Here is a 562,358-nt window from a genome sequence, read left to right on the forward strand (position 1 = left end):
AATATCAAATTTAAATTAATTGTAAAATAATATCATTTTTTGGACACAAATAAAACTATTTATTATGAGTACCAATTAAAATACATTAAAACATATTTGTGCTAATAAGCATTACTATACGTAGTGCAAATGCTAAAAATCTACAAATATTGTTACAAAAATATATTTCAATAAGAAATATACAAAAAAATATAATTCGAAAAATATATTTATTATACATAAATTAATTAAATAAAAATATATTAAATTAATTGAAAAAGTCACATTTAAATAAGATATCTAATATTAGAAAGGAATAAGTTTTAAAATTACTAAAACAAATTTAAATCCGAGGCACAAAGATTTAAAAATACAATAGATGTATTGTGTTTATACGCGAGAAATCTTCATACATTATAGCATTAAGCCAGATTCTGGAATATTTGGTTATAAAAAATATATTTTAATTTAAATAAAGAAAGAGATTACTTACTAGTATACACCATCGCGTACCAGTTATCGATTTCAGCATATTTTGTCATAATCTTGCGTTTTTCTTTTTTCTCAAGCATATACCAGTTATAAAGCAATCCACATATAATAATCCTTCATACTTAATTTTTTTACTTATTATTAGGCATTAATCTTTTTTTCTTTATGTTTAGATGAATAATTCAAGCAAAAATATCCACATTTTATAATTATATTAAAATATGTTTTTTATTTTTATGTGATTTAGAAATTATTTTTGTTAAATTTTTAAAAGGCTTTACAATTATAAATGTATGTTTTGTTGTAGACTGAGAATTTTTGTAGAAAATAAAACTTCATTTTTGTTGTACTTTTTTATTTTTATTGTAAGACGTATTACGATTCAAAAACTTATGAGTAAAAACGGTATTTGTAAATTATACCAAATAATATTTTTTAATTTTTAGTTTATAGCGTATATTGTTGTCAAAAAACCATAATTTCTAATGAATAAAAAATTGTGTTATTTCTTTGATAATTTTATGGCAATTTTAATATTTACCTTAAATGGTAGGTACGATTTAATAACTAGATAGTTTCCCCTATTTTACTGTTATAACGAAATATGACGCACAAACGGAAAATCGTTCTATTTTTATTTTCTCAGAATATATTCGAACTTTATTCGGTTCTGATTTAGATATATCATTTATGTCATTATTAAATGTTAAGGATAAAGATGATTATCCCTCGCTTCAATATTTTTTTGATTGTTACTCGGAATGGTAAAATAAAAAATGCAAAGATTGTTGCAATTTCTTCAAGTAAATATTTTCACGAAACTTTTAAAGTATAACTTACAATAATATCTTCACACTCGATACGATTTCACCAGTTTGATATATTATACATATAGGTACTAGATGGTGAAATTATTATATATAGAGATTACTGGATGTAGAGATATCGTAAATTATTAAAAGGACGAGAGCACCGTAAAGTACGACATTGAAACTTGTAGAACCTTTAAAACAAAAACACATACACACACATTTTATTAAGCAGCTCCACAATGACATGTGTAATAATTAATGAATATTTTACGAGGCAAAACTCTCCAGAGAAAATATGTAAATCTTGCCGGCGCTTAAAAAGCTCGGTCGAAGGCATTTTGTCATCACCATCATGATCAGCTTTTGCGATCTGACGGATGTTTTATGCCAGGGACTATTGAATCTGCAATATTCCAAAAATGCGCGAGTTAAATGCGAAATATAACATAGAAATCTGATAATTTTTTTATAAATTTCAAAGACAACCGTCTCTTACATCTTGTCGCGTGTTTGAAGACTATGATCTGTCAATTTTTGTCTCTCTAAACTTAAGACGAATAAGTGAATCAGTTGATATATAACGCGTATCTTATTTTCTCCAGTATAGGACCGTCTTCCTGTGAAATCTTCAATATAAAAAAATTCAGTGTTTGAAACTTTTGCAGAGATTTTACAAGTACAATTTTACATAAAATTATTAAATACTTGTAACAAGGTAAGGCTTAACGCTATTGTTATCACCAACATTTCAAACGCAAATGGTATGATAAAGGTTTTTTCTAAAAGTTCTGCGAATCTATGTAAAAAATTAGATAAGCATGAAATATATTTTGTCACTTCTGGATATTTTAATTGTAAACATCTCAACATGTCATATACACTTACTTTAAAGATTTTCGGTGCGTATGCACGATGAACGAAATTCTTTTGTAATACATATCGTTTCGATCAACGACCTCTGTCAACTGATTACGATCATTGTAGAATAAACGCTCGAAACGATGTCTGCAAGTAATTTGTACGATTCACTTTAATCATTTTGACGATTGAATTCCCAGACAGCACAAGACATCCTCAGGATTATCATCAAAATGTCCAGGATGATCCAAGACATTTGTAGGATGTTTTAAGATATTATCATTAATATATTTTTAAAAAATTTAATCTCCATGTATGATTATTTTTGTTATCCAACACAAATTAATTAAATGCTACGCAATCTTTAAATTGTTTTATTTTCAAATTTGTTAATGTTTATAACTATCTCGCGAGCATATGTATTTTTTGAAAAAACAACTACAAGAATACGAAAAACTACTGGTATAATAATAGTTTTTCAATAATACATTGTTGAAGAATTATTGTTATATTAGTAATTTTTTCAAATTCTTATACTTTTTTGTACAGGTAGATTTTTTCCGATATAAAAATTATCCTATAAATAAACATCCTTTTCATATCCTATAAAAGTTCTGTAATATCCCACACAATATTCTAAGAATGATTCAGAGATAAAAAATAAGCGATCATTTGCAATTGCTCAGGACATCCGGAGGAGGTCTTAGGATTAAAATAGGATATCCTGAGAATATCTGTTATATCTTTTTGGATGCCTTTTGGATTTCTACGTACTGGATTACTACGATTCCACGTACTGTATGGGTTAGGTATATAAAATAACACAAATTTTAGATACGGCTTTTATCCTGGCACATGTTTTAAATCAATTCCCCAGCGAGAAATGACCCATCAAATCGATGTCTAATTGACGTCGAAATCATCGACATTATGTCGTATCGAAATAATGCACGAAATTTGATGATTATTTTGAAGTCTGCATAACATTTTTAAAGGAAAAGATTTGTGACGCGAATTCATCGCCAGAATTTTAAATGTTGCAAAAGACATCCGATATTGTATCATTTAGATATTGATGCTATTTTGATTCATTTTCTTATCATTTTTTTGAAACTATTATTATAAAATGCAAATATAAATAAAAAAATTATATTCTATATCACCAGACTTAGATAATGTAAATATAATTTTATAATTTAATAATTATTATGCGTTGCAAAATAAACTTTTTATAGTTCTTCATTTCGACTGACTCAGAAACAAATGTCTATTCTTGATATTTATCACTTTCAAGGGAAGTTCGGCAAGTGTAAAATTCAAAAAAATCTGAAACTTTGTATAAGTTTAGAGTAGATGAACCTAATCACGAAACAATTTTTTTTTAGCTGCTGATATTCGGTTTTAGGGGTGCAGCATCCCCTTAAATAAAATCGGTGTTTACGTTTTCAAGCGAATATCGCCGAAATAATGAGAAATATAAAAAAATGTTTCCAGCAAAAGTTTTATGGTTTCGAAAGCTCTTTATAATGGCATGATCATATTTTGCAAAAATGTTTAATTTTTCAAAATACCCCCACCACGTATCTTTTTTTTTTTCATATTTAAATTTTTCTTGCAACTAAAATTAAAGTTTATTTCACGCCAAATTCAACCATATATAATAAAGTTGCGATCCGTAAACGTGTTTTTGAGAAATAAACTGAAAACATCCTTACAGGGTATGCTGTCAATTTTTTATCGGCCCGCTAATTTTGGCTACGACTTCTCTTTCTCCCCTTCTCTCTGTATTTTTTCGCAATACAAGATAACGATGAAATAGATGTTCGTAATAAATTTAATCACGTAACTGATTTTTGTATATTACACATTTTATAAATAATATAGTAGTCAAAATATATCGTAAGAGAAAAATCAAAGTTATCGATAAAGTAATTTCTGATTTAGACCTTTGGTAAAAAAAATTAAAGATTATCGTCTAGAATGAAATAAACACGGATGCACTAACGTATATGTAATATTTCCTGTTATGTACGTCATTATATTTATGAGAACGTTATCAACTTTGAATAGTTGAAAGGTTGAAGGATTATCGAGATTGATGTGATGCAATAAAAGGGAAGGTTATGGGAAGGCTATCTTTAATGTTCGTTTTCCTTATACAATTAGTATAAAAGCCATCCGCTTCTGCATTTCATTCATGTTATTTAATATATTGTACGTGTGATACTTTCTGTGGGAAAGTTTCATATAACATTTATTCAAGCATTTATGTCAAAATGTTGGCCATAAATACGGCAAACGTTATAAATTTGTTAATTACAACGTTTCACATTGCAAAACTCGCTGTCACTCCTGTTAATCATCGTGAAGTAGAACTCCACGATGCAATTTCAAATTTAATAAGGGATTCTCTAAAAGACGATATTACGATTGAATATGATTGGGGACTTGATTTTGATGATCCATCGGAACCTCAAGCTGTACAGTTTGTAGATTCGTATGATCCTCATGCTGAAGAAGATAACTATAAAGATGAAGTTTGTATTGTAGATGACAAAGGTGGAAGTGTAGATTTAAATTATAAAAGAAAAGCGGTTGAATATTGGAACAGTGGAAAAAAAAGACGTTTATCCGTTTCTGTTGTACAGAATCGTTTTAGAAAGGTAAATTCTCATTAAAAAATAAGTACAATACTAACTAAATATAGATAAACGTGTATGAATATCATAGTGGATAATAAACAGAAGTCAGGAACAACGTTTCATGTCGCATGTTCATCTGCATTCGATTAATTTTCTTGTGTTTGATATAATCTTTTAAATATTGGATCTTTTTTCTCTTTTAGGTAAAACATGTTTCGCAATTGTACAGATGGCAGGAGTATATAATGCGTGGAGGGACAAACAGAGACAAATTGATATTCATTGCCGAATATGTATTAATAAAATTTCAAGAAACTATTGATAGAGGATCTATTATTCATGACATCGATTTGCGAAGGTGGGCGCTAGAAGTAAAGGAGCAAGTGAATTTTGCTACATTTAAAGCAGGACATTGGTGGATATGGAATTTTAAAAAAGCTCATCGCATTACATCACGTAAAATAACGAAATTTAAAACGCAATCTAATTTACAAGCTGATGCACTGATACATCAAAATGCAGAAGAATTTGTGACAAATGTAAAACCACATATTGCTATAACTGGTGAAGGATCAACTTATAATGCAGATGAAAACGGTTTTAATCTAGAAATACATTCTGGAAGAACATTAACTAATATGGGAGTAAAGACAGTCGAAGCTACTGTTCAATCTTTATCTTCTATAAGTCATAGTTATACTATTATGCCAATTATATCTGCGGACGGGTATCTTCTTTCGCCTCTATATATAGTCTTAAAAGAAACTACTGGGTCGTTTGAACCACGAGTAGAAGAAACTCTTTTTCGACCTGCTAATGTTTACATTGCGGCTTCAAAATCCGGAAAGCTCACAACCCAACACTTTAAAAATTGGTTTTTAGAGGTATATCTTCCGAATACTAAAGAGAAAAGTTTGCTGTTGCTAGATTCATGGACAGGCCATTGCCCGGAACAGTTAATAGAACTTGTACCAAAAGACAAACAAGTAAATATTTTAACAATACCAAAAAAAACAACTGCTTTTATACAACCTTTAGATGTTTTTGGCTTTAGAATCTGGAAAAATTTTATTCGGAGCTTCTCTGATAATGTTATTTTAAATAATTACGATATAAATTTACATTTACGCAATAACATTATAAAATTACAGTCTTTGGCACACAATCAACTTTCTTCTCCAAGATTTCGAAATTTATTTAAATATAGTTGGTATAAAAGTGGCTATTTATCAACACGGCCTGAAAAGTTTGAAAATCCAATCAATTACTGTTATTTTAAAGAAGAAAAACATATACCGAAATGCAGCATTTGTGATAAAATGGCTTTTATACGTTGTGCATGGTGCAAAAATTACTTCTGTTTTGAACGCTTCTTTGAACAATACCATTATTGTAACAATTATATAGAATAAGAGAAGTCGTAGCCAAAATTAGCGGGCCGATAAAATTGACAGCATACCCTGTAAGGATGTTTTCAGTTTATTTCTTAAAAACACGTTTACGGATCGCAACTTTATTATATATGGTTGAATTTGGCGTGAAATAAACTTTAATTTTAGTTGCAAGAAAAATTTAAATATGAAAAAAAAAGATACGTGGTGGGGGTATTTTGAAAAATTAAACATTTTTGCAAAATATGATCATGTCATTATAAAGAGCTTTCGAAACCATAAAACTTTTGCTGGAAACATTTTTTTATATTTCTCATTATTTCGGCGATATTCGCTTGAAAACGTAAACACCGATTTTATTTAAGGGGATGCTGCACCCCTAAAACCGAATATCAGCAGCTAAAAAAAATTGTTTCGTGATTAGGTTCATCTACTCTAAACTTATACAAAGTTTCAGATTTTTTTGAATTTTACACTTGCCGAACTTCCCGTTTGTTAAAGAATTATAATTAATGATTATATTTGACAAATTAAAATAAACAACGAAATAAATATTAATATTAATTAATATTAGTATTTATATTTATTAATATAAATAAAAATTTGACTATCAAAAAATAAATATTAAGAATAAAAAGTGAATTTTATATATGATTATAATTTATATATCTTCTGTCATTCGTATGCGAGCCGTAATTGTCATCTTTATAGTGAAATGTAAATAAATAAATTTATATATTGTATTATATATATATATATATATATATATATAATACAACAAAAAGATTTATCAGAAAGAAATATTTTCATCGGCTCTTATTAATAGTAAATATTTTTACAATTCAATAAAAAAAATTCATGAAACTAACATAAGAAAATATTAAGAGAATTTAACTTTCCCTTTATCTATTCGAACTATGATTTTTAAAGTTGACTCTGCTGTAGTAATTAATCGCGACACGAAATATTATAAAACCTATTGTGCTAATGTTCAATTGGAAATGGTACACCTTTAACAAAATCGCAACTGTCAGCAGATATGACGTACTCGCCTCAAAAGTACAGTATATGTCTTTACTGCATGTAGATTGAAACGCTATCTGAAAATATTATTCTTAAGATTTGCAAAAAATTCTTTGATTCCGTCAATTACACACTAGATGTATATCGATTTACCTGAGGGATGAAAATAGTTATCAAAGTTATTGTCACTATGGTAAGGCGAAATATTCTTGCTCCTGGTTTCATATAGATCCACAAACCGGAGACTGACGATAATTTATACACAAAACTGTATATTTTCTCCTTTGGGTTTTATCGGAGCTATTGCCTAGTTCTCTCTTGTGGACTGCGTCGATAGGCAAGGATAGATAGCAGGAACTAGTCTCTTTATTCTAAGTAAGAATACGTAATTTTTATTCTTCGGATCACAAATGTTCTTCTCGGGTTTACCGGACGGCTCGTCGTACCAGACTCGCCTTCCGTGCCGCATCGCTCCTTTTTAAAGACGCGGAAACTCTCTCCTAATTCGGCGCTTCGCCCTTGTGGACGCAATAACAAACTGTCGATGTACACAATTACAGAGAGCTCTCAGGAGCGTATATCGAAGGCGCGCGGGGATCACGGAAATTTAATTTTTTCCCAAACAAAAACTGTAATAATGATTCCAAGTAATGTCCATAATTTTTCAAGAGATACTACGTCTTTGGCAATGCGAGATCAACTAATTTCTATCCTTCGTATAATCTGCAGCTTATCCTCTGGAACACAACAAAATTGAGGAACGTATATATCATAATATAATTAAACTGTCATACGTACATTTTTGCGAAACGCTTCCGTGCTAGCGAATGAACAGCTGTCACTTATATCTGATAGACAGATATAGTATTTGTTCCTTTGGCACTAATTATAGTCACTAAATATCGTCATATTATTCCTCTGAAGGTTGAAGGAAAATATCAATTCAAGCGCAACAGTATTGAAAAAATGATATAAGTCCTTAATATTGAATATAGCTCCTGCTTGTATTGAGAATTTTCTTGAAGACTTTCGGAAAAAAGTGCAACGCAAATGCGATCCGCATTAATGAATTATTAATGTACATACAGCGGTAGAAAGAGAACGTAACAAGTAATATTGATAACCTAATAACATTTTTATTACCTACCTTTTGCACGTGTGTGTTCTATATTGAATATTATATAAAATATATATATTGAATAGTATATAAAATATAAAATATTTTATAAATATATATGTGCAATATATATTTAAATATAAGTTAAGTTGTTACTATATCTATTTAAATATAAGTTGTAATAAATTACGACAAAGACAAATTTTGTCAAAAACGAATTAAAAGATATTTCTTATATTCTCTTTTATAATATTACTTTTCAAATGCTGTTAAAGTCAGATATTTCTCTCATGACAAATATGCATATCCGTCTATTATATAACAACAAGATAAAATACAATAGCTAGAATCTTTTCCAAACAAAATTAATTTTTCCATTTTTAAACATTTTAAACTATAGATATTCTATAACAAGAATAGTATTCCTTATAATATTAAATTTAATAAATATTTTTCCATACAATATCAAATTTAAGTTAATTGTAAAATAATATAATTTTTTGCATAAGAATAAAACTACTTATATTGCGAATACCAATTAAAATATATTAAAAACATATTTGTGCTAATAACAATATTATACATAGTGCAAATGCTAAAAATCTACAAATATTGTTAGGTATAAATTATAATATAAATTAATTTTATAATATAAATTATAATTTATATTACTTGTATCAAAATTAGTTCAAAATGTACGTACACAGATATACATAATGATGACAGAAAAATTCCAGTAACAAACATACCCATTTAAAATATAAATAATGATACAACGCGAAAAAAGATTAATACATAATAAAAAAAATAAGTACATTGAATTTCCGTGTGTCATCCCTTGAATCTTGGTTTTATTAGTTGCACTTCTCGGTAAATATATTTCAGGAAACTGTAAAATTCTTAGGCACATCGCGTTCCTCCTAACGCGCAAAACTATGACGAAAAACATCACCGAGTAAATAGTTCTTTGTCAGTTGCGATATGATTTAAATGTTTTGAGAACCCGTAGTCTTTTTCGAACACTATCTAAGTTTATCATCGAATATATAAATTATGAGAAATGTAACTTATTTCCTTAGCTCATAAAATTGAATGCACGTCTTAATAAATGAACATAATAATAATAATAATGTCAACTTTATATACGAAAATACGAATGTTTCTGCAATACTTAAAGTTCCTCTTCTTCAAATTCTTCCACCAGAATTAAGTATTTTGTTTAATATTTTATTTGAAGTCTTCTATATAAAATCTTCTTCAGCCATTATTAACTATCTATTCTAAATTGCCAAAAGATATTTCTGAGCGTCTTCCTTTTTTGTTTTCATTTCTGTTTTTAGTGTCTTCAATAGTTTCTCCTTGTTAGTGATATTCTTCTCTATTGCCGTCTGCACAAAGAATAAGTAATCGGTTTTTCGTCAGAAACGATGATTTTTCCTGTAGACTTAATTAACTTTTGTGAAGTAACAGAAGCTGTTGAATTATCTTCTCGACATTGCCGATCTTGTTTTAAAAATCTCCATAATTTTTCCATTTTTTTCGAAGCAATGACTGCCCATAATTTACGAAGTATATAGTTACACAAATGTATATTATAATACTTGTCGACACCTTCATATCCAGAAGAAATATTCTGTACCTGTTCTATCAAGTAATTACAACAATTTTGGTTCATCTTCTCAATCATTTCTGAACACAGTTGTAATGAGTTTATTGGAAAGAACACTATTTCAAAATCGTCATTTTGAGTAATCTTATCCGAGAAGATGTATTCTTCACAATCATCAACAAGTAAAAGTACTTTGCCAGCTATATTATTTTTTTTCTGATATTTCTTCACATAAATCTTAAATATATCATTATAACAATGTGCAAAATTTTCCGATATTTGATCGGGATTTTCTGCTGACAATGAGACATTTTCTTGTAGTTTATGAGCGACAAGCAATCTGCTCTCGTAATATTCTGATACACTTTGCTTTTCATATTCATTAATTACAGACAGAAAAGGAAATAGTTGGAAACAGTTACTATCAGTAACGTTTGCACACAATATATAAGTTAAAATTACATTTTTCAAATCTTTAACGTCACTTTGTATTGCGATTTTTTTCTTGTCTGTGTATGCTAGCAAGGTTTGAAGAAGAGTATAAAATATAACGTCTGCTTGGACCATAATATAAATGTTATATTTACTAATATTTTCCTGCTCTAATCGCTGTCTGAATTTTCGAACAAATTGCTCAGCATTAGATTGATTGGCCTCATCATCTCTTTGAAAAGAATTTTGCAAAATTTTCTCACTTTTGTTTCTAGGTAGTACAATTCCGTGACGTTTTTAAAATATCACCAGAAACTGATTCATGTTTGACGGTTCACCAACAACTTTTGCAATGTCACATGCTGCCATACAAAGTTGCTTCCAGTCAATTGTGTTTCCTGATGCTTTCTGCTCTTTATACCATTCATACAATTTTTCGTTCAAGATTGGAACAGAATTTTGAAACTTTACTTTAATGTCGTAACGTTTTCTAAAATCTCGCATGAAACCTGTCATTTGGCTTGGTAATTCCCCAACCCTTCTTGCGATTTTATATGCTTTCTGAAAAAGCTTTTTGCATTGCTCCATGTCAATTACGTTACTTTGTACGTTCTCCTTATACCATTTATGTAATTGTTTTGCACAAGCTAAATAAATTTTTATGAACATAAAAATTAGTGTTAATTTAGTGAAATAATATTTTTAATGTGGAAAAAAATAAAAATTTGTCGATTACTACGAGATAAATTTAATTCCGAATGATCTTTTTTGTTACTTATATATAAATCTACTGGTTTTTTATTCATTATATAATACCTATAAAAATACATTTTAATGAAAAATATATACACAAAAAATATAATTCGAAATGTAGATCCATTAAACATAAAAATCAATTAAATAGGCCAATAAAGAGCATTACATATTTTGGATATGAGTTAAAAATTTTTTTTATTATATGATCTGTACAAATAAAAAGATCAATTTAAACCGTAAACGTTTCGGCTATTACAGCAGCCTTAACCACAGGGTCAAATATCTTATTAACAAAAAATTAAATAGTAATAACCAAATAGCCCTCGGACAATCGGTTCATGAAGACATTGATACTAATGATAGAAAAAAAATTGCGGTCATCCCTTACATTAACTCAATCTCATATCATGATCAGCGTTTGCAAACTGACAGATGCTGTACACCATGAACTATTGTACCTGCAATGTTCCAAAAATGCACGAGCTGAATACAAAACATGGAAATCTAATATTTTTTTAAGAAAATTTGAGGACGAACGTCTTACATCTTGTCGCGTGTTTGATAACTGTGATTTATCAATTTTTGTCCCTCTAAACTGAGGAAAATAACACAAATTTTTGATGTGCCTTTTAAACTTGTCTTAAGGCTTCTGCATACTCACTGCGGTAATCTTGGATTGATGACGTCAGAAGCGAGAAAATATATCATGAAAATTTTTGCGATTTACGTTAAAATAAAAATGTTTTTCAATAAAATAGTGGTTGAAATCGATAGAACAGACATGTAAAATATACCGAAACTCTCCTTTTGTTTGGATATTTAATAAATAACAGCATATATGTCGAATTGAATCGAGCCTATTATAACTATACGGACGAAAACCAGCTGTTTGACAGGTATCGAAATAGAATAAATATTTGCTTTCACATATTAAATTATGCCAAAATGGGAGTCTTCGGTATATTTTAATACTACGATAATTATTTTAAACATAATAAAAATACTACGATGAAACAAAAACTAACGTTGTAAGTCGCAAGAATAATTTAAGATTAATTATCTTAAAAGATATAAATATAAATACAGATATTGCCATCATGATACATATATACTGCAATGTACAAAGTAAGATTTACGAAAGACAGAAACGCAGAGAAAGAGAATAAAATAATTATATCATCTCTACATTAGATCAACACTGGTTTATTAAATTATCTGGAATAATATTCAGATAATTTGGTTTAGAGTCATAAAAATACTTAAATAGCCAGAACTTGAGAAGTAAGCGATAAAAACTTGTAAATAAAAATAAAAATATATTTTTTTATATCTTTTTCATAATTTACATTTTTTTATAACTGTGTTTATATAAGTATTTTTAAAAATAATATTATTTGAAAGTTATTTAGATAAATTGCTGAATAATTTTATTTTTTATTTAGATATATTTAAAACAAAATTAATTTTATCTTATCTAAGATAAATTTACACATTCTTATCTTATTTTTATCTAGTCAATTTTAAAATCATCTAAGCACAACACTGCATATCGATTTATTACTTGAGAGATAAAAACAGCCAACATAATTATTGTCACTATGCTAACGCGAAATATTTTCACCCTTGATTTCAAATGTGGCCAATTAACGCTGACACTTTGTACACAACATTGTAATAATAATTCCAAACAAGGTTTACCATTTTTCAAGAGACAGTGCGTCTTCGGTAACGCGAGATCGACTGATCTCGATCTTTTGTATAATATCCTATAGTTCATGTCCTCTCGAACGAGACATAGAATAATTAAGAATAGGAAGATATATCCCCTCATAATAAAATTATTCAAAATTATTTATTTATCATAAATATCAGAAAATATTTACGATAAATATTATGGTAAAAATAATAAATATATTTATTAAATTATTATGATACAGATTTTTTTAAATTTATATTTTCTTTAATAAATATATAATAATTATTTAATAAATATATAAATATATAATATATATATTTATATATATATTTATAAAAAGTTAAAAATGTGTAAAAAATGTTTATGATAGATGTACTTGTTCAGAAACTCTCCTTGCGTTATATTTAATGTAAAAGGAACAACTACGACATCTATCTATCAGATATAAGTGTCAGTCGTTCATTTACAAGCACGTAACCGTTTTGCAAAAATTGGATGTACGTATGAATAATTTTATTATGAAGGGATATACCTTTTCATCCTTAATTCTATGTCTCGTTCCAGACAAGTGGACTTGTTGTATTTTTTCCTGAACGGTGCAAGAGGATATCGATTGCGAAAATAATACAGTTGTTAGGAAAGAGCTTCTACATACATCGCGAATTCTCTTCTTTTTGTGACTTTCGTGAAAAAGTGCAAGACGCGAATGTTTGTGATTTGCATTATTAATATTACTGTACAATCAGAGGTCGGAAAAGCGTGTAATATCATTAATAAAATAACATTTATATTACGTGCACGTTTCTTTTCTGTATTAAATATTATATAAAATATAAAATAAATAATATACAGTATGAAAAATAATATACACAGTGCATATCATCAAATTGTTTTCAAATTGGTCAGAGATTTTGACGGTGTGCTTCATATACGGGGTGTCCGGTAACTTACGCCCCACCCGTCAAGTGCAGGTAGAGCAGGTCAAACTGAGTATGGTAAAAATGTTTTTTACCGTTTTGCAATTTTTTCAATAATAAATAAGAAATTAATTAATAAAGTATTAATTTTCAAAATGCTTTAGATTTACATATTTTGTCATAATAAATGTATCTTTATTATAATATATCGTCTCTTTTATTATATAACAGTTTATTATATAACTCTTTATTATATAACAATTAGATAAAATACAATAGCTAAAGATTTTTTCATACAACAAAATAAATTTTTGATCTATAAACATTTTGATTTACAGAGACAAATTCTGCAGCAAAAATAAATATTATTTCTTACGCAATATCAAATTTAAACTAATTGTGAGATAATATGACTTTTTTATACTTAGGTACCAATTAAAATACATTAAAAATCTTTTTGTGCTATAGTAATGCTGAAAATTAAAAACATATAAATATTGTCACAAAAATATATTTCAGGGGTAAAGGTCCAAATGTTCACTTCCGATTTTTTTGAAACTCAGTATTCTTACATATTTTGATGCAATGATTACGAATATCATAGTGAAAATTGGCGACTACTTGACTTTCATGATAAGAACCATGAAAAACCTATAAAAATTATAGTTTTTAACATTTATTTTAGTAAATACGGAAAATTATAATAAAAATTTTAGATAAAAATTTTAGATTTTGCAGAGATAAATACTATAAGTTTTATACTTTTTCATTGTACGAATAGTAGTTTTTGAGGAAATCAAAATTAAACATATATCTCAAACCAATTGCTGTATAGGTAAAACTACAAAGTACTGACGGTACTGCGTAGGAGTCCCAATATATGACCTCGCTTTGCGTGAAAAGTTGCAAACCTATGTGGAACCTCGCTTTGCGTAGAAAGTTGCAAACCCATGCGGAACCTCGCTTCGCGTGGAAAAGTATATGCGTGGAAACAGTGGATTTCGCCCTCTTGGGGGAGGCTTTATTACCAAAAAACTAGACAAATAGATTTGCGTAGAACTTCGCTTTGCGTATAAAATTGTAAACCCATGTGGAACCTCGTTTTGTGTAGAAAAGTGTATGTGTGAAAACAGTCTACGGGGAACTCCACTATCAAAAAACAAGATAAATAGGTTTGCGTGAAACCCCGCTTTGCGTAGAAAGTTGCAAACCCATGTGGAATCTCGCTTTGTGTGGAAAAGTGTATGCGTGGAAACAGTGGGTTCCGTCTGCGAAGAACTCCACTATCAAAAAATTAGACGAATAAGTTTGCGTGGAACCTCGCTTTGCGTAGAAAGTTGCAAACCCATGTGGAATCTCGCTTTGTGTGGAAAAGTGTATGCCTGGAAACAGTGGGTTCCGCCTTCCTGCAGGGGGCTCCACTAGCAAAAAACTAGATAAATAGGTTTGCGTGGAACCTCGCTTTGCGTAGAAAGTTGCAAACCCATGTGGAATCTCGCTTTGTGTGGAAAAGTGTATGCGTGGAAACAGTGGGTTCCGTCTGCGAAGAACTTCACTATCAAAAAACTAGATGAATAAGTTTGCGTGGAACCTCGCTTTGCGTAGAAAGTTGCAAATCCATGTGGAATCTCGCTTTGTGTGAAAAAGTGTATGCCTGGAAACAGTGAGTTCCGCCTTCCTGCAGGAGGCTCCACTAGCAAAAACTAGACAAATAGGTTTGCGTGGAACCTCGCTTTGTGTGGAAAGTTGCAAACCCATGTGGAATCTCGCTTTGTGTGGAAAAGTGTATGCGTGGAAACAGTGGGTTCCGTCTGCGAAGAACTCCACTATCAAAAAACTAGATGAATAAGTTTGCGTGGAACCTCGCTTTGCGTAGAAAGTTGCAAACTCATGTGGAATCTCGCTTTGTGTGGAAAAGTGTATGCCTGGAAACAGTGGGTTCTGCACCCCAGCAGAGGACTCCACTACCAAAAAACTAGACAAATAAGTTTGCGTGGAACCTCGCTTTGCGTAGAAAGTTGCAAACCCATGTGGAACCTCTCTTCGCGTAGAAAAGTGTATGCACGGAAACAGTGGGTTCTGCCCCCCAGCAGAGGACTCCACTACCAAAAAACTAGACAAATAGGTTTGCGTGGAACCTCGCTTTGCGTGGGAAGTTACAAACCCATGTAGAATCATACATGTACTGCAAAGTACATGCTTAAATGAAAGGACAGAACAGATACAAAATTTAGATTCCATCGTTTTTATTGAAAACTATCACTCGTACGATAAAAACGAATAGAACATAAAATGTTTATCTCTATAAGGTCTAAAACTTTTGTAAAATATTTATCATGATTTTCTGTATTTACTGAGATAAATGTTAAAAATTATAATTTTTATGGGGTTTTTATGATTTTCACCATCAAATAGTCGCCAATTCTCACTATCATATTCGTAATCAGAGTATCAAAATACGTAAGAATACTGAGTTTTAAAAAAATCAGGGATAAGCACTTTTTTCAGTCAAATCTATGCAAACAAAAAATATAATTCCAAGCATATACATTTAACCTAAATTAATTAGATTACAAATACATTTATATAATTTAAGAAATCATATTTGAATAAATTATCTCTAATATTAGAGAAAAATAACTTCAAAACAGTAATGCGGTTTTAAATCTGAAAATTTAAAAATACACAAATTAAAAAATACAACAAATGCATCGGCTATTAATGTAGTAATATCATTTAATATATAACTAAAAGTTATAATTGTCTATAATTATATGCCTATTATAGTTTCTTAGAATTATACTAAAAGTTATGAATCCTTATAATGATGCCTGTTATAATATCTATAATTATAATTGTTTTTAATTCTAACAAAATAGTATCTATAATTACAACCTTTAATTATGTATAGTGTGGCGATTACATCGTCACATGCATCCCGAAAATTAGCGATCAAAAACACTTATACGAATACGGCCACACACATGCAAAAAGTACCAAGACACAAATAAACATAAATAAAAACATAACAAACGAGACAGAGAGAGACAAAAGACGAGAAGCACAGAGACAAATATCGAGACGTTAAGAGACAAAGGAAATAAACGAACATAAAATTCTCGAAGCCTCTCGAAGCCTCTCGAAGGTCGATTTTTGAGGCGAAAGATATGAAGAGCGATTTTTGCGTTCGAGAGATTCGGTTATCAACTGTCACCGCGTACGACCGTACATTATAAATACGAACGATTTATATTTCGCATCTATCTCCGAAATCATGTACAGACTCTTGTAAAGCCTTTTCGTTACCGCATATTTATACATAATTAACGCTTCTCTTTATTTCAATTCCTGATTCGCATCGTCTGATTAATAATTCCTCCGTGGCAGTTAAAGTGGTGACCCCGACGTGATCGCGAGCGAGCGGGAATTCGCGATTTCGTGTTCGCGCGTGAGAGCATTTTTTTTTTTTGACTTGTGAAACGATATATCCGATCGGACCCGGGAGTGAGAGTGACCAGCTGTGTAGTGAAAAACGATTCGGCATGGTTGTCACGCGGGACGACGGAACGGTCGGTTCGCGCGTGGAGCCAGAGGCGCGGGCGCTCGAGCAGCCGCGAGTGCAAGTGCAGCAGGCGGCCAGGTTGAAGCAGCCGCCGGGGTATTTTTTGACCGCCCTCGAGATAAGCCGTGTTGGCATGCGAATGCCGGAATTTACGCTGTCGGATCCGGAACTCTGGTTCAACATCGTCGACAGGAGTTTTCAGGCCGCCGGAATCACAGTCGATTCCACCAAGTTTGGATACGCGTTGACAGCTATCGGGCCGAATTATACTGCCGAGGTGCGTGATATTATTATGAATCCGCCTGCGGAGCACGCGTATGAGACGCTGAAGACTGAATTAGTCAAGCGTCTGAGCCTGTCGCAGGAGCATAAGACCCGGAGGCTCCTTGAACACGAGGAAATCGGAGATCGCAAGCTGTCGCAATTTTTACGACACCTCCGCGGCCTCGCCGGAAACGTGGTTGACGATCCCGTCTTGCGGACGATCTGGCTAAACCGATTGCCGGCTTACATTCAGCCGCATTTGGTGACGCGCACGGCGGATACGCTCGAGTAGCTGGAGGATATCGCGGATGCGATTGTCGAGGCGACCCGGGCACCAGCATTCCAAGTAACCGAAGCGTCGAAATTCGTAAGACCTCAGACGCAATGCGCGAGCGATCCCGGGGCCTTGGAAGCCAGGTTGGAGATGCGACTGGCACAGATGCGGCTGGCAATGCAGCAAGAGATGGCGGAGCAGCTGACGGCCATCCGAAAGTCGATCGAAGCGATCGGTGACGGTCGATATCAGAAGAAGATCGTGACGATCGACGTCATTCGCGCCCGCGATCCAGCAGCCGTGGTCCGCCGGCCAGCGGAGTGTGCTGGTACCACTGGCAATTCGGAGCGGAAGCCCGACAGTGCAGAGAACCCTGCTTTATCAACAGCAGGGAAACGCGGTCGTTAGAGGCGGCGAGCGACTCGGGACACAGTGCGCGCCGCTTATTTGTGACCGACGCGAACACAAAGGTGACGCGTCGGAGCAGAGCGTCGGCGCGACTTTACTACAGCGAGGCAGCGACGGCTGGGAGCCTTCTTCTCGAAGAAGCTAAGCCCAGCCGAAGTAAAATACAGCGCGTTCGACAGGGAACTGTTGGCTATCTACCTGGCGGTCAAGCACTTCCGACATATGCTGGAGGCGCGCGCGTTCGCGATATACACGGATCACAAGCCGCTGATTTACGCCTTCCGACAGAGACCTGAGAGGAGCACGCCGCACCAGTTCCGCCACTTGGATTTTATCGGGCAATTTTCCACCGACATTCGGCACATGACAGGCGAGGAGAACATCGTGGCGGATGCACTATCAAATAGAAATAAAGTCATCTGCACAAGTTTTACAATCCCTGAGCAAACTGTATATTTTAATATGTATGTAAATTAATTTCAAGATCTGCGGGAACCAGATCATGAAAATTAGATATCTTTCATGTTAATCATGTTGCTATATAATCATCGATCTGTCGATTTATTCGCTGAAGGACGATAGAACCGTAAAGTACGACATCGAGGTTTGCAAGACCTAAATAAGGATATGTTAAAAATTTTTACATACTCCCTTGCCTCTGATATCGTAGCGTCTGTGTCACGAGAATCGTTTTACCGTCGTGAAACTTTCTAAAGAGAACACGTATATCTTGCCGGCAGTCAAAGTAGTAACTTCGATGCTTTTTCTCATCACCATCAGGAGTAATCTTTGCGCACTCGGGGGTATTTTATACCATGAGCCATTATATCTACAAATTTAACAATTACACACGAAATAAACAAAAAATAAATATAACTGTATATAATTAAATAATCACAAGAAATGATTGAATTCGCGTCAATATTACGAGAAAAAATATACAATAATAATTTAATTTTGTAATTATTATTAAACAAACAAAAGAAATTTTTATATCAATCAAAGTATGCAACCTAGGTATAGTAAGAGTATATGCTCATGCCGACTGTAACCATCAGAATTTGTATACCGAACGATAACGTAAAAGTATTTTCAAGCAATAGTGCAAATCTATATATAATAAGAAAAAGCGACAAAATAATGACGATTAAATATTGTAAATATCAAAAATCGTTCATTATATATTGACGTCAGTTTGCTACGTGAGTAATCACTAAATTACTTGAGATTTAATATCATCTTACATCTTGTCACAAGTTTCGGAACTATGATTTATCAATTTTTGTCCTTCAAAGCTGTAACAGAATAAGTGAAACAATTGACCGCCAATGAACAGCAAATATCTCATTGCTCCTGCTAAATTGTTGGGTAACTGTATTGAGAACTTGAATATAAACACATCATATTATAAATCATGTGATATTTTTCAAAATTTTTATATATGTATATTTTATTTATGAAATATACATTAAATTATTATTATTATTATTATTATTATTAAATTATTATTTTTTAAACTGTAAATTACTTACTTGTACTAAACTAATGCTCATGCCGACTGTAACCATCAGAATTTGTATACCGAACGATAACGTAAAAGTATTTTCAAGCAATAGTGCAAATCTATATATAATTAAAAAAAGCGACAAAATAATGACGATTAAATATTGTAAATATCAAAAATCGTTCATTATTTATCTTGAAAACTAACATTAAATAAAAAATATATATCGTAATAGAATTACATACATACATACTTACTCTAAGGCTTCTCGATGCGCGTGAATTGCAAACACAACGTTTTTACAATACACTTCATCTGCATGATTAATTATTATCGTTTTTTCAATATTACGTTTATACAACATATGTTCAAATCTAAATCTGCAAAATATTCACACGTAACTTATATATTTCTAAATTGTTTAAAATTAAATAGTCTGTCTTTCACGCGAACATATACACTATTAAAAAAAAAGAAAAAAGGGAACACTTATTTTGTTGAAGCTTGAAGTTTCAAATTTAACACGGAATCGGTGGTTTTTTATCTTTTCATTCTTTCCCTTTCTAAAAGATTAGTACACCCCACACGTCCGTCACGCTACGCGTCTCGCGCGAGACTGATTCTCGTTCGAGACATTGCAATTGCGAGACTGATGGTCACGTGACCAGTCTCACGCGAGCCGTGCAGGGTACGAGTAGTGGACGCGTACAGGCGCGCAAATTTAATGGAACCACAGATATTGTTCGAAATATTCTTGTAAAAAATTCTATTTTTTTGTTTTCTGTTAAAAATTTATATATTGAATTTTTATGAATCATATAATTAATAAATATATTTTTTATGTATGCATGCATTGCAATAATAATTTTATACATGAGTTGCAATTTTTAAGGTTTTATTATTAAAGAATAATATAACTTTGCTTCGTGCACGTAATTATATTCGATTAACCTAAATGAAATAAGAAAAAAATATATAAAGATAGAATTTTCTAAGCATTCATAATTCTATAACCAAGATATATATAAGACTATACAGTTTGATAAATCTTTTTCCCCTCTGTACAAATTAAAGTATTAATATTAACAAAGGAGGAAGCGTTCTAATTTCAAGTAAAAAACAATCCATATAGTCAATAAATTAGATTTATAGTTTATCTAACTTCATATTTTGTCGATAAAAAAAGAAAAAAATAACAGACTTCTCAAAGCATCCATCGGAGTTCGGCCAACCGTTTAGGATCTCCTTAAAGGCATGTTGTAGTTTATAAAACTTGAATAGAATTTTTCAAGAAAAATTTTTCTATCGGACTGAAAATAATTTTAAGGATGGGAAAAGTGTTGCTTTTTTTTTTTTTTTTTTTAGTTATTACGTTATTTACTCTAAAATCACTAGATTTATAAAGTACCGCAATAAACCATTATCTTATTGGATCCAGATAGCATCGGATGATTTAAATAATGCACACTTTGTGTAAGCTATTTATGCAATTTATGTGATTTACGAATTTATTTTTCTTCATTTATAAACATTATATTATATAAAAGATATTCAAACAAGTATAATAAGTTTAAAATTGACCAAGGTTGGATAAGTTAATGATTTTTTTAAACTAAGTTAAGTTAAAAATTTTATTTATATTAAATCAGAATTTTATCTGCTAATTCTTTTAAAATTTATAATAACAAATAACAAAGAAATTTTGATTTTTATATAAAAATATATTTTTTTGTAATTACAATTAATGACAAATAAACATAAAAATTAATAATATTTTAATTTTAAAATAATACGTTCATATAATTTATAAAAAAATAATAATGGTTCAGAGATAAAAAAAAATTTAACTTAGAAAAAAAGTTAATAAATTTAAGGTCAAAAATAATTAGTTGAAGTTAAAAATTAATACATTTGTAATTAACTAAGCTAAGTTAAAAGTTATTAACTTTTAACTTTTTTTATCTTTTAACTAATTAATTATAGTTATTACCCAACTCTGAAATTGACGAATAGCGTGGAGCCAAAATGACGGAATTTCGTTATAATTGCGGTACCAACTTTATAAATCTAGTGACTTTAATTTACTCTTTCCCGTCGCGTTAAGTGGAGAATTTTGTTAATGTTTTCAATTCAAAATTAGATTAATTCCAATATAATTAATCACAGAGAAACATTACCCATTCACGGCGAAAAGGCTACAAGCGTGTTCGATGTAAACAAAGAGCAAGCAGTCGTGCGCAGCTATTCCACTCAGACCTATTTCCGCACTAAACAACATATGGCAAAAAATATAATAGAAATATTTCTCCTCGTTAACAAAGTAATACGCCGGATATGGTAGCATCAGTGGACGAGAAGTATTCAAAGGAATTATGAAGTCCAACACGCGTGGCATGAAACCGGTAAATGAAAATAGGACGATACCTATATAAACATAAGCTACAACAACAACAAAAATACGAAATTCATCAAAAACGAAACTAAAAAACATTTTTTTTATATCCTTTTTATATAATATTACTTGTTAAAAAATACCGCTACATTAAAGTATTTTGTCACATTACAAATGTCTAAATCTCTTTATTATTATATTGTACAATAGTCAAACACAAAATAGCTGGCAAATAAAATTATTTCGTAACAAAATAAAGTTTTAATTTGCAAAGACATAATCTTCAGCAAAAATTAAAATATTTCTTTTTATATAATATTATAAATTTAAGCTAGATAATATAATTAATTTATATTGACCACCAATTAAAATACACTAAAAGCATATTTATGCTATTAGCTGAAAATTGTATAATGCTGAAAATCTATAAATATTGTCATAGAAGTAATATATTTCAAATCTATATGCAAAAAAATATAATTTGAAACAGATTTACTAAAAATTAGATTAAAAATAATTTAAATAATTTAAAAAACAAACTTGAACAAGTTTTTCTAACATTAAAAAAATAAGTTTTCAAAACTACTAATACAAATTTAGGTCGCAAGGGGCGAATAATTGAAAATACGACAAATACATCAGCAATTAATGAATTATAATCATTATTTAATATTTAAATTTCGAAAAATAATCAGACAAGCAAACTGTGTTCATATACCGAGAGATCCTCGTACATAATAGTTTTAATCCAGATGCGGCAATATTCAATTATATAAAAAATATATTTTATCTCAAATAAAGAAAGAGATTACTTACAAGCATACATTTTCGAGTACCATTTGCCAGTTTTAGCATATTTTTCCATAATTTTGCGTTCTTCTTCATTATCGATTATATTCCAGTTTATAAACAAACGATCCGTAAGGTCCTTAACCTGTAAATATTATCGATATACACACACACACACTCACACACACACACACACACACACACACACACACACACACACACACACACACATATATATATATATATATGCAAAAGTATGATAGAATCGTAAAGTAAATATTAAAATTGCAATAAATCTATCAAAGAAACGATAAAATTTTTTTATTTATTTGAAACTATGGTTCTTTATTGTCAATAATATATTATTTGTAAATTAAAAAGTTAAAAAAAGTGGTATTTGCTTACAATACCGATTTGCTGCAACAAAATATATTTATAAGAATAGCATATATAAAATCAAAAATACTTTTCGCCACACAAAAATATAAATAAGTATTATCTGAAATGTAATTGTAAAATTTGATAATATTTTCTTCAGTCGTCCATCAAATATAAAGAAAAGAAACTAATACCTAAATAAAAAATACATTTAGTAAATCCAGTACAATATAGGAAAAAATAAAAGTAATACGTTTTATCAAACTTCCATTGCTTTGTCAAATTTGTGAATAAAAAAATAATTTTGTGCAACAGGTGCGCGGAAAGTTACCCTTTCCGCACATGATGGGATTTTAGGAAAGGCTCTTTTTCCACGCACCGGTCACACAAAATATCGTGTGTACGGATCGCAAATCGGCCGATTTACGATTTCCCACACTTGTTAGTTAATATACTATTATATTACACGTGCATGGAAAGTCGCCCATTACGCGCGTATTTTCTGTGCAAAAAATAACTATTTCCACACACGAGAAATTTTCCACTCAAAACAGTGCGGTATATCTCATTCCCGCACAGTATCATTCATTCCCACACAGCTCATTTCCGACACTCTCCTTATTCCTCAATCATATCACCCCGCAAGTCTTTCTTTAGACGCACCATTTGTAATATAAAATATTGTGTGTAACAAGTGCGGGAAGTTGACAATTAGACACGAGTGCGGAGTGGGCACACGAGTCGAAGGTGAGTGTACAATTGTCAACCCGCACTTGTTACACAAATAACTATTAAAACATTTTACCGATTTTTTAATGTGTCCATATGCAGGATTAAATAAGATGAAGAAAATGTTTTAATAATTTTAGATACGCATATGTGTTTTTGCAATTCGTACTCTACCTGGTTTTTATTCAAATGCAAAGTGAAATATTTTATCAATAACATTATTGCCAACATGTGTGGAGGTATAGTTTCATAGACACACTCCATATTTTCGCATACGAAAAATTGTGCCACCTGAAAAGTAAATAAAGTTATTCGCGCGAAAAAGAATAAAAGTTAGGAAAATCCATTACTCTAAAAATTTTATAAATCTTATATTTTTTTATAGTTGCATGATATATCAAACATACAATCCAGGTAACAAGCTGACGTCATAAATGACAAAATTACTTTTTGATGTCAATGACGTTATTTTAACGTTAGCTTGTTACCTGGGAAAAGATGTTGGAAAAAAAAGTAAAATATTTTAATGGGATTTAGTACTTATGCTTCAAAATAAGTAAAAAAAGTCTTAATAAACACGAGTTCTAAAAAAAACAATCTATATAAGTAAAATATAAAAAGTGTCAAAAAGATTTTTAATAATAATTACTTGTGGCACCATTGCGTTTATTACAAGTATCATCGTGAAGATAAAGATAAATCGTCTCTCCCTCGGTTTCTGATACGGCCACTGACCGACAAACCTCAACAAGTTTTTATTAATCTCATAATAATCTATAGTAGAAGATACCATATTTTCCGAAATGGTTTCTCTTCGACGGACAAATCTCGTTTGAAGGTCCGAGGAAACCTAACCCTCGAAAATTTCTTCGCAGCAAAAGGATACATTAATATTTGAAACATGCTGCCTATACTTTTCTCTATCTTTTTCCCGGAACGTCTGCCATAGCAATTGGACGCGGGTTTCCGTGACTGACAGATATAGTTACCTGTCTCGAGTAGGGACACTAGTCTCGACGGATAAGTATAACGTAGATCTGAACTGACAACGTCATATTGAGTGTGACAAACTGACCCCTTGAGAAACGTGTCTCAATTTGAATACGAGTATATCGAACAAGAGATGCGTCATAAAAGATGCAACGAATAGCAGTAATTGAATCGAATGATCAAGTGATACTTTTTCTTTTCTACGAAAGTGCAGTTAAGTTCTGCGAATAACTTCGACATGCATGCAGCTATATCACTTTCAATCGCGCGATATTCTGACTTTTTCTAATATTTGGTGCACAATACGTTGACTTCTACAATAAAAGTAATTCGTAAAGGGTGTTGTCACATGGCAGTCGGAATTTCGGAAAACGGAATCTCGGAAAAGTACTAGAATAGGATCAGAATTATTTGGAGAAATTTGTGAAAATTAATCGGGGTTGAATTTTTGTCTCTATAGGAAGAATTTTATTGTTAATAAAATAATTGTTCGGTGAGTATTTATTAATATACATATATAAATATTCAATCGAAATATCTTATCACATAAAATAGTTATCAAGAATAAAATTGTCAAGACATATTGTCAAGAATAAAAGTTGTGTGTTTGTCGGTCCGATTTTTTGTGGCTGAACTCCCCATTGACTAATATTTCGGAGCATGTCGGAAATTAATAAAAATAGAAAAATTTATTTTGGTAGTTTTCCGACAAAAAAATAATACAATAGAACAATACATATATAAAAAAATTAAATTTGTATGTATTGTTTATTATAACAGAAGATAATAAAGAAATTTTCTAAATTGAAAAACAATTTGAGGCTAGAATAGCATTCCGTTTTCCGTAAAAATCACTCCATGGGGAGCGAGGCTTATTCTAGTAATACTTTTCCGAAATTATACGTTTTCCAAAACTCCGACTGCCATGGGACAGCATCCTAATTCGTCAATTTAATTAATTTCTAGCAACTTAGGCGTATTAAAATAAAAAAAAATATATAAAATATAACTGATATTTATTTAATTAGTATATTAGATGATTTATATAATTCTTAATAAAGTTTGAGACAAAATATTTGTATATTGCATAATAGCGAAAAAACATACTTGAAAAATTGAAATATCTATACACATACAAAATAAATATCAAGATATACATGTACAGTAAGACATATGTGGCATATAAAATTATAAATATATATCTCTGTTAATAATCGTCTAAAATGGATCATATTTCATTATTTGCATAACAAGTATAATTATTATATATAATTATGTATAATTGTCTAAAAAATTATCTAAAAAATTATGCCTAATTATAGTGTCTATAATTATTTTAGATGTAGAATAAAATCATCTGCACAAATCTTACAATTCGTGTCGTCAAACAACTGTGTATGTTGCAACGTGTATGTAAATTAATTTCAAGCTCTGGGAAACCAGAGATGAAAAGATTTATATTATTCATGTTACTATATAAATCGCCGACTGTCGATTTATTCGTTGACGGACGACAGAACCGTGAAGTATGACATTGAAGTTTGCAAGATCTAAATAAAAATAAATTAAAAATTGTTACATATTTTTTCCTATGATATCGTAACATTCAATGTGTTATTGTTATCTAAATAAAATTATAAATGATCATCTAGATAAAATTTTGGCATCATCTTATATTTTATATAAGTAATAAAAATTTATATTATCTATTTCTGCAAAAAGTGTTATCTTTACTCAATTATTTAGAATAATGTTTAGATAATTTGATAAGGTCACATAAAACTAAGCAGTAAAACGATAAAAAGTTATAAATAAAATATATTTTTAAATACAATATAAATATAAATATATTTTTTAAATATAAAATATTCAAAAAATAAAATATAAAATATTTTTTAAATATGAAAGATAAATAAATTTTTACGTATATCACTTTTATAATTTACTGTGTTTATATAAGCGGTTTTAAAAATAATATTATCTGGAAGTTATCTAGATGAATCGTTATATAATTTTATCTTTTATCTAGATATATTTGAAACAAAATCATCTTTATTTTATCTAAGAGATGAATTTACATATTTTTAGCTCATCTTTATCTAGCTAATTTTGAAATCAATTAAGCACAACAGTGATGATGATTGCTTTACCGTCGTAAAACTTTCTAAGGAGAATACGTATATCTTGCCAGCAGTCAAAGTACTAACTATGATGCTTCTTCTCATCACAATCAAGAGCAACCTTTGCGCATTCACCGGTATTTTGTACCATGAGCTATTATATCTATAAAACTGATATTGTTGCTTACACAATGAAATAAACATAACAATTTATAGTAATAAAATTAATCATTTCAGTATACTATAGAGAAGTGTTATTAAATTTATATAAATTTATATAAATATAAATATAAAAATTTGAATAAATATTAATAAAAATGTTAATAAATATAAAAATATTTTAATATAAAATATAATTATATAATTTTAATATAAATATAAAATATAAATATAAATATTTTAATATGAAAAAATAAATGTATATTTCTCCAATCATAAAAGTACCTAAATATAGAGCTTATTTACTTTAATTTATTTCTATTTTGATATTATCTTACATTTTGTCGCAAGTTTCGAGACTATGATTTATCAATTTTTGCCCTTGGAAGCTAAAGCAAAATAAGTGGAACATTTGAGCAATAATGAAAACCAAGTATCTCATTGCTTCCGTTAAATCGTGCAAATGCATCGAGAACTATATATGGATAGAGTAAACAATCATCATTTAAATCTGTATCATATATTCCAATCTCATATTTATAATATGAAAAAACTATAAATAACTCACTTGTACTAAACTAATACTCATGCCGACTGTAACTATGAAGACTTGTACAGCGAACGATATTGTAAAGGTACTTTCAAGCAGTACTGCGAACCTGTAATAAAAAATATTAAATAATGACAGCTAAATGTTACACTAGTTTACAGCAAAAAATTATTTTAAATCAGACAAAGTGTTTCTATAGATTTTTGAAAACGATGCTGCAGACCAAATTTCATTAAGACGTCAAATTTCCAAAATTTTAATAAGTAAAAAATGGCTTTTTTGTGATATTTGATATTTTGTGAATTTTACAAAAAATACATTTTATAGGGAATATCTATGATATTTGATCAGATTTTCCAAATAACGTTAATCTTTTTTACAAAAAATCTTAAAAGCATCCAAAAATCTATAAGAAATACACTTTGGTTTAAAATAAGAAAAACAAATTTTTTTGTAAACTAATATTATTATTTAAATTTTTGAAAATAATGTAAAAATTAATCTATCGCAAATATTAAACATTGTTAATTATTTGTTCTTAAGACTAATAAAGAAAGTCATAATTTTATTATACACTTACTGCAAGACTCTTCGATGAGCGGAAATCGAAAACATAATATGTTGGCTATACACATCAACCGAATGTTTAATTATCATATTTTTTGGATTATCCTGCTTATATAATATATGTTCAAATCGAAATCTGCAAATATTCGTGTGACTTATATATTTCTAATTTTTTTTAAATTAATTTCGTCTGTCTTTCGAGCTAATAATATAGCTTCAAAATTGTTGTTACGTCTTTTTTTATTCTTTTTCTCGGTAAAGTATTTTCTTAATTATTACAAAATTAATTTTATTGCAATATAAATGTTTGGTAAAAAACATTACCCAATCACGGCGAAAAGGCCGCAAACGTGTTCTATGTAAACAAAGAGCATGCAATCATGAGCGATTAATCCAGTCATACCTAATGCGGCAGAAAATATCATATGGCAAAAAATATAGTAGAAATATTGCTCTTCGTTAACGAAGTAATGCGCCGGATATGGTAACATTGCCGAACGGGAAGTGTTCAAAGGAAACAGAACGTCCAAGATACGTGGCACGAAAGCGGTTGTTGCGAAAAACATTGTACTTATATATACATAGGCTATAACAAGAACAAAATGCATCAAAAGCGGATATATCACGAATTTCTTACACATTTCTATTTATAATATTTTTTTCTTTAATTTTCTTACTAAATTACTTCATACTTTATTATCACACACGCATGTGTTTATTTTTTCAGGATTAACAGTTAAATAAAATAAAATTGATAATTTCAATTTTTTTTATAATAAAATTAATTTATCTTTAAAGATTTCGACTTGCGGTAAAATAGAAAATAAATATTTTGTTTATGCAACATCAAATTTAAGCTAAATGTAAGATAATATATGATTTGTTTGTACTTGGCTATTAATTAAAATGTATTAATAAAATATATTAAATATAATAAATTATAATTATATTAAATATATTAAAATAATTATATTAAATATATATATATATGTATATATATTGAAATAAGTTAAAATGTATTAAATATTTTATTAATAGAATATTTGTACTATTAGCAATATCGAAAATGCTGAAAAATAAAAGTTATCAAAGGAATATACTTCAACAAGAATTATACAAAACAGGAAATAGCAGAAAAATATAATTCGAAAAATAGATAACATTAAACTGAAATAGTTTAAGAATTTAATTTGACTAAGTTTTCTAATATATATTTATAATATATAAAAAAATAAAAAAATATAAATTTTTAAATGAAATTATGCAAATTTTAATTTAAGACGTGAATTTAAAAATATAATAGGTGCATACATTGCATTTTTAAGGGGGTAATATTTAATATATTATTTGATATATGCAGATTTAAGAAGACATAAACAAATTTTTTTCTATAAAAATCCTCAACTTTGATTCTGTAATATTTTTGACTATAAAATTTATGTTTTAACTATTTAAAATAAAAAAAATTTTTTTTAAATATATCAATATTATATCAAATATATTTAAAAAAATATGACTTACAAGCGTATATTAATGTCAACCACCTGCCAGTCTCAGCATATCTCTTCATAATCTCACGTTCATCTTCATTCACGAACATATCCCAGTCTATGAATAAATGATCTGTAAGGACTTTAATCTGCAAGTATTACCGATATATTTAAAAAATCTCGGATACAGTATCGTCAATCGCCATAACAATATTTTAAGCTGAAATTTTGCAGGAAAATTTTGTTCATATACAATAACTTTTGTTAAATTTAAAGACAATAAATATATGTATATCTATATATATATTATAAAATTCATATTCTACCTGTTGTCTGTTAAAATAAAATGTAAATATTTTCACCAATACCATTATTGCTAACATGTATGGAGGTAAAGTTTGATAAATACACTGCGAGTCTTCGCATTTGAAAAACTGTGCTATCTGAAAAATGAAATATTCGTGCGAAAAAAAGTGAAAAAATGGAGAGAATACATTATCTTAAAAATTTGTTAAATCTATTCAGTTACGATCAAAATATTTTAATTATTTATAATTAATTAAAAATTAATTATAAATTAATTATAATTAATCATAATTAATTTATAATTAATTTTTAATTAATTATGATTAATTATAATTTACCTGTGGAACCATCACGTTAGCTAATACCGTGAGTATTAAAATAAAGAAGAACCTTTTCTCCTTCGGCTTCTGATACGGCCACTGACCGAGAAACGACAACAATTTCCTATTGGTATCGTAATAGTAATCCATATTAAGTTCCATACTTTGAGACAGACAGAGAAAAATAGTTTTCTCTTCGACGCACGAATATTGTTTGAATATCCGAGCGAGACTTACCCTCTCGCGATTTTTTTCGCGGTAGAAAATAAGTTAATATTTAAATAATGTCATTTCTACCTCTTTTTTTCCCCTTCCCTTTCCAGGAATATTCGACGTAGCAATTGTGTGGGTTTTTGCCCTATAGATAATCAATACGTGTCTCGTGTAAGTATAATGTAAACCCGAATTGACAACGTTTCATTGATGGTGACAGGCTGACCCCTTGTAAAACATTTCTCGATTTAAATATAAACGTATTGAAAATATTCCGAACGATGTGTTAGAAGATGTAACAAATAGTTGTAAAATCGAATCCATAGACGGACTATGTGCAATATATAAATGTAAATTAATTCCAAGAAACCGAATCAAAGTGAGATCTAAATAGTGGCATCTAAATAAAATTATATAGATAATCATCTAGATAAAGTTTTTTGACATCATCTTATCTTTATATAGATAATAAAAATATGTATTATCTATATCTGTTTCTTAGATTTAAAAAAAAGTGTTATCTTTATTAAATTATGTAGAATAATGTTCAGATAATTTAGTTTTAGGCTATTAAAAATACTTAAGCATTAAGTAATAAAAACTTATGAATAAAAATATAAATATATATTTTTATATCCCTTTTATAATTTACATTTTTTATAACTGTGTTTACATAAGTCTAAAACTAATATTATCTGGAAATTATCTAGATAAATTGTCATATAATTTTATCTTTTATCTAGAAAAATTTAAAACAAAATTATCTTTATCTTATCTAATTGTAAGATAAATTTACATATTTTTATCTAGAATTTTATGTAAAATAATGTTCAGATAATTTAGTTTTAAGCCATTAAAAATACTTAAGCATTAAGTAATAAAAACTTATGAATAAAAATATAAATATATATTTTTATATCCCTTTTATAATTTACATTTTTTATAACTGTGTTTACATAAGCGGTCTAAAACTAATATTATCTGGAAATTATCTAGATAAATCGTCGTATAATTTTCTATAATCTTTTATCTAGAAAAATTTAAAACAAAATTATTTTCATTTTATTTAATTGTAAGATAAATTTACATATTTTTATCTCATCTTTATCTAGCTAATTTTGAAATCATCTGAGCACATCATTGGATGTAAATACTGCCTCAAAAATATATGTTTATTTGATCAATTATTGATTACGCTAAAATATTGATTAAAATATTAACTATAAATATTAGTGATTTAAAAAAAAAAACTATATATGATATCAATTATATATCTACTTTTTTATTTATCTTATATATTACGATCGATACGTGATTTCATATCAAAAATAATTATTATTAAACTCTACTGCAATTTTTTTCACTATTACTTTCTTTTTCATCTACAATAAAATTTTCGATAAAAACAATATATACTTATCTTATCGTATAAATATTACCATATTTTTTATTAATTATTCCTTCGCCCATTTTTATCTCTAAGAACAACGAAAAGCAATTAAACATATTATACATTGCTATGAAGTATCTCTTTTTCTTGAAATACATTCACGTTAGTGTCGAAACACTTATAAGCTCATCTAATCATCTAATAATGGTAATAAATACATAATAATAAATAATATCATAGGGGCAATCTAAAAATGAAAACTATAGTAGTATGTATCGAGAGAATATTAAAAATATCAATAATAAAATATAATTTTATTGCTCTTATTAAATGATATAAAATATAAATATATATATATGTATATATATATGTATGAATATTTTTGATATAATTTGTAATAATACTATATCATCCTGTAGAGTTTTCAACATTATTTTACTATAAATGCTAGAATCACCGGCCAGTTATGCACTGAAGGATGCTAGCATCATAAAATACGACATCGCGCTTTGCAAGACCTGGATTATAAGACAGGAAAAAATTTTTTTGCAATTATATAATATATCATATACGTACAGTACTTATGCGTCTGTCTTTATTACACAATAGTTTTTTACCGTTGTGAAATTTTGCAAAGAAAATATATATATCTTGCAGGCAGTCACACTACTAGCTTCGATGCTTTTTCTCATCACGATCAAGAGCAGTTTTTGCTCTTTCACTGGCAATTCGTACCACGCACCATTATAACTATAATTATATTAATAAATATAATTACTAATTATAATTAATAATTAATAAATAAATATATAAATAAATGTAATATGTAAATATAGTTATAATAAATTAATATAAATAAATATAATTATTAAAGTATAATTATATAATAAATAAATATAAATATATATAAATATATAAATATAATATATAAATATAATTAAATTAATATACAAACACACACGAAATGAGTATATAATAAATATATAAATATATAATAAATAAAGCAGTGATAAAAAAAATGATTAAATTCACACAAAAATATTTTTGTGTCAAAAACAAATTTTCTACATAGATCAAAATTTATCTATTTCAACGTTGATATTAGCTTACATCTTGTCTCGAGTTTCTAGACTATGGTTTATCAATTTTTGTCCTTGGAAACTGAAGCAGAACAAGTGGAATAATTGAGCAAAAATATAGAGCATGCATCTCGTCGCTTCCGTTAAATTATGCAACTGCATCGAGAGCTTAAGTAAAATTATTCATTTTAAAAGTGCTTTATATTTTCTCGGAGCTCTCATATATCGTTTTAATTATTAAAAACTTACTTACTTGAACTAAAGTAATACTTATAGTAATTGTATCTACTATAAGTTGTATAGCAAATGATATCGAAAAGACATTTTCAATGAGTTTTGCAAACCTGTAGTAAGAATAAGACAGATAAATCATGTTTATAAATTTATTATAATCCAATCATTATAATTGAGAATTGTTTATTAAGTGACTTTATTAAAATTATTTTTAAATTAATAAAAAATTGATAAAAAATTAATAAAAAATTTATTGTAAAATTAATAAAAAAATTCATTGCGATATCGTCATACAAACTCACTGCAGAGCTTGCCGATGAGCATGAATTGAAAATACAATTTGTTTGTGATATACGTTATTTGGACAATCAATCAAGCTCTTCTTCGTGATATCACGTTTATATATGATACGTTCGAATCTAAATCTGCAAATATTCAGGCAAAATATGTCATAAAATTTGTAGAATTTACTATTTTTAATTTTTAAGTAAAAATAGAAGATCGGAAAATTAAATATAATAATTAAATAAATTTAATTATTTTCTAAATATAAAATATCATTACCCGATGACTGCGAAAAGGCCGCAAACGTGTTCGATGTAAGTAAAAAACATAGAATCGTGCGCGATTAATCCAGCCAGACATATTAGCATGATCATCATCATATTGCAAAAAATGTAGTAAAAATATTTTTCTTCGTCAACGAAATAGTACGCTGGATATACTAACGTTACAGGACGTGAAGCATTTAGGGGAAACAGTACGTCCAATACACGTGGCCCGAGAGCAGTTAATATAAATATAATACTACTTAGATACAGGTATACTACAACAAAAGTCAATTTCGTAAAAAAACTGACGTCTATTATATTTATATAAATTTTTTTATATTCTAACACTAAAAATATTTTATAATCGTAACACTGATCAACAAAAAAATCATTTTATTTATATAAATTTAAAGTGTAAGACAGACAATAAGAGCCAAATCGCGGATGACAGTGCGTTATCCCAACGAAACTAAAATTTTTTCGTTAGAATTAAATACCTGTGCACAAGGCACCAAATTTTATTTGGTCACGGCCTAGATTTAAAATTGGAATAATCTAATTAAATCTTGACCAAGTAAAATTTGGCGCCTTGTGCACAGGTATTTAATTCTAACGAAAAAATTTTAGTTTCGTTAGGATAACGCACTGTCATCCGCGATTTGGTTCTTATTGCCTGTTTTACACTTTAAATTTATATTTATATTACAGAGCCTTGTTAAACTCTTAATTTATTTTATTTAGTTGCCAAGGATATTTGAACGAATTTAAGATATTTTAGAAAGACTGAATCTAAAAACAACAACAGTTTTGTTGAATTGGTTCTAGTTTTTGAGATAAAGGATTACTCAAAAAAAAAAAATTACGAATTTACCCCAAATACGACTTATAGCTGCTGACATATAAACAGGATTTGGATTTAATTCTGATGACCCACATAAAAGAAAATTGTACAAACAGCATTTTTTGTGCATTAATTATTGTAATTATCTGAATTAGTTTCCTTTTTTATGTTTTCTTTTATTTAATATAACACCATTAGATATATATATTTTTGTTTAATTTGAGACAATTTCTATATGATTTGGGAATAGGTTACATTTAATCATTACATATTTTATATTTTTATATTTTTCACTCAATATCTCAAAAATTAGAGTCAATTTTAAAAAATCAATCCCATATATCTTAAAATCGATCTAATTTAATACTAGTTTACAATCAAAAATTATTTTAATCCAGACAAACTTGTTTCTTATAGATTTTTGGGTGCTGAAAATTAAATTTTACTAGTACATCAGATTTTCAAAATTGAGGTTTAATGTGTAAAAAATGGATTTTTTGCAATACTAGACAACACAAGCGCGCGCTTCGATTACTCCTTTGATATTATTTCTATTGTTTATTTTACAATTGTCAAATTCTTAATTTTCGCAATGACAGTTGCTTGATACTATAACCATAATTTTAATTCGCTGAATTTCTATTGTATTGTTTGAGAACTATTTTGTATAGATATATCTCTTTATACTTTTTTTTCTCATTTAGTTTAATTTAATCAAATATAATTACATACGCAAAGTAAAGTTATATTATTCTTTGATAATAAAAAGTTAAAAATTATTGCAACGCATGTGTAAAATTATTATTGCAGTGCATGCATAGAAATATATTATTAATTACGTGATTTATAAAAATAATTCAATATATAAATTTTTAACAAAAAAAAATAAATAATTTTCTACAAGAATTTTTTGATCAAAATATCTGTGCTTCCATTAGATTCGCGCGTCTGTACGCGTCCGCTACGCTGCACAACTCGCGCAAAACTGATCACGTTCAGATTAGTACATCCCACACATCTGTTACAGTGCGCGGCTCGCACGAGACTGATTCTCGTGCGGGATATCGCGAGCGCGCGGGACCGATAGTCACATGACCAGTCGATCCACTGATCACGTGATCTCGGTCTTGCGGTCGCGATACCTCGAACGAGAATCAGTCTTGCGCGAGCCGCGCAGTGTAATGGACGTATGGGGTATAGTCTCGCGCAAGTTTAAGAAAAGCGTAGATATTTGATCAGGAAAGATTCTTGTAAAAATTTTATATCTTTGTTTGTATTTTCTATTAAAGATTTAAATATTGAATTTTTATGCGTTGTATAATTAATTAATATATTTTTTATGCATTGATAATTTTTATTTTGCAATAATAATTTTTACATAATACGTTGCAATTTTTGAGATCTTATTATCAAAGAATAATATAAGTTCGCTTTGCGTGCGTAATTATATTCAGTTAGATTAAACGAAATAATGCTAGACATATACTACATATATTTAGTATTTATAAGCAGATTTGTTAATATAGTAGGAAGTTACAAGTAAAAACAATATTGACTCATAAATCAACCTCAGTTTTGTTATCAAGTTTAATAATGATAGCAAATTATTGTTAATATGATAAATTGATAATAGAATACTATAATAAGAGAAATACAATTCAATAATTTTGATTAAAAAATAAGGTATAAATGATGCTACAGTATATTATATTAAAGTTATATTTTAATTTTATATTTTATTATATATTTTATATTTTTATTTTAATTGTCAAATGTCTATTATGTACATAATAATTTTAATTTGCCAAATTTTAATTATGTATATAATTTTAATTTCTGAGTTTTTGTTATATACCAGACAACACAAGCACGCACTTTGCTCACTATTAATATTATTGTTATTTTTTATTTTACAACTGTCAAATTATTAACCTTCACAATGGCAGTTGTTTGATGCTATATTAATGTAACACACAATGTTAATCGAAACAACCAATCAGCATCGCGGAAAAGCAGCAATAATATTTGCTATAATCGACTTTGCATATCTTTTTCAGAAAGTGATTTGATATTTTTTGTAAAAAAAGTTAACGTTTTTTCTTCGAAGTCTGATCAAATATTATGAGTGTATTGTTTATCTCCTATAAAATTATTTAGCTCCTATTTTTTAAATTGAAATATCTTATTTTTTAATTATGTTATAAAATATTAAAGTTGGGAATTACTTTTTATATAAAGATGCTCCTGAGAAAAAAGTTTTTTTGAAAAAAAATTTTTTCAAAATTGAATTTACCATTATTTGTCCCCTTTTAAATCATACAATTTTTATATGAAACATTTTCTCAAAAATGCAGTTATTTCGAAAAATTCAAGATAAACAATTAAAATAAGACACCCTATAAATATCCATTTAGTGGACTCTATCATAATTAGTTACACTGTGTATGTATATCATTATAGTCCTAAACTACAAATTGTAAGTATATGACTTTATCATTATAGGCAGAATATTTGCTATTTCAGCAAAATTCTATATTTAAATCCTTCCTATACCATGACTATAAAAAATAAGATATCGAAATAAAAAAATACATTTTATAGAGGATAAATAATATATTCTTGACATCTGATCAGAATTTTCAGATAACCTTTTTCACAAAAAATTTCAAATATCGCAAAAAAATATTTTATGCATATTAAACTTGAATTATCTCGGAAACCTAACATGCTGATGAAAATTGGCATCGTTTTCAGCATCCAAAAATCTACAAGAACGATCTTGTTTTGTTTGAAATAATGAAAAAGAATATTTTTTTTATAAACTAGTGCAATTGGCAAATAAAATCAACTGGTATATAATTAAAGCTGGATAAAAATGATTTCCTGCATTATCCCTTTAAAATATTTCTTAATTAAAAATAGGAGAGGTACTTGCAGGAATATATCAACGCATATCGTCTGCCTCTCTCGGCATATTTTTTCAGAATTTCACGTTCTTCCCGAGTTTCGAGAGAATCCCAGTCTGCGAATAAGTGATCAGTGAGAAGTTTAATCTAGAAATGTTATATCGATACATTTAAATATAAAATTTTCAATAATTATGAAAACATATAAGCAAAATAAAAAAATTGTAATTTGATGCGACAAAATAAAATTTGAAATTAGATACAGCCAATGTTTGCTGTCATCTAAATAAAATTATATAGATGATCATCTAGATGAAATTTTGACATTATCTTATCTTTATATAGATAATAAAAATATGTATTATTTATAGCTACATTTTAGATGAATAAAAAAGTGTTATGTTTACTAAATTATTTAGAATAATGTTCAGATAATTTGGTTTAGAATCATATAGCACATAAAAATACCTGAATAGTAGAGGCGACAAAAATTTATAAATAAAAGTATGAATATATTTTTTTATTTATAATTTACATTTTTTTTTTATATCTGTGTTTATATCTGTTTATATATAATTTTATCTTTTATCTAAATATATTTAAAACTTTTATCTAGATATATTTAAAACAAAACCATCTTTATCTAAGATAAATTTACATATTTTCATCTCATCTTTATCTAATTGTACAATTATCTAAGCATAACACTGGATAATATATAAATATTGTGATAAACGTACTTTTTTACTCTTGAATCGATATGTGAGCACTTTCACTCCAATATTGAACATCAAAAAATGGAAAGGCAAAACTTCAAAAATGCAATCTATGTCTTTGCATACAAATATTTCTGCTATCTGAAAAATATATTTATCAAGAAAGAACATTTACCCCCACCCCCACCCCTTCTTGAAATCAGTAAAAAATAAGAATTTATACTCTCCTTTTAAACGAACAGTGAAATTTATTTACATATTTAATATAAAAAAATGAAAGATAACAAAATAAAAAAATTATCTAAATTTAAAAAATGAAAAAAAAAACAAAATATCAAAAACAAAAAATTTTTAATCATGCTCCCCTTTCTAGAAAAAATCCATAGTTCGAATACGACGCAAAATCTCGCAACAATGTTAAATGGCCAAAAAATTGTTTTGTAAAAAATTTACCTGCGTAACAAGAGCATTAATCAAAAATATGAATACAAAAGTTAAGAAGAATAATCTCGTCTTCGGCTTCTGGTAAGGCCACTGACCGACCACCGACAAAAATCTCCTACTAATGTCATAATAGTAAGTCTTGTTACGTTCCATACTTTTCTCATGGAGAAATGAATTTCTCTCCGCCACCACGTTTGATTATAGATAGAGACCTTCCCTTGGAAAGCCCTTTTTTTACACACTCGCGTGTCGCGGAGAACAAATTAATATTTCATATAACACTACCTTTCTCTTCCTACCCCACCACATTCGTGGTAGCGATCAATTTTCCACGTATCTGCGACATACACTTACAATAAGTACACGTCTCGTGTAAATATAATACAAGTGCGAATAAACAGCTTTTGACGAGCTGACACACTTAGAAGGGTTCGTCGGTTTGAACGCAGATACATTAAATATGCGACTGAAAATTGTGACAGTCTTTGATCGAACAGTCTGGTGATACTAGTTACATATTGTGCGTGTACTGTTCAATTCATCAGCAATATCAAAGTACGATGTCCTTATAATGTTCGACTTAGTGAAGTTTGCATATTCAAATTCCTTTCATTGATTTTCAATGGTCATTCGTGTATTTTATTTGATTTTTACTATTAGTGAAATTAAAAATATCATTCTGATAAAATATATGTGGCATTTAATAATTTTATTATTTATGTTGCTGAATGTGCTACATTCGTAATAGATATTTGTTATTATGTAGATAATAATATGTGTGTGAATCTAAGCACAAAGAAAATTTTACAGTACAAATTATATGAAAAATATATTTACTGTAAAATTGGAATATACATATATTTAATAAATAATAACATTAAAATATTATACATTTATTTTATGTATCAAATTTTAAATATAATCACAATCCTTTGTAATATAATGTAAAATATAATATGTAATATAAAATTAAAATTATTAAATAAAAATATCTTTTTAGTTGTTTTTTTAATCTCTTGTTAACTTTTTAAGTTTGTCGACTCTAAATTAAGTGTATGGAACATTAGACATACAATTAGAAAATGTGACAATCGCACCAAATAGTCAGATAATGACTATTTTTTAGGTATTGATAATTTTTCAATAAAAAAATATAGTGTGCATATTTTTACGTTGTTTTTAATATTCAATAAATTTTACGTGTATATAAAATATTGTATGTATAAAAATTAATTAATGAAAGACTCGTATAAATTAACAAAATTAAAAGAAATAAATATTGTAATTAATGTGTTGTTATTAATTATTAATAAATCTTTAGATCTTATGTAATTTTGCTCGTTTAGTTGGCCTACAATATTTATTTCTTTTAATTTTGTTAATTTATACAAGCCTTTCATTAATTAAATTTAAATTATAAAATTTTAACCATAATATTCTATTTTTACTTACCTCTATAAAGCTACAAGACTTGAATATTTTCATCAAAGTTTGACAGTAATTTGTTGCTTTAATTAATTATTTTTACTTTATTTATTTTTATATCCAAAACACAAAAATATTATCATGATAAAGATGATATTTTTTTTAATTTATTCATGTTAACATCAATGTCGCATAAATATAATGTACAGCTAATAAATTAATAATTAAAAATATTAATAAATTATTAATAGTAATAATAATAAATAATAATAATAAATAGTTAACAATTAAAACAGTAATAAATAAAGATTAATAATTGTACTATGCAAAAAGAGAAAACATACTATAATAATTCGTATATTGTATTAAGTAGATACACTGTAAAAAAAATATGTAAAATTACATAAATAATGAATGTAAAATTACATGATAAATAATGAAAAGGTAAATATTTCTATTATTTATCGTGGAATTTTACACTTATTATTTATGTAATTTTACATATTTTTGTGTAATACATTACAAATTTTTTTACAGTGTACGCAGGAATATTTAAAACAAAATAAAATTTTATTGGCCTTAATTATATTTTAAACGATAAAATATAAATAAAAAAACACTATAATAATAATAATAAATATTATATTGAGTAGATATGCAGAAATGTCGATAACAAAATAAAATTTTATTGGCTTTAAATTGTCATACTGCAAACGATATAAAATATAAATAGTTTTTATATAATTTGTAATACTATATGCTTGTAAAAATGTTCAGAGTGTCATTTCACTACGTATGCTAGAAACACAGTCGAGTCATTCACTGAAGGAGGCTAGCACTGTAAAATATGACATCGCTGTTTGCAGGACCTATATTAAAAGAATGAAAATTTTTATATGTGTACGATATGTTACGAACGCACAATATTTAAGTATCTATTACGATCAGTGTTTGCTGTTATCTAAATAAAATTATATAGATGATTATTTAGATAAAACTTTGGCGTCATCTTACTTTTATATAAATCATAAAAATATGTATTATCTATATTTGCATATTAGATTTAAAAAAAGTATTATCTTTACTATATTATCTAGAATAATTTTCAGATAATTTTGGTTTAGAGTCATAGCACAAAATAAAAATACGAATACATATATTTTTATATCTTTTTTGTAAATATTTGTTTATAACTGTGTTTACATAAGCAGTCTTAAAAATTATTATCTATAAAATTACCTAGATGAATCGCCATATAATTTTATCTTGTATCTAGATATATTTATAACAAAATCATCTCATTTAAAATGAATTTTCATATTTTTATCTCATCTTTTTCTAGCCAATTTTAAAATTATCTAAGCACAACACTGATTACGCAATATCTTCCACGATGTTTGCTTTACCATTGTGAAATTTTGCAAGGAAAATACGTATATCTTGCAGGCTGTCAAAGTACTAGCCTCGATGCTTTTTCTCATCGTAATCAAGAGCAATTTTTGCCCCTTCACGGGTATCTTGTACCATGCACCATTATAACTATGAAACAAATTATTATACACAAAGTATTCATGCAATGAAAATTCCAAGTAATTAAAATTTTTTTTAATATATTTTATATGGAAAGTAGATTTTTTTTATCCAAAGCAAAGCTAAAAAAATTTTTTTATAAATAAAATTTAAATAATTATTTAAAAATAGATTTAAAGGTAAATTCATATAAATTTATAAATTGAATTTTATTTAAATTATGTACAAATTGATTCTAAGTTAATTGATGAAAAATTGATTCTGATATTATCTTACATTTTGTTGCAAATTTCAAGACTATGATCTATCAATTTTTGTCCTTGAAAGCTGAAGCAGAATAAGTGGAATAATTGAGCAAGTATGTAGACAAAGTATCTCGTCGCCTCCATTAAATCATTCAACTGCATCGAGAACTTGAATGGAATCATATGATTTTAGACCTAAATTATATTTCTTAGAGCACTCGTATATTGATTTAATTGTATAAATAACTTACTTGAAGTAAACTAACGCTAATAGACAATGTTGATATCATAAGTTGAATGGCGAATGGTACAGAAAAGACATTTTCGAGAAGTTTTGCAAACCTAAATAAGGAGAAGTCATCAGTTAAATAAGAAATTTAAATCATAAAATATAAATTATATATTTATTAAATAAATTATAAATTATAAATTTATTAAATAAATTATAAATTATAAATTATAAATTTATATATTAAAAATTTATAAATTGTTTCAAACTCTGTTTAAAAAATCACAATATTGTTACGAACATACTGCAGAGCTTCTCGATGAGCATGAACCGAAAATGCAACATCTTTATGGTACAGATCATTCGGACAATTGATTAAATTTGCATCCGCGATATCGCGTCTATTTAATACATGTTGGAACCTAAATCTGCAAATATTTAGATCAATAAATGTATCCCTATAAATTTTGAAAAATATCTATATTAAATATTTTCCATTTATATTAAATATTGTTATTATTTATATTAAATATTAAATATGTTCATTTACATATTTTCGTTATGTATCATTATTGTTTATAAAATATATGAATAATCATTACCCGACCACTGCGAAAAGGCCGCAAACGTGTTCGATGTAAATAAAGAACATGCAGTCGTGCGCAATTAACCCAGTCATACATACCAAGGCGGTAATTAGCATATGGAAAAAAATGTAATAGAAATACTGCTCTTCGTTAACGAAATAGTGCGCCGGATATGCTAGCATTATTGGACGTGAAGTGTTTAAAGGAAACACGATGTCCATGATTTGTGGTATAAGAGAAGTTGTTATAAATGAAATGGTAGACATGTAACAATACGCTGCAACAAGGACGAATTTCGTCAACAATGTATGTCTAATATTTCATAGACGTTTAAATTTATATAAATATTTAATATGTTTCTATGCATCCTTATTATAACACTAATTTATAAAACAAATTTTTTTTTATTATTTTAAACTGGACAAGGTGTTTCTTATAGATTTTTTGGATGCTGAAAACGATAGAGTGACAGATGTCCTATATATATATATATATATATATAATTCTCAGTTTTTATTTTTAATAATATAGATAAAATAATAAGATATCAAAATAAAAAATGCATAATATATTTATGACATCTGATCAGAATTTTCAGATAACGTTAATCTTTTTTACAAAAAAAGTCAAATATCAAACAAACCATTTTTGCACAGAGAGAATTTTCTCTTAGAATTTACCCTGAAAATCATGATAATCGTGAGACAATATGATATTGGAAGAATTTTATAAGAATTTCTCTGGTTAATATTTACTATAAAAAATATTACACAATATTTATCACAATAAAATATAAAATATGTTTGATTAATTTTACTAAAATATAGAGTCAAATTTTCTTCAATAATTTTAGAATATATTAAAGAATTAAATTTTAAAATATGTTAAAAAGTATTAAAGAATTAAAATTTAAAATACGTTAAAATACTTATATTAAAAAACATAAATAAGAAACGCCTTGTCTGGTTCAAAATAATGTTTAGCTGTAGACTAGTGCGTAATTCATGTCGAACGGTTCTATATTTGTCTCTATAGATAAAAAAATTCTCAAATAACAATAACGGAGTTACTTGCAGGCATATATCAACGAGTACCACCTGCCATTCTCGGCATATTTTTTCAAAATCTCACGTTCCTCCTGAGTCTCAAGAGTATCCCAGTCTACGAATAAGTGATCAGTCAGATCTTTAATCTACAAACATCACCGATATATTTGATACCTTGAATATAATATTCGCAAACAGCAACACTGAAAAAAAATTATTAAATTAATAAATATTTATTTCAATACTGCCTAATAAATCATTTATTTGAAACAAATAAATATTTTTCTGTTTTAAAAAGAATTTTCTTATTGCAAATAAATACTTTTCACATTAAATCAATATCATTAGTTTCAAATAAATGATTTATTAGACAGTAATGAAATAAATATTTACTCGAATTCAATAAATTTTTTTTCAGTGTACAAAAATATAAATAATAATCAAAACTAAGATTTTGTATACATCTATAGCTTCGAATTTAGATAACCAATTTTATTATAATTAATAAAACATACTTTCTGGCTGTTAAATCGATATGCTAGCACTTTTACCAGACAATTCCATACTAACATGTGTGGAGGTAAAGTTTGAAAGATACATTGTGTGTCTTCGCAAACAAAAATTTGCGCTATCTGAAAAAAAATGTATACGTCCACTTGTTTGCCTTTAAAAAATTATTTATGTTTTAAATTTATCAGATAATAATCATTAAGCCAGTAATATATATATATATAATTAACAAAAATCTTTCCTCAATGGTAAAAGTCGACCAAACTGGCAATCATTTATTATAAATAATTAGTTAAAATATAACGTTTCGGCTGTCATTGCAGCCCTTTTCAAGTAAATCTATAAAAAGTTACATAAAAATAATTATAATTTTAATACATTTCATCGCAACAAACCTATTTTACCTATTTATTTATTTATTTGACTTTGTTATGAGGTTTTAGATTGCGAAAGAAACATTAGTTTTGTCTCGATTTTCTTAACGCGTAGTGACTAAGATTCTTGCTAACTGTTAACATCTATTTATTTCTTGCTTACTTCTGTCAATTCTACATTGTTAAAACAATGGTGAATATTGTCGGTGGTATGCAGTATGAATTTGATTTACTGTATTAATTTATTATGCATTTACGTTTGATATGTAACATATTTTTGTATATAAATTTATAATTATTTGTTGCGATGAAATGTATTAAAATTGTAATTATTTTTATGTAACTTTTTATAGATTTACTTGAAAAGGGCTGCAATGACAGCCGAAACGTTGTATTTTAACTAATTACTTATAATAAATAATTGCCAGTTTGATCGACTTTTACCATTGAGGAAAGGTTTTTTTTTTAAATTTATATTTTATGATTTATATTTTAAATTTATATTTTATTATTTATATTTTAAAATAATATTTTATTATTTATATTTTAAATTTATATTTTATTATTTATATTTTAAATTTAAATTTTAAAAATACACAGGATATATCCCGGAAAAATTTAAACAAAATCTATTTAATATACGAAGTAAAAATCTCAACGATGTTAAGTGCCGAAAAAATTCACTTGTCGATAATTATATATATTACCTGTGTAAAAAGACAATTTGCGAAAATTATGACTATCAAAGTCAAAAAGGATATTCTTATTTTCGGCTTCTGATAAGGCCACTGACCGATCATCAACAAGAATCTCCTGCTAATATCGTAATAATAATTCCTGTGTTCCATACTTTTTGAAGAAATAGTTTCTGTTAGCCGCAACATCGCTCGAATATCTGGCATAAAAAAAAAACTTTCCCTCGCGGTGCCTCCTTCCATCGCGGAGAGAATAAATTAATATTTCATTCACATAACTTCCGCTCTTTTTTGTTTCCCCACCGCGACATAGTAATCAAACAAGTCTGATGTATACTTACAATAAGTATACGTCTCGTGTAAATATAATGCAAGTGAAGATATAGCGTTTGACAGGCCGGCTCTTTTTTCAAAGTGTTCGTCGACTCGAACACGTGTGTGTATAGAATATAAAATATGTGCGAGAACGTCTTGATCGCGTATCGATTAGTTTGTTCAATGCTATTTATTATGCGCGTGCGGTGTAATTTATAGCAATAGAAAAGCACCTCTTGGAAAGGATTTCTTTTTAAAGTTCGAATTTTTCATATACAACTCCTTTTCGATATCATAAAATTCCAGCTGCGCAATATTGCTTTATTTATCTGTCATCTGGAGGAAACTTTGACTTCTTCGTTAATTTTTGAAATGTTTGACATGAAACTAAGTCGGATCTTTTTACAATATTTTTTTCGACGAATTGTCATTGAATTGAAAAATAAAATTAATGTATCTATGTCACACATGTGACATTTATTTATAATTATTTTATTGTTTACGCTTTATTGAATATGTGCAATATTCCGTGCTACGCGGAGTGTTTAGTTAGTGCGCGGACGCGAGTGTCAAGTTTAGGACGGCACAGAAAAAAAGAAAAAAATAAAGAAAGTTCACGGCACACAATATATTTTACAAATAATTACACAGTGCAAAAGAAACGCTCTAATGCAAGTGAACTGCAATTAGAAGCGTGCAATGATTGCCGGAAGTGCAATCCAACGACAAAAATCGATCTCCCGCGAGAAGTGCGACGAAAATCGAGAAGAGCGAAAAGGAATGCTGTCTGTACGCGCGAACGACCGTACGCCGATAGATCCGTTCGACAAGAGAGGACGTGAACCAACGTGATTGTTTTCTACCGACCTTCGAGAGAGTTCCGAGGTAAGGAACACCGTGTTTGTGTTCCTTCCACATGACGATAGAATCCTCTCGAATGTCGGAGGACAAAATCACTTGTTGTCGTCGGTTATATTTATGACGAGACGGTTATCTGTCACCGTTCAAAACGACAGGTATTGCGAGCGTTAAAGACGCGCGCGGTCTTGCGATATGGCGGAGCGCGTTCGCTCGCGATTGGCGCACGGGGATTTAGCGCGAATCGTCGCCAAATTCGAGCGGCTATTTCAGCGCAGTTAGCTGCGCTTGTCGCAAGGCGAAGAATGCACTCCGAGATGCATTCCCACACACCCACACACACACACTTTCTCTCTCTCTCTCTTTCTCTCTCTCTCTCTCTCTCTCTCTCTCTCTCTCTCTCTCTCTCTCTCTCTCTCTCTCTCTCTCCAATCCGCAACAGAATATTATATATTTTTAAAAATATCTATAATTACGTAAATTGTAAATAATAACGTGTATGTGTTTCAATCGTCCATATAAAGCGTGATTAATTATGCGAGTTTTATAATTTGTGTGTAACAGTTAAAATATATACTACAATAAATATACATATTTGAATTAATCACAAAAACCCAAAAAATTGAATGAGATTAAAAATGCGTTTGTCATTTGACAAATAATAGAATGAACACAACTACATTTATTTTTTTTATAATTGGTCTGCGAAAAATTATAATTTTTATTTTATTTACCTAACTATATACGTTCCTTTAATATCGATACTGCCCTCTCTTGTTTTTATCACCTGAAAAATTACTAAAGACAAATATTATCACTATATGTATTATTTATATATCTAAACTAATTTTCATCTAAAGCAGAAAAAGAAAATTAAAAGTACAGTTCTCACGAAAATTTTCTTTTTCTATAAATTCATTTATCTTCATATCAATATTAAAAAGTATAATGTGTAATTAGTAAAAAAATTGTGTATCAAATAATTAATATTATATAACTCAAAAAAAAACATTATATCGAGTAGATATGAAGAAATATCGATAACAAAATAAAATTTTGGATGGCACATTTTAAAGAATATAAAATATGAATTAAGAAGAAAATTAGTAAAGCTCTTATGTGAAAAACATAATCGAATCTCTTTTAAGAAGACCGAAATTTGCTATTTTAGGGGGAATAGTCTCTCTCCGGAAGGTTGAATAAAAATAAAAATCTTGAATTAAATATTTTATTGAAGTCCTTGATAAGCCATCAATGAAAATATGTATCCAGTGAATTTTTAAGGATTCCGTTTAAAAGAAAAATCAATTTTCTTTTAAACTCATGCATTATAACTTGGCTTTTACTAGTTTAGAAATTTTAAATATAAATATGACTATAAAATATAAGTTTCTCTATATAATTTCTCTATATTTCTGCAGAATTTTTTTAGTGTTATCTCTGAATGCTAGAATCACCATCATCGAGTCATTTATTAAAGGACGCCAGCACCGTAAAATACGACATAGCGGTTTGCAGAACCTAAATTAAAAACAGTCAAAAATTTTACGTTCGTCCGACTGTACATTGAAAAAAAATCTTGAATTCAAACATTTATTTCAATATTCTTTTATGTATCATTTATTTGAAACAAATAAATATTTCATGTGTTTTGAAATTTCTTATATCAAATAAATATTTTTTTACGTCAAATCAATATTATTAGTTTCAAATAAATAAAGAAATATTAAAATAATTTATTTGAATTCGATACTTTTTTTCAGTATATGTATATCTTGCATATGCACATAGTTTATGTGCTTATCCAGAATCACCGATAATTGAATTAATTTACCCCTGTGAAACTTTGCAAAGAATATACGTATATCTTGCCGGCAGTCACAGTACTAGCTTCGATGCTTTTTCTCATCGTAATCAAAAGCAGTTTTTGTGCCCTCACAGGTATCTCGTACCACGAGCTATCATATCTACAAAATTAGCATTTAACATATATATATATGTATGAAATAAATATATTGTAGATTATATATACTTTATATTACAATGTGTACAATGATAATTATAACAAGTGCCAAAATTCCGGTAAATATTTTATACAGAAAATAGATTTTCTATATTTTGGCCGAAGTCAATTTATTCTTTGACTAATTACTTTGATTATTTTTTATCTTACATCTTATTACAAATTTCGAGACTATGATCTATCAGCTTTTGTCCTTGAAAACTGAAGCAGAACAAATGGAATAATTGCGCAAGTATGTAGAGAACGTATCTCGTCGCCTCCATTAAATCAGTTGACTGCATCGAGATCTTGAATAAAATAATACCTATGTTCTAGATCTGCATTATATTTTTCAAAACTCTCACATCTTGATATAATTGTTAATAACTTACCTGTAATAAGGTAACACTAAGACCAATTGTAGCAATTAAGAGTTGCATAGCAAATGATATCGTAAAAGTATTTTCAAGAAGTTTCGCAAACCTAGATTATGAAAATACAAGAATAATTACAGTTAAAAAAGATAAATTCAATAAACTTATCGTGATTATTGCCAAATATTAAGGCTCCTGGCTCCTCGTCGGCCATGTTATAATTGTGACATATTAGAGGCGAGAAAGCGCACGCTAAAAATTCTTAGATACCATTTCGAAGTAAAAAGAGATGAAACAGCATTTTAGATGGCTTTAGCACACTCTTAAAATACCTCGAAAATTTCCTTTTCTCTTTATAATCAATGAGTAACTGTAAAATGACTGTAATATAAAACCCAGTTTGTCTGCTCTTTCCACATCCGCAGTTATTCCGTCTGATATTACGATCATTTTACAGTTATTGATCGACTGTCAAAAGAGATGTATTACTAGTACACTTTTAAAATACCTCGAAAACTATACTTTTCCTTTGACAGAAGATCAATAACCGTAAAATGATCTGAAATAGTGTTTAATCGAAATACTTTTTCATTTAAAAATGGCATCTAAGAATTTTCAGCGTGCGTGCTTTCTCGTCGCCTCTGACGTCACAATCCAACATGGCCGCGGCGAAGATCAAAGAGTCTTAATTAAGAGGATGTTGGATGTCTGTTTTATCGATCGGACAATTATAGATCTTTCTGCACCGAAAACTTTTTATTAGTTTAATAAAATAATAAATGCTTTTCCACAATTAAAGTGCGCACAGAAACAAAGTGGGAACTTACCGATTTTATGTTAAAAACAAAAAAAAATTTTTAACTAAAATTTCTTTATCGACTTCTGTCGTCAAGTCGAAACAATAATTGTTTAATATAAAAGTTCTGCTGTTTGTACGTACAAAATAAGATAGGTTCCGACTAGAAATTGAATGAAAAAATATTAGTAAACTTTTAAATATAAGTTTAGAAACTTAATAAATAAGAAAACGCGGTGCAGAAAATTTTCATGCATATTGTGTATACGTGCATATGTTTAGATATGTGTAGTGCTAACCTATCATGTGTATATGTGTATACGTGCATATGTTATTTAGATATGTGTGGTTCTAACTTATCTAACATCCCCTTAAAATAATTTTATGAAAGAAATTCATCACGATGTCATAATCTTACTGCAAGGTTTCTCGATGTGCACAAACCGAAAATGCAACATATTTACGATAAATGTCATCAGAGCAATCAACCAAATTTCTTCTCGCGTTATTGCGTTTATGTAATATATGTTCAAATCGAAATCTGCAAATTGTCCAGGACAATTTTAAAATTAAAATTTGAAGAATTTGTCATTTTTGTAAGCAATAACGAAAAGTTCCATTTATTTTCTAAACATAAAATATACCAGCAATGTTTACTGTTAAACAAATAAAATTATATAGATGATCATCTAGATAAAGTTTTGGTGTCATCTTATCTTTATAATAGATAATAAAATAAATAATAAAAATTTCTCTGTCTCTCTCTCTCTCTCTCTCTCTCTCTCTCTCTTTCATACCACAAAAAATATTTATTTTAACAAGTAGTAGAACTTATTAATTAGCAATAAGCGACAAAAACTAAATAAAAGTATAAATGTATATTTTATTTTTTATACTTTTATAATTTATATTTTTTTAGAATTATTTATATTAGCGGTTTTAAAAATAATATTATCTAAAAGTTATCTAGGTGAATCGTCATATATAATTTTATCTTTTATCTAGATATATTTAAAACGAAATCATCTTTATCCCCTATCTACGATAAGTTTACATATCTTCATCTCATCTTTATACGAGTATAGTTAATTTTGAAGTTAATTTCGTATAGTTAATTTTGAAATCATTAAGCACAACATTGTAAAGTATATAAGTAATCATTACCCGACCACTGCGAAAAGGCCGCAAACGTGTTCGATGTAAATAAAGAACATGCAGTCGTGCGCAATTAATCCAGTTAGACTTATCCCGGCGGTAATTAGCATATGGAAAAAAATATAATAGAAATATTGCTCTTCGTCAACAAAATAGTATGCCGGATATGCTAACATTATTGGTCGTGAAGTATTTAAAGGAAACACGACGTCCAAGATTTTTGGTACGAGAGCAGTTACCATAAATAAACTGCCAGTCACGTAGCAATACGCTGCAATAAGGACAAATTTCGTCAAGACTGTCTAATATTTCATGAATGTTCAAATTTCTATAAATTCTATAAATTTCTATAAATTAAATATAATTTAATATATTAAATTTAGTTTAATATGTTTAATATATGTAATATATTAAATTTAGTTTAATATGTGTTTCCATGCATATTCTATTTTATTATAACGCGAGTTTACAAAGTATCATTTTATTTCATTATATTAAACTAGACAAGGTTTTTCTTATATATAAATTTTTAGATGCTGAAAAAAATAAGAGGACAGATATCCTATGTGAGAAGTAATTTTCAGTTTTAATCTTTCATAATATGATTCTAAAAAATAAAGTATCGAAATTTTAAAAATGCCTGTTATAGAAAATGAACAATATATATATATTCGTGACATTTGATCAGACGAATTTTCAGATAATGTTAACATTTTTACAGAAAAACTCAAAAAAATAAAAAAGCTATTTTTATATTTCGAAAACGTGACATTTTAAAAATTAGTTTCGTTTTCAGTACTAAAAATCTATAGAAGAAACACTGTCATTTCAAAATAGAACGAATTTCATCAAGAATATATGTCTAATATTTCATTAATATATTTCTATACATCCTTATTATAGCTTTGTTTTCAACAGAGTTGGGTAAGTTAATGATTTTTTTAAACCAAGTTAAAATTATTTGCTCATAAAATTAATTTAGTTAAGTTAAAAGTTGTATGAACAAAAAATGAACTCACAGATCAGTTAAAGTTAAGATTAAATTAACTGAAGTTAAATTAAAAGTTAATTTTTAAAAACATTACATTTATATTAAATTAGAATTTCTAGTTACTAATCAACCCTGGTTTTTAACATTCAAAAATATGTCAGAAATACCTTCTTTGGTTGAAAATAATTTCTGACTGTAAACTAGTGTGCAATTAATGGCCGCTCGTATTTATATTTATTTAATAGAAAAAAATTCTAAGTACAAGAATATAAGGGATGAGTTTACTTGCTGGCATATATCAACGCGTACCGCCTGCCATTCTCGGCATATTTTTTCAAAATCTCACGTTCCTGCTGAGTCTGCAGAGTATCCCAGTCTACGAATAAGTGATCAGTCAAATCTTTAATCTACAAACATCCATCGATATATTTGATATCTTGAATATAATATATTCACAAACAGTTACGAAAAATAGAAGCAAGAGATTCTAAAGCTAAAATTTTTCAATTCACAATGCTAGCTTCGAATTAAAAATATGTAGTCGAATTATACCGATTAACTTACTTGCTGGTTGTTAAATCGATACGTCAACAGTTTGACTAGACAATTCCATACTAACAAGTGCGAAGGTAAAGTTTGAAAGATACACTGTGTGTTTTCACATATAATGAATTGGGCTATCTGAAAAATATACTTGCATTTATCCTGCGCCCATGGAAAGACAAAAAAACTTTTAAATAAAAACTGAAGATACTCTAAAATAAATAAATTCTAACAATATATACATATATAGATATTATATATATTGGGTGTGGGAAAAAGTTCGTGGCGTTTTTCCCGATAGATATCGTTAATTGCAAATAACTCAGAAAAGACAGATCGACACCACTAAACGCTCGTTGGAAAGGTGACACTTCGAGCTTTACTTTGAGTGTTTGAACATCGAAATTGGTGCAGTGGTTGGAAAGTTATTTGCGTTTGAAAATTGAGAAAAATAATTAAAAATTGCGCTATATTTTGCAATATTATTATGACAAAGGGAAGAACGCTGCGCAGGCTTGTGAAAAAATGTGTGCTGTATACGGTGAAGGTACTTTATCAAAATCTGCTGCGCGGAAATGATTCGCTCGTTCTGGTAATTTTAATATGAAAGATGAGTCACGCTCTGGTCGTCCAATCACCGAAAAAGCTGATGAAATTCTTGAAAAAGTCCAGCAAGATAAGCATATCAGCAGTGTCGATATTGGTATCCTCATGAATTGAGCGCGAAAAACATGATAGACCGAATTAACATCTGCGATGCGCTGCTGAAACGCAATGAAATCGAGCCATTTCTGAAACGTGTCATAACCGGTGATGAAAAATGGATCACGCACGACAATTGGAAACGTCAAAGATCGTGGACAAGGGATGGTGAGCCGTCACAAGCGTTCGCGAAGCCAGGATTGACGCCGAAAAAGGTGATGCTGTGTGTGTGGTTAGACTGGAAAGGAATTGTCCACCATGAGCTACTTCCAGTTGGTCAGACGATTGATTCTCAACTCTACTGTGAACAACTAGAGAGATTACGCCAGGCAATTGAAAGAAAACGGCCCAAATTGATTAATAGAAAGATGTTGTCTTCCATCATGACAACGCCCGACCACACACTTATTTGATGACCCGTCAAAAATTGCGAGAACTTGGTTGGGAAGTTTTGATGCATCCACCGTATAGTCCAGACATAGCACCCTCTGACTATCACTTATTCCGATCTCTGCAGAACTTTCTCAATGGAATTAAGTTGCTTTCAAAAGAAGCCTGTGAAAATCACTTGATTCAGTTTTTCAACCAGAAACCACAGTTCTTCACCGATGGCATCATGGCTCTATCCGAAAAATAGCGAAACATTGTCCATAATAATGGAGCATATTTGATTTAAATAAATTCATTTTCACACTACAAGAAAATCAGTTGAATTTTACTAAAAAAACGCCACAAACTTTTTCCCAAACCCAATATTTATTATATTACATAGATTATCTATAATTCAATAAAAAATTTCCCATTAAATTATTAAATATATATATATATATGTATATTAAATATATAATTAATTAAAATTATATATATATATATATATATATATATATCTTCGATATATAAGAAAAAATTTCAACGAAGCTTTTGCAGAAAAAAATATTCTCTCGTCGATAATATTACCTGTGTAATAAAACAATTAACTAATATCATGAATATAAAAACAAAAATGATTAGTCTCATTTTCGGCTTCTGATAAGGCCACTGACCGACCAACAACAAGAACCATTTACTAATATCGTAATAGTTCCTGTTGAACTTCATACTTTTCGAGAAAAAAAAATAACTTCTACTCGCCACAACTATATCACTCGAATAAAAACCTTCCCTCATAATGTTCTCTTTCCAGAGTAAAGAACACATTAATATTTCATATAACGCTTTCGCTCTTTCTTGCTTCCCCCTACGTTTATCATAGCAATCAAACTAGTTTCCATAACTGACATATGATAAGTATATATCTCGTGTAAAAAGAATATAGGCAAAAATAAAGCGTTTTTGACAAGCTGATTTTTTTGTTCGCCGGTTCGAACGCAAGTGTCTTGAATATGTGATTAAAAAATGTGATATTTCGTATCAAAATCTGGTGACATTATTTATTGGAGATATTCAATTTTTCAGTAATAGAAAATTTCTCATACTATGTGTTCTGGTGAAATTTGCATGTACAGAGAGAGCAACAGCGCTTTTCTCTCGATTTTAAACAGTGTTATGTTTAGGGGATTTTAGAATTAGCTAGATAAAGATGAGAAAATGTTTTATTTTAATAAGATAAGATGACTTTGAATTTAAACATATTATGGCGATTCATCTAGATAACTTCCACACAGATAATATTATTTTTAAGAGCACTGATGTATAAACACAGTTATAAAAAAATATAAATTATAAAGGGGATAATAAAAATATTCATATGTTTATTTGTAAATATTTATCGCTTTTACTACTTCGTTCTACTACTTAAGTATTTTTATGTTATAATCAGTGTTTGTTGTTATCTAAATAAAATTATATAGATGATCATCTAGACGAAATTTTGACGTCATGTTATCTTTATATAGATATAAAAAATGTGTATTATCTATATCTGCATTTTAGATGAAAGTGTTATCTGTATTATCTGTAGTATCAAATTATTTAGAATAATGTTCAGATAATTTAGTTTAGTTTATTACTAAAACTTGAGCATTAAGCGATAAAAACTTATAAATAAAAGTCTGAATATTTTTACATCTCTTTTATCGTTTACATTTTTTTATAATTGTTTTTACATAAAAGTAATATTATCTAGAATTTATCTATATATTTAAACTAGAATAATCATCTTTATCTTATCTAAGATAAATTTAAGTATTTTTATTTCATCTTAATTTTGAAATTCTGAGCATAATACTGGTTACGATTGTAAAACAAATTATCTGAATATTATTCTAGATAACGTAGAAACATAGTAAAGATAAAATTTTTTTCATCTAAGACGCAGATATATAGATAATACATATTTTTATCATCTATATAAAGATGACGCCAAAATTTTATCTAGATAATCATCTATATAATTTTATTTAGATAACAAACACTGATTATAAAATTCTGCAACGTACAATGTAGGTAGATTCACTTACCTTTAGTAATCTGGAGCGACACTTTTTTCATAAAAATTTCTTCATTAAAATCTGCGCGCTAGAACTTTGGTTACTTCAATTAATAATCATTGTCGAGATTAAACGTACGTCAAATATCATACTTGATAGGATACATATGTGACATTTATTTAATTACTTTATTATTTATGCTATTGAATGCTATACTCGTAATAGGTATCTATAATTATGTCGATAATCATGCGTGAATCCGTAGAATGTGTGAGGTCAGCCGCGCGAATTTTACAGCCTATGTGTGTGTGTGTGTGTGTATACGTGTATGTGTACATGTTTATGTGTGTAAATCGGTGTTACAATGAATATGTCGTATGTAAATTAATTACAAGAGAGAAGGGGGTCGGTCGAGGGTGAGAAAGGGGCTGGGAGAGATGCTGCTCCGAAAATGTGAGTGCGCCTTCTTGACAAATAAATCGACTGACCCACATTCGGCTCTTGTCCGCGATTTCGCCGGCTGATCCGCGAAAAACAAATTATGCGCGCGACTCGATTTTCTTTATATATATCTACTGTTTCTTTCATTTCTTTATGCCCTTCGATCGCGATCGATATCGGATCAGTCCCTCTCGATCGCGTTTATACGTAAAACTAAGAACGGGACTTGATCATTATCATATATATTATCTTACATTCTCTCAACAATAAATTATTTCTATCCTGATCCGAATCGAAATAAATAACAACATGCCGCTGAGGATCCTGAGTCTTCGCCGCGGCCATGTTGAATTGTGATGTCAGAAGCGAGATAATGCAGCACGCTGAAAATTTTTGCGTGTTATTTTTAGATAAAAAGATATTTTGACGAAACACAACTTTAAATAGTTTTTTAAAATATTTTTTATATTATTTATAAATATTATAAAATATAAAACTAACCTTCCCTTTACAATCAATCAACAGCTGTAAAATGATTGTGATATAAAGTTTGATCCGTATATAGATTTGCATATGCGCAGTCATTTCGCATGAAAAAGTCTGACATTTCAATTATTTTACGATTGTTGACTGTCAAAAAGTTTTCGGAGGATTTAAACAATGTTAAAATATTTTCTCGCTGTGACGTCACGATCCAACATGGCCACGGTGAGTACCGAGAAGCCTTAAATATATAACATAACTTAAATAGACTTTCCATTTCATTTTTTTGTTATCATATACATAATCGCTTTTTTTCCATACAATAATAATATAAATGCGAAATATATATTTTTAAATAAAGAGATAATGACCAAGTCCGAACATACATACATTTAAAAACTTAGCAATATACAAGGACGTATTTAACATAAAGGGCGCAATCCCTCGTTGAAGAATAGCGATTCAATCCTTCGTGTGTCCTACTAATTCGCCGAATTAAGATAAATGAATAATAAAATTATATATTAGAGCATCCTCCTCCGTCGCGATTTACACCTCTACGTCATCGAATCATCGGGTCTGTTCTTGTACTCCTCTCACGCTTTCTATACTTAAAAACGAAACAACTACATACCTTTACGCTTTGGAAAGAGAAAAAAGGAAGAGGGCGAAAGCGTAGGGAGTGCATCCAAGAAGAACAGACCTCGATGATCCTCCAGAAAGACATCCTTACTCACACTATGCTATTTTTTTCTTTTTTTATACAAAATACATCGTGTAAAATGTCCCGAATTCAACGATAAAGAGAGAGCGATCGAGATTACTGTAAATTCCGTGTCTCTCATCTTCTCATTTAGCAAGTGTCATCAAAATTTAATTGCTAAATTAATTCGCGATCAATCGAGGGATTATTATTCTGTATGTGCAGTACTTTTGATCCGATAAAAGGGGGCGACGCTCTTAAGACGAGTCTTGAAAAATTCGTTTTATAATTAATGATGATACATAGCGGTGAAATTCGATCGAGCTATTCGAGATATAGTAATTTCAGATATCTGAAATATATTATTCAGTAATTTCAGACATCAACAGGAAATTGTTGAAGCAAAATGAATGTGTGTGTCCTATTTAAGAAAAAAACGCATCGTGTACAAAATCTGACAGCAATAATTTCTTCTTCAAGCTGGAATCGTTTATGCGAGTTCTCGTTCGATCCAGTCATTGACTATCGAAATTATTACAACAATGTCCCAAATGATTATTCACGACCGGTTACAAAGCGTTGAAGCTAATAAATGTGCAATCGTCTTCCTAGCATGATGCATTAACGCATAATTTTATTATTATTATTATACACAGTAAGATGCTGAATTGCAATCGATAACTTACCAATCAGCGGATATACAAGATATCTGACATGATATATGTATATTGAGTAAGAATAAATATCTTGGAAAATAATAGCAATCAGTTGCACAGAAAGTGCTATATTTTTTATTTTTAAAAAATGCTAATATCATGAAAAAATTATTTCCCCTTAAAAAGTGAACAGAAATCAGTAACTTCTTTGTAAATAATTATTAATTGAAAGTGATATTTCCATTAATTTTATATATTTCTCATTAATAATATATCAATATTTAACAATTAGAATTATATGATTCCCTAATCATATCACCACGTTTGTCGATTAAATCGCGGTGCAATGTGCAATATTGGAAAAAAATTATTCCAATATTTTTTTTATGTTTTTTATTTGACAATTAAAAAACAATTGTACCCAATGCAATAATATAATTCTACATTTAACGACTTATGAAAAGATTAAACCTAAACATATACTATATAGATTATAATTAAATTATATATCATTAAATCACGATTATACCCACGTGTTAATCTTTCTTTAATTGAAAAAAAAACATCAAATTTCCCTAAAAAATTGCTTTTTATAAAGAGTTGAAAAAAATAAAATATTATCTATAGTGATTAGTGATAAGAACAATATCGTGAGAGGTCACCGGTTGATCCTGAAATGCGTTGTATGTACAACAAAAAACGCGCGTAAATTCTAACAGAATGCTTTGTAACCGGTTGAATAAAGATGAATAAAGCACCCCTTTCTTTCTTCTTTTTAAGCTTGAAGCCCCAGAAAGGGTGCGCGATGAGATAATCGCATTCCTATCGTACGGTAGAAATAAATTTGGTCCTCGATCGTGACGGAATACCAAAAAATCTTCCTCATTCGAACGATGTAGCTTCCACCTTCGCGATCGTAAACGTCTTATCACCTCTAGCGATTTATACGCTCTATCCGTGGAAAGTTTTTTTTCTTTTCCATTTCACTCGATTAATCTCCCTTTTTGGTCCTTCACGTCTGTCATCGTCCTTGGTTCTCTTGAAATCTTAACGACGATGGCAGACGATTTGAACCACTTTGTATGAACAACCTCCATCATCGTGGTACAACAATCACTGTTGCAATCAATAAACTCTTTGTAGAAGAGTAGCGATTACAAAGTGTCGAATTAAATTTCAGCGAATAAAGTTTACAGATCGATTATGATTAGTGTCAAATCAAATTCAAACAAATTAAGTTCATAAATATATCAGATAAATATATAAAAAAAAACAAATAAATTTTTATAGAAACAAAACAAATTTTTATAGAATATTAGATAATGTAATATTCATCAAAAAATTATCTGGATATTCGCATATTAGCAAAATTTGTAGCCCTAGTCTCAATTCATCACAATTATTTTGTAAGACATTGAAACAACCGGTCTGTTTTCAATTTAAGAAATTTGCTCATACAACACTGATATTTGTATATGATACAATATTATGATGGAGGTTGTTACAGATTGAGACGACTGCGATCGAGAACATCGTTTAAAAAATTTCACGGATTAATCCTGTATTACTTGTCATAAAAATTTCAAAAATTTAACTATAATTATAATTTTACTATTAATATACTATCACACACATTCTCTCTTTCTCTCTCCCTCTATCTTTCTTTCTCTCTCTTTCTCTCTCTCTCTCTCTCTCTCTCTTTCTCTCCTCATCATATATATATGTATATATTAAGATACTAGAACAATGTTCGCGGTCGCAGCCCAAAGGTGGGTAAACACTGAAGGAACAAACAGCGAAAAAGCGAACTTTCGCCGTTGAAAAATTTCGGGGAATTATGTTTACACCGCCACGCAGTAGCATAAATGGAATATAATCGTTATAAATAGAATAATCGAACATTTCGATACACGCATTTGGCTCGATTCGTCCAGTAAAGCGAGACATCACAGAGAAATTTTGAATATCCCCTATACAGCCCTCGTGGTTCGCTGTTGATTCGCTCGCAGTGTGCACCCATCTTAAGGATTATAACAGCACTTTCAATATCCGGTACTGATACTGTACAATATATATTCGCTGTGCGAGAAAAAAAAACGTCGGTCGACATGAGAGTTGCGCGAGATCGAGTCGCTCTCTTTCTCTTTCTCTCTCTTTCTGCCTCCGTCTCAAAAAGATCTCTCTCGTCTTGACATCCTCTGATGGTCCTCTCCGCGAAAAAACGCGCGACAAAAAGGACGGGTCGATTTACGCCACTTCTCGGCTCGGAAAAAAAGAGGAGAGGAAGATCTTGGTGCAGATTTGGTGAGAGATGATGCAGCGGAGAAAGGGATGGAGAGAGGGAGAAAAAGAGAGTGAGAGAAAGAGAGAAGTAAAGAGAAAACGTAGAGGGAAGAGAGGGTGGTTTTTTCTCACGGCGGAGGGAGAAGAGTAGAGTTAAGTTATCTCAGACTAAAGGAAGAAAGGAAATTGATTGTGTTCTTTTTTCTTTTTATCTCTTAGACTGTTAATTTGGTCTCGGGGTCCAACGACTCGTGAAGAGTTATTGTATGAAATAATCGGGAGGGTCTGAATCCTTCTCAAACCTCTTCGCCTCTTCCTGCATGCTCTCCTTGATCTTCAGGATGGCCGCCGACTCGGTCTGATCCTGCGAATCAACCAACACCAGGCCGGTTACACGGTAAAACGATCAGGCAGGCCCACTATTAACCTTGCCCAAAGTTCCGCGCGGCGTCTTTCACCAGCGAGATGATTCGTGGGACTCTTCGATAACTCTCCGACGCAGTGAGAAAGATCACGATTTAATTTTGTATATACCCGACCCTAACAGCACACTGTATCCGAAAGACATTCAGAGGATATCCAGAGAATATTCAGAGAATATCCGGAGGATATCCAGATGACATCCTCAGGATGTTCTCTGAACGTCTTTGGGATATGTGTGCTGTTAAGGGAATTATCCGCCAGAGGGAAACCGAGGAGTCCCGCGAAAAAATTTCCGTCTTCACCCAGTTCGTGCGAAAACGCTGGCCGGTGAATACGCGTTAAAAGCGCAGCGTGATGATGGCGGTGCGTCGTGAAGGGGCCGGGCTCGTGAGAAAACGAAAAACTCCTAAACTATATAGGAGAAGACACTGGGAGGTGTCGGTCTCGTGTTGTCGGGAAATCGAAAGAAAAGTGGGGCTTAAGGTACTGTTTTTTTTTTTTTGCTCAAGGGTGCTCTGACCCACAACACATGGACGTTACGTAAGATAGTGAAGCCCGTGTCGAGCCGAAAATAATAATACACAGCAACATAATGATGATAATAATAATAAAAACAATAATAATAATAATAATGGCACAACGAAAAAAATTTATTATCTGCTGCCTGCCCCCCACGCACGCACAACACCTCATCGACTATAAACGATAGGTATAGTATAGTGAAAAAAAAGGTACTCTATAGAGAAACTCGACGTGTCGTCCTTCACACACTTATGTTTATCTCCTCTCTAGCGAAGAAAAACTCTTCCGCCTTCTTCGGATTTTTTTTTGTCGCGTTACTTTTTTTCCGATCTCTCGCAATCCATCGATTCGCTTTGCGCTGACGCATCCATGTGCTACAGGTCAGTACAGGCTAGTACTATATACAGCTATCGTTCTGTTCTAGTCCGATTTTCCACTTATGTGTATGTATAATATATTATATTACGGAACAATGTAATAATTCGTTCTCTCTCAACAAAAGTGCAACATCGACATTAATGACAAATGTGTGTTCCACAGCCGCAGCAATAGTGCAACGTTTCGATTTAGCGTCAAATCAGTGTCGAAAGATCCAGCAAATAAGTATATATATAGAATAATTAGTGAGTTTACTAAGTTAAAAAAAGAGTAACACTGATCGGCTAATGGAACGATCAAAGCAAACAAATGAAACACAAGTGATGTATGTGTGTGTGTGTGTGTATGTGTGTGTGATTAGCACAAGTGCAAATATACACGGAGACAGATAGTTATATATAAATACTGATGATAGCCAGCACCCCTCGGATTGAATCGTAATAAATAAAAAAGAAAAACGCAATAGTCTCAGTGTAACAGGATTACATTTATTGTCTCGATCTCCCCTGGCTTAGGCATATACTAATTATGTTACCATTCAGCAATAAGAGTTCGACTTACAACGAGAAGTAATATCAAGTAAGTTGGCATTAAGGGTACCAAACTGTGCGTTCCCCTTTTTCGCGTATCTCTGTTATTTCCAAAGTTCAAAGTCTTCACGTCGCGAAAATCAAATCTCTAGTTGTTCTCTCGCGCTCGAGAGAACAACTATTACAATTAGTGAATTCGGAGCATATCGTACAATTGATTTTCGAGAGACCCATCCCAAGACCGAGTCCTGTTCGAGCTTCGTACCCTCAATGCGCCGCTTCACCGAGCTTTTTCTTCACTCATTGACTCGTGTATGTTATAATACCTCGTGATCGAAAAAGAAAGGATTATTCCGTACAAGCGCGTGTACTTATTGGCTTTGTTCTCTGTTGTTGCACTGCTGAACTGGTGCACACTTGGTGCAACAAGTTAAAGGGAGACAAGGGGTTCCTTCTTTATTGTTGCACTAGTGAATTAGTGCAGATTGATGCAGTAAGTTAGAATGAAACAAAATATATTTGTCTCGCTTTAACTCATTGCACTAGTTCACTAGTGCAGCAATAAAGAACAAACCCGATAAGTCTGTTCGTTTTACCTGAACTGGCTGTATCAATTCAGAATTTATCTTGAGTTTCTTCTTTATTGCTGCACTGATAAACTAGTGCAATAAATTAGAGTGAAACAAATATATTTTGTTTCTTTCTAACTTATTGCAACAGTCTGCACTAGTTCACTAGTGCAACAATAAAGAACAAACCCAAACTCTGAATTAGTGCAGCCAGTTCAGCTAAAAGGAACAGATCCAAGTATACTTTGGGTTTACTAGTGAACTAGTGCAGACTGTTGCAGTAAATTAGAGTAAAACAAAATATATTTGTCTCACTCTAACTTCTTGCACTAGTTTATCAGTGCAGCAATAAAGAACAAACCCAAACTCTGAATTAGTGCAACCAATTCAGCTAAAACGAACAGACCAAAGTATACTTTGGGTTTGTTCTTTATTGCTACACTGATGAATTAGTGCACACTAGTACAGTAAGTTAGAATGAAACAAAATATATTTATCTCACTTTAACTTATTACACGTGTGCACTGGTTCACCAGTGCAGCAGTAAAGAACAAACCCTTTGGTTCACTCTAACTACACCAGTATGCACTAGTTCATCAGTGCAGCAATATAGAACAAACCCTCTGTTTTCTATTTGTGTGGACTGAACGGCAAGACGTGGACTCCAAAATATCGGCAACAGGCAGCCTTCAAACAAGGCTGTATCCCGCGATATATATTTCGCAAAACAAATTCGTAGATTTGCAAGTTTCGATTGCAAGCTTCAATTATAAGATCTACCGAGTGATCGATGAGACCGAAAGAGAAAAAAACAAACTTGAATGATTTTTCGCTTCGTTGGTCTATATAACATCAAATCTGTGTACTTACAACAACGTACCTTGTTACAAATGTGGCGTAAAATGTGATGTAAAGCAAAAAAACACACACCTTTTTTTATCATAGCGATCAATCAGTTAATCCACGATCCCAGATAAAAAAATGTATAAAAAAACGAAAGCGTTAAAAAGAACGTTCAGCTTTTCTAACAATGAGCTATTTTACGAGACAATAAAAAAAACTTGCAAGCGCGTCTTGCCGTCGAGATCCCAGAGCATGCACACTTTTAACTCTCTCTCTCTCTCTCCCTCACACACCCACATTTTCTCCGTGTATTATTTTTTTTCTACATAAAATTCCATCAATGATCTTTTTCAGCACTATAAGTTAAACATAACTAATAGCAGCACAGTATAGTCCAGTACTGACCTATAATCAATCAATGCGGACGGATGGATTCCGGGAATCTCTCGCCTCTCACCCACATCGCATTATATCTTCCGTTTCTCTATCTATACTCGCTCATTAAAAGGTTCAGTACTCGCACGTAATCTTATGTTCATACAAAAATATTAACATCTGCATATATATATTATATATATTTATATGCATATGTCTACGTATGTGTATATATATATATATATATATATATATATATACATATACGTATATACATATATAAATATATATAAAATTTCTCTTATACTTTCTCTCTCAAGTACCTTGTTTAAACTATATAGTAGCGGTAAACCATTCGCCTCGCAAAATCCGCCTCTCATCATCAAAAGTGTACAATCTTATTAATTAGCTACCAGTATATAGGAGATGAAAACTACCGACCGATTAACTTACACGAATCGTTGTTCGAATCGCGAGGGTCAACGATTAAAAATAGAGCTTAAAAATTCTGCCTTTTTTTAAAGATTCTTCTCTCTTTTCGTCCTCTATATGAACAATAAAAATTGAGCAATGCGACGAGAACTTTACATATATATTTTATACAAGAACGACGGCGAAACTAACGTTGACCGAGTCTACAGAGATTTTCAAGTGAGAGATCAGATTTTAGGAACGATTTCTAATTATCGCACTTCTATTACAGACATTATTATATGGAAAAAAGTGATTAGAAGCACAACGCGACTCGTCGTTGTCCCGAAAAAATATAAATAGAGATTAGAGAGAATTCGATCAAATTTAATTTGAGAAAATATCGGAGCTTCTACGCGAGCTTCCCTCGTTCTATCAGATTCTAATCGTTTCTACGTACATTCGCGATTTTTATTCCGTGAGCAAAAATATGTATACAGTAGGAAAATTTGTGTTTTCTTGTTAAAAACGGTCCCCATTAACATTTTTGTGTTAAATATTTAACACATTCATGTGTTAATTTAACATATTGCTGTTGTGTTAAATAAACTTAAATATTAATATTACTACAACTGAAAAAAGATGTAAAAATAACACATCGTGCATCTATTTTTAATTTTATACAATAAATATGTTTTGTTTTATTAGTTACAAGATTTATTTATTCAAATTTACAAAAAAAAGTTGATTTTTTATTTTATAAGTAGAGATGATAAAATCTAAATTAATGTTTACATTAAAACAATGTTAATTTTACACAAAATTTATTTTTAAATTACTTGAAGTTTTGAATTTATTTTGTGTTAAAATATTAACACAATATTTGTATCACATATCCATATTATGTTAAATTAACACAAAAATTTCTGTGGACATCCGTTTGGGACATGTGAGATATCTCTTAAATTTAACACAAATTTTTCAACTGTGCACGCATAAGAGTATTTTGCAATGCTAATGACGCTGCAAAAGACGCCTGCTCCTAATGTAGGGAGCAAATTGTGAGCAAACAAATGGAGGGATTCGGTCCGAGCTTGCCTATAGATACGACCTATTCACCTCATTACAGAGTCTCGTGATTCATCATTATGCAAGAAGATATGCAGAAGCTAAGAAATTAGATTCACGTGGACGCGCGGGATCCCTGTCGTAAAATTCAAGGCTAACTAACTCTATAATGCGATGAAAAACAGGTCAAATTAGTGCTGTCAATATTCGTGTATCCGGTGATTTCAGGTGATTCGATTGTATTATTTTATTTTTCCAAATAAACCCAGGTAACCGAATATCGAGGATTATTTATAGAATATTTCTCAAATCAAATTTTTCGGCTAACTTTCAACACACGAATATATATATGATATTATATATTTTAATTTAATATGTGTGCATCATTTCGGGTGTAGAAAATATAGACAATATCTATAAAATTAATGTAAACACTATCCCTAATTAATTGAAAATACATATTAATAAACATACGTAGTTGAAAAATTTGTGGTTTCTTGTTTAAAAAAGGTCCCTATTAAAATTTTTGTGCTAAATATTACATTCGTGTGCTAATTTAATATATTGCTATCGTGTTATTTGAACTTAAATGTTAAATTATTAAAACAATTGAAAAAAATGTGTCAAAATAACACCATTTGCATGTATTTTCAATTTTACATAATAAATGTGTTCTGTATTATTAGTGACAAGATTTATCTGTTAAAATTTACAGGAAAAAACGTTGATGTTATTCTATAATATAAAAAATAATAAAATGTAAAATTAACATTTTTTAAAATTATATTTTACAATTTTATGTTAAATTTACACAAAATTTATTTCAACACAGTATGTCACCATTTAACATATCTGTATTATGTTAACACAAAAATTTTGATGGACCGTTTGGGACATGACAATATATGTTAAATTTAACACAAATTTTTCAATTGTGTATTTGTGGTGACCTGAAATATCCGGATACTCGACGATTTTTGGTACTCGGGTAATATTTGTAAATTTGTAAGTATCCGAGTAGCAAGGACTGACAACATTAATACAAATAAGTAATGAGTTTAAACGAGATAAAAAAAAACAAGAACGTAAAAATCGATTAATAATTATGCGATTAGTAATCACAGTAGCGGACAGTTATGTACGTATATCCTATTGGTGTAAACGAATCACCCTGTGTATGTTTGGCTGTGTGTGTGTGTGTGCTTTGTGTTTGTGTGATGTATCTTTGTAACAATCTTTACGTAATGTTTCAGGCACCTTTGCTTACGATCTAATTGTCAAATAAATATAAATAATAGAAAATAATCTGCTAAAAAAATCTTAAGTAAAATATTTGCTAGTTTCCGTAGCAAATTATAGATATAATAATAATAATAATAGTACATAATAGTAAAAAAAGACATAAAAAAACGAATATATCTAGTCTTGCAACCTTCTGAGTATTTAGAGAAAGCATATACATATTGTATTCCTACGCGGCAAATCGCACGTGTAATACGAATAATCTCGTTGTTAAAGTATCTGCGCCGTTTAGTAGTATAGTGAATAGTAGTAGTAATAGTAGTAGTAGTTATAGTAGTAGCAGTAATAGTGCAATGAATGAGCGCTTAAGTGCTAACCCTAATCGAGTAGGAGCAATTAATAACGCCGCGTCTGACACGAATAATCTCCGTTTCTTTTCTTTCGCCCTATACAGCTCACTACACAGTAGGAAAATTTGTGTTTTCTCGTTAAAAACGGCCCCCGTTAAATTTTTGTGTTAAATATTTAACACATTCGTGTGTTAATTTAACATATTACTGCTGTGTTAATTGACCTTAAATATTAAATTATTAAAACAACTGAAAACGTGTAAAAGTGCATCTATTTGTAATTTTACATAATAAATATGTTGTTTTATTAGTGACATCTGTTAAAATTTACAGACAAAATTTGAGTTTTTCTATAATTTAAAAGATATGAAAAGTAAAATTAACATTTTTTTAAAGTTAATTTTCACATTACAAAACTGTTAAATTTACACAAAATTTATTTTAAATTACTTGAAAGTTTGCACTTATTTCGTGTTAAAATATTAACACAGTATTCGTATCTGCATTGAACATATATCCGTATTATGTTAAATTAACACAAAAATTTCTGTGGATTGTTTGGGACATATGATATCTGTTAAATTTAACAGAAATTTTTCAACTGCGTTTTTATATGAGCCCACTGACGAAACTACATGTGGCCGGACTGTGTAATGAAACTAGCCGGAACGCACCATGGAACACGTGAATACGATGCAGCGAGCGTACGATGCTTTTTTTCTGCACACACGTTACGTGTATATGTTTATACCGGCATCACGTGTAGAGTCTACGGCATCTACGAACTCGGGGCTGGCGACTCCAAGGCGACTTTTTAAAAAAACTGTCGAGAATACAGAGAAGGTGCACGTACGTGATTACTGATAACTCTCTCGTCGGATAACTCGCAAGGAACATCCGCGACGCCGCCGCTTGGGAATCGACGAATTTGTAATCAAAATAATATCGAAGCTCAATATTTCTTCTTTCTTACTGATAAATATTTCACATTGGATAAAAACAATGTCCTCGAAAAAGCTTTTTAATTAAGGCTCCTGGTTCCTCACCGATCATCATGTTACGATTGTGACGTTAGAAGCCACTTTAAAATAAAAAAGATATTTCGATGAAATAGCACTACAGATGGCTTTAACACTTTTAAAATATCTTAAAAATTATTATTTTCTCTTTATAACCAATCAACAACTAAAATGATAAATATGATCCAAAAGTAGCAAACTGACGTCATTAAACGTCAAAATGACGTCACTTTGACGTCTAATAACATCATTCCTCATGGCAAAGTCTGATATCATGATTATATTAGTTTTAGTACACTCTTAAAATACCTTAAAACTATCCCAAGTAGCAGACTAGCGTCAAAATGATGTACGCTTGCTCTCTATTTGGGATCCTTTTTTCTTTATAATCAATCAATAACTGTAAAATGATTGTAATATAAGTCTAATCTTTGCACATGCGCAGTCATTCCACATGGCAAAATCTCTATCGCGACCATTTTATGGTTGTTGATTTACTGTTAAAGGAAAAAAATAGTTGTCGAGATATTTTAAAGTATGCTAAAACCATATAAGAATTTCTTCAACGTGTGCTTTCTCGCCTCTGACGTCACAATCCAACATGGCAAGGACCCAGGAGCCTTAAAATATGAAAATTAATAATTAAAAATATTTATTATACTAATTATATAAAAATATTTATTATACTAATTAATATAAAAATACTTTAAATTAATTTAAAAATACTAAAAATTACGTTTAACAAATTTTAAAATTATGGGAAGTTATTACTACATAAATATAAATATAAATATCGTTTCAAACGTATATCAATTTTTCGAGCTGAAATCTCATAAGTGCAAATTTTTGTCTTTGGCAAAAGTATTTTGTTTAATTTCAATTATCATACAAATGGACAAAGTTTCAACAAAAATTGAGGATAAAAGCGTCGTGACTGTTCCTTGTCATATCCTACCGATAATAATTTTATACAACAGCATATAAGATCAACAGCATGTAAAATTGTTTACGCGATTCAATCAAAGGTTCGGTTATTTTGTCGCACGAAAATAATTTGATACCTTACTTCATAAAGTACGCAGAAAAAATTCAAGAATAATTACTAACTTAAAAAATAAAAGATTATAAATGTGCTATCTTCTAAAGAATTAACTTTAATTCATGTAACTCGATTAAATATATCATATTAAAAATAATGAGATTTTATAAAATCTCAAATATATCATATTAAAAATAATGAGATTTTATAAAATCTAAGTGAATAGTTATATTCACGATTTTATAATCTTATATCAAATAAGGTACATTAAGCTTATATTATATGAACGTTACGTTAAGTCTCGTCATCTTTCTGCCCACTTTACAACTGCATCGTTAGACAAACTGTTAGTGCGATAGTAGTTAGACGCAATTTCAGCGAATACGGTTATATGACATTATTAGATGCGATCAAATGTGACTGGCTGATTAACTTGCCAAAATACCATATAACGCGTGATTAAACAGAACACCTTTCGTAAAATTTATGGGACAAGTACTCTGTAAGAAAGCATTAACAAACAAGCCTGTTGGAGCGAGGCTAAAGATCAAAACTCCCTTTGAACGTGACTGAACCCATATTATTTTAGCAAAATACGTGAAATATCCGCCGTATTGATAGAAGCGCTTGTGGCTGTTAATTGAGATGATTAGAAAAGGGCAACAAGTTGTAACACGAATTTGTATGCCATATAACACGTATAAAGAAAATCGTGTCGAAAAAACGTAAAATAATTTAAAATTGTTTCTTTCTGTTTCAGACTACTCTTCCTCTTCAATAAAATGGATGGACAAAAGGAAATCGTCATCGGCATACAAATCCACAACAACGCATCGAGTCACCATTAGGAGTAGTTGCAAAAGAACCTGTGCATACTCACATTCTCTCCAGGAGCTCCGAATCCTCCCAGATTATAATCACCCATTCCGCTACCGCTATCTTCTCGCGGTGTCCCGGGGCCACCATTCGCTGGACTATTTTTCATTCCGTCAAGACCATCGCCATTTAGGACCGGACCCATTGTATTAGGACCCATTGGTCCCATTGGGCCTCCTTCTGGTCCACCACTCATTGGGAAATCCTAAAATATCGCCCACGTTTTTATATAAATACTTCCAACATCGATTGCTTTTATAAATTAAAAAAAAGTCTAGTTCAATACATACAATAGTGAATATAATGAGAATTTAACCCCTTCGTAGTTGTGGTAAGAATGAGATTTTCGTGCCACCAGTGTATAAAAAAAAAATTCTTATATTTCCGTAATAATTTTCGTATCAAGGTATTTGAGGTCGCTGAATCCGAATATAACATCAGAATTTCAAATTTAAAATGGCGGATCTAAAATATTAATATATTTTTGATAAAGCTTAAATAAATTATTTTTATGTGATTTTTTTAGCAAAGTTTGGCCTGCCATTTAGAATAACCAAATTCAGATATATTTTGATTTAACGACCAATAATTTTTTATATACTCATTTTTGTAACAATTTACCATTTTGTCAAATACAAGGTGTCTCATAGGAAATTGCTGAAATTAGTCAGCTGTCATTTTTTAATGCATGCAGTTATTAAGAAAACAAAAATTGTGTTGAAAAGAGAAAAATCTACAGTTTTTAATGAATATAAATAAAATGTTTGTATACCAGTGTAATTTTATGTGATTATTAACACACTTTTACATTACTTTTTATCTATTATTTACTTTTTATTATGTACACTAGTTTATATAAAATAAACTAGTGTACAAACATTTTATTTTCCTTTCCTCTTTCCTACACAATTGTTGTTTTCTCAATAACTGCATGTATTAAAAAATGACAGCTGATTAGTTTCAGCAATTACACTTACACCCGGCATATTTCCTCCAGGTACAGGTTTCATCATGGTGTACATATTTTCTCCTCCGCTATTGCTGCTATCTTGGGGGCTAGGCATAATAGGTGTCCCGGGTCCTGGCGGACCTGTTGATCCAGGTGGTCCTCCGTAGTTACCCGGTGATGACGACGAATAATTCATCGGCTGCATACAAAAGATACGTGTTAGAAACTTTGTGCTCTTTAAAGTCACAGTTAAAAGTGCAGAAAAAATGTGTATGTTTATACCGTAGATGTGTTTGGTTGCCATTGTTGTCTGCCACCTGGAGCAGCCATACTCATCGGTGGCATTCCTGGACCTCCTGGTCCGCCTGGGCCCAGGGTACTGTTGGGTGGCGGACCCCTCATATTTGGATAACTACCAGGACCCATCGGACCCATGCCTGGTCCACGTGGAGGATTCATCCTCGGATTCATAGGGCTCATTCCCGGCGGACCTAAGATAGGAGGTAAAGTTTGGTATATTTGATTGCTAAGTATGATACTGTTAACGTTTGTTCTAGCTTGATGTTAATACTAATTGCTAATTACGATCTTGTGGACTAAATTCTTTCGTGAACTTGTAAAGTCTACGATATATAATAAATTTGTGTATGAGATTGTGTGCTCTATCGTGTGTGCAAGATAATATTAAGTGCGGACTCAAAGTGCCAAAATGAAGAGTCATGCTTCAGCAAAGTCTAGCTCAAGATGAAAAGCCTTTGGATGACATGCTGATCAAACAACTGTCACCACACAAATTAACAGTGAAAAGCTCATGCTGAAAATAGAAAACAGAGTGATATTTTGGGGAAGCAAAGGACATTGCAATTATTTAAATTGTATATATTCAACAATTTAAAAAAATAAAATAAAATTTAGCTGTACCGTTAAATTCTGAACAGTTATTTCATATGTAAAAGCGATTTTTTGCTTTGTATAGTTATTGAATAGTGTATCATTTATGTTGCTTTGCAAGGAGAGGCAGACGTACACAATGTGGCATTAATAATAATACTTTAAATATATTGTTAAACACAAATATGATTTAAGTTTTTGCATCTGCATTTAGCATGATAAAAAAATTCTCAGCGACATATTCATGTACCTTTTAATTTAAAAATATCCATATAAAGTAGTTACATATATTGCAGTTTCTTTTTAAATTAAAGACGCGCAAACGTATCACGCAATTATATAAAACTTCTTTCTACACACAACTAACAATAAAATATTTAATCGATTGTCATGCTGGATGCTAATTCGGATGAGCGAACAATTTTGCAAGTAGAGCAAAGCCGGTGCACAATTCTTATATCTTTATTATATAAAATGGAAATTTAAAAAAAATTAAAGGCAAGGAGGAGAAAAAAAATGAAAGTTAGGTTCGACTAATTAATGTGAGTGTGATTTGGTTGCTGGGTTGCTTCCTACCTTGCCACCCTACAAATTCTCCAGCTTCGCCTGAGGAACACAAGAGCACACATTAGTACGGCAGGTAGGTAAGGTCAGGTTCATGGTGGTAAAGCCTAGTTATTTTGCAGTGGTATAGTAAATAAAAGTTATATTGAATTTTTAATAATTATACAACTTACTCATGAATTATTTAAAAACAGTTCTTGGTAAAAAAAATTAAGGTAAACTATTGTTGACTGTAATTAATTAATAAAATTTACATTAAGTGCACAAATTATTTATCAATTCTATAAAAATTCATAATACTTTAAAAAAGTATACTTTTTAATCATAAATTGCATTTTTTCGCATCTGGATTTTGTGAGATGACCGAATGTTCCTGGAAGACACAATATATCATACGTAACAGTACAAATTACTTGTTGAGGAAAATAGAAAAAAAATTCATATAAAAGCATATCAAATAAAATATTTGGTAGAGAGAACCATTGAGAGAGATACATATTTGCATACTAATTACACAAAACTGTATATATAGCAGTAACAATCGAACGCAAACTACACCACTGCTTGTAACTAGACAATTCAAAAACCAATCCACTCCACATCACAGCAATCCAATCCAATTTGAAATATTACTTATTCGTTTATTGCTGTGTGGTTTTTGGTACGCATGCGTTTATGCCATTCTCCTCTCGCAATTCTCGTCAATGCCAGAAAAAAGTAATGTAACACCGGCATGTAAGTGATCTCTTACCTTGCCTAGTAGGATCCATACTATTTGACATCATTGGTTGTCCTGGTGGCTGCAAAAATTTCAATATCACATAAATTTCCAATATTCTATGCATGATACTACATCTTCATATTTCTTATATCAATTTAGAATTTTAAGAATAAATTATTAAATATATTAAAGCTAAAATTTTTGGTCCTCGCCACAATCATGTCAGATTATGACGTCAGAGAAAGCACACGTTGAAAAGTCTTAAATGCCATTTTTAAAATAAAAAGATATTTCGAAATAACATCTAAGCATTTTTAGCGTGTTTCTCGTCTCTGACGTCACAATCCAACATGGTCGGTAAGGAGCTAGAAACCTTAAAGCTGAAATATATTTTCTTATTTGTTTATATACTTTAACAATATATTTTTAAATAATAATAGAAGTATACTCACCCCATTAAAATCATTGCCCATTTGTGGCATACGTACTCCGGGACGTGGTCCTGCTGGATATCTGGGACCCATAAACTGTAACAGAAAACGAGTTCTCATCATGTTGATCATAATTTTAGTTTGTGAGTGAAAAATATTCGTATAAGGTGTCAGTCATGATTATACTCTCTATACACAGAACTGGCTAGATATAATATAAATACCAGGCAGCCACAATAAGCAATCCGTGAGATGATAGGCCATAAAATATACAAGTTCAGTCAAGTTCATCGCAGCACATAAGTTGGTTAAATCATTACATGTATTTTTCAAGTATTTTCTGAACGTGAATGACACATTTGTTATAAAACTGTAATAATATTATGTAGAAAACATTATCGTAGATAAACCTTGAGCGATAGATATTTCCTCTTATAGCATAGTCGAACATCGAGAAGGAAACAGTTATAGCAATTATGACGACAATAATAAGTTTCGGTTATACAGGGTGTATACTCAAATCTTAGAAATAAATTCCCTGAGGATTCCATGATTTTCTAGGTACTTTTGTTCAAAATTCCAAGTAAAATTAAAGTATTTTAAATAATATTTAGAATACAATTTTAAAATAAGTTTATTTGTTATACATAATTTTTTTAACATAAATGAAGTAATTTTTAATATAATATATTTTTATAATAAAATATATTTTAATATATACTTGATATAAAACTAATAAGTTTTATATTTTAAAATCAAAGGAGCAATTTTTTAAAAATTCCAGGATTTTTCAAGGTAGAACAAAATTCCCTGAAAATTCCAGGTTTTTCAGGGAGTATACACCCTGATTATATGCCATGATATGGTGCGATGACACAGCGGAACAAGTGATTCTTTATGAGAGTGAGAGTGTATGTGTTGAATGAGGCTTACCTGATTGGGCATCATCTGCGAGTGTGGGGGCGGGGGTGGCTGGGGGTGCTGGGGGGATGGCTGTGATGAGGGGTGTGTGGGCGGAGATGGTCGCATTGTCGAGTTGTTCTGCAACAAGCAACGCAAACGACAGACATGTAGCAACACTGCGATCCAGGCAACAGCTAGACTAGAAGGCTTTTGGGGGGATGATTGTGTTAATACTATCGGTCTCAGCATCTTAAGAGTTACCCGAGAGAGAGAGAGAGAGAAGAGAGAGAAGTTGTAATTAGGAAAATATCAATTTCTTATACTTTATTTCATATTTCTCAATCTGTCCTTGTACGCATCTTCTTTTCATAATTACAACTCGCATGTGAAAGATCGTTTCTAACACTAAAACTGTGAAACGAGACACACAAGAGTACAAAAGGATGCCAATCAATTGTAAAATGTACAGCGTTGTAGAAAATGAATTTTGTAGGGAAGATATGATGATTCCTAAGCATTACGAAATCTCTATTATGTTGGAGAGATCTAAAGAGAAACTGCATCATTTATATACCATAAAATATTTTATCTTTGTCTAATCTAGTACAAGGGTGGCTACTTTGACAAGCAATAAATTAATGATTTTTCTCCATTTTGCCCTTTTTACATAAATTTTACATATTTTTATAAAATTTCTATTTTCTTTATATTGTATATTGTATAATTTATACTTTAATTTAATCAATACAAATATTATGGTTGTTATTAATTTATCAATTATATAAATTATAAAATTGTATTTATACATCATAAAAAATTTTTATAAATTAATAAAATCAAAAATCAAAAGTTTCTATTTGTCCTACTTTTTGCTTTTTGTGTGCGATTGTCTTTTATAAATCTATTATTATTTCACAAAGTTATATAACATAGTTTATATCTCACATATACTTTAAGATTGTAAACTTTTTCAATTTTTATAAATCGATATGTATAACTAGTCTGGTAATAATTCAATTTTATATAAAATTAACACGCTTGTGAAAAATAGTGCGAAAAAATCGCGGTCCACTTGTAAAAGAGAGACTAAGACTACACTCTAAGCAGGCTTCCATGTTAGTTGTCCCATTCTAAAGAGTATAACTTTGGCTGGCCATGTACAATATTGAATTACATTCTGCAGATGTAACAAATTAAAAACAATATCTTTCTATAATATTTTCGCATATTATTATGATATACACGACCAGCACAAAGCAATACACTCATCGTAATATGCTTTCAGTATCACAGTAATATTGTGCTTAATGTATTCTAACATCTATATATATATATATATATATATATATATATATATATATATATATATGTATATAATCCTGTTCGCGTCATATAAAATTTCTAAATTTGCCTTATGCGTCAAGAAGATGAAACAGTGAAGATGGTACAAGAACGCACATACAAGTATTAGATAGCAGAGAGAAAGTAAGTAACATATATACAGTATAGACAAGCATGACATAAGAACGTTTCTTTTGAATGTACACTTGTTTCAAAACGAGTTGATGACGAACTACAGCTAATGCGTGTACATTTAATCGATAATATAGGGACACATCAATATGCTTAGTTAAATAAATATGCACTATGTAAAAATGTATTATCCGTTTGTTTGTTTTAAACTTAAAAAGATATTATATAGGAAAAATTAGTTCTACCGTCTATCTAGATGTAAAATATTTGAAGTTTTTACAAAATTAATTGATAATTTTAAAACAATATTTCAATAAAATATTAACAATTTCTTTATATTTCTCCGTTCTCTTGATTTACTGTGCAAATTAAAACTGTCCTTTTGACCTACTACTGAGTTATATTTTATACCATTTATAATTTTTAATTAACCTAATTTATTAATTATTTGATTATTAATTTTGCTTTATGCTTTGAATCAAGTGTAAATTATTTATCAAAACTATATGTATGCATAACAATGATAACAGACAAATGTGATTATGAATATGTACATACATATAAATATTATATTAAATATATCTATAAGACAAGTTATTAATATGAGATTAAGTTTTACTTAACACTTGTTAATAATGTATTTTAATATTTTCTTTTTCTCTCCAAAATATCTAATAATTCTCGTGCAAAACCTATTCGAAAGAATATCTTGGAAAAGATATGTATTAAAAGATTATTATAAAATAAATATAAATTGAGATTGAATGAATCTTTCACCAAAGATTATACTGCATTTTAACGCAAGATTAATAAATGCAATTACATGATGGCTGAATTAAGCCAAGTATCGATGGTGTTTTTTTTTCACTTCATATTCTGCAAGTAAAGATTGAGGAAAACGAATGATATTAAGACAATTTAATGTTGTAATATAAATGAAGACTCACTGGAAAGAAAGCGGGAGGCATTCCGGGACCACCAGGCATTCCATCATTTGGTGGCATCTGACTAATAGGAGATGGGGCTGGACCAGCATTCTGTAAACATTTTGTAGTATTAATGTAAAATGTATTTAATATAAGCTTTATTTAGCTTGGAAAAAAATATCTAGTTCATAAAAAGAATATGTGCTTCTTTCCTCGACTACTGTATTTATTCTCAATTACTTGATTTAATAAAATGATATCAATTTATAATTATAAATATATAAATATGTATTAAAATAGAAAATTTAAGAAATATACTTAAAAAGTATTGATATATAAATTTGTCAACTTACATGCGCAATACCATTGACGTTGTAAGCACTGTTCACAAATCCCTACGACAAAATACACATAGTAAGCAATATGCAATACGTTATAAAATTTATTATATTAAAATATTATATATTTTAATAATTTAATTAAATATTATATTTATATTTAAATATTAACTTTTCTATTGATATTAAAATTTTTTTTTAAATAGTTAATGATAATTTTGTCAATAGTCAAAAAAATCATTTTACTATTAATATATTAGTATATTTACATAGTCATGAAATGCTTTGGCTTCACTGCTGTGTTCACAGGAATCTCTTCTTTCGGGCGCCGCACAGTACAGATCCCAAAAGACACTGAAATAATTTTACAACAGTTACATTAAGTCAGTTATGTTAAAGATATCTTTACAATAGACATTTTTTTAATAATATTATATAACAAAAAATGAAGTAAAAATTGGCTCTTTTTAACAGTTAAGTTTTTTTAGTTGCTTAAAAGTTAATATGTCAGTCAATTAAGCTAAGCATAGTAAATTAAGCACTTACCACCACCAAGAGTGCAGAAACCCAGGTGGTTCCCCAAGTGTGATATTTTTCTCCCATCGAATCTAGAATAACGGAACAATTAATATTATTGGAATCTGACATCCTTAATCATGACATCTGGTGGCGAAAAATAAAAGCAGCAAAGCCCACTGTTTATTAGCATAGTAATTAAATGTTTTTTAATTAATTATACTGTTCGACACACAAAAAGATTCGGAAATTTCCGAAGCGTACTCTTATAGATTTTTTCATGCTGATTACGAATCCGGTCGCAAAAATTGCGTATTACATCAGGTTTTTTAGATATATTGATCGAGAGATGCGAAAAAAGCCATTTTAGACTCTTTTCTGTAAAATATATAGCTTTTAATTGGGACGTGATAAAAAGTGCTATGATGGCTCAAAATAAAGCTTAAGACTTGTAGTTTATGTAAAAAATATATAAAAAGTCGAACCTATAAAGAGTTTATTAAAAAAACTAAATTAAAAAATTGAAAATATCATTTTTCGCATTTTTCCTTATATTATACTAATACAAAATCTTTACAGGTTCGATAGAATGGTTCATTTTTTTCACAAATATTAATATGTAAAAATTTCTTCAATCACTGATAAATAATGAATGTAAAATCAGATTTTTTTTAATTAAAAATGGCAGATCAAAATTTCAAAAATTTAACGTTCGTGAAAATAAGTGAGGGTTTATTAATAACTTATAATAAATCTATAAAAAAAAAAAGATTTTTATTACGTCTCATACGCAATTTTCGCGGCCGGATTCGTAATCAACATGAAAAAATCTGCAAGAACAGGCTTTGGAAATCTCCGAACCTGCAAAAGTCATTTTTTGTCGACTAGTGTCATTATTATGGATTGCGGGATTTTTTTTCCACATCCTATAAAAGTTATATATATATATATATATATTATATTATATATATTATGTATATTATAATATATATTATATGTCCTGCTTGAAATATCTTTTCATCTTCAATGAGTTTTCTTTGGCCTGGATTTGTACTAGCCCAATCACAAATGTTTTGCATATTAATAAACATATAATAAATAAAATATCACATTATGTCATAATAACACTATATTAAATATGGGCTTCTCGGCGCCATGTATGTATAGAGTCTCCGCCCATATGTGAGATCTTAATAGCATAAAAATAATATTTCAAAATATACGAGTTGTGTAAAAAAAATTTATAAAAAGTTCACCCTTATCACATACCTGATTTGGTATATTTACCTCTGATAGGAATGTTTGTGCTGCTTTTTGTGCACCTACATGTAGCAAGTACTCATACACATAGAGTGCCAATCTGAAAAGAAACGACAAGTACATATAGTTAGACACTTTTAAACGAGAAAACTCTTCAATTTCAAATAAGTGTTCAGACAGAAAATATACAGAAATTTAAAATAATGCTAAAATTTGGAGATAATAGGAATATGAAACGCGCGGTAGAAAAAGCATAGACGGGAGACTTGGATTATGCAAATGACGATCCTTCCGTAACTTCTTGCATTCTTTTTTCTTTATTATCGTTTTAGAAAGCCCGTACTTTACACGACGAAGCCGCCTTCTTCGCATTTCCTTATGGGGCCGTCCGTTAAACGTAAAGTTTTTAACGCCGACTTTCCCCGCGCGTAGGCAGTATACAGGTATACAGGGTGTCCCAGAATTAGCGGATCAATGGCAGATCCCTATTTTGACGATTTTTCCTCGGTGAAAATGTCGAGGGAGACTATCATTTTTTGCACGTTCCCAATTTGTAAGCCTTAAATTAAAATTTTCTTAAAGTTTTATATCAATATTTTAATTCTACAAAGTTGCGAGAAATCCTTTTTCAATTATTGATGCCTCGACATTTTCGTTGAAAAAAAAAATCGTTTCCAAATGATTTCAACTGTCATTAACAGCCAAGTAGCAAACTGACGTCACTAAACGTCGATTTCATTTTTGTCTTTTTTATTTCTTGTTTTTTAAAATTTTTAAAATTTATATTTTTCATAAAAGTAACAAAATATATTTAAGATGACGTTAACACTTTGATGTTCAATGACGTCGGTTTGCTACTTGAACTGTCAATGGCAGAAAGTGACGTCATTCTGACGTTCAATGACGTCAGTTTGCTACTGGGACTGTTAATGGTAGAAAACGACGTCATTCTGACGTTCAATGACGTCAGTTTGCTACTGAGACTGTTAATGGCAGAAAACGACGTCATTCTGACGTTCAATGACGTCAATTTGCTACTCGAGCTCTCAATGGCAGATAACGACGTCACTTTGACGTTCAATGACGTCATTGTACTTCAAAATGACGTACGCTCGCTGCTTAGGAGGTTATACGGTGAGTACGGGACACCCTGTATAGGTGTAGATGCACACAAGACGTGCGTCCAAGCGAAATGCATTTCGCGAAGAAGAGAGAGAAAGAGAGACCGGCTTCGCGAACATGGCGCGGGAATTACGCCGGATTCGCGAATCGGAGCGCGATTCACTCCCTTCGGACTGACAGCGCGAGCAGATCAATCGCCTTTTACGAGAAAGCGGGTTATACGCGAGAGAGGAATCCCGGCTCAACAATTTTCCAACAACCGGTCGACTACATTTCTAACACCGTGCTCTCTTATCCCTCTCTCCTTCTTCCCAAACTTCTCTTTCTCCTATCCGCATTTTTTTCATATTTTTTTTTTTTTTATTTTATTTTGGTCTCTTTTATTTTTTGTGTTTTACATTTCTTTAATTTATATTTTTTCAGAAAAATATTAATAATAAAATATATTTAATTTATAATTTTTTAAAAAATGTTAAAATTTAAATATTAAAAAAATATTAAATGTTACAATTTTGGCAGCAGTCGAGTCTTTTCTTTTTGAATTATTAGGATTGCAACTGCAACTGCAAATGCGTAAATACGAATTAATTTTTAATTTTTCTCGCAATTTAGATTCCGAGGGAGCCGAACGAAATCGTAATGCGATTTAGATCTAGAATTAGCCGACAGTTTTGACGGACCGATTCTATTTTTAATGAGTTCCCCCGACCTTATTCTACAAAGTGTGTATTCGTTTCGGTTTCGCTTTCTCGATATATAAAATTAATGCGCGTTCACAATCTGGAGGGAAATTGGAGAGGAAACTTATTGCGTTAAAAAAAAAAACGATTTTAAATCGTCAAAAATGGCTACAATCTGAATCCGTTTATCGGTCAATTGATCCAACTTTTTCAGCAAAAAAAAAAAACAAAAAAGAAACTAATTCCCTGTTGAAATTCAATTAAAACTTTAAAAGTACCGTTCGCGTTTCGCGAACTCCGAATCGAAACTTGGAAATCGAGATTACTCGGTTTGACAGCGAGACTTTTTATCTCGCGAGATGTCTGTATAATCGCGATAAAACGATCCAAAACCTTTCCTTACGTCAAAGAGACTCGAGAATCGATCTCGAGAGGGCGGGAAGCGCATGTGACGAGTGACGTTTCGGAGAGAAACACGGACAAAGAGAGCGAGAGAAACAAATCAGCTCATCAACCGGATTAACCTGACGAACCGGGTTCCTCGAGCAACAAAAAGAAGTGCAGTGTTTGCTGTTTATCGATATAAAATTATAGATTTAAATTATAAAATTCTAGATTTATTACAGATGATCATCTAGATAAAATTTTGCCGTCATCTCATCTTTGTAATAATAAAAATATATATATTATCTAACATTTGCATCTTATTGTTAGAATGAAAAAATATTATCTTCATGAAATTATCTGGAATAATGTTCAGATAATTTCATTTAGAGTTATACTAGATGTCTCAAAATTAAATTAATAGCTGCCTTTTAATGGCAGATTCTTGGGATCATTTGGAGACGATTTTTCTTCATCATTTTTTGCATGTTTCTAATTTTTACCATCATGTATCTTCGTAATTAAGCCAATTAAAGTTCTATTAAAGTAAACTCTACATGAAATTAATAAAAGAATGTGATTTTGTTAATATTTTCTTTCCACAATGCTTAGTTTGCGAAAAAACCCTTATTTTCAATCGCTTATAACTCGAAAATTGATGTATCGACATTTTCGTTAAGGAAAAATCGTTTCCAAATAATCCCAGGAATCTGTCATTAAAAGGTTTGCTATTAATTTTGGGACACCCTGTATAGCACATAAAAAATAATTAATAGAAACTTGAACAGTGAATGGTAAGAATTTATAAATAAAAGTGTGAAAAGTATGAGTTGTGTCTCGATGAATCGTCACATAATTGTATCTTTCATCTCGACATATTGAAAACAAAAAAAATCATCTTATCTAAAATGAATTTACATATTTTCATCTCATCTTTATCCAGCTAATTTAAAAATCATTGCAAGCACAACACTGAGAACCGGTGAAAGAGACGGAGAAAGAGGAAGGGATGAGAAGCCAAAGGGAGGAAGGGGAAACGCGGAAAAGGAGAAAGAGAGAGGGAGAGAGAGACAGAAAAATGGAGCTGCCGTGTCGCGATCAATGGCCGCGAGTTTTCCCGAATTTCGGAAAATAACGATGGCGGGGGCGAAAAAGAAATACATACTTCTCTCTCGCCTGAGAGTCCGAAGGCACGGACGACCCTTTTCCCTTGGCGTACATGGTGGCGGCCGGTCAATCCTTCCACCGTAAACACAAGTGCGCCGCCGCCGCTGGTAGTCGCGCCGCTCGGCTCGGAGCGCGGCCGAGTGAAGTGAGGCACGGAAGATCGGGGAGTAGCGCGCGCGCGCGCGCGTCCGTGTGCGCTCGGCCGTTGTGCGCGCGTACGCGTGCGCGTCGTCTGTCTCGCTCGCTCGCACGGGCGACGGTGATCCCTTCGGCGTGCCTCCGCCGACGTCCTCGTCGTCCTGCTCCGCTGTCAAACTATTTTTCTCGCGAGCGAGAAGGTGAGTTCCCTCTCTCTCTCTTGAGGATTTATCCCAGAGTGCGTAATAAATGAAGCTTTCTATCTACCTCTTGGAACACACAAATAAGCCGAAGGTCTTCCTTCGACGTCACGTTCCTCTCTGAGAGATGGGTGTATATATATATATATATATATATTATATATATATATTTGTATAAAATGTATATGTGTGTGTGTGTATGATGTATGTATTATATATATTTTATTGGAGGGATGTGGTGCGACGCATCACGGCGTCGTCATCGTCGGTGGCGGCGCCAGGTCGCCGCGACGTCCTCATCGCTCCACCTACTCTCGAGTAAGTTCTTCCTTCTTTGTGTGTGTGTGTGTGTGTGTGTGTGTACGTGTTACGCGTGTATCCTATTGTCTCGGATCACACCACTTCACTATATGTCGCTCACTTCACTCCGAACAAGCCGAGTCGGACTATCGTCGTCGCATCGCGTCACCAGGATATAAACTCTCCCGATCCGTCACCTGGACGAGTCTTGCTTTGTCGCGCACGCCAGCCGAGAGAGCGTCCCGCAACACGGGAACGGTGTATCCCTGTGTAACCGCGACCGTAATGTGCATACACTTCTACATTCTACGCGCGCGTGCGCACGTACGCACGCCTCACATACACACACGCACGCACACTTATACGCGGACGGAGAGATGGAACGATAAATGGGGGAAGGAGGGAAGAGAGAAGACGTAAGCGGGTCCGAGAACTTATATACCGTCGTGTAAACACGGGCAAGTTCGGAAGTGTAGCTAGTAGATTTCGCACGCGTCGTGCACGACTACACGCAGATAAGTAGACTGGTAGATATAGCCGCGGCCTCACCGCTGTGCTCCGTCTCGCTCGCGCGCCTACTACCCTCTCGCTCGATCCCGCGGCCATATCGACGCGCGGCGCTGCGAGCGATGCGCGCGCATTGTCGCTTGTTATGCCAGGGCCGAGCGAAGCTGCCCGGGTAGGAGGCGCCGGCGGTGCCCCCTCGACCGCGAGATTTTTTTCTCCTTGCGAATCGGGTCATACCGCGCGCGTACAAACATCGCATATTCGAGATAATTTTATTCCTGTAATTATTCGAGGTAATTTTTTTGTGTGTGTAAGAAAATTTTTTTAGTTTCTCCGGGAGATTGTGAAATTTACGGCCTTCACTGATATAGCGTTATAATCAGGCTTGCTTAAAAGTATAATTTAAGTATTATTTAAAAACTGAAATTCCTCTGTCTTGTGTCTTAGAAATATATTTTTTTTATGTATACAGGGTGTTAAATAAGTGTGCGAAAAATTTGAAGAGAGATATATATATATAATTGTTTTTGTCGAAAATTTACATGTAAAATGTATATACATATATTAATATATAATATGAATATATTTTTATTTTTTATTAATGCTTTAACTTTGAAATATCAAAGTGGGAATACAGTTATATATGGATTTGCTGCGTAAATTGCGTTATTTTCTTAGAACTTGAAACTCCGCGATCACTGATATGTGCGGTCGACTTATTTTCATCTACAATGCAAACATAAAAGAAACTTAAATCCGTTTTATGTCTGAAATATATTTATTATGTATACAGGGTGTTTCTAAATAAGTGCGAAAAATTTTAAGAGATGTTTCTTTATTAAAAGTTAATTGTATATATATATATATTTTTTTTTGTGTATAAATATATACATATATAATATAAAGTATAAAAATTATTTAATATATGATATTTTTAATATTTATTTATAAAAATAAATTAAAATAAAGATTTTTATGTACAAATATATACTAAAGGAAGGTGAAAATTAAGTTTTTAATTTTTTTTCAAATATTACGAGTGTTTGAAAAGAATGAAATTTGGTGAATACCTGTCACTAATAAAAAGGATACTTATTAATATTTTTTAATATTTCTACATCGTTAGGGGATAAAATTAACAATACAACCTCTATACAATTTTTATTAGGACTTTTTAACGGATCGGAATGTGATCTAAAAATATATGATATACTTATAATAAAAGAAACCTCCTTTGAAGAAGTGTAATTCCTTAGAAAGAGACATAGTAGATTTATACGAAAAATCTCTTATTGTTAATTTTCGACAAAGAATCTTCTCAAATCATCTAAAATTTTTCGCAGTAATGTATATATATATATATATATGTATGTATGTATGTATTTTTTAACACATTATTTTATCATGTGTGTCGCACACTGTCTGAGTTTCTATTATACTTTTTTTATAACAAAAAATTATTTTTAAAAAATAATATTTCTTTTGTTTATTGTACGCTTTCGTTTCGCACAGAAAAAACAGTCTGCTATGTTCAAACAATGTATTTTCTGCGAGAAACCGGACGTTAATGTTCGGTTTACATTGCTTTACCTGTATAACCTACCTGCCTAATTGAATTTCTTTCAGTACTTTATATATGAATACACAAAGAAAAATGAAGGTCGCGCCGATATCTGAACTGTAGAATTGAAAAGGACCATATATATTCATCCGATGGGAAAAGAATCAAATATAAAAGAGAAAATAACGTTAAAATCATAGAATCTCTTTTTACTGGAAAGAAAAATGTTACGATAGAATTGCAATTGTTAATTATAAAATATTAATCAACGTCAAAGAATAACTAATTATTTGCAAAAATGTATAAACTTTCTCGAATCTCTTGTTTCATGCATTTTTAATAATATACATTGTAACAATAAGAAATATGATCTACACTCCATTCCTCTCAGCCAATAGAGCCACACGCGATGTTATTGCGACAATTAAGATAGAAAGAAAATTTGGAAACTAGGGAATTTGTATCCTGCTGTGATTGGGATCTCATTGTCAGAAATTCCTCTTGTTCCTCTCTTAACTTCCCCTGTAAAGAAATAGGCGAGAAAAATATTGGTCCGAAAGTCCGTTGAATCGGAATAAGAAATATGTAATATTACATTTAAAAATAATGTAAAATTACATAAATAATAAGTGTAAAATTTTTTATATTTGTAATATACACCGCAAAAAATATGTAATATTACATAAAAATATGTAAAATTACATATGTAAAATTATACAAATTTTATTATATACACAAATATGTAAGTCTAACGTCGTTGCAACTATACCTTTTTTTTTATTGTAAGATAATTTGACATATGTATTTATGGATAACGTATATTGTAAAAAAATTTTAATATATTACATAAAAATATGTAAAATTTGTATAATTTTACATATTTTTATGTAATATTAACAAATAATGTAAAATTACATAAATAATAAGTGTAAAATTTTTTATATTTGTAATATACACCGCAAAAAATATGTAATATTACATAAAAATATGTAAAATTATACAAATTTTACATATTTTTATGTAATATATTAAAATTTTTTTACATTATACGTTATCCATAAATACATATGTCAAATTATCTTACAATAAAAAAAAAGGTATAGTTGCAACGACGTTAGACTTACATATATTTGTGCGTGACTTTTTACGAAATCATTAAAAAATAATGTTTGTAAACAAAGAAGGGCTATAAGAGCTATATTAAACAAAATGCAGTTGTCAGATAATTTTTAATAAAACATTAAAAAATTACGAACATTAAAAAATACTTACATATTCCGTCAGTTCTCAGCTTATTAACAATCTTAGACTTAGAACCGACAAAGAATCGCAGCAGATTGTCTCCGCTAAGCGTGACCTGAAAGTGCATTTTCGGCTTTAGAGGAAAATATGCCTGGCGACATGACGGGCTGGATATCATCATAGGGGGGAGGGAAAGGGGGAGGGGGGGGTCGCGCGATATCGTCGTTTCGCAAAAAACGCACCGATATTGGGATAGGTCGATATTTCGATATCGCAATAAAGGCGCAGGCGTAAAACAAGCGAGAAATTATACGCGAAACACACGTTGACGCGGCACATTGTTGAATAAAGGACGAAGTTGTCCCAAAAAAGGATCCCTGTCCCCCCCCCCCCTCTCGACTAGATGGACGAGGAGAGGGCGACGCTCTCATCCCGATACGTCACTGGCTGCAACTCGACGCCCGATTGGAGGACGAGTATCCGATGCATACATACGGAGCGTGACGATGTTGCACACGCGCCCACACACACACACACACACATCGAGTATCGGCGTGCGTACATGAGATTGAGGGGGGGGGGGGCCGATGACGAGTAGGTCGAACGGGGGGGGGGAGGGGTGAAGCGGGAAAACGAAGAGCCGGGACGCCCGATCGCGCCCGAGGCTCGACGGATGCGACCGACGCGAAATAGTCGACAATTGACGCGATAGAGAGTTTGCGGTGGAGGGAGAACGGCGAACGGCAGAGCGAGCGGGAGGAGGCACGCTGTTCTCTCGGGCGAACCGCTTCCCCCTTTTCAATTTTATCATACGATCGACGCAGGTTGTATGTCGGATCGTTATATATATATACGAAATTAGACGAAACTCTTTCGTAATTCTCTCTTACTCTTTCTCCCTCTCTCGATGATCCCTCTTTCGAATTGAGATCCGAAGAGGAAGCGTGATAAATCACGCGGCGAATGGAGAATTAATCGAGAGAGACTATATATACTAACTTGGAGAACTTTGAAACACGCTATATATTTTTTTTTTTTTTTTAATCAGGAGACGTAGTAGCATCTCGCTAAGTATATATCTTTTCTTCAAATTCAATCGAATTATATATATATATATATTGCATTGTATTTTTTAAATGTCATCAGAATTAAGGTAGGACTTAATTTATATGTGACCCCTAATAGCACACATCCTGAGGATGTTCTCTGAATATGTCCTCTGCATATCCTCTGAATATCTTTCGGATATGTTGTGCTATTTAGGAATCCTTCGCGACTATAGAAATAAATTTCCCGATGTTTAGCCTCTTTCTCTCTCTTTCTTACGTACACATGGACGGTCCGGGCACAATTACATGGGAGGAATTTCTCCAGGATGCGGAAAGGTTTCTCGTTGTCTCCGACAGGATATCGGACGGATGGGAGTTTCGCGGAGATAAGGTAGAAATAAATAACTCTGCATTACGAATTATGTAAAATTATGCAAATCAATTGGTAATATATTATTGTTACTGTGACTGTATCCGTGTGTTTGCAAATACAACGAAAGCTTATATATTTGTAATAATACTCAAATAGATATTCAAATAAGTGATCTTACTCATGCGCACTTGGGGCGGATGTCGTCTTGAACGCAGGCCAAGATTCGGGAAATAGATTTATTGTTTCTCGGTGATGTGTTCATCGTAATTTACGAAATTTCGCTTTTTATTTGTCCTGATGATGTGCACGCTTAGGATATTCCTGGACAAGCGTATCTATTTAGAAGAATCAAGTGTTTCGTGCCGATGAGCGACTCCGTTATTATGAGAAACGATGAGGAGGAGAAGGAGGAGGAGGAATTCCACGTGAAATTTCAGGAGGATCCACACGAGGCTCCTCGTTCCAACTCACTCGAAAGTCCTTTCATCACCGAGCATCACATTTTGTGGTCCATGAGTTACGGCGTTCCAGTTCTCTTCTTCAATGGATGGAGATCAGGTATAATACCCAGCAAATACCGATATATAATTGTTACATTGCTATAATAAAACGGAATGTAACAGGTAATATAACGTGTACGTTACATGTAACATCCATGTTAGTTGTAATTTCCCACTCATAGATGTAACATTCTAATATAACATATATTACATTGTAGTTGTATTGTAATTATATACCAAATAGCACATTGATGTATTGATAAGTCAGTGCTATCTTGGGATATAATGACAATATAACTACAATGTAATATATGTAATATTGAAAATGTTACATCTATGAGTGGGAAATTACAACTAACATATACGTTACATGTAACATGCTTGAGTATATAACATTTATATACTGTGTTTGCTGGGTAAAGTGTTGTGCTTTGACGATTTCAAAATTAACTAGATAAAGATGACATGAAATTATATAAATTCACTTTAGATAAAATAAAAATGATTTTTATAAATATATCTAGATAAAAGATAAAATTATATTACAATGTAGATAATTTTACATCTAAATAATTCATCCAGATAATTTTTAGATAATATTAATTTTAAAACTGCATGTGTAAACACAGTTAAAAATGTGAATTATAAAAATATATACATATTTTTATTTATAAGTCTTTATTGTTTTACTGCTTAAATATTTTATGATCCTAAATCAAATTATCTGAACATTATTCTAGCTAATTTAGTAAAGATAACATTTTTTTTCATCTAAAATGCAGATATAGATATAATGTTTTTATTATTTATATAAAAATGAGATGAGACACCAAACTTTATCTAGATAATCATCTCTATAAACATTGCACAGTAAACATAACTTGTCGAAAAAAAGAAAGAAATTGGTCATTTACCGGTGAGAAACCAAAAAATAAACAAAAGAAAAAACCTTTATCGAAAATATATACATCTGAATAAAAAAAAAAGAAAAGCTACGAGGGGATGCAAAATTTTGTAGAAATGAGCATCCCGTTTGCGCGGTTGTTGACACATTCTCGTGCCTCATCCCCTGTCTTGTATATGCATCGTTTATTGATTATAAACGCGTGTTCACCTATTTTGATATATTCGCGCAGATATTCCGACACGGTATAATTAATTTCGATAACGCGGATTTTAGCGGAGCGGAAATGCGTCGTACGCCGTTTAGATTAATTATTAACGCCGATGGTCATCCTTTACATACATATATTATACATATAGCATGTATTTCGTCAACGAGAAGAAATTGTCGTGAGAGAGAAAGAGATCTGACGTTCCTTCTTCTTTTTCCTTTTTAGATTTCCCTGGTATTAACGCGATGAGCGTAAATGAAGCTCAAACTATTCACGATTCCAAATTAAATTACATGGAATTATCGCAAGCGATTCATCCTATCCTCGGCACTCCATTCTTGCAGCTACATCCGTGTCTGTCGCAGGAATTGCTACAAAGCATGTCGAAGAGGTGAGAAGAAGCAATATTGAGGGAAAAAAATAGTAGAAAAATAAAATAAAAAATCGGAAAAAATCTTTTACATTACAATATAATTTAATTATCAAGGATTTTATTAATGTTGCAGCAAGAATAAACTCGTCAGTTGGCTGAGCTGCGTAGCACCCGCGAGCCTAAATCTCAAAATACATCCGGAATATTGCAAGCTGACATACGAAGTGTAGCCGTTTCGAATTGTCAAAGAAACAGTAAACAGTTTGAATCGCAGATGTGTCTCTTCGTCAACTATGTGTCTCTTTTCTATTTAACGGAGAGAAGAGAAAAAGGTATTACTTTTATGACGTCAGAAATAGGTACTGGTTTAAGTGGCCATTTACCGATGACCGGTCATTCATCTGTACCTACATACCTACACCGTAGCGTAGTCTACGTCTACGTCTACGTTTCGCGAGACCATCTACGAGGAGAAGCTTAATCTCGTCTCTCTCTGGCTCGCGCATAAATAATTTCAGTCACGGGTACTCAATGGCGACAAATGATGGATTCAAATAGAATCCAACTGCGCGGCTAGATCTAGGCGGCTAGCATTGACCCACGAAGGCCACCCGGGTGAATTGCTCGCAATTGGGCAAAAGAGACCGGGGCGTGGAAAAGAGAGCGCGGCAATTAATGCGGTCGCAATTAATTCAAGCAAGGACAATTTGCGTGCGGCCCCGGAATATTCATGCCCGACATGGGTTTTCGTGCTTACACGCGCGTTTGTACGGTCCGTGTTGATGATTTTGAAATTAGCTGGATAAAGATAAAATAAAAATATACCTAAAAGAATACTTGAGCAGCAAACAATAAAAACTTATACATAAAATTATGAGTTTTTATATTTCTTTTATATAATTTACATTTTTTAATAAAAATATATATTATCTGGAAGTTTATTGTATAGATGAAGCGCCACATAATTTTATTTTTTATCTAGATATATTTAAAACCAAATCATCTTTATCTAAGATAAATTTACATATTTTTATCTCATCTTTATCCAGTTATTTTTTAAATCATCTAAGCACAACATTGGATGCTATGCTTATTATATATGTATTTCTTCAGTTACACTCAGTATTGTGCTTAGATGATTTCAAAATTAGCTAAAGATTAGATAAAGATGAGATAAAATATGTAAATTTATCTCAGATAAAATCAAGATGATTTTGTTTTGAATATATCTAGATAAAAGATAAAATTATATATGGCAATTTATTTAAAATAACTTCCACAGATGATATTATTTTTAAGACCGCTTATATGTAAACATAGTTATAATTTTAAAGAATGTAAATTATTTAAAAAATATAAAAATATATTCATATTTTTATCTGTAAGTTTTTATAATATCGTTTACTGCTTAAATGTTTTTATGTGGTATGATCCTAACTCAAATCATCTGAACATTATTCTAGATAATTTAGTATAAAGATAATACTTTTTCGTCTAATATGTAGATACAGATAATACATATATATTAGTTATCTATAAAAATAAGATGACGCCAAAATTGCATCTAGATCATCTCTATAATTTCATTTAGATAACAGCAAACACTATGTACAGTCGACTACCTATATCTGAATGGGTTTGTTCTTTATTGCTGGTGAACAAGTATAATAATATTGTCTCATTTTAACTTATTGCACCAGTCTGCACCAGTTCACTAGTGCAGCAACAGAGAACAAACCCAATGACATCTCTACCGTCGCGGATATATTTTTTTTGCGGGAATAGAGTAATAGGATCACATGTGTACGATTGATTACGCGGATGAGAATGAATTTTCTTCGGAAACTTTGCTCGCGCGCGTGGCGTTGAATTGTATAAGCATACGTTGAACAATGTTAAAACGTAGCCGACTACACACGCGTCAGTGATTCTCAACTCACTTAGACATGATAATCCCGTTAGTCTCTTCCATCTCTCTCGCGATGGTCCGCTTATTCTATATTGTAATGCACGATATGTCATTTCATATATATGCGATTTTCATTTAGATCGTGATTTCATATGATCCTAAAAAAATGTCGATATTTTTTTTTATTCTTCGCTTATTGTTAGCTTTTTGGCTGAAGGAACATCTCGATAGTAATTTTTCAAAATTATTTTGACATGTAGAGATTAAGAGTCGTAGAGAGAGAAAACACTTCCAACTTCCCAATTTATCAAGCTCGGATAACATTTATTAATACAAATAATATTAATAAAACGCTCTTATCGTAATAACAAGGATAGAAGAATATATTGCTGTGAAGAGCTTAATACTTAGCAATTCGCTAAGACAAGGTACAATCTCTAATTTGAGATTTGAATTCCTCTTCCCTTCACCCCCTAAATTGATGTAGACGAGAAAAATAATATTTATTAATGTTGACGGTGTGTTTCCGCTGGCGCGGGCTAAAAGATTGAATTAATGTAGTTAGAAAAAAACGGCACGTCCTTCTCTCTTCCTCTTCTTTGACTATTAAATAGTCGCGTAATCGACGACTGCTCTATATATGTCTGCGTTAATGTTTATATATAACTTTTGCGTATTGAGTTTTTTATATTATGTTTTTGGATCATTTCCTCTTTTTGTTAATTTTCTTCAATTGTGGGGTATTTTAAATTGCTCTTTTGCTAATTGCAGGCAAGCAAATGGATAAAATACAGAATACTACATCAATTGACATGCCGTCAAGATTAATTATTTATACCTAAATCGGCATCATCAGTTACATAATGTAAACAGGAACAGGAGCTTTAATCATTCATTATGAAATTTCCGATATAGTTAAATGCGTGTATACATTACGATATTCATTACGCTATAGGATTAAAAAATGTGACAAGAATAAAGATATAAAATATATATATATATATATATATATATATTTTAGATACATATATAGAGGGTGTAATTGAACAAAAATTTGAAGACAATTTTTCTTTAGTGATGAAAATTTTGAGACATTCATATAACTTTCAAATTATCAATGATTAAAAAAGAAATAGACTTTGTTTTTAAAATATTAAAAAAACTACATTCTTCTTTAATTAATTTCAAGTAGAGTTTACTTTGAATTTTAATTTAAGGCTTATTATTGTTAGTTACAAAGATACAAGATGGCAAAAATTGGAAACTTGCAAAAAATGATAACCTCGATATTTTTGTTGAGGAAAAATCAACTTCAACTTGGACAGACAATCTAATGGTGTCCAGTGTTTGCTGTTATTTAAATAAAATTATATAGATGACCATCTAGATAAAGATTTTGGTGTCATCTTATTTTTATAGATAACCAATATATGTATTATCTGTATCTGCATATTAGATGAAAAAAAAGTTTTATCTTTATACTAAATTATCTAGCGTAAAGATCAGATAATTTGGTTTAGCGGGCCGTAGCCCATATAAAAATACTGAAACAGTAAACAATAAAAACTTATAAATATAAAAGTATGAATATATTTTTATATTATTTTTTTTATAATTTACATATTTTTATAACTTTGTTTACATAAGCAATCTTAAAAATAATATATGTATATTATCTGGAAGTTATATATGCTTATGATTTTTAAAATAACTAGATAAGATGAGATAAAAATATGTAAATTTATCTTATTGTTAGATGAAGATAATTTCGTTTTAAATATATCTAGATAAAATTATATGGCGATTCATCTAGATAACTTTCAGCTAATATTATTATATTTTTAAAACCGCTTGTGTAAACACGGTTACAAAAAAAATTTTAATTATAAAAATATATCAATATTATTATATTTATTAGTTTTTCTTGTTTTACTGCTTATATAAGTTTTACTACGTATTTTATGATTCTAAATCAAACTATATCTGAACATTAATCTAGATAATTTAATAAAAATAACATTATTTTTCACTTGCAAGATGCAAATATAGATACGCATTTTTATTATCTATATAAAAATATGATGACTCCACAACTTTTATATCTGATTAACACTGGTTACACCCTGTATATATTTCTCAAGATAAACGATTTCTACAAAAGCAGCTGACGTATGTGCAAAATGCCAAATTCTCATTTCTTGTTTTAGTTCATTATACTGTAATGCTCCTTGTGATACAAATATAGCGAAGCAAGCGATCACAGTCGAGAGGCAGCAGCAGCAGCAGCCAACTGGCTCCACCTATAAAGGCGACGGACGGAGCCACGCGGTCGGAGGTCCCGGTTCCCCGCGCGCGCTTTTCGAACTCGAGCCTGGCTCAAATTACCCCGCGCTCGAGTATCGTACGGCTCGCAATCTCGCGTGTGCTCTCGCGACTGTCTCCACGCAACAGGCGCGGCGAGCGAGTCTCGTCTTCTAGCGCACGCGTGTAGTCGCGGTAAAGCAGTCCCGCGTCTCGTCAGCCTAACTAACGGCGTTCTCTCTCTCTCATCGGTGTGCTATGGTGTGAATCCCTGGATTTCCGAAGGAACGAAGTCTAGGTGTCGCGTTTTCCGCGTAAAGGACGTCGACGGATCTGGGGAAGAGAATCCGGAAGGTCTTCCCGCAGCAGCGCTGCGTCCTGAAAATCGATAAAAAAAGGAGAGGGAGAATAAAGGGTTCGCAAGCAACAGGGGATATTGATGCAAAACGAGCGAGTTCTTCTCTGAGAGACGGATCGCGCGCCAAAACCGCTTGGATGCTGCATACTCCGAAATTTCACTCGTCTACGGCGCCAACTTCTTTCTTCTCCCTCCTCTTTTATCGAGTATGTCATCGCGTCAAGGGAAATCATATATCGAATTTTTTTCGTCTCACGAGCAACAGTGTATGGTAAAGTTTTTGAATTGGTAGTCCAAGAGGGAAAGAGAGACGCGCTCTCTTCGGCGTCTCGCTCATTATCCGAAATTCAGGAGGAGGCGTTGTATCGATCCTCGCGATGTGCCGCGTGGGCAGTACCTCCTGACATCTGATTCGTTGCGTTCGTCAGACGGAAATAGAAGCGCGCAGATAGAATCCGGGTGACAATGAATTTGCCATGGCGACCGCGCGAAGTTGGTGGAGGAGGACGCGGGAAGGTGAGGTGAAGGAGGGTAGAGCGCGAGCGCGGGATATTTACTCTCTGCGTCCCACAGGGGACGCTGCTCTCTATCAGGAGGAATCGTCCAAAAGTCGCAAAAGTCATTCACTCACACTAATGACAACACTGATTATATTAGATCGATTTTGGGTTAACTTGTTGTGTCGCTGATTTCGAATGTGGCCATTAGTTTTCTTAGATTGGCTCTATTTTTTAAAATAAAAAGTGCAAGAAATGTAATGGTTAGACGTAGCTGATCTCCAATCCATATGGAAACTGTTTTAAATCATAAAAATGTTGTATTCAGTAAAATAATAATATAGCAAAATAAGTTGATCCAGTTAATAATCATTAATGCATTAGAGAAATGCTGTTTGTACTATTTTCTTTTATGTGGGTCATCAGGATAACGTTAGAACAAAAAAAACGGACCAATCCCCTTTGCATTATGTCAGTATAGCTACAGGTTGTATTAGGGTAAAATCATAATTTGAATCTCAAAAACTAGAATCAATTCGACACAACTATTGTCATTTTTGGATTTGGTATCCTTAAAATATCCTAAATTCGTCCAAACATCCTTGGCAACTAAACAAAAGTTGTTTTTTGTTGATCAATGTGATCTATCCAAAACTGCTGAAAGTTTGAAAGAGGAAGAGGCATGAAAATAATGTTAAAAAGACAAACCAAACCCTACTGCATATGTCAGCAGCTACAGGTCGTATTGGGGTAAAATCATAATTTGATTAACCATCATCTCAAAAACTAGAGCCAATTCAGCAAAACCATTATCACTTTTGGATTTACCCAATATTGTTTTAGATTTACGAATTATCTTTGGATATGCCCAAAACATCCTAAATTCGTCTCAACATTCTTGGCAACTAAACAAAAGTTGTTTTTTGTTGATTAGCGTGATCTATTCAAAACTGCTGAAAATTTCGAAAGAGGGTCTCCGCGCGATCTTATTAAGGAAACGCGCATTTAACGTAATTTTTTGCTTCATCCACCTAATCGTGAGTTTCATTTTCCTCTCTCCCTCTCGCTCTTTCTTATTCGCGCTCCATCCTTCTCTCGCGCGCTTTTCGAACGCGTGGCATAAACGTCACGAAGCGCGCGGCTCTCCTAACCGTCCGTCTCCGCACACACCATGCTATAAAGAAGCAACTTCACGCCGCACCGCCACAGTCCCGCGAACGTCGTCGCGTCGCGCGCAGCCGAGAGTTCGCGTTATCTGAAGAGCGCGCGTAATCCAGCGCGAAATATCGCGATGCGATAATAATTCCTGGCGTGTCTGTCTCGTCTCAACGGTACGCAAGTCTTTTCATGAATGATTTAAGAGTATTTGTATATGACTGCGTGATAAAAGTATCAAGCACCGAAAAGTAGACTAAAAACTTCTGAAATTTGAGAAAAAAAAACTTGGATTTGAAACTGAAGAGTGCGACGTGTTTATTCATATTTTGAGGCAAACAATAAGTGCACTATTCTTCGTTCACAGATTTATTAATATATGGGAGGGACTAAATACTTGTTTTAATTAGATGTAATTACCATTCGTATGCCTTTGGTTGGACTATGTGAACTTGTGCAAAAGTTTTTTATTTTTGCGTAAGGTTTTTTTTATGTTTAACACTAAGTACAGTATTTCTTATCTAACTTGTTATTAATATTCTCTCTTAAAATAAATCCCAATACGAATATACAGAGTGTCCCGAAATTCGCGAATCACCTGTTAATGATGGATTCCTGAGGTCATTTGAAAAATATCATTTTTTGCATGTTCCCAATTTTTGCCGTTATGTAACGAAACCTAAAATTAAAATTCTATTAAAATCTATACATGGAAATTCATTAAAAAATATGGTTTTATTAATATTTTATTTCGACAAACTTAGTTTGGAAGCGGAAAATCCTTTATTTTCAATCACTTGACTCGAAAATTATATAGTGCCTTGACAGTTTTGCTGAGGAAAAATCGGCTCCAAATGCTCCCAGGAATCTCCTCTAGGCATATGATTTGCGAATTTTGAAACACCCTGTATATTTATTTCGCACATTCTTAAATAAATTTATCTTACGTTTATGTAAAGAAAGATATTGACGTAACAACACGTTAAACTTTCTTCAACTCTTGATTTATTATAAATTTTCTACAGTTAAAAATATTTTTCCATATTTATCCTGTTTTTTTTTTTCAATAAAGAAAAAATGTAAATAAAAAGGTTTAAAATAAAAAAAAGGGTATATAATAAACGTCCACGAAGGCCAAAGGTACGTGAATCTCGCGTATACGGTTCGATATCTCGATTAACGAATGGGATTATGGATTTTCGAAGGTTGCTACGAAATTAATCTTGCAAATCTGGGGAACAAAATCGAGGGTGTTGAAATTTGAAGCGAGTACACACGTCGCAAAAAGGGGGGACATTTCGGGACCTTTCATTACCAGTCGTTGCCGCGCTTGATTGCACGTTGTAAGAAGAAGGTGTAACGCCGAAATAATCGAGGCGTGAAACGTATCGTCGATTATTCCGCATGATTAGCTCACCACCGAGTCGATCTTTTCTTGTATATCATAATTAAAGCTGTCAAACCGCTTACGCGCCTCGTAAAATGCATCCACGAGCCTCTCTTCCGTCTCTTCCGTCTTCTCTCGCGACGCTAATGGATTCAGATGCGTGCGATACGCAAATTTGCTTAATAACAACGATCACGAATAAATTACGGCGCGTCGGAATCGACTGCTGTATAATTTCGCGGTACAATTATCACGCGACAACTCCGTTAATATTACCTTATGTTAATATTATCTTTTATCAATTAATCGTCATTGTAACGTTGAGATATAATTTTGAGATACACATATATATCGGTAGGAAAGGTAATTTTTATTTTATCGATTTATATCTTCTATTAGATTAACCCACAGCTGTTTACCTTTTTATTTTTCGTCTATAACGTCATGTATTATATAATAGATTACACGTTGCATACGTTGCATTAATTGTGTGCTTACAATTCATCAAACGTCTCGCTCAAGGATTCTTATCACAATGATGGTAAAATATTGGATATATAAATGCAAAGAAAAGAAGAAGAGTGAGAAAAAATTAGAAAAAAGGAAGCATCGAATCTGACAAATTGACAAGTGTCGTAGTGGAAAAAGGCCGATGTAAAAACAACAATAATGAAATCAGATTATGCATGTATTCATGCGGATTTGTTTGAACTTGTTTTTGATACGCGTTACGTAAAAAAAAAAAAACAGCGATTACTGCTCATTAACGTCGCGGACGTTTGATCACAAGCCGTATTAGCAGCGTTTGAAAATAAATGCTAAAAAAAATCGTCGATATGTATAGAGAGTCGAGTTAAAAGTAGCTCGTAATATCGAGATTCAACGCATGCCATTAATATGTTATAACGCCTTATTAATGTTCTGGATTGTCAATGTTTACTGTTATCTAAAGAAAATGATATAGATGATTATCTAGATGAAACTTTGGCGTCATCTTATCTTTATATAGATGATAAAAATATGTATCTGCATCTTAGATGAGAAAAAGTGTTATCTTTATTTAATTATCTAGAATAATATTCAGATAATTTGATTTAGAATTATAGTATCAAAATACTACTAAGTAATAGAATTTAAGCAGTAAGCGATAAAAACTTATAAATAAAAGTATGAATATATTTTTATATTTCTTTTAATAATTTACATTTTATTATAATCATATATTTACATAAGCAGTCTTAAAAATAATCATATTATCTGGAAGTTAAGATAAATCACCATATAATTTTTATCTTTTATCTAGATATATTTAAAACAAAATTATCTTTATCTTATTTAAAAGATTAATTTACATATTTACACCTCATCTTTATCTAGCTAATTTAAAATCATTTAAGCACAACACCGTGTGTTGCAGATAACGATTGCGATAGAAGGACTGATCATTGATCGACGAGTTTAACTTCATTTCCAAGGTTCTCGTCTCTGTCGAAACCCTTATTACCAAAGTAACTCCAACACACTATACCAAAGCTACCAAAGTTGACAATAAACGAGTTTCGCCCCGAAAAAGAAGAGAAGAGAGAATTCGGCTTTAGACGAAGAAAGGAAAGCTAGATTGGAAGCGAGAAGAGTCACGTGAACGGCGGATCGTCGAGTAATCGAGTGGACAAGCCGCCGACAAACAATAGGGAGACCTGGTAGCTTCCGATGGGGTCGTAACCGCCGGTATATTATATATATATACATATATATATATCGCATATTCGTATATATCGCGATGATAGGCTAGCCGGTAGCGGCAGGAAGAGATCGCCGTTAGGGGGAGATAGCCATAGCTAATCGTACCACCCAAGGTGGCACAGATTGAGAGCCCCATCAGCATACATCCTCTCCTGGCTAACGAGATACAGGCAGTTTGTCCATCCAGTTTGTTCGTCGCGTCGACGACGGTGTACGACGACGGTGCGTGATCAACTTTCAAGCGGAAGCTCGCTCCTCGATCCGCGCGATTTAATCCCCGACTCCCAAGTGTTCGGGAATCGCTGAATCGCGTTTCCGCTTGCAATTGCGAGAGAAAAAGAGAAAGAGAGGAAATCGATCAGGATTAACGTTTTAATCGACGCCGGAGAGCCTCCGACGTCCACGCGCGTCCTCGACCTCTTTTTCTTAGCGTCCTTCATCGCTTCTCATCCCTCTCGACTTAATCCCTCCGTCGTACATCACCGCACCGCGTGCGTCTACTTCCGAAGAAACGGCGACGTGAGAGGGATAAAAAAAAAAGAGGGAGATACGGAGATTCGCTCTTAGTGACCCTCGACGATCCGGTGATCCTCCGGTCTTCCCCACCGGGACTCTCGTCGCTTCCGGCTAACTGGAAGTGACGCTCTATGTAAACGCTTTTGCCGAGCGGCTCTCATTGGAACACGCACAGGACACAGGAAGCGAATCATGGAAGTGGCGAGCGAGCTGTAAGTACAATCTCTGCACGCAAACTTTTTATTATCTCTCTGGACGAGTCTCTTTTGTCTTACAAATCATGCGACTTGAATAGAAAATGTAGTCAACGCTAATCTTGGATGAAATGGATTTGGTTAAATCAGCTGGTTTTTTATATGTTGTGGCTTATTGTAATCCGCTGAACGAAAGATTCAATAGCCTCAAAGCTAAATAATGGATAATTATTGAGTTACAGTCAGTCAAATAAAGATCAAGTCCTTCATATTTGACTGATTGTGAACTATTATTTAGCTTTGATCCTATTACTTTTTTTGTTCACTAGATTATAAGCTGCAGCATGTGAGAAAAACGATTGATTTAATCAAAATTCACAATTTCATCTACATAAATTCAAAAATTACGCACTGATATAAAATTGAACTTTAGTAAAATCTTATAGTTTTTTTATATGTTGTACCTTATATATGTGACAAAAGATTCAATAGCCTCAAATCTAAATAATGGACAATTATTATTGATAATTGTCGGCAAGCGAAAGGTCTCGGGTTCGTTTCCCGATTCAACGACTTTCGGATCTATATTTTTCTCTTGCATTCATTTATTTCCGTAGGGGGGTTAAAGGGGTATTGAAATTAAATCTCAAATATGAGATTATTTCATATCTTAAAATCTTGGCCGTGTCCAAGTAAAATTTGGTGCCTTGTGCACCGGTATTTAATTCTAACGAAAAAATAGTTTAGTTTCGTTAGGATAACGCATTGTCATCCGCGATTTGGCTCTTATTGCCTGTCTTATACGTTAAATTTATATTTATATTACAGAGCCTTGTTAAACTCTTAATTATTATTGAGTTACAGTCAGTCAAACAAAGCAAAAGTTCTTTATATTTGACCGATTGTGAACTATTATTTAGCTTTGAGCCTATTACTTTTTGTTTAGTAGATCATAAGTTGCAACATGTGAGAAAATCAATTGATTTTATCAAAATTCACAATTTTATCTACATAAATTCAAAAATTACACACTGATTTTATATTAAATCTTATTAAAATCTGCTGGTTTTCTCATGTGTTGTACTTTATGATCTGTTGAACAAAAAATTCAATAGCCTCAAAGCTAAATAATGAACAATTATTGAGATCGCAAAGCCTGAGTTTTTCACATTTGACTGATTGTAAATTAGTAATTGTCTATTATTTAGTATTGAGCCTATTACATTTTTATTCAGTAAGTCATAAGCTGCAACATATAAAAAACCAACTAATTTGATTGAGGTCCAATTTTATTTAAGACTTTACATATATGCAAAATTACGCATCGATCCTATATAAAATTGGAACATTAATCAAATCTGCTGGTTTTTTATATGATATAGTTTATGACCCACTGAACAAAAAATGTAATAGGCTAAATGACACACATAGTTACTAATTTACAACCAGTCAAATACAAAAGAATTCTGCTCAGTAGCTGTCCATTATTTAGGCTTTGAGACTATTACATCTTTTGTGCAGCAGATCATAAAGCTACAACATATAAAAAATCCAACTGATTTAATCCATTTTACATAAGATTAGTGCGGGGTACTTTCGTTCAAAGCAAAAATCTATCCTCTTATTACGTGCTTATTACATGCAATTATTATAATTCGTTCGTTATATCTTTTTCAAGGAGTAAAATGTATCTCTATTTCTAATGATGCAATTATTTGGCCATTTGTTTAGCTTGTATTGCATTATCCTAGTAAACACTGATATATAATTGTTACATTGCTGTAATAAAACGGAATATAACAGGTAATATAACGTGTACGTTACATGTAACATCCATGTTAGTTGTAATTTCCCACTCATAGATGTAACATTTTAATATAACATATATTACATTGTAGTTGTATTGTAATTATATACCAAATAGCACACTGATGTATTGATAAGTTAGTGCTATCTTGGGATATAATGACAATATAACTACAATGTAATATATGTAATATTAAAAATGTTACATCTATGAGTGGGAAATTACAATTAACATATACGTTACATGTAACATGCTTGAGTATATAACATTTATATATTGTGTTTGCTGGGATTATGATGAGCTATCGTCGACAGACTGATAACCATACATGACACGTGTATCGAATAAACTTTGCTCTCTGCTCTATTTAGATCTTATGTGACCTAGTTTGCCCTCCTCTTCCTCTCTTCTCTCCTGCAATTTGTTGCCTGGACCCATAAAGATACTCGAACGTCGCGATTTTTGATAACGATTCTCTAAGTAAAATCATAATTCAAATATAACTTTATTTAACGTATACTTCTTCATTCGAAATGTATATAATGCATTTTATTCTCCCTAAATTATTTTGCAGCTGTAATTAACTTTTCCAGGCTTTTACACATTTTTAAGTTTAAACAGGTGATATCACACTATTTATCAATAATTGCGCATGTAAAATCTAAAACGTTTACATTGACGCGTTGAATTTCACGTATTCGTCTCTCATTCTTGAATAAAATGGATTTTTAATCTCCCGTTAACAGAGCCTATAGAAAAGAGACTCGACCTCGATTCTTCTTTCCCGAGGACCCATTGTTATTATCAAATCGTAAATAAAGAGCTGAGTGATTTATTCACGTTGGAGAAGTTAATGACACATCAATTTATCGTAATTATCTCTTAAATTGCGCGAACGTCGTACTTTAAAGAGAACATCTTGGCGATGAATTTTTTATAGCAGTATATTATATGACGCACTTGAACTTGTCGCAATAATCAGCGGAAAAAATATCGCGCGAGGAGATTAGAACATTATTTATTAAAAAAACATTTATCTTAGCAATTATATCGTGCCTTGGCTGAAAATAAATACAACAGGCTAAACACGTCGACAAAGTTTGCTCTAAATACGAAATCTGCGAGAATTAAAACGCGATTAAAGGGATTCTAAAAGCTAACCTAAGTTTCAGTCTTGTTTTATCGACAAAATGTGAATTAGATTCATCTTATAAATCTATTTATTAGCTATACGGATTTCTTTATCTAAAATTAGAGCACTTTGCAATTTGTTAATATCAATTCTTTAACTTGTACAGGAAAAAGATTTATCAAACTGTGTATAGTCTCATATTATTTAGGTATAGAATTATGAATTCTTCATCAATTTATAATTCTATACCTAAATATATAAGACTATACAGATTGATAAATCTTCTTCCTGTACAAATTAAAGTATTAGTATTAACAAATTGCAAAGTGCTCTAATTTCAGGTAAAAAACAATCCGTATAGCCAATAAATAGATTTATATAGTTTATTTAATCTCACATTTTGTCGATAAAACAGGACTAAAACCGCAGACTTCTCAAGAACGTTTAGGATTCCATTAATGCGACTACAATATGCTTACAAGGTGATCTCTCTCTCAGAATTTATTGCGCTTCTTTTTAGTCATTAGAAATGCAAATGCACATCACATTTTAACCAACGCGACGCTTTTTGGATCGCAGCCACCCTGTATATGTGCATATGCATATACATATATGCAGTTGTGATCCATTATGTGTCGCGTTGTATATCGCATTCAGCGGCAGCAGCGAGATTCATTGGCACAGAATTCCATAATGGCAACAGCGGTGCTTGCCGGCTACTCATTAAATCATTGTCAGACTCGTTCCTTGTGATAAGGAACGGAAGGGAGAAGACGAGACAGTTGGACACATAAGAAAAATCCTCGTTAATTGCCTGATTAGTTACTACATGCAGATGCGCAGCCTCATCCGCTCATCTGCGGATCAATGAGTCTATGTACTACAATTTTCGGGTATTTTTCAAAACAAAGGTGTGCGAATTGGAAACTTGCACATTACTTCTATTTCGATCATTAAGCTTCCTTTATGAGCATATATAAGCTGGTTTTCCAATTTTGGTTTCTTCATTTTCATAGCATAATTGAATTTTAGGTATCCCTATATATTACACCTGAAATTTAATTACCATTAAATATATATGTAGGATTTTGATTTTTGGTGAAAATTGGCTGTTTTTTTTTTATATATTGTAGCTTATGACTTGCTGAACAAAAAGTGTAATAGTCTTAAAATTAAATATTGCGCACAATCTACAATTTTCGAGTATTTTTCCAATCAAAAAATGTGCGAATAGGAACTTGCACATTGCTTTTATTTCGCTCATTAAGCTTCCTCTATGAGCATTAACTGGTTTTTTAATTTTGGTTTCCTCATCTTCATAATTGAATTTTAGGTATCCCTATATTATACCTGAAAAATTACTATTAAATATATAGGATGTTAACTTTTGATGGAAATTGGCTTTTTTCAAATATTGTAGCTTATGACTTGAGTTAGTTTTTCAATTTTGTCTTCCTCATCGTCATATCATAGTTAAATTTTAGGTATCTTTATGTTATATTCAATTATTATGCCTAAAAGATCCCGTTTTAAATATATAGGATTTTGGCTTTCGGTGAAATTGGCTATTTTTTATGTGTTATAGCTTATAACTCGCTGAACAAAAAATGTAGTAATGTCAGAGCTAAATGTTGGATAGTTACAACTCGCAGAGCTCGAATTTTTCACGTTTGACTGGCTGTAAAGCAGCAATTGTCTATTATTTAGCTTCCAGTCTATTTTCCCGAGTAGCATCAAAGTCGAAATATGTCCAAAATCTGGTCATGAAACGTTTTTAAGACATCTTTTAGATATATATTATTTCTTAAAGGTGTCTTAAAGACGTCTTAAAGACGTCTTAAAGATGTCTCAAAAATATCTTATGTTTCGATTTTGGATATATTAATTTGGAGATTTTTTGTTCAGAAAATCATAAACTACAACATATGAGAAAATCAGCTGATTCTACCAAAATTCAATTTTATACAGAATTAATGTGGAGTTTTTGATATATGAAATCCTAGATAAAAATCTCGATAAAATCATAAAATCCTGATAAATAATTGGCAATTACAGCCAGTCAAACATGAAAAACTTTGGCTGTAACTCAAAATATCTATCCAATATTTAGCTTTGACAAAGACTATTACATCTTTTGTTCAGCAAATCATAAGCTGCAATATATGAAAAAAGCATCCAATTCCCCGAAAGTCAAAATCCTAAATGTTCTTGGTGCGGGGTCCTTTCAGTTGTATAATTAATATTTTTAAGTATATAATTTAATAAAATATAATTATCTATAATTCAATTAAAAATTTCCTATTAAATTATTAATTAATTAAAATTAATTAAATTAAATTAATTAAAATTAATTAAAAATATTTAAAAATTAATTAAAAATATTAATTAAAAATTTTAGTTATTATAGAGAAACTTAATATAAAATTTAAATAGGAAATTTAATATGGGAAAATTTAATATAGGAACACCTACAAGTAGCTAATATTTTTTCTTGGTCTCAATCAGATTTGTACAAAAAGACTGTCGCGGCAATAAAATATTGAAAGAGCAAGATCTTAATTATAAATGGAAGGATATAAGCTCGAGACGTTTATTCACTGAAAATGTGCCAATGAAATGTATTGTTACTGTTGCGGAAACATGTGTATATTTGTCGCAGCAATTGTGCATGTTTATTCTTATTGCTGATAAGGAAATATACGATTCGCCTCTATCTATCTGAAGCGTTGCAACTGCAAATTTATCTCGTATCTAGTACGATCGCTGCGATCGATGCAATTTGATTAAGCGAAATAGGCGTGTCTCGTCGCATAGCATAAGCGATTTTACCAGCAGATTTTATTAGAAGAGAATTAACTGCTCTTAATGAGCTATGCGACATATCGATCCAAAATGAAGGATATTGTCTCCTATAAATTCATTTTTTTGATTGTCGACAAAACTTTGTATTTTTCGTTCATTTTAAAACATTGAAGATTATAACGTGATACATATATAAAATCGATTACCATAATTTTTATGCTAATCAGAGAAAATAAATATAGAAAAATATTAAACATATCCTTTAGAGTTTTTGTCTCTTATAAGAAATTCAGCTACTCAAAGACAGATGTAATTTTTTTTATAGCTACAAAGTGAAATTGCAATTGCATCAGTAAATTTTTTAAGGTAAAATATTAAGTATTCATACGAGAAGAATCTTTTTCAAACTTTAAATGAAAAGATTTCGAAATATGCGCGGGAGAGACACTTGTATTAGTCATAAATTGTGCATTAGTGTCAAGTGCAACTTCTTACGTAAACGTGCATTCAACAAGTCGTTTGCCCAAGATAATTTTGGAACTTTCATCGAAGCCAACATCGTATGTATATATATATTTATATATATATACATATATATGTATATAATACGGCATTGAACATTTAATTTGTATATAAGCTACACGTGTCACTATTCTATTCTATTATATTTCACGATCAATGTTTGCTGTTATACTAAAAAAATTTATTGAATTTGAATAAATATTTATTTCAATATTGCCTAATAAATCATTCATTTGAAACTAATAATATTGATTTGATGTGAAAAATACTTACATTTTGATATAAGAAAATCCTTTTTAAAACAGATAAATATTTATTTGTTTCAAATGTATGATCGATTTAGGCAGTATTGAAATAAATATTTATTAACTTAATAATTTTTTTCAGTGTATCTAAAAAATAATATTATCTGGAAGTTATTTAGATAAATCGCTATATAATATTATCTTTTATCCACATAGTTGAAAAATTTCTGTTAAATTTAAGAGATATCACATGTCCCAAACAGTCCACAGAAATGTTTGTGTTAATTTAATATATTATGGATATGTTAAATAGAGACACGAATATTATTGTGTTAATATTTTAACTCAAAATAAATGCAAAACTTCAAATAATTTAAAATAAATTTTGTGTAAAATTAACATACTTTTAATGTAAAAATTAATTAAAAATATGTTAATTTTAGATTTTATCATCCCCACTTATATTATAAAACAGAAAATCAACATTTTTTCTGTAAATTTTAACAGATAAATCTTGTCACTAATAAAGCAGAACATATTTATTGTGTAAAATTAAAAATAGATTTACACATTGTATTATTTTTACATTGATTTGTTACATGATTGATGATTACATTACATGAATTTGTTAAATATTTAACACAAAAATTTTAACGGGGACCGTTTTTAACAAGAAAACAAATGTTTCTACTGTGCAGATATATTATTAAATTTAAAATTACCTTCACACACACACATCTTATCTAAAATTAATTTACATATTTTTCTTACAAGTTACTTACATTGTATTTCAATTAATTTTTATATTTTAATTAATCTTTGTAGCTTGAAGAGAACCCAATTCAGGGTCGAAACGTCGCTTTTTTAATAAAAGAAGTACTATCCTTAGCCAGTGTTGGTCAATAGAATTTTTTCTCTACCTTTTGTTTTAAATCTTGACTGGCAATTACATCTTGAACTTTGGTATTTACATATTTTTATTTCATCTTTATTTAGATAATTTTAAAATTATCTAAGCACAACACTTTTCACGACTCGACGTCAATTACTACTATGGTATCTATTTAATTTATTCATCGCTAATTTGGGGATCTGAGCAAGATTCGAGCGCGTAAGAGGAAAAATGAACGACGTGTATTTCGCAAACTTAATTCTTTCATTGTTTGCATAAAGAAGTTCCCATAAATACAATTTGTTTGCCCTGCGAGTCGATCTTTTTTTTTTCACTTCCACGAAATTGTTGCGCACGGTTCCACTTGATATATCCGACAAAAGCCGTAAAATTTTTATTTCCCGACACACATCATCTCGACGTCAGTGAAACAAGGAAAAAAAAAGCAATTCCAATTGACTGTTATGCGAGACTATATTGAACACGCGGCAAGATGATATCATTTAACTCGACATTTAGCGCAATTCGCGAACGCGGTCTATTAAACGTAACGTAAAACCGCGAGAGAGAAAGAGAAAAAAGAGGGAGACTCGGGCCGGAAATGCCGTTGAAGTTTGGTTAGGTTAATTCTCAGGGACGATTCTTTCTCATCCGTCTGCAACGCGGGGGTTGCCTTTTGACACACGTGTCCATCCATCGTTCTCCATCTGTCAGTAACTTTACGCGCCAAGGTTTTTCGTCAGGCTATCGCCGGGTTAACCGGTTAAAAGTCATCTCGCGCTTGTTGATCTCGATGTTTTTTTTTTTTTTTTTTTTTTTTCATTCATCTATCGTCATCCGCTAGATCCGAAATTCCCGGCCGCTGCGTGGAAATTTAACTCGTGAGAAATAATCGCGATTATATTGCGAAAACACTAACTTATGTAAGATGGATTTCGGATATAATTAAATTAGTTCGTTTTTTTATATGTTATAGTTAAAGGAGAACAGAAAAGTCAAAATGATAACGATTTGATATCAGATTGATTACAATTTATGTCCAAATTTAATCAAATTGATAACATTTTAAGTTCTCCTTGGTAATTTATGGATTCTTGAACAAAAGATGTAATAGCTACAAAACTAAATAATGAACAGTTTTATTGAATTATAATCAGCCAAACAACTCACAGAGCCTAAATTTTTCGTGTTTGACTAGCTGTAAATTTTTTGTTCAGCAGGTCATAAGCTATAAACGTATGAGAAAACTAACAAATTTTATTCAGATTCAATTTTATACAGGATTAATGCATAATTTTTGAATTTATGTGAAGTCGTAGGTGAAATTGAATTCCGATAAAATCAATTGGTTTTCTAAACAACTCACAGAATCTGAGTTTTTATATTTGACTGGTTGTAAACCATCTGTTATTTAGTATTGAGGCTATTACATTTTTATTTCTCATTCAATTTTAATATACAGGATTAGTGAGTAATTTTTGAATTTGTGTGAAGTCCTAGATGAAATTAAAATTCCTTTATAATCAGTTGGTTTTCTCATATATTGCAGCTTATGATCTACTGAACAAAAAATGTAATAGGTTCAAAGCTAAATAATAGACAGTTATTGATTTACATAGGAAATTGTTGAAACTAATCAGCTGTCATTTTTTAATGCATGTAGTTATTGAGAAAACAAAAATTGTGACGAACAAAGGAAAAAAATGAAAAAAACCAACTGAGTCATAGTCCAGTAAAATTGGACTTGAAAAGGGCAAAACTTCAAAAAAAATTATAATCAAGCTGAATCAACCAAAGCGTTCTTTTTTATGGGGGGTAAAAGAAGGTAAATTTTAGTTTTTTGCCATTATCTCGAAAACTATCAATTTTTCGAGAAAAATAGTTATTATCAAAATTCTAGCTCATAGAATTCTCTACAAAAAAGGTTATTATACTTTTTTTCGTATAACTATCGTTTTTGAGTAAAACGTACGGTAAAGTTGCAAAAGTCAGTCACAAATAATACTATATAGTAATGCGCACATTTCCTTTCAGACTTAATTCGCTTTATCTTCGAAACAATGAATTCCACGAAAAAAAAGAATAATGATCTTTTTTGTAAAGAATTTTATGCTACAATTTTGATAATAATTATTTTTCTGGAAAAATTGATAGTTTTCGAGATAATGGTAAAAAACTAAAATTTACCCCTTTTTACTTCCCATAAAAAAGAACGCCCTGGCTGAATGGCTTTTCAAGATTTCATTAGAACATCGAAATAACGGTCTCCACATAAATTCAGCTTGATTATAATTTTTTTAAAGTCAAAGTCTAGTTTTACTGGACTATTAATCGAAATCCATAAGATGAGTACGAAATACTTTATCATTTGTAGGAGTCTCTTCCGACTTGTACCTCTACTGTAGTATTTACAGTATTTATTTATTAGCATCAGTGATAAGATACAGAAATAGACGATAATTGATGTCAGCAAGGCACTGAAAGAAGGGCGCGGTCTCTCCCGTCTTTAATAAGGTATCAGGATCCGAAATTTCGATGCGAGACGGAATAAATGTCGCAATTTAACATCATCTGCGAAACGATCATTCACGATGACGAGCGTCCTGCTTTTTATCGTCACCTTCGTCAAGTCCGGGAATTTATCATCGAGATTGTCCTCTCTTTTCTCTTCCACTTCGTTATTAACGCGAGTCACGAGACTCATTTTGATACAGGCGCGTGCGATATTGGCCGCTTCAGCATATATTCCACGCTTGCGATTACGTATATACCCGGAAGAACCTCGAAGTTGCGCAGGAGACTACTAAAAAAAATAGAAAAAAAACTTGACAAGCGAATTCAAAATTCAAATTCGATAATTCATTCACGTTGCCTTCAACAACTTCTTTCTTTTTTTTTTTTTTTTTTTATTATGCGTGATATCTATATTTTTTATTCCGCAACATTGATAGGGATCTAGATGGATATGATGTCGCCAAATATGTTAATGTTGATGACATCACGATAATGATTAGCATTAGCGCCGAGACAAGCAATAATGGCGCGCTCTCGTATGAATAGCGTTGGATACAGATAAAGTGCTACGTCCTAGGTCGATGATGTAACCTGTAGCTGAAAAATTTACGCAAGCGAATATCCCTGACCGGTTTTCCGAGCGAAACACGTGCAACGATCTCGAGACCAATTTTCGTTCGATGTCTCGCGAGGATGGTTTTTCGCATAAATTTTAGGCGCGTTCGTATCTTGTTCTCCGAACAAATCTCCTTTTACATCCACGCGACGATATTCGACACTTTGCTTTTTATTCTGCTTATTGCCTTTTATGTTCCTCGCGTGACGTCATTAATCGCGTTGCTGTAATCGCGTGGAATGGGCGGTTGAATTTTGCGTTTGAATCGCTCCCGATCTCGTAACTCGCGATAAGATCGCATTTATTTATGCCGCAGTCAGTGTTTATTGGTATCTAAATAAAATTATATAGATGATCATCTAGATAAAATTTTGACGCCATCTTATCTTGATATAGATAATAAAAATGTGTATTATCTATATCTGCATCTTTAGATGAAAAAAAAACGCTATCTTTATTAAATCATCTAGAATAATGTTCAGATAATTTAGTTTCTGGTCATTAAAAATACTTAAGCATTAAGTAATAAAAACTTATAAATATAAAAATATAAATATATTTTTATATCCCTTTTATAATTTACATTTTTAACTGTGTTTACATAAGCGGTCTAAAATTAATATTATCTGGAAATTATCTAAATGAATCGCCATATAATTTTTATAATATTTTATCTAGATATATTTAAAACAAAATCATCTTTCAGAAATAAATATTTTTATCGGCTCTCAATATAAAGAATATAAGTATGCTGCCTTCTAAGCCGGGCAAAATCATCTTTATCTTATCTAAGATAAATTTATATATTTTTATCTCATCTTTATCTAGTTAATTTTGAAATCATTTAAGCACAATAACTGAAGAAATATATATATATATATATATATATATATATATATTTCTTCAGTTATTGTGCTTAAATGATTTCAAAATTAACTAGATAAAGATGAGATAAAAATATATAAATTTATCTTAGATAAGATAAAGATGATTTTGCCCGGCTTAGAAGGCAGCATACTTATATTCTTTATATTGAGAGCCGATAAAAATATTTATTTCTGACTTTGCAAATATATATATATATATATATATATATATATATTTATAACATATTGCACCATCCAATGTTGTGCTTAGATAATTTTAAAAATACCTGGGAAAAGAGGAGATAAAAATATGTAAATTTACCTTACAATTAGATGAAGATGATTCGTTTTAAATATATCTAGATAAAAGATAAAATTATGTGGCATTTCATCTACTACATCCACTCCCAAATAATATATATATTTTTTTTAAATCGCTTATGTAAAAACAAAGTTAAAAAAATGTAAATTATAAAAGAAATATAAAAAATTTTTAAAAAATAGGAGAGCTGACTGACAAATATTCTTATTAAAATATAAAAAAATTCATACTTTTATTACAAGTTTTTATTGTTTATTGTGCTTAAGCACTTTTATGTTGCGGCCCCAAATCAAATTATCTGAACATTATGCTAGATAATTTAATAAAGATAATATTTTTTCTAAGTCATCTAGATATATTATCTATATCTTATCTAGATATCTATCTTACTTAACTTATTTAGATATATTTAGCACAAGATAATTAAAACAAAATCATCTTTATCTTATTTAAAATAAAAATTAACACGTTTTTATCTTATATCTTTATCTAGCCAATTGTAAAATCATTTGAGCACAACACTGCATTTAGTAGAGCTGAATACATTGCAGTAGAGCTAACGGCACGTAATCATCTATTAATATAATCAGAGATTCTTCTGTGTGCTCTTTCTCTGTCTTTCTTTCTGGGAAAGCTGAGCGTGCAAAGTCTAAAGATGCAAATTAAAGCGTCGACTCGTAATAAAGAACAAACGAGGGTGAAGGAGCATCTCTTAATCCTTCAAGACGATAACAAGGTAATTCGCCTCTCTCGAGCTTTTCGTAGAGATTTTTTAGAAGCACGTGTATTAATCGCATTAAACGCGATAAGTGCAAAAGTGTACTGTTTAATGTACCTCCGCAATAAAGTTATATCAGCAAACGTATAGAATAATAAGAAAAATCCACTCTCTTGTGTAATTGGCTCAAATATAATAGCAACCTATTCGCCAATGAGAGATATCGACAGATCGTTATCGCGCAACTGTTATTTAATAACAGTTCATCCACACAATAATTCGCAGCGGTGTAATTCTGTCTTTTGCCAGCCACGCAAGAATAAGGTCGACGCATCTTCGTGCGTCGTCGCGAAAAGTGCATCGCAAAAAACGATCTTTTTTTTCCATTATTTTATTCGAGGTGTAAAATCTGAATAGATTGTCATTATACATAACACTGCGTCTAATTTTTGTCTCTTCGTTAATTTATGTTGCGCGTTAATTATGTTTTTTTATGCAGTTTTCGTGCATATTATTATAACTACGTTCTTCTGTTTATGCCATCGAGATTTATATGCGCTTCAGAAAATGAAGTCTCGGCTCGGTTTAAAATAATAGATGGTTTAAAACAGTCCGCGGCTGACCGCGAAAGAGAGAGAGAAAAACCGGTGATCTCTCTGAAAAGTGTTAGACTCGACAAGAACTCTAGTTCGACAAGCAACTTTGCAGCGAGCTGCTCGAAAAAGTCAGTGTAAATCGAACATTAATATTGGAAAAGACAAGTGTGAAAAGTTGTTGTGTGGAAATAGAAAAAGAGTCACGCGCAAAAGAAAATATTCCGTAATTTATTCAAACGATGTATTAATTTCGTAAAATAAATTGTCAAGTTTGTCGTCGTTTTAATTTCGTAATTTCACGGAGTATTTTATTATGAACGGAGCTGACGGAACATGATAAGCAAAATTTACTTACGATCTCGAGACGTCATGAGAATAAATATTGTTTTATCCGTAATAAAATTGACGATAAGTGTGAAATAATAATAATTATTAATTTTTCTATATAAAAATCTTTGAATTTGCAAGTTTTAAAATCTGTGAAGCACAGATATTTGTAGTTTTTGCGCAGCGTCGCATAAGAGATAATTTAGACTAGGTTTTTATTTTTTTCTTGAAAACTATTGATTTTACGAAAAAAAATAAAAGAAATAAAAAAGTTTCTAAAAGAATTCAGCTTTGTTAAAAAGTTTTAATAAAAAATTGAATAGAGGTTGTTAGTTTCATCCTCTTATGGGTGTATGGGAAGATTAAAAAATATTAATAAATATCTTTTTTATTAGTGAAAAATATTCACTAAGCTTCATTATTTTGACTAGTTAAAAATTTTAAGAAAAAATTAAAAACCTAATTTTTACCTCTCCTTTGGAAGAATATAACTTCTCGGGGAAAAATATATATGTTTATTTGAAAAATTCTTCTTAATTTTCGGCAAAGAATCATTTTCTAAAATTTTTCGTACGTAGAAACATCCTGCATATAATAATATTAACCTTTTGTGGTTAGTAATTCTCTACAACGCACTACAAGCAGATCTCATTTTATAAAAAATAATATTATGCTACAAAATAAAATAATTTAATAAGAAAATAATATAACAATATTTAGGAATGTATTTAATTTTTGGTGTTACTAAAATATAATAAAATAATATTAAAATAATTGTTAACAATAAAATAATAATAAAGCAATGTGCCTCGTAAATAGACTTGGACTATATTTTTATAAGCTACCATAAATTCTCAGAAGATTATTAAACTATATGCACAAATTTTTCTCTCTCTTTTTTGTTTATCGGAATAATTTCGAAGAAATGTTTTTTGTATAACGGATGAATTAATATCAGAAAAATGTCCGGTATTACTGCGGCATTACACATATATACAATATATCTTTTATTAATTGTCCGACAACTTATACACGGACAATGTCGACACATATTACACACTGAAAGTTTTATATCGTTGTCTTCAGTTCTCAAGGTTTATAGAAAATGCGGAAAAGTCACGTTCGTCGCCAAGAAGATTAATCTCCGAACACTTGCTGTGTTACGTGTTAGTAGTCGTTTCAGGACCGACATGTCGATTACGTATAGTGCTCCTTCGGAAATTAAATTAAATATGTGCGTGCGTTTTTTACGATTAATCCTATTTTTCTCTATTCATCTTAACAAAAGCGAATTTCGGAAAATTAATATATGTAATCAAAATATTTTATACGTCTAAGATTTAAGAATCATTAAAATCATCAACGAATTAATTTGTGAAGAGAAATCTTTAAAGCAGTGCTTATTATCATGAAACACAGTTTAAGCAGTTAAAAATATTGTTTTTTATTATTTTAAATTAGAAGATATATTTCTTATAGATTTTTGGATGCTGAAAACGATACCGCAAGCTAATTTTCATCAGCACGTCAAGTTCGAAATAATTGAGGTTTAATATCAACGAATTAATTTGTGAAGAGAAATCTTTAAAGCAGTGCTTATTATCATGAAACACAGTTTAAGCAGTTAAAAATATTGTTTTTTATTATTTTAAATTAGAAGATATATTTCTTATAGATTTTTGGATGCTGAAAACGATACCGCAAGCTAATTTTCATCAGCACGTCAAGTTCGAAATAATTGAGGTTTAATATACAAAAATATTTTCTTTGTGATATTTGAGATTTTTTAATGAAAAAGATCAACGTTATCTGGAAATTCTGATCAGATGTCATAAATTTTTTTATTTCGATATCTTATTTTTTAGTCATGTTAGACAGAATTTAAATACAGAGTTTTGCTGAGATAGGAAATATTCCGCCTAATAATGATAAAGTCATATAATTATAATTGCATAATTTGTAGTTTATTGCTATCATTGCACATGTATAGTGTAACTTATTATCACTTGCATGAAGTTAGCACCCCACTTTTGGAACTTTAAAATTCTAATTGTTGTTCCAAGTTGTTTTAGACTTGTTCTAAATTCTTCCAGAAGATAAAATTTATATAATACAAATGTTTGCGGAAAATTGAAAAAATCACTTTTTTGACGTGGTACCCCATTTTTCAAAAATCGAACTTTTCGAGGTTGTTCTAGGTTGTTCTGGACATTGTTCCAAAGTATTAGTTTGATTGGTCAAACAATTTAAGAGATATTTGAAAAAAAACAAAAATTAAAAGTAATTAAATACTAACAGTAAAAAAACGTTTTTAACTATTTTTTCATAAACAAAATAATTTACAGTATTGTTGATTAGATCATGTTTATAATCGTGTAGAACAACTCAGAATAAAATTTTTAAGACCAGCACACCAATATTAGGCCCATTTTACTCTTAATCGGAAAATTTTATTTCTCAATTTCATTGGGTAAAAGACTTGTTCCAGGCTTCTCGCTTTAGAACTGAAGTGTTCTCGACTAGAACAACTTAGAACAAAAATTTGAAGCCGAGAACAATAATATAAGGCTCATTTTACTCTTGATCAAAACGTTTAATTTTCCGATTTTATTGGGTAAAAGATTTGTTCCAAACTTCTCGCTTGAGAACTGAAGTGTTTTCAACTAGAACAACTCAGAACAAAATTATTATCTTCTTTCCTCAAGAACATCTTTTTATGAGAAATAGTCCAACTTTGATATTTCATAATACGAATAAAAAATAAAATATTAAAATAAAAAATGCATTTTATTTACATACATTCGTGATATTTGATTAAACTTTTCAGATAATGTTAATATTTTTTACAAAAAAATCTCAAATATCGTAATTCAGGTTTCATGTGTAACAATTTTTTTACACATGAAACCTGAATTATTTTGGAAATTTGATGTGCTAGTGAAATTTGTGGTATCATTTTCAACACTCACATATCTATACAACACACTTTATTTGGTTTAAAACAATGTTTGGCTGTAACTAGTATCCAGGTAGCAAAATTATATGTTATTTTGACATTTAATATCCCTGGTAGCATCACATTTTGACGTCAATTTGCTACTTGAGGCTTTGGTATAATTAGTGTTTGCTGTTATCTAAATAAAATTATATACTCTAACAGTACATATATCCCAGAAACGTTCAGAGAATATCCTGAGGATGTTTGAATGTCCTCCGGATATCCTCTATGTATACCCTCTGAATAGCTTCCGGATATGTTGTACTATTAGGATAGATGATTATCTAGATGAAGTTTTGACGTTATCTTATTTTATATATATATATATATAGATGCAGATTATTATATATATATATATATATATATATATATATATATATATAATAAAATAATCTGCATCTTAGATGAAAAAAATGTTATCTTTACTAAATTATCTAAAGTAATGTTCAGATAATTTGGTTTAGGGCTATTAAAAAATACTTGAGCAGAAAATGATAAAGAAATTTTTATTTATAAGTATAAATAAAAGTATGAACATGTTTTTATATCTTTTTTGTAATTTTTATTTTTTTATAACTGTGTTTACATAAGCGATCTTAAAAATAATATTATCAGAAATTAATCTAGATAAATCGCTACATAATTTTATCTTTTATATCTAGATATATTTAAACAAAATCATCTTTATCATCTCTAAAATGAATATTTACATATATTTTCATCTCATCTTTATCTAGCTAATTTTTAAATCTCAACACAATACTAAATCTAATCGATTTTGATCGCTACCTACATAGATATATTTAAAACAAAATCATCTTCATCTTATCTTGTAAAATGTATTTACATATTTTTATCTTATCTTTAGCCAGCTAATTTTGAAATCATTTAAGAACAATACTGAGTATAAATTTAACGTATAAGACGGGCAACAAGAGCCAAATCGCGGATGACAATGCGTTATCCTAACGAAACTAAATAATTTTTCGTTAGAATTAAATACCGGTGCACAAGGCACCAAATTTTTCCCGATTCAGCGATTTTCGGATCTATATTTTTCTCTTGCATTCATTTATTTATTTTCCGTAGGGGGGTTAAAGGGGTATTGAAATTAAATCTCAAAATATGAGATTATTTCATATTTAAAATCTTGACCGTGTCCAAGTAAAAATTTGGTGCCTTGTGCACCGGTATTTAATTCTAACGAAAAATTATTTAGTTTCGTTAGGATAACGCATTGTCATCCGCGATTTGGCTCTTGTTGCCCGTCTTATACGTTAAATTTATATTTATAGTACAGAGCCTTATTAAAAACTCTTATATTAAATACTGAGTATAATCAAACCTTCCACCAAGAAATGTTTCGTTGAAAAGTGAATGTAAATAAATGTACAAGAAAGATATCGTCAACACGGATTGTTTTTTTTTTCAGGTCGCCGTTGTCGGGGACAGAGGTTCAGGGTAAGATCAAGGAGAGGAGCTCGTACTATCCCCAAGAACCCAACAAGAGGCCGCAAACGGCCGGAGAGAAGATGCGATCGTGTCTGAGCCACAACGCGCTGACGATTTTGACCGTGAGTGGGGTGATAGGTGGCGTGATTCTCGGCATAATCCTGCGAAACTCTCGGGAAAGATGGACTCCGCGCGAGATCATGTACATCAACTATCTCGGCGACCTGTTTCTGCGGATGCTCAAGAGCTTGATCCTGCCACTTATCATCTCGAGTCTGATTTCGGCCATCGGGTCCCTCGATTTATCGCTCAGCGGCAAAATCGGCGCACGTGCGATCGGCTATTACATGGTCACGACCATCTGCGCGGTCGTACTAGGTCAGTTTAAATCTCTTTTCTTATTTCGACAAACGCGGAATTTCGTATTGTATTTCGAAAGCAAGTGATGACATGATAACAAGAACTCAACTTTATTAGGATAATTTATAATAATTTTATGTGGTTCTTTTTTACTGCTGATTTTGATCTTCTGCATCTTTTACAATTTTAAAAGACCCCGGACAATCCTTATGGAAATAGGATTTCGGTGGAATTGGCTGTTTTTTTCATATATTGTAGCTTGTGACCTGCTGAATAAAAAATATAATAACTTTGAAGCTAAATAATGGACAGTTACAGCCAGTCAAATAATTCGTAGCGTCCAAGTTTTTCGTGTTTGACTAACTATATTTAACTAACTATATTTTGAAAGCGAGTGACGAAAGGTTAACAAGAAATTAACTCTTTTTAGAATAATTTATAATCATTTTATGTGGTTCCATTTTACTGCTGACTTTGATCTTTACAATTTTAAAGGACCCCGCACAATCCTTATATATCCTATAAACAGGATTTAATGGAATTGGCTGACTTTTTCATATATTGTAGCTTGTGACCTGCTGAACAAAAGATGTAATAGCTTTGAAGCTAAATAATGAACAGTTACAGCCAATTAAACAATTCATAGAGCTCAAATTTTTCGTGTTTGATTAATTGTAAATTAGTAATTATCTATTATTTAGCTTTTAAACCTGTTACATTTTTTGTTTGACACATCATAAACCACAATATACGAGAAAAGTATCTATAATCTTACTAACATTCAATTCTATATGATATATAAGATTGCAAGTGCAAGACTTTTTAACTTTGAAGCTATTGCGTCTTTTATATTCAGCAGATCATAAGCTACAGTACATGAACAAAATCAACCAATTTCACCGAAATCCAATTTCCATAAGAATTGTGTGGGGTCTTTTATGAAAATTGCAAAGAAGAGCTATTTTAATATACTTTATCGTGTTATAACAACTATCGTATATAATATGTTGCAGAAATTTGGTCGTAAAAATTAAATATAAATTGTAGTATATAGATTATATACACTGATTTTATTGCCAATTTTAAAGTAACTTTGTGTCGCTTATTATAAATATGGTATTAGTTTTTTTAGATTGTCTCTAATTTTTTAGATAATACATAGAAAAATATTATTTATACCATTTTTTTATGTGGGTCATCAGAATCACGTTTAAAGATAAATTAATGTTAAAGAATAAAAAAGACAGATCAAATCGTGCTACAGGTCGTAATTGGAATAAAACTATAATTCAAATATATATATTATCTCAAAAACTGGAGCCAATTCGGCAAAATTGTTGTCATTTATGGATTTAGCATCCTCAAAAGATTCTAAATATCTCTGGCAACTAAACAAAAGTTCTTTTTGCTGACTAGAGTTATAAATTAAATATTAAGTTAAATTGTGTAATGAGTACACAGAAAAATTAGCGTGACTTTAGAAGTGATTAATGCGGAATGTCGAAAGAGAAAAATATCTGCCTATTGTATATAATATTGTGTATATTCTCGCACACTTGCAATGCTGTTCAACGTTTTAAATAAGCGTATTATCGAGGTTAAAATGTCAACGACGACGCGCGGATCGCGATCAAAGGATCTCGCCGAGTATCTCCATCGCGGACAATGATACATTTCTCAGAAATAAACGGCAGATGTCTCGCGCATTTACATATCTCCGACGGTCGCGAAGTCATGAATTCTCTATGACTCATCTCAACTAATTAATTAACCAGCGCGACCGACAAAGAGCGAACGTGTCGGACATGGCCGAAAAATTAACTAATTAGAGATAATTATCTCACGCAATTTTATATTTTTTTGTACTATCGCTTATCTGATAAATACGATCTTTTATTACGTCTAATCTAGAGATTAAATCCGAATTTTAATCCAAAACAAATTTGCTTACGCGCGTATCAACTTTGACGCGAGAAGAAAATCATTTTCCTCTTGCGACACGTCGTTGTATCCCAGCTGGATAATTCTATTTTTTATGTCACGTCGTGTCATCGCACTTATCTCACCGATTCTTCAAAGCGACAGACGCTGATGCATTTTTGCTCTCTCGCGATGAAAATTTGACGTTTGTAGATACGACTATTGCTCAAACAAATAATCTGATTTTAGGTATAATTCTTGTCGTTTCGATTCAACCTGGAGTTGGCAGCTCAGCCACGGAGACCAAGAAACCAGCGCAAAATGTTTCCACTGTCGACACCTTGATGGACCTGGTTAGAAACATGTTTCCGCCGAATCTTGTGCAGGCTTGCATCGCTCAACATCGAACCGAGCCGAAACTACCGGAGAATGCTAGCAGTAATAATTTCTTTAGCGATAAAAAAATACCTTAACTTAGAAGAATTAAAGTATCCAATTCTATATTACTTCCCAAATAGCAAGTGTACATCATTTTGACGTCAAATGACGTCATTAGACGCCGAATGACATCATTAAACGTCGAATAATATCATTAAATGTCAAAATGACGTCATTAAACGTCGAATGACGTCTTTAGATGTCAAAATTACTTTGACGTTCTGCGTTCTTTCATGATGTAACTTTGTCTGTTAGTCCCTATGGACGAATGGGAACTGATGGAGAAAGAGGTATCTGGCACCAATATTCTCGGACTCGTCGTATTCGCGACAGTGATGGGCATCACCCTCGGTAAGATGGGACCTCAGGCCAAGCCGCTGTTGAACTTCTTTGAATCGCTTTCCGGCGCCATGATGTTGATCACCAATTGGGTCATATGGTAAAACCTCATACTTTTCAAAGCGCATCAAGTTACTAAAGTTACTAAATAAAATATATTAAATGCACAACATTGTTGCGTAACACAATGTCGTTGTCAATTTGATGTCTCTGTCTCCATGTCAAAAGATTAAGAACTCAAATAGAGCAGAAAGTCCAAATAATGTCATATTCATCAAATTTGGAATCCAAATTTGGTCAATATATGACATCAAATTGACATCATTTTGCCTCTTCTACTTGGGAACTTTAAGATGATCCTTATTGTATGTTTTTACGTGTACAGGTTGTCGCCGATCGGTGTGCTCTTCCTAGTCGCCTCCAAGATCACGGAGATGAAATCGCTGGATGAAGTGGTCGGCCAGCTTGGGATGTACTTCTTGACCGTGTTGATCGCCCTCCTCATACACGGCTTCCTAATACTGCCAGGGTTGTATTTTCTTCTTACGAAAAAGAACCCTTACATCTATATATCGAACATGGCACAGGCGCTTGTCACTGCCTTCGGCACCTCTTCGAGTTCGGCGACGTTGCCAATCGCCATCAGCTGTCTCGAAGGGAGAAACGGCATCGATTCACGTGTCACCAGATTCGTCATGCCAATAGGCGCTACCGTCAACATGGATGGTACCGCTTTGTACGAAGCTGTGGCTGCCATTTTTATCTCACAAGTCCGTAAAATCTCCCTTTCCTTTGGACAGCTGGTAGCGGTGAGGTGAGTGTTTTCTAATTAAAATGTTCTCTTTCTTTTTCTTATAAAGAAAAGTATATTAATATATATATATATATATATATATATATATCCCCTAACAGCACAATATCTCGAAGAACTTTAGAGAACATCCTGAGAATGTCTTATGGATATCCTCTGGATATCCTTTAAATGTCTTTCAAATATAGTGTACTATTAGTATACTTAGGATTCCAGATAGCAAATGATGTCATTAGATATCAAAATAACGTCATTTGATGTTTAATGACGTCAGTTTGCTATTTGTAATATTTCTATCCTAAACTGTTATTGCATCTAACGTATTGTTTTAGTATCACGGCAACCGCTGCTAGTATCGGCGCAGCTGGAATTCCACAGGCCGGACTAGTAACAATGGTAATGGTGTTGGACACGGTCCGACTTCCGGCTAACGACGTCTTCTTAATCATCGCGGTCGATTGGTTACTGTAAGTATCCTAGCTGCTTATACATATATCCTTATTTTATGATTGAAAATACCTCGCACTAATTTTATGTGAAATGGATTTCGGTTAAATCAGTTGGTTTTTTCATACGTTGTAGCTTCCGAAGTAATAAACTAACGTCATTAAATACCAAAATGACGTCATTTGACACACGCTACTTGGGTAACGAGCCCTTCTGAACAAAAGATTCAATATAGTCTCTCTCTAAATAATGGACTAACATTGAGTTACAGCTAGTTTAATTGTAAATTACTGTCTATTATTTAGCTTTGAGCATATTATATTTTTTGTTTAGTAAGTCATCAGCTACAACATATATAGTATTAGTGCGGAATTTTTGAATTTATATATATATATATATATATATATATATATATATATATATGAAATTCTATATAAAATTAAATATCTTACAAGGGAACGGTCGGAAGTATCGCTCACCGATTTTAATGAGCCTTGAATATGTAGATTATTGTAGAACATTGAAAAATATTAGACCCGTATTTCTTTTAGCGACGTATCTCGACGTTTAGGGGGTAAACACTCTCTTGAAAAAAAAAACGATTTTTTAATTTTTGAGCTAATACCGTCGAAACGATAAAAGACATTAAAAAATGTTTCAAGTAAAAGTTTTATGGTTTTTAAAGTTCTTTAAAACAGTGCAAGAAATTTTTCAAAAATTTCAAATTTCCCCCTTTCCATAATTTTTGAAAATTTTTAAATTTTTTTATAAAAGTTCTAAAAGCTTATTTAATTCCAAATCCAACCATATATAAGAAAGTTTTATTCCGACAATGCATTTTTGAGAAATAAATTAGAAATATCACTATATACGCTCCATTCGTATCTGCCAGACGCTCGCGCTACCCATGATGACCGTCTTTTCTTCGTAATCTCATAGAATGAAATATCGATACAAAATTTGTATATGGTATTGTATTTAATAATTTAATTTATAACAATTTATATATTTATAAATATAAAAATTTATAAAAAGTAATTTAAATTTTATACATTGAAATCTTTTATATATTAAAATATTAAAGAATAATTGTGTGGCAATAAATAATTTACATATATGTAAATTGAGAAAATATATTTACAGTAAAATAAATAAGAGCCAATCGAGGAAAAATGTGAACTTTATATTTATGGTTCATATTGATTACAAAAATGATGATCGTGAAAGAAATGTTTTATACAAAGAGATTTTTTGCACCATGCGCAGGCAATTATAGCAATTTGGCCGCAAATATCGCGTTAATTTTAATTTATTTTTGAAACAATATTCAACTGGTATTTCAAACTCTGTCGGTCTATTTTGTACATATCTACTTTTAAACCATGCAAATTTAAATAAATTTTGAAACCTAGGCGATAAGAATTGATAATGTGTTAATGATTGCAATTTCAAAATATTATTTCTAATATGAAGATTTATGGCGAGATCTAACAACATAACAGTATCAGAAAAATGTTTAATAAAATTTTTCCATAATCAAAAGCCATATACATCTAATGGTTGTATTCTTCCCGTTGTACCAGCCGGAATAGTCAAAAAACAATATCTGTTACAGAATCTGGTTTAATTTCTGAAATTATATTAGGACAATATCCACTCCAGGAATCTAATAATAGTATTGATTTTGGTCCAACATTCGGAAAAAATACATGTTTTAATCAAATTTTTATATGATTTGACGTTAATTTGCCTGATGTTGAAGCCGTAACAAAAATATTAGGCGCTTTAAATAATGTTTTTTTGCGTTCTTGAATCAAACGTTCCTGTAACTTCTTTTAATACAATAAAAAGAGACGATAATAATCTACCATCAGCGGAAATAGTCGGCTGTATGGTGTAACTATGCGTGGTTGCTGATGTAGATTGTACTACAGATTCTACTTTTTTTACACCTTTATGTGCCAGAGTACGACCAGAATGTAATTCTAACTGAAATCCGCTCTGATCCGAATTGTAAATATTTTCTACTCCGTATCGATTAATGTAATATTTAACGCTTGCAATAAATGCATCACATTTATTTTCGAAATCTTTTATTTGATAACAAAGCTTTTTTTGTTATAAATTCTGTTATTTTTCGAGATACAATATCATGTGTAATTTTGAATCTTTTTACGTTTCTGAAGCTTTAAATCCTGCCGCATCCTCTTCTTCTTGGGCTCGAGAAGCCCATCGTGCGATGTCAATGTCATGAATAATACTTCCTTTTTCCAGTGCTTCATTGAAACGATTTAATGCGTACGAAGAAATTTGTTTTTCAATTTTTCCAATCTACTACCACCTTTACTGATTTGCTCCTTCCATCATCGTAGTTGTATCGATGTAACTTTTTTGAATTTTTGTTTAACTCCTTCAAGTGATCTTGGTTTTGTTTTACCACTTTTCCAATATTCTACAGCTTGTCTTTTATAATCACTTGATATTGCTGCATTAGAACTGCAAATAACATTTTCCGGTAGATATACTTTACCATTATTTCTCTCAAATATATCAATTTTTTCCGCTTCTGGAATGTCATACGAATTGTAAAAATCTAGCGTTTCTTCCTCTTCTATTTGAAATTCTTGTTCGTTTTGTATTTCCTGTGGCATACGTTCAATTTTCTCTTTCACTTTTATTTCTTTCGAAGTTATTGTGGAAGACTTTGTGGAAGATTAAAAGCAGTAAAAGTTACATGGAGTAACATTATTACATTGTATGGATTAAAATGTATCATTCTGAAAATTATTAAAATTAAATAAATTTATGTATTTATCTTTTTATGTAAATGTATATAAATTTCATCTCTTTTTTGAACTCTTTCTCTTCTCTCTTTCTGCTATGCAACACAATTCTTGATATATTACTTCACAAGATGAAATGGCAGCTTTCCATATGATGGACGCTTATATATTGTACTAGCTACGTTTGGTACTTCTTTATCACGATGTTATAAAAATCGCATTGAGGAAATAATATTAATACACACATAAATATATATATATATATATATATATATATATAAATAAGCTATGCATAAATAAACTAATGTTAATGCGCCAATATCATAAAAATCATAGATAAATCATAGATAGTGCAGCTGCGTAAACTGTTTATTTATTCTCTGACTTTAAACCTCTCAACTTTAAACATCGAATTAAAGAAGTGTTTCCTGTTGATTTTCCTCGATTGGCTCTACTTTTATTTTATTTGAAATATATTTTCTTATTTTCAATTTACATATATGTAAATTATTTATTGTCCGCACAATTCTATAATATGTTAATATATAAAAGATTTTAATATACAAGTTTAAATTACTTTTTATAAAGTTTTATATTTATAAATATATAAATTGTTATAAATTTAATTATTAAATACAATGCCATATACAAATTTTGTATCGATATTTTACTCTTTCTATGAGATTACGAAGAAAAGACGGTCATCACGAGTAGCGAGTGTCTGGCAGATACGAGTGGAGCGTGTATAGTGGTATTTCTAGTTTATTTCTCAAAAATGCGTTGTCGGAATAAAACTTTCTTATATATGGCTGGATTTGGAATTAAATAAGCTTTCAGAATTTTTATAAAAAAAATTTTTAAATTTTCAAAAATTATGGAGGGAGGGGAAAATTTCGGAAAATTTGAAATTTTTGAAAAATTCTGTCGCACTGTTTTAAAGAACATTAAAAATCATAAAACTTTTACTTGAAACATTTTTTAATATCTTTTACCGTTTCGACGATTTTAGCTCAAAAATTAAAAAACTGTTTTTCTTTCAAGAGCGTGTTTACCTCCTAAACGTCGAGATACGCAGCTAAAAAAAACACGGGTCTAATATTTTTCAATGCTCTACAGCATATTCAAAGGTCATTAAAATCGGCGAGGGACACTTCCGACCGTTCCCTTGTTAGTAAAATCTACTTTTTCTCATATATTGTAGTTTATGACATGTTGAACAAAAAATGTAATAAACGCAAAGCTAAATAATAGACAGTAATTGATTTACATCTAGTCAAATATGAAAAACTCAGATTCTACGAGTTGTTTAACTAGCTGTCGTAGCTCAGTATAACTGTCCATTATTTAGCTTTAAGGCTATTACATCTTTTGTTCAGCAGGTCATAAGCTACAACATATGAAAGAATCAGCTGATTTAACCGAAAATCCATTTTATATAAGATTAGTACGGGATACTTGTAAAGAGTGTATTTTGATGTGTCTCCTTTTATTTTCAGAGATCGATGTAGAACGACGGTGAACGTAATCGGCGATTCGCTCGGCGCGGGAATCGTGCAGCATCTCAGTAGAAACGAACTCGCATCGTTACCGCACAATGCGCAGCAGACGCAAAACGGAGCCGATAGTCACGCAACTACGTCGATATGAGCTCTCGTTCGTTGATCGCGGCCTGCGTCTCCTTGACTGACGATTACGAAACCGTTTCGCGATCGCCCATCCGTGGCAAACATATCGACACAAAACACTTATCGCGCGGTTCGTCGTCTATATAGGAATATATATGTTGCCATAACCGTTGGAACTTTGAAAAGAGTCCGGTTTTGAGAATATAATGAGTATATAAATTAATTAAAATTTTAAGATTGAAAGAAAACACAAATTTATTAATAATATATATATATATATATTAATTGTTGCAGTCATATCATGTATGATGTGTTTAATTTCCAAATTTTTATAAGTTATTCTATGAAGAATATTTCGAGGAATATATAAATTATATATATATATATATATATATATAGCACAATATATATATTAGGAGAGATGTCTCTCTTTTTCAATTATCTTTATATACATCAAGTACTCTAAACAGGATTATTTTTTAGTCACTTAATTGACACTCATTCCGCGACATATAAAACATATATGTACGTAATGATCAGATATGAGTTATCAACGCGCGTAGCTCGCGGTGCGAGCGACCGGCGTTCTTCGAGATAATTTTGAAATATACATATAAGATGTGCTTGAAAACGCTAAATATAATACTTTTTAACTTTAGCAATCGTAGGCCCCGCTAAGCGATCCCGCTTGTCAAATGTATAAGTATGTAGTACGTATATATACATATATTTGTCTTCCATTTCTGCGTTTAACGATAATATTACGCTTGATATTTAAACGAATGTTGCAAATTTTATTCGAGCTACAAAATCCGCATCTTTTTTCTTTGCGAATTATACATGTCTCTTCTTGAATTGCATTTATAAGATTGCAACGCTCATATATAAATTTTGCAAAAAAAGGTGAAACATTTGTAGTAGTTTGAAATATCGACTTTTTATTTAATGCGCGACCAAAAGAATCAAAATCTATTATTATTTTTTTATATGAAACAAAGACGGAAATGTAAATTTTACTCGTATATTATTTCGCGGCGATTAGGCTTTTGTGCCATAATATGTATCGAAGGTAGCTTTTACATTTATTCGATATCTAAAGAAAACAGACTTAAATAAGTTCAATATGCCATATTATTATCAGCTGTGGGACTTAACCCTTAAGTACGAAGCAACGTTGATCGATTTCGTCTCTTTCTGTGTTCTCGAACGAGGAGAAAACGTGCAAGTTCTCGCACTTTATAGGTTTCTCTATGAGAAAGAAAAATTCGATAATAAGTATGTAGAACAAGAGAGTATGCTTAAAAAAAGTGCATTCAGATGCTCAACACATTAATGACGAAAAGTAAAATCCGTACTTAAGGGTTGAAATACCTTTCTTTCATTGGCATAACAAAAACAACATGTTAAATTATTTTCACATGGTATGTAAAAGAATTATGTGGAAAACGTAGCAAAATAATATATATATATATATATATATATATATATATATATATATTGCCTGATTTTACCATGTAAATTCTTTATTGTGTATATGAAGGAAATTCTTTTATCACATTTTAGAATTTCTATCTAGATTTATATTCAAAAAATATGTTTTGGTAAATATATATACACATATATCATTACTGTTTTTTTATCATCAAAAGTAAAATTAATATATTTGTTGAAATTCTCTTGTATCTGCGATCAGTAGAAAAATAAATTATGCAGGTAAAATTAAAAAAAAAGGTGCATATATTTATCGCGTCATTAATTATGGAATGAATATATGACGATTATTTTGTTTACATATATGTTTACATGTAATTCATTAAACGTTATTCGCAAAAGTAAATAATTGATATGCAGACATATGCAATATGTCAATCAAAATAAAAGCACAAACTGAATATTTGTTTGTGAGCAATGATTGAATCGTAAAAGCAAGATATTTTCAAGTGCAAATGTTTATTACATGCAAATATAACGGAAGAGTATACTTATATTGCCGTGGAAAATATTATATAATTATTTCTAGCTTAATTATTTTCTGACCGATTTATTTAAAATTGTATTGCATATCAAGGATGGTTTATTTTTCCAAAAATCGAGATATTGATGAGTCATCGTAAATAAAAACGTGTTGTTACATCAATATAATAAATAAAATTCACTTACTATCAATCTGGTCTTTTCAACTTTCTACATAATTCAGAATATTTTTTTGTATCTCATTCTTTATATATTCGTGTAAAAAATATGAATAAATCTCAAAATCTTGAAATTGATCCGTAAATTTCAAAGCATAAAATACAAATCACGCGAAACAGGCGCGGTTTTGATTTAAACTGTGCATGCATGCGCGATGTTCTATAAAATATTTGCGCCTTTATTTTGCATTATTTTTTTCATCGACAGCGTTGAATATATATTTCGCGTTTATTTATCATATATTTATTCATGAAAAAAAATTTATTGAATTAGAATAAGTATTTATTTCAATCCTGCCAAATAAATTATTATTTATTTGAAACTAAAATAATATTTATTTAATATAAATAATATTTATTTGATATAAATAATATTTACGTAGATATTTGAGAATCGCTAGACAGAATTTAAAAAAGTAAAACTCTTCTCTCGACCGTACTGGCAAATATTATTTATTAAATCACAACGTTTCGACCCTTCTTTGAGTCCTTATCAAATGATCTAGATATACATAAAGAAGAAATACAGTACAGAGATTAATATAATAAAAAAATTACTTCACTTAACAATATTACAAAATAATAAAAAGAAGCGAAACATACTTGTAAAAATAAAAATAAAATTATAATTTTAAGATGTCAAGAACGAACATAGAGACGTCTCTTATAACTCGTCTAAGAGTCTTGACGTGTTGTCAAACCGACACTATGTTCGTTCTTGACATCTTAAAATTATAATTTTATTTTTATTTTCACAAGTATGTTTCGCTTCTTTTTATTATTTTGTAATATTGTTAAGTGAAGTAATTTTTTTATTGTATTAATTTCTGTACTGTATTTCTTCTCTATATGTATATCTAGATCACTTGATAAGGACTCAAAGAAGGGTCGAAACGTTTGTGATTTAATAAATAATATTTGCCAGTACGGTCGAGAGAAGAGTCTTACTTTTTTTTATAAATAATATTTATTTGATATAAGAAAATCGATCTTTTTAAAACAAATTAATATTTATTTATTTCAAATAAATGATGCATTTGGCTGTATTGAAATATATATGTATATTTATTATTTTTAGTAATTTTTTTCAGTGTATATAAATATATTATTATTATTATTATTATTATTATTATTATTATTATTATTATTATTATTATTATTATTATTATTTTATTATTTATTTATTGTTAGACCTGTCGATCAAAAAAGGAATAAGAAATGCGTACAGTATACATATATATTCCTTCATCGATCAACGCCGCGTGACGTCATGGCCGCCATATTAGATCGGCGCCACGCAGTCACACGCCGGATGCCGATCACGATAGATCGCTCCCTGTATCGCTCCGGGTTTTTCGCGTCTCTCGATCACGGTGTCTTATAAGTACCGTGCTCTCGACCGTGAAAAAGTGAATACCATGTATAAACGAGCATCTCAGGATAATCGCGCAAGTGTTATATAACCTTGTAAGGTCAATCGAAGTGCGCGATAGCGTTTCTCAGCGATAATAAAATATATATGCAGTCGGTCTCGACATGTCATATCATATCAGAAACAAATATCATCGCTTTCTTCGGGTTTTCGGCGTCGGGAAGTGCCGAATTAAGTATCGTGTGTTTGTCTGTCAAAATTGGAATATATGGATATCCCCAGCAGAGAATCCGAGGAATCTGTGAATATAGCAGCAGGCGAACGGTGAGTGAATAATATATTACTTATTAATTAATATTCATATTTGCGTGACAGTTCGCTTGTTTGAACCTGCGATTTCGTGACGTTCCCAATTTACGACTTTCGAATTCATTGACAGATTCGCGCTCGACGAGACGCAAATTCGAGAAAAGTTTCGGTCCATCATATTATTTATGAAAGTCAGTTAGGATTTTCGAAACGATTTGAAGTTGCTCGCGCCACATCAGTCTTGCGCTTACGCGCGCAGGGATGCCAACTGTCAAATAAAAAATGACAGCATTTGCGCGACCTAACTTCACCCGAGTTTACAATGTGATTTCTTGATTGTAAACATAAGTATATGTTTACCGGTTTTTTGAGAATAATATTTTATTATCGTGTAATACACGTTTTATTACACGATATATATTAATCGTGTTAAATATACGATGTGACAGTAGTATATTTTTTATACAGGAGCATAAGCAAACGTAGTGCGATTGATTAGGTTAGATTGAAATAATTAAATTGTGCTGTGATGATGCATTTAATTAATATTATTAATTTTATTAATTTTAATATGTGCAGCTGTTGAAGTTTAATGATTCTTTTGAGCATTTATACATACATATATTTTTAAAGCAATCATGAGTTTCTTATCTCGTGTAAATTCCATGAGACTGAACTATAAAATATTTATGTATTCCACGTTAACGTTATTTATTACGAGTACCATATTACTTTTTGTGTATCTGAATCGTATTCAACCACATTATTACATCGATGAGGCTTTTCATATACCGCAGACATTACAATACTGCGCATGGAACTTTACGCAGGTAATATGTGACATAAAAACTATTTGTTTTTAAATATTGCATACAAATTCTCCAAAGTAAAAATTTAAATTATTTTCAGTGGGATCCAAAAATCACTACATTGCCAGGCTTGTACCTTATTACCACTGCGATATTATCACCTTTTAATATGTGCAATATAACATATATAAGATTTATAAATTTACTTGGGACATGCTTGAATCTTTATCTTATTTACAATATTATAAAAGAGAATTGCAAGTCTGATGGAACCGAACGATGGAATAATTGGTTGATACTTACGTTGGCTTACAATGTTACTCTTTTTCCACCGTTGTACTTTTGGTGCTTCTTTTATTACACAGATGTTGTGTCTGTGAATATAGTACTTGCAATGTTACTTTTGCACCAACGTAATTATAGGAAAATGACAGCGTTTACAGGTAATTGTAAGATTTATCTTTATTTTATCTTATATTTATTTTTATTTATTTCAGGTAATTGTACTATATTTACTATATAAATTATAAGAAAGAATATAAAAATAAAATTGAATCAATTAAGCGAAGCAAAATAATATTGCACAGGTTTAATCGCTGTACTTGTTCGTCAAACAAACATCATTTGGCTCGGCTTCTTTACTATAGAACACGCGTTAGATATATTTGATAGCAGGATGGAACGACCAATCTCGCCACGAGTGCTCAATACTCCATTACACTTTCGTGTAAGTAAAATTGAAAAGTTACAATACGCACATCGCAAGCATTGGCAGAATTATAATCTAGCAACTTCACTTTCCCCAATCACTTCTAGTTAATTTGGAAGCAGATAATGTACGAGTTACGCAAAGGCCTGTTATCATTTATCAAGTTTACCGTACAAGTATGCAACAGTCTGTTCTTCCATCTAACGATATGCCTGATGTTCGTCGCCTTCGTTGTCTGGAACAAAGGGATAGTGATCGGTGATCGAACCGCCCATGTAGCAACTATCCACATCTGTCAGATTTTCTACTTCTCGGCCTTCGTCTCTCTGTTTTCCTGGCCCTACGTGTTGCCTCATTGGCGAACGTGTTTGCGTTTTTTTCGTCGACACTGGATTCTCGTCAGCTGCCTAATTTTGCTGATGGTCGCGGCGATTCGTTTCAACACCCTCGTTCATCCGTACGTTCTGGCCGACAATCGGCATTATTTATTCTATATATGGAATCGATTTATGGGCCGATACGTGATGTTTAGGTATCTGCTCATACCGATTTACTGTGCGAGTCTGTTCGCCATCTCGCGAAATATCAGTCACCTGAGATTTCTCACACAAGTCAATTATATTATTTGCACGTGTATGATTCTGATACCACAATTATTGGTGGAACCGCGTTACTTCATTCTTCCTTATATATTCTATCGCCTAAATCTGAAAAGACCGGAAAAGTGGCAGATTTGGCTGGAATCGCTCACGACTTGTGCAATCAATTGTTTGCAATTTTTTATTTTCGCTAACAAAGTGTTCTACTGGGAGGATCAGCCTTATGCCCAAAGAATTTCTTGGTGATATTTAAGATGATAATAAAAAAGAAACTTATTTTAATATTCAGTATTTTGTCTTTCTACCTTATCTTTTTTCTGTATAAGTATTCGATTTGAAAGGATGGACATTAAATTAATAATAATTAATCGACAATTATATTTTGACGAACAATAATTTATTGTTCATAGATGAAACTTATGGCAATACTGCTAAATGCTTTTTGTACAGTAACAGTTTGTCAGCAGTTTCGCGACACATCGTCAGCGTACACAATATATTAAACGACGCATCCCACTGACGACTCAAAACTTACTTTTTGTATTCCCTATTTTTATTATGCTCCTTCGTATATCACTATTTTTGTCATATAATATCGTTTCCTCAGCGAATATAAATGTTGCGCGCGACGATATAGTAAAAGGTACCGAACGTTTTCGTTTTTTTGATAGGAAATATTTTTTTTATTCACAGCAAAGTATATTACGTACTCTTCAAAAGAAAAAAAACAGATTTGATATAAATATCTTTAAAAATAAATACCGAATATATTAACGAAACGATTTCGAGTTCTTTAAATTTACTTATATTAAGGCTCCTACACACAGAAAAAAAAGAAGTGTCAAATCAACACTTGTATACGCAACAATATCTATAATCTTCTTATAAGAATTTGTTAAATCTTGAATTTCGACAATATTTTTCTTGATTAAAAAAGAAAATTTGTTTGAATATAAAAAAGAATGTATTTAGTTTAAGAAAAATATTAATTTTATTATTTAAAAATAATTTTTTTGAATGGAAAGAAAAAATGTTGGCTAGAAAATAACATATATACTTTCATATAAAATAATATATTTTTTCCTTTAAATGACAATTATAATAAAATAAAAAATAAAACTATAATATATTATTATTGAAATTTAAGATTTAGCAAATTCTTATACCTATATATACACGAATTTATAAGTATTGATTAATACTTTTTTCTGTATGGGTCCTCACCGCCGCCATATTAAATTGTAACGTTACAGTTCCAACATCAGGAGCCTGGAGTCTTAAATCGAAAAAAAAAATAAATACAATTCTTATTGTATATAATAGCAGAGAATAGCATGAAGAGGATACATGTGCGTGCACCGTAATTTTTGTTTCTCGAAAAGGTGGCCGCCAATTTTTTTCTCGGATCTGCGTAGGATACGGGGGTATATATACATAACTAAAGATAATTATTTTTTTAGAAATAAAGAGTTGTATATATATGTACAATTCTTTTTTTTCAACTCACGCATATACATTGTACCATGCAGCGTCTGAATAATTGCCAGAACTTTGAGCATTAAATCGCGACGAGGCAGTCTCGTCCTTCCAATCGATGCTTTAAAACGATACAATCGTATATATCACAAACAGTCTCGAATCAACGCGCTAAGTACTCTCTAGGATTTTTCAAAATTAAAAACTAAGACGCTTTACTCCCTATATATTTTTCGAGCCTTCCTTCAGTAAAACGAAGATAATCATCCATCTCTCTCTCTCTTTATCACTTTCTCTCCCTCTCTTTTTCTACAATCTAATCGCGCGAAAAATCGCACGTATTGCTTGTCGTGAGTTTATTGCGCGCACCCTAATCCGTATATAAATCAATCTGGAACGTAAATATCTTCTGTACATACACAAACCTCCGCACATTCCAGCAGGATATGTGATTGGGAGCAATTTCTTTTCGGATTCAGCGTTTTTTCGACAATATTAATTCAATTTTTAAATAGTGCAATTTTAACGCACATATATAGATATATGTATATATAGTTTCTCGAGTTTTGGTGTCATAACGACACGATATAGTTCACGCTCTAGCGATAATTTTATTATTATCATCCACGCGCTGAAGTATCTATCGCTATAAAGCGTCACACGTTAGATAGAATAGATTTTTAAAGTAGATCGCGCCACACATATCGAAAAATCAAAGTATCGTGAGAAAATTAGACTCCCTTTCGAAAGATGTAATTTACTAAATTAATTCTACGCCATCTCTTCCCAAGTAGCAAACTGACGTCACTAAACGTCAAACTGACGTCATTTTGACGTTTAATGACGTCAAAATGACGAAAGCTTGCTCCCTGGGTCCATTCTCTGATTTAAATAATATCTAAATAATGTGAAACTTTGCGATTTTAAAGATTTATGATCGAGGATAACTACTAGATTAATAATACAAATGACATTACAAAAGAGGATATGAAACGTAACAAAAAAAAATGAATCTGTTCTTTTTTTCCGTAACTTTTCGCGCGTTTGTACAGCAGAACACTCATAATAATCCAAGAACTAATTAAGGTGATTGACAATTGATATTCTAATAAATGACTTTGTACATAAAATTAAGTTTTGGACACGAATTGTCTCGTTTAAAATAACTATGTCGCTCTACTTTTAACTAAACTGTCGTAATATATTTGTATATATGACGCAAAAGTTATAGGAAATTAGTTAAAATTGTATATATAATCAAATATTGGTCGAACTTTTTTTTATAGCGATATGTCGTAGTAACAGAAGAATTTATATTAAGGTTCCACTGTACGTCGTGATTCGATACTTTGATCCTCTCACGATCGCCATTCGGACGATTAATATGTGATTCTTTGGATTTTGCACTCGGTGCACAGCTTTCACTTATTTGCTAGCATTTTTTTAATCCTACCTAAAAGAGATCGAATCTTTAAAAGCGCGGTTTCGCGCGAACTATATTGTGCAAGAAGAGTCAAATGTAGCTTTTTAAATATTATACCTTTCTAGGAAGTACATGTTTTCTATACACACACATACACAAACAATGCTCACGCACCCACATATTGATAACGCAACATTCATCTGTTATTTGATTAATCCATTATTTTGCTTATAACCTCGTAATACGTTAAAAAAAATTATTTAATGAAAAATAAATTACATCGATTAATGGAAATGAGAGGATAAACTCGAAAGGAGAGTACCAGTCGATAATTAAAAATATTCCTATTCAGTCAAAAATACAGGCGAGAATAATTATAGTAAATAATATTTGTTGCGTAAAATACAAATATATCCTTCATGTCAAATTAATTTTTCAAAATTTTCTAATTTTATTCAGATCAAAAATTGATGAGTTACGCGTTTTATGGATCTTGCATTTTTCTTTACTTAGATTTATCGTGATTCCTAAAGAATATAAGAAAATATTTTTAACGAAAGCTATATACATAAATCAAAGATATTTAACAAAATATCTATCCATCTCATACATTTCGCATTTTTTTCGCTTGGAAATATCTATCGAAAAAGATTTTCTTAATCAGAAGTCCTCGTATAAATATTAATTTCTAATTCCTTAATCCGTAATTCCTAATCACACTCGACAAAGTTGAAGCACCAACTTCGATTTTTCATATGTATATTTTCAGCCTTTGAATTTTTTATTCCTAATCTCTCGAAGATACGAGGAATTCTTATTAAGGGACGTGTTCTAACTCTCTACTTCGTTAATCTATACTTGCTAATCACGTAAAGAGGCGGGGCAGGATTAGACGACGATCTAACGATCGTTTAACATCGTGGTAACTACATTAACGAACGGGTTATCAGGTTCACTGAAGCTGAAAGATCGATCAGCTCGTGAATTTGAGGGGTGAAAAAAATTACTCGAAAGTAGAATGATCGCTTCAGACATTTTCACTCTTTTTGTTTTCTCTGGTCAAATCATCTTCGACCTCACATCTCATAGCAAGAGCAAGTTTAGGAATGGAACTTTGCTAATGGAATAGAATAGAATTAGAATAGAGAATCTATATATATTCGTATAGAACTCGCGGGACGAATCCCTCAGGTAGAATAAAGATAATAAGAGCTTAGTTAGCGTTACACAGCGAGTGACCCGTTTGTTTTCTTTGGTCGTTCATCTACATATTTATTATACGCGTTAGAGACTATTCGAAACCACACGACCTTCAACAGTCGGTGACTGTCTCGTATTCGTCAATTATTCGTCGTATCCAACGATGAAATTCTCTTTTCGTTTATACGTAGACGAAACCGGAGACAAAATATTAGAAAATAAAATGAAAGAAGAAACGATCTCAAACTCTCTTAAAGCGTTACTTCGCGCGGATCCTATTTTTCCTTTCTCAAACTAAGGGCGGACCGTCTTCGGGGTGGGCCTACTTGTTGCGGATGTGTAAAAGCTGATAAAAAAACGATCGTTTTACCGGCTACGCTTAAAGGTAATTAATAACGATCCCAACTCTCCCCCGACACAGAGAGAGAGAGAGGGGGCAGATACATTAGGCACTGAATCGCACAGTTTTCCGCACCTAGGACTTCCCTTGGGGTGTGATATCCGATGAACTAGTGCGAAGGAGGGGCGGCGGGATCACACAAGATTCAGATTCGAGTCCTCGCGTTTCACTTTCCTCCGACCGACATCATACTATCTGCTGCTTCAGCTTAACCAGATTCGTCGAGCCGTACAGCTTCGTGTCCAACGACGCGCTGGGCTCGTTCTTCTTTGTCTGCGTGTGCCAGGCAAGCACCTTGGTGCAGTTGTCCGCCAGGAGCTGGGCGTCCCGCGGCTCGAACGGCGCTAGGCTCTTCAGGAAGCCGTCCTCCTCGTAACCCGCGCGAAACGGCATACTGGCGTTGGGTCGCAGATGCAGGAACCTGACATTCACGGCGAAGCCGGCCATGTCCACCGGGAACTTCCGCCCGGCCACCCAGCCGTCATAGAACCCGGCGAACTTGCCGTTCTTCAGAATGGGCGAGCTCAGCCCGAACTTGGTGCACAGCCCCACCGGGAACATCGACACCGTCTTCGTCTTGCGGATCTAAATTAGCGTGCGCGTATTAGGTCTGCTCTTTTCGGTTGAACTCGCTACATTAGTTCAGAGTTTAGCTCTTCTTAGGGGTTTATCCTTTATTACTGCATTGATGAACTAGTGCAATAAGTTAAAGTGAGACAAATATATTTTGTTTTTCTCTAATTTACTGCACTAGTTCACTAGTGCAACGATAAAAAACAAACCCTAGGTCTGGTCTTTTCAGCTGAACTAGTTGTATTAGTTCAGACTTTGAGTTTGTTCTTTATTGCTATAATGGTGAACTAGTGTACACTGGTGCAGTAAGTTAGAGTGAAACAAAATATATTTGTCTCATTTTATTTCATTGCACTAGTTCACTAGTGCAGCAATAAAGAACAAACTCTTCTTTATTTTTAGGTTTGTTCTTCATTGCTGAATTAGTAAAGTAGAACACACTGGTGCAATAAGTTAGAATAAAACGAAGGATTTGTTTTTATTGCCGTACTGGTGAACTAGTGCATTGGTGCAGTAAGTTAGAGTTAAACAAAATATATTTGTCTCACTTTAACTCATTGCACTGGAAGGATTTGTTTTTATTGCCGTACTGGTGAACTAGTGCACTGGTGAAATAAGTTAGAGTTAAACAAAATATATTTGTCTCACTTTGACTCATTGCACTGGTGAATTAGTGCACACTGGTGCAATAAGTTAGAGTGAAACAAAGTATACTTGTCTCATTTTAACTGATTGTACGAGTGTGCACTAGTTTACCAGTGCAGCAATAAAAAACAAACCCAAAATATATTATATATCTCACTTTAGGTTTGTTCTTTTTGGCTGAATTGGCTGCACTAGTTCAGAGTTTATCTCTTTCCTTCCAATGTGGAGTAAAAAAGATAAATTCTGAACTGCAGCCAGTTCAGCTGAGTTCAACCAAAAAGGAACAGACTATTTAACCTATTACAGTGTACACTAATATGTATCAATAATAAAAAACAAACCCTTTTTTACTCCACATTGAAAGGAAAGAGATAAACTCTGAACTTATTACAGTGTACACTAATGTACACATGTAATGTATCAGTAATAAAGATTAAACCTTTTCTTACTCCACATTGGAAGGAAAGAGATAAACTCTGAACTAGCTGCACTAGTTCAGCTGAAAAAAGATATGTTCTTTCCAACTAAACTGGTTGCACTTGCACTAATTCAGAGTTTATTTCTTTTATTTGAAGGAAAGAGCCAAACTCTGAACTAGTGTAGCCAGTTCAGCTGCAGAACAGATCTTTTATCTTTTTTCTTCCAATGTGAAATAAAAAAATGAACTCTGAACTGATGTAGCCAGTTCAGCTGAAAAGAGCAAACCCATTATTATGTAAAACAAATCCCTTGCAAATATCTCTCCAGAGGGATCTTTGTGAAAGAAATGTCGAATAGTGTAGCGAAAGTACACTCTCGCGATTTCGGCTTACCTCGTCGAAAAGCTCAATATCGTAAGTATTGTCGTCGTCGGCGAAGTAGAAGACGCCTCTCGTGGCGTTCGCCCTGATCCACTGCAAACCACGATTTCTGTTGGACACTCCTCGTGGTTTCGCACCTTTCTTGAGTTTATATTTCTCCGGCATCGGTGCTGCGATAACATAAAATCGTTTATGGCCACTGCAGATATATTGCTCGTGACAGATTTTTTTATACAGGGTGTCCTAGAATTATTGTAAAACCTGTTAATGGCAGATTCCTGATATCATATTTGTAAACGAGTTTTTCTTAACGAAAATGTCGAGGCACTAATAATTTTTAAATTATAAGCGGTTTAAAATAAAGGTTTTTTTGTAAACTAAACCTTGTGGAAATAAAATCATATTCTTTAGTTAATTTCAATTAGAGTTTAATAGAATTTTAATTTAAGGCTTAGTTACAAAGCTACATGATGGAAAAAATTGAAAACACGCAAAAAATGATAACTTCCCTCAACATTTTCGATAAAGAAAAATTGTCTCCAAATAACACAGGAATCTGCCATTAAGAGATTTTACGGTAGTTTTGGAACATCCTGTATATATGTAGTATCTCTTGTATAAGTTAAAAATAAATAAAATAATTAAGTTTCTATTTTTGTAATTACTTTAGATGGCAGATTTTTTTCTTTTTCATCATTTCACAAAAAAATGATTTTTTTATTAATTAAAATGATTCTAAGAAATATTAATAAGAATACTATTAATTTTAATTGTTAATATCTAAAATAAGTAACAGTTAAAAATATGGACAGAATGCACACAAACAAATAATTAATCACGTAAAATTAATATTAACGCATATTAATGATTCCAATGACCGCGAAAGCTTCAAAACTAGAATTAATATTAACGCTTTTGTCAGAACAGTACCTATATTAAATTATATTTATCTTTTTATTTCTATTATTAATATTTTTATTAATTAATGAAGGACTATGTACATATGTATATAGAATAAAATAAAATAAAATATATATTATTATAATATATACATAATATATACAAATATATATAAAATGACCCATTTTAATTTATAAGTTAATATATCTTCCAAGATTTGGAAGCTACATTGACTTATAAATTAAAATGGGTCACCCTGTATATATACATACATAAACTATTATCTTACCGATTAAATGATCGAACTTTAAGCCCGTTCGTTCCAATAATTTGGTAACTTGCTTGGTAGCAACGGTAGCATCCTCGATAACAAGCCAGTGCACATTCTTGACCAACATCAAAGTATGCGCCATTCTCGTGAGTTCGGGAATCTGTTCGGGTCTTCGATATGTCGGCGTGATAATAAAGAGGGTCTCCTCGGAGAATTCTTCGGAAGGACTCGACAGTGTTACCGTCTTATGCTCCACCGTCGCGGTCGGTTGTTGCAATTGCGAAGGCGAAAGCTTGGAATTATTTCTGGAGGCCATCGTGACGTTTTTGCTTAACTGATTGATAAGCTCTTGCACGAGCATCGAGCTGATCTCCGGACTCAGGCCGTTCATAATTTGTACTCGGTACACGGCATACCGAATCTACGAAGGGTCAAATAAAACCGATAATTGTAGCATTATAATGACATAATTAATTTATCGATTGATATATAACACAGGTCAACAAAAAATTAACTTTTGTTTAGTTGCTATGGATGTTTGAACGAATTTAGGATATTTTGAGGAATTTTGAGGAAATACTGAATCCAAAAATGACAATAATTATGCCGATATTGGTTCTGGTTTTTGAGATAATGAATACTCAAATTACGATTTTACTCCAAATACGACCTGTAGCTGCTAACATATGCAACAGGATTTGATGTGTCTTTTTATTCTTTAAGAGCAGTTTAACGCAATCTTATTTTACCGATAAAACGATTATCTTTCTGCATCCTTTTCTTTTTATTGGTTGAATAGAATAGTAAAAGCTTTTCCACGATGAAAGTGAACCTATCGATTTTATGACTAAAACAAAAAAAATTAAAAATTTATATTGTGAAAAAGCATTTATATTATTCTATTCAACCAATAAAAAGAAAAAAAGTGCAGAAAAATGATCGTTTTAGTAAAACGGGATGGTATTAGGATCACCTTAACATTGTTTTTATCTTTAACATGATCCTGATCAAAAAACCATACAACAGAATTATCCTATGCATTAATTGTGATTATTTGAATCAGTTTACTTTGTTTTTCTTTCTTTTTTGTCACTTTACTGAATATAACACCATTAGATATTTCATATATACATATATATATACTTTTGTATAATTTGAAACAGTTTCCATATAATTTGGGGATAAGCTACGCCCGACCACATTACATTTTTGCATTTTTTATGTTTTTGATGGAGTACTCATTATAAAGTATCTCATAAATTAGAGCTAATCTAGAAAACCAATGCTATATTCGGCATCAGTGACGTCAAAAGTTACCTTAAAATCGATTGAATATAATATTGGCAATAAAATCAATGTTGACCAGTGAAATGACAATAATAAAATTAATCTGTCGGGCGAGGAAAGCGAGATTAACGGAAATTGACGAGCAATTAATATCTCGTAATTACATGGTAATTACTAATAATCGTAATTCTTTTCTCTTTACCGTGTCCTCGGAGATTCTCGGGGTTTTGCTGTAGTTATCGCCCTCTTCGCCGATCGGTAGATCGGCGTCTTCCGCGGAAGTGTCTGCATTGAAGGCCGTTACTTGGTCGAAAGTAACGCCGGTGGACAGGTGATACTGATAAAAAACTACGCAGATCCCTATCAAAGCGATCACTCCCATCTTCATGGACGGCTTCATTATACCGATACCTGGAATGTAAGAAAATTAAACGTCAAATATGATAAGCATAGCTAGCGAAGAGACATTATACAGGGTGTAACTAAACAGAGCTATACGAAGCACACCATCTGATGCAGAACAACAAACTAAATCGAAAAGTCCTGAACCTCTTTTTAACCCGAGCTTTATTTTTCACGCTATAAATTGTTGAAGTTCTCCAATTAGCGCGTGGCTACAACGGAAAACAGCGTAGGCGCCACCTTAGTAGGCTTTTAAAGCGGGGCCTAGGCTGTTTTCTGTTGCAGCACGCGCTAATTATTGGCGGCAAACTTTAACAATATTACTAAAACCAACCCGCGATTAGGTCTTTATTATTTCCAAGTCTAGCTAACCATAACAGACCAAAAGCAAAGTGAAATAAGTAATTTGATCAAATCTTGACGAGGATTCTATATATATACCTTGTCGGAAAATAGTAGTTATAAACGAAGTATTTCATAGGGTTACATAAAGAGATCCTGATCAGGACATGTAGATATGCCCTCTCAGAGCAAGACTACATGTCCTGATCAGGATCTGTTTACAAAACCCTATGAAATACTGCGTTTATAATTACTATTTTCCGGCAAGGCATGTATACAGAATCCTCATCAAGATTTGATCAAATTACTTATTTCACTTTGTTTTTGGCCGTCTTATGGTTAACCATATTAGGTAATGATAAAAACCTTATCAGGTTGGCCTTAGTAAGGCATGTCTTAAGAATACCCGACTAGGTCCTTATGACACATCGGGCCAATTTCTAATCGGGAATTTATAGCGTCAAAAATAAAGTTCGGATTAAAAAATGGCTCAGGACTTTTCGATTCAGTTTGTCGTCCTGCATCTGATGGTGCGCTTCGTATACCTTTGTTTAGTTACGCCCCGTATATCCGGGAAAATATAATTTACCATCTTATGAAACTTTGATAGACTTTGAAGAACGAAACACATTTTTAATGAAGCGACGCGAGAAAAGACTGAATTAAAATTTTGTTAACCCGTCAAACCCGTTATATAATTTAATGCTTTTCTTATATTCTTAATACTATAATGGTTTAATAATGGAGAATGGGAGACTGGAAGATGGATCGGACTTTATAATTTAACAATTTACCGCTCCAACTTACTCCACTAACTTTTCTTTGCTTGGCAGAGGAAGCAGTTACTTTTGCGTTGTCTGTTCCCATATATATATATATATATATATATACCTTCTCCGGGATTCCAATTTTAATCTAATTCACGTTTCAATCCCATTCCACGAGAGGGCGGGCGGAGACGAACAACTCGCGTTCGCAAACATTATAGAATATATGTATATCTCATGCAAATTATAAAATGTAAATTTAATAACGGATGAAAGTACGCGAAGATTAACGACACGGAGGAAGAGATTAAAACTCGACGTTGCATTGAAACGTATTTCTCTCGTGTTCCGTGTATTAGAATTAGCGTAGATTATATCTTCCATTTCCCGTTTTATACGGCTCCGTACGAAAAAAAATAATGCACGGGAACTTTTATATGCATATAATAGCTCGTCCCGAGTTCGGAAGATTAAAATAAAGACGTTCACTCACCCGAATGCTACATGTGTCGGCTGTTCCGTCGTTTCCTCTGCCTCTCCTGAATCGCGAGCTGCTTCTTGCTCTGTCATTAGAAGTAATTAGCTGTCGTAATATCTCGTTACAAAGTTTACATTTCTAAAGAGAAGAGAGAGAGAGAGAGAGAGAGAGAAAGAGAGCGAGCGAAAGAAGGAGAGACCTAATAATAGCGACAGTAATTTATTAGACTTCTTTGTAAATTCTCAATTTTCTTGCACACAACAGCTATTTTTCTAACTATTATCTATGTGTCGTGATTCTCACTGATAAGGTTTCGAATTTTCCGCACAGAAAAAAAAGAAATGTCAACTTATTATATACTTGTTATTTGCTTGGATAAAAACATTTTATATAGTTCAACCAAGAAAAGTGTTAATCTTATAATTTAAGAATACATAATAATTTTTCTTGAGTGGAAAAAGAAAAATATTGAATAGAAAATAAATTATCTCTTTATACAAAATAACATATTTTATTATATTCTTCAAATGACAATATATAATATTGAAATAAATTTGTAATATTCTTGAAATTTAAGATTTAGTAAATTCTTATAAGAAGGTTATAGAATCTTATAATAAAGATTATATAGAAGATTATAGTATTGCGTATATATGAGTATATAAGTATATTTTGATATTTCTTTTTTTTTTCTATGCAGGATTTTCCCTTCATTAGAAGCATCGCGAAAAACTTTATATAAGCGGAACCTTATAAGACGCTATTTGTTCCAATTTTTATCATACATTAAACAATATATTGTAAAATAATAATAGATACTAAAAAATTTGAAAAGTTTTTAGTAAACTAGAAAATTTTTGTTGATTGTTTGCTATATTTAATTTAAGAATTTTTTTATTATTATTAGCTTTCTTATTTTTTTCAATATATGTATACATATGTAGTAGCCCAGATTTGTTATTATGAATACTTTAATTCTAGTAAAAGATTTTTCATTCCGTATAGCCAATAAAGAGTTAAATGAAAATAATATTTGTCGATAAAACAGATCTAATCATCATCCCCTGAATTAACACTTCGAGGCATCGCGCGAACGAAAACGGTTTCCAATTCTCTTTCGCGCAATCAAAGAGAGACCGACGGTCCTCTCTTTCTCGAGTCTAATTATTTTCACAGGTCTCCCCGGATATTCGTTTGGCGGATCGCAGGCGTGTCGGTCCGCGATAAGCCACGCGCGCCGGAAGAACATCCGTCAGGATCGCGGACTCCGCGGGTGATAAAGCGAGCGATGTTTAATGCGAGAGATCCCGTCGTCGTCGTCGCTAACGAGCGCGATAACGCTCGGGATTTATCTAACGAACGAGATACGACGGGAGAGAGTTCATGACTCCCGAGGGATGCGTCGACTTCTGCTCTCTCCCTCTATTCCCGGGCTGGACGTGGATTCGTGAATCGTGTAATTTCGATCGCGTTTTACCACGTAATTTGATCGAACTACCGTCTCTCGTAATTATAATTTCCTCTTCAGGGCGTCCACTCAAATTTTTTGTATAAAAATTTCCTGAAAAAAATAAAATTATATGGTAAAGCAAAAAATAATTTATTTTAAATGTCTCGAGGAAAATACTAATTTATTTAAATTAAATATTTGTTCAATTATTATTTATTTGATTTTAATCAATATTTAATTTAAATACATTTTATAATAAATTATTTTTTGTTTTATATTTTTATTTTTATCAGGGAATTTTTATACAAAAAATTTGAGTAGATACCTTGAAGAATAGGAAATTATAATATTGTTTATTTAATTATTTATTAGTGCTAATATATTTAAATATTATCTATTAAAAAATGAACAATTTTTTATGAAGATTTATAATTTATATAAGATCTTGATACTCTTGAAAAATAGATTGTCAATCAAAAAAATCACATAAAATTTTAATAAAAACTTAAATATTGCCAAAATGTGTTAGACATATGTTTTTAAGTGCTAAAAAAGAATAAAATTAATATAAAAGGATTTTTTTAATTCCTCGAATCCCAATTAAATTCCGGGAAAATTACATTTTCAAGCTTGAACAAAATTCCCTGAGAATAGCAGGTTTTCAAAGTTTTTCCCGGGAGTATACACCCTGTCCTCCGATATCAGATGATCCACGACGGGTCGTCTAGCATTAATTAAACTGTCGTTCTCCTCGCGGTTTTATCGTCTCTCGAAGGAACAATAGGTCTTCAATGAGATTTACGATGTTTGCGAAGCGCACATGATAACGCGTCGTTTTACTAAAGAAAGTAGTTGTCGGTGCCACGTAGTTTGCGTGCAATCTATTACTTTTTTTCTTAATGTCCTTTTCGTCACCCACATACGTACAAATATGCGTTGCAATGTCAAATAAGTCTTATCTTTACCTCCTCTCTCTCTCTTTCTGTGTGTCTTTTTATCTCTGCCTTTTCCATATTTATCAGTTTTAAGCAAAGGATATGTGAGCAAATATATTATTTTTCCAAAACGAGTATATTTGTCGTATTTTAATAATGAGACATTTAAGGAGATGCTAACAATTAAAAAAATTCATAATACATCTAGGCTACTATATATGTATATAAAAAAAAACAAGAAATCTAAATAATTATATAGTTTTCTTATTGGTCTTTTGCATTAGGTCAACTTATAACCTAACCTAACCGATAAGAAAACTAATATTATTTAACTTTCTTGGTTTTTCTTTATATACATATATGTATATAGTAGCAGATTTATTATTATGAATACTTTAATTCTAGTAAAAAATTTTTCATTCTGATAGTCAATAAATATAGTTGAATGAAATAATATTTTGTTGATAAAATACAGTCAGCATTCCCTTAAGATTCCTTGGTATTCTCTTGTAGCCATGTTAGATTGTGACGTCAGAAGCGAGAAAAATAGAAATTCATCAAAATATCTTTTTATTTAAAAATGGCACGCAAAAAATTTCAACGTGCGCTTTCTCGCTTGCGATGACATCCAGTGTTGTGCTTAGATGATTTTAAAATTAGCTAGATAAAGATGAGATAAAAATATGCAAATTAATCTTAGATAAGACAATGGTGATTTTGTTTTAATTATATCTAGATAAAAGATAAAATTATAATATAGCGACTCATCTAGATAATTTCTATAGATAATATTATTTTTAAGACCGCTTATGTAAACACAGTATATACATATATAGATAATTTAATAAAGATAATACTTTTTTGATCTATATAAAATGCAGATATAGATAATATATGTATTTATTATCTATATAAATATAAGATGACGTCAAAATTTCATCTAAATGATCATCTAGATAATTTTAGATAACAGCAAACATTTATTATCTAGATGAAATTTTGGCATCATCTTATCTTTATATAGACAATAAAAATATGTATTATCTACATCTGCAAATATTAAATGAAGAAAAAGTATTATTTTTACCATTTATCTAAATTATCTAGAATAACGTTCAGATAATTTGATTTAAAGTCATCTAGATATATTTTATTTTATCTAGATATATTTAAAATTATCTTCATATATTTATCTAAATATATAAATATAAGATGACGCCAAAATTTCATCTAGATGATCATCTATAGAATTTTATTAAAATAACAGCAAACACTGATGACGTCACAGTCTAATATAGCCGTGAGTACCAAAGAGCCTTAAAAACGTTTCGCATCTAGCGCGCCCGAGAGAGCGAACAACGCTCTTCTCCTTCTAATTTACTTTCAACGCGTCGCGGCTATATCGTAACGATCTTATACAAGCCACGTCGTGTGCAGAGAACGGTTGCTCTAAATTACACGATGCCGAGAATTTAATGTCGTCTCTCTCGCTCTATAATATACGTCGTATATCGCGAACTAGCGCACTGTTTTACGCCTCGCGCAACAATACGTCAGCACCCAGAAAAATATAAAGTCCCATGGGCGATAAGATCTACGTGCCTTATCCTTGTTCTAGGTGCAACCACGAAGTGAATATTTTATAACAAAAAAATTCGCGGCAATTATATCGATTTGAAGGTCGGACTCGCACTCGATCAATTCCATTCCGCGTTTATTCTAGAAATGTCAGAGTTTGTCAAAGCGCGCACAGAAAAAAAGAAATGTCAAATCAACATTTATTAGTACTCGTATATACAAGGTATTCTATTTTAAATGCCGCAGGCAAATATTTCAAAAAATATGGAAGCTATACAATAAAAAACGTTTCATATACAAAAAGGTTTTATGACGGGACACAAAATGGTATCATTGATTTAATTTTGAATAATTATTTGAAGGGCACGTAAAGGTCACCTTTAGTTTCTTAAATGGAGCTCCCTATTTTTCATTACGTATTCTTTTAGCTTATCTCGATATATCAAAAAATTGTAAACTTTAACCCTTATCAAGTCGAGAAGTATTTAAGAAAAAAGAAAAATATTTTTTCTAGTGTTTTTGAAGGCTCTCGAGATAAGCGACAAGATAGGCAAAAAATAGGGATTCTCATTTAAGAAAGTGACTTTCAAATGATAATACAAGGTGAATGATACCATCTTATGTCCCCCTTTGAACCAAACAACTTTTGTCTAAAACATTTTTCCGTATGTTCCATATTTTTCGAGACATTTGCCCGCGGCATTTAAAATAGAACACCTTATATAATCTTCTTATAAAAATTTGCTAAAGCTGAAATTTCAACAATATTATAGTCTTATTTCAATATTATAATTATCAATTGAAGAAAAGAAAAAATACATTATTTTATGTGAAAATATATTATTTTCTATCCAACATTTGTTCGGAATTTAAAAATTTCATTAAAAAATTAATTAAAAATTAAATTAATTTAAAAAATTCCTTAAATAATAAATAAGATTCCTTAAATAATAAATATAAAGATAATTCCTTAAATAATAAATAAGATTAATATTTTTCTTAATTAAACTATATAAAATGTTTTATTCAAGTAAATTTCCTTTTTTAACCAAGAAAAATATTGTCAAAATTTAAGATTTAGCAAATTCTTATAAGAAAATTATATAGATATTGTTCATTGTTGCATATATCGTATATGTGAGTATATAAAGTAGTATTGATTTGACACTTCTTTTTATTCTGCGCGAGAGGATGAAAGGTCTCTGAGAAATATATCGGGATATTGTTATATAATTAAAAAGATTATGTAAGATCTTTTTCTTTCATTAGCAAAGCGATAACCTGAAAATTTAATTAAATTTATTTTTGATGTTTCAATATCACCTCTTCAAACTTATCGATTTTTAATATTACATTCCCGGTTTCCTTCCCGAATAATAAATGATTAAAGTACTCTTTCATAATCACCGATAATAATCTTGCCAAAAGAAAACGCAACATTGATAATAAATTCTATTTATATCTTTCGCTAATTAATTTTGTTTTTCAGAAAGTACACACGAGAAACTTAATCTACCAAAAATCGATAGATAAGTATGAAAGTGCTATCTAAACGCCAATAAAGATTATAATCAAACCTTCAATGTTATCTTTACCAATGTAATAAAAGAAAGGGGGAAAGAAAAAATTGAAGCTTTCGGCAAATTTCGGTTTGACTAAATGGTGGAAATGATGGACTAAATGGCAGCGATTTTCCCTCGATCGATCCTCCTCGTAATTAAGTGACGCAAATGCGCCTAATTTAAGTCACGACACGGCTTCCTCGAGTTAAATCGAGAGACCCTAATACGGTTTCTTTTTTGGGAGCACCGTTTCTTAGCGATCAATGCGACTAAACGATCTCGCAAAATATTAATAAAACATACTATATATATCACATTAAATAAATAAAATAAATAAAATATATCACAATATAATATATCAATATTAATAAAATATATCACAATGTTGATAAATATATCGCATAAAATATATGCACTGAAAAAAATAATTTATTGAATTCGAATAAGTATTTATTTCAATGCTGCCAAATAAATCATTTATTTGAAACTAATAATATTGATTTGATGTGAAAAAATTTATTCGACGTAAACAAATCCTTCTCAAAACAAATAAATATTTATTTGTTTCAAATAAATAATTTATTAGGCAGAAATAAATATTTATTAAATCAATAATTTTTTTCGATGTTAAATTAAAATATCACTTTTACTTGATGCGACAGGACACTAAAATTATATGTATGATTCATTTGTGAGATAAAAAACACTTGTCCGAGATTGTGTCTCGCTCAACTGTGATTCGCTCGAAAGTCTGTCTGCTGAAAAACCGTTTGCGAAAGATTTTCTATTGTATCGCACAAACACGAAGTTCTTAAAGTGACAAACGCGGTAAGGAGTTCTATCAATTGCGCTACCTTTGCGCAGTTGTAAATAGAAGAAGTATTGTCGTCGCACTGCATCATCCAGCTGTTTGTTTTCCCAATAAAATCTACATTACACAGTAAATCCGCATATTTTTTCCGAGTTCGAGAATATGTACAGGTATGTTTTAGAAATCATTGATTTTAATAAAAATTCCTTTCTAATTTTCTCTGAGAAAAATAAAGAGAAGTTTTTTTGCTGAAATTTATAATATCATAAATGTTTATTTAATAAAGATTTAATTTGTTTTACGTAAACTATCAAATGCAATAAAAAATTTGAAAAAATTGTTTTACAAAAATATCAATGCCACCTTGATTTTTTATAAATGAAATCATCGTATTTTTTATATATAAATTGTTTTTATAAATAAAGCCACTATATATTAAAAAAATTTATTTATAAAAATATTAATGTTGAAATATTTTTTAATTGTTTTTATTGCCTGTGATAACTTACGTACACAAAACACATTAATTTTCACTATATAAATTTTGTTTTAAACTGTCGAAAAGGTCTCAAAAATTATGCGGACCCTTACACTGAGCACCCTTGTACATTCAAGCATTATAATAATCGAGCGAAATAAATAAATAAAATTAACAGAGTAGCATAAAATATAAACGATACATTTATTCAATTTGAACGATCTATTTTCAAGCTGTTTACAAGCACAGGTGATCATGATGTGCAATTACGCGATCGATCGGTCTCCTTCCGAGATTGCACATCGGTGAACCTTGTCGGTTAATAATTACAACAGCTGTCTTGGCTGCCAGATATTTTGCGAGCTCTCGCAATCACGGTTCGTGATAGTAACGAAGGAGAAATCGCATAAATTACTAATTAGAATGCGGGAAAAAAAACGAGCGTGGCTCGTCCGGTGATTCTTCTTGCTACGCTTTCGTGCTCGTATGAGAATTTCGTGGACGATCGACCCTCTCGAATTAACTTACTTATACGATTCCGTCGGATAATTTCTAGATTAAGATCTCGCTTCGGTGTCTAATCTAAATCAGTTTGCGAAATCGGGACAGCATCGATTACCGAGGCATGCAATTTATCGCCCGATTTATATCGCGAACGTGTTTATTATTAGACTCTCACGAAAAGTCTAAAGATGAAAATTCGCATTTCGGCATTTGAAGTATCAAAAGAGAACCGTGACGCACATATTTTTTTATTTTATATATATATATATATATATATATATATTTTTTTTTATATTTTATATATTTTTTTATTTTATACATATTTAAAATACAGAGAGATCAATTTTAATCTATTATATAAGTCACTATACTTATCTTCCACAAATGATTTTGAATTTAAAATATTCAACAGATTTTGGACGAGATTCAAGGGCCATTAAAATATCGCAAAAAATTTGATAGATGGAAGAGTCTTGGAAATTTCAAGATTATCTTTGTTTTTTTATGGAATCACCATATTTTTTTATATAAGTCGATTCTTTGCAATATTTTATACATAAAAAGTTATAAGGGTAGAATAGTCAAAAAGAATAGTTTCACGAGATATTTTATATCTCAATTTGATATAATTGTACATAAAAATTATGAAATATTCAGTTTTCGATGATGTTTATGCACAAAATAATGAGAAGAATCGATTGGTGTAAAGAAGATATGTATTGTTAAAAAAAATATAGTTGTAAATTATTATACATACTTTTTCTTTAAAGAAAAGCTATGCATTTTCTTCACACAAATTGATTTGTCTAATTATTCTTATACCGAAAAGTATTTAGGTAACATTGAAAAATTAATATTTTACAAGATATTTTATATTTGTGTTCACTTTTTTTAATTCAAAGTTATTTGGAAAATATATTAATATATATAGATTAAAAGTAGTCGCCTTGTGTGTATGTACATATTTATTTTTAAATTAATTTCGTAACGTTACATAATAGCCATTTCGTTATTTAAGATGACGCATTATTAATGCGAATCGAACGTGATAATCGGCAAATCCCATTCACTTTAAATCCAAATCACGAGCGCCACGCGATTATTATGCGCCATTCAAGGAGAATGCAGCAATACGATATCGGATATACAAACTGCGTGCGATATTCGATTGTTCGATTGTTCGCGTATGCCACTATAGAAACGCCGCGATATCGCCAGACTATAGCTAAGGAACTTTTATACCGATTCATGCCACACATACACATACAAAACTCCGATTAATTAAAGGAATTCGCATCAAATACGTATAATAGGATTTTGATGAAATTGGCTGTTTTTTATTTTTTTATTTTATGTTGTAACTTATAAGCAGTGTTGTGCTTAGATAATCTTAAAATTAACTAGATAAAGTGTTGAGTAAAAATATGTAAATTTATCTTAGATAAGATGATTTTGTTTTAAATATATCTAGATCTAAAATCTAAAAGAAATATATCTAGAAATATATCTAGATTAAATATATCTATATAAAAGATAAAATTGTATATGGCGATTCATCTAGATAATTTTCAGATAATATTATTTTTAAAATTGCTTATTTAAACATTATAAAAAAAATGTAAATTATAAAAGGGATATAAATAAAATATATGCGTATTCATATTTTGATTTATAAATTTTTATCACTTACTGCTTAAGTTCTACTATTATACTTAAGGTCTACTACTATACTTAAGAATTTTATGTGCTATGATTCTAAACCAAAATTGTCTAAAAATTATTCTAGATAATTTAGTAAAGATAATACTTTTTTTATCGAAGATGCGAATATACTATAGATAATACATATTTTTATATTATCTATAGTCTCAGACCACCCGTACACCCCTTTTCTTTCAAAAACTAAGCATTTTAGAGAAAAACGTTTTACAAAAATCGTATGATTTCGAGGGGTACATAAGAAGTCATTTAAAGGTCATGTGAAGGTTTTGCACGGAATAATGAGACCAATCAATTGATGTAAAAAAACACATAGTTACTTATAAAAATATTACATATTCTTTTTAAAACAATTATCTGTTTTCTTTATACCAATTGATTGATCTTCTTATACTGTGCAGAAAAGTATTAAGGCATGATTATCGAAAATTGAATATTTTACAAAATATTTTACATTATATGTCAAAAAATTGTTAGCTTCAAACCTTTATAACTCAAAGAGTACACCATGAAAAAATACTTTATTATAGGGGTTTGGAAAGCTGTTGAGATATCCTACAAGAATATGTAATGAAAAATAGGTAGTTCCATTTAAAAAATTGAAGTTGACCTTCACGTGACCTTTAAATGATTTTTCAAGGTCAAATCAATGGCACCATCGTATGTTCCCCTCAAAATCATACAATTTTTGTCTAAAACGTTTTTTTCTAAAATGCTTAGTTTTTGAAAGAAAAAAGATGTACGGGTGGTCTAGGATACCCTGTATAAAGATAAAATGACGTCAAAGTTTCATCTAGATGATCATCTATATAATTTTATTTAAATAACAGCAAACGCTGCTTATAAGTCCACGTTTTTTATATTTGACTGTAAATCAGTAACCGTGTATTATTTGTGCCTATTATATTTTTACTCCCGACTGCTGGCAACAGTAAGTTGTTCGTTCAGCTAATCATAAGCCAGAACATATAAGGAAACCAGCTAATCTTACTAAGATTAAATTTTATATGACTAGTACGAGGTCGGTAAACCTATATAAAATCCCAGATGAAATTAAATCTCAGTAAAATCAGCTTTTCTCACATGTTGTATAACTTATGACTTGCTGAACAAAAAATGTAACAGACTTAAACCTTAGTAAATGATAGATAATTATTGATTTATAGATAGTCAAATAAAAAACTTGTTTGACTGGTTGTAACTCAGTAACTATTGAATATTTCTTCGAGACTATTATATTGTTTGTTTAGCAGGATATACAAGTTATGAAAAAAAAAACGGGCAATTCCATCAATAACCAAATCTTAAAGTCCGTGAAGTTGGCACCCCAAAATGCCTAAATTTTTTTCTACTTACCCAAATCAAAAGCCGAACTCACTATTCGAGAACGAAAGCACTCTTCCTTATCGAGAGTCAAAGATCTGTTTCACAACTTTCTTTCATTGAAACCTGTTTCTATCTGTCTCCATTTCCAAGTCCGCTATACGTGCTTAAATAAAAACGTCACGTTTTAAATCACACACGTATCTGCGTAGTTTCGCGATATCTTCCTATCTTCTCGGGTTTACTGGTGCATCTTTTGCTATTCACGTGTCGCGTATATTCTCCTGTGAGAAATGACGAAATATGTTTCGCGGAGAAATCGGTTTCTCATGAGCTGGATCCTTCACGAACGTGTTTTGTCTCGCGCAACCTCAGGAGCTAATAATATTATGGTTAGTCCATATGTGTGCCTTCTTAAGACCCTGAATCAGCACGTATTGTGGTTCGAGGAAAGACATCTGTACACACGATGATGAATCTTGTCGTGGGAATTAATAACGGATTATAGTTCTCTTGGAGGATTCTCTTTCGCACTTTCGGAAGAAGAGAGACAAGAAATAAAAAACGCGGTCATAATTTATTCCAGAAAGCGGACTCTAGGCGGAAACCGAGAACGATAAACGCGTGGGTTAATCAGTTTCCTTCGTCAGGAACACCTTATCGCGTCTCTCGTCCCGTCGAGTGTTTACTAAAATTGTGTTATCTAAAATTATATAAATGATCATCTACAGTGTTATTGTTAGATGATTTTAATATTAGTTATAGATAAAGATGAGACAAAAATATGTAAATTCATATTTTAATGATATCTAGATAAAAGATAATATTATATAGCGATTCATCTAGATAACTTCAGATAATATTATTTTTTAGACCTTTTATGTAAACATATTTATTTAAAAAAATGTTAATTATAGAAGGGACATAAAAATATATATTTATATTTTTATTTGTGAGTTTTTAGTACTTACTGCTTAAGTTCTGCTACTTAACAAAAATATTTAAGTATTTTTATGTGCTATATGGTCCTAAACCCAGTTATCTGAACATTATTCTAGAATATTTATATCCCAAGTAGAACAGAAAATCAAAATAATATCATTTTGACGTCATATTGATCAAATTTGGAGTTCAAATTTGGTCAAGATGACGTCAAATTGACATTATTTTGACTTTTCTGTTCTACTTGGGATATAAGTATATATAATTATTCTAGATAATTTAATAAAGATAATACTTTTTTCTCTCTCAATTAATTATAAGATACAGAAATAAATAATACATATTTATATTATCTATATATAAAGATAAAATGACACCAAAACTTCATCTAAATATCATCTATATAATTTTATGCACTGATTATCTAAATGAAATTTTGGCATCATTTTAATTATCTTTATATATAGATAATAAAAATATATATTATTTACATCTGCATCTTATATAGATGAAGAAAAAGTATTATCTTTACTAAATTATCTAAAATAATGTTCATATAATTTGATTTAGAGTGTTATCTAGATATATTTCATTTTATCCAGATATATAGTTATTTACAGGTATTTTTTATCTAGATATATTTAAAACAAAATTATAATCTTTATCTTATCAAAAATGAATTCACATACTTTCATCATTCTCCAGCTAATTTTAAAATCATCTAAGCACAACACTGGCAGTCGTTAAAATTTTCGTTCTAATCGCGACACGTTTTCGAGGTCGCCCCCTTATTTGAATCAGGTCACTTGGTACCCCGTTAACACTCGATCCTACGGGAGATGTCTCCTAATCGGAGACGACACGATCTCGGGACAAGCATCAGCCCGGTCCAAACTTGTCCCGCTTACGTCGTCCCATCGGAATCGACGATAACAACAAAGCGACGATTATGACTGACGAAACGGAACGCAATCGCGGTTAGCTCGACACTGAAACGTTTCCTCCGGTTTCCTCCTACTCGCGCGTGGCCACTTCTGCATAACGTCGTTCGTAATACACCCCACTACCAGGAGGACCGCACGAGACGGAAGAGAGAAATAGAGAGAGAGGGACAGAGTGTCCCACGTGTGCGTGCTGCGCACGGTCCACGGATCACGTGGCAGAATCTATTAGCAGATTGCGGTAATTCGGTACTTGAACGAGGAGCGGCGAAGAGCGTTTTCAGGTCGGCGAACGTTTAATCCATCGATCGGGCTTTGCTTTGCAAGAGGAAGAATAGTGTGCAATGTTCAGGCACCTCGTTCGAAACGTGTGCGCGAGATAATTAGGAGCGATAAATAGCGACTATCGCGGAATATATGTACAGTACACAATTAGAGTAATCAACTTCGGTACTATATCGACCTTAAAACATCGGGATTTTTTTTTAGTGGAATAATTTTAATTTTGAAACATAATTAGGCTCCTGGATCCTCGCCGCGGCCATGTTAGATTGTAATAACGTCAGAGGCGAGAAAAAGCACACACTTATAAAATTCTTAAATGTCATTTTTAAATGAAAATATTCCTAATAGCAATTTTGACGCTATTAAACATCAAAATGATGTCATTTTGACTTCTAATCCATTATAGAAATTTATCACTAGTAACGCTAATTTATCACTTATTTCGAGTACTTAAATTATACTGTATATCTGTATTTTAAGTACTCGAAATAAGTGATTAATTAGCGTTACTAGCGATAAATTTCTACAAGAGAATAACTTTATTCGATGAAACACTATTTCAGATGGCTTTAGCACACTTTTAATAAAATATATACCTTGAAAATTATAGGTTATTATATAGGTTATAGTTTCGTTTCACCACAAAAACACGATGAATTGATAACTCAAAAATTATTCTTTTCCCTTGATAATCAAGAGAGGGGGGAGTACTATGAGAATATATGTACAGTGCACAATTAGAGTTATCAACTTCAGCACTATATCGATCTTAAAACATCAGTTGAATTGAAACAAGGCTACTGGATCCTCGCCGCAGCCATGTTGAATTGTGACGTCAGAGGCGCTAAAAATTTTTGTTATTTTTAAATATAAAGATCCCTAGCAGCAAATAATGACGTTATTAGACGTCATTTTGACGTCATTTGATGAAACACTATTTTAGATGGCTTTAACACACTTTTAAAATACCTCGAAAACTGTTCTCTTGACAATCAATTGTCCTCATATATATATACAGTCATTTTACAAATGTTGCTTACACATATATAAAGGGAAAAGGATGGTTTTTGAGGTATTTTAAAAGTGTGCTAAAATCATCTGAAATCCTGTTTCATCGAAATATATTTTTATTTCGAAATGGTATCTAACAATAAGAATTTTTAGCATGTTGTCTCACCTCTGACGTCACAAATCCAACATGGTCGATGAGGAGCCAGGAGCCATAATGCAATTATAATATTGCAATTTTATTGCACAGTAATTGTTAAAATATAAATAACACTATAGTTTACAGCCAAAAAATTATTTTAAAGCAAACAAAGTTTCTTATAGATTTTTTTTAGTACTGAAAACGATGTCGCAAACCAAATTTTACATCAGATTTCCACAATAATTGAAGTTTAATATGTAAAAAAATGACATTTTTGCGATATTTGAGATTTTTTTGTAAAAAAGTATATCCAGAAAGTCTGATTAAATATTATGAATGTATTGTTTATTCCCTATAATAAAATGCATTTTTTTATTTCGCGATATCTTTTTAGCCATATTATGAACACTTAAGAATGTATATTCTAAGATGTTTTTATGCGAAAAGATATCTTCGAGATATCTTCTGAATATCTTTCAGATGTGTATGTTGTGAGGGGAAAGATTAAAACTGGGAACTATTTCTCATATGGAAGAAAGGTTTCTGGAGATAAAAATAATTTTTTTCAAAATTGATTTCACTATTATTTATCCCTCTTTAAGTTATACAACTTTTATTTAGAATATTTTTTCGAAAATGCATTTGTTTCGAAAAATTTCAAAGGTAGGCAATTAATTAAAATGAGACCCTTTATTATAAATACATATTTAGTGGAATTTATTTAAAAAAAATTTCAAAGGTAGGCAATTAATTAAAATGAGACCCTTTATTATAAATACATATTTAGTGGAATTTATTTACGATAAGTTACACTATGTATGTGTGTGTATCGATAGACCTAAACTACAAATAATGAGTACAATTATATGATTTCATCATTATAAGCGGAGTATTTTATTTTATCTCAGCAAAACTCTGTATTTAAATCCTAATACGACTAAAAAATAAGATATCGAAATAAAAAATGCATTTTATAGGAGATCAACATTCATAACATCTGATCAGATAATTTCCAAATAACGTTAATCTTTTTTACAAAAAAAATTCAAATATCGCAAAGAAAGCAATTTTTACATATAAAAATAACTAATTCGAAAATTTATTAATGATTTCGAAAACTTGACGTGCTGGTGAAAATTGGTTTGCGACATCATCTTCAGCATCTATATAAGAAACACATTGTCTGATTTAAAATAACAAATTTTTTTTTATAAACTCGTCCAATAATTAATTCAAAACAAAACTGTGATAAAATTCTTAAAATAAAATTAAGAAATAATCATCACCGAAAATAAAAGCACTAAAAAATCAATATAAAGTTTTTTATCGTACAAAATACAAATAATAGAATAAAATTCTAATGTTAACTGTCATATCTGTGTATCAATCTATTATCTCTCTATTATTGGTTTAATATATCATTTATCGTAAAGTGAAAAGTCTAAGTTTCTTTTGAAACGGTTAGCCACCCTATGCAAAACAGAGTACGATAATAAAATATTGCACAGCGAGGATATTTATATTCAGTTGCCGTGCGGAGATTGGTAAAAATATATATCAAGTGACATTTCGTTATTCCTTGTTTGTTTCGCGAAAAACCGAGATATTTCCGAACGTGGCGCATCACGAAATAGAATCCGTAGATCGAACGACAACTTCGGAAAACTTGACGAATAATTCATACCCGCTCACAGTACTTCCAATCTTCTTTCGATGTATTGTACGATTATATAGCTTCTCAAAAATATAGCCGCGTCTACAAAGTAATCTTATTCTGTGTCTTTATATATGCACAAATAGTTTATTTGAGATAATTTTTCATAAAAAAAAGTTTATCTTTTTTTTATAAAATATTTTTATGTAAAATATTTTTAAATTTAAAAAATTATACGTTTCAAATCTATTTGCAAAATAACAAATTAATTAGCTCCGAATAATGAGTTATTTAGCTCCTGGCTCCTCACCGACCATATTGGATTGTGATGTCAGCAGTGTTGTGCTTAGATGATTTTAAAATTAGCTAGATAAAGATGAGATAAAAATATGTAAATTTATCTTAGATAAGATAAAGATGATTTTGTTTTAAATATATCGAGATAAAAGAGATAAATTATATGGCGATTCATCTAGATAATTTTCTAAATAATAACTTTTCAGATTGCTTATGTAGACACAGTTATAAAAAATGTAAATTATAAAAGGTATATAAAAATATATTCATACTTTTATTTATAAATTTTTATCGCTTATGTTCTACTATTTAAATATTTTATGTGCTATATGATTCTAGACCAAAATTATCTGAAAATTATTCTAGATAATACTTTTTTTTATCTAAGATACAGTTATAGATAAAACATATTTTTATTGTCTGTATAAAGATGACGTCAAAATTTCATCTAGATAATCATCTATATAATTTTATTTAAATAACAGCAAGCACTGACGGCGCATAATATTGGAAGTATGTCATACATAATGGCGGCGGAATGAATTATTTATTCAGGGAATTATTTTTGTCCGCGCGTTTCTCTGTAATATATAGTACCTAAAACTCGATTCGCGAGAATCACAGACTACTCTAATATTAATTTCCCTCTTGAATTCACATCGGCGAAAATAGAGTTTGAAGATATTTCAGGACATGGACAGGTTACCCCGTCGAGCTTTTTATCTGGAAAAGCTCCGTATATAAAGTATCAAACGTATATACAGGGTGTAACAAAAAAAACATATAAGGAAGTCATTTTTTGCATGTTGCCAATTTTTGTCATCAGATATTTTTATATAAGCCTTAAATTAAAAGTTCTATTAAAGAATATCAAATAATACTTATATTCGCTCGTATATTGTTAACAACAAGAAACTTATTTAAAGACCAACATAACGAGCACTTATTAAGGTGATATAAAATAAACGATTTATTCAATCTATATTACAAACAAACGTTTCGACTGCACGCAGCCTTCTTCAGTAAAAAAATTCAATTTAAATCAATATAACATACCTTAAAGTTAATAGTCTTTCATTAATATGAGTCTGCGTGCAGTCGAAACGTTTGTTTGTAATATAGATTGAACAAATCGATTTATTTTATATCACCTTAATAAGTGCTCGTTGATCTTTAAATAAGTTTCTTGTTCTATTAAAGTACTATTAAGTTCTATTAAAGTACTATTCAAGTTCTACTAAAGTACTATTAAAATAAACTCTACTTGAAATTAATTGAAAAATGTAGTTTTTTTATTAATATATTAAATAAAGTTTAGTTTGTGAAAAGCTCTTCTTTTGCAATTATTGATTATTGCAAATTTTTTATTTCCACTTTCATTTAATTTTTTACGAAAAATTTTTATTAAAACTTCAAAATTATTATTGTTTCGATATTTTCGCCGAGGAAAAATGGTCTCCAAATTGGCCAGAGAATTTGATGACGGGCTTCGTATATATTTTTCAGTTACACCCTGTATATATCGCTTCGGCGCCGTCGAAAAAAGCAAATAAGAAACGCTCCTGTGTCTTCATTTTATAAAGCGCGAGCTTTACTATTCCGATATATGTATATGACATAAGACTTGCGCAACTTTCCCTTTATACATGAAAGAAATATCGCGAGCGGAAAATGTTGCAACGCCGTATAAATTCTCAATATCGCGAAATCGTGCGTGCCGCATTTTTCACATCGCCGACGTGTAAAAAACCCACTTGTCAGCGATCTCGCTAAACGAGAGAGGAATGCGAGTCGGAACACGAGTAAGTCGGCCGGAAGCGATTAAATTAAAAAAGGAGGAAAAAAAGAAGAGGGAAAGGAAAAAGCGGAAAAACTCTGACTAGTTGGGAATTATAAGTCGTACATGAGGGGATGAAGAGAACTTATCAATTTCTTCGAATTATTAATTTTCCAATTAGCTTTATCTGTAACTATACACTCTGTCCGACGATTCTCGCGTGCGTCGTTTTATCAGATAACATATAGGTATATTATAACTTGCATTCATCGTGATTCGAAAGCTTACGCCAGCAGCGAAAATGATAGCGCACGATATACATGGTAGCACGTGCTCACGATTGCCAACACGCGAAAGAGAAAGAGAGAAAGCGATAGGGCTGTGTAATGATCAATAACACGAAACGAAATAAGGGAGAGAGAGAGAGAGATGATTTAAAAATTAGCTGGATAAAGATCAGATAAAAATATGTAAATTTATCTTAAATAAGATATAAAGATGATTTTATTTTAAATATATCTAGATAAAAGATATAAAATTATATGAGAGAGAGAGAGATGATTTAAAAATTAGCTGGATAAAGATCAGATAAAAATATGTAAATTTATCTTAAATAAGATATAAAGATGATTTTATTTTAAATATATCTAGATAAAAGATATAAAATTATATGAGAGAGAGAGATGATTTAAAAATTAGCTGGAGAAAGATCAGATAAAAATATTTAGATAATTTATCTTAAATAAGATATAAAGATGATTTTATTTTAAATATATCTAGATAAAAGATATAAAATTATATGACGATTCATCTAGATAACTTCCAAATAATATTATTTTTAAGATCGTTTATGTAAACGCAGTTATAAAAAAATGTAAATTAGAAAAAAGATATAAAAATATATCTTTATTTTTATTTATAAATTTTTATCGCATTGTTATCGTAAATTTTTATATGCTATGACTCCAAATTATCGATAATTATTCTAGATAATTTAATTATGATAACACTTGTTTGAAATTTAATATGCAGATGTAGATAACACATATTTTTAATATCGCTATATAAAGATGACGCCAAAGTTTTATCTAGATAATCATCTATATAATTTTATTTAGATAACAGCAAACACTGCTATGTCTATATCTGCATCTTAAATGAAAAAAATGTTATCTTTACTAAATTATCTAGAATAATGTTTAGATAATTTAATTTTAAAGGTATATGAATATATTTTACATCTCTTTTATAATTTACATTTTTTTATAACTGTGGTTACATAATCTTAAAAATAACATAAATTATCTAGATGAATCGTCACATAATTTTGTCTTTTATTCAGATATATTTAAAATAAAATCATCATGTTATATATAACAATAAGATGAATTAATATATATTTCCATCTCATCTTTATCTAGCTAATTTTAAAATCATCTAAGCACAACACTGACAAGAACGAGAGAGAATAAACAACCTCAAATAGGTGAAGCGTTCATCGGGCAATCGAGGTCTCAAAATATAACCCTTATATAAGTAATTAGCCCGCTGCGGAAATCAATTTCGCTACGTTTCTCTCCGATTGATCGCGAATCGATTGATTAAATATTGACATCAGGTGAACTTGTGTGTATCGAGGGCGCGGTTTAATTTCATTAAAATTTCCCTTCCTCTCTCTTCGCGAATGCTCAGAGTGAATGACAAATACTTGAAATCGCAACAAATTGCGGTAGCTTTACATAACGATCGATACACAAAGATATGAGCATTCGTCGTGTTTGATCATCATTAAGTATCCTCTATTCAAATATTATTCATTAGATAATTGCGCAGGAATAAAGTATAGTCATCTTTTTCGGAGCAAAGAACAATAGATAAAATAATCTGATTTTTATTTTGGTGGATATGGAGCCTTTCTTATGTATCTTTTCTTCTATAGATGTTTTGATGTGCTGAATTATTGTCAAACGTTTATTTCAATATAATATAATGGAAAAACTAGCGGAAATTGCATTCAAAGCAGATTTGTAGAAATCTGAACTCAATAATATCCTATTTCTTCTGCTCTTATTTAACTAACATCCAGTTTAACGTAAAAAGCCGGAATAGTTTGGGCCAGCTTCGACAAGTTTGGTTGTGTTGGATTAGGTTGAATAATGTTAGGTCGGACTAGTTTTGTATGTTAATATGGATGATGTTAGATTAAATAAGAACAGAGGGAGATGATAAGAAGTAATAGGAAGAGAAAAAAAGAAAAAAAATATACTCTCATATTCTTGACTTTAGATTTCTACAAAATTCTGCTAGTTTAAATGCGATTTTGCTATTTTTATATTATATTAAAACAAACATTTTATAATGACACAGCACATCAAAAAATAGAAGAAAAAAAACATGCAAAGAAAGGATCAAAAGGTTATTTTACCCATTGTCCTTTAATTGTGTCATAAAAGAAGATTATACAAAGTGTCCCAGACTTATCGTATCATCCGTTAATGGGAGATTCCTGAGGTTATTTGGAGAGGATTTTTTCTCAGCGAAAATGTCGAGGGAAGTCATTTTTGCATGTTCCCAATTTTTTGTAAGCTTTAAATTCAAATTCTGTTCAAGTAAATTCTACCTAAAATTAACTAAAGACTGTAAACGAAAAAGCCTTTATTTTTAATCGTTTATAACTCGAATATTATTGCCTTGACATTTTCGCAAGAGGGAAAATCGTCTCCAAATAACCCTAGGAATTGCTCATTAACGATAATTCTGGAACATTCAGTATATGATGAGAAAATAGCAAAAATTGCATTCAAAGCAGATTTGTAGAAATTTGAACTCGAGAATATCCCATCCCTCTACTCTTATTTAACTAACATCATCCATTTAGTAAAAAGTTGGAATAATGAGGATCAGTTTCGGACAGGTTTGTTGGATCAGATTAAACTAGTTTTTTATGTTAAAATACATAATATTAGATCAAATAAGAATAGAAGGGGACGCTAAGAGATAGTAGGAGGAGAAAAAAGTAATAAAAAAATCGTACAAATATAAGCAGATTTATAGAAACTTAAACTCAAGAATATCCCATCCCTCTACTCTTATTTAACTAATATCATCCATTTAGTAAAAAGTTGGAATAATGTGGATCAGTTTCGGACAGGTTTGTTGGATCAGATTAAACTAGTTTTTTATGTTAAAATACATAATATTAGATCAAATAAGAATAGAAGGGGACGCTAAGAGATAGTAGGAAGAGAAAAAAGTAATCAAAAAATCGTACAAATATAAGCAGATTTATAGAAACTTAAACTCAAGAATATCCCATCCCTCTACTCTTATTTAACTAATTTCATCCATTTAGTAAAAAGCTAGAATAATTGGAGTCAGCTTCGGACAGGTTTGTTGAATCAGGTTGAGCTAGCTTTTTATGTTAAAATGCATGATATTAGATCAAATAAGAATAAAACTGACGGTAAGAGATAGTATAGGAAGAAAAAAAGTAGTAAAAAAATCGTACAAATATAATATCCCACTGGGGTCGAGAAGCATATTTACCGATGTCCTCCAATAATTCCCTACTGTGTAAACAACGGTCGCACCGCAGGATAACGAGGACCTTGTGGCGTGGAAGCAGGATGTAACGCGGAAGTTTGATCGATTCGCATTCAAGCCGGGGGTGGAATCTCCAGACTGACGGGGCGGATATTTGTGTAAGCTCTCTCTCTCTCTCTCTCTCTCTCTCTCTCTCTCTCTTTATCTCTCTCCATCCCTTTCCTTATATGTATACGCGTTTACTTTCCGAGCACGTTGCCCGTCCAGACTCTTCTTGGGATTCTCGGGGGCGCAATTTCGGGAGGTCGCGTAATTTGTAACGTAACTTTTGCTATCGAGAGAGGGCTCCATCCCTCTCCCGCCATTTTCCATCCCGCGCAACTAATAAGAAGTTCGTTGCGCCCTAGCTATCGCACCCTTTCGCCGGTTTCGGAGGGCACCGGATGGCGACCGAGGTGCTACGGGTCGATAACCAACCCTCGTGCAGACACCATGTGATTCTCTTTCTCTTCCCCTCTTTCGCGTTTTCGATACCCCTTTTACCTTCCCTCGAGAGACTCTTCACCTATAGCCGGCCCCATGGGCGCCGGTAAACATTTTTCGTCCCCGAGCTGATAATAATAGGTAACTTTTTATCGCGCGCAAGTAGAATAAGTAGAAGAAATTTGGTGCTCGTGTCGTCCAAAAAAAAAAAGTGGAACATATCCCATAAAACGAAGCCTTGTAGTACAAATATATCGTTAAGGGAGTAAGTTTACTATACGAAAATTACTGGAGTGTTACAATTTATTTTATTTTATTATTTTTTTTTTTTAATTATTTTATTTATTTTATTTTATTTAAAAGTAGTAATAGAATTTCCTGAACAAACTTTATAAAATTGTTTTTACATATATTTAAATAAATACGTGAAAATGGTTGAAACACTATCTTGTAAAATAAAGTTATGATTTTCGGTCTGATGTATCTTTTTTGAAAATTATTTTTCGGATTGTTATTTTTAAATATATTTAAATAAATGCATAAAAAAAATGGTTGAAACACTATCTTGTAAAATAAAGTCATGATTTTCGGTCAGGTGTATCTTTTTTGAATATTATTTTTCCGATTGTTATTTTTTTTAGAAATAACATTTGTTAGAAATAAAGAGATGATTTATTCGGTTGCAGTTTTTAAAGAGTATGTAATTTTATCAAAAATTACGAACGATCAATATTTCCAAAAGGTCAATTTTGTTCAAATTATAATTAAAATTTAGGCAGAATTCAGCAAAAGTATTGATCAAAACCAAATATACGAAAAATTATCCGGATATAGTGCTGCAACTGCACTCTGTCTTCTTAAATCATTTGTAAAAATAATGATAAAATTAGTAGCGTAAAAATTAAAATAAGAAATATAATATATACATTGCAGCAGGAATTTTGAAAGGGGACAAAGAAGAAGAAAAACGTTAACAAACTAGCAAAACTTGGTTTATATATGTATATGTTTAAGTATCGATTAATAGAGAGAGAGAGAGAGAGAGAGAGAAGGAACATTCGGAGTGGAATTTATTTAACGAAACAGCAGCCAAGAATCTTCTAATGAAACTTTTTTCCACCCCTCTCGCGCGAAAAGCTAGAGAGATGCAGATGCATCCCCTCACGAAGTTCATTTGTCTCCCTCTCTCTCTTTCTCTCCCATTTTCCATCCATTTCCATCCCCCTTCCCCATTCGCCATATCATATTGATCGTGACTTATAATACCAACGCATGATGTATAATGTTGCATAAATCGAAAAGGGGAAATCTCGCCTGCTTCGCCCCGACAGAGACCTTCCGTGACCGATCTCACGTAGATGTAGAGATTACAACATGGGATTATCAATAAGGAACAGTTGGCGTGCTGCCCGGAAGTGTGCTCAGATAAGCCCGGCTCGCGATCGATCAAGGTCGCGGTCGATTATGTCGTTCTACTATCGGGCAACTCGATCGAGAGTCAACAGTACAGTTATTCTTTATCTTGTTGCTTTGTGTCGTAACTTTTTCAGGGCAAGAGTTTTTTTCGAGCAAAAGCCTATTCAGTAAACATACACGTATATCTAGTTAATGCAAAACTGATTGAGTTTTATTGACTTTTTTTCGTTTCAGTAAAAGCTTCTGCGAATCGATAACAATACGAGATAGCGATGTGCGATTTTACTGTTTAATAGGTAGTTTGCAAATCCCTTAATCCGATCCAATTACTTTTGAGATATCCCCTTCGAAATGCCAGACCAACAAATACGTTTCCTTGTTGTGTCATGCTTGTAATTTCCCCGGGGAATTTACCTTTATCTCCTTCCCGGTTAAACTGCTATTTGTCTCGGGGTAAAAAAAAATAGTTATCTCTCTACTAATCGTTAATTTTGCTAAGTGCGACTGTAAGAGAGAGAATCATGTAGTTCTTCTATTACGCTCTTCCGCCATGAATCTTTAATCGACATGAAACAAATCGCTATAGCAGGGAATTCGAGTCTTCAGGATCGGGTGACAATAGGTCTGTTATTTTCATTGGATTTTGCAACATTGGGTTTGTTCTTCTCAGCTGAACTGGCTGTACTAGTTCAGAATTTCTCTTTTTTACCCCACATAGGAAGGAAAGGGATAAACTCTGAACTAGCGCGGTCAATTCAGCTAAAAAGAACAAATCCAATATTCTTACCGGCGCACTAGTTTCCAGGACAACGTCCCGATAGCCTTAGCCGGCTAAATTTCCACTTCCTTTATTGACCTTCCGGTATCAACCACCCCCAACCATTGCTGCAAATCTCTTGTGCCATGAATCTTTAATCGACATAAAACAAATCGCTATAGTAGGGAATTCGAGCCTTCGGGATCGGGTGACAATAGGTCTGTTGTTTCCGTTGGATTTTGCAACATTGGGTTTGTTCTTCTCAGCTGAACTGGTTCAGAATTTGTCTTTTTTACCCCACATAGGAAGGAAAGAGATAAACTCTGAACTAACACAGCCAGTTCAGCTGAAAAGAACAAACCCAATATTCTTACCGGCGCACCAGTCTCCAGGACAACTTCCCGATAGCCTAAGCCGGCTAAATACATTTCCACTTCCCTTATTGACCTTCCGGTATCAACCACCCCCAACCAACCATCCCTCTCGGTAATCGGCACGCCGTAAAGGTAGCGCCACAGTAGCGGTCGAAGACTATCCGCGCAAACAGGGTGCAGGTGTGTACGTGTATATATATGTACCTGTGTGGATTTGGATAAATATTAAAGGTAGTCCACGAAACGCGGTATCCCGAACGCGGTCACCAAACACACCGGGTTATCGCCCGACGAATCCTCCCCCTTCTCTTCTCTTCTCTTCTCTTCTCTCCTCTCCTCCCCCTCACGCATTCTCGTGTTTGAGCGATGCAAATATTTAAACTGACTGAGAACGGTTTCGCTTCTAGAGGAGCCTAGGTGTAGTTGAGGTTAAGCCGTCGGATCATTAATTCCGGATTAATCCCGGTAATCTGTTAGAGTAATCAACCGTCGAGAGACACTACGAAGGCGTCGTCTTGTCGTGACTCCTCAAAATCTCTCGCCTCGTCTCACCCTTTAAAATGACATTTGTTTTCGCGAGAGTCGCATGCGAGATTCTTATCTTTGATTCTTTTGGGAAAATACCAATTACCATTCAGATTGGGAAAATTCCTAATCTTTTGTTAAATATAATTCACATTAATTTTTAGGTGCTAAATATATAACATTTAAAAATATATATATGTTAAATATATATAACTGAGATTTAAATCCCATTTATACGTGGCCCTAAAATAACTATATGATCCATATGATTCATAAAATGACACCAATCCGCGATGTGCCACATGCTCACTTTGAACATGTGAATATACCACTCTGCAAAATGCCCTGACAATAATATGCGTCACGCTAGATTACAATCGCAAGCAGATGTTTCTCGAGATCGAAAGCATACATTCAGGGTTGAGAGCCAAATGCGATGCACTCTATTAGCTCTTGTAACCCCGCGAGTTCACGAAAATTCTCGAAATCTTCAAAACAATATATTCAATTGCTCGCGTTTAGATCGCGGATATATGCGGTCCCGGCTAGAGGGGTGAAAAAAAATGGAGCTTTAGCTTAAGCTAGCTCACAGAGGGATATTCCTCATCTGACGCGTATATATCTGACGCGATTGACATCAGAGAGTGTGCAATGGGACTTTTCTCGCCAAAAGAATCGCGTAAAAAAATTTTTTTACAAGCTCGTCATCCCCTCGACCACGACCACGACCACGTCGACGTCATTGCGGTACTCACCATAGTAACGAGAGTGTCCCGTCGTCCGCCTTTATGCGTCGAGGGAGTCAGTCGGCCGCAACCTGTCAGCCAACGATCAGCCAACAATCGCAGCAGGCACCACACTGCGGAGGAAAGCGCCACGGGAATGCTGCTACACCACTGCCTCCTCTCTCTTTCTCTCTCTTTCTCCCGTGGGGGCCAGATCCGGCGCTCGCCGCCGACTTGCCATGCTGCGGCACGCGAGATTCCGCGCATGCACCCTGGCGTCCCGACGCCGTCGCCGCCGCGCAAATATACATATGCAACCAACCCCCCGGTTAGAGTGCACCACCATCACGCATACACGCGCACGTATATAGCCCCGACATTTCGGCCGGCTGGCTGGCTGATCGAAAGAGCTGCTCGCGACCCTTCGGACGCTCCGCTTCAGCCCTTCGCGATCCTATATCGAGGCCGGGGGATACCCTCCCCCGAGACGCGAAGAGCGTTCGCGATAATCCTAAACGGAGTTCTCTTCTCTTCAAATGATCGAAGTGGCGCGCGAGGAAACTGCTTGGAAAATCACTATACGGCTCTCCTTTTTTTTTTTTTTTTTATCGAAGTAGAAGGCTCTGATATTTTGTTGAATAGGTATCCATAGCGGACTAATGAAGGAGCCAAGCTTGTTGAATGTTTGTTTATGTTGGGAGAAGGTAAAGATAAAGGGGATAAAGGGTTTGATAAAGGGAGATAAGACCTCTGATATCAGAAATGTTTTAGTTTTGTAAAACTGTTGAAATCAGGTGATTTTAAGCTAAATGGACGTATTATATAGGGTAAAAAGTTTGAAGACTTTTAAATAACGCAAAAAATATGCAGGATAGAAAAAAATGTTTTAAACAAAAATTGTAGGATTTTAAATCATGCATTATGTAAGAATGTCTGTATGACCTTGAACAACGTCGTCAAGGTCACGTAAAGATCTTGAAATTTTTTAATGGAAACCTCATTTTTTATTGTATATTCTTGTAGTTCTAGCTCGAGAGCTTTTCCAAACACTATAATAAAGTAATAAGAAGTTATGGTTGAGTTCGAGACACTAGTAAATAATTTAAAAGAAAAGATAAATGATAAGACGAAACATGATAAACCATACGCACAATCTAAATTCAATAACCGTGATTAGACATTTGAAAATAATAAAGTATTTTTTAATTCAGTACTTTTTAAATTACGAGACTTGAAAGTTTACAGTATTTCGATAGAATTTTTTGGATATTCTATATATTTGAAACCTGCAACACCAATTAATACAATTTTTATCATCAACACTCTTCTGCCATCTACACATTTCTTTATATTTTTGTGTGTAAAATATGACAATTAAATATTTCATATTCTTTAGTAGCAACATTCTTTCAAAATAAATTTCAAAATAAAAAGCCTATACCTCAAATACGCTACACATTCATTCCCACAATCACAACTAAACTTATACAAATGCTTTCAACTTTCTTCTCCACCTGAAGCGCATAAGCAAGTGTAAAATGGTGGTCGAAATAAAACATTTATTTATAATTTAAAAAAAATCAGAGGAGGCCGAAAATCGGCCTTAAGCACCTTCCTTCTTTTTTTAAATCTTTATACGCGCGTGAAAAACTTGTTTCATCAGAGAAAATTAGAATAAAATATTCGATATATTCGAAATTTATTTGTCGAAAGCTCGGAAAAATGTAAAGAGAGTTAATGTCGCGCTGATTAACTTTACAAAAGCCTAATTGAAAATTGCATGTTTCTGATACAGCTCGGATAAACTCTTTCAACGCATGCATTCATCATTATGTATTTTAATCGACTTTTCATTGGCGAGATGGATTATTCGCTAAATAAAGCTACTTGCACTTTGCACGTAAATCGATATACGGACTCGCTATTACAGGGTGTATACTCAAATCTTAGAAATAAATCCTTCGAGGATTCCATGATTTTCCAGGTACTTTTGCTCAAAATTCCAAGTAAAATTAAAGTATTTTAAATAATATTTATAGAATACAATTTTGAAATAAGTTTATATGTTATATATAATTTTTTAACATAAATGTGGTATTTTTGAATATAATAATGTAATGTAGTATTATATTATAACAAAATATATTTTAATATATACCTACTTTATATAAAACTAATACATTTTATATTTATTAAAACTATATTTCAAAATCAAAGGGGTAATTTTTTTAAAAATTCCCTGAGTTCGCAAATTCCATAATTCCAAGATTTTTCAAGGTAGAACAAAGTTCCCTGAGGATTCCAGGTTTTTCCAGGAAATATACACCCCGTATTATATATATATATATATCATTTGTATCACATCGGCAATCTTTCTGTCTTTCTCTGTTATATGTTCAACGCGTTACGAAAATATATCAGCGTGCTAAGTAAAGCCATTAACGATTCCCTGGTGTGCAATATACTAATTCTAAACGCTGTGTAATCGAGATAGGGAAGTTGATAAGGAATTACTAGATTCAAACGCCCCCGTTCTAATAAGCTAATTAAACGAGAGATGCAACACGGAGATATACTTGACCGTCGTCTTTAGAAAGTTATTTCAAACGAGTGTATATATAAGCTTATTTACTGATGATTTTCAAAGTTTATCACTCATAGCCAGCAGCACCCTTTTTTCTTCTCTTCTCTCCCGATGCAATGATTATATTTGTTTGATCTATTCTTCATCGGCCGCTACTATTTCTGTAATAATTAATATGCATATACATATATATATATATATATATATATATATATATATGTATATAAAGATATTTGCAGGACAAGAGAGGTTGTAGCTTATTCGATATTGACAATAATCGATATTTTGTTGGTGATAACACAATTTATTAGATGAAATCTCTGCCTCGTATTTTCATTTATTTATATATATTATATATAGCATATGTTCATTTACATGTAAAGATTTTGCTCCCATTTGTTTCCGTGACTAATTTAATCGATGAGAACTACATTTTTTATTATATGCTGGAAATTGTTTTTATTCTATTTTTATTTTTTATTTTTTCTTAGAGAATAAAGTCAAGTAAAACAAAACTTGTAGAAATGATCAAAAGCGTCAGCAGAATTTTTTCTAGAATTATAAATTATAATATATAATATATTATATACATATATATAGTATATGTTCATTTACATATAAAAATTTCGTTCCCATTTGTTTCCGTGATTAATTTAATCGATGAGAACTACATTTTTTATTATATGCTGGAAATTGTATTTTTATTTATTTATTTATTTTTTTTAAAGAATAAATAAGTCAAGTAAAACAAAACTTGTAGAAATGACCAAGAGCGTCCGCAGGATTTTTTCCTAAAATTATAATACTTATAGAAAAAATTAGAAATCAGAGAAAATATATTTTTCTATGAATTAGGCAGAGAAATCGACAAGATTATACAAATTGGAAATAATAATGTACATAAACAATTAGCATACATACATATACATAACATTAGCATACATATTATACATACATAAACAATTTAATAATATTTAGCTTTAACATCTATTGAATATTGTAATTAAGATTAACAAATAATCCAGAATTTGGATTAAGAGGAAAGACGCGGTAAAAAAAAAAGATTGCTGACGGAAGATTAATTATATTTGCGGAGATTCATCTCGAGTTCGAATTTAAATACAACTCACGGATGAGATAAATAATTCCGGAATGGAATAATGCATGCAAATTTTATAATTAATTATTCGGAGAAGATCGCAAATGTATTTTTTCTTCTTTTTTATTAACAGCTCTATTTTAAATACAGAGAAGCAAGAATTTTTTGACGTCCCTCGCAATAACCTTATATGAAATAAATTTCGGTTAAATCAGCTGGTTTTTTCATATGTTTTTATAGCTTATAACCTGCTGAACAAAATAAGATTCAATAGCCTCAAAGCTAAATAATGAACAATTGAAAGTCCGAGTTTCCGCACTAATCCTATAAAATTGAATCTTAGTAAAATCTGCTGTTTTTTTCATATGTTTGCTAAACAAAAAATCTAATAAACTCGTCAAAGCTAAATAATAGACAGTTACTGATATTACAGCCAGTCAAACATGAAAAACTCAAAACGAATAGTTTGACTGGCTGTAGTTTTATAGTAACTGTTCATTATATTTAACTTTAAAGGTATTACATTTTTTGTTCAGCAGGTCATAAAACTATCCAGATAGCAAAAGTAGCCATTTTTGGCTACGTTAAATTACGTTATTTTGACGTATGCTGTGTATGTATATTAAAGTGACGTCATAATTATTATATTGCTATCTGGGTACAAATATGGAAAAAATCAGTTGACTTAACCGAAATCCATTTTACATAATTAAGTTTACTTATTAAATAGAACATAAAACTCATATAATGACATCATGATCATTCACACACAAGTAATTTTGGAAAAATAATTTTATATATTACAATTATTTATTTATTATTCTGTTGTTCATATTTTAACAATATTCAAGTGACAATTTTTTGTTGCTTAAATTTTTTGAAAATTTATATAAAGCGATTATCTTATATTACGGCCCAAGTAGAACATAAAATTCATCATGATTTTATTCATCACTTAAAAGTTACCTCGATAAAAATTATTTAAAGTTAAAAAAAAAGAAATCATAAAGTTTAAAGCTCCCTAATATAGGATAATCGCTTTGTATAATTTTCAAAAGATTTATATTGCTTGAATATTATGTGTGTGAACAATAGAATTTTTTTTTCAAAATGAATTTTAAGTAACATTATCACGATGTCATTGTGAATTTTATATTCTACCTGAAGAGGGCTTTAATCCTTTTGTCATTTTTAAATAATTTTGATTCATTTTTGTCCAGATAACTTAATTTTAAGTGATGACTAAAATCATGATAACATCATTATAAGTTTCATGTTCTACCTATAGGGTTACTTTTTTTTATTTGCAGCCTTTTTCGCGTCGATGACAAGCTGACAAATAACTCATATCGGCGCCGAGCCGTCTCAAGCAGCAAACTGACGTCATAAACGTCAAAATTATGTCATTAAACGTTAAAACGATGTCATTCATATAAACCTCGCTCGCTCCTGTGGCTCCATATTACAAAATACAGAAAATTCGCACGTTATATTCACGTACACATTCTCCAAACCTCAAGGACGGAGGAGGGCGTCGGAGGCGAAGGCGGCGGCGCCGTGAGCGAGTTCTCGCGGCACCTCGCGGCGTCCGGTGGCGAACAGCAAGAATCGCGCGATTTCGCAGCGCGACGACGTTGGTTCGGTTGGGGAGCTGCTCCGTCTCTCCCATCACACATACACACTTACCTTCCCTACGTTCGGCGACGGCGGCGGCACGCTTTTGTTCCTCACGACACGCGAGTGCTGCGGGAGAGACGCGGGAGAGACGTGGGAGAGACGCGGGAGAGACGCGTGACGTAGAACACTACGAGCGAGCTAGAAGAAGAAGAAGGAGGGGGCGAAGAAGAAGAAGGTGGAGAGGGAGGCGAGGAAGGAGAAGGCGGCGGAGCCGGGAGAAGGAGTGAGAGGGAACCGCGTCGGGAAGCGGCTGGCACACGCGGTGTGTCGCGAAAAATGGCGAAGACGTTTCGCGCGGTCGCGGTCTCGGCTCTGTCAAACAATGGGCAGACCACGCCGAAGTACAACAAGCCGGTCGCGCTCAATATCAATTACGACCCGCAGGGCCTCAGCGTCGAGTTCGTCTCAGGTACGAGAATCCGGCCCCGGGAGCTTCGCTTTGTCCAGGGTGGAAGGCGTCGTCGTCGTCGGGAACGACGACGACGACGCGACTGATCGATCGCGAGACCGAGCCAACCCGGGCGACATAACCACACTTCCCCGAGGTGTAGCGTCGACTGATCTCCTATTTTTTTTCCCTTCCCCCTTCCCCCTCCTCCTCCTCCAGGGGGAGATCGCGCCCGGGCAGTGTCGCGACCCCGGTCGATCGCCGGTGATCTTCCTGGTTCTTTGTCCTTTTTTTCGGTCTTATTTGTCTCGTTGTTTGCTTTGTGATAAAGAAACATGGCTCGGGCGAATTTTATGTTTTTGTCCCTTTTTAAATAGGCAGGTGACGCTTGAAATGGGTATAAATTGTTCATCTGTCATTTCAAGTGTCAGATGTATATATATGTTATCTTTTGATGATATTTATTCTTTACAATTATATGCTTATTTTGTCAATATTTCTTTATATTTTTCCTTATATATATATATATATATATATATATATATATGTGTGTGTGTGTGTGTGTGTGTATATATATATATATATATATGAATCAGGGTTGCGTTCCAAAACATCCTCTTCAAGGAAAATTTTACTCAAAATCTATAGATATATGTAACATATATTATAGGTTTTTCTGTAAAATTTTCCTCAAAGAGGACATTTTGGATGCAACCCAGGATGAAAAGATATCACTCATGTCAATGCATTTAATTAACGTCTTTGGTATTCTTTCCAGATGTTAACAACAAGGAGAAGACAAGTCTATTGGAATTTCCAGTCACTCCCAGTACTGAATGTTCTCGCGTATCATCTCGAAGTTATGTTTTTACACTTGATACAGATAGTTTACTCATTACATTTGCTAATGAAACAGGTGAGCCAAAAATTCTCGCACCTCAAGATCATGTTAAGCATTCCGCTCTTATGTAAAATAAATTTCAGTTGAATTTAGCTGATTTTTTAATATATTCTAACTTATGATCTGTTTGAACAAAATATGTAATAGCCTCAATGCTAAATAATGGACGATTATTGAGCTACAGTCAGTCAAATAACTCCTAGAATCTGAGTTTTTGTGTTTAATTAGCTGTAAATCAGTCTATTTATTATACAACTGTCCTTTGTTTAGCTTTGAACTTTACTTTTTTGTTCAGCAAATCATAAGCTATAATACATGAGAAAACCAGATTTTATTAAAATTTAACTTTATATAAGATTAATATGGAATTTTTAAATTTATATGAAATTGGATCTCGATGAAATCAGCTGGTTTTTTTATATGTTGTAGCTTATGATCTATGGAACAAAAAATGTAATAGGCTCAAAGTAAAATATATAAAACTCGAGCTTTGCAAGCTATTTGACTGGATGTAACTCAATAATGTCCATTATTTAGCTTATTTAGCTATTACATTTTTTGTTCAACAGATCATAAACTATAATATATGAAAAAATCAGTCATATCAACTGAAATTCAGTTTCCGTAAGGATTAAGGTCCTTTGTAGACATTACAAAAGTATATATCTGTGAGAAAGAGAATTTCAGCAGATACATTTTTTGATTCACAGATTTTCGCAACTTTCATTCGCACATAGTAAAACTCAAGATAGGAAAAGGTATATCAGCATTCAATGAAAGAACAGAAGAATCCTCAGCAATGCAGTATTTTCAATTTTATGGCTATCTCTCGCAACAACAAAACATGATGCAGGATTACATTAGGACTAGTACATACCAGCGAGCAATTCTTGGCAACTTGTCAGATTTTAAGGATAAGGTTGTACTAGATGTAGGCGCTGGTTCGGGTATATTGTCGTTTTTTGCCATACAAGCCGGTGCGAAAAAGGTGTACGCAGTAGAAGCGAGCAACATGGCGAACCATGCCGAGCTGTTAGTCGCAGCTAATAATTTATCGGATAAAATAATAGTCATAGCCGGAAAGATAGAAGAGATCGACTTACCCGAACGTGTGGACTGTATAGTGAGTGAACCTATGGGATACATGTTGTATAACGAAAGAATGCTTGAAACTTATTTGCATGCAAAGAAATGGTTGGCTCCAGGTAAGCATTTAGTTTCTTTCTTCTGCTAATTTTATTTTATTTTTTTCCTCTTTTTTAATTAAATTATTTTTACCCATAGGTGGAAGAATGTTCCCTTCTAGAGGTGATCTGCACATCGCACCTTTCTCTGATGAAAATCTCTATATGGAACAGTTCAATAAGGCCAATTTTTGGTATCAGACATGTTTCCATGGAGTAGATCTCTCTGCTATGAGAAATAACGCTATTAAAGAGTACTTTAGGCAGCCGATTGTCGATACTTTTGATATTAGAATATGTATGGCGAAATCTGTGAGGCATATAGTAGACTTCCAAACAGCTGATGAGACTGATTTACATAAAATAGGTATAAAATGAGAAATTAAATTACATACAAAGAAAATGTGCGACACACTGCTGACGTTTTGCAAAATTTTCTTCCCTTTAGAAATAGATGTCGATTTTCATATACTGGAGAGTGGTACTTGCCACGGTCTAGCTTTCTGGTTCGATGTAGCATTTATCGGATCCACGCAACAAGTCTGGCTGAGTACAGCTCCTACAGAGCCTCTTACTCACTGGTATCAAGTACGCTGCCTCCTAGAAAATCCATTATTTTGTAAAAGTGGACAACTACTCTCTGGAAAAGTCATCCTTATAGCAAATAAAAGGTAAATATCATATGCTCTGATCTTTACGTGTTTCCAATTCCATCCCAAGTAGCAAACTGACGTCATTAAACATCAAAATGATGTATTGCTTGCTATTAAATCTTCAGCTCTAAATACAGGGTGTCCCATAGGAAATTGCTGAAACTAATCAGCTGTCATTTTTTAGTCCATGTAGTTATTCAGAAAACAAAAATTGTGTTGAAAAGAGGAAAGTTTGCAGTTTTAATGGATATAAATAAAATGTTTGTATACCAGTTTATTTTATTGAAAAAAATAATGAAAAAAAATGCTAATAATCATATGTAAACTAATGATTAATGATAAATATTTTCAAAGTGTGCACCATTTGAAATTGTATTACATTCTGTTCTTTTACGAAAACTCGTAAAAACTTTTTCTAATTGTCATTTTTTAAGTTATCGACGATCCTTTCAATAGCTGCTATTAAATCTGGCACTGTCGAAAATATTTATCATTAGTTTATGTGATTTTAGCACTTTTTTCAATACTTTTTATCAATAAAATAAACTGGTATACAAACATTTTATATCCATTAAAAACTGCAGACTTTCCTCTTTCCAACACAATTTTTATTTTCTCAATAACTGCATGCATTAAAAAATCAGGGTGTATACTTCCTGGAAAACCAAGAATTCTCAAGAAATTTTGTTCTACCTTGAAAATCCTGGAATTATCATGGAATTTGATTTGAACTCAGAGAATTAAAAAAAAATGCCCCTCTGATTTTAAAATATAAAAATTTATTGGTTTTATATAAAGTATATATTAAAATATATTTTATTATAATATAATACTATATTACATTATTATATTAAAAAAATACTTCATTTATGTTAAAAAATTATGTATAACATATAAACTTATTTCAAAATTGTATTCTATAAATATTATTAAAAATACTTAACTTTACCTGGAATTTTGAACAAAAGTATCTGGAAAATCATGGAATCCTCAGGGAACTTATTTCTAAGATTTGAGTATACACTCTGAAAAATGACAGCTTAGTTTCAGCAATTTCCTATGGGACACCCTGCATATAGCTTGTTTTTATTTCCATACTTATTTTGTTATATACAGATATATATATATATATATATATATATATATATATATATATATATATGAATAAATTACATTTCAGACAATCCTACGATGTAACAATAGATTTGAAGCTTGAAGGAACGAATATGGAAAGCAGTAGCAACACCTTAGACCTGAAAAATCCTTACTTCCGATACACAGGCGCCGCGGCGCAGCCACCCCCAGGTTTAAATAACACCTCGCCTAGTGAATCTTATTGGACGACCTTGGACGCGCAAGGTGCTCGACAAGCGGTGAATATGGTGAATGGAATGTCCGTAAACGGGCTCGGCGAGGTCTCGATGGACACAAGTGCGACCGTAAATCCAAATAATTTGCTGGCAATAGGTAAGGTTTGGTTTGACTCTTCCGTGTACCATTACATGTATTGAACGGTGTGTCGTGTGCGAAATATAATATTGTAATCGACGTCCTTGCTCTACGTGCATCAAGCAATTTTGGATTCCCCCCGATGTCCGATATTGTCGTAGAAAAATATATTTATAAAGTCTTGTGTCACACAAAATATACATATATGAAGGATGCCTACGTGATCGCACACATTGACGCTTCTCTCGCGGGCCCCGTATATTCTATACGTATTTACTACATATTTAAAAAAATATAAAATATCAAAGTACAGTTTAGTAGTAATAAATAATCGTCTTTGCAATTGGAGACATTCTGAAGAGAAGTTTGAAGTATTGCTCAAGATACGTGATATTTTGTGTCTATTATTTATGTATTGTATTGTATTATGGATTTCATGTAACATCTTGTTATACAAGAAATTGTTAGAATTTCTTCTAAATTTGTTTAAAAACTATTTTACATTATTTGATTTAAATTTTCTATTTCAATGGCTCTCTTTACATAATGTACCATTAAATAAAATTAGCATGGAATATAGTAGTCAGTAAATATTTTATTACAAGCTTTTATGTAGTGACACATTTTTAAAAATTCTTTTTATCGGGTATTGTAAATCTTTCTTTATAGTATAAACATTGAAAATTGTAAAGCAAAAAGCCCTTTGGATGATAGTTGCAATTATAGTTTGAAATGGAGTGGAATATTTAGAAAAAAATTAAACATGTCATTTTTAATTTTTATATGCTAATATTGTTCTAATTTTACATATATTAGTATAATTGTTAATTACATAAATATTAAATTATTTGTCGGATCTTTTTATTGTAATGTGGTACTTAAAAAGTGGATTCACGCATATTTTATTACTGTACATCATGGGAGACATTTGTACAAAGAAGAAAAAAGTTCCTTGCGATTGTTCTAATTTATACATATTTTGTAGAATTTGACTCATGTAAATAAACTTGTTTTTAGTAGTATGGATTTATACAAATATTTAACTATCTACTCTAATCCCATTTATTAAAAATTGAGTTTATATACTTTTTCGTTCTAATGTTTAATTAAAATAAAAAAAGCTACAATTTGTTCTCTCTTGATTTAATACAAATTAATAAACCTATACAAGTAAATTCACATTTTATTGTTTTGTGCTAATAAAAAATAGATTATTTTAATGTATTGATTTATATAAATGTGTCTTCATAAGTAATAAATACATTCTATTTATTTTTAGATTAGCTAGCAACAGTTCAAGTTTTTCAAGATTATAAGTCTGTAGTGTTTTATAATGGTTTATAAGTGTGTAGTGTTTTAGACACATATTTTTTGGATTGTTTTCTTTCAAATAACATTCTGCTTTAAAGAATAAAAATCAATGAGTAGTGGTTTTTATTATTTTAAATAAATTGTATGTATTTGTTCAAAGGCTTTTTAGTAAATGATTTAGATGTTTATATATATAAACACTTTTTTTATTCTTTTATTGTTAATTAAACCATATATGTACAAATATATAATATTTTTTATGCAACAGGAGGACAACCAAATATTCATCCCGGTTCCATCTCGAGTACGGGACGAGGTCGTGTAGGAGGTACAGCCACGAGTACACAAGCGGCACAATTAATAGGCGGTGGAATAACTCCAAACATGTTTACATCACCCGCTACTGTGAGTACATTTCGAATATTAACATTTTGTATACAGTGAGTTACTATATATATATATATATATATATATATATATATATATATATGTATATGTATATGTATATGTATATATGAGCGATAACGAAGAGTATGTTCTACTTATTATTCTATTTAAAATACAGGGTGTTTTAGATCAACTTTATAATGTTAATGGCAGATTCCTGGAATTATTTTGAAACGATTTCTTCTCAGCAAAAATCATCTTGTGCATCTTCCTAATTTGACTATGTTGGAATTGTAACATCAGAGGTGAGAAAACGCACGCTAAAAATTCTCTTAGCACTTTAGATGGTTTTAGCACACTCTTAAAATACCTTGAAAGCTATTTTTTTTCCTTTATAATCAGTCAATAACTATAAAATGACTGTAATATGAGGCTCAGTATGACAAAATTTGATATGATGATTTTAATTTTTTGTTGATTGACTGTCAAAGGAAAAAATAGTAAAATATACTAATAAAGCCATCTGAAGTAGTGTTTTATCGAAATATCTTTTCATTTAAAAATGGTATCTAAGAGTTTTCAGCGTGTGCTTTTTCGCTTCTGACGTCAATCTAACATGGCCGCGGCGAGGATCTAGAAGGACCTTAAATTAAAATTCTATCAAAGTAAATTCTACCTGAAATTAACTGAAAAATGTAATTTTGTGAATATTTTAGTTTCACAAGGCTTTATTTTGTGGAAAATCCTTTATTTTCAATCGCTAATAAATTATTGATGTCTCGACATTTTTACTGAAAAAAAATCGTCTTCAAATTATCCCAGGAATCTGCCATTAACAGTCCAAGCAGCAAACTGACGTAATTAAAGTAGCAAGTGACGTCATTTTGACATATGTGATGTTATTTTGACATCTATGACGTCATTAGATGTCAAAATGACGTATATCTATCTGGAAGGGGTTCTAGCGTAGGTCTGAGACACCCTGTATAATGCTTCGGACAAAATAACGGCGCACACAAACATGAAACGACTGCTGTCGCGCTGAAAATTCCTGACACATTACAATTATAGTTTGCTACATAAATTAATAAAAGTTGTTGACGTGAGAGACGGAAACTAAAGCAAAGCGTTTGCTTGCGTGACCTTTCGCGCTACAGCTTGGTGTTACTTTCCAGCAATCGCTGGTCCTCGGCAACTCTTCTCATTATCCAGTGAATCCCAGCCTGATGATCGGTGACTATGTGACTCCTGGGAACGGTTTGTCGCCGCAGGCGTACCGGCAATGATCTATGGCGAAATCGTTTCTCGCCGAGTATTCCCGCAAAACCGTAAAACAGTCGCAAAACGAAAGTCGTAACGAAAGCTGTAGCAGTATCGGAGACGGCGACGACGGCAACAACAATAGTAAGCGAAGCCGCAAATTGGTATTTAGCTCCCCGGCCAGTAAGCTCCGACTCTCGTCTGCCGTACGGATTTTCGACCTGGCCAGTTTGAATCCAGGTCACAATAATAACGTCGCTTATTCGAACAAAAGTAGACACGAGTTTGCGTTTGATTGGAATTATTCCACGAGAATTATTCCACGTTGGAAAAGACTGCGAGCCGTCCTCTCGTAGTTGTCATTAATTATATAAAACCATATAGTTGATTTTTTTGGGCTGTAACATTTAGTAGTCGTTCATTCAGGAGAAGAAGAGAAAAAAGAGAGGATCTTCCAGATCGACGTGCATGCTTGCCAAATATACCCACGTGAAAAAAATATAATATTTTTTAATGACAATACAGTGTCGTTGCTCTTGTAGTTATAGGCATCGCTATATAATATTTTACGAGATCTTGACACAAAACACTGTGAAACACGAATATAATTTATATAACGAGAAAGGGGGACACTTTGTTTTAATTTTTGGAATTGATGATGATGATGATGATGATGATAATTTATAGACTCGACTAAGTATTCGAAAGACACATAGGGGCATATTTTACTAAGCTGCGACGTTGGTTGGGTTTCGATATCGAGCGAACTTTTACACGAGTTTTTTAGAGTAGGCGAGAAGCGGCGTTTCGAGAGAACCTTTTTGAGAGAGAAGTGCAAAGAGCAATAATAATAATACAATTAGGCGTACGTTGTAGAGCACTCTGTGGCATTACCTGTTATTATTCAGCTGTTTCTTCTCGCTCCTGTTTTTTAATCGACGTGTCTTTATTAATTACGTTTAGCATGACAATACACTTGAGAAAGTACAACTTTTTATGAGTATTAGTTATAATATTACATTTCAGTCACCCCGTGTAATATCCATATCGAGATGTTTTAATTGTTTGATAGAGGAATGTGTGTGCGACAACTACTCCAATCGATCGATTACGTTTTTATAGGTAAATTGTATATATCTGAATATGTAATGACGCAAAAGCAGATAGGGATACTTCATCCAGAAAGAGAGAAAAAAAACGACGGCAACAACTAATCGATCATTTGAAATCGTCCTAAATTATGATGAATGTAACGAGTTACGTTGCCATAATGTGTAAATGTGTAATTGCAGATTTGTTACAATTGTGTTGCACATATTGGAACAAAGATCGCTCGAATGGAATCTTATAGTTTTATATAAGATGATCTGTGTGTAATTTGTAAGGTATAGCTCTGCGTTACACTTAATTAATTTTATATATATATTTATATATATATATATATATATATATATATATATATATATATATATATAGTAGTCGCGAGAAATGTCTGTTTTTAAAAGATTCTCATCTCAAGCTTTTCTGCACAAATTTGCACATTATGCAGAGATTGAAATAGATGTGCTATGATTTCTGTATCAAATTGTGTAATAAAAAAAAACAAAGTTGGTGGTGCCTTTTTTGCATCAAATTTTGCATCACTTTTGTGTGTTATGATATATCGACATCAAAATCTTTGAAAATAGACACTTTTTGCTTGGATGATCTGTACACGTAATGGAATGATGCTTGGAAACTTATATATGTTCCCTGTACTCGTAATATTATAAAGAGTAAAACAGAAATATACATACGGCCATAATGACTTTTTATCATCTTTAACCCTTTTCACTCATTGATACAGCGACGTAAAATTCAGTTATTGATAAATGTAGATGGCACTTTTTGCTTAATATGCGACAAAAGATAATTTTATTTATTATTTTCGCTAAAATTATATTAAAAATTATGTTAAAATTATAAAATTTTTATTGACTATTTTTATTAGTTTCTTCTTCCTAAGCTAATTTGAGTGTAAAGGGTTAAATTTTAAAGATACTGAACTATTTAACTCTCGCATACAAAGCATAAAGAATTGCATTAAGAATTTTTTTCCCAGTAAACGTATGAAAGAGATAATCGCCAAAACGTGTATAGAAACTGCTGTACATATATATATATATATATATATATATATATATATATATACATTCTCGAATAAGTTTTACGTATGTATTGTTTAATTATATACAAGATGATTCATCACAGAACAGAATATCTGAATTAACAAATTCTCCTAAATTTGAAGATTCTAGACATAAATACGAAACGAGCATTATTTGTACCGGTAAAAATGTTCCGTCTTATTTCATTTAAATGAAATATCTTGTAATAATTAGGAATGTTCAAAATGTTCCTATTGTATTCAAATATACATGTTTTTTTTTTCAAATATGGAAGAATTATTCTTATAAAGATGTATTCTGTTTTTTTTGTATCAATCACCTTGTAATAATACTACCGTAGATCTCAAGGAAACTCTTTCAAGTCTCATTAGGTTTTAAGCGAATTAGCATTTTATTTGTTATCCGCACACATATATACTTGCCATCTGGTTTCCGATAACACCTCCTAGAGTTACCTCATCGCCGTGGTGCACATATATGTATTACGATTATTATTTTTACAGCAGCTTCTCTGCGTGTTACCTTCACCTCCAGCTTTTCCCCCGAATCTTCTCGATACGAATCAAAGCTAGGTAATTTGTACTTATTTTTTTCTTTACAGAACCCTTTCGTACTTTGTAAATAAACGCGCGAGGTATTTCTCGATGAAGTATTTCTGAAAGAGACGTATCGGATACGCTTGTTGAGGCTCCTGATCCTCGTCGCTGTTAGATTGTGACGTCACATGCGGAAAGGCACAAGCTGAAATTCTTAGATATAATTTTCAATGAAAAGATATTTCGATGAAACTATTCTTTTCCTTTGACAATCAATCAACAATCGCAAAATAATCAGACTTGTCATGCGGAACGACAGAGCATACGTCATTTTGATGTTTAATGACATCATTAGACGTCAAAGTGACGTCATTAGATGTCAAAATGACATTATAGATATAATGTCAAAAATTTGACATTATAGATATCAAAATGACATCATTAAATGTCAAAATGATGTTACAGATGTCAAAATGACGTCAGTTTGCTACTTGGATCATATTACAGTCATATTAGTCATTTTACAGCTGTTATTGATTATAAAGGAAAAAGGATACTTTTTGAGGTATTTTAAGAGTGTGGAAAACCATCCGATGTGCTTTTTCATCGAAATTCTTTTTATTTCGAAATGGCATCAATTTTTAGCGTGTACTTTCTCACTTCTGACGTCACAATTCCAACATGGTCGGTGAAGAACCAAGAATCTTAAATAAATGCGCGCCTCGGCACAAACCAATCTCTCGTGACAGGCATTCCACAAGTGCTACTAATATATTGCATGGTTTGTTGTAATTAATGTAAGGGCCTGCTTCTTCCATTATTTCTTTGAGACAACAGCATCGAAAGCAACATTTAGGACGCGTGACTCGATTTTGTTCTTCTTTCTCTTCTCTCTCATCCTCTCTTTGCTCCCTCTTTTATTGTCAAAAATCGAGAATTTCATCGTGATATTTAAAAATGACATCCACCTATGTCTCTAGATGTTACTTTCGATGTAAATCTTGATGTGAATGTGTGCGTTTTTCTTTTTGTACCGATAGAATATCAAATATATAAGACTGCTACACCGCTCGGAAAAACATTACATATCTCATTCTAATTACATATGTCGCGATTTTTGTCATCTCGTCGTGTTGTATTTAATATCCTTTTTTCTATACTGTTTCAAGTTTTCAAGATGCTACGCAATATTTCGTTAATAAGTGTCTCCGCTTTTTAAATTTCAAAGTTGTTTGCTGTATCAAAGTACCCCGCACTAATCTTATGTAAGATGGATTTTTTTATCAAATCAACTGTGTTTTTCATGTATTGTAGCTTATTATTACTGAACAAAAGATGTAATAAAATTAAAATGATATAATGTACAATTAATGACGTCAGTCAAACTACAGTCAGAGAACTCGCAAAACCTGACTTTTCACAAAGTGATAAAAATAAGGCCAACTTTTCGAGCTGAATATTCGAGATGTTCAGTCAACTACCATTTATTACATGTATAAATTATGAAACTACAGTCATTATATTAAAACTAACGCAAATTACAATCATTTTATAAACGTTTCGACCGTACGCGGTCTTCTTCAGTATAATTATTGAAATATAAATTCATACAAATTTACATAATATCGAAATTTAATTATAGTTATTCAGAATCGAGAGTTTTTGAGCAATTAACGTATGTTCTAATCCGTCCTGTCCAACAATGTTCGCCTCGATATGATCTCTGATTTTGTTCAGATCTCGGATAGTTTCATCGTTAATATGCGAGAAATTAACCCGTTCCGTAGGCGCTATCATCGTCCTTCTTGACAATTTTGCCACTTATTAACAGTTATTAAGGATGACACATAACAAACCAACAATACAGAAAGACAGCTCATTTTAAACTCTACTTGATCGGAGAGCGTGCGTGTTTATATATGATTGTTGGACAGGACGGATTAGAACACACGTTAATTGCTCAAAAACTCTCGATTCTGAATAACTATAATTAAATTTCGATATTATGTGAATTTGTATGAATTTATATTTCAATAATTATACTGAAGAAGACCGCGTGCGGTCGAAACGTTTATAGAATGATTGTAATTTGCGTTAGTTTTAATATAATGACTGTAGTTTCATAATTTATACATGTAATAAATGGTAGTTGACTGAACATCTCGAATATTCAGCTCGATAAGTTGGCCTTATTTTTATCACTTTGTTTTCAATATACGAGCGACAATTTGTATTAACTGACTTTTCACGTTTGACTGCAAATCAGTATTATTTGAGTCTATTATATTTTTTGTTCAGCACAACATATGAGAAAAATAGCGGATTTCATTAAGATTTAATTTTATATAGAATTAGTGCATAATTTTGGAACTTTATGTGAAGTAGATGAAATTGAATCAATTAATAGGCTCAAAGCTAAATAATAGACAGTTACTGATTTACATAATCAGTCAAATATGAAAAACTCAGGCTTTGCAAACTGTAACTCAATAATTGTCCATTATTTAGCTTTGAGGCTATTGAATCTTTTGTTAAGTAGGTGATAAGCTATAACATATGAAAAAAATCAGCTGATTTAATTGAAATCCTTTTCACGTAAGATGTTATTGCAGGGTACTTTTTTCAATTTCTACACTTGGCGTATACTTTGTTATCTCTCCCTCCATCATTCGCGTGTTTTCGGGCGGTAATGTTCGAGTATTAAGTAGTCCAGCAGTGTTATATAGAAATTTATGCGTTTCAATGACTGAAAACTATATAAGATATCTCAGGTAGTTATTAACGAAGCTCTCGAAGGATGCCTTTGCTGCGCGCTAAGTCTGGATAATTTTATTTCGACAAAGTTATTTCGCTATTCGGCATCGTCGACGAAGATACTGATTTCACGTTAATTCATATCCCGGTAAAGCGTAATAAGAGCATGATTTTACGAAGCCACATTGTGTAATCGCATAAAATCAGAATTATACAAATATAATCTATAGTGTAACTGTGTAGTAAAATTGATCGGTCATGTGTTTAAGATAAGTTTGTTTTTTTTTTCAAATTTTGATTACTTCCTTTGCCACCTGTAAGACTTTTTTATTCACATGACAGTTTTTAAACTATAATTTTAATTTTAATTTCAACGCAATCAATTGAGAATATTTTTAAGATTTTAATACAGAAAAAAATGTGAAAAGCAGCTATCTAATTTTATTTTATATTTACAAATATTTATTCAAGCTTTTATAAATGTTTATAAAGAGATATGTCGTTTTTGTCAAATATTTGTGAAAACAAAGTTCTGATGCAAACTGGAAAAAGAAACAATCGTCAGAAATTGTAGTACTTTCAGTTAAATAACAGAAATTGCAGAGAAAGAGAAAAGCATCACATTTAAACATCACATCATTAATATATTATATTTATTGTAAATACGACAATATTTTTACAGCAACTCTGTGACTTCTATTGCTTCTTTGTAAAATTTTTTTTCTATGCTATGTACACAAACTCTAAGATAGCATCTGATTTAATGCAAACGAGTTTAGCGAACTCGTAACGCTTATATTTATAATAATAATGATAATTTTAATAAATTTCTTTTTCAGTAATTTGTATATTGTCAATTATTAGAATACTGATTTTGTGAAAGATATTTCAATTTTAGTGATTTAATTCAAATATATGATTGTTATATTCCAAGGCACACAATTACGAACAATATAAGTTTAAGTTTACGATTTAAATGATTTGATTTTGAAGAAATTGGCAACGCTACGTGATACGTTTTGGATATTTTTCTCTTCTCCCAGAGAAACTCATTTTTAATAAATAAAAATATTTCAACGAATTGTCTAGCAAATAAATATGTATTTTATGTGATCATTAAATTCTTTTACAATTAAGAGAATCGACTATTACAATTTCTTTTATGTTTACACATTGTTAGCAATTGATATTACTATAAAGTATTTGTGTTTCGTATTAAGATAAATAAGTAAAAACAATATTACATATTATATATTATGTCTGAAATTTTATATATCACAGAATTTGAAATTAATTTTATCACACACACACACACACACACATATACTATAATATGTATATGTGTGTGATAGAATTGAAATCAAAATTACAATTAGAATTTTCAGTTCTTTACATTTTTCTTATACAAATATTATATGTTTAGAAACATAAAAATATATATATTTACTAAATATATATTTACATATTTAAATTATAAGTATGGAATAAAAAACTTAATGTTTTACATTTTTTTTCAAAATATGTCGCGATTAAGTGAATAATTCTGTTCGTCGAAACTTGTAGCATAATAATTCTTAAGAATTATTTAATAACACTTCCCAATTGTATTAATATTTTCCTCTTAAGAGATTACACGCGATAAGCATTTTTCCGAATATACAAGTACATTGTTTCTTGTATATTAAACAAATCTCTCACAGATAACTCTTCATTATATTTAGTTTCCATTCCAGTCGAAGACTACATGAGCAATCATCAGATACACCATTATTGTTACAGTACTTGTTATCATGATAGGAAATCCTACCCTGCAACATATCAAGATATATAACAATGTGTCTTAATATATAGTCTTTAATTATGATTTTAAGGCTCCTGGTTCTTCACCGACCATGTTGGAATTGTGATGTCAGAGGCGAGAAAACACATACTAAAAATTCTTAAATGCCATTTCGAAATAAAAAGATATTTTGGTGTTTCAGATAGCTTTAGCAGGCTGTTGAAAAATCTAGAAAACTATCCTTTTCCTTTTGTAATCAATCAACAATTGTAAAATGACTGTAATATGATTCAAGTAGCAAACTGACGTTATATATTAAATGTCATTTTGACGTCTGATGACGTCAGTTTGCTACTTGGGTCATATTACAGTCATTTCACAATTGTTGATTGATCAAAAGGAAAAGGATAGTTTTCGAGGTATTTTAAAAGAGCCATCTGAACTAGTGTTCCATCGAAATATCTTAAAAATGACACCTAAGAATCCTAACAGCATAACATATCCAAAGGATGACGATCAGAAGATATCCAGAGGACATCCTCTGGATGTCTTTCGGATATGTATGTTGTTAAGGAATTTTATCTCGCCTCTAACGTCACAATCTAACATAGTCATGGCGAGGTCAGACTTAATGACTAAACATGGCTTCTTTCTCTTACTTGAAAAATTGCATGAAACTGAATCTGTAGCCGTGCTGTTCCGCGACACCCATACAAACAACATTGGCAGTAGCTCCAATCAAAGTTCCATTTCCTTTAAACATAACTGTTGAGCTAAACAACATTTCTATTCGCATTAATTTATATAAGGAAAGCTAGAGAAGCTGTCACTTGCGTTAAAGGAGCTCGTCGATCTACACGACGTGACCCTAACGCGACAATTGGACGAATCGAATTAACGAAAAGTTCCAGATTCAAGCTTAACTCTTCTTACCTCCCATACAAGCGCCGAATGTTAACGCCCACACCAGGGGTTGCATAGGCAGGCCGAGCTCGCGATTTTGCGCGAGATTCGACGCGATTCTCACCATCATGGTAGCGAGTGGCACGTTGTCGACGAAGGAACTTGCTATAGCCGACACCCAGAGCAGCAACAGTATCGCGACCGCTAATCGGGACTCTTCGTTCACCGACAGAATGAAGTTTTCGGTTTGCTTGCCGATCCAAGTAATGAGACCCATACGCGAGAGAGCCTATTCAATATTCAAAACGTCTTATTTAATTATTCAATACGTCTGAACAACTATTATGTATCCATTCGGAAACGTTTCCAATTTGGAATGACTTTGTTCTTCGTTTCATTTTCCTATTATGAACATTCATCTTGGGAATTTATTTTTGAATAGATACATAATAGGTCTGTTCTTTTCAGCTAAACTGGCTGCACCGGTTCAGAATTTATTTTTCCTTCCAATGTGGAGTAAAAAAAATAAACTCTGAATCAGTTTAGCTGAAAAGAACAGACCTACTATGTATATATTCGAAGATAAATTCTTAATATGAATGTTCTTAATAGAAAAATTACGAAAAATAAAGTTATTCCGTTTGGAAACGTTTCCAATTTGGAATAACTTTGTTCTTCGTCATTTTCCTATTATGAACATTCATCTTGGGAATTTATTTTTGAGTAGATACATAATAGGTCTGTTCTTTTCAGCTGAACTGGCTGCATCACTTCAGAGTTTGTCTTTCCTTCCAATGTGGAGTAAAAAAGATAAACCCTGAACTAGTGCAGTCAGTCCAGCTGAAAACAGACCTAATAGCTGTCCTGGTATTTTTCACCCTGATTTTTTACCTCGAGTATGCGAGAAATTAAGGAATCTAAGTTTGAAATTAACATGGGAATTTTTTTTAGAGAGTTCTGATACCTCCATAAGAATAAAGAGTGACGCGAAGAATAACAATGTGCTCCATTCGACGCGTGCCATGAGACCATCAAAATCCTCGCTGTCGGCTAATATCAGAAGCAGCATGACGCCGATCAGGGCGATCCAGCCCAGAGATAGATGCATTTGTGGCACGCTGTGCAGGAAGAAAAGCGTGATCACGAAAGTCAGGACAAATCCAGATTTTACCAGCAACCACTTGTCTCTGATAGGATACTAAAAGCGCAAGAAAGGCCCGATTGTAGAGATAAACAAAGATGCAGGATGACAGCTTCAAAAATATACAGGGTGTCCCAAAATTAATAGCAAACCTTTTAATAGCAGATTCCTGGGATCATTTGGAGGACTATTTTTCCTCGAAAATGTCGAGACATCAATCATTTTCGAGTTATAAGCGATTGAAAATAAGGGGTTTTTCGCAAACCAAGTCTTGTGGAAATAAAATATTAACAAAATCACATTCTTTTATTGATTTTATGTAGAGTTTACTTTAATAGAATTTTAATTTAAGGCTTAATTACGAAGATACACGATGGTAAAAATTGGGAACATGCAAAAAATGATGGTCTCTCTGGACATTTTCGCTGAGGAAAAATAGTCTCCAAATAATCCCAGGAATCTGCCATTAAAAGATTTGCTATTAATTTTGGGACACCCTGTATGTATATATGAAAACCTTTTCCTGCAACTCCTCCAGCGTGGTCTTATACTTTTCTAACGTTGCGCTTCCTGTTATCAATTTTTTCTTCAGCTGCGATAGTAAACGTTGCACCTTCTTCAGCAGCGTCTCCCTCACTAGATTCTCGTCTTTGCTGTAGCTGGACAGACTCGCTGCCGCTCGTTGCCAGATGGCAATCATGTGTCTCAAATCCTGCGAGTATGTGTAAAATCTTAATTCACTCACATTGATTTATTTATTAAGTTATAATAAATTAAATTGTATAGTAAAGATCCCCGCATAATCCTTATAGGAATTGGATTTCAGTGAAATTGGTTGTTTTTTCTCATTATGTTTGTAGCTTATGATCTGCTGAACAAAAAATGTAATAGGTTTAAAATTAAATAATAGATAATTACTGATTTACAGCTAGTCAACACACGAAAAATGGACTCTGCGAATTGTTACTGGCTGTAATTCAGTAACCATCCATTATTTAGCTTTGAAGCTATTATATTTTTCGTTCAGCAGATTATAAGATACAACATATGAAAAAACCAGCTAATTTTACATCAAGATTCAATTTAATATTAGTTCTGGATTTTTGAACTTAAATAATCCTAGATGAAACTGAATCTCGATAAAATCAGCTGATTTTTTCTCATATGTTGTAGCTTATGATCTAAATAAAAAATAGGTTTAAAACTAAGTAATAGATAGTTACTGATTCACAGCTAGTCAAACAGGAAAAATTTGAATTTTGCGACCCAAGTAGCAAACTGACGTCATTAAACGTCAAAATAACGTCATTTTTACGTCTAATAAAGACGTAGACTTGCTACCTGGGAAGTTGTTTGACCTGCTGTAAGTCAGTAACTGTCCATTATTTAGTTCTGAAGCTGTTACATCTTTTGTTCAGCAGATCACAAGCTACAATATATGAAAGACAAATCAATTCCATCGAAATCCAGTTTCTATAAGGATTGTGCTGGGTCTTTTACAACTTTGAAGCTATTACATCTTTTGTAGGTCACAAGCTACAATATATGAAAAGACCAGCCAATTCCAGTTTCCATAGATTGTGCTGAGTCCTTTACGACTTATACATAATTAATTCTGATTAGAATCTCTTCTTCAATGACGTACCTGTACATCTTGTGGCTCGTTGAATCTAAGAACCGCGACGTCCCGGAAAATGTAGCGAATTTGCGCGGAGACGACGATCAACACCAGTATCACTCCGATGCTCATGTGCAACGAGAACGTGCCAAAGTCGATTTCCTGCCTCGGTATAATTATATCCATTAATTGTCTATTCGATCGAGGTGAAAAGGTTTATTCACCAGCATTGCAGCGAATACTCACGGCGTTCTTAACGTCTTTGTTGGAAGCAATGATGACGTTCGGCGGATCGCCAACCGGCGTCATCGCGCCCCCAAGATTGGAGTAGACCACCATGGCGGTCAAGATTGGGACCGGGTTCAGCTCCATCACTTCGCACAGCCGAATGGTCACCGGGGTCATTAGCAACACGGTTGTCACATTGTCCAGTATCGATGACAGGAGAGCAGTGAAGAAGCACAGGGCCATAATCAACGGCCATAATTTACCACCGGTTATCTAAACAAAAAAAATGGCGAATTATTTCCCTAATAGCACAATATATCCGAAAGATATTCAGAGGATATCCAGAGGACATCTTCAGGATATTCTCTGAACGTCTTCGGGATATGTGCGTTGTTAGAGTTTGAAGAATCGCTTCAGCTACGAACGTCTTATAGTTTAGACTATTAAATTATGTGTTATTTTTTTTCTCGCCTTGTAAGCGTAGACTGCTAACCAGTCGAATATGCCGGTTTCGGCGATAATTGCTACCAGTAGCATCATGGAAAACAGGAGCAGCAGCGTATCCATGTCTATCCAAGACATCAATTCATCCATACTTGGTCGCTGAAGCAAGATACTGTTTTTTGAATTTCTTTGAAATTTTATCACGCACACATGTAAAAAGAAATTCATCTTATATATTGTACCTTGTCTAAAATTGCCAATATCGCGATGGACATCGAAGACACCAGCATGGCAGCCAAAGTTCTGTGCACAACCTGAATGTAATATTGATATAATATTTGTAAATATTATTTTAATATTCTATAGAAACTAGAAACCGTATATGCGTAAATATTTCGTGATATTAATTACCTCGAAAATAATCATGATGTAGAGGCCAATTAAGAGAAAAGCGGCGTATATTATGCCAGCAGCGGTATTCACTGACAGATCGTAAACTAAGGAAAACGACAAACTCGACTCTGAATTTGTACGAAACTTGATGAACATTGTGCCATCTAATAGTGCCCTACAAAATTAAATTTTCAAGTTGATTAAAAAAATGTATGTATGTACAGGGTGTAACTGAGAAAACATAGAGTACACCCATCAACAGATTTTGTGATCACTTTGAAAACGATTTTTTCTCATTTTTTGCATACTCCAATTTTTTCCATCCTGTATCTTTTGTAACTAAGCCTTAAATTCTATTAAACTCTGAAGAATGTATAGTTTTGTTAATATTTTAACTGTACACGAAGTTTAGTTTGCAAGCTCTTTTCTTTCAATTATTAAAATAACTTGAAAAATTATTGGCGCCTCGACATTTTCACTGAAGAAAAATAGTCTCCAAATTGATCACAGGATTTTATGGTGTGCTTCATATATATTTGATCAGTTACCATCCTGCATACAATACTAATATAAAAAATATATATAAAAGAAATATAAAATTAAAATATACAATTAAATTTAAAAATAACATTTAAAAGTTATAACAAGAAATAATATAAAATATAAAGCATATAACTAATATAAAATATAAAGCATATAACTAATATAAAATATATATATACGAGAAATATAAAATTAAAATATATAAAATATATAATTAAATTAAAAAATAACATTTAAAAATTATAACAACAAATAATATAAAATATAAAGCAACGTACTCGCTATCGGCGTTTATCTTAAAAGTCTTTTCATGCCTCTGTTCAGGAAAGATGTCCATCAAGTTTTCGGGCAATAATGGCAAAACCCACACGTCGCTTACATTCTGAAACTGAAATAAAAATCACGATGCATTAACTAAATGACAAAATTTACTCAGATGTATAATAATAATAACTGATCTCTTCTTTTCTTCCTCTTTCTGTTCCAGATTTAGCCGGATTATTGGCGTATTCTGTCGTAAAACGTGAGTACGTATATAAAATAATTTTTGTATAAATACTAATTTTTATATTTAATGATGTATGCAAACACCTTTAAGTTTTCCAAGTTGACGTGGGACGTATTCTCATCTTTCGCAAGGAGTTCCAGCCATATCATTAAGTGGTTCGTAGACAAATTTGCGTACTGCTCGATTTTATCTGACGGCAGCAATGATGATCCTTCCACCTTTATGCTGATCAATACGTTTGTAATATGCTCCTCGATTTGGTAATCTGAGAGAATATCTTATTAAGGATCATTTTCTAAAGAGAAAATTACTTTTCATTCGATTTATTTATGTAAAGTATTAATTTTATGTGAAATTGTGATTTCCATTAAATTAGCTGGTTTTTTTATATGTTGCAGCTTTTATGATCTGCTAAACGAAGTAATAATAGCCTTAAAGCTAAATAATGGACAATTATTGAGTTACTGTCAGTTAAACAGCTCAAGCTTTTCATGTTTGACTGATTGTAAATTATTCAGGCTACATTATTTTACTACATAATTATTTACTATTTACTAATACATTATTTTGACGTTTAATGACGTCAGTTTGCTACTTGGGTAGTAATTGTTTAATATTTAGCTTTGAGTCTATTTTTTGTTTAACAAATTATAAGCTACAATATATGAGAAAACCAGCTGATTTTATCGGGATTCATCTAGAATTTTACATAAATTCAAAAATTCTGCACTAATCCAGGTAGAACATAAAACTTATGACATCATGATAACGTCACTTAAGTCATTTTGGAAAAAATTTTATATATTACAATTATTTATTTATTCTATTGTTCACACATATTTTAACAATATTCAAGCAACATAAATTTTTTGAAAATTATATAAAGCGATTGTTTTATATTAGAGGGCTTTAAATCTATGATTCTTTTTGTTATCTTTAAATCACTTTATCCAGATAACTTTTAAATGGTGAATAAAATCATTATATGAGTTTCATGTTCTATCTGGGTATATAAAATTAAATCTTAGTAAAATCTGCTAGTTTTCTCATATGTTGTAGCTTGAATCAAAATCCATTTTACATAAGATTAATTTCGAATACTTTTAATTTTGTTATATTCATTTTTCGCTCTTAAATTAGACAAATTTTCTAATTGAAAGGATACTCTTGATCTGTCCATTTGGAATGGAAAATCGATGCATTGTCTCGACTCTCTCGCTCTTAAACATAAGTGTTACCTGCAACATAAAGAATCAAAATGATAACATAAATAGATGATCAATCGCGTGATGATTTTTCTTTTCTCACTGTAAACAGCAGCCAACAGAGAGAGAGCACGATCAATTTGGAGTAGCGGCAAAACGGCTTCTGCTTCTCCTGAACATCTTGCCCATCCTCATCGGTGTTGCTCTGATTTGTTTGAATTTGATTCTGAATGCTGTGAAAAGTAATCACATAAATTAATATCTTTTTTTCCTTGAAATCAGCCACTTGGGTATCAAACATATAAAATATACCCAGATAGCACTATATCCAAAATTAGGACATAAGAAGTTTCTAAGACATCTTTAAGAAGTTTTTAAATATCTTAAAGAAGTCTTATGATAATATCTATAATTAATAGACTTTAGAATAGTCTATTATATTAATGGATCTAGAAATAGTTTTATGATATTTATAATAGACATCCCAGGTAGCAAGCATACGTCATTAAAGACGTCAAAATTACGTCATTTTGACATTTAATGACGTCAGTTTGCTACCTGAGACATCTTATGTCCCGATTTTGTGACATGTTTCGTTTTTGGTGTCGTCTGGGCAGCAATTCACCTAGTTTGCGTCACAAGATGCGAGCACATATTCACAATCAGGCAGTCCTTATTCTTCATGCAATCCACAGATCTGACGGGAATAAGATGTATTATCGTTAAAACACTAAAATCGTTTTACACTTGCATATTTTTTATTCTCACCTTGCCTCCGCTATTCGGTCGCATTCCCTCTGAAAAACCGCCAACCTGGGGTCCAGGCGGATCGCCTCCGGCAATTGACTCCAAGCACGGAGCACATCGTCGGTGATCTGTCCGAATATCATGGAACTCGAGACGGACGAGCTAGGACTGATCGGACTGCGCATAACTTTGAAAGGACACACTTAATTGTCGCGAAATTATATCTTGATACTTTAATTGATTAATTTTTTTCTAACACCTTGCATCTTACCTGAGTTACAGCTGCAATGAGAGACCTGTCCTGATCCCGTTTTGGGAAACACCTGTGGCGTTTGCAGACCCGTTTCATCGTCGCTCGTATCGTTTGACATTACAATTGATATGTTTATTAGAATTTTTCGTTAATTTATTTCAACCCGATTAAGACATTAGTTTCAGTAAATCCGGACATTTTATTTACGTTGAAGCAATACACGTTATGCCTGTAGCGCCGAGAACACTCAACACTTTGCTCGCGAAGTTCTAAAGGTCGTTCTACTGTTTACATTCTTTTTTTATATGGGAATACAGTCATAATAAATTCGTCTAACAAAAGCTTGATGTGCTACAGAATGATATATTAAATTATTTACCAGATATAATTTTTCGCGCAATAATAAAAAATGTGTAAAAACGTTTGCAGACCATGAAAAATTGCATATTTTATATAAATTAAAACTAGTTTTTAACATACTAATTGAAATGAGAATTTAGATTTTATCATTGCCTAAAATGTTGAATATTCAAGAAAATATTAAATATGTATAGTACAATATTATTTTATTCTACAATTTGTACATGTAGTATCTTATTTTTGTATTAAAAATAATTAAAATATTTTTAAATTAATAAAGATTAACTATCAATTACATCTTGTCTTAATAAAATTGTGTAACAATCACGCATTGATTAAGTTACATGACAATTGAACTGTACACTATTGAAATCTAGGAGCTTGTATCAATTAGTATAAAATTATTTATGTCTAGTGTATCATATATTTCTGCGTATATATATATACACATTTGAATCGCACAGACCAACAATTCCACAAATACAAATTACATACATAAATATTATGTATATAATTTGTTGAAACAAAAGTTGTCAATAAGAAGCTTCAGACAGCTCTTTTTAGATACACATTTCATAAATAATACAATAAACTATATATTACACATTGCATTGTCTTCTGCGTAATGAAACATTCCACGATATATCTGTTCTGGTCGCTAATAATTCTCAAAGTTCTCGGAACAAGATATACAGAATGTCTCAAGCATCGACTAGCTTTTTTGGTTGCTGCTGGAAGGTTTCATCGTCTTCCTCTTTAATACCCATTGATCTTTGCCGCATAATGTATTGTATATCATTAAAGGCGTACTTTTGCATCACATGATCGTATCTGCAGTAGCACCAGTAAACTACAGAGACACCCATGTAGGATCCCAGGGCCATGTTGGTCGAAAACCTGACGCGACTCGTCAGCATGAAGGTGACCAGGCCAGTTGCTAAGCCACTATAGATGCCGTTCAACATACTACGCTTGAAGCAGGGAACCTTCCTGATATCTCGACCAAACAGCATCACTGGCTTGGACTGGTTAGACTCATCTATGTCTTCGGGCTCCATTGCGTTGGATGATTTCTGTTGGAATACAACAATATAAATAAATCTGTTCTTTTCAGCTGCGCCAGTTCATCTTATCCTTTTCCTTCCAATATTAAAGAAGGAAAAGTTTGTCTTCTATTGCTGTATTTGTGAACTATTGTATACTAGCGCAGTAAGTTAAAGCGAAACAAAAGATTTGTCCTTTTCAGCTGAACTGGATGTCCTAGTTCAAAGTTTATTTTATCCTTTTCCTTTCAATGTTGAGGAAGAAAGGGTTTGTCTTTTATTGTTGCATTGGTGAACTACTAATGCAGTAATTAAATTAAAATAAAACAAAATATTGGCTCTTTTCAGCTGAACTGGCTGCGCTAGTTCAGAGTTTATTTGTTATTTATTTTGTTTTACTGTGTTGGAAGAAAAAAGATAAAATCTAGTGCTAGTTTATAGTTCATCTTATTTTTTCCTTCCCTAGCCAAATGGCTCCGCCAAGGCCTACCTTTTTAATTTTCCAATAAAAAAAAATCTTTTTTCTTCCAATGTTGAGGAAGAAAAAGTTTGTCTTTCATTGCTGCATTGGTGAACTACTACATACTATCGCAGCTAACAAAAGGTCTGTTCTTTTCAGCTGAACTGGCTGCGCTAGTTCAGAGTTTATTTTTTTTTACACTACGCTGAAAGAAAAAAGATAAAATCTGAATTAGTGCAGCTAATTCAGCTAAAACAAACAGACCTAATAATACCTTTATGTAACTTGGAACAGCAAAACACACAAAAGTGAGGTTAAGTTCGCTTTTGGTCTCTACTTCTTCCTAATTAACTAATTACTAAACTAATTAACACATCTACCTCGCATAATCAAATATGTACAAAAAGGATAAAAAACAAAGAATAAAGTAAACAGACCCGATATCCTCGAGGAATCAGCTGTGCTATTTCAAATCAGCTGTTCTTAAGTCAATCGACCAATCACAGTCGAGCATTAAGGTTAGGGCTGCCTCGATGCTCGATCGTGATTGGTCGGTGACGTTTTTCTACGACACAACACATTTCTCTCGTCCAAAGTCCTGTGCGAGGTCCTTCGCCCTTTCGAAGATATTTTATATTAAGATTTACGTGGAATTGAAGCGGTAAATTATCCTTTTTTTATATAATTAATATGTTAATAATATTTACAAATATATATTATAAATATATATTTAATATATATATATTATTATATATATATATATATTTAAAATCTTTTAATAATATATATATATATATATACACACATATATATTATATATATTATATATATATATATATATATACACACATATATATTATATATATTATATATATATATTTATAAATTTATAATCTTTTAATATTTTAATATTCATTTAGTTAATACGGATTTTGTCGTTTTTTGCACCGAAATTCTCTGTTGACAATTTTTCATGGATGAAGTGAAACCTTGCTAAGATTCTTTGACATGGATGTGAAATACAATCCTTTTGGATTTAGCAACCAAACCGAGGCGTTATTATGCGGCGTAGGAGCTGATAATTTGATAGAGGAATTTAAAAAAAGAGATATTTCCAGTAAGGTCTTGCATAGATTAACTAAGGAGGATTTCATGCAACTTGGTAATAATATATGTTTACACTTAAATGATGAAATAATTTGTATCAGTTTTGTGCCAGAATATTTTATTTGTGGAGATTTAAATTTTGATATGTAATTTTTTTTACATATTTATAATATATTTACATAATTTTTCTATAAAAATCCAATAAGAAAAATACTTTGTTAAAATTTACTTATTACATATTATAAAATTATAATGTGAAAGAAATAAGTTAATTTTATTAAATATATAGAGAGATTATATACTAGTTTTCTTATATTTCTAATATGTACAGTAATTGCACACTTAAAATTTTAGAAACATTATTTAAATACTAATAATTATTAATTGTTTGATTTTCTAGGTGCTGATGAACAGCTTGCAAAAAATATGTTCGATACTCTATATATTAAGAATTCAAGTGCGAAGATAAAACCTCATGAAAAGTACTAAGTTATTAATTATTTATTCTCTTCTACATATAATATAATATTGAATTTAATTCTTGTTTTTTTTTTTACAGTCTACCTAATAAAATAGAAATATTGAAAATAGGAAAGACACAGTTTGATGTAGTTGAAGCTTTTATAGCATATTGCAGATTAAAGTTACAGAAAAAGAGTATCAATTCTTTTATCGAACCTGATAAAGCTTTAAGAACTTCCAAAGTTTTATGCCTTGTTGCCGACTCTATTCTTAAAGAAGTTAATGAGACTGAATTACAATTGGAAGAACTAAAAGCTGTGATAATTATGGTATGTATCTATCACAATTTAAATGTCTGTTATATTTTTATGCATTTGTTAAATTAATGTGAATATTTAAAAAAATGTTAAGTAATGTTTAGTAATTAAATATTTTGCAATAATAAATTCAAGGTTTAGTGCAATTCTGATAATTATAAATTGAATTTGTGATTTTATTCTCACAAACATGTAACTAAACTAAATTTAATTTTTTTACAGCCTAAGAGTGACCAAAAATATTCTTATGTATTTTATGCCATTTCAATTGGTGGATTATGCATTGCAACATATATATTATTTAAGCGATTTTCAAGATAAAAGTTTTATAAAATGTACAAAGATGTATGATTGTGGATAACTATTATATAGATTATAAGTTGCTACTTTTTTTATTTTTTGAGATTTTCTAAAAATATATAAATATTTTTATTAACAGGCTTTACAGGCTAATATTATTAAATCAAAATAATTTTATAATACTAATTATTTTGCTATATATTCAAACTTTTCAAAAGTTACTCAGAGAAGACTATTTTAAATATTATTTAAAATTAACTGCAATAATTAGAATAATAATTCTTTTTTGTATTTTTTCTTAAAGTTTACTGTAATATTTATTTAAAAATCATTTAATTTTGAATGTTTAAAAAGTATTTTCCAACTTTTTTGCATAAATATGTTATATAAAAAAATCAAATATATATTTTAGAATCATTATAAACATTGCTCTGGAGTTAAAGATTTTCTTAAACTATTTTTAACCAGAAAGGAAAAATTTTTTTTTTCAAAGATTATACATTTTAGTTATCATATCTAATATATAGTAGAAAAAAGAGGTCTGCGTTATTTTTAAAACTCACAAAAATCCAAAAATCGTCTAGATGTCTATCTCTTTGTAAATTGATAGTATGAATACATCTATCGTCTATTTCTCAAAAAAACTTATGTCTTTTCCTCTTTAATATATATGTAAAATTCGTAGATTTGAAAAATTAAACATGATAAAAATTTTATTCATCTGAAATTAAAGATTTTTCTTGACTGTATAATTGATTAACACAATGTCTAAAATCTATATTTATTTAAATTTATAAGCTAAAATATAAATATAATATTTTTGTCTGTATTATATGCGGCTGCATAAGATACACAAAATTCTTATATATTTAATATTTTATATTTTATTCTTTTTTATCGCGCGCTTATATATATATATATAATCTTTATTTTTAGTTTTATTTTTATTTCTCTATATTTTATTTCCAAATATTCATATTTCTAATATTTCATATTTATTCCTCTATTCCCAATATTTTTAAATATTAGAAATAAATATATTAAATACATATATTAGGAATAAGAATTATTTCAAAATAATAAAATTAAATAACAAATATTATTTTAATTTAAAATAGTCGAAAGGACTCTTATAATAATTTAAAAATACAAATTTGGCTCTTCTCGATTTTATTATTTTACAATTTCCTATTAAAATGTTATTTAAAATATTTTCCTATTAAAATATAATTTAAAAATAATTCCTATTTTTAAATATTTAATATTTATTCCCAATTTTCTATTTTATTTTTATCTCTATTTTATATTTTCATATATTCATATTTCATATTTTTTATTCTTCATATATTTATTTCTATTCCTAATATATTTTTAAATATTAGGAATAAATATTAAAATATATTAGGAATAAGAATTATTTCAAAATAATCTAAATTTATATTTCGATATTATTTTAAAATATTAAAATATTAGTTTAAATTATTTTCCCATTACAATATAATTATAAAAAATAATTCCTCCGAAATTTTTGTCTCTCGCTTGCAGCGCCCCCATAATCGCCCCTATATAACCACCCCACCTCTTCGTCGGCGGCGAGGCGGCTGCGCGTGCGCGCTCGCATGCTGCGTGAGCTTTGAAAATCTCCGCCTCAGTCGCGTTAAGATGGACGGCGGAGCGTACGGCGGCGGAAAGGCCGGGGCCCCTTTCGATCCGATCGCGTTCGTTCAGAGACCGCAGGTCATTCTCAGAGCGGTTAGCCTGGTAAGTCGTCCTAAAGAGAGCAACCAGGAGGCGACGTCGCCCTCAACGTCAAAACCATGCGATACCGTGGATACGAGCCCGACGACGACGACGACGACGCGGATATGATGGTCATTGATTTTAAAAGAGAGAGTCCTCGGTCCTCCTCCTCCTCCTCGGCTCCTCCCCCTCTCCTCCCCCTTCTCGCCCCTGCGATGGGGTTCTATTGATTTTTCGCAAATTCCTACGTACGCCTCCCGTACGTTTCATGGGGTCTCTTATGGCGTTCGACCTTTAAATGGATAAGATGGATTTTATACCAGTCGAGCCTCGAGGGCTGGATCGAATTTTTCGCGCGGTTTTTTTTGACAGGTCGTCTATTTGACAGATCGCCCCGTTTTGCCCTCTCAGCGTTATTTAATCTTCCCCGACCTTGTCCCTCTGTTTTTTTTTCTCAGATACATCAAGCTTAATGAGATATTTCAGGAATTATGAATTTTCTGAATTATAGGAATTTTTATTTTATTTTATATTTTACTTTATATTTTATTTTATTTTATTTTATTTTATTTTATTATTTTATATTTTATTTTATATTTTATTTGACTTTATTTTATATTTTTTTGAACAAATCTTTAGACATTTTGGTCAGGATGTCATGTATTTAAATCTTAAATTATTTTCTCTTATTACAATTTCACTCATGCTGTCATTTGTTTAATCATTCACGTCCTTAATTTGCATACAAATAGCTTTTATATATCTTATATATAGTGATGTATCTTTATTTTTAAAATTTTTATTTAGATTGTCCTACATACATACATTTTTTGTTCTTTCAGCTTTTCGCAATAATTGTCTTTGGATGTATAAGCAGCAAGGGATATCTTCCAAAAGATGGAAAGGAAGTCTGTCTTTACAATGACGACAATAATGCATGCAATTATGGAGTTGGCATTGGAGTACTGGCATTTTTAGCCAGTATCGGATTCCTCGCGGGCGAATACCTGTTTGAACAAATGTCGTCTGTCAAAACTAGGAAACATTTTGTTCTTATAGATTTGGGGTAAGCTACGCATTATCTTTGAATGTTAGAAAATTATTATAATTGTGTATTTGACAAAGAAAGTGATTACAGCAAAGCTTCTGTTCTAAAACACTTGGATTTAAGTGTAATTTTCGTGCTATATTAATATTATTTATATTCTAGTTTCTCCGGCTTCTGGTCTTTCCTGTACTTCGTGGGATTCTGTTACCTGACGAATGCATGGAACAAATCTGAAAGACCGAAGGATGGATACGGTGTGAATAATTTGCAAGCGGCTATCGCATTCTCATTTTTCTCCATCTTTACTTGGGTAGGTTGAATCAAGTTTAGTCAATGAATACGCGACAGTTTTAATCTCTATTGAATTATTGATATATATCTATGTATATACAGAGTTGTCATGTGTGATAGCTAAACTTCTACAAACTTGCCTTAGAATTTTATATATATATATATATCTTATAACAATGTTACAGGCTGGTTGTGCTTGGTTTGCGTTTCAAAGATTTAAACAAGGCACCGATGCGGCATTCGCTCCGAGTTACGAAGCAGATCCTGTCGGCGGTACAGGATATACAAGTTATCCCGATGCTACTGACACTGCTTACCAAGAACCGCCGTTCGGTCAGCAGCAGCAGCAACGGGGTATGGGTGACTTTCAAGCCCCAGCTTACTAAAAGTCATCCATAGTCAATACCAAAATGTATTTCCATTGGATGCACAGCGAGCTACTTACGAAAGAAGATGATTTAGGATAATTTTTCAGAACAAGATATATTATTTTCACCATCAGTTTTACTTAAAGGTAATTTTGCCAATCTGACAGCAAAGTCATCTTTCCATTTTTTATTGCACTCTTTCATAAATTTTTGTGTGTTTTCGTTTATTACGTTAATACTAACTAATTAAAAAATATAAGACCTCAGCAGCAAGCATACGTCATTTTGACGTCGATGACGTCATTGAATGTCAAAATGACGTCAGATGCTAAAATGACATCATAGATATCAAAATTATGTCATTAGATGTCAAAATAACGTTATTAGGTGTCAAAATGACGTCAATGCCGTCATTAGATGTCAAAATAACGTTATGATGTCAAAATGACGTCAGTTTGCTACTAGGGGCGAGATGCATTTTATATAAATATATTTCTGATTCTGATGAATAATGTACCGAGGTACGTAAAATATACAATCTTAGATTTATTTAAATATTTGTTTCTTCAATTTATACAAAAATTTGATTTTGTTCAACAACTTGTGTAACATTTGAACTGTGATCATCCTTTGCAGACTAAAGAAGAACTTCATTCGCGGATAGGTCGCTGGGCAGCGCGTTGGTCATAGAGTAAGTTTTCATGGCAAGATGTAGAAGGAAGTTATTTGTTAAACTGTGCTTCTTATTGTTGACCACTTGTAAGTTACACTTATTATATCTGTACGCCCAATGTCACGAAACGCGTTAGGCATGTTTGAAATATGCTTGAACATGCATTACGATGGTGGCAGCTCTCTCTTTGACCATCTTATGGAAGTAAAAAAAAATATGATATCTTATAAATGAATAACTATAGCAACTCCGTAATAAGTAAGAAACTAGTATGTGCACAGGCTATGTATATTTTAACGTTGTAACGTGTTCATAGTAAACGCGACTTAAATATAACAGTAATACAATGCATTGCATTAACTAACAATGCAATTAGTAATAAACGAAATAAACGCGAGATCTAGGTTTCAAATGAATAAGTCGACACATATGTTTTTATATTAGTGAGACAATACCTAAGTTACTTAAGTTACTTAATTGTATCAGTTGTGTGACGAAACAGAGAGTATTCCTTACATAATAGTATTAGCAAATATATTTGCACTAAAATATGATGAAATAGTAAACCAAAGTTTCTATTAACATAAGTTCACATGAACAAATTATATATATACATATAAAACATAAATTATCTGCAATCTTGATTATTACTATTTATTAGATTTTTGTATTTGTAAATCTTTCGCAACAAGAATCTTTCGCCCATTAAATGCTTTAATATATATATATACATATATATCAACTCATTTACATGAAAAGAAAAAACTATACCTTTTTTAATAAGCAAATACATCCCCAAAGAAAGTTAATCTTTGTTGAGTTTTTATATAATAATGACTCTTGTTTCAATAAATATTTGTTTGACATGCAATCTCAGGAATATATTTAATTAAATTATTTATGTAATTTATATATCATTATTTATATATACGCATTTGTGCAAAGTGAATAATGCAAAGAGTATTCAGTATTTAAAATCGTATTGAAAACATCATTCAAATTGATAATCACAGAAGTGTGAATTAACATTAAAAATTTATATTTACAATGATTTAATAATTTGGAAAGATATATCACATAGGATAACGAAATTAGAACGATTCTGAATTGGCTATGAAAATTCATTTTTTGTTCTGAGTAAAACAAATATGTAATATCTACTTGTATAATTTTATATATATATCCGTGAAATTGAATGTATCATTTACTTAAAAGTTTTTTTGTAGGCAATTATAAACCGTTAGAAATTTATCCAATAATTTAGTAGCTTAATTAATTCGAGAGAATTATACATTTTCTAGATATAAATGAGATTCTTTGATGTGTTCATTTAAAGATCATCAACCATTTTTATGGATACTTATTTCTCTTTAACAAAATCCTTAATTTAATATATCTAGCTTGCATAATTCTCTTGAAGAAAATTATATGATAAAGTATTCTTATACATAATTTAAAGAATAGTTTATGTAAAATATTATGTAAAGTGCAATAATAATTATATGTATTCCTGATAGTTCCGAAGATATCCCTCTTTGATTATGCAGGATTAATTAAAACGAAGGAGAATACTTTCTTTTGAGGTTTAATCATATTATTCTCTATATATTTTAGCTCCTTAATGATTTACTCATCCACCTGCATACTCAAAGGGCCAGGATTTTTAGATGTTCACTCTTTTCAAAATTGATCTCTCACTTTCTTGAGATCTTAACCCTTCTAAAAGATAATTATAGCTGATAATATTGTTGACTAGTATGATGTGAGATGATTCATGTATCATCATCACGGAAGGGTTAAGGCAATAAATCTTTTGAATCTTTGCCATATGATAGGAAAAAAACAACGCTATCACAACGCTTTTAAATTAATTCACCTGTGAGATCAGAAAGAGCGAAACACAGAGAATGTAACGCTATCAAAAAGTGTCTATTACAAAATGTGTAAAGGAATAAAAACGTGTATCAAGATGTGGGTATATCGATAACTTAAATAGCTGTTGTATTACTCTTATATACATATACATTATATATATATCCCAAGTAATAAACTGACGTCATTAAACGTCAAAATAATGTCATTTTGACGTCTAATGATGTTTGCTACCTGGAATTGCATTTAATGCAGTAGCAGAAAAATGCGTATGCGTCTGTAAAGATCTGAGTGTTTAGAGACGATCTAAAATGTAATTTAAGAGAGATAGCCAAAATACATATAAGTGATTATTTTTATGCAAGTCAACATGATTGTATATGATAGCCGAGCGAGATGTAAATTATCTTGTTTATTCTGCCGCGACTGCATTTTTTACTGATCGAATTTAGATCATTCGTTTCTGATATGTGTATCTTGTTAGTTTTCTTCTTATTTTTGCTTAATTTTTCACATATACATATATATAAATATATGTATATATTCCCCTCAAAGATACGCGTTTTTAATCATTCCATAAGCAGGCGTAAGTCAACACAAAGAGTTTTTTTTTTCTAAGAACAAAGTAAAAAAAGTATATATCTTTATTTTATATACAGGGTCACATAGGAAAATGCTGGATCTAATCAGCTGTCATTTTTAATGCATGCAGTTATTGAGAAAACAAAAATGAAAGTCTGCAGTTTTTAATGGATATAAATAAAATGTGAGTATGCTAGTTTATTTTATTGATAAAAAGTAATAAAAACGTGCTAATAATCACATATGTAAACTAATGATAAATATTTTCAAAAAGTGCACACTATTTGAATTTGTACAAAATTCTGTTCTTTTACGAAAACTCGTAAAACTTTTTCTTACACGTCATTTTTAAATGTTATTGACGATCCTTTTAATAGTTGCTATTGAATCTAGCACTGTCGAAAATATTTATCATTAGTTTATGTAATTATTAGTACTTTTTTCATTACTTTTTATCAATAAAATAAATTAGTATATAAACATTTTATTTATATCTATTAAAAACTGTAGACTTTCCTCTTTTCAACACAATTTTTGTTTTCTCAATAACTGCATGCATTAAAAAAATGACGACTGATTAGTTTATGAGACAATCTGTATATAAATTATTTCTAACCCAGTGTGATGTGATCTTTTCTCCGATATACTAAATATGTAGTAACGTTTATCACGTACACAGCCTTTTTATATTTCATATTACGTTATTTATATTACATAAAATATGAATTTATGTAATATAAATTTAAAATGTAAAATATTATATAAGTTTACATTTATAAATTTATATTATATACATTTATATTATATAGAGTGATTCGTTGCGCATGTATATATATATACATATATATATATATACACACACACACACATTAAATTTCTTGTCGTATCGTTTAAATTGATTTGTTTCAGCGGCTTTACAAATTTTCGTTTCGTACAGCACATCTTATAGGATTTATAAGTATATTCACGAAATGCAGAATTTTATTCCCTAATAAAATTTTGAGTGCCTAATATAACAAACTTTTTCTTTTTATGCTTTTCAGAAACATATTCAAGAAACTAATAAGTGTTCATACAATTAAGTTTGTATTTACGATGTAGATAGTTTCCAAAATCTATCTCTCTTTATATGCACAAATATCTATTTTATTTGAGATAATTTTTATCAAAAAAGAGTTCTGCAAAAACTCTTTTATTTTTTTTATAAAATATTTTGTTATTTTTAATTTAAGAAAATACACGATAAACATTCTTAGATGCCACTTTGAAATAAAACAATATTCTGATAAAACACTTCAGCTTCAGATGACTTTAGGCTTCCTCGTCTGTAACGTCACAATCTGACAGCCTTAATCTACAAAATTTCTATTTCTAGATCGATAACAGTATTTGTTGCGGACACATAAACAAAGCTCCTTCAAATCTGTTTAGAAAATATTTATTTGACTTTCTTTTTGAAATACTTCGGATTTTTCATCCATTTTTCTTCCAATCCGTCGAGTATGCGCGGTATTTGCTCGAGAAGCTGCTCTTCGGTGAGCTTAAAATCCTCGTCGACCCACATATTCTTCAAGTGAATAAAAACCTCGCCGATGAGCTTCTGGTTGGCCACTCGTTCCCTCATCGCGTTCCCATTGATGGGAAACCTCGGGATCTTCCATCGCTCGAGCTCGTCCAGGAGGTCCGTCGCGCCGCGGTACCTCAGCACCTCCTTCACGAATTCTCGATAGAGCTCGTGCTTGCTGGCCGGCTGGACGAAGATCAGTCTCTGATAAGGCTTCAACGGGGTCTCGCAGGGCATGTATTCCCGGTGCTGCACCAGGAATAACGCCAGGTCTCTGTCGGAGTTGGACAGCTTTAGTCTCCCGTGCAGCGTCATCACCTCGTTCTCGTTCTTCAGCATCGACACGATCAAGGATACGGGTTTCAAGGTCACGTCATTGGACCGAGCGCGCTGATAAACGATTCGAAAATTTTCCACGACGAGTTCCTGGGGAAGACCGATGTATTTGCCGCTGCCGCACTCCAGCAGCTTCAAAGTCAGCTCCAGGCCGAAATTTCCCGTCAGGATTTTGCTCCATTCGCTCCAGATTCTCTCGCCGGATATTAGTGACAGACCGTCAACGTTCTCCTTTATTGCTTTTATTGTGGCCTCGTCGTGCTGGTCAGGATTGTCCATTATTCTTCCGTAGAAACGAAAGTACCTGTTAAATGATGCAATCTGATATAATAAATCTCAAATATATTCTATCCAAAACTATAAAAAAATATATGTAGCAAGCATACGTCATTTTGACGTCGAATGACGTCATTAGACGTCAAATTGACATTTTGACGTTTAATGACGTCAGTTTGCTATTTGATTTTACTTGATTATTTTTAAAAATAAAAAAAATATTTTTTTTCTAAAATTATTTTTTTAATTTTTTGTGTGTATAAAGTTAGAGTTATAAATCACATGAAAAAAAAAATCGTATACAGGGTGTAAGAAAAATCTGAGTTGCTACTTCAGGAGCTTATTCTATTCATTGAAACGAGCAAAAAAGTTCATACAAACATGTGTCCAAAAATGCTTCGTTTTTACTTTACAGTCTTGGATTGAAACTTAAAATAATCACGAAATGTATTATTTTCTTTCCAACGAACAATACAAAGCAGTAGAAAATAATTCTCATCGTATCATAAAATAATTCATCCTTTAACAAAATGAACAAATAATTTTCAGAACAAAGGAACTAATTAAAAAATTATTTTTGGACCCATAATATGAACTTTTTATTTCAATGAGCAAAATATTCTCCTCAAGTAGAGGAGTCCACATTTTTATTGCATCCTGTAAATTAAATAAACCTTGAAACTGGAAATTGACAGTGTTGTCTGAGGAATATAATATGATAATATAATATAATATAATAATATTGTAATATGTAACATATCTCTTTAAATTAAATTCGGTTCAGTTTAGTTTTAATCTCAGGATTCAATTTTCAACTTTAATTGTTAATATCCGGATAATAAATTTAATTGACTACACTGGCTTCAAAAATTCGATGAAATTTTATTTTACGTTTCGACCATCGGGTTGTGGTCCTTTTCAAAAATTCACACCTATAACATCTATTAACTATTTAATTATTAACTTTAATATCTCAAATTAAAATTAAAACTTAAAAGTTAACAATTAAAGTTGACAGTTAAATCCTGAGATTGAAACTAAACTAAATTGCACCAATTTAAGGAGATATGTTACATTACACTTATTATTATATTATTCTATTATATTATTCTATTATATTATTCTATTACATCATTATATTATATTATTATATATAATCATGGAGATAAAATTTCTGATAAATCTTATATCGATAGACACGAATTCAGGATGTACCTAAGAATCCTAAGATAATCCTCACGTATCCTGAGGCCAGCGTCACCCACAAAGACCACTCGTTTCCTTTGCAGGTCCTCATAGCCATAGAAATAATCATACAATTTGCCATCGAGATCGAGATACATGGAGTTGATGGTCAGATCTCGCCTGTTCGCGTCCAGCTTCCAATCCTTGGTGAACTCCACCTGGGCATGACGTCCATTTGTCAGAACGTCAATTCGCAAGGTGGTGATCTCGAAGTTCTCCTTGTCGTTTATCCTCGCGGTTATCGTCCCGTGCTTCTCCCCCTTCTCGTTAATCGTCCTGACCTCCTCCTTCGCGAACATCTCCTTCATTTGCAGCGGAGTGGCATCAGTTGCGAAGTCAAGATCCTTGGGCTGCTTGCCCATGAGGATGTCGCGCACGGCACCGCCGGCGATTCTCAGCTCATAGTTATATCTGTGGAATAAACTCGCCAAGCTCTCTAATTCCGGGGTGAAGACCGAGCGAAATTCCGGAGAGTCCAGCCTCATGATGACAGGATTGCTCCTCGCTGTTAACTGATCTGTCATTTTCACCTCCGTCCAAGCCCCTCTTACAATGCTCCTGAATTTGTATCCCCCTGTCTGAAACGATGATGAGGAAAATAATATATGTAATAAATAAAAATTAATATAATAAATATAATAAAAATAAATATAATAAATATAATAAATAAAAATAAAAATAATAAATACAATAAATAAATAAAAATAAATATAATAAACATAATAAATAAACAATAATATAATAAAAATCGTTTACTTGTCACAATTTCTTTAAAATTAGAAATTAAAGGTTAGAAATTAAATTTGATTGAGAAAATCCCGAGATTAAAAATTAAATTAAACCGGATTGAATTAAATTTAATAAAGAGAACATGTTATATTACGATTGAGAATTATTCGCAGAAAATCTGTATAAAAATTTATTGTTATGCATAATTCAACATAACCTTATTTTTAGAACTACAGTTTCTACCCTAAATTTCGCTGAAAGAATTATTTGTTTCTTACTCACGATTTCGCGACGAAGGAGATTTGTTGTTTGCCGAATTATACTTAACATAACGCGTGTATTTTAGTTTATTACTTTTTCATTCCATATGTACGTCATTGCACGTGTGTGATGTCTTTGCATTCGTGTTCTGTTGTATCTTGCACTTGCATCTTTGTGTGAATTCAAAATTTAGTTTTCTCTAACTAAGCTTTTGCGAGAAGTATCTGTTTTAGTCTGCTAATTTTTTTAATATATTAGAAAAAATTAATTAAGTATATATTCTATTTTTCATTTTATTAAAAAATTTTTTTTTGTATATGGTCAATTAATATAGGACACCCTGTATATATATAAATGCCGCGCGTGTAATAAAAAAATAAAATAATTATTTATTATTTTTATTTATTTTATATATTTTATTTTATTTTTTCAAAAATTTTTTTTGTGAATGATCAATTAAAATAGGACACCCTGTATATATAAATGTCACGCGTGTAATAAAAAAATTTTTTAAGAATATTAGAAAAAAATTAAATAAATATCATAAAAAAATTAAATAATTTTTTTCTAATATATTAAACAAATTAATTTTTTTATTACACACATGACATTTATATATACAGGGTGTCCTATTTTAATTAATCATCCACAAAAAAATTTTTTGAAAAAATAAAATAAAATAAAATATATAAAATAAATAAAAATATATATTTTATAATTTTTTGTGCAGAATATTGTGAGGAATCGATTTATACATATATATGCATAATGATACAGTTTCATTTAAAACATTCAAAATAATGACCTTAGTAATGCCATTTATATGAGCTCAAACTAATTAAATAAGCAAATTCGATAATATTAAACTCTTTATTCTCCTTTCGTTTATATACATTACTATTTAGTACAAAAGAGAGTTCATACACACAAGAATTAACGAGCTTTTCTCGAACGTACTGAAGGACATGGATTTAACATCATTTTACTGAATATTCTATAATAAAGATCGTCATATATTTCTCTCAAATTCATCAGCCAGTGTCTCTCATATGCATATACACATACACACACATCAAAGAGGATGCAATTTCCACTATTACGCATAAAAAGTATAAAACTTATCCATGTAACATTTCATACATGAGCATATAATCCGATGGTGAAATGTACAACAGAATTTCACAAGTATATATTTATATAACACAATTTAAATATTTAAATTTCCACAGATAATGCCCGTTTTCAATATAAATTATACATTTTTTCTTTAAAATTGAAAAAAAAACATGTAATGGCTAACCATATTTTTTTATAGTTAAAAAATTAATATTACGTTCTTATCCAATAAAGAAATATCAATCGTAATCTTTGAAACGGACATACACTGTTTGTATTCTATTAAGATCTTTGTATGCAATAGAAGATTTTATTTTACTACCGACGTAAAAACTCACGATTGACGATTACATTTCTATATTTCAACGCATTACACATTCTGCACATTTTTTTTAAACATCGAGTGTCTTTCAAAAAGTGAGGGTTTTACGACGATGATTTCTTCGCATTCCATCTTCTTAAGAAATAACATTCATAATTTCTTTCAACACAATTCAATTATCATTCTCAATTACAATTCTGTATCTCATTAGTATCAATGTATGTATATATGTGTGTGTGTGTGTGTGTGTGTGTGTGTGTGTGTGTGTGTGTGTGTGTGTGTGCGTGTGTGTGTGCGCGCGTGCGTGTGTAATGTGATAATGCATAATTATATATTGAGCTGCGAGAATATGATATCCACAAGACAGAATGCATTTTTTCCTCCAATGAATGTACAGGGTGTTCCATAGAAAAATGCTAAAACTAATCAGCTGTCATTTTTTAATTTATTTTTAATTTTTTTTTAAATTTATTTTAATTATTTTCTCAATAACGGCACACATTAAAACACAACAGCTGATTAGTTTTTCTATGGAACACTCTGTATATACATATATAAATGAGTCTCTCTCTTTGATTTTGTAAACATAACATAAAGATTTCTCTTTGGAAAAAAACAGACACGCAAACATCAGTGAAAGAGAAACGCAAATCATAGACGATGATGATGTATGACAATAATAATGTTTGCTAATAATAATCGATAAAAACAATTGATTATTTTTTGACGTGATTGATATATTTACATTGAATTTTCGCTGATCAATGAAAAACGTGTGTATGTGTGTAATAAAATCATTCGTTTACAACATATAAATAGTAGTAAATCAAGTTTCCATCATATATGTTATCTCGCTCTTATGAAAAAGATTTCTTCCGCAGGCCATATTCTCTTATAATATTAAGTGTAAGAATCTAATTTTACAGCACAGATGTGTTGCTCCAGAAAAATAAACACAGTTAAGAGGAAGAGAAGGTAAGAAATAGATCAAATTGCTTTTGATCACTCTTCCTTTTTCTTCTCTCCAGGGATTGCAATCCTTAAATATGATCTTATCGTACACTATTATATTATTTTCCTAATTTGAGGATCGTTGATCGAGAACTCCAAATCCGAATTTGGAAACAAAATTTTTTTTCGTGGATATTATCAATAATATCGTATCGCATTCACACATTATTCATTCTCTCTTTCTCTTTCTTTCTCACATATGTAAACAGATAAATAAAAATATTACGCTTATACAATTATAATTAATGAATTATGTATGTACACACAATACATGTTGCGCTCGTCAATAATATATTTGTATATGTATAATATATACGTTGCTTGATTTTTTTACTTACCATTCAGAAGATAGAATGTGTGCTGTAAGATTTAAGAAGAGGCGCCTAACGATGAAGAAATTTCTAATGCGCTAGGATTGCCAATACGTGATCAACTCCATAGAGTTTTCCTACAAGTTTCACATACAATCGTTAAAAAAAGGATAATTTAATTTATACGTGAAATATAAAATATATTAAAATTAAACATGAAAGGATAAATAAAAAATATAAGTAAAAATATATGAAAAAGGACCTTGAACAATTTGCATGGAAATTGAATTTTGATGGAAGTGGCTAATTTTTCATATACAAGGTGTCCTCCTATAGGAAATTGCTGAAACTAATTATCTGTCATTTTTTAATGTATTTTTTATGTTATTGATGATTCTTTTAATAGCTGCTATTAAATGTGGCACTGTTAAAAATGTTTATCATAGTTTATGTAATTATTAGCACTTTTTCAGTACTTTTTTTCAATAAAATAAACTGAAAAATTGTAGACTTTCCTCTTTTCGACACAATTTTTGTTTTCTCAATAACTGCATGCATTAAAAAATGACAGCGATTAGTTGCAACAATTTCCTATGGAACACCCTGTATTGTAGTTTATGATCTGCTGAATAAAAGATGGAGTAGCTTCAAAACTAAATAATGAATAAATATTGAGTTACAGCCAATCAAATAAAACTCCTCAGGTAATAAGCATACATCATTTTGACATCGAATGACGTCATTAGACAATACGTACAAATGACGTGATTTTGACGTTTAATATCGTCAATTTGCTACTTAGGATTTTAAAAAATTAAAAAATTAATATAAAAAATATATATATATATATATGTATAGTTTTTAGACTATTACATTCTTTGTTCAGCAGATTACAACATATAAAAAAAACTAGTCAATCCAATTTCCATAAGGATTGTGTGAGATCCTTTATATTTATTACAGTTATATGATCGTCTTCATGCTCTACTTACGTAGGTTTCGTTATCTTGGCGGTAGAGGAAGAAGAAGTCTTCTTCTTGTTTCGACACTTTCTTACATATGCCTCTATTAAGTGCGCTATCTTTTTAGGATTGATTTCGCCCGTTTTATTATGGCATATCTGCAACATAATTGAGATTTCTCTCTCTTGTCATCTGTGTTGTACAATTAAATTTAGGAATTTATTAATTTAAAAAATAATTTAATTAATTATATATATTAATTTTGTAATATTGTTTTTACAACTTTTATTGTCAATTGAATTGAATTGAATGTAATTACCTTAGGTACAGCTTTGCGCATGATATCTTTGTATTCTTCTTTCGTTACATGTTTTTTGGTGTAATGGGGTTTGAGAACTAATTTCACTTCTTCCACAACTCTCTCTTGCCGGTTTAGTTTCTTAAGAAACTGTAAATAAAAGATAAGAACACATAAGTTACATATCAGTTACATATACTTTCGCGCAATTGACAAGATTCAAGCAAAGTTTGCGCACCAATATCAATATTAACGTACCTTGTCTTTAACTTGCATTTCTACAGCAGAACTAGGAAGATCATCAAGGATTTGGAGCTGATTCTCGTCCATGCGTACACCAACTTTGGGATTAGTAGCTGTAAAAAAAATATAAAAATCACATATTGATAAAACTTGTACAGAAAATCAAATCGTAGCGGAACAGCGAAATATCTCGAAAAACGTAAATTTTGTAAAAAAAAAAAAAAAATGTTTCAAACAAGTTGTAAAATTTTAAAAGGTCTTTTACTATAAAAAATATCTCGTCAACTATTCACTTTTTGGTCCTATTCTTTTATGCCGCATATTACAAGAAATCAATTTATGTAAGAAAATTCAAGGTAACCTTGTCCTGACCTTGAGCAACGCTTAAAGTCAAACTGGATAAATAGATCTTTTTTTTTAACTCTATAACCTTGGTCTGAAAAACATTTTTTTTTAAATAAAATTTACATATTGCTGTCCACTATCGAATCCTATATACAGGATGTTCTAGAATTAGCAGATTCCTCGGATCATTTGGAGACGATTTTTCCTCAGCGAAAATATCGAGGCACCAATAATTTTCGAGTTGTAAGAGATTGAAAATAAAGAGTTTACCGCAATAAATAAATCTTGGGAAAATAAAGTATTAACAAAACAACATTCTTCCGTTAATTTAAGATAGAAATTTTAATTTGAGGCTTGCAAAAATACCTGATGATAAAAATTGGGAACAAATACAAAAAATGAGGCCTCCGTCGACATTTTTACCGAGGAAAAATCACCATCAACACGCTGATCCGTGAATTCCGGGACACCCTGTATAACAATGACTACAAATCTCAAATTTTAGAATTCCCTGAAGATTCCATAATTTTCCAGGTAAAATTAAAGTACTTTAAATAATATTTAGAATACAATTTTGAAATAATTATTTGTTATACATAATTTTTTAACATAAATAAAATATTTTTTTACTATAATAATGTAATATAATATTATATCATAATAAAATAAATTTTAATATATACTTTATATAAAACTAATAAATTTTTATATGTTAAAATTAAAGGGGCAATTTTTTTTAACAATTCCCAGAGTTAAAATTAAATTCCAGGATTTTTCAAGGTAGAACAAAATTCGCTGAGAATTCTAGGTTTTTCCAGGGAAAAACATCCTGTACTAGTAAAACTCGTTTTAACAGAGATGCATACACTTTTTCGTCTTCTCCTTGGCGACCTTCTTGCTTCTGTTTTTGGTGGCGGCGGTTTTGGCTGGCGGCAACGTCCCGGTAAACAGCGCGTCGAAGGCGTCTTTCTTCTCCGCACTCTTGTTCACCTTCGGCGCGGTGGTCTTCGCGGCGGCCGGCGGCAAGGGTGGCGCGTTCGCCACGGGCGAGTTGTTGAAATTCGCGGGACTGGGCGGGTCGAAGAGGCCGTCGCTCAAGGTCGAGCCCGGCGAATAGGGCGACGACATGTCCACGACGTTGTCGTTCGTTATGTCGATGGGCGCGTCATTGCCGTTCTGACGTTCGATCGTCGAGCTGTTTTTACCCTGGGCGGACTTCGCGGTTCCTCTCGCTATTGTGGACGATTTTGCGGAATTTGCGAACACATTTGGAAGCTGCGGCCGGTCGTTCGCGCGCTGCTTTATCTGGTTGTTCGGCGAGATGCGATTGGACTGGAAAAAAAATTTGGTCAAAATTCATCATCAATTGATTTTTGGTTTATTCATTTTTTCAGGTTTAAAATTTCGGGCGAAATATGAGAAAGGGAAATTGAATATTGGTGGAGTTTCAGCTGTTTTTTCATATGTTATAGTTTATGACTTGCTGAACAAAAGATGTAATAGCCTCAAAGCTAAATATTCGATAGCAAATCCTAATTTCTTGTATTTGACTGACTCTAAATCAGTAATTATCTATTATTTAGTTTTCAGCCTATTACATTTTTTGTTCAGCAGATTATAAGATACAACATGTGAAAAAACCAGCTGATTCTTGGAATCGGGAATCAATTTCATCTAGGATTTCATATAGGTTCAGAAATCCCGCACTGATCCTATATAAAATTGAATCTTGGTAAAATTAACTGGTTTTTCTTCTATTGTAAACTTATGATCTAAACAAAAAATAGGTTTAAAACTAAATAATAGATACATACAAATTTATTGAAATTTTGACCTAACTGGCCAGTACAATTTAATTAGAAACACTACGTTTCGACCCTTAAGTACGGGTCCTTTTCAAGTGTAACTGCACAATAAAAATATACAATGATTAAGATATGAAACAATAATTTACAAAGTTGTTAATGAAGAAATTTAAAATAATATAAAAATAATGTAATGTACCTTTCAAGATGTTGATTCGACAGCAGTAAAATTACTAATGTTAAACCGGAGAGACAAGTAAATCAATTTAAGTCAAACGTTAAAAACACAATAATATCAAAGTTCGACAATACAACGAAATAAATAAATAGACCATCATATACTGTGGATCAACTCATCATAAATCGGATTTAGATTTTCTGTGTCCTTTTGCAAATTAATGTTATTCTTATATTTTTAAATAAAAACATCTCCGCTAATTCTCTCTTCCTTCTATGTTTTTCGCAATGCAAAATCCTAGGTTCCATCCACTTAAAATCATGGTCATATTTTTTTCGATGCTTGCTAATTACGTTAAAATTGCTATAATATTGTTTAATATTTCTACAATGTTCGTTTATGCGTGTAGCTAATTGTCTTTTTGTTTGCCCTGTATATGTTGCATTGCAATCGATTTATGATAAGTTGATCCACAGTATATGATTGTCTATTTATTTATTTCGTTGTATTGTCGAACTTTGATATTATTGTGTTTTTAACGTTTGACTTAAATTGATTTACTTGTCTCTCCGGTTTAACATTAATAATTTTACTGCTGTCGAATCAACATCTTGAAAGGTACATTACATTATTTTTATATTATTTTAAATTTCTTCGTTAACAACTTTGTAAATTATTCTTTCATATCTTAATCATTGTATTATATATTTTTATTGTGCAGTTACACTTGAAAAGGACCCGTACCTAAGGGTTGAAACGTAGTGTTTCTAATTAAATTGTACTGGCCAGTTAGGTCGAAATTTCAATAAATTTGTATGGTTTTACTCATCACTGGCGACTCCATTAATTTTATCGTTATTTAAAAAATAGATAGTTACTGATTCATAGCTTGTCAAACACGAAAAATTTGGCTTTTGCAACCCAAGTAGCAAACTGACGTCATTTTTACATCTAATGACGTCAATCTTGCTACCTGGGGAGTTGTTTGAAGCTATAACATCTTTTGTTGCATGTCACAAGCTACAATATATAAAAAAACCTAGCCAATTCCATCGAAATCCAATTCCCATAAGAATTGTGTTGGATCCTTTGTAGAACCTAGAAGTTTCGGGAATTCTTTACAAGATTCTAGTGGACACCCTAAGTAATCTTTTTCAGATTCAACAATCTCTGTACCTGCAACAACGTTCTCTGCGTAGTGTTGGGCGTGTTCGCGTTGAAGCTTCTTTGAACCGCAGCGGCGACGGTCGCCAAGACGGGATTGGCGAACGGATTGGCGGTCGATTGCACGTTCGATTGCGGATTCTGCTGAGTCTTCGGAGCCGGAGGAGACGGGCTGTTGCACGACTGAGCCATGTCGGGCTGATTCTCCGGCGCGGGAGAGGACGCAGCAACGTCCCTCTGCGGCGACGGTCTCTTGATGGTCACCATCGATATTATCTTCGGCTTCTCCGTCGGCTTCTCCTGACTCGGCTGGTCCAGCTGCTGCTGACCGGGCTCGTCCAAGGGCAACGGAGGCTCCGCCGACGTTCCGTCGTGCTTCCTGGGGGAGTTGCGGAGCTGCGTTCGGTCATCATTCGGAGTAGCTTCTTGACTCGCGTCCGGGGTCGGTGATCGAGACTTCGTCGGGTCGAAGGGATCGTAAGCGTCCGGCGAGGTCGGCGGGGACGTGGGAGGTTCCGGGGGCGTGTTGGGTCCGATCTTCAGACGCAGCTCCAGCTCCTCCTGCGCTCGCATCTCGAGTTCCTCCTCGACCCGCTCGTCCATCATCTCCTCCTCCTCTTCTTCCTCCTCCTCCTCCTCTTCTTCCTCTTCCTCCTCCAGAAGCGGGTTTATCAAGGACGGTCTGAGATTGCTGGGTTGCTTGTTGATGGAGAACTTGATCTGCGGCTCGGGCGGGGTCTTCGGACCCTGAGAGACGAACTGCTCCCGCGGCGGGGACGTCTGGGAGGGCGGACAGGGCTCCGGCGACGCGGCGAGCGCTTCCTGCGCCTGCTTGTCGTCGTCGTCGCTCAGGACGATGACGTCGCGCGGTGACGGGGTCTGCTCGCGGAAGGGCGACTGATCCAGGTCGATCACAGCCACGGGCTTCTTCGTCGCCGCAATCTCCGCCGCCTTGGACTTCTTCTTCTTGTCCTTCTTCGCCTTCGGCGACTTGGACCGTTTATCCTTGGTCTTCTCCTTCTTAGGGCGCTTCGCCGAGGGTACCGAGGACTCGGTCTGGACCGACTCCCTTCGTCGACGTTTAATAGGTGGTATCAGAGGAATCGTCTCCGGGAGTTCCGGCGTGGCCGCCAAAGGATTCGTCTCGTTGTCCTTGTTGAAGCAGACGCTGACGAGGATGTTGTCGCCGCTCGCGAAAACCTCCTTGGACGGAGGCGGGGTCCGGTTCCGCTTGCCCTTCCGACGCTTCTCCGTCTCCTTGGACTTCCGGCTCTCTTTCCGGCGTTCCTTCTTCTTCTTCTTGATCGCCTCCTTGTTCGTCAGGATCACCGTCAGGTTCTTCGGCGAGACGTTGTTCAGCACCGGTGGGGGCGACCAGTTCCGGGAACCGATCGCCTCCTGGTGGATCTGCGGCGGCGTCTTGGATCTAGAACGCGACCAGGACGGGGTCCACTGCGCGCTCCAGGAACGCTCGTGTTCCTCGCGCTCCCGGGGAAATTGCTGCTCGTGGTCGACGCTCTTCTCGTTCAGCTGGTCCCAGTTCCTGGCGCGATCCCGATCGCGCGAGATCGACGATCTGCCCTTGGAGCGGGACCGGCTGTGCGCCTTCCTCTTGCCGTGCTTCTTCTCCCGCGACTTGGACGACGAGATTCTCTTCGGCGACCTGGTGCGCGACCTCTTCCGGTTCCTCGAGCGACTACGCGATTTGTACGTCTTCTTCGTCTTGTCCTTCCGCTTGTCCCGCGACCTGGACAACGTCCGCCTGGACCGTCTGGACCTGGGGGACAGGGAGCGTTGTCGCTTGTTCCGCGACAGCGAGCGTCTCCTGGAGATGGAGTGCCGTCGCGACAGAGATCGTCTGCGGGAGACGGATCGTCTTCGGGAGGTCTTGCGCTTCGCGCGGGACGACGACCTCTTGCGATCCCGCGAGATCGATCGGCAGGATCTGGAGTACGAGCGACCGCGGTCCCGGGACCAGGACAATCGTAGACGCGACCTGCTCCTGGAACGTCCTCGGTCCTTCGAGTAGGACCGACTACGTCGATCCCGGGAACCGGAACGTAGCTTCAGCTCTGACGAGCGACTTCGGGATCTACTTCGTGAAGTCTTCTCCCGGATGTCCCTTCCGTACTCGTCCTTGCGCGGTCGCGACGGCTTCTCGGCGACGATCTTCCTCACGTCGTAGCGCGGCAGCTCCTTCCGCTTCTCCTTCTTCTTCGTCATCTCCTTGGTCTTCTTCTTGGAAGACTTGTCCTTCTCCCGCTCCTTCTCCCTCGACCTAGAGCGTCCCTTGTCCTTGTCGCGGTATGGTCTCTCCTTCGTGCTCTTCGAGAGCTTCTTCCAGGCTACCAGGTTGTCCGAGGATATGTTCTCCTTGTTCTTCTCCGTACTCTCCTTGCTCTTCTCCTTCTTATCCTTCTTCTTCCGCCTCTTGCTCTCTTCGTCGTCCTCCTTCTCCTCCTTGGACTTCTCCTTCGCGTCCTTCAGCTTGCTCTCATCCGGAATCTCACCGTCCTCCATCTCCTTCTCCTTCCGCAACGCCAGGGCATTCAGCTCCTCCTCGAAGTTGATCGCCTCGTCGGTCTCGGAGATAGCCTCGGTGCCCAGCTCGGCGTAGCCGGCCGGCGGGGTTCTGCAGTCGTCAAGGTCATCGTTGGTCCTGTCCTTGGTCGGGGTGATCGGCTCCAAGCCGACCTCGAACGACGACGCACGCGCGCCCTCCTCTTTCACGGGTAACTCGTCCTTGCAGGGTGTATAGGCGCCATCGGAGTCCCAGTTGGTATCAGCGGTCGCAGCAGGCTCGTTCTTCAGCTTCTCCTCCTTCTCGATCGGGAACTGCTCGACTTCGTCGTCGACCACCATCATCGTCTCCGTCTTCTCCTGCCGATTCGAATCCGCCTCAGGGTCACCCGACGCTTTCTCGTCCTTGTCTGTAACCTTGTCGAGCTCGGCCTTGACAGGCTGGCTACCTTGAAGACTGTTTGGCGAATCATCGTCCTCGCTGTTGAGCTCCCACTCCTGCGAGTCCGCGACTCTGCTGGTCGCCGTCGAGTTCTGCGACGAAGTGCGCTCTACCTTCGCCTCGTCGTCGTCCGACTTCCTCGGAGAGAGCCGAAGGGTCGAGGAGGACAAGACCGAGGTAGCTTCAGCTACCGCAACGTTCTCCTCCGCCGTAGCTGGTGCCGGTGACGCTTCTGGCTCGCTGTCTTCGTCTTCTTGGCCGGGTGACGCGACCTCGGCGGGTCTGGACCTGGGGTTCGCGTCTTCCTCATCCGACGAGCTCTCCGAACCCGGTTCTTCGCTCTCGAGTGGATCCTTCTTCTTCAGCGAGCTCGGGGTAGCCGTATCCGACGTAGCCTTCTCGTCCTCCTCTTCGGGTAGTTGCGGTCCTATCTTCGGGGCTGCCGAGGATCTCTCCAAGGTCGACTTGGGTGGACTGACTCCTCGTTCCGGCTGCTGTTGCTCGTCGACCAGCTGCGGCGTCGCCGGTGCTTTCTTCTGGAAGCTAGCGTTCTGCGAGTTCACGCTGTGCTCCTCAGGGTGCAGGCCACTCAGCCGGTTGTTCAGCCGCAGCTTGTAGCCGATCTTGAAGGTGATCTTGCCGCGATGCGAATCGTGCGAGATCTTCTTCGGCGGTATCTTGCTCAAGGTCTGTCGCTCCTTCTGCAACGCCTCCAGGTAAGGATCCGCGGGCTCCGGGGGCGCGTCCGGAAGGTCGCAGGCCTGGACGTCCCCGACGATGATGTCGTCGTCGTCCGGGATACTGGGTGGCAGCGGAGGCGGCTGGAGCGGGCCTAGCTGCTGCGACAGCTCCTGCTCCGTGTGCCTGGCTACATCCATGGTCTGCGAGGAATAGATGGAGAAGTTCGGGCAGTCCGACTGGGAGTCGTTGTCCTCGTCGTCGTCGTACGCGGTCAGCCGGACGGGTTCTCCGCTTTCAGCGACCGGCATCGGGATGTCGCGACTGTCCAGGCTGTTTCGCGGTCCCTGAACCTTCGTCTTCTCCTCTATCGAAGAAGTAGCAGCAGCAGATGCAGCAGCAATAGCGGCAGCAGCTGCCGCTGCATCGTCGTTGCTATCGCTGTCGGCGGCGAATGGGTCATATTTATCAGCGCTCGTCGGCAGGTCCCTCGGCGACCTCTCCTCCTTGTGGCTGTCGTCGATCACCAACTCCTGCTCGCTGTCGTTATCCTTGTCGCTCCTGGAGTTCTCCTCAAAATCCAGGAGCCCGGACGGTGGCTCCGGCGGTGGCAACAGGATCATGGAGCCATTGCTGCGCAGTTCCTCCTGGATGTCACAGTCGGGCTTAACAGATGGCGGTTCGATGTCGCAGTAGATGTCGCAGTCGTCGTTGTCCTGGCGCGTGGACCCCGCGGCCGGCGCCGCTACAGGCTCCGGCAAGGCTACAACGCGATCGTTCCGCTCGGGGGACGACCTAAAATTCCGCATCATCGCGTCTTCCGGCAGACCCACCGAAGACAGACTGTTGTGCAGGCGCGTCGCTGGCGGCTGCGCCACGTTCAAGGGAGGCTCCGGCGCCGGTGGACCACCACTGGCGGGAGGTAAGCTCGCCAAGGGAGGTGGCGGCGGCGGTGGCGGCCGAGGTCTGGGAAATCGGCCGTGATCCGGAAACGGCGGTCGCGGCTCGAAGCCGTCCTGGTAATTGAAAGCTCGCTCGATCCCGGCCGGCGGCATCGGCGGCGGAAAACGCAGCCGATCGTTGCGGAAGTGCTGCGGATTACGGCTGCGGAACGGCGGCGGCGGCGCGTGGGCGCCAAACATCGGCGGTCCGCCGCAGTGCTCGTAGTTGGGGTTGAAGAAGGGCGGACCGAAGTTCTCGCGGTTCCCGAAGTTGTCCCGCGGACCTCCGCCGCCGGCTCCGCCACCGTAGCTGTGTCTACCGCCGCCTCCACTGTTGCCACCTCCACCTCCACCGCCGCCGCCGCTACCAGGTGGCAAAGAGTCGCGACCGCCACCGTAGCTCTGCCCTCCGTGGCCGCCACTTCCACCGTGGCGGCCGCTGTTGTCGCGACCGTAGCCGCCCCGAAAGTTGCCCCGATTTCCGCCTCCTCCGCCGCCACCACCGCAGGGATTGTTGTACATCGGTGCCTGGGTGATGATGTCGCTGGGATTGACGTTGGAGAGGTCCAGCGGGGTGTCCACGAGCTTGAGACGATGAGTCGCGACCTTGAATCGCGTGATCTCTTCCTGGTCCTGTTTCTCCTTCTTCGGACTCTCGTTGTTGTTCAGGCTGTGCTTGTTCTCCTTGTCGGGGTTGTTCACTATCAGGGTACCGTCCGCCTTCAGGATCACGTCGTCCTTCTTCTTGTTCGAGTGCCACAGTTCCTGGTTGTTCATTATGCTGCTCAGTAGGTCCGTCGCCACGTTCTCTGTTTCGTCGATCGGGTTAGCGATGCTTTTCAGGATGGCTCGACGCCGGATCGAAGGAACCGCCGAGCGCCGTTGCCGGATGCTTATCAGCGGACAGTTTCCCATGGAATATTCATTGTCGTCGTCCTCGTTGTCCGACCTGTATTCAATACAAATTGGTTCAAGTTTACTGGAATATACTTGATATTACTTATTAAAATTACACATATAAATATACAGGGTGATTAAAAAATAGTGAATACAAAAGTTGTAGAACTCAAAATAAGGCACTTGATGGTGACCTTGACCTAGAGGTCAAATTTAAAGGTCATTTCAAGGTCAACTTAATTTTTACTGGAATGTACTTGATATTATTTATTTTATGTACAGGGTGGTTAAAAAATGGTAAATAAAAAAGTTGTAGAACTCAAAATAAGGAACGTGATGGTGATCTTGACCTAGGGGTCAAATTTAGAGGTCATTTCAAGGTCAACTTAATTTTTTTTTTTTTTTTTTTAATGGAACCCTCCATTTTTCATTGCAAATTCTTGTAGTTTATCTCGAGAGCTTTCGAAAACACTATAATAAAACTTTGAGTCATAATGATATGAAGTTAACAATTTTTGATCACTATTTTTGGAGCTAATTGGCCGTTGCCGGACTTTTGAACCACCCTATACACAAGATATCTCTTTTAAACGAGGCACTTTAGAGAAAAATGTTGCAAACAAAAGTTGTAGGGTTCAAAGAAAGCTCGATAGAAATTTAACTTAGGAAACAATTAATAAGTTTAAGGTAAAAAATAACTAAAAGTTAAAAATTATTACATTTTAAATTAACTAAGCTAAGTTAAAAGTTAACTTTTTAACTTTGTTTTTAACTTTACTAATTACTTAACTCTTGTAATTAAGTAACTTCCTAAATTGTATTTATATATCAGAGATATGAGAATTTTTTCGATTTTATTTTAAAATATTATTTTAAAATATTTTCCTATTAAAGTATTATTTAAAAATCATTCTTATTTCTAAATATTTAATATTTATTCGAAATTTTCTATTTTATTTTTATTTGTATCTCTATTTGATTTTCAAATATTCATATTTCTAATATTTCATATTTTTCATATATTTATTTCTATTTCCAATATTTTTAAATATTAGGAATAAATATATTAAAATATATTAGGAACAAGAATCATTTCAAAATAATAAAATAAAATAATATTCAGAGATAAAAAAAAATGTAACTTGTGAAAAAAGCTAATAAGGTCAAAAACATCTAGTTGAAGTTAAAAATTAATACATTTTAAATCAACTAAAAGTCATTAACTTTTTAACTTTAATTAACTATAAAAATAAAATCTCGACGGCAATCGGAGCCTATGCGGATGACATGCACAAAATTAATAAATTAAAATGAGATCTCAAGTCAAACTCATTTATTAAATTCTAAACGTTTCGACCCACTTCGGGTCTTCTTCAGTAGCTGCAAAATACAAAGAAACAAAAATAGAAGATAATCGGTACAATCAGAAAATTTTAAAACTCGTATACATACAATCCGCAAATAAATTAAATATCATTCTCCTCCCTATTCAAACCGTCCGGCCGTCGGAGTGTCTCCCTAACGGTGACCATCGTCAGGAAGGAAGCGGAGCAGTGACTCCCTTACCAACACTAATCAACATGGTATAAATTAAACGTAGAACAATTCACAAAAATTAAAAATTAAGAACCGGGAAGAACACTCACCCCGACAGCAAAAACAGAGAGAAGACGATGCTACACGTGACACATCACTCTAACGACTGTGCGGTATTCTACCTCGACACAGTCGATACATATATACGCAAAAAACAAATATAAAAATAAAATATGAAAATAAAAATAAAAATAAAAACAACTAAACTAATCGGCACTCATGTCAAAAGTCTAACAAAAAAACCCGGCTATGTAAAATCACAAAGCTAGATTTTGGTAAATTTTTCTATTAACAGATCAAGATTCTCGTTTAATTTATCAGTGTCGCTATGTAAATTTAAACTATTCCTCTGACGTTTTATGTGGATCATTACGGATATCAAACGTTTACCTAAAAAAGGCTCCTCGTCTAAGACTTTTACATCCTCCCAATTAAATTCATGGTTCAATAATCTATGTTCCGATATGACTGATAATTGTGACGCGTTTCTTTTTATGTTTTTTTTATATTGAATTTACGCTGGCTGTAATAATGCGTCCGTTGAGGAATTTCTTCCAATTTGTTGGACACAGTTTTAATTGGAGCGCGGTCAAACATTTGAAGGATTGGATTAAATTAAATAAGAGACTGATTAGATTAAACTTGCGAATCAAATTTTTAAAAGATTGTTTAAATCAGGATGTTACACCGTCTCATCTGATGTTTCTTTCTCGTTATGCTAATAATTTATATCATTATAAGTCTGTATTGAAACACAAATTTATTATAAGACGTACTATTAAAGACATTTTAAGAAATGAAATTTATGATGCTCATAGACAGAAGCACAAAGTCAGATTAGATATTTATGAACTCGTTCGTTACATCATGATAGATCTCCCAGTGTTTTATTGTGATGGGTTTTTCGGTGAGCAAAGCAAATCATTACATTATTTTTATAATAAGGAGCGGGTTCGACTGGATGATAAATTTAGATGGCTCTTAGATAAACAAAATAAATTCAATAATAGGAATATCCGTCCTATCCAATATTATTACACGTGTACGAAAGAATTTTCTTCAAGGCCATGTGAGTCAGGGCCGTCTCAGTCTCTCAGCGTTTCCTTGAGCCCGACTTCCTTTGTTTCTTTAAATCCTGATGTTGCTGACAAAAGAGATAAATGGTTTTTAAATTTATCATCCGTATCGATACCGTGTGAAATTCGAGATTTGTTGCGGTTAGGAGAGAATTTCTGTCTGCCAGTATTTGACAAAGATAAAACCACCATAGAGTTGTTGAAAAATATGGAACAAAATATTTTTAAACTCCCTGTGGAAAAACGATCTGCAGTCAGAAGTAGAGCCTTTCCCATAATAAATAAATTCCATATTTCCATGTCAGAAAAAGCTCACACAAAAAATAGTTGTTGTAAGGCTTACAAATTGACGGGTAAATTCATTCAAGACAATCCCGATATTTTATTTATGAAGGCGGATAAGGGTAATATCACGGTTGCGATGAACAGAGATATGTACATGGACAAAATGTGTGATTTGCTGGCTGACCGGGATACTTATACTGTTGTTAAAAAAGATCCGACTAGGAACCTAATTAATCAATTACACGGAATTTTAATGAGATGGAAAACGAAGAATTACATTTCTTCAACAACATATAAATCCCTGAACTGCACGGACGGGGTTTTACCGAGAGCGTATGGTCTGCCGAAGGTGCATAAACCGAATTGCCCTTTACGTGTCATCGTGTCATCTAGGAATACACCTCTTTATTACTTGGCAAAATTTTTACATAAGATAATATATAAGGCAATTCCGAAACCTGATTCGGCTATTTCTGATAGTTTCCAATTAGTGAACAAATTAAATGGTTTATGTGTGGATAGTGATGTGAAGCTAGTTTCACTAGATGTTACATCATTGTTCACCAACGTACCATTGGATATGGCTATTGATAGTTTAATTAACAGATGGGGGTATATTGAAAAAAAGTGTATTATTCCACGAGATGAATTTTTATTGGCAATTCGTTTTATTATGAACTCGACTTATTTTATGTTTAATAATGTATGTTATCAACAGACTTTTGGCACGCCTATGGGTTCCCCCCTCTCACCGATTATTGCGGATATCACGTTGCAAGATTTGGAGAGTAGAGCGATTGCTGCGATTCCATTGTCATTTCCATTTTATTTTAGATATGTTGACGATATCGCGTTGGCGGCCCCACCCTCCATGCTTAAAATAGTTTTAAACACTTTCAATTCTTTCCATCCTAGATTGCAGTTCACCATGGAGGAGGGGGTTGACAACCGATTGAATTTTTTAGATGTCACCATTATTATAAATAATGGGAGCATTGAGTTTGATTTGTTTCATAAGCCGACGTATTCAGGTAGATATTTAAATTTTGAATCGCAGCATCCTCTCTGTCATAAAAAAGGCACCATTATCAGCCTCATAGATAGAGTTTTTTGGCTATCTCATCCGAAATTCCATAAAGTTAACTTTGAGTCTATGATTGGAGTTCTTTTGTCTAATAATTATCCTCTCAATTTGATATTTCATACATTACAAGCGCGGTTAAAAAAGTTGTTCTTCCGCTATAATAATAAGTTGCATAACAATAGAGCAAATGTATGCAATGACAAGATTCTAACGCAGAAAAAAGTTTCGTACTTTAATATTCCGTATATTAATAATGTATCGAAGAGAATCGAGGACATTACACGTGATTTGGATGTCATTCCATCATATACAGCAATTAACAGTCTCCGTAAATTCATTAAAGTACACAAGGATAAGTTACCAAGAGAACTCCATAATAATGTAGTTTATAAAATTGATTGTATGGATTGTGATGCGTCGTACGTAGGGCAGACGGGTAGATTGTTGAAAACTAGGATGAAAGAACATCGCAACAACATAAAAAGAAACGCGTCACAATTATCAGTCATATCGGAACATAGATTATTGAACCATGAATTTAATTGGGAGGATGTAAAAGTCTTAGACGAGGAGCCTTTTTTAGGTAAACGTTTGATATCCGAAATGATCCACATAAAACGTCAGAGGAATAGTTTAAATTTACATAGCGACACTGATAAATTAAACGAGAATCTTGATCTGTTAATAGAAAAATTTACCAAAATCTAGCTTTGTGATTTTACATAGCCGGGTTTTTTTGTTAGACTTTTGACATGAGTGCCGATTAGTTTAGTTGTTTTTATTTTTATTTTTATTTTCATATTTTATTTTTATATTTGTTTTTTGCGTATATATGTATCGACTGTGTCGAGGTAGAATACCGCACAGTCGTTAGAGTGATGTGTCACGTGTAGCATCGTCTTCTCTCTGTTTTTGCTGTCGGGGTGAGTGTTCTTCCCGGTTCTTAATTTTTAATTCTTGTGAATTGTTCTACGTTTAATTTATACCATGTTGATTAGTGTTGGTAAGGGAGTCACTGCTCCGCTTCCTTCCTGACGATGGTCACCGTTAGGGAGACACTCCGACGGCCGGACGGTTTGAATAGGGAGGAGAATGATATTTAATTTATTTGCGGATTGTATGTATACGAGTTTTAAAATTTTCTGATTGTACCGATTATCTTCTATTTTTGTTTCTTTGTATTTTGCAGCTACTGAAGAAGACCCGAAGTGGGTCGAAACGTTTAGAATTTAATAAATGAGTTTGACTTGAGATCTCATTTTAATTTATTAATTTTGTGCATGTCATCCGCATAGGCTCCGATTGCCGTCGAGATTTTATTTTTATTGTAACACAATAATTCGAGCCGAGATTAATAGTTTTTTTTATATTTAATTAACTAGTTATCACTCAACTCTGTCAATTAGCGATATTAATATACAGATATAAAATCATGGAATGAATCGCTCACCCAGGTGGACTGTAATCTATTCCCAGATTATTCCCGAAGAGACTGACTTGAGGTATACCGGCGCTGTATCTGGCACTGTTGAGAGCGCTTTTCTCAGGAATAGAAGCGTTGCTTTTCATGGTAGGGACGAGCACGGGCACCTTGGGCTTCTTCATACCAAGTGCGGAGGCCAATCTTCTCTTCACTGTACGTGTACTAGTCAGCCCGGATGCTCGTCGTTTGTGTTTTCTCCTCTGGTGAAATAGTATAATAATATTGTGTTCTTATACAAAGATCGTGTAAAATATAATGAGGCAAAATGTTTCCATTTAACATAAAATTAAAGTGTCATATCAAAAAGAAAAGAAGCATCCCTTTCAATAATTTTTTATTTAGTGGGAAGTTATTATAGGATAAAGAAAATAAGTTAGTAAGTTAGTAAAATAAGCAAAAATTAGATTTTATCATACTATACCACATTTGTTATAATTTTTTTAGGGAGGGTATATAAACTTGTACATATAAGTTAATTTATTTTGAAAGCAGTAGATATAAAAAGTTCTTGTAGTCTTACTAAAACAGATGTTTTGAATAAGTTTGTAAATTCATTGTTCTTCAAAATTTTTTATTTATATTACCCTCGATATAAGTAATTGCAATTTTTCTTCAAGATAGTATCTTTTATATACATAATTCAATTAATTAATGTATATAATTCTATACTTTAAGATTTCATAACAGTGTTACTTTTCATATTTATTTTTAATTAATTAATATTTTATTTTTTTCTAGGATTATTAAAAATATCACGCAAGAAAATGAAAAATTGATATTAATGAGAAATTAATAACTCACATATAATTTTAATCTTAAAGTAAAATTTATACACTACTGTTTTTCTTTAAGATTGGCATATCAGTGTGATAAAGTTATTTAAGCAAAATTAAGAAAAAAAACCAAGTGCATCTAGTGGAAAAATCGTTTTATTTATATAAATTAAGAACAATGAGTTACAATCGAAAAATCTAATTCAATTGGATCGTGTTACGAAGGTGGCGTAAAGTATAGTAAGGAAATACAGTAATTGAATAATAGTGTAGATCGGAAGTTCGAGATGATAAACATTTAATAATGAGATATAGTGGCGTTGCCAGATGACATATGTGTTCCATCAATCTGAAGAAAAATCTACAAATGTCGTATATATCATTGTAATTAAAAAATATAAGTCGTATGAATATTTACTAATTAGTCTATGATTAGAATATATCATTAAGATCTAATACGTTTTCTTTCCACACACAAAAAAAGAAGCTATAGCTTGTCAAATTTAAGAGGCTCCTTGCCGCGGCCAGGTCAGATTATGACGTCAGAAGCACACGTTGAAAATTTTTAGATGCCACTTTCAAGAATTTTTAGCGTGTCTTCTGACGTCACAATTCCATGATCGGCGAAGAGCCTTCAAATTGTATATGTATATCTGGCAATCCCCCACGAGAGCGTGAAATGTTATGGTGTTAAGCTATAATTCTACATTTTGAGGAGAAATTAGCGATATACCTTGCGCGTTTTCTTTGTTCGTTTCTTACACTTCCTTCTGGACGTGGACGATGCGACTTTGACATACGTCACTATCTCCTCCTCCTCACCGTCGTCGTTGAATTCTGTGATTCGCACCTCCCGAACCGTAGTCCTGCTGCCGTCTCTCTTTGAGCTCTTCGTCAGCTTGCTTTTCTTCTTCTTCTTCTTCTTCGTTGTCTTCTTCTTGGCTTTTGCTTTGCTCGAACGTGAGGAAACGTTACCCTCTAAACTAGTGTTCGGAGAACGACTCCGACTGTTGTCGCCGATCGAGTCGAGGCCGGACGAAGTAGACGGCAGATTCGGGTCGACAAACTGTTCGGGAATGTCCGCCGGAGCCGCCTCGGGATCGCGCACTTCCTCGCGGGGCCGATTGCGAAGGCTGGCAGGTACATACATGCGGTCATCGTCGATATTGCGAAGGTGAGGAAATATTCTACGAAATATGCCTAAGCCACTCTCGTTATCCAGCTGAAGGACACGCCGACTGGGACGTCGTGTCATCATCAGAGTTGGCAGAAAGTCTGTTACGAACTGTAAACATAAACGAGAGATGTCAACATGTGTTTTTCATCTGTGTATTTACATCACAATTTTATTGTCTTTGTACATAATGTATACGATTATCCTTAAATATCCTTTGAATATGGATAGAAGTTTTCTCTCTTACCACTCTATTATTTGTGCGATTCGTACAATCTGGGCAAAACCATTCCTCTATAGGAACTATGGTCATCGGAGGTGTTAAACATTCCAAGTGGTAACCACGATCTCAATTGTCGCAGAGCAACATTCGATCTTCTCTGTCACTTTGATGACACACTTCACAAAATGTTGGATCATCTTGCGCTTGAGGTTCAATACGCGGCACAATTTCTATCGGTACATGTTTTATGATCTGGAATAGATAGAAAAAACTTGTATATCGTATTTATTCCATCTTTTTGTAGATGGCAATAAAATATTTGTCTCATGATTTAATTTATTAAAATAAAATGGAAAAAATATATATTTGTGAAAAATAATATTACCTTGCCGCCAAGATTATCTCTAACATGAATGACGGTGAAGGATTGACGATCCACAGGGCAGGTATTAATGTTTTTACTCCATTCCAATAAACAATCTAAACAAAAGCAGTGGTCACAAGCAGATGGTGTACCAACTTGCTGTTTTCTAAATGGCAGTAGGCATATAGGACATTTCTCCAAACGTTCATCACTGCTATCCGAGTGGACATCAGCGTTGGATGATGAGGAAGGACCGGGTTCACCGATCGGATCATTCCTCTTAGTTTTAGATAAAACTTTACGCTTGGCATTGTATTTCTTACTGTCTTCGTTCAATTCATCAGAACTCGACCAATCGCTTTGCCAGTCGGATGTGCTACTACTATCTGTAATATATATTTATACATATATATTTTACAGTAAATAGTGAATTAATATATTTATAATATATATTTAATTTATTTAATAATATACATAATATATATTTATTATATATATATATATGTATATATTTATAAAATATATATATATATTTTTTAATATATATGTAACACATTATATTTAATATATTATATTTAATATACTATATTTAATATATATTTTACAAGACATCAATGTAAGATACTGACCGCTTTGAGAGGATTGGCTGGCCTCTGATGCGCTACTATCAAAATTAGATTCATCCTCACTAATAACTCTCTGCAATAAAACAATTTCGATATGAAACTACAATTGTTATAAATTTGATTAAATATTTCTGTAAAAATCTGTAACAGAATTGAACTTACATGGTTTTGTCGTCTGATCACAGGCTTGGGTACATCACTATCATCGCTGCTACTTTCTCCTTCGCTAATGACCCTCTGGAATAATAAGGCAATTATTAATTCAGATCATTGTTTTATATATAAATTTTGCATGTTAATATATCATCATATCTTTTTATTATGATTTATATGTATTATTTATTCATGAAATTATAAAACAGGTAAATGAAAGTTCTCGCCTACTATGTTAAGCAAAAATTTAATCTTTGGAGATTGTTAAAATGTAATGACTTTGCAATATCAATGAAATGAAGACTTCCACACGTACATGTATCTTCTTTTTCCTCCGGGTTTGTACAATAATAGAGTCATCGCTGCTATCACTGTCACTGATGACAATTTTCTTGCGTTTGTGAGTATGAGGACGTACCAGACAAGTATAATCACTGTCACTTGACATCTTAATTTTTCCTAAAATTCATACCCGCTGCACGTCCTCCTACAAACCTGCAAAAAACAGAAGATTCGCCATATATATATGTATATATATATATACATATATATATACATATATATATATATATATATAAAATCTCAATTTACACGCCTATTTACTCCTCTAGATAAAGCTGCATCATTATTGTACAACTATAATTGGTGCCTATTTTTCTCAGATTGGAATTGAAACGGAAAAAAGAATCATTTCTCGATTATCGCAACGGAAGTGACATTTTTCGAGGAATCTACCTGAATACCTCTCCTTTCAGTCTTCCGCGGTCGCCCGAATCTCTCCCTGACGAACTCTTCGGTGAAAATAAGAAGAATAAAATGAACCGGAATTATTCGGCCAGTTTGACAGATAGCGTCGAGGTGAAAACCCAGCGAGAATCGGACGCCAGAATAATCCTGACGCTCGTCGATTCTCCCGTCTCAGCCTCTCTCTCTCTCCCTCACTCCTTCCCCCTCTCTCTATCTCTCTCACCTTTTTCTCGATATCGCCTCCGAGACGAGTCGTCGACTCGTGGACTCCGCGAGACGCCGAGCTGTCACGTGGCCGCGCGACGTCGAGCCTCAGGATCCTCTGGTAATCGGGCAGACGGGCCCAGCTGTTCGCTCGTCTAGGAAGCCGGGATCCCTGCGACGTCGCTTCTTGACAGCACCTCCGGAAAGGTACGCGTTCTATCGCGAGACCGCGGACATCTTGGATCGCGGACGCCGATGTGTGTATATGTATGCGGTAGTACGTTGGTTGCGTCACTTCCGGTTACTCTCGGCGACGATCGGAATAAAAAAAATCATTGATTCGTGAGGATATGAGGCACGTTCGCCAAATTTTTTTCGAGCTTCGGATCCTCCGACTCCTCTAAGCGTGCTGACGCGGAAGCGAGAATGAATGGCGCGATTTGACAGCTGAGTGACAGATGACAGAGGGTGGGGAGCGGGCGATTCGGCAAATGTCGCACGTAGTATTATTCGGCCGGAAGTGGCCCGGACCGTTGATTCGAAATGGAATTCGAGGAATTTCTTTAGGGAAAAACTCTTCTCTTTTCCCGAATTTTTCCTTCTTTCAATTTTTTTAGGAGGAGAGGAAAAATATATTTCGAAATTGCGAAAGAAACGAGAATAGAATTTTATTTTCCCCGCGCGAATCTTACATTTGGGTTGCGTTCGAAAATTTACTGCGTCGATAGAATGTTTGAGTGGCCAATCGGGATAGAGGAATTTTGGTTTCCTTCGATATGATTGGGCAATAGAATATGATTAATCAGGTAGCGACATACGTCATTTTTTCAGTTTCCTGCTTGGAATATTGACTTTTTTATTAAAATTTTAATAATACTTTTAGATTTATTAATATCTTTTCATTGTAAATAAAATATTTTAAAATAAACTAAATTTTTTTAAAAAATTATCTAAATATTCTTATAATAATATCCATATTTTAGAATTTCCTTCATTTTACTTTTATTATAAATAAATTATAAAGTTAATAACAATGTAAATGTCAAAACCAATGAAAATTACCATTAGAATTTACAGGTTTTTACGATACAAAAAATTGCTTTATTTTTGTTCAAATTTGTTTTATCTTCAAAAATTATCTACAGCAGTTATTAAGAAAAAAATTAATTAATATTTATTTTACGGGATATCGAAAAAATTATACATAATCAAATTTGTGTACTATTTTTACAATTATTATTTTAAAATATAAGTATAAATATATTATTATTTTAAATTATTATTTTCATTATTTTACATTTTTTTTTTTAACAACCAATAAACGTGTCGAACTGAATATCATTTCGTATATACGACTATGCCAACTATATAAATGCGTTATATATGGCTGAACTTTTAGTTTAGAGGGCGCTGCTGTCTCTTGCCGTCCCTTTTCTCTTTCTTTCCTTGTGGATACATCGTTGCTGTTTGCGAAAATCCCTCAAAATGGGTCGTATGCACTCGCACGGGTAAGCATACGTTTATTTTATCGCAGATATTTATTTGCGATATATATTTTTTTAATTTTCTTGCAATGCTCTCAATTTTTTAACCGCATCCCCGAAACAAGGCACCACGAGGTTTCGGCGACCATGTGTCTCTGCAACTTCATTTTCCATTTTTTTGCCTAAATATTTATTCCTCGATTTATCAACTTTTTTTTACTTGTAATCGTCTAGCATTTAAGTAAATTTGAATTTTTGAGGCACATTTAGCTCGAAATTTCCGGTTTGTAGAATACATAAGCTTTCATGTGTTAGTGTGAGTGTGTATGATAGTGTGTTATGGCGTTAATTTTTTACTACTTGATAGACATAATGCTTAAAAAATTGTGCTTATTAATATAAACACATATATTGAGTTTGAATTATATAGGACATGTTCCGATATTACTGAAAATATATATTACATGTAACGTAAGCTTTTCAGTACTCGCAGTGTATATCGGAACTATAAATTGTGTTTTACATATTGTAAATTCCTTAAGAAATATGATAAATATTCTCAATCTCTATTATTTTTTATTTTTATTTTTTTAAATCTTATTTTTAATGTATTTTTTATGTATTTTATCAATATTAATTTTAATTTTTATTAATATCAATATTAATAAAGAAAGTACTAGTTTAAAAAAATATTAGTTTATTATAACATGGTTACGTTAAAAATATCCGCTGTGTAAATTGAATTAAAGATTATGTATTTATTACTTTTTTTTCTAGAAAGGGTATATCCCAGTCTGCGCTTCCTTATCGACGAAGTGTACCAACCTGGTTGAAATTGACGCCAGAAGATTGCAAAGATCTTATCTACAAATTAGCGAAGAAAGGACATACACCGTCTCAAATTGGTACTATTAATAATATGTTCACATTATTTAGAAAAAAATATATATATATATCTTATTATTTGACAAGATTAATACATGTGAAAGCAAACTACTCAAGAGATGTTTGATTGCACCATTTGATCTCTTTAATAAAAGACATGTTTGTAAGATAATAATTCAGTAAGTGTTTGATATGAGTATGATATAATTTGTCAGTTTATAATAGGTATCCACTGACACTTACAGATTATATAATATAAATAAGATATATATATATATATATCTTATTTTATATATATTATTATTTGACAAGATTAATACATGCAAAAGCGAACTACTCAAGAGATCTTGAATTGTACAATTTGATCTCTTTAATAAAAGACAAATTTGCGAGTTAAAATTTAGTGATGTTCAAGCACCTATATGAGTATAATATAATTTATTAATTCATAATAGGTAATCACTGACACTTACAGATTATACTGAAATAAAATTAAACCATTAAGATGAAGAAAAAAAATAACATTTATGAAGAAAATTTGTATTTGCAGGTGTCATACTCCGTGATTCGCATGGCGTGGCACAAGTGCGATTCCGTACAGGAAATAAGATCCTGCGCATTGTGAAAAGCATCGGCTTAGCTCCAGATCTACCGGAAGATTTGTATTACTTGATTAAGAAGGCAGTCGCTGTGCGCAAACACTTGGAGCGAAATCGTAAAGATAAGGACAGTAAATTTCGTTTGATTCTCGTCGAGTCGAGAATCCATAGGCTGGCACGTTATTACAAAGCGAAGGGATCTCTGCCGCCGAATTGGAAATATGAAAGTTCAACGGCCAGTGCTCTCGTAGCCTGATTTTTATTGTATTTACAATTTATGCTTAAATAAAACTTTGGAAACACTAATCTACTTTCTCATAATCCGTAAGTGTTAATATGTTGATAATTAATATTATATTTATATAAGAAATATATATATATATATAACAGTATAGTATAGAAAATTGATGGAATTTTAATTAAATTATAGAGGAACATTTTTTTTATTTTAAAAATGTGATTAATTATATATAAAGCATTTAATTTGAAAAAAATTGCTAATTTTTTATATACAATATCTGCTTTAAGCAGGAGCTGTATTTAAAAATATATTTAGAGATATTTATCCAAATTTGCTTTAAAAATTGAAAAGGGCGCATTTAACAATGTTTTTACAATTAATATATTTTAATAATGTAATGTGCCAACAAATAAGAAAAAAGTTTTTAGGTTCCTTGATTCTTGCCGCAGCCATGTTAGATTGTGATGTCAGAGGTGAGAAAATACATTATTTTTTAGATAAAAAGATATTTTGATAAAACAATTAAAATTGTGTTTTATCAAAATATCTGTTTATCTAAAAATGGCACGTAAAAATTTTCAACGCGTTTCTCGCCTCTAACATCACAAGATCTAACATATGGCCGCGGCGAATGTCCAGAAGACTTAATTGTCAAAATTTTAACAATTATTAGGATATAATATAGTGAAGAAAAAATATCTTGAACATTTTTTCTTTATACTTAAGAAAATATATAAACAATATAGGATATTTTTCGCACTATATTAGCACTATATAGGATATTTTCGCACTATATTTAATTCAAATGCGACACAATGAAATATGTGTTTCATTATTAATACAATCAAGCAAAATAATCGGCTTGCTAAAAATAAGTAACTAAAAATATTAAGAATCTTTTATCATACATATAATGAGTTGTTATAAGAAATCAAAATCAGAGCTTGACTTATATAACATTTATGAGTTACATATTTTAATAATTTTGCAGAGGAGAAAAAATTAAATTAATTCTCCTCAGTTTAATTATTTATATGTAGAAGCAAAAAAATTTCGAATTCTTTTTTTTCTAAATTAATATTTATATGGCAGCTATCACTGAATGTATTTTTAGCTAAGTGGTAAAAGTAGATGTATTTTTAATCAACGAAATGGACACAAACATATATGTATATACTCCCGCATTCCTGAGATGCCGGACAAAGATCCTCCAACAAAGAGAGCGAGAGTGATATTCCTCGGATTCGTCTTGATGACCTTACGTTTTTCGCAAGTCCAGTTTCGAGCAAGAATTTAATTTATTTGCTGCCACTGCATGCACCTTCATATATGGTACAACAAATTTGCAGCACTAAAGATAGAAAAAGAGAGAGAGAGAGAGAGAGAGTGGCTGTCCAGCATATATGTAAAATTTGTTAATATAATTAGTTTATCGTTGGAATATATAATTTTTGTAAAAATTTTAAAAAAAAATTTAATCAAGATAAAAATTTATTATATAATTATACAATTTTTAAAATTTTAATTACTTATATTTATTAAGATTAAGACTTCCCTGATGATTTTTAGAATATTCATGAATTATTAATTTTAAAAGAGATTTTTCAAGACAATTCAAGATAAAAATTTATTATAATTATACAATTTTTTGATAATTATTTCTGTATTTTGATCATTTATATTTATTTAGATTTTTTTGACGATTTATTTATTTAGTAAGACTCCTGATGATTTTAAGATATCTATTACTTATATTTGTTACTATTTATTATATTTAATGTTATTTATTATTTTTTATTATTTATATATTAATTATTAATGCAATTTATACATATAATTTAATTTATTATAATTATACAAATTTTTGATAATTATGTTTTATTTTGATCATTTATTTTGATTCTCTGATGATTTATTTATTTAATAAGACTCCCGATAGAGAGAGAGAGAGAGAGAGAGAGAGAGAGAGAGAGGTTTTAGATATTTCTTAATTATATTTAATGTCATTTATTATTTTTTATTATTTATATATTAATTAATGCAATTGACACAAATTTAATTTATTATTTATTTTGATTATTTATATTGATTTTCTGATGATTTATTTATTTAATAAGACTCGATGATTTTAAGATATCTATTAATTTTATTATTCAGTGCCATTTATTATTTTTTATTATGTATATTATTGCAAAAGAAATTTATACATATAATTTATATAAAATATTCATTATACATATTTATTTCCCAGCAGCTTTGTATCCGTTTCCTTTCCTCGTTAAACGGCTCGGGAGTTTGCTAAATAAAGGACGGAGAGAGAGTCGGCGAGAGGAGAGGAAGACGAAGACGGAGATAAGGAGAGGCGAGGTCCGCACCAGAAGACACCGAGGGGGACAGTTCAGTGGCCCCTCGTCCTCTTCCCTCCTGCGCGCCGCGCCTTCCAGCAAAGGCCACCAGCTCCTTGTCCTATTTTTGACGTCATCAGCGCGGTGAAGGTAGACAGCAGGGGGTGGCGCGCGCATGCGCTCGCGCTCGCGCGCGCGCTCTGCTCAAGATGGTGAACGTCCTGCTCGAACTCTCACTCGCCGCGGTACCAGGCAAGGTCCGGCCGCGACGGTCCAGCAGTGAACGGCAAACGTTCCCGCGAAGAGGATCTCATTCTTTATCGCAGGTTCAGCTGTCAACGGATGCGCGCAGTCGTCTTCGAAGATCATCATCGTCGAAAGTGTCGCCGATGATAGTGTCCGAGTGTCGAATTTTATTATTTCGGACCGAGAGTTGACAGATACACCGTACAGTTGACCACCGCGACTTTCGCCGATTATGGATAGGAGAGAGTCGCGGTGACGAGCAGCGCGAGTGCGTGTCTTACCTCGAGTTTTTATTTGTGAACCATATATATATATATATATATATTGGAAGAAGAAGACGAAGACAACCCCCACGTGCCAGGTTCACCAGGTGCTTGTGACATCCAAGAGGTATGTATAGAGGTAAATTTATGGGAAACGTGAGCAAACATATGGCGACTGACAGCAGAGAGAGAGAAAGGGAGTTCTCTGACGGGGACGCGGCGACCTCGCTATGCAACGCGGGGGTGGTAGCTCCTTCCCTCCCTCCTCCCTTTCAAGTGGAATGCGATCGCGATTTCCGCGAAGATCGAAAATAAGTATTAAATTATTGGGAATGTGAGATATGTGTACAGGGTGTCTTCCATTTTAACTTTTGCATTGAGATTTTTCGAAAACTACGACTTTCATGTCTTTATATATTCATGTGGAGACTTTGAGATATTTTTTATATTTTGACGTCATTATTTTTTTTTTAAATGGAATTACATATAATTTTCTTACATAAATCGATTTCTCATAATGTTTAGAATGATCGAGAAATAAATGGTTTACGAGATGCTTCATCCTGACAGATTAAAATTATTGAGATAAGATTATATGGAATAAAATATAAAATCTCACAAATTTATTTTTATTTCATTATTTCACTTTAACAATTTTTTATGCTAAATGTTACGAGGAATCGATTTATGGAAGAAAATTATGGTGGTTTTGTTTAAAAAAATAATTATTTTTTCGAAATCTTAAAAAAGACGATGCTATGACAAGTCTCCTTCAAAGTCCTCTAACTTTTGTACGGAATATTTTTCGACGGAAGCCTTGGTTTTCGAGAAATCTCAAAAGTTAAAATGGGACACCCTGTATATATATATAAATACAAATGTGGACAAATTATATATCACGTAAAAATAGGATGAATGATAAAAGTACCATTTCTCGGTGACAGTGAACATCATCGAACTCGCCGCGAGCGAATGTGCGACATTTACTTACATTCCTAGTAAAAAGACGCGAAGAAGGAGAACCGAGGGAGCGAGCGAGCAGACGTGAAAGTGAGTTTTGTTCGCGCGCTGCCTGAACGGGCTTGATACAGTTCGCGAAGTCATCATCTATTGAACCAGAAGTCGCCCGAAGACAAAGTCTCTGTTCAAAGACCTTTAACAACTTTGTATTACGTTTTTTCTTCTTTCTTTTTACATGGGATAAAAAGTTCTTCATGGCTGCACTGGTGAACTAGTGCACACTGTATGCAGTAAGTTAGAATGAAACAAAATATATTTGTCTTACTTTAACTTGTTGAACCAGCGCAGTTCACTAGTGCACACTAGTACAATAAGTCACCAGTGCAGCAATAAAGGGTTCGTTCTTCATTGCTGCACTGATGAACTAGTGCAATAAGTTAGAGTGAAACAGAATATATTTATCTTGCTTTAACTTATTGCACCAGTGTGCACTTGTTCACCAGTGCAGTAATAAAGAACAAATCTAAATAATCGTTCACTAGTTCATCAATGTAGCAATGGAGAACAAACCCTTTGATGGACTAGTGAACGATTGTTTGGGTTTGTATTTTCGGTTTGTTTTTTATTGCTACACAGGTGAACTAATGCAGTAAGTTAGAGTCAGAATATATTTGTCTTACCTTAACTTATTGTACCAGAGTACACTAGTTCACCAGTGCAGCAATAAAGAATAAATCCAATAAACAAACCTAAACAATTGTTCACCAATCTATCAATGCAATAATGGAGAACAAACCCTTTGGATTCGACACACGCTGCGTTTGAAGGTTGGTTTCTCTCTCTCTCTCTTTCCTCGCAATTTGTTACGAGTGCCGAGCTTGTCGGTCGGGAAAGCGGCCTCGCTAACTTTTCGCGAGCGCGAGCCGCGAAATTTCTGCCGGTAGTATCGTTTTCGTGCGAGAGCGTATAGCGTTTCGCGATGCGATGTCGTAACATCCCCCCCTTTTCCCGCCGCGTTTCTTGTTGTTCGCCTTTTCTCTTTCGGTAATCGTGCCGCTCGAGGGGGAGAGAGAGCTCTGGGCGACGATCATTGATCCTAAATTAAATTCTAATACGTCGCACACTTCGAGACATTAAGTTTAATTTTATTGATATTCCAGACCTAATAGCTCTTGTAAGATGTAGACTTTAGCTGGTAAATATCAGCTAGAATTTAATTACCAATGTAATTTTAATGATATCCTGATATCTCTTAATTTCGTCGATAGAAGAAAAAAAACGGAACAGAGAAAAACAATCAAATTTATAAAATGGTATATGTTGTATGTTTTAATATTTTCGAGTGGCATAAAAATAGATCCGATCATGGAGGAATCCCGAGGCGAAAATGGATATAGGCGGAGAGCGAAACCGGTATAATTTCGCTGAGGTCACGCGTTTTAGATGGAACCAATAATGATCATATCTTATATATATCCACGAGTGAGCAAAACGCGATAAAATGTGCTTCGAATTTTTTTTCCCGTATAGTTATATCACGCATGGATATTTAATAAGTCTGATGCCAGGTTCTAGGCTGGCTCAAACATCCAGCTAACTACAAGAGTAAGAAGATACAATGGATCACCATGATTTAGGTGTCTTGAAGGGGATTGCAATAGTATCACTCACTATAATCATACTATTACCATTACTACAACACAGAGGAATTAAAAGCGGATTGAAAGTACCTGAATAAGACCTATCGCGCAATATAAAAGTATAGACAATAGGAGCAGCAAATAGGAAATATCCATCAATTGGGGCAAAGAATAATAATATCTACTCCACCAATAGATATTTATTTTTTGCTCCTATTGATAGAATAGTATATCTACTCAATAGGAACAAGAAATAGAAAATATCTACTAATAAGGGAATAGCAGCAGAGAATAACATTTTCTATTGCTTGTACTTTTTATTATGGGACAAATTCGTATCAAACAGTTCTGAATTGTCACCTTCTAAATCTTTAACCTTCAATCTTCAATGTTTAGTCTAATAGGACTTAATACTTGAAATTTATCTCGCCGATATTAGTATACCGATTTCGAGTTTTGCGTCGCGCCACGTCGATGATTGCGAGATTGACTTTCGCGCAAGTTGAGTTCGCCCGCTCGCTTCCGCGGATTCCTTGCTTTCTATCGAAGCCGCGCCGAAGAAACACGCTAGCTATAAACGCGGCTGTGAACCCGCCTTCACGCTCGACGTATCCCTCGGTCGCTGGATGTTTACCCCGTTCGACGGCAGCACCACGGACCATGCTTGCAATTTCTTTTCTCGTTCGGCCCCGGCTGACTATATAGGCCAAGGAAACGACTCGGCGAACGTGCGTCCGCTCGTTTTTTATCGGATCGTCCAATTCAAATTTCTGGACGATCAAGAGACGATAAAGAGTTTAATGCAGGATTTTAAACCGCTTCGAGACCTGATTAATGACGTTAGGATCATCAAAAGTTCCCTCTCGCATATTAAAATATATTTTCAGTTTATAGATGTTAGAATTTTATATTCAACAGGAAATGGGCTATTAATTATAATTTCAATTTAATCGAATCTATATTAAAGCAGAGAATTTCTTTTTTCTTTACAATGTTATTAGAAATGTTTACATAGACAAATATTTCCAAAAAATATCATTTGTAGATAGACATCAGATAGAAAATTGGGAAGGATTTTATCATCATTTAAAAACTTCGTGATCGATCATGATCATGAATATATTAGAAACTATTCGTCGTTCATCAACATACAATTAAAAACAGCAAAAGAATCTCATTATATACGAATGAATGATTTCATGGGTTTTCCCCCAAGTCAGAAAGTCTCGCAAGAAAGTATTATAGTCACGGATGATCGGGTGTGTTGCTTTTCACTGTAGGACGGTGAAAGGAAACAAATAATCTCCTTTATTGATAAGTCTAATTCCGATCAGTTTATCACTATATATACACAAATTAAATAGTAATATTGAGAATCCTATTGGCTCGCAGATTTATGGGCGATAAATCGTGAATATATAGATCATCCTCACGTTTTTGATCCTGATAATTGCCAAATCGCGCGCTTTTGCTCAAATTGCAATTTTTTTAATGCGTAAAAGAGTATCTCGCGATGGGCTCCGTCGCATCGCGGGGTTATCCCTGCAAAAGGGTGTGTGTGCGTAAATGCTTGACCGCGCCGGGGCCGAGTATAACCAGTTCCCTTCCACCGCTTGAAATCTCGCTGTTGCACTCATCGAAGTCACTTGGCGAGTTGACTGAGACTTTGCGAAAGAGCGAGGAGGGAGAGAGAGAAAGAGAAAGGAGCGCGAAAGCGATACGGGCATGAGCAAGAGAGAGAAAAAGAGAATGAGCAAATGTGCGAACGAGGAGTAGGCAGTGCGTGGTGGAATGGCGAATGGAAGAGAGGAGAGAGAGAGACGAATCTGGAAATTATCAAAGAAAGAGGAAAATAACAGGGTGGGTGTGTGAGCGAATTAAAGTGACAAAGGACTCCATTTGTTTTCGCGATTGGAGAAGGGATCTGAAAAAGATAAGACACGTTAGGCAAAAGAGACGATTAAGGAAACTAGGCTTTAACCAGATGTTAAATAGCGGGGGCAGAGAAAGCGTGTCGCCCATAGGTGATAGAAAATTAATAGATACATAAAGACCGAAGCTATAAACGAGGAAGTGTGATAGACGAATGAAGGAGATATAATTTATATTAGTGAAGAATATAGTGTGCAATAAAGACGAAGAGATATATGAAGACAGTGTAGTGAAAAGCGAAAGGAATCGTGATTAAAAAGCAAGGAAATTATCATAAAAAGAGTGCAAAAATTCGCAACAGGGAGATGAAGAGATGACGTGAAGACAACAGCTTGCAAAAAGAATGAAGAAAACTGAAGAAATGAAGAAACAAGAGAATCCCTTAAGGATTGGTAGAAGAAAAGCCTCTCTAGAAAGAGAATAGACCTCATGCTGTCTGCAACAAAGACAGAGGGACGCGTAGAAGATAGAAACCGAAGAGTGAAGAGAAACGAGAGAATGAGAGAGACACGTATAAAATATTCGAGAAAAAAGACAAAAAGGGGAGAAAGAGCGTGCGAATGTTAGGTATGTGTGTATCTCGTACGAGTATATACATAAACCTATACTACGTCGAGAGAGTGAGCCACACCGCCGATCTCTCGTATCAAAGGTGGGGGTCTCTCTCGGTGTTACACTCCGCAGCCAGGCCATGCTAGACGCCGCCGCCGCCGCTCGTACACAACAGCCTTCGCATTCTTCGGAGAAGTGAAAGCAGTTTCAGGGAAATTCTGGTGGCGGCTGGGCGTTCGTTCGCCACAAGGCAAGAATCGGTCGTGTGACGTTTCTTTCGCCTTAGTTGCATACAGTGATACCACACTATATAGTAGAGGAAATCTTAATCTCGGGGGAAGAGACCCCTTTCTCTTCCTTTTATCGGGTTCACCCGAAGCATACTAATCGGGCTTGTTATGAAATCCTTGCCCTAAGGAGACGTGTATATATCTACGTGTGTGTGCATAAGCGCGAGAAGCAGATGGCGAGCTCGGGCGCAATTCTGTGCCCCGCGGTGAGATAATGGACAGGCGTCATGAGGCACCTACTACGTGGAGAACGTTGCGAAATCATCGTCGAAGGAGAATAGAAAAGCGCTGCTCGTGAGTCAGAGAGATTTCATTTGGGTTCTATTCTTTCTCTCTCTCTCTCTCTTTCTCTGTCCGGAAATATAGGTATACCTTCAATTCTTTTTCCCCGAGTATGTAAGGGAGAACACATCTCTTATACTCTCTTTCGTAAATTCGAAGAGGGGGAGTTTCTTTCGCCGTCGCCGTCGTGAAGAACGTTCGGTTGTTACGTAAATGTTGCATCATTACGCCAATTATTTCTTCTTATCTTCGATATTGCTGCAAGAAATGCTGTACTACCTTTTACAATTCTGGTACTCTCTCTCTCTCTCTCTCTCTCTCTCTCTCTCTCTCTCTCTCTCTCTCTCTCTCTCTCTCTTCTCTCTCTCTCTCTCTTTCTAGCGATTATCCGAGTTTTGTCCGATAATTAAGATCTCAATTCGCCTAGAATAGACGGATCATCATTTCTACTCTCTCTCTCTAAATTTCAAGATACATATATAATTTTAAATGAATATTTTATGTATGTATTCGTTAGAAGACTCGCTAAAAGCGAAAAGATTTGCTAAAATGTTAATATCCAAGGAGAAGATTTATCTTCCTTTTATTTCCTAAATTATCGTTCAAACTCTCTTGCGTCGACTAGCTTGTTAGCCGAAGTCGAATTAATTAGCCTGATTTTTAAAATCAAAATCATCAGAAAGCAGGAAAGGGGAAAGTTCTTATACCGTTAATAATATAATCCAAGTGCAACTTCTTACAAATCTGACGATTAACACTTCTCCTCTGCCACTTTATTTCGCGCGTTGACGTTTCTTTTTTGTTCCTTCTTCTGCCGATTTTTTGTCACGCGTCCTTTCCCGATGAGACCATCGAGCGATCGTCAACCTTGACGCGTGAAATTCCACAGGTTCGTGTTGTGAGCCAGGTGATCGGAATTTCGATCTCGCGACACAGAGGCGCTTTCGGGGATTCGATCACGGAGACATCGACGCGTGCAGCAACTACTTAAACGATATTACGGTACCTCGGTCGCACCTCGAACCATACGAGGCTCTGTTTCGCGTTGAACGCTTCCAAGTAACGATTAAATAGCGGTACACGGTTTGACTTACATCAGGAGGAGTCAACGTGTCGGGACCCGGGGTGAGACAGTCTCGATCGTTTCATTGTCGCGAATATGTCGGGAATAATCCGTGGTATATCTGGAACTGATATGTGCAACGCGAAGTATAGTTGAGTTACTCTTCATCATTATTATTCTTTATTGTAAAGAAGACGAAGAGTCATTTACGTAAAATGTATCAAAATCGAAGAGCTCATTTTTTCAATATTTTAAGTTCTTATTTTTTTATATATTAGACTAATTTGTCTAATAATATCCACATGATATATAAAAAAATAAGAATCTAAAATATTTAAAAAATGAACTTCGGACGTCATTAAACGAAAATGATGTCATTTTGACGTTTAATGACGTTAGTTTACTACCTGGGGGAAGTTACGCACCAAACTCTCTAAAAGAAATTACTTTATATAAAAATTAGCAGACCACCTGTTAATGGTAGATTCCTGGGAGATGATTTTTTCTGAGCGAAAATATTGAGAGAAGCCATCATTTTTTTGCATATTCCTAATATTTGCCATCATGTACCTTTATAATTAATTATAAGCCTTAAATTAAAATTCTATTAAAATAAACTCTACTTAAAATTAATTGAAAAATATGATTTTGTTAATATTTTAAGTTTGTGCAAAAACCTTTTATTTTTTTAATTGCTTATAACTCGAAAATTATATTGATGCCTCGACATTTTTGCTAAGGAAAAATCGTCTGCAAATAACCTGAGAAATCTTCCATTGACAAGTGATTCGTTAATTCTGGGTCATCCTGTATATATGTATAATAAAACAAATATTTTTTACAAAATTGTATAGGTATATAGATTTTAATTTAAAAAATTTTTTTATGCATACAATATATATATATATATATATATATATATATATATAGTTTTTGTAAAAAATATTTTTTTGTTGATTAAAATCTAAATTAAATCAAAAAGCTTATTTGCAATTGCATATTGAAAAAAAAATATATTTTTGTTGTAATTGAAAAAAAATTCTTATAATATATATTAAATATATTATTTATATAATGTAATTATATATATTTGTACAAAAACTATTATTTAACTATATCGTATGTGTATATATTTAGCTTTCTAGAGTTTAGAAATTGAAAAAGAAAATAAAAATACAGTTTAAAACATGTACATATATATATATATACTAAAAAATGAAAAATGTTATACTGACGAATATCTCTCTCGAAAACAACTTGCCGTCCATTTTTTTTCCTCATCGATATACCTACAGCTATAAAATATAGAACATTCCGCGCGAAAGAGTAGCCGCGCGTGAAAGCCAATTCGGATGCCAAGTCGTAGTAGAGCCAGGCGATACCGATGCGTTTAATAACAACACTTTCACGAAGTTCGCGGTAAATCAAGCGTTGCCGCGCTCCACCTGCGGTGCTATCGCTCCGCTGAATCTAATTTGTCCGCTTTCGCGTAATTTTGTTTTTTGCATTCGAGGGAGTGGCAAGCGCGCTCGCGTTTCCTCGAGTTTTTCCGAGCGGGAGAGTTTACGGCGATACAATTTCCGATATTAATTAGAACGAAGAAAACGCGCGCGCATATAGCGCGGTTTCGTAAGTCGTGCACCGTTCTCTTGATTATTGCTTGAAAATCGCGAATGTCAAAATCGTCGAGATTTTGCAATGTCTTGCCAAATAAAAAATGTCGATATACAAGCGCGAATTCTTTTCGCGGGAACAATTAACCGTCAATCAAGATTCGAAACAATTCTTGACACCGTCTATATAGACGTTGATTATAGCGATACCGATTTTTATCGCAAATATAGAAAAATATAAATTTTATATATTATATATATTATATAATTAATATATTATATATTATAAATTCTTATAATATATATTAAATATATTATTTATATAATGTAATTATATATATATTTGTATATATAATAATATATTATTATATTATATGGAATATCCTACAGCCATACGACATTTAATGACGTCAGTTTGCTATACTTGGGGTACATATTATATATAATATATACTTAATAATATATTAGATATAAAATAATAATCTAAAAATATTTCATAAATATTATGAAATATATTAAATATATATTATAAAAATATATTTAAATAAAATAAATGAATATTATATAAAAAATAAATATATGAAAATATATATAAGATATATATTTTATATTATATATTTAAATGCAAGGCTAAATGATATAGACGATGTAATTTTTACAATAATGTGCAAGAATGACGCACCATGTGTGTTTGCATGTAATATATGTGACTTGAGAAAATTATTTTTTCCTTTTCGAAATATATATTGTATAAATACCGCGATAAAATATAGGATGTCCGTTGCGGAAGAATGTACACGGCGGAGAAAATAGTGAAATGGCGCGTGTATTTTCTGCGATTCTGCGAGGAGACTCAGCTGAAATGACATCACGTCACGTCGCGAAGCCGGATTTAAGTTCCCGCCCACTGTCATGTGCGTGCCGCGGATTACGTTATGAGCGAAACCGCGCAAATATGTCCCGTAAATCGCGTCGGCCATTTTTTTTCACCCTCGCGGGAACTCGAAGGATATCGTCCTTTGCGCTATTCATGCGGCGAGAATGAGTCGGAATATAGCAGAAACTTCGCGTGTTGAATTTTCAAGCTTGCTCAGGACATCCGATGAGTGTCCTTTTTAGTTTTAAAACGTTTCTACGCATTCCTCTGCGGAATATTCGCGAGAAAAATGAGAAAATTATGAGAGACGCGATGTCGCGAATAACGAGAAAGAACGAAGTGTACTTGTCGAATAGTAATGTCCTTCTTTCCTTCCTTCATGATTCAAAATTCTCTCTTTATATATATGTGCATATATAAAACTTTTGTATAAAACATTTTTTGATGGGAACCTTGGTTCCCGAGAAATTTCAATCCGAAATTTTGAATGGGACACCCTGTATATACAGACGAATATTTCGAAAATATACAATTTTATGAAAACACTTTTTAAATATATAAAAAATAAATATGTAAATATATAAAAATAAAAAATAAATATATATTTCAAAAACTTTATATAATCTTAGAGGGGGGCGTACAATGGTGACCTTGGTTTGATCTTTATTAGAAACTTTTTTTTTTGTAAAATTGCATTTATTTTTTAAATATTTTTCTGTTAAGAAAAACCTCATTTTATATTATGAAGCATTCCATATCAAATCAATGATCCTTTTCCTTGATCATTTTTTATTTGTTTCATTTTTTTTATGTTTTTGTATCTATTGAAAGTTGCTTTTATGAATTAATTTTAGATTTTTATCTCTCTTGATTTTCAAGTTATAAAAAGAAAATTGATTTCGAAAATCTATAACTTGAAAAAAATAAAAATATCATTAAAATAGTTGTCATTTTTCGTCTTTAAACGTATTTTTCAGAAAAAAATATTGAAAACAAAATTTTTGAGCCACTAACGAAGAGGGAATTCAAATATTTTCGATTTTTTAAGACTATTTTTAAAACATTTTTTCAATAATCCTCTCTTTGGAATTTTACACTATTCCGATTAAAAAAATAAATATTTAAAAGCCAGGAGAGAAGAAAATTCCAATATTTAAAAAAATTAAAAGTATTGGAATTTTCTTTCTCCCTGACTTTTTAAAACTTTGAAATGAGTGTCTATTAATTTGTGATTAATACTTATTTTTTAAATCAGAATAGCCCCATATATGTATGTATATTGTGCAAGTGAGAGGAAGAGATTTATTTGTGTGCTTTCACAAAAATAATGGCAACTTTGATATGTATAATAGATATAATTATCTACATATGATTCTTATTATTCAGCCATACGTCGAGATTCTTTTCTTTTGAAAATTTCTACTAAATTAGAGTAGAAATTTTCTTCGACGATAAACGTTTGAAAAAAATCATGATAAAGATTGTTTTCTCTTCATGTCTGCTTTCAGATTGAATACCAGGTCACAAAATGGTATCGAGGCGGAAGATACTTTCGCGCTCGCGGGATAATCTCGTGGAATCGCAATACGAGGAACAAGACGAAGAGGATGTATGGTATAATTTGGATAAATTGTACAAGGTGAATTTTCAATCTATACATATATAATTATCAGAGTTAATTAGCTAAAAGTTAAAGAAAAAGTTAAAAAATTAATAACTTTTAACTTACAATTAGCTTAGTTAATTTACAATGTATTAATTTTTAACTATTTTTGACCTTAAACTTATTCATTTTTTCCTAAGTTAAATTTTTTATCTCCGAATACTATTATTGGTTTTTTTTTATAATAAGTTATAAACGTATCATTTTTAAATTAAAGTATTATATATATTAACTTTTATGTTCATTTGTCATCAATTGTAATTACCAAAAAATTATTTCTATATAAAAATAAAAATTTCTTTCTTATTTGATATTATAAATTTTAAAGGAATTAACAAACAAAATTCTAATTTAATATAAATAATATTTTTAAAAATTAACTTTTGATTTAATTTTAGTTAATTTAATCTTAACTCAACTAAATTAATTTTATAAGCAACTAACTTTAATTTAACTTGGTTTAAAAAAATCATTAACTTATTTAATCCTAATCTGTATAAGTTTTTATTTAAAGCAAATAGATTAAAATAATCATATGGGAATAAAATCATGCTTAGCGACGAGAGGTTCGCTAAATAATAATGAATTGGTTGATTAACTACGACCTTTTATATTCGTAGGATCATATACAGGAGGTCTTAGATAAATGGAATCAAATAGATGACGAAATTTGGGCGAAAGTCATCGTCTTCGAGAGAAATAGACGTGTTGCGAAAGCGTATGCCAGAGCACCTGTTCTCACGATAAATGGCTCGAATGACGGATTCGATGGATTTAGGTAATGCAATATAATTAAAAAAAAAAAAGAAAACAAAGTCATTTTTTAAAATTTTATATCATTTCGTAAAATAAGTATATGCACTTCGAAAGTGTTTCTCGAAAGTCAGACATTTTTACCAGTCTATTTTAAATTGCGGAATTTCGCAAAGTTCATGAATAGTTGATGTAAATACTTTCTACTATTAATTTTTTTTTTTGCATAAAGATAAAGCAACACATCGAACGCGATACATATGTTAAAAAATGTATATTTAAAATCGTACAGATTATTCTTCCGGTATATATTAATTTAAATTACATATTAAATATATTAAATATAAAATAATTTGATATAGATATAATATTTAATTTTAATTTATTAATAATATAATTATTAATATATATTAAATTATATATTATTGAATACATATTATTGTATATATTACTTATATATAATATATATTATCAATATTAATATACTATAATATATTAAAAATATATATTATTATAATATATTAATATATAATAAAATAATTATATATTATTAATTTAATTTTAATTTAATATAGATATAACATTAGATTATTTTGATATTTATAGGATAGGACTTTGCGGATTTGACAATCCTATGCGGGATCCGAAAACGGAGGAGGCGAAACGTCACATAAATCAGGGAGTCAAAATAAAGATGGACGAGCAGGGCAACATACTCATCAAGAGATTATGTAAGAACAACGTGTACGTCAAGTCGACGAATCAAGAGGACAACGCAATCGGTCCGGAGATCATACGTAATTCGCAGGGCGCGCTCGAACACGAAAAACCCGGAAAGGTGCGGGAGAGACTTAATGAATTTCACGGTTTTTGAACCATCTGTTCATGTGTGTGTGTGTGTTGGATTTCCTTCGTGAAATATTTATCGGCGAAAGCAATCGAAATGGGTCAATCTTGCGCGCAAGGTGGGGTTTTAACTCTGCCTGCCTACTTCTCTCAATTAAAAAAAAAGAAAAAGAAATAATAAATAAGAAGCATTTTCCTTGTACAACACTCGGCCTTGGTGTTGGTTTTATCATAAATATTTGTGCGAGTGCACGTTGATAGAGAAACTATCGCCTTTCTAATTAAAATTGCAAACCTCGAGCAACCGAAGCGTATAATAAGAGGCGTTTAAATCTCTTTAGCGTCAGGAAATTATATACCACACATACTTGGTACGAAAGGAGAGCGAAAAGTTCCACTGCTTAGCACTATCCAAAGCAAACAATCATTCTTCCTTATATGTATGGAATATCCTATTTTACTTTCGCATTGAGATTTCTCCAAAATCAAAGCTTCGAAAAATTCTTCATACGTAAACTTATAAGATTTAGAGAATTTAAAATTTTGAAATTATTATTACTTTTTTAAACGAAACCACCATAATTTTCTTATATAAATCGATTTCTCGTAAAAGAAATAATTATTTTTAAAAAGAAGTATATAGTTGCAATTTTTTTAATTATAAGAATATGTTTTTCACCAATTGATTAATTTATCTCATTGTGCTATATAGAAAATTATTAAGGGAAGATTATTGAAAAATTAATATATTACGAGATATTTCATAGTTTTTGTCAGAATAAAACATAAAATATCTTGTGAACCATGAATTTTTCGACTATCCCACTTTAGCAATTTTTTACTTGAAATCTTAAAAATATCCACTTAGAATCTCCCTCAAAACAACTTTTGTATACGAAACATTTTTCGACGGAAGCTTTGGTTTTTGAAAAATCTATAATTATAATAAGAATCTTTATTCTTTCGTTCATTTTTTAATAGATAATAATAAATACCTTTCTGTTTGTTTTAATCTCTCTTCCTACTTCTACTAAAATATTAATGCCATAAAAGGGACGCAACTGCGCTTACCCCTTAATATTGTGAAACACTAGGTGACGTCATTATTTCTCGTTTCAGCTGTTCGACATGAATAAATTCCAAACGAATCTATCGCGGGAAACGCGAAGGGCTTATCCGGACAGACGGCGATTGGAGATGCAGTGCCTGAGCGCCATTATATTTGTAAGAACGGAGATGGATTTACTTCAATGTCCCGTATGGGTACTCATCGTCAACGTGGTCGGACTGGATATGCTCAAGTCGAAGCTGCCGCCAGGTGAGAAAGCATGCACGACATACATTAAATGTAAAATATATATGAGGAAGTCTATTTCCTGGAAAAACAGAGGATTGTCAGAAATTTTTTTATCATTTATATTTTATTGTCAGAAATTTAGATTATTATAATTATTTGTTATATTTTATTATTTGTTGTATTAATTATTATTATTATTATTTTATTATATATATTATATTTATTGAATTATTTGTTACATTTTAGTTTTAGCACTACAAAGGCCGGTAGATATAAAGAATAGACCTAGAATACCAATCCCCGACGAAGATCCTTATAGCGTGGCCGGCGTGTCGTCGTCCGTAGGACCTAGCGAATTAATGCCGCATGACAGAGAGTCGCGAGAGCAAATCTATATGCAATCGACGAGCTATCAACATCGACGCGCCGAGAGACCGCCGAAGTTGCCCCCTCGAGAAAATCTCTACGGCCACGGTATCCCGAAGGTAAATTATTAACCATTTTTTTAATTTTTATGTTATTAAACATTTTTTTTAAATGTAAACAAATTTTTTTAAATTATTAAAAATGAATGTAAGAATGTAAAAATTAAATAAAAGAAATGTTAAAGTTATTACTATGTCGTTATATATTGAAAAATAGCATACAAATTGAAAAAAAGTATATCTTTCTGTGATTATTGTAGCCTGATTACGACGATATAGAAGATGACTATACCAGAGCGATGAAGCACCCTATGAACGAGGAGAAGCGAAGTAAACACGACGACAGGAAAAAATACGGTGAGAAATAATGCTTGGTACATGTTTATAATATGTATTTAAATATACGAAAGATACATTTAAATATATATTAAATGTTTAATATATATTTAATTGAATATATATTATTAATATATATTTTAAATTTATATTTAAATATGTATATATTTTTTCAAGTTAATATTATCTCTAACAGTAGTAAAGAAAATAGCTTGTAACATTTTATGTGGAACCTGTATATATATATATATATATATCCTATAAAATATATTTTATAAAATATATTTTATAGGATATATATTTTTTTTATGTTATATCTTATATTTATATTTTATATTTATATTTTATATTATAAAATTTCATCTATAGAAATTATACGTAAAATCTATAAGTTTTTCCTGGAAAAAACATTTGTCTTTAAAAAATAATATTGATTATATTACCATGAATCTGATCTCTAATATGCATTTAATTTCTTAAATTTCATCACGTAATATAAATTGCGGCCAATATAATTTTCAGATGACCCATATTATTGTGGTTTACGAGCTCGTGTGCCCAATTTCGTTAAAATGGCGAGGAACGGTCACAGTAAGATAGGTCCTCTGCCTCCTCGAGGACACTCCAGGACACAGCCGGCTCCGTCTTACGCGGGAACTGCATACGCTAGTAGTCAATCTTCTCAGATATACGGGCATTTGCCCGCCCATCGACCACCCATTATGTATCATGCAAGAAGTTTCGAAAGCGGACTTGGTAAGGCGAATAATTGACCCATAATCATATTCGCTGCATTATGTTTACATTCTAGAAATTATAAATTAAAGTAGCAAACTTCCGTTTTATTGTGTACAACTGTGTGTACTTGTAAGAGATTTTATTTTATTATCATGTGGATTTTATATATCTTTTTTAAGATGTGTTTGTAAAAATATTAATATTGTATATTAAAATTGTATTATATATTATTTTATTATACTATATATTATAATAATGTATAAATATATTTTATATAAATTAAATTTATATAATATAAATAATAATTATAATTATTATAAATTAATAATTATTACAATATATATAATATATATATATAATTAGAATTTATAATAATTATAATTATAATATTATATATTAATTATATTATGATAATGTTATATTTATATATAATATAATATATGTATATTCTATATATGTGTATATTAAATATCGCTTTAGATTAGGTTGCTTTGTGATGACATTTCTTGGCAATAATTGCTACTACACTTTCAGATTCGGACAATAGGAACGAGTCACCGTATAATCACATATACGGAAGGTTACCGATCCCGACGAGAGGCGTAATACCTCCAACACCGCGTGCTATGTATATTGGAGAGTGGGATTAGATATAAATGAAATATCTCGGCGTTTGTACTTATAAACTCTCTGTATATTGTTAATACATCACATAAATACTCATATTTTTATGCTAGCATCTATGCGTGTGTTTATTATTTTTTACTCCTATATAAAAAATTGTCAAACTCGGCATATATGAGCAGGGAAACAAATGGAGAACCCTAAGGGTAAATTTATTATTATTTATATAAAATATATTTTTATACACGTTAATATATAGTTCAGAATTTTGATAATTATTAATTGATATTTAATTCGGTGATTTATCTTTCACGCTTTTATTTGTTTTAAAACAGATTTTGATTGTACTAAAAACTGTGATAGGAAGATAATAAAATAAATAATGTAAAAAATACTATAAAATAAAAATAAAATTAAGAAATTCTTTATGAATAAATATTTTATGGGAGTCTATTATTGCAATTTTTTCATATATGCCATCGTTTCCACACCACCTTGCGGTAGATAGCATGGCGCATTTTTTTTTTTATAGTGGTATCCCCAGTAGGTCTAATCCACTCTCATATATTTTTATACAAAAGCTGTTCAAAATATCTTCCTCTTTCTTTCAAGCACAGTTCGGCCCGTCGAATGATATTGCGGATCGCTCGATGTACCATTTCCGGCGCGATGGTATCAAAAGCTGCGAGAATCGCTTCTTGCATCTCAGCTTTGGTACCATCGCGCCCGTGCTCGACTAAATCTTCGAGATGATCCCATAAGAAATAGTCGAGCACGTTAAGGTCCGGCGATCGCGCCGGCCAGATGATCGGGCCATCTCGACCAATCCATCGGTCCGGATAGCGCTCGTTCAAAAATTCTCGTACCTGACGAGAAGAATGCGCGGGAAGCCTGTCGTGCTGCAAAATGAGGTCCATTCTTACTTGGAGTGGAACATCTTCGAGGAGAGCAGGTAATTCATCGCGTAGAAAATTGATGTAGACCTTTTTATTTTGAGGGGGTGGTAAGAAATGAGGCCCGATCTGAAAATCGCCAAGAAAGAATTATTTATTATTAAAGCTGCGAATAAAAACTTTATAACTTAGATATACATCGCTTTGTTTGGAATCCTCTCGAGACAATAAGCTACAAGAATTTGCAATGAAAAATGGGGGGGTTTCATTTAAAATAATTAAGTTGACCTTGAAATGACCTTTAAATTTGACCCGAGGTCAAAGTCAAGGTCACCATCAAATATGCCTTATTTTGAGCTCTATAAGTTTCATTTTTTTAATGCTTAATTTTCGAAATATTTAGGGGTCCCGGTACTTTTGGCGGACCCTTATATTAAGTAAATCTTTTACTCACAATTCGATTCCCTATTATTCCTGCCCATACATGTATCGTCCAGCGATGTCGACTATTATTCGATGTGAACTTCGCTACATCAGTCCACAAGATCTTATCGGGGAAGAAATTATTTCGCCGACATTGTGCGAGAAATCCTGTGTTTTAATATTAAAAATTATTAGTATTAAATTATTAATATTATCAACATTAAAATATTTTTATTTATTAATAATTATTATTATCAATATTAAAAATATTTTATTGCGATATTAAAATAAATAATGAACTGTAAAAAGTCGCCAGTAATAATAACTAATAATTCAAAATTCAATGATAAAAGTCGACCAAACTGGCAATAATTAAATTAATATTGAAATAATTAATTAAAAAATTAATAATTAAAATAAAATAATTAAAATAATTATTAAATGATAACTACAAATAAGAAAGGCCTAAGTCGAGTCATACGCGAATGTTCTTTGCGATTAATATTAAAATAATTATATTAATATTAATATTAAAAAAACAGGGTGAGAACATTAAAGATAATAAAAGTACCTTCGCAAAAATAGATTCTCTGCTCTTGGTCTCTCGGCAAAAGCTGTCGTTGCACTCTTTGATAGCGATGCAACCCGCCGTTCCGTAGAAATCCTTCCTCTTGAGCGTTTCGCCGATCAGGAATAAAAACATTTCCAAATTTTTTGACGTGTTGTACGCACCCTAAAATTGTTTGATGATCGGGATGCCGATCCCGTTTGGGAAATTGTTCCGCGTAAAGTCGAGCCGCGACTCGAGCATCTTTCCGGGCTGATCCGAACATAATCATATCGGTGTATTCCGATGTGGTGTATGCCATTTTTTCCATTAGATTTTTGGAAAACACAAAACACACGTCAGACGCACGACACGTGCGATTGTGAAGCAAGAAGTAACAAGACGGAATAAATGGCGCTGTTAAAAACAAATAAACGTGTATAAAAGTTCAGTGACGTATGTCCCGAAAATTTTACCCCAAAAGTGAAGCTATATATATATCTCAATCACAAAATAGAGTTTTGCAGATTTGTTAGATTTAATATATGTTATATATTTAATTTAAGTATTGTTATATCTTTAATTAACAACATAATATTTAGTTGAACGGTTTAATCAAAAAGTTAGCAAATTTTTTGCGATATTTTAATATCTTCTTTTAACACTAAAATATATATGTCAAATTCAATTTTACTCAAAGTGATTTTTAAGATATTTTGATGATTTACTCGTATATATTGAAATAGTTAGTATTGAATAAATATATATGAATGGGGATCTATATTTCTAAAAAAGGCATGTTATTTATTTATCGAAGTCTCGAAAATCTCGAAGTGTATTATTTATGAGTTCAGAGTATTATTATACTTATATATATATATATATATATATATATATATATATATATATATAGAACATCTCCGCGATCTTTCTCTTTTTGGTATATTTTTCAAAAAACTCTTTTTGGTTTTTGGTTGTGCAAAACAATTAATCGGATTGTCCCACTTAAAATCATGTTCAAATTCAATCCTGTGTTTATTTACTACTGAAAAATTAGATTCATGCAATTTAATGTTCTTTTTATATGTTCATTTAAGCGAATGCTTAAATGTTCGTTTGCTCTATATATGAGGATGCACAATTCTTACAATCGATTTTATATACAACCTCCGTTCTGTTGAGTTTCGAGATCAAATCTTTTCCACGTTTAATTATCTTATTTAATTTTTTGCAAAATCCCATCAACATTATTGAAACGACATGTAGTACAATATAGCGAATGCGATCCACAGATTTCCGTGTAGCAATAATACACACATTAATTATTTAGGCAGATTATTTTATTGATAGATACTCGCAATGTGTCAGAGAATATTGAAAGTGAATAATGATCATATATATATACTGCTTTCCCGACAGAATCAAAATAATTCAGATTAAAATGATCCTGCGCAGTGATCGGTCAAATCTAAAATTTTATTGATTCAATGTCATTTATTGTTCATATAAATAAAAATTATTTTTCCATTTATTCCCATTCATTTTTTATTTAACTAGATGACACAAGCGCGCGCTTCGCGCGCGCCAAACAAATTTTTGCTCCGCGAGTGTACAATATAGTATAATTCAATTGTTTGTAAGTCAAATCATCAATCAATCCGTTATCACGCCGAGATTTAACTAAATTATTAATCTTTGAGGATATACGTTGGATAGGATATTTTTTAATTTTTTTATACATAAAGTGGTCTTCTAACGCCATGTACATTTTATCGAGATAATCAATTCATTCATAACCACATAGTATTGTCCGCTTTATTTGTTACCAGTAAATCGGCATTATTGATGTCAAAATGCATCATTTGCCATTATTTTGACGTCAAAATGTATCATTTTGATGGCAAATGATGCATTTTGACATCAAAATGATGTCATAATAATTACTGTGGCTACCTGGGTACACACACACGCGCGCGCGCGCGCATGCGCACACGCACACACACACTCACACATATTTCTATATTTATGGCTACATATATAGGCGGAGCTTTATAAGAGGGGGCAAGCGCGTCGACAATTATCAGCTGTTTTCTGTCAAACGCGGCATTTTACGTAGAGTTGCGCGGAAGGCATGTCGCGCGAGGAAACATAAAATATATATGTATATATATATATATATACACACACAACCACGTGAATGTATATCAACGATTTAAGATAATTGCGATGTGAATCACGCTATCATCATCGTTTATACACGAAGGAAAAACTTTTCCTCATGTATATATATATATATGTGTGTGGAATCATGACTATTCAATAATCAACATGATTATATCACACTTATGAAAGGATACAAATCTAAATATATCAGTGTTTACGTGTACTGCACGTGTGCTGAACAAAGAAAACAAGCGATTTTAAGCTAGAAACATGTAGCGTGTATTTGCTTATCGCGAGTTCCTAATTAAAGCGACTGCTTGGCTCGATGAGTTCACTAGTCATCGATTGATTTATTTTTCTGTTGTACAAAGAGCAATATTATATTTTTTCTTGCGAATATTACGAGAAATAGTGATGGATAATTTCTTTTGTACAGGATGGAAACGTTACGCATTGGTGCAACCACCTGTCATGGTACTGATCGTTGCTATGTCAATGTCAGGTAATAAATCTTTTAAGCATATGTATGGAAGACATCTAAAAATGGTACAATATTTATATTAAATTATAATTAAATTGTTCCCACTTTGATACTAATTAAGTTACTGTTAAACTATTTGGATTTAATTCACTAGCTTATTTAAAAGTTACTGCAATTTAAATTTCTGCCAATTTTATATATAATAATAGTTTTATATATAAATATATAATCTTATTATTATTTCATATAATAATAATAATACAATAGTAAGCATACATGTCATTTTGACATAAAATAACGTTATTAGACATTTAATGACAGTTTACTATTTGGGATATTGTGAAAATTCATTACTACATTTGACTATATTATGTTAAAGATATATAAAAAATGGTATCATGTATTTCAAATTTTTTACATGTATAATTTGAACTTTATAGCAAAGAACAATATTGCAAAATTATATTAATATTTACTGAACCATTTAGAAGAAAATAATAATTTGCTGCAACTTTGGCTTTTCATCCGATTATTGAACATTTGGTTATGTCTGGAAACAGTTGAAAGTTAGGAAATTAAATTATAGTGATTTTTTCTATAATTGAGATGAATAGCATTGGTACTTTTGTCTCCGAATTGTATTTCCATACATTCTTAACATAAATAGCTGATATACATGATACTTTTCACAGGTACCATCTTGACAGATCTGATAGTGTATCGTACGTGCCTTACTACCTTGGAAATTAACAAGACAGAATGCCTGATACTTCACAATAATAGCAGCAGCAAGGAGGCACTCAATTTGAATATAAAAGTTCAACCACATGCAAGTTTAGTTTTGATGGGTAAATCCCTTATTGAGAGTATTTTTCCCTCGATTCTGTCTCTGTTTCTGGGACCATGGAGTGATAAGTATGGAAGGAAACCTGTTATACTTTCAGGATATATAGGTAATTACATTTTGAATATTGTTGTAAAATTCTAGAGAAAGTTATATTGATTTTAAAAGCGTTACATATCAATCCCAGCAAACACAATATATAAATGTTATATACTCAAGCATGTTACATGTAACGTATATGTTAGTTGTAATTTCCCACTCATAGATGTAACATTTTTAATATTACATATATTACATTGTAGTTATATTGTCATTATATCCCAAGATAGCACTGACTTATCAATACATCAATGTGCTATTTGGTATATTACCTGTTATATTCCGTTTTATTATAGCAATGTAACAATTATATATCGGTGTTTGCTGGGAATTTAATATGGATGGATGATGATTGTTTATGAAAACAAAGATAGGTCACAAAAAGAATGATACAAATTATATATTATATAATATTGTAAAATTTCTAAATTAAAAGATTCTAATGAAGAATTTCTAGACATAGCTCTTTACATTTTTCATGACTAGACTTAGATTAGACTTTTTAAATTATGAAAATAATTTATATTAATTATGAAAATATTATAATTTGTTCATAATTATTAATGTTCTCATAGAATATGCAAAAAGTAACAAGTATTTGCATATAATCTAGTCTATTCATGATTCGATACATATGTATATACACATAAAGAAAATAACTTATATTTATTTAACATTTTTTTTCTTTCAGGTATATCTTTAACTTATCTCCTGCTTTCTATCATGGCTAATTGGGAGATCGTGCCTTGGTATTTTTTGATAGCTTATATTCCTATGGCTTGCCTGGGTGGTATAAGTGTATTGATGTTAGCTTCAATTTGCTACATCACTGACATAACTGATAATAATGAACGGGCATGGCATTTGGCCTGGCTAGATGCATTAATTTCTCTTGGTTTGCTAATTGGATTATTTTCTGGTCCAATAATATATGAAGAATATGGATACACCACTGTGTTTAGTGTTGCGACTGTGCTGTGCACTATAGCAACATTGTATATATTGCTTTTTATTCCAGAGACCATAGAGAATCGTACTTCTGTAAGTTTCAAAATTCAAGTTAAAACTCCTGGATTCTTGTCATGCCATGTTAGATTATGACATCAGAGACTAGAAAGCACAAGCTGAAAATTCTTTGATGATTCATTTTTAAATAGCAAGATATTTTGATGAAACATTTCATATGGCTTTAGCACACTCTTAAAAATATCTCGAAAACTATCTTTTTCCAATTATAATCAATCAACAGCTGCAAAACAAGGTCGGCGAGAAACCAGGAGTCTTAAATTACAGATACATATATTTAATTCACTTAAAAAAAATTGATACGTATGAATATTGTTCTCTCAATATATAATGTGAATTATTTTTTGACAGGGTGTTTGCGACATATTTGATTTCGAGCTTGTGAAGGATCTTTATAACACTTGTGTCAAGAAGAGAGATGGATTTGATAGATTATTGGTCTGGAGCTGCGTAGCTTGTCTTACATTGCTCTTAATTCCCTTTCAAGGGAACCTCTCTATTGGATATCTATTTACAAGTGCACGGCTTGGTTGGACCGTAGATAAGTTTTCTGTTTATATAGCTACAAGTGTTGTCGTGGGATTCTTGGGCACAATATTTGGTATTAAATTACTGCAAAAATATGCAGGTATTGTTTTAACTTTTGTTGACTATCTTATTGTATTATTTATATATAAATTTTATATAAAATATATATAAATATAAGATTGTAAAGACTCACATTGACAACAATAAAAAAAATTAATATGGTTAAATTTGGCGCGGGAGATGATGCTCAGGTAAATAAATATATAATATATAATATATATATATGTATATATATATATATATATAAATTATAATGAATTTATAAAATATTTAAATTTTCTAGAATTTCCAGAAGTGGTGATTGCCATAATATCTGTCATATCATCTTTATGTAGTGCCTTAGTGTGTGCTTTTACATGGCAATCCTGGCATATGTACTTGTCAACAGGTGTAGGCATGTTTAGTGATTTATCTAAACCAATGATACGTGCTATATTATCCAAAGCAGTACCTGAGAAGGATACAGGTATAAATTTTGTTTTTTAATTTCAGAATAATTAGATAAATATCTAATAATTATCAAAGTGAGAATATTCATAGATATATATTTGAATGTATTGGCTTATTTATTTTATTTCAAATATTTATTTTTGAGATATCTTGTAATATATTTTTACATCTTTAACAGGGAAGGTTTTCTCTCTAGCAACATTTCTAGAGACGCTGTTACCATTTGCGGCAGCTTCTTTATATACTTTTCTTTATTCCCACTATATGCCACCTTTGTATCCTCTACCAGTGTGGTTTTTATCAGCAGTATTTTACGTCTTTACTATTATGATATTAATATATATGCAGCTACATATAAGACGCAACGTGATAGCTTTCATCCAAATAACAGAAGATACTGATTAAAATCATTAATATTTATCATATAAAACAAAATATGAAAATTTAAATAACAAAAAGTAGTCAGTTGATATTGAAAAGGTGATATTGCAATGTATTTTTTAATAGTTCATGAAAAATTTATGTATCATATATATTTTTTATGTACATATATTGTATAATTTTCCTGCATATTAGTGCAATTATTCGTAAAAATAATGTATGTAAAATAGCGAATTTATATACATATACAATTGGAACAGGCCTATCATAAAATAGGAATGACAATATTTCATACTCTGTGATTTTAGGAAAATTACAACTTAAATAAATAATATATATTTAAATATTATATAACATATTTAGACCAATTATTAATTATTGTAAAAATTATATATATATATATATATATATATATATATATATATATATATATCATTTATATTAATTTTTAATTTCTAGTTATAATTTAAAAAAAATCATTTTTTAAATTTAATTATTTTATTTTATTATTTTATTTTATTTATTTTAATTTAATTTTTTTTTTTAATTCTACAATAAAGACCGGAGCACAGATTTTTTTAAGGCATATGTATGAGCCTTAAAAAATTCGACCAATCAAAATCCTGTATTTCTAACCCTAAGCTGGAAATGGATTCATATGTAAATCCGGCTTGAACCTCATTTCCTGTTTCTTCTCTACTTGGTGATGAAGCATTTCTGCCTGCACTGCGACGTGATTTGGAAGCCTTATGAAAAATTGAGGAGAAAATCTGATCCTGCAAAAGAATCAACAATCAATAATTTTTTTTTTCCATTGTCTCCGGTAAGAAATATATCGTCTACTGCACGCGAGTCTTCCTTTATTTTAATTATAATAGAAAACATACTTTTAGTAACTACGCAATTTTTTTGCACGGCAAAAATCTTTTGCATAAAAATCGTTGAAAATTGATAACATCCGTAAACTTAAAGTAAGCCTCTTCTATCTATTCTAATAAACATGATGAATCCTGCTAAGGACTCTGCGACGTTTTAGTTTAATATGTCTCAAACGCAATATATAATATGTATTATAATATATATATATATTTTTTATGCATATAATATATTTATACATATATTTATTATATAATAATATATAATGTATATTTTATATAAATAATATATTATAATTATATAATATAATTAAATATTAGTTGCATCCTAAGCACATTCATCAAGCAAAATAGGATTGAAATTGAAAAGCTAAAAAGCTTCTTAATAATTCTCATCTAATTGAAATTTTGTGATGCTGCAAACAAACTTATTAATAATTCTGTATGAAAAGAAAAAAATTAATTGCTTCTATTCTATATGTTTCAACAGAATGTCAAGGCAAGGTTGCTTGCCTTTGCTACCTTTGCTGTTTGTTCAATTGAACTTCACCAATATCAACAAACTGTTGCGGCAGCATGTTGCACATGTAATGGTATTTGAAGAGACAAAGGCCTTCAAATTGATAAACCTTTGATGAAAGCTGTGAGTGTTAGTCATGCACAGATTGCCGAACTCTTACTTGATTACGGTGCCAATGTTGATTCTAATTCTGATGATTTAAAGAATCGGTGTTAACATTAGCTTGCTATAAAGGACATTTAGAGATGGTACGCTTGTTAATGGATGCTGGTGCAGACAAGGTATACCAAATCATGATTAACTCATTTCTCTATTTGTTTCATCACAGTGAATAAAATGAGTAGAGAATTCTCTCTATAATTCTCTCTAAGACAGTGGTTTTTAACATGAACAGACAAAAATGTAATAACTTTTTTATTCGCTATCTATAATGTGGAAATAAAATTTGTACGAAATTTTCTGGAATATATATGAATTATAAGAAAAATTTGTGAAACAAAATTATTAAGATTATAAAAATAATAACAAAAATATGCATGAACATATTTTTGATTAAAAATTATACAGTACAAATTATGTATAACAGTAAAAAAAATTTAAAGAGTGATAGCAAATTTCGCCCATTTTTGGGACCTCAAATTTCAAATTTTTACATGCCAAATAGTACTATTAGATAAAATATTAATTCCAGTAAAATTTCAAGATGAGCATAGGCACGGTTTGGGAGATACGAGGGAGAAAGTGATGATTTTTAGTCAGTTTTATGAGAAATGATCACTTTCACAAGGACTTAAGGAACCGTGCCTATGCTCATCTTGAAATTTTTCTGGGATTAATGTCTCATCATATAGTATTATTTGGCATAAAAAAAGTTTGAATTTTGAGGTCCCAAAATTCGATCCTATAAAATAGACGAAAAAACAGGTCTTTTTGTCATCATTCTTTATAAAATAATATTCATAAAACAAAAAAATTATAGTAGTTTTTTCTATGTAATTATAAGAACAAAAATTGGCTAGTGTTGAAAATATGCTATTTACTATTTTTCTATATCTAGTCAGAGACAAATTTCTGGCAAAATATAAAAATAAAGAATATTCTTCCTAGACGTGTCGACTGACACAAGTTGCAAATTTGTCTGATTTTCGTGATGCTGTGCCACTTTGTGTGGCATAGTAGATCACACAAAAAGAGACGGAAACAGCAATTTTATTGGCTGGACATTTTCGGTCTACAAAATTGGACCGAGTCCTAGCATTGTGGACACAAGATTTTGCAAAATATATATATATAAAGGAATTTCCGAAAAAAAAAATAGAATTAATAAATCAGAAGAAATATGTTTCTATCTCTATTTGTCTAAACTATTTGTAACGTCAAGCATAGATGTGAAATCCATAGGACTCTCGTTTCAGATTATATATATATATATGGGTAAGATACATTTAAAATGTATCTCGATACAGATACGTAAAATATCTCGATAAAAAAATATATCTTAGATACAGATACTCAGATACTTTAAAAGTATCTCAGATACATATCAGATACTTTTAAACTATATTTTATCATAATAATGGTAATATGTACAAAATGTACTGAATAATTCTTTTGCAACGCCTGTTGCGAAAGTTCGATTTTCGATTGCTGTTTAGCGTGCGGAAAATGGCTTATTTCTCAATGATTCAATGTATACTTTACCACACTAGTATATATATATATATATATATATATGTATATATAATAACTATATATATAAATATATATAAATATATATATATATATATATAACTATATCTATATATATATATATATATATATATATATAAAATAACTATATGATAAAGTAGCAATAAAAAATTCGTTAAAACTACAATGATATAATTCGTTTATCTAATTAATTCAAATTAATTTTCAAAAATTTTTACAGGAGCATAAGATTGACGAGATGCATATAGTCCTTATGGAAGCCTCGATGGATGTGGAAGTTGCTCCAATTGCTTTTAGATTCAGGCGCTCAAGTTTTGCCCACCGACAGTTTCGAGTTACATTGACATTAGCAGCCTGTGGTGATCATATAGATCTGGCGATGCTTTTGATCGAGCGTGGAGCTAACATCGAAGAAGTCAACGATGAAGGTTACACACCATTGATGGAAGCTGTGAAGAAATGATCGCTTTACTTTTGAACCAAGGTACGTTTTAAAGGTTTACACTAGGGTGTTTTTTTTTTTACTAGACAAGGTGTTTCTTATAAATTTTTTGGATGTTAAAAACGATGATATAAGCCAATTTTCAATAGCACGTCAGGTTTTTTAAATAATTGAGATAACAGGATGTTCTCCCTGGAAAACCTGGAATTTTCAGGGAATTTTGTTCTACCTTTGAAAAATACTGGAATTACCTGTATATCATGGAATTTGAATTAAACTCAGGGAATTTTTTAAAAAATTGTCCCTTTGGTTTTTAAAATATAGTTTTAAAGAATATAAAATTTATTAGTTTTATATAAAGTATATATCAAAATATATTTTATTATAATATAATACTATATTATATTTAAAAAATACTTTATTTATGTTAAAAAATTATGTAAAACAAATAATTATTTCAAAATTGTATTCTAAATATTAGTTAAAATACTTTAATTTTATCTGGAATTTTGAACAAAAGTACCTGGAAAATTATGGAATTCTCAAGAAATTTATTTCTAAGATTTGAGTATACACCCTGGTTAATTTAAGCCCTAAACCTTAAGAAATTGACCAATGACAGTCAAGTATGAGGAGAATACTTGATTAGTCAATTTCTTAAGGCTTAGGGTTTAAATCATGTATTGTGGACTCAGTCTTATTGTGCAAAAAATGGCTTTTTTGTGATATTTGAATTTTTTTTGTGATTAGTATTAACGTTATCTGAAAATTTTGATAAGATATAATTGTAATTATTCAAACCCTTTAAAATGCATTTCTTTTTATTTCGATATCTTACATTTTAGTCATGGTAGGAAATATTTAAGATTTCTAGGTTCTCATTGCGGCTATATTAGATTGTGACGTCAGAGATGCAATTTTGAATAAGATATTTCGATGAAATAGCACTTCAGATAGCTTTAACACACAATTTAAAATACCTCGAAGATTATTCTTTTCCTTCGACAATAAATCAATAATCGTACAAATCAATTATTTTGAAAATCTGATGTGAAAATTTAGTGAAATTTGGTTTGCGTCATTGTTTTCAACACCGAAAAATCTATAAGAAACACTGGTTTAAAATAATTTTTAGCTGCAAACTAGTGTAATTGTTAAATAATCCAATATGTTTGAAGATATAAATATAGAATAAAGGATATAAATGAATATCAGAGTGTATACTTCCGGGAAAATCTGAAATTCTCAGGAAATTTTTTTCTACTTTGAAAAATCCTGGGATACTCTCTCTCTCTCTCTCTCTCTCCTCTCTCATCTCCTCTCTCCTCCCCCCCTCTCCCCCTCTCCCCCTCCCTCCTCTCCCCCTCCCCCTCTCCCCCTCCCCCTCCCCTCCCTCTCTCTCCCTCCTCTCTCCCCCTCTCTCCCCCTCCCTCTCTCTCCCCCTCTCCCTCTCTCTCTCCCCCCTCTCCCCTCTCTCTCCCCCTTTCCCTCTCTCTCTCTCTCTCTCTCTCATGGAATTTATTTTGAACTCAGGGAATTTTTAAAAAGATTGTCCCTTTGATTTTATTTTTCAATATACTTTTAAAGAATACAAAACTTATTAAGTTTATATATAAGTTTATATATTAAAATATATTTGATTATAAAATATAATAAGAAAAGAAGAAAATTTCGTGAAACCGCTAGTAAATATAATCACAAGGATGAAAATCTTTGATAAAATTGTAGACGACCAAACTGGGCAAAAATATATTAATTTATTAGATCTTCCTCATTACGTTTCGACCTTTGGTTCAGATCCTTATCACATGAAACGTTAAATGTTAAAATGCAAGATTTTTTGATGTCATTATAATAAAATATGTATGATAGTCATCACTATAAAATTGAATATGTGTAAAAACACGTGTGTCTACTAAGATGTTTAGCTAACAACTGATATTCAATTTTATAATGATGACTATCATATATATTTTATTATGACATCAAAAAATCTTGCATTTTAACATTTAACGTTTGTTCATTTGATAAGGACCTGGGTATCGATTCTGTAACTTTTTCTAAAGTGAAAACGTGAAAAGTAAAAAATTTCCACCAATCGCATATCGATTTTATTTTAAATTCAATTTGTGATTGGCGGAAATTTTTCACTTTTCACATTTTTACTTTAGAAGAAATTACAGAATCGACCTGAACTAAAGGTCGAAACGTAATGAGAAAGATCTAATAAATTAATATATTTTTTGCCCAGTTTGATCGTCTACAATTTTTTCAAAGATTTTCATCCTTGTGATAAAATATAATAACACAAATGATCCGTAGTGACTAAGTTTCCTGCTAACAGTCAACATCTATTTATTTCGTGCTTACTTCTGTCAGTTATACATTGTTCATCAAAACAATGGTTAAACGAAAATGAAAAGCAGGCCAAATATACGAGTCGAAATAATTTAGATGTAAGAATAATTAAAAATTATTTATTCATAATATAAATGTATTACATTATTTCGGCTCGTATATTTGGCCTACTTTTCATGTTTTATTAATTTTAAATTTTACACGAGCGTTGATTTGTATTTTTATAGATAATACATATTTTTATTATCTATATAAACATAAGACGTCGTCAAAATTTTATCTCTGATTATCTATATAATTTTATTTAGATAATAGCAAACACTGCCTATAAATAGCTAAAAAATAAAAAACAATATTTGTTTTGCAAAATATATACTCTAATTGCTTATAATTTAGTAAAGATAACGCTTTTCATCTAACAATGCAGATATAGATAACACATTTTTATTATCTCTATAAAAATAAAATGTCAAAATTTTAACTAGATTATCTATATAATTTTATTTAAATAATAACAAATAGTGCCTATAAATAGCTAAAAGATAAAAAACAAAAATATTTGTTTTGTAAAATATATAATTTATTGTTTGCTTTATATATGAGAAGAAAGTTCAATAAGCTGTAATATGAGTAGAGTGAGTTTAAAGTAAAATTGCATTGATAAGAGTAATAAAAACTATGTCTAATAATGTTAAGAATTTTTTTTTTATAAAGAAGTGAAATTAACCAAATGCACCAATTAGGCACCTCGGCTGCTTTCACAAGAGAATCCAAATGAAAATGAATTCAATGAAGTTTCATAATCATTTTAATAGGGTATATACTCTCTGGAAAAACCTGGAAAATTTGGAATTCTCAGGGAATTTTGTTCTACCTTGAAAAATCCTGAAATTATCATGGAATTTGATTTGAACTCAGGGAATTTTTAAAAAAATTTACCCCTTTGATTTTAAAATATAAAAATTTATTAGTTTTATGTGAAGTATGTATTAAAATATATTTTATTATAATATAATACTAAACATACTATAATATCATTACATGTTATAATACTGTTATAATGCTATTATATATATATATATATATATATATATATATATATATATATATATATATATATATATATATTACATTACATATTATAATATTATAATACATATAAAAATGCTTCATTTGTTAAAAAATTATGTATAAGAAAGAATCATTTCAAAATTGTATTCTAAATATTATTTAAAATATTTTTAATTTTACCTGGAATTTTGAACAAAAGTACCCGAAAGAAAATTATAGAATTCTCAGGGGATTTATTTCTAAGATTTGAGTATACACCGTTTTAAAATTTCATATCATTTTGATTCTCTCGCAGAGAAAGAAGCAGCCCTTATAATTCTCGGTTCGTGTTGTCTGGTTAGCTCCCAGACATCACGGAGGCGCACAGCTGGTGCAACCGAGCACGTCCCCGGGTTGCGGATAGGGGAACGGCCTTCATCCATCCGAAGGTTAACCGTGAATAACTCCTTTGGGGGGAATAAACGGTCGTGGACAATCAGCGGTGGGATACCCGAGAGCGGAGTGGACATCTTCCCTAGGAAGGAGGTGGCCTATAAAAAGCTCCAATGCTCATTCGAGGGTTCTCACGACGAAGCGGCCGAGTGTCGCTTCTAAATAAGCACTCCAAATCCTCGGGCAGAGTCGGGCTCGTCAGCCTGAGTAAGGCAAAACTGACCGGGAGAAGGACACTCCAGTGAAGACCAAGAAAAAACCAAACTAATCCTTTCTCTATGATGGCAGACAGGAAAACGAAGAAGGACGTACCGGTCCAGGGTGACGGACCATCCAGGACTCGGCGGAGGAGAGATGTTGTCCCAGTTCCTCCTCCGTCGTCATCAACCGATGGGCCAGCCGCGGAGTTGGGCGCGAGCTCCGCGGCGGAACCGGCTATCGCACCAACGAGGACGGACGCGGTCCACGTGGAAGCTACTTCGAAACCTTCTTCGGACGTACGACGGGACCTACGAGTAGGCATCGAGAAGATGGACATGGCGCCGGTGCAGCTCATCAGCAGAAATGTGGACTTGCCGAATCCAGTCGAGACAGATCTTATGTGCAGATGGAGGTTAGATCTCCCTCTAGACAGTGAGGTGGTTGACCAGATTGAGAACTACGCTTCGGACAGGCTCTGGAGGAGGACGCGCGCCTCTCTCGTGCGCGCTATCGAGACGACGGCGTTCTTCGACGGGACGGACGTCGAGAGGTCTGATTTCATAGCCGTGTTGACGCAGTTGCTCTACGCGGATGCGTCTGTGCGCGAGTTGGCTAAGCGCTATTCGGTTTTAGATGAGGAGTGCAATTCGACGAGGAAGGTGGAATCACTGAGGTCGGTTAACAAGCGCCTCTGTGTCTCCCTTAAGAACGCTGAAGAAGAACTCCAGCGACTCAGGGCCGAGTTGAAGGCGGTCACGACGGAGCAGAGTTCCCCGACGAAAAGGACCCGGGGAACCCAGACCGAGAAGGCGACCGACGCGGGATTGGCTACCCCGTTTCAGTCTGTAGCCCCTCCCCAAGGAGATGGGGCTGCCGAAGATGGACCTCGAGAAGAGGATGCAGTTCGAGTAGACGAGGAAGGCCTTCTGGCTCGATTGTCTGCTCTAGTAGACGATAAATTGGCTGTTTTTCAGGCTAATGCAGCTAAGCAGAGGACCTCCGGATCAGCGACCACCAGTGGGACGAAGAAGAGGGATCCGAAGGAGCGGAAGAATGGTGGGGCTTCGGTGCCAACCAGCCGGACGGATAAGCCTCTTTTCTCCATTCCACCGGTGAAGGAGAGTGGGACCTGGGCGGACGTAGTGGAAAAGGGGAAGGCTCAGCGGAAGACGGGCATACAGGTGGCCCGGCAAGAAGCTCCGACGCAGCCTCCTAGAGTACGAGGACCAAGGGAAGCTGGCCAGAGGGCCGGCAAGAAGGACGAGGCCCGCCGCTTGCGAACTCCCGCGAGAGCGGCGATCGTGGTGGCCCTGTCGGGTTCGAGGAACGACATAACTGCGCTCAGGGCGCTGATGGCCGAGGTGAGATCGGTAGTCGACCTCGAGTCCCTTGGTATCCCTCCCACGCTACGAATGCGTCTCTCGATGACGGGGGACCTGCTAATTGAGGTCCCTGGCCCGGATCCCGCTCGGAAGGCCGACTTGTTGGCGGATCGGATCCGCGAGGTCGTCGGGACGAGAGCGACGCTCACCCGGCCGAGCAAGCGCGCCGACATCCGGCTGCGCGGGTCGGACGCGTTCATGCTCCCGGCAGAGGTGCTCAAGGCCATCTCGGAGGCCGGGGGCTGCCCGAAGGAAGAGGTCCGGTTGGGCGAGGTCCGGTCGACTCCCACCGGTCTCTCGACCCTCGTGGCGAGTTGTCCCATCGGGGTAGCCGCTACTCTAACAGCGGCAAAGAAGGTGAAACTTGGCTGGGCGTGGGCGACGGTGGAGCCTTTGCGGGCCCGGCCGCTGAGGTGTTTCCGGTGCTTGGAGCTGGGCCACACCCAGGCTCAGTGCACCTCGGGGATCGATCGCAGAGGTCGATGCTACATCTGTGGCGACTCGTCGCACCTCGCCAGTCGGTGTACGTCGGTTCCGAAGTGCCCGCTTTGCTCGGAAACGGGGCGCCAGGACGATCACCGACTTGGTGGAAAGGGGTGCGTGCCTCCTGCCAGGATTAGAGCGCGGAACAGCGCTGGGGGCGACCAGGGTTCTTCGAAGAGGACATCGGCCCCCAGGATTCAGGACACTGTTTCGGCGCAAGTCGGGGACATCGGTGGAGGACGGGAGCGGGCGGAGATGTCCACAGGGGCTTTCATGAATCTCCCCGCACAAGAAAACCGTGGACCACAGTCTCTTTCGACTGGAGGAGGCTAGGAGTCGAAACTGTAGGAAGTTCCTCTTTGAGAATCGCAGACGGTATGTAGTGTTTGCTGTTAGCTAAATAAAATTATACAGGGTGTATCATAGCGACCGTATCAGCAGTTTTTTGAGGAAACTAACTTTTAGAAAAAAATGTTTCATACAAAAGTTGTAGGGCTAAAAAAATCTATTTAATGATTATGTCAGTTTGACCTTGAATAGTACCGTCAAGGTCACAAAAATACTTTTTTTAAATTCGAAAAGTAGTTAAAAGAGAAATTTTATTATAGTGTTTTGGAAAACTCGAGGTAAGCTACAAGAATATGCGATAAAAAATGGGGGTTTCCATTTAAAAAATTCAAAGTATTTTTTATGTGATCTTGACAATGCTATTCAAGGTTAAACTGATATGATTATTCAATAGGTTTTTTAAGCCCTACAACTTTTGGATGAAACATTTTATTAAAATGCTTAGTTTCCTCAAAAAACTGCTGATACGGTCGCTCTAATACACCCTGTATAGATGATCATCTAGAAACTTTGGCGACATCTTATTTTTATATAGATAATAAAAATATATATTATCTATATCTATATATATACATATTTTAGGTGAAAAAAGTGTTATCCTTACTAAATTATCTAGAATAATTTTCAAATAATTTTGGTTTAGAATCATAGCACATAAAAATACTTAAATAGTAGAACTTAAAGCAGTAAGCGATACAAATTTATAAATAATAATATGAATGCATATATTTTTATATCTCTTTTATAATTTACATTTTTTTAATAACTGCACTATAAGCAGTCTTAAAAATAATACTATCTGAAAATTATTTAGATGAATCGCCATATATTTTTTATCTAGATACATTTAAAACAAAATCATTTTTATCTGATCTAAAATGAATTTACATGTTTTTATCTCGTGTTTATCCAATTTTAAAATTATCTTAGCACAACACTGACTGTATGTGTCATTACAGAGATTTTCGGAAATAGAGGACACGGAGCGTATATCGCATCTTGGGATCTTGGCGTTTGGAGATCTCCTGGAAGTATAGCGAAAGCTGTTCCCGGGGGAGTTTTCCATAAAATGAGGATTACCGTGAAAAAAAATTAAACGAAAAATCTAAAAAAAAAAATAAAGGGCAGGAGAGGAGATAAGGAAGGAGAGGAGATAGGGAAGGAGAGGAGATAGGGATTACCGCATCTTGGTTTTGCTCCTTGTGAGCGCCGAGGATTCCGCATAAAAAAAATGAAACGAAAAATCCAAAAAAAAAAATAAATAAAAGGCAGGAGGAGAGATAGGTAAAGGAGAGAAAATAGAGAAAGGAGAAGAAATAGGGAAAGGAGAGGAAATAGGGAAAAGAGGAGATAGGGGATTCCGCATCTTGGTTTTGCTCTTTGTGAGCGCCGAGGATTACCACATAAAAAAAACAATGAAACGAAAATCAAAAAAAAAAAATAAAGGGAGAGAAAATAGGGAAAGGAGAGGAAATAGGAAAAGAAGAGGAAATAGGGAAAAGAGGAGATCGGGAGTAGGAAATAGGGAAAAGAGGAGATAGGGGATACCGCATCTTGGTTTTGCTCTTTGTGAGCGCCGAGGATTACCGTATAAAAAAATGAAACGAAAAATAAAAAAAAAAAAATAAAGAAGGGAGAGAAAATAGGGAAAGGAGAGGAAATAGGAAAAGAAGAGGAAATAGGGAAAAGAGGAGGTAGGGAAAAGGAAATAGGGAAAGGAGGAGGTAGGGAATAGGAAATAGGAAAAGGAGGAGGTAGGGAATAGGAAATAGGGAAAGGAGAGGTGATAGGGGGTTACCGCATCTTGGTTTTGCTCCTTGTGAGCGCCAAGGATTACCGCATAAAAAAACAATGAAACAAAAAATCAAAAAAAAAAAAAAAAATTGAAATAATTTTGTTTTTCGTCATTTTTCTATTATGAACATTTATGTATACGAGGATTATTATTTATATTTTGGGAACTGGCAACACTAATGTTGTGTCAATTGGTGCAAAGAAATGCTTAAGAAATACAATTAGGAATTTATCTGAATGTTCATAATAGGAAAATAATGGAAAATAAAATTATTCCGTCAAGAAACAAATAATTTCAAATAACAATAGTTGCCTGATCGACAATAGTGATTGACATTTGTTTATTGCAGATATGTATGTGTAATCATCTGGAAAATGTTCAATCTTATTCCTTAAAAAAAATTATGATCAGTACAAAGAAACACTATTTTATGAAACAAAGAACTTGCAAATATTTTTTTAATATACTATTGATTAATATTGATTTTTCACAAGGATCAGCTATTTCTGTGTTGAATTTGTTCGTCATTATTATTATAATAGCGGATATTTTTTCGAACACTGTATAATTACATAAAATCTATAGAATTAAATATATTGGCTAATTTCATTTAATATGTTCATAAAAAAAAGCGGAAAATTTTACTAAATGTATCTTTTGTCCATTTTTCAAATACTGTCAATAGTTAACAATAAAATTATAAATAAAATAAAATTTATTGACTGATTTTATTTATAAAATAGAAAATATATTACATCCCTATTTCACTCCAAAATTACAGTAAATTTCGATAGTTACGTAATATTTTATTGTGCGCAGGACCTTAACGCCTTTAATTAGGCCGAGTTTACAATAGATAATTTAAATCCTGTCTTATGCAGGATTCACACTGCGTCCGATATCCAAGTATGAATATTTTTACATTCTTTTTTATAACTGTGTTATATTAGCAATTAAAAGTAATGTTATATAAGCGTTCTTAAAAATATCTGAAAATTATCTAGATGAATTGTTATATAATTTTATCTTTTACTACATATTAAAAGCAAAATAATCTTTATCTAATCCAAAATAAATTTCCATATTTTTATATTATCTTTATCTAACTAAGAAGATAAGATAATTTTAAATAATTTAGATAATTTTTAAATTTTTTTTATTGTTTTTGTTTTTATTTTACATAATTTTAAGATTATCTAAGCACAACTCTGGCTTTAGGGCTTAAATCGCTCATTGTGAACGAGGCCTTAACCAATCACAGTCGAGCATTCTCCCCGTACTTGCCCGTGATTGGTGAATTTCCTCTTGCGGACTCGGCTTTAGAGCGAAGGCAGCGCAACCGAGCGGACCGAGTGTCAAGTTTGACAGGTGACAGCTGACAGGTGGTTTTGACGTTTGCTCGTCGTCGCCGCCATCGTCGTCCGCGACAGCGCGGCCTGCCATATTGTGCGCGATTTCGGAGCGAGAGGGGGCGAGAAACGTCGTTCGCGTGTACCTTCGTGTTACTCGATGACAGAGTGAATCGAGGGAATTCGTGCGACGTTCGACTGTTCGCGAAGTGTTTACCACGCATTCACGCGAGCGTACGATTTCACTCTCCTCGCAAGTAAAGATCTGCAGCGACCAGCGAAAAAAAAGGAAGAGGTCGCCGATACACTAAACGCGTGAGTAAAAAAAAAAAAAAAAAATGACACCCCCATTGTTGACATCTGACGGCGCGTTATCCGTCAATCTCCGATGGTGAAAACGAGCGACGTCCCCGATGAGAGCCACCTTCCTCTTCCTACTCTTCTCCCTCCTCCATCCTCCTTCGATTCTTCGATCACGCTCCGTTGATTGTGAAAACTCCGCTAATTAGTCGTAACATAATTATGGGAGTGGACAGCGCGGCAGGAGAGGGTTATTGTTAACGTTGCCTTGGAGGGTCTGCTCTCCTTCGTAGAAAGCTCCGATATGACACACATGTTCCTCGTACGTCGTATTAATCATCTAGTCTTTGAATTTTCATTGACTATTGAGATTATTAATTATTCGACGAGGAAAATTCCCCCGAGGAAAGCTCGTTCATGAATTATTCATAGGTTTAACCTGTTTTTTTAAGTGTGCCACAAAAGCCACGAAGCTATAATCAATCATTTATTTCTATCTTAAAATTTATACATACACACACACACACACACACATATATATATATATATATATATATGTCGTTACTGTATGATATGTTATTAATATGAAATTAATATTCTCCATAATTATCAATTATCAGAATTGCATAATTTGTATAATTTATATAAAAGGATATAAAGGAGAATATTACACTCTTCCTTCAAGATTGATATTGCTTTTTAAGAATTTTTACATAATTGCGATGGTAATAAGTCAATTACTGAACATTGCATGAAGAGATTCTCACCTTTGTTTATAGTAGCCTATATTCTCATGACTCATATATCTGTTATCTTCTATTGAATGAAACAAACAATGTACTGTATTCTGTGAAGTATAATCGCACTTTAAAGAATGTACACTTTAAACAACATAATTTGTCTCAGGTATTCGTGATAATAAGTTTGACAGAAATAAAGCAATTTCTCTAACAAATTATAAAAATATTTTCAAAATAGCTTTCAACAAATTTAATTTTTATGTCAGATGATTAATAATAGATAAGAATAAATGTAATTTTATTATAATTATTACATTGCAGGTGCAAAATGTCAACCGGTCCATACAATTATTCCTACATCTTCAAATACATTATTATAGGGGATATGGGAGTAGGCAAATCATGCCTACTTCATCAGTTTACAGAAAAAAAATGTAAGTAACAAAATAAATGTATGTAATTATACATACTTGTATAAATTTATGAATAAGAATTGTACTAAATTAATTTTATTTTTTTTTTTTATGACTCCTTAAAGAAAATGCTGCATATAGTTATGTATATAATTATATGGTTATAGTACATCATATTATGTATAACATTTGTAATTGTGATAATACTCTAATTGTTATCAATGTATTTACGCTTGCAAAAATTCTTTTTATTGTAAAGATAAGTTGTAGAAAGAGAGACAAAAAATTACGTGTTAGAGATAAAATTTTTTTTATTGCTTATATTTTTTAAAATTTGTTTGAAAATATAAGCTATATAAATTATTTTTAATAAATTACATTTTGTAAAAACTCTACATTTTTATAGAAAAATTAAAGAGTATATTCTCACATGTAAATGTTTGTATAAATTTAGTTATGGCGGATTGTCCACATACTATTGGTGTTGAATTTGGGACTAGGATTATCGAAGTAGCAGGACAGAAGATAAAATTGCAAATATGGGACACTGCTGGACAAGAACGATTTAGAGCAGTTACTAGGTAATTGTGTAACATTTAATAATAAGGGCATTTTAATAAAAAAAATTATATAATAATATATATAATAATATATATAATTTAATATATATAATAATATATATATTATTTATATAAAAAATATATATAAATAATATTTAATAACATGAGGGAATAAGTCAAATAATATTTTTCAAAAATTAAAAATAAGTTTATGATGCACAAAGGATTATTTCTTCTTAGATCGTATTATCGAGGTGCAGCTGGAGCTTTAATGGTATACGATATTACACGTCGTTCAACTTACAATCATCTCAGTAGCTGGCTGACAGACACAAGAAATTTGACAAATCCAAGCACTGTACGCATATTGCTAATAATAATTCAATAAATTTTTTGTTTAATTTTTCTAACTTTGCATAATGCAGAAGAAAAGAGAAAATAGTTTATATTATTTTTATAAACAATCGAGTGACATAAAAATAAATTAATTCCTGTTATAGGTCATATTCTTAATTGGTAACAAGAGTGACCTCGAAGGACAACGTGATGTTACCTATGAAGAAGCGAAACAGTTTGCTGACGAACATGGCTTAATGTTTGTCGAGGCTAGCGCAAAAACGTAAGTATGCTTTTAATATTTTGAAGAAAATATCAATTTTTAACATGATTTTATATGTGAATTTAATTATGCGGTTTAATTTCTTAAATAGAGGGCATAATGTAGAGGAAGCTTTCTTGGAAACTGCAAAGAAAATATTCCAAAGTATACAAGACGGACGGTAAGTTTACATAAATAATTTAACTTCGTATATTAAATAAAATAAAAAATAGTACAGCTACATAATACAATATAATTGATTTAATTATAAATTAAGGCTCCTGGATCCTTAATTTAACATTTAAAAATGATACATATCTTGTATTTCTGTTTTCTAGATTGGACCTAAACGCAGCAGAGTCTGGTGTGCAACATAATCCCAGTCAACCAGGTCGTACCAGTCTCCAAGGAGTATCTAATGAACAGCAAGGTGGAAAGGACTCCTGCTCCTGTTAGGTCTTATTATTTGTTTGTATATAGATATATTAATTGATCGGTACTATTAATGCATATATGATTTGTACTAAGTGTAGCTGGCAGATTATCTCTTAGCCTGTATCCTCCCTTTGATAAGCAAAGTCTACTTAAAAAGAAAAAATCCAGAAAAAGGAACATATTCAAAATCTTTTTTTTTTTTTTGCGTCGATACAGTAATAAATACCGACACACAATATAGAGACGTAAGTTAGGTAAAAATGATTCCAATAATGCTATTAGTTCTTGACGCAGCAAGAGTCAGCGATCTACCCATGAAATGGCTTTTGTATGATTATTGCAACTTCTATACTATTTCTATGTAGATTTTTTATATATATTTCGTGCATTTTGTTGTGAAATAATTAAGATTGAGAAAAATAATTCATTTCTCCAGTATGTACGCGTAGTAAAAGCAACCGATCAATATATTTTCCGTACGTTTGACTGAAAATTTCTGCTGAACGACGTAATGGCGAACACACGAGTGATGAAATTTACATTAACTAATTTATATTATGTATGGGAGGATTACATATTTGTTGTAACATGCAAGTTCTTGCTTTAAGAAATTTAATCAATGAAAATTAACTGAAATTATAAACAGTCATATATTTTAATCACTTTTTAAACCTTCTTTACTTGCTAAGGTTTGCACATTTATGTATATGGGCTTTTTGTGAATTCGGCCATCTTCAAAACTAATTATAGATATAGAGAAAAACTAGAGGGATCAAAAAAACGTTTTGTTAACATTCGAAAGATATCTATTCTTTAGGCTTCTGGCTTAAAAATTATGTCTGAGAATTTTCAGCGTGTGCTTTCTCACAATTTAACATAGTCGTGGTGAGGATCCAGGAGCCTTATATATATATAAAAATTGAACATTGATTTAGTGACAAATCAAAGATGGAATATTATATACATTTTTTATATCAATTATAAGTTTAAAAGTCATTTTTGGTTTATGCAAGTCTGAATTATGGTCAGCACAGTTAAAGGCACATTACATAAAACAATATTTGAATATATATGTTACATGCGCGTTTTAGCTTTTTTTTTCTTTACCTATTTTCTTTATTTGTTAGCGGATCTACAACTCAACATATAAGTTTCTTCTATACCTTTGAATCAGAGAGCAAAATCTTTCTCAAGTGCTGTCTCTTGTCTATCTGTTCTCCACAGACATTTTAAACCAAAATTGATGCACTCTTCCTCACATAAAGTTATATAAACTCTATCTTGTTATGATTCGATGATACAAAGATAATATTATTGATATAGAGGCGAATAAGAAATAAAAAAAGAGAATGGTAGAGAAAATTCGCAACGAACAAATTTATTATTTTCAGTGTTGTGTGACTTGTAAACTATTTGTATTGATAGTGCAAGAAAATGCGAAATGTGAAGAATCGCCTCAAATAAATTTGATCAAAGTTTTATCGATCTATTCAAATAATAGGTGCTATTGTTTTATTATACCCTTTATTGAGCGAATATTTAAAATATTTCAAGAGGCAATGTAAATTATAAATTTATATGTATACATAAATATACATATTTATAGGATTAAAATGCTCCTTTCTTTGAATATATTTAATAGCAAAATTTCAAAAAATTTATTTGCTTAAAAGAAATTTCATCTATTCACAAATCATTATTTTTCATACCTTGTATGTACAATACAAATATGAGACAATGCCAGGTAATAAATGCTTCTATATGGTACTTTAACAAAAAAAATGCAATTTTCTTTTTGTTAAAGGAAGGCATATATACTTAATTAATTCATTGAAATAAATATATAAAGATTTTTCTCTCTTCATCTAGTATTACTTTGTAAAATCCTTATTTGATTTTGTCGTGGAATTTGTTTGAATGTATATATAGTTATAAAATTAAGTATCAATATCTATAAAATCTTTTTAATAGAATTAATCAACAGGATTTAAATATTAGAATGTTTTACACTAAGTACAAAATAAAATTTCAGGTTATATAACAAATTTTTGTTTTTATATATTTACTGTGTTATAATATCTATTTTATTTTTATTTTTGTTCTCTATACAGTTATTTTTTCTCTAAGAAAAATATTGATTCTTAATTTGTTTCCATTTGTTCTTCCATTTTATAAATGCAAAATTTTGAAAAAAAAAAATATTTTAAAAAATGATATAAAATAGATTTTTGTGTGATTGTAATTTTGTTACATCTTCATATTTGTATATGCAATATAAAAGTAATATAGAAATTAATTGTTGCGAATTTATGTTTATGAAAACTACTTCTTTCCTCAGAGGAATTTTTGCCAATAATTTATTTTTATTTGTAATTCAAATAATAAATATATATATATATATATGTATTACACATATAAAATATTATAATTTTATTTATAACAATTATTAAAATGTATTATTACATTTTTTTTTTCTAAAATAAATCTATCAATTATAATGATGAAGATCACCTCAAAAGATTATATATGGATAAAATAAAATTGTTAACTATAAATGATAGATATACATAAATTGTTACTAAAAACTAAAAATTGTTATCACATTTCTTCATTACACAACGCTTTGACATATGACACGTGGTTCCGCGGCTGCGCTCGTCAAATGTCATTCATAACCAAATGTCAAACATTGCAGATTACATGTCAGAGAATGTCTAGCAGTGTTGACATTCCATTGTCTGCATCGTTGAAGGGCAGTCAAAGATTCAATTCAGCTTATTGATTTAACATTGTGTATTATCTCTTGAAAATAACATCTTCAAACACACATGAATTTACGAAATATCGTCGTTCTTATCCTGATATGTGCATCGTGTCACTTCACAAGAGGGTAAGGGTAAGATATATAATCATCATGGCATATTATGCGCAAATTATATGTATACGTATGCAAGAATTACGGATTTGAAAAATGAGTTTTCTATAATAAAAAAAATTACATAAACAAAAAGGGTTATAAATGATTGCAAATAAATGTAAATTTTAATCTATTTTATTATAATATACTTTTATCAGTATCAGAAAAAAATTAATTTCAATATATAATTTTAACAAATTAAATTTTAATACATTAAAAGTTGTTCCTTCAAATAATTAAATAAACTTAGTTACATACTCTTTTTTATTTAACTATTTTAATGTGCAACTAGATGTTTTCAAATTATTCATTATTTCCACAAATAAAAAAAAAACATTTTGCTCTCAATTGTATAAATTTATCTATACAAACATCAGTATGTAATTTTTGTCATAGTAGTTACATATATATTTCTATTTAAAACAATCTTAATATGTGTTTTTTTGACACTACTAATTCATTCCTTTCACTATTTTGCGCATAAAAGTATTCAATTAAAATATAATATAAAAATGAATATTTTTACAAGGTATTTTATAATTTATATAAAATTATAAAGTATAATTATAGCTCTTTATATAAAATTAATAACTGTATAATTTTTATCTCATAAACTGTTCATTTTTTTATCATCCTACCCTTATAACTTTTTATATCAAATATAATGAGGAATCGATGAGGATTTATATAAAAAAATTAGGGTGATTCTAATTAAAAAACTAGATTGACCTTTAAATGACTTTCAAAAATACTACCCAAGGGTAATTCTAGGTTCTCCTCAAAATTCTACAATTTTTGCCTGATATATTTTTTTTTTTTCTAAAATGATTGCTCCATGATTGCCAAATATTTATTAAAAGATTAAAATTAATCATCCTGTTTAATAAAGAAACTCAGATAGCAAGTATACGTCACTTTGACGTCAGTTTGCTACTTAGGAAATGGAGTTTCAATTATACTTAATTATTGTATATCTATGTGTTTGTGTCATATATGTACATGAATTTTTAATTAGGGACAAAATGATGCTGTTTGACTTCACAAGTGCGCAAAGCGTGGACGATTGGCGGGAAATGTCTGACACTGTGAGAAGTGTGGGAAAATCGAAAGCTGTGTTGACATTGCAAACAAGCCAGCTGTTCCAGAGAGCGATCTTCTTCACATTGCTGAATCCGCAACCAAATGGGGCTGGTTTTGCTGGTGTCAGAAAGTCAGTAAATCTCGACCTGTCCATATTCAAGAATATTGAAATCGTTTGCCGAGGGCAGGGGCAAAATAATCATTACAAAATCAATCTCAAGCACCGAGGACAGAGTTCCAATGAGGATCTCACCTATGAACAATTCTTTACGGTAAAGTTTTTCATAAAAATTTTATTTCTTATCCTTGGTTTACTATTGTCATTTATTAATGTTTTCTTTAATAAGCTTGAGATTTTTTACTAGAATAAAATATGAAAATATGAATTGCGTGTTAGAGAATTTTTTTCATTATAAACATTTTTTGAAGTTTTTCACTTTAGGTACCAATATCGGATGATGAATGTTTCACAATAACGTTGCCTCTGAAAGACTTCAAGCCTTATTATCGTGGACGCGAAATTCCGGATGGCGAGCCTCTGGATACAGCAAATATTACTCTGTTTGAATTTCAAATTTATGGTGGTGTTTATTCTTCAATTAAACAACGTGGAGTATCAGCATTAGAGATAGAAACTGTATCAGTTTCTTCCTAAAATATTTTAGTCATGTTGAAAAATATAAATTACATTTTATATATGCATCTATAGAATTTGTAGTTTTGAGAAAAACATTGTGCTATACATATATGACACAAACATATAGCTAATCTCTACATTTGACTTTTATATAATTGTTACATTTTTGTAATTATATATATATTAACAACAAAAAGTTCGATATTATAAATGCCTGGTGTTAAACTGTCATGTTACCAAAAAAAATAAATAAACATTTTATATAACATAATAATATAATTAGCACTTTTATTATGTATTATAAGACTCTTGAATGTACTTTTTTTAAAATTCTTTCAAAACCTTTAACATTTAATTTGTAATACTTTATAAAAGAGTATAAAGTATGAATATTATATATTTTATAAAAATAAAAATAATAAATTTTAATAAATTATACATATAAAATATGCTTTCTAAAAATTTCATATAATTTGTATAACACAAAATTATATAATTTCATTTCGTTGCTATATCATTTATCTTGAGATAATTTTCATTCTTAATTTTATTTTAAAATAAAATAACTTTTATATACATATATAACTATTATGTATAGATATTTTCCCCAAAATTACTAAAATATTATGTAATAAGTAATTTAATGTATTATTCAGTTCTAGCAGTCGTTAACAATTCATATATTATGTCATCTTTTTTTTTTAATTTCATTCTTAATAATTTTAATTGTTTGTTTTTTAACGTAAGCTTTTGTTGAAATTCCGTTTGGTTTTCTTGTATAATTACATTCAATGAGCTTGCCTGATTTTTCAAATCATTTTCGTGTTTCTCTTGAAAAGATTGTATGAAATCTTTTAACTTAGCATTCTCTTCTTCCAGTCTTTGAATTTTTAATTGTATTTTTTCCAGCATACTCGAATCTTTCCTAATATTTTCTTGGCTTGTCTCTTCTATTTCTTCTTTTCTTATGCTTGCTTCTTCTGCCGTTCTCTTTGTGTTTGTCTTCTCTTTCCTTGTATCTGTCTCTTCTGCTTCTGTAAAAATTAAATGCCAAATAAGAAGTCTTAATAAATATAAGAATCAAAAGATAGAATCAAGATGTTTACTCTGTGAATAACATGTATTATTTATGATATATTTTACAAAGATATTTTAATTATTTGATTTTTCTGCAATAAAATGTATCATTTTTAAGTCATTTTTTAATACTACTGTTGCACAGCATTTATTACAAATATGTTTATACGATTATGTGATCTTAGAATAGAAATGCGAACAATATTTTTTAATTCATACATATACTTACGTGTATCTGTTACAGATGTTAGTACATCTGTTTTCAAACGCTTTTTCGTGTTACTAAAATCGGCAAAATATATTTCATTTATTGCATTGCTTTGATTGGGTATTAAATTTGTTTCTACAGTTTTAAGCTGTTGTACTGCTATGGTTTCCTGTGGAAAACTTTTTTTTATATTAAAATTATGTAATTTATTTTAAAAATATTTATTCTTTTTTTCGTTTTCTTATTATATTTTGATAGCTTACCAGAAAAGAAGTTTATTATTCTGGTCTTTAATACTTGGACAATCAACTATTGCATATTGCATCGGCATCCTTGAAACTAAACAGAAAATAATTGTATAATAAAATAAAAATATGATAATGTAAAATAAATATAATAATGTAGTTAAATAACCAAATAATCAACATCATTAAATTTAAAGAAAAAAGGAAAAAGAGAAACAAGATTATAATTATATAGCACTAATAGTTCTCCTTTATTTATAGTTGACTCAAGTTCTTATAAATATATAAATAAAATAATGAATATAAATATTCATATAAATATATAATATACATATATATATATATATATATATATATATATATATATAAAAGAGTAAGAAGATAAAATTTTATAATTTTCTTAATTTTTTGCGCTTCATATAAAAAATAAAGACAATAGTGTTTCATAAATACATAAAATACAGAATAAATTTTACCTTCTGGTAAAGATTCCAAATTTGCTGATAAAATAGTTGGAGTCGCATGTGGTTGTAGCCTATTTTTTAAATCATTTAAAAACATCGATGATATAAAATGTTCACCACAAATTCTATAATTAGTGTGCAATTTTTCCAAAGGCGTCTTTATGCTTCTGTTGCAAAATTTCAACCATAATTCAGCTCTGAAAAGAGAAATATATACTAATTATTATACTATACGAATTAGTAAAAAAAATATACTAATTATTATGTTTAATAAAAATCAATAAACAATAAGGTTTTGCTAAAGAAATTTAATGCAAAAAGAAAAGATTTTTGTAATTTCTCCCTCTGATGTTGAAATTTTTAATTTTATCCAGGATTGGGTAAGTTAATGATTTTCTAAAATTAAGTTAAAATTATAAAATTAATTTAGTTAAGTTAAAAATTGCATGAACAAAAAATTAACTCGGTTAAAGATAAGATTAAATTAACTAAAGTTAAATCAAAAATTAATTTTTAAAAACATTATTTATATTAAATTAGAAATTGTTAATTCTTTTAAAATAAAATTAATTATATATTTTATATTAACTAAGCTAAGTTAAAAGTTATTAACTTTTAATCAATTAACTAGTTATTACCTCTAACCTTGATTTTATTATTAATAACTGTTACCTTTGAAGATCTTTTGGAAATCTAAAGAAACTAACTCTTTTCGTGCTGCTTGTGGTATTTTTGCAATCTTTTACAGCACAAGTATATCCATTACCACCCATTTTAAATCTTTCGTATGCGAAATATGAAGTTTAATCTAACCTAACCGGCGATAGTTGATTGTTGACATTTCTGAGAATCACGTGATACATCGCCATCTTTAATTGAATAAAGCGCCAAATTTTAAAAAGTAAATGTCGTAAAATTAAAATTTAAATATTTAAATTTAAAATATTACAATTAAAATATTAATATTTTCAAACTAAACATATACTAAGAATGAAAGAATAAATATTGTAGGAGTTTATTTTATAATTATACTTCATTATTTATAAATAATAACAAAATAAAAAATAATAAAAATATACTTTTATAAAAATAAATTACATATATTTTTACGTGGAATATAATTAAAACATAAGAGCCATACACTTATTTGTATTTAATATATAAAAATTTATTTTATTAATAAAATAAAAAAAAACATAAATAAATAAAAGTAATCTTCAAACATATTTTATTTTTATTATTTCGCAAAAATTATTAAAATTACATTCACACGTTGATAATATATTTGAAGATATTCAATTGATAAAAAACATTGATAAATTAATTTTACAAAGTGATTTGCATTAAAAATAAATTAATTTTATAATATATAAAAATAATAAATAATATATAAAATAATAAATAAAAATAATAAAAAATATATAAAATAATAAATATAATAAATAAAAATAATAAAAAATATATAAAATAATAAATATAATAAATAAAAATAATAAATAAATATAATAAATAAATATAGAAAAGAAAAATAATTTGTACTGAAACTAATAAAATAATAAATTGAAAATAACAAACTAAAAAATCATAAAGAATTTTAAAAGAATGCCGTGTTGTTAATCGGATTTTCGCGCATGCGCACTGGAATTTTGTAATCGGACTTGTATACTGTCAAATATGTCTGCGCTCCATATGAAAGGTTAATTACATATTACATGAAAAATTGTAATCGTAAATGGCGTAAATCAATTGGCCAAATAATTACAAAAAGTAGCATTTTGTAATTATAAGATGAGTGAAACTATTATTGCGAAGATTAATATTTCCGACATGTAGAAAAGATACAGATGTTTGTAGGGGACAAACTTTCGAATGACAATTATATGAATGAAATGTCATAATGGAAATATCTTCGTGAACGATTACATATTATCATCAATTATATTTAATAAGAAATGGAGTGCAATGAAGAAGACTGGTTTGTCGAGTGCTCCGATGATGAAAAATATGAAGTGAACGTGAAGGTAACCTATTTTATTCGATATATCAACTTTAAATTATCACTACTCATTATCTCGAATATTTTTTATAATTTTTTCAGTAACAAATATTCTCAAGAATAATTATAGTAAACATAATTTTTAAGTAAACAGAAATTTTGTTTGTAATTTATCAGTATTTGTATATTTGAGCACTTTTATATACGGGGTGTCAAATATTTGGCAAGATTTTAAAGTTGACCTTGAGACTTCTTTCATAACTGCTGTCAAGGTCAAATACATATCATCATTTCATGTATTTGTTAAAGCCCTATAATTTTTGTTTAAAACATTTTTATCTGTCGCACTCAGTTTTTAAAATATTTGGTCTCAGACACCCTGTACATACTATATATATATATATATTACATTGTAAATGTGTAAGTTTGCATTTCACATTACATTGTACAATTTTTATAAACCTCTTCTTTGTGCATATAGCATGAATGGAATCTGAAGGCTGAAGACATAGTCTCGTTGATTGAAGGCTTGGAAGCAAACAATCGTGTTTTAGAACTTGAATGGAAGTGTCCTGGTAGACGAGGACCCTCGCCTGTTCCCTCAAACAATCGGCTACAGGAACATGGATCTCAAGAATACAAGTAAATTTTTAGTAATAATTTTTGATTTATTTTAATTGAGTTCTTTATGTTAACAATATTTTCTTCTTAATTTTTATAGAACTGAAGAGAAATCCGACTTTGACTTCATGGATGAAATGTCGTCACCAAGGCTACCTGTGCGTAGAATCGGTGAGAGTACTCCAAAAGGCAGCGCCAAGAAGAAAACTGCCAGTTTCAATGGAGTGTTATCGACAATGTTACGACATCGTAGATTGGAGCAACAAGAAATTAATTCTACTCCAAAGAAAAGTGAATCACCTGGGTTAAAGCTGCATCCTTCTACATAGAAAGTTTGTTTCATGCTAAAGTAATTCATGTGTGAGTTAATTAGAAGCTGTGTGACACAAGATTGTAAATGCTGAAATGAGAGATTGTATATGAAGGGTGTCCCATAGGAAAATGCTGAAACTAACCAGTTGTCATTTTTTAATGCAAGCAGTTATTGAGAAAACAAAAATTGTGTTGAAAAGAGGAAAGTCTACAATTTTTAATAGATATAAATAAAATGTTTGTAGACTAATTTATTTTCTTGATAAAAGGTAATGAAGAAAGTGCTAATAATTACATAAAATCACATAAACTAATAATAAATATTGTCAACAATTTAATAGCAGCTTAGAAGGATCATCAATAACATTAAAAATGACATGTTAGAAAAAGTTTTTACGAGTTTTTATAAAAGAATAGAATTTTGTACAAATTTAAATGGTATGCACTTCAAAAATATTTATCAATAGTTTATATATGTGATTATTAGCACTTTTTTCATTACTTTTTATCAATAAAATAAACTAGTATACAAACATTTTATTTATATCTATTAAAAATTGTAAACTATTCTCTTTTCAACATAATTTTTATTTTATCAATAATTGCATGTCATTGGGATATCCTCTATATATATATATATATATATAAAACTTCTAATTTTTAGAACTTTCTCTTTGTGAACGTTTTCTAATTAGACGTAATCAATATATATATATATATATATATTTTATTATAAATTTTATTATCAATTAGAGATACATAGCAGTGAATAGTCATATATTAATATAATTTTACTCTAATTTTATTCTGAAAAAATAGTTTTGAATTCTTTCCACGTATTTATGGAGCATTTCATACTATAATAAATCAACGACTTTTTTCCTCAACTATTTTTGATTTGCTTCATTTTTTTATCTTTTTGTATCTATTGAAAGTAGTTTCCATGAATTTTTTTAGATTTTTATCTTTATTAATTTCCGAGTTATATATTTTAAAAAATATTGATTTTTTTGAATTTTAAAAATTTCAAATATTTATAACTTAAAAAAAATAAATATATTGTCATTAATAAGGTGGTCATTTTTTTGTCTTTGAATGTATTTTTCAAATAAAATATTGAAGTAATTAAAAAAGGAAAATTTAATGATGTTTTTAGTCAATTTTAACAGAAATTATTTACTTTTTCTCAATGAGATTTTTTCGATTTTTTTTCATAAAAATGTATAACATTTTAGACTTTAAAAAAATATTTTGAGCTATTGGCGAAAAGGGGATTCAAATATTTTCGATTTTTTAAAGCCATTTTTCGAATTTTTTTCAAATATTGCATTTTTTTGGTTGTTTACACACTTTCGATTAAAAAAAATTAATATTAACAAAATTAATAAGCACTTATTTCAAAAAGTCAGGAAAAATACCAATATTTGTAATTTTTAAAGATTTTTGCTATTTTTTCAAAAATAGTGTTTGTCAGTTTAGGCAACTCCGATTAAGGAGAAACTCTTGAAATTATTTAATTAATAAATTTATTAATTATTTAAACTATGTAAATTAATAACAAAAAAGCACTTTTTGTACTAATTTTTAATAAAATACGTTTGATAGCATTAATATCTTTTATTTAAAAAGTGTTCTTAATCGGAGTTGCCTAAACAACTGACGAACACTATTTTTGAAAAAATAGCAAAAATTTTTAAAAATTACAAATATTGGAATTTTTCCTGACTTTTCAAAATAAGTGCTTATTAATTTTATAAATACTAATTTTTTGAAATTAAAATGGTGTGTAAACAACTAAAAAAAAGTGATTTTTTTCAAAATAGACTCAAAATTTTTTTTTAGAGTCTAAAATGTTATATATTTTTATGAAAAAAATAGAAGGGGTCTCTGTGAGGAAAACTAAATAATTTCGGTTAAAATTGAGTGAGGAAAACTAAATAATTTCGGTTAAAATTGACTAAAACACCATTAAATTTTCTTTTTTTAATTATTTCAATATTTTATTTAAAAAATATATTCAAAGACAAAAGAAATAACCACCTTATTAATGACAATATATTTATTTTTAAATTATTTGAAATTTTTAAAATTCAAAAAAATCAATGTTTTTAAAAATATATAATTTGATAATTAATAAAGATAAAAATCTAAAAAAATTCATGAAAGCCTACTTTCAATGGATACAAAAAGATAAAAAAATGAAGCAAATAACAAATGGTCAGGGAAAAAAGTCGTTGGTTTGGTATGGAATGCCCTATATGCATAAGTATTTTATATTTTTATATAAAAAACGTTTTTATAAAATCTAATGCGATTTTTTTATTTATGCATTTATTTCATTATATTGAAATTTGTTTTGGAAGAAAGAGTGAGGACAAATTTCGCCTATTTTTGGGACCTCGAATTTCAAACTTTTTTTCATGCCAAATAGTACTATTACATGAAATATTAATCCCAGTAAAATTTCAAGATAAGCATAGGCGCGGTTTCGGAGATACAAGGGGGAAAGTGATGATTTTTAGTCAGTTTTATGAGAAATTATCACTTTCACTTCTTCATATCTAAGGAACCGTACGTATGCTCATCTTGAAATTTCTCTGGGATTAATGTCTCATCATATAGTACTATTTGCAATAAAAATAGTTTGAAATTTGAGGTCTCAAAAATCGACCCTATAAAATGGGCGAAAAGACAGGTCTTTTTGTCATCACTCTTTGCTGCTCATTACAACATTGTTATCATATATACACAATATATATTTTGTAAAGTGTAGTATTAAAATATTTGACATTACATTCAGTTTTTAAAAGATAATGAATATTCATGAAATATATGGTACATATGGTTTTTTATTTTAAATTGTATATTTAAGAGAGAAATATGTGTGCAAAAAATATGTATGATAAAGATTATATTAATATTATACTGTATATACGTACGTATACTGTAATAAAATATGAAAGAAACTGTATAAAATATTCACAATAAAAATCCAATAATAGGCCAGTAAGAGCCGCAACGCGGGTGGTAAAGACGTAAGTAAAAACAATAAAAAGGTATAAATCAAAAATAAACTAAGACAAAAAATTTAATTAAACGTTTCAAAAAAAAAGTTTATTTTTGATTTATACCTTTTTATTGTTTTTACTTACGCCTTTACCACCCGCGTTGCGGCTCTTACTGGCCTATTATTATTGGATTTTTATTGTGTTTATTTTATCAGAGCCTTATACATATATTTTACTTCTTGTATAAAATATAATATAGGCTACTTAGGTATTTATAATAAATGTATTAATTTTTTATGCATTTGTAATTAATATATTAATTTTTTAATATCAAGCAATTCGATGAATTTTGCGGAAAGAAATCAGACGATAAAAAATCTGAAGTTTCGCGACATTTATTAACAAGTATTCGTGTTGTTTCCTACTTCGGCATGTCTGGCCCAGTGAGGAAAATCCTTAATTCCGTAAACGAAGACGCCCCACGTCGGGAAGAAGATGACTTCTACTATCAAACTGTAGATCGCGGGTGCGCAGCCTCCGGTGATTAGCCAGTTGGTCGGGATGTGTCCGGAAATGGTTACGATCGCGTTCGGCGGTGTTCCGACCGGGAGACGAAACGAGAACGAGCACATCAAAGTGGCCGGTATCATCAAATACATGGGATGCATCTCCATCGCTACGCACTATAGCGAACGGACAAAAATATTCGATAAATATAATTGCGTGCAATTTGTTAACAGCAGTGTTTGCTGTTATCTAAATAAATTTATATATAGATGAGTATAGATTAAACTTTGGCGTTATCGTATCTTTATATAGATAATAAAAATATGTATTATCTATATCTGCATCTTAGATGAAAAAAAGTATTATCTAGAATAATTTTCAGATAATTTTGGTTTAGAATTATAATACATAAAAATACTTAAATAGTAGAACTTAAGCAGTAAGCGATAAATATTTATAAATAAAAATGAGTACATATATTTTTATATCTCTTTTATAATTTATATTTTTTTATAACTGTATTTACATAAGCAATCTTAAAGATAATATTATCTGAAAATTATCTAGATAAATCGCCATGTAATTTTATTTTTTATCTAGATATATTTAAAACAAAATTATTTTTATCTTATCTAATGGTAAGATGAATTTACGTATTTTTACCTCATCTTTATCTAACTGATTTTAAAATTATCTAAGCACAACACTGGTTAACAGATTTGCATAAAAAGGATGAATTTAGAATACATTTTTAGTTGCAGTATAAAAACGATTCTAAGGGGTGAAATAAAAGTTGTATAATTTTAAGGAAGATATAAAATAGTGACAATGATTTGACTTTGATTAGTTTGAAGGTCATGTGAAGGGAACTTTTAATTTCGCTTAAGGGACCATTATATTTTTTTTACATAAATCGAATCCTCACAATATTCTGCATAAAGTTATAAAGGTAGGATAGTTAAAAAGTGAATAGTTTACGTGATATTTCATAGTTTATGTAAGATTATATTAAATTATAGTAAAAAATTATAGTATAACAATTTTTCTTTTTTTTTATAGTATATACTTTATTTAATTTCTCGTTACTGTCTCCATAAATATAATAATGTGTATATTTTATATTACATTTATGTATATTTTTTCTGCGTGTAAATTGATATTTTTTTTTATAAAAGAATATTTCGGAAAAAATTGTTAACAATAGACATTTTAAATATATAAAACAAAAATATAAAACAAAACAATCAGCCAAGTCTACTTAATCTTGCTTGCTACACATTTATGTCAACAAAAAGGCTACAATTAAAGTGTTTTTAACTCTAAATTTTGTAGCCTTATCTTTTGTAGTCTTTGTTTTTAAATTTTTTCCCAGATATATTTTTTATAAAAAAATTATCAATTTATGCGTAATAAAATATATATTATATTTATGAAGACAATGACGAGAAATTAAACAAAGTGTACTATGAAAAAAATAGAAAATTTAATATTTAATATTTAAATGTATAATAAGATATTATAAATATTTAAAAATGAAGAGAAAGATAGAGAGATAAAAGAAAATCACAAAATTGAGCTAATTTTTGAATATTAAAAAATTCAATTTTATAAAGAGATATCTTTTTGTGCTTCATCATTAAAGTCACCTATTCTCAAAGTTGAGTAAGATTTTTTAAAACTAAGTTAAATTAAAGTTAGTTACTTACAAAATTTAGTTCCCTTCCTAAAAAGGCATAGTTTATTATATTAATAGCAATCAAACAAAAATAAAAATAATACCAATAACGCACGCAAAGCGTTAATGGAAGCGCAGATATTTTGATCGAAAAATTCTTGTAGAAAATTATTTTTTTGTTTTCTGTTAAAAATTTATAATATATATTTTGAATTTTTACGAATCACGTAATTATTAAATATATTTCTATGTATGCATTGCAATTTGCAATAATAATTTTATACATGCGTTGCAATTTTTAAGGTTTTATTATATCAAAGAATAATATAACTTCGCTTTGTGCACGTAATTATATTCGATTAAACCAAACAAGATGAGAAAAAATATATAAAGAGATACATCTATACAAAATACTTCACAAATAATACAATAGGAATTCGGCAAATTAAAATTATATGTAGATAATAGAAATTTAATAAATTAGAATTATATACATAATAGAAATTTGGGAATTAAAATTATGTACATAATAGCAATTCGGCGATTTAAAATTATGTACATAATAAAAATTCAAGAATTAAAATTATATACATAATAGAAATTCAGCGAATTAAAATTATGTATATAATAGAAATTCGGCGAATTAAAATTATGGTCATATCATCAAACAACTGTTATTGCAAAGATGAACAATTTGACAGTTGTAAAATAAACAATATGGAAATGATATCAAAGGAGCGTGCGATGCGCGCGTTTGTGTTGTCTAGTAATTTAAAAGTTGCATGAACAAACAGTTAACTGAGTTAAAGTTAAGTTAAAATTAAATTAACTAAAGTTAAATAATAAAACATGTGCACAATTTAAAAGACAGCGAAAAAATTAAATTTTCGCTGTCTATATGCATATAATATACATCCGCGTTCGGCTCCAATAGCATTTCTATTTCGGATATATGTTATTTATTAATATAGAGCAAGCTTTACTTTTGTACTTTAATATTATTAAATAATAAAAGTTAATTTTTAAAAACACATTACTTAGTATATTAAATTAGAATTTTGGTTGTTAATTCTTTTAAAATTTATAATACCTAATAGCAAAGAAATTGTGATTTTTATATAGAAACATATTTTTTGGTAATAATATTACAATTGATGACAAATGAACATAAATGAACAAAATTAATAATACTTTAATTTAAAAATAATACGTTTATAATTTATAAAAAAACAATAATGGTATTCAGAGTTAAAAAAATTTAATTTATAAAAAAAGTTGATAAGTTTAAGATCAAATATAACTAGTTAAAAATCAACACATTTTGAATTAAAGTTAAAAATCAATACATTTTGAATTAACTAAGCTAAGTTAAAAGTTATTAACTTTTTAACTTTTAACTAATTAAGTTTATTACACCTAACCCTGCCTATTCTTTAAAATAAAAAATAATATTAATTACTTAATATTAATGTGCGAGTAATTTGCGAAGCAAGAAATTTACTTGGGATTAAATAGAAAATAAAATAATGTGAGTATAAAGTTATTTTATATAAATATTTTATAAAAAATATATACATAAATATACAGATATGCAAGTACGAAAACGTTCCATTTTGACATCGAATGACGTCATTGAATGTCAAAATGAAATCATTATCAATGACGTCAGTTATTGTTATTTGGAATATATTCGCTTACCATTTGAGCTATCACTGGTAAAGTGATATTCGCGACGCCCACGTTCGAGGTAAATTCCGTTAATGTACCCTCGAAGAAGCACACTAAAGCAAGTATTACAATGGGTGGTAGATAGCGAAGCGGTATCAGAGCTTCGCCAATTCGTTTTGCCATGCAGGAGGCGACGCTTCCACGCGAGATCGCGAAACCGCCTCCTAAAAGGAACATCAGACTCCACGGCATCTTAGTCTCGATCACCTTCCACGTGATCAAACCTTCCGACGATCTTTTTGGTCTTTTAGCGGCTGCGACATACATTTTCAATATAAACGTAATCGCAGATGTATCTTGGCTTCTCACCGATCGTGTTGGAATTGTGACGTCAGAGACGAAAAAATACATGCTAAAAATTCTTAGATGCTATTTCAAAAAATTTTTTTTCGAAATTGTATCTAACAATTGGTGCTTTCCATTTAGCAACACAAAACGACACAAGCGTCATTCTGTCTTTGTTCTACATTCTATAAGAATAAAGATAGAATGATGCTTGTGTTGCTAAATGGAAAGCACCAAATAAGAATTTTCCGCGCGTGCTTTCTTTGACGTCACAATCAAACATGGCCGCGGCGAGGACCCAGGAGTTTTAATAAGTATGTGTAAAATCTGTAAATTTCAAAATAAACCGAACGTAAAATTTTTACAAATCATTCTATGATATTTGTAGAGTTATTATTATATTGAAGTATGTTGGAATAACGAGATTTTCACGACTTCTTACGATCTTGACTGTAACTGTAGATGAAGCTGGGGTCCTTAGGGATGAAGAACATCAAGATAGCGGCGAATATCACTGGCACTGAATCTCTGAGATCTCTGTACATTCATTATTTCTCATAAAATATTGTGTATACATATTCCAAACAGCAAAACAACCATGTCCAAATAAATTGGTGCATAAGACATCTTTAAGATGTTTTTGGAATATCATATCATAATTAGGTTTCTTAAAGATATTTCTTAATGATGTCTTATGCACTAATTTTGGACATGGTGCTATATCTTCTATTATGTTTTACCATAATAAATAATAAATAATAAAGTACTAACATATCAGTGATCAATTCGGACCATCCGACGACAAAACCGGGTTTGCGGAATATCCATAGAAATACGCACATGAAGAACAATGTGGCCACTCCGTACTCGTGAAAAGTTATGGGCCCCAAATTCTTATATCTCTCCTGTATAACCTGTGAATAATTATCATTTGTTGAAATCAGTTTTCTAATAAAAAATTGAATAGGAATTGCTAATTTCATCTCCTTATAATAATAACAAGAGGATTAAAAAATATTAATAACTAAATATTAATAACCTTTTTATTAGTGAAGAATGTTCACCAAAATTTCATTTTTTTAATTTGTCCAAAATTAAAGAAAAAAAGGAAATTAACTTTTTCCTCCTTATTTGAAGGAGTATAATCCTCAGGAGAAGAAAATATTTACAATAAATATATTATAGTAAATATATATTTATTAAATCATTATGATACAAATTTTTTAAAATTTATATTTTCTTTAATAAATACTCAGTAAGAAATCATGAGTTAAAAGTAATATATTAAGAAGTAATATATTAAAAAGACATAATTAACGATTTTTTAATCAAAGCCATCGGTTGATATAGTCTAATTTAAAATTTGATCGATTAGATGTTTTTGTGTTTTTCAAACTCTTAGCCATTTATAAAAGTTAAAAATGTGTAAAAAAAAAAGTTTATAAGTAACTTATTAGACATTTATATTTTAAAATAGAATATAAAATTATAATATACACTAAATATACTTAGGCAACAGAGTAGTTTAACAAATAAATTTACGTACACATTGATATATGCGTAAATTTATTTGTTAAAAGACATTTTGTTGTAGAATGTAGCTCAAAAATAGAAATAATTTTATGACATTTTTACTTTTATTAATTTCCGTTTTTGCCAGCCTTATATAATTTTCACGACGAAAATAAAATACGATAAATATTTATCTTTACATACCATAAATATTATATGAAAAATTTAATCTATATTTTAATAATATGTTAAATAAAGGTTTTTATAAAACATTTTCAAAAGATTTATATAATATTTGAAAAGAATATATATTTATAAATATTTATGAACCTTTATCATAAATATTGTGTGCTATCTGGGCACTTACTACTACGAGATATCCTTTCTTTCCGTTCATTGTCAGATATATTATATTATTCTGTTCTCAATATAATTATTAACAAACATTGTTCTTAATATATTACTTTTTTATCATACACATTCCTGTGTCAATTATTATAATAGATAATAATATATAATTTATATTTAAAAAAACCCTTAATTTTTAACAAAGAATCATCTTAAATGTTTTCACAATTATTTGGATCCCACGCAATTATATTAGAAATGAATAAGTAAATTTATTTTTCCATATAGATAAAAGATTGTAATTAGGAAAATGGTTTCTGTCCAAAATTTTCTAATCAATAAGAATTGAAATAATTTTTAAACTTTATATATTATATGATTTTACTTGATTTGTGACAATTTCACCCTCACGTCCGATCGTAGCCATTTCGGCGTCTTTACTGTGCGGTCTCAGATATCCCAAAAAAGCGATTCGCACGTACACCCAAGTGAGGAAGGAATTGACTAGCATTTGGGGAAAGGACGCGATCATCCAGTCGGTGAAGTTGATTCCCTCGGCATCGAGAAATGTGCTCTCGTAGATTCCCTTAAAGGTTAAATTTGTGCCGGTTCCCACCAATGTTCCGGTTCCGCCGAACGTCGAGCAATAAGCCGCGGCTAACAGATATGCCTTCGTTATTTTCGTCGGTCTTATCTCGCTACGAAAAAGGATCATCGTGTGATATTGCGTCAACATATATGAAGAACAGCTTTTAAGCTTTTGTTAAAAATTTTTTACTAAAAATATATACTACTTATACGAAATCGACCTTCGTATTTTTTTTTTAACATTAGATTTATCACTTAAGATATATATAATTAAAATTCTTTATATATATACAAATATATTTTTATAATAAAAATTCTTTATAATTATAAAAATTATTTATATTATATTATAAAAATATAATAAAAATTTTAATCTGCCATATAATTCAATTTAAATTAATTTTAATAATTTATGTTATTTCATAATTTATTGATCTATTTAATTTTTACAAATTAATTTGAATAATTTAAATTTTTCATAATTTACATAATTATATATATGTACAATTTTAATAATTTAAATCCAATTTATGTTCAACTCTTTAATTAATATTTAGTTTATATATATATATAAACTAAATATTATATATATAATTTAATTTATTATATTATTTCGTAATTTTATTAAAATTTTTTTTGTAATATTATTATTTATATATCGATTAATTATCGCTATATATCGTTTCACTTACGGCGGAATGTCCGGTCTTTCTGGATCCACTATTTTTGATTTGAATATCGCACCTACTCCAGCCTATAAAGAGAAATACAAATAAATAAATAAAATAGAGAATAAAAGTTTCATATACATTATGTACAATTTATATACATATAATGTGTTTAAATATAATCTATTGTTTTTATTATGTAATAGAAATTTTTTAATAATATTTATTATATGTTTGAAATACATAATAAAATCAACAAGTATGAACAAAGTTAACTAAAAAAAGAACAAAAGAAATATTTTAATTCTGTATTATAAGTATTATTTATGTATAATATGATAACTCGATAGAAGAGAGAAAAATATATTTTTAAAAATATATTATTTAACTTAAATATTTTATATTTTTATTATGTAGGATGTCTGATATAAAATGTCATACAAAAAATATACAAGTAGATCTCATTTGGAGATGATTTTTCCTCAGCAAAAATGAGGGAGGCTATCATTTTTTGCATGTTCTCAATTTTTGCTATCATGTATCTTTATAACTAAACCTTAAATTAAACTTTTATTAAAGTAAACTTTACTTTATATTAATTAATAATGTGATTTTGTTAATATTTTATTACCACGAGACTTACTTTGCGAGAAACCCTTTATTTTCAATCACTTATAACTCGAAAATTATTGTCTCAATATTTTTGCTGAGGAAAAATTGTCTCCAAATAACAAGATTTACTTGTATATTTTTTTGTGTATTTCGGTATGATATCTTATGACAGACACCCTGTATATTGAAATATTATAAATAATTTTTAACTATACATTTAAAGATTGTGAATATATTTTTTCATCGTATTAATTATTACTTATATTTGCATATACAGAATAAGTGATAAAAAGTTTACTATATTTTTTCGAAAACAGAAATAGGGAAGAAAATTTGGAAAAAATTATTTTATTATTATAGTAAGTGTTCAAAATATTCGTCAAGTTGATCCAGACATGCTTGCATTCTAATTAAACTTGCTTCTAACTCCTATAGGATTATTTCGTAAAACATATTTTTTGTTTTTTATATCATGTTTTCTTACAACATTTTTTTGTGAAAAAACTAAATTTAAAGGTCATTTGAAGGTTAATATAAAATTTTTAAATTAAAATTCCTATTTCTCATTACATATTTTTATAGCTTATCTCAAGAGCTTTCCAAAACATTATAATAAAGTATTTTTTTATTCAGTATTTTCCGAGTTACAAAGCTTGAACTTTAATTAAAAATTTTTATACTAATCTTAAAATGACCTTCAAATTCTTGACCTCAAAGTCAGGATCAAGGTCACCATCAGATAATTTCTTCTGAATTTTTTTCTCTAACATATTTTTCTGAAACATTTTTTTCTACCATCCCTGCAAAGTTACGAGGGGTGATAGATTAAAATGGGACACCCTGTATCGTATTAAGTATATGACACCTGTTCCAATTCGCGCAGTACAGCAAATATGATGGGCACCATCATGGCCGTAGCCGCGGTGTTGGACACCCACATGGATATGAAGGTCGTGACCACACAGAGACCGCCGAGGAGTCTCGCGTGGCTGCAGCCAACCGTCTTCATCACTCCGAGGGCTATCCTGAGATGCAGATTGCTGTGCTCGATTGCGATGGCGAGGATCAGACCGCCGATGAACACCATTATAGTGTCGTTCATGTAACAAGCGCACGTGTCCGCCGTACTTAGTATACCTAAAGCCGGGAACATCACTACCGGAATCAGTGACGTCACTGCCATCGGGAAGCAATCGGTTACCCAGTAGCCGGCCATTAGCAACACCACATACGCACATCTAACCTCCTGCAAAAGTCAGAAACGTATCGTTTTAGGCTCTAATAGCACGACATATCCGAAAGATATTCAGAGGATATCCAGAGGACATTCGAACATCCTCAGGATGTTCTCTGAACGTCTTCGGGATATGTGTGCTGTCAAGGGGATTTGACATTTATCACGAGACGGAAGTCTAAGGCTCGAGATTTAAATTCGCAGAGGAAGAATCAAATTTCTGTTGGAAATTGGTTATTTCTTTATAAATTTTGTTCTTGGCTCTTCATCGACTATGTTAGATTGTGACGTCAGAGACGAGAAAACACAGGCTAAAAATTCTTAGATGCCATTTTGAAATAAAAAGATATTTCGGTGAAACAACACTTCAGATGGCTTTAACACACTGTTAAAATACGTTAAAATCTTTTTTCCCTTCATAATTAATCAATAACTGTAAAATGATTAAATGAGGCCCATCTGGTCTTTGCACATGCGCATATATAGTCACTCATCTGCATGACAAAGTTGACATCACGATCATTTTATGGTTCTTGCTTGATTGTCAAAAAAAAAGAATAATTTTTGAGATATTTAAAAAATGTACTAAAGCCATTTGAAATAGTGTTTCTACGATATATATCTTTTTATTTAAAAATGCGCATTTAAGAATTTTCAGCGTGTGCTTTCTGACCTCTGACGTCACAATCTAACATGGCCGCGGGATGCTGACTGTCTCTTTTAGCAACAAATATTATTTTCATTTAACTATTTATTGTCAATACAGAATGAAAAATCCTTTACTAGAAAGTATTAATAACAAATCTGGGTTATGTATATATAAAAAGAAACCCCAAGAAAGTTAAATATAATTACAGTTTTCTTATCGATTAGATTAGATTAGGTTGACAGCGTCCCCTTAAGACTTATTAAGATTCGATTCCCGATTCAACGACTTTCGGATCTATATTTTTCTAGCATTTATTTCTTTAGGGAGATCAGAGACGGTTTGATGGAATTAAATTTTAAAGATGAGATTATTTCTCATATATTATTAAGTCTTGGCAGTGACCAAGCAAAATTCGTGCCTTGTGCAATTATTTAATTACGATGAAAAATTAATTTTCGTTGGAATATACACGCATGAACATCCGCGTTCGGCTCTTAAAGCCTTTCTATTATATGTATTATAATTAAAAATTAAGAGTTAAGAAATAGAATTAATTAAAAATTAATAATTAGTTAAAATTAAAGAGATTAATATTAATAAGAAATATAGAATACTGAGGAATCGTAAAGCAATAGAAACGGTAGAAGGAAGAGCGCCCAGAGAAGTGCGAAGATGATCTTCCAATAGATCTTGAGAAAACGTCCTATATCTCTCAGATAACTAAGTAGTCTTCTAAGATAGATGACAAATTCTTCTCTTCTTCGAACCCTAATTGCACAATTTATTAGGTTTCTTCATTGCATAAATTCATATATGTTTACTCTTCATTAATAATAAGTTTGAGTATCTTCTGAAGCTTTTTAACAAAGCTCCTTGCAGAAGTTTAATTATTTTACAATCTTTTTGTGATGCTATTTAATAAAATGTTTTTCATTCAATATTAAATTTTTTTGTACACTGACCTTTCCCTTGGCTGTTCGTCTTCATAGTCCCTCTGTTCGTCCATTTATTTAAAAATTAGATGCGTGTCGCATAAATCCAACATCCTCTCAAAAATACATCGGCATTGATCGATATAATCTGAATATTGATTACAATTTGCAAACGTGATTTCTCAACCTCAACGCAATCTGTCGCTCGAGTCTCGAGTCTTCGTTAATTTGTTTTCTGATCGACAATTAATATTACAGCAAATTTCAAATCGTGAATGTATATGGCCAATAATTAATATTAAATATGTTTAATTATCTACATATATTCTACAACATTATTTGTCGTATAAATTTCAGCTTAAAATTCGAAAATTTTTTATTTTACTGGAAAAAATTTTCTTTATTTTTTATCGTCTTTCTTTATAAAAAAAATATTTATTTATTTTTTTATAAAAAAAGATTTTTTCATTCAATTTAACCGACCTTCCATTTTGCTTTTAAAAGTCTCTCAACATTTTTATTTATCCGACAAATGTTCACGTATCCTGTTCTATTTAATTAAAAAAAAAAATATTGAAGTTAATATCTCTAGTAATGACGAAAAAACAGAGCTTATAACACTTTATATATATATATATATATATGTATATATTTAAAGTATAAATTTTATTATCAGTCATAAATTTATTATATTAGACTACATTCATAAGCGCGCTTTACGCGCGTCTTTGATAATTTCTATACTATTTTGTATTTCTTTATATATTTCTTTATATATTTTTTCTCATTTCGTTTAATTTAATCGAATATAATTAGGTGTGCAAAGCGAAGTTATATTATTCTTTGATAAAACCTTAAAAATTGCAATGCATGCGTATAAAATTATTATTGCAATGCATAGAAATATATTTATTAATTATATGCGATTCATAAAAATTCAATATTTAAATTTTTAACAGAAAATAAAAAATATAATTTTCTACAAGAATCTTTTGATCAAAATATCTGAGCTTCCATTAGATTTGCGCGTCTGTACGTGTTTGCTACGCTGCAAAGCTCGCGCGAAATAGATCTCTACTTTTAAGGGTCGGCAGAAGACATTTGTTGAAAAATACAAAGATTGCGAACGTGCCTAATTGTTTCTAATCTTTATCAATTTTCTTACTTTTTTCCGTTAATAAGCGTTTTTGGTTTTTAAAATCTAATTCAATTTGAGATTAAAACTTATAAAAAATTTTTATTTTGAAATTTTGTAAATATATTAAATATTTTTTTTCTTTAAAAATAAGAGTCAAATGTTAAAATTGTTTCAAAAATTTTAGAAAATAATTTTTTTATTAACATTGTCAGCAGTATTATATATTTAATGAGAGATATTATTAAACTAATACTTTCTCAATAGTAAATTTTTATAAAATATTCTCATATATATGTATATCTCAACCAAATTATAATACGTTTAGCATTGATATATATTTAATATTAATTATATGTGAAACTATTAATTAATGAACAGTGGAATCAATAATTTAGTTGCGCCAAAATTACCATTTGACAGTGTGATTTTCATTAAAGTGATTTTATTCGTGAATATAATCGATCCTGATACATGAACATAAATATATAACTTAATATATTAAAAAATATATGCCCTTAAATATATATATCCTTTACAGTTAGATTATCGTCATAAGCGAAAATCATTAGGGAAACGAGTGGCGAAAGCTGGCTTATGGCTTTTGGTTGATATCGTACCGCTTCGCCCAATCCGGGAATTCTTCGATCCCGTAAACGAATGCTCCCCAAGTGGGAAACAAGATAACTTGCACTATCAGACAGTATATTGCGGGGACGCATCCGGCTGCTATTAACATTCGAGTTTGCACGTGACCCGCCACAGTGATGATCGCATTTGGTGGCGTGGCTGCCGGCATTCTGAACGCGTATGAACACATTAGGGTCACCGGCATCATCAGGTACAACGGATGTATTCTCATCGCTACGCACTTCGAGAAGTAAACGTAAGAAACGATATCACAAAAAGTGCAGATTTTAAATAAATGCCGTAATGTTTAAAGATTATTATTATGTTGAATAAATAAATGATAAAAGCTATAGAAGCCCAATTGGACACTTTGGGTTTATTCTTTCTGTATTAATGTATACTAACATGAAACAGATATATATATATTTATGTGGAAAGAAAGAGAAGAAAGCGGACTAATGCAATTATATGGTTCCCCTTTTATAAAGAATCCATTTTTTATTAGTCAATTGAATGCAATTTTTTGATTGGTCACTTGTACTAGTCACCTAGGCACAGGTGGATGATTGTATCCAGTTGTTCTGTGTCCATTTGGATCTTTCTAAAAATAGTGTAAAAAATATATTTGGGTGAACTCTCACCATGTGAGCGACGACGGGTAGAAGTATGTTGGCCGTGCCGACGTTCGAAGTGAACTCTGTCATAGTACCGACGAACAAAAGGACGACGACTAACATCAGCATGGGAGGTAATTCCTTCAGAGGTACTAGAGCCAATCCTACTTTCATGGCGAGTCCGGAGACGCTGCTACCCTTCGAGATGGCAAAGCCGCTGCCCAACAGAAACACTAGTCTCCATGGCATCTTTGTATGAATGACCTCCCACGTGATCAAACCCTCGGACGATCTTCTCGGCCGTCTGGAAGCTACGAGATTTCGCGATCACAGATGGGAGACACGCCCGAAGTTAACGGCACGTTAGCCTCGGAATCTAACCTAACGGGAAAGCGAATATCGAGTAACAAGTTACTATTCGCTTACCTTTTGAGAAAGGGTCTTAACGTAACTTGCTACTCGAATCGCGAGTCCGTACTGACTTCGGTAATCATAGTTTATATAGAGATCCTTACGGTCTTTGCTCCAAAAGCGCACGAAGATAGGATCCTTTGGGATAAAGAACATTAGCACGCACACCAAGATCGCGGGCATTGAGTCTCCCAAATGCCTATGATATATTCTCGTGCAATTATAGTAGAGTTATTTTTTAATGAAAAATGTTTAATAAAAGAAACAGTAAGAAAATTTAAACTCACATATCCGTCAGAAGTTCAGACCATCCACGAACGAATCCTGGAGCTCTGAACACCCATAAGAATATACATCCCATGAAGACTGTTGCAACGGAGATCTCGTGAAAGGTCATAGGGCCTAAGTTCTTAAGATTTTGATTTATTACCTACAACAATATATATTTCTTTGGTTCGCAGATAACATAACTTTTTAAATAAGAGCTAATCGTCTAACATTAATTACATATGTTCTAACTTCCCTAACGGCACACATATCAGAAGACGTTCAGAGAATATTGTGAGGATGTTCTTCTGGATATCCTCTGAATATCCTCTAAGAATATCCTCTGAATATCTTTTGCATATATTGTGCTGTCTGGGTCGTTATGTAAAAATATTAAATATTAATATTAAACTGAACTGAACTTTGTTACTAACGTGGAAATGTTCTTTCGCAGTATCTATTAAATAACATTCATTTAATTGTATTATTCAATCTTGTTATTGAAGTAAATAGATAAATTTCTTGAAAGAGAAAAGTATTTCGCTAATTATTAATAGCTTGTAATTACTAATTAATCGAAGAAGATTATTAAAGGCCTCTTCGACCAACTTCGAATTTGGGCTCCCTAAGAAAACGTTTATATTGTTGTACCTGATTCGCTATCGCCTCGCCTTCTGCGCCGATTCTTGCCATTTCGGCGTCCTTGCTGCGCGGCCTCAAATATCCCAGAAAAGCGATTCGCAAATACAGCCACAGTAGAAACGAATTCGCAGCCATTTGCGGGAGCGAGGCAGCCATCCAGGCGCCGAAGGTAATGGGGTCGGCGTCGGGAAAGTTGTACTCGTAGATACCCTTGAAGGCGAGATTTGTCGGAGTACCGACGAGAGCTCCAGTACCTCCGAAAGACGAAGCGTACGCCGCCGCAAACAAATAAGCTTTCGTCACTTTCGTCGGTTTTACATCCCTAAAGAAGAAAATAGTTTGACTAAAGTTACTAAAGATTTAATTTTATGTTATAAATTAAATTTTAATAATTAAATTAAATTAATAAATTAATAAATTAATAAATTAATAAATTAATAAATTAAATTAAATTTAATATTATATAAATTAAAAACAAAATATAATTTGCTGTGAGAGCCTATCGCGGATGTACATGCGCGAAGACGACGAAAATTTAATTTTTCGCCGTCTTATATATGTGCACAAAGCACGAAATTTGCTTAACCGTTGCTAAGACTTGTTGAACAACAATCTCGAATTTGAGATCTGAATTTCTCGATCCCCTTTATCTCCCTAGAGTGATGCAGACGAGAAAAATATATTGGTCCGAAAAAGTCGGCTGAATCGGAAATCGAACCCGAAACCTTTCGCTTGCCGGGTGACTGTTCTTCAACTAAGCTATTCAAATTTCTCATCTACATCACTTTAGGGAGGTAAAGGAAACCGAGGAATTCAGATCTCAAATTTGAGATTGTTCCTTAACAAGTCTTAGTAACGGCTAAGCAAATTTCGTGCTTCGTGCACATATATAAGGCGGCAAAAAAATTTTCGTTGTCTTCGCGCATGTATGTACATTCGCGATAGGCTCTCACAGCGAATATATCTTTTCTTGTTGTTATAAATTAAATTTTATTATAAATATGCAAGTAAAAAAGGGGTCAAACTGAGTAGAAAAGTCCTCTACAATTGTACGATCTTTGCGATAATTTATGAAAAATTAATTAAAAAAGGATCGGTCACAATTGGCAAATATAAGAGATAATGCGATTATTACCGAATACCTTATATATGCATGTGCTGTTAGTAAAATATTTTTTACAAATATATATTTGTAATGTTTAATACTCACGGTTCAGCTTCCGGATCTTGCGGATCCTCCTTTATATCGAACACTTTTCCGAGCCCTTGCTGTATATATACATAATATTAATAATTCCAGATTTTAATAAAATAAAAAAAGTATAATTTATATGACAGACCGATAATTTTAATTGACGTTATAAATAGTTGCATGAACAACCGAGAAATGAGAAAAATATATATTATTGAAAGAATTGTGTAACAATTAAAGAGAAAGCATAGATGGAAGAATCGGAGATATAACTAAGAACACTAAAACTTCGAAATCCAGCACGCTATAGTTCATGAATTGGCCGGCGACTATACCGCGAACAGCGCCTATAAAGTGAGACCATATTTCGACTTACTCCCACTGAAATTTTAAGGAGTTCGATCTCCTGTTCTTTAGTCTTCTTGATGATATAACATTGGTCAACACTAATTTTATTCTCAATTATATTAGATCAAGAGAGATAGATTTTAAGGTAACTTTGGGTGTCGTTGATTCCGAATATGGCATTGGTTTTCTTGAATTGGCTCTAATTTTTGAAATAATGAGTGTCCCATGAAAAACATAAAAAGTGCAAAAAATGTAATGGTTAGCCTGTCTCCAAGTTATATGAAAACTGTCTCAAATCATATAAAAATATAATATATGAAATATCTAATGGCATCAATTCAGTAAAACATAAAAACAAAGTAAACTAGTTTAGATAATCACAATTAATATATATAGAAAAATGCTGTTTAGACGATTTTCTTTTATGTGGGTCTGTGAGTCATTAGGATTACGTTGGAAATAAAAACTATGTTACAGAATAAAAGGACAGATCAAATTCTGTTTTGCATATATCAGCAGCTACAGGTTGTGTTTGAGGTAAAAATCGTAATTTGAGTATCCATTATCGTGAAAACTAGAATCAATTTGACAAAACTGTTGTCACTTTTGAGTTCAGCATCCTCCAAAATTTATTATTTCAAAAACTAGAGTTAATTTGGCAAAACTGTTGTCACTTTTGAGTTCAGCATCCCCCAAAATTTATTATCTCAAAAACTAGAGTCAATTTAACAAAACTGTTGTCACTTTTGGGTTCAGCATTCTCCAAAATACCCTAAATTTGTTCCAACATTCTTGGCTACTAAACTAAACAAAAGTTTCTCTTTGTTGACCAGTGTAATCAACGTAATAAATTGGAATATCCAAAGGGCTCAGACACAATAAAAGGAATAAGGAACAAGAAAGAAATTAAACACAAGGAATTAGGAATAGAGAATTAAATTCCGACTAATGGAAAACCATGCTTTTGCATGCATTCACAATAAAGGAAGATCTATCTCCTTTTCCAATTAGTTGATATTTTCTATTTCTTATTCCTATTGCCTGTTGCCTGGCATTGTGCAAGGGGTTTATCACTCTTCCTACAGTTCACCGACCCTCTCCAATTCGCGAAGAACGGCAAAGACGATGGGCACCATCATGGCGGTGGCAGCCGCGTTTGCAATCCACATGGACACGAAGGTGGTTACGGTGCAGAGGCCGCCGAGCAGTTTCGTGTGGCTGCAACCGAGGGTCTTCATCACGATCAGGGCGAGTCGCAGATGTAGGTTACAGTGCTCGGTGGCGATGGCGAGCACCAGGCCACCGATGAACACCATGATGGTGTCATTCATATAGCAGGTGCACGTTTCCTGGGTGCTGAGGATGCCGAACAGCGGAAACAGCACTACCGGGATTAGCGACGTTATCGCTATCGGCAGGCACTCCGTCACCCAGTACCCGGCCACCAGTAACACGATGTACGCGCATCTGACTTCCTGCGTTTACCAAGCAAATAATGCGAGATGAGAGAAAATGAGATAAAAATAGAAAAAATTGGGTTTTTAATTACATTAATTTACAAAAATTTTTTTCCATTATTTTAAACCAGATAAGGTGTTTCTTGTAGAGTATGTTTACATGTCACCCTTAATCGGGTTTAATAACATCCGTAGTAAAAATATTATTAACATAAAAATTATATATATTATAATATTACAAATGCATTATATGTATAATATAAAATAATAATATTATTAATAATTATTTTGTGATATAAATTATAGTAAAATAATGATATATATTTAAATGTATAAAATGTATAAATAGTGCTTAATCTTAAAATTACATTTGAAAGAATTTTTCTTTCTATAAATGTACGAGTAGTAAAAACTTTAAATCTTGATTTACAAAAATAAAAAACTGCTCACCGGATAATCATATATTACGATGAAAGGTAACCAAAACAGAGCCCAACAAACAGCAAAAATGATTCGCCAGTAAAACTTAAGGATAAGACTGGTTCGTTTCATAAAACTTAATTGCAGTAAAGGAGCTTCTAATCTGTAGAAAAGTTTTATTTCTCAAAGTTATTTCGCGCTATAGATTTAAAACTTATATATATATATTATATATATAAGTTCTCTCGCATTTTTATAAATCATTTTTATGCGTAAATTATTTTTTATTGTAATGTACGCAAAATTATTTTTTGTTAACATAATTAAGTTATTTTATTTTATAACTTTAAAAAGGCCTTTTTCATCTAAATTTTATTCTCTTGCACTCAACTACTGATCTTCTCTCTCTCTCTTTCTTATAAAGCTAACGAGAATATTAAGTATATGATGAAAAAGGCCTTTTTAAAGTTATAAAATAAAATAACTTAATTATGTTAACAAAAAATAATTTTGCGTACATTACAATAAAAAAAAAATATATATATATATATATATAGTGTAATAGTATATATATATATAGTGTAAAATATATATATATATATATATATATATATATATATATATAATATAAACTTAGAAACTTATAAATAAAAATATTAATATATTTTTATATCCCTTTTATAATTTACATTTTTTTATAACTATACTTATATACATATAAGCGGTCTTAAACAGTGTTGTGCTTAGATGATTTTAAAATTAGCTTTATAAAAGATGAGATAAAAATATTATTTTATACTTAATATTCTCGTTAGCTTTATAAGAAAGAGAGAGAGAGAGAAGATCAGTAGTTGAGCGCAAGAGAATAAAATTTAGATGAAAAAGGCCTTTTTAAAGTTATAAAATAAAATAACTTAATTATGTTAATATAAATTTAACATATATAAGATAGGCAATAAGAGCCAAATCGCATTAATTATGTTAACAAAAAATAATTTTGCGTACATTACAATAAAAAATAATTTACGCATAAAAATGATTTATAAAAATATATATATATATATATATATATATAATATATATATATATGTGTGTGTATATGTGTGCAGATTATTTTACATTTTACTTTATAAAAGAAATATGTATTTAAAACAAAAGAATGTCTCTGTTTCTTTTTCATTGTACATTCAATTTTCGTTTTGCAAACGTTATTAATTAAAAATGTTAATAGGAGTTTCTGAGAAGAAAGAAGAGTCAGGTTAAAACGCTACAGGTAACTATTTTCATGGTAATTTGCAACAAATTTCATTAGAAATGTCAAAATAATACGCAACCTTCGTTGCGTTTCAGATTCTACTTCAGTTTCATTTTCGGCTTTAGGCGTCTTTTTTACATTCTTCTCAGCCATAAGTCAACGTTCTGCGTAAAGAATTAAGGTTCTACTTTAGATTTAGGTTAATATCTTGCGTCACAGAAGAAAATCGGCCTGCTGATTTATATATATATATATATATATATATATATTATATACTGTTATTTTTACTAAATTATTTAGAATAATGTTCAGATAATTTGACTTAGGGCCACATAAAAATATTTAAGCAATAGAACTTGAGTAGTAAACTTAGAAACTTATAAATAAAAATATTAATATATTTTTATATCCCTTTTATAATTTACATTTTTTTATAACTATACTTATATACATATAAGCGGTCTTAAACAGTGTTGTGCTTAGATGATTTTAAAATTAGCTTTATAAAAGATGAGATAAAAATATGTAAAAATTCATCTTAGATAAAATAGAGATGATTTTGTTCTAAATATATCTAGATAGAAGATAAAATTATATGGCAATTCGTTAGTAGAACTTAAGCAGTAAACGATAAAAAGTTATAAATAAAAAAAGTATGAACATATTTTTATATCCTTTTTATAATTTACGTTTTTTTTTGTATAACTGTGTTTACATAAACGGTCTTAAAAATAATAATATTATCTGGAAGTTATCTAGATAGATTTAAAACACAATCATCTTAATTTTATCTAACAATAAGATGAATTTATACATATATTTTTATCTCATCTTAATCTAGCTAATTTTGAAGTTATTTAAGCATAACACTGGTTAGATTAGGTTTGAAGAGGCATCCAACCCAGGTAACAGACTGACGTCATTAAACGTCAAAATAACGTCATTTGGACGTCGAATGACGTTTTTTCGTTTAATAACGTCAGTTTGCTACTTGGAAAGAGAGGCGGCAGATTTTTACATTTAAAACGCAAGAGAAAAGGTTAATGCTATTTATTTCCACTGACAAGAGTCTCGATTCTGTTCAAACCGAACAGGATCGCCTCTGTAAACCAGATTATTTTTTTCTGGTAGGTAACTATTTCAAAGCATGATTCCTCAAAGGAGTCTTTCCTTAATTCATCTCCATTTGTAGGAGAGATCCTTTTACGATCCTGACAAGATGGAGGGAGACGCTGATTCATCGGGAATGTCCTAGTCCGGTTGATTCAGAAAGCAATCGAATAGATAGATAGAAAAGGGGATAAAGAGAGGGAGAGAGAAAAATACAAAACATAGGAAAAAACATCTCCAGTAGACGCGAGCGTGATGGGAAAATCCGCGGAAAAGGAACAGACGACTTGGAGGAAACTCAATCAAATAGGGTGGTTTATTGGAGTTGACTATATGTTTGCTGAAGAGGACAGATTCGCCGAATGCTGACTAACTAGAAATATTCTGATAAAGAATAGTGACAGCGCATAAGTATGTATATATACAGGGTGATTTATTTGAATCTTAACAGTGAAATATTTAGAAATCATCAGATTTTAGGAAAATGTATCAGTTACAAATAGAATTTTGAGTGGGACAATATTGTGACCTAGAATTACCCTTGGACCGTTTTTAAAGACGTTTAAAAGTTAAAAAATAATAAATTGTATTAATTGAAATTGTGACAATCAGATAAGTTGTCATTATTTTACTTACATTGATACACAATGTATTATATTTACATGTCATAATTTTGCAATACATTATATATTATAATTAAAAATTTACTTTTTCGTCGATTTATATATAACTGAGATATACATAAAATGCAGCATATAAAATGCATGCATATTTTTATATATGTCAAATTATATGGCTTAATGTAATTAAATTATATATATAATTTTGACATGAAAGATGAATATAGCACAATTTTTGTTATTCTACAGATCTTATTTATGAGAGTCTATTTTGACATAATAAATAAATGTATTACCAATTTCAACTCGAGATCACTGAAACAGAATATCTCTTTCTTTTAATTATTTTATAAGTAGATAAATCTTTATATGCATATATATGTATAACTAAAGATATAAACAAGAATAGAAATAAATATCCTTTTCCTTCAGATAATCTTTAGCTACTGTGCAAATCCAATTAAAATAATAATTGCTGTAATTAATTTTTACGTCGTAGTAATACATAGTCATTTAAGCATTTACACACACAAATAAATAATATTCATATTTATTTAAGCACACAAATACATAATATTCATATTCACTTAAGCATTATTTGCGGAAAAGAAAACTTTGCTGTCATCTTTAAAAAAAAGTAATAATATTATATTATACAATAATTTGTACGTTAAATCGACAAATACTTTATTATCTCTATTATGATTTTCGTTTTTCTTTATTCAAATTTCGTTGAATAGTGAAGTTAAAAGTGAGAAAACATTTAAATTTCTTTCAAGAGTTTATGAAAATAAATTAACTTTTTTATATCAAAATAAATTAATCTTTTCATATACACTAGTTTGCAATAGTATTAAAATATATCAAAAGTATTAGTTTTCTTTTACCTTAATAATTGCACAACTATATAATTTATTTAATTTAGTCTCATATTTTTAAAAGTAGAACATGTGATAATAAATCGCAGATATATACAACTGCTTCGTAATTTGTGTTCATGAATTATATATAATATTATTAAATAATAAAAAATTAAACATTTTGTAATATTGTTTCCTGTTGCTTAAAAAGGAAAAATTATTAAATAAAATTTACACATTTTTGCTAGCTATATTTTTTACATAGACATATATCTATAGACAGGCAATATGTAATACGGAAATCAAACTTGCAGCTAGTAGCTATATGTCCATTTAATAAACAGCGCTGATTAAATAAATTTTATTTCATTATTTCCTTTTCAAACTTAGCAGAAAAATATAATTTAAAATTGTTCCATTTTTTATTCACAAATTGCATTATATAATTTAAATTATGAAATATCTGGTATACTAATTAATTTACAAATTGAAAAAAACCTGTATGTTCATAGCAGCGTATAATTCAATAAGGCATTTTATTCTTAAAGAAAAATGGTATAGAATATGAAAAATCTAATATGTTTCGATATATTTTACAAGAAAATTCAATTCAATAATTTCTTATCTGTGATTTCATAATTCAGTACGATGTGATTAAAAGACCGTGATCTCTAATCAACAGAATATATGTGATATATTTTACTAAAATGTGTATTATTCATCGTTATAGTACCCTTAAAAAATCACAATTATTAAGTCAGTAATTCCGTTCTACCCTCTACATTTAGTTATTTGTTATTATTTAATCATATATAATATCTGTATTATAACTTTGCTCATCAATTTTCACTCCTTCACAATTGAAGTAGGCTCGTTGACATTTGAAATGTTGATTCTCTAATTGTCTCTGCATATTCGCGAAGTTTTCGTTTGTAATAGTCGGTGATTTTATAATGTATACAAATCCTCCCCCAAAACCTGTAAGCTTTCCCTCCAAGTTATATTCTTTTGCAATGTTCCGAATATTATCAATATCCTGAGTTGTCAAATCATTTTTGCGCAATATTTTATGGGTCTTCCTGATGGAATTCTGCAAAACATGCAAAATGTTATAAAACGGTACATATTCTAACAGATAATTATTAGACAATCTTGCCAACGCAGTAAAACTAAGATATATATACATACAGGATGTACCTAAATAAATGCAAGAAATTTTAGATAATTTTTTATCAAAAATTAAGGAGAATTTTATATAAACATACACTCTTATATCTCTCCCTGAGGAGTTACAGTTTTCTAAAGAAGATGGTAAAAATTAAGTTTTTATTTTTTCTCAAATTTCAACACAAATTAAAAAATAAAACTTGGTAGTTATTTTCCACTAATAAAAAGAATATTTATTAATATTAAAAAAAAATCATCTCAAATTTTTCGCATTTATTTAGTTACAGCGTGTACACGTATACATATATTTATAATAACGTTGTTAAATAAAAACAAAAATGATACCTGTAATAAATTGTAACAGCGATCACGCTCTGCTAAATTGGGAGAGTCGATGGGAGGTATCGATTTGATCCTGTCATATATTTTTTCTGCTTTTTCGTTTAATTTATCTAATATAGAATCAAATAACTGATTCTTTTTTAATTTCAGCAATACCATTTGCCTCTCTTGATCTTTCTTTTTCTGTCGCTTTCCTGTATCGACCAGTAAAATGTGTATTGGTGTCGCACTTTGTTTCTCCGTCGAATACATTTTGGCCTCGTCGATTCGACTTTTGATCAATTTGCCGAATACACAAACCTCGGTATCTAGCCGACACTCATACTCTTGCGTCCACTGCTCGCAAAATCTTGCGCAGTCTTCAATCTTATACAAATAGTTTTCGTTGAATTCCATAGAACTATTGTTGTTCTGTAAACGCTTCCAATGAAGGAAACACGCTGCTAGACCAACCATGAATGATGAGGAACTACCGAGACCGGCATCCAAAGGGATCTTCGTGGTCACGTTTACGCGAAATGATTGTATGTCGAGGTTCTCGTCGTTTACCATAATGTAAAGCAGAAAGAAGAACACTTTCAAGCTATACCTCTGCCTGTTCGTGGACCACATATTGTTGAAAGTGATAAACGAATGTACGTATTTAAGGATACGTAGCGGACGATCCTTTAGTTCTTCAGATTTATCGAGAAAGCGTCGAACTTCTTCCAATGATATATATTTCTTTAGATTCACCTGAGGGAACTCTATCCTAATGTTTCTTGCCTGATCAGATAATTTCCAGAATTTGACTTTGGTACGGTGACTTAAGCTGGCCAAAACGAAATGTTTTCCATACATCATCGTGTGATCTCCGGCCAAGACGATTCGGCCCGGTGCGGAAATTGTAAATTTATATTTATGTGAAGTCATTTTTTTGTTTAAGAAAAATGTCTCTTCTCTTCACGGAACGATTAAGAATTGATTACAATTAAATTTGCGTAGTTCTTACAAATAAGCACAAAAGTCTTTGTATATTTCCAGCTATTAAATCTTTTTAACGTTGATGAGATAAAGAAAGATTACAGAAGATAGAGTTTATATATGTCCTATACACTTTCGCGTCTCAACTGTGACTAATTTCGTATCGGAACATATAAAATAACATTACTCCAAAGTCATGACTTTAATACGAATTACAAGATCAAACTTTTTCAATATTTTAGGAATAAGTCGTTAAAATATTTTCATATGTATGCTTATAAATAATCCAATAATAATATATTATTTTCAATATCATAAACTAGTTCTCTTATTATGGTAGAAATATTAATCTTTTTAATGTCAAATAATAATGATATTATGGTTTACAAAAATTTGTAACGTGTGTCCAATAATTAAAGTATAAATGTGTAATATTATATATTATAAATATGCGTATAATTTAATGCAATTTATTACATAATTAAAAATATATCACAAGAATTCGTATATTGAATTGCGTTGCAATATAATAATATAATTGTATAAATTATATTATTGTTTTGACAGAATTATTAAACAATTTTAATTGACATAAAAAATAAAAAGCACTATTTTTCTTATTTAATAGATGAAATTTACGTCTAACTTAATTCGACTTAATAACATTTATCATGAATTCCAGCTGAAGATAATAATTCTGAAGTAAAATAATTTATATTAATTTTCATTAATTCTTTCATCTAATTACATCTATAGCATCTATATAAAATAAAAAATAAAAAAATGGAATATAAACGATCACTTTTTAAGGCTATCACTATAGATATTGTGCAATTCAATTAAAATAATTATTATAATTATTTAGTATAGTAAATTAATCATTTTCCACATTATTATAAAGATATTCTTAGGCAAAAGATAATTTTTCTGACATTCATCTATTTAATAATACAATAATTCTAATACGTTTTAATTATAATAACATATGTTATTACTATTAAAATTTTTTTAAACATATTGTTTTACAATCTAATTAGCAAATTAACTCTTTCCTAATATTTTTTTATTAAATTCGCAGATTGAAACTTTAATTTACTAATTCTGAAATTACATTATATTAAAAATATTAAAATAGTATGTTGTAGTTGTAAATGATATGTTATATCTTTGACACAAATAAAATTTTTTGATAGATATCTGCTGACAATTGTCAAGAAATTTTAATTGACTTTAAATAACTATATATTATATAAAATATATTTTAAGTTTTAAAATTTATTATTATATTTTAAAATTTAATTAGCAAAGTAACGCCTGATTTTTGCCAAGAAAGATTAATGGAGTTTAAATAAATTTTATATTATTTTATTCAATCTTTTTAATATAAATTGAGAAATGGCGTGCGCTTGTGTTGCGTTCTAGTTTATACATATAATTATCGCGAAAATTTTAATAAAATCAATTATTAATTTTTATTCTATCACAATTGATGCTGGTATTTATGACAGAGAAATTCTCTGCTATTAAAAATGCTCGATGGTTTTAGCAAAATGTATACAAATCTGTCTCTGAAACCTATAAGCTTTCTCGCGAATGCAAAATTCTTAGCAATTGAGCATAAATGATCAAATACTCAATTTAATCGATAATACATGACGTTGTTTATGTATGTGTTATAAGAATAAAAAATTGTCATCAATATATTATTGAATTTATATTTATAAAATGCTTGTCCGTTAATATGTTTTATCTAATATATGTATATAGAAATATTGCTTCAATTGAATCAAGTTCTCGTTTTTAAACGCAAGCTTAAATAATATATATTTTAACTACTAAAACTTTATATTATAGAAAAAAAGTATGAAAAATATGCATAATGTAAATGTATAAAAATATACAAAATATTCAAGAACGTTCGTTATAACAAAAAGATTTTATATTTTTCCGTGTTTTATATAATTCCGCATCTCTCTCGGTCATGATTGATTTTTTAATAATAACAGAGTCCTTCAAAGATATGAATCTAAATATTGATTACAAAATCAAAATTTTTTGATATATTTATTGATATGCTATTTGATATACTTTAATCATACTTTAATCAACATTTGCACACTAAATATATACATAATATATATAATTATAGTTACAGAAAATAAAAAAATAATAAATTGTATTAATTGAAATTGTGACAATCAGATAAATTGTCATTATTTTATTTACATTGATACACAATGTATTATACTTACATGTCATAATTTTGCAATACATTATATATTATAATTAAAAATATACTTTTTCGTCGATTTATATATAACTGAGATATACATAAAATGCAGCATAAAATGCATGCATATTTTTATATATGTCAAATTATATGGCTTAATGTAATTAAATTATATATATAATTTTGACATGAAAGATGAATATAGCACAATTTTTGTTATTCTACAGATCTTATTTATGAGAGTTTATTTTGACATAATAATTAAATAAATGTATCACGAATTTCAACTAGAGATCACTGAAACAGAATATCTCTTTCTTTTAATTATTTTATAAGTAGATAAATCTTTATATGCATATATATGTATAACTAAAGATATAAACAAGAATAGAAATAAATATCCTTTTCCTTCAGATAATCTTTAGCTACTGTGCAAATCCAATTAAAATAATAATTGCTGTAATTAATTTTTGCTGTCATATTTAAAAAAAAATAATAATATATTATACAATAATTTGTTCATTAAATCGACAAATACTTTATTATCTCTATTATGATTTTCGTTTTTCTTTATTCAAATTTCGTTAAATAGTGAAGTTAAAAGTGAGAAAACATTTAAATTTCTTTCAAGAGTTTATGAAAATAAATTAATCTTTTTATATCAAAATAAAGTAATCTTTTATTCCTATACACTAGTTTTCAATAGTATTAAAATATATAAAAACATATTAGTTTTCTTTTACCTTAGTAATTGTACAACTATATAACTTATTTAATTTAGTCTCATATTTTTAAAAATAGAACTTGTGATAATAAATCACAGATATACAATTGCTTCATAATTTGTGTTCATGAATTATACAAATTTTGAAATATTATTTCCGGCTGCTTAACAAAGGAAAAATTATTAAATAAAATTCAGTTCCATCAGTTCGATTTCTTATATAGACATCTTATAAAACATAATATGCCGCGGATAATATGCAACACGGAAACTATCAAGCTTATAGCTAATAAGTATATGTCCATAAATAATGCTGATTAAATACATTTTATTTCATAATTTTTTTAAACTTATATTCGCAGAAAAATAAATTCAAAATTGTTTAATTTATTTTTCATTTACAAATTGCATTATATAATTTAAATTATGAAGCATTTTGTATATCAATTAACTTATAGATCGAAAAGAACTTCTGTATATACATCTAAGTATCATTTAAAGTAAAATGTGATAGAAAAAGCTAATATTTTTCGATATATTTTACGAGAAAGTTTAATTCAATAATTCTTATCTTTATTTCATAATTATTAATGCATAATTAAAAGTCTGAAATTTTAAAACAACAGAATGTACATAATTGAATAAAAATGTATATTGTTTGCCATACGTTCCTTAAAATATTATTATTATTTAATTAGTAATTTTGCTCTATTTTTGTACATTTAGTTGTTTGTCATTATATGTATAGTTATTTATAGTACATAACCGCGATAATTTTAATAGAATCATTCAAGCTTCAACCCTTTACAATTGATAGAGGCATCTATAAACGTGAAATGTTGATTTTTTAATTCTGTTTTAATATCCTCGATTTTTTCTTTTTTTACGTAAGGTGGAAGCAAAATGTATACGTATTTAGCTGCAAAACCTGTAAGTTTTCCCGCGAATCCTTTATCTTTTGCAATTTTGCAGATCTTATCGAATTCCTCATTTGTCAAAAAATTGTTACACAATAATTGTTGATTCCACTTAATGGATTTCTGCAAAACATGAAATGTTATGTAAAAATGTATGTATATATGTATATATACATATATATATATTATACATAATATATAATAACAGTGTTAAATTAAAGTAAGAACAATACCCGTAATGACTTGTAATGCTGTCGACATTCACGCAAACCAATATTTTTGATGTTATCACTTAATGATTTGAGATTATCGTATATTTGTATTGCTACGTCGTCCAATTCATTTAACAAAATCTCAAACTCGTTCGACTCTGCATTGGAATTAAGTTTCCGGTGTATCATTTGTTTCGTCTGATGGTGCTTTTTCTGAGGAACTTTCGAAGGGACCAGTAAAATCTTCATTTCTTGCAAATCCTGGGAGTCAACCGTATCAACATTTATGTAATCGGTAAGTCGACTTTTCCTTATATTGCCGTATATACAAACGTCGGTATCGATCCACGCGCAATCGTAGTCAAGTAAGAAATCTTCGTAGGACGCGACATATGACTTGACTTCTTTCTTAAAATCTGGATTGTCAAATTCAACAGGCTGATTCTGCGTATGTAGACGCTTCCAATGAAGAAAGCACGCTGCGACGCAAACCGCAAACGACGTCGAGCTACCAAGACCGGAGTTGATGGGTAATTCTGAGGTGACCTTTATGCGAAAAGGTTTGATTTCGAGTTCACCACGTTTAATGGTCTCGAAGAGCAAGTAAAAAAATATCATTAAAGCACGTTTCTGAGTAAATGTTATCCACAATCCGTACACCGTTATCATGTACTTTAAGTATTTGATGAAATTGTCCAGAGTTGAATTCACTTCGTTATCTCCACAAAAGAATTTAATTATTTTTAAATCTATATTGTACGTGAAATTAACCTCGGGGAATTCGATGTGAATAAATTTTTCTAAATCATTTAGCTCCCAGAATTCGAGATTGGTACGAAGATTTAAGCTGGTCGCGACAAAATGTTTTCTGTATATCGCCGAATGTTCTCCGGATAAGACGATTCTGCCTGGTGCGGAAATTTTAAAATGAATCAACTCTTCCTCCATATTGATAATTATATTAAATATATGAAAAATATTCTCGAAATGTGATGAAGGTGCAGAGATTATATATTTGTTCGTTTCTCTTTGTTCTGCAAATGTTAGAAATGCGTCAATTGTGTCATAAAAATATGCAAATGAATATGCATACAGGTATATTGAAAAAAATGTTGTTAACTTGACTAAATTTTTCAACTTAATTACTATTTTGTTAATTGAACATATATTAGTATTTAATTAAAAAATATACGTTTTGTTAGATTTAATATGTTATATATATATTTAATTTAAATATACGTATTTATACATATGTTCCATTAATAAAATAATATTTAGTTGGAAAGTTTAGTCAAATTAATACATTTTTTTCAATGTATAAAGTTAGTATTAAAAAGTCATGTACTTACATATTCTCTTTGATTTTCGTTGTGTGCGTTTGTTTTCATTTATTACTGCAATTGTTCTTTTTTTCAGAGCAATGCACATATGTCTTTATACATTTTGAACAATGAAATCTTTATAATGTAGACAAGAAAGAAGAACGTTCGTTATCGCACACAAGGCAATGTTTAGATGCCCTGTACACTTTCGCGGCTCAGTCGTGACTGGTTTTGTCTTGGAACGTATAATAAACATCAACCTACAATATACACTACAATGTCAAACTTTTTCAATATATTCGAAAGAAGGAAATTATATCTTCATGTATGCCTAAACATAATCCAATAAAAATTTATAATATATAACAGTTTTATAAATTAATATATAATATTTAATATATACCCAGCAAACACCGATATATACATATATATATATATATATATATATATATATATATACTCAGCAAACACAGTATCCATTATAAAGTCTTATTTTTGTTAAGAATACCTGTTAAATTGATATTGCAAATTAATTATGGATTAGCCATGAAAACGAATTCTGTCAAAATTAAATTTAATATAAAGTTGATTATAAGTTTGTTGCATACAATTTAAAATTTATGCAAAATAAAAATTAAAACAAAGTAATAAAATGTTTTCAATTTAAATGATTAATTTTTGAACCGAAAAATACGCATGACTGTATGATTGTGATATGTAGGTATTTAAAGTAATGTAATTAATTACAAAAGCAAATTTATTAATATGAAATATATATATATATATGTATAAATAAAATTATATATTAACAAAGGTTTTCGAAATTGCTTATTAAATGTTTATTTTCATACATCTTTTTTTGTTGTATTAAAAATTTTACATAAAAATAATTTGTTATTTTTTATTAGTTAGCGTATATTATGTAAAAAAGTTATTATTATTTAGAAATCAATAACTTAAAAAAGTTTAAAGTTTTTAACATTTGTACGTATATATACAAACACAAATATAAACATTCTAATATATGGAATTTTAAATATTTTTTATTGAATAATTTGCAAATAATTTGTAATTTAAACAAAAAACCATTCGTCTATGTTGAATAATTTCGTCATCTTTCTAGAGAATAGAAAAAGAATCAGAAGTGCTTTCTGTAAAAATTAATCTATATTTCTTTTTTTATGTGAATATTAATTATCAATCTATAAGATGTTCGATAGAGTTGTGGCCTATTAAAAATAATTACGGAAGAATGTGTAAATAACGACCAAATGGAAGATTTCAATATACATATAATGTCAAAATTTCTATATCAAAACAATTTATGATGACATAAACTCATTTAAACATAAACAATATCATGCGAGTCTACAAAAGTCAGGCGAAGAAATCTAAATTTTATAAATATCCTGGTACATTTTTCAGAAGTCAGACGTGACTTTGTTACTGTCGTAGTATTATTGTTACACGTGTGTTAAACAAATCTAGAGACAATCTATCTAATTAACATCTGGTAAAGTAAATAAATTATAAAGTATATTATAAAAAAGTAATTATTAATATCTTACATATACAAGATGTCCCATCAAAAGTGGCCCCCTTTTATCTTTGAAACTAACAATAAGTGATAGACCATAAAAATTATATATGAAATTAAATTGCTTAAACATAGATAGTTTTTATAAGCAACCACTGTGCTCACAAAAAAGTTCAGTTTGAGCCATTTAATTTTATATATAATTTTTATGGTCTATTTCTTTTAGTTTCAAACATAAAAAGGGGTGGCCACTTTTAATGGGACACCCTGTATAATAGTATATTTCAAATAGCATATCGCCGAGTCATTTTTTAAATTCTCGTTCTTGCAATATATGTATAATATATAATATATTACAAGTTTTGGTACATAAAATAATTAGAACAAAATTGCTCTTTGTTGTAAAATTAATATATAATTCTCGACTTACCGACATCGACACTTGTCATTTTTTTTTATTTATATTTATTATCACATATTATTTAGAATACGCGAAATTTATTAATGTGATTTAATATAATTTTTTGTATTATGTGTAAGTAAATTGTTGAACATATAAATCAAAAGCGAAATTTAAATTGATTATTTTTAAAAGATACTTTTAACTTACATATTATTTTGTCATATTAATTAAAAAATCAAAATATTAATTGTTCGTCATAATGTGAGATATTAATTCACACGCAAGAATTTGAAAAGAAAAATAACGACTTTATCGTAAATAAATACAGAATCAACAAAAAGTTTTTGCTTATTATATGTGATACTGTATGATTTATTACAGTTGTTATAACTTTATAAAGTCCAATAACAAATAAAAATATTTAGTTCTTCGCGCAATTTTACAAATATTGAAGAAGAAATTATATCATTAATTTTCCAATATTATAATTTACTTTAACAAAAAGTTATTACTTTAATTATGACAAATATAATCTACTATTTAATAAAAAATTTATTACAAAAATGATATTGGTATATACATTATATTAACTATAACTAAACTGAATTTTAAATATTCTTTAATGACAGTTTTTTTTCACTAATCTTATATATTTAATTTATTTTCATGCTACCATAAATGTTTTCTGCAGGAAAGTAATACAGTATCGTGATATTGATAACGCAAGCAAGACAGTAAATTTGGATAAGAACAATTGTGATATCGAATCTTATTGATAAATTTTGTTATAAAATCGTTAGATATTTACGATGCATTTCATTAAATTAATGCACAGTTTAAAGCAAGTTTTATATTCGTTTTCTGCTATTATTGGTTTTTTTCTATGCTTATCAGGTAAGACGATAATTTATGAATGTAATAATACATAAGATCTATTTAGATAATTAAAATTTTTTTTGTTTTACACTCTTACTTTTCTGTTTTCTTTTATTTATTATCAAAAAAAAAATAAGTATAAAAAGAATATTATAATAACATTACAATTAAGAATATATATTTTCTGAGCTTATTAGAAATATAATAATATTTATGTGATAATATATATCTTATTACGTATAAATTTGTTTTATTAAAAATATGTCTGCATAATAATATGTTCTCGTTACTAATCAATAAATTAATCGATGATAACTATATTAATTACTCAGATAGCCACAATAATTATTATAACATTAGTTTGATGGCAAATGATGCATTTCGACATCAAAATGATGTCATAATGATTACTGTGGCTATTTGGGTATTGCATAGGATTATTGATAAGAATTATTTTCCATTTTTTATAGTAATACTACCAATTAGTAAAGCGCATATTGAATTTTATACGAAAAGTACTACTGAGGAAAATGTACCATTTGATGATATCAATGAAATATATTTAAATGTATTTCTGAGAGAAGTTGCAGACATAATAATCAATGTTTCCATATTTATAATTATATGTTGCTCTGCAATTATTGCTGTGATAATTACTCTATGTGCTTGTGAAACGTTCTGGTAAACCGATATTTATTTTTTAACATTAATGTGTATATACTTTTATAATATGACATGTATGTGTGTGTTTGTGTGTGTATGTGCAAGATGTTTTTTAATAAATGGTAAATATTGCAATGTATTCAAGATACAGGAAAAGTTTATATAAATATATGTATTTATCCGTATATCTGTTTTATTTTTCAACAGAAATAAATTTTTCCGTATATAAAAATCTAATTATGCATAAACATATGCTAATTCTTAGATGCAGTTTGCTATTTCATTGTTTAATCAAGCCATAATTTTCTTTTACTAGCGCGTTAGAAAAGTATTAATATTTATAAAGAGATATCTTCAACTTAAGACAAAATACGATCTGTACTAACACAAGTAACATTTGTTCTTGTTTATAGGTTAACAAGACTTCAAATTCTTCGAATCTTGTAATAATTAAACAGCAAACTTGTATCTAAATATGTTAGCTTAACTCTATTGCAAAATAAAACAGTAACAATATAAGGTTCGGAAATAAGATCGTATCGGATATAAGTATGTTTACTATTTAAATGAAATTTTTTCCTAGCTGTTTTAAGCCGTTAAAAAGAACAAATTTCAATTGTTTTTTTTTTATAATGATAAAGTTAAAATAATTTAATTCTTCAAATGCAATGTCAAGTTTTTTTCTTTATAAACATTATAAAAATTAAGATAATTATTATTCATTTACTGGATTATTAACAAATTTATATGTTGATTCTCTATATTTAATATGTTATAATAGTTATTTACTGCAATATATATATATATATATATATATATATATATAGTTTATTTAATTTATTATATGTTTTAGCTATTAGTATTACAAAAACCATTACATTTTTTATATATTATTACGATTCGTCATTGTTACAGTCCGGATTATATTACGCCCATCATAGAATTCATAGATGTGTTAGGTATAAGTCACAGGTTTAGAAATTACTTCCGCCGGCTTTTTCGCGCGCGTCGAGAGCCTCGTCGTCCGTCAGATTTGAATGTTTATTTTAATGCAGGCCGCCACGTAAGTAATATTTGAAGTAATTATATACAAAGTTTATACACACATGTATATATGCGTGCATATTTATATATTTCTACTTATTGTCAATAAGAGTACATTTGCACTAGGATACTTCCGTTTATGGAATAACCGTACTAAATAAAGTATGGTTATTTTAACTAAAACTAAAAATAGGCATAAGATAACAATACAAACGAGTCCGTTATAAACATACAAAATGTATTAGAAATAATAGTGAAGCATTTAGAAGCATATTTCACTCATCCAAGAAATGAAAAGGATTTGTATAAACAAGAATCCAGAAAATACTCTATTTTTGATTATAAATACATTAATTACATAAATAATTTATTTAAAATTTGACTAAAAAACTTTGTTAAAAACAATAAGTTGAAATGAATAATTTTTTTTCACAATTATCCACAATTATATGTTGCATAAATATTCAAAGATAATTCAACTTTTCCAAAGTATTTCGAATTTTGTGTTATACGTGTACAACAATAATAATATTATTATTATATATATATTATATATTATATATTTTATATTATATATTATTATTATATATGATAATTATATGCAATAATAACATTATATATACGCAATAATTATTATTATTATATTATTATATACGTACAAAACATCTTTAGTTTTAATTAATTAATAGAAACCTAAGCAAAAGTTTGTACGTGTGAAAAATGATTATAAATTAATCTCTGTAAATCCATATAAAAGCATTATTATACAGAAATTTTATATTTAATTATTCCTATCGTTTTTGTTTAACTAAATGTTCCAACTAAAAACTTTTCCATAAACGAGAGATGTTTGTAGAAAGATGCCGGTTGTGGACTTATATTTATATGATTTTTTTCATTTTTATAATGAGTACAATTTGCTTGTAAACTTTTTTCATTATTAATTATTATACTTACACGTACGTATTAATAGTTATTATTATATTAATAATTTTAATTAATCTATCTCTAATATTGCAGTCGTCAGATGAAGAAGAAGTAGAACGTTATTAATTTGGAAAGTTAACATGGATGGTTTGTACACGTTATGTAGTAAAATATTACTTATTTATGATATTAATAAGATCTCGTAAGTATGTCATCATGTTCGAATCTCAATTTCAAGTTATTCTGATAATGTGTACGTTGCTCCACGATTAATTGTTAAGCAAGAAAATAAATATTATATATAATTATGTAATAATATAATCACAATGAGAGAAATATGTAATAATTAATAATAATACATATATACAATTCATAAAATTTAAAAACTATAAAAACCACAAATTTTTAAAAATTTTATTACTTTTAATAGAACAACTATTTTAATTATTTCATTTTATGTTATTGTAGACACTTGAAAAATATTAATATTTTTTAGAACCTTATGTATATACTTTCGTTTTGGTCCAATCTTTGCACGGACCTCAAAGCCATTGTTTAACTTTTTTTTATTTACTTATAATTTTCTCTGTTTGATTGCGAATTATATCTAGATTTCTGGATTGATTTTCAGGAAACAGGTATCAAAATGTTCCTAATGTTACGGGGATGGATGTTAAGATGTGGTTTTGTTTCCGTTAATTTTTTCCTTACTTCTTTTTTATTTAATTCTCAAGTGACAATATTGTATGCTTATTGACATTAAATTAAAAAGTAAGAACAAAAAAATTACGTATATCATTCCACGGAAAAGGAGGAAAATTTTTGTACCGGTTTCACGAAAATCAGTCTATAAATGTGGAAGTAAATTGCGATCAGACAGACACAGATATATATATATATATATACACACATATATACAAAGTGTCCCGGAACACCCTTAACAACGTGTGGTGATAGAGCGAATCGAGACGAACGAAAAAGTCTTATACCATTTTGCAATATTTTTAATAAAACTTTTTCTTATTCACTTGACTTTATTTCTTTTACTCGCTTGACTTTAACATTAGATATTTCGGTTATTATTAAAGATATTGCAAAATGATATAAGACTTTTTCGTTCGTATCGATGCGCTCTATCATCACACGAACGTTGTTAAGAGTGTTCCCAGACACCCTGTATATATACATGCATACATACATACATATATGTATATATATATATGTATATACATATATAAACATATAGATAATTTTCTTCCATTGTCTGTGTTTGTCTGACCGCAATTTACTTCCATACACACACGCACACATACACACATGAGGAAGTTGGTAAATAATTTAAACTAAATTGTAAAATTTAAATTAGGATTTCTTTCACAGAAACAATATTAGTATTCCTACATATATGATATGTTTCAAATAATTTTATCTATTTAGTAATAATAACATTATTTTAGATTATTACAAATTTTAATATATTGTGATTATATGAAAAAATTAAGATAATCAAAAATAATGATTATCTGATCACTTGGCTTATATGCCTAACGCCCAATACGTATGATAAAATGCATTAACAATTTTTTATAATTAATAAGAATTGAATCATTTTATGAAAATTTTGCAATAAATATATATATTCAGTGATAATAAACTTTATTATAAATAATAAAATTTATTGTAATTTGAATAGATTGATCAATATCTACGCATAATTTAAACTTACAAATTTGTAGCTACAGGGTGTCCGGTAACTAACGGACCAATGATCACAAATGGATTCTTTGGTCAATTTGGGAACGATTTTTCTTCAGCGAAAATGTCGAAAAAAGTCATCATTTTTTACAACTTTCCAATATTTGTCATTATGTATGTTTATAACTAAACCTCAAATTAAAATTTTATTATGGTAAACTCTACCTGAAATTAACTGAAGAATGTAATTATGATAGACTTTTAACTCCAAAACGTTTAGTTTTCAAAAAACCCATTTTTTTCAATCGCTTAGAACTCAAAAATTATTGACTTCTCAACATTTTTGCTAAGAAAAAATCGTCTCCAAATTGACAAGAGAATCCGCTTTTAATCATTGGTCCGTTAGTTACCGGACACCCTGTATAAATCATTGTACAAAACTTGTACAACTGTATTTAAATAGATATACACATTGTATATTTTGCAAGTTTTAATATTACATCGTAATAATGATCTTAGATCAATATTACAATAAAAAAACTATAAATCAAAATGAATGGAAATATATGGATCACTTATTTTAATTTCTAGTTTTTTATGTGCAAATATTGTATATATGTGTAATATTATGTGTACACTTTATGTGTAAATGTTACAAGTAATTAGTTTATTATCCAATGCTTTATTAAATTATTTATATACATGACAATCTTGTATAGATAACATTTATATAAATAATACAACTTCATATCGCTATTAGTGCTTACATTGACAAATGTTTGTTAACATAATAAACTGTGTGATATTAAAAATTTATAAATAAAATTCAATTATTAAGAAATTGTCCCATTATTATGTTTTATTTTTGTTAAGAATACCTGTAAAATTAATATTGCAAATTAATTATGAATTAGCCATGAAAACGAATTCTGTCAAAATTAAATTTAATATAAAGTTGACTCTAAGTTTGTTCATACAATTTAAAATTTATGCAAAGTGAAAATTAAAACAAAATAATAAAATGTTTTCAATTTAAACGATTAATTTTTGAACCGAAAAATACGCATGACTGTATGATTGTGATATGTAAGTATTTAAAATAATGTAATTAATTACAAAAGCTCATTCATTAATATAAAAAAAATATATATATATTGTTGCGTCCTCGGGACGCCTCTCGCTCAGTCACTCACACACAGTCACTCTCACTCGCGCGCGAAATAAAGACACTCGCATAATAGGGAAATGAACTTTAATATGAGGAACCAATACACGAAACCAATGAAATATAACAAATAGTGCATTCGTAATGCAAAGAAGCTCCGGTCTCGGAAAACGTCCGCACGATGCGACCGCTAGACCAAAACTGTCATGTCTCCCGAAAACAGAAGAAGACCCTTAGTTGTTTAACAACAACTCCCTTGACGACGATCTCCCGGAAGCGTAAAGAGTTGATCCCGCGAAAAGTATCACCCGATACAAAGATGTAGATCCAGGGGCGTAACACGGGGGCGCAACAATATATATATATTTATATAAATTTATATATTAACAAGGGTTTACAAAACTGCTTATTAAATGTTTATCTATATATATAAGCACCGTCTGTCTGTATGTATGTACGCGAACTACTTCCGCATTTGTGGACCGATATTCGTGAAACTGGTACCAAAATGTTGCAAATTTTTTGGGGGTGGCTGCTGTGGGGTTTTTTTTTTAATTTTTTAATTTTTTTTTTTTTCTACAGAGGAGGGTATGTTTAATCTTTTTTTGCAATATTTCTGAACACATGGTATCAAAATGTTGCAAATTTTTTTGGAGATAATGACGATGCGGTTTTTTTAAGTGTTACACCCCCACCCACGCACCCACCCACGCATCCACCCACGCGCATGCGCATTTATGGACCAATTTTCACGAAATTAGTACCAAAATGTTGCAAATTTTTTTGAGAAAACTACTGGTTTATTTTTTTAAGTTTACCCCTCCACTCACGCACCCACCCACGCAATCGTATATTTATGAACCGATTTTTTTTAAATTGGTACCTCTTCCGGCTCTTGCCCATCGAGCTTTCTGTTTTACTGCAAAAAATGATTATATTACATAATATTTATTTATAATATTATATTATTATATATAATATTGAGGAGGGAGAGGGAGAGAGAGAGAGAGAGAGAGAGAGAGAGAGAGAGAGAGAGAGAGAGAGAGAGAAAGAGAGAGAGGGATTAATTTAATCTATATATATAAGCACCGTCCGTCTGTCTGTCTGTCTGTCTGTGCCCGAACTACTTCCGCATTTGTGGACCGATTGTCTCGAAATTGGTACCAAAATGTTGCAAATTTTTCGGGGGTGGCTGCTGTGGGTTTTTTTTTTTAATTTTTTTATTTTTATTTTTTTTCTTCAGAGGAGGGTATGTTTTTGCGAAAAAAATTTTTTTTTGCAATATTTCTGAACACATGGTATCAAAATGTTGCAAAATTTTTGGAGATAGCGACGATGCGGTTTTTTTTAAGTGTAACACCTCCACCCACGCATCCACTCACGCATCCACCCACACGCATGCGCATTTATGGACCAATTTTCACGAAATTAGTACCAAAATGTTGTAAATTTTTCTGAGGAAACTGGTGTTTTATTTTTTTAAGTTTACGCCTCCACCCACGCAATCATCCACGCGCGTGCGCATTTATGGACCAATATTTTTACGAAATTGGTACAAAAATGTTGCAAATTTTTTGGAGATGGCGACAATGCGGTTTTTTCAAGTGTTACACCTCCACCCACGCACCCACCCACGCGCATGCGCATTTATGACCAATTTTCACGAAATTAGTACCAAAATGTTGCAAATTTTTCTGACAAAGCTGGTGTTTTATTTTTTTAAGTTTACGCCTCCACCCACGCACCCACCCACGCAATCGTATATTTATAAACCGATTTTTTTAAAATTGGTACCAAAATGTTGCAAATTTTTTGAAGATGGCGACGATGTGGTTTTTTCAATTGTTACACCTCCACCCACGCATTCATCCACGCGCGTGCGCATTTATGGACCAATATTTTTACGAAATTGGTACAAAAATGTTGCAAATTTTTTTGAGAAAGCTGCTGTGTGGTTTTTTAAAGTTTTATCCCACCCACGCATTCACCCACGCATTCACACATTTATTCACAGACTTTTTCGAAATTTGTACTCAAATTTTGTTGAGGATGGCTACTATGATTTTAACAAATTTTTATCATCCTATTCATCCACCCACGCACCCATGCACCCATGTGCATACGCATTTATTGACTTGGTCACACCAATAAGTAATTTTAAATAAATTTGTGTACATGTTTGTGATTGCAAAAATTTGCAACATTTTGGTACTAATTTCGTGAAAATTGCATACAAATTAAAGGTTTATTTACACGAATTGCACACATAATCACAAATACGTACACAAATTTTTTAAAAATTACTTCTTGGTGTGAACAAGTCAATAAATGCGTATGCAAATGGGTGCATGGGTGCGTGGGTGGATGAATAGGATGATAAAAATTTGTTAAAATCATAGTAGCCATCTCCAACAAAATTTAACTACAAATTTCAAAAAAGTATGTGAATAAATGTGTGAATGCGTGGATGCATGCGTGGGTGGGATAAAACTTAAAAAAACCACACAGCAGCTTTCTCAGAAAAATTTGCAACATTTTGGTACTAATTTCGTGAAAATTGGTCCATAAATGCGCATGCGTGTGGGTGAAGGTGTAACACTTGAAAAAACCACATCGTCGCCAAAAATTTGCAACATTTTGGTACCAATTTTTTAAAAAATCCGTTCATAAATATGCGATTGTGTGGGTGGATGCGTAGGTGAAAGCGTAAACTTAAAAAACCCCACACACATACACAGAGAGAGAGAGAGAGAGAGAGAGAGAGAGAGAGAGAGAGAGAGAGAGAGAGAGAGAGAGAGAAAGAGAGCGTGTGTCTTAAAGAAAGAGGGAGGGAGAGAGATAAGGAGAGAGAGAGCATGTGTCTTAAAGAGAGAGAGAGGGAGCGCGTGTGTTTTAGAGTGAGAGAGAGAGAAAGCGTGTCTTAAAAAAAGAAAATAAAATATCTGGGAGAAAGAAATAGATAACATAGTAGTCATCCACAAAAAAATTTAAACATTTATTTTGGTATAAATTTCGTGAAAGTCGAACAACAAATGTGGAAGTAGTTCGCGGTAATACAAAAAAAGAATTAATTTTTTGTGTTAAAACGGATTTAATATAGACAATATGAGGACCGCGCAAAGCGCGGTCCGAATAGAAAGGCTGGCTTTGAGGACCGCGCGAAGCGCGGTCCGAAAAGCTAGTTTTATTATATTTTTCATTGTTGTATTAAAAATTTTACATAAAAATAATTTATTATTTTTATATATTTAGTTAGCATATATTATGTAAAAAAGTTATTATTATTTAGAAATCAATAACTTAAAAAAGTTTAAAGTTTTTAAAATTTATACGTATATATACAAACACAAATATAAACATTTTAATATATGGAATTTTAAATATTTTTTATTGAATAATTTGCAAATAATTTGTAATTTAAACAAAAAACCATTCGTCTATGTTGAATAATTTCGTTATCTTTCTAGAGAATAGAAAAAGAATCGGAAGTGCTTTATGTAAAAATTAATATATATTTCTTTCTTTATGTGAATATCAATTATCGATCTATAAGATGTTCGATAGAGTTGTGGCCTATTAAAAATAATTACGGAAGAATGTGTAAATAACGACCAAATGGAAGATTTCAATATACATATAATGTCAAAATTTCTATATCAAAACAATTTATGATGACATGAACTCATTTAAACATAAACAATATCATGAGAGTCTACAAAAGTCAGGCGAAAAAATCTAAATTTTATAAATATCCTGGTACATTTTGCAGAAGTCAGACGTGACTTTGTTACTGTCGTAATATTATTGTTACACGTGTGTTAAACAAATCTAGAGACAATCTATCTAATTAACATCTGGTAAAGTAAATAAATTATAAGGTATATTATAAAAAAGTAATTATTAATATCTTACATATACAAGATGTCCCATCAAAAGTGGCCCCCTTTTATCTTTGAAACTAAGTGATAGACCATAAAAATTATATATGAAATTAAATTGCTTGAACATAGATAGTTTTTATAAGCAACCACTGTGCTCACAAACAAGTTCAGTTTAAGCCATTTAATTTTATATATAATTTTTATGGTTTATTTCTTTTAGTTTCAAACATAAAAAGGGGTGGCCACTTTTGATGGGACACCCTGTATAATAGTATATTTCAAATAGCATATCGCCGAGTCATTTTTTAAATTCTTGTTCTTGCAATATATGTATAATATATAATATATTACAAGTTTTGGTACATAAAATAATTAGAACAAAATTGCTTTTCGTTGTAAAATTAATATATAATTCTAGACTTACCGACACTTGTCATTTTTATATATATTTATTATGACATATTATTTAGAATACGCGAAATTTATTAATGTGATTTAATATAATTTTTTGTATTATGTGTAAGTAAATTGTTGAACATATAAATCAAAAGCGAAATTTAAATTGATAATTTTTAAAAGATACTTTTATCTTACATATTATTTTGTCATATTAATTAAAAAATCAAAATATTAATTGTTCGTCATAATGTGAGATATTAATTCACACGCAAGAATTTGAAGAGAAAAATAACGACTTTATCGTAAATAAATACAGAATCAACAAAAAGTTTTTGCTTATTATATGTGATACTGTATGATTTATTACAGTTGTTATAACTTTATAAAGTCCAATAACAAATAAAAATATTTAGTTCTTCGCGCAATTTTACAAATATTGAAGAAGAAATTATATCATTAATTTTCAAATATTCTAGTGTACTTTAACAAAAAGTTATTACTTTAATTATGACAAATATAATCTACTTTTTAATCAAAAATTTATTACAAAAATGACATTGGTATATACATTATATTAACTATAACTAAACTAAATTTTAAATATTTTTTAATGACAGTTTTTTTTCACTAATCTTATATATTTAATTTTTTTTCATGCTACCATAAATGTTTTCTGCAAGAAAGTAATACAGTATCGTGATATTGATAACGCAAGCAACACAGTAAATTTGGATAAGAACAATTGTGATATCGAATCTTATTGATAAATTTTGTTATAAAATCGTTAGATATTTACGATGCATTTCATTAAATTAATGCACAGTTTAAAGCAAGTTTTATATTCGTTTTCTGCTATTATTGGTTTTTTTCTATGCTTATCAGGTAAGACGATAATTTATGAATATAATAATACATAAGATCTATTTAGATAATTAATATTTTTTTTGTTTTACACTCTTTCTTTTGTGTTTTCTTTTATTATTTATCAAAAAAAATAAGTTTCTAAAAAGAATTATATAATAACATTAAAATTAAGAATATATATTTTCTGAGCTTATTAGAAATATAATAATATTTATGTGATAATATATATCTTATTACGTATAAATTTGTTTTATTAAAAATATGTCTGCATAATAATATGTTCTTGTTACAAATCAATAAATTAATCGATGATAACTATATTAATTACTCAGATAGCCACAATAATTATTATGACATCAGTTTGATGGCAAATGATGCATTTTGCCATCAAAATGATGTCATAGTAATTACTGTGGCTATCTGGGTATTGCATAGGATTATTGATAAGTATTATTTTCCATTTTTTGTAGTAATACTACCAATTAGTAAAGCGCATATCGAATTTTATACGAAAAGTGCTATTGAGGAAAATGTACCATCTGATGATACCAATAAAATATATTTAAATACATTTCTGGAACAAATTGTAGAAATAATATTCGAAGCTTTAATATTAATTTTTATACTTATAATTTTAATTTCTGCTTTGACAAATATTCTACTTGTTTGTAAAGTGTTCTGGTAAACCGATATTTATTTTTTAACATTAATGTGTATATACTTTTATAATATTAAATGTATGTGTGTGTATGTGCAAGATGTTTTTTAATAAATGGTAAATATTGCAATGTATTCAGAATACAGGAAAAGTTTATATAAATATATGTATTTATCCGTATATCTGTTTTATTTTTCAACAGCAATAAACTTTTTCGTATATAAAAATCTAGTTATGCATAATCATATGCTAATTCTTAAATGCAGTTTGCTATTTCATTGTTTAATTAAGTCATAATTTTCTTTTATTAGCGCGTTAGAAAAGTATTAATATTTATAAAAAGATATCTTCAATTAAGAACAAAATATACGACCTGTACTAACATAAGTAACGTGTGTTCTTGTTTATAGGTTAACAAAACTTTAAATTCTTTAAATCTTGTAATAATTAAACAGCAAACTTGTATCTAAATATGTTATCTTAACTCTATTGAAAAATAAAACAGTAACAATAAGGTTCGGAAACAAGATCGTATCAAATATAAGTATGTTTACTAATTAAATGAAATTGTTTTCTAGTTGTTTTAAGCCGTTAAAAAAAACAAATTTTAATTGTTCCTTTTTTATAATAATAAAATCAAAATAATTTAATACTTTAAATGCAATGTCAAGTTTTTTTCTTTATAAACATTATAAAGATTAAGATAATTATTATTTGTTTCCTAAATTACTAACAAATTTATATGTTGATTTTCTATATTTAATATAATATAATAGTTATTTACTGCAATATATAGATAGTTTATTTAATTTAATATGTGTTTTAGCTATTAGTATTACAAAAACCATTACATTTTTATATATAATTACGATGGGTTATTGTTACAGTCCAGATTATGTTACGCCCATCTTAGAATACATAGATGGCTTATTTATAGGACTTATAGGACGCAGGTTGAGAAATTACTTCCGCCGGCTCTTTCGCGTGCGTCGAGAGCCTCGTCGTCCGCCACATTTGGATGTTCGTTTTAATGCAGGGCGCCACGTAAGTAATATTTGAAGCAATTATATACAAAGTTTATACACGCATGTATATATGCGTGCATATTTATATATTTCTACTTATTGTCAATAAGAGTACATTTGCACTAGAATACTTCCGTTTATGGAATAACCGTACTAAATAAAGTATGGTTATTTTAACTAAAACTAAAAATAGGCACAAGATAACAATACAAACGAGTCCGCTATAAACATACAAAATGTATTAGAAATAATAGTGAAGCATTTAGAAGAATATTTCACTCATCCAAGAAATGAAAAGGATTTGTATAAACAAGAATCCAGAAACTACTCTATTTTTGATTATAAATACATTAATTACATAAATAATTTATTTAAAATTTGACTAAAAAACTTTGTTAAAAACAATAAGTTGAAATAAATAATTTTTTTTCACAATTATCCACAATTATATGTTGCATATATATTCAAAGATAATTCAACTTTTTCAAAGTATTTCGAATTTTCTGTTATACGTGTACAACAATAATAATATTATTATTATTTATTATATATTATATATTATATATTATATATTATTATTATATATGATAATTATATGCAATAATAACATTATATATACGCAATAATTATTATTATTATATTATTATATACGTACAAAACATCTTTAGTTTTAATTAATTAATAGAAACCTAAGCAAAAGTTTGTACGTGTGAAAAATGATTATAAATTAATCTCTTTAAATCCATATAAATGCATTATTATACAGAAATTTTATATTTAATTATTCCTATCGTTTTTGTTTAACTAAATGTTCCAACTAAAAACTTTTCCATAAACGAGAGATGTTTGTAGAAAGATGGCGGTTGTGGACTTATATTTATATGATTTTTTTCATTTTTATAATGAGTACAATTTGCTTGTAAACTTTTTTCATTATTAATTATTATACTTACACGTACGTATTAATAGTTATTATTATATTAATAATTTTAATTAATCTATCTCTAATATTGCAGTCGTCAGATGAAGAAGAAGTAGAACGTTATTAATTTGGAAAGTTAACATGGATGGTTTGTACACGTTATATGTAGTAAAATATTACTTATTTATGATATTAATAAGATCTCGTAAGTATGTCATCATGTTCGAATCTCAATTTCAAGTTATTCTGATAATGTGTACGTTGCTCCACGATTAATTGTTAAGCAAGAAAATATATATTATATATAATTATGTAATAATATAATCACAATGAGAGAAATATGTAATAATTAATAATAATTCATATATACAATTCATAAAATTTAAAAGCTATAAGAGCCACAATATTTTAAAAATTTTATTAATTTTAATAGAACACCTATTTTAATTATTTCATTTTATGTTATTATAGACACTTGAAAAATATTAATATTTTTTAGAACCTTATGTATATACTTTCGTTTTGGTCCGATCTTTGCACGGACCTCAAAGCCATTGTTTAACTTTTTTTTATTTACTTATAATTTTCTCTGTTTGATTGCGAATTATATCTAGATTTCTGGATCGATTTTCACGAAACAGGTACCAAAATGTTCCTAATGTTACGGGGATGGATGTTAAGATGTGGTTTTGTTTCCGTTAATTTTTTCCTCACTTCTTTTTTATTTAATTCTCAAGTGACAATATTGCATGCTTATTGACATTAAATTAAAAAGAAAAAACGAACAAAAAAAAAGAACAAAAAAGTAACGTAATATCATTCCACAGAAAAGGAGGAAAATTTTTGCACCGGTTTCACGAAAATCAGTCCATAAATGTGGAAGTAAATTGCGATCAGACAGACACAGATATATATATATATATATTTACATATATACAGGGTGTCCCGGAACACCCTTAACAACGTTTGTGTGGTGTTAGAGCGAATCGAGACGAACGAAAAAGTCTTATACCATTTTGCGATATCTTTAATAAAACTTTCTCTCTTATTCACTTGACTTTATTTCTTTTACTCGCTTGACTTTAACATTAGATATTTCGGTTATTATTAAAGATATTGCAAAATGATATAAGACTTTTTCGTTCATATCGATGCGCTCTATCATCACACAAACGTTGTTAAGAGTGTTCCCAGACACCTTGTATATATACATGCATACATACATACATATATGTATATATATATATATATATATATATATGTATATACATATATAAACATCTAGATAATTTTCTTCCATTGTCTGTGTCTGTCTGACCGCAATTTACTTCCATACACACACGCACACATACACACATGAGGAAGTTAATAAATAATTTAAACTAAATTGTAAAATTTAAATTAGGATTTCTTTCACAGAAACAATATTAGTATTCCTACATATATGATATGTTTCAAATAATTTTATCTATTTAGTAATAATAACATTATTTTAGTTTATTACAAATTTTAATATATTGTGATTATATGAAAAAATTAAGATAATCAAAAATAATGATTATCTGATCACTTGGCTTATATGCCTAACGCCCAATTCGTATGATAAAATGCATTAACAATTTTTTATAATTAATAAGAATTGAATCATTTTATGAAAATTTTGCAATAAATATATATATTCAGTGATAATAAACTTTATTATAAATAATAAAATTTATTGTAATTTGAATAGATTGATCAATATCTACGCATAATTTAAACTTACAAATTTGTAGCTACAGGGTGTCCGGTAACTAACGGACCAATGATCACAAATGGATTCTTTGGTCAATTTGGGAACGATTTTTCTTCAGCGAAAATGTCGAAAAAAGTCATCATTTTTTACAACTTTCCAATATTTGTCATTATGTATGTTTATAACTAAACCTCAAATTAAAATTTTATTATGGTAAACTCTACCTGAAATTAACTGAAGAATGTAATTATGATAAACTTTTAACTCCAAAACGTTTAGTTTTCAAAAAACCCATTTTTTTCAATCGCTTAGAACTCAAAAATTATTGACTTCTCAACATTTTTGCTAAGAAAAAATCGTCTCCAAATTGACAAGAGAATCCGCTTTTAATCATTGGTCCGTTAGTTACCGGACACCCTGTATAAATCATTGTACAAAACTTGTACAACTGTATTTAAATAGATATACACATTGTATATTTTGCAAGTTTTAATATTACATCGTAATAATAATCTTAGATCAATATTACAATAAAAGAATTATAAATCAAAATGAGTGGAAATATATAGATCACTTATTTTAAATTCTAGTTTTTTATGTGCAAATATTGTATATATGTGTAATATTATGTGTAAATGTTACATGTCATTAATTTATTATCCAATGTTTTACTAAATTATTTATATACATGACAATCTTGTATAGATCACATTTATATAAATAATATAACTTTTCGATAATAGAACTTATTAATTATTAGTGAATAAATGTCAGCAAGTTGCTGTGATTTTAAATATAAGTTTACACATAATTAAATAACTTGTGAGAACTTAATTTATGATTATAATTTCAACATTTTCATATAAAAGTTTTTTATTCTACTTAATTTTCAAAATGCGAGAAGTTAAAATATTGTATCTTTTTATTGTACTATATATTTAGCAATATTAATAATAATAGAAATAATAATATGAGTATCTATAAAATGCATGGTTTGTTCAAATATGCAAATTATAATATTGCAAATTTTATAGCTTAATATATACATACATTATGTATACATATATTAATTTGTATGAATATATATATATATATATATATATATATATATATTAAGACGATAAATATATACATATGTTCAAATCATGAGTTTTTAAGATAGTATAGTAAGCATATGTTCTACATAATTAAATGTTAGCATTAATATTGGCACATATATGTATCACATTTATATCGCTATTAGTGCTTACACTGACAAATGTTTGTTAACATGATAAACTGTGTGATATATTACAAATAATTAAATGAAATTCAATTATTAAGAAATTGTTCCATTATTAAGTCTAATTTTTATTAAGAATACCTGTGAAATTAATATTGCAAATTAATTATGGATTAGCCATGGAAACGAATTCTGTCAAAATTAAATTTAATATAAAGTTGATTCTAAGTTTGTTGCATAAATTTAAAACTTATGCAAAGTAAAAATTAAAACAAAGTAATAAAATGTTTTCAATTTAAATGATTAATTTTTGAACCGAAAAATACGTATGACTGTATGATTGTGATATGTAAGTATTTAAAGTAATGTAATTCATTACAAAAGCAAATTTATTAATATGAAATAAATATATATATATATATGAATAAATATAATTATATATTAATAAGGGTTTTCGAAATTGCTTATTAAATGTTTATTTTCATACATTTTTCTTTGTTGTATTAAAAATTTTACATAAAAATAATTGGTCATTTATTATTAGTTAGCGTATATTATGTAAAAAAGTGATTATTATTTAGATATCAAAAACTTAAAAAAATTTTTAATTTTTAAATGTTATACGTATATATAAACACAAATATAAACTTTTTAATATATGGAATTTTAAATACTTTTTATTGAATAATTTCGTCATTTTTCTAGAGAATAGAATAAGAATCGGAAGTGCTTTATGTAAAAATTAATCTATATTTCTTTCTTTATGTGAATATCAATTATCGATCTATAAGATGTTCGATACAGTTGTGGCCTATTAAAAATAGTTAAGGAAGAATGTGTAAATAACGAGCAAATGAAAGATTTCAATATACATATAATGTCAGAATTTCTATGTCAAAACAATTTATGATGACATGAACTCATTTAAACATAAACAATATTATACGAGCCTACAAAAGTCAGGCGAGGAGATCTAAATTTTATAAATATCCCGTTTACATTTTTCAGAAGTCAGACGTGACTTCGTTACTGTCGTAGTATCATTGTTACACGTGTGTCAAACGAATCTAGAGACAATCTATTTAAATGACATCTGGTAAAGTAAATAGATTATAAGGTATATTATAAAAAAAAGTAATTATTCATATTTTACATATACAGGATGTCCCATCAAAAGTGGCCCCCTTTTATTTTTGAAACTAAGTGATAGACTATAAAAATTATATATGAAATTAAATGGCTTAAACATAGATAGTTTTCATAAGCAATCACTGTGCTCACAAAAAAGTTCAGTTTAAGCCATTTAATTTTATATATAATTTTTATGGTCTATTTCTTTTAGTTTCAAACATAAAAGGGGGTGGCCACTTTTGATGGGACACCCTGTATAATAGTATATTTCAAATAGCATATCGCCGAGTCATTTTTCAATTCTCGTTTATGCAATATATGTATAATATATAATATATTACAAGTTTTGGTACATAAAATAATTAAAACAAAATTGCTCTTTGTTGTAAAATTAATATATAATTCTAGACTTACCGACATCGACACTTGTCATTTTTATATATATTTATTATCACATATTATTTAGAATACGCGAAATTTATTAATGTGATTTAATATAATTTTTTGTATTATGTGTAAGTAAATTGTTGAACATATAAATCAAAAGCAAAATTTAAATTGATAATTTTTAAAAGATACTTTTATCTTACATATTATTTTGTCATATTAATTAAAAAATCAAAATATTAATTGTTCGTCATAATGTGAGATATTAATTCACACGCAAGAATTCGAAGAGAAAAATAACGACTTTATCGTAAATAAATACAGAATCAACAAAAAATTTTTGCTTATTATATGTGATACTGTATGATTTATTACAGTTGCTATGACTTTATAAAGTCCAATAACAAATAAAAATATTTTGTTCTTCGCGCAATTTTACAAATATTGAAGAAGAAATTATATCATAAATTTACAAATATTCTAGTTTGCTTTAACAAAAAGTTATTAATTTAATTATGACAAATATAATCTACTTTTTAATCGAAAATTTATTACAAAAATGACATTGGTATATACATTATATTAACTATAACTAAACTGAATTTTAAATATTCTTTAATGACAGTTTTTTTTCACTAATCTTAAATATTTAATTTTTTTTCTTGCTACCATAAATGTTTTCTGCAGGAAAGTAATACAGTATCGCGATATTGATAACGCAAGCAACGCAGTGAATTTGGATAAGAACAATTGTGATATCGAATCTTATTGATAAATTTTGTTATAAAATCGTTAGATATTTACGATGCATTTCATTAAATTAACGCACAGTTTAAAGCAAGTTTTATATTCGTTTGCTGCTATTATTAATTTTTTTCTATGCTTATCAGGTAAGACAATAACTTATGAATATAATAATACATAAGATCTATTTAGGTAATTAAAATTTTTTTAACGTATAAGACGGGCAACAAGAGCCAAATCGCGGATGACAATGCGTTATCCTAACGAAACTAAATAATTTTTCCGTTAGATTTAAATACCGGTGCACAAGGCACCAAATTTTACTTGGACACGGCCAAGATTTTAAAATATGAAATAATCTCATATTTGAGATTTAATTTCAATACCCCCTTTAACCCCCCTACGGAAAATAAATAAATGAATGCAAGAGAAAAATATAGATCCGAAAATCGCTGAATCGCTGAATTCCCGATTCAGCGATTTTCGGATCTATATTTTTCTCTTGCATTCATTTATTTATTTTCCGTAGGGGGGTTAAAGGGGGTATTGAAATTAAATCTCAAATATGAGATTATTTCATATTTTAAAATCTTGGCCGTGTCCAAGTAAAATTTGGTGCCTTGTGCACCGGTATTTAAATCTAACGGAAAAATTATTTATTTTTGTTTTACACTCTTACTTCTTTGTTTTATTTTTTATTTATCAAAAAAAATAAATATAAAAAAAATTTTATAATAACATTACAATTAAGAATATATATTTTCTGAGCTTATTAGAAATATAATAATATTTATGTGATAATATATATCTTATTACGTATAAATTTGTTTTATTAAAAATATGTCTGCATAATAATATGTTCTCGTTACTAATCAATAAATTAATCAATGATAACTATATTAATTAACCAGATAGCCACAGTAGTTATTATGACATCATTTTAATGTCAAAATGCATCATTTGCCATCAAAATGATGTTATAGTAATTACTGTGGCTATCTGGGTATTGCATAGGATTATTGATAAGAATTATTTTGCATTTTTTATAGTAATACTACCAATTAGTAAAGCGCATATTGAATTTTATACGAAAAGTACTACTGAAGAAAATGTACCATCTGATGATATTAATAAAATATATTTAAATGCATCTTGGAAACAAATTGGAGAAATAATGTTGGATGTATTCATAGTATTGGCTTTATTTATCTTATCAATTTTTGTTTTGACAATTACTTTACTTGCTTGTGAAGTGTACTGGTAAACCGATATTTATTTTTTAACATTAATGTGTATATACTTTTATAATATTAAATGTATGTATGTATGTTTGTGTGTGTATGTGCAAGATGTTTTTTAATAAATGGTAAATATTGCAATGTATTCAGGATACAGAAAAAGTTTATATAAATATATGTATTTATCCGTATATCTGTTTTATTTTTCAACAGAAATAAATTTTTCCGTATATAAAAATCTAATTAAGCATAATCATATGCTAATTTGTAGATGCAGTTTGCTATTTCATTGTTTAATCAAGCCATAATTTTCTTTTACTAGCGCGTTAAAAAAGTATTAATATTTATAAAGAGATATCTTCAACTTAAAACAAAATACGACCTGTACTAACACAAGTAACATTTGTTCTTGTTTATAGGTTAACAAGACTTCAAATTCTTTGAATCTTGTAATAATTAAACAGCAAACTTGTATCTAAATATGTTATCTTAACTCTATTGAAAAATAAAACAGTAACAATAAGGTTCGGAAACAAGATCGTATCGGATATAAGTATGTTTACTATTTAAATGAAATTTTTTCCTAGCTGTTTTAAGCCGTTAAAAAGAACAAATTTTAATTGTTCTATTTTTATAACAATAAAATCAAAATAATTTAATTCTTCAAATGCAATGTCAAGTTTTTTCTTTATAAACATAATAAAGATTAAGATAATTATTATTCATTTACTGGATTATTAACAAATTTATATGTTGATTCTCTATATTTAATATGTTATAATAGTTATTTACTGCAATATATAGATAGTTTATTTAATTTATTATGTGTTTTAGCTATTAGTATTATAAAAACCTTTACATTTTTTATATATTATTACGATTCGTCATTGTTACAGTCCAGATCGTATTACGCCCATCATAGAATTCATAGATGGCTTAGGTATAAGACACAGGTTGAGAAATCACTTCCGCCGGCTCTTTCGCGTGCGTCGAGAGCCTCGTCGTCCGTCACATTTGATCGTTCATTTTAATGCAGGCCCCCACGTAAGTAATATTTGAAGTAATTATATACAAAGTTTATACACACATGTATATATGCGTGCATATTTATATATTTCTACTTATTGTCAATAAGAGTACATTTGCACCGGGATACTTTCGTTTATGGAATAACCATACTAAATGAAGTATGGTTATTTTAACTAAAACTAGAAATAGGCATAAGAAAACAATACAAACAAGTCCGCTTTAAACATACAAAATGTATTAAAAATAATAGTGAAGCATTTAGAAGCATATTTCACTCATCCAAGAAATGAAAAAGATTCGTATAAACAAGAATCCAGATAATACTCTTTTTTTGATTATATATACATTAATTACATAAATAATTTATTTAGAATTTGACTAAAAAATTTTGTTAAAAACAATAAGTTGAAATAAATAATTTTTTTTTTTACAATAATCCACAATTATATCTCGCATTAATGTAGCATAAATATTCAAAGATAATCCAACTTTTCCAAAGTATTTCGAATTTTGTGTTATACGTGTATAACAATAATATTATTATTATTATATATTATATATTATTATTATATATGATAATTATATGCAATAATACTATTATATACATATACGCAATAATAATTATTATTATATTATTATATACGTACAAAACATCTTTAGTTTCAATTAATTAACAGAAACCTAAGCAAAAGTTTTTACATGTGAAAAATGATTATAAATTAATTTCTTTAAATCCATATAAATGCATTATTATACAGAAATTTTATATATACTTATTCTTATCGTTTTCTCTGGTTCAACTAAATGTTCCAACTAAAAACTTTTCCATAAACGAGAGATGTTTGTAGAAAGATGGCGGTTGTGGACTTATATTTATATGACTTTTTTCATTTTGTATAATGAGTACAATTTGCTTCTAAACTTTTTTCATTATTAATTATTATACTTACACGTACATATTAATAGTTATTATATTAATAATATTAATTAATCTATCTCTAATATTGCAGTCGTCAGATGAAGAAGAAGTAGAACGTTATTAATTTGGAAAGTTAACATGGATGGTTTGTACACGTTATGTAGTAAAATATTACTTATTTATGATACTAGTAAGATCTCGTAAGTATGTTATCATGTTCGAATCTCAATTTCAAGTTATTCTGATAATGCGTACGTTGCTCCACGATTAATTGTTAAGCAAGAAAATATATATTATACATAATTATGTAATAATATAATCACAATGAGAGGAATATGTGATAATTAATAAGAATTCATATATACAATTCATAAAATTTAAAAGCTATTCAAGGGCCACAATTTATAAAAAATTTTATTAATTTTAATAGCACAACTTTTATGTTTGAGAAAGTTGGTAAATAATATAAACTAAATTGTAAAATTAAAATTAAGAAGATTTATTTCCAGAAACAATATTGGCATTTCTGCACATAAAATGTTTCAAATAATTTTATTTATTTAGTAATAATATTATTTTACATTATTACAAATTTTAATATATTGTGAATATATGAAAAAATTAAGATGATAAAAATAATGATTATCTGAGGACTTGACTTATATTTCTAACGCCGAAAACGTATGATGAAATGCATTAACAATTTTTTATAATTAATAAAAATTGAATCTTTTTATGAAAATGTTGGAATAAATATACAGGGTGTCCCATAATTCGCGAACCACCGCGAATGGGCAGATAGAGCGTGTTAAACTGAATAGAAAATTCATGTATTATTTTGCGATATTCGCAATAATTATTGAGTTATTTATTAAAATATCTAAACGAATAAGCAGGTAGAAAGCATTATTTGATCGAGAGGTGGCGCCATGCAGCGAGCGGCGACCAATGTAGTGGCGCCGAAAAGTAAGATGATACTTTTGATACTAAGCGGCATATAACAAATAAGTCATCCGACATGCACACCGAGTCCGGCCTACCGCTTTCTACCCGCTTACTCGTTTAGATATTTTAGTTAATAACTCAACAATTATTGCGAATATCGCAAAATGATACAAGACTTTTCTATTCAGTTTAACACGCTCTATCTGCCCATGAAAGGTGATTCGCGAATTATAGGACACCCTGTATATATATATATATTCAGTTATAATAAACTTTATTATAAATAATAAAATTTGTTGTAATTCAAAAGGTTGATCAATATCTATGTATAATCTAAACTTACAAATTTGCAACTGTATATGTAAATCATTGTACAAAACTTGTACAATCGTATTTAAATACATATACGCATTGTATATTATTTGCATGTTTTAATATTACATTGTAATATTGATCTGTATATTTCCAATCATTTTGAATTATAGTTTTTTTATGTGGAAATATTATTTATATGTGTAAATATTATATATATATGTGTAATAGTATGTGTACATATAGTGTAAATGTTACAAGTAATTAATTTATCCAATGTTTTACTAAATTATTTATATTCATGACAATCTTGTACAGATCACATTTATATAAATAATACAACTTTTTAATAATAGAACTTATTAATTATATTAATGAATAAATGTCAGCAAGTTGCTGTGAAATCAAATATAAGTTTACACATAAATAAATAACTTGAAACAGAACTTAACTATAATTATAATTTCAACATTTTTATATAAAGGTTTTTTATTCTACTTAATTTTTAAAATGCGAGTAGTTAAAACATTGTATGTTTTTATTGTACTATATATTTATCAATATTAATAATAATAATATTATGAATATCTATAAAATGCATGGCTTGTACAAATATGCAAATTGTAATATTGCAAATTATATTGTTTAATAGATATATATTATGTATACATATATTAATTTGCACATGAACATATACATGTTTTATATAATTAATTTCTAGCATTAATGTCGGCACCTATGTACCACATTTATATCGTTATTAATGCTTACATTGACAAATGTTTGTTAACATAATAAACTGTGTGATACTAAATATTTATTAATAAAATACAATTATTAAGAAATTGTCCCATTATTAAGTTTTATTTTTGTTAAGAATACCTGTGAAAATAATATTGCAAATTAATTATGGATTAGCCATGAAAACAAATTGTGCCAAAATTAAATTTAATATAAAGTTGATTCTAAGTATGTTGCATACAATTTAAAATTTATGCAAAGTGAAAATTAAAACAAAGTAATAAAATGTTTCTAATTTAAATAATTAATTTTTGAACTAAAAAATACGTATGACTGTATGACTGTGATATGTAGATATTTAAAGTAATGTAATTAATTACAAAAACAAATCTATTAATATGAAATATATATATATATATATATATATATATGAATAAATAAAATTATATATTAACAAGGGTTTTCGAAATTGCTTATTAAATGTTTATTTTCATACATTTTTCTTTGTTGTATTAAAAATTTTACATAAAAATAATTTGTTATTTTTTATTAAGTAGCGTATATTATGTAAAAAAATTATTATTATTTAGAAATCAATAACTTAAAAAAATTTAAAGTTTTTAAAATTTATACGTATATATACAAACACAAATATAAACTTTTTAATATATGGAATTTTAAATACTTTTTATTGAATAATTTGCAAATAATTTGTAATTTAAATGAAAAACCATTACGTTTCGTTTATGTTGAATAATTTCGTCACCTTTCTAGAGAATAGAAAAAGAATCGGAAGTGTTTTATGTAAAAATTAATCTATATTTCTTTCTCTATGTGAATATCAATTATCAATATCTAAGATGTTCGATAGAGTTGTGGCCTATTAAAAATAATTAAGGAAGAATGTGTAAATAACGACCAAATGGAAGATTTCAATATACATATAATGTCAGAATTGCCCCTGTAGAGCTGGCCCCCCCACTTCGCATAAATAAAAAAACAAATAGTGGAAAATTATGAGCTATTTATGAGCTTTAACAATCCACAAATTAAAATTTTTGAGCTCGCCGCATTGAGCAGGAATTTAATATTTTTTATGGGGGGGCTAAGTCGACATTGACTCAGCCCCCCCACCACTTAAAAATAAAAATATCGGGTCTCTTTTTGCGGCAGAATTATGAGCTTTTAAAATGTTGTAGTTTGGATTTTTGAGCTCAACCTCTTAACTCTGAAACAACCCCTTAATTGATGCAACTCGAGAGAAATTTTAGAAAAAATAAAAATACATTATATTCATAAACATGGCACATAAAATTCCAAGAATAAAATTAAAATACGTGAATTTGGATTATCGAATTGCAACCCCATTAAAGAAAAACTACCCCCTATGCCTTACGTACAAGAGAGAACTGTACTTAAAATTTTAAAAATTAATTTTTCACGATTAGATATTCTTTCTTAATTTATGAGCTCACAAAATATGTGCATTTCGATTATCAAGCTGCAACCCCTTTACAGTAAAACCACCTTCTATGTCCTGTGCACAAGAGAGAACTATACTATTATATATATATATATATATATATATATATATATATATATATACACATGTATATATATATACACATGTATATATATATACACATGTATTATATATATATATACACATGTATATATATATAATAGTATAGTTCTCTCTTGTGCACAGGACATAGAAGGTGGTTTTACTGTAAAGGGGTTGCAGCTCGATAATCGAAATGCACATATTTTGTGAGCTCATAAATCGAGAAAGAATATCTAATTGTAAAAAAATTAATTTTTTAAATTTTAAGTACAGTTCTCTCTTGTACGTAAGGCGTAGGAGGTGGTTTTACTTTACAGGGGTTGCAGCTCGATAATCGAAATGCACATATTTTGTGAGCTCATAAATTGAGAAAGAATATCTAATCGTGAAAAAATTAATTTTTAAAATTTTAAGTACAGTTCTCTCTTGTACGTAAGGCATAGGGGGTGGTTTTTCTTTAATGAGGTTGCAATTCGATAATCGAAATTCACGTATTTTAATTTTATTCTTGGAATTTTATGTGCCATGTTTATGAATATAATGTATTTTTATTTTTTCTAAAATTTCTCTGGAGTTGCATCAATTAAGGGGTTGTTTCAGAGTTAAGGGGTTGAGCTCAAAAATCCAAACTACAACATTTTAAAAGATCATAAAAAGCTCATAATTCTGCCGCAAAAAGAGACCCGATATTTTTATTTTTAAGTGGTGGGAGGGCTGAGTCAATGTCGACTCAGCCCCCCCATAAAAAATATTAAATTCCTGCTCAATGCGGCGAGCTCAAAAATTTTAATTTGTGGATTGTTAAAGCTCATAAATAGCTCATAATTTTCCACTATTTGTTTTTTTATTTATGCAAAGTGAGGGGGGCCAGCTCTACAGAAGCGTCAGAATTTCTATATCAAGACAATTTATGATGACATGAACTCATTTAATCATAAACACTATCATGAGAGTCTACAAAAGTCAGGCGAATAAATCTAAATTTTATAAATATCCCGTTTACATTTTTCAGAAGTCAGACGTGACTTTGTTACTGTCGTAGTATCATTGTTACACGTGTGTTAAACGAATCTAGAGACAATCTATCCAAATGACATCTGGTAAAGTAAATAAATTATAAGGTATATTATAAAAAAGTAATTATTAATATCTTACATATACAGGATGTCCTATCAAAAGTGGCCCCTTTTCATCTTTGAAACTAAAAGTGATAAACCATAAAAATTATATATTTATTTTATTTTTTTTCATGCTACCATAAATGTTTTCTGCAGGAAAGTAATACAGTATCGCGATATTGATAACAAACAACACAGTAAATTTGGATAAGAACATTGTGATCTCGAATCTTATTGATAAATTTTGTTATAAAATTGTTAGATATTTACGATGCATTTCATTAAATTAACGCACAGTTTAAAGCAAGTTTTATATTCGTTTGCTGCTATTATTAGTTTTTTTCTGTGCTTATCAGGTAAGACGATAATTTATGAATATAATAATACATAAGATATATTTAGATAATTAAAATTTTTGTTGTTTTACACTCTTACTTTATTGTTTTCTTTTATTAATTATCAAAAAAAATAAGTTTAAAAGAAATTATATAATAACATTAAAATTAAGAATATATATTTTCTGAGCTTATTAGAAATATAATAATATTTATGTGATAATATATATCTTATTACGTATAAATTTGTTTTATTAAAAATATGTCTGCATAATAATATGTTTTCGTTACTAATCAATAAATTAATCAATGATAACTATATTAATTACCCAGATAGCCACAGTAATTTATTATGACATCATTTTAATGTCAAAATGCATCATTTGCCATCAAAATGATGTCATAATAATAACTGTGGCTATCTGGGTATTGCATAGGATTATTGATAAGAATTATTTTCCATTTTTTATAGTAATACTACCAATTAGTAAAGCGCATATTAAATTTTATACGAAAAGTACTACTGAGGAAAATTTACCATCTGATGATATCAATAAAATATATTTAAATGCATCTTGGAAACAAATTGGAGAAATAATATTCGAAGCTTTAATATTAATTTTTATACTTATCTTTTTAATTTGTGCTTTGACAATTACTCTACTTGCTTGTGAAGTGTGCTGGTAAACCGATATTTATTTTTTAACATTAATGTGTATTTTTATTTATTAATCGTGTATGTGTTTGTGTGTGTATGTGCAAGTTGTTTTTTAATAAATAATAAATATTGCATTGTATTTAAGATACAAAAAGGTTTATAAAAATATCAAGATTTATTTGGTAGGTAGTATGTATGTTTGTATTTCTTTCAAACAGAATTATTAAATTTTTCAGTCATATAAATCTAGTTATGCATAAATAATCATATGTAAGCGTTAGATGCAGTTGAGTTTTTTGCAAGTTTGCTATTTCATTGTTAATCAAACCATTATTTTCTTTTAATAAGCCGAGTGTTAGGAAAATTTATTAATATTTTTATAAAAGAGATAAAATTCAACTGAGAGAAATCGAGCGAACAAAAAATACGCGACCTTTTGTACGAACACAAGTAGTAGTAGTAGTAACATGTGTTCTGTTTTATAGGGTTAACAAGATTCATTAGTTTAGAATCTGTAATACTTTTTTTTTAACAGCAAATTTTGCTTATCTATCTATGTTACTTAACTTTATGAAAATAATAATAAACACAGTTAACAATAAGGTTCGGAATTACACGATCGTATGGATTTATAAGTAGTTACTATTAACTGAATTAATTGTTTGCTAGCGGTTTAAAGACGTTGGTGTGTTTAAAATTGTTTAAAAATTTAGTGTTTAATTATAAAAAGAAACAATTTCATTGTTTGTGTATTGTGTGTTTTTTTATAATGAGGGAAAGGGGGTGGCAAGAAGGGACGGGTAAAAGGCAATGTCAGGGTGTTTTGTGTTGTTCGTATAAACATTACTTATTATAAAATTAAGATTTATTATATTTGCCAGCTTACTGGTCTTAAAAAAATTTATATGTGATTCGCTATATTTAATGGTTTTTATAATAGTGTATTTACTTGCAATATATAGGATTAGTTTATTTAATTTATATGTGTTTTAGCTATTAGTTTTACATACAAATAAACCATTGACACTTTTATATATTATTACGATTTCGTCATTGTTGACCGTCCAGCAGCAGATTGTGTACGCCCATCATAGAATTCATAGAGGGTATTAGGTATTAAGACACAGGTTGCGAAATCACTTTCGCCGGCTTCTTCGGGACGCGAGAGCGAGCCTCTTCGTCCGCAGCCAGATTGGACGTTCATTTTTTATTTGCAATGCGCCACGTCGTAGAGTACTATTTGAAGTAATTATATACAAAAAGTTTATCACAAGTATGTATGCGTGCATATTTTATAATTTCTATTTTGGTCCATAAAAAATTGCTGGGCACTGGGATTCTTTCGTTTTGGAATAACCATACTAATGAGTTTTAAGTAAGTATGGTTATTTTTTTTACTAAACTAGCAAGAAATAGGCCTGAAGAAAGGAAAACAATTACAAACAAAGTCCGCTTCTTCGCTTTGATTTTTTTTATTTAAACACATACAAAATGTATAAAAATAAAGTGATGAAGCATTTTAGAATTTTTTTTTTGTTTTTAGTAGATATAGAAAGATATTTGAGAAAGATTAGAATTTTATTAGATTTTTTAGAAGTTAGAGAATTTAGAAGAAGCATATTTTACTAAGCAAAGAGAAATGAAAAAGATTCGTATATTTAAACAAAGAATCCGATAAATACTCTTTTTTTTTATATTTATATATACATAAATTACATAATAGTTTATTTAGAATTGACCTCTAAAAAAAATTGTTTATAAAAACAATAAGTTGAAAATTAAATTACTTTTTTTTTTCACAATTATCAACAATTATATGGTGCAGAACGAAAGAGCGGCAAAAGAGATCAGGAAAATAAGGTGAAGAAGTCACGCCAGCGGACGACAGAACTAGCTGACACGGGACTCCAGGAGGGAGAATTTTAAGGGGGGGGGAGACGGTGGTACCAAAAAAAATTCCCGAATATATGCTGAGAATTAGATAATTATTATATGTATGACTTATATATGGATAATTTAATAGGCATAATAAACATTATATATACACACAATAATAATTATTATTATATTATTTATATATCGTAACAAAAAAGAATAATCTATAGTTTTAATTAGATTAATAGAAAAATATGAGCAGCAAAAGTTGTACCGTGTAAAAATGATTATTTTTTTAATTTTAAAATTAAACACTAAAAACAAATTTCCAATATAAATAACCCACGAGAGGATTTGTTTGTAGAAAAGGTAGGAGAAATAGAAAGCTGGCGGTTTAGTGTAAGGGTTGTTGTGTGTTGGACTTGATTTATATGATGTTTGTTCATTCTTAGAATGAGTCCAATTTGCTTCTATAAATTCTTTTTTTCATCCAATTTTTAATGAGTATATTAACTGACACCGTACGTATATTTAATAGTTATTTTATATATTGAATAAATAATTAACTATCTTAATATTGCATTATCAGCTTGAAGAAGTTAGAACATTATTATTTGGAAAGTTTGTTGGAAAGTTAACAGAATGGTTTTTGTTTTGGAACGTTTGTAGTAAAATATTATAGATACTAATAAGATTTGTAAGTATGTCATCATGTTTCGAAATCAATTCAAAGTTTTCTTGATAATATGTGTACAGGTTGCTCCACGATTTAATGGTTAAGCAAGAAAGAGAAAAATGATATATATTATATATATAAGTATGTAATATATAATCACAACTGAAGAGAAATATTTTAATAATAATAATTAATAATAATTCAGAACATACAATCATAAAAAATTAAACGGTCTATATTAAGTTAATAAGAGCCACACCAATTTTGTTTTAAAATTTCATTAATTTAATTAGAACAACTATTTGAATTATTTTATTTGATGTTTATTTTAGACACTTGGGGAAAAAGATTAATATTTTTTAGAACCTTTAGGTATATACTTTCGTTTTGGCCGACTTTGCCCGGACCCCTCCCTCAAAGAAAATTGATTTTGAACTTTTTTTTATGTTACTTATAATATCTCTGTTTGATTTCGAATTATATATTTGAGATTTCTCGATCGATCTTTCATCGACACAGGTACCAAAATGTTCCTATTTTATTGGATGGATGTAAAGACGTGAGGGCTTGTGTTTCGTGTTTATTTGTTTCCTTCACTTCTTTTTTATTTAATTTTCAAGTGACCAAAATTGCATGTTTATTGACATTAACTTTAAAAAGAAGAAAAAAAAAAAAAACAAAGAACAAAAAAAAAGAAACAAAAAAGTACGTAATTATCATTCCAAGAAAAGGAGGAAAGGAAAATTTTTGGCACCGGTTGCACGAAAAATCAGTCCACTAAAATGTGGAAAGTAAAGTAGGTAAGTAAGCCAGTAAATAAGGTAAATTGCGATAAATCAGAAGACACCAGATCTATCTATATATATATTTACACTATATATATACAGGGTGTCCCGCGGAACACCCTTAACAACGTTGGTGTGGTTGTTTTAGAGCAATCGGAGACGAACGAAAAAAGTCTATACCATTGTGACGATATCTTATAATAATAAAAACTTTAATCTATGCACTTGACTTATTTCTTTTACTCGCTTTGATTTTTAAAATTAGAGTATTTCGGTTATTAGTAAAGATATCGCAAAAATAATATTATAAATAAATAATAATTATAAGGACTTTTTCTTCGTATCGATGCGGCTCTTTCAATCACTACGAACGTTGTGGTTTTGTTACGGGTGTTCCCAGACACCCTGTGTATATATTACATGCCATGACAGAACATTTACATACATATATATAGATTCTATAATATATATGATAATATATTGTCTATAAACATTATATAACATCTAGAGAATTTCTGCTGTCTGGTGTCTGTCGACCCGAAATTTACTCCTAACACAGCACACACCACACACACACACACCACACCCAACACACCCAACACCACACGGAGGAAAGTGGTGGTTAAAGCAATTTAAATAAATGGTAAAAGGTTTTAAAATGAAGAGAGTTCTTTTGACAGAGGAGGGACAGTATGGAGGGGAGGCGGACAGGAGAAGAGGGGGGCAAAGAAGGGGGAGGAGGGAGGAAGAAAACATTAGGGGAAAAGGACTGGAGAAAAGGGAAGAGGAGGGGATGAAAGGAAAATAAAAACCTGTAGAGAAGAAAAAATAATGACGGATTCGGATGCAATTGGCCGGAGAGGCCTAACGCAATCAAAAAAACTACGTAGGAGGGGGATGTGAAATGAAATGCTGTGAATTAACAATTGTTTTTATACTTAATAAGAAATTGAAATGAACAAATCTTTTTATGAAAAAAATGTTGCAAATAACTATTATATATTTAGTTGGTTCTAATAAAATATTATAATATAAAAATTAAAATTGGTTTGTAATTTTTATTGTAATTTAAGTAATTTGGTTTTGTATGTAATTTAAAATGTTGAGCAACATCTACGTATTAATGTAAACTTATCAATTTGTTGTAGCTCTATAGCTATAATAAATAATGTACAACCAAAAAAAACTTGGTAAACGGTATTTTTAAAATGATATTATTGGGGATGTACAGTGTACATTGTATATGTTGCAAAGTTCAATAGTCTATCGAAGAATTGATTTCTTAGCTTAATTATACAATAAAAAAAAAAAAAACTATAAATCAAAATGAGTCGAAAATATATAGCTCTTATTTTAATTTTTTAATTCATAGTTTTTATGTTGTAGGTGTAAATTTTTTGTATTTATATGTGTAATATTAGGGGTACCACATTATGTTGAAATTTTTACAAAGTAATTTAATTTAATTTATTAAAAAAAATCCATCTCATGTCGGGTCGACTAGGGATTTGGTTGTGGGAGCCAAAACGCGATGTTTAATTGCGACAAATAGATTTAGAACATTTTAGAAGAAAGAGTTTAGTTTTAGAAGATTTTAGAAAAAAATGAGTTATGTATTTTTGAAATACTCAGGGTGGTGTGGTGATGAATGTCTCAGAAATGCCCTTGTTACTTCCTTCTTAACATCCCCTGTAAGAAAAGACGAGGAAAAAAAGATTGGGTCCGGAAAGTTTGGATGAACTCTTGCGGAATCGGGAAACGAACCCCGAGACCTCTTTTGCTTGCAGGGGTGGCGACTGCTCTTCTAACGAGCTATTTCAGACACACACATGAATATTATCCACATTGTTGTACAAATATTTATATACATGGCAATCTGGTATAGATTACATTTATTAAAAATAATACAACTTTTTTGATAATTAGTAGACTTATTAATTCTTTTATTAGTTGATGGATTTAGTGAATAAATGTCAAGCAAGGTTGCTGTGATTTTTAAATATAGTTGTACACATAATTAAACAATTGTGAGGAACTTAATTTTATGATTTATTAATTTCAACATTTTCATAGAAAAGGGGGGATTTCCCCCCCCATCCTGCCCATTCATCATTCTGTTCTCCCCCGCCTTCCCCCTCCCAATCTCCCGATAAGCACCCCTCCTTTTCATTGTTCCACTTCGTCCGTGGACCGTTCCCCCTCCCTGTCTCCTTTGTCGAGTGAAGTGAAACAAAGGCTGGGGAGGAATGGGGCGCAAAGGGGGAGAGAAGTAGGGAGGAGGGAAAAAAAGGGTATCTGGGGGTAGGTGGGTACGAGAGAGGTAGCAATATATATTAATAAAAGTAGAATATAGAAATAAAAATATCATGAAGGCGAGAAAAAGAACACAGGACTTACGGGTTCTCTAGGGGGTTGGGAAAAAGACGGAAAAACATGTGCTTAGCAAGAGATGCCCGTAATTTGTTTAACGTGAAAGAGGTTTGACGAGAGGGAAGAAGTTAGTAACTGTTCAAATGCATTATGTAGTAAATATACTTAATGTGTATGAAGAGGAAAATATAATATATTATTATGATATATTAATCTATATATTATTAAGACGATAAATACTATACATATGTCAAATCATTGACTTTTTTTAGATAGTTTATAGTCAGCATCATAAGTTTCATAATTAAATGTTTAGCATTAATATTGGACCATATGTATCACATTTGTAATCGCTATTTAAAGAACGGCTTACAACTGACAAATTTGTTTGGCTTGTTCGTTTGGTGTTGGGGTTAACATGATTAAATAAAATGTGTGTTAGATTATACAATAATAAATGGAATTCAAGTATAAGAAAAATTGTTCCATTATGAAGTCTAAAGATTTTTATTTAAGAATACTGTGAAATTAATTATTGCAAATCTAATTATGGATTAGCCATGGAAAAACGAAATTCTGTCTGTCAAAATTAAATTTAATTTACTATAAAGTTTGATTACTAATGTTGTTGACATAGAAAATTTAAAACTTATTGCCAAGTAAAAAAAAATTAAACAAAAGAGTATCATAATTAAAATGTTTTCAATTTAAATGATTAATGTTGTTGAAACCGAAAAAAATACGTAGTATGAACTGTGCTGTTGAGGATTGTGATATGTAAGTATGTAAAGTAATGTAAGTATTACAAAAAGCAAATTTATAATATGAACTAAAGATATAGAGAGTATGAATAAATATAATGATATATTAATAAGGGTTTTGCGAAGAAATTGCTTATTAAATGTTTATTTTCTACATTTTTCTTGTTGTATTAAAATTTTACATAAAAATAATTGGGCATTTATTATTATATGAGTAGCGTTAGATTATGTAAGTAAAAAAAAGTGAGTATTATGAGCTATCAAAAACTTTTTTAAAAAAATAAAAAAATTTTTTTAATTTCTTAAATTGTGATACGTTATAAGATAAACGAACAAATAAGAAACTTTTTATAATATTTTTTAAGATATGGAAATTTTAAATACTTTATGAATAATTTCCGTCATTTTTCTAGTGAATAGAATAAGAATCGAGAATCGGACGTGCTTTGTTGTAAAATCTTCTCTATTTCTTTCTTATATGTGCATATCAATTATCATCTATAAGATGTTCGATACAGTTGTGGCCTAATTAAAAATAGTTAAGGAAGAGGAAGAATAAGAAGTGTGTTGTAAATAACGAAGAAGCCAAAAAATGGGAAGATTTTCACTATACATATAATAAGATTTCCAATATTTACATTATTAATGTCAGAATTCTATGTCAAATAATTATGATGACATGAACTCATTTAAACAGAAACAATATTATACGAGCCTACAAAAGTCAGGCGAGGAGATATAAGGAGAGGGATCTAAAGTTTATAAGATCACCCGTTTACATTTTTCAGAAGCAGACGTGGACTTCGTTACTGTCGTAGTATCATTGGTTGGTTACCCGTGTGTGTGGTTTTTTTTTTGTAAAGAATCTAGAGACAATCTATTTAAAGGGACAATCTGTAAAGTAAATAGCTATAAGGTATCGTATAAAAAAAGTAATTATTCTATTTTACATAGGACCCGGATGTCCCATCAAAAGTGGACCCTTCTTTTATTTTGAAACTAAGTGATGCACGACTATTTATAAAATATATTGACATTAAATGGTTAAATAGATAGTTTTCATAAGCAATCACTTGTGTACAAAAAAAGTTCAGTTTAAGCCCATTTAATTTAATATAATTTCCGTAGGGTTATAGGTGGTTTAGTGTCAAACATAAAAAAGGGGGTGCGCTGGTGGCACACTTTTTGATTTTGGTTTTGGGACACCCTGTTGTGTATATTTACTAGTATATTTCAACAATCGCATATCGCCCCGAGTCATTTTTGAAGGCGCGGGGGGGGGGCAAGCGAGGGTGAGAAGATAGAATAGAGGCAAGGGGGCGGGACAGAAAAGAAGGAAACAAAAATTTGCTCTTTGGTGTAAAATTAATAATCATTCTAGATCTTACGACCATCGACACTTGTCATTTTTCATATATAGTATTACACATATGATTTTAGAATACGCAAATTTATTAATATGATTTATATAATTTTTTTTGTTTTGTATATGTGTAAGTTAATTGTAAACCAGTTCTAAATCAAAAATATAAAATATTAAATAAAAAAGAAAATAAAAAAATAATAATAAAAAAAGATCAAAGCAGAAACTTAAGTGATAATTTTTAATTTTAAAAAGAGATTTTATCGTTACATATTATTTGCATATTAGTAAAAAAATCAAAAAATAGTAATTGTCGTAATAAAGGTGAGATATGTAATTCCAAACGCAAGCTTCGAAAGAGAAAATAACGACTTTATCGTAAAATAAGATACAGAATCAAACAAAAAATTTTGCTTTCTATTAATGTGATATGTATGATTTATTACGTTGGGTATGACTTGATAAAGTCCCAATAAAAATAAAAAAACTATTTGTTATTCTTCGCGACACAAAAACTTTTACAAATTTGGAAGAAGAAATTATCACTCATAAAATTTACAAAATATTCTAGTTTGCTGTAACAAAAGTTATATAATTAATTTGATGAGGACAAATATAATCTACTTTAAGCCGAAAAATTTTATTACAAAAATGACATTGGTATATAAAAAACAATTTATATTAACTATAACCAAACTGAATGTTAAATATTTTTAATGAAGTTTTCTTTTTTTGTTTCACTCATCGTAAATTAATTTAAATATTTTTAATTTTTTGTCGGGGCTACCATAAATGTTTTTGCAGGGGAAAAGTAAGTAAGTAATACAGACGCGATATTGAGAACGCAAAGAAGCAGTGTAAATGGATTAAGAAACCATTGTAATATCGAATATATTGATAAATTTGTTATAAAATTGTGATAGTTACGAGGCATTTCATTAAATTATCTCGCCGCACAGTTTTTTTTTTTTCTTTTTTTATGTGTTTTTTTTTTTTTTTTTTTAAAGCAAAATTTTATATGCGTTGTGCTTTGCTATTATAATTTCTTTCTATGTTATCAGGTTATAAGACATAACTTATAATAGAATAATAAATAAGAAGTTATTTAGAAATTAAAATTTTGTTTTTTACACCTGACTCTTGTGTTACCATAACACCCGCACACATAAAAACAGGAATTTGGTAAATAATTTAAACTAAATTGTAAAATTTAAATTAAGATTTTTTTCACAGAAAAATTTTGGTTTTCCTACATATATGATATGTTTCAAATAATTTTATCTATTTAGTAATAATAACATATTTTAGATTTTTAAAAATTTTTAATAATTGTGATTTTTGAAAAAATTAAGATAATCAAAAAAAAGTTTTATCTGATCATTGGCTTATTGCCTAACCCCCAAACGTATGATAAAAGCTTTAACTTTTTTTTAAAATTTAATAAGTTTAAATCATTTTATGAAAATTTGCAAAAAATATATATTTCAGTTAATAAACTTTATTTAAAAAATAAAATTTATTGAAATTTTGAATAGATTGATAATATCTAGCATAATTTAAATTACAAATTTGAGCACAGGGTGCCGGTAACTAACGGACCAATGATCACAAATGGATTCTTTGGTCAATTGGGAACGATTTTTCTTCAGCGAAAATGTCGAAAAAGTCATATTTTTACAACTTTCCAATATTTGTCATTATGTATGTTTATAACTAAACCTCAAATTTAAAATTTTATTATGGTAAACTCTCCCTGAAATTAACTGAAGAATGTAATTATGATAGATTTTTAAAACTCCAAAACGTTTAGTTTTCAAAAAACCCATTTTTTTCAATCGCTTAAACTCAAAAATTATTGATTCTCAACATTTTTGAAAAGGGAAAAATCGTCTCCAAATTGACAAGAGAATCCGCTTTTAATCATTGGCCCGTTAGTTACCGGACACCCTGTATAAATCATTGTACAAAACTTGTACAACTGTATTTAAATAGATATACACATTGTATATTTGCAAGTTTTAATATTACATCGTAAAAATGATCTTAGATCAATATTACAAAAAAAAAACTAAAATCAAAATGAATGGAAATATATGGATCACTTATTTTAATTTCTAGTTTTTATGTGCAAATATTGTATATATGTTTTAATATTATGTGTACACTTTATGTGTAAATGTTACAAGTAATTGTTTATTATCCAAGGGCTTTATTAAATTATTTATATACATGACAATCTTGTATAGATAACATTTATATAAATATACAACTTCATATCGCTATTAGTGCTTACTTTGACAAATGTTTGTTAAATAAAAAACTGTGTGATATTAAAAATTTATAAATAAAATTCATTATTAAGAATTGTCCCATTATTATGTTTTATTTTTGTTAAAAATACCCTGTAAAATTAATATTGCAATAATTATGAATTAGCCATGAAAACGAATTCGGGTCAAAATTTAAAAATTTAATATAAAGTTGACTCTAAGTTGTTCAACAATTAAAATTATGCAAAGTGAAAATTAAAAAAAAATAAAAAATGTTTTCAATTTAAACGATTAATTTTGAACCGAAAAATACGCATGACTGTATGATTGGGGGGGATGTAAGTATTTAAAATAATGTAATAATTACAAAAGCTCATTTATTAATATAAAAAAAATTATATATTATTATTATTTATAAAATTTTAATTAAAAGGGTTTACAAAAATGCTTTTTAAAGTTTATTTTTTATTTTTTTCTTTGTTGTATTAAAAAATTTTTTTAAAAAAATTTTTTATTTTATTATTTGTTGTATAATGTAAAAAAAATTTTTATTTTTTAGAAAACAAAACTTAAAAAAATTTAAAATTTTTTAAATTTTTTTCAAACACAAAAATAAACATTTTAAAATTTGGAATTTTTAAAATTTTTTTTTTGAATATTTGCAAAAATTTTTAATTTTAAAAAAAAACCATTCGTCTAGTTGATAATTTTTTATCTTTTAAAAATAGAAAAAAGAATCGGAAGTGCTTTTTGTAAAAAATTTAAAATATTTTTTTTTTAGTGAATATCAATTTTCGATTATAAATTCGATAAGTTGTGGCCCATAAAAAATTAGGAAGAATGGTAAAAAACGACCCAAAGGAAGATTTCAATTACATAATGTCAAATTTCTAATCAAAAAAATTTATGATGACATGAACTCATTTAAACATAAAAAATACTGCGAGTCTACAAAAATAGGCGAAAAATCTAAATTTTTTAAATATCCCGGAATTTTTCAGGTAGAGGACTTTTTTACTGTCGAATATTTTTGTTTAAGTGGTTAACAACTAGAGAAACTTCTAATTAACATTGGTAAATAAAAAAAATAAAAGGGTATATTTAAAAAGTAATTTTAAAATTTTTACAATACAAGATGTCCCCCTAAAGGCCCCTTTTTTCTTTAAACTAAGTGATAGACCATAAAATTAATATGAAAAAAATTGCTTGAACAGATAGTTTTAAAGAAACCCCTGTGTCACAAACAATTTTGTTTAGCCTTTTTTTTTTATATAATTTTTAGGGTTTTTTTCTTTTTGTTTTAAAAAAAAAAAGGGGTGGCCATTTTTTTGGGACACCCTGTATAAAGTAATTTTAAAAAAACATATCGCCGATTCATTTTTTAAATTTTTGTTCTTGCAATATAGGGTATAATATAAAATATTTTACAATTTTTTGGTACAAAAAAAATTTAGAACAAAATTGTTTTTCCCGTTGAAAAAATTAATATATAATTCAAAATTAAACCGACACTTGTAATTTTTATATTATTTATTATGACATATTTTTTAAATACGCGAAATTTTTTAAAGGGTTTTTTAAAATAAATTTTTTGTATTATTTTAAAGGGAAATTTTTTAAACCCTTATAAATCAAAAGAAAAATTTTAAAATTTTGAAAATTTTTTAAAAGATACTTTTATCTTACATATTTTTTTGCCCTTTTAATTAAAAAATAAAAAATATTAATTTTTTTTTATGGGGGTGAAAATTTTAATTCCCCGCAAAAATTTTGAAGAGAAAAATAACGACTTTATCGAAATAAATACAGAATCAAAAAAAGTTTTGCTTATTATATTTGATACTGTATGATTTTTACATTTGGGTTATAACTTTAAAAGTCCAAAAACAAAAAAAATTTTATTTTCTTCCCCAAATTTTTTTACAAATTTTAAAGAAAAAAATTATTTTTAAATTTTTTAAAATATTCTATTTTTCTTTAAAAAAAAGTTTTAAATTTTAATTATGAAAAATATAATCACTTTTTAATAAAAAAATTTATTAAAAAAATGACTTTGGGATATACATTATTTTAAAACATAACAAACAAAATTTTAAATATTTTTTTAATGACAGTTTTTTTTCACTAATCTTATTTTTTAATTTTTTTTTTCATGCTACCAAAATGTTTTTTTGCAAGAAAGTAATACAGTATCGTGTATTTATAAAGAAAACAACACAGTAAAAATTTTGGGTTTAAAAACAATTGTGTATGAATCTTATTGGGTAAATTTTGTTATAAAATTTTTAGATATTACGAAAATTTTATTAAATTAAGCACAGTTTTTAAAAAAAATTTTTTTTCGTTTTCTGCTATTATTTTTTTTTCAGCTTTCAGGTAAGAAAATAATTTTGAAATAATAATACATAAGTTTTTTTAGATATTAAATTTTTTTTTTTTTCCTTTTTTTTTTTTTTTTTTATTATTATCAAAAAAAAAAATTTTTAAAAAAATTTTTAATAACTTTTTCAATTTAAAAAAAATTTATTTCTGAGCTTTTTAAAATAAATAAATTTAGTGATAAAAAATTTATTTCTAAAATTTTTTTTATTAAAAATATTTGCATTAAAATTTTTCTTTACAAAACCAAAAAAAATTTAAAAAATGATAACTATATTTAATTTCCCCGATAAACCAAAAATTTTTATGAATCATTTTAAAAAAAAGCAAAATTTTCCCTCAAAAAATTATAAAAACTGGGCATTTTGGGATTTCCCTGGGTTATTGATAAAAATTATTTTTCCTTTTTTTGTAATACTACCAATTAGTAAAACGCATTAAAAATTTTTAAAAAGTCAGAGGGAAAAATTCCCAAAGATTTTAAAAAAAAATATTTAAACATTTGGAAAAAAAATTTGGGGGGGAAAAATTTGGTTAAATAATTTTTATTTAATTTTTAATTTTTTTTTTTAAAAAATTTTTTTTGGGGAAGTGTTCTGGTAAACCCAAAATTTTTTTTTTTTTAATTTGGGGGGAATTTTATAATATTTAAAAGGGATGTGTTTTTGTTGGCAAGATGTTTTTTTAAAAAATGGAAAATTTCAATGTATTTGGAAAACAGGGGGGAATTTATATAAATAATGATTTATCCTATATCTGTTTTTTTTTTAACAAAAAAAATTTTTTTTATTAAAAAAATTTTTAGATAACATTGCAATTTTTAAAAGCAGTTTTTATTTTTTTTAATTAAACCCAAAATTTTCTTTTTTACGGTTAAAAAAGAAAAAAAATTTTTAAAAAAAAAATTTTCAATTAAAACAAAAAACGACCGTACAAAACAAGAAAATTTTTTTTTTTAGGTTAAAAAACTTTTAAAATTTTTTAAATTTTTAAATTAAAAACAAACTTTTTCTAAAAATGTTTTTAAAAATATTTAAAAAAAAAAAAATAACAAAAAAAGGGTTTGGAAAAAGAGATCAAAAATAAGTATGTTTTTTTTTAAATTTTTTTCCCCCCCTTTTTTTGCCGTTAAAAAAAAAAAAATTTTTTTTTTTTTTTTAAAAAAAAAAAAAAAATTTAATTCTTAAAAGGGAAGTCAAGTTTTTTTTTTAAAAATTTTAAAAAAAATTTAAAAAATTATTTTTTTCCCAATTTTTAAAAAAAAATTTTTTTGTTTATTTTTTAATTTAAATTTTTAAAGGTTTTTTTGAAATTTTAAATAGTTTTTTTAATTTTTATTTTTTTTAATTAGTATTTTAAAAAAATTTTCATTTTTTTTTTATTATTACGATTTGGGGGATTGTTTCAAAAAACCCCAAAAATTTTCGCCCCCTCTTTGAATTAAAAGATGGCTTTTTTGGTAAAAGGGAACGGTTGAGAAATTACTTCCGCCCGGGTTTTTTGCCGGGGCGAGAGCCCCGTCGTCCGCATTTATGTTTTTTTAAGCAGGCCCCCCGAAATAATATTTTAAGTAATTTTTCAAAGTTTTACACACATTATATGGTGCATATTTTAATTTACTTTTTTTCAAAAAGAGTAATTGCACCGGGGCTTTCTTTGGAAAACATACTAAAAAAATATGGTATTTTAAATAAAATGGGAAAAAAGCAAAGAAAAAAAATAGAAACAAGTCCGCTTTAAAAAATAAAAAATGTATAAAAAAAAAAGTGGGGAAACATTTTGAACAATTTCCTCATAAAAAAAAATGAAAAAAAATTCGTTTTTAAAAAAGAATCCAGATAATATCCTTTTTTTTATTATATATACTTTAAAACCATAAAAATTTTTTTAGAATTTGACTAAAAATTTGGTAAAAAAATAAGTTTAAATAAATAATTTTTTTTTTTACAATAATCCACAATTTTATCTCGCATTAAGTAGATAAAAAAATTAAAAAAATCCCAAATTTTCCAAAGATTTTGAATTTTTGTTTTACGGGATACAAAATATTATTATTTTTATATATTTAATTATTTTATAAGAAAATTTTCAATAACTTTAATAATATACGCATAATAATTTTTTTATTTTTATTACGTAACAAACTCTTTTTGTTCAAATTAAAATTTAAAAGAAAACCCCAAAAAAGTTTTTACCGTAAAAAAGATTTAAAAATTAATTTTTTAAATCAATAAATCATTATTTAAAAGAAAATTTTATTATATTTTTCTTATCGTTTTTTTTTTCACAAAAGTCCAACAAAAAAATTTTATAAACGAAGATGTTTGTAGAAAATGGGGGGTTGTGGACTTTTTATTTATATGATTTTTTCATTCTTTAAAAAGTAAATTTGCTTTTTTAATTTTTCATTATTAATTTTTAACTTAACGTCAATTTTAAAATTTTATATTTAATATTAATTTAAATTTCTAATATTTCAGTCGTTTAGTGAAAAGAAAGAACGTATTAATTTGGAAGTTAAAAATGGTTGGGTTTTTAAGTATGTAGAAAATATTAAAAATTTTTTTATATAGAAGACTCGAATATGTTTTCAGTTTGAATCTCAATTTTTAAGTTATTCTGATAATCGTATTGCCCACGATTAATTGGTTTAACAAAAAAATATATTATACATAATTATGAAATAAAAAAACACAATGAGAGGAATTTGGGTAATTAATAAGAATTTATTATACAATTCAAAAATTTAAAAATTTTTCAAAAGGGCCCCAAATTTTAAAAAATTTTATAAATTTTTTAACACACTTATGTTTGAAAAAGTTGGTAAATAAAAAACTAAATTGTAAAATTAAAAATTTAAAAAGATTTTTTCCAAAACAAATTGGCATTTAGCACAAAATGTTTTTAATAATTTTATTTATTTTTGATAAATTATTTTTAAATTTTACAAAAATTTAAAATTTTAAATATGAAAAAATTAAGATGATAAAAATAATGATACTGAGGACTTGACTTTTTTTTAACGGAAAATTTTGATGAAATGCATTTCAATTTTTTTTTATTTAAAAATTTAATCTTTTTTTGAAAATGTTGGAATAAATATACAGGGTGTCCTAAATTCGCGAAACCCCCCCCGAATGGGCAAAAGAGGTGTTAAATGAAAAGAAAATTCATGTATATTTTGCGATATTCCAATATTTATTATTTATTTTAAAATTTTAAAACAAAGAGGTAGAAAATTTTGATCGAGAGGGGGCGCCAGCCGAGCGGCGACCAAGTAGTGGCCCCCCGAAAAGAAGATGATACTTTTGATACTAAAGGGGATATAAAAATAAGTCTCCGAATGCCACCGACCCGGTACCGCTTTTTACCCGCTTACTCGTTTAGAATTTTGTTAAAAACTAAAAATTATTGCGAAAAATCGCAAAGATACGACTTTTTTATTCATTTTAAACGCTCATTGCCCTGAAGGTGTTCGCGAATTTAAAGGGCACCCGTTTATATAATAAATTATTTTTTTAAAAACTTTTTTTAAAAATAAAATTTTTTGTAATTTAAAAGGGTTTATCAATATCTGGGATAATCTAACTACAAATTTTGGGAACGTTAAAATAAATCATGTACAAAAATTTACAAACGTATTTAAAAACATACGATTTTAATTATTTGCGTTTAAATTAAATTTTAATATTGATCTTTATTTCCAAAACATTTTGAATTAAGTTTTTTATGTGGAAAAAAATTTTTTAAGTGTAAATTTATATTAAGGTAATATTGTGTACAATGGTAAAGTTAAAAGAAATTTAATTTATCCAAGTTTTACAAAAATTTTTTTATTCATCTCTTGACAGATCAATTTAAAAAAATAAACTTTTAATAATAGAACTTTTTTAATATTAATGAAAAATTTCAGCAGGCTGTGAAATCAAATAAATTTTCCCCTTTAAAAAAATAACTTGAAAAAGAACTTTTAACTATAAAAAATTTTAACTTTTTATATAAAGGTTTTTTTTCAATTAATTTTAAAATGCGAGTAGTTAAAAAAATTGTGTTTTTATTTTAATATTTACAATATTTAAAAATAATAATAATTTTAATATCTATAAAATCATGGTTTTACAAATATGAAAAAGTAAAATGCAAATTTTTTGTTTAAAAATAATATATTATGTAACCATTTAATTCATGAACTATACATGTTTTTTTAAAATTTTTTAATTTAAAGTCGGCACCTATGTACCACATTTATATGTTTAAAGCTTTCGACAATGTTTGTTACATAATAAACTGTGTGATATTAAAAATTTATAAATAAAATTCAATTATTAAGAAATTGTCCCATTATTAAGTTTTATTTTTGTTAAGAATACTTGTGAAAATAATATTGCAAATTAATTATGGATTAGCCATGAAAACGAATTGTGCCAATATTAAATTTAATATAAAGTTGATTGTTGATTCTAAATTTGTTGCATACAATTCAAAATTTATGCAAAGTGAAAATTAAAATAAAGTAATAAAATGTTTTCAGTTTAAATAATTAATTTTTCGACAATAAAATACGCATGACTGTATGACTGTTATTTGTAAGTATTTAAAATAATGTAATTTAGTACAAAAGCAAGTTTATTAATATAAAATATATATATTTTTTTTAAATTAAAAAATTAAAAAAACTTAGCATTGCTAAACTTTAATTGAAGGATATTCAAGCGAAGAAATACATTAATTTTAATATATTGTTTGTTTAATTACGCAGTGCTAAGTTTTTTTAATTTTTTAATTTAAAAAAAAATTTATATTTTTTAATTTAAAAAAATTTTTAATTTTTATATATTTAAAAAAATTTTATTAATTTTTATTTTTTTTATTTTTAATGTTTTTAATTATTGCAAATTTTTAATATTATTTTTGTAGGATGTAGGGAATTAAAAAATTATATCATATAATCTGTTTAATTAATTAAAAAATAAAATTAAAATATTTTAAAGTTTTTATTTTTACTTAGCATAATTTTTTTATATTATTAATTTTTGTAGGATAGGTTTTTACAGAGACATTACGCGGACTTAGCATCTTTTTTTAACTTTTTTTTAAAAAGGTACTTTTTTTTGGGGATGTCACTCTTTTTTGTACTATACATTTATTTTTTTTAATTTTTAATTTTTAATATTTATTTACATAAATTGATATAAAAAAGTTATTTATATACGTAAATATTTGGCATAAATATAATTATATCATGTAACACTCTCATGTAACAATCTCAGAAAGAGGTTATAATAACGCAAAAAGAATTTATAGATGTAAAACATATTACCATTGCTACACATATACATAAAGAATAAAATATAATTCTTTCAAATATATATTTAATCAAATATATTTAATTAAATATACAAAAAATATGTATATATATATATATATATATGTGTGTATATAAAAATATGTATATATATATATATATATATTTAATGTATATTAAATGCATATGCAGCTTATTATGCAATTGTGTGCGATAGCCTTTAAATAAATGCAACGCCAACTAATGCCATCTTATGTGAAAAATTGGAACTTTGACATTTTTATGTAGACATATAAATATATATATATATATATATATTTAATGATATATATATATATATATCAAAAGTGGTCGACGATGATAATGACGACGACGGAGACGTTTCTTACTTGAAATTTTCACGATAGAGATTTTGCACATATGAGTTCTCTGTTTATATAGCACGTTAGCGTAAAAATAAAAACACTTTCATTATAAAATTAAGACTCAATCTTTCGATTAAGACTATATTTAGAACTCGATCCGTTCAGCAGTTATATGAGAACTGAAAATATCGAGTACTCTCAACTGCCTTGCGTAAAGAGACACGGCGTGTCTCTTTCTTTCTTTTACGGACATAGCACAAGATACTACCGCGTCTCTTGATATATATACGAGGGTGGTCTGAAAAATTTCCGACCTAACAAAGATACAAGACACTTTTTCTTTAAATTTATTTTTATTTTTCTACATAGTCTCTTTGTAAGTCTACACACTTCTCCCAGCGATGCTTTCATCTCTTTAATTCGACCAAATAGTACTCGGCAAAATAATTGTTTACGAAGGTAATGGCCTCCTCGATTGACGAAAATCTTTGTCCTCCAAGCGCAACTTTTAGCTTAGAGTACAAAAAACGTCGCCTGGGGCTAGATCTGATGAGTAAGGAGAGTGGTCAAGCAGTTCAAACCGTAATTCGTGGATTTTCGCCAAAAAATATTTAATGACAGCTCGATATTCGATTTTTTCCATTTTTATAAAAACACTCACATCGACTCACTCAAACGATTGTCAAACAACTGCGCGTCCAAAATGGCTGAAATTTTGGTATTTTTTAAAAGATGCGCAAACACATTCCCTAACTTTTATTGATGAGTGCTGTCGTCTTCATGTTAAGGTCAGAAACTTTTCAGACCACCCTTGTATATATATATATATATATATATATATGGGATCCGCGAAAAAGAATCAGGCCTTCGGGTGACTAAACCGGGACTCGAACCCGGAACCTTCCGCTTCCCGGGCGATTGTTCTAACCATTAAGCTACCTAGGCCCTCTGCCCAACCTTCTCCGCATCACCCACTCATGCGTTATGGAGTCCCGATACTACATATATATATTTATATAAAATTATATATTAACAAAGGTTTTCGAAATTGCTTATTAAATGTTAATTTTCATACATTTTTCTTTGTTGTATTAAAAATTTTACATAAAAATAATTTGTTATTTTTTATTAATTAGCGTATATTATGTAAAAAAATTATTATTATTTAGAAATCAATAACTTAAAAAAATTTAAAGTTTTTAAAATTTATACGTATATATACAAACACAAATATAAACTTTTTAATATATGGGTTTTTAAATATTTTTTATTGAATATAATTTGCAAATAATTTGTAATTTAAATGAAAAACCATTACGTTTCGTCTATGTTGAATAATTTTGTCATCTTTTTAGAGAATAGAAAAAGAATCGGAAGTGCTTTATGTAAAAATTAATCTATATTTTTTTCTCTATGTGAATATCAATTATCAATTTATAAGATGTTCGATAGAGTTGTGGCCTATTAAAAATAATTAAGGAAGAATGTGTAAATAACGACCAAATGGAAGATTTCAATATACATATAATGTCAAAATTTCTATATCAAAACAATTTATGATGACATAAACTCATTTAAACATAAACAATATCATGCGAATCTACAAAAGTCAGGCAAAGAGATCTAAATTTTATAAATATTCCGTTTACATTTTTCAGAAGTCAGACGTGACTTCGTTACTGTCGTAGTATCATTGTTACACGTGTGTTAAACGAATCTAGAGACAATCTATCCAATTAACATCTAGTAAAGTAAATAAATTATAAGGTGTATTATAAAAAAATAATTATTAATATCTTACATATACAAGATGTCTCATTAAAAGTGGCTCCCTTTTATCTTTGAAACTAAAAGTGATAGACCATAAAATTTATATATGAAATTAAATGGTTTAACCATAGATAGTTTTTATAAGCAACCACTGTGCTCACAAAAAAGTTCAGTTTGAGCCATTTAATTTTGTATATAATTTTTATGGTCTATTTCTTTTAGTTTCAAACATAAAAGGGGGTGGCCACTTTTGATGGGACACCCTGTATAATAGTATATTTCAAATAGCATATCGCCGAGTCATTTTTTAAATTCTCGTTCTTGCAATATATGTATAATATATAATATATTACAAGTTTTGGTACATAAAATAATTAGAACAAAATTGCTCTTTGTTGTAAAATTAATATATAATTCTAGACTTACCGACATCGACACTTGTCATTTTTATTTATATTTATTATCACATATTATTTAAAATACGCAAAATTTATTAATGTGATTTAATATAATTTTTTGTATTATGTGTAAGTAAATTGTTGAACATATAAATCAAAAGCAAAATTTAAATTGATACTTTTTAAAAGATACTTTTATCTTACATATTATTTTGTCGTATTAATTAAAAAATCATAATATTAATTGTTTGTCATAATATGAGATATTAACTCACACGCAAGAATTTGAAGAGAAAAATAACGACTTTATCGTAAATAAATACAGAATCAACAAAAAGTTTTTGCTTATTATATGTGATACTGTATGATTTATTACAGTTGCTATGACTTTATAAAGTCCAATAACAAATAAAAATATTTTGTTCTTCGCGCAATTTTACACAAATATTGAAGAAGAAATTATATCAATAATTTTCAAATATTCTAGTGTACATTAACAAAAAGTTATTACTTTAATTATGACATAATCTACTTTTTAATCAAAAATTTATTACAAAAATGACCATTGGTATATACATTATATTAATTATAACTAAACTGAATTTTAAATATTCTTTAATGACAGTTTTTTTTTCACTAATCTTAAATATTTTATTTTTTTTTATGCTACCATAAATGTTTTCCACAGGAAAGTAATACAGTATCGCGATATTGATAACGCAAGCAACACAGTAAATTTGGATAAAAACAATTGTGATATCGAATCTTATTGAAAAATTTTGTTATAAAATCGTTAGATATTTACGATGCATTTCATTAAATTAATGCACAGTTTAAAGCAAGTTTTATATTCGTTTGCTGCTATTATTAGTTTTTTTCTATGCTTATCAGGTAAGACAATAATTTATGAATATAATGATACATAAGATCTATTTAGATCATTAAAATTTTTTGTTGTTTTACACTTTTATTTTTCTATTTTCTTTTATTATTTATAAAAAAAAAATAAGTATAAAAAGAATTATATAATAATATTAAACTTAAGAATATATATTTTCTGAGCTTATTAGAAATATAATAATATTTATGTGATAATATACATCTTATTATACGTATAAATTTGTTTTATTAAAAATATGTCTGCATAATAATATGTTCTCGTTACTAATCAATAAATTAATTGATGATAACTATATTAATTACTCAGATAGCCACAATAATTATTATGACATTAGTTTGATGGCAAATGATGCATTTCGACATCAAAATGATGTCATAATAATTACTGTGGCTATCTGGGTATTGCATAGAATTATTGATAAGAATTATTTTGCATTTTTTATAGTAATACTACCAATTAGTAATGCGCATATTGAATTTTATACGAAAAGTACTACTGAAAAAAATGTACCATCTGATGATATCAATAAAAAATATTTATATGCATTTGTGGGACAAATTGGAGAAATAATGTTCGATGCTTTCATAGTATTGGCTTTATTAATTTTTTTAGTTATTGTTTTGGCAGTTATTCTAGTTGCTTTTGAAGCGTGCTGGTAAACCGATATTTATTTTTTAACATCAATGTGTTATATACTTTTATAATGTAAAATGTATGTGTGAGTTTGTGTGTGTATGTGCAAGATGTTTTTTAATAAAAAATAAATATTGCAATGTATTTAGGATACAGGAAAAGTTTATATAAATATATGTATTTATCCGTATATCTGTTTTATTTTTCAACAGAAATAAATTTTTTCGTATATAAAAATCTAATTATGCATAATCATATGCTAATTCTTAGATGCAGTTTGCTATTTCATTGTTTAATCAAGCCATAATTTTCTTTTACTAGCGCGTTAGAAAAGTATTAATATTTTTATAAAGAGATATCTTCAACTGAGAACAAAATACGACCTGTACTAACACAAGTAACATGTGTTCTTGTTTATAGGTTAACAAGATTTCATAGTCTTTAAATCTTGTAATAATTAAACAGCAAATTTGTATCTAAATATGTTATCTTAACTCTATTGAAAAATAAAACAGTAACAATAAGTTTCGGAAACAAGATCGTATCGAATATAAGTATGTTTACTATTTAAATGAAATTTTTTCCTAGCTGTTTTAAGCCGTTAAGAAGAACAAATTTTAATTGTTTTTTTTATAATAATAAAGTTAAAATAATTTAATTCTTCAAACGCAATGTCAAGTTTTTTTCTTTATAAACATTATAAAAATTAAGTTAATTATTATTCATTTACTGGATTATTAATGAATTTTTATGTTGATTTTCTATATTTAATATGATATAATAGTTATTTACTACAATATATAGATAGTTTATTTAATTTATTATGTGTTTTAGCTATTAGTATTACAAAAACCATTACATTTTTATATATTATTACGATTCGTCATTGTTACAGTCCAGATTGTGTTACGCCCATCATAGAATTCATAGATGGCTTAGGTATAAGACACAGGTTGAGAAATCACTTTCGCCGGCTCTTTCGCGTGCGTCGAGAGCCTCGTCGTCCGCCAGATTTGGACGTTCATTTTTATGCAATGCGCCACGTAAGTAATATTTGAAGTAATTATATACAAAGTTTATACACACATGTATATATGCGTGCATATTTATATATTTCTACTTATTGTCAATAAGAGTACATTTGCACTGGGATACTTTCGTTTATGGAATAACCATACTAAATAAAGTATGGTTATTTTAAATAAAACTAGAAATAGGCATAAGATAACAATACAAACGAGTCCGCTATATTCATACAAAATGTATTAGAAATAATAGCGAAGCATTTAGAAGCGTATTTTACTCATCGAAAAAATGGAAAAAATTTGTATAAACAAGAATCCAGAAAATATTCTTTTTTGATTATAAATACATTAATTACATAAATAATTTATTTAGAATTTGACTAAAAAACTGTTAAAAAACAATAAGTTGAAATAAATAATTTTTTTTTCACAATTATCCACAATTATATGTTGCATAAATATTCAAAGATAATCCAATTTTTCCAAAGTATTTCGAATTTTGTGTTATACGTGTACCACAATAATAATGTTATTATTATAATCTCTAAAAACTCACCTTTAAAAAAAGGTAAAAAAAGGCGACTAGTTAAGGGCACGCCATTAACAAAAATTATCCATTGCAAACCCATGTAGAATCCTAGGCAAAATTAACCATTGCAAACCCATGTAGAATCGTACCCATTGCAAACTTATGTAGAATCCTATGAAAAATTAACCATTGCAAACTTATGTAGAATCCTACATTGCATACCCATGTACAATAGAATTGTATGAAAAATTATCGATTATAAACCCATATACAATCGTAACAAAAGTAATGAAATAAAATACATACATAATACATGTGAAAAAGAAATAAAAAAATTTTAGTTAAAAAAACTGGGAGCGCTGCTAAATAATATTCTAACAATATTAAAATTAAATTGTTACTTTTAAACTCATTACAGTTTAAATATGTTTTGTGTTCAAATTAATTAATGTTACTTTAAGGTGCATTGTAATTTTGAAACTTAGCAGCGCGCCCAGTTTTTTTAACTAAAATTTTTTTATTTCTTTTTTACATGGCGCATGGACTTGGCATCTTGTTTATCTTTTTTTTTAAAAGATAAGTTTTTTTATGGTACGATTCTACATTTGCAAATTTAAATTTTTACTGATTCATTATACGACTCTATATATGTCTGCAACTTTAATTTTCCACTGGTACAAGTTTCTACTTTCACTTGGCGCAATTTTTTTTTTATTTCATTACTTTTGTTACGCTTGTACATGAATTTATAATCGATAATTTTTCATACAATTCTATTGTACATGGGTTTGCAATGTAGGATTCTACATAAGTTTGCAATGGATCATTTTTAATACAATTCTACATGAGTTTGCAATGGTTAATTTTGCCTAGGATTCTACATGGGTTTGCAATGATTAATTTTTTATAGGATTCTACATGGGTTTGCAATAGGATAGGATTCTACATGGGTTTGCAATGGATAATTTTTGTTAATGGCGTGCCCTTAACTGGTCGCCTTTTTTATACCTTTTTTTAAAGGTGAGTTTTTAGAGATAATGATGACGGGGACGTTTCTTAATAGAAATTTTTCATATTTCGACTTTGCATTTATATATCTCTGCTTACAAATCACGTAGAGCAGAAATAAAGACACTTTTATTATATAATTCGAACTCAATCTATCGTTTAAGTCTAGTATAAACTCGATTGCTTCAGCCATTATTGAAGATTCGAAATATTATAAAGACTCAAATGTCCGACTCGCGTTATGATACACGGTGTCTCCGCTACGCCCTTAACTGGTCGCGAGACACTACCGTGTCTCTTGATATATTATATATTATATATTATATATTATTATTATATATGATAATTATATGCAATTATAACATTATATATGCACAATAATAATTATTATTATATTATTATATACGTACAAAGCATTTATAGTTTTAATTAATTAATAGAAATCTAAGCAAAAGTTTGTACGTGTGAAAAATGATTAAAACTAAAAACAATATTTTCCATAAACGAGAGATGTTTGTAGAAAGATGGCGGTTGTGGACTTATATTTATATGATTTTTTTCATTCTTATAATGAGTACAATTTGCTTCTAAACTTTTTTCATCATTAATTATTATACTTACACGTACGTATTAATAGTTATTATTATATTAATAATATTAATTAATCTATCTTTAATATTGCAGTTATCAGATGAAGAAGTAGAACATTATTAATTTGGAAAGTTAACATGAATGGTTTGTACACGTTATGTAGTAAAATATTATATGATACTAATAAGATTTCGTAAGTATGTCATCATGTTCGAATCTCAATTTCAAGTTATTCTGATAATGTGTACGTTGCTCCACGATTAATTGTTAAGCAAGAAAATATATATTATATATAATTATGTGATAATATAATCACAATGAGAGATATATGTACTAATTAATAAAAACTCTTATATAATTTATAAAATTTAAAAGCTATTTAAAGCCACAATTTTTTAATAATTTTATTAATTTTAATAGCACAACTATTATGTTTGAAAAAGTTGGTAAATAATATAAACTAAATTATAAAATAAAAATTAAGAAGATTTATTTCTAGAAACAATATTGGCATTTCTGCTCATAAAATGTTTCAAATAATTTTATTTATTTAGTAATAACATTATATTACATTATTACAAATTTTAATATATATTGTGACTATATAAAAAAATTAAGATGATAAAAATAATGATTATCTGAGAATTTGACTTATATTTTTAACGCCCAAAACGTATGATAAAATGCATTAACAATTTTTCAAAATTAATAAGAATTGAATTTTTTTATAAAAATGTTGCAGTATGCAAATGTTTTATAAATATATATATTCAGTTATAATAAACTTTATTATAAATAATAAAATTTGTTGTAATTCAAAAGGTTGATCAATATCTATGTATAATTTTAACTTACAAATTTATAACTGTATATAAATCATTGTACAAAACTTGTACAACTGTATTTAAATAGATATACGCATTGTATATTTTGCATGTTTTAATATTACATTGTAATATTGATCTGTATATTTCCACTCATTTTGATTTATAGTTTTTTTATGTGTAAATATTATTTATATGTGTAAATATTATATATATATATAATATTTACACATATAGATAATAAATTAATTACTTGTAACATTTACACATAATGTGTACACATTATGTGTAAATGTTACAAGTAATTAATTTATAATCCAATGTTTTACTAAATTATTTATATACATGACAATCTTGTATAGATCACATTTATGTAAATAATACAACTTTTTAATAATAGAACTTATTAATTATTAATGAATAAATGTCAGCACGCGTTGCTGTGATTTCAAATATAAGTTTACACATAAATAATTATCTTGAAAGAGAACTTAACAATGATTATAATTTCAACATTTTTATATAAAGGTTTTTTATTCTACTTAATTTTCAAAATGCGAGTAGTTAAAATATTGTATGTTTTTATTGTACTATATATTTAGCAATATTAATAATAATAATAATAATAATATGAGTATCTATAAAATACATGGTTTGTTCAAATATGCAAATTATAATATTGCAAATTTTATAGCTTAATATATACATACATTATGTATATATATATTAATTTGTATGAATTTATATATATATATATATATTAAGACGATAAATATATACATATGTTCAAATCATGAGTTTTTAAGATGTATAGTAAGCATATGTTTTATATAATTAATTTCTAGCATTAATGTCGGCACATATATGTACCACATTTATATTGCTATTAGTGCTTGCATTGACAAATGTTTGTTAACATAATAAACTGTGTGATACTAAATATTTATTAATAAAATACAATTATTAAGAAATTGTCCCATTATTAAGTTTTATTTTTGTTAAGAATACCTGTAAAATTAATATTGCAAATTAATTATGGATTAGCCATGAAAACGAATTGTGCCAAAATTAAATTTAATATAAAGTTGATTCTAAGTTTGTTGCATACAATTAAAAATTTATGCAAAGTAAAAATTAAAATAAAGTAATAAAATGTTTTTAGTTTAAATGATTAATTTTTGAACAGTAAAATACGCATGACTGTATAATTGTTATATGTAAGTATTTAAAGTAATGTAATTAATCACAAAAGCAAATTCATTAATATAAAATATATATATATATATATATATATTTATATAAATTTATATATTAACAAAGGTTTACAAAACTGCTTAATAAATGTTTATTTTTATATATTTTTCTTTGTTGTATTAAAAATTTAACATAAAAATAATTTATTATTTTTATATATTTAGTTAGCATATATTATGTAAAAAAGTTATTATTATTTAGAAATCAATATCTTAAAAATTTTAAGTTTTTAAAATTTATACGTATATATATAAACACAAATATAAACTTTTTAATATATGCAATTTAAATACTTTTTATTGAATAATTTGCAAATAATTTGTAATTTAAATGAAAAACCATTACGTTTCGTTTATGTTGAATAATTTCGTCACCTTTCTAGAGAATAGAAAAAGAATCGGAAGTGTTTTATGTAAAAATTAATCTATATTTTTTTCTCTATGTGAATATCAATTATCAATCTATAAGATGTTCGATAGAGTTGTGGCCTATTAAAAATAATTAAGGAAGAATGTGTAAATAACGACCAAATGGAAGATTTCAATATACATATAATGTCAGAATTTCTATATCAAGACAATTTATGATGACATGAACTCATTTAAACATAAACAATATCATGAGAGTCTACAAAAGTCAGGCGAATAGATCTAAATTTTATAAATATCCCGTTTACATTTTTCAGAAGTCAGACGTGACTTCGTTACTGTCGTAGTATCATTGTTACACGTGTGTTAAACGAATTTAGAGACAATCTATCCAATTAACATCTGGTAAAGTAAATAAATTATAAGGTATATTATAAAAAAGTAATTATTAATATCTTACCTATACAGAATGTTCCATCAAAAGTGGCTCCCTTTTATCTTTGAAACTAAAAGTGATAGACCATAAAAATTATATATGAAATTAAATGGCTTAAACATAGATAGTTTTTATAAGCAACCACTGTGCTCACAAAAAAGTTCAGTTTGAGCCATTTAATTACATATATAATTTTTATGGTTTATCTCTTTTAGTTGCAAAGATAAAAGGGGGTGGCCACTTTTGATGGGACACCCTGTATAATAGTATATTTCAAATAGCATATCGCCGAGTCATTTTTTAAATTCTTGTTCTTGCAATATATGTATAATATATAATATATTACAAGTTGGTACATAAAATAATTAGAACAAAATTGCTCTTTGTTGTAAAATTTATATATAATTCTAGACTTACCAACATCGACACTTGTCATTTTTATATATATTTATTATCACATATTATTTGAAATACGCAAAATTTATTATTGTGATTTAATATAATTTTTTGTATTATGTGTAAGTAAATTGTTGAACATATAAATCAAAAGCGAAATTTAAATTGATAATTTTTAAAAGATACTTTTATCTTACATATTATTTTGTCATATTAATTAAAAAATCATAATATTAATTGTTCGTCATAATATGAGATATTAATTCACACGCAAGAATTTGAAGATAAAAATAACGACTTTGTCGTAAATAAATACAGAATCAACAAAAAGTTTTTGCTTATTATATGTGATACTGTATGATTTATTACAGTTGCTATGACTTTATAAAGTCCAATAACAAATAAAAATATTTTGTTCTTCGCGCAATTTTACAAATATTGAAGAAGAAATTATATCATTAATTTTCAAATATTCTAGTGTACTTTAGCAAAAAGTTATTACTTTAATTATGACAAATATAATCTACTTTTTAATCGAAAATTTATTACAAAAATGGCATTGGTATATACATTATATTAATTATAACTAAACTGAATTTTAAATATTCTTTAATGACAGTTTTTTTTTCACTAATCTTAAATATTTTATTTTTTTTCATGCTACCATAAATGTTTTCCACAGGAAAGTAATACAGTATCGCGATATTAATAACGCAAGCAACACAGTAAATTTGGATAAGAACAATTGTGATATCGAATCTTATTGAAAAATTTTGTTATAAAATCTTTAGATATTTACAATGCATTTCATTAAATTAATGCACAGTTTAAAGCAAGTTTTATATTCGTTTGCTGCTATTATTAGTTTCTTTCTATGCTTATCAGGTAAGACAATAATTTATGAATATAATGATACATAAGATCTATTTAGATAATTAAAATTTTTTGTTGTTTTACACTTTTATTTTTCTATTTTTTTTTATTATTTATAAAAAAAATAAGTATAAAAAGAATTATATAATAATATTAAAATTAAGAATATATATTTTCTGAGCTTATTAGAAATATAATAATATTTATGTGATAATATATATCTTATTACGTATAAATTTGTTTTATTAAAAATATGTCTGCATAATAATATGTTCTCGTTACTAATCAATAAATTAATCGATGATAACTATATTAATTACTCAGATAGCCACAGTAATTATTATGACATCATTTTGATGGCAAATGATGCATTTTGACATCAAAATGATGTCATAATAATTACTGTGGCTATCTGGGTATTGCATAGGATTATTGATAAGAATTATTTTCCATTTTTTATAGTAATACTACCAATTAGTAAAGCGCATATTGAATTTTATACGAAAAGTACTACTGAGGAAACTGTACCATTTGATGATATTAATGAAATATATTTAAATGCATTTCTGGAACAAATTGGAGAAATAATATTCGATTCTTTCATGTTAATGGTTATACTTATAGTTTTAATTTCTGCTTTGACAATTACTCTACTTCTTTGTAAAGTGTGCTGGTAAACCGATATTTATTTTTTAACATTAATGTGTATATAATTTTATTTATTAAATGTGTATGTGTTTGTGTGTGTATGTGCAAGATGTTTTTTAATAAATGGTAAATATTGCAATGTATTCAGGATACAGAAAAAAAGTTTAAATTTTTTCATATATATAAAAATCTAGTTATGCATAATTATATATGCTAATTCCCAGATGCAGTTTGCTATTTCATTGTTTAATCAAGCCATAATTTTCTTTTACTAGCGCGTTAAAAAAGTATTATTATTTATAAAGAGATATCTTCAACTGAGAACAAAATACGACCTGTACTAACACAAGTAACATGTGTTCTTGTGTATAAGTTAATAAGACTTCAAATTCTTTAAATCTTGTAATAATTAAACAGTAAACTTATGTCTAAGTACGTCATCTTAACTCTGTTGGAAAATAAAACAGTAACATAATAAGTTTCGGAAGCAAGATCGTATCGGATATAAGTAGGTTTACTGTTTAAATAAAATTTTTTTTTAGTTGTTTTAAGCCGTTAAGAAGTATAAATTTATATTTTGTTCTTTTTTATAATAATGAAATCAAAGTAATTTAATTCAAACGCAACGCCAAGTTCATATTTCTTTACCTAAAATTATAAAGATTAAGATAATTATTATTTATTTATTGGATTATTAAATTTATATGTTGATTTTTTATATTTATTGTTATAATAATTACTTACCGCAATATAGATAGTTTCATTTTTAATTTATTATGTGTGTTTAGTTATTATTAGTATTACAAAAAAATTACATTTTTTATATATTATTACGATTCGTCATTGTTACAGTTCATATTGTATTACGCCCATCATAGAATTCATAGATGGTTTAGATATAGGACGCAGGTGTAGAAACCACTTCCGCTGGTTTTTTCCCGTGCGTCGAGAGCCTCGTCATCCGTCACATTTGAACGTTTATGTTATTACAATGCGCAACGTAAGTAATATATAGAGTAATTATATACAAAGTGTATACACACATGTATATATATATATCTATATAGATATTTCTACTTATTGTCAGGAAAAGTACATTTGCACTGAGACACTTTCATTTATGGAATAACCATGTTAAATGTAGTATGTTTATTTTAATTAAAACTAGAAATAGGTATAAGATAATACAAATGAGCTCGCTATAAACACACAAAATGTATTAGAAATAATAGTGAAGCATTTAGAAGCATATATATTTCACTCATCGAAAAAATGAAATATTCGTATAAACAAGAAACCAGAAATACTCCTTTTTTAATTATAAATACATTAGTTACATAAATAAATTATTTAGAATTTGATTAAAAAGCTTTGTTAAACACAGTAAGTTGAAATATAAATAATTTTTTTTCATAATTATCCACAATTATCTCGCATTAATGTTGTATTAATTGTCAAAGATAATCCAACTTTTTAAAGTATTTCATACAAAGTATTTCGAATTTTGTGTTATACGTAGCAATAATAATATCATTATTATATACAATAATTATACGCAATAATAACATTATATATACTCAATAATAATATTATTATTATATTATTATATACGTATAAAGTATCTTTAGTTTTAATTAATTAATAGAAGCATAAGAAAAGTTTGTACTTGTGAAAAATGATTCTAAATTAATGTAGAAGTTTTAAATCCATATAGATGGATTACCATACTGAAATTTTATATATACTTCTTAGTTTTTGTTTAACTAAATGTTCCAACCAAAAACTTTTCCATAAACTAGAGATGTTTGTAGAAAGATAGCGGTTGTGGACTTATAAGTACTTATTTATATGATTTTTATAATTTTTATAATAAGTACAATTTACTTATAAGGACCTTATAAGGGCTTATTTATATGATTTAAAAAATTTTTATAATAAATACAATTTACTTCTGAACTTTTTTCATCATTAATTGTACACGTATATGTAATAGTTATTATTATATTAATAATATTAATTAATATATCTCTAATATTGCAGTTATCAGATGAAGAAATAGAACGTTATTAATTTGGAAAGTTGACATAAATGGTTTGCACACATTATCGTAAAAAATTTACTTATTTATGATATTAATAAGATCTTGTAAGTATGTCATTATGTTCAAATCTCAATTTCAAGTTATTCTGATAATGCGTACGTTGCTATACGGTTAATTGTTAAGCAAGAAAATATATATATTATATATATTTGTGTAATAATATAATCACAAAAAGAGAGAAATATGTAATAATTAATAAGAACTTTAATTCTTAAAATTTAAAAGCTATTAACAGTCAAATTTTTAAAAAATTTTCTTGATTTTAATAACGTAACTAAATTGTTTTATTTGATGTATATGTATATGTGTACATATATACATAGATAAAAATATATAGATATAATTCTAAAATATATTAATTTATTTTTAAATCTCTGCATTAACACGAAATGAAACAATTTAGTTACGTCATTAAAACTAATAAAATTTTTATGAAATGGCTGTTAATAGCTTTTAAATTTTAAGAATTGAATATGATTTCGTAGGGGAGACCGGGGCGAAATTGTCATCTTTTTTCACTTTTGATTATTGTCTATTTACTATTGACTAATTTACTAAATTCTGTTGATCACGTAGACATCATAAATAACGTTTATAATATTAACGAATTCACATAATATATAGATATCGAAATTCAAAATAAGATCTATTTCTAGAACAATATTGGCATTTCTAGACATGACATGTTTCAATAATTTTATTTATTTAGTAATAAAATTATTTTACATTATTACATATTTTAAAATATTATAATTATATGAAGGAATTAAGATTATCAAAAATAATGATTATATGAACACTTGACTTTTCTCTAACGGCCAGAACGTATGATAAAATAGTGAGTTGACAATTTTTTTAAATTAATTATTATTAAAAATCGTTTTATGAAAATATTGCAATAATTATCTTAGTATACAATTATAATAAATATTATTCTAAATAATAAAATTTGTTATAATTCAACAAGATTGACCAACGAATTATTTAAACTTGTAGCTGTATTCAAATATATAATACAACTTGTACAAGTGTATTTAAATACGAATTGTATATTTTTTATGTTTTAATATTACATAATATTGATCTTTACATTTCCACTTATTTTGATTCATAGTGTTTTATGTGTATATACTATCGTATATTAAAGTATTTAATTTTTGTAACAAATTGAATCGGAATGGTTTCAAATTATTATTATTTAATAATTTTGTACTCTTAAAAATTTTTTTGGAATATTTGTAATTCTTTGAAAAGAATTTGAAATAATTTTAACTAAATTTGAAATATACAAATAAAATTTATTTGTTGTTTAATTAAAATCTATAATTAAAAATTTTAATTAAAAGATTTATTTCAAATATCGAGTAATTAATTGATTAGTTTAATTCGATGTAAATAAATTTATGTATTGAAATTCTTTCCAAAATTTGTAAATTTTGAAATCAGTGAGATTTTAGTAAATTAAAAATATTTTGTGTATATACATACAATTAAAAATATATAAAAAATAAAAATAAATTAATATTGTAATTTATATATGTTTATTTATTATACATTTATTTTTTAATATAATTGTCACAGTTTCTCACTTAATTATACAGAGTATCACTTAATTGGCGCCCAATATTTATATAGCAATATTCCTCGTGGAAAACTGAGTCAAAAAGTTCTGTACCATTTTTTTCTGTAAGGCATAATAAAGTAGTAATTATTCAGTAACGCATTAACGTTACTGAAAAATTATTACTTTATTATGTCTTACAGAAAAAAAACTAATTATATTATCACAATAATTTGCGGACATTTACTCGTTAATTATCAATAAATGCTATTATGTAAATGTGATATATAAGATTATTATATAAATAATTTAATAAAACATTCGGTTGTAATTAATTAATTATAATAATCGTTACAAGTAATAATTATTATAATTAATTAATTACAACCCAATGTTTTATTAAATTATGTATATAATAATCTTATATATCACATTTACATAATAGAATTTATTGATAATTAACGAGTAAATGTCCGCAAGTTATTGTGATATAAAATGTAGTTTTACACATAAATTAATGACTAATCAAAAACTTTTTTAAATAATTGTAATTTTAACATTTTTATATAAAGAATTTTGATTTTCTGTAATTATTAGGTATACATCCATCTAATAAACAATGCTGATTAAATATATTTTATTTTATTATTCCTTTTCTGAAGCTTAGCAGAAAAATATAATAACTCAAAAATGTTCCATTCATTTTTCATTAAAAAATTGCATAATATAATATAAATTGTAAAGCGTCTTGAATATTAATTAATTTACAAATCGAAAAAACTTCTGTAAATTTATTGCAGCGTATGATCTTTGTGCAACATCTGTTATGTATTTAAAGTAAAATGGGAAAGAATACAAAGAAAACTAATATTTTTTGATATATTTTATCAGAAAAATATTCCAATGATTTCTCATCTTTAATTTCATAATTTCATGCATTATTAAAAAATCGCGATTTTTAAACAATTTATATAGTTTAATTATTTCTAAAATATTTTTATTATTGAAATAAATAATTTTTTGAGAAACTTCTTTCACATTACTGATTTCTGAATTTTTTTAAAAATTTTTCTTTCCGGATAAAGTCTGTTCTACAATTGCGTAAACGTAGTTGTAAATAGTTGTACGGTATCATATAAAAAGCAGTTTTAAACTATCGTTTGCAAACGGTAGTAATGATTTAATTTAAATAAACTATTAATGGTTTAAATAAACTATTATTACCGTTTGCAAACAGTAGTAATAGTTTTAAAACTGTTTTTTATGATACAACCACTTACAACTACGTTTACGCAATTGTAGAACAGGCAAATTTTTAAATATGATCAACTTTCATTCATCAGTATAAAAAAATCTCTTTCTCTTAAAAATGATGTAACATTGAATGGCAGAGAATTAATAATTAAATTTGCGTAGTTCTCACAAACACATTTATTGGAATCAATATATGAAAAATATTCTTGGAACGCGAGAAAGGTTTTGTCGTTTTCGTTCTGTAAATATGTGTGAAATGCGTAATATATCATTTATATGTGACAAAAATGTATCGTCGGTTAGATATTACAACATATATGTATATAAAGTACTTACATTCTCGTGCATTTGTTTTTTTTTTAATCCATATGCACTTGTTTTTCTTAATCCATAGATTATTATGTTGACTTTTACAGTATGGCACATGTTTTTACACATTTTTAACTATTCAACTTTTGTAATGTAGACACGATAAATAAAGGCCACTGGTAGTAAAAATGTGAAACGTTCGATATCGCACACAAGACAGTATTTACATTTCTTACACACTTTCGCGTCTCAATCGTGACTGAGTTCGTTTCAAAACATATAATGAAATATAATCCCAAATTCATGATGTCCCGAGACCCGACGCTTGTCGATTGTATCCGAATTAACGATCGGATCTCCTCGAGAAATATTGGTATTTATAGCGAAGCTTCGTGCACGACCCGAGAAATCGTGTGAAAATCCGAGCCCTAGAGATATTTTAAGGGGATGCTGGAGTGAGTTTGTTGTTTTTTCCTGTTTTATCGACAAAATGTGAAGTTAGATAAAGTATAAATAGATTATTCTTTTTATTGGCAGCTTGTACATACAAAATAAGACCAGGCCGGATTTGGCATTAGATAAAGGAATATAAGTGAATGTTTAGATATCAATTTGGAAGCCTAGTAAACGATAATAACTCATCCTAAATTTTCATGTGTGCACGAAAATGTAGAATGAGTTATTTTTGTTTATTAATATTTTTAATTTTTTAATATTTTTTATATTTTAGTTAAAAATATGTTATATTATGCGTTACATATTTAAACTCTTTTTTGTGATAGACCATGTATGTACACGTGCTCTAACTTGTCCCTAAAAAGCTGAAAATATGAAAAGTAAAAATATTGATAAAGTTTAACATTGTAGTTTAAGTCGTGATTTTGGGGTCATGTTATTATATATTCCGCGACGAAATCAGTCACGAGTGAGACGCGAAAGTATATACACGAGAAATATAAACACTGTCTTGTACGTACACGATAACGACTGTTTCAAATTCTTATTACTAGTGGTCTTTATTTATCGTGTCTACATTTTCAAGATTTAATAGTTAAAAATATATAAAGACTTATTAGCAATACTGTGAACGAAAATTCAATCAGCATAATAAATGTGTATGTAAGAGTTATACGCAAATTTAATCATCGACACTAGCATTTAACGTTACACCAGCTCTGTGAAGAAGAGATATATTTATTGGAATAAAAAAAGATGGCTAGTTTTAAAATTTCCGCACCGGGCAGAATCGTCTTATCCGGAGAACACTCAGTGAGCTATGGAAAAAATTTTGTTACGGCTAGTTTAGATCTTCGTACCAACCTCGAATTCTGCGAACTACCTGTGTTAGGATTGATTAAGATAGATTTTCCACGTGTTCATCTACAGAAGAGTATACTTCACAGAATTGTCGCAGACTATTTTTCTGATGAAAAAGTCTCAAAAATTCGATTACAGCGAAGCAATTTACCCAGATACGTGAATCAGTTTATCGACATGAACCATTTGTGCGACACACGCGAGCAGAGATTTAGCTTACAAATGTTCTTCTACTTATTTTGTATGATTAAAAATCTCGCGATAAAACCTTTTTACCTTCGCGTGTTTACGAATTTACCCAGTAGCCCTGGTCTTGGCAGTTCGACATCATTCGCGGTTTGTCTGGCAGCATGTTTTCTTCATTGGAAGCGTCTACAGAAGGGTGGTGGTCAGTCTAATGAATTTAATAAAGATGAAATAAGGATAATTAAAACTTACGCTAGATCCTGCGAAGAGATTATCCAACAGAATACATTCGCGTTCCTCGATGTTGAAATTTGTGTACGCGGTGGAATACAAAAATTGCGACATCACAGTTATATCCAATATTCTAGGAATACCATCGATTTCGTATCAGGACTAAAGCTTTTATTGATTGATTCAACTGTTCGCCAAAAGAGGGAAGAACGAGCGCAACAAATGGTTGATCTGCGATGTAGAAATCTGCACGGTTTCTTTTCTTTATTAGATGTATTAGACGTATTCGCAAGAAATATATGGTATAAGCTTAAGTTATTGAAAAGTAAGAAATATAATAATCCCGTAGACAGTTCACCTAGACAGGATCTTTACTGTCAGATAGAGGTATTTTATCGTTTTTATTTTACAATTATAATATTTTATTATACATATACTGAAAAAAATTCATGTATTTTTACATGGAAATTACTTGTTTAGAACTGATAAAGTTAGTTGCATATTACTGTAATTTTTTTATTTGTTTTGAAGTAAAAAAGCATTAATGTAAAAATATATGTAAAATTACAATTTTTATGCAAAAATCATATGTAATTTAAAATTTGCTATTTTTACTTTATTAGAACTTTATTTCATAAATATTTATCCATTTTATTTATAACATTATTTTATAACATTTATACATTACTAGCATTTCTATGTATAATTCCATGTTCAGTAGAATATTTTTAATCTTGAAAATATATAAGAACATATTACATATAAAATTATACATATAAACTGTAATTATACATATAATCTTCCATATAAGTAGCAATATTATATGATTATGGCCCGACAAATGCCTAACATAATCTCTTAATTTTATACAAATATACGATAGTTTCTATCTTTGCTGCATTTACAAAATTTTCTAGTATATAATTATCTGTTAGAATCTGTATCTTTTTATAACTAACATTTTTCATATTTTGCAGAACGAGATTAGGAGAAATCAACTATTATTGAAATATAATAATTTGTCGGATCCGAAAGTTGATGAAGTTTGTTCGTTTGCAAAAAATTTTAAATTGAACGGAAAGCTTACAGGTTTTCAAGGCGGATATGTATACATTCTGCTACCTCCAATGCTTACAGATGAAAAAATCGAATATATTAAGGCACAATTCTTAGAACAATATCCCAATTGCGTATCTACCACCTTTGATTATGATGGAGTGAGAATTGATCAGTAATTCTATTCTAAAAACATAGCGACGTTATATATATAAATGATTAAATAATGACTCACTAAACATAAAAACTAGGACAAAATTTTTAATTTAATAACTGTAGTATTTTAAGGGAAATAAGACCAACGATATACACTTTTTAATATATATATTATGTTGTTTAAAAATAACGATTTTTTAATGACATTATATTGAACTATGAAATTAAAGACCTCAGAAATAATTGAATATTTTTCTTGTAAAATATATCAAAAATTATTAGTTTTGTATTCTATCTCGTTCTACTTCAAAAATATATTATAATTGATAAAAATGATGCTTCAAGTTCATGTGCTGCAATAGAATTTGCAAAATACTTTTTTAATTTATAATATAATTGATATATAAAATGTTTTATAATTTAATTATATAATGCTATTTGAATGAAAAATAAATTGAACAGTTCCAAATAATAGTTCAAAATTATTATTTTTCATTAAAGTAATAACGCTATATAACTCATAAACGCAAATTATGAAATATAGTTTGTATGTCTATATTTTATTATCACATGTTCTACTTTTGGAAATATGAAGATGTAATTAAATAAATTATACATACAATTATTTTGATAATATATACAAAAACTAATATTTCAATATATTTTAGTACTATCAAAAACGACTGCTACATGAAAAGAATAATTTATTTTAATAAATTTTTAAATTTACGTGTTTTTCCATTTTAACTTCATTATTCAAAATAACTTGAATAAAATAAAGAAAAACGTAATCAAAATAACAAAATATTTGTCGCTTTATCATATGAATTATTATATTATTATTCAAGAAGATGAGAGCAAAGTTTCTTTTTTTTACGTTATTAATACCTATGTGAAAATGGCCGTATATTACTACCACATAAATTAATTGCAACATTTATTACAATTGCCTTTTTATAATAATTATAAATTGTATATTTCTATTTTTATTTTTATATATCTTTAATTTTATATTTTAAAGATTCATCTGTACTTATCTTTATATAACCATTAAGAAAAAAAGAAAATTCTTCTATTTCAATATTCTCGGGTTCAAATTCGTCATACATTAAGTTAATTGTTAAGTCAAAATGAGATCATATCTTTTATATCTAAAACATGACAGAAATTGCAATATATTTATTTTTTTTTGTCAAAATTATGTAATTAAATTATATTAAATAATATTATTTTACATACTGCATTTTATTATATTGTGGTAGTTATTGATACTGTTAAATTGGTTATTGATTTCATTAAAATTATGGGGATGTTATATATTAAAAATTAAATAATAACAAATTATTAAATGTAAAAAAATGTGACAATATTTCTAATAACTTAATTACTGGGGTATTTAAGAAAAGTACGACAATCAATATACAATTGTTTTCAATATAAATATATATTCTGTTGCATAAAGTTTGCAATTCTTAATAATTGTCGTATTAAATTATGAAGTCAAAAATGAAAAACCATTAAATATTTTTCTTGTAAAATATTAGTTTTTTTATATTCTAGATTATCTTATTTCAAAAATATAATAGATAAAAATGTTGCGTGAAGATTATTGGCTGCAATAAATATAATCAAAGATTCTTTTGATTTGTAATTATAATAAATTACAAATTAGAAACAGATGTGCAGAGTTGTCGATCCGATGAGAAATGTTTCTTAATTTGTGATTAAAAATAGATCGAAACATTTTGAGTTATATTTATTTCTATAAAGTTAAAAAAAAAGAATTACCAATAAAAATTGTTTTTTAGTATTCTTTTAGGCAAACATACGTCTATGAGTTGCGTGGTTGATGATAACCGTGAACATTTCATTCGATATACGAACTTACGTCTGCCTGAAAACGCAGGCTGGTTATATAACTTTTATTTAATTATTTTTTGAGCATCAAAAAATATTTTGAGAATCTTCCATTTTTATCGAGCAATAACACAATGTAATTTGTGGGCGCGAATTATGAGACAAATGAGACATCGAGATTTTTGTGATTAATTAACACTATAGTGGTCTATATATTTAATTATTTTGAATAAATTATGAGGCAAATGTAAATAACACCTGCATTTATTACAGTAATTAAGCAGAACGTTTTCGGTATATTTTGTTAGTATCGAATCCTAGTAGGATAATATACAAAAAAATTTTATTTATTTTTATAAAGAACCAAAAATATTTACATGCTTTTTCACTGTTAATATCATTATTTAAAGTGTCTTAAATAGAAAAACGATAATGTAATAGATGCAATATTTATATTGATAGTAATTAACATATTACGAATTGATGTAGTATTAAACGGATGTTAGAAAATAATTATATTTTGTCTAAGAATGTCCATATGATAACGTGGAAAATGATGTAATTTACTTCTACATAAAACAATTGCAATAATAATAATTCCAATTGGATTTGTGCGATATGTACTGATAGCCTCATATAAGACATTCAATTATATTTTATTCTTTATATCTTTAAATAGATTTATGAAAAATTTAATGAAAAAAATGTATATTATTATTGTATAAATGTATATTAAATGATTATTATATTACTATAAATGGCAATTTTCTTTTTTTTACATTACTTGAAATTATATAATTATATTCTATCAAACAATAATGTGATTTGTATAATTATATTATTATTTTACAAGTTATTCAATATGCAAAATTTTGTATGATACAATTTAATTATGTAATAAACTGCATCAAAAGTTTTATATATATATATATATATATATATACATGTGTATATATATATATATATTTATTTATTTATAGATGTATATGTATATATTTTATTTAAGCATAAAAAGATATATAATATTTTGATGCAATTTATTACATATAGTTACTATATATTGTACATATATTACCTAAACTTAGGAGTTATTAATTTTATTTCAAATTATTTTATAAAAAAATAAATCTTTAGTATAAAAAACTCAAGATATAAAAAGTTAATAGAAACAAATATCCATTTGCTTTAGACAATCTCTATTGTGCAAATTAAATTGTAATAATTGTCATAATTAATTTATATCATAGTAATATAGTAATTTCCATATAGCCATTATTAGCGCAAAAGAAAATTGCTGTTATTTAATTTAAAATTATAACACAATAAGTCGTTAACTCGATACATATTTTATTATCTCTATTATATGTAATTTTTTATTCAATTTGTTTTCTATAATAAAGTTCAAAATAAAAATAAAAAATGTAGATTACTTTTAAAAGTTTATGACAATAAATTATTCTTTTTATATAACACTCATTTTTAATAGTACTAAAATGTATCAAAAGTATATTACACTTTATTATCAAAATAATTGCATGTAACTTATATAAAAAAATAAATGTATAACTTATTTAATTATATCTTCGTAATTTTTTTTACAAGTCTAGAAAGTGTGATAATACATATAACGTGTTTCAAAATTTGTAATTATAAATTAAATAGCGTTATTAGTATAATTAATAAAAAACAAAAAAATTTACTAAATAGACTATCAAATTCTCATTAAATATCTAAAGTTGACAATCATATCCACACGTATATAACATTTAACATTATTTCTTTAACATTATATCGACATAAGGAAACTCAAAATTAATAAATGTTTATGGTTCATGAAGTAATTAATAATTGTGGCGACTAGCAACAAGTAATAACAAAAAAACATTGCGTTCCCGAGAGTGCAGAAGTGGCGACCGGCCACATTCAACCCTTTTCTCGGAAAACAAGTATAGTGGCCGGCCGCGACTAACTATTTATTCGCGAAATAAGTGAGGCCGGCCGCGCCATCTACGTGGGTAGTAACGCGTGCCGCCGCTATGCGGCGCAGTGCGGGCGCGCTACCCATAAGTGAAATACACCCACGTAGAGGATATAAGGAGACCCCCTGCGGTGAGAAAACAACTCCTGGTACTTGTCGTTTTCCATCGTATCTTTTTTAAATATATTTAAAAAAACTCAGAAAATGTTTTTGCGCGTAACCAAAATAAAAATACCGTGATAACACTTGTCGAATATTTTCGTTTGGTATAATACGAAGATGAGTAACGTCGTTTATGTGTGATAAAAATAACTCGTGTATGAATATCGATTATAATGTCAAAACTTTTTGATAATTTAATAAAACTTTGACTTAACTTTTATCACATTTATGAGAAATTATTGGAGTTACATAATCGAAAAATGAATGATTTATGAAACATTTTATGTCTTATCCTAACAGAATTTGACAAAAAAATATGAAAATATGTAACATATTAATGTTTTGAGGATTAATCTTAATTATTTTGTGCATAGAATAATGAGATATATCAATTAATGTATATTTAATATAAAAATTTAATTAAAATAGCAAAAAAATAAAATTTAAAGATTAAGAAAGAAAAAATAAAGAAATTAATTATGCCCCCTCCTAGAAAAAATGGTGGATGCCCATGAAAAAAATATATTTAATTATACAAGAACATTAATTATTACAAGACAGATTTTATACATTTTCATGTTTTATAACATTTCGCGTCTCGATTATGACTGATTTCTCATCAATAATAACGTTTCAAAGATATGAACCAGAATATTACAAATGCACGAAACTTTTGATACTTTAATCAAACTTTAACTTAACTGTTAACTTCATTATTTATACATTTATGTATAATAACTATAGACATACACACTTACATACATAATTAAAATATAGTAATGTATATTAATTACAATTAAAAATTAGACAAATTATTATTATTTTATTCTTGTGATACACAATATATAAAAATACAAAATATATTACATATATAAAAAAATTCTTTCTTGTCGATCAGTATATAAAACATATCATATAAAATATGCTGTACTTATGTTAAATTATATTGTTTAATATAATTTATTTATATAATTATGATAATATAAAGGTGAATATAGATTGCAATCTTTGTTCTTTTATAGATTTCTATAATAAAAGTTTAAGTTGATTTAATAATTAACTTGATGTATCTCGAATTTCGGATCGAAAGTACTAAAGCAGAAATAATTCATTTCTTTTTCTTAATTATTTTATAAAAAGATCCCTATAAGTCTTTAGTATACAAAACTGAAGATATAGAAAAGAAATAGAAATAAGTATCTTTTTCCTTTATTCAATATTTTTATTGTCCAAATCTAATTGAAATAATTGTCGTTATTAATTTTTATGTCGTAGTAATTATTTTCACATAAAAGTATTATTAGCGCAAAACTTTTTTGTTATCTACGCAAGTAATGATATATAGCAATTTGTATGTTAAATGAACAAATACTTTAAAATTTCAATTATGATTTCCGCTTTTTTTTTCTTCAAATTTCTTTGATTAATAAAGTTTAAAATGGAAAGACATGTAAATGTAAGAGTTTATGAAAATAAATTATTCTTTAAATTTGGCGTCTGTTTTCTGTAGTACTAAAATATATCAAAAATATTACTTTTTATTTATCAAAATAATTGAATGCAATTTATTTATTATATCTTTATATTTTCAAAAATAGAACACGTAATAATAAATTACAGATGTACATGTTTTATAATATGAAAAATTGAAAATTTTAAATTATTATTTCTGAATGCGGGTAACAGAAAAATATGATCTAAAAAACCCCGCACCAGATAAATTTTTTATATATCTATATAATAGATAATAAATGCTTTACTAACGGACTACGCTAATTATATATTTTATTTTGTAATTTCTTTTTTTAAGAATTGCAGAAAAAATATAATTCAAAATTGTTCAACTCATTTTTTATTTAAATTGCATTATATAATTTAAATTATGCATTAAGTATATAAATTAATTTATATGTATATCAAAAAAGTTTTTTGCATATGTTATTGTAATGGTTGATCTTGGCATGCAACATATATATGCATCACTTATATTTTTCAATTAGAATGGGATAGAACACAGAAAAATTAATATTTTTGACAAATTTTGCAAGAAAAATAGTCAATGATTTTTCACCTTTAATTTCATAATTCAATCATTAAGAGTTTACTAGCTTTAAGCAACAGAATATATATATATATATATATATATATATATGTATATGTATAATATATATGTATATATGTATAAAAAATAATATAGATAAAAAAATATATATATATAAAGGGGGCACAATTATTAATTTAATAACTGCCAGATTTTAAGAAAAGTAAGACAAACAATATACATTCCTATTAAATGTTAATATATATATATACATATATATATTTTACATATTTTATATATATGTATATATATATATATATACATATACATATGTATATATTAAACAGAAATGTATATTATTCTAAAATTATATAGCGAATTTTATAATAATTTTATATAAATAATTATATATAAATAGTAACAACTATTCGCGCCAAAAGAGGGAAGAATAAGCGGAACAATTAGCAAAGCTGAAACTTACGTGACGATTTAAATTCTACACTAAACAAATTAGTCGAAATGGCTAAAACAATATATAATAGGTTTAATTATATTAGTAGTATAACTAATATCCTAATGCCCATAAGAATGCTTACAAAACTTGCAGATATTTTTTTGTGTTGTATGGCAGCGGTCTACTTTAGTTTTGGTTGCGTAGACAAGATTATTAAATTATTAAATTAATAATTGTGCTCTATGCTTATATTTGATTAGTTGTTATTATTTAACCATTTATATAAAATTCGCTATAATTTTAGAATAGAATTATTTGTCAATTCTTAGTCCACTATGATCGATGTTGGCAAATATGTAATTGAAATGTTGTTTCAACAAGTGTGTCTCTATGCGTTTGATGTCTTCTTTTGTAATTAGTGGCAGTAGAAAGTATACGTATCCACCTCCAAAACCTGTAAGCTTTCCTGCCAAACCAAAGTCAGTTCCAATCGAACAAATCCTATCAATTTCCTCATGCGACAAATTATTATCCTTCAACAGTTGCTGATTCTTCATAATGTCTGCCTGCAAAACACGAAAAATGATAATTATAAAACTATATAGTCTTTAGCAGATAATTACTATAAAATCTTGTCCACGTAATCAAGACTGAAGAATATAATATATAATAAAACAATATCACACACGGTTAAATAAAAACGGAAAAAATACCTGCAAGTCTTTGTAAGCTTTCTCATGGGCATTAGAATCGTTGATATTAGCTATACTACTAATATGAGTAAATCTTTTAAATATTGTTTTTGTCATTTCGACTAATTTGTTTAACATAGAATTGAAATCGCTAGGTGAATGTGTCAGCCCTGCTATTTGTTGCGCTCGTTCTTCCCTCTTTTGGCGAACAGTTGAATCAATCAATAGAAGCTTTACTTCTATATTCGAATACAAGGTCTCCGTGATATATTCTTTATAATTCTTACGTAGACAGGATTTTAATCGGCCGGTTATGCAAATTTGCGCATCTATCGCTGCAATCACATGATCTTGCAAAATTTCTTCGCAGGATTTAGCGTAATTTCTAATTTTACGGATTTCATTATGATTAAATTCATTAGACTGATCATCACCCTCCTGTAAACGCTTCCAATGAAGAAAACATGCTGCCAGACAAACCGCGAATGATGTCGAACTGCCAAGACCAGGACTACTGGGTAAATTCGTAAACACGCGAAGGTAAAAAGGTTTTATCGCGAGATTTTTAATCATACAAAATAAGTAGAAGAACATTTGTAAGCTAAATCTCTGCTCGCGTGTGTCGCACAAATGGTTCATGTCGATAAAGTGATTCACGTATCTGAGTAAATCGATTGGATATGGTCGAATTTCTGAGACCTTTTCATGAGAAAAATAGTCTGCGACAATTCTGTGAAGTATACTGTTCTGTAGATGAACACGTGGAAAATCTATCTTAATCAATTCTGACATAGGTAGTTCGCAGAATTCGAGGTTGGTACGAAGATCTAAACCAGCCATGACAAAACGTTTTCCATACATCGCCGAGTGTTCTCCGGATAAGACGATTCTGCCCGGTGCGGAAATTTTAAAACTAGCCATCTTTTTTTTATTCCAATAAATATATCTCTTCTTCACAGAGCTGGTGTAACGTTGAATGCTAGTGTCGATGATTAAATTTGCATATAGCTCTTACATACACATTTATCAGAAACGATGTATGTAAAATGTATTCTCGTAACGCGAAGAAGGTTTTGTCGTTTCTTTTCTTTCTGTAAATGTTAAAAATTCGATGTAATGTATCAGTTATATGTGACAAAAAAATTTATCGGTTATATATTATCAAATATATCTATATGTACAAAGTAAGCGTACTTACTGTTAGATTAATGTACTTACATTCTTGTTACATGCCCTTATTTTCATTAAATTAATATGCTGATTTTTCTTTCACAATATTGTTAATAAGTCTTTATATATTTTTAACTATTAAATCTTGAAAATGTAGACACGATAAATAATGGCCACTAGTAATAAGAATTTGAAACGTTTGTTATCGTGTACACAAGACAGTGTTTATTATTCTCGTGTATATACTTTCGCGTCTCACTCGTGACTAATTTCGTCGCGGAATATATACCATAATAACTTTATCCCAAAATCACGACTTAAATTACAATGTTAAATATTTACAATATTTTCACTTTTTATATTTTCAGCAGAAAAATATTCAATAGTTTTTCATCTTTGTCTTCGTAATTTAATACGACAAATATTAAGAACTGCAAACTTTATGTAATAAAATATATATTTATATTATAAATAAGGAACAGAATATTTATTAATATTATAAAAATTGTATATTGATTGTCATACTTTTTTTTAGATACCCCAGTAATTAAGTTATTAGTAATATTGTCACATTTTTTTACATTTAATAATTTGTTATTATTTAGTTTTTAATATTCCCACAATTTTAATGGAATCAATAACCAATTTAATAGTATCAATAACTACCACTCCATTAGCAATTAATGTTGGTATTGGCTATGACATGGAAACCCTCTGTCACTAATAAAAGTGTTTCAAAATATTTGTAATTTCATCCTTTGTAAAATACTCGATATGCAGTGTTGTGTTTAGATGATTTTAAAATTAGCTAGATAGAAATGAAATGAAAATATGTAACTGCATCTTACAATTATAATATATATATATATATATATATATATATATATATATACATAAGATAAAGACAATTTTGTTTTAAATATATCTAGATAAAAGATAAAATTATATGACAATGCATCTAGATAACTTTTAGATAATATTATTTTTAAGACCGTTTATGTACATATACATTATGTAAATACAGTTATAAAAGATGTAAATTATAAAAGATATACTACGTTGTTCAAAATTTTTGTTTACGAATTAAATAACGTTAAGCATTATAACGTTAACGTAATTAGCTTAATAAAAAATTAAAAATTTTATTAAATAAACTAAAAATTCTCAGTAAATAAAAAGTTGGTAACTACTTCAGCAGATATTTAACATTTAATATAAAGAGTGATGACAGAAAAACCTGTTTTTTTCGCCCATTTTTGGGACCTCGAATTTCAAACTTTTTTCGTGGCAAATAGTACTATTAGATGAAACATTAATCCCAGTAAAATTTCAAGATGAGCATAGGCACGGTTCCGGAAACACAATGGGGAAAGTGATATACTCATCTTGAAATTTCTCTGGGATTAATGTTTCATCTAATAATACTATTTGCTACGAAAAAAGTTTGAAATTCGAGGTCCCAAAAATGGACGAAATTTGCCATCACTCTTTTTGTATCATTAAATTGATACATTAGAAAACTTTATCCTAATAATATTTTCGGCTCATCAGGTAATTCACAGAATTTGAACGTAGATATGAGCTGGCCGCCAGAACATATTTCCCATACATCATTAAGATCATTCTGCAAAAATTTCAAATTTGAGCATCTATTTTATAAATAAACATTTTTACACTGTAAAAGTGTCACTAAACAGTAAGTTGTAAATTATTTATCTGTTTTACGTACACTCTTTTAAATATTTATAGAAACTCAGAAGTTTTTTTTTAATGCATAACACAAATAAAAATACCGAGATAATATCTGTCGATCCTTTTCATTTTGTACAAGTCAGTGATGCATAACCTAGTATATGTGTGATAATAATAATTCCTCATTTGTAAATATCGATTATAATGTATTATGGTACTTTATAATTAAACTTTAATTTGACTATTAACTACATCATTTGAAGATTTATGCATAATATTAATTGTAATTAGTAATTAAATTAATTGTTATTATTTTATTTGCATTGACACAATAAATATAAATAATATTTATATCAAAATTTCGAAATATATAAAAATACAATATACATATGTATGTATGTATATTAGTATATTTTATTAGTATAATAAAAATATAATTATTCGTCGATCAGTATATAATTGAGATATATAATAAAATGCAGTATGTAAAATAATATTATTTAATATAATGTAATTACATAATTTTGACAAAAAAATGAATATGTTGCAATTTTTGTCATGTTTCAGATATAAAAGATATGAGCTTATTTTGACTTAACAATTAACTTAATGTACAACGAATTTGGACGTGATAGTATTGAGGTAGAAGCATTTTCTTTTTTTCTTAATGGTTATATAAAGATAAGTACAGATGAATCTTTAAAATATAAAATTAAAGATATATAAAAATAGAAATAGAAATATACAATTTATAATTATTATAAAAAGGCAATTGTAATAAACGTTGCAATTAATTTATGTGGTAGTAATATATACGGTCATTTTCACATAGGTATTAATAGCGCAAAAAAAAAAAACTTTGCTCTCATCTTCTTGAATAATAATATTTGTTTATTTTATTCAAGTTATTTTGAATAATGAAGTTAAAATGGAAAAACACGTAAATTTAAAAATTTATTAAAATAAATTATTCTTTTCATGTAGCAGTCGTTTTTGATAGTACTAAAATATATTAAAATATCAGTTTTTGTATATATTATCAAAATAATTGTATGTATAATTTATTTAATTACATCTTCATATTTCCAAAAGTAGAACATGTGATAATAAATTATAGACATACAAACTATATTTCATAATTTGCGTTTATGAGTTATATAGCGTTATTACTTTAATGAAAAATAATAATTTTGAACTATTATTTGGAACTGTTCAATTTATTTTTTATTCAAGTAGCATTATATAATTAAATTATAAAACATTTTATATATCAATTATATTATAAATTAAAAAAGTATTTTGCAAATTCTATTGCAGCACATGAACTTGAAGCATCATTTTTATCAATTATATTTTTGAAGTAGAACGAGATAGAATACAAAACTAATATTTTTTGATATATTTTACAAGAAAAATATTCAATTATTTCTGAGGTCTTTAATTTCATAGTTCAATATAATGTCATTAAAAGATCGTTATTTTTAAACATAATATATATATTAAAAAGTGTATATCGTTGGTCTTACTTCCCTTAAAATACTACAGTTATTAAATTAAAAATTTTGTCCTAGTTTTTATGTTTAGTGAGTCATTATTTAATCATTTATATATATAACGTCGCTATGTTTTTAGAATAGAATTACTGATCAATTCTCACTCCATCATAATCAAAGGTGGTAGATATGCAATTGGGATATTGTTCTAAGAATTGTGCCTTAATATATTCGATTTTTTCATCTGTAAGCATTGGAGGTAGCAGAATGTATACATATCCGCCTTGAAAACCTGTAAGCTTTCCGTTCAATTTAAAATTTTTTGCAAACGAACAAACTTCATCAACTTTCGGATCCGACAAATTATTATATTTCAATAATAGTTGATTTCTCCTAATCTCGTTCTGCAAAATATGAAAAATGTTAGTTATAAAAATGATACAGATTCTAACAGATAATTATATACTAGAAAATTTTGTAAATGCAGCAAAGATAGAAACTATCGTATATTTGTATAAAATTAAGAGATTATGTTAGGCATTTGTCGGGCCATAATCATATAATATTGCTACTTATATGGAAGATTATATGTATAATTACAGTTTATATGTATAATTTTATATGTAATATGTTCTTATATATTTTCAAGATTAAAAATATTCTACTGAACATGGAATTATACATATACTTATGAAATAAAGTTCTAATAAAGTAAAAATAGCAAATTTTAAATTACATATGATTTTTGCATAAAAATTGTAATTTTACATATATTTTTACATTAATGCTTTTTCACTTCAAAACAAATAAAAAAATTACAGTAATATGCAACTAACTTTATCAGTTCTAAACAAGTAATTTCCATGTAAAAGTACATGAATTTTTTTCAGTATATGTATAATAAAATATTATAATTGTAAAATAAAAACGATAAAATACCTCTAACTGACGGTAAAGATCCTGACAAGATGGGCTATCTACGGAATTATTACGAATAACGTTAAGCTTATCCCATATATTTTTTGCGATTGCGTCTAATATATATAATAAAGAAAAGAAATCGATCAGATTTTTACATCGCAGATTAACCATTTGTTGCGCTCGTTGTTCTTTATTTTGGGTAATATTTGTATTAATCAATAAAATCCTTAGTCCTGATACGAAATCGATGGTCTCCGTAAAATGACTTTGATAATTCGTACGTCGACATTTTTTTATTCCGCCGCGTAGGCAAATTTTAGCATCGATCGATGCGATTATATTGTCTTGCATAACATTTTCGCAGGATTTAGCGTATTGTTCAATTTCATCTAATTCCCAGTTATTAAATGCAATATGATAACTTTTCTGTCGACGCTCCCAATGAAGAAAACACGCTGCCAAACATCCAGCGAACGATGTCGAACTTCCAAGACCAGAGCCGAAAGGAATTTCAGTGGACACACGCACGTGAAAAGGTCTTCTCTCGAGATTGTTGGTCATAAAACAAAGCAAGTAAAAAAATATTTGCAAGCTAAATCTCTGTTCGCATGTATTCCACATGCGAGCCTGGTCGATAAAGAATTTCACGTATTTAAGAAACTCGACTGGATTTGTCTTAATAGTTGAAACAGTTGGATGAAAAAAATAGGATTCAACTATTGCCAAAGGTATAGCGCACTGTAGGTCGACACGAGAGAATTCTATCCTAATAATTCTTTCTGTCTCAGGTAGTTCACAAAACTCAAGTTTGGTACGAAGATCTAAACCGGCCACAACAAAATGTCGTTCATACATCGCCAAATGCTCTCCGGATAAGACGATTCTGCCCGGTGCAGAAATTTTAAAATTAATCAATTCTCTTTCCATCTTTATAAAAATGTCTCTTCTTCTCAAAAGTGATGAAGGTTGAATAGTACAGAGTTGATAATTAAATTTGCGTAGCTCTTTAGAAACACATTTATTAAAATTCATATATGATAAGCATATTTTCGCAATGTGAGCAAAGATTATATTTGTCGCTTCTTCTCGTTCTGTAAATATAAGAAATATTTAATGTGTCAGTTATATATTACAAAAATATCTCGTCAGTTACACGTAATCAAATGATAATTATGCAAAGTAAATACTTAAGCGTGATAGGACCAACGTGGTAGATAGGGCGCAAAAATGATTAATAATGGAATTACACATAAGAAGTGCTATAAAATAATGTTGTAAATAAAATATATAATTGCTTATAAAATAAAATTCTAATAAAAGTAAAACTACTAATTTTAAAATTACAAGTGATTTTTGCAATATTGTTGCTCATATAAAAGATTATAGATTATATGTAATTTTATATGAAATATATCCTTATATATTTTCAAGATTAAAAATATTCCACTGAATGGAATTACACATAAGAAGTGCTATAAAATAATGTTGTAAATAAAATATATAATTACTTATAAAATAAAATTCTAATAAAAGTAAAAATACTATTATAATTTTAAAATTACAAGTAATTTTTGCATAACAATAGTAATTTTACATATATTTTTACGTTAATATGTATTTTCACTTTAAAAAATATGAAGAATTTATATAATTAAGTAATTTTTCCCGTCTTGAACAAGTGTTTTCCATGTAAAAGTACATGAATTTTTTTCAGTGCACATATAGCATAATTTATTAATATTTTGCGCTCTGTCTGTCGCGCTGATTATTACGCCTATTATTACATTTTTATATATTTTTAACTTGATTGTCCTATCTTTTTTATTCGTAATTACCTAAATTTTTATACTTACATATCCTTTTTAATTCTTGTTAAATGCGCTTATTTCTCGTAGATTAAAGTCTCTGCTTTTTTTATTACACTGCTCATATATCTTTTTAACTATTTATCTCTCTTTATTTTTATCTTTATTAATATTATTATTAATCTTTATAATGTAGACAGGAAGAAGAAGAAGGCTACTAATAATATTAATTTGAAATGTTCGTTATCACACACGAGACAGTGTTTTATATGTTCTGTACATGTTCGCCTCTAAATTATGATTGATTTCGTTTTGAATAATAAAATTAACTTGGAAGTCGTGATTTTAAATACAATTACAATGTCAAGACTTTTTCAATGCTTTAATCAGAAGTCATTGGAATGTCTATACGTTCATATTTAATTTAAGAATTTTATAGTATTTTTGTTGGAACGAGAAGGGTTCGAATATACACTAATAAACACAATGTGAGATTATACGACACGAAATATATATTTGATACAAAAATAAACATTAGAAGACAGGCGATACATTTTGCACGTGGAAGAATCTACTAATATTATATAAGAAAACGGAAAGCGAAGAGAGCCTTCTCAGCGACTCAGTTGCCATCTATAGAACAATCAGTGAAACGAAAAGGTCAAAGCGCGAAATGTCGAATGCTTCAATAATTTTCAATATTATAAATTCAATATTGTGAATAAAAGTATAATATTTTTAATATTATATAAATCAACTAGCTTTAACTATTCAGCCCGCGTTTTGCGTGGGCCTCAAAACCTTTTTCTCTTAAACATTTTTTAATTAATTTTAAAAAATTTTAAATATTAATTTTAATTCTTTAATATAAAGTATCATTTTTAAAAAATACAATATTTTTTCGGAAATGGTTACAATAGTGGTTTTTTGATACTTAATTTAGAAAAAATCAGTCAGTTTAAAAATTTTGATACAAATTTCGTGAAAAAGTCAATTAATAAATTTGTAAATGCGTGAGTGGATACGTGGGTAGATTGGTGGATTTGTAAATCTTTAAAATAACATTTTTTTAAAAATACATACACACATTTTTTTCGGAAATGGTAACGATAATGGTATTGATACTAATTTCGAAAATATAAGTGTCAATAAGTGTGTGAGTGCGGGTGGTGAGTGGGTGAGTGGGGGTGTAAAACTTAAAAAATTCACCACCATCGCCATTTCCGAAAAATTTGTAAAATTTTGATACAAATTTCGTGAAAAAATTAATCATTAAATTTGTAAATGCGTGGCTGGATACGTGAGTGGGTGAGTAGGGTTTAAACATTTTTAAAATCATATAAAAATTATCATATAAACATATCTTATAAAAATTGTGCAGTTACGTGAGAACATTAAAGTTCGGCCAAGTAAATTTTTAAAAAACTTTTAGGTGAGAAAATATGTGATGAATAATTGTGATTTGTTATTATATTTTTTTATATATGAAAAATCTCTTGTATATTTGAATAAAATATATTGAATTAAAGCAATTAATTATTGTAAATTTTTCAATTATGTTATAGCGCTATTATTACAGTGTTTGTGTATAATAATAAGAAAATTTTTGATCGTTTCATCGTTTCAAAATCAATAGAATGATATATCTCACATGTATATTATTTTATACTATTTTTTATTTGCGTTTTATTAAAAACAAATTAAAGAACATTTCATTTTTAAATAATTAAGAAAAAGATTTATGAAAGAATTAATTAAACATATTATACATAATTAAAGGTTTAAGAATTAATCTTATTTTTCTGTTGTAATTTACATATAGGAATAACAGATTGCTGCGAGGAAAGGATCAGAAGAGAGATGGGACTCACGTTTATATTGCCATCCAGTTTCATGTTTTCTGGACTCGTTTTAGGGATGGAACCTTATTCGACCATGTATGGTAATGTGGACGTAAATGCAATTTTTAATAGCGATCGTCTTCTAAATCAATATATATGGATTGCGCTCTTGATAGAGGTCCCTGCATCGCCGATGCACGCAGTCTTAAACGTAAGTACATTTTATTTCAAGATTTTATGGATATTTTATTTTATAATTCTGTAAGAGAGCTGTATTTTTATTAAATGAAAAAAATAGAAAATATAGCATGTTTAAGTAAGAAAGAAGAAAAGAAGATAAGAAAGAAGAAAAATGGCAGCTCATTTATTAAAATATTAAAATATTATTTTATTTAAATTATATATATATATATATATATATATATATATATACATACACAATGTATATAAATTTCGATGTCCTCACATAGGTGTGCTTCCAGAAGCGGTATTCACAATTTGCGAAAGATGCAATTTAAAGCAAAAACAAGAAAAATAGGCAATTATTTGAAAAATTATAGACCAGATCTCTTGGACTTTCTTGGAAAATTTGATTCTGAGGGAGAATATATTGCAAATTTCGAAAAATTTCTAGCACAAGTAGAGGAAAAATGTTTGCTTTATTAAGTTTTTTAATATATGTATGTTACATATATATATATATTTTTTATCAATAAATCGAAATTATATATGTATGTACATGAAACGTATACATGTGATAAATATACATATATGTGATATTGTAAACTTTTGTTTATAAGTATTTTCGTCTATTTCCGAAATAAGTTTCTTAGAACATTTTACTAATAAGCTTATAAAAAATATACACATATTGCAATTTAATAAAGTACAGATGCGATTATCATCTTAATCACGATATATTTATAATTATAATTATGCATTCTTGTTTCGAAAGTCATTAAGTGCCATTTGTACTACACGATTCCAATTCTCAGAATCATGCACTGTAAACCATGAAACAACTGTATCGAAGAAATGTACTTGTCTGTCCGTGCATTTTTTACATCTCGTAATATATGCTTCTGCAAAGTTTTCTAAAAAGAAAAATTAAAGTAATAAATAAAACAAATAAATATACTGTTACAAATTAAAAAATTACAAATTTAAAAGAATTATTAATAATATAATATTAATATTATGTATTTAATTATTTATTTCCTAAAAATATTTACTTGGCATGCGAGATATATGCATATATACGTTAGATAATGAATCAATTTTTATAAACAAATACTTTGGAAACATAGTTTCTTTAATAAAATTAATATATTATATATATAGTTAACATTATTATATATATATATATATATATATATATAATATATATTATAATATATTAACTAATGATATATAATATATATATAATAGCATAATGAAATTACCAGGGTTGGGAAAGTTACTTTGTAAAAATAACTAATTACAGTTACAGTTATTTTATTGAAAAAGTAACTAGTTACAGTTACAAAGTTACCGATTTTAAAAAATAACTCGTTACAGTTACAGTTACTTAAAAAGTAACGAATCGTTTTTCAGTTACTTTTTAAAAATAATTATACATTATTTTAAATATAAGGAGCTTACATTTTATGCACAACCACAGTCAAGTATTTAAAAAAATTCTTGAATGTAATATTGATCGATTTGCTTGCGACTTTGCGATTACCATCAATGTATAAATGACCTTTATATACAACAGTAAAAATAGTTATAGTAACTTACTAAATGGTAATCGCAAAGTCGCAAGCAAATCGATCAATTGTTACATTTAAGAATTTTTTTAAATACTTGACTGTGATTGGTCGATCTTAATTATGTATTATATTATTTTATGTACACAAAATGAAAATTTTAGGTACAAGATTAAATCATATGAAGATTCATATGCTACTGTTATCAAAATTTAATTTAACAATATAATAGCTACCATATTTAAACGATACTTTTAGCGGATGTTTCCAAAAAAGTAACTAATAAAGTAACTGTTAAAATAATTACTAATTACTAAAAAAAATGTAACTAAGTTACAGTTACATTTTAATAATACATATATTACATATATAAGTTTTAATATTACATATATTACATTGTAGTTATGTTGTCATTATATCCCAAGATAGCACTGACTTATCAATATATCAATGTGCTATTTGGTATATAATTACAATATAACTACAATGTAATATATGTTATATTAAAATGTTACATCTATAGTGGGAAATTACAACTAACATGGATATTACATGTAACGTACACGTTATATTACCTGTTATATTCCGTTTTATTATAGCAATGTAACAATTATATATCGGTGTTTGCTGGGTTAGCTTCTTAATCAATATATAATTTAAATAGTTATTAAATTTAATAACTATATAAATTATATATTGATTAAAAAATAAATATGATATTTCCTTCCTCATTCACTAATTTATCATATTTATCTAATTTATTTATTTTTTAACCAATATATAATATAATTTAAATAGGTATTAAATTTAATAACTATCTAAATTATATATTGATTAAAAAATAAATATGATATTTCCTTTCTCATTCACTAATTTATCATATTTATCTAATTCATTTATTTTTTAATCAATATATAATTTAAATAGTTATTAAATTTAATAACTATCTAAATTATAATTGATTAAAAAATAAATACAATAAAAATTTTTTATATGCTTATTTTATATTTTTATTTATATATTATATTTTATATTATTAAAATAGTATCTTTTGCACTTTTATTGTTATATGTTTTTTACATATATTCTCAACTTGAAATGAGAATAACCTTCGAATATAATGAGTTTTTTAATCGGTAGAGTACGATTATAAGAATAAAAAGCAGCTAGGGACATATAATTTAGCGAAAGGTAAAAACATATATATATGTATATAATGATTCAGGAACTTTTGTTAAGTTTAGAACTAGTATCGTATAGAACTATCGTCTTAACAAGATTTCATATTTTCCTATGTTATATTTTGATTTTCGATTATGACTGATTTTTCAACAATAATAACGTTTGAAACATGTGAAGTTAAAACTCTATCGCAATTTCAAAACTTTTTGATACTTTAATAAAACTTTAATTTAACTATTAACTTCATCATTTAAAAACTTATGTATAATAATAATTATATACAGAGTGTTTACATGCAAAAATAGAAAATGATATAAATAAATGAAAATATTAATTGCAATTAACAATCAGACAAATTGTTATTATTTTATTTGAATTGATACATAATATAGGTACATAATAGTTACATGTCGAAATTTCGCAATATATAAAAATACAATATATATTAAAAATTAAAATATCGTTTCACGTCAATTAGTATATAATTGAAATATACCAAAATAAAATATTTATGTTAAATTATATTATTTATCATAAAGTAATAAATAGATAAATCTTTAGTTTATAAAAGTAAAGATGTAGAAAAAGTATATAATTACATACATATTTTGTTATTTTAGACAATTTCTAACTATTATGAAAATCCAAATGTCATATTTGTCGTAATTAATTTACTTCGCAGTAATATATGTAATTATTTTCACATAGGCATTATTAGCGCAAAGGAAAACTTTACTGTTATCTATTCAAATAATAAATAATATAATACGTATGTTAAATAGACAAATATTTATTATCTCTTTAGTACAGCTTCTATTTATTATTTTTTGTTTATTCAAATTGTTAATAAAATAAAAAATATGATTATAATGAAAATACATGTAAATTCAAGAATTTATGAAAGGAAATTATTTTTTTTATATAACACATAGCACTTGTTTTCGATACTAAAATATATCAAAAATATTATTTTTTAATATCGAAATAATTGCTTGTTTAACTTATTTAATTATGTTCTCATATTTTCAAAAGTAAAAGATATAATAATAAATCACAGATATATACATGTTTCATAATTTATATTTATAAATTATAGGACGTTATGAAATTAATAAAAAATTGAACATTTTTAAATATTGTTTCTGGATGCTAAATAGCAAAATTTTTACATAAGATCATTGTACCTATTCCATTTTTTTACAAAAACATTTATCAATAAAACATACGCCGGATAGTATTTAACATAGAAACTAACCAACTTCGTAACTGAGATATATATCCATCCAGATATGTCCATCTGATAAATAACATTAATTATATATTTTATTTTATAATTTCTTCCTTAAAAATTACAAAAAAATATTCAAAACTGATTCGACTAATATTCAACTGATTTATCATTCAAATCGCATATGTTGTAAATTATGAAACATTATGTATATAAATTAAATTATGAATCGAAAAATCCTCTGCATATTTTATAGTAACACATGATCTTGATGCAATTTTATCACATACATTATTTCAAATTATAAGAAACCAATATTTTTCAATATATTTAACAAGAAAAATTCAATGATTCTCACCTTTGATTTCATAATTCAATACATTATTAAAGATTCGCGATCTTCAAATAACAGAATGTATGTATATATATAGAAAAAAAATGTATGTTGTTCTTAGTATTCTTAAAATACTGCAATTAAGTTAATAATTTTGCCTTATTTTTCTAGATTTATCTTTTTTTTACATTTCATTCATCATTATTAAAAAATGTAAAGATATATTAATCGCTATTATTTCATCAGAATTAATTATCAATTTTAACTCCTTCACAATCGATGGTGGCAACTACAGTTTTGAAAATTTTACTATGAAATGCTTCTCTTAAAAAATCCATTTCCATGTCTGTAATATTTGGTTGTAGCACAATGTATGCAAATCCGCCTCCAAAACCTGTAATCTTCGCTCCATATCCAAATCCACTTGCAATCTTCGAAACTTTATTATCCATATTCGGATACGACAAATGATACTCCTTCAATAATTGTTGATTCCTCCTAATGTCATCCTGCAAAACACAAAAAATGTAATGATAAAACTGTTTAGTTTCTAGCAGATAAATATGTAATTCAGAGAACCTCATCAACGTAGCAAGGCTAAAGAATATAATATATAATAAAATAATACCACTTTTATAAATAAAAACGAAAAACATACCTGTAAATCCATGTAAGCATTCTCATATGCTGATACATGGGTAATGGGATGTACGTTGTCACGATTACAATTAATGTAATCAAGCCTATCATATATTGTTGTTGCAAATTCGTCTAATTTATTAATGATTGAATCAAAATCGGGATGTGAAGATTTCATCTTTGCTATTAGTTGCGCTCGTGTTTTTTTATTTTGGTAACATCTTGTTGCGATTATTAGAATCTTTATAACAGTTTGTAAATTTATGATACTTGTAAAAAGAGATTTATAATGCGTACATTGGTATGTTCTTATATTGCCGTATATGCAAATTTCAGCATCGATCCAGGGGAACACATCTTCTTGCATAACATCCTCACAGGATTCAGTGTAACGTTTAATCGTCCTTAACTGCTCATCGTCAAATCCAATATGATGACCACCTTGTAGACATCTCCAATGAAGAAAACACGCTGCCAGACATACAGCAAACGATGTTGAACTGCCAAGACCAGGACCTTCGGGTAAATCCGTGGAAATGCGCACGCCAAAAGGTTTTCTTTCGAGATCATAAGTCATAGCATAAAACAAGTAAAAGAACATTTGTAAGCTAAATCTTTGCTCGTGTGTCTTCCACATACCGTGTGTGGTGATAAAGTATGTCACGTATCGGAGAAATTCGATTGGATTTGTATGAATTTCTGATAGATTTGTATGAAAAAAATAGCTTTCAACATTTTCTAAAAATATATCCTTTCGTAGATCAACACGAAGGAAATCTATCGAAATAATTCTTTGTGACTCAGGTAGTTCCCAGAATTCGAGTTTGGTACGAAGATTTAGACCGGCCGCAACTAAATGTTTTCCATACGTCGCCGAGTGCTCTCCGGATAAGACAATTCTACCCGGTGCAGAAATTTTAAAATTAATCAATTCTTCTTCCATCTTTATATATATGTCTCTTCTTTTCAAAACTGATGAAATGTTGAATAGTACAGAGTTGATAATTAAATTTGCGTAACTCTTTAGAAACACATTTATTAAAATCCATATATGAAAAATATGTTCTCATAACCTGAGGAAGGTTTTATCGTTTCTTTTGCTCTGTAAATATTAGAAATGTGTAATGGATCAGTTATATGTTGACAAAAATATCTCGTCGGTTATATATCAGTAACAGATCGCTATCCTTAATACCACAATTATTTTACATTTATCTTTTCTACATTTATCATTATTTAATCATTTATATATTAATCGCTATTATTTCAATAGAGTTAATTATCAATTTTTACTCCCTCATTATCGATGATGGCAATTGTGGTTTTGAGATGATTACTTGAGAATCGTGCTCTTAAATGTTTTACGTTTGTAAGTTCTTGTGATAGAATAATGTATGCAAATCCGCCTCCAAATCCTGTAAGCTTTCCTCCGTACCAAAATTTACTTGCAATATTTGAAACATTATCAATATTTCAAACCGACAAACACTGTACTTTCAATAATTGTTGCTTCTTGCTAATGTTATCCTGCAAAACACGAAAAATGTTAATTTTAAAACTAATCAGTTTTAGCATATAATTATGTATTAGAGAATCTTGTCAAAGTAGCAAGGCTAAAGAATAATAGTATCTCAAAAAATAACTTAAAACAAAAATTAAAAAATGTGTCAAGTGCATGCGCCAGTTCTGAAAAATTGTTATATGTTTTTAAAATAGTGTTATTTTATTCTATTGCAAACTCATGTAGCCTCGTACTACAAAAAAATTATATTAAAAGAACTGCTCCATGTGAAAGTAAAAACTTGTATTACTAAAAAATTAAGTTGCAAACTCCTATGTAAAATCATATAATTATAGATCTCCCTTCATACTGGAAACTGCAAATCTATGTAGAATCATAATGATAAAAAAGGATAATAAACACAAAAGAAAAACAAAATTAAAAATTAATAAAAAAATTAATTTATGCGAAAATAAAAAATTAATATAAATAAAAAATTAAAAAAATTTAATTTAAAAAATTTAGTACTGTTAAACAGTATACTGAAGTTCATTTTGAAATTTAGTAGTTGTTTTTTTTAATTAAAAATTAATTTTTTTATTTGTATTAATTTTTAATTTTTTAAATTAATTTTTAATTTTGTTTTTTCTTTATTATCCTCTTTTATTATGATTCTACATAGATTTGTAACTTCCAGCATAAAGGGAGATCTATAATTATATGATTTTACATGGGGATTTGCAACTTTAATTTTTTTAATAGTACACGTTTCTACTTTTACATGGCGCAATACTTTTGATATTATTTTTTGTAATACGAGTCTACATGGATTTGCAATAGATTAAAATAACATTATTTTAAAAATATAATAATTTTTCAAAACTGGCGTTTGTACTTGCGTCTTTTACTTTTTTAAAAAAGTTACTTTTTGAGATATCATTCTTTTTTGCACCAAGTAAGTAAATAACATAAGAAAAAGTCATGAAAAATATATATTTTTTGACAGCTCATAGGATTCATAATATTATTGCAAGGAGATATTAATTTTTTATGATTTTCTTTCTTTATGTTATTAAATTATTAGCTTCCATTTACTTCCTTATTTTATATTAACAATTATATACTTATGAAGAAATAGTAAGATGGCAGCATAACAAGAAAATAATTAATATAAAAGAAATATATAGAGATTATATCACATATATGTAAGTAGTACTACATGTCACAGATATACTAAATATACAGTATAGTATAGCAAAATGTATAGATCCTGTTATTTCTTTTTGAATATATATTTATGTATTATAAAATTTGCAATTATTTTAAAATAAAATAATATAAAGAAAGAAATAAAAGCTAATAATAAATAATATATAGAGGAAAGTCATATAAAACGTACATTTGATAGTTCATAGTACTTATAATTGTGCTATGAGCTATTAAAATATATAAAAATCTAATAATATAAAAATATATAAAGGGAATAAATAACATAATAACAAATAACTGTTATAAATTATCATATTTATCTTTTTCATTATCAACAATTATTTATAATAGTGGTAGAATGATGGTAGGTAGAACAGTGGAACAAGAAAAGTATTCTTATTAGAAGACAAATATAGAATATTACATATATGTAGTATCATATATTACATATATGTAGTATAGCATTGCAAAATGATAGATCCTACCATTTTTTTCATAAATACACATTTATATAATGATGTTTGCAACTATTTCCTTGTTACGCTATCATTTTACTATTTCTTTCACAATAATAATTACTTTCTTACTACGTTATCATCTTATTATTCCTTCCATAAATATATAATTATTTATATAAAATAAGGAAACTAATAGAAATAAATAATGTAAAGAAAAAACATAAAAATGCATTGTTGATAGCTTATAGCATTTATAATGGTGCATCAAGTGCTATGAGCTGTCAAAATATATAAAAATGCATATAAATTTTTTATAAATTGCTTTCTTACGTTATTTATTATTTTATTCACTTTATTATACCAACAATTATATATTTATAAAAAAATAATAGTACAGCTGAGTGACAAAAAAGTAGTTACAATATATAGTTACAAATATTATTATATAAATATTAATATAGACTTATGAAAGAAAATAATAAGACACATTTTGCAATACCATAGCATATATATGTGGTATATTTTTTATTGTATATTACTTATTGTATTTCTTTCATGACCACTTTGTTGTTATGCTACTATTCAATTATTTCTAAGTATATAATTATCGATATAAAATGAGAAAGTGAATAAAATCTAATAATGTAGAATCAATTATTAAAAAATTGTGAAATACCTGATTCACATACTAAATATTCTTCAAAAATAAAAATTCAACTCAAAGTTTAATCACCTTAACCTATTTTCACTGATTTAACACACTGATCTAATGCCAGTTGTTTCAATTTTTTGATAAATTTTACTCGATAAATAGCATATGTTCATATTTTTAAACTTATCTGAAAAGAGACGAAGATGTGCTATCTGTCGAATAAAATTTATTAAGACGAAGTTGGAACAACCGGTTCTTAACATATATATTCCGTCGTTAACTATACGCGACCGCCACATATATAATACTCTTTGCTACCCCTATATTGCTTAGGCTGTGTTCCGATATTCGCTGCCAGCTGTCACTACCGAAATGCTATAGTTTACGTTACGTTACATACACTACAGATTTGCAGTACGGCAGTAATCTCAGAACATGGGGTTAGTCTGTTTTGGCATTTTTACGCATGCGTCATATATACAGGGTGTCCCATAATTCGCGAACCACCGCGAATGGGCAGATAGAGCGTGTTAAACTGAATAGAAAAGTCCTGTATCATTTTGTGCGATATTCGCAATAATTATTGAGTTATTAACTAAAATATCTAAACGAATGAGCGGGTAGAAAGCGATAGGCCGGACTCGGTGTGCATCCCAGATAGCACCATGTTTAAAATGCACGCATAAGTCATCATTAAGAAATCTTTAAGACATCTTTAAGAAATCTTATGATATGATATCCCAAAGACATCTTGAAAACATCTTAAAGATGTCTTATGGATGCATTTTGGACATGGTGCTACCTGGGATGTACCGCTTTAGTATCAAAAGTATCATCTTACTTTTCGGCGCCACTACATTGGTCGCCGCTCGCTGCATGACGCCACCTCTCGATCAAATAATGCTTTCTACCTGCTTATTCGTTTAGATATTTTAATAAATAACTCAACAATTATTGCGAATATCGCAAAATGATACAGGACTTTTCTATTCAGTTTAACACGCTCTATCTGCCCATTCGCGGTGGTTCGCGAATTATGGGACACCCTGTATATATAATATGGCATACACAGGGTGTCCCAGCACTGATGTTCGACCTGTTGATAGCGGATTCCTGGGAAGATTTTAGTCCAGTAAAATTATTTGACTTCAAAAAATTATAATCAAGCTGAATTTTTGTGGAGGCCTTTATTTCGATGTTCTAATAAAATCCTGAAAAGTACCCATATATAATTTCAGCCAGGGCATTTTTTTGTGGGATGGGGAGGTAAATTTTAGTTTTTTGTCATTATCTCGAAAACTATCAAGATCTTGACTCATTGGATAACAGTTGTTAAATAAGAATCTGTTTTACTAACAATATATTTTGCGCATGAAATCTACTGTCAAAATAATGGACCTATATCAGTGAGACTAAGAATAGTACTAATTTTGTATTTGTAAAGATAATTGGAATGAAAACACTTTATTATATGTATGATTTTCTGTATCCGATTTTTACAGATATTTTTATGTTTTTTTTTTAACTGAGATGTATAATTTAATTTTTGTAGCCTGAAGAGAACCCAATTCGGGGTCGAAACGTTGCGTCTTTTTTAATAAAAGATTGTTCACCTTAGCCAGAGTATCGGTCAATCAATTCCTTTTTATCTTTATTTCAAAATTTCAACTGGCAATCGGATCACTTTTTTGTAATAAATAATATTTTTTATATAATCTAGTACTATCGAAAATAAATAATATACGAGAAGTTTAATTTATTTCGATATGAATACACTAATTTATTTTCATAAATTTTTGAAACAAATTTATATATAAAATTAAAAAAAAAATAAAATTTTTTAAGTTACTTTAGGAAACTTTTTTCAAAGATTAAATAAGAAGAAGAATATTCACAAATTTCTTCATTATTTTCGTTATGTAAAAAGTTTGTGAAAAGTTCATGAATTAAAAAAATCAGCCACTATATCATACTATAGAGCAAAGATTCAGCTTTAAGAATCCACTTTTAAAATTGTTGTACGATGACTTTTAACGCATTATGATCGAAAGTAAAAATGACAATTTTAAATCATGTTTTATGTTCTAGTTTTTAAATATATGTATAACATATATATATTTATGTATGCATTTTGGATGCTCTTATGTATCGTTTAAGTATAATATACATATGCATACCCAGTAAGCAAGAAATATTTAATCAACATTTTATAATGTTGATTTTATATAAATTTTCTAAACGTTATGATATAATGTTTTATAAATATATGTTTAAAATATTATTAATAAATGTCCTAAAAAAATATTTTAAGTAATGTTTTATAAATGTTTTAAAAATATTATTTAATAACACACATATATTACTCAAAATATTAATAAAATATTTTAAAAACGTTAATTTCAATATTACCGAAACCTCTAAATCGATGTCAAAGTTTGTTCATAATAATATTGCATACAATGTTAAAAACTATATACTTGCCAACAAAAATAACGTAGCAATGATTTTTTGCTTATCGGGTATATATGTATTGTACATGGTATTTTATTTAAACATAAGAGATTATGTAATACTTTCTTGCAATTTATTACGCAATTAATATATAAATATATATATATATATATATATATATATATATATAAATATATCGTACATGAATCATAAACTCAAGGACATATGTGAAAACAGATTTATTTTACATTTATTTCCTAATTATTTTATAAAAATTTATATATATAGTTTATAAAACTGAAGATTTTTAAAGTAAAGAAGCATAAATATCTACTTCCTCTAGACAAACTCAATTGTGCGAAATTAATATTAATAATTGTAATAAGTGTTTTACGTTACGTGTTTACATTGTAATAATTGTCATTTTTATATAAACATTAATAAACGGAAAAGAATAAATATTTGCTGTCATTTTTTCAAATAATAATACAATATATATATTTTATAAATTAAACTTCGGCTCGTATACAATTAAAATATGTGATATAATAAAAGGCCAACTTAACGAGCTTATATGCTATTAATTGAAAAATTTATTTATTAATTTACGTCATACTATACAAAAGTTAAGATAAACGTTTCGACTGTACGACAGTCTTTTTCAATATCCTAATAATATGTTAAAAAATTAATTTAGTCATATCAACCTTATTATAAATACAACAATTATGAGATTATATGACACAAACATGAATTTTGTACTGCGTTCGTCATATAATCTCATAATTGTTGTATTTATAATAAGGTCGATATGACTAAATTAATTTTTTAACATATTATTAGGATATTGAAAAAGACTGTCGTACAGTCGAAACGTTTATCTTAACTTTTGTATAGTATGACGTAAATTAATAAATAAATTTTTCAATTAATAGCATATAAGCTCGTTAAGTTGGCCTTTTATTATATCACATATTTTAATAATACAATAATTTGTACATGTTAATTCAATAAATTCTTAATTATTTCTGTAAAATAATTTTCGTTCCTTTTTACTAAATTTATTTGAAATAGCGATGTTAAAAGTAAAAAAAAAATTGTAAACTTTTTATAGTTTATAGGATCATAAATTATTCTTGTCATATAGCACTTGATTATGATAGTAATAAGATCTATTAATAATATTAATTCTGAAATATGCTAAATATATTACTTTTCATCATCAAATTAACTGTTTGTTACTTATTTGTTCTACATATTTTCAAAATTACAACATGGAATAATAGATCACAGATATACAACATATTTAATAATTTACTTACATTTATGAATTATAGGGCGTTATTAATTAAATAAAAAATTAAATATTTTGAAATATTGTTTCTGGATGTTGAACAATAGAAAAATTCTTACATAAAATCATTTTACCTGCTTTATTTTTTACAAAAACATGCATTAATAAAACATATGTCGGATAGTATCTAACATGGAAACTAACAACCTCGCAACTAACAGATATATGTATATCCATCCAGACATATCCATCTGATAAATAACATTGATTATATATTTTATTTCATAATTCATTTTTTTTTAATTAATATTTCAAACTGTTTGATTGATTTTCCATACAAATCGCATTATATATTGTAAATTATGAAGTGAAAAAGATCTCTGCATATGTTATAGCAACGCTTAATGTTGATGCAGCTTTATCACTTACATTATTGAAATAGAATAGGATAAAATATGAAAAAGTTAATATTTTTCAATATACTTTATAATAAAAATTCAATAATTTCTCACATTGGATTTTATAATTCTATAACTCATTAAAAATTGGCAACATTTAAACAGCAGAATATGTATATAGAAGAGTAATATATATTATTCGTTTTTTTCTTAAAATACCACAATTAATAAGTTCATAATTTTGCTATACTTTATATATTTATCTTCTTTCAAATTTATCATTATTTATTTTTTTATATATTTATTATTCGCTGTAATTCTGATCTAACTAACTGATCAAGCTAACATTTTACGATATATTTTACCACAAAAATTCAATGATTTCTTACATTTGATTTTATAATTCGATACATTATTAAAAATTTGCGATTTTTAACAGCAGAATGTATGTATATATACAATATATATATGTAGAAGAAAAGTATATATTGTTCGTTTTAGTTTTCTTGAAATATCACAATTAATAAATTAATAATTTTGCCTTCTTTTTTTACATCTATCTTTTTTTACATTTATTATTATTTAATTTTTTATATATCTATTATTCGCTATAATTCTAATCGCATCATGAATTATCAATTTTTACTCCTTCACAATCGATCGTGGCAACTCTTGTCATTATACGTGCATCTTGGTATACTTGTTTTATACAATCGATCGTTGCGTCTGTAATATCTGGTTGTAGCACAATGTATGCAAATTTTCCTCCAAAACTTGTCTGCTTCGCTCCATATCCAAATATTTTTGCAATATTGCCAACTACATTAAACGCCGGAGGCGACAAACGATACTTATTCAATAATTGTTGATTCCTCGCAATGTCTTTCTGCAAAATACAAAAAATATTAATTATAAAACTGTTCAGTTTCTAGCAAATAATTATATAGTTTAGAGAATCTCATCAAAGTAGCAAGGCCATAAGGAATATAATATATAATAATAAAATATGACTGTTAAATAAAAACGAAAAACATACCTGTAAGTCATAGTAATCACGACTCGGAAAAATATTGGCATTACTGTTGTTATTAATATTATCAAGTCTATCATATATTGATTTTGCTATTTCGTCAAACAGATTTATGATTGAATCAAATTCTGAATTACAAACCTTCATATGTGCCATTTTATCCGCTCTTATTTTCTTACTTTGTTCCTTTGTAGTTGGGACTATTAGAATTTTTATAACTTTTTGTAAATTTATGATACTTGTAAGAAGAGATTTATAATGTGTATGTTGATGTGATCTTATTTTGCCGTGTATACAAATTTCAGCATCGACCCATGGGAACACATCTTCTTGCATAACATCTTTACAGGATTCAGAGTACCGTTTAATCGTCATTAACTCCTCGTTATTAAAGCTAATATGATGACCACCCTGTAGACATCTCCAATGAAGAAAACACGCTGCTAGACATACAGCGAACGATGTCGAACTGCCAAGACCAGAGCCTGGAGGTAATTTCGTGGAAACGTGCACGTAAAAAGGTTTCCTTTCGAGATCATAAGTCATAGAATAAAACAAGTAAAAAAACATTTGTAAGCTAAATTTTTGCTCATGTGTGCTCCACAAACCGTGTGTGGTGATAAAGTATGTTACGTATCGCAGAAATCTGATTGGATTTGTATAAATTTCTGAAAGATTTGTCTGGAAAAAATATCTTTCAACATCTTCTAAAAATATATCCTTTTGTAGAGCAACACGATTGAAATCAATCTTAATTATTTTTCCTTCTGCCTCTGATAGTTCGCGGAACTCAAGCTTGGTACGAATATCTAAAGCGGCCACTACCAAATGTTTTCCATACACCGCCGTGTCTTCCCCAGATAAGACAATTCTGCCCGGTGCGGAAATTATAAAATTAATCAATTCTTCTTCCATCTTTATCTATATGTCTCTTCTTCTCAAAACTGATGTAACGTTGAATAGTACAGAGTTGATCATTAAATTTGCGTAGTTCTTTAGAAACACATTTATTAATATGCAAATATGAAAAATATGTTCTCGTAACGTGAGGAAGGTTTTGTCTTTTATCCTTTCTTTTGTTCTGTTAATGTTAGAAATGCGTAATGTATCAGTTATATGTTTACAAAATCTCGTTTATACATCAAATATATGCACGGAAGAAAAATTTTTTTTTTTTTTTTTTTTTTTTGTCAAAAGTGGTTCTCGTTAAAATCTTTGTGTTAAATATTTAACATATTGATAAGTTGATTTAACATATTGTTGTTGTATTAAATGAATTTAAATGTTAGATTATTAAAACGCCGGAAAAAGTAAGATGTAAAAATAACACAATGTACATTTATTTTTAATTATACTCGATAAATATGTTTATAGTTTTAGTAGTGACATAATTTATCTGTTTAATTTTACGGGAAAAAATGTTGACTTTTATTTTATAACATAAGTGGAGATGACAAATTCTAAAATTAATATGTTTTTAGTTAATTTTTATATTAAAGCTATTTTAATTTTGCACAAAATTTATTTTAATTTATTTGAAATTGTGCATTTAATTTATGGTAAAATGTGAACACAGCATGTGTGGCTTCATTTATATAACATATCTACATATATTATGTTAAATTAATACAAAAATACGTGTTCTGTGGACACGTAATATTTTTAATTTTTAACACAAATCTTTCAACTGTGTGTATACAAAGTAAAAATATTTAAATTTTGTACTTAGTACTTACATTTATTTTTGTGATAAGCGCTTGGTTTCTTTAATAAATAAATTAATGTATTGACTTTTTCTTCCATAGCATCGCACGTATGCCTTTATACATTTTTGATATTTAAATCTATGTAACGTAGGCATAAGAATTTTGTAATAGGAATTTGAAATGTTCGTTATCGCACACAAGACAGTGTTTACATTTCTTGTAACACTCTCGCGTCTCAATCTGACTGAGCTCGTTTCGAGAAACATATAATATTATTTAAAAATCATAATGTCCCGAAACGCGACGCTTGTCGATCGTATCCGAATTAATGATCGGGTCTCCTCGAGAAATGTTGGTATCTCGCGCTTCGAAAAATCCCCCGAACATTCGGGTCCTGGATTTATGATTTTCATATAAGTTTCTAAAAATTCATGCTAATCTTGACTTATTATGTATAAGAGAAAGAAATCGTTCAAGACTTCTTGACTTATTTTTTAGTGAGGAATAATGCTACATACTTATAGTGGGCGATTCTTTAAGTGACATCCTGTATACACAATATTATTCCTGTATTACACAATATTGTACGAAATATTTAACAAAATCTTCGCGTTTCAATTGATTTTACAATATACTCTTACAAATTTTTATATTTTTGTACAAATAATGATAGAAATCTATTAATGTAAAAAAATGTTGTTTTAAGACAAAAGTTTGTAATTTGCAACTATGAAAACAGCTGTATATAATTTATTTATGTGATTCTAAATATTTGTCTGTTAGCTATTAACAATAAGATTAAAATAAATCATATTGTATATGTATGTATATATTTTTGTTGTCTAAGTTCGTGATTTCTTAACGACATCATATTGAATTATAAAATCAAAGATAAAAAAATAATTGAAATTTCCTTGTAAAATATATCGAAATATATAAGTCTTCTATATTATTTTACTCTACGCTATTTTAAGAAGAAGCAACGTCGCCTTGCAATATTTAATCACTATTGCAGGATGCTTTATAACTAAAATATATAATGTATGTTGTGAATGAAAAATGATTCGTTTTTTAATTATATAAATTCTGCGAAGCTGAAAGAAAATAAATTATAAAATAAAATTTATTTAATCAACATTAGATGTATTTTATTAGATGTATCTGTTAGCTGCTAAGCTGTTAATATATTTATTACATACTATACGACGCATGCCTTGTTGATGTATGTTTGTAATAGATAATTCTGATGAATAATTTTACCTTTGTTAATCATCCAAAAAACATTAAAAAATTTTTACTTTTTATTAGGTAATAACGCTACATAATTTATAAGCGCGAACTATGACGCATGTTGTGGTACATTTATGATTTATTATCACATATGTTTTAATTGTGAAAGTATGGAGACAAATTTAAATAATTAATATATACATATAATTGTTAAGGTAATAAATAATATTTTTTGTATATTTTAATACAATCGAAAATAAGTGATATGTAAAAAATTTAATTTATTTCAATATAAATGCAAAAAAATAAATATGATATTTACTGACATCTTTTGAAATAATAATATTTCAAATAACATTTCAATTTGTATGTTAATTCGATAAAAACATAATTATCTCTGTAAAATAATTTTCCTTTTTTCTTATTCAATTTATTTGAAATAGTGACTTTAAAAGTAAAAAAATACTGATAAACTAATAGTCAATAATAATAAATTATTCTCTTCAGCTAGCACTCGATTTTAATAGTGTACTAATACCAATTAATAATACTAATATTAAAATATACTTTTTATTATCAATATAATTGTTTGTTATTTATTTGTCTCTTCATATTTCCAAAATTATAACTTGAAATAATAGGTTACTGATAAATATTTTTCAAAATTTACATTCATGGATAATAGGGTGTTATTATTTTAATAAAAAATTGAATATTTTGAAATAAACACACAATAGAAAAATTTTTACATAAAATTATTTTACCTGTTTTATTTTTCACAAAAACATGCATCAATAAAATGTACGCTTTATAGTATCAAACATGGAAACTGACAACCTCGCAACTGACACATATATACATATATAGGGAGTCCCGCAACGTGACGTCCACACTAAAACTATTATGTATTCTTAGTGTCATTTTTCTAACAATAAGTCAAAAAGTCTTAAAACACATATGTCCTAAATTCGATTAATTATTCTATAATTAAATTATTTACTTGTTTACTTATAATTTTTAAATATTATATACACATTTATTTATTACTTATTTTTTTGCTATGACAACGCAGATAATTGTTTTTTATAATGTCAATTACGAAAGTTCGATTTTTAATTGCTGTTTAGCGTGCGGAAAGAGACTTATTTCTCTACAATTCAATGTATAGTTTACTTTACCGCACACGTGCGAGAAAAACACCTTTATGATTTACTTTGTCGCACAGTTTATAAAGTAGTTAATTATTATTTAATATTATCGTACAATTAATGAAATTATTATCTTCAAAAAATAATACTTATGTTATTTTATGCTATTTTGTATTTTTTTTACTGTAACTTTAAAGCAATCAACTTAAGGACATACGTGTATTAAGACTTTTTGACTTAGAATTGATACTAAGAATACATAGTTATTTCAGTGTGGACACGATGCGGGACACCCTGTATATATCCATCCAGACATATTCATCTACTGAATAACATTGATTATATATTTTATTTCATAATTCATTTTTTAAACATTACAGAAAAATTAATATTCAAAATTGTTCGACTGATTTTTCATTCAAAATCGCATTATATATTGTAAACTATGAAGCAAAAAAAATCTTTGCATATTTTATAGTATAGCAAAGCTTAATCTTGATGCAGTTTCGTCACTTACATTATTGAAATACAATAAGATAAAATATGAAAAAGCTGACATTTTACGATATATTTTACCACAAAAATTCAATGATTTCTTACATTTGATTTTATAATTCGATACATTATTAAAAATTTGCGATTTTTAACAGCAGAATGTATGTATATATATATATATATATATATATATGTAGAAGAAAAGTATATATTGTTCGTTTTAATTTTCTTGAAATATCACAATTAATAAATTAATAATTTTACCTTCTTTTTTTACACCTATCTTTTTTTACATTTATCATTATTTAATTTTTTATTTATATATTTATTATTCGCTATAATTCTAATCGCATCATGAATTATCAATTTTTACTCCTTCACGATCGATCGTGGCAACTCTTGTCATTATACGTGCATCATAGTATACTTTTTTTATAGAATCGATCATTGCGTCTGTAATATCTGGTTGTAGCACAATGTATGCAAATCTTCCTCCAAAACCTGTCTGCTTCGCTCCATATCCAAATTTATTTGCAATAATCCAAACTGCATTAAACGTCGGAGGCGACAAACGATACTCATTCAATAATTGTTGATTCCTCGTAATGTCTTTCTGCAAAATACAAAAAATATTAATTATAAAACTGTTCAGTTTCTAGCAAATAACTATTTAGTTTAGAGAATCTCATCAAAGTAGCAAGGCCATAAAGAATATAATATATAATAATAAAATATGACTGTTAAATAAAAACGAAAAACATACCTGTAAGTCATTGTAATCACGACTCGGAAAAATATTGGCATTACTGTTGTTATTAATATCATCAAGTCTATTATATATTGATTTTGCTATTTCGTCAAATTTATTTATGACTGAATCAAATTCGGAATCAAAAAACTTATGATGTGCCATTTGTTCCGTACGGTCTTTTTTAGCTGTTTGATACAATCTCTTTTGGATTATTAGAATCTTTATAACTTTTTGTAAATTTATGACATCTGCAAAATAAGATTCATAATGCACATATTGGTGTGATCTTATTTTGCCGCGTATGCAAATTTCAGCATCGATCGATGGGAATACATCTTCTTGCATAATATTCTCACAAGTTTCAGTATAACGTTTAATCATCATTAACTCCTCATCATTAAAGCTAATATGATGACCACCCTGTAGACATTTCCAATGAAGAAAACACGCTGCTAGACATACAGCGAACGATGTCGAACTGCCAAGACCAGAGCCTGCGGGTAAATTCGTGGAAACTTGCACGTGAAAAGGTTTCCTTTCGAGATCATAAGTCATAGAATAAAACAAGTAAAAGAACATTTGTAAGCTAAATTTTTGCTCATGTGTGCTCCACAAACCGTGTGTGGTGATAAAATATGTTATGTATCGGAGAAATTCGATTGGATTTTTATAATAAATTTCTGAGAGATTTGTATGAAAAAAATAGCTTTCAACAATTTCTATAGGTATATCCTTTTGTAGAGCAACACGATTGAAATCAATCTTAATTATTTTTCCTTCTGACTCTGATAATTCACGGAACTCGAGCTTGGTACGAATATCTAAAGCGGCCGCTACCAAATGTTTTCCATACGCCGCCGAGTCCTCCCCAGATAAGACAATTCTGCCCGGTGCGGAAATTATAAAATTAATCAATTCTTCTTCCATCTTTATCTATATGTCTCTTCTTCTCAAAACTGATGTAACGTTGAATAGTACAGAGTTGATCATTAAATTTGCGTAGTTCTTTGGAAACACATTTATTAATATGCAAATATGAAAAATATGTTCTCGTAACGTGAGGAAGGTTTTGTCTTTTATCCTTTCTTTTGTTCTGTTAATGTTAGAATTGCGTAATGTATCAGTTATATGTTTACAAAATCTCGTTTATACATCAAATATATGCACGGAAGAAAAATTTTTTTTTTTTTTTTTTTTTTGTCAAAAGTGGTTCTCGTTAAAATCTTTGTGTTAAATATTTAACATATTGATAAGTTGATTTAACATATTGTTGTTGTATTAAATGAATTTAAATGTTAGATTATTAAAACGCCGGAAAAAGTAAGATGTAAAAATAACACAATGTACAATTATTTTTAATTATACTCGATAAATATGTTTATAGTTTTAGGAGTGACATAATTTATCTGTTTAATTTTACGGGAAAAAATGTTGACTTTTATTTTATAACATAAGTGGAGATGACAAATTCTAAAATTAATGTTTTTAGTTAATTTTTATATTAAAGCTATTTTAATTTTGCACAAAATTTATTTTAATTTATTTGAAATTGTGCATTTAATTTATGGTAAAATGTGAACACAGCATGTGTGGCTTCATTTATATAACATATCTACATATATTATGTTAAATAAATACAAAAATACGTGTTCTGTGGACACGTAATATTTTTAATTTTTAACACAAATCTTTCAACTGTGTGTATACAAAGTAAAAATATTTAAATTTTGTACTTAGTACTTACATTTATTTTTGTGATAAGCGCTTGGTTTCCTTAATAAATAAATTAATGTATTGACTTTTTCTTCCATAGCATCGCACGTATGCCTTTATACATTTTTGATATTTAAATCTATGTAACGTAGGCAATAAGAATTTTGTAATAGGAATTTTGAAATGTTCGTTATCGCACACAAGACAGTGTTTACATTTCTTGTAACACTCTCGCGTCTCAATCTGACTGAGCTCGTTTCGAGAAACATATAATATTATTTAAAAATCATAATGCCCCGAAATCCGACGCCTGTCGATCGTACTCGAATTAATGATCGGGTCTCCTCGAGAAATGTTGGTATCTCGCGATTCGAAAAATCCCCCGAACATTCGGGTCCTGGATTTGTGATTTTCATATACGTTTCTAAAAATTCATGCTAATCTTGACTTATTATGTATAATAGAAAGAAATCGTTCAAGATTTCCTGACTTATTTTTTAGTGAGGAATAATGCTATATATATACTTATAGTGGGCGATTCTTTAAGTGACATGCTGTATAAATAGTGTAAAGTAAGAAAGAGAATATATATAGGTTAAATTTCTGTTCGCATGTCATCCACATATCGTTTATAGTGATAAAATATGTTACGTATGGAAGAAAATTATTTGGATTTAATCGAATTTGTACATCTGTATTAAAAAAAAGCTTTTAACAATTTCTAAAAGTATGTTCTTTTGTAGCTCAACATGAGGGAAATTTATAATATCTTTTTAGTATAGTTTGCAGATATTTAGATTGGTACGATGACTTAAGATGGCTACAACAACATTTTTTTTCTAATCGCATCATGAATTATCAATTTTTACTCCTTCACAATCGATCGTGGCAACTCTTGTCATTATACGTGCACGTTGGTATACTTTTTTTTATACAATCGATCATTGCGTCTGTAATACCTGGTTGTAGCACAATGTATGCAAATCTTCCTCCAAAACCTGTCTGCTTCGCTCCATATCCAAATTTATTTGCAATATTCCAAACTACATTAAACTTCGGAGGCGACAAACGATACTCATTCAATAATTGTTGATTCCTCGCAATGTCTATCTGCAAAATACAAAAAATATTAATTATAAAACTGTTCAGTTTCTAGCAAATAACTATTTAGTTTAGAGAATCTCATCAAAGTAGCAAGGCCATAAAGAATATAATATATAATAATAAAATATGACTGTTAAATAAAAACAAAAAACATACCTGTAAGTCATTGTAATCACAACTCGGAAAAATATTGGCATTACTGTTGTTATTAATATCATCAAGTATATTATATATTGATTTTGCTATTTCGTCAAATTTATTTATGACTGAATCAAATTCGGAATCAAAAAACTTATGATGTGCCATTTGTTCCGTACGGTCTTTCTTAGCTGTTTGATACAATCTCTTTTGAATTATTAGAATCTTTATAACTTTTTGTAAATTTATGACATCTGCAAAATAAGATTCATAATGCACATATTGGTGTGATCTTATTTTGCCGCGTATGCAAATTTCAGCATCGATCGATGGGAATACATCTTCTTGCATAATATTCTCACAAGTTTCAGTATAACGTTTAATCATCATTAACTCCTCATCATTAAAGCTAATATGATGACCACCCTGTAGACATTTCCAATGAAGAAAACACGCTGCTAGACATACAGCGAACGATGTCGAACTGCCAAGACCAGAGCCTGCGGGTAAATTCGTGGAAACTTGCACGTGAAAAGGTTTCCTTTCGAGATCATAAGTCATAGAATAAAACAAGTAAAAGAACATTTGTAAGCTAAATTTTTGGTCATGTGTGCTCCACAAACCGTGTGTGGTGATAAAGTATGTTATGTATCGGAGAAATTCGATTGGATTTTTATAATAAATTTCTGAGAGATTTGTATGAAAAAAATAGCTTTCAACAATTTCTATAGGTATATCCTTTTGTAGAGCAACACGATTAAAATCAATCTTAATTATTTTTCCTTCTGACTCTGATAGTTCGCGGAATTCGAGCTTGGTACGAATATCTAAAGCGGCCGCTACCAAATGTTTTCCATACGCTGCCGAGTCCTTCCCGGATAAGACAATTCTGCTCGGTGCGGAAATTGCAAAATTAATCAACTTTTCTTTCATTTTTATTTATATGTCTCTTCTTTTCAAAACTGATGTAACGTTGAATAGTACAGAGTTGATAATTAAATTTGCGTAGTTCCTTAAAAACACATTGATTAAAATCCATATATGAAAAACATGTTCTTGTAAAGTGAGGCAGATTTTGTTGTTTCTTTATTCTGTAAATGTTAAAAATGCATAATGTATCAGTTATATGATGACAAAAATATCTCATCGGTTTCACAATAAATTATCAAATATATGCACAGCAGGAAAATTAGTGATTTTTTGTTAAAATAATTTCTGATTAAGTTTTTGTGTTAATTATTTAACACATTTATGTGTTAAAACAACTTAAAAAGAATATAAATTAACACATATTTTACATGTATTTTTAATTTTATACAATAAATATATTTTGCCTTATTAGCGACAAGATTTTTATGTTAAAATTTACGGAAAAACATGTTGTTTTTTATTATATAACGTAAGTGAGAATGATAAATTCTACAATTAATATATTTTTACTTAATGTTTACATTATAACTATATGTTAATTTTACACAAAATTTATTTTAAATTATATAAAGATGTGCATTTTTTTATGTTAAAATATTAATACCGGTATGTGTATTCTTTTAACATATTTATATTATGTTAATTTAATAGAAAAATTGCTGTAAATTTTTCGAGACACTTGATATCTTTAATTAAACTTGACACAATTTTTTCAACTGCGTGTATACAAAGTAAATGTACTTAAATTATGTACTTATATATATTCTCGTGATAAGCGCTTGTTCTCCTTAATGAATAACTTGATGTGAATTTTTTACTGCAATTTTTTTATTGTATACTTAAATACACGCTTATTAATTTCTCCAATTATTATTAGTCTATTTCCTTTCCTTCCATTAAAAAAAATTGTCGAAAAAAACGCTTTTTTGAGGCCGTTACAGTGGTGTTATTCCTTAAATGAACTCAAATATTAAATTATTAAAACAATGGAAAAGAGATGCAAAAATAGCACATTATGCATCTATTTTTATTTTAAATCATAAATATGTTTCATTGTTTTATTAGCGATAAGATTTAGCAGTTAAAATTTACAGAAAAAAATTAATTTTTTTTCTAATATAAGTGGGGATGATAAATTCTAAAATTAATATATTTTTAGTTAATGTTTACATTATAATTATATGTTTATTTTACACAAAAATAAATGAATTTATAAATTATATGAAGTTGTGCATTTATCTTATGTTAAAATATATTAACACACTATGTGTCTTTATTTAATATATCTATATTAAGTTAAATTAATACAAAAATTTCTGTACATTGTTTGAGACAAGTGATATCTTTAATTAAATTTAACACAAATTTTAACTGTGCGTATAGAAAGTAAAAGTACTTAAATTATGTACTTACATATATTCTCATAATAAGCGCTTAGTTTCCTTAATGAAAAAATTAATGTGTTGATTTTTTCTTTCATAGCATCTCACGTATGCTTTTATACATTTTAATAATTAAATCTTTGTAACGTAGGCAATAAGAGAATTTTGGAATAGGAATTTGTAACGTTTGTTATCGCATATAGGACGGTGTTTACATTTCTTATACACATTCACATCTCAATCGTTACTGAGTTCGTTTTGAGAAACATATAATAATATTACCCAAAAGTCATAATATTCCGAGATCCGACACTTGTCGATCGTATCCGAAATAACGATCGGGTCTCTTCGAGAAGGGTTGGTATCTTTTAATCCGAAAAATCTCCCAAACATTCGGGCCCTAGATTTATGACTACATATACGTTGCTTTAAATTTACGCTAATCATGACAGAGAAATATATAAAAATTTCTACATTTTAAAGAAAAATGTGTTAGTTAAAAACAGAGTTTTTATTGGGTTTACATTATCGTAACGTATAATTGTTCTTGGGCTGTTTGTTTTTACGAATTTTTATTTAAAAATTCAACCGTTTATTAAATATAGACTAATTTTATATATAAATCGATTTCTTGTAATACTCGATATAAGACGTTAGAAGGGTAGAATGATTATAAACAATTGCGATTAGAAACAGTGAATATCTACTTCTTTTAGACAATCCCAATTGTGCGAATTTAATTGTAATAATTGTTATAAGTAATTTATGTCATAATAATTATAGTCAATTTTATATAAGCATTATAAGCGCCATAGAACAAATATTTACTGTCTTCTTTCAATAATATTACACTAATTCGTATGTTAATTCGATAAAAACTTAATTATACCTGTAAAATAATTTTCGGTTCTTTTATTCAGTTTATTTTAAATAGTGATGATAAAATTAAGTAAAAAGTATCTGTAAATTTTTTATAGTTTAGGATGATAAATTATTATTTTCATATGTAGCATTCGATTTTAATAGTGCTAATACAAATTAATAGTATTAAATAGTATTAATTAATAGTACTATAATAAAATATATCAAAAATATTATTTTTTATTATCAAGATAACTATAATTATTTGTGTTTGCATATATTTCCAAAATTATAACATGTAATAATAATATGTAATAATAAATCACCGATATACCACGCGTTTCAAAATTCTGCTTCATGAGTAAAATAGTTTTACTAACTTAATAAAAAATTAAAAATTTCACATAATAAATTACTGAAAATTCAGCAAGTAAAAACGTGACAATTACTTCTAATTATATTTAAAATTTACCATAATCTTTTTAATCAACATCAGGGAATTCTCTCTTATAATAATGTTTATGGTTCATGAGGTAGATCGTAGTATTTTTGAACGTGGTACGAAGTTTTGAGCTAGACATCACGAAATATATTTTCCATACATCATATGATCTGCACGTAAGTCATTTTGTTCAGTGTGAATATTTTAGATATAATATAAGATCGAAATTAATCCAATAAAATTAGACTTGAAAAGGGTAAAACTTCAAAAAAATCATCATAAAACTGAATTTTTGTGGAGGCTTTTATTTTGATATTCTAATAAAATTCTGTAAAGTACTCTTAATTTCAAACAGGGCGTTTTTTGCGGATTATAAAAAAGGCGTAAATTTTAGTTTTTTGCCATTATCTCGAAAAATATCATTTTTTCGAGAAAATTAGTTATTATCAAAATTGTGGCTCATAAAATTCTCTACAGAAAAAGTTATTATACTTTTTTTGTACAACTAATTGTTTTTGAGTAAAACATGCGGTAAAGTTGCAATATTTCTAATAAAATTTTTCTGCATCTCTTGCAAGGGAATTTGGAAATTCAAAAAATTCTGCAACTTGGTGTACAAGTAGAGTAATTTATCCATAACACAAAATCCTTCTTTGTTTGTGCTGAATTACGCGTCCTGAGAGGGTAAAATCACCCTTCATAAGTAGAATGGTTTTTAGCTTTCCTCGGTTTAGTCCGAAAATGATTCAAGATATTAAAAAATGTTTTAGACAAAAGTTTAATGATAAAAAGACTTCTATCTAACCATGTTAATAAAATTTTTCAAAAATAATTTTTCTGTTTAATTTCCAAGAAAATGTATAAATTTGTATATATTTCCCAAAAAAACATTTTTCATCTTAAAAGTTTTGGAAATGTCTGTACTTCAAATTCAACCTAAAAAAAAATTAAATTATGGAATATCAATTTATTATAAACAGCAAATAAAATATTTTTAACTGTTTTTTTAATTAATAAAATTCATTTTTATAGCATAGAGTGTGATAAAATATTTTTATTAAGATGGAAACATTAAAAATAATTAATTAAAGTACGTAAAATGCCGCAAAAATTTTTCATTTATTGGAAATTGGCAGCAATTCTTTCCGTGTCAGAATTGCCGGAAGTCATGTGTCGGCTATCAAGACTGAGATTAATAATGAGGCTTGTAATGATGCCAAATTTGGCAATATACAATATAAAAATACAATATATACTCCAAATAAAAATATACTTTCTCGTCGATCAGTACATAATTGAGATATATAAGAAAATGTGTAGTATTTGTCGAATTATCTGGTTTAATACAATTCAATTAAATAATTTTGACAAAAAATTCATATTATTAGAATCTTTGTTTTTCACAGGTGTCAAAAATGAAAATTATTTTGACTTAATAATTAACTTAATGTAGCACGAATTTCGGTTTGAGAGTAGTTCTTAATTATTTTATAAATAGATAAATCTTTAGTATACAAAACTTAAGATATATTGTACAAAAGGAAGAAATATATATATATATATATATATATATATATATATGTATTTCTCTTCCTTTTGTACAATATATCTTCAGTTTTGTATACTAAAGATTTATCTATTTATAAAATAATATATATATATATATATATAATATATATGGTATATGTATATTACATTTCTTCAAACAATCTCTAGCTATTATTAAAATCCAATTGAAATAATTGTTGTCATTAATTTTTACGATGCAATAATACAGTTATTTTCACGTAGACATTATTAAGCAAGAGAAAACTTTGCTGTCATTATTTCAAATAATAATATAATTATTGGTATATGTTACATTGATAAATATTTAAAAATCTTTATGATGGTTTATGTTCTTTTTCTATTTAAGTTACATTGAATAATGAAGTTAGAGTGGAAAGACATAAACTCAAGAGTTTATGAAAATAAATTATTCTTTTCATAAAGCACTCATTTTTGATAGTAACAAAATTTGTATATCAAAAATCTTAGTTTTTATTATCAAGATAATTGCGTGTGTAACTTATTTAATTATGTGTTCATATTTTTAAAAATAGAACATATAATAATGAATCACAAATATACACAACATATTTCATAATATGCGTGTATAAATTATGTAGCGTTGTTACTTTAATGAAAAATTAAAAATTTTGAACTATTTTTTCTGAATACTTAATAAAGAAAAAATTATTAAATAAAAGTCACTACACTAGATTTTTGATAGTACTAAAATATTTCAAAAATCTTACTTTTTATTATCAAGATAATTGCGTGTGTAACTTATTTAATTATGTGTTCATATTCTTAAAAATAGGACATAAAATAATGAATCACAAATATACACATAACATAAACAATACGTTTATAAAATATACGTTTTTGATAATATGTAACTATTAATTTTGCAGTTAACAAATAAATACTTTACTAATGAACATTGATTAGATATTTTATTTCATAATTCCTGTTCTAAGAATTGCAGAAAAAATATAATTCAAAATTGTTAAACTCATTTTTCATTAAAATTGCCTCATATAATTGAAATTATGAATAAGCATTTTGTATATATCAATTACATTAAAAATTAAAAAAATATTCTATTGCAGCGCATAATCTTTATGTGTGTGTGCAATGTTTTCGTCATTTATATTTTTGATGTAGAATAAGATAGAATACAGAGAAAACAAAGATTTTTTGATATATTTTACAAGCAAGTAATTTTTTATATTTACCTATTTTTTAATTATTGAATTATTTATGTATAATTGTTATACTATAAGGTTAAATAGAATTAAATATCAATTGTCAAACCAGCACAATCGATGGTGGCAATCTTGGTTGTGAAATTTTTATTCGTAAACTGTTCTTGTAAATGTTGGATTTCGACGTCTGTGAGATTTGGTCGTAACACAATGTATGCAAATCCGCCTGCAAAACCTGTAAGTTTAGCTCCGTACTCGAACTGACTTGCAATCTCCGAAATTGTATCAAAGTCCGGTTGCGACAAATGATATTTTTTCAACAATTGTTGGTTCCTTATAATGTCTGACTGCAAAACACAGAAATGTTAATTATAAAATGATATTAATTTCCGGTAAATGATTATATATTGGACAATTCTATCAAGGCCAAGGAATATACAGGGTGTTTTATAGGAAAATGCTGAAATTAATTAGCTGTCATTTATTAATGCATGAAACTATTGAGAAAACAAAAATTGTATTGGGAAAAGGAAAGTCTACAGTTTTTATGGATATAAATAAAATGTTTGTATACCAGTTTATTTTATTGGTAGAAAGTAATAAAGAAGTGCTAATAATCACATAAACTAATGATGAATATTTTTAACAATGCCAAATTTAATAGTAACTATTAAAAGGATCGCCAATAATATTAAAAATGACACGTTAGAAGAAATTTTGTTTCGTAAAAGAATAGAATTTTGTACAAATACAAATGGTACGTACTCTTCGAAATTATTTATCATTAGCTTACATATGTGATTATTAGCACCTTTTTCATTACTTATTTGCAATAAAATATATTGGTATACAAACATTTTATTTATATCCACTAAAAGCTGTAGATTTTCCTTTTTTCAACACAATTTTTGATTGTTTCAATAACTGCATGCATTAAAAAATAACAACTAATTACCCAGCAAACACCAATACATAATTGTTACATTGCTATAATAAAACGGAATATAACAGGTAATATAACGTGTACGTTACATGTAACATCCATGTTAGATGTAATTTCCCACTCATAGATATAACATTTTAATATAACATATATTAGATTGTAGTTATATTGTAATTATATACCAAATAGCACATTGATGTATTGATAAGTCAGTGCTATCTTAGGATATAATGACAATATAACTACAATGTAATATATGTAATATTAAAAATGTTACATCTATAAGTAGGAAATTATAATTAACATATACGTTACATGTAACATGCTTAAGTATATAACATTTATATACTGTGTTTGCTGGGTAGTTTCAGCAATTTCCTATGGGATACCCTGTAATATATAATAAAATAATATCGTTATTAAATAAAAATAAAAAAAATACCTGTAAGTTCTTGTAAGCATTCTGATAGTCAATAGGATTTTCGATGTTACGAATATTGTTAATATATGCAAGTCTATCATATATTGTTAGTGCAACGTCGTCTAATGAATTCATGAAAGTTTTGAAATCCGAAGCTTTAGAATTCAGCACTGCAATTTGTAGCGCTCGCTCCTTTTTATCTTGACGAATATTTGTTGCGATTACTAGCACCTTTAATACTGTTTGTAAATTTGTGACTTCCCCAACAAAATATTTATAACGCTTATGTTGGTAATATTGTACTTGACCGTAAATGCAAGTGTAGGCATCGATGGGGGGCAATACATATTCTTGCATAAAATCTTCACAAGACTCAGTATAACGTTTAATCGTCACCAAATCGTCACGGTTAAATCTAATATGATTACCACGCTGTAGACTTTTCCAATGAAGGAAACATCCTGCTAGACATGCAGCGAACGATGTCGAACTGCCAAGACCATTTCCAAGAGGTATTTCAGTGGTCACCGAAATCCGAAAAGGCGATCTTTTTTCGAGATCGTAAGTAAAAAAATAAAACAGATAAAAGAATACATGTAAGCTAAATCTCTGCTCCAATGTCTCCCACAAACAGTGCATGGTGATAAAGTATGTCACGTATCGAAAAAAATCCATTGGACTCGATTGCATGTCTGAGAGATTTGTGTTAAAAAAGTAGCTTTCAATAGTTTCTACAGGTATGTTCTTCCTTAGGTCAATCCGAGAAAAATTGATTGAAATATATCTTTCAGATTCAGGTAGTTCCTGGAATTCGAGTCTGGTGCGAAGATTTAAACCGGCCACAACAAATTTTTTTCCATACATCGCCGAGTGCTCTCCGGATAAGACGATTCTTCCTGGTGCGGAAATTTTAAAATTAGCCATTCCTTTATTCAATAAAAAGATCTCTTCCTCATAGAACTGACGTAATGTGGAATAGTTGGGAGATGATAATATATATTAAAAATGTAAGGTCGCTAATAAGAATTTTTGAAACGTTTATTATCGCACACAAGAGCATGTTAATATGTCCTCTATACACTTTTGTGTCTCACTTGTAACTGATTTCGTCTCGGACATATAATAACATCATCTCGAAATTATGCTTTTCTATATGAACTACAATGTCAAACTTTTTCAAGATTTTTGGAAAAAGGAAAATATATGTAATATAATCCGATATACAGGGTGTCCAGAAAATCTCCCGCAATACTTGGGAGGTGATTCGGGACCTAAAAAGAAGAAAAAAGTTAATATAAACATAGATCCGGAAATAAGTCGTTTCCGAGTTATAGAAACTTTTATTTAATATTTAAAAATTTAATTTTTTAATTTTTTTTTAATTTTTCGATATTTGTAAATATAATTACATAGTTTTCAAAAATCAAGGATAAACATAAATAAATATTTAAATCAAATTAAATAAGATGTTAAAAATGGCTATCTTCAGCACGAATGCAGGTTTTCTTCTATCAAAGGAATTCTGAACTCTTTGAAAAACATTCCCTCCTTATTTTTTCGAATGCATGAATTATTCTTTATCTTAAATTAACAATATTATTGGGAAAAGCGACTTATTTCCGAATCTTTGTTTATATAACTTTTTTTCTTCTTTTTGAGTCTCAAAACACCTCCCGAAGTATTGCGGCCATTTTTCTGGACACCCTGTCTATTATTTTCAATATCATAAATTAAAATAATAATCATTAAACAAGCTCGTGTATAATAATAATTAGTAAGAGAGATGACTGACATAAAGAAGGCCAACTAATGAGCAGAACAATCTTATTAATTTTGATAACAAAAAATATGTAAAAATATAAACAATTATTTTAACTGTATTCAGTCTTCTCAATACTCGCGTAATTGTATACATAAATTGGCAATTCTAGAATTAAAATTAAATTGAGCGTAAAAGTAAATGCTATTGACAATAACCGAAACGCAACAATCATTTAATACCTATTGAAGAACCTTAGTAAATAACGGATGTTAATTATCATGAAACGGCGATTTCAACGCAAAATCGCTGCCAATACATATACATAGAAAAACCACTCGTTGATATTATAAAATTTTGTTGCAATTTATTACAGGGCAATTAATATACAGGGTGTCACTTAAAGACCGCCCACTAAGTACAATACATAGCGTTAATTTCTTACCAAAAAATAAATCAAAAACTTTTGAACGATGTTTATATCATATCTAATGAAGGAGTAATTATTGAATAAAGTACGGTTAAAAATGCCGAATTTTAACGTGGTGCACGTTAGGAACCGCGCTTTTGGTAGTGTGTGTAAACATAAATTACCAGATTCGCGGCTCAATGCGCCAAATTAAACCTTAGCGTTATTTCGCCGTATTTTATTCAATAATTACTTTTTTATTAAGTGTTATTAAAAAAATTATTCAGTACTTGTCGATTTATCTTTTGCTAAGAAATAACGCTATGTATGTTTAGCGGTCTTTAAGTGACACACCGTATATATCGTACTTTTATCATTAACTCGAGTGAACAAAAGCAAAATGCTCTATTTGTCTCCATGACTTTATCTCCATTTTTTAATTATTCTATAAAAAGATAAATATTTAGTATATAAAATTGAAGATATAAAAACTTAAAAAAAATAAATATTTATTTTATTTAGACAATCTCAATATAGTGCAAGTTTAAGTGTAATAATTATTATAATTAATTTAATTTATAGTAACGTAGTAAAATATTTTCTATATTCATTTTTATTTCATATTTTAATTGTTTCGATTATTTTTTGCTCGTATTGCTCTGCGTTTCAATTTTTGTCTTTATTCCGAAATAATCGAATTCTTGCGAGACTATGAAGCGGCTCGGCTTCTGAATGAGCAGTGCTTACCAGCTATCGACCTAAACTACCCAAGGAACACATGATATCATTTTGATGTCATAATTATGTCACGATAGAAAAAGTCAAATATGATGATTTTTGGTTTTAAAATTTGACGATTTGTGGACGTCAAGAAAACATCGAAAAGACATCCTATTATAGTAATTTCATATAAGAACCAAAACGGTCTAAGAGCTGGAGCACAGACTTTTGCGTAAGAAAATCAACTAATTAGAATCTTTCATTTTTATCTTCAGGATGAAAATCCTGAAGATATAGAAAATGAAGGCTTCTGATTGATACTTATTTACATTATGCTTTTGTCTGTGCTCTGTGGTTCTATATAAGTTTTCTTTTTTACAATATATAAGAAGATTGAAAATTCAATACATTTATCTAGTAAAACATAAAATATATAAATTATAAATTAAAATTATATTATATATCAATTAATTACAAATCGAAAAAGAGTCTTCTATATATTTATTGTATCGCGTAATTATTGACGCGACATTTTCATTACTTATATTTTTGAAGTAAGATTAAATAGAAGACAAAAGAACTAATATTTATTGAATATTTATTGATATAATTTACAAGAAATATATTTAATAATTTCTCTTCTTTTCCTCGACCTTTAATTTTATAATTCAATACATTATTAAAAAATTGCTATCTTTAAACAAAAGAGTATATATATATATATATATATATATATATATATACACATATACACACAACGTGTATCATAAGTCACACCGTATCTCTGGAGAATAAATTCGTCCAAGTCAAAATAAGTCGAAAATAAAGAATGACAAAATTACATTTAAGTCTTCTTTAAAGAATTACAATCAAATAGTCGAAACATTTATTTATAACAAAATATTTCTCAAAGTTGAAAACCATAACATAAAATAACTAATAACTAGATAACAAGATTGAAATTACATAAGGTGTTCAAATAATCCGTCATTAACTTGAATGTACAAATTAGCACGATTTAAAAGAGAATGTCTTACACGCTACAGAAGGAAGAAGACTTTAAAGGTGGGTTTAGGATGAGCTTAACGTAACGGAACGTAACGGAACGCAACGGGACGTGAAGTGACGTGAAGTAAACTTAACGTTAAAGTATATCTGTCTAATTACGATCGCCATAACGTGCCGTTAAAAAAAACAGCGTGCATTTTGACAGCGTTATTATTCTTGTTGTCATTCTCGTTGGTAGTTTCTATCAAAATGAATTCTGCTGTGAGAAATTATCAAATTTTTAATTTAATTTCGATCGGATATTTTTACCTTCAACGGCGGAAGAGAAAACGAGTACGAACCATTGGTGTGAGAGAGATTTTTCGAAGAAGAATCCAGTTTGGTGACGGACATAATCTGTTAGAAGAACTCCGTTTTAATGATCCGCACTTTTTTTTTATTTATACAAGAATGAATGTTGAAAGGTAATGTCTATTAATAAAGAATCATAAAAGATTAATGGTTTGATCGTATAGGGTTTATTTTTTACATATTATATTTTGCTTTCTTAGATTCGAGTATCTCTTGAGTTTAATTGGTCCACTGTTAAAGAAACGAAAAATGTACACTACTCTTTTACCCTCTCAGAGACTTGCCATAACATTAAGGTTCTTGGCAGCAGGAGACAGTCAGGGTACTCTGAGCTTTTCCTATAGATGTGGCAAGAGCACTATCTCTCAGATCCTGGCTGAAACTACTCGAGCACTTGTAAGTGTTTTGAAGAATGCATTTGTAAAGCCTCCTGCAAATGAAGCGGAGTGGCGTGAGGTGGCTGCTGGATTTTGGGAAGAATGGCAGTTTCCCCATTGTGTGGGAGCCATCGATGGGAAGCACATTCAAATGCAGGCCCCACAAGCTTCTCAAAGTATTTACTTTAATTACAAGAAAACATTTAGCATAGTTCTACTGGCAGTTTGTGATGCATACTACAATTTCATCATGCTCGATGTAGGAGCAGAAGGCTCACAAAGTGATGGCGGAATTTTTCAATCGTCTGAAATGGGTCGGCGATTGAATGATGGATCTATTAATTTGCCAAATTCGAGTAACCTACCAGAAACTGATATTGATATGCCTTACTTCCTTGTAGGAGATGCAGCTTTCCCTCTGAAATCTTACCTAATGAAACCCTATGGCGAACGTAACATATCTCATGACAAGTCTGTGTATAACTTTAGGTTGAGCAGAGCAAGAAGAGTGATTGAAAATGCCTTTGGCATTTTAGCAGCTCGTTGGAGAGTTTTTCGTCGCCCTATTATTAGTAAAGAAGACAATGTGGAAAGCATTATTGAATGTACTATTTGCCTCCACAATTTCATCCTTAAGACAGGCAACAAGAAACTCAACCTGGAGTACTGCCCTCCTTCGTTTGTGGATCAAGAATTGCCAACTGGCGAATTGATAGAAGGAGAATGGCATGATGTTGTCAGTGGGGAAAATGGAGCCATCATTAATGGTCCACGGATGGGTGCAAGAAATGCTGCTCTAGGAATTTTAAAACAGAGAGATGCACTGAAGGAATTCGTGAATGGGCCTGGGGTTATGCGCCATCAAGACACTATTGTGAGGATCCGGCAAGGAATTATCCCCCCTCAAGATCTACACTTACTGCCATGAGTTTTTTTTTTAATTAAATAAATCTTAATACAAAACATGAATAAAACATTTTTATTTAAACACAGAAAGAAATAGAATTTTTATTTTTTAAACAGAAATAAATAGAATTAAACATTTTTATTTTTAAATAAACACAGAAATAAATAAAATAAAGTAATAAAATAAAAATATAAGATAATAAAATAAACGAATTATATATCTATAAATTCTGATAATTTTATATCTTCAGCCTCCTCCTCACAATCTTGGATTATAGATCTAAATTTCCTTCTATATTTAAGTCTTAACGTCATATTTGTCAAATTCTTGAGACAAGATTCAACGTTTCTGCTAATCAAGACGTCTGGATCATTAATTGAAGGTGGTGATGATAGTGGTGGAGTAGGAGCACTGGCTACAGCCATAGATTTATTTAAATTAGTAAGAGTCTCTCTGAACAATTCATCTGTTTCGTCCACCTTTGACCTCTTACAACTTGTAGGTCCCAAATAAGGCATATTAGCAGCTGATGAGCTACAGCCAGGCGAGGAGAGGGTAGAACAGGTAGAAATTATAAAGGGTGCGCTATTAATGTCCACAGCTTGCTCATTTATTATTATTTCTTCATCTGGTGAAGGTGTAGTTTTAGATCTCTAAAAACTCACCTTTAAAAAAAGGTAAAAAAAGGCGACCAGTTAAGGGCACGCCATTAACAAAAATTATCCATTGCAAACCCATGTAGAATCCTATCCTATTGCAAACCCATGTAGAATCCTATGAAAAATTAATCATTGCAAACCCATGTAGAATCCTAGGCAAAATTAACCATTGCAAACCCATGTAGAATCGTACCCATTGCAAACCTATGTAGAATCCTATGAAAAAATAACCATTGCAAACTCATGTAGAATCCTATGAAAAATTAACCATTGCAAACCCATGTAGAATTGTATTAAAAATTATCCATTGCAAACTTATGTAGAATCCTACATTGCAAACCCATGTACAATAGAATTGTATGAAAAATTATCGATTATAAACCCATGTACAATCGTAACAAAAGTAATAAAATAAAAAAAAAAATTGCGCCAAGTGAAAGTAGAAACTTGTACCAGTGGAAAATTAAAGTTGCAGACATATATAGAGTCGTATAATGAATCAGTAAAAATTTAAATTTGCAAATGTAGAATCGTACCATAAAAAAACTTATCTTTTAAAAAAAAAGTCCATGCGCCATGTGAAAAAGAAATAAAAAAATTTTAGTTAAAAAAACTGGGCGCGCTGCTAAGTTTCAAAATTACAATGCACCTTAAAGTAACATTAATTAATTTAAACACAAAACATATTTTAACTGTAATGAGTTTAAAAGTAACAATTTAATTTTAATATTGTTAGAATATTATTTAGCAGCGCTCCCAGTTTTGTTAACTAAAATTTTTTTATTTCTTTTTCACATGGCGCATGGACTTGGCATCTTGTTTATCTTTTTTTTTAAAAGATAAGTTTTTTTATGGTACGATTCTACATTTGCAAATTTAAATTTTTACTGATTCATTATACGACTCTATATATGTCTGCAACTTTAATTTTCCACTGGTACAAGTTTCTACTTTCACTTGGCGCAATTTTTTTTTTATTTCATTACTTTTGTTACGATTGTACATGGGTTTATAATCGACAATTTTTCATACAATTCTATTGTACATGGGTTTGCAATGTAGGATTCTACATAAGTTTGCAATGGATAATTTTTAATACAATTCTACATGGGTTTGCAATGGTTAATTTTTCATAGGATTCTACATGAGTTTGCAATGGTTAATTTTTCATAGGATTCTACATAGGTTTGCAATGGGTACGATTCTACATGGGTTTGCAATGGTTAATTTTGCCTAGGATTCTACATGGGTTTGCAATGATTAATTTTTCATAGGATTCTACATGGGTTTGCAATAGGATAGGATTCTACGTGGGTTTGCAATGGATAATTTTTGTTAATGGCGTGCCCTTAACTGGTCGCCTTTTTTTACCTTTTTTTAAAGGTGAGTTTTTAGAGATTATATCATTCATTTTTGTATATTTTTATGACCGGAATAGAACAATTATTAAACATGTTTATCTAAACTTCTTTGCTTAAAATGATGTGTACAATTATATCCTAGAATCCTGATCATTCCTCCTAAAGCACCCTATTTATATAAATTTACCCATATGTGTGTGTGTGTGTGTATATGTGTGTGTACTAATGTCGAGCATTTTTTATACATTTTCTATTAAATTTAGATAAAAGTTGCAGGAATTCGAAAAAGAAAAAGTTGACACAGACTTTTTCCTAAACGGCGATTTTCAAGGTTATTTAAAGGTCACTTATATTTTCAAAATAGAATTACCTTAATTTTTCTCATATAAATCGATTTAACTCGCAATATTTACTATAAAAAGTTGTAAAGGTATAATTTTTACATAATCTTACATAAACTTCGAAATATTACAAATATTTTATTTTATGAAATATTTCAGTTTATGTAAAATTATGTTAACTATCTTTTAAATTATTCACTTTTAGCCATCTTACCCTTACAACCTTTTATAGTGAATATTGCAACAAATTGGTTTATATATATAATATATATATAACATCAGTTATTATTAATTGATGTTTACATTTATTTTTAGACTTACTAGAGCTCAAATGCTCCACATTTTTTGCAAAAACTGTTTATTCTACAGATTTCAAATATGCTTTTAAATGATGATTGAATATTTCCTTTTTTTAATTATTTTTATTATTATTTTTCAATCTCAATCAACTTTTATAACTTTATGCCAGCACGATACAAATACATGTGTCTTTATTTTTTTTATTATTTTCATTATTATTTTTCAATCTCAATCAACTTCTATAACCTTATGCCAGCAGGATACAAATACATGTATGTCTTTATTATTGTATCAACTCTTGTCTTTTCCATGTAACCATGTCTTCATAGTTTGAATTATCCCTTCATCTTCTCAATCTTTCGCAGAGATTTAATTAATTAAATACACTTCACACGAAATAAAGTTTGCTGGAAGATATACAGCAAACGATAACTGTAAAAACATGATTACGTGGAAAGAACAAGAGTTGGTACAGTAAAGGCAAGTAAGTAAGTACATGTAATGTATCGTATTGGCATAACGCTATATCCGCGGAGCAGATAATGTGGCTGTAGAGGTAGTCTGCAGTGCAGCTAATGTGGACGTAGATGTTGATTGAGATAATTGTCTAATATAAAATAGAATTTAAAAATTTAGTTTAAAAAGCTGTTGCATATATAAATAAAGTTTATTTTTTCTAAATTTGGAATATGTTTAATTAATTAATTTTTTAAGTCTATGTTTAATAAATTTTTTAAGTCTGTATTCAATAATTTTATTCATTTGATAAATACATGTATGTCTTTATTTTGATATGTTTAATATAATTAGAAATTCATTATTAATTAGATATGTAAACTATAAATTCATATATAATATTTGAAAATATATGTGAATATTTAAATTTTTATCTTCTCCTTCCTCTCTTTCAATCTCTTTAATATCAATATGTGTATGTGTGTACACGCGCGCACATTTGTACGTATTTATTTAATTATTGGATAGTTGAGAGTACTTAATTGATAAAAAATTATGACAATAATAATCCTTGTTTTTTTTTCTCATTATTTACTCAGATTTTTTTGTCTATCTTATAAGATAAACACTTTAGAGATTGAATATTTCAAGTAAACTAATTGTAAGTAAATTTAGATAGAGAGAGAGAGTTTTTTTCCCTTTTCTTTTCTCTCTCCCCTCTCTCTCTCTCTCCCCTCCCCTCTTTTTCCCCTCTCCTCCTCTCTCTCTCTTCTCCCCGTTTCCTCTCTCTCTCCCCCCTCTCTTCTCTACTCTCTCTCTTCTCTCTCTCCCCCCTTTTTTCCTCTCTCTCTTTTTCTCTCTTCCCCGGCCCTCTCTCTTCCTCCCTTTGCCTCCCTCCCCTTTTCAAACGAGGCTGAGTTTTCCCCCCTCCCCCCCCGCTGCCGTTTTGGGAGGGGGCCCTATCCCACTTTTTTAAAACGTGCAAATTTTAAAAATTTTCCAAACTTTCATTTTGCATTTGTTGTTTTCGTGGGGGATAGGGTTTTCGCATTTGTTGTAAAAAGTTTGAATACTGAGCACTTTTTCTATTGATACGTGGTCGATGATGAAAAGGTAAAATGTGATAAGATGATAAGGGGTGACGGGGACGTTTCTTAAAAAAATTTTTTCCCCTTTTTCGACTTTGCATTTTAATTACTTTTCTTACAAACACGAAAAAGGGGGGGGGGGGGGAATAAAACAAATTTTTTTAAATTTTTTTTTTTAAAATTAAAAATTTTCCCTTCGTTCCCCCTTTTTTTTTCTTTTTTGTTTTAAACCCTTTTTGAGATTGGGGGGGTTTTTAAAAAAAGGGCGGGGGCAAAATCGGGGGGGGGGAAAAATTTTAACGGGGAAAACTAAAAAAACCCCTTTTTCCCCGGCCCGGCCGAAAATTTTCCCGGTTTGTTCTTGAAAAATTTAAAGGGGGGTTTGTTGGGAAAAAAGGGGGGCCCGGGGGTTCCCCAACGGGGGAAAAAATTTAATTTTTTAAAAAATTTTCCCCCTTTTTCTTAAAAAGGGGGGGGGAAATTTCCCAAAATTTTTAAATTTTTTTTATTTCTCTTTTTTTTTGGGTTTTTCCAAAAGGAAAAACAAATATAAAAGGGGGCCCAAGGAAAGGGGTTGGGTTTTTCTTTTACCCCGATTTTTTTTTCCCCTCCCGCAAAAAAAAAAAATTTAGGGGGGTTTTTCTTTTCGGCGAATCCTTCTGGGGGGAAGAAAAGGGGCCCGGGGCCGACAAATTTTTGGGGGGTTTGGGGTTTTAACAAAAAGATTTTTTAAAAACCATATAAAAAAATGAAATTAAAAAATTTAAAAAAAAAAAGATGCAAAAACCCCACCAAAAGGGGGGTTTCCCCTAAATGTTTTGGGGCCCTTTTCTGGGGGGGGTTGGGGGTTTGGGGGGGTTTTTGGGTCCCTGCCTTTGGGGGGTTTTGTAAAACCCCGGGGCCCCGAACACCCAACAAAACCCTGCGTTTTGCCTTTTTTCTTTGGGGTTTTGGGGGTTTTCCGGGGGGCAACAAAGGGGGGGGGCTGGGGTTTTTAAATGGGGGGGGGGGCGCGGGGGAAAAAACAAAACAAAAAAGGGGGGGGTTCCTTTTTTTTTTTTTTTGGGGTTTTTTTAAAAAAAAAAAATTAAAAATTATTTAAATAATTTTTTTCCCGTTTTAAAATTTTTCCCCCTTTGTTTTATAATTTTTTTAAAAAAAATACAAAAATTTGTCTTTTTGATCTTTTTTTTGTTTTTAATTTAAAAATAATTTTTAAAATAAAAAAGGGAAAAATAAACCAAAAAATAATTTAAAAAAATTTTTTTTTTTAAAGGGGAAAAAGGGGGGAAAGGGGAACAAAAGGTTGGGGGGAAGGGGTTTGTCGGTTTTCCAAAATTTTGAAGGGGGCAAAGGGGGGAAAGGGGGGGCGCCGGGGAAGGGGGGGTTTGGGGGAAAACCAACAAACCAACCTTGGGGGGGGTCCCGGGGGTTTTTTGCCCCCTTTTTTATTGTTTGTTTTTTGCTTGGACAAAAAAAACCCCAAAAAAAAAAAAGGGGGGGGGGGGGACAAAAAACCCCGGGGGGACAAAAAGGGGGGGGAAAAAGAGGGGTAAATAAAAGGGGGAAGGGGCCACCCAAAAAGGGGGGAAAACCAAAATTTCCCCCCCTTTGGGACATCTGGGATTTTAAATTTTTTAAATTTTTAAACCCTAATCGTTATAATTTATAAAGGGTTTTTTAAATTTTCCCAATTTTTCCCCATCCCAAAAAAGGGGGTTTTTATAAAATTGGAATCCCCGTGCTGTTATAAAAGCCCAAATATTTCAGATTTTTTCCATTGAAAAGGGTTTGGGGGTGTAGAATGTGGGGTAAAAAGTCCCCCCCCAAAACGGAAAAATCTTTCCATGAACCAAAATTTCCCCTTTTCAATCACCGGAAAATATTAAATTTTAAAAAAGCCCAAAAAATTAATCTTTTTTTGGGGTTTTAATGTAAGTTTTTTTTTTTAAGTGTTTTTAATGTTTAAAAAGTTTTTTAATTTTTTTTTAAATGATTTTTAAAGTTGCCCTAGTTACCCATGTTTTGGGAAGAAAAAAATATATTATTGGGGAAGGGGCCCCCCCAAAACCCTATATAATTGTTTTCATTTCTATAATAAAAACGGAAAATTTAAAGTTTTTATAACGTTACTACCTTTAAAAATCCTGTTTTGTAATTTCCCCCTCATAGATGTAAAAAATTTATATAACATATTAAATTGTTTATAATTTTAATTATATTTATACCAAAAGCACTTGTGATTGATTAACGTTCTATCTTGAGATAAATGACAATATAACTTTTAATGTTAAAATTTGTAAAAATTTAAATTTACCTCTAATGGGAAAAATTCAACTAAAAATACTTACATTTAAAAGGCCCCTTAAAATTTAAACATTTAAAAATGGGTTTGCTGGGTAGGAAAAAAAAGGGCTAAGAGCCGGAAAACCCCTCCCCCTTTCGTGATAATTATATAAGGTCTTGGGGGACGCACAAAAAAAATTAAAAAAATTTTAATATATAAAAAAATAAAACACTGTTTTTAAATAAAATTAAAAAATGTAAAAAAAAATTTTTTTATAACGCTCTTAAAAAGGTAAAAATTATATTTTTTTAAAGGGTTATTTTAAGATTTTTCAAAATTAATTTTTTTGCTATTTGTTAGACTTTTTATATAGAATCGAAAATTTTAAAAATTAAAATTAACGGTTTGCAAATAAATTTTTTACTATTTTTTTAAAATTTAAAAAATTAAAAATTTTTTAGGGGAAAAGGTGGTAAAAAAAATTTTTTTTAATGATGGAAAAAAATTTAAAATAATTAAAAAAGTACGAAAGGGGAAAAAATCGCAAAATTTTTTTTTTTTTTCGAAATTGGGGGGCAAAAATTTTTTTTGGTCCCCAAATTTTTGGAATCATGTGTCGGCTATCAAGACTGAGATTAATAATGAGGCTTGTAATGATGCCAAATTTGGTAATATACAATATAAAAATACAATATGTACTTCAAATAAAAATATACTTTTTCGTCGTACATAATTGAGATATATAAGAAAACGTGCAGTATTTGTCGAATTATTTGGTTTAATACAATTTAATTAAATAATTTTGACAAAAAATTCATATTATTACAATCTTTGTTTTTCACAGGTGTAAAAAATGAAAATTATTTTGACTTAATAATTAACTTAATGTAGCACGAATTTCGGTTTGAGAGTAGTTCTTAATTATTTTATACATAGATAAATCTTTAGTATACAAAACTGTAGATATATTGTATAAAAAGAAGAGATATATATATATATTACATTTCTTCAAACAATCTCTAGCTATTATTAAAATCCAATTGAAATAATTGTTGTCATTAATTTTTACAACGCAGTAAAACAGTTATTTTCACGTAGACATTATTAAGCAAGAGAAAACTTTGCTATCATCATTTCAAATAATAATATAATTATTGGTATATGTTGCATTGATAAATATTTAAAAATCTTTATGATGGTTTATGTTCTTTTCTATTTAAGTTACATTGAATAATGAAGTTAAAAGTGGAAAGACATAAACTCAAGAGTTCATGAAAATAAATTATTCTTTTCATAAAGCACTCATTTTGGATACTAAAATATATCAAAAATCTTAGTTTTTATTATCAAGATAATTGCGTGTGTAACTTATTTGATTATGTGTTTATATTCTTAAAAACAGGACATATAATAATGAATCACAAATATACACAACATATTTCATAATTTGCGTGTATAAATTATGTAGCGTTGTTACTTTAATGAAAAATTAAAAATTTTGTACTATTGTTTCTGGATACTTAGTAAAGGAAAAATTATTAAATAAAAGTCACTACAACCAGATTCTTTAACATAGACAATACGTTTATAAAATATACGTTTTTGATAATATGTAACTATTAATTTCGCAGTTAACAAATAAATACTTTTCTAATGAACATTGATTAGATATTTTATTTCATAATTCCTGTCCTAAGAATTACAGAAAAAATATAATTCAAAATTGTTAGACTCATTTTCATTAAAATCGCCTCATGTAATTGCAATTATGAAGCATTTTGTATATGAATTAAATTGAAAATCAAAAAAGTCTTCTGTATATTTTATTGCAGCGCATGATCTTGATGCACAGTTTTTGTTATTTATATTTTTGATGTAGAATAAGATAGAATACGGTGAAAACTAAGATTTTTTGATATATTTTACAAGCAAAGTAATTTTTTTACATTTATCTATTTTTAATTATTGAATTAAATACGTATAATTGCTATAATGTTAATAATAATTAATTATCAATTGTCACACACCAGCACAATCGATGGTGGCAATCTTGGTTGTGAAATTTTTATTCGTAACTGTTCTTGTAAATGTTGGATTTCGACGTCTGTGAGATTTGGTCGTAACACAATGTATGCAAATCCGCCTGAAAAACCTGTAAGTTTAGCTCCGTACTCGAACTGACTTGCAATCTCCGAAATTGTATCAAAGTCCGGTTGCGACAAATGAAAATCTTTCAACATTTTTTGATTTTTTGTAACGTAAAAACTGCAAAATACAAAAATGTTAATTATAAAATTATATTAACTTCCGGCAAATAATTATTTATTGGATAAATCTGTCAAGGCTACACAATGTACAGGGTGTCTCATAAGAAATTGTTAAAATTAATTAGCTGTTATTTATTAATGCATGCAATTATTGAGAATACAAAAATTGTATTGGGAAAAGGAAAGTCTACAGTTTTTATGGATGTAAATAAAATGTTTGTATACCAGTTTATTTTATTGGTAGAAAGTAATGAAGAAGTGCTAATAATCACATAAACTAATGATAAATATTTTAACAATGCCAAATTTAATAGTAACTATTAAAAGGATCGTCAATAATATTAAAAATGACATTTTAGAAAAAATTTTGACGAGTTTTCGTGAAAGAATAGAATTTTGTACAAATACAAATGGAACGTACTTTTCGAAAATATTTATCATTAGTTTACATATGTGATTATTAGCACTTTTTTCATTACTTATTTGCAATCAAATGAATTGGTATATAAACATTTTATTTATATCCATTATAAGCTGTAAACTTTACTTTTTTCAACACAATTTTTGTTTTCTCAATAACTGCATGCATTAAAAAAATGACAACTAACTAGTTTCAGCAATTTCTTATGGGATACCCTGTAATATATAATAAAATAATATCATTATTAGATAAAAATAAAAAAAATACTTGTATTTCCTTGTTAGCACTCTGATGGACAGTAGGATCTTTAATGGTACGAATATTGTTAATATATCTAAATCTATTGTATATTGTCATTGCAACGATGTCTAATAAATCCATGAACTTTTCAAAATACAAAGAATTCAGCACTGCAATTTGTAGCGCTCGATCCTTTTTATCTTGACGAATATTTGTTGCGATTATTAGCACCTTAATTACTGTTTGTAAATTTATGACTTCCACACCAAAATGTTTATAACCCTTATATTGGTAATATCGTAATTGACTGTAAATGCAAGTTTCGGCATCGATCGTGGGAAATATATATTCTTGCATACAATCTTCACAATACTCAGTATAATGTTGAATAGTCGCCAAATCGTCACGGGTAAATCTAATATGATCACCTTTCTGTAGAAGTCTCCTCCAATGAAGAAAACACCCTGCCAGACATGCAGCGAACGATGTCGAACTGCCAAGACCATTTCCAAGAGGTATTTCAGTGGTCACCGAAATCCGAAAAGGCGATCTTTTTTTGAAATCGTAAGTCAGATAATAAAACAGATAAAAGAATACATGTAAGCTATATCTCTGCTCGAATGTCTCCCACGAACAGTGCATGGTGATAAAGTATGTCACGTATCGAAAAAAAATCGATTAGATTCGACCGAAGTTCTGAGATTCTTGTATTAAAAAAATAGTTTTCCACAATTTCTAGAGGTAATATCTTTCTTCAGCCCCACCCGAGGAAAATGTATCGAAATAATACTTTCTGGTGCAGACAATTCACAGAATTCGAGTCTGGTGCGAAGGCTTAAACCAGCCACAAGCAATTTTTTTTCATACGCCGCCGAGTGTTCTCCAGATAAGACAATTCTTCCTGGTGCGGAAATTTTAAAATGAGCCATTCCTTTATTCAATAAAAAGATCTCTTCCTGATAGAACTGACGTAATGTTGAATAGTTGGGAGTTGATAATATATATTAAGATTGTAAGGACGCACTAATAAGAATTTTTGAAACGTTCGTTATCGTACACAAGAGCGTGTTTATATGTCCTGTACACACTTTCGCGCCTCACTTGTAACTGATTTCGTCTCGGACCTATAATAACATCATCTAGAAGTCGTGCTTCCTATATGGACTACAATGTCAAACTTTTTCAATATTGTCGAAAGAAGGAAAATATCTGTAAACCTAAACATATTGCAATATACAGGGTGTCCATAAAATCGCTCGCAATACTTCGGGAGGTAATTAGGGACCCAAAATGAGGAAAAAAAATTATATAAACATAGGTCCGGAAATAAGTCGTTTTCAAGTTATAGTCACTTTATTTAATTATTTATAATTTTATTTTTTTTAATTTTTTCGATATTTGTAAATATGATTACATAATTTTTAGAATTAGAAAAATAACAATAAATAAATATTTATAAATCTAAATAAGATGTTTAAAATGGCAACCTTCAGCACGAATGCAGGCTCTTATTCTTCCATCAAAGATATTCTGAACTCTTTGAAAAACATTTGAATCCCTTCTTACTTCTCCGAATTCATATAACTTATTCTTTGACTTAAGTTAGCAATATTATTGTGAAAATCATTTTATTTAATTTAAGATTGTAACAAACTGAGAAATAAAATTTTTTTTAAATAAAAGTAGTTATAATTTGAAAACGATTTATTTTCGAATCAATGTTTATATAATTTTTATTTCTTTTTGGGTCCCGAAACATCTCCCGAAGTAAGCGGGCAATTTTCTGGACACTCTGTATATTATTTTTATATTATAAATTAAAATAAAAATCAATAAACAAGCTCATGTATAATAATAATTAGTAAGAGAGATGACTGACGTAAAAAAGGCCAACTAACAAGCGGAAATTGTTTAAGGATGTTAAAATATTTTTTATTTGATCCTATCAATTTTGATAGCAAAAAAATATATAAAGGTAAACAATCGTTTCAACTGTATTTAGTCTTTCTCAATACCCGCTTAATTCTATACATAAATTGATAATTCTAAAATTAAAATTAAATTGAGCGCAAATAAATGTTATTGACGATAACCGGAACGCAACAATCATTTAATAAAAGAACCTAATGAAGAACCTTAGTGATTAACGCATGTTACAGTTATCATGAAACGGCGGTTTCAACGCAAAATCGCTGCCAATACATATACATAGAAAAACCACTCGTTGATATTATAAAATTTTGTTGCAATTTATTACAGGGCAATTAATATACAGGGTATCACTTAAAGACCGCCCACTAAGTACATAGCGTTAATTTCTTACCAAAAAATAAATCAAAAAGTTTTGAACAATGTTTATATAATATCTAATGAAGGAGTAATTATTGAATAAAGTACGGTTAAAAATGCCGAATTTTAACGTGGTGCACGTTAGGAACCGCGCTTTTGGTAGTGTGTGTAAACATAAATTACCAGATTCGCGGCTCAATGCGCCAAATTAAACCTTAACGTTATTTCGCCGTATTTTATTCAATAATTACTTTTTATTAAGTGTTATTAAAAAAATTATTCAGTACTTGTCGATTTATCTTTTGCTAAGAAATAACGCTATTGTATGTTTAGCGGTCTTTAAGTGACACACCGTATATATCGTACTTTTATCATTAACTCGAGTGAACAAAAGCAAAATGCTCTATTTGTCTCCATGACTTTATCTCCATTTTCTAATTATTCTATAAAAAGATAAATATTTAGTGAATAAAATTGAAGATATAAAAAGTTAAGAAAATAAATATTTATTTTATTTAGATAATCACAATAGTGCAAATTTAATTGTAATGATTATTATAATTAATTTAATTTATAGTAACGTAGTTAAAATATTTTCTATGTTCATTTTTATTTTATATTTTAATTGTCCCGATTATTCTTTGCTCGCATTGCTCTGCGTTTCAATTTTTGTCTTTATTACGAAATAATCGAAATCTTGTAAGACTATGAAATAAATATGTATATGTACACACACACACACACACATATATATATATATTAATCAAAAGTATATATTGTTTGTCTTATTTTCCCTTACAATGTCACAGTTATTAAATCAATAATTTTGTCCCATCCTTTTTACATCTAGTTATTTATAATTATTTAATTATTTATACATAATCGCTATAATTATAATAGACTTTTATAATTACCAATTTTTACTCCATCACAATTAATGATGGTATTTATGAAATTGGAATCTCGTGCTGATAATGGAAATGTACATGTCCAAATTTGGTAATATATAAAAATTCAATATATGTACAAATAAAAATATACTCTCTCTCGTCGATCAGTACATAATTGAGATATATAACAAAATATTCAGTATTTGTCAAATTATATGGTTTATAATATAATTCAATAAAATAATTTTGACAAAAAATTCATATATTACCCAACAAACACAGTATATAAATGTTATATACTTAAAAATGTTACATGTAACGTATATGTTAGTTGTAATTTCCCACTCATAGATGTAACATTTTTAATATTACATATATTATATTGTAGTTATATTGTCATTATATCCCAAGATAGCACTGACTTATCAATACATCAATGTGCTATTTGGTATACATATAATTACAATATAACTACAATGTAATATGTTATATCAAAATGTTACATCTATAAGTGGGAAATTACAACTAACATGGATGTTACATGTAAGGTACACGTTATATTACCTGTCATATTCCGTTTTATCATAGCAATGTAACAATTATATATCGGTATTTGCTGGGTTAGCGCAAAAAAAAAACTTTGCTATCATATCATTTTAAATAATAATATAATTATTGGTATATGTTACATAATTAAATATTTAAAAATCTCTTTCTCTCTCTCTCTCTCTCTCTATGATGGTTTATGTTCTTTTTCTATTTAAGTTATATTAAATAATAAAGTTAAAAGTGCTCTGCGTTTCAATTTTTGTCTTTATTCCGAAATATTCGAATTCTTGCGAGACTATGACTATCGATCTAAACTATTCAAGAAACACAACGCATTCAAATTACATTATTTTGACGTCATAATTATGTTACGGTAGAAAAAGTCAATATAATGATTTTTCGTTTTAAAATTTGACGGTTTGTGGCCGTCAAGAAAACATCAAAAAAACATCTTATTATAGTAATTTAATATAGTAACCAAAGCGGTCTAAGAGCCGGACCTTCTTCTAGTAGATACTTATATGTAGAATCTTGATGACGCATAATAAAATTAAAGATTATAGTATATAATAAAATAATAACACTGTTAAATAAAGATGAAAAAATATATATAAAATTTAGTGTATAAACGCTCTTAAAAAGGTAAATTGATATTTTTGAAAACATTATTTTAACGAGTGTACAATTAATTTCTTTGCTTTTTTGTTAGATCTATTTTATATAGAGTCGAACTTAAAGATGTATAGAACGGTATGTCTATCTTAAAAGTTAATCCAAAATATCAATTAAAGTTGAGCAGAATACGAATTTTAATTAATCAAACATTTTTTTAAAAATCACAAAATCATACTCCAAAGTATTCTTTAATATATATAGGTTTTAATTTCCACGAAAATGTATAAATTTGTATATATTTCCCAAAGAAGCATTTTTCATCTTAAAAGTTTTGGAAATGTCTGTATTCTAAATTCAACTTAAAAAAAATAAAATTATGGAATATCAATTTATCATAAACAACAAATAAAATATTTTAACTGTTTTTTTAATTAATAAAATTCATTTTTATAGCATAGAATGTGGTAAAATATTTTTATTAATGATGGAAACATTAAAAATAATTAATTAAAGTACGATGTAAAATGCCGCAAAAATTTTTCATTTATTGGAAATTGGCAGCAATTCTTTTCGTGTCAGAATTGCCGGAAGTCATGTGTTGGCTATCAAGACTGAGATTAATAATGAGACTTGTAATGATGCCAAATTTGGCAACATACAATATAAAAATACAATTTGTACTTCAAATAAAAATATACTGCGAATAAAATATTTTTAACTGTTTTTTTAATTAATAAAATTCATTTTTATAGCATAGAATGTGGTAAAATATTTTTATTAATGATAGAAACATTAAAAATAATTTATTAAAGTACGATGTAAAATGCCGCAAAAATTTCTCATTTATTGGAAATTGGCAGCAATTCTTTCCGTGTCAGAATTGCCGGAAGTCATGTGTCGGCTATCAAGACTGAGATTATTAATGAGGCTTGTAATGATGCCAAATTTGGCAATATACAATATAAAAATACAATTTGTACTTCAAATAAAAATATACTTTCTCGTCGACAGTACATAATTGAGATATATAAGAAAATGTGCAGTATTTGTCGAATTATCTGGTTTAATACAATTTAATTAAATAATTTTGACAAAAAATTCATATTATTAGAATCTTTGTTTTTCACAAGTGTCAAAAATGAAAATTATTTTGACTTAATAATTAACTTAATGTAGCACGAATTTCGGTTTGAAAGTAGTTCTTAATTATTTTATAAATAGGTAAATCTTTAGTATACAAAACTGAAGATATATTGTACAAAGAAAGATATATATATATATATATATATATATATATATATATGTATTACATTTCTTCAAACAATCTCTAGTTATTATTAAAATCCAATTGAAATAATTGTTGTCATTAATTTTTACGATGCAGTAATACAGTTATTTTCACGTAGACATTATTAAGCAAGAGAAAACTTTGCTATCATCATTTCAAATAATAATATAATTATTGGTATATGTTACATATATAAATATTTAAAAATCTATATGATGGTTTATGTTCTTTTTCTATTTAAGTTACATTGAATAATGAAGTTAAATGTGAAAAGACATAAACTTAAGAGTTCATGAAAATAAATTATTCTTTTCATAGAGCACTCATTTTTGATAGTAACAAAATATATATATCAAAAATCTTAGTTTTTATTATCAAGATAATTGCGTGTGTAACTTATTTAATTATGTGTTCATATTCTTAAAAATAGGACATGTAATAATAAGACACAAATATACACAACATATTTTATAATATACGTGTATAAATTATGTAGCGTTGTTACTTTAATAAAAAATTAAAAATTTTGAACTATTGTTTCTGGATACTTAGTAAAAGAAAAATTATTAAATAAAAGTCATTACACCAGATTCTTTAACATAAACAATACGTTTATAAAATATACGTTTTTGATAATATGTATATAACTATTAATTTCGCAGTTAAAAAATAAATACTTTACTAATGAACATTGATTAGATATTTTATTTCATAATTCCTGTTCTAAGAATTGCAGAAAAAATATAATTCAAAATTGTTAGACTCATTTTTCATTAAAATCGCCTTATATAATTGAAATTATGAATAAGCATTTTGTATATATCTATTAAATTAACAATTAAAAAAATTATCGGAATATTTTATTGCAGCGCATAATCTTTATGTGTGTGTGCAATGTTTTCGTCATTTATATTTTTGATGTAAAATAAGATAGAATACGATGAAAACTAAGATTTTTTGATATATTTTGCAAGCAAAGTAATTTTTTATCTTTACCTATTTTTTAATTATTGAATTATTTATGTATAATTGCTATAAGGTTAATAGAATTAAATATCAATTCTCAGACCATGAAGATCGAAAGTAGCAATTCTGGTTCTGAAACTTCTATTCGAGAACTGTTCTCGTAAACGTATGATTTCTAATGTTGTGAGATTTGGTCGTAACATAATGTATGCAAATCCGCCTGAAAAACCTGTAAGTTTAGCTCCGTATTGGAACTGACTTGCAATCTCCGAAATTGTATCAAAGTCCGGTTGCGACAAATGATATTTTTTCAATAATTGTTGATTCTTTATAATGTCTAACTGCAAAACACAAAAATGTTAATTATAAAATGATATTAATTTCCGGCAAATAATTATATATTGAACAATTCTATCAATGTTAAGAAATATACAGGGTGTTTTATAGGAAAATGCTGAAATTAATTAGCTGTCATATATTAATGCATGCAACTATTGAGAAAACAAAAATTGTATTGGGAAAAGGAAAGTCTACAGTTTTTATGGATATAAATAAAATGTTTGTATACCAGTTTATTTTATTGGTAGAAAATAATGAAGAAGTGCTAATAATCACATAAACTAATGATGAATATTTTTAACAGTGCCAAATTTAATAATAATTATTAAAAAGATTGTCAATAATATTAAAAATGACATGTTAGAAAAAATTTTGACGAGTTTTCGTAAAAGAATAGAATTTTGTACAAATACAAATGGTACGTACTCTTCGAAAATATTTATCATTAGCTTACATATGTGATTATTAGCACCCTTTTCATTACTTATTTGCAATAAAATAAACTGGTATACAAACATTTTATTTATATCCACTAAAAGCTGTAGATTTTCTTTTTTTCAACAAAATTTTTGGTTGTTTCAATAACTGCATGCATTAAAAAATAACAACTAATTAGTTTCAGCAATTTCTTATGGAATATCCTGATATATATAATAAAATAATATCATTATTAAAAAAAAATAAAAAAAATACCTGTAAGTTGTTGTAAGCTTTCTCATGATAAATAGGATTTCTGATGTAACGAAGTTGGTGAATATGTACAAGTCTATCATATATTGTTCGTGCATCGTCGTGTAATGAATTCATGATAGTTTCGAAATTCAAAGCTTTAGATTTCAGCACTGCAATTTGTAGTGCTCGCTCCTTTTTATCTTGACGAATATTTGTTCCGATTATTAGCACCTTTATTGTTTTTATATGTGTGACATGCGTAACAAAATGTTTAAAATCCATACATTGGTAAGATCGTATTTGACCGTAAATGCAAGTTTCGGCATCGATCGTGGGAAATACATATTCTTGCATACAATCTTCACAACACTGAGTATAACGTTGAATAGTCGCCAAATCTTCAGGGGTAAATGTAATATGATTACCATTTTGTAGATACCTCCAATGAAGAAAACATCCTGTCAGACATGCAGCAAACGATGTCGAACTGCCAAGACCATTTCCAAGAGGTATTTCAGTAGTCACCGAAATCCGAAAAGGCGATTTTTTTTCGAAATCGTAAGTACAAAAATAAAACAGATAAAAGAATACAAGTAAGCTAAATCTCTGCTCGAATGTCTTCCACAAACGATGCATGGTGATAAAGTATGCCACGTATCGAAGAAAATCGATTGGATTCTCCCGAATTGCTGAGATATTTTTATTAAAAAAGTAGTTTTCCACAATTTCTAGAGGTATATCTTTCTTCAGCCCCACCCGAGGAAAATGTATCGAAATAATACTTTCTGATGCAGACAATTCACAGAATTCGAGTCTGGTGCGAAGGCTTAAACCAGCCACAACCATTTTTTTTCCATACGTCGCCGAGTGTTCTCCAGATAAGACAATTCTTGCTGGTGCGGAAATTTTAAAATGAGCCATTCCTTTATTCAATAAAAAGATCTCTTCCTGATAGAACTGACGTAATGTTGAATAGTTGGGAAGTTGATAATATATATTAAGATTGTAAGGTCGCACTAATAAGAATTTTTGAAACGTTCGTTATCGCACACAAGAGCGTGTTTATATGTCCTGTACACACTTTCGCGTCTCACTTGTATCTGATTTCGTTCTCGGACATATAATAACATCATCTCGAAGTTGTGCTTTCCTGTATAGACTACAATGTCAAACTTTTTCAATATTGTCGAAACAAGGAAAATATTTGTAAGCCTAAACATATTGCAATATACAGGGTGTCCATAAAATCGGGCAAATAAATACTTTACTAATAAACATTGATTAGATATTTTATTTCATAATACCTGTTCTAAGAATTGCAGAAAAAATATAATTCAAAATTGTTAGACTCATTTTTTATTAGAATCGCCTCATATAATTAAAATTATGAATAAGCATTTTGTATATATCAATTAAATTAAAAATTAAAAAAGTCTTCGGAATATTCTATTGCAGCGTATAATCTTTATGTGTGTGTGCAATGTTTTCGTCATTTATATTTTTGATGTAAAATAAGATAGAATACGGTGAAAACTAAGATTTTTTGATATATTTTACAAGCAAAGTAATTTTTTTACATTTATCGATTTTTTAATTATTGAATTAAATACGTATAATTGCTATAATGTTAATAATAATTAATTATCAATTGTCACACCATCACAATCGATGGTGGCAATCTTGGTTGTGAAATTTCTATTCGAAAACTGTTCTTGTAAATGTTGGATTTCGACGTCTGTGAGATTTGGTCGTAACACAATGTATGCAAATCCGCCTGCAAAATCTGTAAGTTTAGCTCCGAACTGGAACTGACTTGCAATCTCCGAAATCGTATCAAAGTTTGGTTGCGACAAATGATATTCTTTCAACAATTGTTGATTTTTTATAATGTGGAACTGCAAAATACAGAAATGTTAATTATAAAATTATATATATATATATATATATATATATATACATATATATACATATGTAACGTTTTATTTTAACATAAAAAAATAATATTTACTTTGTTGCAATTTATTACGCAATTAATATACAGGGTGTTACTTAAAGACCGCTCTAAGTACATAGCGTTAATTCCTCACCAAAAATTAAATTAAAAGGTTATGAATGATGTTTTTACCATACCTAAAGAGGAGTAATTATTGAATAAAGTACTATTAAAAAACGCCGAATTTTAACGTGGTGTGACTTTATATCCGTTTTCTAATTATTTTATAAAAAGATAAATATTTAGTATATAAAATTGAAGATATATAAAAAGTTCAGAGAAATAAATATTTATTTTATTTAGACAATCCAATGGTGCAAATTTAATTGTAATAATTATTAATTTCATTTATAGTAACGTCGTTAAAATATTTTCTATATTAATTTTTATTTCATATTTTAATTGTCCCGATTATTCTTTGCTTGTATTGCTCTGCGTTTCAATATTTGTCTTTATTCCAAAATAATTAATATTGGGAAGGCCATAAAGCGGCTCGGCTTCTGACTGATTGTGAGCAGTGTTTACCTTTTTTCGAGTGTTTCGCCGGGCCAGAATGCTCTCACATAAGCTGTTCGGCAATAACAATTCTCGTTTCTTGCACCCGATACTTAATAAAATTGTGGTCAGCTATCAACCTAAACTACCTATTCGAGCTAAACTATATTTCGCTTTATCGCAATTATTGTCTTTGATCGTCGCGAACAAATTAATTATACGTCGACTCAGTTCTTTTAATCGAATAAACTCCGCTGTTTTTTTCCAAAAGTATTGAATTTACTTTAAACACACGCATTTATTTTTAAATCCACTGCATATTTATTGCGCTATTTCTTAACACTAGTCATTTTTATATACACATTAGAAGCGCAAAGAAATTTAGCTGTCATCTTTTCCAATAATAATTTATATATGTTAATTCAATAATTACTCTATTATCTCTATTAAAATTTCCGTTTTTTCCATTTATTGTAAATAATGAATTAAAAGTAAAAAAAAAAAAAAAAACAAGTAAATTTTTTTTCAAGAGTTTATGAAAATAAATTAATTTATTGCATAGCACAAGTTTTCAAGTAGTAAGAAAATTTATTAAAAATATTACTATTTATTATCGAAATAATTGTATGTAATTTATTTAATTGTCTTTATATTTCCAAAAGTATAATATGTGATGATAAATCACAGATATACAACGTGTTTCAAAATTCTCATTCATGAATTAAATAGTGTCATTATATAGCTTTATAAAAAATTAAAAATTTTACTAAATATACTACTAAAAATTTTTAGTAAATAAAAAGTTGATTACTTCCACATAAATATTTTTACATTAAATCAGAGAAGTCAATACTAATGTTTTTGGCTCATCAAATAATTCGCAGTATTTAAACTTGTACAAAGATTTGAGCTGACCGCAACATATTTTCTCTGCATCATCATAATTCGCATAAGATCATTCTGTAAAAATATTGAATTTAATTAATTGTAAGTATTTTTTGATGTATAAAAGAAATTGCAAAAGACCGATGTGTCGTAGAACAGTAATTGCAAAATTCTGCATCGTAGCTCTTGTAGATATTTATTGAAGTTCGAGAAATGTTTTTTAATTTTGGCGAAAATAGCGTCACTACTGGTCGCCATTTTGAATTTATCAAAATTTACCAGACGGCATTCGATTTTACGTGAAAAAAGCTAAAATTTAAATCCTAATACGACCCTCTACTTTTAAGTGAAAAATGGGCAGCCCGCGGTAGTGTGCCTTTTGACGCGAAACGTACGATATATAAAACTCATATAAAAAGTAATAGAAATATATATATATATATATATATATTTTTTTGTTCTTTTCTTGAGACAATATCTAGCTATTGTATAAATCCAATAATATTGTCATAATTATTATAATTGTCGTAATTAATTTACATCGTTGTAATGTTGTCATATTTATATAGACATAATTAATACAAAAGAAAATTTTGCTGCTATCTATAGCTATCTATAGCTGCTATTTATAATATAAAAATTCGTATATTAGTTCGATAAACACTTTATTATCTCTATTATAACTTCCGTTTCACTATTAAATTTAATTTCAATTGTATAACTAAGTTAAAAATGAAAAAAATGTCTTACATTTATAAAAATAAATTATTCTTTTCATACAGTACTTATTTACAGTAGTACCAAAAAATATATCAAAATATTATATCTTTTATTAACAAAATTAATTCTATGTAACTTATTTAATTGTCATCATATTTTCAAACCTAGTACATGTAATAAATCACAGACATCAATGTGTTCCAAAATTCACGTTCATGAATAAATAGCGTTATTAATTTAATAAGAAATTAAAAAAATGTATTAAAGTTTGAGTAATCTATTTATACGTAACATAAATAAGAATACCTAGATAATATTTCTCGATCTTTTTTATTTTATATAATATAAACTGATAATGCGTAACGTCGTTTATGAGTGGTAAACATAATTTTTCATCTATATTTAATCCAATTTATAATTCTAAAAATGCTAAAATTCAATCAAATTCTAATTCCATCCTATCAAAATAATCGTATATTATATTACGTACCTCTGTCTCTTCTCTCAAGGCTCCACACAGAAGCCTGGATAATACATATTTTAATTATTGAAACTTATAATATAAAAATTCGTAAATAAGAAATAAAATATGTAAACATATGGATGATTATAAATTTACAGAAATATATATAATTATTCAAGAACATTAATTATAAAAGAGATTTCATGTTTTTACCATGTTAATCCATTTCGCGTTTCCATTATGATTAATTTCTCAACAATAATAACGTTTCAAAAACTTAAACTAAATATCGATTACAATGTCACAACTTTAATTAAATTTTATCTCAACTTCAACTTAACTTCAACATTTGAAAATGTATGTGTAGATATGCATACAAATACAGTAATAGATATGCATACAAATACACACAAGGATATACATATAAGTTTGCAAAATTATGAAATTAATTTTAATTTTTGTTAACAATCAGATAAATTGTCATTATTTTATTTGCATTGACATGCACAAAACGTACATCATATTTACTTGTCTAAATTTTACAATATACTTAAATACAATATATATTTTTAAAAATAAACTTTTTCGTCGTTACATAATTGAGATATACACAAATTAATATTTTCAATATATATCAAATTATATTATTTAATATGATAGTATTAATTTGTATTAATAGTATTAATATAATATAATAGTAATAATTTGAAAATAAAAGAAGGATATATCGCAATCTTTGTCAAATTACAGATTTCTATTGTAACAGCTTTTTCTGTCTCGACTTAATAATTATCTAAATGTGTCATGAATTTCAACTCAAGAATATTGAAGCAAAAGTATTTTACTTCTATTCCTCAATTACATAATAAACAGATAAGATTTTAGTATATAGAACTGAAATTATAAAAAAGAATGGAAATAAGTAATCCTTTTTCTTCAGACAATCTCCAATATTGTACAAATCCAATAGTAATAATAGTCGTAATTTAGTTCCATTGCAGTAATACAGTCATTTTCACATAGACATTATGATCGCAAAAGGAAATTTTGCTCTGTCAATTTTTTAAATAATATAATAATTTGTATGTTAAATTGAGAAATACTTTAAAAACTCTATTACGGTTTCCGTTTTTTTAAGTTACTTTGAATAATGAAGTTAAATATGAAAAAACATTTACATTTAAAAGTTTATGAAAATAAATTATTCTTTTCATATAACACTTGTTTTTGATAATACTAAAATATATCAAAAATATTACTATTTATATACATTGTCAAAATAATTGCATGCATATATTATTTAATTCTTATACATTATTCCTTATTTCCAAAAGTAGAATATGTGATAATATATCACAAATAAACAATGTATTTTATAATTTGTGTTTTGAATTATATAGCATTATTGAATAATAGAAAATAGAAAATTTTGAAATATTGCTTTCGGTTGCTTTTTTAACGAAAAAGAAATTATTAAATAATTATGTCAATTCATCAGTTCTATATATTACATAGATATTTATCTATAATACATTCCCCATTTAATATGCAACACGGAAATTAAACATACAGATCCATCTAATACACAATTCTGATTTAACAAATTTTATTTCATTATTTCTTTTCTTAAGCGTTACCGAAAAAGAATATTCAAAATTGTTCGATTTATATCATTCAAATTTCCTTTATATAATTTAAATTAGGAAGCAGTGTACTTTATATCAATTAATTTGTAAATCGAAAAAAAATTTCTGTATATTCATTGTAGTGCATGAGCTCGGCGCAACATCGTTTATATTTCTAAAGTAAAATAAAATAGAATTAAAAGAACTAATATTTTTCGATATATTTTATCAGAAAATTCAACTCAAAATTTTCTCATCATATTGATTTCATAATTCAATGTGACATTATTAAGAGACCGCGATGTTTTAAATTCCACAATTATTAAAGTCAGTAATTTTGCCCCATCTTCTTTATATTTTATCAATTTAGGATTAATTAATTATTTTTATATGTATAATCGTTATAATTTTAATAGAATCAGTTATAAATTCTTAGTCCCTCACAGCTGATTGTGACAATTTTGTAACTGTATCTTCTATACGAGAAAAGATTCGTAATACGTGTGATTTCTTTTTTTGTAATTTTTTGTGGTAACGGAAAGTATACATAATTGCCTTCAAAACTTGCAAGTTTTCCTGCCAAATTAAATCCACTTCCAAGGCAGGAAACAATATCAAATTCAAAAGACGACAAACCATACTCGCTCAACATTTTTTGATTTCTCCTAATGTCTCTCTGCAAACACGAATAATGTTAGTTTTAAAATTGTACTTACAGTTTCAAACAAAAAGTTATGTAATAAAGGATATTTCAAAACGCAGCAAAACTAGAGAATAATAGCATATAATAAAATAATAACAAATAATTAAATTTCTGCTCTTTTATATATATCCCAGCAAACACCGATATATAATTGTTACATTGCTATAATAAAACGGAATATAACAGGTAATATAACGTGTACGTTACATTCATGTTAGTTATAATTTCCCACTCATAGACGTAACATTTTAATATAACATATATTACATTGTAATTATATTGTAATTATATACCAAATAGCACATTGATGTATTGATAAGTCAGTGCTATCTTGGGATATAATGACAATATAACTACAATGTAATATATGTAATATTAAAAATGTTACATCTATGAGTGGGAAATTACAACTAACATATACGTTACATGTAACATGTTTAAGTATATAACATTTATATATTGTGTTTGCTGGGAAATTATTCAAAATCAATAAAATACAAACCGTCTACCATCCGGAAAATAATAAATAAACTAAAAACATTCAGAAAATTGAAAAGTGAAAAAAAGAAAAGAATTAAAATATTAAAATAAAAACCTTTATCGCGACTCATTGTGAGCTCATTGCTTTTCAGGAAATTGCGGAAGCTCAAGATCTCGGAATCATCGCACTCATCCGAATCGACATTTGCGTACCTGAGCAAACTTTTAGGCAAAGAGCCGTAATAAGGGAAGAATTGCCTTTCCTCGAAAGCTGTTAGTGCACATCTCAAGGGGATGGCGAAAGTGTCCCAGTTGGGCCGGGGCACGACTTCTATCACCGTTCGACGGCCAGTGATAACATCTACAATTACCCGCAATGAGTACGGAGTATTCGGGCTCCGATAAATTGCGGCATAAGCACGTTCCACGGGGTCTCTCGGTAACTCGAATCCCACAACGGGTTTACGTTTACATACGTTGCAGAGAGGGACACGCCTTCTCGGGCATAAGTGATATCCGCATATGTGACAAAAGTAGAAATCGCACATGATAAACGTCATATGTGTCAAAAAACGGTCGAACAGAGACTGAGGAATAAAAGTTAACATAACATTCTTACGAGGCAATACAGACACACTAGACCGAGAACAACAAAACATTTTACAACACCGTTCCAAATAAGTAGAACTAGAAAAACAAATTAAAAGACATATATAAATAACGATATACAAAATAATAACCAGTGTTGTGTTTATATAATACAATATAATAACTCGTTAAAATAAATTAGGCTTAATATGCATATAATTAATTTTATGAGTTTATATTTAAAAAGGTTTTTTGTGCTTACCATAAAACAATTTGCATATCTGTCAACATAGAGTTGCAAAATTTATTTTTCATATTTTTCGGCTTGTTGGTAATAATTCTCCATTTCTAAAACAATGAACTGCATTTATCAAAACGTATGTTAATAATTTTCTTATTGATTTATGAATGCGTAAATTAATATTGGAATATTTTATTATCAATTAATAAATCAACTTAAATTCATATCGTATATGACAAAGCTGCAAAATTTATGGCAGAAAATCTAAAAAATAACAAGTATTAGAATAATTAAATCTAATAAATATTCATTTTATAAAATGTAAAGTTTTATTAATCAGTAGAAATATATAAGACTCTTGATAATTATAATTTAAAGATAAAATAAAGGATAGCTATAGAGCAAAGATATTCTTAGATAGAAGATATTTTTTGATAAGAGAGACGATTAATTTTAAAATTTCGATTTGATTCGAAAAATTTTGAATATTCTGAATGCATAAAATATTGACAACTATTTTACAGGTACATTTAACATTAATTTTTTAATATTAAATCGACATGAGAAAATTTTATCCTAATAATATCTTTGGCTCATCAGATAGTTCGCAGTATTTGAACGTGGTACGAAAATCTGTGCTGATTGCCACAACATATTTTCCATACATCATCATGAATAAAAATCATTCTGCCTGGTATAAAAATTTTAAATTTAATCATCCCTTTTATGAATAAAAATTTGTGCACTGTAAAAGATCGACGTAATATTGAACAATAAATAATACATTGCGCAGTAGCTCTTACAAATATTTATTAAGAATTTAGAAAATATATATATTTATGTATAACACAAATACTAATATCGAGATAATATTTATCGATCCGTTTCATTTTGTATAAGTTGATGCGAACGTTATGTTTATGTGCGATATGCATTTTATTAAATTTATATTTGATTAAAATAAAATATCTTAATTGATTTTGGTGTGAGAAATTAATTCGCCAATATAAAATAAACCAAAATTAAGTATGTAATATTCAAAAAACAACAAATAACAACGTTACTGACGAGACGTCTCTGAAGACACAAGGTTTAATTTTATATATTTTTACATCAGTGATATGTTTTAAATTTTTCTCATTGCTTTACTATTATGTCATCTCAAAGATTTTTTCATTTGAAAATGACTTAAACCACAGGTCGAAATGTCATGATATTTCTATTTTAATAAAGGAATTATTGTCCAGTTTTGGTCGTTTTTGTTGAATATTACATACTTAATTTTAAATTTATATTTCTAAAAATACTTATACTCAATCAAATTCTAATTCTAATTCTTTCCTGTTGTCATCAAAATAGACGTATATTGTATCCCTTCTCTGAAAGCTCCACACACAAACCTGAGCAATACGTAGTTTAATTATTGAAACTTATACAATATTATAGGAAAAAGGAAAATACGTAAATATATGGATAATAATAAATATACAGAAATATATATATAATTATTGAAGAATATTTGTTATTATAAAAAAGTTTTTGTTTTCCCACGTTAATCATCCATTTCGCGTCTCGCGATTATAATTAATTTCTCAACAATAATAATGTTTCAAAAAGTTAAAGCTAAATATATCGATTACAATCTCAAAACTTTAATCAAACTTTATCTTAACTTTAACTTAACTTCAACATTCGAAAATGTATGTGTAATAATAATAGATATGCATACAAATGCAAATACATACAAGGACATAGAAACAAATTTTTAAAATTATAAAATGCGTTGATTTTTGTTAACAATCAGATAAATTGTCATTATTTTATTTGCATTGACACAAACCGTATATCATATTTACATGTCTAAATTTTATAATATATTTAAATACAATATATATTTCAAATAAAAATGAACTTTTTCGTCATCACAAAATTCATATTTATAAGTATGAATTAATATTTTCAATCTATATCAAATTATATTATTTATTATAATAGAATTATATATTTTGAAAATAAAAGATAAATATATCGCAATCTCTGTTAAATTATATATCTCAATTATAACAGCTTCCTTCGTTTTGACTTAATTATTATCTAAATGTACCATGAATTTTAGCTCGAGAATCCTGAAGCAGAAATATTTTACTTCTATTCCTTAGTTACATTAATTATAAACCGATAAGTCACATTAGTACATAAAACTGAAATTATAAAAAAGAATAAAAATAAGTAAAATCCTTCTTTTCAGACAATCTGCAACTATTGTGCAAATCCAATTATAATAATTATCGTAATTAATTTATGTCGTAGTAATACACTCATTTGGTTAAACGCATTATTATAGCAAAAGGAAATTTGCTCTGTCAATTTTTCAAATAATAATATAATAATTTGTATGTTAAATTGAGAAATACTTTCAAAAATCTCTATTAAGATTTTCGTTTTTTTCTAAGTTTCTTTGAATAATAGAGTTAAATATGAAAAAACATTAATATTCAAAAGTTTATGTAAATATATTATTCTTTTCATATAGCATTTGTTTTTGATAATTCTAAAATATATCAAAAATATTAGTTTATATTACAGTATATGTGTATATTCAAAATAATTGCATGTATGTTTTATGTAATTATACATTAGTCCATATTTCCAAAATCAGAATATATGTTAATAAATCACAAATAAACAATGTACTTTATAATTTGTGCTTTGAATTATATAGCATTATTGAATAAAAAATAAAAAATTTTAAAATATTGCTTCCGGTTGCTATTTTAATAAAGAAGAAATTATTAAATAAATATTATTTAATCAGTTACATGTACATTTTACATAGACAATCATTTATAAGATATGCTCCAGATAATATATAACACGGAAATTATGTAGATAACAGATATATGTATATATATCTATTTAATACATAATTCTGATTAAATAATTTTATTTTATTATTTCCTTCCTTAAGAGTTGCCGAAAAAATATAATTCAAAATTATTCGATTTATTTTTCATTAAAAAGTTGCTTTATATAATTTAAATTATGAAGTATTGCATATATTAATTAATTTTTATAAGTCAGAAAAAAATTTCTATATATTTATTGCAGCGCATGATCTCGGCGCAACATTGTTTATAATTTTAAAGCAAAATAAAGTAGAATTTAAAGAACTAATATTTTTCGATATATTTTACAAGAAAATTCAATTCAATTATTTCTCACTATTAATTTCATGATTCAATATGATATCACTAAAAGGTTGCGATCTTTAAGGAACAGAATATATGTAAATATGTTGAGCAAAAACATATATTGTTCGTCATATTTTCCTTAAAATAACGCAGTACTTAAGTTAATAATCTTGACTTTACGTTTAGTTATTTGTTATTATTTAGTCATTTATATATATATATATATATAATCGTGATAATTTTCATAAAATTAATTATCAATTCTCACTCCATCACAATTGATGCTGATAGGTTTAGCATCAAAATTCTGTCCTCGAAAATAATTTCTAATATTTTCGACTTCTTGGTTTGTAATGTTCGGTGGTAGCAAAATGTATACAAATCCAGCTCCAAAACCTGTAAGTTTTCCCTGCAATCCAATATTGTTTGCAAATGCGCAAATATTATCAAATGCCTCATCCGACAATTTCGACGTGCTCAGTAATTGTTGATTCCACCCAATGCATGCCTGTAAAATATGAAAAACATTAGTTATACAATGAACATATTCTAACTAAAAATTATGTATTAGACAATATTGTCAAAGCAGCAAAACTAAAAAAAAAAAAATATATATATATATATATATATATATATATAAATAAAATAATAACACTGTTAAATAAAAACAAAGATGATACCTGTAATCTATTGTAATAATACATTTGATCTTGATATTCTAAGTTCCTATCATTTACTGAAACGAGCCCATCAAATAGTATTAATGCTACGTCGTCAAATTGATTTAATATAGAATAAAATTGAGGAGATTCATATTCGAGATTTGCCATTTTTTTCGCTTGTTCGCTCTTTTTCAGGCAAATATTTGACTTAATCAGTAGAATCGTCATTTTTGCCATCTTTGCGAACAATGGATCAATATTTATGTGATCGACAAGTCGACTTTTCACTGTATTGCCGTATACACAAATGTTGACGTCGGCTGTCGTTGTTGTGTATATAAATTCATAACTATGCAAAAATGTCTCGCAAAAACTAACGCAAGTTTCAACTTTCTTCAAAAATTTATTATTACTAAATTGAATAGAATGTCCCGTCTGTAGATTCTTCCAATGTATAAAGCACGCCGCAAGACATACCGCGAAAGATGTCGAACTGCCAAAACCAGCTCCCATATATATATTTGTGGACACGCGCACATGAAAAGATGTTATGTCAAGAGTCTCCTTGTAAGCGATAGTATAAAGCATGAAAAAGAATATTTTTAAACTGAATCTCTGCTCGAATGTTCTCCACATACCGTTTAAAGTAATCAAGGATTTCACGTAGTTAAGCACATTAATTGGATTTGATTTTATGTCATTTTTTTGAGAAAGAAAGCCTCGAACTTCTTCTAAAGGTATATTAAGCTTTAGCTTAACTTGAGAAAAATCTATTTCAATTTTGTTCTTATCAGGTAATTCGTAGAATATAAGTTTGGTACGACGATTTAAACTGGTCGCAACATAATGTTTTCCATACGTCGCCGAATGCTCTCCGGATAAAACGATTCTGCCCGGTGCGGAAATTTTAAACTTAATCATCTTTTGTAATCAATAAAAATATCTCTTTTTAATAGACTTCTGTAACGAGTTGAACAGTATTGAGTTGATAATTAACTTTGCGTAGTTCCTTACAAACTTTTTTTTTCTTTGTTCTCTTATAAACGCACAAAAGTCTTTATACAATTTTAACTATTAAAATTTTATAACGTAGACAAGATAAAGAAAGGTCTAATAAGAAAAATTTTAAACGTTCGTTATCTACAAGACTGAGTTTGTTTCCTGTACACTTTTGCGTCTCAGTCGTGACTGATTTTGTCTTGGAACGTATAATACATAACACGTTACTTCAAAGTCATGATTTTATAAATTTAAATATGAACTATAATGTAAACTTTTTAAATATGTGAGGAAGAAGTTGTTGGAACGCAAGTGTATGTTTATACATAATATAACAATAATATATTATTTTCAATATTATAAATCAATTCTTTTATTTTCGTAGTATATATAGTCCAAATAATATTTGATATCATATAACTTAAAAATATTTTATATTAGAATATTTATATATGTATTGTGTTCATATATACAATGTATAATATATACACGTAATACTAGATCAGATTTATAATATATATTTATATTTCATATATAATTTTTATAAATTTATTAGTGATAATGTATATAATTCATTCAACATGCATATGGGTAATTCCACGTCAAATCGGACAAAAATCGGTCTTTTTTGACTTCGTATTTTTTAAAATAAACAAAATTTTTTTTACATGAAATATACATAAAATGAGGAGATACGTATTTTTGCATTTGTCTGAAATATTTTTTTTTGCAGAAGTTATAAATAATACAATTTTCATAAAAATAAAGAAGTTGTCAACTTTAAAAATTAATATCTGTGATTATATTTGTCGTAGAAATATTTTCAAAAAAAACATTTTAAAGCTAAGAAGACAATCTTTATTATCAAATTAGTTTAAGTTCCAAAAAATTATTAATTTTAATTATTCTAATTAATTAAAATGTTTAATAATTTTTTTCAACAAAAAATACACTTTTTAAAATTTTCAAAAAAATACGATTTTATTCTCCATTTTATTCTGAAAGTGCATATATTTTTTATTTTATGGAGAATCAATGCATTTTATTTCTTTTATATATTTTTAATTCTATATTAACTATACAAAAGAAATAAAATGCATCAAATTCTCCATAAAATAAATAGTATACACACTTTTAGAATAAAATGGAGAATAAAGTAGTATTTTTTTGAAAATTTTAAAAAGTGTATTTTTTGTTGAAAAAAATTATTAAATACTTTAATTAATTAAAACAATTAAAATTAATAAGTCTTTGGAACTTAAACTAATTTGATAATAAAGATTGTCTTCTTAGCTTTAAAATGCTTTTTTGATAATATTTCTTTTAGAGAATATCTTATAAAGCGAACGCATATGTAAACATTCTCTGATTCTGAATATCATATACTGGAAGATTGCTTTACAAGATTACTTCAGTTTCTTAATGAAAGAGACGTGTGTAGGAATCGTTATAGGAAAAGAAATATTTGAAAAATATTTCGTTTATCACTTGCACAAAAATAATTTATTGTTGGCCGTTGAAAATAAAACTAGCACGCAGTCAAAAGTCAGAATTGTTCTTTAGAGAATAATTACAGATAACATGCGCAGAATTACGATAGACATGCAGACTCTCACAATCGATTTTCATTATCGATAATAGTCTGTCTATATTCGCGGCCTAAGTTCGACTCTCTGCTCTCGGTATTCGTATACCAGCGCTTTCCCCTACTCGATATCCTTGTTTTCGTATTCCTTCGTCCTTTCCCTATCTTATATATATATATATTTTCGACTCCCAAATAACGGAATTATAACGCACTTATATTTTTAGTAGCCTAAACGTGTGTTACATAGTTATATTACATTCTCTCGTTATGGTCGTCAAAGATTTGTTAACGATAGCTTTATTGCTTATCGCAGGCCAGAGTGTTTTTCTTCAAGCTAATGAAGTAGTGAATAATACAGTAGTGGAAGAATACATAGAAAATATATATCGGCTACCAAACCATGTCACGCCTATTCATTACAATATAAAATTAATACCATATATCGTGGAAGGTAACTTTACTTTCGAAGGCGAAGAGAACATCAAGATTAAGGTATGGGAACCGACACACATGATCGCATTCCACACCGTACAACTGACAATAAATGAAACCTTGACAACATTGACTCGAGACATGAAAGAGAACGATGTAAATGATGAACCGAATTATGTGCAAAAACAGCATAAATATAATCGTGCCACGCAAATTTTGATCATACGATTCGAGAAGCGATTGGATCCTGGGATTTACCAGCTATATCTCAAATTCACGGGTGTGATTAGTGATGTTAATCATGGATTCTATCGAAGCTTCTATACTGATAATGAAGGTCATAAAGTGTAAGTAATCATAAATAAAAGATTTATACATGTACATGTAAAATCAATAGGAGATATAACATAAATGTAATATTTTATAAAATATAAATATATAAAACATGTCTGTATAAAATAAATGTAATATTATTATAATTATATATTATTAATGTATTATAAAAGAAGTAAATATATATATTAAAAAGTTAATAGAAGAGCACAATTATCGTGTTTTTAACCCAGTAAGCAAAAAATCATTGCTACAACGTTATTATTGTTGTCAAGTATGTAGTTTTTAGCATTGTATGCAACATCATTTTGAATAAACTTTGACATCAATTTAGAGGTTTCGGTAATGTTGAAATTATCGTTTTTAAAAAACTTTATTAATACTTTAAGAGCAATATGTTATTAATAATATTTTTAAAACATTTATAAAACATCAGTTAAAATATTTTTTTTTCAATATTTATTAATAATATATTTTAATAACATATTTATAAAACATTATATCATAACGTTTGTAAAATTTATATAAAATCAGCATTTTAAAATGTTGATTAAATATTTCTTGCTTACTTAGGAACTCTCGTAATTGCCCTTAAAAATTAATTGAATCAAATAGCAATCTGCTTCCTCACTCTCCGATTATTTATACGTTGAAGTAAACTACAATAAATTTGCAGATGGTTGGCAGCAACGCATTTCCAACCTGTTTCCGCACGAAAGGCGTTTCCATGCTGGGACGAGCCTGCTATAAAAGCGACCTTCCAATTTTCCATAAAACATTATCCTAATTACACAGCGTTGTCGAACATGCCGTCCATATGGTCAGATATCGATTCGGCCGATGGAAAATTGTGGACATTCTTCATGACAACAACCTATCATGTCCACCAATTTATTGGGATTTGTGATCGCCGATTATGAGTACATCATGAATTCAAATGGTGGCATGAAAATATGGGGTCCGAGGCATCTCCTTCCTTACGCCACATATCCTCTTGATATCGCTGAGAAAGCAACGCGCGAACTCGAAAGATTCACCAATAGCACCGTTCACGTGCTGAAAATGGATCACGTTTCCATTCCTGATTATTCAAGCGCTGCCACTGAAAACTGGGGCATGATCGTCTACATGTAAGTGCATAAACATTTTTTTCTCCCTCTAGAGAAAATAATTAATAGTAGATAATCCTTTAAAAAACCACGGAGATAATTAAATGATTATATATATTATCAAATTAAGGAGATATGTATATTTTTATGTTTAACTTATCAAGATTATATTATTTAAACTGTGCTTATATTAAAACTAGAATATAAAATGAATTTTGTTATACTTTTCAAACAATTGAAGACTCACAGTTATTAAAATAAAATAAATGGCTCGATTAATTGTTTGACAGTTAGAACATTTTTGATAAAAAAAGAAGAAAAAGGAGAGGAAAATAAAGAATATTTCTTTACGTAGATTATTTCAATATTTACAAATATGAGCATTGTAAAATGTCCGCCGAAAATTATACTTATGTATATCGCAATGTAATAATATATTTTATATTATATAATCTTGCGTATTTGTAAAATAAAAATATTTGAAAAATTTTTAAGGCAAGACGTACTGCTTAATCGTGAAAATTCACGTTCGATAATTAACACCATGACAATTACAAACAAATTGGCGCAACAATGGTTTGGAAATCTAGTCAGCCCGGCTTGGTGGGATTATCTTTGGTTGAGCAAAGGCATATCGACCTATTTGAAGTTCTACATTACGGACAAGGTATTGGCAAATTTCGGGATCAAATATATGTTGAAGAGTAACAGATGGGCAAAGAGCACGTACACGATTTGTTAGTGTAAAGTAGTAATAAAGTAATAACAGCAATCAATTGTCAAACGTTTCGATTATTATTTAACTATCTTCAGTGACAAACTTTAGAATAGCAGTGTTATCAGTCAAAGAACAACGATCTATCCCGACATATCAAACGGAATTCCGATTACTACTTTACACTAAGATCGTGTACGTGCTCTTTTTTGCCCATCTGTTACTCTTTAATTATTATTTACTGAGCCTAACTAGTAAAAGCGTGTAAATATCTGTTGCATTAATTCTTTTCATGAACTTGTTCTTCGCAGTTTATTAAAGAATGGCGATTGATGGACTTGTTGGTGGTGGAATATGAGCAAGCAAAATTGTTTGAGGATTTGTTCACTTCCCAACCGATCAACGTAAACATTACAAATCACTTGGATATCTCCAAAGCATATTCTGACAACACGTATACAAAATGCAAGACATTTTTTAAATATATTTATTTAACTATATGTATATATGTATATAATGACATTATTAAATATCTATTTGAAGACATGTGATAATTGTTATAAAAAATAACTATAATAATATCTTTTATAAACATCTTAATATGTGTTATTTACAATGAGAGACAGAAAAAAGGAATTAAAAAGTTCAATTGGTTAAGAAATATCACACAAGTCAATTTTTATAATATACAATATTAATGTACATTTATTTTTCTTCAAACGTTTGTCTTAAACGAAAAGCATAGATTTTAGAATTATTATATCAAGATGAATATTATCTTTCTTTATATCGCGTAGTTGCTTATATATTTGTAAAATATATTTACAAATTATGTTTTTTTAATCTTTTCAGCTGCTGTTCTATTGCGAATGGTATCGCATTTCTTGAGAGAAGACGTGTTTCGAAACGGTTTAATAAAATATCTTCAAGCACAGTAAGTATAATTTTTTGAAATTTTTTATTATTGTTTACCTTTAGATAAAGTATAAATTCATAATTCAAGTTAATAGATGTAAGACAGTGTCGAGAATTTCATCGCGTATATGTTTGAACATTAAAACATTTTGCGTGTATGTTTGATCATTTAAACTTTAAACATTAAACTTATTTTGTGTATTTAATCACAGACATGCCTCTGTTTAAAAAATTTACATAATCTAATCTAAGGTTTTTTAAATAAATTAGTTTTGAGTAATTAAAAAAATTAAATTTATATATATATATATATATTAATTTTCTTAAAGAAATGTGTTAGGCTACAGAAAATGCAAATGCTTTTAATTATCAAAAGTCTTATCATTATCAAGTACACTTGTATATCTATATTATATGCATTATTGATTTTCAGCGAATACAGTAGTGCTACACCAGACGATTTATGGAAAGCATTGCAAGATGCTCTCGACGAATCAGACGTACTGCACGATAATTTAAAAATAAAAGAAGTGATGGACACGTGGATCAAACAGGCAGCGTATCCTGTCGTGACAGTCGTTCGAAATTATGATACAGGTGAGATTAACGTGACGCAAAAACGAGTTATTCAATTCTCATCTCTTAATGACATTGAAACAACCGGCGCATGGTGGATTCCATTGAATTATATTACCCAAAGTAATCCGAATTCTTCGTCAACTCTGGCTACACATTGGTTAAAACCTCAGAACGAGAGTTTAACGATCGAAGGAGTCAACATTAATGACTGGATTATTGTGAATAAGCAGTTGACAGGTAAGTATCGTTATGTTATCAGATAAGGTACAAATTAAAATTTTTTTAAATTTAATTCAAAATTTGATAATAACTTTTAAAAAATTATGAAATTTATTAATTTTTTAATATTTATTTATAATAAATTTAAAAAAATTTATTCAAAACTTGATAACAAATTCTAAAATATTGATCTTTATTATATGTACATTAAATATTTTTAATTGTTTTTTTATTCTAAATACAGGCTATTATCGCGTAAATTATGATATAATCAATTGGAAACGAATCATTGCTTTTCTTAATTCCGACGATTACGACAAAATCCCAATTTTGAATCGTGCGCAAATTATTGACGACGTTTATTACTTGATAACAACTAAACAGCTTGATTTTATTATTTTTCTCGAAGTTATAAATTATTTGTCGCGCGAAATCGATCCCATCCCATGGTATCCAGTATTCCGAATCATTTACAGATTAACTTCATATTTGCAGTTGCCCCGTGCATTTGCGATCTTTAAAGTAAGATATGTTTTGCACCATTTATAAATATATATTAAAACTGATTAATTATCTAAATTAATAAAAAGAGGAAGAAAAAAGAAAAATATTAATATTAATTAAGTTTAAATATTAATATATATGAATTATAATAATTTTGTGATTGATTTTTGCAAATTAAATATTTAATAATTAGTAGAAAAATTATTAGAAATAAAGCAATCTTGAATTAAGTTATTGCATTTTTAAATTGTTTAATCATTATAAAATGTTTTTAAGCCATATTTCTTCAACTTGACGCATAAGCTATTTGAACATATCGGTTTTGACGAGGATTCTGATGATGATCCTGCGACTATAAAAATTAGGGCAGATTTCATGAATATTGCTTGTATATACAACATATATCCAGACATGTTTGACAAATGTCGAGCAAAAGCTACCGCTAAATTACTTGCATATATGGAAAGTCCAATCGAAGACATGTGAGCTTTTATTATTTTATCTATTAAATATGAATATGACAAATAAATTCAACAAATTTGGTTTTATCTCAAATGTCACTAAATTAGATTAGATAAATAAAAACAATTAATAATTAGATTTATATATAAAAATATTTTTGAATTATATTTTCGTTTTATTAAAATATGATAGCATGTATGTTCGAAATGATGCAAAGCATAAATATAATATTGTTAGCACATCACATTTTTTTATTATATATGTATATATGTATATATATATATATAAATATATAATTTGAAAGTCATATGGTGTGATTTTTTGTGTATTAATGTTATTACAAGTCTTAAATATTATATTTAATTTTGATTTCGTATTAAAGGATTTCATCTGATTTATATTTTTGCTTTATTAAAATAAGATAGCATATATGTTCGAAATGATGCAAAGCATAAATACTGTTGTCTTACATAATGTATAACACGCTGCTCATAAATAAAGTTAATATTATATAATTATTGACATAAAAGCATGTCGCGTAATAATTTGCCGAACAAATTGTTTGTTAAAGAAATCAGTAATTAATAGTAAATAATTATCATTTTTGGCACATCACATTTTTTAATTTTATTATATATATAATACAGGGTGTCCGGTAATGGTCGCCTCAACCGTCGTGTGCAGGTAGAGTAAGTTAAACCGAATAAGAAGTTCTCTACCGTTTTGCGATTTTCGCAATAATTATTGTGTTATTAAATAAAAAGATCGGCCAATCTAAGCGCGCGACGAGATGAGACGGTCCCCTGTCACACGATACACGGCGCGCGGCAAAGCGGAGGGAGGAGCGAACGCGATGGCTACGAACGGCGCGTAACGCTAAGCTCCGCGACAACTATTTTCTCTCTTTCCCTTTTCATCTCACTTTCTTTACTAAAAACGAATCTATTTATTTTCAAAATGGCATCTTGATTAATTATTGTAAAGTACAGTTTTGAAAAATTAATAATCGCATTGACATCATTTTCGACGATGTATCTCATTAAAATTTAACATGCATACAAAGCAAAATAAGAGTCTGATGCAAATCACACCATACACGGAGAGAATTTTCTCTTATTAGAATTTATCCTGAAAATCATGGTAATCGTGGATAATATGGTGTAGGAAAAATATTATAAGAGTTTTTTTGATTAATATTTACTACATTAAAAATTATTAATATGAACATAGTAAAATTAATCGAGTACATTTTTTATTTTATTGTGGTAGATATTAATATTTTTATTGTGGTAAATATTAATCAGAAAAATTCTTATAAAATTCTTCCAGTACCTTACTGTCCCACGATTACCATGATTTTCAGGGTAAATTTTAAGAGAAAATTTTTTATGTGTAGTATTCGGATACGTTTTATCAAAATTACGTTTTTAAATAATCAATAAATGATAATAACGAGAGAAAGAGAGAGAGAGAGAGAGAAAGAGAGAGAGAGAGAGAGAGTGAGGAACGTTATTATCATAAATGATAACGTTCCTCACTCACTCACTCACTCTCTCTTTCTCTCTCTCTCCCTCTCTCATTATTATCATTTATTGATTATTTTAAAAAACGTAAAATTTTGATAGGATGTATTCGAATACTACACAGAGAAAATTTTTTCTTAAAATTTACTCTAAAAATGATGGTAATCGTGGGACAATGGTATTGAAAGAATTTTATAAGAATTTTTCTGATTAATTATATATATATATATATATATAATTTGAAAGTCATATGGTGGATTTTTTGTGTATTAATGCGTTATTACAATAAGTCTTAAATATTTTAATTTTAATTTTGTTATAGAAATATATCTGACCAACGATTTATTTGCTTTGGCCTGATGCAAGCAAATGAATCTATTTGGAATGAATTTCTGCAGAAAGTAAAGGTACCGAAACATTGCATATTTATTGGTTGTTCGGAGAATTTAGACATCGTCGAAAGGCATATAAACAATTGTGAAGGATATTATATTTATATTAATATCTTTTCAAATAAGTTCCAAACTATGTCAATTACAGATGCAACTATTGATTTCTTTATGAAGAACCTCGACCATATTATTGCAAAGTAACTATTTTTTATATAAAATTCATATTCTCTTAATGTACGTTTTGTCTTTCTATTTCTGAGAGATACATAAATGATGATGCATAATACAATTATACTCATATAAAGCACAATATTTATGTGTATATAAATATGTTTTTCTTATATTAATTGATGTAGATAATTATCAGCTCAGAGATAGATATAATAAAAAATAACAAATAATATAGCTAGAAATAAAAAAAAATGTTTAATAATTATTTTTAAAGCAATTTTAAATAATATATATTTTATGATAGCGGAACTGTTAGATTTGTCCTTCGCTTTATTATTATGAGTATCGGGGAAGATCAAATTGAAAAGGTAAAATGACATTATTTTATACTTTTATATTATTAGACTATTAGTAAAATTCATTGAAGATAAAATAATACTATTTCTATATTTTTATATTACTATTATTTTATTATTTATCACATAATATTATATTATTTGAAATATTTATTGTCTGTTTTTCAATGTGATAGGTATATTGAATTTTGAAATAATTTGTGTTATAGATGAAAGCTTTTGCCGAACAACGTGATCTTGACATAAGTATGTATTTAATTGAGAGAACAAAAGTCTTATCCAAAATAAATTTTTATTTGGCCAAAATTCATAATGCTCTCGAAAATAATCAATTCTCTGTTGCAATGCACATTACACTAAATAATGCTACATCATTAAAAATGAATGAACTTTAATAAATAAATGTGCAAATATGAAAATATTATAAACAATAATAAAATTAATATATACTATTAATTATAAATCTGATATATTCTGTTTTTATATAAATAATAAGTATACTTTATTATTTTTATACACATACATGTATGTTTTGATTTCCCGCTTTTCAGACTTTAAACATAAACTTCTATATTACTTGAAATATAATATAATTTACATTTTATGTTGCAAATTACACATCTTATAATTTTGTAGTACACTGATGCATATATAAAGTTTATTATTATTTGAATCGTGCGCAAATTATCGACGACGTTTATTAGATGATAGCAACCGAACAGCTTGATTTTATTATTTCTCTCGAAGTTATAAGTTACTTGTCGTGCGAAATCGATCTCGTCCCATGGTATCCAGCATTTCGAATCATTCACAGATTAAGTTATTATTTGCGGATGCCCCGTGTGGCTGCGATCTTTAAAGGAAGATATATTTTGCACAATTTATAAATATATATTAAAACTGATTAATTATCTGAATTAATAGTAAGAGGAAGAAAAAAGAAAAATATTAATATTAATTAAAATTAAATATAAATATATATAAATTATAAAAATTTTGTGATTGATTTTTGCAAATTAAATATTTAATAATTAGTAGAAAAATTATTAGAAAGAAAGCTATCTTGAATTAAGTTATTGCATTTTTAAATTGTTTGATCATTATAAAATGTATTTACGTATACATATTTTTTTAACTTGGCGCATAAGCTATTTGAACATATCGGTTTCGACGAGCATTCTGATGATGATCCTGCGACTATAAAAATTAGGGCAGATTTCATCAACATTGCTTGTTTATACAATATATATCCAGACATGCTTGACAAATCCCTTGTAGAAATTTATCATTAGTAACAAATTAAATTAATCACTTATTTCGAGTAAAAACATTAGCGGATGTTTTAATTCTTTGGATTATCTTCAAAATTATAAATAATTACAAAAAATCGGATAAAAGATAATATAATAAATCAATATATATATATGTCACTAATATTAGAAAGAAAAAATATAAAGTAAAGACGAATAACATAATAAAACCCAAACGGTCGATATCAGCAGTTATATGCAAATATACATAAAAGTGACATCTTAAATTAAATTAAATCTTAATAAGAATATTTGTCAGTCAGCTCTCCTATTTTTTAAAAAACACCATCTTCATCTCGACTAAAAGCCAAACGCGATGTTAATGCGACAAATTAATATTTAGAAATTTTTGGAAACTGAGGAATTTGAATCCTATGGTTGGGATCTCAGAAATTCCCCTTGTTCCTTCTCTTAACAGAGAGTTAAGAGAAGGAACAAGGGGAATTTCTGAGATCCCAACCATAGGATTCAAATTCCTCAGTTTCCAAAAATTTCTAAATATTAATTTGTCGCATTAACATCGCGTTTGGCTCTTATTGTTAGTCGAGATGAAGATGGAGTTTTTTAAATTAAATCTCTTATGTCGTCCACATAACACTGATAACACCAATATTAGACTGATTTTAAAAGTTCCAGCATCCTAGTCGAAACTTTCTAATTTGTTAAAATTTAAATTTGTTTAATATTGAGTCATACTAAACTTTTAGTTGTCATATTTTATTTTATGTTACTATTAATTTATACAAAGTGGATCATTTTAATTTCACTCTAAATATTTTTTCCTACGCCTTTTATAAAAAAATGTTTCGTATAAAAGTTGTTTGAAAAAGATCTTTAAGGAGGAAGGAAAGAAAGATAGCAAGACAGCATATCTTGTATAATTTATTTAATTTATTGTGTATAATTTATTTAATTATTATACATTATTTCATATTTCTAAAAGTAGAATATGTGATAATAGATTACAAATAAACAATGTATTTCTTACTTGTGTTTGGAATTATATAGTATTATGGAATAATAAAAAAACTGAAAATTTTGAAATATTTACATATGGTATATGTATAATATTCCATTTAAAGATACAAAAATATCTAATACATAAATATAATTTACTGAATAATTAATATATAAGGTACATGATGTATATCACAAACTCAAGAGTACTAAATCAGAATAATTTTATCGTTATCTCCTAATTATTATAAGATAAATATTTAGTATACAAAACTCATATAAAAAAGTAATAGAAATAAATATACTTTCTTCTTGAGACAATCTCTAGCTATTGTATAAATCAAATATTATTGTAACAATTATAATAATTGTCGTAATTAATTTCCATTTTAATATAGTCTTAATATAGTCATATTCATATAAACATAACTAACGCAAGAGAAAATTTTTCTGCTATATTTATATTTATAATATAAAAATTCGTATATTATTTTGATAAATATTTTATTACCTTTATTATAATTTCTGTTTTACTATTTAATTTATTTTAAATTGTATAACTAAGTTAAAAATGAAAAAAATGTAAATTCCTATCAAAAGTTTATAAAAATAAATTATTCTTTTCATACAGCACTTTTTTATAAAAATAGTAAAAAATATACCAAAATATTACCTTTTATTAACAAAAAATTATTCTATGTAACTTATTTAATTGTCATCATACTTTCAAACCTAGAACTATTTTACAGGTATACATTTAACATTTAACATTAATTATTTAATATTAAATCGACATGAGGAAACTTTATTTTAATAATATCTTTGGCTCATCAGATAGTTCACAGTATTTGAACGTGGTACGAAGATCTGTGCTGGTCGCCACAACATATTTTCCATACATCATTATGAATAAAGATTAATATGCCCGGTGTAAAAATTTTTAATTTTATCATCCCTTTTATGAATAAAAATTTGTGCCCTGTAAAAGATCGACGTAATATTGAACAATAAATAGTATATTGTACAGTAGCTCTTACAAATATTTATTAAGAACTCAGAAAATGTATATATTTATGTATAACACAAATACCAATATCGAGATAATATTTATCGATCCGTTTCGTTTTGCATAAGTTGGTGCGAACGTTATTTATGTGTGATTATGTACATTTTATTAAATTTATATTTCTAAAAATACATATATTCAATCAAATTCTAATTCTTTCCTGTTGTCATCAAAATAAACGTATATTGTATCCCTTCTTTAAAAGCTCCACACACAAACCTGAGTAATACGTAATTTAATTATTGAAACTTATATTATAAGAAGAAGAAAAATATGTAAATATGTAAATAAATGTATAATAATAAATATACAGAAATATATATAATTAATCGAAAATATTCGTTATTATAAAAAAGTTTTTATGTTTTATCCATATTATCCATATTAATCTATTTCGCGTCTCGATTATGATTAATTTCTCAACAATAATAATGTTTCGAAAACTTAAAGCTAAATATCAATCTCAAAACTTTAATCAAACTTTATCTTAACTTCAACTTAACTTATTCAACATTCGAAAACGTATATGTAATAATAATAATAGATATGGATACAAATACATAGAAGGACATAGAAACAAATTTTCAAAATTATAACAATAATTTTAATTTTTGTTAACAATCAGATAAATTGTTATTATTTTATTTGCATTGACACAAACCGTATATCATATTTACATGTCTAAATTTTATAATATATTTAAATACAATATACATTTTAAATAAAAATGCACTTTTTTGTCATCACAAAATTCATATTTATAGATATGAATTAATATTTTCAATCTATATCAAATTATATTATTTATTATAATAGAATTATATATTTTGAAAATAAAAGATGTATATACCGCGATCTCTGTTAAATTACAGATCTCAATTATAACAGCTTTTTTCATTTTGACTTAAATATTATTATCTAAATGTATTATGAATTTTGGCTCGAGAATCCTGAAGCAGAAATATTTTACTTCTATTCCTTAGTTACATTAATTATAAACCGATAAGTCATTAGTACATAAAACTGAAATTATAAAAAAGAATAGAAATAAGTAAAAAATCCTTTTTTTCAGACAATCTCCAACTATTGTGCAAATCCAATTATAATAATTCTCGTAATTAATTTATGTCGTAGTAATACAGTTATTTGGTTAAAGGCATTATTATAGCAAAAGGAAATTTGCTCTGTCAATTTATCAAATAATAATATAATAATTCGTATGTTAAATTGAAAAATACTCTCAAATTTCTATCAAGGTTTTCGTTTTTTTTCGAAGTTTCTTTGAATAGTAAAGTTAAATATAAAAAAAGACTAATATTTAAAAGTTTAAATATATTATTCCTTTCATATAGCTCACTTTTTATTTGTTTTTGATAATTCTAAAATATATCAAAAATATTAGTTTATATATATATGTATATATATATTGTATATATATATATATATGTATGTATATATATATTCAAAATAATTGCATGTATATTTTATGTAATTATGCATTAATTCATATTTCTAAAATCAGAATATATGTTACTAAATTACAAATAAACAATGTACTTCATAATTCATGCCTTAAATTATATATAGCATTATTAAATAATAAAAAATTAAAAATTTTGGAAAATTGCTTCCAGTTGCTATTTAAAAAAAAAAGAAATTATTAAATAAATATTATTTACTCAGTTATATGTACATTTTACATAGACATTTATCTATGAAATATGCTCCAGATAATATGTAACACCGAAATTATGTAAATAACAGATATATGTATATGTATATATATCTATTTTTAATACATAATTCAGATTAAATAAATTTTATTTCCTTTCTTAAGAGTTGCCGAAAAAATATAATTCAAAATTATTTGATTTATTTTCTATTCAAAAATTGCTTTATATAATTTAAATTATGAAACATTGCATATATTAATTTATTTTTATAAGTCAAAAAGAAATTTCTGTATATTCATTGCAGCGCATAATCTCGACGCAATATCGTTTATAATTTTAAAGCAAAATAAAGAATTAAAAAAACTAATATTTTTTGATATATTTTACAAGAATTTTCAATTCTAAGTTTTCCCACTTTTTATTTCATAATTCAATGCGACATTATTAAGAAATCGTAATTTTTTTTTAAATTTCACAAATATCAAGTTAGTAATTTTGCTTTATCTTTTTTGTATTCTATCAATTTAATAATAATTAATTATTTATATGTAATTGTTATAATTTTAGTAGGATTAATTAATTCTCAATCCGTCACAGCCTATTGTAGCAATTTTGTAACTGCATCTTCTATACGAAAAAAAATTGGTAATACGTTTGATTTCTTCCTGTGTTATTCTTGGTGGTAACAGAAAGTATACATATCTGCCTCCAAAACCTGTAAGCTTTCCTGACAAATTGAATCCACCTCCAAGGCAGGTAATAATATCAAATTCAAAATACGACAAGTCATATCTGCTTAACATTTGTTGATTTCTCTTAATGTCTCTCTGCAAACACGAAGAACGTTAGTTATAAGATTGTACATACAGTTTCTGGCGAAAAACTATGTAATAAAAGATATTTCATAACGCAGTAAAACTAAAGAATATTGTATATAATAAAATAATATCATTGTTAAATAAAAAGAAAAAATAGAAGAAATACTTGTAAGTTGCTATAAGCATCAGGATCTTTTATATTATTATTAATATTATAAAGATCATTAAATATTCTTGTTGCTATTTTCTCTAAATCATTTAAAATTGAATTGAAATAGCTAGGACGGAAATATTTTAACTCTAGCATTTGCAGATATATGCTGTATTTGTCTGATTGTAAGCGATGTGTGTCGATCAATAGAATCTTCATTCCTGTTGTTAAATTTATAGTTTCCTCGATAGAACAAGATTGATAATTATTACTTATGCATTTATTTATACTGCCATATATGCAAACTTTGGCATCGAGCGGCTTAAACGTAGAATATACCATTATGTTCTCACAGGATTTAGTGTAATGTTCAATCTTCTGTAAGTCTTGTTCATTAAATCTGATATAATCACCACTTTGTAGACGCTTCCAACGAAGAAAACACGCTGCCAGACAAACCGCGAACGAAGTTGAACTGCCAAAACAATCTCCAAAAGGAATTTCAGTGGACACGCGTAAACGAAAAGGTTTTACTTCGTGCTCCATATCGTAAATGATAATAAAAAGCAAGAAAAAGAACATTTGTAAGCTTATTTTCTCCTCGGGTTTCTCCCACATATTGTTTACGTCGATAAAGGAATCCACTTTTTTAAGCAAATTGACTTGATCGGAAAACAAGTTTTCGCGAATAAGTCGAGAAAATAAGTATTGAACTTCTTGTAAAGGTACATCCTTCTCATAATCCTGAAACTCTATTCTAATGTTAGTTTGCTCATCTGATAGTTCGCAGAATTCTAGATTGGTGCGAAGATCTAAGCCGGCCACAACAAAATGTTTTCCAAACATCACCGTGTGTTCCCCAGATAAGATGATTTCACCTGGTGCGGAAATTTTAAACTTAATCATCTTTTTATTCATTTTTATGAAAATATTTCTTCTTGACAAAACTGATGCAACGTTGAATGGTAGAGAGTTAAATTTACGTAGCTCTCACAAATATATTTATTGGAATTAATATATAAAAAAATATATTCTCATAAAATGAGAAAAATTTGGAGATTATATTTGTCGTTTCTTCTCGATCTATAAACGTAAGAAATACATAACGAGTCAGTCATATGCGGCAGAAATATCTCATCGGTTATACATAAAAATATGCAAAGTATATATGAAATGGATTTGTATGCAAAGTACTTAAATTAATTTACTTACATTCTATTTGATACTTGTTACATGCGCATTTGATTTTATTTAGCAGGTAAATTAAATTCTATTTTTCTCCAAGAACCCGTACATATGTCTTCTTAAGTATTTAATTTTTAAAACGCTAAAACACAAAATTAAAACCACTGATAATATAAATTTAAAACGTTCATTATCGCACACGAGATACTGGTTATATTTCCTGTATACTTTCTTGTCTTAAGTTAGACTGAATTCATTTCGCAATATATAAAAATGTTATTACTAAGTCATATCTTTAAATATAAACAACAATATCAGACGTGTTTAATGTTTTAATCAAAATTCGTTAATAGCAATATTTTTTTGTTGTTTTCAGTTAATGTTTATTATCATAATTTAAAATACATGTATAAATACATACCCAAATAGCCACAGTAATTATTATGACATCATTTTGATGTCAAAATGCATCATTTTGATGGCAATTAAATATTACATATATATATTTAATTTAAAGATACGAAAATATATAATACTTTGATAAAATTTATTAAATAATTTATATATATATATATATATATATATATATATCGGTCATGTATATGATGTATATCACAAACGCAATAGTACTAAAGCAGAATAATTTTATTTTTATCTCCTAATTATTATATATAAAATAAATCTTATAATAATTAGTTTGTAAAACAGATATAAATAAGAAATAGAAATAAATATTTTTTTCTTTTCTTAAGACAATCTCTAGCTATTTTATAAATCTTATAATATTGTAAAAATTATAATAAATTGTCGTAATTAATTTACGTCGATGTAATATAGTTATATTCATATAGGCATAATTAACGCAAGAAAAAATTTTGCTAATATCTATTTATATAACAACATAAAATTTGTATATTATTTCGATAAATATTACTTTATTATATATATATATATATATATATATATAAATATATATAATATATATATATATATATTTTTTTCAAAATAATTGCATATATAATTTATTTAATTATACATTATTCCATATTTCCTAAAGCAGAATATATGTTATTAAATCACAAATAAACAATAATGTACTTTATAATTCGTGCATCAAATTATATTGCATTATTGAATAATAAAAAATTGAAAATTTTGAACTATTGCTCCCGGTCTTTTAACAAATAAAAAATTACTAAATGAATATTATTTAATCAGTTTTATATATTACATAGACATATACAGGGTGTCTCTAAAGTCCGTTACCATCCCTAATATTTCGGAAATGAATCAAAATTTCGAAAAATCGATTTTCAATGGTGGATCACCCCCCTTGGACTCCTTTGAGGGGCGAAATAATCGAACACGTGTTTTGCAATTTTTCGAAATTTTGATTAATTTCCGAAATATTAGGGATGGTAACGAACTTTAGGGACACCCTGTATATATATATATATATGTATGTATATATATGTATATAAATATGTATGTATATAAGACATCCTCCATATAATATGTAACACAAAAATTAAACATGCAGCTAACAGATACACATATGTATATGTATATACATATATTTAATACACAATTCTAAATAAATAAATTTTATTTAATTATTTCCTTTCTTAAGCGTTGCCGAAAAATATAATTTAAAATTATTCGACTTATCTTTTATTCAAAATTTACTTCACATAATTAAAATTATAAAGAAATGTTTATATTATTTAATTTATAAATCAGGAAAAATTTCTGTATATTCATTGCAGCGCATGATCTCGGCGCAACATTGTTTAAATTTTTAAAGCAAAATAAAGTAGAATTAAAAAAATTAATATTTTTTGATATATTTTATAAGAAAATTCAACTCAAAGTTTTCTTACTTTTGATTTTATAATTCAATGCGATATTATTAAGAGACTGCCGTTTTTTTTTTAATTTAACAAGTATTAAGTTAATAATTTTGCGTCATCTTTTTGTATTCTATCAAATTAGCAATAATTATTTATATATAATCGTTATAATTTTAGTAGAATTATATATCAATTCTCACTCCGTCACAGCCTATTGTAGCAATTTTGTAACTGCATTTTCTATACGAGAAAAGATTTGTAATACGTGTGATTTCTTCCTTAGTAATTTTTGGTGGCAACGGAAAGTATACATAACTACCTTTAAAACCTGTAAGTTTTCCTGCCAAATTAAATCCACTTCCAAGGCAGGAAACAATATCAAATTCAAAATACGACAAATCATATTTGCACAACATTTGTTGATTTTTCTTAATGTCTCTCTGTAAAACACGAAAAATTTTAGGTATAAAATTGTACCTACAGTTTCTGGCGAAACATTGTAATAAAGAATTTTTCACGCCGCAAAACTAATAAGGAATACAGCATAAAATAAAATAATTTCGTTGTTAAATAAAAAAATATAAAAATACCTGTAAGTCATTGTAAGCATCAGAATTTTCTATGTTATTATTAATATAATTTAGGTCATCAAATATATTTATTGCTATTTCGTCCAATTCATTAAAAATAGAATTAAAATTGCTACGTGACAACATCAGATCTGCTATTTGCTTATATCTTTGTGCTTCCGTTAGGCAAAGATGTGTCCCGATCAATAGAATCTTTATTCCTGTTTTAACAACATCTATACACTTCATATCATAAACATTAGAATGAATATGTTTGCATTTATTTATACGGCCATATACGCAAACTTTGGCATCGATCGTTGCTAATGCATCCTTTTGCAAAATGCCCTCACAAGATCTAGTGTATTCTTCAATCTTCTCTAAGTCTTGTTCATTAAATCTAATATGAACACCACTCTGTAGACGCTTCCAATGAAGAAAACACGCTGCCAGACAAACCACGAATGATGTCGAACCGCCAAGACCATTTTCAAAAGGAATTTCAGTGGACACGTGTAATCGAAAAGGTTTTATGACAAGATGCTCTTTGTAAGTAACAGTACAAAGTAAGAAAAAGAGCATTAGTAAGCTAATTTTCTGCTCGGTTTTCTCCCACATATTGTTTACGTTGATAAAGGAATTCACTTCTTTAAGCAAATTGACTTGATCGGAAAACAAGTTTTCGCGAATAAGTCGAGAAGATAAGCATTGAACTTCTTGTAAAGGTACATCCTTCTCATAATCCTGAAACTCTACTCTAATGTTAGTTTGCTCATCTGATAGTTCGCAGAATTCTAGATTGGTGCGAAGATCTAAGCCGGCCACAACAAAATGATTTCCAAACGTCACCGTGTGGTCCCCTGATAAAATGATTCTGCCTGGTGCGGAAATTTTGAACTTAATCATCTTTTTATTTATCTTTATAAAAATATCTTTTCTTGACACAACAAATGCAACGTTGAATGGTAGAGAGTTAAATTTACGTAGCTCTTACAAATATATTTATTGGAATTAATATATAAAAAATATATTCTCACATAAAATGAGAGAAATTTGGAGATTATATTCATCGTTTCTTCTCGATCTGTAAGTGTAAGAAATGCGTATCGTGTCAGTCATATGTGAAAGAAATATCTCATTTGTTATACATAAAAATATGCAAAGTATAATCAAAGGATATGTTTGCGAAGTACTTAAATTAATATACTTACATTTTATTTGATTCTTGTTTTTATTTGGCAGAATAATTAATGTCTATTTTTCTCCGAGAACCGCACATATGTCTTCTTAATTATTTAATCTTTAAAACGTCAAATAAGCAAAAAAGAAAGTTACTGATTATATAAATTTGAAACGTTCGTTATCGCCCTCCAGACAGTAGTGGTTATAATTACTGTATACTTCCTTGTCTCAATTTAGACTGATTTTATTTCGAAACATATAAAAATGTTATTACAAAGTCATGTCTTTATATACAAACAACAGTATATCAGACGTTTTCAAAGTTTTAATCAGAAGTCGTTAGAACATATATCGATACTTTTTTGTTGTTTCCAATTAGTGTTTATTATCGCAACTTAAACTACATGAATGCATATGTGTGCCGTCAAAATATATGTAATATTTAATTTAAAAATATAAAAATATGTAATACTTTGATACAATTTATTGTATAATTCATATATAAGGTACATATACATGATGTATATCACAAACTCTACAGTACTAAGGCAAAATAATTTTATCTGTTTCTCTTAATTATTATTAGATAAATCTTTAGGATATTAAACAGATATAAAAAAGAAATAGAAATAAATATTTTCTTCTTTTCTCGAGACAATCACTAGCTATTGTATATATGCTATATTATTGTAATAATTATAATAATTAATTTATGTCGTTGTAATATAGTCTAACAGGCATATTTAACTGAAGATAAAATTTTGCTCATATCTATTTAAATAATTACAAAATTTGTAAATTGTTTCGATAAATGTGATATATTATATCTATTATAACTTCTATTTTTTTTATTCAATTTATTTTTAATTGAATATCTTATAGTTAAAATGTGAACAAATGTAAATTCCACACTCAAGAGTTTAAAAAAATAAATTATTCTTTTCATATAGCACTTGTTTTTGATAATTTTAAAATATATCAAAAATATTATTATATATATATATTCAAAATAATTGCATGTATAATTTATTTAATTATACATTATTCTTTATTTCCAAAAGCAGAATATATGTTAATAATATTTGTCGATCCGTTTTGTTTCGTATAAACTGATAATGCGTGACGACGTCTATGTGTGATGAACATAATTCATCATGTATCGTTTATCAAATTTATATTTCTAAAAATACTTAAATTTAATCAAATTCTAATTCTTTCATGTTGTTATCAAAATAACCGCATATTACCTGTGTCTCTTCTCTCAAGGCTCCACACAGAAGCTTGGATATAATACATATTTTAATTATTGCAACTTATATTATAGAAAAAGGAGAAATATATGTAAATATATAAATAACAAAAAAATATACAGAAATTTATATAATTATTCCAAAATGTTTGTTATAAAAGAGATTTTATGTTATCGCGTGTTGATCCATTTTGCTTCTCGATTATGATTGATTTCTCAAAAATAATAACATTCAAAGACTTAAAACTAAATATCGATTGCATTGTCAGCACTTTAATCATTATTTAACTTAATTTTAACTTAATTTCATCATTTAAAAAACTTATGTAATAATTAATTATAGATATGCGTACCTACTTATATAAAAAACTAACAAATGACACATGTATTAATTTCAGCTAACTATTAAACTATTAAACTGATTGTCATTATTTTATTTGCATTGATACAAAACGTATATTATATTTACAATATGTCTAAATTTCGCAATATATTTAAATACAATATATGTTTCAAATAAAAATTAACTTTACGACCAGTATATAACAATGAGATATATAAGAATTAATATTTATAAGATATAAAATTATATTATTTAATATATCATAATTGTACATAATTCTGCATCAAAGATGAGTATGCCGCAATCGCTGTTATTTTACAGATTTGAATTGTGTAACAGCTATTTCGTTTCGATTTTATTATTATCTAAATGTATCACAAATTTTGGCTCAAGAATCTTTCAGCAGAAATATTTTACTTTTATTCCTTAGTTACATTATAAACAGATAAATCATTAATATATAAAACTGAAATTATATATAATAAAGAATAGAAATAAATAATATTTTTTTAGACAATCTCCAACTATTGTGCAAATCCAATTACAATAATTGTCGTAATTAATTTACGTCGTAGTAATACAGTCAGTTAGTTAAATGCATTATTATAATAAAAGAATATTTGCTCTGTCAAATTTTTAAATAGTAATATAATAAAAAATTCGTATGTTAAATTGAAAAATATTTTCAAATCTCTTTTTAAGTTTCTTTGAATGATGAAGTAAAATATAAAAAAAACAATTCTATTTGATATGAAAAAACATTTCTATTCAAGTTTATGAAAATAAATTATTCTTTTCATATAGCATTTGCAAAGTACTTAAATTAATATATTTACATATTCTATTTGATTCTTGTTACATGCGCATTTGATTTTATTTAGCAGGTAAATTAAATTCTATTTTTCTCCGAGAACCGCACATATGTCTTCATTATTTAATCTTTAAAATGCTAAAACAAAAAATTAAAGCTACTGATAATATAAATTTAAAACATTTATTATCGCTCACGAGACAGTGGTTATATTTCCTGTACACTTTCTAATCTCAATTTAAACTGATTTCATTTCGAAACATATAAAAATATTATTACAAAGTCATGTCTTTAAATACAAACAACAATATCAGACACTTTTAATGTTTTAATCAGAATTTGTTACTTCCAATTTAAGAATTACATATTATTTTCAATATCATAATTCAACAACTAAGATTAATCATAAATCAATATTTTATTATCTTTCCCAGTAATGTTTACTTTAAAAACTTACCTTTTCAAAAACTGTAAAAAAACGTCAAGCTATGCGCGTTGGTGAAAAAGTTACTAGTGAAAAATTACCCATTGCAAACCCATGTAAAATGGTATAATTATAAATCTACAGGGGTAAAGGTGTTTTCACTTTAATCTTGTAAAATTAAGAGTTTTTTCTTTTAATAACAATTTATATAAAATTTTCAAAAAACAAAGGAAAAATCAATTTTTTCTCAAATTTAGACATCTTCGATTTTCTTCAAAAAATCTTTAAAAAAAGTAGAAATCTTCTCCTTTAACGCTTCCAAGGCCAAGATGTGCAGGCTTTTAGTTTTCAAGATATAGTTAAATTAAATATAAATTGTTATTGAAAGAAAAAACTAATTTTACAAGATTAAATTAAAAAGACCTTTCGAAATCACATCTTATTTTTTAAAATCGAAGTAGTCTTCTGAAATTTATTAACGTTTAAAGTTGGACGTAACGGCCAAAATAATAAAAATTCAAGTCCCTGTTAACACAGAGCCTGTATGATGTGGGCCAAACAACTTGAATAATTTTACTTTTGATAGAACTACACTTTCTGCAAATTTCAGCGAGATTGGAAAACTTTGAAAATTTGGGTGGATCACTTTATAAATAGTGCACTATACATATATTTTCGACTTTTATAGATAAATACTATGCCCTATTTTTGTATGCAATGTCAATTGAGAATCAACGCGATGAATAAAGTATATTTATTATTCTCTCTGCTATATTTAGTGTATTAATTAATATAAACAATATAGTATGAAAAATTGTGATTCCAACAATTTGAATTAGTGCAGTAGAATTTATAAATTTTAAAATTTAGAAAAATTAATTTATTTATAAACTTTTTTTTTAATATTTTAAGTACATGCAAAATATGACGTAATATAAATTTGCCGTCTATTAATATCTATTATTTTGAAACTTATAATCGATAGTGTGTTGCATTTGCATAAGTATAAACAGGTATGTTAATAAAAAGCAATGATTTTTATATTTTGAAATATACATAATTCTTTTGTGTTGAAGGAGACAATAAAAGCTTATATTAATGATATTAGATTTTGTATGATGTTAGTATAATTACAGATTTTGCAAATTTATGCAAAATTTAAGCAAGACTTTAAAATTTTACTAATTCCTACAACTAATATATAATCTTTCTTTTATGCAGAGGATCTTTTCAATGGTGGCATTAATTTAGAAAGTATAACAAACAACGTGTAACATGCGATATCTGTGATAAAAATTTCATCCTATCATCTATTGAAACACACATCTATGAAATATCATATAAGAATAAAGCATAAAGAATTTTATACATAATGTTTCAAGTGTGTGGCCTTCTTATTCTATATCAGGAAATATATTAAAATCAGATGATTGTACAAAGACTAATACCAAAATTTTTTATATATCTAAAAATATAAAAAAAAATACATAATTGAAACACACATGCTTAGAACAGCAAATATACTCCACACTTAGATATAGAACATATTTATAATAAGGTCATTCTGAAACGCAAGATTTGCGACAAGTTTAACAAGATAAATAATTATTTTAAATTATTGTATAATGATACATTTATTTCAATTTCATAAAATATCTTTGCACCTCCCTAAATGCTACCAAAGAGGTAAGTGACACACTGATAAATTGATTATTATTATTTAGTTTTCTTTTAAAGATTAATATAAACTTTTTAAATATATGAACAGAGTTATGCTAAATGAATAATCAATTCAGTCTAGAAATAAACAAGGCTATGCGAGCCGAATGCAAATGTTTGTGCGTTAGATAGCAAAAAGTAATTTTTTTGCTATGACTTATAATTGTGCACGAGGCACGAAATTTGCTTAGCATAGTGCTAAGACCGTTTAAAAATAAATCTCAATCTGGTTCTTTTCAAAACTCAATTTTAATTCCTAATTTCCCGATTTGGCAACTTTTGGACCGATATATTTTTCTGTTCTACATCTCTTTAAAATGATCAAAAGAGAACATAGAAATTAAAATATCGAATTAAAATTTATTCCTAAATAGTCTTAGCAATGTGCTAGGAAAACTACGTGCCTCGTACACGTGCTATTAATAGACGTAATAAAAAAAATTAATTTTCAATATTCAACGCACAAACATCCGCGTTGAGTTCGCGTAATCTGTTCATTTTGAGTTTGTAATTAATCGATGGAATTTTTATATTCTTATAAAGTTTAGATTTCTAGAATATATTCACCCCGTATATATGCGCAAATAAAACTACATAAAATTGTAGAATAGTCTTATATAAACTATGTACATACATCAATTATTATATATTTGTATCGTAAGTCGAGGATTTTATTTTAGCTGAGAATTTTATCTGTAAAAATTTGAAAAATGAAAAATGTAAATCTCTCTCTTTCCCTTTTTTTCTTATCAAGAAAATTTGACAATGCACAGCAGCTGAAGTTTTAAACTGTAAAACATAAATACATGAATATTATTGGTAAAATTTAATAAAATAATTGATAACTTAAAATAAAATTAGTTTAATTAAGCTTAAATAATACATAATATAAATACATAGAAATTAGTAAAATTTAAAATAACTGATAAATTTGAAAAAATATATAATTTTAATTAAGCTTATATGTATAGAGAACAATAAATAAATAAATAATGATAAGAAAATAAATAATAAATAAATTATTTACCACGTTCTATCTTTCAAGCGCATAGGAAGAAACGGTTAATTTGCTAGTTCTAAATTACATTTTCTGCGCATGCCGTAGCAAGTCCTTATACCTATATCTTAGTGAAAACAAGCAATAATGCTTTAAAATTTGAGGTCAAATTTTATAATAAAGAACAGAACGTCTACAGTGTGAAAAACGTCTCTCGTGTACATCAAACACACATCTGTGCTCTTCGTATTCGGCAGACGCATTTCTTGTACTGCGAAAAGCAAGGAATTACGCGAATAGTTTATTGCAATCACTTTAATTTACATTCCTTTTTTGTTTTGTTTCTCATAATGTCTGATTATAAGATAACGTGCTTACCAGAGGAGATGATAAGCCACATTCTCGACGATAATGTACTCACTATTGAAGATATCATCAACTTTCGATGCGTGTGCAAGCAATTTCGTTATGCAGCCACATATGACAAGTTCTTGGAAAAAAAGTTATCTCAAAGGTAATTCTTGTGGTTTGTAAATCTTTTTGTTATTTTGTCTCATTAACGCCTGTCGCACAATGTATATCACTTCTGCGAAGAACGTATATTATAAATATATAATAAATACAAAATATTAGAAAAATTAGGTATGTTGCATATTAAATTATTCGCTTTCATTTTTTCTATTGCTCAATAATTTGGGCAAACTCTACCGTTATATATATATACATATATATATAAATATATATATATATATATATATATATATAAAATGAAAACATAATTCCCGATTCAGCGACTTTCGGATCTATATTTTTCTCTTGCATTTACTTATTTCCGTAGGGGGGTGAAAGGGTTATTGAAATTAAATCTCAAATATGAGATTATTTCATATTTTAAATCTTGGCCGTGACCAAGTAAAATATTTGGTGCCTTGTGCATAGATACTTAATCCTAACGAAAAATTTAGTTTCGTTAGGATAACGCACTGTCATCCGCGAGTTGGCTCTTACTGCCTGTCTTATATCTTTAAATTTATATTTATATTACAGAGCCTTGTTAAACTCTTAATTTAAAATGTAAACGTTAAATATAATATACTGATAAGATATCTTAATTTTCGGCTGTCAAAAATTAAAAGACCAAATATTTTTCAACCGACATTCGTCAATTGATGTTTATATAATTAATCACACAATGTTTCAACCACGGTGTTTCGACCATATAATTTTGGTCTTTCGCACACTTAACAGTAACACTTAATAAGGCCAAAAATTATATAAAATGTTATGTGATTAATTAAATAAATATTAATTAGCCTATATATATATATCGGTCGAAAAATATTCAATCATTCAATAATTTTTTTTAGATTTAATTATTAAAAATACAACATAAAAGTAACTTAGTTTATTTATTATAATGTGTATTCTTCAATACATTTAATTGCATTTTTTAATATTAAAATTATATATATGATATATATTTGTGATTTGATATTTTTCTATCGGTTCTTTTTTATAAATAACATTGAAATCACAATAAAATCGTTATAAAAGTAAAAAAGAAACGTACATTTCTCAATCCTTAAATTATAATTAGATTCTTGTTTACATTTAATCTTTTTTCATGTTTAATTAACTCTTTCAGATGTTGATCATGATAAAAGATTTTGTTGGAATGATTATAAAAAGACATACAATAATCAATTTGGGATTAGTCGGAGTGATTTGTAATGTGTAAAAAACATACGCGCACTAACATAATCGCTAGTTAGTATATCAAGAGACATGGTAGTGTCTCGCGACCAGTTAAGGGCGTAGCGGAGACACCGTGTATCTTAACGCGAGTCGGACATTTGAGTCTTTATAATATTTCGAATCCTCAATAATGGCTGAAGCAATCGAGTTTATACTAGACTTAATCGATAGATTGAGTTCGAATTATATAATAAAAGTGTCTTTATTTCTGCTCTACGTGATTTGTAAGCAGAGATATATAAATGCAAAGTTGAAATATGTAAAATTTCTATTAAGAAACGTCCCCGTCATCATTATAAAGGTAAAAAAAGGCGACCAGTTAAGGGCACGCCATTAACAAAAATTATCCATTGCAAACCCATGTAGAATCCTATCCTATTGCAAACCCATGTAGAATCCTATGAAAAATTAATCATTGCAAACACATGTAGAATCCTAGGCAAAATTAACCATTGCAAACCTATGTAGAATCGTACCCATTGCAAACCTATGTAGAATCCTATGAAAAATTAACCATTGCAAACTCATGTAGAATCCTATGAAAAATTAACCATTGCAAACCCATGTAGAATTGTATTAAAAATTATCCATTGCAAACTTATGTAGAATCCTATATTGCAAACCCATGTACAATAGAATTGTATGAAAAATTATCGATTATAAACCCATGTACAATCGTAACAAAAGTAATGAAATAAAAAAAAAATTGCGCCAAGTGAAAGTAGAAACTTGTACCAGTGGAAAATTAAAGTTGCAGACATATATAGAGTCGTATAATGAATCAGTAAAAATTTAAATTTGCAAATGTAGAATCGTACCATAAAAAAACTTATCTTTTAAAAAAAAAGATAAACAAGATGCCAAGTCCATGTGCCATGTGAAAAAGAAATAAAAAAATTTTAGATAAAAAAACTGGGCGCGCTGCTAAGTTTCAAAATTACAATGCACCTTAAAGTAACATTAATTAATTTAAACACAAAACATATTTTAACTGTAATGAGTTTAAAAGTAACAATTTAATTTTAATATCATTAGAATATTATTTAGCAGCGCGCCCAGTTTTTTTAACTAAAATTTTTTTATTTCTTTTTCACATGGCACATGGACTTGGCATCTTGTTTATCTTTTTTTTTAAAAGATAAGTTTTTTTATGGTACGATTCTACATTTGCAAATTTAAATTTTTACTGATTCATTATACGACTCTATATATGTCTGCAACTTTAATTTTCCACTGGTACAAGTTTCTACTTTCACTTGGCGCAATTTTTTTTTTATTTCATTACTTTTGTTACGATTGTACATGGGTTTATAATCGATAATTTTTCATACAATTCTATTGTACATAGGTTTGCAATATAGGATTCTACATAAGTTTGCAATGGATAATTTTTAATACAATTCTACATGGGTTTGCAATGGTTAATTTTTCATAGGATTCTACATGAGTTTGCAATGGTTAATTTTTCATAGGATTCTACATAGGTTTGCAATGGGTACGATTCTACATGGGTTTGCAATGGTTAATTTTGCCTAGGATTCTACATGTGTTTGCAATGATTAATTTTTCATAGGATTCTACATGGGTTTGCAATAGGATAGGATTCTACATGGGTTTGCAATGGATAATTTTTGTTAATGGCGTGCCCTTAACTGGTCGCCTTTTTTTACCTTTTTTTAAAGGTGAGTTTTTAGAGATTATATCATTCATTTTTGTATATTTTTATGATTGGAATAGAACAATTATTAAACATGTTTATCTAAACTTCTTTGCTTAAAATGATGTGTACAATCATATCCTAGAATTCTGATCATTCCTCCTAAAGCACCCTATTTATATAAATTTACCCATATGTGTGTGTGTGTGTGTGTGTGTGTGTGTACTAATGTCGAGCATTTTTTATACATTTTCTATTAAATTTAGATAAAAGTTGCAGGATTTCGAAAAAGAAAAAGTTGACACAGACTTTTTCCTAAACGGCGATTTTCAAGGTTATTTAAAGGTCACTTATATTTTCAAAATAGAATTACCTTAATTTTTCTCATATAAATCGATTCCTCGCAATATTTACTATAAAAAGTTGTAAAGGTATAATTTTTACATAATCTTACATAAACTTCGAAATATTACAAATATTTTATTTTATGAAATATTTCAGTTTATGTAAAATTATGTTAACTATCTTTTAAATTATTCACTTTTAGCCATCTTACCCTTACAACCTTTTATAGTGAATATTGCAACAAATTGGTTTATATATATAATATATATATAACATCAGTTATTATTAATTGATGTTTACATTTATTTTTAGACTTACTAGAGTTCAAATGCTCCACATTTTTTGCAAAAACTGTTTATTCTACAGATTTCAAATATGCTTTTAAATGATGATTGAATATTTCCTTTTTTTAATTATTTTTATTATTATTTTTCAATCTCAATCAACTTTTATAACTTTATGCCAGCACGATACAAATACATGTGTCTTTATTTTTTTAATTATTTTCATTATTATTTTTCAATCTCAATCAACTTCTATAACCTTATGCCAGCTGGATACAAATACATGTATGTCTTTATTATTGTATCAACTCTTGTCTTTTCCATGTAACCATGTCTTCATAGTTTGAATTATCCCTTCATCTTCTCAATCTTTCGCAGAGATTTAATTAATTAAATACACTTCACACGAAATAAAGTTTGCTGGAAGATATACAGCAAACGATAACTGTAAAAACATGATTACGTGGAAAGAACAAGAGTTGGTACAGTAAAGGCAAGTAAGTAAGTACATGTAATGTATCGTATTGGCATAACGCTATATCCGCGGAGCAGATAATGTGGCTGTAGAAGTAGTCTGCAGTGCAGCTAATGTGGACGTAGATGTTGATTGAGATAATTGTCTAATATAAAATAGAATTTAAAAATTTAGTATAAAAAGCTGTTGCATATATAAATAAAGTTTATTTTTTCTAAATTTGGAATATGTTTAATTAATTAATTTTTTAAGTCTATGTTTAATAAATTTTTTAAGTCTGTATTCAATAATTTTATTCATTTGATAAATACATGTATGTCTTTATTTTGATATGTTTAATATAATTAGAAATTCATTATTAATTAGATATGTAAACTATAAATTCATATATAATATTTGAAAATATATGTGAATATTTAAATTTTTATCTTCTCCTTCCTCTCCTTCAATCTCTTTAATATCAATATGTGTATGTGTGTACACGCGCGCACATTTGTACGTATTTATTTAATTATTGGATAGTTGAGAGTACTTAATTGATAAAAAATTATGACAATAATAATCCTTGTTTTTTTTTCTTATTATTTACTCAGATTTTTTTGTCTATCTTATAAGATAAACACTTTAGAGATTGAATATTTCAAGTAAACTAATTGTAAGTAAATTTCACATTAATGCATATAGATGTTTAATCATGAATGTACTAAATAAGTACACAAGACGAACAGTGAGTGAGTGAGTGAGAATGAGAGAGAGTGTGTGTGTGTGCGTGTGTGTGTGAGAAAGAGAGAGAGAGAGAGAGAGAGAGAGAGAGAGAGAGAGAGAGAGAGAGAGAGAGAGAGTTAGCCAACATAATGTAACCCGCACGCTGCCGATATGGCGGAGCGCCACTATCGCCATCTGTTGTAAAACGTGCGAGATGGACAAAATTACCAATACATGCATCTTGCATGTGTTGTGTACGTGTGATATATGTGTGCGCATGTGTTGTATACGTGTGAATACGTGTAACACGATACTACTATGTATGCGTGGTCGATGATGATAATGATGATGATAATGATGATAATGATGACGGGGACGTTTCTTAATAGAAATTTTTCATATTTCGACTTTGCATTTATATATCTCTGCTTACAAATCACGTAGAGCAGAAATAAAGACACTTTTATTATATAATTCGAACTCAATCTATCGATTAAGTCTAGTATAAACTCGATTGCTTCAGCCATTATTGAGGATTCGAAATATTATAAAGACTCAAATGTCCGACTCGCGTTAAGATACACGGTGTCTCCGCTACGCCCTTAACTGGTCGCGAGACACTACCGTGTCTCTTGATTATTATCATCATCGACCACGCATACATAGTAGTATCGTGCTACACGTATTCACACGTATACAACACATGCGCACACATATATCACACGTACACAACACATGCAAGATGCATGTAGTGGTAATTTTGTCCATCTCGCACGTTTTACAACAGATGGCGATAGTGGCGCTCCGCCATATCGGCAGCGTGCGGGTTACATTATGTTGGCTAACTCTCTCTCTCTCTCTCTCTCTCTCTCTCTCTCTCTCTCTCTCTCTCTCTCTCTCTCTCTTCTCACACACACACGCACACACACACACTCTCTCTCATTCTCACTCACTCACTCACTGTTCGTCTTGTGTACTTATTTAGTACATTCATGATTAAACATCTATATGCATTAATGTGAAATTTACTTACAATTAGTTTACTTGAAATATTCAATCTCTAAAGTGTTTATCTTATAAGATAGACAAAAAAATCTGAGTAAATAATAAGAAAAAAAAACAAAAGGATTATTATTGTCATAATTTTTTATCAATTAAGTACTCTCAACTATCCAATAATTAAATAAATACGTACAAATGTGCGCGCGTGTACACACATACACATATTGATATTAAAGAGATTGAAGGAGAGGAAGGAGAAGATAAAAATTTAAATATTCACATATATTTTCAAATATTATATATGAATTTATAGTTTACATATCTAATTAATAATGAATTTCTAATTATATTAAACATCAAAATAAAGACATACATGTATTTATCAAATGAATAAAATTATTGAATACAGACTTAAAAAATTTATTAAACATAAACTTAAAAAATTCATTAATTAAACATATTCCATTTAGAAAAAATAAACTTTATTTATATATGCAACAGCTTTTTAAACTAAATTTTTAAATTCTATTTTATATTAGACAATTATCTCAATCAACATCTACGTCTACATTAGCTGCACTGCAGACTACCTCTACAGCCACATTATCTGCTCCGCGGATATAGCGTTATGCCAATACGATACATTACATGTACTTACTTACTTGCCTTTACTGTACCAACTCTTGTTCTTTCCACGTAATCATGTTTTTACAGTTATCGTTTGCTGTATATCTTCCAGCAAACTTTATTTCGTGTGAAGTGTATTTAATTAATTAAATCTCTGCGAAAGATTGAGAAGATGAAGGAATAATTCAAACTATGAAGACATGGTTACATGGAAAAGACAAGAGTTGATACAATAATAAAGACATACATGTATTTGTATCCTACTGGCATAAGGTTATAGAAGTTGATTGAGATTAAAAAATAATAATGAAAATAATAGAAAAAATAAAGACACATGTATTTGTATCGTGCTGGCATAAAGTTATAAAAGTTGATTGAGATTGAAAAATAATAATAAAAATAATTAAAAAAAGGAAATATTCAATCATCATTTAAAAGCATATTTGAAATCTGTAGAATAAACAGTTTTTGCAAAAAATGTGGAGCATTTGAGCTCTAGTAAGTCTAAAAATAAATGTAAACATCAATTAATAATAACTGATGTTATATATATATTATATATATAAACCAATTTGTTGCAATATTCACTATAAAAGGTTGTAACGGGTAAGATGGCTAAAAGTGAATAATTTAAAAGATAGTTAACATAATTTTACATAAACTGAAATATTTCATAAAATAAAATATTTGTAATATTTCGAAGTTTATGTAAGATTATGTAAAAATTATACCTTTACAACTTTTTATAGTAAATATTGCGAGGAATCGATTTATATGAGAAAAATTAAGGTAATTCTATTTTGAAAATATAAGTGACCTTTAAATAACCTTGAAAATCGCCGTTTAGGAAAAAGTCTGTGTCAACTTTTTCTTTTTCGAAATCCTGCAACTTTTATCTAAATTTAATAGAAAATGTATAAAAAATGCTCGACATTAGTACACACACACACACACACACACATATGGGTAAATTTATATAAATAGTGTGCTTTAGGAGGAATGATCAGGATTCTAGGATATGATTGTACACATCATTTTAAGCAAAGAAGTTTAGATAAACATGTTTAATAATTGTTCTATTCCGGTCATAAAAATATACAAAAATGAATGATATAATCTCTAAAAACTCACCTTTAAAAAAAGGTAAAAAAAGGCGATCAGTTAAGGGCACGCCATTAACAAAAATTATCCATTGCAAACCCTTGTAGAATCCTATCCTATTGCAAACCCATGTAGAATCCTATGAAAAATTAATCATTGCAAACCCATGTAGAATCCTAGGCAAAATTAACCATTGCAAACACATGTAGAATCGTACCCATTGCAAACCTATGTAGAATCCTATGAAAAATTAACCATTGCAAACTCATGTAGAATCCTATGAAAAATTAACCATTGCAAACCCATGTAGAATTGTATTAAAAATTATCCATTGCAAACTTATGTAGAATCCTACATTGCAAACCCATGTACAATAGAATTGTATGAAAAATTATCGATTATAAACCCATGTACAATCGTAACAAAAGTAATGAAATAAAAAAAAAATTGCGCCAAGTGAAAGTAGAAACTTGTACCAGTGGAAAATTAAAGTTGCAGACATATATAGAGTCGTATAATGAATCAGTAAAAATTTAAATTTGCAAATGTAGAATCGTATCATAAAAAAACTTATCTTTTAAAAAAAAAGATAAACAAGATGCCAAGTCCATGCGCCATGTGAAAAAGAAATAAAAAAATTTTAGTTAAAAAAACTGGAAGCGCTGCTAAATAATATTCTAACAATATTAAAATTAAATTGTTACTTTTAAACTCATTACAGTTAAAATATGTTTTGTGTTTAAATTAATTAATGTTACTTTAAGGTGCATTGTAATTTTGAAACTTAGCAGCGCGCCCAGTTTTTTTAATAAAATTTTTTTATTTCTTTTTCACATGGCGCATGGACTTGGCATCTAGTTTATCTTTTTTTTTAAAAGATAAGTTTTTTTATGGTACGATTCTACATTTGCAAATTGAAATTTTTACTGATTCATTATACAACTCTATATATGTCTGCAACTTTAATTTTCCACTGGTACAAGTTTCTACTTTCACTTGGCGCAATTTTTTTTTTATTTCATTACTTTTGTTACGATTGTACATGGGTTTATAATCGATAATTTTTCATACAATTCTATTGTACATGGGTTTGCAATGTAGGATTCTACATAAGTTTGCAATGGATAATATTTAATACAATTCTACATGGGTTTGCAATGGTTAATTTTTCATAGGATTCTACATAGGTTTGCAATGGGTACGATTCTACATGGGTTTGCAATGGTTAATTTTGCCTAGGATTCTACATGGGTTTGCAATGATTAATTTTTCATAGGATTCTACATGGGTTTGCAATAGGATAGGATTCTACATGGGTTTGCAATGGATAATTTTTGTTAATGGCGTGCCCTTAACTGGTCGCCTTTTTGTACCTTTTTTTAAAGGTGAGTTTTTAGAGATAAATTATTTACCACGTTCTATCTTTCAAGTGCACAGAAAAAAGTTGTAATTTTTGCTAGTTCTTAATTACATTTGCTGCGCATGCCGTGACAAATTCTTATACCTGTATCTTAGTGAAAACCAGCAATAAGACTATAAAATTTGGGGTCAAATTTAATAATAAAGAACAGACCGTCCGTAGTGTGGAAACGTCTCTCGTGTACATCAAACACACATCTGTGCTCTTTGTAATCGGCAGACTCATTTCGTGTACTGCAAAAAGCAAGGAATTAATTACGCGAATAGTATATTGCAATCACTTTAATTTATATTCCTTTCTTGTGTTTCGTTTTTCATAATGTCTGATTGTAAGATAACGAGCTTACCAGAAGAGATCATAGCCATCATTCTCGGCTATAATGTTATCACTATTGAAGATATCATTAACTTTCGATGCGTGTGCAAGAAATTTCGTTATGCAGCAACCACATATAACAAGTTCTTGGAAAAAAAGTTATTTCAGAAGTAATTCTTGTAATTTGTAAATCTTTTTGTTATTTTGTCTCATTAACGCCTGTCGCACAATGTATATCACTTCTGCGAAGAACGTATATTATAAATATATAACAAATACAAAATATTAGAAAAATTAGATATGTTGCATATTAAATTATTCGCTTTCATTTTTTCTATTGCTCAATAATTTTGGCAAACTCTACCCGTTATATATATACATATATAATATACATATACATATATATATATATATATATATGGATGTAAACGTTAAATATAATATTCTGATAAGAACTCTTAATTTTCGGCTGTCATAAATTAAAAGACCAAATATTTTTCAACCGACATTTGTTAATTGATGTTTATTTAATTAATCACACAATGTTTTGACCACGGTGTTTCGACCATATAATTTTGGTCCTTCGCACACTTAACAGTAACGTTTGAGAATAACAAAAATTATAAGAAACGTTGTGTGATTAATTAAATAAATATTAATTAGCCTATATATATATATCGGTCGAAAAATATTCAGTCATTAAATAATTTTTTTTTAAATTTAATTATTAAAAATACAACATAAAAGTAACTTGGTTTATTTATTATAATGTGTATTCTTCAATATATTTAATTGCATTTTTAAATATAAAAATTATATATATGATATATATTTGTGATAGAAACAAACAGATTTGATATTTTTCTATCGGTTCTTTTTTATAAATAGCATTGAATTCACAATAAAATCTTTATAAAAGTAAAAACGTGCCATATAACATATATAAGCACAGTCGACATTGTATGTAAATATGCTTTTGAAAAAATTATTGTACAAAATATTTAAAAAGAAACTTAATATATACATACATACACACACGCACATTAATGTTTACTAATTCCATATAGAATACGAGTACACGTATAGAATTACGAAATATACATATTAAAATCAAAATTTGAAAATATAGTTTTAATATACTTTTAAGAATATGTAGTTAAAAAATAAATTTAAAACAAATGTTATTCATCCAAGTATAAATTTATTACAAATTAATATTGAATGTTACATATTTTAATTTTTCTGATTAAAGTATAAAAAGAATTGACATACATGTACTCATGCTTTAAATTGTATACTTCAAAAAATTTATTAATTTGAAACATTACTTGTGCAATCACATTGTTTACTATCATCAAAGTTTGCTGTGTGTTATCTAAATAAAATTAAATAGAAGAACTATGGCGTCATCTTATCTGCATATAGATAATAAAAATATGTATTATCTTTTATATTTGCATCTTACAAGTAGATAAAAAAAAAGTACTACTTTTACTATATTATTTATCTAAAATAATATTCAAATAATTTTGGTTTAGAATCATAGCACATAAGAATACTTAAAGTAGACAGAAAAGCGATAAAAATTTATAAATAAAAATATAAATATATTGTTGTATCCGTTTTATAATTTATATTTTTTGTATAACTGTGTTTACATAAACAGCCTTAAAAATTATTATCTAAACAATTATCTAAATAATTCGTCATATAATTATATCTTTTATCTAGATATACTTAAAACAAAATCATCTTTATCCTATCTAAGATGAATTTTCATACTTTTATCTCACCTTTATCCAGCTAATTTTAAAATAATCTTGACACAACACTAAGTATCATTATCAAATATTTATTACAATATTTTATGGTCATATTTCAGATGGCCCTTTACGAAGAAAAGATATGAAAGACTTAAAAAAGAAGAAAATGAAGAAAACATAAACTTTGTTACAATGGGCATAAATTCTGCGACACAATTACGAAATTATTTGTCTCTAATTCTTTTTCATGATTATTATTACAATAAAAAATCAAATCAAAATTATTTCGATGATTCAATTAATAATGTAGTATTGGAATTCGATGATGTAAAAAAATTCAGTGGTAATATCGATAAATATGCAAACCGTTTGAATGAAAATTTACTTGTTTTTAAACGTATAAATAAGCCTATAAATGTGCTGAAATATATGTTTATTATTGAGGAGATTAAATGCTTGTTAACACAATTTCCACAGTATGATCTTCATATATATTATAATGCTACTATTATTACAATTTTTATTGTATTTATTCATTAATTAATAATTTAATATGTATAAATTTTTTAGGAAAATTGATTGCAATTCAATCCAAGAATTTTGTAATATAGAAATGTCTCACTATGAGAAGCTATCTTCGATACGAAATGAGTTGGACAGATATAAAGTAAAACTTGAACGAGTTCAGCTATTGGAAGAAGTTTGTACTTTCATAGCACAAGGTATTCAACCTCGAAAAGATGTATGTTACACGAATGTAAGTGCATCATTGGATTCAATCGCACAAGAGGTACTGAATTGTCTCAGAGTGAAGCATCCGAACCATTCGATATTCTCCACTTCTGAAGAAACTTTTTCCTATTGGAAAACCAACAATATCGCAGATAATCAATGGGATGAAACAGAAAGTACGCAGATTATGAATACACTCCAGGAATATATATTTAGCATCTTGAACTTTCGAGCATGTATCTCCTCATTTGCACCCGAAGATATCAAATGGATTTGTATAGATTATGTAAGTTATTAGAGATTATAATATATATAATTATGGACCATATATGTATATATTATATACTGTTCTTAATATTCTCTCGCTTTGATCAATTTGTTCTGTATTATACCTGGCTCAGGTTTTACAAACCAAATATGGTCAAGATATCATTGTATATGCAATATTTCATAGCGTGGCTAGAAGGCTTGGTCTACGTTGCGATGTACTACAGGTTTTTAATCGATTCTGTGTATTTTGGAAACAAAAATGGTAAGTATAGATATATATTTAGAATCGACATTATCATTATTTCTCGATAATTTTTCTTTTCTTATTATACGCATACGTATATAATTTTTTTTTTTTTTTTTCATATGATTAAGATAAAATTTTAATTGTTTACAGCGTCACGAATAATTTCGAAAATGCACGATGTTTTTATATAAAAGACGAGAATTTTCCGAATTGTCTTCATGATTATCTATCAGATTACAAGTCTTGTACACATCATGACATCATCAAAATAAGAACTGAACAGGTTAAAACTTATTTATTACTTCTATTAATTTTAAGTTATTAATATATTTGTAAATTGACAAGGAATTAATAAATTACATTTTATGTGTATAGAAAGAAGAGAAATGTACATTTCTCATTTTTTAATTTATAATTAGATCCTTGTTTACATTTAATCTTTATTCATGTTTAATTAACTTTTTCAGATGTTGGACATGATAAAAGATTTTGTTGAATTGTTTATATCGGGACAAAATAAGCAATTTGGGATTAGTTCCAAAGTGAATTGTAATGTGTAAAAAACATACGCGCCCTAACATAATCGCTAGTTAGTGTATAACATATACCATTGTAAAAATAAAGGGCATTGTGAGATATTTTCAGATAACAATTATGTATAATTTACAATTTTCTATATTAACTTGAATTAAGTGTTTATTGAGACATTTATTCACAAAAAATCAAAGTAAAAATTTTACAGTTTCTGTCTTATTTTAAATAGTAGAACACATAAATGAAAACGTGAAATATGCTGTAGAAATTATCATAATATATAATCCACCTACAGATCAATCTACAGATTCAGACCAACATAATAGATAATAGGATGTTATTGACATATACATATATACATACATGTTCGACAATTGAGAATCAACGATGAATAAAATATATCTATTATTTTTCTGCGATATTTATTGTATAAATTATCATAAATAATAAAGTAAGAAAATTTTGTGACTGCAACAATTTGAATTGGTGCAAAAAAATTAATAAATCTTAAAATAAAAAAATTAATTAATTTAATAACTTTTTTTAACACTTTAAGTATATGCAAAATATGACGTAATAAATTTGCCATCTATTAATATCTATTATTTTGAAACTTATATAATCGATAGTGTGTTGCATTTGTATAAGTATAAATAGGTACGTTAATAAAAGACAATGATTTTTATATTTTCAAATATACATAATTTTTTTGTATTGAAAGAGACGATAAAAGCTTATAAATGATATTAGATTTTGTATGATATTAGTATAATTGCAAATTTATTGCAAATTCATGCAAATCTAAAATTGCTGTGCAAAAATTTGTCAAGTTTTGTATTTTGAACAAAAAATAACCGTCACGCGTTAGGTAAAAGTATTTTTTCATTTTTGTTCCAAACTCATTATTTGCGATCCATATTTCTCTCTTATCCATGATTTTCACAAAATTATTAAAACTCCAAATTAAAATAAAAAGTCGACACAATGCACAGCACTGCAGTTGTAAAGTGTAAAAATAAATATATTAAAATTAGTAAATTTTAATAAAATAATTAATAATTTAAATGATATTATTTTCATTAAACTTAAATATTACATAATATATATAAATACATGAAAATTAGTGAAATTTAAAATAATTGACAAATTTGAAAAATATATTATTTTAATTAAGCTTAAATAATAAAAAGAACAATAAATAAATAAATAGTGATAATAAAATAAATAATAAATGAATTATTTACCACGTTCTAATATACATGTGCATAGGAAAAAATGGTAAATTTGCTAGTTCTAAATTACATTTTCTGCGCATGCCGTGCCAAGTCCTTATATACCTGTATCTTAGTGAAAATTAGTAATAATACTTTAAAATTTGAGGTCAAATTTAATAATAAAGAGCAAAACGTCTGCAGTGTGGAAAACGTCTCTCGTGTACATCAAACACACATCTGTGCTCTTTGTAATCGGCAGACGCATTTCGTGTACTGCGAAAAGCAAGGGATTAATTACGCGAATAATATATTGCAATCAATTAATTTATATTCCTTTTTTGTGTTTTGTTTCTCATAATGTCTGATTATAAGATAACGTGCTTACCAGAGGAGATGATAAGCCACATACTCAACGATAATGTACTCACTATTGAAGATATCATCAACTTTCGATGCGTGTGCAAGCAATTTCGTTATGCAGCCAAATATGACAAGTTCTTGGAAAAAAAGTTATCTCAAAGGTAATTCTTGTGATTTGTAAATCTTTTTGTTATTTTGTCTCATTAACGCCTGTCGCACAATGTATATCACTTCTGCGAAGAACGTATATTATAAATAAATATATAATAAAAAATATTCAAAAAAAATAGATATGTTGCATTTATGTTGCATATTAAATTATTCGCTTTCGTTTTTTTCTCAATTTGCAAACATTGCTCAATAATTTTAGCAAACTCTACCTACATTATATATATACATATATAATATAAAAATACATATATATATATATATATATATATATATGAAATGTAAACGTTAAATATAATATACTAATAAGAATTCTTAATTCTCGGCTGTCAAAAATAAAAAGAGCAAATATTTTTCAACCAACATTCGTCAATTGATGTTTATTTAATTAATCACACAACGTTTCGACCACGGTGTTTCGACGATATAATTTTGGTCTTTCGCACACTTAACAATAACACTTGAGAATAACAAAAATTATATGAAACGTTGTGTGATTAATTAAATAAATATTAATCAGCCTATATATATATATATATATATATATATATGTCGAAAAATATTCTGTCATTATATTATTTTTTTTTAGATTTTATTATTAAAAATACAACATAAAAGTAACTTGGTTTATTTATTATAATGTGTATTCTTCAATATATTTAATTGCATTTTTAAATATAAAAATTATATATATGATATATATTCGTGATAGAAACAAACAGATTTGATATTTTTCTATCGGCCCTTTTTCATAAATAGCATTGAAATCGCAATAAAATCTTTCTAAAATTAAAAACATGCCAAGTGACATATATAAGCATAGTCGACATTGTTTGTAAATATGCTTTCGAACAAATTGTTCTACAAAATATTAAAAAAAACTTAATTTATACATACATACACATAGGCACATTAATGTTTATTAACTGCATACAGAATACACTTATAAAATTATGCAATATACATATTGAAATCAAAATGTGAAAAGTATAAATTAAATTACAAATTAAAATTAACTTATATATACTTTCTTTTTCTGATTAAAATACAAAAAGAAATGACATATATATATACTCATGCTTTGAATTGTCTACTTCAAAAAATTTATTAATTTGAAAAATTATTTGTGCAATCATATTGTTTACTATCATCAAAGTTTGCTGTGTGTATCTAAATAAAATTAAATGGAAGAACTGTGGCGTCGTCTTATCTGCATATAGATAATATAAATATGTATTATCTTTTTATCTGCATCTTACAAGTAGATAAAAAAAAGTACTACCTTTACTATATTATTTATCTAGAATAATTTTCAGATAAATTTGGTTTAGAATCATAGCACATATGAATATTTAAAGTAGACAGAAATACGATAAAAATTTATAAATAAAAATATAAATACATATATTGTTGTATCTCTTTTATAAGGGATCCTTATCTTTTTAGGATCTTTATCCAGCTAATTTTAAATTAATCTCGACACAAGACTAAGAATCATTATCAAAAATTTATTACAATATTTTATGGTCGTATTTTAGATGGCCCTATGCAAAGAAAAGATATGATGTTCTTAAAAAAACAAAGGATGGAGAAAACCTAAACTTTGTCACAATAGGCATAAATTCTGCGACACAATTGCGAAATTATTTGTCTCTAATTCTTTTTCATGATTATTATTACAATAAAATATCAAATCAAAATTATTTCAATAATTTAATTAATAATGTAGTATTGGAATTCTATTATGTAAAAAAATTCAGTGATGATTTCGTTGAATGTGCAAAATGTTTGAATGAAAATAAACTTGTTCTTAGACGTACACGTAAGCCTATAAATGTGCTGAAATGTATGTTTTATATTGAGGAGATTAACTGCTTGTTAACACAATTTCCACAGTAGGATATTCATATATATTATAATGCTACTATTATTACAATTTATTGTATTTATTCATTAGTTAATAATTTAATATATATAAATTTTTTAGGAAAATTGATCGCAATTCAATCCAAAAATTTTGCAATATAGAAATGTCTCACTATGAAAAGCTATCTTCGATACGAAATGAGTTGGACAGATATATAAAGAAACCTGAAAGAGAACAGCTTTTGGAAGAAATTTGTACTTTCGTGGCAAAATATATTCAAGTTCAAAAAGATGTATGTTACACAAATGTAAGTGCATCATTGGATTCAATCGCACAAGAGGTACTGAATTGTCTCAGAGTGAAGCATCCGAACCATTCGATATTCTCCACTTTTGAAGAAACTTTTTCCTAATGGAAAACCAACAATATCGCAGATAATCATTGGGATGAAACAGAAAGTACGCAGATTATGGATACACTCCAGAAATATATATTTAGCATCTTGAATTTTCGAGCATGTATCTCCTCATTTCCACCCGAAGATATCAAATGGATTTGTATAGATTATGTAAGTTAGAGATTATAATATATATAATTATGGGCCATATATGTATATATTATATATTGTTCTTAATATTCTCTCGTTTTGATCAATTTATCCTGTATTATACCTGGCATAGGTTTTACAAAGTAAATTTGGTAAAGATATCATTGTATATACAATATTTCATAGGGTGGCTAGAAGACTTGGTCTACGTTGCGATGTACTAGATATTGAAAATGAATTCTATATATTCTGGAAACCAGAATTGTAAGTATAAATATATATTAGAATTGACATTATTATTATTTCTCAATAATCTTTCTTTTTTTATTATACGCATGCATATATAATTTTTTATTATAAAAATGTTCATAATGATTAAAGTAATATTTTAATTGTTTACAGCGTCACGGATAATTTAAAAAATGCACGAAACTTTTACATAACAAACGAGGATTACCCGAATTGTCTTACTGATAATAGATTAAATTGGCGACCAGCCTTAACAATTAGAAAGGTTGAAAATTACTTATTTATTACTTCTAATAATTTTAAGTTATTAATATAGTTGTAAAATTACAAAGAACCAATAAATTACACTAAATATGTATAGGAAGAAGAGAAATGTGCAATCTCTTATTTTTTAATTTATAATTACATTTTTGTTTACATGTCGTCTATATATTCATGTATAATTAATTTTTTTAGATGTTGGAGTTCACAACAAATATCGTTGACGCATTTATAAGGGCACATATATATATAATAAGAAAATGGCTTTTATATGAAGATAATTAAATAGAGCATTATATAAGATCTTCTGATATGATTAAAATGTATTGTATGTTTTGTAATCATATTATGATGATAGGGTATTATGAATGCAAGTTATATATACATATGATGCAAAATGTGAGTAATTATATTAATTTGAGCATATTTATATATACTCATAATGACGTATTTTGCAAACAGTTTCAAGATATCATAATATGTCCGTGTTTTGAGTAGTATATGAGCCTGCATCTGTGTCTATTTTTGTCATCATGTTTTAAGAAATATGAGTACAATATGAGTAAAGTACATCCGCGCACTAACAATCGCATATTAGTATATAATATATATACAATTGTAAAAATATTGAACGTTGTGAGATTCTTTTAGATAACAATTCTTTTAAATAACAATATGTATAATTTACAACTTTTTATAATTTAACGTGGTTAAGTGTTTATTCAGACATTTATTCACAAAAAATCAATTAAAGTACAAATTTTACAGTTTGTGTCTTATATTTTGTTTCAAATAGTAGCACAAATAAATAAAAACGTAAAATATGCCATAGTTGCATGGACCAACATAATAGACAGATGTTATATTGACATATACATGTATATACACGTATATGTTCGACTTCTGTAGAGAAATACTATGTCCCATTTTTGTATGCAATATCAATTGAGAATCAACGAATAAAATATATTTATTGTTCTCTGCTTTATTCATTGTATTAATTAATATAAACATTAAAATAAGAAAAATTGTAATTGCAAGAATTTGAATTAGTGCAGAAGAATTAATAAATCTTGAAAATAAAAAATTTAATTAGTTTAATAACTTTTTTTAACACTTTCAATATATGCAATATAAACAATAAAATTAGAAAAATTGTGATTGCAAGAATTTGAATTGGTGCAGTAAAATTTATAAATTTAAAAATGTTTAAAAATTAATTAATTTATGAACATTTTTTTAATACTTTAAGTATATGCAAAATATGACATAATTAAAATTTACCATTTATTAATATCCAATATTTTGAAACGTTTGTCGACGATAGTGTTGCATTTGTTTAAGTAAAAACAGGTATATTAATAAACAACAATGTTTAATAAAAGACAAATTTTTTATATATCTGAAAATATAAAAAACACATAATTGAGAAACACATGCTTACAATTAGTAATGAGACAGCAAATGTACTCCGCATTTGGGCACAGAACACATTTAATGTCATTAAAATGTAACACTTTAATTTCCGTTTCTTTTAAACTTCTGTTAGGACACTCATCTTGTACTTTATTTTTCAAAAATAAATTTATTAATTTTACAAATATGTTACTTCAGTGATCGAGCGATTTAAACAATATATAATCCTCTATATCACGTTATATAATAGTTTACACCCCGTATATACGCGCGAATAAACTACATAAAATTTTCGAAATTCTTAAAAGTTGTACATTATTTATTAAAAAGAAAGAAAGATAGGTAGAGAGGGAAAGAGGAAGAAAGAGTGAAATATATTTCATATTATAAATAATGTCGTAACGATACTAATAATTCATATAATTATTTGTATTTATATATTGAAATAAATTTGAACAAATTTAATTAAACTAAAATTAAAAATCTGAACATTAAATTAAATGTCTGCGCTGTATTTTTTAAATTTATAAATTCATTCTTTGATTTTATTATGCGGCGCATTTATCATGATGTGAATTGAAATATTTTAACTTATTTCGTTAGACAATCAAAAGAAGAACATAAATTTAATGAAATATAAATCATAACAAAGTTTAACATAACTATTAACGAAGAATGTTTTCATCGTATCAATTATGCAAAAAAGCTCTTCAATGGACGTGGCATTATTTTAGAAGGTATAACAAACAACGTGGAGCATGCGATATCTGTGATAAAAATTTCATCCTATCATCTATCGATACATTTGTAATATATCCTATAAGAATAATGCATAAAGAAATTTATACATAATGTTTCAAGTGTGCGGCCTTCTTATTCTATTTCAGAAAATATATTAAAATCAGATAATTGTACAAAGACTTATACCAAATTTTTTATATATTGTATATCTGAAGATATGAAAAAAACATAATTGAAACACACATGCCTAGAACAGCAAATATACTCCACACTTGGATATAAAATACATTTAAGGTCATTCTGAAAAGCAAGATTTGCGACAAATTTAATAAGATAAATAATTCTTTTAAATTAATGTGATATTTATTTCAATTTTTTTTCATAATATTTCTGCACCTCTCAAAAAGCTACCAAAAGAATAAATGAAAAACCGATAAATATAAATATTATTATTTAGTTTTTTTTAGTGATTAATATAAACTTTTGAAAAATAAATGAACAAATATACTTAATGAATAAGAAAGTTAGTCTAGAAATAAACAAGGGTATGCGAGCCGAAGGCGAAAATTTGTGCGTTAGATAAGAAAAATTAATTTTTCCCCTATGTCTTATAATTGTGCACGAAGCACGGAATTTGCATAGTGCTTACAATAAAACTATTTAGGAATAAATCTCAACTTGATTCTCAATTTTAGAATCTCTATTTTAATTCCTAAGTTCCCGATTCAGTAACTTTAGGACCGATATACTTTGCTTTTTTACAACTTTTTAGGGGGATCAGAGGGAAACATAAAAATTAAAATCTCGAACTGAGATTTATTCACAAACATCCGCGATGAAGTCGCATAATCTGTTCATTTTGAATTTGCATTTAATCCATGGAGTTTTTATATTCTTATAGAATTTATATTTCTAGAATATATACATCCCGTATATACGCGCAAATAAAACTACATAATTTTATAGAATAGTCTTATATAAACTATGTACATACATCAATTATTAAATATTTGTATTGTAAGTCGACGATTTTATTTTAGCTGAGAATTTTATCTGTAAAGATTGCATATAAAAAAAAAAGTAAATCTCTCTTTTTCTCTTTCTCTCTTATCAAGAAATTTTGACAATGCACAACACTGGAGTTTTAAACTGTAAAATATAAATACATGAATATTATTGGTAAAATTTAATATAATAATTGATAATTTGAAATGAAATAATTAATTAATCTTAAATAATACAAAATATAAATACATAAAAATTAGTAAAATTTGAAATAACTGATAAATTTGAAAAAAATTTATTATTTTAATTCAGCTTATATAGAGAACAATAAATAAATAAAAAATGATAACAAAATAAATAATAAATAAATTATTTACCACGTTCTTTCAAACGCATAGGAAGAAACGGTTTGCTAGTTCTAAATTACATTTTCTGCGCATGCCGTGGCAAGTTCTTATACCTATATCTTAGTGAAAACAAGCAATAATGCTTCAAAATTTAAGGTCAAATTTTATAATAAAGAACAGAACGTCTACAGTGTGGAAAACGTCTCTCGTGTACATCAAACACACATCTGTGCTCTTCGTAATCGGCAGACGCATTTCTTGTACTGCGAAAAGCAAGGAATTACGCGAATAGTTTATTGCAATCACTTTAATTTACATTCCTTTTTTGTGTTTTGTTTCTCATAATGTCTGATTATAAGATAACGTACTTACCAGAGGAGATGATAAGCCACATTCTCGACGATAATGTACTCACTATTGAAGATATCATCAACTATCGATGCGTGTACAAGCAATTTCGTTATGCAGCCACATATGACAAGTTCTTCGAAAAAAAGTTATCTCAAAGGTAATTCTTGCGGTTTGTAAATCTTTTTGTTATTTTGTCTCATTAACGCCTGTCGCACAATGTATATCACTTCTGCGAAAAACGTATATTATAAATAAATAATTAATAAAAAATATTCGAAAAATTAGATATGTTGCATTTATGTTGTATATTAAATTATTCGCTTTCATTTTTTTCTATTGCTCAATAATTTTGGCAAACTCTACCGTTATATATATACATATATAATATACATATATATATATATATATATATGGAATGTAAACGTTAAATATAATATACTGATAATAATTCTTAATTTTCAGCTACTTAAAATACTACATAAAAGTAACTTGGTTTATTTATTATAATGTGTATTCTTCAATATATTTAATTACATACATACACATAAGCACATTAATGTTTATTAATTGCATATAGAATACACTTACAGAATTATGCAATATACATATTAGAATCAAAATTTGAAAAATATAAATTTAATTACAAATTAAAATTGACTATTATATATTTTCTATTTTTGATTAAAGTATAAAAAGAAGTCACATATATGTACTCATGCTTTAAATTGTATACTTCAAAAAATTTATTAATTTGAAAAATTACTTGTGCAATCACATTGTTTACTATCATCAAAGTTTGCTGTGTGTTATCTAAATAAAATTAAATGGAAGAACTATGGCGTCATCTTATCTGCATATAAATAATAAAAATATGAATTATCTTTATATCTGCATTTTAGATAAAAAAAATATTATCTTTAGTATATAATTTATCTAAAACAATTTTTAGATCATTTTGGTGTAGAATCATTGCACTTAAAAATACTTAAAGTAAACAGTAAAGCGATAAAAATTTATAAATAAAAATATAAATACATATATTATTGTATTCCTTTTATAATTTATGTGTTTTGTATAACTGTGTTTACGTAAGCAATCTTAAATATTATTATCTAAACAATTATCTAGATATATCGCCATATAAATATATATTTTGTCTAGATATACTTAAAACAAAATCATCTTTATCCTATCTAAGATGAATTACATACTTTTATCTCTCATCTTTATCTAGCTAATTTTAAAATAATCTTGACACAACACTAAGTATCATTATCAAAAATTTATTACAATATTTTATGGTCGTATTTTAGATGGCCCTATGCAAAGAAAAAATATGAAAGTCTTAAGGAAACAACAGATAGAAAAAACATAAACTTTGTTACAGAAGGCATAATATCTGTGATTCAATTGCGAAATGATTTGTCTCAAATTCTTTTTTACGATTATTACAATAATAGAGCAAATCAAAATTACTTCGACTTAAGTGCTAATGTATTAACATTCGAAAATGTCATGAAATTCAGCGGTAATATCGATGAATATAAAAATCAATTTATTGTTCCTAAAAGTACACATGAGCATATACATGTGCTAAAAAATATGTTTTATATTGAGGAGTTTAAATTCTTGTTAACACAATTTCCACAGTAGAATCTTCATATATATTATAATGCTACTATTATTACAATTTAATGTATTTATTCATTAGTTAATAATTCAATATATACAAATTTTTTAAAGGAATTCATCGCAAATCAATTGAAAGATATTGCAATATAGAAATGTCTCACTATGAAAAGCTATCTTGGATACGAAATGAGTTAGACAGATATAGTGTGAAACCTGAAGAAGAACAGCTTTTGGAAGAAATTTGTACTTTCATAGCACAACGTATTCAACCTCGAAAATATGTATGTTACACGAATATAAGTGCATCATTGGATACAATCGCACAAGAGATACTGAATTCTCTTAGAAAGAAGCATCCGAACCATTCGATATTCTTCACTTCTGATGAAACTTTTTCTTATTGGAAAACCAACAATATCGAAGATAATCATTGGAATGAAACAGAAAGCACGCAGATTATGGATACACTCCAGGAATATATATTTGGCACTTTGAATTTTCGACCATGTATCTCCTCACCCGAAAATATCAAATATTTGTGTATAGATTATGTAAGATATTATAGATTATAATACATATATAATTATGGACCATATATGTTTATGTTATATGTTGTTCTTAATATTCTGTCGCTTTGATTAATTTATCCTGTATTATACCTGGCATAGGTTTTACAAAGTAAATTTGGTAAAGATATCATTGTATATACAATATTTCATAGCGTGGCTAGAAGACTTGGTCTACGTTGCGATGTACGAGTACTACATATTATCGATAATTTCGATATATTTTGGAAACCAAAATTGTAAGTATAGATATATATTAGAATCGACATTATTATTATTTCTCAATAATCTTCCTTTTTTTTTATTATACGCATGCATATATAATTTTTTATTATAAAAATGTTCATAATGATTAAAGTAATATTTTAATTGTTTACAGCGTCACGGATAATTTAGAAAATGCACGAAAATTTTACATAAAATACAAGGATTACCCGAATTGTCATACTGATAATCGATCATTAATTTGGGGACGAGTCTTAACAACTAGAAAGGTTGAAAATTACTTATTTAACTTACACTAAATATGTATAGAAAGAAGAGAAATGTGCAATTTCTCATTTTCTAATTTATAATTACATTTTTGTTTACATGTCGTCTTTATATTCATGTTTAATTAATTTTTTTAGATGTTGGTGTATACAACAAATATCGTTGCCGCATTTATAAAAGAACATACATATATAATAAGAGCTTTGCTTTTATCTGGAAATAATTAAATAGAGCTTTATATAAGAACTTCTGATATGATTAAAATGTATTTTATCTTTTGTAATCATATTATGATGATAAGTATTATGAGTGCAAATTATATACATATGATGCAAAATGTGAGTAATTATATTAATTTGAGCATATTTATGTATACTCATAATGACATTTTTTACAAACAGTTTCAAGATATCATATGTCCGTGTTTTGAGTAGCATATAAGCCTGCATCTGTATCTATTTTTGTCATCATGTTTTAAGAAATATGAGTACAATATGAGTAAAGTACATCCGTGCACTAACAATCGCATATTAGTATATAATATATACAATTGTAAAAATATTGAACATTGTGAGATTCTTTTAGATAACAATTCTTTTACATAACAATATGTATAATTTACAATTTTTTATAAATTAACGTGATTTAGTGTTTATTGAAACATTTACTCACAAAAAATCAATTAAAGTACAAATTTTACAGTTTGTGTCTTAGATTTTGTTTTAAATAGTAACACAAATAAATAAAAACGTAAAATATGCCATAGTTGCATGGATCAACATAATAGACAGATGTTATATTGACGCATATATATGTACATACATATATATGTTCGACTTTTGTAGAGAAATACTATGCCCTATTTTTGTATGCAATGTCAATTGAGAATCAACGACGAATAAAATGTATTTATCGTTCTCTACTATATTTATTGTATTTATTAATATAAACAATAAAATTAGAAAAATTGTGATTGCAAGAATTTGAATTGGTGCAGTAAAATTTATAAATTTAAAAATGTTTAAAAATTAATTAATTTATGAACTTCTTTTTAATACTTCAAGTATATGCAAAATATGACATAATTAAAATTTACCATTTATTAATATCTAATATTTTGAAACTTTTATAAACGATAGTGTTGCATTTGTATAAGTAAAAACAGGTATATTAATAAAAGACAATGATTATTATGTTTTGAAATATATATAATACTTTTAAGTTGAAGAAGACAATAAAAACGTATTAATGATATTAGATTTTGTATGATATATTGTATGATAATTGCAGATTTTAAAAATTTGTGCAAGATTCAAGCAAGACTTTAAAATTTGACTAATTCCAACAAATTATATCTTCTTTTTATGTAGAGAATATCTTCAATGGATGAGGCATTAGTTTAAGAAACATAACGAACAACGTTAAATATAAATTAAAATATATTAAAATGTGGTAATTGTACAAAGACTTATACAAAAAAAAATTTTTTTATATATCTGAAAATATAAGAAACACATAATTGAGGAACACATGCTTAGTGATGAGACAGCAAATATACTCCGCATTTGGGCACAGAACACATTTAATGTCATTAAAATGTAACATTTTAATTTCCGTTTCTTTTAAACTTCTGTTAGGACACTCATCTTAAATTTTATTTTTCAAATATAAACTTATTAATTTTACAAATATGTTTCTTCAGTGATCGAGCGATTTAAACAATATATAATCTTCTACATCACGGTATATAATAATTTACACCCCGTATATACGCGCGAGTGAACTACATAAAATTGTCGAAATTCTTAAATATTACACATTATTTATTAAAAAGAACGAAAGATAAACAGAAAGAAAGAGAGGTAGAAAGATTGAAATATATTTCATATTATAAATAATGTCTTAACAATACTAATAATTCATATAAATATTTGTATTTATAAATTGAAATAAGTTTTAACAAATTTAATTGAATTAAAATTAATAATCTGAACATTCATTTAAATGTCTGTGCTGTATTTTTTAAATTTATAAATTCATTCTTTGATTTTATTATGCGGCGCATTTGTCATGATGTAAAATATTTTAACTAATTTTGTTAGACAATCAAAAGAAGAACATAAATTTAATGGAATAAAAATCATAACAAAGTTTAACATAACTATTAACGAAGAATGTTTTCATCGTATCAATTATGCAGAGGATCTCTTCAATGGATGTAGCATTATTTTAGAAGGTATAACAAACAACGTGGAGGATGCGATATCTGTGATGAAAAATTACATCCTATTATCTATCGATACATATGTGATATATCATATAAAAATAAAGCATAAAGAAATTTATACATAATGTTTTAAGTGTGCGGCCTTCTTATTCTATATCAGGAAATATATTAAAATCAGATAATTGTACAAAGACTTATACCAAACTTTTTTATATATATCTGAAAATATAAAAAAACATAATTGAAACATACATGCTTAGAACAGCAAATATACTCCACACTTGGATATAAAACACATTTAAGGTCATTCTAAAACGCAAAATTTAATAAGATAAATAATTCTTTTAAATTAATATGATATTTATTTTAATTTTTTTTATAATATCTCTGCACCTCTCCAAGAGCTACCAAAAGAGTAAGTGAAAAACCGATAAATATAAATATTATTATTTAGTTTTTTTTTAATGATTAATATAAACTTTTGAAAAATAAATGAACAAATATACTTAATGAATAAGAAAGTTAGTCTCGAAATAAACAAGGGTATGCGAGCCAAAGGCGAGGGTTTGTGTTTTAGATAATAAAAATTAATTTTTCCCCTATGTCTTATAATTGTGCACAAAGCACGGAATTTGCATAGTGCTAACAATAAGACTATTTAGAAATAAATCTCAACTTGATTCTCAATTTTAGAATCTCTATTTTAATTCCTAAGTTCCCGATTCAGCAACTTCTGGACCGATATACTTTGCTTCTCTACATCTTTTTAGAGAGATCAGAGAAAAACATAGGAACTAAAATCTCGAATTGAGATTTATTCACAAACATCCGCGTTGAGTTCGCATAGTCTGTACGATTATTCTGACGTATGGTAATTAAATCGAAAATTAGTTTTGCATTAATCCTTTCAAGAAAAATTGAATAATGTAAAATAGATATTTTCTATAGTCAAAGAGTGCATGATATATTGTCTTCCTGTCACTTATGCTTTAATTGCATTTGCTAATCTTTACAGTCTCCTTTTCGGAGAATCGAGGATAAATACGCTTGTTGTTTTTTCTCTTAATAGTAAATTGAAGAGAGATTCCGGACCGCATTTCGAGAACAGTATATCCGATACCGACAGGCTTCTTTTACAGAAGGACGAAGAGATAGGAACGATATTATTAGTTTATTTAATTAAAATATATAATTATTTATATAATTATTTATACAAGATATTAAAAAATTAGACCGATAAAAAAATAAACGTAATAAAAAAAATACTAAAGATTTTATCAAGCTTTACGAGATTATATGTCAGTACGGAAACCCGGTAAAAATTTTTTATATATAATTATATATAAATAATTGTATAATTATACATATAATCGTAAAATTTATTTGGTTTAGAAAATATATTACGAGAAGTGCCGCAGAAAATTTATCTTGATCGGAAAACGTGAAAAGTCGAAGACTAACAGCAACGAAGACATAACAATTGTGACTACAAGAAATTCAAGCTTACCCTCGACTCGTTCAATTCTCAGAAGCAGCCCGAGCTCAGCCACGAAGACCACCTGCTTATCGCCGATTCTCTCTTCACACTCTATTCGCACAAACTCAAGCACACTCGCGACGCGATACACACGTACCGTTTTAAAATTTTACGACTCGGGAAAAAAAACCTTCATTCTAGGCGAAGAATTTACGAAAATACACTAAACACGCGATTCTCGGGTTCGCGCAAATCCACGGTGAGATTGTCAACATGTTTTGCAGCGATTGTAGAGTATTTAAAAACGAGTCTGCGAACAAATTTAATAAAAACTTTTCTGATATGTTTTTCCGATTTTATACTCGCTCGCAGGCATTATTTATTTTCAATAGTTTTAATTAGTTTTATTAATACGTACGCGCCGCTTCTCAGTCCTTCGCGAAAACAAATATATGTGATATTCTTCCTCGTTTTCACTCGGCGCGTCTTTATCGCGACTGCGTTTTAGCAATAATAAGGTGTCGCTTGAATCGACGAAATTTGCGGCAAACTTCACTTATTCCTACTTGCGAGGAAGCGTCCAATTTCTGAAATTATTCCGAGCTCCGCCGCGACGATTGTCTATGTATCCTTGTAGACAATCATTTATTCCGACGCACAATACACATATACACTCGCGATGCATTACGCGTTTGCGTAGCTTGAAAAAAACTTCACTCAACGACGAACGACTTTCTCGCTCCTTTTCGCGACTGCGCGATTTTCACGTTTGACACGTGGCACCACTGACAGCTACTCGCGCACTTTCCGGTTGCACTGTTGAGAACACTGACTACGGTACGCGGCGCACACGTCGCGTTTGAAAAAGTTTACTTTCAACTTTATTAACAAAACCCGCGACGTATTTTCACATCGTTCCGATCGCGATTCGATCGACATATCAATCGTCACGCGTGTCCCGTACTTCCGCACGCGTCTGTCACTTCGACTCGCGACAAAATACACGACAGATGCGAGAAAACGCGCGACGCGCGCGAGATCGTCCGACCGCGGCGGTAGCTCGACTCGAACTGCGCAGTCGCGCGCTGTCAGCTATCAGCGCGGCCAAGGTTATCGCACGCAGCACGTACGGAGCGCGCGCCTTAATGTTAATTTATAAATACGAATATTTATACGAATTATTAGTATTGTTACGACATTATTTATACTATGAAATATATTTCAATCCTTCTTTCTCTCTCCCTCCCTGTCTATCTTTATTTCTTTTTAATAAATAATGTACATATTTGAAGAATATTCGACAATTTTATGTGGTTTTACTCGCGCGTATATACGGGGTGAAAACTATTGTATAACGTGATATAGAGAATTATAAGTCGATTAAATAGCTCGATTACTGAAGAAATGTTATTGTAAAATTAATAAATTTATTTTTGAAAAATAAAATACAAGATGAGTGTCCTAACAGAAGTTTAGAAGAAACGGAAACTAGAATGTTACATTTTGAATGACATTAAATGTATTTTGTGCCCAAATGTGAAGTATATTTGCTGTTCCTTCACTAAGCATGTGTTTCTCAATTATGTGTTTTTTCTATTTTTAATTAATTAATTATTAATTAAAAAATAATAAATTTATTTTGGAAAAATAAAACAGAAGGTTCGAGTGTTCTAATAAAAGTTTGATAGACACTGAAACTAAAATGTTACATTAATTTAATATATTCATTAGATTTATCATGTATTATTTTTACTATATACAATTTATATGTTGTATATAATAAAAATTATTAATTTATATAGAATTTTATAAAATATTTTTGATGCAGGAAAAAGAAAAAGAGAGAGATTTACATTTTTCAAATCTTGACAGATAAAATTCTCAGGTAAAATAAAAACCTCGATTTACAATACGAATATTTATATGAATTATATCGCTAAGATATTATTTAGACATTGAAATGTTTGCGGTAATACATATGGGCATCTAAATTTGCTGTGCCAAAGTTTGTTAAGTTTTGTGCGTTTAACAAAAATGAACGTCACGCGTTAAGTAAAAATACTTTTTCATTTTTGTTCCAAACTCATATTATTTGCGATCCATATTTCTCTCTCATGCATGATTTACGCAAAATTATTACAACTCCAAATTAAAATAAAAAGTCGACACAATGCACAGCACTAGAATCATAAAGTGTAAAATATAAATATATGAAAATTAGTAAAATTTAATAAAATAATTCATAATTTGAACGATATTATTTTCATTAAACTTAAATATTATATAATATATAAATACATGGAAACTAGTGAAATTTAAAATAATTGACAAATTTGATAAATATATTATTTTAATTAAACTTAAATGATAAAAACAACAATAAATAAATAAATAGTAATAATAAAATAAATTAAAAATTAATTATTTACCACGTTCTATCTTTCAAGAGCATAGAAGAAATGGTGAATTTGCTAGTTCTAAATTACATTTTCTGCGCATGCCGTGGCAAATCCTTATACCTATATCTTAGCGAAAACAAGCAATAACGCTTTAAAATTTGAGGTCACATTTCATAATAAAGAACAGACCGTCTGTAGTGTGGAAACGTCTCTCGTGTACATCAAACACACATCTATGCTCTTTGTAATCGGCAGACGCATTTCTTGTACTGCGAAAAGCAAGGAATTAATTACGCGAATAGTTTATTGCAATCACTTTAATTTACATTTCTTTTTTGTGTTTTGTTTCTCATAATGTCTGAATGTAAGATAACGTGCTTACCAGAGGAGATGATAAGCCACATTCTCAACGATAATGTACTCACTATTGAAGATATCATCAACTTTCGATGCGTGTGCAAGCAATTTCGTTATGCAGCCAAATATGACAAGTTCTTGGAAAAAAAGTTATCTCAAAGGTAATTCTTGTGGTTTGTAAATCTTTTTGTTATTTTGTCTCATTAACCTGTCGCACAATGTATATCACTTCTGCGAAGAACGTATATTATAAATATATAATAAATACAAAATATTAGAAAAATTAGGTATGTTGCATATTAAATTATTCCATTTAATGTCTAACAACATTTCAATATAACGATTCAATCAAGATATCTCCCTTGACCAATAAATCAGGAGGCCTATACACATAGTGATTACACGGCACTGTCGCTCGATCTCAGTATGTATCAACAATTTGCACTTGTCACACGCGATGACTTGTTTAGAAACATATGTAATGAAACATAAAACTGACTTTTCATTATCTTGACATCGTTATTTACCGTCTTTAATGTTCAATATTACATTTCAATTTATATAATATTTGTATTGCGCTGAGGAAGGCTCGAAATGTCAGCCGAAACGTTCGCTTTAATGTGTATTTCTTATGTATAAATTATTCCGTTTAAATGTGAATAAATGATCACTTCTTATTTATTTCTCGTTCCGTTCAAATGAAGTTTTTTAATATCAACTGACAACTTTGTTATCTTTAATAGCTCTTATAGCCCTTCTTTGTTTACAATTATTAAATTATTCGCTTTCATTTTTTCTATTGTTCAATAATTTTGGCAAACTCTACCGTTATATATATACATATTTAATATATACATATACAAATATATATATATATATATGTATATGGATGTAAACGTTAAATATAATATACTGATAAGAATTGTTAATTTTCGGCTGTCATAAATTAAAAAACCAAATATTTTTCAACCGACATTTGTCAATTGATGTTTATTTAATTAATCACAGAATGTTTCGACCACGGTGTTTCGACCATATAATTTTGGTCCTTCGCACACTTAACAGTAACATTTAAGAAGGCCAAAAATTATAAGAAACGTTGTGTGATTAATTAAATAAATATTAATTGGCCTGTATTGATCGAAAAATATTTAGTCATTAAATATTTTTTTTAGATTTAATTGTTAAAAATTAAATTTAAAAGTAACTTTGCTTATTTATTTTAATGTGTATTTTCAATATATTTAATTGCATTTTTAAATATAAAGATTATATATATGATATATATTCGTGATTAAAACAAACAGATTTTCTATCGGTTCTTTTTCATAATTAGCATTGAAATCACAATCAAATCTTTATAAAAGTAAAAACGTGCCAAGTAACATATATAAGCACAGTCGACATTGTATGTAAATATGCTTTCGAAAAAATTGTTCTACAAAATATTTAAAAAGAAACTTAATATATACACATACATACACATACGCACATTAATGTTTATTAATTCCATATAGAATTCACGTATAGAATTGCGAAATATACATATTAAAATCAAAATTTGAAAATATAGTTTTAATATACTTTTAGGAATACGTAGTTCAAAAATAAATATAAAACTAATGTTATTCATCCAAGTATAAATTAAATTACAAATTAATATTGAATATTATATATTTTAATTTTTCTGATTAAAGTATAAAAAGAAGTCACATATATGTACTCATGCTTTGAATTGTATACTTCAAAAAATTTATTAATTTGAAAAATTACTTGTGCAATCACATTGTTTACTATTATCAAAGTTTGCTGTGTGTTATCTAAATAAAATTAAATGGAAGAACTATGGCGTCATCTTATCTGCATATAGATAATAAAAATATGAATTATCTTTATATCTGCATTTTAAATAAAAAAAATATTATTTTTATTATATAATTTATCTAGAACAATTTTTAGATTATTTTGGCGTAGAGTCTTAAAAATACTTAAAGTAAACAGTAAAGCGATAAAAATTTATATATAAAAATATGAATACATATATATTGTTGTATTCTTTTTATAATTTTTATTTCTTATATAACTGTGTTTACATAAGCAGTCTTAAATATTATTATCTAAACAATTATTTAGATATATCGCCATATAATTATATATTTTGTCTAGATATAACTTAAAACAAAATCATTTTTATCCTATCTAAGATGAATTTACATACTTTTATCTCATCTTTATTTAGCTAATTTTTGAATTAATCTTGACACAACACTAAGTATCATTATCAAAAATTTATTACAATTTTTTTTGGTCGTATTTTAGATGGCCCCATGCGAAGAAAAGATATGGCAGTCTTACGGAAAAAGAAAAAGAAAAAAACCTAAATTTTGTTACAATAGGCATAAATTCTGTGATACAATTGCGAAATTATTTGTCTCACATTCTTTTTTATGATTATTATTATGACAATAATGAATCAAATGAAAATTACTTCGACTTAATTGTTAATGTATTAACATTCGAAAATGTAATGAAATTCAGCGGTAATAACGATGAATATATAAATCAATTTATTGTTCCTGAAAGTACACATGAGCATGTAGATGTGCTGAAATATATGTTTTATATTGACGAGATTAAATGCTTGTTTACACAATCTCCACGGCAGGATATTTTCATATATATTATAGAGCTACTATTATCACAATTTAATGTTTTATTTTATTGATTAACTTAATACTTCAATATATAAATTTTTTAGAGGAATTGATCGCAAATTAATCGAAAAATATTGCAATATAGAAATGTCTCACTATGAAAAGCTATCTTCGATACAAAATGAGTTGGACATGTGTATAGTGAAACCTGAAAGAGAACAGCTTCTGGAAGAAACTTGTACTTTCATAGCACAACGTATTCAACCTCGAAAGGATGTATGTTACACGAATGTAAGTGCATCATTGGATACAATCGCACAAGAAGTGCGGAATCGTCTCAGAGAGAAGCATCCGAACCATTCGATATTCTCCACGTCTGAAAAAACTTTTTCCTATTGGAAAAGCAACAATATCGAAGATAATCATTGGGATGAAACAGAAAGTACGCAGATTATAGATACACTCCAGGAATATATATTTGGCACTTTGAAGTTTCGACCATGTATCTTCTTAGCCGAAGATATCAAATGTTTGTGTATAGATTATGTAAGTTATTATAGATTATAATATATATAATTATGGGCCATATATGTATATGTTATATGTTGTTCTTAATATTCTGTCGCTTTAATTAATTTATCCTGTATTATACCTGGCACAGGTTTTACAATATAAATTTGGTCAAGATTTTATTGTATATACAATATTTCATAGCGTGGCTAGAAGACTTGGTCTACGTTGCGATGTACGAGCACTAAAAATGATCGATCATTTCGATATATTTTGGAAACCAAAATTGTAAGTATAGATATATATTAGAATCAACATTATCATTATTTCTCGATAATCTTTCATTTTTTATTATACGCATGCATATAATTTTTTATTATAAAAATTTTCATAATGATTAAAGTAATATTTTAATTGTTTACAGCGTCACGGATAATGTAGAAAATGCACGATATTTTTACATAACAAACAAGGATTACCCGAATTGTCTTAAAGAATCAAATTTTTGGGGACCATTAGTCATAACAATTACAAAGGTAGAAAAAATTATTTATTTATTACTTCTAATAATTTTAAGTTTTTAATATACTTGTAAATTTACAAAGAATCAATAAATTACACTAAATATGTATAGGAAAAACAGAAATGTGCAATCTCTCATTTTTTAATTGGTAATTACATTTTGTTTACATGTCGTCTTTATATTCATGTTTAATTAATTTTTTTAGATGGTGGTCGAAACAATAGATATAGTTGAGGCATTTATAAAGGAGCATACATATATAATTAAAGCTTTGCTTTTATATGGAGATAATTAAATAAAGCATTATACAAGAACTTTTGATATAATTAAAATGTATTTTATGTTTTGTAATCATATTATGATGATAGGTATTATGAGTGCGAGTTATATACACATGATGCAAAATGTGAGTAATTATATTAATTTGAGCATATTTATATATACTCATAATTATATACATTTTTTGCAAACAGTTTCAAGATATCATAATATGTCCGTGTTTTGAGTAGCATATGAGCCTGCATCTGTGTCTATTTTTGTCATCATGTTTTAAGAAATATGAGTACAATATGAGTAAAGTACATCCGCTCACTAACAATCGCATATTAGTATATAATATATACAATTGTAAAAATATTAAACATTGTGAGATTCTTTTAGATAACAATATGTATAATTTACAATTTTTTATAATTTAATGTGGTTAAGTGTTTATTGAGACATTTATTCACAAAAAAATCAATTAAAGTACAAATTTTACAGTTTATGTCTTATATTTCGTTTTAAATAGTAGAACAAATAAATAAAAACGTAAAATATGCCATATTTGCATGGACCAACATAATAGACAGATGTTATATTGACATATACATGTATATACACGTTTATGTTCGACTTCTGTAGAGAAATACTATGTCCCATTTTTGTATGCAATGTCAATTGAGAATCAACGACGAATAAAATATATTTATTGTTCTCTCCTATATTTATTGTATTTATTAATATAAACAATAAAATAAGAAAAATTGTGATTGCAAGAATTTGAATTAGTGCAGTAGAATTTGTAAATTGAAAAATTTATAAAAATTAATTGATTTATGAACTTTTTTTTAATACTTTAAGTATATGCAAAATATGACATAATTAAAATTTACCATTTATTAATACCTATTATTTTAAAACTTTTATAATTAATAGTGTTGCATTTAAATAAGTAAAAACAGGTATATTAATAATTAATAATTTTTATATTTTGAAATATATATAATACTCTTGTGTTGAAGGAGACAATAAAAACGTATTAATGATATTAGATTTTGTTTGATATGTTGTATGATAATTGCAGATTTTGAAAAATTTTGCAAGATTCAAGCAAGATTTTAAAACTTGACTAATTCCAACAAGTTATATCTTTCTTTTATGTAGAGGATCTCTTCAATGAATGAGGCATTATTTTAAGAAATATAACGAACAACGTTAAATATAAATTAAAATATATTAAAATGTGGTAATTGTACAAAGACTTATACAAAAAAAAAATTTTTTATATATCTGAAAATATAAAAAACACATAATTGAGAAACACATGCTTAGTGATGAAACAGCAAATGTACTCCGCATTTAGGCACAGAACACATTTAATGTCAATTAAATGTAACACTTTAATTTCCGTTTCTTTTAAACTTCTGTTAGGACACTCATCTTGTACTTTATTTTTCAAAAATAAATTTATTAATATTACAAATATGTTTCTTCAGTAATCGAGCGATTTAAACAATATATAATCCTCTATATCACGTTATATCAAGAGACACGGTAGTGTCTCGCGACCAGTTAAGGGCGTAGCGGAGACACCGTGTATCTTAACGCGAGTCGGACATTTGAGTCTTTATAATATTTCGAATCCTCAATAATGGCTGAAGCAATCGAGTTTATACTAGACTTAATCGATAGATTGAGTTCGAATTATATAATAAAAGTGTCTTTATTTCTGCTCTACGTGATTTGTAAGCAGAGATATATAAATGCAAAGTCGAAATATGAAAAATTTCTATTAAGAAACGTCCCCGTCATCATTATTGTCATCATCATCGACCACGCATACATAGTAGTATCGTGCTACACGTATTCACACGTATACAACACATGCGCACACATATATCACACGTACACAACACATGCAAGATGCATGTAGTGGTAATTTTGTCCATCTCGCACGTTTTACAACAGATGGCGATAGTGGCGCTCCGCCATATCGGCAGCGTGCGGGGTTATGTTGGCTAACTCTCTCTCTCTCTCTCTCTCTCTCTCTCTCTCTCTCTCTCTCTCTCTCTCTCTCTCTCTCTTTCTCACACACACACGCACACACACACACACTCTCTCATTCTCACTCACTCACTCACTGTTCGTCTTGTGTACTTATTTAGTACATTCATGATTAAACATCTATATGCATTAATGTGAAATTTACTTACAATTAGTTTACTTGAAATATTCAATCTCTAAAGTGTTTATCTTATAAGATAGACAAAAAAATCTGAGTAAATAATAAGAAAAAAAACAAGGATTATTATTGTCATAATTTTTTATCAATTAAGTACTCTCAACTATCCAATAATTAAATAAATACGTACAAATGTGCGCGCGTGTACACACATACACATATTGATATTAAAGAGATTGAAGGAGAGGAAGGAGAAGATAAAAATTTAAATATTCACATATATTTTCAAATATTATATATGAATTTATAGTTTACATATCTAATTAATAATGAATTTCTAATTATATTAAACATATCAAAATAAAGACATACATGTATTTATCAAATGAATAAAATTATTGAATACAGACTTAAAAAATTTATTAAACATAGACTTAAAAAATTAATTAATTAAACATATTCCAAATTTAGAAAAAATAAACTTTATTTATATATGCAACAGCTTTTTAAACTAAATTTTTAAATTCTATTTTATATTAGACAATTATCTCAATCAACATCTACGTCCACATTAGCTGCACTGCAGACTACCTCTACAGCCACATTATCTGCTCCGCGGATATAGCGTTATGCCAATACGATACATTACATGTACTTACTTACTTGCCTTTACTGTACCAACTCTTGTTCTTTCCACGTAATCATGTTTTTACAGTTATCGTTTGCTGTATATCTTCCAGCAAACTTTATTTCGTGTGAAGTGTATTTAATTAATTAAATCTCTGCGAAAGATTGAGAAGATGAAGGGATAATTCAAACTATGAAGACATGGTTACATGGAAAAGACAAGAGTTGATACAATAATAAAGACATACATGTATTTGTATCCTGCTGGCATAAGGTTATAGAAGTTGATTGAGATTGAAAAATAATAATGAAAATAATAAAAAAAATAAAGACACATGTATTTGTATCGTGCTGGCATAAAGTTATAAAAGTTGATTGAGATTGAAAAATAATAATAAAAATAATTAAAAAAAGGAAATATTCAATCATCATTTAAAAGCTTTTTCTTTTTTAAAAAACATTTTTCCCAAAAATGTGGGCGAGCTCAGAAGTCAAAAAAAATGTAAACAAAAAAATAACGAGTTTAAAATTAAAATAACCAATTTTTTGCAATATTCACTAAAAAAGGTTTTTAAAGGGGTAAAGGAAAAGGGGGAAAATTTAAAAATGTAAAAAATTTTTAAAAATAAAAATTTCAAACAATTGCGCCGTATATTGAAAACAAAGGGGAAAATAAAGGCCCCTTTACGAGCTAAACGAGATGTTCAGTAACCCAAAAGTAAAATAAAACTACAGCAAAAAACAACGCAAAACAACAAAAACGGGGACCGCACGCGGCTCCAGAAAAGAAAAAAATTTCCCCAACACAAATATCAAATTTTAAATTTATAGTTTTTCAAAACAAGATTTTTGGGGCAAAACGGGAAAACCCCGGGGCCAAACCAGCCCCGAGACCCGATTTTTTCAGACTGGGATAGTTTCCATCGTTAATATGGGGAAAAATTTAAACCCCGTTCCGTGGCGCTGCGTTTAAAAAAAAATTACCGATCAACTATGTCCAAATTAAATGTATCCCCTACAATTGGTAGTTGTTTTCCCTTTATCGTTCCCCTTTTTGACAATTTTGCTACTTTTTAACAGTTAAAGGATGACACTAAAAAAAAACCAAAATACGAAAGACAGCTCTTTTAAACTCTACTTGATGGAGAGCTGCGTGTTTTATTGATCAATATCTATTTTTTACCTTTTTTCCATTTTTTCCATTATTTTTTGTTCCTAATAAACCCAAAAAAAAAAATCGACCGCTAATAACTCGTATCTTTTTTTAATTTAGTCCCCCTTTTTTTTTCCTTTTATGAGCTCTCAAAATGAGTTTTTTTAAAAATTTTTTTCGTTGTCCCTGATTTACTTGTCCAAAAAAAAGTTGATGTTCATTTATTATGTTTTAAAAATTACTGAATTTTTTTGTTGAGCCAAACTAATATTATTTTTTTTTTTTCATTGCGTCGCAATTTTCCTCTTTTTTCCTCAAAAGATGCTACAAATTTTTAAAGACTTAAAACCACATTTGAATTGCATGGATGTTTGTTTTTTCTTTCTGCGTTTAATAAAATTTCCTTTTTTTGAACTCTATCCCTTTCCAAAATTTTTTTTTTTACCGGGGAACATCTTTCTAATCCCACTAAAGGAAGAAAAAGAATTTTTTGACCGAGTCATTTCCTTACTTTTTGTTCTTTTTATTTTTGGCCCTTTTTTTTTATAATGCCCCCTTAATATGGGTTTTTTATCCATGATTAATTTTTTTAAAAAGAAAGAGGGAACCTTTTCTTTTGATAATTAATAATTAACTCCAAATTTTTTTAAAAAAAAGGGATGTGATCAATAACCCCGTCTACAGGTTATATATTATTCCAATTTTGTGGCTAAGGGTGGTTTGAAAAATGATAACGCCTTCCTGAAAGGTTTTTTTTTTATCCTCTAAATTTTTGTTTTAAAATTTTTTAAATGAAAATCTAAAAATTCAAGCTTGGTTTAAACCCCTTTTTACGTGAATTTAAATTTTTAAAATTTTTAAAATTTTTCACAACTGATCATATTTCATAGAGGGGGGCCACTATTTTTCATCCACAACAAAAAAAAACAAACTTCCCTTCACGCTTTGAGAACTGTACCCCCCCCGATTTTCAAAAACCGGCCCCGCAAAAATTTTGGGGATACGGGCCCCCCAAGGGGTTTTCCCAAAAGTCTTTTATAAATTTTCATCAAATGTAATAGTAGAATCAATATAATTTTACCCCCCAAAAAATTTGTTTTTCGGTATTTTAAATTTTTATCCAATTTAACCCCCCCTTTTTAACCGTCAATCGAAATCCAGGAACTTCGTAAAAAAGACACCCCTCCAAAGGAAAAATCCATCATTCTAAATTTTTCCGAAATTCTGACAATCAAAAATATTTTTAAAAGACTTTTCGTTTGGGTAGGCTATTCGTAAGGTGTTTTTAAAACGAACCCGCGAGTATAGATTTTTCAACCGATAAAAATTGATTCTAACTGGATTTTTTTCCCCTTTTGGATTTTAAATCCATACCTTTTGGAAGGAGAATCCTAAATTTTAATTTTTTAAATTCTTTTTTTAAAATAATCTTCCTTAACCTCCTTCAACAAAACATTCAAATCGTTTTTTATTTTTTCACGGTTTTTTTTTAACAAGTGTAAAATGTTTACTTTTAAAATTTCCTTTTTTAATATAATGAATCTTTTCCTTTTCCACCGTGCATTCCCCTTTTCCGCGCTGTAAAAACTTTTGGGTTTCTTTTCAAAATTTTATTAAAACTCGTGTGCCCAAGTAATTTTTTTGTTTTCTCTTTTTAACCCCTTTGTTAAAGTTTCAAACTTGAACCGCGATATTTCTGATCGTTTGGATTTTTAATATTTTTTCGTTTTCTATTATCTCTTTCCCTTTTATTCATGTACGCTGTTTTTTTTTTAAAAAAAATTTGGAGAAACGAATTTACCCCTTGCAACAGATTAAACGTTAGGCGGAAGTCTTTTTTGGAAAGATTAAAAACCATTTTTTATTAGTTTTTTCAAGGGTTTTTTTTAAAATCTTGAAATTTTTATTGGTTTATGTGATATTGACCCTTGGCATCATTAGTGTTTCCAAAATTTTTGTATATTTTGTCGGGTGAAGTTTCAAAAGTAAAAACTTAAATTTCATATTTTTGATGTTTTTAATACTTAAGTGTTTTTTCTCTTAAGCCAATTAATTTTTTTTCTGTGCAAACCAATCTTTTTGGAATTTTTTAAAAAAGAATGTTTTGTTCAAAAAATTTTTTTCCACGCGAGTACGAAAACTTTAAAAACCCGCGGTGGAGAAAAACCTTTTTTTTGTAATGCTCTACCTGTTTGAAATCAAAATTTCAATCCTCGCATTTGTTTTAAATTTGTAAACATACTATCTATTCTGATCGTCTGTAAAAAAAACTTAAATTTAATCGGAAAAACCTTCTAAAGGGGTTGGAAAAATATCCCTTTTTTTAAAATTTCTTAAAAATTCCCAATTTTCCCCGCTTTTTAAAAAAAATTGCAAAAATCCATTTTTTAAAAAATCTGGGGTTTTCTTAAAAAACTCTTGAAAAAATTAAAATTAAAAGTAATCTCCTTTTTTGGTTAAATTTTTCGCATTGAAAGGCCACTATTTAAAATAAATTAATAAAATTTGTCCTCGAATTAAAAAAAAAGTATAAAAAAGGAACTTCGAGTATTCGAGAGTTCGTCAACCCCCATTTATTACTTAAAATTTAAAAAAAACCCCTCATTATATTAAACTAACGAAAATTAAATCTTTAAAAAACTTTTTCGCCGCCGGGGCCCCTTTTTCAGAAAATTATTGAAAAAAAAATTCTTAAATTCAAAAATATCGAAATTTAATTAATTTCAAACAAGAGTTTTTGAGCATTAACGCGTTTTTCAATCCGTCCTGTCCAAAAAGTTCGCCTCGATAGATCCCATTTTTTCAGATCTCGGATTTTTTCATCGTTAAACAAAGGTTAAGGGGAATTAATTTTAATAAAAACGGGCCAAAATTGGGGAATTTTTAAGAAAGTAAAAAACGATATTTTTTCCCCACTTTTGAATTTTTTTTCCCCATTAAATTAAGTTTTTCATCCGATCGTCAGAAACTAGTAGTATTTGTACAAATTAAAAAAATGCGATGGCATTGAAATCTTTATTTGCATGACAGGGAGTCTTACAAAAAAGGTTTTTATCTCACCAGGGGTTTTTAAGTTTTTCCGTACCGCGGGAAAAAAAATTTTGAACATCATAAATTGTTTTAAAAAAATTCCACAACAATTGGGGTTCTGCCACGAAAAAAATTCAATTGGTTAAAGAAAAACACAAAGTTACAAACCCCCAAAAAAAAGATTACTGTTCTTTAATTTTAAATTTACAACCCCCAAATTCAAAAATTCTCTCAGGGAATCACTAATGATGCCAAGGGGGTCAAAATACCAAAAGAACCCCCAAAAATTTTTTAAAGATAAATTAACCCCTTTGGGGAAAACCCCAAAAAAAATGGTTTGTTAATCTTTCCAAACGCTTCCGCCCAATTTTTGTTTCAAATGGGGATAATTCTGTCTTCCGAATTTAGTAAAAAAAAAAGATAAAATTTATCAAGGCAAAGGGGATCAAAAAAAAAAATTTTAATTCTCACAAATCAGAAATTCGCGGTTCCAAATTTGCAAACTTCGAACCCCAGGATAAAAATAGAATCAAAAAAATTTCTTTGGGGCCCCCCGAGATTTAATAAAATTTTGTAAAGCAACCGAAAGTTTATTACACGCGCGGAAGGGGATGCTACGGTGGAAAGGAAAAACTCTTTTAATTTAAAAAATGGAAAACGTTTTTTAAGAGTCAAACACACTATTTTTAAAAAAAAAAGTGCAAAAAATAGAAAGATTTTAATGATTTGTTTAAAAAGTTAAGGAGATTTTATTTAAAAAACGAAATTTAAAAAATTCGTTGTAGGGGTTTCTCCCCCCAAAAAGGGAGGTTACTAAACCATAAGAAAAATTTCCCGTTGAACCTATTTTCGGTTATACACTCTATCTGTTTTTTTTTTTCAAAAAACCCGAAAAAGCCTCCCAACGAAAAAACATATTAATAATGTTTGATTTGTACGCATATTTCTGGGAAAAAAAATTTGAAATGTAGGAGTTTTCCTTTTGGGTGGGGGTTTGTTTTGAACTTCCCGGACTTGGGTTAGGTTTAACGATAAGGGGGTTAAAATTGGGAAAAAATACAAAACCGAAAAAGAATTTTGGGGGTTTAAAATTTAATTTCTTTACATATTTTACATTGATACAAATTTTAAACCAAACTTTTTGGGCCCCTAGGGGGGCACCGTTTCACCAAAATTGCAACCTGGTTTTGCAAGATCTTGAGATCTTTTTTCAACGTTAAATTTTGGGGAAGTTTTTTTATTTTCTTTTGTGGATACAAAATTTTGGGCCCCGGGTTTGAAATTGACTCAATTGTAAATTTTTTAAAAAAACATCAAAAAGACAAAAATTGGGGCGAACAAGGGGTTTTCCATGCTTAATTTTTTAAATTTTTTCCCCCTTTAAAAAATTTTAAAAACAAAATATATATAAAAATGGTATAAAAAAAAACCCTTTTCGGAAAGGACGTTACATTTTTTTCAAACCCCCCTTATCCCCAAAAATTGAAATTTATTAAAAATTGTAAAAGATGTCAGCATCACATCCCTATTTTTAAAAAAATTTTTGGGGGTTTAAATTTTAATTACCAAAGCGGTTACCCTTTTTAATCTTTTTTTTCCAAAATTAAACCCCTCGATAAAACCCCTCTTTAAAAAAGGGGACTAAAAGGGGAAAAAGGCCACTGAAAAAAAAAAAATTGGGGGAAAACTGGGTAAAAAAAAAAATTTTTTTTAAATTCCTTATAAAGGGATCCAAAAAGATTTTTTTCCTCGTAAAAAAAAAAATTGTAGGTGGGGTTTAAAAAGGGGCCCAAACCCAAAGGGGAAAAATTTTTTAAAACGCGAAAGTTTAAAAAAACCCCCCGCATTCGAATGTGGTTTTAAATCATTGAAAAAATTTTAATCACTTTGTAGGCCAACAAAGAGGAAATTGCAGACGCGAATAAAGAACATAAAATAATAAAAAATTTTGGGCTCAAAAAAAATTTTAGTAATTTTTGAACACAAAAAAAGAACATCAACTTTAATTGGGCCCCAATGTTAAGATCTGGACCGAAAATAATTATTAAAAAGGAACTCATTCTGAGATCTCCCTACAGGAAAAAAAAAAAGGCCCAAATTTAAACAAGATCTGATTACTTGGGCGATCGTATTTTTTATTTTTTGGAAATATTTGCGAAAAAGAAAAATAAAGGACAAATAGGACTTTAAAAAGGAGTAAAAAATAGATTTAATCATATATAAAAACCCCTCTCCGATCAAGAATTTTTAAAAAAGACTGCTTTTTGTTTTTTTGGGTTTTGGGTTTGTCCCTTAAAAACTGTTAATAAGTGAAAAATTTTCAAGGAAAAATTAGGTAAGCATCTACCATTTTGGGGGATACATATTATAATTTGCCCCTACTTGATGGTAATTTTTTTTTTAAACGAGCGCCTACGGAACGGGTTAATTTCTCCATATTCGAGGGAAATATCCAGATCTAAAAAACAGGGATCATATCGAGGCAAATTGTTGGGCAGACGGGTTTTTTAAAAAGCGTTAATTTTTTTAAAAAAAATGATTCTTTAAAAACTATAATTAAATTTTTTTATTATTTAATTGTAAGAAAATTTTTTTTTCAAAAAATTTTACTGAAAAAAACCCCCTTTTGGGGGCCCAAACGTTTATAAAGATTTTAATTTGGTTGTAAATATAATGACGTTTTTATAATTTTTTTAAAGAAAAAAGGATTTGACTGAAAATCTCGAATATTTTTCCCCGATAATTGGCCTTTTTTTTTCACTTTGTCTGAAAAATTTTTATAAAAAAAATATTTTTTAAAATTTTTTGTTTTGTTTTTGTGTCGGGTTTTTCAATGGGTTTAATTTTCATAGGATTCTACTTTTTTCAATGGTTAATTTTTCATAGGGGGTTTTCTAGTTTTTTAAAGGGGGGGATTCCCACATGGGTTTCAATGGGGTTTAAATTTTTTCCGGATTCTACATGGGTTTTTTCAAAATTTTAATTTTTTTTAAAATTCTACTGGGTTTCAATAGGATAGGATTCTCATGGGGTTTTCAAAGGATAAAATTTTTTTTAAAGGCTTGGGCCCCTTTAAAATGGGGGGGCCTTTTTTTTCCCTTTTTTTTTTAAAGGGGGGTTTTTTTGGATTTAATAGTTTACAAAAACCCCCATATACGCGCAGAAACTACATAAAATTTTTTTTTATTTTATTTTGCGGCCATTTTTTATGAGGGGATTGAAATTTTTTTAAATTTATTTCGTTAGACCAAAGAAAACCCAAATTTTTGGAAAAAAAATCAAAAAAGTAACAAACTATTAACGAAAAATTTTTTTTCGAACCCAAAAGGGAAAGATCCTTTTTTGGATTGGCATTTTTTAGAAATATAAAAAACAAAGTGGGGGATGCGATATCTTGAAAAATTTTTTTTCCCCCTTTTCTATCGATCATCGTGATATATCAAAAATAAAATAAGGGATAAAAAAATTTATACAAAATTTTTCCAAAAAGGGGCGGCCCTTTTTTTCTAAACGGGGAAAATTTTAAAATCAAAAATTGCCCAAAGGGGGAAAACCCCAAAATTTTTTTTAAAATTAAAATCTAAAAAAAAAAAACAAAATTTTAAAAAAAACCCCTCTTAAAACAAATATCTCCCCATTTGGGGGAAAAAAAAAGACTTTAAAGGGGTTTAATTTTAAAAAACAAGAGGCGACAAAATTTTAAAAAAAAATAATTCTTTTAAATTAATGTTTTTAAAATTTTAAAAATTTTTATAAATTCTCGGGGACCCCCCCCAAAACAAAACCAAAAAATTTAATTTAAAAAACCCCCCAAAAAAATAAAAATTTTTTTTTTTTTTTTTTTTAGTAAAATTAAAAAAAAATTTTAAAAATAAATAAACCCAAAAATATTTAAAAAAATAAAAAAGGGGTTTGTCCAAAAAAAAAAAAAGGGGGGATCAAAACCCCCCCCGCAAATTTTTTTTGCGTTAAAAAAAAAAATTTTTTTTCCCCCCCAAAATTTTAAAAATTGTGCACAAGGCACAAAATTTGCTTGCATGGGGGGCTAACAAAAGTTTTTTAAAAGGAAAAAATTCTAAACTTTTTTTAAAAATTTTTTGGGAATTTTTTTTTTAATTCCTTTTTTTTCCCCAATTTCCCCCCCAACTTCTGGCCGTTTATATTTTGGGCTTTTCTAAAAATTTTTTTTAGGGGTCAGAAAAAAAAAGGGGGAAAACAACCCCCCCGGGGAATTTTTGGAATTTTTTTTCCCCACAAATCTCTTTTAATTTTTCGCATATTTCCGAAAAATTTTTAAATTTGGGGGGTTTTTAAACCCAGGGTTTTTTTTATATTTTTTAAATTAGTTTTTAGTTTTTCTAAAAATTATCCCCCCCAAAAAAGGGCGAAAAAAACAAAATAAAATTGTCGGGGGCCCCTTAAAATAAAACTTTTTAAAAAAAACATAAATTTTTAAAATTTTGTTTTGGAAAGTCAGCTTTTTTTTTTGGGGAAAAAAATTTTTTATTTTTAAATTTAAAAAAAAAAAAATGTAAACCCCCTTTTTTTTCCCCCTTTTCTCTTATCAAAAAAATTTTTGAAAATTTCCCCCGCACGGGATTTTAAAATTGTAAAAAAAAATAAAAAAAATTTTTGGGGAAAAATTTAATAAAAAATTAAAAACCTTTAAAAAAAATTTTTTTTTTTTAAATTTTTTAAAAAAAAAAAATTACAAAAAAAAGGGAAAATTTATAAGTTTTGAAATAACTAATAAAGGGGAAAAAATTTTTATTTTATTCACGTTGCGCAAAATGCCTTTTTTGCGCACTTTTTTCCGTTCGCAAAAAAAAACCTTTTCACACCAAAAAAACCCCTAAAACCCCCTTAAAAACCCATTTTTCACGCTTAAAAAACTCTTTTTCCCCGAAAAAAACCCATTTTTTCCCCCAAAAAAACCCCCCAAAATTTTTTAAACCTGCAAATGCAAAAAATCCCAAAAAACCCCATTTTTTCCCCCTTAACGCCCCCCCCCCCCGGGGCACCCCCGAAAACCGCCACTAAACCCCTTTCCCCACCCTTTTTAAAAATTGAAAAAAATTTTTTTTTTAAAAACGAGTCAATAAAAAAAAAACCAATAGCATCGAACAAAAATTTTAAAAAACCCTTGAAATAATACCTCCAAAATTTCCCAAAGGCAAAAAACACCAAAAACCCCCTCTTGCCTAAAAACCCAAAAGAAAATATACACCCCTTCCCAAAAAATTTATAAGGGGGGAAAACCCGTCAAAAATAAAATCTTTTTTTTCCAAATTTAACACACCCCCAAACAAAATATATTTCATTAAAATTTAAAAAACGGGGCAAAATACCCCCATGTTTTTTTAAAGGGGAAAAAAAAAACAAATTTTTTTTCATTTTTTTTTTTTTTTTTTAAATTTTATTAAAGAAACCAAAGATTTTTATTTTTTTTTTTTTTTTTGTTATTTTTATAAAAAAAACCAAAGATTACCTTATTTTTATTTATTTTTTTTTTGTTTTTTTCTTTTAAAAAGGGGAAATTTTTGGGGGCTTATTTTTTTTTTCTTGCCTTTTTTTTTTTTTTAAAAAAAAAGATAAAAATAAAATCTCTTTATATTTAAAAAATTTTTTTCCCCTTTTAAACCCCGGGAACCAGGGGGTTCTTCCCCCCCCCCCCCCCCCCCCCTTTTTCCCGTTTTTTCCCCCTCCCCTCCCCCTTTCCCCCCCCTTTTCCCAAAAAAAATTTCGCACTAAAAAAATATAAATATTTGTAAACGGGGGGTTTTTGGTAACGAAAATTCCCATTCTCCCTTGTATCAAAAATATTTTTAAATTTTAACCCCTTAAATAAAAAAAAATAAAAAATAAATAGAAAAAATAAAGAAAAATTAAAAAAAAAATTTTTTAAAATTTCCCTTCTTTTAAAAAAGGCGCAAAAAAAAATTTTGGAAATTTTTTTTTGGGCAATCTTTTTAATTTAAAATTTTCCCTTTCTTTTTTTTCTTTTTTTTTTTTCCTGATTAAAAGGATAAGGGTGTTTCCAAAGGGGGAGTTTAAAAGCCACATTCCAAAACGATAATGTCCCACTTTTGGAAGATATAAATAAACCTTTCGTTTCTTGAAAGCGTTTCCCCTTTTTTAAAAGCCACTATAAAATTTTTCCGGGAAAAAAAGTTTTTTCAAAGGAATTTTTTTTGGGGTTTTTGAAAAATTTTTTTGTTATTTTTGTCTCTGTTGTTATGTGGGGGAATCCCCAAAAATTAACCCCTATTCAAAAATTGAAAATGATTTATTTTAAAACAGAAATTTCCTTTAAAGGGGTTACGTATTTTTCGCGTGTGTGTCCTCGCTGCCCCAATATACTCCTCCCTTTCCCGACCCCCTCCTGGGGGCTCTTCTTGTCTTCTCGGCATCCAATCGTCACCCCCACTTTGTCGGGGAAACTTTTTTCGCTGGGGCCTCCCGTGCCGTATTACTTTTAAGCCGCAAAAAATAATATCTCACCCCATTTTCTAAAAAACCCCCCCCCTTTTTATGGGAAAGCTTTTTCTTCTCTGAAACGCCCGTAAAAGAAGTTTTGGGCTTTCCTCTTAGTTCTAGCAAAGCGACGCTGTTTTCTAATTATTTCCCCCTTTTAAAACATCTTTTTTTGGGGGTCGGGTTAACTGGGGGGAAAAAAACTTTTTTCCTAGCCCCTTCCGGGAGGTTTCTCCGTGCCCTAGCGTTCCCGGACTTTCGAGCGTACCGGTTCCCGAACTGTTCAGAACCCCAAATAATGGGTTTCTTTTTTCTAAACAGCTTGTAGGGAAATCTTTTCCGATTTTCCCGCATCTGATTTACGGTTTTTCCCCAAAGAGCGGGCCATCGCCCAAAAAAAATGGATTGATAAGGGCATTTTTCCCCTTTTTTTCCTTCCAAAAAACTACCCCCGAACTTCCATTTTTTTTTCCCCCCGGAAAAATTCCCACCCCCAACTCTCCCCTTCCCCCGGGCAAATGTTTTTACTTTTTTCTATAAAATTCATTGGTATTTAATTACTTTTTTTGGGGCGGAATCATTGGGTTTCCTAGTCTAGTGGATTTTTTTCCAAATTTTTTGGGAAACATTTCCGCTGGGGTTTTGTTATTAAACCTTTCCGGCATTGTTCTATATTGTAAAATATTTTTTTTAAAAATGAAAAAAAATTAATTTTTTTTAGCTTCGCACTTCATTCGCTTTAATCTTTTTTGAACGTTTAACAAACTTTCTCCCCTGACCGTTTGTTGCAAAATTAAAAAGGGTTTGAAGAAACGTTTATTTTCCCAATTTTCCTTGATTTGAAAAAATCTTTGAAACCGAAGAAACAAAAGTTTCTACCCTTATGGGTTTTACTATTTTTTTGGAAACCTAATGCGCAAAACTTTCCCCTCGAAAACTTTGAAAATTGCCCTTTTTTTGGCAGTAATGTTTTGGACAAATTGTACCTGGGGGGCCTTTTTTAAAAAAGGCGTCGCCCAATGAGCAAGAACATTTTTCCAAAAAAAAGGGGCCCCCAAATCAACTTACGCGTTGCTTTGGGCGCTGAGGGCGCTTCCCATAAAGGTTTTCCCCGGGGGAGGTTGGGTTTTTTATGACTTTTCCCTTTTTTGCAAAAATTTCGAACCAAATTTTCAAATTTTTTTCCAATGGCGGGGCCCCAAAAGGGGCTAGGGCCAAACCCTTTTTCTTTTTTACTACCCCAAAGTGTCCTAAATGAAATTCTTTTTTTCCCTTTCATTTTGTAATTTTTTTTGGAAATTTTAAAGAAAAGGGCGACCCCTTACGCAAAATTTAAAAACATTTTTTTTGTAAACAAAACCCGGGGTTTTTTGCCGATATTAAAACGTTTTGTTTTTGTTTTAAAATTTTCCCCCGGCCCGAAAATGCTTCTAGTAATTTCTCTTATTTTTTTAAACCCCTTTTCTTTTTTCTTCTCTTTTAAAATTTCGCCTTTCCCGGGTTTGGGTTTCGATTACTTCCAATTGTACCCTCTACCGTATCCGCAAAACCTTTTTGTGGCGCGCCCAAAGGGGAAAGTCGGGATAAGCAATCCGCATTCGCATGCCTCTCAGATTTTGGGTTACTACAATTTCGAAATTATACCCTTTTTAAAAAATAGCATAGTGTTGAAATACGCATCGCTGAATATATAGGAAACTTTTGAAAAGGCAAAAAAATTTGTACAAAGCGGCCCTAGGGCCCTTTATTAACGTAAACTTTTTTTCCCGTATAAAAATTTGGAAAAAAACTTTTTAACCCCAAAAAATAATTTGGGAAAAATTCCCCCTTTTTCCCGTTTGGGATTTTTTGGGATTGTATTTTTTGAAAGGGTTTTTTCCCGCAAATTTGAAAACCTTCTCAGTCCATCAGGATTGGGTGTGACCCCGGTTTCCATTTTCCGTACGACCCCCCCGCTTTGGGTTTGCAAAAAAAACCAAAAACGGTCCTTTCGTGGTTAAAATAAAACCAAACTTTTTGTTTTTTAAAGGGGGCCCGTTTTAAACCTTTGGGTTAAATGCCTTTTCGCATTCTTTAAAACCATCCCAAAACGTCCCTTTTTTTTTGGCAATAATTTTTTTAAAAGGGATTAAAATGAATTTAAAATTTTGAAATAAATTACCTTTAATAATTTTCTTTCCTGAAAAACCCCGTTTTTTCTGTACATCTTTAGGCGTGGCATATTCTTTTTGTTTTCGATTTTTCGATTATCCTTTGAACACCACCCAAATCAAAACCCCTAGGTAACCGCAAAATCAATTTTTAATCAAAAAAGAATTTCGATTTCTCAAAATTTTATTCAAACCTTGAACTTTGAATTTTACTTAAAAAAATTTTCCCTCAAGCGTTTTTTAAATGCTCCTTTATCTTTTACCCCCCGTTTAAACAAAAATCATCGAAAAAAAATTGCCAAACCCCCCCGGTTTCCCTTGTAAAATGTTTTTCTTTTTTGGGGCGTTGCCATATTGTCGGACCGGGCGAAATTTTTCCGTACACATCGATTTTTACTTTGTAAGCCCCTTTTACTTGTATTATCTTTTAGAAACTCCGACCCCGGGGGTGCTTTTTCCCAGTTGTAAGTCCCTTTTTTCCCAAGTCGATTTTTAAAAATTTTTTTCCATTGGCAAGTTTCTAATAGCTCCCCTACTGCGGGAAAAGGGAAACTCATCAACTATTAATGCCGATTTAGCGTATTTTGTAGCCCAACCCCCCCTCCCAATTTTTCCCCCTTTTTCAAAATTGGCACGAGGGCGTAGCCCCTTAGATGACTCTATTTTCCCAAATAAACCCGTTTGTTCAAATTTGTGCCCAAAGCTTTTTTTTAAACCCAAACCTTTTTGTATTTAAAGGGAACTTTTCGAGCTCGCCCCAAAATCGGGGACGGGGTTTTTTTTTTAAAGCTTTAAGTGTATTTGTATGTCCTTAATTGAAGAAAATTTTTCAAAGAGCGAATTTTTCGATCTTCTCTAAATTTGCTTGTACTTCTTTTTGCGTCTACGGTTACTGTATTTACTTGGGCATTAAAAAGGCTAAAAAAAACGGCCCTTTAAATTCCCTAATCCATTCCCCGTCCTAATAAGGGTTTCTGACCGCCTTTTAAAATAAATATTAAAATCTTTTTAAAATTGAATTATTGAAACTGGCTCTGACTGTAAATTTTCCTTTCATTTAACCCGCGCCCCCCGGGAAAAATAAATTTAAAAAAGGGCAAATTTGTATGACAAAGGGGCGCTTTTTGGGAAAAAGTTTACCCTTTTTCAGCTCACTCATTACGAAACCCCCAAGCCGCCCCAAACTGCCCAATTTCGAACCCCGTTTTTTTTTTCCTTCAATCCCCTTGAAAACCAAAATTTGCCCGGCGATTTTCGCATGCCCCAAAACTGAGAATTTTCCCCCAAAATTGGGTTTAAGTGGGGAGGGTATTCTTGACCCGACCACACGAAAGGGCCCCATTTCCCACAGCTATGACAACGTCCCCCCCGCTATATTACATTTTTATTTGCCACTGCCCTTTTAACCCAACCGCACCTAAAACATTTTCCCTTAGTGTTTTTGTACTTTTTTTTAATTTTCTTTCTCCCCTTTCCCTCGAATTTTCAAATCTCGTGACCCCCTTTGTTTTTGGGAAACCGTTTTTCCCCTCTTTTTTTTTCTTGGGGGTTTCCCTTTTCGCCCTCCCCTTGAATACCCACCCCGGGGCCCCCCCCACTCTTTCCCCCCTTCATCGGGGCCTGACTCTTGTGGGAGATTTCCATTGAAACCCCGCATTTCCTAAGCCTCATCAAACCCCAGGTCCGTTTTTTCCCTAGAGCCGACTCTGGCCTTTTTTTTTTGCGCAGCCCCAAAAAACCATTGATTCCGTAGTGCAGTTTTAAAGGGAAAGTTGCCGAACTTAAAAGTATGCTAATTTTTCCGAAATTTCGCAACGTATTTTTTGTCCCGACTCTCCTCTTGCTGTTTCCCGCTGGTGGAAAGAAAAATTTCCCTCGGGCGTTTTTCCAGGCGGGGGCCGGGCCCGGGGTAATTTCTTGTGCCCCTCTCACTAAGTCGTCGTACGACCTAAAGGATCGACCGGAAAAGTGGGACCCCTTTAGCATTAAAAATTCCTTTGGGTCCCACTAATCCCGCAAATACGGGACCCTAGCCGGGGCCCCTTGGGATTCCGAAAATCATAAAGGCCCCTTTGGAAGGCTTTTGACCAAATTTTTTCCCCACGTGGGTTTTCGCCGGTAAAATTTGCTTCGATTCCCAAAAAACCCCGGGTAGGGTAGCCCCGTGTTCCCAGCCCCCCCCGCCCCAAGGGGTTTTAAAAAAAAAATCTTCCCCCTCCAAAATTTTTTTGGTTTTTTGACTTGGGTTCCTGGGTTGGCAGCGTCGCCGTTTTTCCCGTATCACGACTCGTAGCACGGCCGTTGTGCCCCGGGGCACGTGGCGATCAAGCACCCATCAGTCAAACCGCCGCAGCGACGAATATACGTCTTGCACAAATAAAACTTTTTTTACTACGCGAGATAGAATAATCCCTCCCCCCGTCGCCAGATTGTTGTGGTTAATTTTAGGGGCACCAAATAAAAAAATTCATAAATTTAAATGATTTACTTTAAAAAGAAAGTCCATTAACGGGTAAAAAGGATTTTTCCCCGGTGTGTCGCTCACCCGCTCCGATATATTCCACCTCGAGCTCCCCCCCGAGGGGCCCCTTCCTTGTCCCCTTTTCCCGGGATCGCTAAATTTGTCACGCACGTGCGTGAAATTATTCGTGAGCCTACACGCGTGCGCAATTTTTTATTTAAAAACGCGCAAAATAAATAAACTCACGCTATTTTAACTTCCCCCTTAACGCCGTTTGCCAATGTAATCCTTTTTTTTCAAAGAACCTTTTTTATAAATATATAATAATCAAAATATTAAAAAAATTTGGGTTTTTTGCATATTAAAAATTTTTTGCTTTCTTTTTTCTATTGCTCCCTAATTTTTGGGAAACCCTTACCCTTATATATTTTTTATAAAATCCCCCAAAGATAAGAATAAAACTATTTTTAAAAAGGGAACTATTATTAAGAAATGAGTAAATCGTATTACATCCCAATTACGAAAAGACCCCTAAAACCCCCTTTAAAAAAAACCCCAATAATGGAGGGATAAAGCGGGAAACAGAATTAAAGACAGATAATGACCCCGGGGTTAAAAAAAAAAATACAATGCAGATATACGCGGAAACAGAAAAACACATATTGACCCCCGTTTTAAAAAAGCATACAATGGGGAGAAAATACGCCCGGAAAACAAAAAATTTCGACAGATAATGAAAACCGCGTTTAAAAACGCCTACAATTGGGGGAGATATACCGGAACAAAATTGGGCAACGTCAAGAAAGCAAAGGACTTTGAACCTGCTTTTGCTTTCACCTAGATTCCCCGCCCGGGAAAAACCCGTTGCCGGGAAACCCCCTTTCCCCTTTGGGAAAAAATTCAAAAACCCATTTAAAAAAGATAAGGGGCCCCCAAACCCCCCGCAGTCCCCAGACAAACCCAACCCTCGCTCTAACCACGGTTCCCCGCTAACCGCGCGCGCACTTAGCATCGACTCGCAGTTGTGCCCATCCCCGGAGTGATAGAAAGGGCATGCCGCAAAACCCGGGAAAGCTTCAGTGTATTATTGGGGAAATAAATAAAGGCCAAGTGGGCGAATTTGAATAAAAAAATTTTTTAAAAAGAAAAGTGCAGTGCATTTTTTTACAAAAAACCCCTTAAATTTCCCAAGGGGGCCCGGGTTCCCATCCCCAAATTTTGGGGCGAAACCCCCCCTGGTGTCCTCCCCAGCACACAAAATATTTTAAAAATTTTAATATACATACACATTATAAAAATATATATATGTGTGTGGGGATTATACTGAAAGAAATTCCCTTTAAATTCCCCCGGCGGGCAAAAAAAAAAAGACCCAGATATTTTTCAACCGACATTCGTCAATTGATGTTTATTTAAAAATCCCCCAAAGTTTCACCACGGTGTTTTTTGTCATATAAATTTTTTGGGCCTTCCCACACTTAAAATTAAAAACCTTGAAAAAACCCAAAAAATTTTGAAAAGTTGTGTAATTTAATTTAAAAAAATATTTTAAACCCATATATAAATATATATATCGGGCGAAAAATTCAAACATTCAATTTTTTTTTTAGATTTAATTTTAAAAATACAACAAAAAAATAAAATTTGGGTTTAAATTTTTTAAATGTGTTTCTTCCAAAACGTTTAAAATTGGCCCTTTTTTTAAAAAATTAAAAAAATATTAGATAAAATTTTTGTGATAGAAAAAACAGTTTTGAATTTTTCTATCGGTTCCTTTTTTAAAAAATGCATTAAATCCCCAATAAAATCTTTAAAATAAAAACAGGGGTTTAAATGACCTTTGTAGGATTGGGTTAAATTTTTATGCGTTATTATCATTGTTATTTAATTTGGAAAGTATAAAAGCGCAAATTTGATAATATATATGCGAGTCTTTTGAGGGGTTTTGGGTTTTTTCCCCTCAACTCGAATTTCCCTTTTTAAAAAACAAGGGGTAGACGTAAACGCCCGAGCGGGGTTGGCCTTGTAAGGGACCAACGTTTCCCCTTTTAACCCCCAAGGAGAAACAAATTTGAAATTTCAAACCCCGATTTTCTAAATTTTTTGCAGAATATAAACTTATCCATACCGTCCTACAATATAACCCAAAAACGACATTGTTTTAAATAAGCTTACAAAAAATTTTTCTCAAAAAATTTAAAAAAAACTTAATCTTACTCATACACATAAACACAAATTTAAAGTTTATTAATTGCAAATTTGAATCACTTCCCAATTATGCAATATACATATTAGAAAAAAATTTTTAAAAAAAAAAAATTAGATTTAATTACAATTAAAATTTACCTTATATATTTTTTTATTTTTTATTAAAAAATTTTAAAAAAAAATGACCTATAATACTCTGGGTTTAAAATTTTTACTTTTGAAAATTTATTAAATTTTAAAAAAAGACTTTTGCAATCAAAATTTTAACTATCTCAAAGTTTGCTGTTTGTTATCTAAATAAAATTTAAAAAGAAGAACCGGGGGCGTCATCTTATCTTTCTTAGATTAAAAATTTTCTTATTATTTTCTTACTTATTTTTATCGTTTATCTTTAATCTGCCTCTTACAAAGTAGATAAAAAAAAAATACTAAACCCTTTTTTATTATTTTCTAAAAAAATATTTAAATAATTTTTTGGGTTTTGAATCATAAAATAAAATAAGGAAAAACTTAAAGTAGAAAAGAAAAAACGATAAAAAATTTAAAAAATAAAAAAAAATACATATTTTTACCGTTTTTAAAATTTTATTTTTTTGGGGATAAACCCGTGGGTTTTCCTAAACGCCTTAAAAATTTTTCTAAAAAAATTAAACTAAAAATCGTCATATAAATTAATATCTTTTATCTAATATACTTAAAAAAACAAAATCATCTTTATCCATCCAAGAAAAATTTTCATACTTTTATCTCATCTTTTCCAGCCCAATTTTTAAAAAAATCTTGACACAAAACTAAATATCATTACAAAAAGTATTTCAATATTTTTTGGTCGTATTTTTAGATGGCCCTTTACGAAAAAAAAATATGAAGTCTTAAGGAAGAAGAAAATGAAAAAATAAACTTTTGGGTTTCAATGGGGATAAAATTTTGCGACACAAAATTTCGACATTATTTTTTTTCTATTCTTTTTTTGATTATTATTTACCCTAAAAAATCAAAACCAAAAAAATTTTTTAATGCTCTTAATAAAGTATTTTTGGAATTCGAAAATGTAAAAAAATTTAGTGGTAATACGAAAAAATATTCAAACCCCTTTGAATGAAAATCACTTGGGTTTTTTAAAAGGGGAAGAATAAAATCTTAAATTTTTCTGAAATATATGTTTTTTTATTGGGGGAGAAATTTAAAGTTGTTTTAAAACAATTTTTCCCCAGTAGGATCTTCATTATATAATTTTTTTCTACATTATTACAATTTAAAGTATTTATTCAAAAAATTTAATTTTAAAAATTAATATTTTTAAAATTTTTTTTTGGAAAATTGACTGCTTTTCCCAAACCAAGAATTTTTTGGGAATATAGAAAAGGGCTCACATGAGAAGCTATCTTTGATACGAAAAGATTGGACAGGGTATAAAGGAAAACCTTAACGAGTTCACTTTTTGGAATTATTTTTTACTTTCATAGCACAAGGTATTCAAACCCCGAAAAGATGTATGTTAAAAACGAATGTAAGTGCAAACATTGGATACAACGGGACAAGAGGGATTGAAAATTTTTTCAAAGAAAAACCCTCCGAACCATTCGATATTCTCCCCCTCCCCCTGAATTTTTTCCTACTGAAAAAAACAATAAAATTGAAAATAATCATTGGAACAAAAAAAATACGCAATTTTGGATAAAACCCAGGAATTTCTTTTACATCTTTACTTTTTTAGCAGTTTTCCCCCATTTGGCCCCCGAAGTTCAAATTGGGTTTTGTAAGATTAAAAGTAAGTTTTAAGATTATAAATATATAATATGGGGGGCCCCCTTGTATATATTTATTGTTCCCTTAAAATTCCCCTTTCCCCCCTTTAATTAATTTGTTTTTGTTTAATTTAATTTTTTTTTAGATTTGGGACAAAAAAAAATTTTTTTTTTTTGAATTTTTATTCGGGCAAAAAAACAATTTGGGGGATTTTTCCAAATGAATTGTAAGTGAAAAAACATACGCGCCCAACCCTAACGCTAGTTAGTGTATAACATATCCATTGTAAAATAAAGAGCATTGTGAGATATTTTCAGATAACAATTATGTATAATTTACAATTTTCTATATTGCTTGAATTAAGTGTTTATTGAACATTTATTCACAAAAAAATCAAAGTAAAAATTTTACAGTTTTCTGTCTTATTTTAAATGTAAACAATAAATGAAAACGTGAAATATGGCTGTGGAAATTAATCATAAATTAATCCCCCTACAATCAATCTACGATTCGCCAAACCCTAATAGATAAAAAGTTATGCCATATACATATATACAAACCAGTTCTACAATTGAGAACAACGATGAATAAAATAGCTATTATCTTTTCTGCGATATTTATTGTATTAATTATAAATAAATAAAAAGTAAAAAAATTTTTGACTGCAACAATTTGAATTGGTGCAAAAAAATTAATAAATCTTAAAAAAAAAAAATTAATTTTATAACTTTTTTAACACTTTAAGTATGCAAAATAATACGTAATAATTTGCCATTTAATTAATATCTATTATTTTGAAAATATTAATCAAAAAGGGGTTTGCATTTGGGGATAAGTAGGCATTTGTATGAATAGGAGTTAATAAAAAACAAGATTTTTAATTTTAAATATACAAATTTTTTTTGTATTGAAGGAGACGATAAAGAGCTTATAAAGATATTAATTTTGTATGATATTAGTAAAAATTTTTAGATTTTTTTGCAAATTCTGCAAATCTAAAAATTGCTGTGCAAAATTTTCAAATTTTTTTTTGAACAAAAAATAAACGTACCGCGTTAGGTAAAAGTTTTTTTCATTTTTGTTCCAAACTCATTATTTGCGATCCAATTTTTTTCTCTTTTTAAACCATGATTTTCACAAAATTAGTAAAACTCCCAAATTAAATAAAAGTCAGAACAATGCACAGCACTGCAATTGTAAAATGTAAAAATAAATATTGAAATTTAAATTTTAAAAATAATTAATATTTAAAATTATTTTCATTAAACTTAAATATTTCATAATAATTAAATACATGAAAATTATAAAATTTTAAAAAAATGGCAATTTGAAAAATATTATTTTAAATTAACTTAAATAATAAAAAAAAAAATAAAATAGTAAAATAAATAAATAATAAATAAAATTTACCACGTTCTATTATTCAAGTGCATAAGAAGAAATGTTAAATTTGCTATTCTAAATTACATTTTCTGCCATCCGTGCCAAGTCCTTATATACCTGTATCTTAGTGAAAATTTATAATACTTTAAAATTTGAGGTCAAATTTAATAATAAAGAGCAAAACGCTGCAGTTAAAAACATCTCTCGTGTACATCAAACCCCACATCTGTGCTCTTTGTAATCGGCAGACGCATTTCGTGTACTGCGAAAAGCAAGGAATTAATTACGCGAATAGTTTTATTGCAATCAATTAATTTATATTCCTTTTTTGTGTTTTGTTTCTCAAAATGTCTGATTTAAGATAACGAACTTACAGAAGAGATCATAAACCATCATTCTCGTATAATGTTTATCACTATTGAGGGTATCATTAACTTTCGATGCGTTGCCAGCAATTTCGTTATGGCAAACCCAAATATACAAGTTCTTGGAAAAAAAGTTATCTCAAAGGTAATTCTTGTAGTTTGTAATCTTTTTGTTTTTTTGTCCCATTAACGCCTGTCGCACAATGTACATTACTTCTGCAAGAACGTATCATAAAATAAAATTAATAAAAAAATTTGAAATATAGTGTAAAAATAAAAATTTAAATAAATATAAAACAGATAGAGAAAAATAGATTATATATATGTATAAAAGAAAACAAAACGCACAAATTTTATTCTTTATACTGATTCAATTAGTAAATTTTTTATTTATAGTTTTATAGTAATTAAAGTAATCTAATTTTTTGATCTTTTTAGTTCACATTAGCACATTGGCTTAAGAATTTTTGCATTATTTATAAGAATATAATATAATATGTAATATATATTAATATAATTATATATAACATAGATATATAGATAGATATGTTTTATTTTTTCTCCAACTACAGATTACAAGGCGCTTTTTTCTTGTTTAAAGGAGCGGTCCCAAACCTTTACACCTCCATTTACATTCCACCTTAACCTATATCTTAATCCTATAACTTAAATCTAATTAACTTAATCTATACAATCATATATACATTCAATATATTCGTCATAACAAAAAAAAGAAAAAGAAAAAAATCGCAACGCCGCTCGCTTCGCCGCCCTACCGTACCTTTCCTCGCTTTTTCCACCCTACCTACTTCCTGCCTGCTCTTACACACACCCGACCCTTTTATCCTAGTCTTTCTTATTCTAACGTTTTCTTATATCCTATTTTCGCCATCTTATATACTCCTTAACCTAAGTGGGACCTCCGCTTCCGGTTACTGTTACCCATCACTTCTTTCACTCTTCTCTCTCTCTCCTCTCTCGCTCTCTCTCCCCTCTCTCTCTCACTCCCTTTCTCTCCCTTCTTTCACACACACCTTCTCCCTCTCTCTCTTCCCTTATCTCTTACCCTCTCTCATCTCCTTCCCCTTCCTTTTCCCATCCTTCCCATCTTCCCCTTCCCCCTCCCCTCTTGCTTTCTCTAACATTTTTAGCCACGTTTCCCCTTCTCCCTCCTCTCCTAACACCTCCTTCAACCATTTCCTGCCAACTCTCTTCCCTTCCCCATTCCATGCATCCTCCCACACATGCTTCCACGTTTCCAACCCTCTCCCACACATTCTGCACCTCCTCTCCTCCTCTTTTTTCCAGTATCTATTCTCCCCTTATCCCATTCCCCAATCTAGACCTTGCTATTCTCCTCCACCTGTCTTCCGTCCACCCTTTCTTTAGATAGCCCGGTATTCCCTCCCCTTTGACCTGCTTGTACCATCTATTGTATTCCGACTTTTCTATTTTTTCTATCCTCTCTTCCCTCTGCTCCTTTCTTTCCCAGTCCTCAACTTCTGCCCATCTGAACTCCTCTTTTTCTCTTCTTTCTGCTTATCTCCCTTATTTCCATCCCCTTACCCTCAAAGAAATTCCCTCCTTCCCCCTCCCCCAATCTGACAATACCCCTCCTTTTTTTTGCCCTTTCTTTGATCTCCCCCAAACATACTTTTGCCAGCCACCCTCCCTTACCCTCCTCTAGTCTCTTCTCATATCCCCACGCCTTTATTCCCATCCTTGTCCTATCTTTTCCCTCTGCATCTCCTCCCTTACCATATAACCAGCTTCCCCCCCATCTCTCCTAATATCCATCTCAATACCTTTCTTGTAACCTCTCCATCCCCTCTCTCTCTCTTCCCATCCCCATATCTCCACCCCATATCCTAAAACCGTCCATATTAATGCATCAAATAGCCATATCCTCCTCCCCCAATTACTACCAATCTCCTTTTACCTATCCCCTATACTTGTCCCATAGCTACTGCCCCTCTGTTTATCCTGTCCTTTACCTGTCCTTCTGCCTCCCATTCCTTTGTATTATATATCCTAATTACTTATACTCCTTAACCTCCTCTAATTTTTTACCTTTCCAGACCCAGCTAGCCTTTTTAACCCCCTCCCACCTTTCCGGCACCTCATCACCTTCGACTTCCTCTCATTCACTTCCAGTCCCTTTTCCTCTAGATATCTCCCTAACCTTCCATCATGCACCTCATCCCCCCCTCATCCTCTGCCATCAATCACCACGTCATCCGCGTACGCTAACGTGTAGACCTTGCCCTCTCCTAGCCTCACTCCTCCCCATCTCCCTTTCCTCATCTCCTCCTCCATGTCCGCCATCAACATATTAAGAGAAAAGGACTCAGAGGGCATCCTTGTCTCACCCCCCTCCCCGTCCAAAACTTTCTCCCCCACCTCTTCCCCTATTCTAACCCTGAATCCTATTTTCTCCTAACACTTCCTCACATCTCCTCACCGTCCTCTTCCTTCACTCCCCCTCCCTCTTAACGCTGTCATCAACTTCATCCTGTCCACCGAATCAAACGCTGCTCTCAGGTCCACAAAGAATAGTACTATTGTCTTCCTTTCCTGCTTATTTGCCTGTTTATCAATAATTCAGAACATAGATATTATCTACCGTTCCCATCCCTTTCCTGAACCCAGTTTTGATTCGGTGGTAACATCCCTCCTTTCCTCCACCTCCCCCATCAATCTCTCCGCTAAACACCGACGCATACACTTTGTATAATGACGGTGTCAACGTTACCCCCCCTATACTCTGAAACCTCCCTTCCCTCTCCCCTCTTCAAAATTGGCACCATCAGCCCCTCACTCCATTCCCCAATCCACCCTTCCCCCTTCCTATCCTATTGCATATCTCCCATACCCACTTCTCAATTCCCTCCCCTCCATATTTCCACACTTCTCCCGGTATCCCATCCACCCCCACCGCGCCTTTCTTTCCTTTAACCTGCCTATCGCCCTCGCTCCTAATTTCTCCCTTTTCTATCTGGTCTTCTTCCCTCCCCTTCTCCATCCTATTTCCTCTCATTACTACTCTCGATTCTACCCCCCCTAATAACTCCCTAAAATATCTGTTCCACTCTTCTATCTCAATCCCTCCTCCCATTCCTCCTTTGCCTTTCCCCCTTTCCCTCCTAACCACCTCCCATACCTGTCCCTCCGTCCTTGCTTCCATTGCCTTCCTCGTCCACTCCACATTATCCTCCTCTTTCTTCTTCCTACATAATCTCTTGTACTCTTTTTTTCTTTTTCTGTATTCTTCCCCTTTCCCCCCTATCCTCTTCCACCTTTTCAATTCCTTTGCCCCCCTCCCCCTTCTCTCTTCTACACTCCCCGTCAAACCACCCCTCTCTTTTTCTCTCTCCTCTCCTTTCCTTCCCCCTCTTTCCCCTTGTCTAACACTTCCTGTATCTTTCCTTTTCTTCTCTTCCCACTCCCCCTCCACCCCTTTCTCTTCTTGTTCGTTTCCCTTTCTTCTCCCATATTTCCCCTATCCTCTCCCTAAATTTCTCCTTCCCCTCCTTCGTCCAGCTCCATCTCCTTTTCCTCTTTATCCCTTTTCCTTCCCCTCCTCCTCCTTTCCCTCTGACCATATTACCACCGGCATGTGGTCCGAGTCCACCCTGTCTCCTATTTCAACTTCGTAATTTCCTCTCTAACTTTCTCATTCCCTATCACGTATCAATTACCGATCTCCCCTTCGGCCCCATTACGTCCACCCCCCTGTCCTCATCTCCTGTTAATCCTCCCATTCATTATCGCCCACCCCCTCTCCTTCAACTTTTCCACCAATCTTCTCCCTTCCCCCATGTTACCTTTGTATCCTTTGATTTTCTCCCCTTTCCCTCTTCTCCCTCATCCTCCCCCATCACTATTCCTCCCCCTAAATTTCCCGTTCTTGCATTGAAATCCCCCCCTATTATCGTTCTGACCCTGTCCCTCCCTCTTCCTCCATCCACTCGTTCATCTCCTCTAGTTTCTCCTCCAAATCTCCGTTAATGTACACTCCCCCAACCTCCATCTCTCCCCCTCTCTTCTATCATCACCTCCAGCATTCCCCCTTTATCCGTTCTAACCCTTTCCTTCTATTCTTATCCCTTTTTCTCACCCCCGTTATAATTCCACCCATTGCCCTTCCTTTCCTACTCTTCCTCTTCGCATATTGCACCCTCCCACTTAAATCCTCCCGCATCCTCCCTTTTAATTTTTCCCACTCCTTTTTCATCCACCCATGTCTCTAGGAAAAACATTACATCCCATTCCCCTATTGTTTTCCCAGAAATCCGCGTCCTTATTTTTTAGACCCGCTACATTCCAATATGCCACCTTCCATCCTTCCCCTTCCCCCCCTCCTCCTTTCTCTTTTCCTCTTTCCCGCCTCTTTCTATCTCTTTAACCTCTCCCCTCTCTCCCTTTCTCTTTTTCCACCCTTCCTTTCCCATTCTTTCCTTCCCCCCCCCTTTCCCTCCTCCTGTGTTGTCTCCATCTCCTTTCCTTTTATTTCCCCCCCCCCTGGTCTCTTCCCTCCTCTCACTCCCCTTCTCCCTCTTCCTCTATTTCTTCTTTTATCTCGTCCCACCTCCATTATTTACCCTTCATCCAAATTCTCCCATATCTTACCACTGCTCTCCTTCCCTCTCTCTCTTCCCCTCTTGCCATCTCTCCTAATCTCCACATCATCCTTCTTTCCTTCCACGTTAGATCCTCCTCAATCCTCTCCCCCCTTCCTCTCAATCTTCTTTTTTTTTTCCATTATTTCCCTTTAACTCCCATATTCGCCCCACCCTTACTAATACTGTACTTGTCCCGTCCCTTCTCTCTTCCCCTATTCTCCTCACTTCCTCTACTTGCCCCCCTACCCATATCCCCTTTAGTAAACTCTCTACCTCCCCTTTCATTCACCCCCTTCTCCCACCTTAACTCCTTTAATTATAACATTCCTTCTCTTTTCTTCCCTTTCTTTTCTTTCCCATTTCCATTCCATCTTATTAATCCTATCTTCCATCCCCTTAATCCCTCTCCCTCTCTTCTTTTTTTTTCCTCTCCCCTCCTTCTTTCCCCCTCTCTAATTCTTTCATTTTTTCCCCCATCTCCTTAATCCTTTCCATAAACTCCTCTCTTTCCCCTCCCCCATCTTTTCTCTCCCTCCTCCATTTCCTTCTTTAAAAAACCTCTTACCTCTTCTCTTATTTCTTCCTGTCCTCTTATTCCCTCCTTGATCTCTTCTCTAATCTCTCTTCTTATCTCCCTCATTTCCTGTATTTTCTCTTCCTTCCATTCCCCTCCCCATCTCTTTTATCGTCTCCCCTATCCCTCCTGCCTCCTCCTCTCTCCTTTCTACCTCTGGCGATCTTATCACCTTTTTGCTTCTCCTAAACGCCCAATCTAAATCCCCCATCTCCTCTCTCTCCTTTCTTTAAACCTATTTCCCTAATTCCTCCCCTTTTTCCCTTTTTAACACCCTCTTCTGCTCCCTGTGCTCCCTCTTTTCTCCCATTTTCCGCCTTCTTTATTCTTTCTATCTCCTCCATTTCTTTTCTCTCCCTCTCTCTTCTAATCTCCTATACTCTATGCCTGTAATTTCCCCTATACCAAAGATTCGTT

The 562,358-nt window shown here is 29.4% G+C and overlaps 50 protein-coding genes, 4 long non-coding RNA genes and 5 pseudogenes across 101 annotated transcripts; 27 read left to right on the forward strand and 32 right to left on the reverse strand.

The window, feature by feature from the left end:
* Nucleotides 1-1,256: 1,256 nt before the first annotated feature.
* On the reverse strand, nucleotides 1,257-2,641 carry LOC114934733 (uncharacterized; annotated as a pseudogene). Its single transcript, XR_014926140.1, has 4 exons — nucleotides 2,169-2,641; nucleotides 1,989-2,079; nucleotides 1,780-1,909; nucleotides 1,257-1,686 (listed from the first exon to the last, which is right to left on the reverse strand). The product of XR_014926140.1 is annotated as an uncharacterized LOC114934733 (transcript).
* A 1,684-nt stretch (nucleotides 2,642-4,325) lies between these two features.
* LOC114934725 (uncharacterized) lies at nucleotides 4,326-8,551 on the forward strand. The gene is made up of 2 exons (XM_029307432.2): nucleotides 4,326-4,804; nucleotides 4,987-8,551. The coding sequence occupies exons 1-2, from the start codon at nucleotides 4,418-4,420 to the stop codon at nucleotides 6,193-6,195; spliced, it is 1,596 nt and encodes a 531-aa protein (XP_029163265.2). The 5' UTR covers nucleotides 4,326-4,417; the 3' UTR covers nucleotides 6,196-8,551.
* Nucleotides 8,552-18,672: 10,121 nt separating this feature from the next.
* LOC114934730 (odorant receptor 13a-like) lies at nucleotides 18,673-24,884 on the reverse strand. Its single transcript, XM_085488820.1, has 9 exons — nucleotides 24,674-24,884; nucleotides 24,199-24,315; nucleotides 22,945-23,062; nucleotides 21,914-22,175; nucleotides 19,994-20,116; nucleotides 19,765-19,855; nucleotides 19,477-19,616; nucleotides 18,929-19,061; nucleotides 18,673-18,847 (listed from the first exon to the last, which is right to left on the reverse strand). Exons 1-9 carry the CDS (start codon nucleotides 24,815-24,817, stop codon nucleotides 18,794-18,796), a joined length of 1,182 nt encoding a protein of 393 aa, XP_085344946.1. The 5' UTR covers nucleotides 24,818-24,884; the 3' UTR covers nucleotides 18,673-18,793.
* A 2,229-nt stretch (nucleotides 24,885-27,113) lies between these two features.
* LOC114934742 (uncharacterized) lies at nucleotides 27,114-30,759 on the reverse strand. Its single transcript, XM_085488816.1, has 8 exons — nucleotides 30,545-30,759; nucleotides 30,269-30,343; nucleotides 29,989-30,049; nucleotides 28,735-29,053; nucleotides 28,424-28,546; nucleotides 27,862-27,952; nucleotides 27,632-27,768; nucleotides 27,114-27,297 (listed from the first exon to the last, which is right to left on the reverse strand). The coding sequence occupies exons 1-8, from the start codon at nucleotides 30,686-30,688 to the stop codon at nucleotides 27,114-27,116; spliced, it is 1,134 nt and encodes a 377-aa protein (XP_085344942.1). The 5' UTR covers nucleotides 30,689-30,759.
* Nucleotides 30,760-32,518: 1,759 nt separating this feature from the next.
* LOC114934727 (uncharacterized) lies at nucleotides 32,519-39,137 on the reverse strand. The gene is made up of 9 exons (XM_029307435.2): nucleotides 38,910-39,137; nucleotides 38,481-38,597; nucleotides 37,770-37,887; nucleotides 34,007-34,268; nucleotides 33,745-33,867; nucleotides 33,462-33,552; nucleotides 33,240-33,376; nucleotides 32,747-32,879; nucleotides 32,519-32,647 (listed from the first exon to the last, which is right to left on the reverse strand). Exons 1-9 carry the CDS (start codon nucleotides 39,051-39,053, stop codon nucleotides 32,594-32,596), a joined length of 1,179 nt encoding a protein of 392 aa, XP_029163268.2. The 5' UTR covers nucleotides 39,054-39,137; the 3' UTR covers nucleotides 32,519-32,593.
* A 1,864-nt stretch (nucleotides 39,138-41,001) lies between these two features.
* Nucleotides 41,002-45,748, reverse strand: LOC114934735 (odorant receptor Or2-like). Its single transcript, XM_029307440.2, has 9 exons — nucleotides 45,554-45,748; nucleotides 44,478-44,594; nucleotides 43,991-44,108; nucleotides 42,932-43,193; nucleotides 42,635-42,757; nucleotides 42,352-42,442; nucleotides 42,132-42,268; nucleotides 41,732-41,864; nucleotides 41,002-41,194 (listed from the first exon to the last, which is right to left on the reverse strand). The coding sequence occupies exons 1-9, from the start codon at nucleotides 45,746-45,748 to the stop codon at nucleotides 41,141-41,143; spliced, it is 1,230 nt and encodes a 409-aa protein (XP_029163273.2). The 3' UTR covers nucleotides 41,002-41,140.
* Nucleotides 45,749-47,834: 2,086 nt separating this feature from the next.
* On the reverse strand, nucleotides 47,835-54,850 carry LOC114934739 (odorant receptor 22c-like). The gene is made up of 9 exons (XM_085488823.1): nucleotides 54,235-54,850; nucleotides 52,597-52,713; nucleotides 52,322-52,439; nucleotides 51,051-51,312; nucleotides 50,305-50,427; nucleotides 49,109-49,199; nucleotides 48,888-49,024; nucleotides 48,549-48,681; nucleotides 47,835-48,235 (listed from the first exon to the last, which is right to left on the reverse strand). The coding sequence occupies exons 1-9, from the start codon at nucleotides 54,472-54,474 to the stop codon at nucleotides 48,182-48,184; spliced, it is 1,275 nt and encodes a 424-aa protein (XP_085344949.1). The 5' UTR covers nucleotides 54,475-54,850; the 3' UTR covers nucleotides 47,835-48,181.
* A 1,008-nt stretch (nucleotides 54,851-55,858) lies between these two features.
* Nucleotides 55,859-83,476, reverse strand: Ssdp (Sequence-specific single-stranded DNA-binding protein). Of its 4 annotated transcripts, none has more exons than XM_029307459.2 (14): nucleotides 82,241-83,475; nucleotides 78,917-78,989; nucleotides 77,660-77,721; nucleotides 77,383-77,467; nucleotides 77,129-77,170; nucleotides 76,797-76,886; nucleotides 74,407-74,514; nucleotides 73,495-73,569; nucleotides 73,073-73,121; nucleotides 72,334-72,363; nucleotides 71,149-71,357; nucleotides 70,895-71,065; nucleotides 69,922-70,122; nucleotides 55,859-60,636 (listed from the first exon to the last, which is right to left on the reverse strand). In XM_029307459.2, the coding sequence occupies exons 1-14, from the start codon at nucleotides 82,294-82,296 to the stop codon at nucleotides 60,532-60,534; spliced, it is 1,356 nt and encodes a 451-aa protein (XP_029163292.1). In that variant the 5' UTR covers nucleotides 82,297-83,475; the 3' UTR covers nucleotides 55,859-60,531. The 4 variants fall into 4 exon arrangements, with proteins under 4 accessions (XP_029163292.1, XP_029163293.1, XP_029163295.1 ...); XM_029307461.2 differs by lacking the exon at nucleotides 55,859-60,636 and adding an exon at nucleotides 62,062-67,806 and having other exon boundaries at nucleotides 82,241-83,476; XM_029307460.2 differs by lacking the exon at nucleotides 72,334-72,363 and having other exon boundaries at nucleotides 82,241-83,476.
* Atg10 (Autophagy-related 10) lies at nucleotides 82,431-92,320 on the forward strand. 2 transcript variants are annotated; one of them, XM_029307464.2, is made up of 5 exons: nucleotides 82,431-82,580; nucleotides 87,495-87,630; nucleotides 87,927-88,170; nucleotides 89,453-89,618; nucleotides 89,734-92,320. In XM_029307464.2, the coding sequence occupies exons 2-5, from the start codon at nucleotides 87,523-87,525 to the stop codon at nucleotides 89,828-89,830; spliced, it is 615 nt and encodes a 204-aa protein (XP_029163297.1). In that variant the 5' UTR covers nucleotides 82,431-82,580; nucleotides 87,495-87,522; the 3' UTR covers nucleotides 89,831-92,320. The 2 variants fall into 2 exon arrangements, with proteins under 2 accessions (XP_029163297.1, XP_029163296.1); XM_029307463.2 differs by lacking the exon at nucleotides 82,431-82,580 and adding an exon at nucleotides 82,733-82,898.
* LOC114934750 (uncharacterized) lies at nucleotides 84,842-86,793 on the reverse strand. The gene is made up of 2 exons (XR_014926139.1): nucleotides 86,221-86,793; nucleotides 84,842-85,470 (listed from the first exon to the last, which is right to left on the reverse strand). It is a non-coding gene; the product is annotated as an uncharacterized LOC114934750 (long non-coding RNA).
* A 1,599-nt stretch (nucleotides 92,321-93,919) lies between the features above and the next one.
* On the forward strand, nucleotides 93,920-128,358 carry LOC114934736 (excitatory amino acid transporter 1). Of its 5 annotated transcripts, none has more exons than XM_029307444.2 (8): nucleotides 93,920-94,374; nucleotides 98,625-99,678; nucleotides 117,450-117,847; nucleotides 119,999-120,187; nucleotides 120,443-120,626; nucleotides 120,912-121,340; nucleotides 121,670-121,804; nucleotides 126,064-128,358. In XM_029307444.2, the coding sequence occupies exons 2-8, from the start codon at nucleotides 99,659-99,661 to the stop codon at nucleotides 126,212-126,214; spliced, it is 1,506 nt and encodes a 501-aa protein (XP_029163277.1). In that variant the 5' UTR covers nucleotides 93,920-94,374; nucleotides 98,625-99,658; the 3' UTR covers nucleotides 126,215-128,358. The 5 variants fall into 5 exon arrangements, with proteins under 5 accessions (XP_029163277.1, XP_029163276.1, XP_029163278.1 ...); XM_029307443.2 differs by lacking the exon at nucleotides 93,920-94,374 and adding an exon at nucleotides 94,986-95,996; XM_029307445.2 differs by lacking the exon at nucleotides 93,920-94,374 and adding an exon at nucleotides 96,918-97,570.
* Nucleotides 122,947-123,899, reverse strand: LOC146720291 (uncharacterized; annotated as a pseudogene).
* Nucleotides 123,861-124,712, reverse strand: LOC146720292 (uncharacterized; annotated as a pseudogene).
* A 1,992-nt stretch (nucleotides 128,359-130,350) lies between the features above and the next one.
* Alg10 (alpha-1,2-glucosyltransferase Alg10) lies at nucleotides 130,351-132,466 on the forward strand. 2 transcript variants are annotated; one of them, XM_029307451.2, is made up of 5 exons: nucleotides 130,351-130,564; nucleotides 130,645-130,895; nucleotides 130,975-131,317; nucleotides 131,462-131,601; nucleotides 131,691-132,466. In XM_029307451.2, exons 2-5 carry the CDS (start codon nucleotides 130,704-130,706, stop codon nucleotides 132,426-132,428), a joined length of 1,413 nt encoding a protein of 470 aa, XP_029163284.2. In that variant the 5' UTR covers nucleotides 130,351-130,564; nucleotides 130,645-130,703; the 3' UTR covers nucleotides 132,429-132,466. The 2 variants fall into 2 exon arrangements, with proteins under 2 accessions (XP_029163284.2, XP_029163283.2); XM_029307450.2 differs by having other exon boundaries at nucleotides 130,351-130,895.
* Nucleotides 132,467-132,557: 91 nt separating this feature from the next.
* GlcAT-P (Glucuronyltransferase P) lies at nucleotides 132,558-168,555 on the reverse strand. Of its 5 annotated transcripts, none has more exons than XM_029307448.2 (7): nucleotides 167,126-167,187; nucleotides 166,782-166,903; nucleotides 143,162-143,231; nucleotides 141,360-141,568; nucleotides 139,889-140,291; nucleotides 138,712-138,869; nucleotides 132,558-137,266 (listed from the first exon to the last, which is right to left on the reverse strand). In XM_029307448.2, the coding sequence occupies exons 4-7, from the start codon at nucleotides 141,555-141,557 to the stop codon at nucleotides 136,868-136,870; spliced, it is 1,158 nt and encodes a 385-aa protein (XP_029163281.1). In that variant the 5' UTR covers nucleotides 141,558-141,568; nucleotides 143,162-143,231; nucleotides 166,782-166,903; nucleotides 167,126-167,187; the 3' UTR covers nucleotides 132,558-136,867. The 5 variants fall into 5 exon arrangements, with proteins under 5 accessions (XP_029163281.1, XP_085344924.1, XP_029163280.1 ...); XM_085488798.1 differs by lacking the exons at nucleotides 166,782-166,903; nucleotides 167,126-167,187 and adding exons at nucleotides 153,540-153,672; nucleotides 155,138-155,463; XM_029307447.2 differs by lacking the exons at nucleotides 166,782-166,903; nucleotides 167,126-167,187 and adding exons at nucleotides 153,540-154,209; nucleotides 155,138-155,463.
* A 5,076-nt stretch (nucleotides 168,556-173,631) lies between these two features.
* Nucleotides 173,632-196,241, forward strand: Art4 (arginine methyltransferase 4). Of its 6 annotated transcripts, none has more exons than XM_029317382.2 (9): nucleotides 173,633-174,144; nucleotides 174,902-175,039; nucleotides 175,735-176,229; nucleotides 176,309-176,575; nucleotides 176,657-176,879; nucleotides 178,042-178,328; nucleotides 179,890-180,026; nucleotides 194,264-194,303; nucleotides 194,375-196,241. In XM_029317382.2, the coding sequence occupies exons 1-8, from the start codon at nucleotides 174,012-174,014 to the stop codon at nucleotides 194,267-194,269; spliced, it is 1,686 nt and encodes a 561-aa protein (XP_029173215.1). In that variant the 5' UTR covers nucleotides 173,633-174,011; the 3' UTR covers nucleotides 194,270-194,303; nucleotides 194,375-196,241. The 6 variants fall into 6 exon arrangements, with proteins under 6 accessions (XP_029173210.1, XP_029173215.1, XP_029173214.1 ...); XM_029317381.2 differs by having other exon boundaries at nucleotides 194,264-194,299; XM_029317377.2 differs by lacking the exons at nucleotides 194,264-194,303; nucleotides 194,375-196,241 and adding an exon at nucleotides 181,166-187,568 and having other exon boundaries at nucleotides 173,632-174,144.
* Nucleotides 187,879-196,633, reverse strand: LOC114942084 (P protein). Its single transcript, XM_029317376.2, has 17 exons — nucleotides 196,508-196,633; nucleotides 196,258-196,423; nucleotides 196,115-196,186; nucleotides 195,593-195,722; nucleotides 195,450-195,522; nucleotides 194,368-194,549; nucleotides 194,055-194,164; nucleotides 193,252-193,408; nucleotides 193,083-193,154; nucleotides 192,868-192,999; nucleotides 192,415-192,669; nucleotides 192,196-192,330; nucleotides 191,068-191,262; nucleotides 190,374-190,607; nucleotides 189,440-189,698; nucleotides 189,166-189,259; nucleotides 187,879-188,534 (listed from the first exon to the last, which is right to left on the reverse strand). The coding sequence occupies exons 1-17, from the start codon at nucleotides 196,605-196,607 to the stop codon at nucleotides 188,444-188,446; spliced, it is 2,457 nt and encodes an 818-aa protein (XP_029173209.1). The 5' UTR covers nucleotides 196,608-196,633; the 3' UTR covers nucleotides 187,879-188,443.
* Nucleotides 196,634-197,038: 405 nt separating this feature from the next.
* l(3)87Df (cytochrome c oxidase assembly factor COX20 lethal (3) 87Df) lies at nucleotides 197,039-198,889 on the reverse strand. Of its 3 annotated transcripts, XM_085488832.1 has the most exons (3): nucleotides 198,627-198,889; nucleotides 198,383-198,557; nucleotides 197,039-197,922 (listed from the first exon to the last, which is right to left on the reverse strand). In XM_085488832.1, exon 3 carries the CDS (start codon nucleotides 197,905-197,907, stop codon nucleotides 197,551-197,553), a length of 357 nt encoding a protein of 118 aa, XP_085344958.1. In that variant the 5' UTR covers nucleotides 197,908-197,922; nucleotides 198,383-198,557; nucleotides 198,627-198,889; the 3' UTR covers nucleotides 197,039-197,550. The 3 variants fall into 3 exon arrangements, with proteins under 3 accessions (XP_085344958.1, XP_029173218.1, XP_029173217.1); XM_029317385.2 differs by lacking the exon at nucleotides 198,383-198,557 and having other exon boundaries at nucleotides 198,627-198,886; XM_029317384.2 differs by lacking the exon at nucleotides 198,383-198,557 and having other exon boundaries at nucleotides 198,790-198,885.
* Nucleotides 198,043-200,620, forward strand: LOC146720293 (uncharacterized). Its single transcript, XM_085488831.1, has 5 exons — nucleotides 198,043-199,013; nucleotides 199,273-199,514; nucleotides 199,860-199,941; nucleotides 200,019-200,250; nucleotides 200,461-200,620. Exons 2-5 carry the CDS (start codon nucleotides 199,361-199,363, stop codon nucleotides 200,557-200,559), a joined length of 567 nt encoding a protein of 188 aa, XP_085344957.1. The 5' UTR covers nucleotides 198,043-199,013; nucleotides 199,273-199,360; the 3' UTR covers nucleotides 200,560-200,620.
* Nucleotides 200,621-202,171: 1,551 nt separating this feature from the next.
* Nucleotides 202,172-206,889, forward strand: LOC114942087 (synaptogyrin). The gene is made up of 5 exons (XM_085488802.1): nucleotides 202,172-202,299; nucleotides 203,121-203,344; nucleotides 203,489-203,636; nucleotides 203,803-204,131; nucleotides 204,622-206,889. Exons 1-4 carry the CDS (start codon nucleotides 202,201-202,203, stop codon nucleotides 204,001-204,003), a joined length of 672 nt encoding a protein of 223 aa, XP_085344928.1. The 5' UTR covers nucleotides 202,172-202,200; the 3' UTR covers nucleotides 204,004-204,131; nucleotides 204,622-206,889.
* LOC114942083 (CCA tRNA nucleotidyltransferase 1, mitochondrial) lies at nucleotides 204,929-211,709 on the reverse strand. Of its 3 annotated transcripts, none has more exons than XM_029317374.2 (3): nucleotides 211,617-211,709; nucleotides 210,504-211,111; nucleotides 204,929-209,316 (listed from the first exon to the last, which is right to left on the reverse strand). In XM_029317374.2, the coding sequence occupies exons 1-3, from the start codon at nucleotides 211,662-211,664 to the stop codon at nucleotides 208,551-208,553; spliced, it is 1,422 nt and encodes a 473-aa protein (XP_029173207.1). In that variant the 5' UTR covers nucleotides 211,665-211,709; the 3' UTR covers nucleotides 204,929-208,550. The 3 variants fall into 3 exon arrangements, with proteins under 3 accessions (XP_029173207.1, XP_029173206.1, XP_029173208.1); XM_029317373.2 differs by having other exon boundaries at nucleotides 211,545-211,708; XM_029317375.2 differs by lacking the exon at nucleotides 211,617-211,709 and adding an exon at nucleotides 211,541-211,607.
* Nucleotides 211,710-212,374: 665 nt separating this feature from the next.
* On the reverse strand, nucleotides 212,375-232,540 carry PHRF1 (PHD and ring finger domains 1). The gene is made up of 9 exons (XM_029317369.2): nucleotides 232,475-232,540; nucleotides 231,787-232,338; nucleotides 230,248-230,480; nucleotides 219,291-224,808; nucleotides 216,998-217,463; nucleotides 215,802-215,899; nucleotides 215,565-215,693; nucleotides 215,276-215,403; nucleotides 212,375-214,420 (listed from the first exon to the last, which is right to left on the reverse strand). Exons 1-9 carry the CDS (start codon nucleotides 232,538-232,540, stop codon nucleotides 214,402-214,404), a joined length of 7,209 nt encoding a protein of 2,402 aa, XP_029173202.2. The 3' UTR covers nucleotides 212,375-214,401.
* A 36-nt stretch (nucleotides 232,541-232,576) lies between these two features.
* On the reverse strand, nucleotides 232,577-235,009 carry LOC146720294 (uncharacterized). The gene is made up of 6 exons (XM_085488839.1): nucleotides 234,564-235,009; nucleotides 233,910-234,088; nucleotides 233,603-233,677; nucleotides 233,444-233,513; nucleotides 232,836-233,200; nucleotides 232,577-232,702 (listed from the first exon to the last, which is right to left on the reverse strand). Exons 2-6 carry the CDS (start codon nucleotides 234,039-234,041, stop codon nucleotides 232,577-232,579), a joined length of 768 nt encoding a protein of 255 aa, XP_085344965.1. The 5' UTR covers nucleotides 234,042-234,088; nucleotides 234,564-235,009.
* A 949-nt stretch (nucleotides 235,010-235,958) lies between these two features.
* Nucleotides 235,959-237,818, forward strand: RpS13 (ribosomal protein S13). The gene is made up of 3 exons (XM_029317387.2): nucleotides 235,959-236,052; nucleotides 236,806-236,933; nucleotides 237,464-237,818. Exons 1-3 carry the CDS (start codon nucleotides 236,030-236,032, stop codon nucleotides 237,766-237,768), a joined length of 456 nt encoding a protein of 151 aa, XP_029173220.1. The 5' UTR covers nucleotides 235,959-236,029; the 3' UTR covers nucleotides 237,769-237,818.
* Nucleotides 237,819-240,278: 2,460 nt separating this feature from the next.
* On the forward strand, nucleotides 240,279-256,617 carry exp (expansion). 5 transcript variants are annotated; one of them, XM_029317389.2, is made up of 9 exons: nucleotides 240,279-240,734; nucleotides 251,325-251,455; nucleotides 252,100-252,257; nucleotides 252,839-253,070; nucleotides 254,198-254,396; nucleotides 254,622-254,860; nucleotides 255,061-255,157; nucleotides 255,659-255,892; nucleotides 256,409-256,617. In XM_029317389.2, exons 2-9 carry the CDS (start codon nucleotides 251,345-251,347, stop codon nucleotides 256,522-256,524), a joined length of 1,386 nt encoding a protein of 461 aa, XP_029173222.1. In that variant the 5' UTR covers nucleotides 240,279-240,734; nucleotides 251,325-251,344; the 3' UTR covers nucleotides 256,525-256,617. The 5 variants fall into 5 exon arrangements, with proteins under 5 accessions (XP_029173222.1, XP_029173226.1, XP_029173223.1 ...); XM_029317393.2 differs by having other exon boundaries at nucleotides 256,422-256,617; XM_029317390.2 differs by lacking the exon at nucleotides 240,279-240,734 and adding an exon at nucleotides 245,824-246,275.
* Nucleotides 256,618-260,431: 3,814 nt separating this feature from the next.
* Nucleotides 260,432-264,737, forward strand: LOC114942082 (putative peptidoglycan muropeptide transporter SLC46). Of its 2 annotated transcripts, XM_085488800.1 has the most exons (7): nucleotides 260,432-260,560; nucleotides 260,961-261,026; nucleotides 261,698-261,958; nucleotides 262,640-262,989; nucleotides 263,326-263,602; nucleotides 263,846-264,028; nucleotides 264,191-264,737. In XM_085488800.1, the coding sequence occupies exons 2-7, from the start codon at nucleotides 260,996-260,998 to the stop codon at nucleotides 264,415-264,417; spliced, it is 1,329 nt and encodes a 442-aa protein (XP_085344926.1). In that variant the 5' UTR covers nucleotides 260,432-260,560; nucleotides 260,961-260,995; the 3' UTR covers nucleotides 264,418-264,737. The 2 variants fall into 2 exon arrangements, with proteins under 2 accessions (XP_085344926.1, XP_029173205.2); XM_029317372.2 differs by having other exon boundaries at nucleotides 260,432-261,026.
* Nucleotides 264,738-265,071: 334 nt separating this feature from the next.
* On the forward strand, nucleotides 265,072-271,680 carry LOC146720295 (uncharacterized). Of its 2 annotated transcripts, XR_014926134.1 has the most exons (4): nucleotides 265,072-265,216; nucleotides 265,759-266,069; nucleotides 267,719-267,982; nucleotides 271,665-271,680. It is a non-coding gene; the product is annotated as an uncharacterized LOC146720295 (long non-coding RNA). The 2 variants fall into 2 exon arrangements; XR_014926133.1 differs by lacking the exon at nucleotides 271,665-271,680 and having other exon boundaries at nucleotides 265,073-265,216; nucleotides 267,719-269,149.
* Nucleotides 271,681-271,692: 12 nt separating this feature from the next.
* On the forward strand, nucleotides 271,693-276,602 carry LOC146720296 (uncharacterized). The gene is made up of 2 exons (XM_085488799.1): nucleotides 271,693-274,242; nucleotides 275,175-276,602. Exon 1 carries the CDS (start codon nucleotides 272,080-272,082, stop codon nucleotides 274,198-274,200), a length of 2,121 nt encoding a protein of 706 aa, XP_085344925.1. The 5' UTR covers nucleotides 271,693-272,079; the 3' UTR covers nucleotides 274,201-274,242; nucleotides 275,175-276,602.
* Nucleotides 276,603-277,396: 794 nt separating this feature from the next.
* Nucleotides 277,397-281,905, forward strand: Rab14 (RAS oncogene family member Rab14). 2 transcript variants are annotated; one of them, XM_029320316.2, is made up of 7 exons: nucleotides 277,397-277,674; nucleotides 278,721-278,833; nucleotides 279,267-279,393; nucleotides 279,613-279,730; nucleotides 279,873-279,991; nucleotides 280,083-280,151; nucleotides 280,309-281,905. In XM_029320316.2, the coding sequence occupies exons 2-7, from the start codon at nucleotides 278,728-278,730 to the stop codon at nucleotides 280,424-280,426; spliced, it is 657 nt and encodes a 218-aa protein (XP_029176149.2). In that variant the 5' UTR covers nucleotides 277,397-277,674; nucleotides 278,721-278,727; the 3' UTR covers nucleotides 280,427-281,905. The 2 variants fall into 2 exon arrangements, with proteins under 2 accessions (XP_029176149.2, XP_085344936.1); XM_085488810.1 differs by lacking the exon at nucleotides 277,397-277,674 and adding an exon at nucleotides 277,901-277,981.
* A 1,154-nt stretch (nucleotides 281,906-283,059) lies between these two features.
* LOC114944427 (uncharacterized) lies at nucleotides 283,060-285,318 on the forward strand. 2 transcript variants are annotated; one of them, XM_029320307.2, is made up of 3 exons: nucleotides 283,060-283,295; nucleotides 284,338-284,674; nucleotides 284,845-285,318. In XM_029320307.2, the coding sequence occupies exons 1-3, from the start codon at nucleotides 283,234-283,236 to the stop codon at nucleotides 285,055-285,057; spliced, it is 612 nt and encodes a 203-aa protein (XP_029176140.1). In that variant the 5' UTR covers nucleotides 283,060-283,233; the 3' UTR covers nucleotides 285,058-285,318. The 2 variants fall into 2 exon arrangements, with proteins under 2 accessions (XP_029176140.1, XP_029176141.1); XM_029320308.2 differs by having other exon boundaries at nucleotides 283,237-283,301.
* Nucleotides 285,319-285,663: 345 nt separating this feature from the next.
* LOC114944431 (uncharacterized) lies at nucleotides 285,664-287,881 on the reverse strand. The gene is made up of 5 exons (XM_085488824.1): nucleotides 287,706-287,881; nucleotides 287,046-287,230; nucleotides 286,588-286,663; nucleotides 286,346-286,503; nucleotides 285,664-286,073 (listed from the first exon to the last, which is right to left on the reverse strand). Exons 1-5 carry the CDS (start codon nucleotides 287,804-287,806, stop codon nucleotides 285,688-285,690), a joined length of 906 nt encoding a protein of 301 aa, XP_085344950.1. The 5' UTR covers nucleotides 287,807-287,881; the 3' UTR covers nucleotides 285,664-285,687.
* Nucleotides 287,882-288,682: 801 nt separating this feature from the next.
* On the forward strand, nucleotides 288,683-293,786 carry Pa1 (PTIP binding protein Pa1). 2 transcript variants are annotated; one of them, XM_029320311.2, is made up of 4 exons: nucleotides 288,683-289,054; nucleotides 289,511-289,671; nucleotides 289,751-289,982; nucleotides 293,415-293,786. In XM_029320311.2, exons 1-3 carry the CDS (start codon nucleotides 288,986-288,988, stop codon nucleotides 289,977-289,979), a joined length of 459 nt encoding a protein of 152 aa, XP_029176144.1. In that variant the 5' UTR covers nucleotides 288,683-288,985; the 3' UTR covers nucleotides 289,980-289,982; nucleotides 293,415-293,786. The 2 variants fall into 2 exon arrangements, with proteins under 2 accessions (XP_029176144.1, XP_029176143.1); XM_029320310.2 differs by lacking the exon at nucleotides 293,415-293,786 and having other exon boundaries at nucleotides 289,751-290,471.
* On the reverse strand, nucleotides 293,185-303,782 carry LOC114944438 (protein I'm not dead yet-like). The gene is made up of 9 exons (XM_085488817.1): nucleotides 303,739-303,782; nucleotides 303,391-303,544; nucleotides 301,759-302,139; nucleotides 300,306-300,367; nucleotides 299,411-299,723; nucleotides 297,937-298,079; nucleotides 297,608-297,702; nucleotides 296,851-297,134; nucleotides 293,185-293,653 (listed from the first exon to the last, which is right to left on the reverse strand). The coding sequence occupies exons 1-9, from the start codon at nucleotides 303,780-303,782 to the stop codon at nucleotides 293,369-293,371; spliced, it is 1,761 nt and encodes a 586-aa protein (XP_085344943.1). The 3' UTR covers nucleotides 293,185-293,368.
* Nucleotides 303,783-305,304: 1,522 nt separating this feature from the next.
* On the reverse strand, nucleotides 305,305-388,021 carry LOC114944430 (protein I'm not dead yet-like). Of its 3 annotated transcripts, XM_029320312.2 has the most exons (9): nucleotides 312,154-312,239; nucleotides 310,855-310,982; nucleotides 310,042-310,422; nucleotides 308,618-308,676; nucleotides 307,417-307,729; nucleotides 306,786-306,928; nucleotides 306,603-306,697; nucleotides 306,115-306,398; nucleotides 305,378-305,714 (listed from the first exon to the last, which is right to left on the reverse strand). In XM_029320312.2, exons 1-9 carry the CDS (start codon nucleotides 312,230-312,232, stop codon nucleotides 305,439-305,441), a joined length of 1,758 nt encoding a protein of 585 aa, XP_029176145.2. In that variant the 5' UTR covers nucleotides 312,233-312,239; the 3' UTR covers nucleotides 305,378-305,438. The 3 variants fall into 3 exon arrangements, with proteins under 3 accessions (XP_085344960.1, XP_029176145.2, XP_085344961.1); XM_085488834.1 differs by lacking the exons at nucleotides 310,855-310,982; nucleotides 312,154-312,239 and adding an exon at nucleotides 387,739-388,021 and having other exon boundaries at nucleotides 305,305-305,643; XM_085488835.1 differs by lacking the exons at nucleotides 310,855-310,982; nucleotides 312,154-312,239 and adding an exon at nucleotides 387,739-388,020.
* On the reverse strand, nucleotides 314,673-317,303 carry LOC114944436 (mevalonate kinase-like). The gene is made up of 2 exons (XM_029320315.2): nucleotides 316,182-317,303; nucleotides 314,673-315,759 (listed from the first exon to the last, which is right to left on the reverse strand). The coding sequence occupies exons 1-2, from the start codon at nucleotides 317,088-317,090 to the stop codon at nucleotides 315,472-315,474; spliced, it is 1,197 nt and encodes a 398-aa protein (XP_029176148.1). The 5' UTR covers nucleotides 317,091-317,303; the 3' UTR covers nucleotides 314,673-315,471.
* Nucleotides 323,931-328,321, forward strand: LOC114944439 (uncharacterized). The gene is made up of 5 exons (XM_085488830.1): nucleotides 323,931-324,059; nucleotides 325,178-325,380; nucleotides 325,833-326,043; nucleotides 326,941-327,088; nucleotides 328,090-328,321. Exons 2-5 carry the CDS (start codon nucleotides 325,296-325,298, stop codon nucleotides 328,120-328,122), a joined length of 477 nt encoding a protein of 158 aa, XP_085344956.1. The 5' UTR covers nucleotides 323,931-324,059; nucleotides 325,178-325,295; the 3' UTR covers nucleotides 328,123-328,321.
* Nucleotides 334,636-339,534, forward strand: LOC114944435 (uncharacterized). Of its 2 annotated transcripts, none has more exons than XM_085488825.1 (5): nucleotides 334,636-334,734; nucleotides 335,817-336,018; nucleotides 336,471-336,681; nucleotides 337,546-337,702; nucleotides 338,700-339,534. In XM_085488825.1, the coding sequence occupies exons 2-5, from the start codon at nucleotides 335,934-335,936 to the stop codon at nucleotides 338,730-338,732; spliced, it is 486 nt and encodes a 161-aa protein (XP_085344951.1). In that variant the 5' UTR covers nucleotides 334,636-334,734; nucleotides 335,817-335,933; the 3' UTR covers nucleotides 338,733-339,534. The 2 variants fall into 2 exon arrangements, with proteins under 2 accessions (XP_085344951.1, XP_085344952.1); XM_085488826.1 differs by having other exon boundaries at nucleotides 335,821-336,018.
* LOC114944433 (uncharacterized) lies at nucleotides 342,585-348,300 on the forward strand. 2 transcript variants are annotated; one of them, XR_014926136.1, is made up of 5 exons: nucleotides 342,585-342,696; nucleotides 343,768-343,970; nucleotides 344,874-345,084; nucleotides 345,959-346,122; nucleotides 347,102-348,300. It is a non-coding gene; the product is annotated as an uncharacterized LOC114944433 (long non-coding RNA). The 2 variants fall into 2 exon arrangements; XR_003822183.2 differs by having other exon boundaries at nucleotides 342,585-342,679.
* Nucleotides 351,608-378,005, forward strand: LOC114944432 (uncharacterized). The gene is made up of 5 exons (XM_085488809.1): nucleotides 351,608-351,693; nucleotides 351,847-352,046; nucleotides 352,498-352,708; nucleotides 375,430-375,577; nucleotides 377,781-378,005. Exons 2-5 carry the CDS (start codon nucleotides 351,962-351,964, stop codon nucleotides 377,808-377,810), a joined length of 474 nt encoding a protein of 157 aa, XP_085344935.1. The 5' UTR covers nucleotides 351,608-351,693; nucleotides 351,847-351,961; the 3' UTR covers nucleotides 377,811-378,005.
* On the forward strand, nucleotides 380,421-385,289 carry LOC146720297 (uncharacterized). Its single transcript, XM_085488829.1, has 5 exons — nucleotides 380,421-380,559; nucleotides 381,648-381,850; nucleotides 382,301-382,511; nucleotides 383,339-383,486; nucleotides 384,527-385,289. The coding sequence occupies exons 2-5, from the start codon at nucleotides 381,766-381,768 to the stop codon at nucleotides 384,554-384,556; spliced, it is 474 nt and encodes a 157-aa protein (XP_085344955.1). The 5' UTR covers nucleotides 380,421-380,559; nucleotides 381,648-381,765; the 3' UTR covers nucleotides 384,557-385,289.
* A 592-nt stretch (nucleotides 388,022-388,613) lies between the features above and the next one.
* Nucleotides 388,614-391,030, forward strand: LOC114941405 (mevalonate kinase-like). Of its 2 annotated transcripts, XM_029316395.2 has the most exons (3): nucleotides 388,616-389,416; nucleotides 389,583-389,832; nucleotides 390,423-391,030. In XM_029316395.2, the coding sequence occupies exons 1-3, from the start codon at nucleotides 389,379-389,381 to the stop codon at nucleotides 390,678-390,680; spliced, it is 546 nt and encodes a 181-aa protein (XP_029172228.1). In that variant the 5' UTR covers nucleotides 388,616-389,378; the 3' UTR covers nucleotides 390,681-391,030. The 2 variants fall into 2 exon arrangements, with proteins under 2 accessions (XP_029172227.1, XP_029172228.1); XM_029316394.2 differs by having other exon boundaries at nucleotides 388,614-389,832.
* Nucleotides 391,031-397,045: 6,015 nt separating this feature from the next.
* On the reverse strand, nucleotides 397,046-399,288 carry LOC114941404 (uncharacterized). Its single transcript, XM_029316392.2, has 3 exons — nucleotides 399,060-399,288; nucleotides 397,863-398,932; nucleotides 397,046-397,715 (listed from the first exon to the last, which is right to left on the reverse strand). The coding sequence occupies exons 2-3, from the start codon at nucleotides 398,760-398,762 to the stop codon at nucleotides 397,461-397,463; spliced, it is 1,155 nt and encodes a 384-aa protein (XP_029172225.1). The 5' UTR covers nucleotides 398,763-398,932; nucleotides 399,060-399,288; the 3' UTR covers nucleotides 397,046-397,460.
* Nucleotides 399,289-402,256: 2,968 nt separating this feature from the next.
* Nucleotides 402,257-405,483, reverse strand: LOC114941410 (mevalonate kinase-like). Its single transcript, XM_029316402.2, has 3 exons — nucleotides 404,971-405,483; nucleotides 403,136-404,208; nucleotides 402,257-402,600 (listed from the first exon to the last, which is right to left on the reverse strand). The coding sequence occupies exons 2-3, from the start codon at nucleotides 404,147-404,149 to the stop codon at nucleotides 402,343-402,345; spliced, it is 1,272 nt and encodes a 423-aa protein (XP_029172235.2). The 5' UTR covers nucleotides 404,150-404,208; nucleotides 404,971-405,483; the 3' UTR covers nucleotides 402,257-402,342.
* Nucleotides 405,484-406,286: 803 nt separating this feature from the next.
* LOC146720298 (allergen Tha p 1-like) lies at nucleotides 406,287-407,429 on the forward strand (annotated as a pseudogene). Its single transcript, XR_014926138.1, has 3 exons — nucleotides 406,287-406,354; nucleotides 406,745-406,974; nucleotides 407,234-407,429. The product of XR_014926138.1 is annotated as an allergen Tha p 1-like (transcript).
* A 3,259-nt stretch (nucleotides 407,430-410,688) lies between these two features.
* On the reverse strand, nucleotides 410,689-416,164 carry LOC114941413 (mevalonate kinase-like). 2 transcript variants are annotated; one of them, XM_085488804.1, is made up of 4 exons: nucleotides 415,796-416,164; nucleotides 413,260-413,421; nucleotides 411,914-412,451; nucleotides 410,689-411,764 (listed from the first exon to the last, which is right to left on the reverse strand). In XM_085488804.1, the coding sequence occupies exons 2-4, from the start codon at nucleotides 413,355-413,357 to the stop codon at nucleotides 411,504-411,506; spliced, it is 897 nt and encodes a 298-aa protein (XP_085344930.1). In that variant the 5' UTR covers nucleotides 413,358-413,421; nucleotides 415,796-416,164; the 3' UTR covers nucleotides 410,689-411,503. The 2 variants fall into 2 exon arrangements, with proteins under 2 accessions (XP_085344930.1, XP_085344929.1); XM_085488803.1 differs by lacking the exon at nucleotides 415,796-416,164 and having other exon boundaries at nucleotides 411,914-412,996; nucleotides 413,260-413,324.
* Nucleotides 416,165-420,353: 4,189 nt separating this feature from the next.
* On the reverse strand, nucleotides 420,354-423,197 carry LOC114941409 (uncharacterized). Of its 3 annotated transcripts, none has more exons than XM_029316400.2 (3): nucleotides 422,624-423,197; nucleotides 421,029-421,968; nucleotides 420,354-420,743 (listed from the first exon to the last, which is right to left on the reverse strand). In XM_029316400.2, the coding sequence occupies exons 2-3, from the start codon at nucleotides 421,800-421,802 to the stop codon at nucleotides 420,483-420,485; spliced, it is 1,035 nt and encodes a 344-aa protein (XP_029172233.1). In that variant the 5' UTR covers nucleotides 421,803-421,968; nucleotides 422,624-423,197; the 3' UTR covers nucleotides 420,354-420,482. The 3 variants fall into 3 exon arrangements, with proteins under 3 accessions (XP_029172233.1, XP_029172232.1, XP_085344945.1); XM_029316399.2 differs by having other exon boundaries at nucleotides 420,894-421,968; XM_085488819.1 differs by lacking the exon at nucleotides 422,624-423,197 and having other exon boundaries at nucleotides 420,894-422,032.
* A 2,459-nt stretch (nucleotides 423,198-425,656) lies between these two features.
* Nucleotides 425,657-431,713, reverse strand: LOC114941412 (uncharacterized). Its single transcript, XM_085488807.1, has 5 exons — nucleotides 431,516-431,713; nucleotides 429,191-430,263; nucleotides 427,962-429,040; nucleotides 426,230-427,310; nucleotides 425,657-426,079 (listed from the first exon to the last, which is right to left on the reverse strand). Exons 4-5 carry the CDS (start codon nucleotides 427,142-427,144, stop codon nucleotides 425,819-425,821), a joined length of 1,176 nt encoding a protein of 391 aa, XP_085344933.1. The 5' UTR covers nucleotides 427,145-427,310; nucleotides 427,962-429,040; nucleotides 429,191-430,263; nucleotides 431,516-431,713; the 3' UTR covers nucleotides 425,657-425,818.
* Nucleotides 428,804-429,733, reverse strand: LOC146720299 (uncharacterized). Its single transcript, XM_085488818.1, has 3 exons — nucleotides 429,535-429,733; nucleotides 429,191-429,426; nucleotides 428,804-429,040 (listed from the first exon to the last, which is right to left on the reverse strand). The coding sequence occupies exons 1-3, from the start codon at nucleotides 429,731-429,733 to the stop codon at nucleotides 428,804-428,806; spliced, it is 672 nt and encodes a 223-aa protein (XP_085344944.1).
* Nucleotides 431,714-435,609: 3,896 nt separating the features above from the next.
* LOC114941402 (mevalonate kinase-like) lies at nucleotides 435,610-438,062 on the reverse strand. Its single transcript, XM_029316390.2, has 2 exons — nucleotides 436,923-438,062; nucleotides 435,610-435,884 (listed from the first exon to the last, which is right to left on the reverse strand). Exons 1-2 carry the CDS (start codon nucleotides 437,823-437,825, stop codon nucleotides 435,627-435,629), a joined length of 1,161 nt encoding a protein of 386 aa, XP_029172223.1. The 5' UTR covers nucleotides 437,826-438,062; the 3' UTR covers nucleotides 435,610-435,626.
* A 20,114-nt stretch (nucleotides 438,063-458,176) lies between these two features.
* Nucleotides 458,177-460,547, reverse strand: LOC114941408 (uncharacterized). The gene is made up of 2 exons (XM_029316398.2): nucleotides 459,482-460,547; nucleotides 458,177-458,790 (listed from the first exon to the last, which is right to left on the reverse strand). The coding sequence occupies exons 1-2, from the start codon at nucleotides 460,379-460,381 to the stop codon at nucleotides 458,533-458,535; spliced, it is 1,158 nt and encodes a 385-aa protein (XP_029172231.1). The 5' UTR covers nucleotides 460,382-460,547; the 3' UTR covers nucleotides 458,177-458,532.
* A 5,309-nt stretch (nucleotides 460,548-465,856) lies between these two features.
* LOC146720300 (uncharacterized) lies at nucleotides 465,857-467,535 on the reverse strand. Its single transcript, XM_085488833.1, has 2 exons — nucleotides 466,940-467,535; nucleotides 465,857-466,317 (listed from the first exon to the last, which is right to left on the reverse strand). The coding sequence occupies exons 1-2, from the start codon at nucleotides 467,481-467,483 to the stop codon at nucleotides 466,307-466,309; spliced, it is 555 nt and encodes a 184-aa protein (XP_085344959.1). The 5' UTR covers nucleotides 467,484-467,535; the 3' UTR covers nucleotides 465,857-466,306.
* A 688-nt stretch (nucleotides 467,536-468,223) lies between these two features.
* On the reverse strand, nucleotides 468,224-527,295 carry LOC114937423 (mevalonate kinase-like). 2 transcript variants are annotated; one of them, XM_029310870.2, is made up of 3 exons: nucleotides 471,525-472,803; nucleotides 471,113-471,352; nucleotides 468,224-469,854 (listed from the first exon to the last, which is right to left on the reverse strand). In XM_029310870.2, exons 1-3 carry the CDS (start codon nucleotides 472,425-472,427, stop codon nucleotides 469,837-469,839), a joined length of 1,161 nt encoding a protein of 386 aa, XP_029166703.2. In that variant the 5' UTR covers nucleotides 472,428-472,803; the 3' UTR covers nucleotides 468,224-469,836. The 2 variants fall into 2 exon arrangements, 1 of the variants encoding a protein (XP_029166703.2); XR_014926142.1 differs by lacking the exons at nucleotides 468,224-469,854; nucleotides 471,525-472,803 and adding an exon at nucleotides 526,290-527,295 and having other exon boundaries at nucleotides 470,621-471,352.
* On the forward strand, nucleotides 474,162-482,319 carry LOC114929583 (aminopeptidase N-like; annotated as a pseudogene). The gene is made up of 11 exons (XR_014926135.1): nucleotides 474,162-474,872; nucleotides 475,535-475,988; nucleotides 476,463-476,634; nucleotides 476,994-477,147; nucleotides 477,535-477,616; nucleotides 478,031-478,413; nucleotides 478,640-478,917; nucleotides 479,176-479,381; nucleotides 481,207-481,473; nucleotides 481,752-481,815; nucleotides 482,013-482,319. The product of XR_014926135.1 is annotated as an aminopeptidase N-like (transcript).
* On the reverse strand, nucleotides 487,195-488,696 carry LOC114935463 (uncharacterized). Its single transcript, XM_085488827.1, has 2 exons — nucleotides 487,794-488,696; nucleotides 487,195-487,636 (listed from the first exon to the last, which is right to left on the reverse strand). Exons 1-2 carry the CDS (start codon nucleotides 488,694-488,696, stop codon nucleotides 487,382-487,384), a joined length of 1,158 nt encoding a protein of 385 aa, XP_085344953.1. The 3' UTR covers nucleotides 487,195-487,381.
* Nucleotides 489,047-493,160, reverse strand: LOC114939456 (uncharacterized). Of its 3 annotated transcripts, none has more exons than XM_029313763.2 (4): nucleotides 492,594-493,159; nucleotides 491,404-492,466; nucleotides 491,133-491,253; nucleotides 489,047-489,105 (listed from the first exon to the last, which is right to left on the reverse strand). In XM_029313763.2, the coding sequence occupies exons 2-4, from the start codon at nucleotides 492,286-492,288 to the stop codon at nucleotides 489,098-489,100; spliced, it is 1,014 nt and encodes a 337-aa protein (XP_029169596.2). In that variant the 5' UTR covers nucleotides 492,289-492,466; nucleotides 492,594-493,159; the 3' UTR covers nucleotides 489,047-489,097. The 3 variants fall into 3 exon arrangements, with proteins under 3 accessions (XP_029169596.2, XP_029169595.2, XP_029169593.2); XM_029313762.2 differs by lacking the exon at nucleotides 489,047-489,105 and adding an exon at nucleotides 490,010-491,053 and having other exon boundaries at nucleotides 492,594-493,160; XM_029313760.2 differs by lacking the exon at nucleotides 489,047-489,105 and having other exon boundaries at nucleotides 490,010-491,253.
* Nucleotides 498,297-511,822, forward strand: LOC114935470 (uncharacterized). The gene is made up of 6 exons (XM_085488828.1): nucleotides 498,297-498,621; nucleotides 509,676-510,032; nucleotides 510,127-510,574; nucleotides 510,690-510,820; nucleotides 510,956-511,088; nucleotides 511,273-511,822. Exons 1-6 carry the CDS (start codon nucleotides 498,458-498,460, stop codon nucleotides 511,363-511,365), a joined length of 1,326 nt encoding a protein of 441 aa, XP_085344954.1. The 5' UTR covers nucleotides 498,297-498,457; the 3' UTR covers nucleotides 511,366-511,822.
* Nucleotides 515,658-516,952, forward strand: LOC146720301 (uncharacterized). Its single transcript, XR_014926137.1, has 3 exons — nucleotides 515,658-515,759; nucleotides 515,898-516,009; nucleotides 516,201-516,952. It is a non-coding gene; the product is annotated as an uncharacterized LOC146720301 (long non-coding RNA).
* Nucleotides 519,642-533,685, forward strand: LOC146720302 (uncharacterized). 3 transcript variants are annotated; one of them, XR_014926141.1, is made up of 7 exons: nucleotides 528,835-529,176; nucleotides 531,335-531,676; nucleotides 531,774-532,215; nucleotides 532,331-532,467; nucleotides 532,604-532,715; nucleotides 532,908-533,108; nucleotides 533,176-533,685. XR_014926141.1 is itself a non-coding variant. In XM_085488837.1 (6 exons), exons 1-6 carry the CDS (start codon nucleotides 519,859-519,861, stop codon nucleotides 532,995-532,997), a joined length of 1,287 nt encoding a protein of 428 aa, XP_085344963.1. In that variant the 5' UTR covers nucleotides 519,642-519,858; the 3' UTR covers nucleotides 532,998-533,685. The 3 variants fall into 3 exon arrangements, 2 of the variants coding, with proteins under 2 accessions (XP_085344963.1, XP_085344962.1); XM_085488837.1 differs by lacking the exon at nucleotides 528,835-529,176 and adding an exon at nucleotides 519,642-520,022 and having other exon boundaries at nucleotides 532,908-533,685; XM_085488836.1 differs by having other exon boundaries at nucleotides 532,908-533,685.
* Nucleotides 521,532-523,477, forward strand: LOC114935467 (uncharacterized). Its single transcript, XM_029308319.2, has 4 exons — nucleotides 521,532-522,048; nucleotides 522,166-522,302; nucleotides 522,443-522,557; nucleotides 522,693-523,477. Exons 1-4 carry the CDS (start codon nucleotides 521,650-521,652, stop codon nucleotides 522,780-522,782), a joined length of 741 nt encoding a protein of 246 aa, XP_029164152.2. The 5' UTR covers nucleotides 521,532-521,649; the 3' UTR covers nucleotides 522,783-523,477.
* Nucleotides 533,686-562,358: the final 28,673 nt, after the last annotated feature.

Source organism: Nylanderia fulva, unplaced genomic scaffold (genome assembly GCF_048542155.1).
Source record: "Nylanderia fulva isolate GAGA-0341 unplaced genomic scaffold, ASM4854215v1 Scaffold72, whole genome shotgun sequence".
Classification (NCBI taxonomy): Eukaryota; Metazoa; Arthropoda; class Insecta; order Hymenoptera; family Formicidae; genus Nylanderia; species Nylanderia fulva.

Excerpts from the sequence above, each read along its gene's own strand:
- LOC114934725 (XM_029307432.2), top strand. The coding sequence starts at position 4,418 with ATGTTGGCCATAAATACGGCAAACGTTATAAATTTGTTAATTACAACG. Across the intron at positions 4,805-4,986 it reads TACAGAATCGTTTTAGAAAG|GTAAAACATGTTTCGCAATT; the intron begins GTAAATTCTCAT and ends TTTCTCTTTTAG.
- LOC114934730 (XM_085488820.1), bottom strand. The coding sequence starts at position 24,817 with ATGGTATCTTCTACTATAGATTATTATGAGATTAATAAAAACTTGTTG. Across the intron at positions 19,856-19,993 it reads GCGCATCGAGAAGCCTTAGA|ATTTGCACTATTGCTTGAAA; the intron begins GTAAGTATGTAT and ends AATTATATATAG. Across the intron at positions 19,062-19,476 it reads TCCGAAACTTGTGACAAGAT|ATATAATGGCTCATGGTATA; the intron begins GTAAGATGATAT and ends TTAAATTTGTAG.
- LOC114934742 (XM_085488816.1), bottom strand. The coding sequence starts at position 30,688 with ATGGAACTTAATATGGATTACTATTACGATACCAATAGGAAATTGTTG. Across the intron at positions 28,547-28,734 it reads GGCCTTTTCGCCGTGATTGG|ATTTCGATTTGAACATATAT; the intron begins GTAATGTTTTTT and ends GAATATTTGCAG. Across the intron at positions 27,298-27,631 it reads CTCGAAACTTGCGACAAAAT|ATATAATAGCTCATGGTACA; the intron begins GTAAGATAATAT and ends TCAGTTTTATAG.
- LOC114934727 (XM_029307435.2), bottom strand. The coding sequence starts at position 39,053 with ATGGAACGTAACAAGACTTACTATTATGACATTAGTAGGAGATTTTTG. Across the intron at positions 32,880-33,239 it reads CTAGAAACTCGAGACAAGAT|TTATAATGGTGCGTGGTACG; the intron begins GTAAGCTAATAT and ends ATATAATTATAG. Across the intron at positions 32,648-32,746 it reads CTTTGCAAAATTTCACAACG|GTCTTGCAAAGCGCGATGTC; the intron begins GTAAAAAACTAT and ends CTTATAATCCAG.
- LOC114934735 (XM_029307440.2), bottom strand. The coding sequence starts at position 45,748 with ATGCCAGATATTCGAGCGATGTTGCGGCTAACAGAAACTATTTCTTCA. Across the intron at positions 44,595-45,553 it reads CAAATTGTCTTTTTACACAG|ATAGCGCAAATTTTTGTTTG; the intron begins GTAATATATATA and ends ATTTTTTTTCAG. Across the intron at positions 44,109-44,477 it reads ATCGATTTAACAGCCAGAAA|ATTAAAGATCTGACTGATCA; the intron begins GTATGTTTTATT and ends TGATGTTTGTAG.
- LOC114934739 (XM_085488823.1), bottom strand. The coding sequence starts at position 54,474 with ATGTGTTCTTTACTCTGGAAAGAGAACATTATGAGGGAAGGTTTTTAT. Across the intron at positions 52,714-54,234 it reads TTAATTGTTTTATTACACAG|ATAGCCCAATTCATTATATG; the intron begins GTAATATTATCG and ends TATATTTTTCAG. Across the intron at positions 48,682-48,887 it reads CTCGAAATTTGTAATAAGAT|ATATGATAGCTCGTGGTACG; the intron begins GTAAGATAAAAA and ends CTAATTTTGTAG.
- Ssdp (XM_029307459.2), bottom strand. The coding sequence starts at position 82,296 with ATGTACGCCAAGGGAAAAGGGTCGTCCGTGCCTTCGGACTCTCAGGCG. Across the intron at positions 76,887-77,128 it reads ACGTCAATGGTATTGCGCAT|AATGCTGGTCCAGCCCCATC; the intron begins GTAAGTTGACAA and ends AAATGTTTACAG. Across the intron at positions 60,637-69,921 it reads TCGGAGCTCCTGGAGAGAAT|GATCAGACCGAGTCGGCGGC; the intron begins GTGAGTATGCAC and ends GTTGATTCGCAG.
- Atg10 (XM_029307463.2), top strand. The coding sequence starts at position 82,780 with ATGATGTATGTATTATATATATTTTATTGGAGGGATGTGGTGCGACGC. Across the intron at positions 82,899-87,494 it reads ATCGCTCCACCTACTCTCGA|CCTCTTTCTCTCTCTTTCTT; the intron begins GTAAGTTCTTCC and ends CCCGATGTTTAG. Across the intron at positions 87,631-87,926 it reads GGGAGTTTCGCGGAGATAAG|GATATTCCTGGACAAGCGTA; the intron begins GTAGAAATAAAT and ends GTGCACGCTTAG.
- LOC114934736 (XM_029307441.2), top strand. The coding sequence starts at position 112,633 with ATGCCATCGAGATTTATATGCGCTTCAGAAAATGAAGTCTCGGCTCGG. Across the intron at positions 120,188-120,442 it reads ACTACCGGAGAATGCTAGCA|TCCCTATGGACGAATGGGAA; the intron begins GTAATAATTTCT and ends TTTGTCTGTTAG. Across the intron at positions 121,805-126,063 it reads ATCGCGGTCGATTGGTTACT|AGATCGATGTAGAACGACGG; the intron begins GTAAGTATCCTA and ends TTTTATTTTCAG.
- Alg10 (XM_029307450.2), top strand. The coding sequence starts at position 130,704 with ATGAGTTTCTTATCTCGTGTAAATTCCATGAGACTGAACTATAAAATA. Across the intron at positions 131,318-131,461 it reads GAAAATGACAGCGTTTACAG|GTTTAATCGCTGTACTTGTT; the intron begins GTAATTGTAAGA and ends AATATTGCACAG. Across the intron at positions 131,602-131,690 it reads ATACTCCATTACACTTTCGT|TTAATTTGGAAGCAGATAAT; the intron begins GTAAGTAAAATT and ends AATCACTTCTAG.
- GlcAT-P (XM_029307449.2), bottom strand. The coding sequence starts at position 141,557 with ATGAAGCCGTCCATGAAGATGGGAGTGATCGCTTTGATAGGGATCTGC. Across the intron at positions 138,870-139,888 it reads AAAGTTCGATCATTTAATCG|CACCGATGCCGGAGAAATAT; the intron begins GTAAGATAATAG and ends ATGTTATCGCAG. Across the intron at positions 137,267-138,711 it reads ATATTGAGCTTTTCGACGAG|ATCCGCAAGACGAAGACGGT; the intron begins GTAAGCCGAAAT and ends ACGCTAATTTAG.
- Art4 (XM_029317377.2), top strand. The coding sequence starts at position 174,012 with ATGGCGAAGACGTTTCGCGCGGTCGCGGTCTCGGCTCTGTCAAACAAT. Across the intron at positions 176,230-176,308 it reads AAAGAAATGGTTGGCTCCAG|GTGGAAGAATGTTCCCTTCT; the intron begins GTAAGCATTTAG and ends TTTTACCCATAG. Across the intron at positions 176,576-176,656 it reads GACTGATTTACATAAAATAG|AAATAGATGTCGATTTTCAT; the intron begins GTATAAAATGAG and ends TCTTCCCTTTAG.
- LOC114942084 (XM_029317376.2), bottom strand. The coding sequence starts at position 196,607 with ATGTCAAACGATACGAGCGACGATGAAACGGGTCTGCAAACGCCACAG. Across the intron at positions 196,187-196,257 it reads GACCGAATAGCGGAGGCAAG|ATCTGTGGATTGCATGAAGA; the intron begins GTGAGAATAAAA and ends TATTCCCGTCAG. Across the intron at positions 195,723-196,114 it reads CATCTTGTGACGCAAACTAG|CATTCAGAATCAAATTCAAA; the intron begins GTGAATTGCTGC and ends TACTTTTCACAG.
- LOC146720293 (XM_085488831.1), top strand. The coding sequence starts at position 199,361 with ATGGATGTGAAATACAATCCTTTTGGATTTAGCAACCAAACCGAGGCG. Across the intron at positions 199,515-199,859 it reads GGAGGATTTCATGCAACTTG|GTGCTGATGAACAGCTTGCA; the intron begins GTAATAATATAT and ends TTGATTTTCTAG. Across the intron at positions 200,251-200,460 it reads TAAAAGCTGTGATAATTATG|CCTAAGAGTGACCAAAAATA; the intron begins GTATGTATCTAT and ends ATTTTTTTACAG.
- LOC114942087 (XM_085488802.1), top strand. The coding sequence starts at position 202,201 with ATGGACGGCGGAGCGTACGGCGGCGGAAAGGCCGGGGCCCCTTTCGAT. Across the intron at positions 203,345-203,488 it reads TTTGTTCTTATAGATTTGGG|TTTCTCCGGCTTCTGGTCTT; the intron begins GTAAGCTACGCA and ends TTTATATTCTAG. Across the intron at positions 203,637-203,802 it reads TTTTCTCCATCTTTACTTGG|GCTGGTTGTGCTTGGTTTGC; the intron begins GTAGGTTGAATC and ends ACAATGTTACAG.
- LOC114942083 (XM_029317374.2), bottom strand. The coding sequence starts at position 211,664 with ATGCAAAGACATCACACACGTGCAATGACGTACATATGGAATGAAAAA. Across the intron at positions 211,112-211,616 it reads CGTACATATGGAATGAAAAA|ACAGGGGGATACAAATTCAG; the intron begins GTAATAAACTAA and ends TCATCGTTTCAG. Across the intron at positions 209,317-210,503 it reads GATTATCTTAGGATTCTTAG|GTACTTTCGTTTCTACGGAA; the intron begins GTACATCCTGAA and ends ATCATTTAACAG.
- PHRF1 (XM_029317369.2), bottom strand. The coding sequence starts at position 232,540 with ATGACCATAGTTCCTATAGAGGAATGGTTTTGCCCAGATTGTACGAAT. Across the intron at positions 232,339-232,474 it reads ATCGCACAAATAATAGAGTG|TTCGTAACAGACTTTCTGCC; the intron begins GTAAGAGAGAAA and ends TTATGTTTACAG. Across the intron at positions 215,900-216,997 it reads CAAGGAGAAGACGAAAAAGT|CTACTAATCCCAAAGTTGGT; the intron begins GTATGCATCTCT and ends TTTTTTTTACAG.
- LOC146720294 (XM_085488839.1), bottom strand. The coding sequence starts at position 234,041 with ATGTCAAGTGACAGTGATTATACTTGTCTGGTACGTCCTCATACTCAC. Across the intron at positions 233,678-233,909 it reads GGAGGAAAAAGAAGATACAT|AGGGTCATTAGCGAAGGAGA; the intron begins GTACGTGTGGAA and ends TTATTATTCCAG. Across the intron at positions 233,201-233,443 it reads CAGCCAATCCTCTCAAAGCG|ATAGTAGTAGCACATCCGAC; the intron begins GTCAGTATCTTA and ends TATATATTACAG.
- RpS13 (XM_029317387.2), top strand. The coding sequence starts at position 236,030 with ATGGGTCGTATGCACTCGCACGG. Across the intron at positions 236,053-236,805 it reads GGTCGTATGCACTCGCACGG|AAAGGGTATATCCCAGTCTG; the intron begins GTAAGCATACGT and ends TTTTTTTTCTAG. Across the intron at positions 236,934-237,463 it reads ACATACACCGTCTCAAATTG|GTGTCATACTCCGTGATTCG; the intron begins GTACTATTAATA and ends TTGTATTTGCAG.
- exp (XM_029317389.2), top strand. The coding sequence starts at position 251,345 with ATGGTATCGAGGCGGAAGATACTTTCGCGCTCGCGGGATAATCTCGTG. Across the intron at positions 251,456-252,099 it reads ATTTGGATAAATTGTACAAG|GATCATATACAGGAGGTCTT; the intron begins GTGAATTTTCAA and ends TTATATTCGTAG. Across the intron at positions 255,158-255,658 it reads CGACGACAGGAAAAAATACG|ATGACCCATATTATTGTGGT; the intron begins GTGAGAAATAAT and ends TATAATTTTCAG.
- LOC114942082 (XM_029317372.2), top strand. The coding sequence starts at position 260,939 with ATGGATAATTTCTTTTGTACAGGATGGAAACGTTACGCATTGGTGCAA. Across the intron at positions 262,990-263,325 it reads CCATAGAGAATCGTACTTCT|GGTGTTTGCGACATATTTGA; the intron begins GTAAGTTTCAAA and ends ATTTTTTGACAG. Across the intron at positions 263,603-263,845 it reads ATTACTGCAAAAATATGCAG|AATTTCCAGAAGTGGTGATT; the intron begins GTATTGTTTTAA and ends TAAATTTTCTAG.
- LOC146720296 (XM_085488799.1), top strand. The coding sequence starts at position 272,080 with ATGATGGCAGACAGGAAAACGAAGAAGGACGTACCGGTCCAGGGTGAC.
- Rab14 (XM_029320316.2), top strand. The coding sequence starts at position 278,728 with ATGTCAACCGGTCCATACAATTATTCCTACATCTTCAAATACATTATT. Across the intron at positions 279,992-280,082 it reads GTCGAGGCTAGCGCAAAAAC|AGGGCATAATGTAGAGGAAG; the intron begins GTAAGTATGCTT and ends TTTCTTAAATAG. Across the intron at positions 280,152-280,308 it reads CAAAGTATACAAGACGGACG|ATTGGACCTAAACGCAGCAG; the intron begins GTAAGTTTACAT and ends TCTGTTTTCTAG.
- LOC114944427 (XM_029320307.2), top strand. The coding sequence starts at position 283,234 with ATGAATTTACGAAATATCGTCGTTCTTATCCTGATATGTGCATCGTGT. Across the intron at positions 283,296-284,337 it reads TCGTGTCACTTCACAAGAGG|GGACAAAATGATGCTGTTTG; the intron begins GTAAGGGTAAGA and ends ATTTTTAATTAG. Across the intron at positions 284,675-284,844 it reads CCTATGAACAATTCTTTACG|GTACCAATATCGGATGATGA; the intron begins GTAAAGTTTTTC and ends TTTTCACTTTAG.
- LOC114944431 (XM_085488824.1), bottom strand. The coding sequence starts at position 287,806 with ATGGGTGGTAATGGATATACTTGTGCTGTAAAAGATTGCAAAAATACC. Across the intron at positions 287,231-287,705 it reads TTTCCAAAAGATCTTCAAAG|AGCTGAATTATGGTTGAAAT; the intron begins GTAACAGTTATT and ends TTCTCTTTTCAG. Across the intron at positions 286,664-287,045 it reads TTTGGAATCTTTACCAGAAG|TTTCAAGGATGCCGATGCAA; the intron begins GTAAAATTTATT and ends TTTTCTGTTTAG.
- Pa1 (XM_029320311.2), top strand. The coding sequence starts at position 288,986 with ATGGAGTGCAATGAAGAAGACTGGTTTGTCGAGTGCTCCGATGATGAA. Across the intron at positions 289,055-289,510 it reads AATATGAAGTGAACGTGAAG|CATGAATGGAATCTGAAGGC; the intron begins GTAACCTATTTT and ends TTGTGCATATAG. Across the intron at positions 289,672-289,750 it reads CATGGATCTCAAGAATACAA|AACTGAAGAGAAATCCGACT; the intron begins GTAAATTTTTAG and ends TAATTTTTATAG.
- LOC114944438 (XM_085488817.1), bottom strand. The coding sequence starts at position 303,782 with ATGGACGAACAGAGGGACTATGAAGACGAACAGCCAAGGGAAAG. Across the intron at positions 302,140-303,390 it reads TATTGCTTTACGATTCCTCA|GAGGTTAGATGTGCGTATGT; the intron begins GTATTCTATATT and ends TGACTTTTGCAG. Across the intron at positions 297,703-297,936 it reads TCCGAATTGATCACTGATAT|AGATCTCAGAGATTCAGTGC; the intron begins GTTAGTACTTTA and ends ATGAATGTACAG.
- LOC114944430 (XM_029320312.2), bottom strand. The coding sequence starts at position 312,232 with ATGGCTGAGAAGAATGTAAAAAAGACGCCTAAAGCCGAAAATGAAACT. Across the intron at positions 308,677-310,041 it reads TTCTTCGCGAATTGGAGAGG|CAAGGGCTCGGAAAAGTGTT; the intron begins GTCGGTGAACTG and ends GTATATATACAG. Across the intron at positions 307,730-308,617 it reads CAAGATCCGGAAGCTGAACC|GGATGTAAAACCGACGAAAG; the intron begins GTGAGTATTAAA and ends TTTCTTCTTTAG.
- LOC114944436 (XM_029320315.2), bottom strand. The coding sequence starts at position 317,090 with ATGACTTCACATAAATATAAATTTACAATTTCCGCACCGGGCCGAATC. Across the intron at positions 315,760-316,181 it reads GCTGTTACAATTTATTACAG|AATTCCATCAGGAAGACCCA; the intron begins GTATCATTTTTG and ends CATGTTTTGCAG.
- LOC114944439 (XM_085488830.1), top strand. The coding sequence starts at position 325,296 with ATGCATTTCATTAAATTAATGCACAGTTTAAAGCAAGTTTTATATTCG. Across the intron at positions 325,381-325,832 it reads TTTTTTTCTATGCTTATCAG|TAATACTACCAATTAGTAAA; the intron begins GTAAGACGATAA and ends CATTTTTTATAG. Across the intron at positions 326,044-326,940 it reads TGTGCTTGTGAAACGTTCTG|TCCGGATTATATTACGCCCA; the intron begins GTAAACCGATAT and ends TCATTGTTACAG.
- LOC114944435 (XM_085488825.1), top strand. The coding sequence starts at position 335,934 with ATGCATTTCATTAAATTAATGCACAGTTTAAAGCAAGTTTTATATTCG. Across the intron at positions 336,682-337,545 it reads CTTGTTTGTAAAGTGTTCTG|TCCAGATTATGTTACGCCCA; the intron begins GTAAACCGATAT and ends TTATTGTTACAG. Across the intron at positions 337,703-338,699 it reads GTTTTAATGCAGGGCGCCAC|TCGTCAGATGAAGAAGAAGT; the intron begins GTAAGTAATATT and ends CTAATATTGCAG.
- LOC114944432 (XM_085488809.1), top strand. The coding sequence starts at position 351,962 with ATGCATTTCATTAAATTAACGCACAGTTTAAAGCAAGTTTTATATTCG. Across the intron at positions 352,047-352,497 it reads TTTTTTTCTGTGCTTATCAG|TAATACTACCAATTAGTAAA; the intron begins GTAAGACGATAA and ends CATTTTTTATAG. Across the intron at positions 375,578-377,780 it reads ATTTTTATGCAATGCGCCAC|TTATCAGATGAAGAAGTAGA; the intron begins GTAAGTAATATT and ends TTAATATTGCAG.
- LOC146720297 (XM_085488829.1), top strand. The coding sequence starts at position 381,766 with ATGCATTTCATTAAATTAATGCACAGTTTAAAGCAAGTTTTATATTCG. Across the intron at positions 381,851-382,300 it reads TTTCTTTCTATGCTTATCAG|TAATACTACCAATTAGTAAA; the intron begins GTAAGACAATAA and ends CATTTTTTATAG. Across the intron at positions 383,487-384,526 it reads ATGTTATTACAATGCGCAAC|TTATCAGATGAAGAAATAGA; the intron begins GTAAGTAATATA and ends CTAATATTGCAG.
- LOC114941405 (XM_029316394.2), top strand. The coding sequence starts at position 388,924 with ATGGCTAGTTTTAAAATTTCCGCACCGGGCAGAATCGTCTTATCCGGA. Across the intron at positions 389,833-390,422 it reads ATCTTTACTGTCAGATAGAG|AACGAGATTAGGAGAAATCA; the intron begins GTATTTTATCGT and ends CATATTTTGCAG.
- LOC114941404 (XM_029316392.2), bottom strand. The coding sequence starts at position 398,762 with ATGGCTAGTTTTAAAATTTCCGCACCGGGCAGAATCGTCTTATCCGGA. Across the intron at positions 397,716-397,862 it reads AAGCTTACAAAGACTTGCAG|GCAGACATTATGAAGAATCA; the intron begins GTATTTTTTCCG and ends CGTGTTTTGCAG.
- LOC114941410 (XM_029316402.2), bottom strand. The coding sequence starts at position 404,149 with ATGAATTTTAATAAATGTGTTTCTAAAGAGCTACGCAAATTTAATTAT. Across the intron at positions 402,601-403,135 it reads ATCTTTACCGTCAGTTAGAG|AACGAGATTAGGAGAAATCA; the intron begins GTATTTTATCGT and ends CATATTTTGCAG.
- LOC114941413 (XM_085488803.1), bottom strand. The coding sequence starts at position 412,837 with ATGGAAGAAGAATTGATTAATTTTAAAATTTCTGCACCGGGTAGAATT. Across the intron at positions 411,765-411,913 it reads ATGCTTACATGGATTTACAG|GATGACATTAGGAGGAATCA; the intron begins GTATGTTTTTCG and ends TGTGTTTTGCAG.
- LOC114941409 (XM_029316399.2), bottom strand. The coding sequence starts at position 421,802 with ATGGAAGAAGAATTGATTAATTTTATAATTTCCGCACCGGGCAGAATT. Across the intron at positions 420,744-420,893 it reads GTGATTACTATGACTTACAG|AAAGACATTGCGAGGAATCA; the intron begins GTATGTTTTTCG and ends TGTATTTTGCAG.
- LOC114941412 (XM_085488807.1), bottom strand. The coding sequence starts at position 427,144 with ATGGAAGAAGAATTGATTAATTTTATAATTTCCGCACCGGGCAGAATT. Across the intron at positions 426,080-426,229 it reads GTGATTACAATGACTTACAG|AAAGACATTACGAGGAATCA; the intron begins GTATGTTTTTCG and ends TGTATTTTGCAG.
- LOC146720299 (XM_085488818.1), bottom strand. The coding sequence starts at position 429,733 with ATGACTTATGATCTCGAAAGGAAACCTTTTCACGTGCAAGTTTCCACG. Across the intron at positions 429,427-429,534 it reads TAAACGTTATACTGAAACTT|ATGTCATAAATTTACAAAAA; the intron begins GTGAGAATATTA and ends CTTATTTTGCAG. Across the intron at positions 429,041-429,190 it reads GTGATTACAATGACTTACAG|ATAGACATTGCGAGGAATCA; the intron begins GTATGTTTTTTG and ends TGTATTTTGCAG.
- LOC114941402 (XM_029316390.2), bottom strand. The coding sequence starts at position 437,825 with ATGGCTAATTTTAAAATTTCCGCACCAGGAAGAATCGTCTTATCCGGA. Across the intron at positions 435,885-436,922 it reads ATGCTTACAAGAACTTACAG|TCAGACATTATAAGGAACCA; the intron begins GTATTTTTTTTA and ends TGTGTTTTGCAG.
- LOC114941408 (XM_029316398.2), bottom strand. The coding sequence starts at position 460,381 with ATGGCTCATTTTAAAATTTCCGCACCAGCAAGAATTGTCTTATCTGGA. Across the intron at positions 458,791-459,481 it reads AAGCTTACAACAACTTACAG|TTAGACATTATAAAGAATCA; the intron begins GTATTTTTTTTA and ends TGTGTTTTGCAG.
- LOC146720300 (XM_085488833.1), bottom strand. The coding sequence starts at position 467,483 with ATGTTTTGTTGTTCTCGGTCTAGTGTGTCTGTATTGCCTCGTAAGAAT.
- LOC114937423 (XM_029310870.2), bottom strand. The coding sequence starts at position 472,427 with ATGATTAAGTTTAAAATTTCCGCACCGGGCAGAATCGTTTTATCCGGA. Across the intron at positions 471,353-471,524 it reads ATTATTACAATAGATTACAG|GCATGCATTGGGTGGAATCA; the intron begins GTATCATCTTTG and ends CATATTTTACAG.
- LOC114935463 (XM_085488827.1), bottom strand. The coding sequence starts at position 488,696 with ATGAATAAAAAGATGATTAAGTTTAAAATTTCCGCACCAGGTGAAATC. Across the intron at positions 487,637-487,793 it reads ATGCTTATAGCAACTTACAA|AGAGACATTAAGAGAAATCA; the intron begins GTATTTCTTCTA and ends TCGTGTTTGCAG.
- LOC114939456 (XM_029313760.2), bottom strand. The coding sequence starts at position 492,288 with ATGATTAAGTTCAAAATTTCCGCACCAGGCAGAATCATTTTATCAGGG. Across the intron at positions 491,254-491,403 it reads ATGCTTACAATGACTTACAG|AGAGACATTAAGAAAAATCA; the intron begins GTATTTTTATAT and ends CGTGTTTTACAG.
- LOC114935470 (XM_085488828.1), top strand. The coding sequence starts at position 498,458 with ATGTCTGATTATAAGATAACGTGCTTACCAGAGGAGATGATAAGCCAC. Across the intron at positions 498,622-509,675 it reads GAAAAAAAGTTATCTCAAAG|ATGGCCCTTTACGAAGAAAA; the intron begins GTAATTCTTGTG and ends GTCATATTTCAG. Across the intron at positions 510,575-510,689 it reads AATGGATTTGTATAGATTAT|GTTTTACAAACCAAATATGG; the intron begins GTAAGTTATTAG and ends TACCTGGCTCAG.
- LOC146720302 (XM_085488837.1), top strand. The coding sequence starts at position 519,859 with ATGTCTGATTATAAGATAACGTACTTACCAGAGGAGATGATAAGCCAC. Across the intron at positions 520,023-531,334 it reads GAAAAAAAGTTATCTCAAAG|ATGGCCCCATGCGAAGAAAA; the intron begins GTAATTCTTGCG and ends GTCGTATTTTAG. Across the intron at positions 532,716-532,907 it reads TAGTCATAACAATTACAAAG|ATGGTGGTCGAAACAATAGA; the intron begins GTAGAAAAAATT and ends TAATTTTTTTAG.
- LOC114935467 (XM_029308319.2), top strand. The coding sequence starts at position 521,650 with ATGTCTCACTATGAAAAGCTATCTTGGATACGAAATGAGTTAGACAGA. Across the intron at positions 522,049-522,165 it reads AATATTTGTGTATAGATTAT|GTTTTACAAAGTAAATTTGG; the intron begins GTAAGATATTAT and ends TACCTGGCATAG. Across the intron at positions 522,303-522,442 it reads ATATTTTGGAAACCAAAATT|CGTCACGGATAATTTAGAAA; the intron begins GTAAGTATAGAT and ends AATTGTTTACAG.